We start from the raw sequence: 504664 nt of genomic DNA, 5'->3' as shown, positions 1-504664 counted from the left end.
ACCGCCGTCATCTGAATGTGATTTGACAGAAGAACTTGCCGTCAATTTGAAGTAAAACTTCCAATCAACAACGTTATTGTCTGATTGTAACAGTTGAAATCAAATTTTGAATTCAAATTACAGAAAATTTACTGTCAACTTAAAGGTAACTGCTTGCTCTCCAACACTTTCCTGTAAATTGGCTTCAGAATATGGCCGTAGCTTGAAATTATCTTATGGTTAAAGTGGCTATCAGGGTTATTTGTGATACCATACAAGATCTACTGTACCAGTTACCATACCTTCTACTGGTAATTTGACAACCTTCCTGCCAGATAACCAGAGTTTCAGCGCAATTTTTGAGCTGAAACTTTTGTCGTCTCAGTGATGTATAATACACATAAAAAATTTCAGTTTAACTTTTGAGCGCTCTTTGACGTCAAATTTCAAATAAATTTGACGTAAACTTAAAGCTGCTTTTAAACGTTTATAAGATATCGAAATTTGAGAAGCAACGAATGACGTCAACAAGACAATATATGAAAATATATTTTTATAAAATTCAACTCCGAAAATAACTTGATAAAATTTACTTTAATTTTTCAGACAATAATTATTAAACAAAAATATTAAGTTGTGGAAAAATGAATTGAAAATTCTAATTCAGTCTTATACGATCTATTAGTTTATTCCGGCAGTTGCTCGGCTCGAACATTGAGCTAAATAAAATTTCTTATGAGTTAAAAATTTTATAGCTCAATGTTCGAGCCGAGCAACCGCCGAAATAAACTAATAGATCTATAAGAGTGAAGCAAATTTTCAATTTTTTTTCCGCAACTTAATATTTTTGTTTAATAATTATTGTCTGTAAAATTAAAGTAAATTTTATCAAGTCATTTTCAGTGTTGAATTTACAAAAATATATTTTCATAGTTTCTCTAGCAAACTGATTGATCAGAATAACTCTTTCTCCAAGTTTAAAAGTGTATCTACACTGAAAAAAATAATCGGTAACAGCTACTGATTTCCAATCAGTAATCTCTACTGATTTTAATCGGTAACCGTTACCAAAAAATCAGTAACCTCTACTGATATTAAATTTACCGAAAAAACAGTTTTTGGGGCCTACAACTAAAGTATAAATGACATGTCAACAAGTTTTAATTTCATTCAAAGGTAATTATAATTTTTATTATAATCGACAGAATATTAAACTAAGTGCCGAATGGCTACAAAATATAAACTTTTTTTTTTTGACTAACATACAAGGTACAAAATTCGACATGGAACTTATATGCTTAACTACATCCATTGTATCATTGACGATGACACGAAATGTGTGATAATGATCATCGAAATACATTGTTTTCAGTGAATACATGAGAAAAAGTATTTGATCACTAACACTGACCATGTCCACAATTTTACCAAATAATGGATCATTATTATCATCAATTTTAGTAATGACAACCATACTTTGTGAATATTTCTGGCTATGAAAAGTGATATGACTTTTTACTTTAATAAATAAAGATGACTCCTTTTAAGCCAAACAGCTAACAATTACTAATTTAAATTTGTAACTGTTCATTTTTTTTTGCTTTCCCAAAAATATAATCAGCTGTCACAACCGACAAAAACAATGTTTGCAAAAACATACAGGGCAATGTAAGTTATGCATAATTAGCTCCAAGTATTTGATATAACAGAGTTTTTTTTTATTCTGTAAAATTACATGCTTGGTAAGTAATTACCAATTACTTTTTATTTTTTCTAGGTCAAGACACTATTTTTTCGGTAAATGTAAATCGGTAGAGATTACCGATTTTTTGGTAACGGTTACTGATTAAAATATGTAGAGATTACTGATTGCAAATCGGTAACTGCTACCGAAAAAAAATCGGTAACAGTTACCGATTATTTTTTTCAGTGTGGTTGTCCCTGATAGCCTAGTTGGCGAGAAACTGACGAGAAACTTGCAGCCGCAACTGGACACCAAGTTGGCCGCCAATAGTTGGTACCTCCAATAGTTGATAGACATTTTCTGAGAAAGCTGGTGGCAAAAGTTGCTTGCAAAAGTTGGCAATCATAAGTTGATGGTAAGTTTCCTTTCAATTTCCTCAAAAACTTGCATTCCAGTTGCGGCTCCATACTGGCGCCAACTTTCTCAGAAAGTCGGAGGTAACTTGTAGCCAAAAGCTGCAAAAGCTGAAGTTGTCGAGAACTTGTCGTCAAGTTGGTCAGAAACTAATGAATGACCAACTTTTTCACGATCAACTCGTGTTATTAGGGGTACTTTTCACTTTAATAAAAGATATTCTAAATGGCAACTAATAATAAAAAAATTCAATTTTATTGTATAACATTTTATTTAAAAGATTAATATTCTGCGTGATTTAGTAATCACAAAAGGGAAAATATTCATATTAAAGAGAAGCCAGCTCGCGACATCTAGCAACTATTCAACAAAGTGAATTCAAAAATCAAAAGATAAAAATTTCTCTACTCCGGAAGTCTTGTTGACATCATTTGTTGCGCCTCAAGTTTTGATGTCTCGCAGACGTCAAATATTAGCTTTACGTCAAATTTATGTAAAACTTGACGTCAAAGAGCGCTCAAAAGTTGAACTGAAATTTTTTGTGTACTGTACGTCACTGAGATGAAAAAGTTTCAGCTCAAAAATTGCGCTGAAACTCTAGTTATCTGGGTTGGTTTGCAGGGTTTGCAGCAATTTTTTGACAGAGTTCGTATTACCAGAAAACAATGGCGCGGACTTTTATTTTCTTTTTGAATAAATTGTACATAAAAAAAAATTACTTTATGAATGATTTTTTTGTAGAATTCAAAATTTTTTTCGATTTTGTAAGTTATATTTAATTAGTTATTAATTTAATTTAATATTTTGATTTTTGTTCTTGAAAAATAAAAAAAAAAATCATTTCCTAATGTATTATCCTTGAAGTCATATATTCGTTCAAAACAATAATTATATATATATATATATATATATATATATATATATATATATATATACATGTGTGTGTGTGTTTGTAGTTAACAAAAATATTCAGACAAAAAATTTCAAGTTTGAATATCTTTAAAAAAAAAAAATTTCCACCAAGAATTGAAAATAAAAATACACTATTGAAGTCAAACACCATAGAATTCAAAGGTACCTTACGAAACCACAGGATAAGTGTGAAATTCAATCCGAAACTTAACGCCACAGTCTGGGAACTTCATATATATATATTGCATCTTGAATGTCTCTTATATCGCAATTCTTTTCAAAAGATTTAACTTACAGTAAAAAAAGCAAATAATTATAATGATGATAGTAATAATAATAACCATTATAATAGTAATGTTTGAAGTTATTGTTAGTGGGATTGTAAGTTAAATTTATAAAAATAATTTTTAATTTACTCATTGGGTCTAAACTAGTGAATTTGCAGACAAATTGATTCATAACTTTTTTTTGAAGAATTTTATTTTTAATTTAAATCGCTTCAAATTTCATTTAAAAATACAATAAAAAAATTTATAAAGTAAAAAATAATATATATAAATATATAATAAAAATAAAAATCAAGGGTTGTATATATGAGAAGACTCTTGTCGCAAAAGGTATCAAGACCTTACATAAAAAGGGGAGTAAACAGAGATAAACATATAAATATATATATATATATATATATATATATATATATATATACATATAAAGAGAGGTAGGCACAAGCTTTTTGTCGCTTCCGTTCTCTTCTGGAATCGACGATCAGTCTCCGTGGAATCAATCCGTGAGTTGACTTTAAGATGAGCTCTTTCTTCATATATATATGTGTGTCGGCTTTACTTATAAACTATAAGCGCCGATTGGAAAAGTACAACGACATTATAAGCACATATCATCATTCCAATATATATATATATTGACAACATGAATGGTAGTATAAGTATATATTTCCAATACGTAAAAGACATTTACTAACATCAGCATTAAAAGCAGAAGGAGAAGTAGCAACAGAAGTAGAAGCAGCAGCATCACCAGAAGAGCAGGAGCTAGAAGCATGGCAGCATCAACCAGAGGACTAAATAATAAAATAAAATGAAAAAAAAAAAGGCAGAAAAAAAATAAAAATAAAAGAAAAGACGCGGACGTGCCTGAAGAGATAACAGGCCTGAGAGTGCTGAGAAATAAAACGGCGGGCGCGGGATGAAGAGCAACAGCACGGCATGCGTGCTCTCCAACTCTCCAACTCGCCAACTTTTAAAGACGTAGGAAAGATAATATGAGTAAAAAGAGTGTTGTAAGGGAAGAGGGGAAAAGGCGAGTGAGAGAGAACGGTATAGAGGGGAATAAGTGGATAGGATGTGATGAGGATGAGTGAGATAAAAGAGTATGAGCTTGAACGCGGAATAAATGCGTCTCGCAGCCACGCCCCGTACGCTGCTCCCGAAGACGACCTTCCAACCATCAGCCTTCGATTTCTCGAGAGGGCCAAACGATAAAAGAGAAAGGCCTAGTGAGTCATTTTTTATTTGCTGAGTATTTATTTGGGTTTTCGTCGTTTTTTTTACTTAGTATCATATTTTTTAATTGATAGTCGTTTTGGTCACGGAGTTTCGTTGGGCGCCAACCCAATAGTTGGATCGTTTCGTGGATTTTTTTTATAAGGGTTCAGTGATTTTGACAAAATTTTAAGAATTTTGGTTCAATCGACTGAATCTTTAGGTTCTTGAGAAATTTTATTTGATCAAAATATTTTAGAAATGAGCTTCTGGGGAAAATGGGCCGCCCATTTCGAGAAAAAATTTTTATTGATTAATTTTAAGGTGGCCCCAATATGTCTCACATTTATTTTATAATTTAAAAATTCGGCTTTAACGGGCCCATTTTACCCCTTTTTATCAAAAAGATTTTCTAATTAATTTAGCTCGCATATTAAATTTAAGTGAAAAAAACTATTGGAAATTAAATAATTCAGGGTAAATATATAATTAAAATCCTCAGTAAAAATAATGCCATAAAAATTAATTAAAAAAAAAAAAAACGTAGAAATCAATAAATTTAGATGAGGATCGAATTTTAAAAAATTTTGACATTCAGCCAAATACTGATGACTTAAATAAAAATACGCGTGTAAATGATTAAATTATGTATATTTTCTTCTTAACAAAATTATTTATAAAATAAATAAATTTCGGGCTCAATCGAATTTATAAAAGATTTAAAATTCGATTGGGTGCTGATGACTTACATAAATAACCGTCTAAAACTAAATTATTATGATAAGTCCCAGACTTCCGTATGCTCATTAAACTTAACAGTCGGCTTGCTAAATTAAGATTTATAAACAATAAAATAAAAATAAAATCATCTTTAATAATTATTTTACCAAAAATACTATCAAATAAGCAAACTATTAAATTAATAATAGACGTCATTAAATTATTTTATTTTGAATAAATACCATACTAGTATTTAATCAACAAACCTACGCATACCCATCAAGACATCACTTGAATGTCAAAAGCAATATATCGTAGATAAATATATACAGCTAATGTGTAATACCATAAGGCGGGATGTCTAATAAAAATTTTCTTCAACTACAAGAATTTTTATGTAAAAAAAATTTTTAAAGCTCAGAAAATTTAAATCTTGATTTGAAGAACTTTTTCTTAAGATACTACGGTCCATAAAAAAATTTTTTCAATAAAGTTAGTAAGAGCTAAAGGGGGGGGGGGGATGATTAAACCGGCACTAGGAAAAAACTACTTTGAACAAAAAGATTTCTTGGGACAAAAAAATTTTACTCTCATCCTCAAGAAATTTTTGCATAATGAATTGATAAGAAAAAATTTCTTGCGCCAAGAAATTTTCTTTGTCTTAAATAATTTTTCGCTTTATAAATTAAAATAAAAAAATTTTCTTGGGACGAAATAAATTTTGTTGGGGTAAGAAAAAAATTTCTTGTGCCAAAAAATTGTTTGCGTTAAAAATTGAATAAGAAAAATTTTTGAGGACGAGAAAAAATTTCACACTGAAAATTTTTCTGATCTTAAAAAAATTCAAATTTTCAGTTTATAATGCGAAAAAATTTTTGGGTGAAGAAACTCTTTATTTACGTACAGATAACAAATCGGGCCTTATGAACACTTGAAAATTTTTTGACAACCCATTTTACTCCGCTTATTCTATTTTTTTTTTTTTTTTTTTTATTTATAAGACTTAACTAATATGAATTGTAATTATTTTTAGTTATAAATTTATGAAATTTTAACACCTGGTTCAACTTGCCCCCGAATTAAAAAATACACTTTTTTTTTTATAGTGTCCTATTTAACTTCAGTTGGAAAATATAAAATTCAACAATAACATTTTTGACTTTTGCTAAAAAATAAAAAAATAAACTTTAATGACAATAAAAATGTTTTATTACAATTATAAAATAAAATATTGTCTAAATATTTTTGTCAACTTTATTACATACTATAAAGTTATCAAATTAAAAAAAAAAATTATCCTCGGAATTTTACACATTAATATATATTTATTAATTCAAATATTAGTTATGAATCAGAAATTAAATAAATAAGTATATGTATATATATATATATATTTATATATATAAATATATATGTAAATGAATAATCGTGCTGATTTCGTAAGTGTCATTTTGAAGCAAGATATCGCAGACAGTAATAAATTTTTATTTTTTAGACTTAACTCAGTATTTGGACTTAAAGTTATGCAAGAGATGCTATGACCTTCGACATTTAAATTATTTTTATATACAAATTTATAAAACGTTTTTTTATTTTTATATTTTAATAAATTTTTTATTGCGAATTTTAATTATCGTAAAACACGTTTTGCGGCCAAATAATTTTAACTTTAAAATTAAAATTATATTTTTAATCACCAATGAAATATTTCCATACATTTTTTTTTATTATCATTTTAGTAGACTTCTTAATAAAAATAAAAAAATATAAAATAATCGGTTTTAAATATATTTTGAATCAATTTGCATTACATTCAACATTAAATTAACACGATTTATTTCTACTAATTTTTCTTTTTTTATTTTTAATTTATACATTTTGTATTTTATTTTACTGTTGAACTAAATTTATTAAAATATACTTATTACATATAAATTTTATGTATTAAAAAAAATATTTATATCGACCCTATTGCATTCACATGTTTGGTATAAATGTATTTGTTTTAAATAAGCGAGTTTTAGCTGAAATTTTTTCTCGATTTTTTTAATCATAAATATAGAGGGGACAGGCGAGCAAAGCGGGACCGTAAAGGAAATAATGGATTTTTATACCTTCAAATCGGTAAATCTTCTTTTTTTGACTTACATTTGAAGTAATTAAACCAAATATGCAGTTGCCATAAAAAAAAAATTCATTTCTTCGGATGGGCACAACGGACCATCCCCAAAAAAAGTAAAGATTTTCTATTAAAAAAATTTTACTACAATTGAATTGTTGATATCTAGTCTAAGTAAAAAAAAAAGATTTATATTGCAATACAGTAAGTAAATTAAAATGCTGAAAAAATAAAATTATTTAAGTTAAATAACTCATAAAATTTAAATATAGCGAAGAAGACATCGGCTGTCCAATTTCTAAACATAGTAACTGAAAAAATAAAATTTTTGAAATATGTATTGAATCATGTTCACAAGACTCCACTGGAACTAAAAATACTAAAAAATTGATTTTGAAAAAATTTTTTTTTAATTATTTATTTATTGCGTTAAACAGGAATACAATCTTCAATGCAATAATAGAGAGAGGTATAAAGTAATAAGTAAAATATACAAGTTTATACAAATTTTTTTATACAAGGGCGTAACAAAGAACGTATAACATAGTCGCGGCAAATAACCTGGTGATAGGGGCTAAATTAGGCTACGTACAGACTCATTGTTGGTGTCTCTAAGGGTTATGAGGTCTTTATAAAAATTAAAAACTTTTTTCAGTAAATTTAGGTCTAAGGACTCAAGGCACTGCAGAGAGACCACGTAAGGTTTTGAGGATCTGTCAGTTTAAGAAGGTGTTTGGTGTTTTACACTTTGTGTTTTTTAAAATTGGGCAGCCGACATGCACCCTAGGTATTTTTTGCGGCTAACAATACATTTTGAGTCCACTGAAAAATACTTGAAAAATTTGGGAGTACTCAAACTGTGAAAAAAATCAAATATAGCTTATAAATTTTCAGATAAATAAAAAAAAAACTAAAATATTTGAAACTAAAATCGAATGATTAGAAAATTTTAATACTGTTCAAAAATTCGCCAAGTAAATGCGGATTAAAGCTGAAGTGAATGCGTAGGGGATGATTTTATATTCATTCAATCCCCTTGTAATGAAATTTACTCCGAAGTAATGACGAAAAAATCCGTATGCGGAGTGATTTTGTTTTAAACTCTGGAGCTCCATGTGGTAGCGTGAATTCGGATTTAAATAACATTCATTAATATACACTCTAAATTCACTTCCGATTTTTTTCAGTGTACAAAAAAGAGCGAATTTTTCATGTCACGAAATCTTTATGTTCTGTACAATAGTTGCAAGTTTTTTTTAAATTAATTTCAAACTTTCAACTATTCGGCTTCGAAATATTTGATTCGATTTTATGGTTATTTGCAAATTTATACCCGGGGAAAATGATTCAGATCTGACCAGATATAATTATATCTGATCAGATCTAATATTTAGACAGGATCGAATCTCATTGTATCTGGCCAACCACCGTTTATGTCCGGTCAGATCTAATTGGATATAATTCGTCTTATTTTTATAAAAAATTGTTCATATCTGGTCAGATCTGCGTGTATCTCGTGAAATCTGATCAGATATAACTTCATCTAAACTCAATATTACACTGAACATTATCAGATCTTATTATATCTGCTCAGAAATAATCATGTATACATATATATACATTGTATTATTATTGAAAATTGTTCATATCTAGTTATTTACACTCACGTGATCTCATACGTGGGTCAGCGCAATGGATAGCATCAAAGACTTTGAATCGGAAGGATGCAGGTTCGAGCCCAGCAAGTGACCAGGAATTTTTCATTAATTATAATCATTTATAATTCCTCTAAGTAACGTTCCTAATATATCTGATTACATTTCGGATTGAATTGAAATTACCTTTTTTTTTTTTTTTTCACAATTTAATATTTTTTTTTAGTAGGGATCCGTGGGGAAAAAGGTTCAGATCTGACCACATATAATTATATCTGATCAGATCTCGCCAGATAGAGAGAACTCTCGGGCTATTGAGCTTCATCTTATGGGATCCAAAAAGAAGATCTCAGTTTGATGGACCTGAATTATTCTGAGATCATATCGTGATCGTGATTTTTATCGATCGAGATAGCTCTGTTGTACGTAATAACTGACTAGCGAATTTGTCGCACCATGAAAAATACAAAGTATTTACTCGAATAAATCCTAAATTGCAATTGAGCTTAGGGAAAGGCACCAACTATCGATATATTAAAATATCGATATTTTTTTTATCAATCAATCTGAAGAATAAGGAAGGTTATTTTTAAATTTTCAGCAATAAAAATAATTTTGTTTTTAATTATTCCTTTTTGTATTGACATTTACAGAGTGGCCACAAAGAAATGATTTCAAAATTCCCTGATATTTCCCGGTTTTCCAGTTAAGTTTTTCACATTTTTCCCAGATTTAAAAATTTTATTCGTGTCATTTAGATATTCAAAGTTTATATTATGTTTTTATTTTCAATAAATAAATTTGATAATTGAATCATGCGAGAAACCATAAAAAATGGCAATAAAATAAATTAATATTGCCTACTTTGGATTATTCCATGTTAAAAATGTGTAAGTTAAAATATTTATTGAGAAATTGTATGATTCAAATAAATTCAAAATAGACTGGTTGCAAAAATTAAGGGATACAAAAAAAAATTTCAAATTTTTTAGTAATTTTCAAGAGAATGTAATTCTAAGGAAAATGGTCATACAAAAAAAATAAAAAAGCAAACTGTAGCTTCATGTGTCTAGTTTCTGATCTGGTCTTTGATTTTTTTTATTATGCACGGTTCCAGAGCAATAAAAATCAATCATAATTATCGAAAAAAATTGATTCAAGCTCAAAGACAGTTTCTAAGACGAGCAAAAATTTGGTGAATGTCTTTTTTGATAGTTTTCTTAGGATTAATCTGGAACCACACAAAATAAAAAAATTTATAGACCAGATCAGAAAACTAGACACTCGAAGCTACAATTTGCCGTTTTTGTTTTTATCGTACGACCATTTTCCTTCGAGTTACAACCTGTTGTAAATCACTTGAAAATTTGAAATTTTTTTTCATATCCCTTAATTTTTGTAGCGTATCATTGAAAAATTTTTTAAATTTTGAACTGTCGCAATTTAATTTCCGGATACTTTTCAAAATTCCCTGAAATTTCCATGATATTTCCCGGTTGCATTAAATTCCCTGATAATTCCCGATTTTCCCGGTTTGTGGCCACCCTGCATTTGGAAAAGACTGCATTTAAGGTGAAATGGAACACTATAATATATAGTACTCTTGTATAGTAGAAAAAATTTTTTTTTTCACACTGTACAATATTTATAAAAATAGTAACACAAATCACAGGTAATGGAAAAAAAAATTTGTCCATTACTAAACCATTTCAACTTATAAAAATTTTTTTCCAGTTGTCAATAAAAAATCAAGTATAAAAAAATGTTTTTCCACCAAAAACTTTAAATTGACTTTATTGTCCCGACCAATTAACTTTTGTCCCATTTTTCTGTAAACAGTAACTAAACATTGTTGAACAAAAACAAATCTTTGCCCTAATTTTTCCTGAATAAATTGTTGAAATAATAATTTTATCAGTGTAAACAAAATAAATAAATATTAAGGCTTCGAGACGGGACTAAATATATATCTGAGACTTAACACTCATCCAAGTTCTCACCAAGGGGTGAAAAATGTCTTACATACAAACCCGTCAGATAAAACCATACTGTCCATCCTTAAAACCATTTATATATATCTATATATCTATTTATATACAAGAGGGCACAAACTTAAATGTGTAAACTCCCATACCCGGTAATACCTTACGACTGACCACTAGATCCGGTTTATCAAGTTTCCGGATTCCCGGGGTCATCATGGGTCCTCAGCACCCTTTTATTATTATCCCGTTTAGTGTACCGTCGACACGACCTGCCGCTACTGCTGGTGTTCCATACTACCGTTTTATTTCTTCAGATAAAAAAAAACCCTATTGCAATAGCCTCTGCCTCGCCTCTGCCTCTACCTTAGCCATGGCCACTACAAAACTATGCTCCCCCATCAATTTTATTCGTCACTCCTACCTCATCCCCGTACTACCGTATGGTCATCCGCATAAATTACGCGTATAAATCCGGTTTTACAAACTAAAACTGATACGTGAGAGACTACATAAGTTTAAATATTAACATGTAGACTGAATTTATTCACCGAACTCTGATTCTATTCCAGGAGATCACCTGCCACAGATTGACCTAGACATGACACCGCGTTTAAAAAAAAATAACAACCAAACCCAATTCACCTTTACGTGAAGTTTTGCGCCCAATGGTGTCCGTGTGATAGAGATCCCGTAGCCAAATTTACCCGAGGGATGACCATCGTCCAAGTTCCGTCCGATTGGGGTTGGATCCAGTTTTAAAAAGATTGTACTCATTTCCTGGACGGTGGGAACGAAAACCTGATTTCTGGCAGAAAATATTTTTTAAAATGCTATTTGCTAACTCAATGGACATTAAACACTCATACTGTTCATGATCTGCTGTGTAGTCCTATTGTAAAATTTTTATGTCTATGTAGATGTCCATGTCCATGTTCATGTCTATGAGTGTCAAGTAATGACCGTTGCAACTGGACAATATTGTTGTTAAACAGGATTCAAGAATATAAACGGTTAAATATATATATATACACATATATTTATGTTTAGAGAGATTCCACCGAACTCGTAATGCACGCCGCCGGCCAACGGACAAAACGAGTCCTTTGATAATTTTAAAAAATGTTTTTTTTTTTATTATTATTTTTAAACTGTTGGAACTTGAATAACCGACATTCTAGTGCCGTTAACTTTAGGTTTATTAAAATTTAAGTCATTTGTATTAAATAAGTTGAATTAGCATTTATTTTTCGATTTTTTCGCTATTGAGTCGCGAGTTGCGATAATCGAGGATTCAGGATTGAGGATTTACGGATGAATTATTGATGGTATTTAATCTACGAGAAGTGATTTATACCAGTTATTTGTTGAGGAAATATTGTGATAGGGTTGTTATACTGGATTTTAATGAACGGTACATGGGTGGAATTTTTTTAAGAAACTACTAGCGGTAATGACTAGACTGAGGGGAAAAATTGTTTGGACTTTTCAAGTACTCGTTAAAGAGGGGAGAGGGTTAACTGACCAGCCATGATTTTTGGTGTAATATGCATATACATATATTTTGACGGCTGGTCATTTTATTTTGGGGTAGTAGACAGAAATTCAAACTAAAAATTAGTGGGTGGCTACTTTGTCCATTCTGTTCTTAAGCTCAAAATTTTATTAAAAAACTTCAATAATTCAATTAAAATTATTTTTATTAAAAATCTCTAGTAGCCTATTTAGAACAAAAGGGATGATGGGGTGCACGATTTTCCATTTATGAAATTTGGTAGAAAAAAAACAAAAAATTTGATCTGAATTACTTTTGAAATATAGTTTATTAAGATGGTAAAATCATAGGGAGGTGGAAAGTAATTCAAAAAATTATAATTTAATTTTGACCATACATTGGACGTTTCGTCCCTTTATTGGGGCTTCTTCAGCAACTAAAACAATTCATTTATATAATTATGTAAATTATTTATAATGACTTGTTTCAGTTGCTAAAGAAGTCCCAATAAAGAGACGAAATGTCCGATGTATGGTCAAAATTAAATTATAATTTTTTGAATTACTGTCCACGTCCCTATGATTTTACCATTTTATTAAGTTGATCTAGACACGATTCTAAATTAGTATAGTTTGTTAAGAATTCAAAAGTAAACTAAAATATCTGGGGTCGAATAAGATACTTAAAAAAAATTATAAAATAAAATTCATTGTTGGGGGGAGGATTTAATGATACTTTAACTAAATTTTAAGGGTACTCGACTTCAGATAATTTTTAGCTAAGATATAGTCATCACCGTAAATCGTCTTTTTTCAAAGGTATTCTTAGAAAAGCTTTGTCACGGGCTTGCTTGTGGATATTTTCGCGTAAAAATTTCAGAGAATGCTCTTGAAATGACACTTAACAATGTACAAAAGGTTCAAATTAATTTATATATCTACAAAGCTGAAAGAAATTCCCAAAAAAGTGTTTTTTTCACGCTTGAAATTCTGCCCCCCGCCTCCCTTTAAATAAAAATTTTTATTTTCGAATTTTTTCGCAAAGAAATCTTTGTCTGAAAAAAAAAAAAAAATTGTTTTGTATAAAAATATTGATATTCAAAAAATTCGTTTAGTATCCGTGAAATTGACATATGCGCGGTAATTAATTAAAACTAACAAAAAAATTTCCATACTTTTTAAGTGGTTCATTCTGCCTCGATCTCGGCAATGCAGACATGAAATTTTATAAAAAAAGTAATTAAACTATTTTTTATTCATTTTGTCCCATTTTACCCCAATTCCTATTTTTTAACATTAGTAAATATAAAAATTCTTGATAATATATTTATATTAATTCAAAATTTATGGTATATAATTCATACTGTCTATTAATAGTTAGTTTAATTAAATTTTTTGAAGCGTAACATAAATGTAACATCCACAATTATATATACGCATTAAGGTATTAAATCACTAAATCCTTTTACAAACTATCTCAGTCGTCCTTAATCCTTATACTAAATAACACTACATATCTACATGGAGTATATATCAAGACCTTATGTATATATATATAGATCAGTAAATGTGCTACATAAATGTTACACGCGATGACTTGCTCGAATGAGTTTTCTAATTTACTTAAATAAAAAGTAATACCTAAACATTTAATGTACATACATATGATAAGTATGTATGCATGTATATATACATATATATTTATATATAAATATATATAGATATTATTATACAAATCTATAAGAGTAAGACAGCCTGAAGGAGCAGAAAGAGTAGCGACCAAGCGTGGCGCCGATTTAGCGGCAGATAAGAAAGACATTGGACGAGGAAACAGCTTATCGTCATACACTCTTAAACAAATCCTTGGTCAAACAGATTTTTTAAATTATTTTATCATTTTAAAAGTAATAATAATAATGAATTTAATTAATTTATTTTGTACGGGTCCTTTTTTTTAATAGGCTAAATAATATGGGTTTTAGTATTAAATTTATAGTGAACAGTAAAGTGGAGATTTGAAATTATTTCATATTTTATCCTTGAGATTTGGAGTATTTTAATAATAAAAAAAAACTATTTTATTTTTTAAAAAATATATGTGTTTAATAAAATTTTTTTAAAATTATTTATATTATTTATTTTTTTGCAAATTTTTTGAGATAAATTTATGGATTAATATATATATGGGGAATCTGAGGTAAAATGAGACACTATTTTTTTAATGTCTGAGGAACAATTAGACACCATTTTTTAAACAAAAAAATATTATTTTTCTGGTTTAGGAATGACTTTGAGGTAAAATGGACCATGATAGTAAAAAAAAATTTTTTTACCAGAAAATTTTGAAATTGACGTTTTCCTCTAGGCTGAACTTTGTATATATTTCTAAAAACTATAACTGAGAATAAAAAACAAAAATTACTTTAAAAAATTTTTTGTTCAAAAGGAGTTTCATTTTACCCTGGACACAAAAAAATAGGTGTCTTATTTACCCCAGGTTCTTCTGTATATGCGCATAACTTAACTTTTAAAAAAATTAGTGTAAAGTTAAATATATATAAATTAAAAAGTTTTGTAACACAATTATTAACAATAATATATAACATTAAATATTTATTTATTTTAAAAAAATATTTTTATATCGATGACTAAATATTTAATGAGTCCAATCAGCCATAACTTCTCTTCGATAATGAATTTTTTTATTTTTAAAATCTCGATCGATATATGTTGTGTATAATATTTACGTGAGTAGTTGTACAGGCATGTATGTTTGTAAGTTCGCAACATGTAAGAGTTAATTTCGTTTTAAATACATTGAAGATTGTCGTAAATCCCAGCACTCGGGAAGTCTCTTGTTTACAAGCCGCTTGAGTTTCAAAGACACCCAATAAATGCTAAGGCAAAGCGGCGATCCACTAAGAATATTCAACTATATATATACATATATACATATATACATATATACATATATATATAGTTTTGCGCCCTGCCGATATATATATCCAGAGCACCGCGAGTTATGATCGGTAGCACGGGAGAGTTCTTGGAAACGACGCCCCACGGAATCGTCTCGCATGCCTGATCATAATTAATAATGCCTGTGCACAAGAGACTATATATAAAGAGTAGAGTGCATATAAGGCTTATTGGTGATATGGAGATGGAGATAGAGATGGAGATGAAGATCGAGATACAGATGTGATGAAGAGAGAGGTTAAATTATTGAGAAAAAGAGACGGATATTATATATATGTAGATTGTTAGATACATAGAGAGATGGTGGTTTAAATGAGAGGCAAGGGAATGGACGCCCACTAACTTGTCCGCGGACCTGTAGCAAGTGAGATTCTGATTATAGTTTCAATGGTTATATATATATGTATAACTAATATAAGCCATTGGAGACCGGAGACTGGAAACTGCAGACCGGAGAAATTGGAAATTTTATTTATAAAAAAAGGGTTGTGTGGGTTTTTATTTTTTTAAATTTATTCATTTGAATTTTCACACGTTATCAGTTTGATTGACTGCAGGCTTTAGTAACAAACGTATTTTTTTAGAGATTTAATAGTTAATGGGGGTTTTCGACTGGGCGCCAGTGGGCAGAGCTTTAAGCTGGGAGTGAAATTATCGTAACTACTAAAATTAGAGTCAGATTCACTAGATTTTAGTTTAAACTTTTTGTCAAATTTGATATTTCTCAATTTTCGTTTAAGTTAATTTTTAAAAATTTGGAAAATCTAAAAGTGCACATTTCAAATGTTCATATTATATTTTCATTAATCAATTTATTTCTACTTTAACAGGAAATATTCATTGACGGTATGGTATCAACAATTCTTCTTTACTTTATCGCAAAAAATTAGTTGTGAATAATAAATAAAATAAAGTAAAAAACTAACCCAACTACATAGAAAAATTATTTTCATTCGAAAAATGCTCTAAATGCCGGACCAAATTGGCCACTTGATGGAAAGAAATACATGCAAAAAGTACTATGAAGAGCACCATCGAAATATATATATGTTAAGCTCATGGAGCTTGAAAATAAAAGTTTTGGGGCTGGCCCGGAGGGTCAATTGGTTTTCAGACTTTTTTAACTTCCCGCTAAGAAAATCGATGATTTTCAAAAATTTCGGGAAGTTATTGTTTTCACCCCGATTTGCGAAAATCGAAATTCCAACAGATGTCGACGTTTTGAGGTTCTAGGAAGCTATTCTGATTAAATTCAAGATGATGTCCAAATGTATGTATGTATGTACGTACGTATGTAAATATTCTATAACTTTTGAACGGATGAACTGATTTTGATCGTCAAGGTGTTATTCGACGCGGCTTGTTATTTAATATAAGCACTGAAAATTTGAGCTTAATCGGTAGGGTACGTTCGGAGATATTTAAAAAATACAATTTTTTCAAAAATGTTTTTTTTTTGATAACTTTTAATTCGCTCGATGGATTGATTTCAAAATCTAATCAGCTCTTAAACTTTGTAAGCCGTGTCGAATACCACCTCAACCGTCTCAATCGGTGAATTCGTTCGAAAGATACCGTTGTAGAAAAAATGGTAAAAAACGTTGTTTTTCGAAAACAAAGACATACAAATATATTTTCGAGCTCAAAAATGTATTTTCAACAATGATTTCAAGCTCAAGGAGCTTGAAAGCAGCGAGAAGTTTTGGGGTACAAAATTAATTGTTTATTATTTCGAATATATCAAAGCCAATTTTATGGGTTCCCACATGATTTTTTTACATAAGTGAGAAAAAAAAAATTTGTGTAGATCAATTATAGTTTTAAAGGCGAGTAATATAACTTTCGTCCGAATTGGGCGCCAGTGGGTTCAAAACTGAAGTAATTGTAACTCATGAACTAAATATTAGATTTATGTTAATAAATGACTTAAGTAAATCATTATAACAAATCAGTAGTATCTCAATTAACAAAAAAATATGACTATTATACAAAAATACGTTGAAAAACAAAATAATCGGCAAAAAATACTTTAGTTAGTTATTTTTAAAAAGCGGCGCCCATGGGCGCTTTATATAGAAATTATGCTATAGCTTGTTGATAAATCATGAGATTTACTACATTGACTACTTAATTTACTTGCTAATAAATATATATTTATTATTCGACGCAATTTTATACTTAATTACTACTAAAAATAAAAATTTATTGTTAATAAATAAAAATGGTAATCTTAAAAAAGATAACTATGATTACAAGGATAAAATTAATAGTAAATTAAACTTAACATACATATATATATTTTAGTTTTAAACTTTTTAACACAGTGTCGACTACATCACGAAGATAATATACTATTTCACAAAACCCGTTCAGCATTTTCCAACTATATAATATTTCCTTTTAATCGCCAGCCCTCAGGATTTATCGAGTCACGGTTACCTAATGTAAAATACTATAGACACGCATACAACCTATTTCCACGCATATAAATATATACTATATCTGTATATATATAATACGCATAGCAAATCATCTTATCTCGATGATATTTTTTTACTTTATTTATTAATGAGCTATTTTTATTTCTTGTTAATTCCAAGGAATGTAAAGTTTTTTTATGACTTATTTTTTAAATCAATTTTTATATGAATGGAAATTGCAATTCCGGACATGTTCATAATAATAACAGTGTATATACTACTGTGCGAATAATGTCTAAATAGAATAATTCGAAAAATTTTTATTATTTGTCAGATTTCGAATTATACATATTCGATTCGAACTTTGAATAGAAAATTTTTATATTGCTCATAATAAATTATGTAAAATTTTTAGGAAAATTTATAAATATTGTAGATGTTCCGAATAATTTAATATTTTAGGAATAATTTGGAAAGTGATGAAAATTCGAGTATGATTAATAAATTCGAATTTTTTGAATAGTTTAAAAATTTTCGAATAGTTCGACTTTGTAAAATATGGAATTCGAAAATTCACAAATTGTTGAAATTTTGCAAATAGGGGATAGGGGGTAGAATGAGCCACTAGGGGCAAAATGGTCCCCCGAAAATTTTTGACGCCTCTAAATATTTGTCTTCTTTCATGTCTAATATACTATGAAGATGAAATAAAATAATAATCGAATTTTAGTAGATTTCTTAGGCTGCCCATTTTGCCCTAAATTTGAATTTTTTATTTTTGCGCATATTAATTACAAATATATAGCAGAAGACTAAAAAAATGAAAAGGGGTAAAAAAATTAAACATTAAAACTTTTTCTTTGGGGGGTCCATTTTGCCCCAAATTTCAAGATTTTGAATTTTCAACAGACGCAGCAACAATTAAAAAATTTATAACGAATTCGAGTTCCGAATCTAATATTCTTTAAAATTAGTGAAACTTTTTGATAATAAAATTTCGAAAATCAAATTGATCGACTCAACTTTTTTTTTTTTAAATTAATTAACAATTATCCATAATTCAAACAATTTTCAAATACAAGCAATAAAATCCTTACACTAATTGCTAACTTATCGCTAAAATCAGTCCTCACCTCAAGAAAAATAAAAAAAAAATACACCATCAATTTAAATCCATATCAAAATCATTAATCTCCCCTACAATAACATGACTCTGACCATTATCCACGCTACTTAATCATTAAATAAAATTTATAGTCTCACAAAAGCACATATATATTTTTAGTCGGAAAATCCCTTATAATCCGATTTAAAATCTTCAAAGCCCTCAATCTCTATTTTTAGCTCTACCTCAACATGAACCTCAACCTGAGTCTCGGTCTCTACCTAAAATTTGTATTTCCCATTCCTATCTCCTCCCATTATCCTCATTTTCCATCATTTTCTCTTGTATTCCATCGGGGTTTATATTCACTATCTATATAATAATACGTCTGCTATGCCAGTCTACATCACTTTTATTTAGTTGGTCAGGTAAAAAAAAAATTTTAAGGACCACTACACAAAACTACACTACACTAGCTAACATTTTTCGACAGGTGTATCGTCCCTTTGATCTCAACAGTTATGCACCTTCCTATTCCACGTCACTAACAATCTTTACAAACATAAGACCCGACAAACTTATATATTGTGCTGTGCGTATTGAAAATACTGAAAAATTTGTACCAACATATTTTAAACCCAATAGAATTTTTTTTTGAGTTGAAGTGACGTGAAAGTCACCACTTGCTTAAATTGCTGTCGTAATCATTCCCATATAGGAGTAAAACAATCAGTTGAAGAAAATTTTCCTCAAAAATACTATATAGAGAGAGAATTTTGAAATTTGAGACAATTCTGAACTTTGATTTGGACCTAGATAAGAAATGACGTAGCAATTGACATGGGCAAAACGTTTGACAAGACTCGAGACTTGATTCGATTCTAAAAATTCTTTTAATTACGGGGAACCGCAGCATGCTAAATTTTCCTAAAAATTAGGCGAAAAAAATTTTATCACAAAATTACGATGAATTAGTTTGAGATGGATCAAAATAACGTACGCGATACTTAAAAAGATACAAAAAATAATCAACGGCTTAGGATAGCCTTCATGCCCTGAAAGAAAATTTTGGCAAAATCATAGTAACGGGCAAAATTATGATAAATTCGATTGAGATAGATCAAAAATACGTGACCGATGCTCAAAATCCGTAAAAAATAATTATAGTGGCTTAGGGGGACTTGGTGCTCTGGTCTCTCTTACTAAGGAATCATTTAATACAAAAATCTTAGAAACCAATTTTCTGTAGATTGACGCGTTCACGCACAGAACTTTTGAGTATAGATTACCCATAAAGTTTAGTACTGTAAGGACATCTAACTAGTAACTAAATATTTTCAATGCTGTTAATAGAAATTGCATTTCATCTGCATGCTATCGAGTAGTATATTTTGCAATTTGTATGGTAAAAATTGATATATTTTCTACATGTTCTCACAATATTATACTTTTTGGGTAATTTTTTTAACTTCAATTAATTCTTTTTTAGAACTTTCTAAAACTTTTTAACCTCTAGGCTTTTCAGAACAGTTCGGATAAAGCTCCAAAACTCTTTATATACACGCAGAGAAATTTTTAGGAAAAAGTACCCAAAAAATATGATAAAGTGAGAATATGTGGAAACTATCTAAATTTTTCCTATACACATTGTAAAATATACAACCCGACAGAATGTAAATAAAGTGCAATTTCCACTAACAACATAGTCCAAATTTAGTTACTGGTTAAATGTCCTTATAATACAAAACTTTATGGGTATTTTTTACTAAAAAATTCTCTGCGTGCACGGAAAAAAATAATATGTGAAAATGACAGAAATGGGAATGTCAAAATGACATGGATAGATTTTGTTAAATTTACAAAGAAAAACTGTCAAATTTACAGATATAATATGTGAAATTAACATAACCATAATATGTCAGGTTTACAGATAAAAACTGTCAAATTTACAAAAATAATCTGTAAAAAGTTGATTATCAAGTTATATAAAATTTGCAAATCAATTTTATGATTTGCAGATTTGAACAATTTTTTTACATGAATATCTAATTTTGTTTAGTTAAAACGTCAATTTTTAGAATGTTTTTTTGTGCATTGTTTACATTTTACGAAATGTAAAATTCTTATTCATAAATAACAATTTCAATTATTGTTCTAATATAAATTTTACATTTTATTTTTAAAGTGAATTTAGCATTTTTTAAATATAAATTACATCGAAAAACTGTAAAATTGACAGTTTTAGATTGACAATTTTCAACTTTGTAAAATTGACATTTTTGGGTTGACAGCGGTAAATCTGTAAATTTGAGAGTTTTTCCTGTAATTTTGACAGAATCGTTTTTTCCGTGTGTCATTAGGTTAAAAATTTCATTTTTAACATTATCAAACCAGCAAAAGTCTCAGATAAAATTATGTTTTAAAAAATTTTTTAAATCTGTCTACGAAACTACCGAGTAAAAAATTTATTTTCTCTTGAATTTTGTTTTAAAGTTCTAAAAATTAACTCTAAGCCCAAAAGTGTCTCTAATTTACTCTTTTAAATTTGAAATACTGAAAATAGTGACTATTCACTGTTTACTAGTGAAAATTATGTCACTAATTCAAATAGTAGTATACCTTTCACGGGCAATACGTGACTATTCACTGCCAAATAGTGATTGTCACGTGATTTTCACTAATTCGTTTTTAGAGAGTAGAAGCTCACTATTATAAACTTTTTTTCTTTTAAGATACTTGGAAATAATTCTTTTTACGAACGTTGTTATTGTTATGATGCATTATATATTACGCATCATAGCTGGTTTTTAATCTATTTCGGTAAGATCGTAAGTCATGCAATGCCACTGAAGATCCTTAACATTAACATTGGACTAAAACGTTGAATGGTGAATGAAAGGCATTAAATGATGATGGTAAAGGTTGAGAACCGTATTGTGGTTATTGCGATGTTCAAAAGTATGTATTATATATATATATGTATATATGTATCTGGAGGAAGACGAGTAGAGAGCCTGTAATGGTGATGGAAGTTTATAATGGTGGGGTTTAAGATGCTGGAGTGTTTTAAACTCTATATATAAAGTTTAAGGCGAATGAGATCTTGAGCTCGATGGTGAGTCCAATGACTGGATAGGCAATGAATATATATGTTTATAAATATCTACTGCTTATTAACTTTTTATTTCATTTTTCATTGTTAGCGTTATTAGACAGCCACGTTTCACGTCATTTATTTAATCATTAACTATTATAATTAATTACTATTATTTAATTATTCATTCTTTAAAACTGTCGACAAAAATTTTTTCAAAATATATTTTCTTACGTTCATCAGTTGTCATAAATACTTTTTTATCAATTTTAAATGAAAAAAAAAAGAATTTATTTTTGGTCAAAATTTTTAAAAATTAAAATAATTTTAGATTGTAATTAAAAAAAATTCATATATTTATTTATAAAACCTATGAGTTGTTGAGATTCAAAAAATTATACGTAAAAAAAAATTTTTAAAGAAATCTACTTTATAAATTATTTTTTTCTCCAAAAAAATCTCGATAGAAATAAAATTTATCGTTAAATTATTTGCTATAAAAATTTTTGTAAGCTAATTAAAACTGACGTATACATTTAAAGATTTGAAATATTTATTAAGTTTTAACGATCATTTTTCATAGAGATATCAATCGTTGAATTAAAAAAAGTTAAAAAATATAGCCATCACCCTATTTCTATTAAATAAAAATATATCTACATATGCATACATATATATATCAGAATCCAATTGAAAATTTTCCAACATAGTAATACTCAACTCATCGTCTCTCGTTTCTTATAAAATCCCTTCCAATATAATTTTGTCCTCTCTTTCTATCTCATCTCACTGATACTCAACGGGCTTATATTCTCGAACCACCAGAGCAAAAGAAGAGTTTCACGTTAGAGACCTCGACCATTACATATAACGCTCCAGGCGATTCTCTTTCTCTTAGTATCCCCATTTTTCACATCTTCCTTTTTTAACCTCATCATTTCGTATTTTATTTTTCATCATCATCCTCATTTTTTTTATTTTTATTTTTTATTCATTTAAAAATATATTCTTCTCACTCTCTCCCTGTCTCTCATAAACTTAAAAACCACCATATTTCCCCTCTTCAAAAATTATTTTTTTTTATCCCCACATTTTTTATTTTATTTATTTTTTTTTTTTTCAATCTCCAACTGAGCAACAAACACACACACACACATACACACACACACACACCTCCCACTTTCTTATTCCACACACACCTTTAAAAAACATTTACACACTTCAATTAAAAAAAAAAAAAAAAATGTATGCTCACCATGCACACGATTAAATTTTTATCCATACTAATTATTATATTCTTTCTTAATTAAACCAAATAAATAAGAAATTAATAAAAAAAAAAAAAAAAAAAATGAGTTCCAAGTGCCCAAGTAAGTCCAAGTTACAAGTACACACCAAGACCATTAAGAAAACCAAGACCCCAAGACTAAGAGCTAAATCCTTATCCTTTTTCTTATCCATACACAAATACTACTTGACAACTCATCTATACAAATTAAAACCCCCTATAGATCCATACAAATGAATTCAGAAAGAACACACGCATACGAACTCATCCACACTACAAACACATAAAATTCAAAAGCAGGTAGATCGTATATATATATAATACAGGCTACCTGTGCTCTAAGTATTCGTAAATTTTCAGATATTCCCTTCATCCCTCCCCTCCCCTCCTCTCTGCCCCCCGGATTTAAGTTTGGGGAAGGTGTATCTCAACCGCTGACCGTCGTCAAGCCATAGCAACGATGCTCTGAATGGTGGGAGGCTGGCTTGGGTCTTAAGATACCAACACAGGTAAGGTTTCTGCCAAGACGATAGTATGCTTGTTGTAGGGGTAATACATTACATGTAACACAGACATAGACACAGACATAGACATTCAAAGGTGATGTGAGTAGAGCTGAGGCACTTGAGCAGAAGTGGAGACGGAGGACATTCAGGTAACCAAAGTAGTGGGAGAGCAAGGGAGAGTACTACAGGTGAGATACGTTGATATTTTATCTCTTTTTAATACAACATTGGATCCTTTTGGAGTGGGATAGACACTTTGGTCCAGTAGGCGGCTAGTGCGACAAGCTTTAACCTCGTGTTCCTTATACTTTGTGTTCGCTAAAGCAAGACAGGTTCATCTGATCGTGTGTGTATATAGATATATAGGTATTTTAAAGTCCGAAGACGGTGGGTGAGAAAGGGGAAAAACGAACTCTTAGGCTTGGATGCTGGGAGTTGAGGCGGCCATGTTGTTCTTCGAGGAGAGAAGAGAAGTCTGTGTAGTGTGTACGCGACGACGTTTCGCTTCTTCATCTTTCATTTATTTAAACCATTTGTTAACATTGTTATAATTTATTTTTTTTATAAGAATTTCATTAAAGTTCATTAGCCAAAGTGCTTTTTTTTTATGTGCTACGTTATTTTTTATCCGGTAACTAAGGATCCATGAGGAGACGCTAGTCTTCAGTGATAAGTGCCTTTTTTTAGTGCTGTTTTACATTTATGATAAATTTATATTCAAGAATTTATAATTGTTCATAACATTGTTGTTTACTATGATTACTATGATGGTGTTGTGGAAAATGCGATGACAGTTACGGAAATGTGATCTAATAATTTTTTAGTTAACACTTTGGTAGTTTGTAGTTTTTTTTCTTTTTTTTTTTTTTTTTTCTGTTATTACAACATTTTTTGGATCAACTACATCACTTCTGTACACGCACGTGAGTAAATTTTTTATTTAAAACCATTTTCAAATTTTTCTATCAAAACAGCGTTTTTACAAAAAAACCGGCTAATTTTGTGGCTTTAATATTTTTATTTATTGGTTTTGGCTATATTCTGTCTTACTCAATCTGACCGGTAGTAAAAATCCCCAGAAACAAAAAAAAAAAAAACCTGGAAATGAAATTTTTTAGGAATCCACTTTCCAGAAGGGGTCTTTCAAAAAACCATTCTGGCAACTTGTTAAAACTGTCTGGAGTTAATGGAAATCACTTTCGGTAACTAAAATCCCCTGGTCACATCACAAATCACTTGCACAAACCACGAAAATGACCCTCACTACTGTCCGAATCCGAAAACTTATAATTTCGGGAAACGGTAAACGAGTCTCTTAATTTATAGAATTGCTGTTAATTGTAACAAATAGTTAATCAAAAAAAGATTAGGCTGTTGTGTGTTAAGAAGACACGTTACTTCTTGACCGTGTTTAAGAAGCAAATACATATCAGAGAAAGAGTATAGTGTATAGAGAGTAGCCAGGAGGGCGCGAGGGCGTGCGGCTACTTGAAATACAAACGGAGGTGGGTCCTTTGGAGAATCAGGTTAGACCGGCTGAACCTGCTTCATCTCCTTTTACCTCCTTCTCCTCCTGCTTGCTCAGATACACTCCGGATGGTTGATGCCTGTGTTTGCTATTACTGAATACTACTTCCACTACTGATGAGCATGCCCATGCCCATGCTCATACTCATGCTCATGCTGATGCTGATGCTACTGTTGATGTTGATATTCTGTTTCCTCTTTCTTTCACAAACAACTCTTCCGCATGTGATGATGCTAACCCCGTCGTGACCAGACACACGCCAATACCTATTTCCCGAATACCTACTTGCCAGGTTACTTTGCCAAGGTGGAGGCTAAACTTGAATGCCTGTACTGGCTGGTTCTTAAAGAGTAGAATGAAGCTGCTCTGTAACTTCTTCCTTCTTCTCATCCGTCAATGAGTTACATGAATGAAATTATACTTTTGTTTGCATAGTGGTTTCCAGTTCTGGTTTTTCGATTTATATTTAACCTTACTCTTATTTTTTTTAACCTGTTCATTTTACATACCCTTTATATATACATATATATATATTGATGGCTCAACTTGTCTTATTTGTTTTTTTCTTTTTTTCGACAGGTACAGGTGCCACTTAATGTGCCATAGACGCAGTTTCCTGTGATATTTTAAATTCCGTTGCCTAAAGACACTTTACGTCTTAATTTTTTAAACGTTTTATTAATTATTATTATTATTATTGACTTTTACTTATTTTTGTAAGAGCTATGTCGACTTGCACTGAGGACGCTGATAACTCGACTCTTCATATCCAGGACACCATGTCCCCGGTACGATCATTATTTATTTATATTTTATATATTATGTTGTAAATCACGTCATGGGTATTCTTATCGTCAGATCTTATAACTTGGGTTATTAAAATTCTCAAGTATAAAATAAGGCAGTTCATTAATAATAAAGAGTAAAGAGTATGATGTGATTCGAGACATTTAATTAGCATATTTATTTTAATATTTTAAATTAAATTGTTTTTAGAATTTGAGTAATAGGATTAAATAAATAATTTTTAAAGTTTTGGATTAAATTAATATTGTTCTTGTATCGTGGCGCCAAATACGGAATTCCTGGGCAATTAAATTAACATAATACTATAATTTATTTGATTATCTGGCTTTAAACTATTTCTGAAGTCATGCGTAAGATAAATTTACTTATTTTTTAAATTATTTTTAAATATTTGAATTATAAATTTTTTCAATATTTAAAAATCACCATAACTTTTTGATTTTTCGAGATATCAATTTTTACGAAAATTATTTTTTTGTATAGCGTAAAATTTCCTAAAAAAGTTGTTGAGAAATTTTTTTGGTGGTACTAAAATCTTAAAGATTCTAAAAGTTTAACAAATTAATTGGGCGCCATTTTTCAAATATTTATAGTATAATAATAACTATTGAATTTTTTTATAAAAATTTGATAATTTATGGCGTAATGTATAGTTTCTATAATTAGTTAAAGTTTGAATGAATGAATTCTGAGGACTAGTAGAAGGATTAATTTTTTTTTCTATTTAATGTCATTTTGACAAATATTAAAATTATAAGATTTTAAAATGCTTATAACTTTCTTAATTTTCAATTTAACATTTTTATAATATTACCTTTTTTGTAGAGCATTAAATTTAGAACAAAATTTATTGAAACTTTTTTTATGTAAAACTAAAATTTGAGCCACTACAAGTAATTTTACAAATTATCGGGCGCCACAAACTTGAAAATTTATAAATTTTCGCGCTAATTTCGCGGGAAATAACATTTAAATAAAAATTTATAGGTACAAGAAGGGCCAATATCTCCAGCGTCTTCATGCCTGAGCAATCAAAATCAAAATGACGAAGTGCTATTAGCAACAATGCAACCAGTCAATGTAATAGATCTCCACGAAACAGATCACATTCACCACAAGTACAATCATCATCATCATCATCATCAACGCCATCATCACCAACCACATCACCAAACCCATCACCAGCATCATCCACACCATCACCATCAAGATGATGACGAGGAAGAAAATGGCCGCAGTCCACAGTCAAGTCCATCAACCGGACTCGGGCATAAAATGATCGACCTAATTTATAACGATGGTCAAAAAACCGTAATGTATACTCACGACAAAGAAATAATATACGAAAATGAAGCAGATCGTGTTCAGGTCGTCGAGTATCCACCGCCAGCTCCTTCGCCATCACCACCAGCTACCCCACAGTCAACGCGCAATCTCGTTAACGTTCGTCACGCTGTTACGACAAATGTTACTAACGCCGCGACCTTGCATTTGCATCATTATCCTCAATTGCAATTACATCAGCACGATGACGATGACCTACCACGTGCCGTAGTGACAGCTGTTGGTTCTGGATCCACCGGTCCTGGTTCCGTCACTGGAAATGGTACCGCTGTTTCTGTACCAGTTAATACAACAACAACTGTTTTAGTACTATCCGAACTTGTTGCTGCTGATCCATCAACTGGTACCTCAGAACTTGGTCTAACAACTTCTGGACCTACCGCAACACTTCGTACTGGGTAAGTTTTTTATTTTATATTATTATTATTATTAACATGATGATTATTTTTTTTTTATTGAACGTTTTTTTTTTAAATGATGTGAGCGTACGCGAGAATGTATGATTAATAATTGTAATTTTATAATATATTCCACCTACCCAACGGCTTCACTTCAAACGATGCTCCTCCTCTTGATAGTCGATACACTGTTATTATAAATATTCAAACGTTAATAACCATTAAACTTTATGAACATGATATTGGATGATATTTTTATGTCTGTAAATGTGCGCAAATTTGTGTGCGTGTATGATGAAAAAATGATCGTGATGATGATAGTTTGTATGAGTAGAAGAGTAGATAGACGTTTAAGTAATTAAAAATCTATAGTAATTACTGTAGAATTATTATGTTGGTAAATTAATATATTCTTTCGAAAAGTCAATGATTTTTTGAATAAATAATGAGGTAATAAATAGGATTTGAGAATGAGGGGTAAATTGGTCATTAGAAATAAGTTAATGGTTAAGGAAATTTTTAAATGCCCCCCCCCCCCTTGTTAATTTATTCAATGACCTTGGGCTGTAATAACTATATTAAAATTGTGTTAATTTATTAAAAAATAATTAAAGCAATAACTCAAAAAGAAAAACGACGTACATTGAGAGAAAAAATTGTATGTATTGAACAAATGTTTTTTTAATCTAAGAAATAAATTTGTTAAAAATTTGTAATAAAGCTACTTTTTAAATGAAGAACTTACGATATTTTTCGTAGGAATTAGTAGAAAAAAAAGTTTACTTAATAAAAAACAATATGTTTTTAAGAAGGGCTTGCACTTTTTTCTTTATTACACTCAAGTCCACAAATGGTACTATCTTTGTTGCACTTGCGCAGTAAATGAAAACTTTGGCCGAGTTTTTCTTTTAAACAAACGAATATTATCAAAAAATTAAAGTGCGCTTCACTAGAATAGATAGTAGTGCATCAATGTGCAGTCTGTATACACTGAGAGAAAAGTGCTTAGTAACCTGAACTATGCAGCGACAGATATAAAAATATAGTCTCCCTAACCAATTTTTATTGTTACTGGAACTATGTACTAGTGTGAATCAGCACGGAAAAATAGTTACATTAACTAAATTTAAGAAACCATTTTTGCCTTATTATGGTCACTACAAAACTTTAATCATTCTAAAACAAGGCTTAGTAGTGAACACAATATAATCTTTATCGTTGGCTCAATTAACATAAAATAGATTCAGTAACTACGTTAGCTTAGTGACTGTGTGATAGTTGGTAGGAATAATTTTAATAGTTGACACAACTAAGAATTTAGTTGTCGTCTCATACAATATCATTTATTTAGTTCCTTTTACTACTGACAAAAGTATCAACCGTACTATTTCATGTTACTTCTCTAAACAGTCGATTTCTAGTTAATTTAATAATTATAGAATATTTCTGCTGACTAGTAATCAAATTTAAAAAAAAATTCAAAAGAGAATATCGTTATAAATACCATTAATATTTAGTTTCCCTGCCTCTAAATTGCATTGCTAATGCCAAAAGTGCGTATTGCTGAACATAAGCCAAAGAAGCGTATCAAACATGTTTTTTTTTGCTTATCAGTTCCGAATCGTTAAACATGTGGGGGTCGATTAAAAAAGTGAAAAAAAAAAATTTTTTTATACCAAAAGGGCGTGTAAAAATTTTTTGTTGCTTAGATAATTCCCTCCAAATACGTGTGGCTTTTGAGCCAAAGTCGTAGCGTGTTTCGCCGTACTTGAAGTCGTGGCGTATTTTGGCTCAACTCAAACTAAGTTGACTCACAGGTTTCTTTTTATCAGTGTGTAGAGAAACTCAAATTTGAAAGCCGAGTTTATAAGTTTTCATAACGTACAAATAAATAACCTTATGAGTTAGAAACCCTTTATAGCAAAATAATCAGACAAGATGTTTGAATCGAAGCAGTTTCACGATTTTCATATTATAAAATAATTCCAGCTATTAATATTAATCCTACATATATTGTTAAATTATCTGCTGTTTTTGAGAATTATAAATACACAGAAAAAACAGATAATTTGAATCCTGAAATTTTATTAAAAATCGATTCGGGAATTCAAAATTTTCTTGCCCTAAATAAATAATTATCTTGAAATTTTTATTTTTAATTCAAATATTTTTTCTCAAGTTAACATATTCTTATGCTTAAAGCGAAGAATTTTTACTTGTTACAAAAGTTTTTATTTCTTAATATTAGATATTTTTTTGAAGCAAGATATATGAGTTTTTGAAGCAAGATATACGAGTTTTTGTAACAATCTGCACTGTTTTGTTTGAAGAATATAAAATTTATCGCAATGAGTACTATTATTTATTGTGATTTCTTCAGTCGAAAAAAACGTTATTAAAAATTTTCAATAAATTTATTTCTTGGATCCAGAATTCAGTTTTTCAGTAAAAATAACTTTTTCTCTGTGTAGTCGTAATTTCTTAAGAATTTAAATTTAAAAAGAAAAATATGTACCAATGTACCAAAATTTTGAAACTAAATTCCAGTAAAATCTTCATGTCAAATTACAATTTAAAATTTTTTTGCTGAAAATTTATTTTGGAATTTTTTTTGAATAAGTAATTTAAAACTAGCAAGAAATTTTTTAAAATCTAAATCCTAAAGAAATTAAATGACAACGTTGTCTTTTCTTTAAGTAATGTTTTATTTTTTTTAATAAAATTTTAATACAGTAATAAAAATTAAAAGTCATCGGACATTTCAAAAAAGTATGAGGGTGGGAGAGGAGGGGGGCACTATCTCAGATTGCCATTTAATTGTAAAAGATTTTTCCGAAGCCGATTAGTTATATGGAATTCGATAGTTTAGTATCTCAAAATTAGTAAGTGAAGAGGGCTTAATATAAGTGCATATTCAGTACCTCCTAATTATATCACTGTCTCACTCGGTGCTTACTTTTGATACATAGTAATTCTTAGTAAATTTTTACTAACAGTAATTTTTTACTGATTCGCCTTAAAAAACTTAACGAGTGAACATAAAAATCTTAAGTATCACTAATAATAAAAAAATTTTCGGCCATAAATAAAAATAAAAATAATTACAAGTCCGGTATCAAATTTTAAATGTTTATTCATTTTTTTTATTAAAAAATGAAAATGTTAATTTTACGCTACTAGAAGTTTGTTACGCGCACATACGCACGCGCATCGGTAATTTTATCATCGAATTTAATAAATCAGTCATGGTTAGACATCGATATATGAATATCCCCCAGTTGACGATTAACCATCGGGCTGTAAATTTAAAAATAACCAATAAAGAATCAGACCTCATTTTTTTCGATCTTTGATAACTAACTTTAATTATTTATTTTTATTCAGAGGATAATATTTATCTATATAATATATTATCTTTCGCAAAAGAAAAAATTTCTAAGTATTTTTTTAACCTTAGTATATTTATTTATATGTATAATAATTTTATAAAACACGACATCCCCAAGAATGAAAGATAAATTTTTAAATTAATGATTTTAAAATGAAATTTCTTTCCATTTTTATACAACTGCACTTTTCTATATACATATATATGTATATATAATAAAGGAACGGTGTATCTTGGAGATTTTTAAGCAGTTTAAGTTTTTAAAATACTGTAGATGAAGGTCGACAGCAATTTGATTCTTTTTCTTATGACGTCTTTAAATACACGTGTAAAAGAGATAGTTTACGTATATATATGTACGTGTTAATGTGTTCGTGTGTATGTTAAAAAATAAAAAAAATAAAGAAAAGGAAAAAGCTTAAAGATAGTATATAATAATAATAATAATAGTCATAATGATAAAAAAAATATATATATATATATATATTTGTAGGGACGAATCGGTATTTGTGATTCGCGTATAGTAGAGAAGAGAGAAAAGATTAAACGACTTTGTAGAGATGGTTTAAGAGTGAAACAGTAATAATCCGCCGGATCTTTTTATTATTGCTGTTAATTTTTTTATACTTATTTTTTTTTTCTATCACAAAATTCACATTCCCTTTCACTTCAATCTTCCATATATATGTTGGATGCTGTCTCTTATATTTTCGTTGATTAATAAAACGTATAAACTGATGACGATATTTATTTTTTAAAAAATTATTTGTTTTTTTTTTCTTAATATTTTAATTTTTATATTACACATTATTATAAATTATATATGTGTGCATATATACTATATAATTTTTATTGAAATTATTTTTTCAAGGTTTTTTTTCTTTTAAATAAATATAAATCTTTGACATTTTTAATAAACTTTTTTTAAAAATATTTTTATCTTAGTGAAAAATTATCGTAATTAAAATGTTTAGAATAAACATTTTTTTTTTTAATTTTATGGTTTAATCTTAAAAAAAGTTTCAATAATTAGAGCTGTCATTTTTAATTTTCAAACCCTGAGAAAAATTAAAAACTTTTTTTTTCTATTGATTAATTTTTAATTTTATTATTTATTTTTTTTGTGTTTCTTAGAAAAATCATTAAGCGGGACTCAAATTATTTAAATAAATTTTTTTAACTTCCTATAATAATTTGAATCTAAGTTCAAACCCTAAAGTTAATTATAAATTCTTTAATAGGGACAAGTAAAATTTTTTCGGTATTTTTAAATTAAAAGAAAACAAAAAAAAAGTTGGATGGAAAATTAGAGAAAAGGAACTTTTTGTTAAATTGCATTATAATCCAAGTGTCAAGAAAAAAAAACTTTTGTTCTCCCTTTTCATTTCATCCTTGACCGCATCTCGCCCCTTTTTAAAATCCCCCTCCTTATTTAATTCACTCAGGTCCTCGTGAAATTTTTTTGCTCCTCGTCGGCCTTAACTCTGCCTCCAATCCCATGACAGGACAGGTAGTTTCCACGTTATCGTTTTTTAAATTTATTTATTTTATTTTATTTCATTTATATTTAAACGTTTTTTAGTAAAAGACAGTAAAGAGAAAAATATTAAGACAAACAAACTTTAAAGAAATTTTATTTTTAATATAAAAAGAGCATAAAAAAAAAAAAAAAACTTACGACGCATCAGAATGGAAGAAAATTTATTCGTGTGTTGATATCAATGGACGGTTGAGAACCTGGTGGATTCTTCCATTCCATGGTATAGGTTCGGATCTCTTCCATCCACGTGATTCATCGTATGCCTAAAATAGAAATGATCGTCATGATTACGCGGTTTTTTTCAGAAAAAAAGATAATAATAAATTTTTTTTTTTTAATAAAATTGTTTTTTAACTAAATCTCGAGCTTTTAGTTATCAATTTTATCATTATTATTATTATTATTATAGTTATTGTTATAATGTTAGTATTCGAAAATTCATAAAACAAAAAATAAATCCGAGGGTAGAATATTTAAATGTAAATGTGAATTTTGATATTTGTTTGTTTTATTTGCTTGGTTATATTCAAATTGATGAATAACAAACGTTCTTTAAAATTTGCTGATTGAATATCGAGTAAATGATTTTTTATTCATTTCATTCCCTTGAAGGGAAATTTTCTCCGAGGGGAATTTATTTTAACATTAAAACTCCAGATCGAAGTGGATATGGATTGAAATAAAATTCGTGTCACTTTGAAATCACTTCGGCTAAAATAAAAAAATCCCTATTGATTCCATAGGCAGAGTGATTTTTTTAACATCTGGAACTCTGAGTGACGGAGGGAATTTTGATTGAGGTAAATTCCGTATTAGCTTCAGATTTTTTAGTCTATAAAAATATGACAATAATTCGTACGTACGAATAATTTATAAATTTCAAATTCGAAATATAAATTGAATAGTTTGAATGGTGTTCGGAAAAAAATCGTGTTGCTAAAATAATATATCGTAACTGATATTAAAATAGTATCAAAAGTGAAATACTAATCTAGAACCACAGTGATACGAATTTTGAATCAGTTTTCGCGCATGCTCATACCAACTGTTGGATGTAAATAGTGACGGTTAAAGTGTATTAGATTTTTATTTTCAGATTGATCATTTTCATTTTTAATTTCATTTATTGCTCCTCAAGTGCGACTGCGTGGTTTGTGCCTTACGCTCGAATTCGTTTTTAACTAATTCATTCACTTTAAATCATCTTTACACTTTTTTGATTACACTAAAATGGGTTAAATTGTATTCTAGTACACGCAGATAATTTTTTAGTAAAAATTACCCATTATAAACTTTGGTAGGGAAGAGTGGGGTCGATTCAACCAAAAATACTTTGACTTTTTTTTTTTATATGAATAAAAGCAAGATGATAACTTTTTTTTTTTACAAAATTATAATTTATTATATAGACTATCACTTCTCATAAGCACATAACGTAACGAATGATGAAAATTATCAATAAATACGAAATTGTACAATTGCATCAAATGGTTCAATCGTCCCCTTTGCGGGAGCAATTGAACTGCTAGTCGGGGACAATTGAACCAAGAGTATTAGAACCAAAAATGAATGACTTTAATGAATAATTTACTATTCATTACAGCATAAAACTAAAATTACAACACTTCTAATAATATTGATTATTTTATATAACATTATATGTTATAACAATCACTTTTAAAACTTCTTTCAATATAATTATTTTTTTTCTTGGTTAGTTTAGCTTGTTTTCACATTCTGTCAAGATGCGCGCGCATGTCGGATTACTCACAGTGTGATTCGTGTGGTTCAACCGTCCCCGAGAGTACTGGTTCAATTGACCCCATATGATTTTATTGAAATAATTAGTTTAAAAAAAAATATTCAAGAACTATTATACTAGAAGTAAAGCTAGAAATTTATGACTAATATATGTAAGAAGGTATTACAAAAAAATTTTAAGATTTCATTTGAAAATTAAAAAATTATTAAACAATTTGCCAAGAGCTAAAATCAAAGTTTAGATACCTAAAAACACAAAAACTTGAATTTTTAAAAATTAAATCACTATATTGGTTCGAAATTTTGATCAGACTAAGGTTTAGTGTATTAATATATAATTCCAAGAGGACGACTCATTTTTATATTTTTTTCGATTTTTCAAGCTTACTGGTTCAATTGCCCGTTGGTTCAATTGACTCCACTCTCCTCTACGGTAAGGAGATTTAGCCAGTAACTAAATTTTTACTTATGTTGTTAGTAGAAATTGCATTTCATCTACATGCTATCGAGTAGTATATTTCATAATGTTCATGGGAAAAATTTACATATTTGCCACATGACCTCACAGTATCAAACTTTTTTGATAATTCTTACTAAAAAATTTCTCTACGTGTACAAACATAATTTATTAAAAAATAATGTCGTCCTGATATTAAGTTGATTCATTATTTCATTGATTTAAAAGGAATTATTTTGATCTAAGAAACCAGTGCTGTCAGATGTCCAGTGCGAATCGTCGGAAGCACGATAACTTTCGAAAAAGATAATAAATAATTCGAATTTTTAATTTCCCGCTAAGAAAATTGAAAATTTTCACAAAAATTCAGGAAGTTGTTGGTTTCGGTCCGATTATCGAAAATCGAGTTTTCAACAGATCTCGGCGCTTTGAGGTCTTAAGAAGCGATACTGACTATTTTCAAGATGATGTCCGTTTTGTTTAATTGTTTAATTGTAATTAATAAAAAACTTAAAACCTGTAGATCATGAAAAATTTAGCTGCTATTTTTTATTTTTATTATTATTAATATTTTTTTTTCACCGCACCAACTACTGGCAGCAGCAGTAGTGCAGTGACAGTAGTATTAAAAAAAAAAAAAAAACCATTCCGCAATCGGAATGAAAATACATTTCTCATCATTTATTTATTAATTTTCAAGCTTTCCGATAAAGATAAATTAAAAAAAAAATTTTTTTAATCATTTTTTATGAATTTCGATGTCATCAAAATATATAAAGAAATCGTCTGAACGGCAAATTGAGTAACAGAAAATGAAGCTAATGAGAAAAGCTTCAAACTATCTTGAATGATGATACACAATAGTGCATAGTGTATCATATGAGTTTTGCTTTCAACTTTCTTTATACATAAAATAGCAGAAGATGATTTTTTTCTGAAATTTGAAAAATTTCTAATAACTATAACTTCTAAACTATTCAACCGATTTTGCTTATTTTCGAACTTGATCAAGCAATCAAATAATACATTTGTTTTTTTTTTTCACTATTGATACATCATTAGAGGTTTGTTTTGACTGTTTTAAACTTGTTAATAAAGTAATTTGCTTATAATTTAAAAAAAAAATTTTTCATAGTGTAGCCAATATTAATATCAAATATTCTCAGGATATATAATTGCAATATTTGGAAAGTCTCTAGCATTTTTTAGAATATTAGCCGAGGGTAGAAAAATTCTTAGTCTCCCCTATTAGCTATTTTATCCGAAAGTTGATGGCAGCTTGAAAATTCAATTTACCTGAAATCTGTTGCCGGAATTTGATGAAAAATTTACAGCAAAAGTTAGAAAGAAAAGTTTTCGGTTAATTTTTCGATAATTTGTACAGTATTTTACCTTTATATTGTCTTAGAAAACAGATTTATAAAATTCGACGAATAGTTGCTGTCAAATTGAATGTCAATTTGTTCATCAATTTAAAATTCAATTTGCTTGAAACTTCCTTCCGGAATTTGACGGAAAATTGAAAAGTTTATTTTTGCTAAGCAATCCTGGCTATTAGAGTCAAAAATTATCATTGGTCTTCGAGAAAAACCATTTCGAAATTCTCGTTTACTCTACGGGTGCAACAAAGATCGTTCTGTTTATTTTCCCAAATAAATATCATAAACAAATAATAAACCAATATCCGTATCTTTGTATAATAAACTCAAAAATATTCACTGGTAGTGCGCATATTTAAAATACAGTTACTCGCATACATAAACTCGACTGCATAAACAGTAAATTGATGCATAAGGGTTTCGAAGTTGTTTTATTTACAAAATAACCACAAGATGTAGACACAGACTACTTGTGTGTAGTCTTTAGCTTTAGTAGTTTATTATTATTAATATTATTATTATTATCATTATTATTAGTGTTATTGTTGTTATTTGGTTGGCCTCTTGGTTACCAGAGTACGAACTCGGAACTTGTGTTACACTCTCAGGCCGGATAGACAGGTTGTCCAGATTCCACGGAAGGTCGTTCGCTTTGCTTACATATACCCGAGTCTTTTCATCAGCATCTGACTCGAGACTAACGCCCGACGGCATTTATATATCTTTGAATAATAATAACAATAATAATCATAATAATAATGATAATTTACGCAGGCTTCATAAATGTGACACTTTCGAATTTCAAATTTCCCGCGATTTTTTTTAAATTTTTAAATGAGATTGGAATTATTGTTACTATTGTGGTGCATTGTATGTAATGTATAAATATATATTATATATCTATATATATATATGAGTAAATAAATAATTATAAAAAAAAATTTTATAATATTTCTGCGCGTGGTCTGGATTTTGCGCGCGCCGTGGGCAGACACGGGTTGTATAAAAGGTACGCGGAGAGAAAGCGACGGAATTTCTTTTTTTTATTTCAAACTACAGACTGTCTCGTTCTCTTTCTCTCTTTAGAGACATATTACAAGAGTTAATAAAATAAAAATTTTTTTAGCAAGCTTTTAATCTGGATTACGACAGTAATATTTTTTTCTTTTTTTAACCTTCGATTTTTTCAAATTTTTTTTTTATGAACAATTGTGGGCAATTGAGATTTGTGGTGAGGGGGAGGGGGAATAGAATTGAGTGTGTAAGATGGAGAAGGTTAGAATTAACCGGATATGAAGAGCAGTGGTCAGATATCATATTTCTTTTCTTCACTCTAGTCATCTTCTTGGTTGTCGTTGTCATTTAATAATAAAAAATAATCTTTTTACACAAAATGGCGGTACAATTGAAATTAACCAGGTATTCATACGAAATTTTATTGTTGGTTTTAAAATCGTCATTTGATGTTCAGTTACTTTTCAAAAATTCAGAAGACTGAATTTTTGGTAAAATTTATATGAAATTTTTTTTTAAGAAAGTTTGAAATATAAATTTTGTTGGGAGTTTTTTTGTATGCAGAAAAAAAGGACAACTTAAGAAATATTTTCTTGGCCCAAAAAATATTTTTTACAATTTTGAAGGAAAGCCATAATTTCGTTGGTTCAAAAAAATGTTTTTCAATCAAGAATTTTCCTTTTTAAATTAAAAAAATTTTGTTTTTTCCTATTGCTAAAAATATTCTTAGGCAAAAGTATCTATTTGCACTAAGATCCTTTTTTGACTTAAACAAATGACATTTTTTTTTTCAAATAATTATTTGACAAAAATAAATCAAAAAACGTTTGTGAAAAATAAAATATTTTCGAAAAAAAAACTGCTGAATTCTTTTATATTTGAAACCACTAAAGTTTCTTGCCAACATCCATTTAAAACTTAAATTGAACGATTTGTTTATTAAAAACAAAAAAAAAAAAAAACAATTTTTAATTTTTCAGTAAATAAATTTTTTTTTCCAAATTATTACGACCAAAAAGACCAATTTCTTCAGTCACAAAATAACTTCACTGAAAATGTTAAATAAATAAATTTTTTGAATTACGAATAAATTTTTTGTAAAAAACAATTTTTTTCTTAAAAAAAAAAAAAAAATGAAATATCCATTTTACCTGATAAAATATCGTTTATAAATCGACATAGACATTATGTTAGAAATCTAATAGAGAAAAGGAAGTGTGCCATGTCTATAATAACTAAAACCTCTATATCTATCTGTCGGTCGGGATAAGCAGCCTCTTGAAGAGCGCGAGGTCCATGAACGACCGGCGTACAAGTGATAAAAAAAAGAGAGGAAGAGAGAAAGAGTAAGAAATATTCCACGATAAAAAGATAGACCGAGAGAGAATAAAATGTCATGATGGAGAAAAGGAGAGCAAAACGGAGACAGGGCGTGGTCCAGCCTTGCTCTTACTTATTATTATATTTATTCCTTGCACGTTATTGCCAATGCGGGGGCAATGAAGTTACCTTTTTTTACCCTCACTTATTTTTATTTAAATATATATTTTTTATTTTACCTCCGTGGTCCATGACTTCTACTTATACACCGATGTAAGAGATTGCAAACATGCGGATGCCTGACATGAGTTTGTGTTTTTTTATTTTTTTTACCAACTTAATTTTTCTTGTGCAAGAGAAATTCGGTTCCCAATAATTGATAAATTTTATAAATTATTTATATGCCGGTGAATCGACAATAAAAGAAAAAGAAATAAATGAAAAAAATTAAATTAAATTAAATATAAAGTAAAATAAATAAATAATGATCTGGGAAATCGATACGAATTTCACTGATTTAATTGATCATCCGCCTTTTTTTTTATTGTCGTTTTCACAAGCCATTGAGAGAAGCGAGATAATTTTTTTAGCGTTTTTGAAACTTAGAAAATCGTAACCATTAACGACTTAGTTGGAAAATTGATCTCGATCTTGCGCTCCATCTCACTTTATTAAGTCTGCAGTGGCTACAGTCAAGGTGTATTTCTACGGCCGTTAATAAATTCCGATGTCCATTTTATAAAATGGAGAATTGTTTAAGAGTTTCTAATGGTATTAATTTTTATTATATTGATAATAATGGATTTTTTAATTTTTTATAATTTAAATTTAAAATTAAAAATTTATGTAATAATACAATTTAAATTTATCGAAATTGCGATGATAAAATTTCAATTTTTCTTAAAAAAATATTAAATTTTTCAGTATCATTGAAAATAATTTTGAATTTTGGATTTCAATGAGAAAAGTTATATTTTTCAATTTTCGAAAAATTCTTGTTTTTAAAAATTTCCAAATTATTACTTTAATTTATAAATTAAACCGATTCTTAATAAAAAGTATTGACAAAAATTTAAATTCAAAATTTCCCGCCAATTCTAAAAACAAATAGATCTTTATTAAAAATTTTACTTTTTCTCAAAATTTTCAAAAATTCCACTTCAAAATCATCAGAAATACTTTTCAAAATAACTTTAAATTAAAATAAAAATCTTGTTTAAATTTAAATGAAAAAATTTCCCGCCAATAAAAAAACCAACCGTGGATTTAAAAATGAGTATTTAAAAATAAAATAAAATATTGATATGATACAAAATAACATATAATACACAGACGACATATAGGATACAGTGGCTGAGACTCTTATCGGATTGTCACGTATATGGTGGGGTAGCGAAAGAGGCGGAGCAATATCGCAGTCTCTTGAAGGCGAATGAAGAGACATATATACTTATGTTACGTGCATATATCTTTATACACATAAGTATGATTCGTTCATATATGTGTACATATAAATATATATCCACATATGTGTTCTGCGCACGCACTCTACACGCATGCGCTAGTGTCTCTCGCACGCATGCAACCGGTGGCACACCGCTAAAGCTCACACTTACCTGACAAGATGTAAGTTCTGAAACTGGAAGGTGCCACCTCTGCACAGTCCAATACAAGACACCGAACCGGAAAGTCATACACCGAAATTAGTCAACCCGGTACAAAAAAAAAAAAACAAAGAAATAATCGCGCGCTTTTTTATTTATTCAACTTTTTTATGTTTTAATTTTTTTTTTGTGATAATACTTAACAATAAAGTGCCTCTGCTTCATATATTTATGTTTATAACAATTAAGTGTACAGTGAAAGTGCTCATAAATTTTTAGAAAAAATATAATCTATACATTTTGTAGAAATGTTATTTTTTCGGTGGACTCATGTTCAATGACGCGGTAAAATTTGAAAAAAAAAATTACTGTACCCAAATGTGAATCAAGACTTACATTGATAAATTTATTTGATAAGTTTATCACGATGATACTCCTAAGCTGTGTTCAACACGGCAAGGAGTTTTTATTTACATGGAGATAGTTTATTTAATAAAATAATAAAACCAATTAACGGATTTTATACATTCATATTTGAAAACAACCAACGTAAGTTTCCAAATTTTCATACAATTTGTTCTTTTATCAGAGGCTCTAATTCCCCTTATGATAAGTGATTAATCTCAAATTGCGTGCATTGAAAAAATAATTCACTAGATAATTCATTTTCATTGAAAAGTTTCATCAAATTATTAATTTTGAAAAATTTCAGTCGTAGTTTTTTTCGGAGATTTTTCATTCGGAGCTTTATAGATAGAAGGATTTTTATGGCTTAAAGTGTGCAAAGTATGAAATTTAATCAAGTAATAGTTTAATAGAATGAAAATTATGAAAAATTAATCGATTTCGATTTTCGATCCATTGACTTTTTCATATATTTCTTCAGTTTCTTCATTTTTTTATTATGCATAGATTGATTCGCTTTAATTGTAGGTTTAATTAGTGTTTTTATACACTCATAATTGTTTACTAAGAACATAATTTAGTGAAAACGTCGATTTTCTGAAGCAAGTATCGAAAAATTAGCGATTTCAATGCACTTTGAAGATTGGAATTATTTTTCGAATTTTCAAGTTTAATTTCGCTTAGCTGAAGCTTTAATTACTTTTTTTTTATTACTAATGTAAAGTACGATATGTATTGTCTAGTATTTGATGAAAAATTTCCTGAAAATAATCAGAAAAAATTGAAATTCATGGAAAATTTTGATATTGTTTCAATGTATTAATTTTCAACGATTTGGATCGTTAGTATTTGGTTGTACTTTAAATTAGTAGTTGCATCATTAAAAAAGTCTACAAAGTGTATAATTAAGCATGACATTCTTGGAAAAAGTATAAAAAACATAAACTTTCTACAAACACTTTATCATTGCATTTTCGATGCACTTATTTTTTTTTTTCAATTATCTATATAATTAATATTTAGCTGTACTTGAAGTTTGTATTGTCATAATGCAGTATGTGTAGTAAAAATAAAATTGAATGTCCGATTTATAAATTTTTTGAAAATAGTATCTACCAACGAAATCGATGCAAAAATTTTCAAAGTGCTTTTAATTTTCGCACACTATTTAGGATTATTGGTATAATTAGTACTATTTTACTCGAAATCAGTGTTCTTATGAATAGAATGTACTAATAAGAATATAATTTGTAAAAAGAAAAAGCTTTTTTATAGTTTTCAGAGTAAAAATCGGAATATAATTTTCGAACCTTTCATTTTTGATGCATTAGAATTTTATGAATTTTAATATATTTAATTATAAATGGACTTTAAATTATTATATGTATTATATGTATATAAATGTATTTATATACATGTCGGTAGATGAGTGCATTAGTAGGCAAATGGCCGATCAAGCTGTCAGCAAATGCTAGAATGCCGGCGGGTTAAAGCTGAAGACCACAACGGGGGTTGCGAATTTTCCCATGGTCAGTACGACCTAATTATGTGTACCTTTAACAAAAATAACGTGTGCACTTTGTGTCCCATGGGATACTGTTTTCTATCTCTATTTTAGTAATCCATAACACGAGGTTGGAAATGAGATAGCTGTAAAATGGTCTGCAGTATATATTATTGTAGTTTTACCCTTTTTTTCGGCTAAACACCCAGAGACGAGAGATGACCCTCAGGTTGGCTTTTACATAACTGTCCCTCCGTGACCTTAGTGGACTTACGGACGCTTTTGCAACCCCCTATGCACTAGACTACGTACCGAGGACTAAAGACTTGATGTTTAAGGTAATAGAATTTTAAAGGGTTCGAGTTTTGCTCAGGCCAGTGTTATTTGTATTATACTTTTCAGACGGTATATCGCGGACGGGCTTACCAAAATATTTTTATTATTATCACTCTTATTTAATTCTCAGTCTTCGTATTACCAACTACGAAAATTTTTAATTAATTATCAATTACATAAAATTTTTAAATGAAATCATTTACTAAATTTTAAATCTTGATGCCAATTTAAAATATTCAAATGGTTAAATTTAATTGGACTAATAGTAAGATCGTATTCATACAATAATAAAGTAGGCAGTACCGTAAAATTGAAGTATATAAAGTCGATACAATAATATATATAATAATGGAACGTAATAACACAGAAAACTCCGCGGGACACCGTTTTTGTGTGCAAGAGTCAGAAACATTTTAAATGCTTATTAAATATCACGTATATATATATATATATATATATATATATATATATATATATATATTTACTCTTATTAATTTTTATTTTTACAACCATAAAAAATATTTTTTATTTCATTACTTTATTACTTAATTTATAATATATATATATATATATATATATATATATATATATATATATATATATAAATAAGATTTAAAAGTATTCCTGTTTTGTAATTTGCAATCAATGAACACATTTACATGTATATTAAATACTTTTTATAATTACTTCAATATATTTATATTTAAGTATGATAAGGATTATATATGTATATTTATATATTTTTATTATATATATATATATATTTTTTTTTTCTTTAATCAAGAGTCAAATGCCACGATAATGAAATCTATGATATTACGACGTAGATTTATATATATATATATATATTATCCTTTTTTTACTGGTAATTGTTATTGTTGTAGGAGTGCTAAGTGTAGTTGTCGATGCGGAAAAGCGGATTAATTATTCATTCATTTTGATGTCTAACAATATATATGTTTATATATATTGTAGAATTACTATTATATTAAATGATTAATATAAAAGTTTGAAATGGCAGTTGGCCATTAAACATACATAGTAATTTTTAAAATAAATAATTAAATTTCTCACCTTGCCATTTAATGAAAAATCATTTATTTATCTAAATTTTTTATAGAAAGTTAAAAGGGGAAAAAAACGTAATCGTGACGTTTTATTTTTTTCATATAACGGGAAAAAATATTTTTAATAATTATAACATGCAAATGTGTGGTAATGATTAATTTTTATGATTTTTATTGAAAAAACTTTAATAAAGTGGAATTTTTTATTTTTACTTTAAAGGAATTTCTTCGTTTATAGTTTTTTTTATTCATGTAAATTAAAGTTAAATGCTGGTTTTATGATTATTCGAATTTAATAAAAAAAAAAAATTTTAATTGTGTGTAAACTATCATGTGTAAAATATCATATTTATAACAAAAATCACTCAAGAATATATCATAATTACTAAAGTTCAATTTTAAAGACCTTTTTTATACAAAATTTATATAATTCTTTACTAAATTGCTTTTATAAATTTTGGCCTTACATTAAATAGGGGGACTCGAACACTATTTTTTTTAAGAGTTTGACGTTAAAATGAAAATAATTGAAAAACAAGGTGGAATTTTAAAAAACTTTGTCAGAGATAATTTGTAAGAAATAAAATTATCTACAAAAACGACCCTGTGACACTTTGTGATAAATCTGATAGTTTCGCTGGAAAAGTGAAAAGATCTCGAAATTTACTATAAATTTGACTTGAAGCTCCAATACCTTTTGAACAGTTGGATTTATCAAAAAATGATAAGAGACTTTTTTTGTAAAACGTTTAATTCTCTACGTAATTATGTCCTGAGCTTATCTGTACAATGAGCCATTGCCAAGGTAGAAAATTACAAACTTAAAATTTTTTTTCCCATGTTATTCAAATGGGGAATAGAAAATTACAATGCGCGACTTCTAAATATTAATATTAAGAGTTCATCTTTGAGCGGGCGTCTTATACCACTTCTCTGCAACTATTTAATATGGGGTTTCGAGAAAAAAAAATAGTCGATTTTTTTGGAATAGTCCAATAATAATATAGTAAAAAAAAAGTAAAGTGTCTACGCTTTCCCAGTGTTAAGGGTATTAGTTAAATTTAATTCCGAAAACAGATTGTTGAAATAACACTGGTTGCGGTGTTAAAAATTCCCTGTTATTAAGCGGTGTTAAAAAATAAAGTAAATTTATTTTTGAATTATCAGACGTTGAATCGTATTTCAAATACAAAATAAAATTTCTTTTGTATAAAAAATAAACGATATGACAGATTAAACAATTTATGGAGAAATCTAAAAATTATTTCCCTGATTAAGAAAAATTATTCGAAATGATTCAAAGCAATTTAAAATGATTCCAAACAATTTAAATCGACTAATATATAGATGTACACTTAACATCGATTAAATCACTTTTTAAAATTAGGGTTGTCCACAATGACATGTAAATATTATTATATGAAATAGGGGAAATCAATTTTTATGAGTCAAGTCTCTTTGCAAACTAAATTAGCGGGAAAATAAAAATTAATTATCAATGATTAATTTATCATCTTTACATCATTTATTACCTTATGAAAAATATTAGTTATAATAAAAATAATTATTATATTGTTCCTAAATATTCAATTTAATAAGTGATCAAAACTTCATCCAATTTACTGAGCTTAATAAAAGTATCGTTTCATATTTTATCAGGTAGTAAGATTGTTTATTTCTCAATTTACAATATTTTCGTAATTTTCACAGAATATCATTCCTATTTTTTTTTTTCCACCGGAAATACTTATACTCACACCCTCATACTTCGATAACACCGCTAAGTAACGCCGCTACACCCGTCAAGTTCATTTCAACACCATACCAGTTTTTTTTGCAGTTTGTATATATTTTTCATAAATTTTGATATTTAAATATTAGTAAAAAATATAAATAACTGAATTTATAAAATTACAATGTAAATAATAATTTTGTAAATATATGTATGTATATATAGATATATATACGTATAGATAAGTAGTTTTTTTTATACTGAATAATAAATTGTTACAAGGTATAAAGGAACCAGGAAATAAATATATTCGACGTACAATTGTAAACGCAAATGCCATTGCATATACATATAAATATCCATATGAAAATATATATGTATATATTTGTAATATAGTGAATAGCTTAACGAGCGATGATTTGTGAGCCACGATGTGTTGAAGAATTATAAAAAAAGTACCATGATAGTCCCTCATATTCTTTAACTTTTCTCTTGTACTCATATATGTACTTATATATTTTTGTATACTTATATCCATTACATCTCTATATACATATATGTTTATACGTGTTTATGCGTTAACTGAGATTTTCCAAGTCTCTAAGGGATTTAAATTGACAACGTGCATTTAAAATTTTTATCTAAAGAAATAAGAAACTTATGTATTTTATTTATGGACATACCTTAACATTCTTATAAATATATGTACATGTCCAACAATACTTTTTTTATAAATTTTATATAATTTTTTTAGTTTGATAAATATTTATGTATTTATAAAATTATATATATGATTTAATTGGGAATTTAAATAAAATAAACGAGTATTTTTATCGCTGGATCTATTGATATAGATATTTTAGATGTATATATGTATATAAAGTGTATGAATATACGGAGGTAATAGAATGAAATGATCCAATGATTATCGTATTGTTTGATCAATACCTTAGCCTTAGACAAAAGTGTGTGTGTGTGTGTGTGTGTGTGTTTGAATGCAACGTCTCAATTTTCGTGCTGTTACCCTACATGGCAACCTGTTTGACATTATCAATTTAAGTATCTACCAAATTTTACGACAGTACTATCTTAATGACAAAAACATACTCTATTTCGTTTTATTTTAATTATTTGTTTATTATTATGTGCGACAATTTTTTTTATTTTACAATTAATAATTTTGAATAATTTTTGCTATAATAAATAAATAAATAATAATAATAATAAATATTTTGATCAAATTTGTAGTAACTATTAGTAATAATACACTAAAAGATTTCCGGAGTATATGCGGATTCAAATCGAAGTGAATTTCCTGTGTGAAAAATTGTTGAAAAAAGATTCAAAAAGTGTTGACTATTCAAAACTTAAAAACTTGACACAACGATGAACTTTTTTTGATCATTTTTTAATCTTTTGAAAATTGAAGAGAGAAATCGATAAGTTTACTGATATTATTGAGACGTTCGATTATAGTTCAAATTAAGTTTTTTCTAAACGTATTGTGCACTGAAAAAAATTTTAAAATTTAGCACTTTTAATAGAGCATCAAGAAAAGTTTACAAATAAGTCATAAACGATAGTTTGCAGTATTAAGTCAATTGATTTTTTCTTTGTATTTTTACGAGTTTAAAAATCGTTTTAAGAAAATTTGAAATTGTGTTTCGTTTTGAAGTTCAGAATACCCAACACTTTTCGAACCTTTTTTCAACGATTTTTTCTACGCGGGTCGGAGCGGGAAATGTTCAATTTGCTTAATTATTATCATTATTTATTTTTGTTTCACTAAAAAATTAACAAAATGAAATTGATTAAAAAATTTAATTACCTATAAATTTTCTTCTATACAATATTATTGTAACTCTTTTATAATAACTAATAATTTCAAATTCAAATACTCAGTTTACAAATCTAATAAAAAATTAATTTATGAAAATTCGTAATTACTAATTAACCTGAAATTTAGTTCATTAACTACATACTCATATATAAAAACCAGTCAACATCAACAAAATAATAAAAATTTTTAACTTATGCAAAAAAATTATTTAAAAATTTAAAGCGAATAAAAATGATTTTAAATTAACAATTAAAAATAATGACTCGAAATAAGCTTTTGTTTCTTCACAATTTCTTTAACCATCTTTTATATTTATTTTTTTAAATTCTTTTATATTTTATATTTATTTATTCACATATTTACCTTTTTGGCAACCCCCCACGGTGTCCAGAGGTGCTGGACCAAGGTGCGGAAAAGTAAAGGGCAAAAAGAATAAAAAATATAAAAGAAAATAAAAGAAATAAGAATAAAAAAATAACTATACACTAAAGCTAAAGGGATGCTGAGTAAAGGACATAGTCATATAAAGCCTAAGGAGCACACGCTCTCGTAAAATAACTATTCACAATCTATATATATATATACATATACATATAGTATGTAACAATGTAACAAATACAATGAACACAAGGTGAGATATCCCAGTGTGAGGTATCCTTCGCGCGTGGCTCGTCTCCTTTTTTTCCTTTTACTACATACATATATATATGCTTTTACTCAACTCTTTTACTCTCTTACTATTACGTTCATCTACAACACAATACCATTCATAAATATATATATATGCATGTAAGGAAAAGAATATTGTGAGTAACACTATATTATTATCCTTTTTCACACTTTCTTGCACCTCAACAGTCCATCATATATATGCTATTGTTAACTAATATCGTTTAGCGAGTTACAGTGTACCGTGAGTTAATTATGAAAATAATATTATTAATTAATTAATATAACTAATAATAAACCAAGCTTTGAAACCATGAAAAAAAGTGTTCCATTACATGCAGAGAAATTCTTAGTAAAAATTACCCATAAAGTTTTATACTATGCGGTTTATTAATTTTAAATGATAACCTATATTAAGTTTTGAACTGATTAATTAGTACACTGAGCTTTTTCTGCACGAGAGAAAAAATCGTACTACAAACTACCGTAGATTTTTATAAACAAGACGTTTTTTATTCAAATATTCGTCGTCGTCGATTCAAAGACAACTTTGATAAGAGGACTAAATGTAGTTCATGGCAAATATTTTCTTGGTCAGTATGCGTATGGAAGAAAAAGGAAAAATTGCGGGACTTAGAATACAAAAATTATAAAAATTCTCTAAGAATTACAGTTTAAAATACGAATTTAATTGAATATAGTTATCAGTAGTAAATTGTACGGTTTAAAATGTAGAGAAAAATGGGGGAGAAGCAAAATGAAACGCGGTACTGTTGTTATTGAAAGTTTTGAATTGGCCACTCTGGGGTTGATTAGTTGCCACCCCCCCCCCTATCCTTTATTACAAGTCGTAGCTAACAATTTTTTTTTAACAAAAAAACCCATTTTTTTTTATTTTAATAAATAGTGGCTCATTTTGCCCTATCTCTTTACAACTAAATTTTTATTAACGTCCTAATATTCTAATTTGATACTCATTTTTTTCAGTTTTTTTTTTCATATGAAGAATTTTATCATCTGTAAAATAATTCTTTGTTTATGGAATCTCAGAAAATTTTTGCTTAAAAAAAATTATCGACTGAAAATAACTATTCTTAGTTAAATAAATTTTTTTTGAAAACCTCAATTTTCTCGTATAAAGTAAAAACCTCCTTTGGACCAGACAATTTCTCTTGGCCAAAGAAAATCATGACTTGAGTTAATGATTTTATGTGAGTGCCAAAAAATGCCCTCTTTCAAAAATATTTCTTCATTATCTATTTGATTAATAATCCAATTACTCCGAATTTAAAAAAAAACTAACACCAAACACCTAGATTCCCATATTACATAAAAACTTACTTTAAAATCCCATAAAAAATCTTAATTATCTAATATATGGTCAATTACTTATTTTTACTCTTTCCAACGGGAAAAAATAAATGATAAAAAAAAAAAAAAGGACATTATCATTCTTCCGTTAATTATCTTTGTACATTACTTTACTTTACTGTCTAGCTAGCTACCTTTATACACTCATCGTCATTGCAATTGACGTTATTTACATACAACCATCTACACATATACGTATATATAAAATATACGCAAAAATATTTAAATGTACAGAAAAGCTTATCCCTATCGCTTTTATACGCTTCACTGTCACGTGTTCATTGCCGTTGTTTTACTGATACTATATTTTTTAAATATCTCTTTAGGTATTTAAATAATATAAGTACATGCGTTTACAAATTATGTATATTTATAAATAATTATATAAAATTTTTTATTCCATTTTTTTTCTGCTCATACAAAAATTAAACAAATATTTATTTTTTGTATACATATATACATATATATATATATATAGAGTGACATTTAAAAAGGGTTGACTGTCATCAAATCAATCAAATTTTTTTTTTGACAACCGGATCAAATTTATTTGAATTTCATAACCGATTTTTTTTTTTTAAATAAAAAAATTTATTTAAAAAAAAATTTTTTTATTTTGTTAATATTACTCTTATTGTTATTTAGTATGATGTGAATATTTTGTTAAGATGTTAAATAAATGGAGATAGATATATATTTGTAAGGTATTCGCGGTATTTTTTAAATTTAAAAATCAAAACATGTTTTATACGCGTGGATAATACTTGGCATGAATATTAACAGATTGGTGGATATGTATGGGTATTTTAAATAAAAAAGAATATATATATATATATATATATTTAAAATAAAAATAAAAGATTTTATAAGATAAAACAAAATTAAATAAAAACACGTGTTTTTATGTCATATGTGTGTATATTTCCACCCATGTATATGGGTAGAAATATATTTATATGTATTGATGAATATATTTAATGTAGTACAGTAATTTAAAGAGGTGTAAGTGCTCTCACGTGTTCACGATGTGAGAAAAATAATAAACTCAGAAAAAAAAAAAATTTTTCTTTGTTTTTGAAACTTGGAATTTAAACTTAAAGAAAAGTTGAAGAATTACGACAGAATTTCTCGTATACATGTTTGTTGATTATTCAATTTTTTACGAAAAAATTCTGAATGAAAATTGTCATAGGATTAATTGTTTAGTTATAATTAAACAATTATCAATTTTCAAAATTTCAAATTTATAAATAATTTTTAGTAAGGTTTAAAATTCTGACTTAACTATTAGAGACACAGCTTAAATGTATAAAGACAATTTTTTTAGTGATTTAATTTCCTACAAAAAATATTGCAATAAAAATGACGATAAAATGAACAGTTGCAAAATGTAAATAACGCAATACTAAAAAGTAATAAAAAACAAAATTTAAATAATTTAAATATTTAAATAAATTATAATATTCGTGATTGATAAATTAAAATAAAAATGTATGACTGAACATCATATTAATTAAATCTATTGAAAAATTAGCTTGTAAAAAGTGTCAAGTAACATGATAAATGAACATCGAACCTGCATATCATTTGAAACTTTTTATTTTTATTGTTTTTTTTTTTGTACATTAATTGGCAACAAAAATTTTTTTTTTTTTTTTTTAATAAATCCGTTAGGTAACTAATTAATTTCCGTTTAGTGCATTGCCGGAAAAATGAAAGTACATAATATAAATCCGGTACTGTCTGTATACATGTACATATATATAGATATGTAAGTAAGGATGTCTATGTATAAAATAGAATAAGTGTATTGTCGTAAATGAAAAGAACATAAAACCGGATACGCAGGTGAAGTTTGAAGTTCAAACTGAAGGGGTTTAAATAACAAAAAAAAAAAAAAAAAAAATTACCATATCTGTTATATTTTTTAAAACTGTCTCAAGTCTCAAAAATACAAAATTCTTGCTCTTATTTCACATATTCCTTTATGGTTTATAGTTAGTTTTTTTATTATCATTTTTAATATTTGAGTCTATGTACAAGTAATAAAAATAATTAGGATACTAGTCACGTCTTAATAAAAAAGAAGCCGACTTGTTTAGATACATTTTTAAATTGTTTAAATTTACTTGCGTAATAAAAAATATTTTATTATGATAAATAATTTATTTTTTTAAGTTAACTGAGTATTAAAATTTTGACTGATAAAAAAATTTTTGTTTTTTTTTTTTTTTGAGTTTAAAGTCAAAACTTAAAACTAAAAATTATTTTTGTAATTATTATTGAAGTATAATTTTTTGAAAGATTATTTTCTGACGGGATGAGTTAACAAGTCAAGTGATACTTTAAGCTCTGTATACTCGATCCACAAAATCGGTGTTAAAATAACACTAACTGATGGGAAACAGATTTTTATGGTTCAAGTCTCGTCGCAAACTAAATCAGCGAGAAAAATAAAATAAAATTATCAATGATTAATTGATCATTTTTAAATCCGTTAAATTATTACCTTGAGAAAAACATTAGAGTTGTATTAAAAGTAATTATTATATTGTTTTTAATTATCTAATTTTGATAAGTGATCAAACATTTCTGAAAATTTTTCAGATTAAAAGAACAAAAGATTCTTATTTTATATATAATAAAAAATTTATAACTTAACTAACGATAATTTCTTAATTCTAACAGAATATTGTTGTGCTATTATTATTTTTCTGTTTTGTAGATCTTAAAATATTTGTTCTTTCACCCTCATATTCTTATCGGAGTTAATTAACTCCGCATGTACACTGTTTTAACACCGGTGTGAGTTCGTTTCAAAACCGTATCGGTGTTTAAATAAATCCATTTTAACCCACTTTTTCTACAGTGCAATCAGAGCTTCTAAGATCGAATTTTTCCATTATTGAGACCAATTTTGATCATAGGAGACCTCTTTAAATTAGTTCAGATCTTGCAAGTTTTCTTTCGATCTATGCAAGTTTTCTTTCGAGCTTTGAATTCTCCATGAAAATTGAAATCTTTTTTTTTTCGGTTAAGTGATTTCTCGTTTTTTGTCTGGAATTTCGTAGATCTGAAAAATTGAAAAACTAGATTTCTGTAGATCTTAACTGTATGGAAGATTTAGATCTTAGTATTAAAAATTTAATTGTTTAAAACTATTATTTGCCAGAAAATCGCTAGGATATATTTTTGTTTACCTACACTAAATTGCCTCACTAGGTTAAGCAAAAAGTTTGTTTGTATAAAAAATATAAGATTTTTATAAAAAATAAATTTATTGAGTTCTTTGTGTAAAAGACCCTATTAGAACAAAAAAGGCAAAAAATCGCTTTCTACAAATTTTTCAATTACTGTAAGTTTTGAAATTGCGCAGCCGTGATTTTGAAGTAATGGAAATTTAATTTAAATTTGCATCCACTTCGAATCAGAGTTTCAATGTTCAAATAAACTTACCTTCGAAGCGAATTATATTCTGAGAGAACTATATAAATAAAAAAATCATCTGTTCTGAATTCATTTAGCGTTAATCATTATATTTTTTATACAGTGTAAAAATAAACCATATACTTATGAAATTAATTCTTACATTACTCTAAATTGATAATTAAAATTCTATCACTTTTTGTTGTAAAATATAGAGAATTTAGTTATTCATAAATATCATTAATTTTTCATTATTAATTAATGGTTACTACTAAATCATTTTGTAAATAAAATGTTTTTAATTTCAAAATTGAACTCATTTATTATTGTCAGTATATTATAAATTAATAAAAATTTAATTTTAAAAAAAATATCTTATAAATTGAGTCTTGTTTTTTTTTTCTACAAAAATTTGATATGATCATTATTTTTTAATGCAAAAAAAATTGGAAAATAAAATTAATTCCAGTGTCTGAACATGTATTCCGTTAGACATTGACGCGTTTGGGAAGAAGATAATGATGATGATGATGATGATTTTTTTCTTAAATGACGTACCTATGCAAACATAACGAAAGAAAAATATTTGCACGGGATAACGCGGGAGCTCATTATCGGGGTGACTATCTTTGTCATCCTTAAAATTCTTTTCTATTATTCTTTATACACATCTATCTATACTACATATATATTAATATATACATATTAAAGTATCTCTCTATTTTTTCTCTTTATTCATCATACTATATATATACATTATATTCGGTATTTTTTTTATTACTACCAGAGTGAAACGGTTATCCAGGTGCGTGTGTTTAAAATTAGAGAAAGGGAGATTGATTCGATATGCATAAATTAGAGAAGACGATATATATATATATATATATATATATATATATATATATATATATATATAAATATATACATATATACATTTAAAAAATCTGTGTACGTGTCAGGGATTGGGAATTTGGATTTAGATTTTTTTTTAACTTCAGATAAATAAAATTGACGGGATTATAAATTGATGAATTTTTACGATATATTATTCTATAACTTATTTAATTAAATATTATTATAACTATTCAATTTTAAATAAATAAAATTTAAAAAATAATATATTTTGCATTAGTTAAAAAATATATGTGTACAAAAAATTTTTTTAAATTTTGTCTAAATTTGGGCTCTTAATATTATTATTTCTAAGTGTATATATTTATATATGTTTTCTGTTGACTTTATTTTGTGTTATCTAACGCAATTTAAATTTTTTGACAAAAAATTGTAATAATTGATATTTAAAATTTTTTTTTAATTTTCAAAGATTTTCCGAAACATAAGTTTGCTTTTCATTTTTGATAATTATTTTTTAAACAACAAAAATTTTTAAAAAATCATTTTTAAGAATTGGTAATTTTTAAAATCGAAAACATTCTTAAAGTTAAAAAATATTTATTTCAAAATAATTTTCTATAAAATTTAATTAATAGTTCAAAAAATAATACTTATGTGAAATTTTGAATATAATGTCCTGCATTATTTAAGAGAAGTAAAATGATTTGAAAATCAATTCAAAATTTTTTCTGTCAAATTATTAAACTTTGCGTAAATGAATAAAAAATGGAAATTTATCATGAATTTAATTTTGATTTTGAATCAATAAATTTATGACAAGATAATAATAGAATTTTTCAAATTTTGAATTTTGTTTTTATCTTCAACAATAATTTAAAAAAAAAAAAAAGAACAGGCAGTTTTCCTACATAAGTCTAATTCACATTCCAAAGAATAAAAAACAAATTTTAAGAAAAAATTGCTTTTCACTTTCATCGTAAAATATAATTAATTTTGTTGTTTTAAATTAATTTGTTACAGCAGGCGTAGCCGTTCGTCATCAGACTGTGAATCAAGTGTTGTTGGTGTATCAGAACAATACGGTACAGTAGGCCGTGAATCAGCAGAAGAAGAAGCTGATCATCATCAACAACATCACCAACAACATCATCAGCAGCAGCAACAACAACAACAACAACAACAACAACAGCAACAACAACAGCAGCAACAACAACACGGAAATCAAGTTGACCCGGACGATCCAGAGGAAGCATCAAAACGTGTTGCCGCCGTACAAGTTCAAGTTCAGGGTATGGAGGGTGATTGGAGGGCATACTGTGAGCATCCACTGACGGCTGCTACCGCGGCGATGCTAAATTTACAACAGCAGCATCAGGTTGCCGCAGTATCTGGACATCCCGATGAACAAAGTGTTCCTTATGTTTACGAGTACTACAAATTGCCGGATAAACCCTCTGATGTTAAATTACCGCCGACTCATGAGCTTTGGACTACGTAAGTGATTTTTTTTTTAAATATTGTTATTATCAAAAAAGTAAAGTAAGGTAAGATGGACCAAGCAAAACAATTTTTACTACCCCATAAATATTGTTCATATTTCCATTAACAAAAAGTCATACAAAAATGAATGAAATTTTTTTGTTAAGATAAGAAAATCTATTTTTCAATCCAACAGCATAAAAATTTTGAATAATTTTTAAATGAACTTCTAACAAATTTAATTACAGATTAAATTCTATAAAAATTTTTACAAATATTAACATAAAAATTATCAGAGGCCGATTTTACCCGACTTTAATTAAAAAATAAATTCAATCATTTAAATGAGTAATTACTATTTTTTTTTTTTATAAATAATTTTCGAAGTAAAATTAATAATAAGCTCATTTTACCTCATTTTCCAAAAAAATTATTAACTGAATCATTTAATTTTAATTTTTTTTTCTTGTATACAATTATGGAGCCCATTTTACCCCTTTACTTTAAAAATATAAAAAAGGAACACGATCAATTTTCGATACAAAGTTATTTCATTTTTAACCAGACAACCATTATAATGAAAAACTTCAATGTATATATATATAAATTTTTTTATATAATAAATACCTTTCACTTAAATTGGTTTGAGTTACATTTTTACGCTCGATTTGTTGGGTTTGCAAACTCCGATCTTATTCGCGTGTTCTCATTGACAACGGTTATTATATACATACATGTACATATATATATATGTACCAAAACGGATGCTGAACACTAAGGGGGGTTGATATATATTTTGGGTTTATGCTTATGGTTTAAAGAGATTTACTATATATGTATACATAAGATGATGCCCAAAAAGCGTCCCAATTTAATTCTGTCTCTTTCTTATAATATTCCTCCTCTTTCTTTATTTACATCAGATCCTCTTATTCACTCGCGAACCCTAAATAAAAAAAGAAAAAAAAAAGTTCAAGCGGTACTTTTTGATTTATATCGGTAGTTTAGCATATTTTCTAATTTACTGTTTGAGAAATTTTTCTCAACGTACCCAAAGTCATATATATTTTTTTTTCTCTACAATAAAATTATTTTTTGCCATTACAATGACAATTGTTACTTATTTTATTTATACTTGTTTTTTATTATACTTTTTTGAATTTTAAGTAACATACTTTAATTATCTCGCATTCCGATCTCGTTATCTATTATCTTGGGTATTAAGACCCTTTTTTTATCATGATAATCTAGACGATTTGTATGATGCATCAGTTTTAATGCTGGTTTAATTTATCGGCTGATGTAACCCTTTTAATTTTTAATTGAAACTTTTTTTGCTTTTAGTTACACTTAATATTTAACGGGAGAATTTAATCCAATTTTGAAATTAGAGTTTAATTTTTTTTTTTTTTTTTTTTTTTGTAAACGTGATCTGATTTTTATTTTTATGATTATTACTTAATACGTCATGATCATGAGACATGATACATACGTGGGTAAAGCATGGAGTCGTCTAGACAACATCCTACATCATGATCAAATAGTTTGATAAAAAGAAAAAAAAAAATTTGAAATGACATTTTTCTGATATTGGATGTAAGGAAAATTCTTATCGCTCTGTCAATATAAATTGTCTTATAAGAAAATGTCTAATCTATTGAAAGGTAAAACGAAATTTTTAAATAATTTATTATTATTATTTATCCACTTAATGGATTAATGGAAACACCGATTTTTTCTGGTAGTCAAATTAGGTAGCAAAAATTATGATTGAATATTTTAATAGAAAAATTAATAGATTAATAAAAATATTTATTGTTCTATTTATCCATTTAATGGATTAATGGAAATGTCGATTTGTTATTTCCCTTTGTGCACTATCTTCTAATGAAGTACTCTGTAAAAAATTGGGAGTGAATTTTGAGTGATTATGGATTTTATATAAATCCAAATTCTCTTTGTCACTCAAAGTTCCGGAGTCCAAAAAAAATTCACACCACATACAGAGTAAACAAGGAGTTTGTTTTTTCCAGCGGAGTCTTTTCGGAGTGATCTAGATTTTATTTAAGTCCGCATTCACTCCGATTCGGAGTTTTAATATTGACATAAACTACCCTTAGGAGTGGATGTTATTCCAAGGGGATTTAATAAATACAGAGTCATCCGCTCCGTATTCACTCCGGATTTAATCCGTGTTCACTCTGAAAATTTTTTACAGTGTAATGAATATCAGATTTCTATTATTTATTCTACTCTCTAAAAATTAATCAGTGAAATTCACTTCGAATTAGTGAATATTCACTGGGAACCAGCTATGAATAACCACTGGTTAAATTAATGATACACGGAAAAAAAAATAGGCGCTGCAATAGGATGCAGTCCTATGGGAGCAACAGGACAAAATTCTGTTTTAGCAACAAGATTTTTCCTGTGGAATAAATAGGATAAGGAAAATGTTTCATGCACTAATTTTTTTTATCCGCATAATTAAATTTCGACATTTGAAAAAAAATGCAGTTTGAAAAAAAATAAAAAATTTTTTTCGAAGTTAATTTTCTTTTTTCAAAATTGAAATCTTTTTCAAATGTTAAAATTTAATTATCCGGACAAAAAAAATTAGTGCATGAAACTTATTCCTTATCCTATTTATTTCACAGGAAAAATCCTGTTGTTGTAACATGAAAATCCTGTTGCAACACCTATTTTTTTTCCGTGTATACTTATAGATGTAGAAATAGTGACTATTTACTGATTCGCAGTGAATTTCACAAATTCATTTTTTGAGAATATAATTCATGAAAAATTTTTCAATTACATGGGAAAAAATGGACCTCAAAATTTAGTTACAATTACTCTGTCGAAAGAAACTTGAAATTATTAATGGATCCGATAAAATTTAAATTTGGCAGAAGTAATAAATTACTATTCCACAAATAAAAGATACGAATGCTTAGCAATTTTTAATTTATGACAGGACATTTTATTTATATTTATAGTAATTTTTTACTTTTTTCAAAAGTAAAAACTATCGAACCACATTTTTTGTGTGCTCATTATAATTGATTACTATTTTAATGCAATCCATTTTCCATTAAATTTTTAACAGGTAGATTTTGACCCTTTAAATTTGTAATAAAATTTTTTTTATATAAAAAAAAACTACTTTTTTATAAATAAGAGTAAAAATAAAATTATTTAAATTTAGTATCATGATAATTTTATAAAATTTAATCATTACCAAGAGATCTTAAGACAGCAACTAGAGGGTAGATGACCTAAACGTAAAGACGACGTATGACAGAGTTGACATGTAGCATAAAATGCTCGAGTGCCCTCTGATCCTCATCCTTGTCTTCGTGTCACGTCATAAAATGAAACTGGCTACATATCAAGACCGCGAGAATGTAATGTAGCAGCGATATATAATAAAAAACAAGTGAGACAAAGACGATAAATACTCTTAACAAAAGTAATAATAATAATGATAAGGATAAGGATGGTAATCGCAATAGTCAGAAAAAAATAAATATCCATAATAAAATTATAAAATTCAACATTTTATTCCCGACACGTATCACCAGAGTCTTTATTTAAATTTATTACCACTAGTTTTCGTGATAATTTAAGTGTTTTAAAACGCGTCGACTGTCTAGTCTGCATGGAAATATCACGAGCTATTTTTATGTTTATTTTATTATTATTATTATTTTTTTTTTTTTTTATAATTTAATTAGTATTATGTCGGCGGTGAACACAAGAGGACAAAGAATTGTAGTCAGTAATATGCAAGTAAGGTGATGTGAGATGACTATGAGGTGAAACAGAGCATAGAGATCGTGTTACATTTTGTCGTGAGACATTTTGTCGAATGTCGTTGTTTGTAATGTGGATACATAAAAATAAAACGCAATATGTTATGTAGTATAATGTAACAACAGTAATACTTTTGTTTAACTTCTTTCAAAGAGAATTTTTTCGGAGTATGTTATTGGTTTTTTGTATTTTATTTTATTCTATTTCTTTTTTTTTAAGTGCGACACACAAAGTGTTAAATCTGTTGAATAACGCCTGAGAATTTTTTCTGACAAAATTCTCAGGAAAGACTTCAATAAAATCTGTATTTTAATCAACTTTTACATAAATGTGATTTTTCTGTCGTAGTTCAGTTTGAGAGAAGATTTTTTAGAAAGATGTCTTACGTGAATCTGCTGCATAACATGCCTAAGAAAATTTTATAGTAGAATTCTCAAAAAAATCTTACAAAAATCTGTATATTCAATCTTCATAAAGTCTGAGGAATGATTTTTAGAAAGATGTCTTACGTGAATCTGCTACATAACATGCCTAAGAAAATTTTATAGTAGAATTCTTAAAGAAATCTTACAAAAATCTGTATATTAAATCTTCATAAAGTCTGAGGAAAGATTTTTTGAAAAATGTCTTACATGAATATTTGTTGCATAACATGCCTAAGAAAATTTTATAGTAGAATTCTTAAAGAAATCTTACAAAAATCTGTATATTCAATCTTCATAAAGTCTGAGGAAAGATTTTTTGAAAAATGTCTTACATATATATTTGTTGCATAACTTGCCTAGAATTTATCTTTAATAGTATTCCTAAAATAAAGTACAATAATGTCTATCTCATATTTTACACAAATTTGCATCTTCAGTCTCAAAAAAGTTTGAGTCAAGTTCTTTTTTTAACGATTTCTGAAGTAAATCTGTTTCAAAATTTGCCTGAAAATCTTTTTTACTATCATTCTTAAGAAAATTTTGCACAAATCTGCATCTCTAGTCTCAATCAAGTTTTTTTTTTTGAAAGATTTAGGTAAGATTTTATGGCAAAGTTTTCTTATGCAAACCTGTTGCATGATTTTCTTTAGTAGCATTTTTAGCAGGCTCACAAAAACCTGCATTTTCAGTCTCAATAAATTCTGAAGCAAGATTTTGACTGTAAGATATCTTATGTAAATCTGTTGCATAATTTGCTTAAGAGTATTAATTATTGCCCATAAACGAACACTTGTAATGATATAATCATCATTAATTCCTGAATTAATGTTCTGTAATAAAAAAAATTCCTCTAAAAATGAATTGCTTATAATCCGAAAAATTTGTTAATTATCTCAGAAATATACATCTTCGTAATTAAATAAAATTATTCGTATGATTTATTAACATGACATGACCGCATGACACATGTCAAGCTAATTTGTCTTTAAAAGATTTCCGGTTAAGCATATCACTAACCGGCAATTCCGGTAGTACCGCAAATAAAACAAAAAAGCGTAATATAATAATACCATACTAATAATGATCATAAAGCCCATAGGTATAAGTAAATAAAAAAAAAAGTCAAGACCTGCCGGTGCTAGTACAACTCCCTGACCTCGCATTGACCTACACTCACTCGCGCCATGCATTCTTGTAGCAACGAAATTCCTAAAATTACATATTAATAAATATAGTAAATATTATAAATTTAAAAAAATAATATTTATCTCATTGTTGAAATCCGTTTGTTTTGTCGTACGTCGTAATTTTTTTTTGTTTTTATTAACTATGCATATAATAAGCGAATAATGATTTATCGTTTACATTTAGCGACAAGTGGAATGGCTAATTTACTGAATAACTATTACGACCGATGACCTTATACAATATATATACTGTACACACACACACACACATATATATATATATATATATATATATATATATATATATATATATATATATATATAATATTTATAAATCCAGTTAACAAAATTATTTACTCTATATTATTATTATTATGCACTTATTTTTTTATGATATATATATATGCGTATAATAAAAATAACAATTATTTAAATAATAAAAAACAGTTCAATAAAATTATGTATGTAGGAACTGATAAAATAAATGAAATCAATTAAAAATGTTAATTATTTTAAAAATGCATACCAAATATTTATGAACATATATACATACATTTTATATATTTTGTTTTAATATATACAATCAATTAACTGAAATGAATACTAAAAAACAAAACATATATTAAATTATAATTCATTTTTATATTAAATATTTAATTAAAAAAAAAAATTTATGTTTAATTTGCTCAAGTCAATAAATTATCAAATGAAAAATATAAATTTTTAATTAAAACTTTTTTTTGATTAAGAAATTAAAAATATTTTGGCCATTTGTAATTATAATTTTAGTTATTTTATCACCCAATGAAATGCTAATAAAGATTAATTGCGTCTAAAACTTAAATTTCTGGGCTGTTTGTCATCATGTTTATTACAAAAAAAAAATTTCCACTGTATTATTATTATATATTATAATACTTAACTTATATAGCCCATTATACTATTTAAATAATATAATTTATTATTATTTGTTATTCATTGGATAAACTTACACTAAAAATAACAAAATAGTTAAAAAAAGAAAAAAAAATCTTTTCATTATCGTCAATGCAACATTAATGATTAATGCATTATTTACAGATCCGGGACTTGATTTGTAAAAAATTTTAAATCAAAATGACGTAAAAAAACCTGATTATAAAAGAAAATAAAATAATACAATAATAAAAAAAAGGATATATATATATATATAAATGTAAAAAGAGAAATGAAAAAGGCAGAAGACTGCTCTTCGGCGCCCGTCGGATTAGCATCGCATTACTGATCGTCCTTTCGGATCCATTTCATATAAGCCGAATTCATAGGGTTCCAATCCATATATTTTTACATACATCTACGCATCCTTCCTCACTAAAACATCTTTACACATATATACATACTCATATGTATGTCTGTAAATATGCATACTTTAGCACCGCCTCAGGTTATGACATATTCCGTCTCACACTTAATATCTCGTTGGTTAAAAAGAAAAAAAAAGCATTTTCGCTGGTTCGTTATTTCTTGTGGATATATATTCTTCGTACATTGCGTCGTCAAGAGATACTCGAGACACATGAAGACACCATTACATATCCTGTAAGCTTTACTTGGATGTATCTCATCCATATGTGAACATATATGTATGTATTTATTTATATGTAGGTATAAGACCATAAGAGAAGGCAGGACAAAAAAGGTTGAAGGAAACTTCAGGTATCAGGTATCAACGACGCATTGTATCGAAGCATCTGACCGTAGGGTACTGGTATGTAGCTGGTGCCAAAAAGGGTGGAAGGATGATAGTAAAGTTGACGACTTGAGACTCAAACCCGGTTGCTATAAAGAAATAGGAATTCATATAGGGATACGTCTATGGGGTTATTTTATAAGAGCCAGCAAAGTTTGATGGTTTGTGTGGATAAAAATTCAACCCTACTAAAATGCGTTAGAAGGGTAGACACTTTTTATTATTATTTTTTTTTATTGTGATGCACATTATCATGCTAAATATAACATGTTAACTACTTGGTACAATGAATGTACTCGTATTTCCGCGAGGCGTTTGAGCATCTTGTAAAAATTCATAAATTCCATTATGTTACAGAGGAGTTATGGGCCAAAAACTATTGGTTGAGAGCACTGGATCAAGACTGGAAAACTCGGAGAATAATGGCAGTGGTGAATTGCACCACTTTTTGCATCAATATAATCAACAATCGCCGAGTCCTAATCAGAGTTTGCAAGGCAATATTCCGATGCCATTGAGTCCACAGTCTTTGCGGCACGACGGGTCTTCAGGTATTGGAATTAAAAGAGAACCAGAGGATTTGAGCTCCTCGCGTGGTGGTCAGCAGTCCAATAAACGGCATAAACAAGCTCAGCCCGATAGTCCTACGCCGCCGGGAATGTATCATCATCATCAGCATCAATTACAGGTTACATTTATAACGACTTTTAAGCTTACAATACTTTTTATGCCTCCGATATTGTTAATTGCATTCTTTCAATCAATTAGCCGAATTCCGAAAACGCCCATTCTGAAAACGGAACCTGACGTTTTGTATTTTTTTACCAGTTACCTTTAAAATGTATTTGAATCACGTCTAGAAATATCCCAAAGACGATTACAATCTTTGCTTTACAAACTAAAAAATCTCTTAGCGAATTGACCAATTTCCGAAAACGCCTTCCACAATAAAATGTCCTCTTAACAAGTGAATGAAATCGTGTTTCATTAAAGGTCCAGCAATACGGTAGTCCATATGACCCATACTCGGCATGCAGCCCACGGCTATCAACCTACAATTCGGGTTCAAACGCCAGCGGAAGTGCAACGCCGGGTTTACACCAAGAAGGCAATACAGTCTACGTAACGAGTGAAGCGTTACCACCCCTAGCATCATCTAGTTCAGCTTCATTACCAACTACCACGTCGTCGTACACTAGGTACGATGTTGTTCCCAGTTCGTATACCCATGCAATAAGGTCCTCATCCAGCAGCAGTAAAGTCCTGACTGTTGATCTTCCTAGCCCGGATTCGGGGATCGGAGCCGACGCAGTAACACCCAGACAAGATCATCATCCACCTACAGCTTTACACCAGGTTTGTTGAGAAATCCCACCAGAACTAGGCAACTAGTACAACCAATTGGTAAAACTGTTTCTTGAATCTCTTTAATATTGGAATGTCTTGTTAATTACAGTCGTCATTTGATTACACGGAACTGTGTCCAAGTAGTAATAACAATGCAACGACAGTGGTCCTAGAAAGTGGTACTGTTGTCCATCACCAACCGTTACAATTACAATTACAACAGCCGCATAATCAGAGCCAAGTTCAACGGGGGCTTGTCAATCCTTCTGCCTCTCCGTCAACGACTCCAAATCCACCACGATCGCGCCCCTGGCACGATTTCGGACGTCAAAATGATGCAGATAAAATTCAGATACCAAAAATGTAAATTGTTTATAATATCTTGGTGATTACTTTAATTATCAAACCGGAAGTTTGTCAGACATTTATGATTTATTGATGACAAATTGCGTTATTAATTTAACAAGAACGTCGAACACTTAACGTTGAATGAAAATGTCATGGGTCGAGGATTTATATATAGACATAGACTGTAGTTAATATAAAAATTGTCCGTTATATGTTGGTGCAGTTGATACAAGTCGCAATAAACGCGAATAAGAGTTGAGTAGACTGTGTAGCGCGGGCGAAGTTAAGCGGCAAGACTCAAGACTAGACTTGTTATAAAGAATCTATTGCTAATGGTTACCGGGCGTTCACCCGACATTTTTTTTTCTATTTCTACACATACTTTTTTTTTATTTATTCCACAGTCTACTACCGACTCATGCTTATCGTCTTATCATCATTGCCTTAGTTAACTAGCTTGCCCTGTTAAAATATTACAACTCCCTCACTTGTGTGCATTTTGCTGATAGTTTACTTTTAATTTTAAAAAATAAATACATACATACATACATTTCCTAAGTACCAAGCTGTCAGATATAACTATATCTGATACGATATTATTTATTTATTTCAATATTTTTTTTATAGATAATGATGATTTTAATGTTTGTTAACTTCGCGTGCGACCAAGACATTTTTGCACATTAATCGCTTTAATTTTTATAGCTATGACTTTTTGACTAATGCAGGCATTAATAAACTAATTTATTTCACTTCTAACGTATGGTTTTAGCTTTCATTTCACAGCTTGAACAGCTTGGTACGATAAGCCAATAAGTTTTTACGACCCGCCAAGTAAAAAATGGCACTTTTTATTAAAGCTTTTGTAACTTTGCTCCAAATAATTGGAAAAATTATTATAAAAAACATTTTTAAAGTTAAATCCCTGACGTTACGCCAAGCATAGTCCGTTTTAGCTAATAATTTTATTTAGCAACTTACAAGACTTTGAACTGAAAAACAAAAACTTCCGAAATCACTATTTTTGATTAATGGCCCATAACTTTGAGACGTAATAATAATCCATTAGCGGAATTAGAAAGGCTGTAAAGTAGACATTTAGAAGTTTAAAATACTTTTTTTAAAGTCTTGGTTCGATCATTTTTAACCGAGTTACAGTAATTTAAAAATGGAACCATTTTTGAAATCAACTAAAAGTAAGTTCTTTTTTGAGATTATTCTTTAATGTTACAGTTATTCGGCATATGGTTTCAAATATCATCTAGAGTCGCCGATAAGCACATCACAGAGACGTGAAGATGATAGAATAACGTATATTAATAAAGGTCAATTTTACGGCATCACTTTAGATTACGTTCCTGATCCAGACAAGCCACTTTTGAAAACCGGACAAACTGTTAAGGTAACTATCAAATTTATTTTTAATTAGCAATTATTGTAACAATTATCATTAATTAATAAATTCTAACCCACTTGCATATGTATATGTGCATATATAGATACATATATTAGTATAAAAAGATATAAATAGTAAAACAAAAAGTTAAAGGAAGTAAACTCGATCGTTCGCGCTTAACTAAGTGTAACAAATCTGTGGTTTGATAACACGATCAATCTATATATAACTTGAACGTTCATTCACCCGAATCACAAAAAATAATCATTGCAGTTATATACATACATGCATATCCATTATACATATAAATATGTTGCTAAACGTCTTTTATAACGATTCAAAAATAAATTTGATTATGACTGAATTTACGTAAAAAAATTTCGACTGGTATTAGTCTAGTCTAGGTAAAAAAAGTAATATATATATATATATATATATATATGTTGATCGTGATAATATATAACAAATAAGAGGTAATGCAGTAGCTATAAAGAAATTTAAATCGGCTAATTAGAATAAGGTGTTACATATTTGTTACTGTTTGAATATTTGAATAGATTAAAGAGTGAAATCAGTGATTTTTATCGGTTTTTGTTATTAATTGATTTTCATGTATGCTGTTATTTATTTTATGCGTAGAATTTAAACTATACGGAAAACAGTTTTACATTTATGTAATGGTTTTTTTTTTCTTGTTAATTATGGGGACTGTTACTTTTTACAATCATAAAATTTAAGTTTTTTTTTATAAGGAAATTTATACTAGACAAGAAATATATAGAGTGGAATAAAATGAGACACTATTTTTTAACTAAAAATTTGTTTATTTGTAAATTTTTATCTGCGATCTAGAAAACATCGGGTGAGTTGCACCCTAAAAAAATTATACTATTTGAAAATTTTGATCAAAAAAAATTTATTGTTTATAATCTGAATTATTTTACTATTCGGCACAAACCGGCTGACTTGAGGATAAAATGAACTTTAAAAAAAAAAACTCAAATATTGATACACTGAAAACAGATTTATTTCAGACAAATAAAGATATAATATATTTAGATATGGCCAAATATATTTAATTGTGAGAAAAATAATCTATGTATGCAGTTTGATTGCTTGAAATATGTGATTTATTTGTAGTAAATATGATTAAATTGTTGCAAATAAATATGTGCTTCAAATATATGTTAAGCATCACCCAATTTTCCGTTATTTGTCACAAATTTAATATCTTTACCGCAAATATATCATTTACTTACCACAAATAAATGATATATTTCAGTAAAATTATAAAATTATTTGAATCAACAGTCACATTTAATTGTACCAAATATATTTATTTGTCATTCAGAAATATTTAAAAAAAAGCCAGAAATAAATTGATTTATTAGGACAAATATTTATTTTTTTCAATGCATTTATTTAATTTTACATAATTGCTTTTAATCTTCCCATAGAATTTAAAACTTTTTGTTCTGATATTTTAAAAGGAAAATTACTATTTTACTTATTTTCAGTTTTACTCGGATTTTTTACATTCATCCATAGTATCTCAAAGTTTATTTTTTCTGTTCTCAATAATATAATTCAGCTATCAAACTCTTGAACAAAAAAATTTTTGTTTTTACTAACAATTTTTAATTGTTCGTACTGTACACTGACATTTTGCCTCGTATTTTTCTACACACTAACTAAAAATTTCTAAACAAAAATTATCTTTTTTTTTTTTTTTTTTTTTTTTCAAAAACAGTATCCCATTTTGACCCTTGTTTCCATATAATATTCAATTATTTTTTAAATGCCACTAAACTTTTCATTTCTGTCTCTTAAAAACATAAATGTAAAACTTTCTCTTTACTCAATATCCACAATTACATTTTCTTAAAATAAATAAAAAAAAAAAAACTTTATTATTACTTTCAGAGTGTCGTAATGTTAATGTTCCGTGAAGAAAAAAGCCCCGAAGATGAAATAAAAGCTTGGCAATTTTGGCACGGCCGACAACACTCCGTGAAGCAACGAATCCTCGATGCTGGTAAGTTCATCATAAATTACTGCTGATATTTAATTATTGCACAATAATAATTAATAAAAAAACAAAATTATATATTTCTCATACAAACATAAATAAATAAATAAATCAAAATAAAAATAAAAAAAAAAAAACTATTACTTGCGCAAGCTTACTATTCACGCAGGACTATAGTTAAGGATAAGTTGGTAAGCATTTATGCCGATAAAATTATCATAATTGATATTTATTATTATTATTTATTTTTTTTTTTTAATTAATTCAAATTAGCTTGTCAACTTGACTATTTTATTAATACTTTATTAATAATGTCATTTGCTAATTTATGCTCGATGCAATATGTCAATTTTTTCTTATTATTAACTTTTTAATTGAATTAAATTTTTTTTTCTTTTTACTTAGACACAAAAAATAGCGTTGGGTTGGTTGGATGCATTGAAGAAGTTGCTCACAATGCAATTGCTGTATATTGGAATCCATTAGAATCATCAGCTAAGGTAACTAATTTATTTAAAGAGTAACTGTTACATTCCTGCAGCGAGTAATTAAATGTAACACTTCGTTTTCTGCTATTTTTCTTTAAATTGTCATGGGGTAAAATAGTATGGTGATAAGGGAAGAAACAAGACGATTTTAAACTGAATGCTGACTGTTCGAGTCGCAGGTGAGGACTAACATCACCCGCGGTCTGGAATCTTTTTGTTTCATCCTGTCACACACTAGATTTTTCATGATTACTGGCATTGGAACTTAAAGTTGTAGTGTCAGTAGCCAGTCAGAAACAAGTTAATTTAAGACCAATGGTGTGATAAACTATTAGCGTAAGCGTGAATTCTCATTTGCAATTTATGATTAAGTAGAAAAAATGAATTTTATTTTTCACTTACTCATTCTTATAAAACTTAGAGGCAAAAATATAATTCTTCTTTAAATAAATAAGATTAGTGATCTGAACTTACTAATAAACAAATGATAAGTAGCAGAAGTAAAATCAAGAGTGAAAATGGCTTTATGCGGACAGAGAAATTATTTGTTCCTTCCCAAGGGACGAAACAATTTTATTTCTGCCCGTTAACTGAAGTATTAGACTGAAATTAGCTTGTTCCGATTGGCTGTTTAGACACTAAAACTTGAAGTTCCGATGCTGGTATCGCGATAAATATTTTTTTCGGCTCTCCAGCCGGAAAGTGGCAACTTTCGGGCCGCTGCCCTGAACGAAGTTGTGACTTTCCGACTCCGTCGAGCAGAAAAATAGTATACGCACCTTGGCCAGTAAAAAAAAAAGCCTCAGACCACATGTTTGTCAGCCTCGGCTAACAATTACATATGATCGGAGACTTTTCTTATTCTATTGGCCTAGGTTTGTAATATATTAAGGTAAATATCATAGAAGTGGATGATTCTTAATTTATTGACTCCCTTTTGTAGAAAAATTCACTTCGGAGAGGAGTTTTGGAGTGTTAATCATAAAGAATTTTTTCAGAGTAATTTCGTAGAATAAACTCGCGTACTAGATTTCTAATGAATAGTGAGGTTCGATCTTTTGAAATCGATCAGAACACTATTTTTTTTTAAGAGCTTGATCTTCAAATGGAAATAATTAGAAAACAATGTGGAATTTTACAGAAGTTTATTAGAGATAATTTTTAAGAAATAAAGTTGTCTACAAAAAAGATTCTATGAATTTTTGTGATGTCTGATGGTTTCACTGGGAAAGTAAAAAGATGGGGTTTGCGAATAGTTCGAACTTATGAATTATTCGTAGTCTTGAATTATTTGAAAATTTACAAATAATTCAAAAATTTTATTTTGAACGACTTAAAATTGTAATAACGTTTCAAATAATTTAAATTTTCGTCAGAGGTAAATAAAGCTTAGATACGAATCTACGAAAAAATTATTTTTGATTACTTTAAAAACAAAGCCTTCCATTAAATAAAAATTGAACATTTGAAAGCTGACCAAAATTTCCTCGATTCTAATCAAATATAATTTAAAATGTTACAAATAATTCAACAACTTTCGGATAATTCTAATAAGTTCAAATTAATGAATAATTTAAAAAGTTATGAATGGTTCGAATAATACAAGATTTTAATTATTCGACAAGTTTCAAACTATTCAATTCGAAATTCAAATTGAATACTTAGATATATTTGGTTCTACCTGAATACGGTTCTTACGTCCCTGAATAAAAGATCTCGAAATTTACTTAGATTTGAATTCAAGTACCAATAACTTTTGAAAAAAAATATTGTCGATTTTTTTAATCAGTCTACTATATATATTGATAAATTATTTATAAAAATTTGAATAGTTATCTAATAATTATTCATGTGATTGCAGATTAATGTTGCGGTGCAATGTCTCAGTACGGATTTTTCAAGTCAAAAAGGTGTTAAAGGTTTACCATTACATATTCAAGTTGATACATACGAAGAACCACCATCACATTCTCATTCATATACTCCACCTTCACATCGTGGTTACTGTCAGATAAAAGTTTTTTGTGATAAGGTTAGTTTGTTTTTTAAGTAATTTACATTATTCGCGTGTTTTTATTTTGAAAACCAATTACTGTTGTGACTTAATCTTTCATTGGATTTATTTAAGTGAATAAATATAAGAAAAAAAAAATGAATTGTATTGAAATGAATTGAATAAAATGTAGGGTGCAGAGAGAAAGACACGCGACGAAGAGAGAAGAGCAGCGAAGCGTAAAATGACTGCAACAGGCAGGAAAAAGCTTGATGAATTGTATCACTCTGTAACTGAACGCAGTGAATTTTATTCAATGGCTGATCTTCATAAACCACCGGTATTATTTTCACCACCCGCTGAGCATGCGCTCGACAAGGTAAACTATTTTTTTATCATTGTAATTAGTCGCTTTAATTAGCATTAACGACTTAATAACGGAAATTAAAATAATAAGTATATAAGTATATTTATGCATTAAAATATACATCGCGTTACAAATGCCATAAGGGCGTACCAAAAAATTTCAAATTTGGAAAAAAAAATTTTTACATATCTACGCGTTTCAAGTAAAAATACGTTGTTTCCCGAAAAAAAAAATTTTGGTACGCCCTTATGGCTCTCGGTAGGTACCCTGGGTGCCATAAGGGCATACCAAAATTTTTTTTTGCATTTCTGTCCGTTTCAGGCATAACTACGTCGACTCCCGGAAAAAATTTTTTTATACGCCCTTATGCCCTTTCAAGGGTATTTTTTTCGGGATACGCCCTTATGGCATCAGTAACGCGGAATATTTAAATAATAATAAGTTATTACAATTAAATGCGCACATGCGCTTTTTATCAGCTAGGTTGTTGTTAAACTCACGGCGAGATGGGAAAGCGCGCGCAGCGATTCACGTTTGAATCGCTACGTGACAGTTACTAATTAATTAGCCGTGGAATTTAACTCGCGGGAATTTTTAATTTTAAATATACTCATGCAGGTACTCATTTTACTCATAAAGACATTTTTTAGGTTTTGAAATTATTAATTGTTCAATTAAAAAAAAAAAATTTTGTAATAATGATCCTAATTAATAATAAAATTAAAAAAAATGAACATGATATTTAAAACTTGATAAAATTCTGCGTAAAATAAATACCAACAATGATATATTACACCAAATTCATTATTTTCTCATTAAATTATTAATTAATAATTAATAGATTGCAGAATTTAATTCTCGAAAAGTTTTTTTCGAAGTATATTTTTGTGAGTAATCATTTTACTCATAGAGACATTTCCGGAATCATATAATCATTCATTTAAAAAAACAAATTGATCATTTTTCAAAAATGACCCAAATAAAGTCAACATTATTTAAAAAAAAAAAACTATTCTTGTGGGTACTCAAACTAGAGGAAATCATATAAATAAACTAGCTGTGATAGAAATGTTAAAAAAATAATAATTTTTGTTTAGCAGTTTTCAACAATGGAATTATCTGGATTCTACGGAACTGGAAATGGCGGTGGTGACACAGATACATCCTCACTGAGTAATGGTGAGGGTGGTATGAAAACAGGAGCAAGTAGTCCGTATCCAGGTTGTGGCAGACCAAGTTTACCAGCGTTAAAATTTCACAATCACTTTCCTCCGGACAATTTAACTGGAATACACGATAAAAAAGATTCTCTATTAATGCAAGTACAAGAATTGCAGGGTACTGTTTTACAAGGAGTACCACAAGGTGCATTGACAACTGCCACTGGTACATTAGTTTCGAATGTTAGTAATCGTCTGCATCTTCAGCATCAACCGCAACAGTCACATCTACGTGGTAATGATTCGGAAGAACGTGTTATGCTTTATGTTAGACAAGAATCTGAAGATGTCTATACACCTCTACATGTAACACCGCCGACGGTACAAGGACTTCTTAATGCTGTAAGCGTTTTTATCATTTTTTAAAATAAGAAAAAAAATTTCATTTTTTTTTTTTTTTGTAAATTAGGATTGAATATTTTGGTTTTATTTTTTATTATTCAGACTTGCAGCAGAGAAAACTGGATTTTGGAGCAGTGATTATCGTTCATCATTAATACGTTTTTTCCTCGAGGTTGCAAGCATCCAAGCTCCAATTTTCTCTGCTCATTAGACGGGTAAGTTTAATTTATCCGTCAATAACCCCCACTGCTAACAATTGCTAGAAATATTGCTAATTATTGCTGATATTTAATTACATTTTTAATTGAAAAATAGTATATTAACGCATTGAGTGGAAGGTGCTTTCGGCAACGAGTGTGATTGGTTCACGAGCCGTTAGGCGAGTGTTGCCAGCACACGAGTGTCGAAAGCCTTTTTCACTCAATCCGTTACAATAGTTTTTGCATCGAATGGTAAGAAGGAATGTCTTTTATTGATGAAAAAGCACACTACATTAAATTTAATTTTTTTATTAACCTAAAATAATATTCAATTGTATTAATATAAAATTAATTCCTGTATTATTTCTGATGCAAAAGATTATTAAATAATAATAGTAACAATTAAATATGATATAATTGATTTTTATGATTATTTTTTATTGTTTTCAATATATTGATACTCAGCAAAAATAACTAGAGTTACGAGTCAAGGTTCATATAGTAAATTATCCATTATAATTAAATTCAGTAAGATGATTTTCTATAATCTGGGACTTTCCGTTGTCCTAACTCGAGACGGCTGTTCATTGGGTTTTCCGTTGGATCGTTTAGTGACTAATAAATAGTATATATATATATATATATATATATATATATATATATATATAAAGTGTAGAATTGTCATATTTTTCACGGACAATGTGGATATTCTTCGCGATATTTATTGTTTGTAGTGTCATTTTTAACCAATCGAAGACGTGCTTTCTTACCATGAGTTGCAAAAATTTATTTTCAAGGCATTCGTTTTTAATTAGCAATATTTTTTATTTTTGTTGCTGATTTTTTAAATTACTTGGTGCTGATTTTTTTTTTTTTTCTAAATAAAAGTGGAATTTCGATGCATTTTTAAATTTCTGATTGCTAAAATATTGCTGATTTCAAAAATATTTTTATTAAGAATTTACTGAAAAAATTTATCGTGGAATAAAAAAAAATTTTTATCGATATTTTAAAAATTGCTGATTAAAAAAAAATTATGAATTAAAATTTTGTAATTAATTTTTAAAAGTAAAAGATATTTTTAACGAAATAAGAATTTTAATGCTAATTTTTTTTCAAGAAAAGCATAAAATCACTAAATTGTGTTTGAAATTTGAATAAACGTTTGATTATAATCAGTAATAAATATTACTGATTTATACTGATTACTCATTGCTAATTATTAATCTACTCATTCATGATTACAAAAAATAATGCTAATATAATTTTTATTTTTTTAATCAGCAACATCTCAGCTTTTATTACGCAAGTTATTAATTTAAAAAAATGATCGCTTTCTAAATATTTCTGATTGCTAAAAAAAATCAGTAATCATAATTATGAAAATAAATTCATTATACTTCAATATTACTCAACTGCATAAGAAAAAAAAAACATAAATGATTAATTGTCTATGCAATTATTTATTGTCAGCAGTAAGTAATTTAAGAAAAAAAATAATAAACTAATACGTTCACCCGCCATTGTATATATTGTTAAATAAAATTCCAATCTATTTACAATTATATAATAACAATCATCAAAGTGGTTATTGAAGTAACAATACCGATAATAATAATCAATAAAATCTTAATATAATGCATGAAACATTATAACGTACCATTAATATTACACGTGCACATATTAAACCTCATATATATATATATATATATATATATATATATATATATATATTCTTTCATTGGGTAATTAATTTAAATGCGCATGAATTTATCCCTACTTCACAGCTCTAATTAAATCACACATATTTGTCGATAAATAACTAATTTTTTTTTTATCAATTAGCGTGATATGTATCAGTATATTTATCACTGATAATTTTAAATCATTGTAACATAATTCAAAATAATCATATTACATAAAAAAAAAAAAATTAATACAATCCATAGAAAAAATACTAAGATATCATTATATATATTCAAATACGTTGAGATATAAATGATGTATATTTGACTATAATCAGATATAAATATATATATTCATATATGGCTAAATATTAATCGTATATAAATATTTATGAATTTCAATAAGATCAAGATATGGCCCTGGAGTTAGCCGCCGTCTGATAATTTTTTGATTTTCTTTTAAACAATAAATTATAAAAAAAAAAGTTTTGAAAAAATTGCGCCTGTAGGTTTTTAAATTTTCTACATGTGCATATTTTTAATTTTTCTTTTTTTGTAATTTATTTATTTAAATAAAAAATTTGAAAATTAGTAATTGTCTGCTAACTTCAGGATCATCAAGATGATTTATTTTTGGTCAAATATAATCGCATATAATCATATATAGTCATATATAACCATATAGGTTATATACACAACTATGTATGAACATATATGAACATATATGACCACAACTGAACGTATATAATTATGGATGCTCATATGTAGTCATATAAATATATATATATATATAGTCATATTTGTTCATAGATGATCAAATATTATAAATTTCTTGTATCTGATTGAATCTAAGTATTCATATATGATCATATATTATTAAATGAATTTAATGATCACATATGATCATATATGTGATTGTCTAAACTCATATATGACCATTTATGAGTATATATGAAAAGTGATCATATATAATTATATGTAATCATTTAGATTTAGTATCTGATCATATCTGAGTATTTGTATATAATCATATATGATTATACCTAAGTATTTTTTCTGGGAATATCATCGTGAAATTTAAAAAGTAACTGAGAAAAAAGTGGAAAAGCCAACTAGAAATTTTTTTTTTGTCTAAAAAAAAAAATTTGTAAAGAATTATTAGAAGCCATAAAAATGAAATTTAAAAAAAAACGTATCGGAATTCTAATATTCTACTTTTTTCTATTTTACAGATTGAATCAAAGTACAAAATTGCATCCTCAAGTATTAATAATCTGTATCGAAAAAACGCAAAGGGGTAAGTTTGTGTCGAGTTGTGTCATATTAATAAATATTAATCATCATTAATAAATAATTAGTGGACAAGCATGAACATTTTTTTATTAATGCTTATAGACTTTATATTAATAACGTTTCATTTAATTAAATCGTAATGGTGTAGTGATAATTTATTCAGTGACAAATTACTATGTTTACTAGAACTCCTTGCTTATGATTAATATTTTTACTAAATAGGATCATTAACATATTAATGGATTCGAGAGATCATTCAAGCTTCTGTATTAATTTTCTAATATTTTCAAAGCCAAAATATTCTTTTAATTAATTTTTGTTTGAATTTGAATATTATTATTTCTATTAATATCAAGATTTTTAAATTACATTTGAGATAGTTTAAAGTTTTTTTTACTAAAAAAAATTAATTCTGACAAAATTTATTATAAAATTAAAAAAAAAATTTTTTATGAAGAATTTTATGGGAAATTCTGGATAACATTTGATTATAAAATGAGAAATTTTATTTTTTATTAAAATTAAAAAATACATTAAACAAAAAAATTTTTTTTTCATCAGAAAAAATATTCAAATATTTAATTCGAAAAATTTTTATTGCTATCGTCCAAAATTACCCATAAAAATTCTCATACAGGGAATTTTGTTGGAAAAATTTTTTAAAAAGTTTTCGTTTTTGAATCAGAGAGAAACAAAATTTTTTAATATTCAAATCTACAAATTTTTTTACTTACATCACAATTACTCATCAAATTCCCCATATTCGAAATTTTGCTAAAAAATTTCAATAAAAAAAAAATACTTTAGTTTGTCTACAATTTTTTTTATCACTTACATTCAAAATTAGCCATAAAGTTCTCCATATGGGGAATTTTGATAAAAATTTCAAATATAAAATTTTTTTTACTTGAATTCAATGAAAAAAAAATTGTTTCAAAGCTAAAACTAAAATGATTACCGTCATGTTAATTATTCCTTATAGATATTTACTCACAAAAAACATAATAAATAAAATAATTGAATATTTAAAATTTGTTACAGAATTACAGCGAAAATTGATGATGACATGATCCGTCATTACGTCGACGAAGATTTATTTCTCCTCGAAGTAAGTCATTCCACCTCGCCATCGAATTCCGACCCATGTAATCAAAGTAACCCAGGTTCGCCCGGGGACCCAGATGATCCTAACGAATCATCGTCACTGGGTTACGACGTAACGCTCATTAAATTACAAACACAATTGACACCCCCACCTCCATCACTGTCATCATCGACATCACCCTCGACTGTAAATTCTCATATTCACACCCACAATGTCCACGAGGTCACTAATTCGTGAACTAATCACTCTGACTGTCCAATTGATTAATTAATTAATTAATCAATCAAATATTTTTTTACTTTTAAAATCAACAATTAATTAGTAATTGAATAAATTAATATAAGCGTAATCATAGTAATAATAATAATAATTATAATTATAATAATAATCATAACAATAATAATGAAATGTGAATTTTTGTCAATTGTGTTTGTAAATATATAAATATATATTTTTTTTAATTAATAATTATTGTAATTTAGATTTTAAATAAACTCATAGGGGCAATGAGGAATTAAAACATCAAAATATTAATTAATTAATTAGAAACGTTATAATTTTTTTTATATTGATTGTTAATGTTATCCGCTGGCAGTCGGTTTTTTTTTGGATGTTTGAATAAAATTTTTTTTTTTGAATAAAAAGAAATTTTTTTTTAACATCCACGTGCCGTTTTAGGCATTTAAATTTTATATTATTAATTTTATATATAAAAAAAAAAAATAAATAAATAAATAAACAAAATAAAATTTTCCGTTTTTAAAACGGAAATGCATGATATAAATCAATCAAAATTGATTTAAGTTAATATTGATCGTTAATAATTTTTTTTACTAACCGTACAATGTTTATAAAAAAAAAAAATATAGTTATTAATAATGATAATATTAATATTGATAACGATGATAATGATAATTATTGAGGGTTGAAAGAGGTTTAAAGAAATACGTAAAAGATTGAAATATTAATTGTTAAGTTATAAATTTATTGATAGATTAATTTAATAAATTCATTAATTATACAATTAATGAACATACTCCGCCAATAGTCTGTTAATCAAAGTCCATATATTAATATTATAAATTTATTTTTAATCATTTAACGTAGTTGAATTTATTTAATTACTTTTATTACGTTGCTTCCATTTTTTTTTTATTTTTTTTAGTAGATAACTTTTTGAGAAGTCAATTTATCAATTTTTTTTCTCAAAAATTTTTTGTAGAACGTTAAATTCTCTACAAATTTATGTTTTATAAATTTTTCAAAAAAATCAATAGTTTCAAAGTTATCGCAATTTTAAGTGTCATATAGATTTTGGAAAAATAATTGATTATTAATCATTAATTATTCATTCTCAAAAACTTTAAATCCAAATAACTTTTTAGGAAATAACTTTATCAATTTTTCTTATCAGACCTTTTTTGTAAAGCATTAAATCCTCTACAAATTCGTGTCTTACCATTTTTAAAAAAAAATCAATAGTTTCGAAGTTACTGCCATTTTCAGTGTCATATAAAGTTCCCAAAAATAATTGATTATTTATTATCAAAATCTTTAAATCCGAATCACTTGTTATCTTACGGAATAACTTGATTAACTATTTTTTAGATCTTTCTTGTACAGCGTGGAATAATTTTTTAAAAGTTCTCTCTCGATAAATTTTTCTAAAAATTAAATAGTTTTAAAGTTATAGCCATTTAAAGAATCAAAAATAATATAAAAAAACAAACTGTTATTTTTTATTCAAACCTTAAAGGTTTTTATTGTGCCCTACTTGCCCACCCTTAAGTATAACTATCAATATATATAATTTGATAAAATAAATCAACCAGCAATAATTTGACGTTAAAACGTCTTAGAATAATTTAAAAAAAAATATATTTTAAGTCTTAGCTTTCATTTTAATTAAATAAATATATATATATATATATATATATATATATATATATATATATATATATATATATATATATATATATATATAAGATTAAATAAAAAAAAAATTGTTTTAATAAAAGACAAATAAATTAATTTAAAATAATTGTCATTACCGAATATCAAAGCAACGATCAAAATACGCTTGTAAAATGCATATTATTATTGATAACATATATTTTGTTATAATGAAAAAAAAAGAAATAAAAATAATTAGCATAATAAATAAATAATAATAGATATTGTTTATATAAATGAGGCATGAATGTATATGTATATGGATATGGATGTGTATTTTATATATTATTAATTATTAATAATTAGTTATTTTAGTTGATTAATTAATTATTAATTGTCAAACAAGTCAGTGCGATATTACAAGATTTAAAATATTAATTATTAATTATTATTATTATTTAAGTTAAATGTGAAAAATATTGTAAGAGATTTGTTTGTTTATTTTTATTAATTTTAACTAATTTTTTTTATTGTAAGTCAGACTCAATACATGACATTTATAATTATTGATTATTGTTTTATCCTTTATGAATTTAAAAAAAAATAAGAATATTGTGAAAGATTTAATCGATCTTGTATATTTTATTCCATTGAGCCCTATTATCATTACTATTATTATTATATTATTAATTAGCTTTTAATTAACATAAAAATACATAAGCATATTTACGAAAATTTTTTTTTTCTGTTGAAAAATGCTGTCCCATTTCACCCCACATATTTATGAAAAATATAGTGTTCCATTTTGCCCATTCTCCTTCATATTAAAAATATCATTTTATAATTTTTAATTAGAGATGTGAAAATAGTGTTCGAATATAATGGAATATTAATATTTGATTTGAAACTCTAATCGGATGATTCAAAATGTTCTACTTAATCGTCAATTTTTAAACTATTAAAAAAATTAGATTAATCAATTTTTTAATTATTTCGTAATTATGAAATTATTATTAAATTCAAATTTTTAAATGTGGTTCAAACATAGAAAATTAAATTTTTATTACACTTTATAAGTAGCACACTTGGCTTTGTGACATCTATAAAATAGCAGTTTTGAGGCTGTTTTTTGAACTATCGATAAGGCACCAAAATATTGACAAAACAATCAGAAATTTATGTCACCGAAAAGATCTACTTGAAAAACTTGACACATGTGACGACAAAAAGTACATTACAAATCATCGTCAAATAAATCATCTAAGCGATTTTTTAATTGAAATTACTAATTTAGGACGGAAAAAAGAACACGAATTTTCTATGACTCCTACTCTCTAAAGTTGAAATAGTTAAATTTTTACTGTTTTTCCTAGTGATCAACTAATTAACTGGAAAAAAGTGAATTTTATGTATAAATAGTGAAAATTTTACTTTTTACGCAGTAGATTTAAAACCTTACTTTTTAATAAGTAATTATCATTAGAACTATTTACTACTAATAATTACAGCGAATTTAATCGTTTTTATAAGAGCATCAGTTCACTGGGTAAATGAGTGTATATGCACTAATTTCAATAAGTGGTCGACTTTTAGCTGTGGCAAATAGTGAACATACACTGTGAATTAGTGATAATTCACTATTTCAGGTTTAGAGAGTCTAAGACCAACATCTGTACGTCTTATTTATCAAAGAAAACTTGGCTTTGAGATAAAATAAAATTTGCCTTGTCTTCTTTTAAAGGGCATGATTATGACATCTTAAAGTTCTATGGTACTTATAGGTCGTGATCAAGTATCAAATCTTAATAAAATAATTTGAAATTTTCGAATCATTTGAAAACTTATAGATAATTTAAAAATTTATGAAAATTTTGGTGATGTACCAATAATTCGGAAATTCCGAATCTTTCGACACAAATTTCAAATTGAATATTAATGTTCAAGTTGACACGGATTACTCGTAAGTTTGAATCATTCGCATATCCCTACTTTCTATTAAATATATTTAATAATAACACACAAAGATTGTCTGAAAAAAATATATACAGGGGAAGGCTGGACAAAATGAGACCGAGGGAACTGAATTTGTTGAAAATTTTTTTTTTCAAAATTGTCTCTAATCGTCATTTACGACTCTTATCATTACTTTTTTATATTTTTTTTTGGAGGTCGTCTGTTTTACCCTCTAAGGAAGAAAATTTTTTCTCTGGCAATTGAAAATTTAGTTTAATTACTTCAAATTTAAGTAAAAAAAAAGAAGTTTCACTGTGTTGAAATGCACAAAAAAATTCATGATTTTTTTGGCGGGATTGTTTTGCCCGCCTACCCCCTCAATACATATTTTATGTTTGTTCGTTTTCTTTCTAATCCAAAAATTTATTGATATCATTCAGCTAATTATGTAAAATTAATTAGTGTTAACAATAATGTTATCTATTTGTTAATCATTTTATATTCAATTGTTTATATATTATTATTAATAATACAAATATTTTAATCTGTTTGTGAATTTTGTTTCTAATATATGAACAGTTATTTTGTCTTTACCAAATAAATTCATAGTTAAATAATTTTTATAAAATTAGATTTTCAATTCTCGTAATTCCAAAGAAATTATAATTTTTTTTTTTTTACTTTAAACAAAATAATTTGCATACGAAAGTCCATACATAATAAAAAAAAATAATAAGTAAAATAAAATTACTCATTATTAATAAATTAAATAATTAAGCGCGTAAATTTAAATTTTGCATAATGACAGTTGGTTATATATGTTGGCGACCTTGACGAGGCCAGTGACGCCAATCTCTTTTTTTTTAATACTTATATATATATATATATATATATATATATATATATATATATATATATATAAATTATTATTTTCTCTCTTATGTTACTTAGAAAATATAAATTTACATTTTAAAATCTATCACAGAAATGTCACTTAAAACGACAACTAAATCTCATATATATATACATATGTATATATATATATTTATCACTTAACAAATTTCTTAACTATTTATTTTTTAAACTCCGTTATAAATTGCCGAAGGCTAATATTTTTTTTCTAAATAATTCCTGCTATCTATTCATTAAATTTAAGAATAGAAAAAAAAACTAAATTTTTTTTTATGGGAAAGTTTGTTTATTTTTTAGGAATTTAATTCAATGGCAAGCGAAATTTTGAGAGTAAAAAAGAAAAAAAAATATTGGAGATTATTTTGGTGAGAAGTCCGGTTTGACGGGTTGCTAAACTTCCCTTTTATCGATTACTCCCCACAGATCAACATGGAATTATAGCGACAACTAAAAAAAACCCCTATCATCATCCACTTGTTTTTAAAAGTTAATAGTCTTTTTTTGTTTTTTTTTTTTTTTTTTTTTTTTTTTTTAATAGGTAGCACACGATTTCCTTAGACATCACGCGAATCGACGTCAAGACAAGACAAGTCCTTTTCCAGACCCGAAGACATTAAATAAATCCTGTACAGTCTGTTCAAACACTTTATCACAAACAAACTATAATATTTTTTTATCTATAATACTTTAAACAACCATTACTTTTCAAACAATTTACCAAAATTTTCTTGTTTTTGAAAAATTTTATACTCTGTAAATTCATTTCATAAAATTTAATATTTCTTTAGACCTAGTCTTTTTAAGTCCAACAGAAATTTTAAGGTAGTACTGTCAGTTTTAGAAAAAATGAATTCGATAAAACATGTGATTTTTCATGCAGCTCAATGCTAAATGCATGAAAATCAAAATTTTACTGGACAGTACTACTTTTACAGATTTTTTTTATAAACATTTTCTTTTTTTTTATATTTTGGACAATGACTTTTTAATGAATACTTCTGTTGAATTCTTTATAGATACCAGTTTTGTATAGAACTTAATATTTTATAAATTTGATTTCTACAAAATTTTCAAGAAAACTGTTAGTTTTTGAGTTATAGCCATTTGATGCAACAATAATTTATTCCAAATTTTTTAAAAATTCTATTTTTTTTTTAATTAGTTATTTTTTTAATTATTAAAGAATTAATTAACTTCGATTTAAATTTGAATGTAATTAATAATATTTGAATAATGGATTAATTAAGAGGATTTAATTGCTTATTTTTTCATATATTTTAAATGCTTATAACTTTTGGAAAAATAATTTTATTAGTTTTATATTTGAAACTTTTGTATAAAAACTTTTCCTAAAAATTTCCATTTCTTAGACTATAGCCATTTTAAGAATATGTATGCATATATATAAATTACAAAAAATGCTCATTATATTTTCCCAAAAATTTTGAAACCCTATAACTTTTTAACAATCGATTTTATCCATTTTTATAATCAGACATTTTTTATAAGAAATGAAATTTCCCACACTTCAACTCCTTGTGACTTTTTCATAAAAACTAATAGTTTCACCATAAAAGCCATTTTAAAATCATATACAATATAATTCGCAAAAAAAAGCTTATTGTAATTTCCCAAAAACTTCAAATCGCTCTAACTTTTTACTTAACAATTTATCAATTTTTATTATCAGACCTTTTTTATAGAAAATTAAATTCTCTACAATTTAAAACCTTATCAATTTTGTATTAAAACCATTACTTTAATAGTTACATCCATTACAAGTATACATACATTGTTTCAAGTTAATAATCAACATTTTAAAATTTATTTTCCCACAAAGTTTAATGTCCTCCTCAAGGTTACAACATAAATTTTTTTACTCCAGAATTCTCAAACATTGTTTTTTTTTTTTTTTATTTTTAACAAAATAAATATAAAAGCGAAGGGTGGAAATAGATGATAGAGAATAATAATTTAAAAAGAAAAGGAGAAGGGTTAACCCGTTATAAAGAAGACGCGTATGTTCGTAGACGGTTTAGTGTTATCCTGACTGTCTTTCCGACACAACCAAAACCCACATTTTTAATTCACTCCGTCTATTTATTTATACATATTGATATATACAAGTATATATATATTTTTTTTTTTATGTTCATGCTTAAGTTTTGTGACAATGACCGTCAACATAAAAGTGACTGTTTTATTAATAACTATTAATTTTTTGTGTCATTGTTATTGTTTTGAAGATGCAATTGTCTTGGAAGGTAATTAGTCATATTTATTTTTTTTTCTTTTAATTACTAAAATTAATTAATTAGTTATATTGTTTTTACGATTGACCTTGAACTACGAAAATGTCAATAGAAAATAAAAAAAAAAAATAAGTAAATAAAAATTTCGTTTATTTATTCATGTCGCATTTTCTAGCGTACCGATTTCACGTCTGCAATAATAATGTTCTAAATGTGTTTATTGAGGCTTTACATGTTCTCAAAACACGAAGAAAGCGTTCTAATGTCGTTTAAATGTCTACTTATCTATTAAAATGTATCAGATGATTAATAAAAAATTCCTCAAAAAAGAATTTTTTTCAAGTTCAAATTTATTTGATGATCTAGATACTAATTTTATAACTTGGTCGTGTTTTTTTTAATAAAAATTGAATAATTTCACACAAAAATAATTTACAATTTTTTGACCGATAGTTAACGCGCTGAGAATTTAAATATAAAACTAAATTGAATCGGTTTAAAATTTCAGTGTCATCGGAGCCGCGAACGGGGCAACGTTATTTAGATTGGACGGGAAAGAAACAACCGGGAGGACGTTGTTTGACGTCAAAAGGTGAAGTGGGAAACTGTACGACCTTCAAAGAATGTTATCCGTATTTTAAAATTCCTGATTTGGGTGCATTGGATGGATGGGTTCTAGGAGTTTATGATACCTGTAGTTATACGCGTGATGATGGACGAATGGGTTTTGGTATTTGTTGTTCGGGAACTCCTTCAACGACACCAGTAATTACTACTGAGGAATTGGTTCCTATTGAAGATCCTGAGGTAAGTCTGTTACAAAATATTTAAACCTATGTTTGGACCATTTAAGCTCTTACTTTAACTATTAAGACGCATGAATGATTATTACTGCCTACATTTTGATTTTTCTATCAATCTACTCAAACGGGTCACAAATTGCATAGGAACCAAGCAAGCTTATTGGATTCCATGTGGGTTTTACTCATTTGAATGGATTCTATGCAATCTTTTAGATGGGGATATGGTGGGGGCGGCTGAATCGACTGTAGCGTAGGCTATGGACAAAATAAGCGTAAAATCATTCTTTCGTTGTAAACAAATAAATGAAAAATTATTTTAAAAAATAGTAAGGGAGGGCCGGGCAAAAGGGAGTACTTAAAGAAATACTAAGTTTTCGAGGGCTCAAATACGCAAAATCTTTTTTTTTTTTTAATGATAATCAAAGTAAATAGAATGCCGTTGAAAAAAAAATTTCAATTTTTACGGGCAAAATGGAGTACCCCCTAAAAAAGGTGAAAAAAAAAATCTGGATTTTAAATGAATTTGATTAAATTAGATTTGTTTTAAAAGTAATTTACATGAAGAAAAATGATGTTTTACATGATTATTTGACACTGTGCATAATATTTACTAGTTTCTTTCAAACGTAATATTGACTGAAATTTTGGGCAAGAGATTTTAAACAGATGTCTTACGCTAAAATTAAACAATTATTGATTCAGAAATTGCGCGGGATTAGACCAAGAACTCTTAAAGTCCGATCGTCTATTTTTCTATGCTGCAACGTAAAGAGGGTAAAGAGCATAGTAATTAGTAATTTTAGAGGTTCTCATTCCGGATTAAAAACCTAGCACGTGTTTATTGAATGTCGTAAGATGGACGGCGGAGGCGATAATGGTTGGAACATCCAGCATGGGAAATTGCTTATTCCGGTAAGGGTTTATGCAATTTTCCATGGCTTATCAAAAAATGCAAGCCCAACTTAACTAAGGAAATATTTAAATTACATTCTTTGATCCTCAAGCAATAAATTTTCATATAAATAATTTTTTTTTTTTAATCTGGTTTTACCGATAGAGTGCTCAAGAACCTCTTGTGTGCTATACCTTCCACCTTTCTGTTAGAAAAAAAAAATAAAGGGAATAAACTGTTCCATTTTAAAAGCAATCTATACTCAAAATTCTGGCGTAACTCCTGCTGAATTATACACTACCATACTTTAAGTATTGCTGAATGCTTTGTACGAGATACTTGTTTAAGTCGATTAGAATTCTGTATCAAAAACTTTAAACTATTATTTTTTAATAAGATTTAATAACTTTTGTTTAAAATATTTGATAAAATACTCTGCCCCAGCAACTTGGATAATACCATTGCTATGAAAAAATTTAAACCACTTTAGATTAAGAGGAGTCTGAACTTTTTTCTCTATCACATTCCAGTCGACGAAGGGTATTATCTTTGTTGCACTTACGCAGTAAATGGAAACTTTGTCCACGTTTTTCTTTTAAACAAATTAGTCCAGTCGAAACTCGGAAGTTGGAGACATTTCTCGACAGTTTATGCAAATTTGGTTGAAGGTCTACGATGTCACCCTCAAACACCCCTCAAAATAAAAAAGTTATCATTCTAGGGGTTAATGAGAAAAAAATAAAAACATCCTCAAAAACCGATTTTTCTGAAAAAAAAAAAAAAAAAAAAAAAAAAAATAAATAAATAAATAAATAAATAATTAACTATGGTCTCATTCTCACTCATTGTAGCTATGGGTTCAAACGTGTAAGAGCAAGTAATCCTGGTGACAACAAACCTGTCCTTGTAAAAATTCAGTAAACTTACGCTTCGAAATTTCAAAGGTTTATTATGTGTTATTTTTCATAGATACAAAAAAAATTCTTAATACTTTTTTGAGAATTTTTTTTCTCTACAAGTTTTGTTTTTACAAATTTTTTTTGTTTATAAAATATTTGCGAAAAATCTGTTTTTGGGAGTGTTTTTATTTTTTTTCTCATTAACCCTTGGGATGATTTTCTTTTATTTTGAGGGGTGTTTGTAAACATCATAGACCTTCAACTAAATTTGCACCAACTTTCGAGGAATATCTTCCATTTCGGAGTTTCGACTGAACTAAAATAAACATGTTTGAAAAATAAAAACGGACATTGCTAGATTATAGAATAATGCATTGATCCTCGTTCTTAATTTTGCGTTTACAGATTTTTTTTTTTTTTTTGTATTGAATATTTAAGCCTAAATAAAGACTAACTAAGACATTTTAGCCAACCCCAAGACTATGTGAACCATAACCAGATAAATTTGTACCCTTGTTGTTCCAGGAATACGAATCAAATGTAAAACCAGCAAAACCTATAGGCCTAGCACCTAAACCACCACTAGGATCATGGCCTCCTCCATTACCAACTCATTCACCCGATAACACAATCCCTCCACTGCCTACCCATCCATCATCTACATCCTCTTCATCACAACCAACGAGCTCAGGATCAGACCGACCATTATCCGACGAGTATTCAACGACTTACAAACCCCCAGTCAGTTCAATGACGAGCAAAAAACCAAGTTCAACAACCTGGCCAACTAAAAAACCTGGCTGGTGGCCGGGTGCCACGACAACGAAACCTATAACTACCAGTACAACCACCGGGTCAACGATTGTTAGCTCTGGTGATTGTGGAGCCAAGAATGGTGATCAGGAACAAGACAAAAGAATTGTCGGTGGTCATAATGCTGATCCCGGTGAGTGGCCTTGGATTGCCGCACTTTTCAATGCTGGAAGACAGGTTTGCGGTGGATCACTCATCAGCGATAGGCATATACTTACTGCTGCCCATTGTGTTGCTCAGTAAGATTTACTGTTATTGTTATTGTTATTGCTAACGATAAATTCTTTGGATATTATGGAATTTCAGCCTTTTAAAATGCCTTTTTTTTTTTTTCAAGTATGAATTCTTGGGACGTTGCAAGACTTACAGTAAGATTGGGCGACTACAATATAAAGACAAACACGGAAATCCGTCACGTAGAGAGACGTGTCAAAAGAGTTGTAAGACATAAAGGCTTTGATGCTAGGACATTGTATAATGACGTCGCTCTATTGACTTTGAATGAGCCAGTTGAATTTTCGGAGCTAATTAGGCCAATTTGTTTGCCAACTGGGTCACAGTTGTACAATGGCAAAGTTGCGACTGTTATTGGATGGGGATCTTTACGAGAAAGTATGTTGTGTTATTTTTTATTATTGTTATTATTGATATTGTTGTTGTAAATTTTTTTTATCTATTTTTTAGGCGGACCACAACCAGCAGTGCTGCAGGAAGTCGCTATTCCTGTGTGGTCTAATGCTGAATGTAAAATGAAATACGGCGGCGCGGCGCCTGGTGGTATTGTTGATAGTTTTCTGTGTGCTGGCCGAGCTGCTAAAGATTCTTGCTCGGTATGATTTATTTATCATTTTTAAAGTTATAAGAGTGTGGAAAATATTATTTCCTTCAGATAGAGTACCCACAATCTATGTTTTAAAAAAGAAATTTTGTTCGCATTCCCCCCTCCCTTTGTCACGTTATGTCACATTTTCTGCCCCCCCCCCTATCAATATTGCGTCACAAATGATAGATCCCCCTCCCCCGTAATGATATATCGACGCTCTAATTAGCAAATTATCTAACTCCATTTCAAAAAATCCTTTATTTATGCGAAAAAAAATTAATTTAAAAATTTTATTTTCATCCGAAAGTTAATTTCATATCTAGTGCATGTATAAAATTTTGTCTGGGTTACTCAAATAATATTTTTTCTGACTATGACTATCTGAAAATTGCACAAAATCATCTACTAAAAAATATTAAGTTAGACAGTCTGCTAATTAGAACGTCGATATGGCAATTAATAGTAAAAAAAATTCTATATTTTAAAATATTTATTATTTTCAATAAAAAACTTCAACTTTAAAAAACCGAGAGAAAAATTTGCAACATTGTTTAATGAGCTGCAAACGTCACATTTTTTTAGCCCCTCGACCCCCCTTGTTACTGTAAGCGACCCTCCCATAAGTACGAACGTATTTTATGAACGACCCCAAAATATGTAGGCAATCAGGCTTCCTCTGGGAGAAGTCATCATAATCTGACATTTTAATTAAAAAATTTTTTAAATTTTTAAAATGAAAAAAAATCGAAATTCAAAACTTTTTTTTTTTTAATTTTTTCACTTCAGACGATTAAAGTTTTAATTTTTTTTTTCTTTTTAAATAAGTATGTGGATGGTGTAAAATATCAAATTTTTTCTGAAGAGGATCCACATCAATAAGTTGAGAAGTTAAATTTTTTTAAATATATATATTTATATAAATGATTTTCAGGGTGACAGTGGTGGCCCACTGATGGTAAATGACGGCAGATGGACACAAGTAGGAATAGTAAGTTGGGGTATTGGCTGTGGAAAGGGCCAATTTCCTGGAGTTTATACACGAGTTACTCATTTCCTACCTTGGATTTATAAAAATCTTAAATAAATAAATCTACATACATTCAAAAAAAATAAAATAGTGAAAATTAAATGAGCGTCCCTTGTTTGTCAACGCAATAGAAGACTGGGCATTTAAATTTAAATTAGACAATTATTCATATTTAATTATAAATATATATATGTTTATCTTTTTTATATAAAACAAAAACGTGTATCAGTTCATCAGTACAATAATATTTGTATTATTAAAATTAATTATATTATTATTGTTAGTATTATTATTATTTTACATATAATTGATATAAAAAATAAGGTTTATTACCAGAAATTTATTTAATAATATACAATGCTGAAACCCTTGGCCTTATAATTTCTTTTAATTTTCACAGCTACTGACATTAAGATGCTGCATTATATTTCGAGCTGAAAAATAAATATTGAATTTCAATACCCTACTTCATTTTATTTTGTCTGAGTACTTACATGACTATATTTAAGTTAAAAAAATTTATTTCAATTTCAAAAATCTTTTTTTTTTATTGAAAATTTATACCAGTATCGTATGAAAAATTAAATTTCCTCTGGAAAGAATACTCACATTCATATGATTCGATATAATAATTTTTTTTTTAATTTTTAGAATTGAAAAAATTTTTTTCAATCAAAATTAGTATAAAAAATTTTAAGAATTAAATCCCCTTTGGAAAGAATACCAACATCGATATATTTTGATAATACAATTTCAAAAAGTCAAAAAAATTTTTTTTTATCAAAATTAGTATAAAAAGGGTCAGAATTAAATTTCCTCTGGAAAGAATACAAACATCGATATATTTTGATAATACATTTTTTTTTAATTTTCAAAATTCGCAAAAAAAAATGTATTCTCAAAATTGACATTAGAATGATGCGAACTATTGAATTTCCTCTGAAAGAAGTACCAAAATCACCGTACTACAATAACAATTTTTTATTTGAAATTTTTAAAAACCAAAACTATTTTTTAGAAATTGATATCAGTATCATGTAAAAAAATTAATATTCCTATCGTTAGAGTACCCACAACATAATATAAAAAAAAAAAACCAACCTTGAAAATAGCAAGTATCCCAGTTATCATCAGGTTTGGGTACAAAAGGCGGGACAGCTTCCGCTGGAGTATCCCACGGAAACTCTTTAAAAAACTCCATTTTCCTGACATCTTTAGCCGTCGGTCTTTCATTTTGATCCAACGTCAGCAGTCTATCAATAGCCTCAATAGCTTTTTTCGACAAAACTTCGTCTCCCTCGGGCCAAGGAATATCTCTCGCCAGTATATTCTCAAACACCTTCTGCGGAGTTTCATCATTAAACGGTGGAATGCCTGTGCAAAATTCATACAAACAGACTCCAAGTGCCCACCAATCAACAGCAGCACCGTGTCCCTGTTTAAGTAACAATTCAGGCGCCAAATAATCCGGCGTTCCCAGTATCCTATTATCCGACTTATCGCCCCTCCTCACACTCTTGGGAGTCCTGTAGGGGGTGAAATTAACGTCATTTGAATTACTAGCTGGTGTTTTTATCGGAGAAATAGCACGTGGCGACCTCTCGCTATCAGTCGAGGGAATTTCAAATCTCATTTCCTTTTTTTCGCCTCCAGCTTTATGTCCTTGCCTTGATGATGATACCGGCGTAGAAAAAGCAACTCTTGTACTTTCAGCTGTACATACTTCCGGTTTTTCAACAATTGGTCTTAAAATTTCTCCACTAAAACTCGGCGTCCGTGAATTTAATACCCCTCTATTGGGTCTCTTGGGAGTTGAATTAGCATCCAAACCCATTAAATAAATTTCTCTTGTCAGTCCAGTTGATGATGATCCTCTTTTACGTTTAGTTCCTTTTGAAAATGATGACATAAAAGCATTCAATGGACTATTTGTATTTGAATTATTTTGCCGCGAGTTAATTAAACCAATTTCTGTATGTGAGCTCTCAGTCTCGCCTCTACTTAGTGTCAATTGACTGTTGGCAAATCGTTTCGATGATTCCGCAGTATGATAACTACTGCCGCCACTGGGAGCATCAAAGACTTCGTCGTGATCAAAATCAATGTCATCCGCAGATTGGAAAGGATCGATTCCCGATAAATGGCTAGAATCACCGCGAGCTGGAGAAGCTTTATGAAGAACTGACTGCAGGTTTTGTGAAACTGAGGTCTCATTTTCGGTGATGGATCCATCGAGATCAACTGAAGATCGCCCGGAACCAAATGACAGATGTGACGTTAGAGATAATAATTGTCCGGGAGTTCGGGTGCAGAGATTGAAGGCAGTCGGAGTATGATTGACTAGATCGGAAATTTCAAGATCACGATGGAAGGCATTGATGCGACTGAGACCGAAATCGGTTAATTTGACGTGGCCTTCACGGGAGAGAAGCATGTTGTCGGGTTTTAAATCCCGGTGGGTGATACCGTGGGAATGGAGGTACTCAAGGGCAAGACAGACCTCCGCGGTATAGAAAGCGGCCATTGATTCGTCCATGTAACCGACATTACCCAAGAAGCTTTTGAGATCACCGCCGACCATATACTCCATTACAAGATAAATGCAACTGTGGGACTGCAGGGAGTAAAACAGTTGGACGCAGTAGGGACTGTGGGTGATAGCAAGAGCGTTTCGCTCTATCACTACTTGAGATGCCATGTTCTTGTGGATCATTTCATTTTTTTTCATTACTTTTATTGCGTACACTTGATCTGGGTTTGTTTTCTTGAAGCCGAGAAAGACTTTGCCAAAGGCTCCGCGACTTATGGGTTTCACTATTTTGAAGTCATGGATCTCTGGAACCTGGATTTGAAAAAGATAATTAATAAGCAATTTTATGTTTTTTTTCTTTTTTTTTTTTTTTGAGTTACAAAACTGTGAGATAAATTTCTTGTGGTTTGAAAGAATTTTTAGATATTGCGAGGGTAGAAAATTATTTTTAGTGAAATGAACGTGACGTTTGAATTGCTGATGAAATTTCGCATAAAAAGAGTACCAACAACATATTTGAATGAGATGATTTAAAAAAATTTTTTGATAATAATAATTTTACAACTTAATATTTTAAAAACAATAAAAATATTTTGATGTGGGTACTCAAATGACAGGTAATTTTACAACGAATTGAACTGTGATGATTATTTGGAGTTAAAAAAAAATACATTATTATTATTTGTAACAAATATGGCAGGTGAGTACTTGAACAACTGGAAATATTGTCAGAAATTCAAATATGAACTTTGTTATATATTTTGAATTAATTTTAAAATTAATCAGGCATTTCAATAGATTTTTTTTTTTTTTTTTTTTTTTTTAAATCTGTTAACAGAAAAGTTAGTGTAAAATTTGAGTAATTTATGAAGTTAGAGTTGAAATGAGCACCTACAGATCTTTACATACAAGATCTGTTAATAAATTAAGGAGGAAAGAGGTGTAAGATACAAAAAAAAGAGCAGATTCTTGTGATATTTTTTTTTTTTCAGAGTATCTTTTTTATTAAAATTCTTAAAATTTGTGGCATTATTAAGCATCATTCCAAGAATATTATGCTAAATTTTCATAAAAAAAAAATTGAAAAACAAGCCAGTAGTAGTGGGGAGAACCGAGTTACCTTAAAAAAAAGTCTCCATGCCGTAGGCAGGATAACTCATGACTGCCTCATCTGAAATCAAAAAATCAAAAAGATTTCTTACATAAGATTATCTTAGATTTGAACAAAGAATTTTTTTTCTCTCAATTACTACTTATTTTTTTAATAAACGCAAGGAACAATGTTTGGCAAAAATCAGATTTTTTTTTATTGCACTTTTGAAAAATTGAAAAATGAATATTTTGTTTATTCCTTTGTTCAAATCCAAGATAAATTTATGTACTGAAGAAATCTTTTTCATTTTTTTTTATTTCAGATGAAGCAGTCATGATTTATCTTGCCTACCACATGAAGACTTTTTTTTTTATGTAACTCGGTTCTCCTCACTACCACTGGTTGGTTTTTCAATATTTTGTTGCGATAATTTAGCAGAATATTCATAGAATGATGCTTAATAATGCCACAAATTTTAATAATTTTAATAACGAAGATACTCTAAAAACAAAATTACTAAAATAATCTCTTTTTTTTCTATCTCAGACTCTTTTTATCCTTAATTTTTAATAAAAATTTGTATTATTCTAATTCAAAAAAATAAAATTAACATTTCGATGTGGGTACTGAAATTAACAGAAAGATTCCTCAATTTTTTTTCAAATCCAAAAATTAATCCCTATTTTGTAACTCATAAAATATTTATAATACTAAAATCAGCCGGCTTCTAATAATTTTTAGATTTATTTAAAAACTATACATTAAAAAAAAAGTAAATTTGAAAAAATTGCATCCTTAACTTTTTTAATTTTCTACAAATGCATTTTTTTTTTTTTTTTTTTTTTTCATTGATTTATTACTGTTAATTGTCTTCTAACTTCAGGATCATAAATATTAAATAATTTATGAGTGTGGATGTAGCAGATATCAGATAAATTAAAAATTATTAATAGAGTAATTAATTAATGAAACAAAATTTTTAAAAAATGCACATTTAAAAAATTTAAAAATTAAAAAGTGCATTTTTATAAATATTATTTGTTCAATTATTTGTTATATTTATTTATAATCTTCAACCTGTCTGATGTCTGCTACATTCACACTTATAGTAATTTAAAAACTATAAATAAAATGAAATATCAAGTAAAAATAATTACCTTGGTAGATCTATTAACAATTTTCGAAATTGTATTGAATATAGAATTATTACCATTTCTACTCCCATTTTGTACAGGAGTTTTTTCTCCGGAATTTCCCTCCATTATATTGCTATCATTATTTTCTTTACCCTCGTGATTATTTAACGTTCTCTTAACATCACTCCCATTTAAACCATCCTCCACATTAATTTTTTTATTCAAAAAATTATCTCCCAACTGTGCCATTTTATCAAAAATACTCACAATATAAATTTTTAAAAAATCACTTCACATATAAATACTTTTTTAAAAATAAAAACCGTTAAAATAAATAATTTTTTATGAAATCACAAATCAAATCACGAATAATCATTTGATTATTTAAATTTTATGAATATCAAATGATTTTAATTAATTAGTAACCTCCAAAATTTATAGCGTCATATTTTTATTTAAGTATAAGTATATATAAATATATACATATATGGGTATAGAGACGCTTACGTAGTGTTGCATTGAAGGTAACAAATTATTGCAGCTGTCGGTTTATAACAGCTGTTATTTTCTTTCTCTTTCTACGCTCCAAAGTTACAAATTTGCGCGTGCGTAAATTGTAAAATCAAATTTTTAAATTCCGCGCCAGATGGCGTGATACGCAGTAAACAATTGACAGTTGCCGCCATAAAAATTTTAATAATAATAATTTACTTACCCAAATTATCCTAGATGACGGTCTAGTAAACACTCAGATAATTAAAAATAAATTAATTCACAAAATGTTTTAACTTTCAATTTAAAAATTTTTATTTACGATTTAATTTTTTTTTGTAATAAAAAATTTAATAGAAATTACACAAAATTTCTGATAGTAAAATTATGAGTAATTCAAAAAATTTTTTATTTTAAATAAATAAATCAAATTTTTTAAACGAAGTCAAAAACTTAAAAAAAAAAACTTTTTTTGTGGATATTTAAAATTTTAATTTGTAATTTTGGGTAACTTGTTCATGAAAACATTAAAATAGACGTCTTGTTTACACTGACACTGGTCATTCACAATTAACACTACTTTATCATCACTGATCACTAATCATATACTTCATTATTTTTAAATTAAAACCAATGATAAATTTAACATAACTAGGATAATAAGTAAATATTTATTTGGAACCTGCTTAGAAAGAAAGTATTTACTCGCCGGCGTTTGTTTTTTTAACTGAAGTCATCTTTATGCCTTATAGGAATTCAAAAACTGCGCGGTCGGTAATGAAGAGTTAATTATGGGTTAATTCCGAAATGCGCTTGGAATGCAACCTTGTGAATTATTGTTATTACTTGCGCAGTAAATTTAAATATTCGAAAAAATAAATTATTAGAAATTGGAGAAAACTAAAAATTGTACGTAAAAATAAAATGGTGGCAGAATATGAAAGAAAAATATTTAAAAAATAAAAAAAAAACACTTGAGTGCTTGAACAAACCTTGGTGGAGAAATAATATGCAGAAGGGTATCCCAATACACTTGGAGATTTAAATTGCTCCAAGTGTATTGCAGCTAAAAAACGTCACTTAACTGCTATTTCCCACCAGACGATGCCAGATGACTTTGCTCAGGAACTTGTAAGTTATCAGCATCAGCAATCCGCAACACATTACACTAGCACTGAATACTCAACACTTTACGACACCACAGACATTTTACACAATTTTAATTTCACAAACACTGCACATTTTAATGAAGCACTGACTATGAGCAATAAATTTTATGGATAATTCCGCGAATTACCTGCAATACTGAGTTTCAACTTAAACGTAAAGAAGAATCTGGACGCGACTACTGCCATTGTTGATGATACTGACTGCTGCTATTGGACCGCCAGTAGATACGAAGCAATAGAATTACAAAGCTCGACTGCCCTCACTTTAGCAAAAAGTTGAACGTTGAATAAAGTGACGCGCAGTAGCGCCATCTTGGCGCGAAATTAAAAAATTGAAATTTAATAATTTTATTAAAATTTATTTGTGTCAATAATTATATTAATTAGAGTTTAGTCTTTATACTTTTTAAAGTATACGTGAATTTTTTTATTTTCATCAATATTTTATTTACTATTCATATTATTTGCGCGGTTACGCTACAACTACTCGCAGCGGATTTCGGAATTCGCTCTAAAATTTATAAATTGACTCATGTCTGCTTGTGTAATTGCATTACAAAAAAATATTATATATTTGTATAAATTAGTATATAATAATGTATGCTGATTAAATCATCATATTTATTTAATTAAATATTAAAGGATTCAACTTAAATTTGAATTTTTAGTTTGCCGCCATTCTTAATCATAACCTAAAATTTTATACTCGCACGTGAAACTTTATATAAGTATTACTTATACTCATATATTTATCTCTGTATGTCTATTTAAATTGTTTATTGGTTATAACTAATCTGTCAATTTCAAATTATTTTAATTACGAAATATTAAATATATTTTATTATGGGGCTTAAAATACCCAAATTTGTGGTTTTTGGAAGTGCAGCCTGTACTATTATCGGCAGTATTTACTTAATTAAGTAATCATTATTGAATTAAAATAAATATTACAAATTACCAGAAGTAAAATTACTAATTGTTTGTTTTTTCAGGGATAAAATTAGCGGAACCGCTTACGAAGGCAATGAAAAATTAACTAATAAAGTTGTAATTGTAACTGGTGCAAATACTGGAATTGGCAAAGAAGTGACACGGGATTTAGCTAAACGTGAAGCTAAAGTTATCATGGCATGTCGTGATTTAATTAAATGCGAAAAAGTAAATTCAATTATTTATTAATAATTAATATATTTAAAATCTAATAAATGGTGGCCACATTTCTGGAAAACCTGAAAATGTTAAAGAATTTAAAAAAGAATCAGGAAATTAAATTGCAACAGTTAAAAATTAAAAATTTTTTTAATAATACGGTAAAAAAATTAAAGGATGTTCAAAAAATTTCAAATTTTCGAGTGATTTTCAACAGGTTGTAACTCGAAGGAAAATGGTCATACGCCAAAAACAAAAAAAGGCAAATTGTAGCTTCGAGTGTCTAGTTTTCTGATCTGGTCTTAAAATTTTTGATTATGTGCAGTTCTAGAGTAATCCTAAGAAAACTATCGAAAAAAAAAATTTACCCAATTTTCGCTCGTCTTAAAAACGTTCTACGAGCTTCAATAAATTTTTTTTAATAACTATGGTTGATTTTTGATTGCTCCGGAACCGCGCATAATCAAAAAATTTAAAGACCAGAACAGAAAACTAGACACTTGAACCTACAGTTTGCCTTTTTTTTTTGTTTTTGTTGTTCGACCATTTTTCTTCGAGTTACAACCTGTTGAAAATTACTTAAAAATTTGAAAATTTTTTAGTATCCCTTAATTTTTGTAACCAGTGTATTTTGAATCACAAAATTTCTTATTAAATATTTTAACTTACACATTTTTAACATCGAATAATCAAAAGTAGACAATATTAATTTATTTTATTGTGATTTTTTATGGTTTTTCGCATGATTTAATTATTAAATTTGATTATTGAAAATAAAAATATAATAAAAACTTTGAATTTCTGAATAATACGAATAAAATTTCTAAATCAGGGAAAAATGTGAAAAACTTTACTGGAAAACCGGGAAATATCGAAGAATTTTTAAATAATTTTTTTGTGGCCACCCTGATTTAATCTTAATACATAGGTTAGGGAATTTTTTAATTATTTTACTGGAATACCTGGAAAAGTCAGGGAATTTCAGTTTAAAAAATCTGTGACGATGTAATAAAGTTTCATTAAAAAAAAAAAAAAGAAAATAAAATAATTTTTATTTATTTTAGACACGTAAAGAAATAGTTTTGGAGACGAAAAACAAATTTGTTTACTGTCGTCAGTGTAATTTAGCATCTCAATCAAGTATCAGAGAATTTGTAAACAAATTCAAGCAAGAGAATAACAGACTAGACATTTTAATTAATAACGCTGGGGTAATGAGATGTCCAAAGGGTGTAACGACTGATGGAATCGAAACGCAGTTGGGTGTTAATCATATGGGACATTTTTTGCTTACTAATTTACTGCTGGATACTCTTAAAGCCTCAGCACCATCAAGAGTTGTTGTGGTGTCAAGTGCAGCTCATCGTAAAGGCAAAATCAAGACCAATGACTTAAATAGCGAGAATAGTTACGATGAAGCTGAGGCTTATGCTCAAAGTAAACTTGCCAATGTCCTTTTTACCAAAGAATTAGCCAAAAAATTAGCTGGTACAGGTGTTACTGTGAATGCAGTTCATCCAGGGATCGTTGACACTGAGATTACTCGTCATATGTCTTATTCTAAGCGTGCTATTGCCACTGTTATGATGAAACCTTTCTTTTGGTTGTTTATTAAAACACCCATACAAGGAGCCCAGGCTGTACTTAATGCTGCTTTGAATCCTGAGTTGCAAAATGTAACGGGAAAATACTTGAGGTAAATATTTTTAAATATTAATAACAATTTTTTATTTAATAAATGCTTCAATTATTTGTTTTTTTTTTTTTTTTTTTTTTTTAAGTGAATTTAAAATTGTCGAGGAAGAAGAAGAAGCAGAGGAAGTCAAAAATAATAAATTAGCTGAGTGGCTCTGGATCACCAGTACCAAGTGGACTAAATTATAGAATATATTTATTTTAGTTTGATTTTATTATTTTATTTGTTATATATATGTACAAAGTAATTAAAATTTGTGATTAAAAGTAATTTTAATGAGTTTTTTTATAATTTTTCAATGATCGCAATTTTAAATATGACGTTAAAAAGCTACTATTACGTGTCAAGAAATTTATTATTAAGATTTTTGTACCAAATGATGCCTTAGTAACTAAAATTTTTCTTCCAGTAGTTCAGCATTAAAGAATTTTTTTTTTTTTAATCATTTTTTCGAAATATTTGTTTTTAAAGGTACTTTTCAAAAAAAAAAAAAAAAAATACAAAAATATTATTGCTACTTATTTTCATTGTTGGTTTATAGGCTAAATCCTCAAATTTTTTGAATGGTGTTTTTTCGATTAATATTTTGAAAATTTAAATTGATTGTTATATGAGAAATAATAATTATATTTTTTGAATTAAGAAACAAATGATTTACAAACGACAGAAATTTTTTGAAAATATTAAAAATTTAAAAGGAGTTATATTGATGATATCAATTGCTTAAAAACTAAGACTTAACATTAATATGTAATTAATTATTTTTAAGTAAATTTATTAATTATGAATACTAGTAGTTTACTATAAAAAAGTATATGTTTAAGTAATTATAAATAAAAAAAATTATCGTAAAAAAAAAAAAAATACAAATAATTAAAATTAAAATTATATTGTTTTTATTGCATAAAAATATAAAAATAATGTTTTGTAAAAAATATATACACAATATTGAAATATCATAATATGTCAGTGGGATTATTATACAATTAAATTACAAGTTATTAAAAATGCTTATCAGTACTAATTATCTTAATAAATATTAAAAATTATCGGCTAGGTTTTTCAAATCTATATTAGTGAGGTATTTAAAAATGTCCCTTGTAAAAGTACTAGGGAGTTCCATTGCATCGAAAATACTATAGACTCTACTTTTAACTTTTAATAATAATAAATTAGCTGAGTGGCTCTGGATCACCAGTACCAAGTGGACTAAATTATAGAATATATTTATTTTAGTTTGATTTTATTATTTTATTTGTTATATATATGTACAAAGTAATTAAAATTTGTGATTAAAAGTAATTTTAATGAGTTTTTTTATAATTTTTCAATAATCGCAATTTTAAATATGACGTTAAAAAGCTACTATTACGTGTCAAGAAATTTATTTTTAAGATTTTTGTACCAAATGATACCTTAGTAACTAAAATTTTTCTTCCAGTAGTTCAGCATAAAAGAAATTTTTTTTTTTTCAATCATTTTTTCGAAATATTTGTTTTTAAAGGTACTTTTCAAAAAAAAAAAAAATACAAAAATATTATTGCTACTTATTTTCATTGTTGGTTTATAGGTTTTTGGAAAAAATAAAAATTTTTTCGATGTTTACCATTTTTTATTTTTTTCATATAAAACTTTGACATTTTTTTCCAAATCCTCAAATTTTTTGAATGGTATTTTTTCGATTAATATTTTGAAAATTTAAATTGATTGTTATATGAGAAATAATAATTATATTTTTTGAATTAAGAAACAAATGATTTACAAACGACAGAAATTTTTTGAAAATATTAAAAATTTAAAAGGAGTTATATTGATGATATCAATTGCTTAAAAACTAAGACTTAACATTAATATGTAATTAATTATTTTTAAGTAAATTTATTAATTATGAATACTAGTAGTTTACTATAAAAAAGTATATGTTTAAGTAATTATAAATAAAAAAAATTATCGTAAGAAAATAAAAAAATACAAATAATTAAAATTAAAATTATATTGTTTTTATTGCATAAAAATATAAAAATAATGTTTTGTAAAAAATATATACACAATATTGAAATATCATAATATGTCAGTGGGATTATTATACAATTAAATTACAAGTTATTAAAAATGCTTATCAGTACTAATTATCTTAATAAATATTAAAAATTATCGGCTAGGTTTTTCAAATCTATATTAGTGAGGTATTTAAAAATGTCCCTTGTAAAAGTACTAGGGAGTTCCATTGCATCGAAAATACTATAGACTCTACTTTTAACTTTTAATAATAATTTTTTTCGCTCTAGTCCTTTCTTTAAACGATAATTTAACATTCCACTGTACAATGGGAAAATTGACTCTGTATTTAAATTTAAAATTATCTTACTCTTAATGTGCGTCAATCGGACAGCTAAACTATGTTGGTCCATACTTAAAACATGGTAAAACGTTAAATTACTCGTACTAATATACGTTTCTTTCATTTTCTGTACTTCCTTCCAACACTGATCACGTAGTTCATCAAAAACTTTATCATTTATCTCAGCTAAATTATTTTTTGACACTAAAAAATTAACCGCAGTGAGTTTAACAATGTGACTAAGTATCATTGATTCAATCTCCGATGAACATTTTAGCCGGGATATGTCTAGTGCTGAATGACCAGATCCATTTATTGCGTTTACGTCAGCACCAGCATCAAGCAGATGCTGTACAATATTTAAATTGTCATCGACAAACAAAGCTCCGGAATGGAGAGCTGTCATCTTGTTGCTGATAACTGTATCGACGTCTATCATGATGTTGTCCAATAATAATTTCACCACATCCAAGTTCTCGCGAACGACGGCACAATGTAGAGCACTTTTAGTTACGCATCCATTGACTGGTACCAGGTTGATGTTCGCACCGTATCCAAGTAATAACTTTATAATATTTAAATTCCCTTTTTCGGCAGCATGAACTAGTGGTGATATATCTCTGTAGTTATCAACATTCGGATCAGCACCACCTTTCAACAGCAGCTCAACCATTTCTTCATGACCTTCCCGAATTGCAACAGATAAAGGCGGGTAGCCTGCAATTATCCGCGAATTGCAAAAAATGTCTGAAGTCATCATGTTTTCTTCGTTAAGCATTGACGGATTCATTGCACTAGTTTTTAAATTATTAACAATTTTCACTTTTCACTTAATAAAAATGAAGAAACTATGATACTGAAGAGTTAACTTAACAATTCACTTTGCAATAATGCACTTTGAAATGATGAACTTTGAGTTGACAATAAATTTTTATTTGGACTCTGTCGTAGGAATCGTGCGACTGATGGTCTCAAGATCGAAAATCAGTTTAATGGTTGATGACCATTGCACCTTCGAAATTACCTTAAAATTCCCACCACTTCAATTTTCTTACTCATCCCCTCCCCTTACTTTACTATCCCCTTAATAAGTAGTTTTAGTCCTTAACTTTGGGATAATTAGTTTTTCTCTACTTACTTTTAAATGGATATTAACATAATTACAATGGAGGGGATATTTGAATATTCTTTAAATTTTCTAAGTTTCAGTTAATGAAATAAAAAAAGAAAATTTAAAAAAAATCACTATTAATATAAATTAAAACTTTGCCATAACAGAAAAAAAAATTTTCTATTCTTCATATATACATAAATTTTAATAACTTTTTTTTTAATTACTGTTCATAAGTCAATTAATTTTTGAATAATTTTAACTCTCAAGGTGCCGTTTTGATATACAGATATAGCATTTCGGATCATTTTTAGAGTATTTTTTTTTTTTTTTTGCAAATACTGATGAATGTATGAGGGGATGTTATATTTGATGATATATATGGCAAAAAATATTCATACTCGAAAAATATGGGGAAATATATATAAAGATTTATATATTTTCGTTATAATAAATACGTATAATATAAAATTAATGGAAAATTATATAGTCGCTATATTCGTAGAAAACTATATCAGCATCATATACATATTTCAATATAAATAACATTATATTTATAATATTTATATGTATTAACAAATGTATAACCATCATAGATCTTTCGATATATTACGGAAAACTGATCAATGAAAAAACTTCAATACATGGAAAATCAAATATTTAAACATAAAGTTCAATTCGCCAGATATATTGTCTGCTAATTTATATATATACTTTACATATATGCGTTAGAGTAATGAAAAAAAACCGACCATTTTTTTTTTTCGATCTTGCATGATAATTTGTAAATTTTCATTGATTCAAGAATCCTTTCCAAAAATCATTGGAACGATTGGAAATTTTTTAGAGGTTGCTAATGAATTTCAAAAATAAAAAAAAAAAAAAAAAAAAATGAAAATTCGATTTTTTCTTTTCTTTTTAATTTTTGTTCTCGTTGTGGCAGATATTTATACTCTAAAAATTATTAAGTACCTCAAAGTTTTATCTCAAAATATGAATTTTTATAGATCGCTCAAGAATTTCGAAAATTTTAAAGTTCAGTGACCGAACTTTAAATATTAATATTAAGACTTGATTTGGATTCATTTTTTACTCATAATATAATGGTTAAAAATTTAAAACGAGACAATAAAAAATTCAAAACAGCGTAAAAATTATAATCTTGTAATAAATGTATATTTTTAATAGAAATTTTAATAAGATTAGCATACTTCTAGTAATTATTTTTTTTTTTTTTTTTTTTTTATCATAACTAGTCCACTATTTTCATTGAACGAATTCCAAAGCCGGATATACAACATAATTTGTCAGCATAATATTTATTTTTTTAAATATTATTTTAAATCAACACCATATAATTTTATCATATAATAATTTTTTTCCATTAAAAAATTACGGTCTATTATAATGTTTTTAAAGAGTTATTAGTAAGGCAAATATTCTCGATTGGCTGATTAAAAGTTTTTTCATGTGTAAACTAATACTTGATGACAATATCGTTAAAAATTTTTTTTTTTATGACTCATATTTGAAAAAATTATCGTTAAGATTTCAGTGACTGAGAATTGTCTTTTTCTATAATTTCCCTCTAACAGCATTACGATAGAGATTTCATTTTAATTCAATATTATTATTATTTTTTAGTTAAATGCTCAGGGGATTATTCCCGGTAGTCTGGGGATAGTTTACGAATATAAGTTGCAATTAAGGTATCCCTGTAATAAGACTATTATGACAAAAAATAATTATGTACATTGTCAGTCTTTACCTTCATCCTAATGACTAATGGCGTCATAGTCTATAGTGTCACATACACAAATTGTCGGAAATTTCCCATTTCTGATGTCGCTTGTTGATAAATTTTTATAAATAAAATGTTTGTGATAATTTATCATAACATTTAAACAATGCATTTCCTAGGATATTTCTTCCATTACTACTTTTTCCTTATTATTTTTATAGTTTTTTCTTAACTCCTTATTAATTGTGACTTCTGTGATTATATTATCACTTATGCAAATAAAATTTAAACGAAAAATAAAAATTTATTAACGGAATCTACTAGTTTATGAAAATGGTTATGTGAAAATGATTTATGAATTTAATTTAATTAATAATTATTGCATGTCTATTTCAGTCTTTATTATTCTATGGGTAAGTCGAATCTTAGCAAGCGCATTGTTTAAATATTGTGATAAATTCCCAAAAATATTTTACTTATAAAAATTTATTAGAAATTGGCGTCAGAAATGGGGAATTCCTGATAATTCGTATTTGTAACACTAGAATCTACAATTGCATCAGTCATTAGAATGCAGGTAAAGACTGGCAATGTACGTCACTACTTTTAGGTCGAATAATCTCACCCCAGGGTTTATTTTCATTACAGCTTCCTTATATTCGTAAACGATATTACCATACGCTTGTATTTATTTATTCCTATATTCTTATTTTTGTTCGACAAGTACGAAAAAACTATATAATATATATATATATATATATAATGTTTCCGAGTGCTGTCTTTTAAACGTTGGAAATAATAAGTTTTTTACATACTTGTTTATTTTTTAATATAATTTTTAGGTTTTTTCGCTTATTCCAAACTTACTAAATTTTATTGTTTAAGACTGCCCTGTATATTTTTGGTTATGCAAAAGTTATATTTCAATGAAATGACAATAATTGAGTTACAAAAAAAATACAAAAAACTCATGAAAAGTATTAGTTACATATTATCAGTTAAAATATTCAAAATTCTTGAGCGAGGTTTAAATATTTAAATTTTCGGCTGAAATTTTCAGCATTGATATGATTTTATAAATATTATAAACTAATGCTGCCACGAGAAAGAAAATAATTTGAATTTCAATCATTTTTTATGTTTTCAAAATTCGTGAGCGACCTCTTGAAAATTTTTTATCGAGCTGATTTTTAGAGAGTCTTCTTAAAACATCGTAAGCCAAAAGTTTTTTATAACAGACAAGAAAAAAAAATAGTCGGTTTTTTTGGGTCACCCTATAATATACATATATATTTTTTTTTTCATTATTATCGAACGGGAATAAGAATATAAGAATAAATAAATACAAATATATTGTAATATTGTTTACGAATATTACTAAGCTATAATTAAGGTAATCCCTGTGACAAGATTCTTATACCTAAAAGTAATTATAAGCATTGTTAGTTATCTTTACCTGCATCCTAATGACCTGACGCCATTATATAAATAAATAATAACTAATAAATTTTTATAAATAAAATATTTTTGGGAATTTATCACAATACTTAAACAATGCACTTGATGGGATATTTTTTCCATAACTGCTTTTTTCTTCTTATTTTCACAGTTTTTATTTAATCCTTGCTAATTTCTATGACTGTGATTATCACTTATATATGCAAATGAAATAAACTAAAAATAAAAATTGATTAAAGGAATTAACTAGTTTATGTGAATAATTGTTATTAATTTTTATGAAAATATATCGTAACTTAATATTTCACAATTTTCCAATATTTGATATATCTTTAAAAACCCAGAAGAAACGCCTTACCTTTTCATTTGCAGATCGACTTACCCATAGGATAATAAAGACTGAAATAGGCATGCAATAATTATTAATTAAATTAAATTCATTAATCATTTCCACATAACCATTTTCATAAACTAGTAGATTTCGTTAATAAATTTTTATTTTTCGTTTAAATTTTATTTGCATAAGTGATAATATAATCACAGAAGTCACAATTAATAAGGAGTTAAAAAAAAACTATAAAAATAATAAGGAAAAAGTAGTAATGGAAGAAATGTCCTTGTAAACGAAGTTTAGCTTGGTAAATGACAATTGTTAATTATTCAAAAACCAGTGCAATAAATCCTTCAATGTTTAACGAAGAAAATATGATTTCAGAATTTTTCTGCAATTCGCGGATTATTGCAGGCTACCCGCCTTTATCTGTTGCAATTCGGGAAGATCATGAAGAAATGGTTGAGCTGCTGTTGAAAGGTGGTGCTGATCCGAATGTCGATAACTACAGAGATATATCACCACTAGTTCATGCTGCCGAAAAAGGGAATTCAAATATTATAAAGTTACTACTTGGATACGGTGCGAACATCAACCTGGTACCAGTCAATGGATGAGTCACTAAAACTGCTTTACATTGTGCCATCGTTCGCGAGAACTTGGGTGTTGCAAAATTATTATTGGACAACGTCATGATCGACGTTAGTACAGAGTGGTTGACAACAAGCAGCTAATATTTTGGTATCAAAAAAGCATTTAGCTGAGGTAAATGACAAAGTCTTTGGTGAACTGCGTAATCAGTGTCGTAAAGAAGTACAGCAAATGAATAAAATGTTTATTATTGCAAGTAATTTTACGTTTTATGATGTTTTGTGTACGGACCGACATAGTTTAGCTGTCCAATTGATGCATATTAAGGATAAGATTATTATTAAAATACATAGTCCACTTTTCCATTGTAAAATTGCAAATCTAAAAAAAAACAGGCACTTGTTACTCTTTCAAATGGTAGCGGAGCATACAAAAAACAACTTGTGCCAAAATTGATTCCAAGTATGGAATATGAAAACTCTGAAATATATATCTATTCAAGGACAGCACAAGAGGTTGAGTGCAATCTAGGGGCGAACACTGAACTACTTCCGCTGCTGCCTAGCACCGGTGAATTTCTCCTTATCCATATATATCTTTTCCAAACAAATTTTTCTCTAGAGTCTTCTACATTAAAAATCAAAGATAATAATAAAAAAAAAAAATCGACAAAATGTTATAAACAAATAGATTTTTTCAACGTGATTTTGCGAATCATTCAACCGCCCCTACCCTGATATCCACACTTTTAATATAAGTGCTCAGCAAGTTCTGCAATGAAGCATTTTCGGCTAACTTAACGACAAGTTTCTGACTAGCCTTGGCTGAATAATACTTGCGTGCAAGTTGATGCAAATCTATTGACGTCATCTGAATGTAATTTGACAGAAAAACTTGCCGTCAATTTGAAGTGAAACTTTCATTCAACTTAACGACATTGTCTGACAGTAACACTTGTAGTCAAATTGAATTCAAATTACAAACAATTTACTGTCAACTTAAGCGCAACTTTTTGCTCTCCAACACTTTCCTTTAAATTGGCTTCAGAATACAGCAGTAGCTTTAAGTTAACTTGCAGTAGCTATCAGGGTGTGTGTTAGTTGAGACTTACTGTTAGTCGATATATTATCCTCCGATAAATTTCCAAATTTATTCTCATACCCTGATAACACGAGTTGATCGAGAAAAAGTTGGTCATTCATTAGTTTCCGACCAACTTGACGACAAGTTATCGACAACTTCAGCTTTTGCAACTTTTGGCTACAAGTTACCGCCAACTTTCTCAGAAAGTTGGCGGCAGTATGGAGCCGCAACTGGAATGCAAGTTTCTGAGGAAATTGAAAGTAAACTTACCGTCAACTTATGATCACCAACTTTTGCAAGCAACTTTTGCCACCAACTTTCTCAGAAAGTGATCGTCAACTTTTTGGATTTACAACTTTTGCCACCAACTTTCTCAGAAAATGTCCATCAACTATTGGAGGTACCAACTGTTGGCGATCAACTTGGTTCCAGTTGCGGCTGCAAGTTTCTCGTCAGTTTCTCGCCAACTTGGCTATCAGGGTATATTTTTTCGTGAATCCTGAACTAGTCTTGTATTGCAGTTTAGTGTTTACTTGTCATTCTGTTATTCGCCATTAATTTTTATTGCCAAAAAAAAAGGATAAAGTCAATACAAAATAGTATTTGAAATGTTTACCAACAAAATTTTTAATTAATCAGCTAAAATTATTTACCACTTCGTTCTGATAATTGTCGCTGATGAATAATCTTTTGACGTCAGTAAGTAATTTTAAGGTTACAGTTGTTCATTAGCATAATAATTAATTTAAAAAATATATTTCAGATAAAATAATGAAATTGCATTACTTATCTTCAGACAATGTCGTTGAAAAAATAGTCACAACACCTGGCAATATTTTAAATAAACCAACAGAGAAATCTATATGTCAGTTAAAAATATCAGATATTAAACCCGGGTCATTGGATCCTGGTGAATTGAACAGCCGGTTGCTTCACCCAGGAGAAATTGCCCTAGTGATTGGAGAAGCTGATTCAGAAGTTGATAGACAAATTGAGCGGGCGATAAAATGGATGGGAGAAGGAGAGTCTGCGGTTGTCAACATGAAGTTACATTCAGAAAAATCCGAATCACCTGCACTGGAAATATCTTTAACTTTGTCTTTAATAAAACATGAGCCGTTCAAACCCATATGGGACTGGACTCCATCGGAAAAATACTTGACCGCATCCGAATACAAAGAGCGCGCGCTAAAACTGATGCAGGAAAACAGAATAAAAGATGCGTTCATAAGATTCAGCAAAGCCGTAAGCTTGCTTATAACCTTGGAGCCCATAAATGATCTCGAGTTACCAGAAGATCTTTTACGGGACATAAGTAATCTGAGGAGCAATTTGTACAACAACATGGCGATGTGTCAATTGAAGTACGATAACTACGAGCACGTGATTTCCCTTTGCACAAAAGTACTTGCGAGAGACAAAAATAACGTCCGAGCGATGTATCGTCGCGGGTGCGCCTTCGGAAGTATGAAAAATATTGAAAATGCTCTTAATGACTTCCAGAAAGCCGCTCACATTGAGCCTGCGAATACTCTTGTCTGGAAAAAAATGATAACTTACAGCAAACTTTGGGAAGAGGCCGCTAAAAAAAGCGACGACTTGCTTAAAAGAATGTTTAAAATTTAATAAATTTAATAATTATACACATGATATACAAAAATATGCGCATTTATTTACTACCCATAATTACACACGCATTACCTTTGAATAAAAATTTACGCAGAGAGCTTATTAATAAATTTAGTTTAATTTTTTTAATGTATTTTAAAATAAATTAACAACAAATATATTAAAAACTCGTCTAATTTGCCCAATTATTATTTAAAATAATCCTAGTATGGCAATTTAAAAAAAAAACAAATGTGCATAGAAGCAGCATTTACATGCCTACGTATTTAGTTACATTTAATTATATACATTAAACAAAAATAATAATAAATGAGAAAACAGCTTATCTATACATTTAAAAATATTAGACAGATTTAATATATATTTATATTTTTTTTTCCTTTAAACTCTCTGAAGATGTATAAAAACATTTAATCGTGCATTTAAGATCCTACGGTCAACAATAACGAGTTATAGTTTATTGTTGAGTAATTAATTTTCAACATACAACACTGTTATAATCTGTAAATACTGTACATACATTCACTCAACCAAATTTATAATAATTATTTAAATAAGAATGTATTAAGACGCTAGCATTTACGTTAACAATAATAATAATAATAGTACCCTAGAATCACAGCTTATTTAATTAAGATCTTTATTTTTTTACTGTTGATTTAAATATAAATAATTCCGGGTTTACTATAAAAAAATATTATTTGAGTCCTTAGAAAGTACAAGAATAAAAATACTCGATATTGGTCGGGTATCTTCGGTTTTTATCCTACGGCTATGATAGGACGAACAAAAAACATGCCGACTAGTGTCGAATAATTTTTTTCTAATCTCTGCAATAGATTCAAATAATATATTTTTTTTTTACATAGTAAATCTAGAAGTTGATATATTTTAATTAAGATCTTTATTTTTTACTGCTGATTTCAAATATAAGATTCCAGGCTTACTGTAAAAAAAAAAAAAAAAATATTTGAGTCCTTAGAAAGTGTAGAAAATAAAATTACTCGGTATTGGTCGGGTATCTTCGGTTTTTATCCTACGGCTACATTGGATGTACAAAAACTCAAAATGCCGACTAGTCTCGAGTAATTTTTTTCTAATTCTAACCTTTACAATGGATTCAAATAAATTTTTTTTATCTATAGTAAACCTAGAAGTTCATATATTTTAATTAAGATCTTTATTTTTATTTATTTACTACCAATTTAAAATAGCGATTCTATAATTACTATATACAAAAAAATATCTGAGTCCTTAGCAGGTGGAATAAAATTACTCGGCATAAGTCGGGTATTTCCGATACCGGCAGTAGACTCAAATGTTTTTTTGGTGTATAGTAAATTTAAAACTTTCCTTTAATAAAATTAAGATCTTCATTCTTCTTTATTTACTACAGATTATAAAAGCAACGATTCTAGGTTTACTGTACACGAGATAATATCTCAGTACCAAGCAGACATTGTAATAAAATCGGGATTAGGTTATCTATGGTTTTTGTAATCACTACCGAAGGACAAAAACCGAAGATACCCGACTACTCCCGAGTAACTTTATTCCAACATCTGCAAGGGACACAATTTGTTATTTTGTTTTCCGTAGATAAAAATAATTAATTTTGAATATAAAATATTAATTAATTGATTAATTAATTAAGATATTATAGATAAATAAATTACGATACTTTATGTTTTCCATTAACGGATGTTGCGCTTCCTATAGTTGAATTAGTTGCTATTTCAGCTGCTGCTTGTGCTACGGCGACGGACACAGATTTCTCGACAAATTGTTGATAAATTGGTTTCATTATCTATAAATAAAAATTCATTATGAATAAATAAATGAATTAAATATCTAGTTAATAAATTATTAAAATTTAACTAACAAGCGACAATTTCCTGCACGATATTTTTTTTACCTTTAGCTTGTAATCCAACTCGTAGGTTTTTAAATAATAAATTAATAGTAAAAAATATTAATGGTATATTAAAAATCATAATAATGATAAAATAATAAAGTATAATAAAAGGGTCTAAATAATTGCGTGAGATCAGATATAACCGTGTTTATGGAAGTGAGTATAAACAATTGAATAAGTTGGAAAGGCTGCGAGTGTTAGAAAAAAGGAGAGGACAATGTAACGTAATTGATGTATTAGATGAGCGCATAGCCAGGCCTGTTGGAAATAAAACAATTTACTAGGTATAGTATTATATATATTAATTATTTAATTTGTATATTTATCAGAGGGACATTAATGGAGTCATGCAGGAATTGTGCTTTGGTTTTTATTTACTCACGTTTTCCCATATACCGCTAGCTAAATCGTCTATTTGTGTTCCTATTTCACGGAGCTCTCCGCTGTATCTGTAATAATAATAAATATTAATGGCTAATTATTTAAAGATCGTTAGTTTTTATTTAATTGTGAAGTTGATCTATTTTTTACACGAAGTCAATCTTAATTAAGGCCATTCTCAGACAATGCCCCCCAATTTTTACAAATTTCCAATTATTTTGAACTGTCATAAGCGTATTAAAATTTTATCAATTAATTAAAAAAAAATTAAATCAATTAGGAGCTAAACAAAATTTGTTGAATAAATTTTAGCCTACAAAATTTAAAAATTCGAATTATAAAATTGACTTCTAATTGATATCAACTGCAAGTATTTTTTTAAAAAATTTATTTCTCAGTAAAATTGTTCTTTTTTGAATTAATGGTTTTAATTATTTTTTAATTAATTGATAAAACATTGATAAGGTTATGATAGTTGAAAGTCATTGAAAATTTTTAAAAATTGTGGGGGGGGGGGGCACTGTCTGTGAATGGCCTTAATATGAAGATGCAACTGAATCTTTGATTAAAAGAAAGTGTGCAATTAAAGAAAATAAAGAATTTACCTAATATACGCCCATAATACGAGAGTTAATAAACCAATTCCCATAATGAGATTACAAATATTAGCTAGAGTATAGAGTCCTACGAGACCAAATACTCCGGAGCAAATGTACATAGTGACGGCAATGGCAAAAAATACGGCTGGAGTACGAGCTGCTTTGAAAATATTTTTACTTTCATTGTGGGCTTTAAATTGTAGAAATGCTTCATCCATATCCTAGTGACGAAATAAAAATTTATTAGTTTTCTAGTAATTTAAAAAATACAAAATAAAAATTTTCGGATTTAAAGAAAAATGCGATTTTCCTCAATAAAGTGAAAAATTTCATATATTCTAATCAAATTCAAATTTTTTTTTCGGAAAGTTCGTTTAAAGACAAAAATTTTGAAAAAGAAAAAAAAAGTCCGAGTTAGTCAATTTTTAAACAAGTTATAGCAAATCAAAAGTGGCTTATTTGACATGGAATGTCCCATATATAAATAAAAGGTATGAAAAAGTTTTTAAAATAAAATGGTGAATTTTACTGAGTTTTTTTATACAATAAATAAGTTAATGATGAATAATTTCATTTAAAACTTATTAAATAAATCTAATAGTGATCCTATTGCTTGATTAAGGCACACGAAAAAAAAAGAAATTTACAAATAATAATTTCAGGATTTTCCTTAATTATTAAGCGAAAAAAAAAATTAAAACTATAAATTTTACTTCCAAGAATCACACTAATAAATTAATTTTTAAAAACTATGATTTTTACCGAATTTTTTTCAATTTTCTGTTCGAATCCGTACAGTAATACAATTTTCTTTTAATAATTAAAAACAAATAAAATAATAAATTACCTTGACAAGTTTTTCCATGTAAGTTTGGCTGAACTCATCTCCCCCCATCTTGCGTTTATTAGAAAACTGATGAAGCGCTTTGTCAACACACCGCTGATGCTCCGATTCAAGATGTGCGGTTGCCAAAAAGGGTTTAGCACCTCCACAAACGCATTCCATCATTTGTAAATACAAATCCTTAGCATCAGCAACCGCAGACAAATTATTTGCTTCAGCAGTAGCAACTAACATACTTTTTGGCTCTGGTAATTCATCGCCTTTATAAATTCTAATATAACTTTTAAAGTATTCTAATAAATCACGTGCACGAACAGTTTGTCCATTTATTTTTTTAGTTACCAAATTCTCGGGTGCTAACAACGAAGGTATAAGCTTTTTTAGCTGTTGTTTAAAATCTGACTCAATTTCTACCAGCCGCCCGTCAAATTTCGGGTTCGTCGCGATCTTCAGACCCGGATGCGGCATCAGGAAACACGATATATCCGAAAAACATGACTTAATATGTTTACGTAAGCTCTGTAGCTCCGGATGCTGCCGGTCAGAGATCTCAAGACGTCTCTGCAATATTTTCTGGCCTCCCTCGGAACCATAATCAGCCTCGTATGGGTAACTCCAATCACGTACCAAGAATTCAAGCTTCTGAAAAGGCGTATTTCCGGATTTTTCTAATGCAAGACGACCGTACTCTGTAAATAACTGCAGATGCTGCAAATCGTCTTCTTGAATATTTTGAGACAAATTAAATATTTGTACCGATGACAACATTGTACTCAATGCAAATACAGTCGCACAGTCTCTTACTGTCGATTGACTGTCAAATGCACCCTGAGTATCCATTAAAATGATGGCAACTTTTTCTCCATTTGGCATCGTACCCGGAAACACTTTTGACCACATGAGTATCCCGGTTGTGTCGCGTTCAGAGCCACCACGCCATGAGAATCCGCTCAGTGGTTCATTATCATCTCCGATCCATGATTCTGATGTTTTTTTATCTAAATACTTTTAAACATAAATTTAATTTAAAATATATTTATTTATTGGTTAATTAGTTAATTCATTAATTTGTTTACTTATTTATTTATTACTTTGTAATTCATGTAGCGAAGAAAAAAATCCAGAAGAAAACTTTTTCCTTTACGGAATGCACCGGCAACGGACACGACCACGACACTACGATCTTTAATGTCATCTTTGAGAAGTATTTCAGCTAGAGCATCTTCATCGAGTTCAAATGTATGATCGGGATGGGTTAAAACAACTTGGACAGGTCGGCCACCGTCGTCACCGTCCGTTTTTTTTTTATCATCATCCATTGACGTCGATGATGATCTCACTGAAGCGGACAGCTCTTCTATCCTTCCTATTTTTTTCGTGTTGTCATCTATAAAAAAAAAAAAAAACATTTATTACTATCATCATTATATTAAATAAAATATTTTTGAGTGAATTAATTTTTTTTAGCCAAAGAATTTGTAATAATTACTATAAAATAATTAACAAGTGATTCAGTTTTTTTCTAAAATAAAATTACTATTTATAGTAAATACATTCGAGATCAAAAAAATTAATTTACTATAAATTTGCAAGTCATTTTTTGGCTGAAGAAATTACAAACTTTTTTGTAGTATTTATTTGTAAACAAAAATTTACTTATTACAAAATAAAATATTATTTAGAAAAATTAAAAAATTCTCTTGCAGGTAAAATTTTTGTTCATAAATAATTAATTTTTAAGAAATTGTCATTTTTTTTTTTCTTTTTTCAAATACAAATTTTCAAATAAATAAATTTTCTGAATCAAAAATAGATTTTTTTTTGTGTAATATATCATTTTTTTTTTTTTTTTAGTGTGCAGTTATTATTATTATTAATAACACCAGAAATAATAATTTGAAAATGAATGTCTATCTCAAAAGAGAGACATATATTATAATAATTATCCGTCAGTGATTACGTATTTTCTAAAGTTGAGTGCATGATTCGCATAAATAATAATTTATTCACTCATACAAACGCGAGTCTAAAAAAGTTTAAAATTTTATTTTTGTTACAACACAACTCATGCAAATAAAATAATCGCTGTTAATTAACGCCATTCAAACAAATAAATAAATAAATAAAATAAAATGTAAAAAAAAAAAAAACAAAACGCACACAAATAAACCTCTGGATTTAAAACTCACCGAGTTTTTTACCTACACGACCCCCACCATCATCACTTATCTTGTGTGATGATAAACAATTAACGTTTTCGTCAAGACAATAAGTCACTGGGGGTTTAGTTGCTGAAATAAAATTATTACAATAGTATTTGTAGATTTAATTAATTGGTTTTTTTAAATTTATTTAAAATTTACCGCGCGCTACCATTCCAAAACCATCTGGAAGTCTACGTCGATTTACTGGCCTAGTATTACCAGTACTTTTACCAACTTTTCTCATACTTTCACTCATGATTAAGCTTTAGAATATAATTAACATAACATACACTGTTGCTTAACTCGCGAATGATGATCACATCAGACAACTAAAGACGGTATACTAACTTTAGCAACATACGCGAATAGCAGACCCAAGTCTGCAGTTAATCTAAAACTAAATTGGCATACTTGCAATATCGACCTTGTGTATATAAGAATTATTCAACAGTTTATGTATTTACCTTTAATTCATTACAATATGCTTGTATGTTATTACCTTTTTTTTTTCTTTTTTATACACGTTTTTAAGATTTTTTTTTCAGCGTATGACAAAAACTTGAAGAGAAATTTAAGAGGCAGCGATTAAATGAATTTTATAACATTCGTTATTTCAAGTGTATATATTTATAAGAATAAGCATATATAGAGCATTGAATTGAATTTATTTATTAAATGATTTTTTTTTTTTTTAATTAAAAAAATGTGATTTTACGGATTTATTTAATTTTTAAATAAAATTTGTTTTTCTTTTGTGAGTAGAAATTTTAATTATAATTTTAAAAGGCCATGAATTTTTGTACACATGCCAAAGTACACAGAAAAAAAATTTTTTTATTACTTTGGCTAAATTATATGAAATTATTAATTTATTACTTTTTTTTTTTCAGAAAATTTTTTAATTTGCTGACATAAATTTTTTAGGCGAATAGAAATTTGAGTAATTTTAAAAAATTGTAGGTTATGAAAATGCAATAGTTTTTTTTATATTTATTATTAACTATGGGGTGAATTGGCTAGTTGATAATTTTGATGGAAAAATTTCTAATATTTTTTAAAAATTTATTTAAATTATTATTGCAATGTTAGAAAAATATACTAATTTTATACAAATTAATAAAATCAAATATAATTTTTGATTGAAAAAATAAATTTTCTATGATACTGAAATTAGCATGAGTGTGAAAATAGCAAACATCAGACAAATTTAAAATTATAAAGAAATAGAGTAAATAAGCTAAAAAAATTATATTTTTAAAAAATGCACTTATTAATTTTTAAATTTTTTAAATGCGCATGTTTTTAAAATTGAATTTTATTAATTATTTTCTCTATTTATTAATAATTTTTAAATTGTCTGATGTCTGCTACATTCACACTCATAAATTAGCCGACGTCTAATAATTTATGGATTTCTTTATAAATAGTAAATTCAAAAAAAAAATATTTCGAAAAATTGCACATGTAGTTTTTTCAATTTCCTACATGTGCATATTTTTAGTTTTTTTAAATTAAATTGTTGAAAAAAAATTCGAAAATTTGTAATTGTCTGTCATCTTCATGGTCACAATTTTCTTTACTATATATAAAGAAACAATAATTACCATAACTTTTTGAAATTCTAATTAAAAATACTTTTTAAAATTTTTCTGTGTAAAAATAAAATTTTGAGGATATGACCCCTTCCCTCAGTTTTAAAATAAATCCAATGATCTCAAACTGTAATAACAATATAATTATTTAATTAATTACATAAATTATCAATAAAATTTATTAATCGTAAATGAAAATAAAATCACAATGTACTTAAATTTAATTTTAATTAAAATATTTTCCAATAAAATAATTAATTTCTCTTTTTTGCTCTTCTACATTTATTTTATTACGGTCCATAGTAATTAAAGGCTCCCGATTGATTGGCTACTATTCATGTGCACTAATGAATTATTCAACGAGCTTAATTAGTCAAAAATTCATTGGTCCATAGAATTAATACATACTTTTGATAAAAAGATCAAAGTTAAATTTTTGTAATACATTTGTAGTGTCTCATAAAGATAAATTATTCATTACTCATCAAATAATAATAATAATAATAATAATAGAAAAAATTTTTTTTAAGAGTAAAGTTTACTTTTTATTTACTTTTTTTTTTAAATTTTCCTGTTCTCATTCTTACGTGGCGCTTCATTCGCTCCATCAGCATCTCCATACTTAATTTATTTTTTGACATACTTAATTGACATTAATCAATAATAATAATTATTATTACTGTCATAATAGATAATTAAATGATAGTAATTATTTTAAACATGAGTTTTAAAAATTTGACCACCACTTTTTATACAAATATGAATTATTTATAAATTTAAAATGTAACAGCAAAAACTTACGACATTACTCGGCACTTTTTTTTCTCATTACTATGCACGTATCTAATTGTTTTTTTTTCTACTGCGACTAATTATTCAAATAATTAACTTGTAAATAATACAAGTATATTCAATTTTAATACTTAACATAAGTATTTCATTTTTGTCAGCGAGTGGTTGATAAAAAAAACTTTTTGTAAGTTTGAAACAGATAAAATCGTAGAAAAGAAAAAAAATTACACAGATGAATTATTGTAATAATTGTGATTGAGATAATTATTAATTAAGAGATTATTTAAACTTACCGACATATGAATCTTTATTATAATCGTCACTCTGTTTACGTCGTTGTTGTCTGACACTCGCCATTTTGAAAAAACAAATACGCGACACATCCGCGATTGGCGCTGATACTTGCAATCAAACGACACAATCACTTCCGTTTTTAATTGCGTATGTACTGAGTATTTATAAAATTAATTACTTGTTTTACTTTTTCACATATTTTTCAAATTTTATTTTAGTTATAATCATTGTGTTCAATATACTTAAATTCTGTTAAATTCAAATTGCGCGGGAAAATTCAAACTTGCAATTTTGTGACATTTTAAATATTTAAGGTAAAAAATTATTGACAGCATTGTAAATTAATGTAAATTTTTAAAAATTATTATTTAAATTTTTAATTTAAAATTCAGATAATTTAAGAGCAAATAAATGATAATTTAAATATATAAATTGAGATGTTGATTTACTAATTATTTATCTGAATAAATTTTATTGATTCATTACAGAAAAATAAATGAAATAAAATATTTAAATATTTATCTGTTTATTTAAATAATTTAAAAACGAATAAATATTTTAATAAGATTGATTATTTATTCAATAACTTTTCAATTATTTGAATTAATCTCATTATTGGAAACAAATAATTATTAATGAATATATGAGTGCAGCAGACATCAGACAATTTTAAAATTATAAATAAATAGAGTAAGTAACTTAAAAAATAATATTTATAAAAAATGCACTTATTAATTTCAAAATTTTTTAAATGTGCATTTTTTAAAAATTTTATTTAATTAATTATTTACTCTATTTATTTATAATTTTAAATTTGTCTGTCTGCTACATTCACACTCATAATTATTAGAAATGCATTCAAATTGTTTTTAAAATTTTAAAATTTAAATAAATGATATATAATTCTTAATTATACAAGTTTACTTATTTTTAAAATTTTTTTTTCTCATACTTGCAATTATTTGCTCATAAATTATCTCGAGTAACGTAAATAGATCAATAGTCAGTGCATCTTAATTCTTAGGTCCTAATTATGGACACTAATTATTTTAAAATAAGTAGCAATTAAATTCATTTTTAAAATTTAAAATTTGATATTTATCATATAAATTAGTATTTAATTACCTGTTGAAAGTTTAGTTTCTTTAACACAATTCGTAATTAATTTTCAGTAAACGCCTTAATTAATTTTTTTATTTCATTATAATTTAAATTATAAATTATAATTATATTTTATAAATTTTATCAACAAATATATCGATAATTTCAATCAGTATTAGTTCGATTAATTAATTATTATTTAAATATGCAAACTTTTTTTTTTAAAAAAATTTTCCCGCGCAGTTTAAATTTTGTACCACAGAGCTTTATGATGTCGTTACCGTCGACATGATGATCGTCGCTGGCGTCGTCTCCGTTTGTCTTCTCTATGGTGGAATATGTGGATGCTGTGTGCGCAGTGTTTTAGTGTCGTGTGATAATTTTTTTGTTATTTTTTTTTTTGTTATTTACTAAATTTTAATAAGCTGTGGAATTAAAAATCAAATTATTTATTCAATACAATGGACCGGTGAGTTTAATAATAAATAAATTCATTCATTATTTTATATTTATAATATTCACAATTTAATTGTTTCACAAAATGATTAAAAAAAAATACGCGCGAAATGGCCACGAGAAGAACAAAGTAAACAAATATATATATTTTGACAGCTCGTTTGAAATATTTATTTTTTTAAATAATTTTTTTATTCTTCTTGTTTAAGTTTATCTGAGCAATAATTATTACAATAGATTTATTTATTTATTTTTTTTTTAAATTTGCCGGCTAATTGGAAACAATGAGCTTTCTTTTTAAATTTAATTTCATTAATTCGAATATTAATATTTATTATTTATTATAAATTAGGACAATTATTTAAAGTGATGAATAAAATGACAATAAAAAGAGAGAGAATTCGGTAATTCTGGATTTTGGTCCTGATCCTGATCTTGATCCTGATATTGAGATTCATGATAGAGAATAAACGTAAATCTTTAGTACTTGGGTTTGTTGGATAGGATAATATTATATAGGTACTGAATACTGAAACAATTGTTTGTACGAATGACCATTCGCATTTGGATGGTGACAATGGAAATAAGCACAATTGCAAGCTCCAACATCGTCGTAGAATATAGAGTATAGAGCATTATAGAGTATGTAATGGGTCTATGATGGTATGGTACTAAATCCTGTGCCGTGAGTAGATGTACCGTCGAGTTGGTGGATATGACGGAATCGATGGCTGCTGGAGATCATGGAAACTGTTGTTCCTATTCAGGTCAGTTATCGTTTCCTGGAGTTTTAGTATAATTGCGTTGGTGAATAACATTAGGGAGATGCTAATCGGAAATACTAAATACAAGTTTAACAATAACGAAAACAACGCGAATAATAACAATGGCATTTAATTTATTAGAGTTCTATTGTCTACTTGTGGTTTTGTATTTCTGTCACTAGAATTTTTTTATTTTTCTTTTTTCTGGAGATTAAATATTTTGTTAAATTATTTTTTTCTGGGTCATTTATTTAAATAAAAAAAAAATTATTTTAAAATTTTTAATTTTTGTACGATCACTGATTATTAAATTTCTATACCGTAGATTTAAAACTTAAATTATGGGAAAAATATCAATGATAGATAAAAAATGTATAGAAGATAAGTTGAAGAGAATTAAATTTCCTTAAAAATTGTATGGATATATTTTTATTGTATTTCTAATATTTAAACCAATATTTATATTTTCAATTTCAAAAATTTGAATTTTTTTGATGTCATTATTTTCAAAATTTAAAACTTGATTTCCGGTCAAATTACCAGAGATACATTAATTATGTATAGAAATTAATTTGTAGAGAATTACAATTCCTATTAAATTGTATTGATACATTTTTATTGTAACTTTAATAATTTAGCCCAAAATTAAAATTTTTTAATTTTAAAAATTCATTTTTAAATAAATTTTTTTTGTTCTGAATTATTTTATTGGTCAAATTAAAAATTTTCTTTTTAGAAAATTAATTTAAATATTTTGAAGTAGATCGAATATTAATAAGAAAAATAAATATCTATATATAAATATATATGAACTTATTTGGAAATAAAATTCCTCTAAAGTCACTCATAGCTAAAATTTAATTCCCATGGTAACAAAAAAATTTTTACGAAATAATTTGCGTAAAAAATATGAAATTCTAATCAGACGTACAGATAATTCTTTGTCTCTTGAAAAAATAAATTTACAATGACAGTTTAATATATTTGTAGTCGGATGTTCGGTATAGTTTTAGATAAAGGTTGTCTAGATATTTATACACGTGATGTAGATACAGTGGAGGTCTGGTGTAGGTTTGGCCGTAGCCGTATGCGACGCTCCAAATCCCCGCTCGTGTAATCCGTAAATATGCAGCAGTCACCCCAATTCGTCATCAGACGGCCTAGGTATATATCCCGGCGTATATTATAAATTATGCAGAAACACGATGAGTGCATGTCGACATCTCGGGTGCAGTTTGTCCATTATGGTTAATTCCGTATGAGGTTTATGTTTCCCATCATGCAGTTGGCATACAAAATCTTATACACGTGCTCTTGAATTTATTACCGATTCGCGTTATCAACTAATTATTGCCAATTAAATCAATTTTATCCTTATGCTTCGTCGAATATTATTAATTTGTAATCCCATAATGATGATAATAATTATAAAAATTTTATCTAGCATCTGGAACGGAAGGTAGATTTCTCGTAATAACTTTTTTCTCAGCATCTACTCTCTTATTTATAAAAATCTTAATTGATCAGTAATTTCAAACAAATTATCAAAGTAATTTATTTTTTAGTAGTATAAAAGTTTTCAATCTCCATCGTACAATTGTAAGATACTTTATTAGAAAATTATTAAATGAATAAAATCTCATCGCGTAAGCTTCAACTTGCATTGTACTAAATTTAGCTCTGACTTTTCGTTAAAAAGTTATTGAAGACGATGATCCTGAAGTTGGCAGACAATTAAAAATTTTTGAATTTATTTTTCAAGGATTTAATTTAAAAAAAAAAAATAATAAAAATATGCACATGTAGACAATTAAAAAAACTACAGATGCAATTTTTTCAAATATTTTTTTTTTTTATATTCATCACTTAAAAAAAAAAAAAAAACGAAAATTATTAAACGTCGGCTAATTTCAGTATCATTTTTTATCACTATTGTAAAATCGGAAAAATTCACAGAGAAATTGTTCTTGTTTGAAATGCTATAGTGACATAGTGAAACTGGACTATGTTGGCCACCTTGGGGAAATTAAAATAAACACATGGAATAATTTTTATGACCATAGTAAAATTTACAATGGTTACAGTAATTTGTGGTATGATCCTTGTCAATATTACTATGGCCATAAAAATTATTCCATGTGTTTATTTTAATTTCAGTCAGGTGACGATTGTCTACTCGAATATAAATTTAGCGTAATTCAGCAATAACTTTACGTTATAAAATGATTTTAAAATAAAACCATAAAAGGTCATCTTTTATAATTTAAAAAATTTAACATATCCGCGTTTTTTTAAACTAATCACTGGATTTTATACAAATATATATCCGCTGAGAAAAATAATTTGTAAATTCAAATAAATCATTTACTTTATGGACAATTATTTGGATTAATAAAATATTCGTTGGATCAAATGGATATTTACATAATTCAAGTAAATTTATTTAAGAAGTTGCCGTTTTTTTTTATGCAAATGTAAATTTACTTGATGCAAGAGAATACGTCATATATTTACTTTTTAACTGTTGGTATTTTTTGAACCTACATGACTAATAAGGGCATATTGAGACAAAATTTTTTTAAAATTCTCCAAGACAGGAGTTCTCTGCAAAAGATTCGATTCCTATTAAATCTTTTTGATAATAATAATTATTATTATTATAACATTAAATAAAAAATGTAAATTTAAGTTTATAATGTTCTATAGTTGACACACCAGAGGATAGAATAAGGGTAGAGTTTGTATAAGGAAGAGTGAGAGACTTTAAGCCTTTACTCAGCTGATGCTGGTGAAGAAACTTCCATAATCCTTGTGAGCGTGTTAGTCGACAGAGAGAGAGAGAGAGAGAGAGAGAGAAAGAAAGCAAGAAATAGAGGATACCAAGAAGGAAGCGGGAGCCGGCAGTTTGGGAAAAGAGAAAATACTAGGAAGAGTCTTAAGAAAGGATTCACTTTCCTCGGATTTTACCTTTACTCGCATCCTCCCATCTTTTCCTAGGTTCTGCTCCCAATGGCACTTTCAACGTCTTCTGGTACTACGTCGTTACCTCATCTTGGTTGTCGTTGTCAGCGGCACCTTACTAAATTTTTTTACTCTTTTTTTATGTTCGTTTTTTCCCTCATTCGCGTACACTACCTCCTCATCGACATTCTTCACCGTGTTCGTCCTTTTTTTTTTACTGTCACCGTAAAATAAGACATCAAAAACTTTAACTTCGACATGTAAAATATCTCAGTGTGTGAAGTTTTCATTTTTTATAAATAACTTACAAATTATTATCATTACACAGTAAAAAAGTCGGAAGTTAATTCGGAGTGATTATGGATTTTATTTAAGGAGGTTCGACCGAATCTAATGTAAAAAGGATTTTCCAACTTTAAAATTTGAAACTTAGTATACATATAAAATAGTACTTTATCTATGTATTCTCGAAATTTGAATATGATCCACCGTCTAGTTTCTTAGAAAAAAAAATTAAAAAATGACGTTTTTAAAGTTCTTAAACACAGTCTCCTATGGCGGACAAGCTCCCGTCATATCTTATTCGATTTTTTTCATTATTAACCTCCCAAGTTTAAGAAATAAAAAACCACATTTCATAAACTTGAATTTTTTTACAATATGATAAGATTTTAAGAACAGAGTGTTACCGTCGTAGTTATTTAAATAATTCAAGTTAAACTTTATTTTTTAATCTCGTTAATCGGCAGAGATACATACTATTGAGGATTTGACAACGTCGCAGAAGCAGCTGAGAGAAAAAACAAAGATAGAAATACACTAATAAGAGAAACGAGATTAGAAATGAATTTTTCCCGCTTTAGTTTGAATATCGATGTTTAAGAAATTAGAACACGCTATTGCCACATCTTTTTATAAAACTATATGAGTCAAAAATAACCAAGTCATTTCATTGCTTTTTTTCATTAAACAACTAATAATTATTAATTTATGCATTCGTTATGTTATTGTTAACTAAAATAATGAATTTTTATAACTATCAGGAGAATTTAGCAAAAAAAAAAATTAAAACACTACTTTGACTCACTAGTTTCGATCGAACCTCGTTAAATCCGGATTGATTCCGTCATTCGGTTTCGGAGTTTTTTAAAAAACGGGAATAAATGGAGAGTTTGTTTTTTCAGCGGAGTGATTCCGAAGTGGTCTGGATTTTATTTAAATCTGCGTTCACACCGATTCGGAGTTTTAATATTAAAATAAACTCCCCGGAGTAAATTTCACTCCAAGGGGATTAAATAAATAAACAGTCATCCGCTGCGCATTCACTTAGGATTTAACTCGCGTTCACTCCGCAAATTTTTTACAGTGTATTATTATTGTTTATTTTGTCAAAATTTCATTATCTTTCTTTACAATTTTTCCAATTGATTATTCTTATCATACGCAATTAAATAAACTTTTGCTAAACTTTCTTCATGTCTATAAATATTTTTAAATATTTCCTATTTGTAATCGACACACGTCCGAAAGTTGTAAGCATACATATATTGAACATGTAATTTATTTTAAAATCTAAGTTTTATTTACGGTCATTTTTCTTATATTTATTTTTAAAAGTATTATTTTTTTCCATTAACTTTATGAATTGGTTGTTAATGCTATAGATGCAGTAGAAACACAAGTTTCATAAAGTTTTCTGTCTTAAAAAGCTCTTATATAAGATATAAAAAGATAAATATATATAGGGAAGTAGGAGAGATAGAGAGAGAGAATAAGAATGAGATGTAAGATAAAAGGTTAGAGAGTCATTTATCGTCCTTGTAATCTCTGGACTGTGCTGGCGCGTTCTCTCGCGAGCAGATTCAAGATTTTCATGAAAATTTATCGAACCTCCGCGAGTTAAGTAGGTACCTACATCTCAAGCTGTTAAAAATACGGAAAACAATGTTATGTTTATAAATTATAATTGATTTTTTTTTTAATTTTGGACGCGTGATATCTGCAGTAGAGTTTTTAGACGTTGGATTAAAGTTTAGTCCTCAGGGGCGTTGTTGCATAAACCAAATACAGGATAGAGGAAGTAAGGTGGTAGTCTATTGGGGCGTTTTGTCTAGACTGGTTTAAATACACAACTTGTGCACCTGGTTACCGAATTTAATTATCATGTATTTGAAGATCGAAACGTTTTTCGCTCAACAAAAATGAAAAAAATTTATGTAATTCGACTGTTTAAGGGTGACTTAAAAGGTAGTTTCGGAGGTTGAGGACGGCCTGAGATTTTCGGCTGACATACTAGCACCTGTATGCGAAACGTTTCAGAAATCTACTCTCTAAAACTGAATTAGTGAATATTCACTGTTTGCTAGTGAATTTCGCTGATTTATTTTTAGAGAGTGATCATCCAGTAGATTTTTTACTTTCCAATGTTTTTTATTTCATTGCGCTAAAAACATTCCGTTCTTCAGGAACATAATTTGATTGCTTAAGGTTGACTTAAGGACGTTCGAGCGAATCTAATATAAAAAGGATTTTTCAATTTTAAGACTTGAAACTTAGTATACATATAATTAAGTACTTCATCTATGTATTCTCAAAATTTGAATATGATTAAAGTTCTTATACACAGACTCTTATGGCGGACTAGCTTCCACCATAACATTAGACATCTTTCATTGTTAACCTTCCAAGTTTAAGAAATAAAAACCCACGTCATAAACAAATATTTTTAGAATATGATAAAATTTTAACAAAATAGTGTTACCTTTGTAGTTATTTAAATAATTGAAATCAAACTTTATTTTTTAATCTCGTTCATCAACATACATATTATTGAGAATTTGGCAACGTCGCGAAAGCAGCTGAGAGAAAAAACAAAAAATACATTAAAAAGAGAAACGAGATTAGAAATAAATTTTCCCGCTTTAATTTGAATATCGATATTTAAGAAGTTAGAACGCGCTGTTGTCACATCATTTTATAAAACCATATGAGTCAAAAATAACTAAGTAATTTAATTACTTTCTTTCATTAAATAAGTAATAATTATTAATTTATGAATTCGTTATGTTATTATAAATTAAAATTATGAATTTTCATAACTATTAGGAGAATTTAGCAAACAAAAAAATTCAAATACTGATTCACTAAATTCGCTCGAACTTCTTTATGGGGTAACTTGGGATAGCCTACAATTTTCGACTGAGACACTAACACCTGCGCAAAACATTTCAGAAATCTAGAACCAGTGGATTTTTTACTTTTCATTTCGTTTTTTATTTTCGTTCCACAAAAAGCGTTCCGATCTTCAGGTACATATGCAATTTGGCTGCTTAAGGGATAGTTGGGGTCTGCAGTTTTCGGTTGATAGTAGCATCTATGCGAAACATTTCAAAGATCTACATCTAATAGATTATTTACTTTTTATTTTGTTTTTTATTTTCGTTCCGCGAAAAACTTCGCGATCTTCAGGTACGTTAATTTTCAGCAGAACTTTATGGGACAGTAAATAATTTAATTTATTAAATATTTAGTGTGAGTTATTTGTCGTATTTTATCAACAATCGCGTTCACATTAATACCTGTTCTACTAACTAAACTGTCGTATCTCCAGCAGGCTTGCTGTCTGTCCAGCTGTCTGTTGCCTGCCGTGCTTGACAGATACCGACCGCTACTACTTATACGTGTCTGACACCCTGCTTAGTTGTACCACTAACAATCCAAGTCCAACTTCTCCTACACACGTGCATATAAATATATGATATCAAAATGAATAACATACAAATATATTCGTAACATGTTACACTAAATGAGCCAAGTGATTTAAATTAATTGTTGGTTCTTACTGTTCTTTTAATTCCTTTTGTGGGATTTGAAATTGTCGTTTGTGAAAAAAGTTCAGGTTAACCAAAAATAATTACAAGGTTGTAATTTCATTATTGAATTACGAACGCTGCGATATTTTAATTATAAATAATATGTTTGTCTCAAAATATATGTATCTGAAAATCGGAATGTTTTTCACGAACCGAAAATGAAGAAAATGTATATAATTTGACTGTTTAAGGAGTAATTGGGGGTGGTCTGCAATTTCCGGCTGACATACTAGTGCCTATGCGAAATATTTCAAAAATCTAGACCCAGTACATTTTTTACTTTTCATTTTTTCTTTAATTTCGTTCGGAGGAAAATGTTCCGATTTTCAGGTACATCAAAATATCGCAAAGGTAAAAAATATAAGGGTTTATTTTTGATAACTATTTTTTTTTTAGTACAAAAATGAAAAAATATTTTAGCAGAATTTTGAAAAATAAAATTCATTTTTATTTTTTTTCAAGCTTCTTTTAAATTGTGTTCAGATGAATTGATTGTATTATTAAAAATTTTAAAAGTTTTTTTGAAAATAGTACATTTTGCCAAAACTAAATTTTTTTTTTTAATCACAATTTAAAATTAGTCTCACTTTCTTAAAATATAAATAAAACTTAAAAGATTTAATATACTCCAGTTTAAAAGTGAATTTTCCTATGACTTTAATTTATGTACCCGAATATCGGAAAATTTTTCGCGGAATGAAAATAAAAAAACAAAATGAAAAGTAAAAAAAATCTATTGGGTTTAGATTTTTGAAATGTTTTGCATGTCAGCCAAAAATTGCAGGCCACCCCCAACTACCCTTTAAGCAGTCAAGTTACATAAATTTATTTTCATTTTCGTTGCGCGAAAAACGTTCCGATCTTCGGATACAATCTAATTTCATGGACAATGAAATTCTTATCATAAATTTAGTTTAGAAAACAAAGTATATAAATAATTTATTACTAAGGACAATTAATTGAATGTGAAAATAAATATAAACATAGTTGAATCGGTAAACCCTGCGGACATATATTATGCATTTAGATGTATTGGTAATAATATCTCTTGGTATAAAATGCACATGGAACATGAACCACGTATGCATCGTTAGCAATGTCGCGGCATGGACACGGTTGTTATACGAAAACGCGTTTGGTTTACGCGCTCATCGAATGCATAATATTGCCGGAACTGAGAGGAACATACATCCTGCTGATGCTGAACCGCGACATACTATATATATATCCAGTAAATAGTATACTGTATATATATATATATATCTATATATATGTTGTCACTCGTATGGTTGAATGATAGGTTATCTCACGTATGAATCCGGATTGAATTTATTTATGTTTTTATTGACGTTTAAATAGTAAAAATAGTAGTCTTTTATTATTATTATTATAAATATTTTATAAGTTGACAAATGTACATAATATGTGTCGATAATTTATCTTGTGGATGTTTCACACGACCGGAAGATTATTTTTGTTTAAAGAGCACGGTAAAGTTTTTAGAGAAGCGGTGGGAATCGAAAAGGAAATTGACTCGGAGAAAAATATCATCGACGTTGCGAAAACTCTTGTCGACTTCTATTCCCACTGTCTGGCGCAGTTCTCTTGCTTCCGGCCAGGAAATTGATTTATACCTGGCATACTACTGGATTCGTATTTTATCGCAAAAATATATACGCGTTATCGAGATTCTGGACACGTTTTTTTTTTTTTTATTTTTCCTTTTGTTCTTTGCATTCAAACCCACTTTTACGTTAAAAAAAATTTTATTTCATATTTCTTTTTCAATAACTTTTTAATTTTTAAGCCCCTTTTAGTTTTTATTAACACGATTACTTTATGTGACGTCAGCGATTTCACATATCATGTATTCGAAAATCAATTGGAGAGCTTGTAACGTGCTGGAAAGAGAATTGTGCCAATATAACATCAGTGTACGCGCACAGTAGTTATATATATCTATATATATATAAACTCTGATTTGCACATTTATCACCAGAGATGCATTTTCTGTCCTAAAACCTACAGCCCTTTTCAATTTCTATTAAAATTGAAGACTTTAATTATAACCAAAAACTATATACCAGCAGTCCCTTCCCTTTTATAATCTATTTCATTTTTAAATTTATAAATACATTTATAAATCTCTGGAAAATGTAGTTTAGATCTACTTTAATCTACAGTAGATCGAAGTAGATCTCATAGTTGCCAGGGTTGTTTTTTTTCAAGAGATCTACGAAGATTTGTGGAAAATCACGGAAATTTCCGGTGATCTTTGTAGCCCTAATGAGAAAAATTGATGTTTATAACTTGTTGATCTGCATAGATCTACATAAATCGAAACCGAGGTCCATTGATATTATTGTGAAGTCTTCGGAAATGGGCTAAGATCAATAGAGATCATAATAGATCTCGAATTCTTGACGACCTGCCGAAATTATCAGAGATTAGAGATCTATTCCAAGGTTCAGATCTGTAGATCTAAAGAAGTAAATTTACATAATAGATACAAATTATTTTTCCCCGGAAATATATGAAATCATATTGTATAAAGAAATGAAATAAAAATTTTTTAGTCATATAAATATTTTATCGCAAAGTAGAAACGTTTCAATTCATATATCCAGTTTAAAGAGAAAAAAGTTATTTATTTAGCAATGCTTTGATAGGATTAAATAAAAAATTTTTTTTTTGTATAAAATGCATTTAATATTGCACTAAATAAATATTTTCCATCTACATTTTTTAATATTAGTAAAAAAAAATATAAAAGGGAATTTCAGTACGTATTGGATAAAACAATTTTTTTTTTATTTTTTGGATTGCAATCAAGTGGGAATTTATGCATATGCTTAAATTAGTCGAGAAAATATTCACTAGACATGTATGAAATTTTAAATTAAAAAAAAAAATTGATAACTAATGAAACCATTGATTTTTTCTACAAAAATTTTGTCAATTTTTGTTTACGAGTAAAAATTAGTCAATTAGTTAAAGAAATGGCAGCCATTAAAAATTTTTAAAATAACAAAAAATTAAACTTCCATAGCGCTTTTCTCTTAGAACTTTTTAATGAAGAAACTTAACTTGATTCTGTAGGAAGTAAATTAGAGCTGATAAACTAAACTCAAATTTAATTTTTTTTTATTTTTATTTTATATTCATTTTTATAAAGATTAAAAATTTTTCAAAGATGCTGTCAATGTATTAATAATTAAATATAAATCACAAACCTCCAAATTCAAAATCTTGCTCATGCAAAAATATCAACAAAATATTTTTTGAAATAGTTATTATTTTTAACCATCTGACCATTGCAATTTTTCACTAAAATCAATATATGAATAATTATATTTTACAAATTTTCATTAAAATATTTGAGAAAGTTTATTCTTTAAGGCTACTCCATTTTGGCTAAAACTATAAAAAAAAATGTTTGAATCCCAATCAAAAATTTTTCATAAATTCATTAAATATATGAGTGTCCAAGAAAAGATTTAGCATCTTCCAGATAAAAAAGTTGATTTTTATTAACTTCATATTTTTCTCAGCTCTCCCCTTTCTTGGCAATTTTTCGCTATTACAAAAAAAAAAAAAAAAAAAAAAAATTCTACTTAACATTCATTATAAAACCCATTAATGCAATCTAGTAATTTAAATATTTAATAAATATATTTTCTGAATTATCTTTATATATATTTAAAATAACTTACCGTAGAATCTCTATTTATTCGTAAAATTATATGTAAACATATAATTTATGTATCCACATCTACCTTTTTAGCATCTTGTTGCATACAAAGCACCGTATGCACTATTTTTATTTTTTTTTACAGTGTTTATTCAGATTCAAGACCGCCTTGGTTTTTATGGCATTTTAAAATAATGTATTCTGTAGATAACTCATTTTATATCTCGACATCTAAATATCACGTATATTTTATGAATATTAAAAAATGTTTTATTGAAAATTTTCTGGCATCACCAGCTCGGATACATGGGGAGGTATCTTTTAAAATCTGACGAGATTGACCAGCACTCATTGGAGCTTGTAATATTCGGTTGAAAGCTTTGTGATCCCGTTATCACTAACGCCCTTACAAACGTTGGATTAGCCTTCCGGCGAAATCCTGTCTGCTTATCAATAACGCTTCCAACTTCTCCAGGCTATTTATCTACCGTTTCAACAATTTATTATTGTGCTGCGATTAATTAAAAAATTTTAATCTTTTGAATAAATATTCATTTTAGATTTTTTTTTCTTTTTTAATATTTAAATTTTCAGTTGAAAAAAAAAATAGATATGATATTAAAGCTGTAGGATATTATGTGTATAAAAAGTTAAGTAAGAAAATGTATATAAGAAAAAGGTAAAACGAATTTGAGGTTTGGAACAGATCCAATTTTGTTAAGAGTTTACTTTCTGCTCTCTCACACATCTAAATCTTATTTTATAATGCTATAACATCTATTAAAATTTAAATATTACTAGTTTTTTTTTCTTACAGAAAATTAAAAATTTTTTTTTAAAGCAAATTTTCGAAAAAATTTTTCTTTTTTTCACCGTCTGCTTGAATGTGTAAGCCGCGTTTTTTTAAATTTTAGTAAAAAAAAAAAAAAAAAAAAAATAACGTAATGATATTTATTAAAAAAATACTGTCACCGATTATCTGTAAAAAAAAAGCGTGTATGAGGCTAGACTAATTGGACTGTCCGATGTGGCAAACGTTGCGTGTTGCAAACACCCTGGACAATCGATAATTCGACTCGGGCGTCAGAGAAACGTTCATTTGTGTCCCGTCATTCAATACTCACCCCTCGCGCTATTTTTATTTTATTTTTTATTATCAATCGTGTATCGATAAAAATTGACAAAAATTTCAAGTTTAAATTAAATTAATTTAAAAAATAAAAATAAATAATCTAAAATGATTGATTGTTTTAACAAAACTTGTCAGATATATATTTGTTTTAGTTCTTCCGCATTACTCGGTCACTATCCACGCGTATAAAATCGAAAAATTACTTGCGTGTTGGTGTGCTAAAATTGAAAAATGACACGATGCAAGCGACAAAATGGCGTCCAAGATGAAACCTTGTGCCAATTTTCTCTATAGGCCGCTTCGAATTTTCCGGAACGCCAAGAGATTTTATTGCTAACGCTATTGGTACTGGTACCATATCTGTATCTATTTCTGCTTTTGTTTCTGGTTCTGTTTCTTATTCTGCTTCAACTTCTTCCTCAATTTCTATTTCTACGGGACATCATACGTAAGAATTATTAGATGAAGAAGGGGATTGTCACGGTTTATACGAATTGTAAGAAGTAAAGGAAAGCGTCTATTATTCACGAGCCGTCGGGAGAGTGAGTGAGCAAGCGAACGAACGAACGAACGACGGACACGTAATTGTGAATATTTTTGCCACATCTGCGCTGTCACTCAAGACGATGGCTTACGTCCAATTGTTCTCTGTCGTTTTCGCTTACTATTCTCTATAATCCGAGACATATCAAATTTATTCAATTGCACTTTAAACTATTATCGCTATAATATTTATTTATTTTTTTTTACACTGTGAAAAAAATTGGTGTAAGTCCACGCATCTCGGTGTTAAATTTAACCCTGAAAACGGTGTCATAATAATAATTTTATTTCTGAAGTATCAAACGAAGTCGAAAACGAATAAAAAAAATTGGAAAGTAAAAATTTCCTAGATCACTAGATTTCTGAAATGTTTCGCATATAGATGCTAGTATGTCAGCCGAAAATCTTAGGCCACCCCTGATTTTTGGAATTACCTCTTAAGCAATCAAATTACGTAATTTTTTTCATTTTCGTTGCGCGAAAAATGTTCTGATCTCCAGGCACATCAAAAAATTAATGAATTTGTCCTGAATTTTTTTTTTTTTTTTAAAAGGGTTCACTATCTTATTATTGAGATATAGCAACTCAAAGTTCAACAATAAATAAAAAATATACTTGTTGATGCATTGGACAGAAAGAATTTGACAATGTTGTAAGCGAGTATGCATTGACTATTTGAGCGGTAAATTTGAACAGATACTCAGTACACTATACAGCAACTGGTAAAGCATATACGACGTTGTCAAATTATAATTTGAAAAAACGTTAAACAGTATTTGTGTATACGAATATATGAGTAGTGTAGGTAATCTTCTCACGCGTACAGTATCAAATGAAAGCAATATCTCATTTTAACTAAAACCTAACCTACTCTTACTACGCATATGGCTCATAACTTTTTGACAATATTGTAGCAGGACAACTACCTTGAGAAATAAAAAACCACATGTCATAAATTTGAATATTTTTTGAATATGATAAAATTTTGAAAACGGTGTTAAAGTGTAACAGTGTTACCGTTGTAGTTATTTAAATAATTGAAGTTAAACTTTATTTTTTAATCTTGTTCATCGACAGAGATACATACTATTGAGGGTTTGGCAGCTTCGCGGAAGCAGCTGAGAAAAAACACAAAGAAATATGTTAAAACGAGAAACGAGATTAGAAATAAATTTTCCCGCTTTAATTTGAATATCGATATTTAAGAAGTTAGAACGCGCTGTTGCCACATCATTTTATAAAACCATATGAGTCAAAAATAACTAAGTAATTTAATTACTTTCTTTCATTAAATAAGTGATAATTATTAATTTATCAATTCGTTATGTTATTATAAATTAAAATTATGAATTTTTATAACTATCAGGAGAATTTAGCAAACAAAAAAAATTAAAACACTACTTTGACTCACTAGTTTCGCTCGAACTTCCTTCAAAAGTATTTTGAACATTTAAATATTTTCACAGCAAAATTTTTACACCAAGTCCATAAATTTTTTACAGTGTAAGTAGCACCGCAATATTGGTATTTCACTTGAACACCACCGTGTCGATGTTATAATGTCTATCTACCACCGTTTTTTTTGACAGTGTATAAATAATTTTTGTAATAACGATATTTAGACAAAATGCTTGAGATGTTACACTAGACGTTACGTTGATTAAACGCAGAAAAAAAAACGTTACAAATGTCTTAAGCGAAAAAAGTAGCAAGAAAAATGAAGCAGAAAAAGTGTGATAAAGCCAGACGGTGCATTGTCTTGAGTGGTCAATTTTTTTTTTTTTTCATCTCATTTTTTTTTTCTTTCTGGTCTTGAAACTATTACTGATTCTTTATCCAACAATATTCTTATCGTACTTAACAGACAACATAACGTTCTTTTGAATGTACCACTTGAGAAAAATATATATAGATATATTCTTTTATTTTTTTGTTGATTCAAGTGGCAGCTGGGTAGACATCTAGGAAATGTTTTTACTAAAAAGTGTCCAAAGACGGAGTTGAATAAAAACCATAAATAGTTTATTGAAAAAAAAAAAAAAAATATATATATATATATAAAATTTTAATAATTTAAGTTTACAGATGAAATTAATAAAAGAAAAAATTTAAGTTAATATTCGTGAGCAAGCTTAAGCAGGAGCCGAAGAGTAGAAGCAGCATAAAAAATAAGAGACAGCCTGAAGATTAGAAATGAGATTTACGCAAACGAAATACGCTCGAAAAGGTCACAGAGCTCGCGGCACTCGAACATTTTCTCTACTCAAGACGGAAAACTTTTAACGATAAATCCCTAGTCACCGAGTACCCCTTGACTTAGCTCTCGGTAGTTTTTCCTCGGACTTGGAATAAAAAAATACATAAAAAAAAAAAAAAAAAAAAAAAAAAAAAAAAAAAAAAAATTAAGATGGAGACAGCGATGCGGTACGTTAAAGTAAAGAAAACGTATATGGAACTCGGTGTTGGCTCTTGAAAATTTTCTACTCACCAGTTATATTGAGCAATGAACAGACTCTCAAAGCCCAACAAGTTTAAGCTAAGACAGTCCAAGTTCAATCAAGATTTTATATTTTCCCAAGATAACCGTCTGGTCTTAAGAGGAGCCCGATGCTACTTGATATCACCCAGTATACTTTTATTATTATTGTTTGTTCAATACAATAACAATAATGATAATAATTTACTTAGAAAAACGATATCGAAGAAATAATAACAACCATTATTTGAACGGAGTCAGCGGAAGGTATAAAACAAGATGGCTAGTGTGTATGAGTTTGAAATGTTAGTTGATAGTCAGACGGTGGTAGTTAACCAGAAGCAGGTGTATAAGTATAAATATAAGCAGAATCCGAAGCTGGTGCAGGTCTCTGGTGTATCCGTAAGAGCCAGCTATTTACTGTACATACACACCCTAGGCAATGGTGGATGATAGTGGGCTGGAGGTGGTGGTGGATAAAGTAGGTAGGTCGGGTCAGACAGTGGATACAACTAACGGAGACAAACTGTGTGTTTGCCCCTTCATTACCCCCAAGTAAATACCGACCGGTTTTAATTACAACCCCTTGGCCCCTTCTCACTCGTTCACCACTACTGATCCCGCACACCTCTGAGTAGTAGTCTGGCCATGTCTCTTGCTGCTTGTTATTTACTTGTACGCTTCTCCCACCGATCTAACTTTCTTGCTAGCGGTTTAACGTCCATTTCAGACGGTGATACCTCCTACCAATCCAACTACTCCTCTGGGGTATTCTATTCGCTAAACAAATCGACGAGTAAAGAAACAACGCTCCCAATGGAAAAGACAACTAAGTAATTAGAAAAAATTAACTTATAGTTTAGAAAACTAATTCGTCCGTCAGGGAAAAAATAATTTTGATTTATTTACATCTAAACTTTATAATAGATCTCTGAAGATCTTTTATGACCCGTGTAAAAAAATTCATTCCAAAAAGATTCCAAAAAAGTTTGACGTATGAAACTTGTATTCTTGAGACAGATTAGAACTTCGAGTGAAACTTTTTTTTAATTTTAGTAATTTTGATAGTGAAAAAAAAAAAAGTTTATCTAGAATTTTATATGAGCTAAATTTGAATAAAAAGAAAAATTTTCTAAAACATATTTCTACTCCATTCTACCCTGGTTCCGAAAAAGTTGAAACCTCTGATTTGGAACATTTAATGAACTTTTTTTTATTCTTATTAGGCTATTGGTTTCTAATGAGAACTTTTTTCGAACTTTTTTAGAAAAAAATGTTTTAAAAAATTTGTTTTTTGACTTAAATTTCGCTCATATAAACTTTTTATTTACTATCCAAATTTTTAAAGTTCTAATCTGTCTCGAGTTCAGAAGTTCCACATGTCGAACTTTTTTGAAATTTTTTTTTAACGGGAAGTTCATCAAATCGTCCAACATTTTATACTTATGATCTTTAAAGATCTTCAATGACCTTGAATTTTTGAAGACTTCACAATAATGTTAATGGAGATTTTTTTTTTTATTAAGGATACAAAGGTTATCGGGGATCTTCGACCAAAAAAATCCTGGCAACTGTGAGATTCACTTTGACCTCCGTACATTTGTTAGAAGTAATGTAGATCTAATTTTTTTTTTTTTAAATCAAATCTCCGTAGATCTACTGTAAATCTAAATTATATTTTCTCAGGCATGCAAAAGAAGTATAAGAGTTTTTAATAATAATGTTTCTGGATTCGTATGGGTTGTCCAGTTTTGCTGAATCGCTATTTACTGTGAAATTTCGACAAACTAGGATATAATATAAATACGACGTCGTCTATATGAATTGGATGAGAGAAAGGATGGGAGAAGTGAGGGAGGAATAGCAATCGACAAACGGGTGAAGCGACGCGCAGTGTGCTACCACCGTCACTTGAATTGCTTGAAGCGCTTTGTAGCAAAATTGGTAACGCACTTTGTTCCTCTTCCTCTTTCTACTTCTACTTCTCATCCTCTTCCTCCTCTTTCTATGAGCAGTTTCAATACACGAGCTTTTGCCTAGTACCATCATGGAGATACGACGAAAACACGAATACCCAGAGGCGTACTATGACATTTCGAAAATCCAGAATTTTTACGGCATAGACCATTCGATTTGTTCGTTCATTTCTCGTTGTAGTTGCTACTGCAACTACTCTTGCCCCTTTTTCTTTTGTATTATATTCGTCAACGCAATATTTATCGTTTATAAAAACGATAAAAATTTTATTTATTTATTTATTTTTGTTGTGCTGCATTTTTTTTTTTTTCATCTTTATTTATTATCAAACCTATACCTTTAACCTATTGGTTCATATATTTATGTTTGTATTTGTATTAAAATTTATAAATATATATATATATATATATATATATATATATATATATATATATATATATATATATATATATATATATATATATATATATGAGGTTGTAATAATCCAGACTTATTGCTTGACAAATCCATTTTCTGTTCCAGGCATCCTGTCTGCAATTTCGATGCGACGTCACACTCACACCAGTTTCGTGAGTATTTTATTATTTCTGACAGTACGATAATAAATAAAAATAGTTTTCAAGTTGAGTAAATAGTTAATTAATAAATTTTTTAAAATAGGGATTTAATTAAACGTAAAACAGACATATATATATATATATATATATATATATATATATATATATATATATATATATATATATATATATATATATATATATATATATATATATATATATATATATATTATTCCCAGCGTAGTGCTTGTGAGGTATAAAATTCCATAATAAGATTAGCGGATGCTATGAATAAATTTAACGCTACTGAGATTACCATCACTGTAATAATAATATGTGTGAATCGAAAAGTTATTTTTTTATTTTTGAATAATAATAATAATGTTTTGTAGATGAGAAAGTAAAAAAATATATAGGAAAAAGTGGGACAAAATGAGACGCCATTTTTTAGCATAAATTTTTTTTTTGTAAATGGTTTTGTTTGGTCTCTAGAGTGTGGGGTAAGTTGGTTGTTTTCGCCAGTGCGATCATTTAAGAATTTTGACCAAAAAAAATTTTTTTCTGAAGTTAATTTTATCCCGTGAGCTTTTTGCTGATCTTCATTAAAATAAGAATAAACATGAAGGAATTTTTTTCTGGTCAAAATTTCTTGAATGTCAGACTATTTGGGATGACCAACTTACCCCATATTTTTTTCTAGAGACAAGATATGTACAAAACAAAATTTTTTTTGCTAAAAAGTGGCGTCTCGTTGTGTCCCTCTCTTTTGTATATTTATAATGGTTATTTTCTTATGGTTTAAATTTAAATGGCCTCAACATTGCCAACAAATTTGTTGAAACAAAAAAAAGTAAAGCAAATTTTCTCTTGTACAAAAGTTTTAGTGCGTCCCAAGAGTATAATTTAGTCTCTCTGGGTACTTGATTTTATGTATCTGCACGATATGCATCAGACAAATTTGTATTTAACTAGATTATCGCAATGGATTTCTCATGCAGATGTTGTAACTTTACTCCAGTATAGAGCGAAATATGGTATAGAGACCACCACCAGCACTATTACTAGCACTCGCACTAGCAGCACCATCATCCGCAACACAGCAAAGAAAAAGCGAGTATTTCAATATTCAAACCACGGTGCCTGGCTCGAGGCAAAACAATTTGGCGGAAGGAGAGTAAAGAGAAAGAGAGACAGAGAGAGATGGAGTTTACGTCGGTCTTTCGTTCACTCGGTACAATTCGCGGCTTCTCAGTTTCCTCTCACCACAACAATCCACGCCGCTAGATAGATATAACATACTACACAATATACCCACCTCCGGGGGGATCAACTTGCTGGCAAATACTCTCCCGAAGCGACGCCTTTACCTCTCCACCAGCACCGTATATTAAATATATACGCATATGTATACATACATATATATCACCCACTGCATCTCATTTTTTTATGTTTTTTTAAATATTCGGTTGATTAAAAAAAAAGCATTAAAAGAGATTTGTAGGCTAATGCGAGAGTGTTGTGTCTACACAAAATAAGTTTGCACAGGCTTACTGTGACTCTGAATAAGTCTTTTATTTGAAAACTGTTAAATATCTAACGACTAAGTCGTACCAATAGTGTCTAGAGTCTAGACGCTAACGAGAAATTTCAAAAGCACAAGACGGATATAGTGCACTGAAGACAGGTGAGTGTGATTTACTGAATTTAAATTCCGTCCAGTTGAGTAATCACCAACATACAAAATCTAAAATTATATATTACGACGATAGGTGTTACAAATTAAAATATATTTTTTACTTTGTTAATTATCTCCTACTTAAAATCTATTGTCTTCTTCTTCTTCTCTTTCTCCTCATTCTTACTCTTGTTCTTGTTTTAAACTAGATGTATTTTAAGCGGTCAATAAAACGCAGTTTGTTTTAAAGTCTAAATCAACAAAATCAACGTCCGGCTAGTCACTAAACTAGAGTTTCCAACAGACTATCCCTTGTAGCCAATCATTCGAGGATCCTCCCATTCAGTGTTTAATCGTCTCAGCAACTTTAAATTTTCACCGACTAAATGTGTCCTCTAAAAAAAAAAAATCAGCTCCGAGTTTTTGTTGTAAAACAAAAAACTGGTTGGCAGGATAATTAAAAGCACGCATTTATATTTAATGATCCATGGGAGAGACGTAATGGATTAAATATCTGCGGAAAGAATAATGGTAGTTTGCATGATTAATGACCGTTTGATTAGAGATATACACCTAACCATAGTTTCCAAAGCAAGATTTAAAGTACCACCATCAGGTTGAGTAAGGGTTGAGCCTCGGAAACTAAAGGATTTCCTCGCAGATGTTGCCTGCTCTCGACTCCACTCTTGCATTTTGTTCCGCAGTAACTGGGAGACGGAAATGGGGGGAAGAAGGTACTTTGCATATTTAATTGCGCCAACCTCGGTGTTTTATCCGTCGAGCGACCAAGGACTATGTCGTCGTATCAACCGGCAGTCCTTGCTCTTCTTTCTCAGGGCCATTCAAATGCCCACTACTTATTCAACACTTTTTTTTACCGGATACCGGGTCCCTCATACCAACAAAAACTTTTTCTTACTTAGTTTTTAATCAATTCAGACGTTTTATCTCTGAACTCTTTATCATTAAACAAATGAAAATTGTTATAATTTTTTTCTTCATTATTATTATTATTATTGTTGTTGGAATAAAATTACTGTACATTGTTAGACGGTAAATAATTTGGATGTTTTTTATGGCCCAAGAGACGAGAGACGAGAGACTTGTAACGATTTGCAAGGTAAGCACGAATCTCGTTGCGAGTCACCGACCAACGAACAACGAGAGCTCTCCGTCATGGGCCACTGACTGTCCGTCAATCTGCACATCCGCCAGAAAAAGAAAGATAAAGAAATAAAAAAGATAAAAAAAAAGGTAGGTTCCGCTTACGTCAGCGAATCGACTCGGAATTTCCCTGGCGAATACGTCGCTCGAGCAATATCTCGAATCGATTTCCCGCGTAGTCTTCTCTCAGTTGTTTTCCCTTTGGAAAATCATACCGTCAAGACACTTTACTTCATTTTTCATCCAAAACTTTATTATTTCAAATTTATTTACCTCTGCATCCATTAATTAAACCTACACTTTATAAATACGAAACCAAGTTACCATCAATATTGGAGTTTATAAACTTTTCGATGCTCAACTATCACGTTTCTCAGTTGTCTTATTCGTGGCTGCTGTCTCCAAGCAATTCTTTTCTACATTGGAATGAACTTACACTTTTTCTTTTTTCATTTTATTCTACCTCGGCTATACTTGCTCTATTGGATACCAACTATACTATTCTACTGAAGATTTTACATTTTCTTTTCAACTTATCTCTTGCCACTCTCGCTTTGTCCGACGAGTGACTCCTGGGAAATTTAAAGAAAACGAAAACATTATTTGTAGACAAACTTTTTTTTTTTTTTTTTAAATAAATAACTAAAGAAAATAAATAAACTATTGCTTATAGGATATAGTTAATAGTCAACTACACGCTGAAAATTTAGTGGTAATTATTACTATACTGTAATGGTTACCATACAGCATAGTCATTTTTGAATTTTTCACCACAGTGCTATTGAAAACAGTCTTATTATGACAACTATTATCATTTCCGAATAATAATCTTAGATGACAATATTTATTGTACCAAGATGGTAATAGTTATCGTCATGGATTTCAAAAGTCACTCAGTAACATTTTAATTATTTAATGCCGCATAATTTTATTGTTTTTAAATTAAGTTGTTGAGATAAACTTATTCAATAGTTTATTAACTTTTCATAAATTTGTTTAAATGAAGTGCTCTAACCTTCAGCTGTCAATTGATAAAAAGGCTATCATTTTTAAGCATTCAACTGCCTAAATTGACAATTGGCGTATATTTTTAATTGATGGATGATTTATATATTTTTGTCCGCATGAAATATTAACATTAAATAATAAAATGTAACATAAGTAATTAATTGTACAATTAAACTGATCAATGCACTGAAAAATGGGATAGGAACTGGTTGTTTTCATATTAATTGTAATGATTACTACCGCAACATAATTACTATAACTATTGATATATTATCAAATATGTCATCAAGTGGTTGTAATATTCATCATGTTATATAATAATGCTAGTATTTATGTAGTAATTATTGATATATTGATTAACCATTCGGTACGATAACTATTACCACAGTGTGCTTTAAATATAAACATATATTATAAAAGTACAATAATTATGTGATTAATGTATATCGTAGAAAAATTGCGAATTTCACCTAAACATGATGATAATCATTACTATAAAATTCTCAGCGCACGGAGAAGCGAATGGTATATTCGCCAATGCCTCTCTAAAAACGACAGTGCAAATTACGTGACATTCACTACTTGGCAGTGAACAGTCACTTATTGCCAGTGAAAAGTATACCACTAGTTGAATTAGTAACATAATTTTCATTAGTAAACAGTGAATAGTCACTATTTCCACTATTTCAAATTGAAGAGAGCGCAACATAGTAATAATTACCATGTAATATGGTAACGCAAATTTTTTAGCAGTATTATTTATTTGACACAGTAATTCCTCCAATTGTGAGCGGTAGTGTTCGCTATGCTACCATGGGGATCATTTCTATGCTTCATTGGAATTATTACAATTTCAATGAGGCTGCGTTCAATCCAAAATAATAAGGTTATCATTAAAATAACGATTTATAATTAAAAAATTAGGTTATTTAATTAATAATAAATAAATATTTAACTAATTTAAAAAATTTATAAGTACAAAAATTGACAAATTTTGATTTGGAAAAATTTGTTAATACAATATTATTAATTACGAGTAAAACTATTAGTTGTTAATGAGAACCTAAAAATAAAGTTATATATGCATTGAAAAATTTTTACGAAATAAAATTTTTATTAAAACATGTTCATTCTTACATTATCGCTCTTTTTTTATGTGAAATTATTAAACACATTCGATAACACGTATATTTATTTTGTGAATAAGAATTACATTTATTATTTTATTCAATATATTGATTTTTTTTTTTAATCGAAATTTAATGTTTTTTATTACAATTGTGGGTATGTCAAAAAAATTTTTTGGCCATATATATATGCTATAGTATATATACACTGAGAGAAAAAACTGGTTTTATGATCTATGAAAAACATGTACTTTTCTCTCAGTGTAGCATCGCTTAATATTTAAACTGTCCCAACACCTATGCAACATAGGACTCAGTAATATTTTCGCATGGCTTTGGTTCCTACACTGTAAAATATTTTGAGTCCGCAGTGTGGTGTGAATGATATGGTGTTAAAATTTTCAACATTGCCGGTGTAAAAGTTACACGACTTTCGGTGTTGAATTTTGGACCGTGTGAATTAGAACGTTCACATCACCAATGATGTATATGTATAAGTTATTCATTTAAAACACGATTATTTTGACACTAGGTATTTAATTTGTATTTTGAAATAATTTACTTTAATAATAATAATGATATACTAGTGTTGTAGCCTATATATTATTTGATAATTTTTAACTACAGATTATATTATCGGACCATGTTTCAGGTAATACCACCGAACGATGTGAAAAAACACTCATACTGCGTTAATAGAACACCGCTTGATATTTCACGCTAAGAAAATTCACACCAAGTAGACCGAGTAAAGTCCTCGGAGACCAGTTTCACACCAAAAATTTTTGACAGTGTATGCTACAAGTTAATATTTACCAATAGCATGGTTACTATATAACATGTCAAATATTACCACAAAAATGGTAATCATTCCTATTTCGCATAGTATTGATTCCCATTTATTGAAAAATTGGACTGGTCACCTTTTAGAATGTTAATTATTACCATTCTCTTCTCTCCGGACGTGCATTACTTGAGAGAATTTTTTTATCAGCAATATTATAAACTTGAAAATGGTAAAAGTAAATTTAGTAACGTTCAGCTCATCTGGACATCTACCGAGCATGATACACTTGATGTACTTGACGAGAAAACGGGGTCAAGTTGATTTTATCCTCGGATGGACGCTCGGATGGCTGGGAGTTTGCCGTTAGCGTTGCCGCGTGTTCGACGGACGTAATTTATGGTCGATACATTTTCATTGGTTCTATGCGTCCGCTATACTACGTTGCCTAGTATACAGTATATATAGTATATAGTATAAACCAAGAGTATAGCAGATCCCAAACTCGGTTTTTCCACTCCCACACTCACACACAGATACTTACACACGCCCTCATCCACACCCATACATTTACTGAGCTAGCAGCCCCAACCCCCAGTGAATATCGAGCAAAAGCGCGCGATAACGAAAGAGAGATGTCCAGAACTAGGGTCGGGATCGTGTCCGGAATTTCCATGACCCCATCGAATACATGCGCTACTCCCAACTCTTTCTCTCCCCCTTTGTCGACGGATGGAACTCGGACACTGTTAAATCCGAACGAGATATTTATTACTATTATCCGTGGTTTATGCTTGATAAAAAATATATACACACAACTCCTCGGTTCGCATCGATTTTTTCATCTTTTATTTACATCTATACAAATACAACAACAATAGCCTGTCTAAAGTTACTGGTCTTATTATTAATGCATTAACAATTGGTATTATGATCCCAGTAAGCACTACACGACAAATAATTAACAGTATTGTGATTATCTTTTAACAAAAGAAGAAATGTTGATGTAAAATTACTGAACATGTACCAATATTATATAAAATAATTATAATTATTATTATGACTATCGTGGCGAAAGCTTGCACACGCTTTCGTAGATAATTATAATTAGTCAGGTGGACTGGTCGTTTGCGGTGGCAAATAGAAACAAGTGAAGAGAGGTGAAGAGAGATGAAGAGGGAGAAGAGGAAAGGAAAGGAATGGAAAGGAAAAAGAGTAACGATGGAAGATACTCAGAGCACGCGGGGTTGGAGAGTTAGTCAAATATATAGAAAGGGAGGGCGTGGAGATCGGAGGGTTGTCTCGGTTCAGACGGCGGGTGGACAGAGCATTTACATCATTTAATTTATGACCCTCTCTGCTAGCGACTAAAACACACACCCATACAAGCTTCTCTAAAGGAACACACACATACAAACACCCGTTTACACCCACATGGTCTTATGGTTGTACGTATATTTATTCTATATCTCCCTGGTTGTATGTAGTCACGACCACCAGCTAGGACTGGGTACTGATGTGCCGCACGAATAAATTTGCATATGTATGTTACTGAATGCGGATGCGCCACGAGGCAAAGAGCTTCGTTGGTAGTGGATGGGCACATGGGCGGTGGTTGGGTCGCTAACGCTCTCGACAAAACGTGTAACTTGGAGCTTCATCTATGCTTATATACGTTCTCACATTATATACTCTCGGCGATGCTTGATGCATCTTTTACCAAAAACCCTCGTGTCCGTCGTCTCAGCCATTGTGTATGACCACACTCACACACTCACACACTCACACACACATCTCGACCTTGGTAGCTGGCAAACCGCCAATTAGGTCTCAGACGATTTTATTAAGCGTACAAGACAACGCGACATACCAAAACCATACCTCCGTTCCTTCTTTACACAAACGACTAATTTTAATTTAAGGCTTTAAAATAATAAATTAACAGCACGTATAGATAAAAATATTATTTACTGCGGGTAAGGATTATATGCTTACTATCTGCAGATAATGTCCAGAAGCTAAAGTTTATTCAAACGTTCACAAGTTTTGTTGGTGTTTGAACGCGTTGAGGATTAGCCTGCTGAGAAACGTACTGACTTGAGCAGCTCATTGCCTTTCGTATGTAACTACAACTACTGCTACAACTACAACTACTAATACTAATACTACTGCTACTGCTGGTACTATACAACTCTCTATCAAACTGTCTCTGTCTGTTGATCCAGAGTATGACCTGTAACGTGAAAACGGGGTATTTGGTGTTGAGATTACCGGAACTGAAAGTTTGATTGGCTGGGTTAAGGTATCAAGTTTTGGAAGAGCTGCTTCAAGAACTTAACTTGCTCTAATCCTGATGGTGTATTGGACGGGGTTTCTATAATGTCTGCCAATAATGTCCTTCGCACCATCTTGACTTAGCCGGTGGCCCAATGGGACAAGTTATTTTTAAAATAAATATATACAACAATAACTCTTATATGACGTGTGTTAAAGTTATAAATTATAACCTTGACGTGGATATTACATTACACCCTTATATATTTTATGCTGGTATTAAAAATCAAATCGATCTCTTTACCGCTTTTATTTATACCCGTAATGTAATAATAACAAGTGTGGTAGTTTTGTCGTGAAATGAGAAAAAACCTATAGAGTAAAGTATAAAACAGAGAGTGCACTGTAGAAAACCCATAAACTGACAGTGTTCTCTGGTACTAGTGTCATGATCATGATCCAGAGAAACGGAGACGGTGAAATAACACAAACCAACTCGTTACGTTTTATGGCTGTCAGCTCGATACGTCAAATGAAAACCTATTCAACTGATACGTGCTAGCAAATAACTCTTTTAATTACTCATCACTCATAAGATTTAAAGATTTTCTTATTACGATAATCGAAAATATTTTTCTCTGATTTTTTATTTGATTTCAGAATCCTGAAATTGATGAAAAGACTATTTTATTAGAGAGCTACATTTAATGACAATGGATATAATAGCACGAGCATCAACAATAGAAATAATAGAACCAGCTAAAAGTCCTCGACCCCCATCCTATAATTCACGAATCCTCGATGTCAACGATGGTAAGTTTTATATTAAAAACACTTCTTTACTTAATTTTTGATTACTCCTAGTGACTTATAAGAAGTCTCCCAACATTTTATTTATGTCGAGTATGCTTTTACACGTCTTGAGTGATTTACTTGTTTACTTCTCGTGGGTATTCTCTTCTTATTCTTACCTATATATGAACGTGATATAATCGCGTTTTCGGGTCACAGTATTCAGGATGGACATATCTGTCACTAACTCTACGAGGGTCTCTAAGTTACATATATATATATAAATACATACAAACATATCCATCTGTACCTGCCAACGGATTATAGCCTGTCTCTTGTTGAATAAAACGACCTTGAGAGTTAACTAAGTGGTCGGATGTAGAAAATATAACAGCTATATTAGGGTTCTTCGTTTCCGGCGAAAGTATTTTTTTTGTTGCTCATTAAGCAAAATATTGTTTTTTATGCTAAAACAAAAATTTCTGCCAAGTTTGAGCTCTTAATTCCAATCCTAAATACTTTCCATTTGATTTCCAAGATTTCTCATTTAAAATACACGTAAATTAAACTACTTTTTTTTTTAACTTTCTAATACTCAGCTGCATTTTATGATATGGACGCGGTTTTGGTCGCAAATTGTAGGGTATTTAGTGTTCTTCAAAAGTGTCCACAGTAACTTAGCTGTAATTCCAGCTGTTTCACTGATATCCGCTGAGGAAGTCATTTTTCGTATCAAATTGACCTTTATCGGCTTGCAGAACGTAAACCAATGGATGCACACCAAAAATGTAAATGGGAATTTTATAGGAAATTTTATTCTCTTCAAAAAAAGCTCTATGAGTCAAGTCGCTAAAGTCCATAGTATCCGAGTTATAGGAATTTTAATAATTTAAAAAAAATAATATTAAAAAAAAAATGACAATTGCTATTTTATTTTTTAAATTATTAAAATTCCTATAACTCGGAAACTATGGACTTTAGCGACTTGACTCATAGGGCTTTTTTTGAAGAGAATAAAATTTCCTATAAAATTCCCATTTACATTTTTGGTGTGCATCCATTGGTTTACGTTCTGCAAGCTGATAAAGGTCAATTTGATACGAAAAATGACTTCCTCAGCGGACATCAGTGAAACAGCTAGAATTACAGCTAAGATACTATGGGCACTTTTGAAGAACACCAAATGCCCTGCAATTTGCGACGAAAACCGCGTCGATATCATAAAACGCAGCTGAGTATTAGAAAATTAAAAAAAAAGTAATTTAATTTACGTGTATTTTAAATGAGAAAACTTGGAAATCAAATGGAAAGTATTTAGGATTGGAATTAAGAGCTCAAACTTGGCAGAAATTTTTGTTTTAGCATAAAAAACAATATTTTGCTTGATGAGCAACAAAAAAAATACTTTCGCCCGAAACGAAGCACCCTAAGCTATAAGCTAGGCAAGTCTTACAATTTTTCCATACACTAAAAAAAGCGGTGTGAAAATGAACTCATACCAATGTAGCGATGCTACTTATAGGTGTTATCTAACCAGTATTAAAACGGCGTACATGCAGAATAAATTAACTCCGATCAGAATATGCAGATATGAGTATAAGTGTTTTAAGAACTACAGAACAGAAAAAACTATAATAATAATAGTAATAATATTTTGGTAATTTTTAGAAATTATCGTTGATTGAGATGAAAAAAAAATTATACAAAAAGAAATGTCACTTATCAAATTAAATCTTTAGAATCAATATAATTATTTTTATCATAATTCTGATGTTTTTCATGAAGCAATAACTGATTTAAAGATGGCAAATTAATCATTAATATTTTAATTTTATTTTTATCGCTGATTTAGTTTGCCCTCTATAAAAAATTCGGAGTGATTAAGGATTTTATTTAGATTCGCATTCACTCCGATTTGGAGTTTCAATATTAAAATAAACTTTCCTTCGGAGTGAATTTCACTCCAAGGGAATTAAATAAATAAACAGTCATCCGCTTCACATTCACTTCAGATTTAATCCACGTTCACTTCGAAAATTCTTAACAGTGTAAAGAAAGTTGAATTATTAAAATCTGTTTCCTATATTTTAAATTAATAAAATTTTTTTGGATTTGAAGTACAATCCGGCTCCTGGTACAAACATAAAACTACATTTTTCAACACTGGGATAGTATGGACTTATACCGAGTTTATTTTTAACCGTGAACTTGTAGGCAATTTCTCATAATTTCGAATAAAGAGCATTAATGAGCTTAGAATTTATAGACAGCTTAAACTTAAGATTTAAAAGATTTTCTGGTGTAAAAAGCTTTTCAAATAATACCATGCAGCGGACAGACTTGTGTCTGTATAAAAAAAATATACAAAAATGATATAAGAATAGAGAAGTTTAAGTGTGAAAAGAGTAAAGATGCTTTGTGTGGTGAGCTGGTGACAATACGCGTTGCTGAATGATGTACCGAGTACCAAAGTGTTCAAGTGATATTTGAATCACCTCGAGGTAGCACAATAGCGCCATGGTTTATCGTGCTTTTATCATTTTACTGTAAAACCAACACTTTCCATGATGTTATCGAATACCAAAATACTTGGCACTATGTTGGTAAACGCTTATAAATCCACTTGGCACTATTCCAGAAATCTAACGCCATAAATATAACAACAAATAAATAATAAAAATATTTTATTGTTCTCTTTATTTATAGTTTTAGTTATAATTGTTTTTATTTTTGTTGTTTTTGTTGAAAAAAAATGTGTTACATCATATGCGATGTTTATTGTTTAAAATAGCCATTGTTCCATCATCCAGATGACTATCGGTTTAATCTCCTAAGTATAGGGGAATAGAAAATATAGATGAGCAGGAAGACTAAGACTGAGAAAAATCGTAGTTTCTCTCTGCAGGGTGAATTTAGAGGGTTGAAGAGAAAGGGGGTTAGTTTTCTTTCTTACCAAATATATATATACATATATCTTTGAGGCAAGAGTATTCGGTTGAAGAAGCGAGTGTACCGGTCTGAGAGCGAGGCGGAGACACTTAAAGGATTTACGGGTCTAAGAACTCGGTAGCGAAAGCGCGGCGAAACTAAGTGCGCGCCCTGTGAAAAGAGACCGAAGATTGTGAAAAAAGAAGAAAGAACATTGAAAGAAAAAGAAATGTTGTAAGAAAATAATAAAAAACGAAAAAAATAACGTGGTGAAAAAGGAGGCTAAAAGATAAAGAACTGAAAAGAAATAAAAAATATAAGGAAAAGGAAAAGGTTCATAGCTAGAAACATTAACCCGTCTTGGTGGTTCTTGAATCCACCGACGGAATCCGTTAAACCGTTGGTTTGTCGATCGTCTGACCCGATTCTTAGACAAAAACTCATGACTATTTTCTTGATTTCAAGTGTTGCAAGGAAAAACTTGTTCATCCTATTGAATAATTCCACTTTGTTTTTAAAACTGATGTTGCTTTTTCTGATAATCAACCAATTAACTTTTTTATTTGATTGCTTGATACGTTTGGACACTGGGAAATAAATTAAGTCGAATGATTTCATGTCTGAATAATGGTAAAAATAGAAATGTTTTTGTTGTGATTGTATTTCAATGTAATTTCACATACACACATTGAACTCGAACGAGAAAGTAGAGTTAGCTTAATATAGGTAGAATACTAGCTGTAGATTTTGAGCCCACGAGCTTTCGTAGTGATTGTAATATAGGTCAACGTTTGTACAGCCGCTTTAAGCTGGATTTACTGAAGAGCTTTCGCCGTGCGATGCCAACCAGAGCAAACTAGGACGGCAAATACATTTTTTACTTTCGTCTTCTCTTTCTCCTCCTCCTCCTCATCCTCTTTCTACTTCACTCCCTTAACTTGCTCGTTTTCTTTCATCCAGCATCCACCCTAAAACTAACGAATACACGATATGAGTGCACTCGTTCCAGACACGCCCCTTGCTCTTTAAAATTTATAATTGACATGTAAAGTTTACTTATGGATTATATATTTATATGAAGGTAAATATAAAAATGATGATTAAAAGTTATTTGAGTGATGGTAAAAAAAAAAAAAAAACAATATTTGTAATTGTTGTAAGGAATTGGAATCTATTATTATCTTGATGCCTTGACGATTATGGCTGGATTGTTGAACATGAGTTCTAGCGGAATGTTCAGAGTGGTCCTTGCAGTAGTAGTTGTAAGGAGTGAGTGCAGTATAGAGGGAATAGGAGCTAGGTTGGAATGGTGGCGTAACATTGCCTAACCTCTTCAAGTAGATACGTCCGTTCACGAGTAGACTGTAAATCTCTTGGAGAGTCCCACAAAGTGCAAACTCCATTCCAAATGCGCTCTATCTACCATCGATCTACTCTAACTTTCGGCTTCTATTCGTATTCCGATCTTCCTAACCACTTGGATTCCCAAAATAAGAAAAAAAAAATTCAGAAAAAGAATGTTTATTTTTTATTTCAATTATAAATTGATGAGGAGTCACTGGCTCTTGAATTACCGGGAAAATTTATGATCTAGGTTTTCACAAAATGGTGGGTCAAAAAATAACTCAATGCAATTTACATTCCAATTAAAATTGCTTTCCCTCGCGCCTCTTTATTGTAATAATAACAAAATAGTGGAAACAGAACGCGGGTACATAATCAGCAATTTACATAAGCCGGCTCGATGATTAAAGTTTAATAACCGAGATACTGTCACGTAAACAAAAATTTTTAATTTTATACATGTTTTATAAATTGTCGTATTTATTTTCTTTTAAATCATTATGATGATTGATTGTGTTGAAATTTATAAAATCCTAATTTTTAAATGACACATGTCTGTAAAATGACAGAGGTGACTTATGTTGATGTTTTGACCTCAGTATGAAAAAGTGACCGAAATTTATCTTTGACTGAATTCTGGAAAATATTCCTTATTTTTACAAAAAAAACCTCAACCTTGTTCATATTAGATTTTTTAAATTTCAGTATAAAATATAAAAAAATTGTGAGAACTTTCTTTCCACCAAGTACGTACCATTTTTGTTTTATATTCAATATTAAATAACAAAACATGGACTATTTTAGAAAAGTTTTCGTCCCGTAAGTGAGTTTTCTAAGAAAGATCTTTATTCTTAAAGATAAGTGGTGAATTTTTTGAAGAAATAAGTTGGTCTTAATTTATGGCAGACATTCTACTTTCAGTGGGAAAATTCAAAAAATTGATTGAAACGGTCTGGGATCAAAATGGCACCCGGTGTCATCATTTGAGAAATAAAAGATAAAATGAATTAAAGGTTAAGATTTTGTATTCATAATAATTTATATAAATTTTGCTCTTTTATATGCAATTAATTAATGTAACGGGACGGTTAAGTCCATCTCCTTTTAACGGGAGGCCGATTCCTCACCCTTTTGGGCACACTCGCGCTACCGTAATATTATAAAAGCGAAATGTGAGCATAAGCTCACATTAGCTTACCCATTAGGCATGCAATGCATATGGGTGCCTCACCAACAGCCACCACGAGACCGTCCTCACTTGGACCCAAACACTCCTCCCATCTCAGGAAATAGAGAGACTCTGGTCGAAGTGGGGCTTGGATTGGGTCCCTCATCGTACCAATTCCATGTATTGGTGGACATGCTGCAGATTAGGCGCGAGTTACAGCCTGCACTCATTACCCCAAAAAGGGTTTCTTCCACATTATACTCACTCGGGTTTAAGACAGCAGTTAAATAAACTTGTCCTCAGTTATTATTACCGAGTGATTATCACTATATGCTAGTGATAGTATTGTGTACGAGCTAGTATCCCTTAGAATTTTAAGACAGTCTGAAGAGTTGGTATCACTCGCGCAGCGGTACCTATTGGCTTCCTGCAACCACGGAGTTGCCGCATGTTACAAGGTGCAAGACATGCGGGTACCGCTAACGGTTGGAGTACTGGTCCCAGAACCCACGAAGAGGGTGGTACTTGCTAGTTTTGACGTCCCCTAGAGGGCGCCAAAACCACTTCTTGGTCTTTTATATGCAATGCAGCGTTAAGAAATGAGAAAGTTAGAGTGCGTGTCCTAAATAGAGGGTAGAAAAAGTCGTGCACTCTGGTAACGTCAAGAGACGCTGCTGAAAACCACCTGAGAGTTTAACTCAGTTGCTCGCTATACGACCATTTATATATATAGTGTGTAGAGTATTTGGTGTATGTGAGTGAACATCATACACAAGTATATATTCAGTGTGCAAAAGTTCGTCTCGTAAATTTCTGGCCGAGAGCCGTGGAAAATAATTCAGTGCTTTATGACGTATACCACAGGCTTGCTCGAGGCTAGTAAAAGTATTTTCATACGAGATATTCGTTGGGTAAGTAAGCTAGATGATTTTTATCTGCTCCAAGTACAATGTTACTATATATACTATTAGAATGTTAGTTTCTATTAGGTTTTTTATGTTTTTTTTTTTTTTTTTTTTTATGCAAAAATTCAAATATTGCTAATTATAATTTGAAATGGGGAATTCGTCAGTTAAAATGTATAAAGCATAATATGTAGCATTTACAAACATTGTAAAGTTTTGTAAAACACAAATGTGATACAAGTAAATATTAATATTATGAATAAGGCATATGGGAATAGACTAAATAGATCGTTTTTCGTTTGTCAGATCAATTTTCAGTTGCAGAAATTTTAATTTTTGGAAAAAATTTTCGGAAATTATCTACTGTTTCACACAATAAGCCTTAGAAAAAATTTATAAATTTAAAATTTTTTAATTTCTGTCAAATTATTTTCAAGTAATAGCTGAAAATTTACTTTTAGAAAAATAGAAAAATTTATGAAAAATTGATGATACTGCCTTAAATTTTGAGTTCACATAAAAAAGGCGAGAAACAATTTTATAGAGAATTTTAAGGACTGAAGAAAAGACTTTATTGTGAAAATTGATAAATTCGACATTTAAGGAGGACCACTAGTGTGACCGTCTGAAGAAAAGATAATTTTTTGGTAATTTTTTGAAAGAAACTACTGTATGGAATGTTTTAATGTTTTATGAATATATTTGTGCATGTACAATAAATACATGATAAAATTTTTGGACCGAAAAATTGAAAAATTCAGAAACTGCAGAAAAAAGTCCTTCCACTGCAGTGATAGCGACCTTTATAGTGCATGAAATAAAAAAAAATCTAAAAGTTTATTAAACTAGAAGGTATTTTCCGTACCATGATCCTCGAGCTAAGAAAAAAATTTCAAATTTTGCGCGAAAATTTGATAGTTTTTGGCCTGTCAAAATTACATTATTGATTCGATCGGAAAACTGGAGGTTCGTGGTACGTAGAAATATATATAAAAGAAGCTGCGACTCGATCGGATGATCTATCTTCGAGTTATAACTGCAGCAATTTTGAAAAATGTGTTTTCGAGAACCGATAAGCGGCTGCTCTTCAGATGACTGTAACTCAAGAAAACTATCCGAGATATGCACTTGAAATTTAAGTATGCTATTTTTGAAAGTATAGACTATCGGAATATATAAAAAAAAAAGTTTATTTTTTCAAAATTTTTAGTGGCCCCCTTCAATAGGTTATGGTCATTTTCAAGGATTTTTTAAATGTCAACAATGTAAGCAAATTTTCTAAATTTTTGCATCTCAAAATTGATGAAATTTCAGATTTGTAATCACAAATGCAATTCACTTCTATAATTTAAAAAAATTATTTTTTATATAAGTAAAATAATTCACTAGTGACAAGATTTAAAGTTTCAATAATACAAAAAAAAAAAAAATAATACAAGCAAAGTTAGTCTTGTCCAACGTTTAATGTTAAAACATCGACAACTTAGTATTATATAGAGATGTTAAGTTTAGTGCTGTAGTTTTCTTTAGGTCCGAGAGCTGAAGAAAGCGTTCATGTATCATTCATGGTGCAACGACACTACCGTGTCTTGAGCTTTTCTCGGTTGTTTTATCCATTTTCTTATGCACGTTCTCAAGCCAAACGTAAATTTCGGTGTGAATCTCAAATGCTATTTTTCAAGCCAAGACACATTTTTTTCCTACTCTTTTACGAGACATAAAATTCGACGAGACTTTCCCATTCATTTCAACGAAAGAAAACTCAGAAGAGGTAGAATAATAAAATAAAAAAATAAAATAAAATAATAATATCCAGGTTTAAAATAATTTTTCGAGTGAATACTGGCTGTATCAAAGCCAGTAATTCAATGGCTATTCTTATTGTCGGTTGAGTGTCAGTGGAATCAATGGAGTCACCTAGCAAAGTATTCTAGTCACGTATCTTTCAGAGCAGTCTCGAGATATATCGGCATGTACGCGAATAAGCCATTTAATCGACAGCTACCACATTTCGTGAGCGAGTTGAATTATAGATAAAAAGTTAATCATTTTATTTCTTTATCGAAAATTTAATCTGTCATATAAAGCATTAATTAATAATCTATATCCATAACATAAAAAAGAGAAGAACAATGAGACTAAAAAAAATTTAATTAAACTCATTTATCATAAATATATAGATATATATCTCGTGTCAAAAAATTCGTTCTAAAAATGTTTCAAAAAGGTTCATAAACATGAACTTCCAAATTCGAGATTATCCTGAACTCTAAATTGATCATTTTTGGAATTTTGAAATTTTCAACTTAGTATTTTTTAGGAACTTTTTTTTGAATTTTTCAAACAAAAATAATTCGATTACAAAGATTTGCTGGTTTGAAGAACATTTAAAAAAAAAAACTAAACCATGGTTTGCAATTATAAACTTTTTTGAATTTTTTATAAGAACTTTTCAAAAACGAGGCCTGAAGATGGAAAATTTTTCAAGTCTTGAATTTTTTTAAAATTCCAAAAATGATCAACTTGAGTTCAGAATCGTCTCAAATTTTCAGTTCACTATTACGAACTTTTTTTTACATGTTATCCCATATTATCTTAACGATGGATATATAGATTAACGAGATTAAAGAAAAGTCTTTGAAGAAGATTCAAACGTTTTAATTCAACTCCTCCAACTATTGTGATCGTGTGTCTGTAGGCTATTCCCAGCACAATGAAATTCTGAAAAAAAAGTTTTTGATTTTCTGATAGAGAAAGAACTGAACGAGTGAATTGTTGTATTCTGGAATTTTTCGGGATAAAACGCGATGGGAAAAAGGAAGAGGAAGAGTTTGAAAAATGATACAAAAACGAAAAAGAAGAAGAAAGCGGATGGAGAAATAAATAAAAAAAAGACAAGAGGAAGTAGATATTTCAAGCGCATCATCGTCATTGCCGTAAAATCCAGAACGGGCAATTATATTTCCTTGTACCAGTACCTGAGGTATCCAATGAAAGCACCGGGTTGTTGTTGTTCATAGTAATAGTAATAGTACTAGTATTAGTAGTAGTAGGAGTAGCAGGAGTTGCAGAAGTGAAATGGGCTTGAGCGCGCAAGTATTCCCGAAATGCTGTCTGGACGCATTCTTCTTATTTTCCATAGAATTCAAGTCGAAGAGTATGCTCCACCTTCTCGTTGTTCAACGAACAACCCTATATATCCATATATATTTCAACTACATCTACTGCTACTCCTACTACTACTACTACTACTACTACTGCTACTACTACTACTACTACTATTTTATTTCTGATTGTCCCAGAACGGTGACAGGAGTCGCAATAGCACACAAACATAAGCTATACAAAAAATCTTTTTAGGACGAGCCCCGTTATGTCGTTATTAGCGTTTAAAAAGCCGGAATGGGACCAGTTTTATATACGTACGATGTAAAAAGTAACTTTGGTGTACAATGACATCGCAATTAAAATTGAACAATATAGCTAGCTGTTGTGAATTGCCTTTGGGAGGAAAGACCAGGATTAAGGGTAAACGACAAATGTAAAGGGAGTAGAAGGAATCTGGATCTCTCGCAACCTGGGGGAAGAATTAACCCAGTTGTAGATAATAATGACAAACAGAAATATCTATTCCGCTGACAGATTTATATTCCACGGTATTGAGTCTTCGTGTTTTTTATCCTGCGAACTTATACAATATTTTATTCCGAGTTTTCATCTCACGAATTTTACCTCAGGTTATTAAATTATAAAAGTTTGACGATCTTCGAAATTCAGATAAAAATTAACGGGTTCTTTTTGCCGAAAATAATAATAATAGCAATTGTCGATCGACATAGTTGGTATGGAAATATATGTAGCGTGTATGCTAAAGTCATTGGTGCACGACTTTTGTTTGTTTGGAGCAACGTTCGAGAGTTAGATTGTAATTTCCGATGGGTATATTGCGATACACTAGTCCAGGTTTATGGGGAATACTAAAATATTCTGGACATCTCACACATATAAAGTATATCTCTATACATATATACATATGTACATATGTATGTGTGTACATGTATACTCGGGCGAGTTTTCCGCACGACGAAACGTTGGAATAACACGTTAACGTACGAGTGCTTCCATATCACTTTACTCTCTCTCGATTCCTATATACATAAATATATATATTATTTGTGCGCAACGTCAGTCTATACATAACGATATTAATATACGTTTGACAAATATACGGAAGCCAGAAAAATAATCCAAACTGCTGATTTCATATTTAGTTTGTTGTCAATGTGAAATAAACAAGCCATGTCCATTTAATATTAACACAGCCAGACAAGACAATTGTTGAATAATGACAAGAGTAGCAGGAAAAAAAAGGCAAAGTGAATGAAAAACAAGTATTTGCGTTGGTTATAACGGTAAAGTTTATAGTTGAGAGAACAAAGTTGGTGTAAGTGGGTTCTAAATTTAGTGGCAGAAGCCGCGCACGTTCACAACTTGTATATTCTTATATTTTGCCTGAAGCAGTCCGGCTTCTTCAACTTGTTCTTGTTCATATTTAAAAGTATTCGCTCGTCATTATCATTCAAAGTCCATCTTTAGCCCCTTAGGCGTTTGGTTTCTCGAGTTCGTCGCCTCGCGATGGATAAATTTTAGCTTGTTTTCCCTACGGGAATCAACACCAACCTCCTTTTCATATTATTCCCATATCATGACACTACTCTTGAGCTTGGCATAAATAAACATAAGCACAATGTACATTTATATATTGTGCACATTACAGCTATTGAATATTATTTCGTAAGATACATATAAAGATGTCAAGGGATCCGTGATACGATGGATTATAAAAAATGCTACTAACGGCTGCTAAAATAACATAGCTTTGGTTATATGTATATATGTATATTTCTTATTATTATTCTTTTTCTTCACTAAAAATCCGTCGAGTATAATACGTTTTTGAAGCTGGTATGCTGTAATAAATCCAAGGGGAATAGATCGAGGAGAAAAGGAAGAAAAAATAGTGTGAGGAATCGTTAAATTTTATAGCGTCACGCGGACATTTTACTGACATTGTATAGTCAAGCTTTATATTTAGTTTGTTTTTCTTTATTTATTTATTATTTTCTTTTTTTTGCGTTCCGAGCTTGATACCTTTTTTCATTTTATTCAACGCACACGTAATTTAAACGTGAAACATAGACTTTAACAAGTAATTGTTTTGTGAAGGTGGAAACGAATATTGGATGTGTGCTTTCCCTTACTCTTTATACCCACACTCACACACACATACACTTGTTCAATAATACATAGTCTCTTTTAGCTCTTGTTCGTTGATGCACGCTTTCCACCTTGTGCTTGCAACGACCTCGTTCACCATCTACTCAATATCTCTATCTTGCTTTTGCACACCATAATTCCACTGACAGAGAGAGCAAACATCCATAGCTAGGCTGAGATATAGAGAGAGAAAGGGAGAGAGAAAGATAATTTCCTCCCGTAAATCAAACACCACAGGCCATTAGGACGCCCATAATTCCCCGATATCTCGAGGACCGCCAGCTTATTATATCCTGCATATATAATTCTAGCGAAGTGGGCGCATCCGGTTTGTGAATTTTCAAACAAGAAAGACGGAAAATTAAAATCTTTAAAGACTAATTTTGTATCCACTTTTTTTTTTTAAATAAAAATACGGATATGAATGTGATTATTACATTATATATATACATATATAAATATATAGATACATGCATATATACATTTTGGAACCAATGGTATTTTTAGAATTGATTTGACTAACTATGATCGGTGTTGACAAAATTCTTTGAAAAATCCTCCATGAGGAATAATTTAATAGCCAGATTTCTATAAAATTTACTGTAAAATATTTGCAATACTTTTGATAAACAAAGATGCTGAAAAAAAATTACTAAAAATAAATAACTCATATAATATTTTAATACAGTGAAGAAGACACCATGTGTATTTTTTGTGGCTAATAGGACGAAACAAAAAATTAAAGTAACCGTTCCTAGTACGTTTATTAAATACGACCCCATAAGGTTATGGTTACAATAACTTGGAATTCTGGAATTACACCCATAATTTCTGAGAAAAGTTTCCATAACTATGGGACCAATTCCTGTAATTATGGTAAGAATTCCTTTATATGGTAATTATTACCATACTCATGAGAATAGTTCTCAAAATCACATAATAATAAATCCTATATCCACATTGGAACGGTTCCTAAGAGCGTATGGGAACAAACACTATACATTATAATTATTGCTTTCATAATTCATGTGAACTGTTCCCATAATATTATGGTAATTGCTTCAATGCTACGGTGAACATTAGATATATAATGGCAATAATTTCCTTAATGTATGGAAATCATCACCATAATATTATGGTTACTATTACCATAAATTATGGGAATAATGACCATAATTAATGGCAACGTTTACCATAGAATAGGGGAACCTGGGGCACGACGGCCCTTTTCAAAAATTTGATAAATTTTTTTTTAATTTTCGATCATATCATGATACCTCTGATGTTTTTAAGACATTTTAGGCTGATCTGCGATACCTGACATAATGGACCACTTTAAAAAAAATTGACTACAGGAAATATTTTTTTTTTTTGAAACTAAAATGAATTTGAAAAATTTATTAATTAAAGCTCTTTTAAGCCAAAAAATTATATTGTGGTTAAAATTCAAAATTCAGAATTCCAATAAAACTGGTTGTACCAGCTAAATGTAATAATTTTTTAATAAATTTGAAGTCTACGGGATTATAAAAGTACGGAAATAATATATCTGTGCTTAAAATCTTTTTTTTCAATAAAAAAAAAAAAATAATTTTTTTTTTCTAGTTTTGGTAAAAAATTAATGGATTTGCTTGAGAAAGGACCAAATTAGGTTGACTTATAGATTAAAAGCCATAATAAATAATTACCGACTTAAGGAGGCCGTCGTGTCCCGGTCTCCTCTATAGTAACAATTACCATAGTATAGTGGAATGATTCCTAAAATGACATAAGAATTATTACCGTAATTTTATTAGAATTATTCCAATATCGTATAGGAAAGAAACGCATATAAATAGGAGTGGTTAGCAATTCTTATGGCTGCTATTCTTATAATCTATATTTCAAAAAAACCTGTTACCTTATGATATGGGAACCATTTCCGTAAAATATTGTAACAGTTACTGTAAATTTCATTCTGTGAATATATTGAGTCAACTGAAAAATTCCTGAAAAAAAATTTTTAAAACAGTTTAAAGGCACTCAAAATTATACAAAATTGATGATAAGAGTCGTAATTGACAATTAAACAGAAGTTTTAATAAAAAAAAACCTTTTTATAAATTTTTAGGGAGATCCGTTTTCCCCACCGTTTTCTATATAAATATATATATATGTAAAAATAGAGAGAGAGAGTACAAATGAGAATTATAACGTTGTAAATGCGTAAATACGGGTGGTGAATAAATTTATACCTAATAAAGAGAAGAATGATTGTACAAATGATGAAAAGGGCGAAAGAGGAGGGAATGAGGGAGGGAAAAACATATTTTGGCTTAACGTAGTTTTATATTGGACGAATGAGAAGAAAAGAGGACGAGGATGAGGGAAACTCATGGAATCCAGAGGGAGCGAGAGAGAGGGATTTTGAGGGATTTTGAGGGGCTCGGGGTAGAAGAGTTGATAGAAAAGCAGCGGAAGTACCGGATGAGAAGTAAAAGGGGTGAGGTGGTAGGATGGAAACACTGTTTGCCGATGGAGAAATTAAACCAAAGCTTGTGTCAATATCACTTCGGCTTTCGCTTACCATCCCCACACACTGGCCCTCTATCCGCTACACCCTTCAACACACCCTCGTCCAAAAGCACGAGTATTTTTCAGCCTCATCATTTCATATAAATCACTTTGACACGTTTTAAAGCTTATAATCATAACTAAACAGTATGCTGAAAAGCAAATATGTAATGAGAAATGAAAAAAAATAATTAGAGCTGATTAATTATAATTGCAATGATAATAATAATATTAATAATATTACTAATTAATGTATAATTAAAAGCGCAGGTTAACTTTGTGCATGTGGGAATCCGCGATTGAACAAATTTAATTTGAGCTTACACTTAATTTGAGTTCACTGATTGTATGTTGCCGAGTGAATCTCTGTAAAATGTAATGAGGGCGGATCAAACCCGAGAATTTTGTAGCTTATTCGCATGATTATTTGCTTTTGTGGACATGACGGAATTACATGTTTGATATAATCATGATTTCTATACCTAGGACCTACACATATCTCACTTTCTCTCTCTCTCTCTATGTATATATATTAGCTATAGAAAAGCAAAGAGGGAGATCGTTAGGGGGTGGACGGGTGATTCCGGTGTGCGTTTTAGTGAACGTTGCGAACAATGCGCGTGGGTAAATCCCAAATGGTAAAGCATCCTTGATGGGGAGTTAGCGTTCGTTAGTTCCATCCTCGTCACTCTTTCGATCCTCTACTCAGATATTTTCCATTCGAAGCTTAATGTCCGACAGTGAGCGCAGTCGCGACCACGAGTACGAAATCCCCTAGTCTAAAACCGTCGCGCTCTCGCATCAGGATTACCTTCAGCTTCAGCACCACTAGCATCAGCGACCTCGATAGTCGATCGTTATCCCATAATTCGTCTTCGAAATCCTCTCTGCGAATCTCATTTCTGATGCACTCGCTATTTATTCTCCCCGTGTCCCATTTTTCAATGCTATAATCACTCCCCCTTCCCCCCCTCGTCCTTCTCCTTCTCCTTCCGCATATCCATCTGATTTATACTTTTACTTTGCATCTTCAATTATATATCTGATTAACGAGCTCATTAATAAATGTTATGTCTTAAATTTATTCAATCCTCCCTAATGACACCGTATTTATACTTCAATTCCAACTTATTTTATATCTACCTCACGCCTTTTTCTTTATATATATTCATACTTATTATCATTATCTATTATTACTTGACACATATACATTTGAATCTCACCTCATTTGCCAGCTTGCGTAATTGAAGTTCAAAAAAATAAAAAACTACCATTGAAAAAATATGCAAAAATGTAGCGTATAGATGGAGGCGGATGTATGTAGTTACTGGAGGGCAAGTTTAAGAGTTATAGATGTGGCATGAGAGGCTGCGTGCGATCCCAATGGGTTTTCTCTACTCGTGTGTTGGTGTATAGGGTATATATTTATATGTATGTATATATATACAGCATCATAGTGAGTGGGTCGATAACGCGCAACTCGCAACTCTCTCTCTTGGTGTGTTACAATTATATATATATATATATATATATATGTATATATATATATATATATTGTTCATCTCTTTGTTTGTTGGTACATTTATGTATAGTTGAGTCTAATTGAATGTATTTAAATAAATCATGATGATGATGACTATAAAGATCAGTATATATTATAAGTAAAAATTTTTAGTGACCACGAAAGATAGCACGTGAATAAACAGAGGAATAGGATGGAAGAGAAAGAGGAAAGTGATTAACAGGTTGCCATGAAAGTACCGATGGCAAGAGTGCTGGTTCTGTAGCTGGTGCTCGGTTGTCAGCAACATCAGCAACAGCTCCGAGCGCCCTCTTATCAACAACGTTAGCTGGTGGTTTTAAGTAACCCTGATGGTATTTCCTCTTCCAGTCGTCGTCGAACACCACGACGAGGAGTCGAGCCGGTAAACGCGTGCGCGGTTAAACGCGTTCTCGTCTCGCTCCTCTATCTTTCGTTATATCTGGCTTCTATTCAGCCTCGTTCATTCGTCCGCGCGTTACAAACGGTGCATGCCACGGCCTTGACGCATCGTGCGCGCTTCAGGCGGCGTCGATCGCGTGGCCCCTACCTGCTGACGGATCTAACGCCCAACCCCGTCATCAGTGCTTTGTCTCGACGGTTACGCGCTGTGAATTTATTATTAGTATACACCTTTTTTTTTATTTTATCACACATCATTATTCATAATAGTTAATATTATACTCCCCTTCCCCCGAATTTTTTTACCACTACCATTTTTAAACAGTGAAATAATTATTCAAATATTTTTTTGCGCCAAAGGATTTATCAATCAACTAATCGGATGAATAGTACTTTTTTTTTCTCGGTTTAAGTGGACTGTTTTTATTTATTAGACGTTTTATTAATTAAAAAAAAATATATGAAATCATAAACTACAATAATTTAAACATTATCAAAGTGTCAGTGAATGATTTTTGGACAAAAAAATATGATTTGGAGTCTTAGTGTCGTTTTAAACTGACAGTATTTTCAGCATGTCAGAGACTATGTTAATTAAACCCGTGCTACCTGCGCAATTACGAGTATTAAATAACCAAATATGTATATTTAATTATTAAAATTTATTATAAATAATAAAATTGTTACCACTAATCAATATATATGTGTATATATATGATTATAGCCAATTATGAATATAAATATTTTAAGGAATAATTTGAGTGATAAGAACGTATGATTGGTGAAAGCTTGATCAACTCGTGTGTGAATTTGACATATCAAATATTTTGTCGTGTGCTAGCGACATGTTAATTATAAAATAATATTAATAAATTAATTTATTGATTATTTGTTTATTAATTAATTAAAAAGGTTTTAAAACAACGCAAGCTTTTGCTATTTACGTCAGTATTATCCGTTCGAAATTGAGCGGCGTGTGAGCCAAAATCGACAAAAATTAGTGCGCTACGGGAAAATGAAGAGATCCTCTTCTTTCTTCATCTTAAGGTAAAAATCTTTATAAATTTTTTTCACTCAAAATTTTTACTGGGCAAAATGGAACACAATTTTTTAATCACAAATTTTATTCTTTTATTTAACAATTCTTCGTCGAAAGAAGCGGGGGCAATTTTATTAGCAGTGCGGCCACTTGAAAAATTTTTTTTTCCAAGTGTTTGTTGTATGAATTCATTGGAAACTGGAAAAAGTTAATCTGATGTAAAATGGGCCACTATTAAAAAACAAACAACAGCTTGAATTTTTTGTACTTTACTAATTTCGGTAATTAAATTAATTAATTTAGAAAATTCCCAGAGTGACCCATTTGACTTTGAAGTAGGGAAAGAGGGGCAAAACGGGGAAATCCGAAAATTTTTATTTTTTAATTTTTTCAACATTCCAAAATCACTTTTGTCAATATAAATAAACATTACTTGCAATTTTTTTTTGTTAAACTTTTTCAAAAATCGAGTGTTAATCGAAAATTGTTAATTACTTTTTTTATGATAAAAATTTTGAAAATTTTTATTTTCTTCCTTTGTACCTAATAATCATGTAAAATATAATTTTTATTCATGTAAATTACTTACAAAAAAATTTAATTCAATTAAATTCATTTAAAATCCAGAAATTTTTTTTTTTTAGCTTTTTTAGGGGGTACCCCACTTTGCTCGTAAAAATAAAAAAATTTTTTTTTAACGGTAACTGACAATTTTTTCTATTTATTTTGAATATCATAAAAAAAAAAATATTTTGCGTATTTGAGTCCTCAAAAACTTGGTATTTTCTTGAGTTACCCGTTTTGTCCCTCCCTCCCCTAAATTATTTTTTTGTTTTTAATAAAAATAATATTTATAATAAACACTTAAAAAAAAAAAATTTTTTTAACTGAAAATATGAAGTTGCTCGCCCTGTGCAAATTAACACTACCCTCCATTTTTTTGCGATTCGCAACTTGAAATTTGAAAAAAAAAAAAAAAAAAAAAAAAAAACTTTTTATTTTTAAATCTGCGTCTTTCCTAATACATATATATTTATAAAAAAAAAAAGTAATTAATATTTTTTTGAAATAATTCATTTTAAGAGAGTACTTACAGTAATTTGACTTAAAAACGAAATATTTAAAGAACTTTCGTATAAATTGTAAATTTAAAAGGTAAATGGGTAAAAGTAAATATAGCAAAATAATTTGAATATATTTAAGTTATAAGAAGTACGTGAGTTATGATTATTATATATTGATATATATAACGAGTGTAGCCTGAAGCAGCTTCACGTACCGCGGGGTGTGTACTTCGTTAGAGAACTTATTTATTCGGGCGAAGCTCGCGCGGTCGTTGCATATTCTGTGTGAGTACGCGAAGCGAGTATTCAGACGTGATTGAGAGAGCGGAAACGATCGTCTGGGATAAAACGAGAGTAACGGAGAGAAAGAGAATGAAAGAAGAAGAAAAAATAAAACTGAGTACATATACATATACATATATATATATGATGAAGTGTATGCATATATATAGAACAGAAGATATACTAGCATAGAGAAAACTCTATGTCGGACGACAGATGTCTTTCCAATAAAACTTTTTGTCAATATTAACGAGACACGATGAAAGACTGGGACAGAAGAACGAAGAGACAGATACAGGAAAACGGAAAAACGAAAAAAAAAAAAAAAATAAATAATAACTTTTAAATCTTAACGATTGAAAGTTTTTAATAATTTGTCGATAGGTTAATTAAAGTTACGAAAGCAATTTAGCGTTGGCTTCTATGAGAATTATATGTTTGTTATTATAATTGATAATAACAATGTTTGAAACTTTGTCAATAGATCAAAGTAAAGAAACAGTCCTGGGGGCAATTCGTGCTCATTTACATCACGGTCCATCGAGAGCTTTGAGCCATTTTGTTCTATCCGCATTCTTGTTTAGCGGAGCTTTGAGCTTTATTGTGATATTAAAAAGGAATTTAATAATATTGTTTATTTTCGATGTAATGTATTGCATAGTTTAGTAATTTTAGAAAATGTTCTGACCGTGTGGATGCTCTTTGAAACTCAAGTACACCAAAGGAAAATAATTGTAATTTTAGTAGTGGATACATTCATTATTACGCGGAATTCAGTCTGATTTTGTGATGCTTAAAATAATAATAAAATTTTATTGATAGTGATTTTTTTTTCAGTATTTATTTGTTGAAATATTTCATAACATTCTGACAAGAATTTTTAATTATGTTCCGCTGTTATATATATAAATTATGTAAAAAATTTAATTTTTGTAGTCTGGGAGATATTAATTTTTGAAAACTTTTAAGGAGCTTTAGGTTCCCTTGATAACGGATAGGCAACAGAAATTAGAGCTAAGTTCAAAATGATTTAATTACAAATCTAATTGTTGTAATACACCGAACTTTAAACTGCCAGATATTGTAGCATTCGATATAAATTTAACTTACATTTTTTATAGTTCGACATAATACTAATTAGATTGTTGTTTTAAACATTCATTAATTTTACTCACAAACAGTCACATCAAGTGTAATAATGAATTATCAAGTTTTATTAATTTTCAAAAACGAGGACGATTTAAATCGGATGGAAAGTACACAATATGTGCTGCAAATAACTGACGACAAATTATTTACGGTTTACTAAATAAATTTTATTATGCCAGTAGTATCTTTTCTTACTAAGCTCAAATTTATATTAAAGTTAAATATTTAATACAAACTATTGGGAATGAAACCAATATAACCTTCAATAAAAACAAAATAAAATGCATTGTCGATAATTTGTAAGCAACTTGCATTTTTTCCGATTGTTGTTATTATTTTTTTAAAATCTGTCATTAGTTACTCAATTAATGCCACTAAAAATCAAATTCTCTACATTATGATTATCACTACTTGCTATTTAATAGCATTTCACAAAAACTTCATTCCAGATTCTTTACTTCTATTTTATAAAAATTAACTTAAATATATTTGATAGATTTCCGGAGTTTTCGTTGTGCCCGATCATGAAAAAAATTCTAAAAAAGCCAAGTGAAAAGGTAAAATATTAAAAAACATAAAACAATGTCCCAAAAGCACGAGAAAAATAATTTGGTGAGCTATGAATTCTCTCTCGCTTACTGCTGAGCCTCAGGCCCATTAATAATATTAGACTTCTTCTCTGAAATTCTTTTACGACACAGATAAATTACATAACCTCTCATATCATCTTTTAAGTCGCATTCTTTTGACTCGCGCATTTCTTGTTCTGTTCGATTTTAACCTATGAATTAATTTGTATTTCATATTTTTTACTCAACAGAATAAACTATTTAAAGTTTGAATCATACGACAAGTTTGGCACATAATCCTGGATCGTATATATATATATATATATATATATATATATATATATATATATATATATATATGAGCAATGAAATTACAGTAGTGATGGTAAAAGCACGAGCTTAAAGCCTCGGGTGAATATATAGGATAAGAGAGATAGGATGCAGGCTTGGAAAAGCCTCCGGCTCCAGTAATGTAAGCCCTCTTCCCTCATCTATCTGTACCTGTACGTTCGATTCCACTCGCAGGTGCGCAGATTGAATGACTACCAACTAGTTTCCATCTAAATTTTCTCTCTGCTCTCCATCATTTTAAAAACCAACAAAATCCAACAAAGCTAAATTAAACAAAACATGTTTTATATTTCTACATGACGTCGATGCAACATAAAAATCTTCAATTACGCTGAAACATACACATCTGATCCAAATATGATTAGCCGATGTTTTAATACTCAGGTACACCACCCGTACTTTATTACAATAAATTCATAACTAACCATCGGTTTACAAAATCAAAAAACCTTAATTGCGCTTTGTTAATTAGTCCATTGTTTACTTGGCTTCATGTAAAATAATAATGAAACCTCGTGGTTTTGATATTCATTTAATCTCAAATAAATCATAATAATAAAATAAATAATAATAATAATAATAATAAAAATAAAGTTATCAGAATTTTCATCTCATGTCTCTCAATTTTTCAGACAGTAAAATTTCCGCTCGCCTTTTATAAATCTGAGACAGAGGAGCTCGATCTTCCAGTCGATGTGGTAGCGAGACAAAGAAAAATAAAGAAAAGAATTTTTTTTTTTTTTACCTTTTTACCTTTTTTTTTTAGTTTTACCTTTGACCCAACGGACCAAGAGATTTAGGTCTCGTTAGTTGGAATGGACGGTCTTTTCGTCCCCTCTGACCTCGCCTACTAAATTTATTCTCTTCTTCATCATCTTTTAACTTATTGTCCTTCAATCTACAATGCAGGTCTTGATTATTATCGTTATTATTATTATTATTATTATTATTATTATTATTATTATTATTATTATTATTATTGTTATTATTATTGTTGGTATTAAGAATTTTTAATTAATAATAATAATTATTGTTATTGTTGTTATTATTATAATATTCAAGTAATTACTTGTCTCAGTTGGTGAAGGATGAAATTAAACGAGGAGGTTATGACCATAGTGTCGTTGTGGAGTAGATGAGTGGAGGACTACAAGCGAAGTTGAGAGTTCGCGGAGTGTTTCAAGGATAAGCGAGGTCGGTGAAGTGGGTGAGAGGTAAAGGGAAGAACGGCATAACTCGTTGACGAGATTATAATCAGGCAGCGGGGATTAAAGCTGGCTCTTGTTGGTAGCGAGAGTAAGAAGGAAAGAGGAAGAAGAGAGTTGTGACGACGATACGCCAGTTACTGTAGGCTGGATGATGCTGACGAGAAGGAAACGATGAGGATAGTTTAGTGTTGAGGATCCAGGAGGAAAGAGAAACGATGAGGGAGCTAAGGAAGAGTCGGGGCTACGGGTTCTTCTAATAGCGTCAACCCATCAGCCTTTGAGCCTCGAGCTTACAAACATCCTTTTATTTAACCTTCATTAACAGTCTGACTAGCAACACTATTTTCTCCTTTTAATTATATTCCACTAGTGATATTAATATAAGATGCACATGTGCTACTAAATTTTTTTATAATTTTTAAAAAAATTTATTTACTTCATTAATAGGAAAATCCAATTAAAACTTCTCATTAATAATTTACGACAGAAACTCCGACTTCAGTGTGAGTTAGTAATTTTGGAAATTTTTCGTTATCAATTTTGTTTTCTTTATTTAGAGAGGGGAGGGGAGAGCCAGAGTCCACAATTTGAAATTTTTTAATGAAAAAAAAAAAATTGAGCTTTTCTCGTTGTTCAAGTGAGGCAAAATGGTCAAGTGGAGTGGCAAACAATTTTTTAAATCAAATTTTTATTTATCGCAACTCTTTAGAAGTGCGAGTTATTTTTTATTAATAAAAATAATACATTTGTAATATAGAGTAAAATGGACTGCTTAGGTAATAATACAAAATTTTAACAAAAGAAGTTAACGTAAGGTATATTGTATCAGTTTTGGATCAAAAAATAAAATAAAAAAAAAAAAGTAAATAAGTTGAAGATTAAATTAAAATTAATAATGTTTAAAAAAAAGGAGTAAAAAAATATTATAATCAAAGTAATATTAATAATTATCATGAGCAATTGAGGTGTGCACTTTTGGGTGTTTCATCTTTTTCTTATTTACTTTGCAGATAAACTGAGAGTAAGATCATAAATTTTGACGATTGTATTCTTTAAAGTTATTCACATTTTTCAAGAAAAATTAGAACGATTCAATTTTTCTCTACCCCTTTTCTCGGTGCCCATTTTGCCCTGATCAGCCATTTTATCCCAGTTTACTTTAAATACATAGTATAGCAAAAACAAAAACCATGCGACATAAATTTTCATATTTAATAAAAATTTTCTCAACTCCTCAACAAAATTAACATTTTTGCAACTTATCAAATTATAAAATACATATTTTTACAGCAAAGTCGGCAAAATAATGTTTGATTATTTAGTAACATCCTTAAGTGGCCTACGATACTTTTCCCCTTTAAAAAATTTTAAACCGATCCATTTTGCCCCAGGCGGTTCATCATACCCCCTATATACATAATAAATATAAAAAAGTTTGAAATATGTTCGGAATGTTTTCCCGTACTCTAGCAGCGGAAATCCGTATAATTCCAAATGAATTTAAGAGAATGATAATAAAAAATATATTATACGCAGTTAGTGTTGCGCATGATTATTTTTATTTTTTCTTTTTATTCTGAATGTCGTGGAAACGTTGGATACTTATATAGGCTTGTACTTTAGCATGTGCAATAGCAAATGTACAAGCGCGGTTCGTAATTACAGAACCGTTCCGGGTCCGCGGTTACCACTATCTAATGTGTATTCTCTGGTTCTTCCACCCCCACGAGCACCTGCATCTGACGCGTATCGAATTCTCTGTAGCCTGTGTAGTTTATCTTGTGGGCTCTAACAGATAAACCTACTTCGCGTACTACAACCCGGCTTCCTATTTGTTAACTTTCAAGAACCCGAACTTTTAATATGCCTTGTTAAAGATTTATTACTTATCCTTGAAAGGACCATTTTATATTATTATTTATATTTGAATTAAATAAACGTAACTTGTATAGTATATATATATATATATATATATATATATATATATATATATATATATATATATATATTTGAATAAAATATGTTGTACAATAAAGCGAACGATTTATAATAGAGAGGAAAACAAGTTAACTTTTTTTTAAGTTTATTCTTTATTCGAGTCGCTCGCAGCCGGTGTCACATTGAAATATCATCAACTTTCTTCACTCAAGAACCTTTAACCAGATTACTTTTCTGTCGTTACTTTTATCCATATAGATGTCTCAGTTTTATAAAATTCATATATATATTATTAGAAAATATTTTATTTATAGTTTAAAATTTACTTTGAGACAAAAATCTAATTTTTTTAACCTTTTTCCTCATTTTTTTTTTTTTTTTTTTTTTTTTTTAAATAATATTCCATCCAAATTACCAGAACGATGTACAAAAATAAATTTTTAGGAAATTAAATTTTACACGAAATTGTGTCGATACTTTTTTATTGTATGTCTAATAGTTTAGTTGAAAGTTTGATTTTAAAATTCATGAATTTTTTAAATTTTTAAAAAAATTATTTCGTCCTTAAAATTTGTAAATTTTTTATTTTAATATCAATTTTTCCATTTGGAGGTGACTTAAGATAAAACATAAATATAATAATTATCAATATTATATATATATATTTATATATAAATTTTATTTTTATCTTTGAATTAATTTTTCAATGTCTAGACTTCACCTTCGGTTTTATTGTCTCGAAGCTATTCAAACTGAACCCGAGGTTTTCTTATCGCACTGACCTCCAGATTCGTCACTACACACTACAAACTAACAACTGTATTTTCAAAAGAAAAGATTATCTCGACATCTATTATGTTCACTCTTAGTTTTCTTATTCGCGCCTTATCCTTTTAAATTTTATCCCCAACACCGAACTAAATCCTTATCTCATTTTTTTTCTTCTCTATCTATTGGTCATTCAGAACTCCTATTTTATCACTCCACGTCTCTTGCTTCTCTATCTACTTTTTCCCTTTAAATTTTTCTCGAGATTTAATTCTCGGAGACAAAAGCATTGAAATCCTTGTTCAAATTCACCATTTATTCTTTCGCGCGCACGCGAGTTCCCATTAATTAACCCCACGACATTAATTGCGTCGGATGAACGTTTGCATTCTGCGTACGAAACTGCACATGCCGTTTACTCTCAGCCCTCTTCACCCGTTTACCCTACTATCAACTATGCGAACCATCCTCTCTGTTCTATATCACGTAAAATAAATTAACTTCTTAATTATCAAAAATTATTCATAGTCATTTTTTTTTTTTTTTTCAATTTTAATTCAAATATTGCATATTTCCCGCTATAATTTTTTTTTTAAAGTTACTTGAAATAATTATTGTTGTAATCAAAAATATATGCAAATAGGTAAATTATTGTCTGATAGAGAATTAGCAAGTAAATGAGTATTATTATGCGGAACACATCCGCTGGGACAGAGAGTAAATGACAAAAGTACACATGGCATATGTATAGTTAATGTCTATCCACATCTACATATATTAATTATTATTATTAAATGCGTTTTTTAATAATTAAAAAAAAAAAAAAAAACATTTTAGATATATAGTGGAAAGGTGAACAAAATGGGAAGGGTGGGCATAATGAACCACCCTAAAAATTTGGTGAACATTTTTTTTTTTTTTTAAATTATTTTTATAGTTCGTTTACATTTCTTATCATTATTATTAATAGTTCGAAGGATTCGAATAGTTGAAAAGATTCGAATAGTTCGGGAGGTTCAAATAGCTCGAAAGAACTCCCCAAAAACATATAGAAAATAACTTTTTTTTTAATTTTCTGTCAGGTTATAACCTCTATGTTTTTATCATATTTTAGGCCAATATGTGGGGTAAAATGGACCACTAAAAAAATTGTAACGAAAAAATTAACTAAACGGAAAATTAAAACAATAATTTTTTCGTTGCAATTTTTTTAGTGGTCCATTTTACCCCATATATTAGTCTAAAATATGATAAAAACATTAGAGGTCATGACTTGACGAAAAATGAAAAAAAAATTCACCTAATTTTTGAAGGGGGTCCTCGTGCCCCAGGTTCTCATAATAGTTTTTTGATTTAATAAAGCCATAAATACTAAATTTCTTAGATGCAATAATATCATTTACCGAAGATTCGAACTATTCGAATTTTCTGAATTATTCGATATTCGACTCGAATATCGAATCGAATCTAACTATTCGACTCGATTCGATTCGAACAAGATTCGCACAGCCCTAGTTTTAAATAAAAAACTTATATATCTACACCATTGGTGGTATGAACGTTCTAATATGTTCCGAGTTATTGATTGTCAAAGCCAAAATGGACTTTTCAGCTTTGATCAATGAACTCAGTGCCAAATCGTCGTAGAGACTTTTTAAGGGCGGCAAATGAAAGGACATAAAATTTACCAAAAACGTCATACGGTCAGATTATCAAAAAAAATTTACTGAAGCCCATAGACTTTCTTGAAAACGAGCAAAAATTTGGAAATTTTTTTTTGCGTCGATTTTCTTAAGAATACTCCGAAACCGTGCATGGTAACAATATTGGAAGCCCAGATCTGAAAACTAGAAACTTGAGGCGAAAATTTTCTTATTTTATTTGTACTCAACGATCATTTTTTACTGAGTTACAGCATGTAATAAATCACTACAAAATTTTGAATTTTTTTTATATCCCTTGATTTTTGTAACCAGTGTATCAAAATAATTCCCTACTGCAAAATGATAGTTATTATAATTTTTTTGTAGAAATTGTAAATGAACATTTCTAAAAAGAAATTTTATTTTTTTCTTAAAAATTTCATATATATTTTGGACGAATTATATACTCTGCATAACGAGTGATCGGTTTAATAAATGAACAGCGACGTGTCATCTGTGGAGAGGCGGAGGTGAGAGAGAAAATTCAAAAACAAGTTTATATGTGGAAGTATTGGTGCGTGTTGGTGTGGGAGTATATTGGTAAAATCGAAGGCTGGGAGAGAGAGATGAAGAGAGCACATTTGAACGCGTTTTACCGATCGATCGATCGGGAGTATCGCGCGTGGAATTACGTTAATTGGACGTTGTCGATTGCCGCGCGAGACAGTTTTCTATATTGGTATGTCGAATACGACAAGTGTACACGCGCTATACTCAACCCCTCAATTGTATCGGATTCGAGTGGTTCCCTACTAGACGAGCTACCCTTCTTTGATTTACGTACCGAGCTAACGGCCACGAGCTGCTATCACATACTCGATATATCGATTTTAGAACTCGTTATGTATACAAACATAATACTTTCACGAATAAAAAATAGAGGGAAACATTAAGAATTATATGCTTCAGGAACTTTTTTTAAATCTCGTTAGAATAAGGATCAGAATTTTTGAGGGAGGTTATTTTAGAATACATAATGATAAGTATAGTGAAATGAATTTTATTATTCATAGAAATTGAGTAATTGATAATAGATTTTAAAAACATAATTAGAATTAAAATGGGAAAATATTTTGACATTATTCATTGGCCTGAGGCTCAGCAGAAGCGAGAGAGAATTCATAGCTCACCAAATTATTTTTCTCGTGCTTTTGGGACATTATTTTATGTTTTTTAATATTTTATCTTTTCACTTGGCTCTTTTAGAATTTTTTTCGTGATCGAGCACAACGAAAACTCCGGAAATCTATCAAATATATTTAAGTTAATTTTTATAAAATAGAAGTAAAGAATCTGGAATGAAGTTTTTGTGAAATGCTATTAAATAGCAAGTAGTGATAATCATAATGTAGAGAATTTGATCATTAGTGGCATTAATTGAGTAACTAATGACAGATTTTAAAAAAATAATAACAACAATCGGAAAATATGCAAGTTGCTTACAAATTATCGACAATGCATTTTATTTTGTTTTTATTGAAGGTTATATTGGTTTTATTCCCAATAGTTTGTATTAAATATTTAACTTTAATATAAAATTGAGCTTAGTAAGAAAAGATACTACTGGCATAATAAAATTTATTTAGTAAACCGTGAATAATTTGTCGTAAGTTATCTGCAGCACATATTGTGTACTTTCCATCCGATTTAAATCGTCCTCGTTTTTGAAAATTAATAAAACTTATTAATTCGTTATTACACTTAATGCGACTGTTTGTGTGTAAAATTAATGAATGTTTAAAACAACAATATAATTAATATTGTGCTGAACTATAAAAAATGTAAGTTAAATTTATATTGAACGCTACAATATCTGGCAGTTTAAAGTTCGGTGCATTACAACAACTAGATTTTTAACTAAATTATTTTGAACTCAGCCCTAATCTCTGTTGCCTATCCTTTATCTAGAGAACCCAAAATCCCTTAAAAATTTTCAAAAATTAATATTTCCCGCAGAATGTTCTTTTATAATTTTGCTTCTAATATTTTACCAGCTACGACAAGTCAGATGAAATATCACTAAAAATGTGGCAATCAATGATCTTCTTCGTCCCTTCGCTACATTTAAATTTTCAATAACCATTTTTTATCTGTTCGTATCATTTTAAAATTTTTAATCCATAAATCACGTGCACACTAAACAGAGATTTCCCTAGACACTAATCGATTAGATGCACAACTAAGTTAATCCTATATATAGTTATATGTTCGCTGTAGGTTTACTGTTCTGGATTGGTGTACTCTTGTGTTGAGAATTTCTAGCATTCCCAATTCAATCTCTAGAGAGTTGTAAGTGCACCAGATGAGCGCACATGTTAATTTATGTCCTTGAATTTTATTTTTTTTTTTTTTATTTATACATCATACAAATATATATTATAAATAGCGATAAACATAGACATACATATACGTGTATATATATTAGGGCGTTTCAAAAAAAAAAAATTTTTTTTTTTTCAAAATCGATTAGAAGACTATTATTTTCATGAGCTTGACATTGAGATGAAAATACTAGAAAACAACGTGAAATTGGAATAAACTCCATTAGAAATGATTTGTAGAGAATAAAATTGTCTACAAAAATGGTCCTATGACATTTTTTAATAAGTCTGATAGATAAGCGGGAAAAGTAAAAAAATCTTAAAATTTACTGTAGATCTGACTTTCAGCTCCAATAATTTTCAAACAGATGTATTTATCAAAAAATGATAACAGACTTTTTTTGTAGAGCGTTCAATTCTCTACAATAATATTTGATGGAAATTACAGTGCTATTTATGGTTCGTTAGTTACAAAAGTCAGAAGAAAAAAAATTTTTTTTCCTGTGTTATTCTTATCGAAAATCGAAAAGTGCAATCCGCACAACCTTAATATTAATATTAAGGGCTCACATTTTCAGAAGTTTATTTTGGCATCTGAACTAAAATTTTGAGCCTGGTATCGAGAAAAAAAAATTTTTTTCTTTTGAAACGCCCTAATATATATATATATATGTTGAGCTGTCTTCTTGGTCATATTAAAACTTATAGTTGAGTAATCGTTTGCTGGCATTTTCGTAAAAGTTTGTTCACTGAGAGTTTAAATGTAATGGATGGTAAGAACGAATAAGGAGTTTAGTTACGAGTGGGAAGCATGAAACTGCAGTAAGATAGAGGTTTCAGAATAAGGGATATTTTGCCAGAGGGATGAACAAGAAGTAAAAAGAGAAATGTAGAATACCTTGGGGAGAAACTAAAGTTTCGCTTTTCTCAATCTATATATATACATATTTATATATATATATGTGTGTATATCATGTATAAAGTAAAAGAGTGAAGTGAAGTAGTTATATAAGACCGCGAGAATTCCACGGATGACATGAGCCGACTTTTAATTTAAATGATCGACTAGGGAGTTATCAAAGTTTCTGTTGGCAAACGATTTCAATTAAGAATTTGCCCTGGTTAGCCCTTTGGGAGGATAACGATCGGTCCGCGGTCACAGAAGAGGTCAGTCCTGAGATAAATGCTTCGAAGAGCGGTTGGATAATCTGAGAAACCGAACGAGTGAAGCACGAGCGAGTAAAGATGCTCGCAAGCGACGCGCGAAAAAGTGGAAAAGGATTTTTCTAATTAGTTAGCTGGTGGATCTCCCGAGAGTAGCCGGTAAAATGAGTTTAACGTTTCTTTTATATCGTTTCACACTTTTCACTCTGCATTATTGTTATTATTCAAACTTTTAAGTTCCAATCAAGTCTATTTCAGTTTTGAAACTAATTCTCGTGAGGTTATTTTTTTTTTTTTCCTCAATTTAAAAAGTGATTTGGTCAACAAGAAAATAACAACCGGCATCAGCAATTTCAGCATAAAAAGTAAAAAAAAAAAAAATATGTTATATATTTAGACGTTGAAAAAATGTCTCGTCACGGACATAACGCATGGTTGAATTCTCATGTTGGCAGTCAGAAAGTTGGAAACGCGCGTGTAAAGTTTGGTTCTCGTCAACGGCTCCGACGAGGCGTGTAAAGTTTCCGCTGGATAACCGTTGACGTTCCACGAGCCAGCGGTTGAGGGAGTGGCGTCAGGTGCAACTGGAAAACGAGAAATCGTCAGAGCGACGAACGATCTGGTGGTTGTTGGGGCGGCTCATGCACCAACAGCCATCAGCCAACAGCCACTGATGTCTCACTCGTCAGCTTCCCAATTCAGCTTCACATCCACGCATCAATTACATTTTATTTATAGTGTTCCTACATCAGCCATCAGCACAAATAAATCCTATATTTAAATAGTAATAAAACGTAATGAGGATTACTGGGGCGAATATTTAAGCGATTTCGTAGCCGGCCGATGATCCGTTCTCACAGCAGTATTAAATATATATCAGTGGACGAATTGGGTATACTGCCAGACGTATTTGATTGGTATGCGAGAGATCGACAGCGTTTGACTAATTAGAGAATGATCCGGCTGGTTGAATCGCCTGTGGTGGATTAGAGAAAGCCTTTGTTTCCCACCGACAAATTATAAGGCTTGCAACGCGGACGTACGGCCCCATGAATGAGGGTGCAACCGAGCGATCGGTAGGCGGGGATCATCCAGCTACCGATCGAGGACACCAGAGGAACGAGAGCTGATGGTTCAACAGAGTGGGATGTAACCGCGGCACAACCGCGACTGAAATTAACGACAATTGGCGCGATTGAAACGTACTATGTACGCGCAGACCCGCTTCTGCTGCTACCCTCGATTTCCATTTATCGAACGGTCTCTGACTCTCTGTCTAGAATTTAAATTAAACAAAAAAATAATCATTTTACTTCAAATGCATTACTGTTTATTATTTTTATAAAATTTACTTTTTCATCACTGAAAATAGTTTTTTTTTATAAATATATATATATATATATTTTTTTTTTTTTTTTCAAGTCAGTACTGCAAAGTTGAAGTTTCCTGTCTCGAGAACTTTGTAAATTTGTTAAATTGCCAATTTACCTTAGAAACTAGTACGAGCTCTTTCCTTGCAAGCTCACTTCCACTCGCATCATTTTATAGCTTCTCTACTTGCAAGATTTCTCTAGCTTTCTCACTTAACTCCAAGCTTTCTCGTTTCATCCCGTGTTCTGTTATTTCCTTTCTGCTTTATGCCTTGTGCATGCTTTTCCTTACACTGCTTTGTCTTTTATCGGCAAGTCCAAGGACTTTTAATCTTAATTTCCGTCCAATTACAAGTCCTGGAATTAATTATAGAATCACAGGTTCCTGAGTACAAGTAAGCTTGAAAGCACTTTGTTAACAAAGCGACACAGCTTTGTCACCTTTTATGTTCCCTATAATGCCCTTTTTATTCTTCTTTCATCAAGCTCTTACTGTTTTTAAAATTAACTAAATTTATATCATTAATTACGACTTTGCTCTTTTAATTATCTTTAATCCCGGCAGCTAGACAAACTATGCTCTAGGAAATACTATTCCATTCCTGGCATAGAATTGGTCAGTTGGTTAGTTGGGACCGGGATTCCCTCAATATAACAATTATCGAGATATTTATTAAAGTTGTCACCATATCGGGACATAAATGTTGAGGCAACTTGTGATTTAATATATTTAATTAAACCCTGGTGTAAGGTTTGAAAATCTAATAGTCGGTTATTCTAATGCACAACTCCGACTACGTGTACAATAAAACAGAATCAAGCGTGATAGCCATTTTCGTTTACTGAGTAATAGTAAAGTTTCGGGCATTGTCCAAAGTTTCAGAGCTCACCGAATTTAAGTGTGTATTATGACTATAAAAGCTTGATGAATAAGCGTCGTAAGCAAAAAATATCAGATATAGCTTTGAATCGTCGAGAAGAAATAGTTTGAATGGAATCATGTTGCCTAGAATTGTACGGAGCTTTAGATCCCAAGGGTAAAGTAGTTCAGTGAAAAAGGGTTGGAACGCGACCGGAAACGGAAGCTCCTGCAGGCGCCACCGGAAGTGACCTCGTAATTCTCCGTTCCCTCAGCAACCATCAACGCCCTGAATTATAGGGACCGTCCTGTAAACCTTTTGTCCCCGGTTTTCCTGTCACCGGCAATTCTCTACTACCTTCATACTGTCTCTTTTATGCTCCATTATTTACTATCTTTGTCTACTCAACTCAACAGTAATCCTAAAAGTTTATGATTCAAGTCTTGTATTTTGCGAAAAAAATTCTTATCATAACATTTTAAATATTAAAGATATATATTTTAATCTGCTTTAAAAAATGAAGCTTCCAAGTTTAGACTTAGAGATCTAAAATGTTTGTAATTCGGAACACTGTTCGCTGATTGCATTTAATTACATGTGGCCGGGTTGGAACTAGTGGGAGGATGTGTGAGGATGAGGTTGGGTGGCTAACAACTTCCTGTATATACATTCTATCCTTGTAAATCTCTCTCTCTCTTTCTCTTTCTATATATATATAACAATACTAGTTTGTATATGCGCAGTATAAAAGCATCTAGATTTAGCTACGGGCAATTGCTCCAGCGATAATCAAGAGAACCAAAACCAAGTTTTACCTTTTGTAAATATACGTACATTAATATTACTAACTCTCTGCAACGGCTTTAATTGATACATTTAGTAATTGTAAATAAATCCCATATGTTAATTTAAAATATAACTTCAAAGTGCATTACAAAATTATTTTATATCATCATATACGCTTCCATCATGTTGATTTTGATGGTTAATTTCAATTTAACCTCACGATGGCTCTCCTACTGGGGGGTAGGAGGAGTTATCCATTATAACGATGGATCTCACTATTGCACAAGATCAATTTCATTATTTTGTGCATGATATTTTCTCGAAAATTTATCCGACGACCTGGTTATATGGAATGTAACCTGTGAGCCTGAATATATGTGTATATATATTTAATGTTCATTGATGCGTGTATCTGCGCTATTTCATATTACTTGGATTTTATCATTCGACTGTATGTCAGCATTGGAATTCGGAATTTATGTTATTTGTGTATTAGAATATACAAAAATATATATACATATATATTAAATAGGATGTCGTTAATAGAAAACAGAGAGCGTGAGTATAATTAATTTAGCAGGATTTAGGAGAGATTATGAAATGCATTAAATCAGGATAAATATAATAATGATAATTATAATAATGGCAGACTGTGACGCACATTGCAAAGATTGATACCGACATGCGTTGCATAATTAATTAAATTATAATTAATATAATTAAAAAATATGTTAATATATGATGAGTATGATAAATACTGTGTTAGGCCAATAAAATAGTAAATGAGATGATAGAGAGTATAATATATGATTGTGAAAGTAGAGAAATAGTAATCGTCGGATCGTCGGGTGAATAAGTTACTGGTTGGGACGGGCATTAATTTGGGTGAGTTGGCACTAGATGCTCGTGTGGCCTGTAGTCGTTTGACGTCGGATTTCTCTCTGGAGGCTGCCCACTTCTAACGTATAGCCTTTGTCTTTGGACGAATCGATTCTCCTTAGGAATATTGTCTCTTAACGGTGACACCACATTTATCTTTGTATAAACCCTGTTTAGAAGTTACTGAATCCTTTTATGCCAATTATAAATTACTTCTATTTTATTTTACGGGTCCGGAGCTAAAGTTACTTTTATTAACTATTAAATTACTTAAGCTTTTATGTAGACATACACGGAGAGAAAAATATTGTCAGAATGACTATCCAATGTATCGACAAATGAAGTACCATCAGAATAACAATTCATATACCTTCACGAGTCAAAAAACAAATTATAGTTTAGTCCTTAATTCCTGAGATGTTTTATTTGCCGCCCAAAAAGTAATTACTTTAGTACTTGAAATCCTCAATGAGAACTATGAGGTCTAAATGCGAATAATTTATCAATTTTAATTTATAACCAAGATCTTAAAATCCTCAGCATCTAAAAAGTTACATTTCGGACTTTGAAAAAGTTAGATAGGAAAGGGAGAGAAGAGAATACGTCGAATGAGACTTTCGAGGTTCAAATATAGATAAAATTATCCCTGTATGTTTTGAATATTTTGAGGATCTAATCCAGATTATGTTATGCCAGTTTAGTCCTAAAAGTGGTTAAATTGGTCGTAACTACTACTTGAGAACTAAACTAGGATAACTTTCTATACTGTTGTCAATCTTCAAATTCTAAATTGATTCTCGAAAACCTCATTGAGAACTTTGGGACGTAAACCGAATTTATTTTTTGACTCGGGTTGTTTAACAATACTAAGATGCTAATTTAATAGTCTATAGTATCATTAACAGAAGGATCTGTTTTTAGGTTAGCATAAGTATTCATTTATGTAATTTAAACATACGACAAATAGCCTTTTTAAATATATGAAGTTTCATTGCTGTATCTGTTTTGCCAGCATGAGGATTCGCCCACACGGAAAAAGATATATCCGAGAATATATGTCGGTAGAAAAGCATACATACGACAATACTAAAGATATAAGCCGGATATATACTATTTTGCCGGGATATGTATTTTTTCATACGGGCGTAGTTGAATTGGCTATACGTTGCATCGTTTTCGGTTGCCGGTTGTCTAAATACGTAATTTGCGCAATAGTCAGGTCAAAGATTCATAAAATGCCCAAAATAAGGATACAATTGTCATTTTGACGATCCACTATAAGGAATCTTGGTGTAACTGAATTGGCTATATGGCGTATCATTTAGTAAATTGAGTATAGAGCGTAGCCAGATTAACAATACGTATACTTACTCTAATTTTTTTCTCCGTGTAAAGTCTTTTTGGACAAAGATTTATTTTTTTTAGACTTTATTATTGATATTTATTTACATACAGTTGTTATAAAATGATCAAATAGTAGAATTAAACTAGAAAATCTTGAAGCCGCCATCTTGTTAGTGTGTTTTTTTTTTTCGTGATCAATAGATTCTTATAAATTATTTTAAATCAAATTAATCAGAGTAATTTAATAAAAAAAAGTGTGATCCGATCTTAAAAATCAGTGGGTCAAAAAAACGCGCGTATGTTAACTATAAATTATTTAAAAAAGGAGTAACAATATTTTACACACTAGATTATCGGCTTAAAATTACAGACATTGTTTATAAAAAATAAAATCCGAATTAATTATTAGGACGTTTAAGTTAATAAAAAAAATCTATCAATCGTAAATTCTAAGCTACATGAAAAGTTTTGTATCGAGTAGTAGACGTTGGCCTTTGGGAACCTAAATATAAATCATGTAGTCAGAAAAAAGATCAAGAAAGACGTAGAAAGAGGGAGAGTCAAAAAAAGAAAAGAAAGTTTTACAGTTGCCGAGTATACAACGTGAAGGAAACATACATTCATTAAAATTTTACGGGTCAACGTTTTTTAAAAACGACTATTGTAAAATAATAAACAATATCGTTAACAATTGTACCTAGTTATATATTATATGCATTTATATACAAATATGTATATATATATATGAAGTTATGAATTTTGACGTAGGATGTGTTGACTCGCGAGCAATTATATACGTGCCAAGATCAGTGAAACACGCGTCAAAAACACGTGTTGTTGAAAATCACAGTATTAATAATAATTTATAAATATTAATAAGTTAAAAAAAAAGATTATGTGTATTTTTAATATCGATGTTCTATCTAGAGGATACTGATGCGTTGTTCAAAAATAGATTACTCGGTTTGTCATTCTGTCATCTCTCTCAGACTAAAGTCTCCAGCCTCTAGTCTCAGGTCTCTAGTCTTTAGCCTTTAGTCTCTAGTCGTCTTTCATTTGGTTTGTATTTGTATTAAAATTATAATTAGTGAATAAGAGTAAGAGTAAAATAAGAATAATAAGTGTAAGACAAAACAACTGTACCGAAATTACGTTTAAACGGGCCAAAGAGGTTACCACAGGTGGTGGGCGTCTGGTTCGCGACTTGACAAACTTACTCGCGGTTAGAAGCAGACTTAACTCTTTATCTTTAGTTCTTAGTCTGAGTAATTTACTTTCGCGAGTGTTTTTATATATCTTTTTATACTTTGTGTCATATTTGTTTTTTTTTCTTCTTTTTTTTTTTTTTTTAACGAAATGCCGTCACGTGTCAAAAATTTGTTCTTTCACGCCTATCGTCAAAAAAATATTCAAATGTGCTCTAATATTTGTGTAGATGAATGTTTAAATAGTTTAGTTATGTTTTAAAATAAAATCAGTGAAAGCTTATATAATACAAAATATGCTGTGAAAGAAAAAGTTTAGTGACAGGTGAGGAAAATTAATTGACTCCAGTTACTGCAATAATATATTTTAATGAGTGAAATGAAAAATTTGAGGAAACTTTAGAGGTAATAAATAAAACAATTGCGAGGTTGAATAATTCTCACGTATTGCAATATAATACAAATGGTGCTAGGTAAGAAAGTTAATGTAAAGACGGTTGTTTTATGCTGATGTCTGATGAGGACGGTAGTATATAAGTTAGATGAAACGGTAGAGAAAAGATAAAGCGAGGTAGAGCAAAATTCTACGTAGAGTACTTGAAAAGCGTCTTAAGGGTTGCCAGGCGACGCCATAGTTGCTGAACCTTGGATGGGTGGTTGGCTGACTGAGTGGGTGGGTTTGTTACGTTTACCTACCCTACGGTTATATCCTGGTATTCTTTTACCTTAGCAAACGAGAATTGCTTGAGAAATACAACTACATCTCTGTTCTTGGTTAAGATCGAGGAGGCCGTCGGAAAACAGAATAACCTGAGCGTAAAAGTTCTAACTTAACTAAGAAATGATATTCAACGGCGTAAACGAGAGGATCATTCGATGAATTATGTCAATGATTCCTTCAATTCTGTGATTATTGTCCATTTTTACAATAAGATTTGAATAATTAAAGTTGGAATAATTATTTAGTTATGCGAGGCAAGTATGCGCAGACCCATGCATTTCAATTCAAAATAAATAGCTTTGCGCACACTTGTCCCATATGATTCTAACGTAAATTGTTTTTTCTTGTAATATACGCTAAAAATTTTATAATAATGACTATTATTACGTCGTAAAATTCGCCTTTTTGGAGTGATACACATTAATCACATAATTATTGTACTTTTATAATATATGTTTATATTTAAAGCACACTGTGGTAATAGTTATCGTACCGAATGGTTAATCAATATATCAATAATTACTACATAAATACTAGCATTATTATATAACATGATGAATATTACAACCACTTGATGACATATTTGATAATATATCAATAGTTATAGTAATTATGTTGCGGTAGTAATCATTACAATTAATATGAAAACAACCGGTTCCTATCTCATTTTTCAGTGCAGTGATCAGTTTAATTGTACAATTAATTACTTATGTTGCATTTTATTATTTAATGTTAATATTTCATGCGGACAAAAATATATAAATTATCCATCAATTAAAAATATACGCCAATTGTCAATTTAGGCAGTTGAATGCTTAAAAATGATAGCCTTTTTATCAACTGACAGCTGAAGGTTAGAGCACTTCATTTAAACAAATTTATGAAAAGTTAATAACTATTGAATAAGTTTATTTCAAAAATTTAATTTAAAAACAATAAAATTATGCGGCATTAAATAATCAAAATGTTACTGAGTGACTTTTGAAATCCATGATGATAACTATTACCATCTTGGTACAATAAATATTGTCATCTAAGATTATTATTTGGAAATGATAATAATTGCCATCATAAGACTGTTTTCAATAGCATTACGGATAGGTTCGAAAATGAGTACGCTGTATACACTAATAAACTTTGAGTCCGTTGTGTTAAAATTTTCAACACTGCCGGTGTGAAAGTTACATGGCGCACGGTGTTACATTTTGGACGTATGAATTAAAAGTTTACACCACTATGGTGTAAATGAATGTTCTTTATTTAAAACTCTCGATTACATCGACACTAGATATTCAATTTTTATATAAAAGAAATCTAAATCAATAATATAACAATTGTATACTACGAACAGAATTTTTGAGTAAAAATTACCCATAAAGTTTAGTACTGTAAGGACATATGGTCAGTAACTAAATTTTTACTTATGTTGTTAGTAGAAAGTGCACTTCATTTACATGATATCGAGTAGTATATTTTACAATGTTCATAGGAAAAATTCAGATATTCACCACATGTCCTTACAGTATCATACTTTTTGGATAATTTTTACTAAAAATTTCTCTGCATGTAGTGCTGTAACCTGTATATTTTTTGATAATTTATAACTACAAATTATATTGTCGGACAATATTTCAGGTAATAACACCAAATGGTGTGATAGAAAACACTTATACAGTGTTAAAAGTACACGGCTTGATATTTTATTCCAAGAAAATTTCACTCCGTCAATGCACACCGAGCAGATCGTCCTCGGGTCCATTTTCATACCAGAAATTTTTTACAGTGTAGTTAGCATTTAAAATCCCGATAGTAATAATTACCATAAAATTATCAGCGTGTATGTTTCTATTGGAATAATAATTTTAAAAAAACTAAAGCGAAGATTTCATTTTTCGATAAATGGGAAACAATCTTTCCGGGAAATGACATCGAAGCCAACGATGGCCTGTCATTTTTCCGAGTCTCTTTCTTCATGAACCTCGAGGAAATTTCTTCCGGTATCGGAGTCTCCCCGAGAGATTCATTTCCGGGGTGCGCGTACCCGCCGGCTGTGATGCTTTTTCCTCTTTCATTTTACTTTTTATTTTTTTTATTTTTATCTATCTCTCTCCTTTTCTTGAGAGTTTTACTCGAGTCGTTGCTCACAGCCTTCGTGCCTGGCGTTTTAATATTCCCCAGTAAGGAATCACCACCCTCGGCTGGATTCGACAATATTGTGCCTTGGCGCGAGATACGACACTCTCTCCTTCTCTATCTCAGCTTTCTTCACAAAAAATCTACTCCTCTCCATAAATTCTAAAGAATCTCTAAATCATTTTTATACAAGTATCCACTCTGGAACTTTTTTTATCCAATATTAAATTTTTTTTTATCTACTTTACCGGCATTATTCACTTTTATTTTATTTACAACAAAATATTTTAAATATTTATTCAGCTAACTCTCTATCTACATACATGTCTGAGGTACAATATTGATTTTTACCGTTATAACTTGAGAATCTAGCAAGCACACTAGGGATCATCAAGAGCAGAAACAGTAGGAGCAGACTGGTCAAACGCAAGATACCGTGACCCTGGCCATTACCCACAGACTCTTGAATTTTGGCTTGGGGCTTGGAGGCTTCGAGCTCCGGTGGCTTCCTACGAGTGCTTGGCAAATAAACCGGCCTTATACTCACTAATAGTATCAGTCATAGTAGTAGTAGTAGTAGCAGTAGTAGTAGTTGTAGTAGTAGGAGTAGAATATGAGTTAAAGTGAGGCAGAAATAGGAAGAAAGAGGATCTGGTGCTGTTGAGAGCCAATGGGTATATGGTATATCCCAGGAGGTGCACGTAGAGACGGTGTCAAGTACTCTTGCGCCAGAGAAAGAGCCCACTGAATGAGGAGGAACTCTCAGTACAGTAAGAGTGAAAGCCCGTGCGGTGTTTTGACGATAGATAGGTAGGGTCGGTTCGAGCTTTTTGGCGACACTCCAGTCTCTCTGTATAAATACTCCTGGGGGTCACTATGTTTTTCCTCTCTTCCTTTATAAATTTCTTTTCACGTGATTGCTAACTTAATCTTATCCTATTATACTCAAAATAAATCATTTATTCACATGATAAATGGAAGAATAAGTAATTCGAGTAGGTTAATTTTTTTAAGGCTATTGACATTGTGATCAATAACTGGCAGTACGGGCTGTTGCTTTACTCTTTCTTTCAACGTACATATTTTCTTTGATGTTGAAATACTTTTCGCCAGAGAGTTACAGATGCGTTACGACATGCTTACACTCTGAGTCATCGTTCTAAACAAATAGACTTGCTGCGTAATATTCCAGCTCATATTACACTCGTTTCTTTTATTTTTAATATTTTGATAACTACTTTTCTTTACATAACTTTACAATATGGAAAGACTGGTTAACTACTTATTTATTTTATGTCATTAGATCTATTGATATGTAGTTGACATTTTGATTGTTTAGTTCATGAATTAAATTTCCATTTGATGTCAATTTGTATTAAATTATTAACGGACAATTATTTGGTGATTTTCAAATTTAGGTGGCAGTGGTCTAGTAGATCTAGTAGACCATTTTCTAGAAAATATCAATTTTTGAAAACTTTGAAGGGGTTCTGGGTTCTCTAGATAACAGATAGGCAACAGAGACTAGAGCTAAGTTCAAAATAATTTAGTTACAAATCTAGTTGTTGTAATACACCGAACTTTAAACTGCCAGATATTGTAGCGTTCAATATAAATTTAACTTACATTTTTTATAGTTCAGCACAATATTAATTATATTGTTGTTTTAAACATTCATTAATTTTACTCACAAACAGTCGCATCGAGTATAATAAAGAATTAACAAGTTTTATTAATTTTCAAAAACGAGGACGATTTAAATCGGATGGAAAGTACACAATATGTGCTGCAAATAACTGACGACAAATTATTCACGGTTTACTAAATAAATTTTATTATGCCAGTAATAACTTTTTTTACTAAGCTCAATTTTATATTAAAGTTAAATATTTAATACAAACTATTGGGAATAAAACCAATATAACCTTCAATAAAAACAAAATAAAATGCATTGTTGATAATTTGTAAGCAACTTGCATATTTTCCGATTGTTGTTATTATTTTTTTAAAATCTGTCATTAGTTATTCAATTAATGCCACTAAAAATCAAATTCTCTACATTATGATTATCACTACTTGCTATTTAATAGCATTTCACAAAAACTTCATTCCAGATTCTTTACTTCTATTTTATAAAAATTAACTTAAATATATTTGATAGATTTCCGGAGTTTTCGTTGTGCCCGATCATGAAAAAAATTCTAAAAAAGTCAAGTGAAAAGGTAAAATATTAAAAAACAAGTAAATAAATAAAAAAGAATGTCTCAAAAGCACGAGAAAAATAATTTGGTGAGCTCTGAATTCTCTCTCGCTTCTGCTGAACCTCAGGCCCATTAATAATGTCAGACTTCCTCTCTGAAATTTTTCTACGACGAAGATGAATTACGTAACCTCTCATATCAACTTTTAATTCGCATTCTCTTGTCTCGCATTTTTTCTTATTTCACTCTCTTATTATTATTATTATTATCATCGTTATTATTTAATATAACTACCATTCTTATATCCCCTTTTCACTTACGTGTCTTTTAAATGCTTATTATAAATTTATCATCATAATTACTCCAACTGTTATTGTTATTAAACAAAAATAAAAATAAAATTCTATATATATATAAGTAAAATACCCCGAATAATTTATTTAAAAACATAACGCACCGTACATCAATAACAGAGTGAATTATACTGTCAGAGTATGACGGGAAGGAAGGAAGAGACCAAGTAAAGGGAGAGAACTAGAAACTCAGACTCACGTTTCACCACGACAATGGATAATCAATCACTCAACAATTCTCTCATACTCGTTCTGTTTCTCTGCTCGTGACCAATCTACGTTGTTCAGTTTTCCATCAGGCATATCAATGACTAAATATTATTTGCAATTCATAAAATATATCACTAATTTATAATCATCACAATCTCAATTCGGGCTATCAATTGATCTAAAAAAGTCGCGAAATTCTACTGATTCCAATTTGAAATAATTATCACCCAAAAATCCAAACCTCTATTACAGAGAGTGAGAAATTTTATGTTCGCCTTCACTCACTAATACTAGAAATATAAATTATTAAAGATAATTGTAGACACATGTGGGGAATATCTCAGAATGAATTGCCGACGTGAGACAGAAATGATATCCCACAAGGAAAACCTGTTATATAATAAGTGAGAAACTGAGACGAGACGTTAATAACGTTCAACTCAGCAGTACTATACCTAATACGAGAAACTTGGACAGGTCTCATTGTCATCCAGATGACAAGTAATGAATTTCCTTGTCGACCAAAACTCAGAGTCTAATTAACGGCTGATATATCAAATAGAAGTGTCGTCGAGAATCAACGCGATTTATATTATTACCTAATGCCAATTCATTCTGTAATTTTATACACCTTATTAATCATGCATACCCTGTAAAAAAAAAACTAATATAAGTCCACGCTTCCCGGTGTTAAATTTAACGGAGTTGAATTTAGCCCCGAAAGTGGTATAAAATATTACCGATAGCGGTCTTAAAAGAGTTAAAGTTGACCCTAAAAACGGTGTTAAAATTTTTACCGGTGTTAAAAAAAGAATTTTTTTATTTTTAAAGTATCAGAAGTCGAATTGTATTTTTAATACGAAAGAAAAAGTTTTTATTGTTTCAAAAATTAATTCTACGACAGTTTTACTAATTTATGAAAAAATCCACAGATTATTTGTCCAATGGCATGTCAATCTTATTGTATAAAATATGAGAAACAGATGTTTATGATTCTCGACTCTTTACAATCTGAATCAGCGAGAAAAAGAAAATAAAATTATCAATTAAATTTAGACCAGATCCTTGATTAGTTATATGAATTAGTACTAGAAAATATAGGAACAATAGATGGAGTAAATTAACGAATTATCACTTGCAACATTTAGCAATTTATTATTGCTTCATCAGGCTCTACAAAGAAATCATATAAATTAATTATTGTTCTAAGATCTTTATGTCTAACCTATAAAACCATAACATACCATAATATTACGCTATATAAAGTCAGTAAATATAATGCCTTGGTAATTATTTACATTCTTCGCATTAGGCTACTTTGATTAAAATTATTAATTATTAATTTAACATATATATATATCTGTTTTAACCCTACACAGTAAAAAATGTTTGGTGTAAAAATGGTCCCAGAGAACTTTACACGATCTGCACGGTATGAAATTTTCTTGGTGTTAAATGTAAAGCCGTGTACTTGTAACACAGTATGAGTGTTTTCTTTCACACCGCACGGTGTTATTATCGGAAATATTGTCCGATAATATAACCGATAGTTGAAAATTATCAATCAATATATTTGCAGCATTAGTATATCGATATTATTATTGATGTAGATTCTTTTAAAACAAAAATTGAATACTTAGGGTCGAAGTAATCGAGAGTTTTAAATAAATAACTTATGCATTTACACCATTGGTGGTGTGAATGTTCTAATTCACATGGTCGAAAATTTAACACCGTCCTGTGTAACCTTCACACCGGCAGTGTTAAAAACTTTAACACCAAATCATTCACACCACACCATGGACTCGAAATTTTTACTGTGGATGAAAAACGTCAAAGTTATAATAAAAATAACAATTATATTATTCCTAAATATTCTGTTTGATAAGTGATCGAAGATTCATGCGATTCGTTTAGTTTAATAAAAGAGATATTGCTTATATTTTATATATATTAAAATTGTTTTTATCCAATTAATGATAATTTCGTAATTTTAATAAAATATTATTATTATAATTTTTCTGTTTTGTAGATTTCAAAACACTCATACTCCGAAATTTTTTTTTACGGTGCAATATTTCTCCCTCTGTTATAGGAGTCTTCAATGGAATTTGTCGGAAATTGCCAGACCAATAAAATTATTTGTATTCGCCTTACATTGTATCTTTTAAATTATGAAAGCCATAAACAAATTCACGCTTAAAATTTAAATTAATGCCTTACGCACTGAGAAAATAATTTTGCAACGAATATATATGAATGTATCAGCAACAAAGTTTTCTTAAGAGACAGCAAGTAAATCATTAGGATGTTGCAATAACGTGAGTGAGAAAACAGAGAATAGAAATTATATTAAACGTGACAAGACAAAGCAACCTCTTACTTCGTATTCTTATTTTATTTATTCCTCTTACTCTAGTTCTTGTCCTTCTTATACTTCTTGTTCTTTACTATTTTGATCAGTCTAAATTAGACTTAACTTTAACACTCACAAAGGCTATATGGCGCAATGGTCAATAAAATTTTCATTTAACGACAGCCAGGTTGCCAGAGAATCCGTCTAGTAGTAAAACGAGGCATTAGTTAACTAAAGACCGTTATAAACTAGTCTACTGTATGTTTTCTAATATATATATATATATACATATAAATATATATATAAAAGACGTCTTTTAGCAAACTCACGATCGGTACAAATCACAAGAACGTGACAGTGCCCCCCTGCTGATCCCAACGCGGCGCAGTGGAACCACAATACAATATCACATTGATTTTTTTTCTGAACATATATGTGGTGATATATATATCTATGAATGTATGAGATACCTGATACAGGTGTGTTATACATCCACGAGGGACCGGGTAGTTATATCTATCCAGACCGTAAATTACGTGAGAGTCATAATTCGCTTTACGACGTACGCCCGCGGCAAAATCGCCTCATCTTTCTCTCCCTCATTTTATATCTACATCTACATACATAAATATATATATATATCAAGGTATCCTTTACACTCGTGTATACTCCGTATTCCTATTCCAACTCACCAAGGAACGTTTCGCATTCATTCGACATTACCTCCGTAATTTGTACTCGCATTTGTGATAGCTGAGTAAAAGCTTCAAAAGTATTTAGAATTTAAAAAAAAGCTCTTGAATAGTTTTGGAAAATTGGAAAAATGAAAATAATGTTTTTTACTTATAAACTGGTAGATATTTTTCTTGAAATTAAAAGCTAATTACTTTAAATCAGTCATCAATATATAATATAAATTAACTTATTTATTTAATTTATGTTCAAAGAACTTTTAATTCCCAAGTGATAAATGTCATTAACATTAAAATCACAATGTATTTTGTTTTATTTCATTTGAATAATTTTTTTTTACGTCTATAAGTAAACTAATTTTAAATAATGACAATTTTAAAGTCGATAGTTATTTTAAAAACCTAAATTTTAATTTAAAATGATTTATTTTATGATACTGATGTTAGCCGACGTCTACTAACTTTTGGATTTTTTAACTACACGAAAATAAAATTATGGAAATTTTTGCTATGCATTATGGGAATAGTTTCCATAATGGTAGAGGAGCCTGGGGCACGAAGGCCCCCTTAAGCCGGTTTTTTTCTTTTTGTGGCTTTTAACCATCAAATTTATTTATTTTTCGTCTATATCAGAAGAATCAGTCAAAATTTCGCAAAAAATCGAAAAAAAATTTTTTTTTTCTGGGGCACAAAGACCCCCTTTCCCAAAAATTATTAAAAGAAAATTTTTCTTTATTTTCCGTCAAGTTATGACTTTTATAATGTTTACATGACGCTTTAGGCCAATATGTGATATGTGAGGTAAAATGGACCATTCAAAAAAAAAATTGTCATGAAAAAATTAACTTGACGGAAAATAAAAAAAAAATGATTTTTTCGTTACAATTATTTTTTCAAGTGGTCCATTTTACCCCACACATTGGCCTAGAATATGATAAAAACAATTTTTAAAAAGAAAATAAAAAAAATTTTTTTACCTATTTTTTGAAGGGGGCCTTTGTGCTCCAGGGAGGGCTTCGTGCCCCAGGCTCCCATATAGGAATTGTACCCATACTATAATGAGGATGTTTCCCATAATAAGTTTTATCAAAATTTACATTCTTATTTCCAAAATTTAAATTTCCTCGAATGTTTCGCGTTGACAAAAAATTTTAATGTTTTTGCCAAATACAATTTTTTTTTTTAATGTTTGAATTTCGGTTTTTATATCTACTAATATTTCTGTATATTGTAGAAGTGATTTCCAGAATTTTCTTTCAATTAATCGTTTCATGATAGTATGGACACTATTCCCATAATGTTATAGGAATAGTTCTCATACTATTATAAGAACTATTCCTATAATTAGAGGAACCATTCCTATAGTGTTATGGGTATCATTCCCATAATTATAGGAACTATTCCTTTATTTATGGAAAACATTCCTCTAATTATAGGAATTGCTCCCATAATTTATTGCCGTAGTTCCTATGGTGGTATAGGAAAAAATTTCACAAAATTATGGAAACCGTTTTCATAATTTTCTTTCCGTGTAAAGTTTTTTCAATTTTCTACATGTACTTATTTTTATTTTTTATTCTTTGTAATCGATTTTTTGAAAAAATAAAATTCAAAAATTGTTGGCTATAATAAACTCACAATTAACAAAAACTAAATGAGGTTTTTTTTTTTTTTTAATTAGCATTGTTGTTTAAAAAATTTTTGAATTAAAACCCAACTCAATATTTTGAATAATCACATAGAATATATCTTTTTAAATAGTCGCCTTTGTATTTTCATTAAAAATTATGCTTCAATTTTTTGGGTTATGTCAACAAATCAATATTCATATAAACCACATAAATTTTATTAAATTTCCATGACAGTTATCTTTGAAAATGGTTAAAAAATTAAAAACGGCGTATCTAAAAGTTGTTTAAATATTGATCCAAGTTGTGTTGAATTTCCGAGGACAACTCGACATCGTTAACGCAAAGCCACGGTCTCAAAAGTTTAAGCTACACCGTACAGTGCTACAGATGATCTACATCACAAAGAGAATGCGAGTTGCGCAAGCTCTCTATGAAAGATCCATGGGTGGTGTTGGAATAAGGTCCGTTCTCAACTGGACTTTTGCTGGACCCAAGCTAAGCCAGAGGAAATATCGATCACTTTGCTAGAAACCTAGCGGTTTGCTGGCTTTCTAGACTCGACCAGAAAACTACTTTTCAAGTTTATTCGTTCGTAAATAATATTATTATCGATGTTCTCTACCACATTATTGATTCCTCATTATCCAGCACTTTAATTATTTATTTGACTCTTCTTATTATTGTTAAACCTAGTCTTACATATATATATTTCGAGTTTACCTCTTTTAGTTTGACACGAAAATTTATTCGTGCATAACCGATTTGGCAAATGTTCAACACGCGGTAGCCCATTCCCATCGTCCTCCACAACTTGTCCCTGAAGCATTCTCACATTTTTTTTTTATACGTTTGCTTTACTTCTCATTGTTATTCTTATTCTTATTCTTGTTCTTGTACTTATTCTTGTTTTCAAATTTCTTCAAACCCAATACATATTTTTATCTACGTTAGTGTTACACGGAGAAAAAAATATAACAACTTTTAGTTAAAAATATGAGTCAAAATAACTAATTTCATATTATAATCTTAAAACGCCATTGAAATTGTCTAACTTTTACTTTCTTGAAGATTTAATTCTTAGTTATATTTAGTAATTTTTATTATTTAAATATTGAATCCAATATAAACTACATTGGTAAACTTGACTATATATATAGTGAATTTTACTATCCCGTTTAGTACATTTTACTATATTAGAATAGAAGTAGATAAAATTAAATTTTTAATAGCTTTTCAACCTTTTATTATTATTGTTATTATTATTATAATTTATGTCATCAGTATTGGTGTTGGTATCAATTTTTATTTTTAAAAAATCACTTGTTTTAACCGAGATTCGAACCCTGATTTCCCGCGCGCGAGTCCTTTCCTATGTCTGACAGTCCGATGTCTCCTTTGAACAAAGGTCCCTGAACTTGAAACACATATTTGTATATGCTGTTCCCACCGATTTTAAATTATATCAATCTGCTTCAGAAAAATTACAAGCCGTTTAGTAATTTTTCGTTGCTATACAATACTTAATACTACTATTCATCTGCTTCACAGAAATTACTAAACAGATTGTAATTTTTGTATACTCTAGGGTATTTAATGCATATTTTTAGTAAATTTTTATATTTTTAGAGAGTATAAATCATTGAATCGTATTATCAAATGCTGTACGAAACGTTTAGTAATAATTTAATATTGTCTTTATAGAATTTGCTGTTTAATTCATAAAAAACACAAATAAGTTAGTAGTAAAAGTGATAATATAGGAATTTTTTAAATAAACATATAGGGGCAGGGGGGGGGGCAAAACGGGGAACCCCCAAAATTTGGTGAAAAAATTTTTTTTTTTTTTTTTTTCATCTAATTACTGTATATCCGATAGTTTTGAGGATTTTCAGCCCTACCCATAACACCGGGGGGAAAATGGACCAGCCGAAAGTTATGAAAAATGATTCTATCATATTTTTATCGTCAAATTAAAATAAAATTAATATGTTAATTCATTTTTCGGCAGATTTTCTGTAGTTGGGGCAAATTTAGCCACTAAAAATATTCGAAAATAATATTTTCATTTTTAATTAATAGTAATTCAATTAAAAAAAAAAAAAATTTATCATTTTTGGCGGAGGGCCTCTCTGTCCCACAAAAAATTTTTTTTTCTGCTTTCATATCCACCGATGATGTGAAACGTAATTTTTCTGTATGTATTTTACATAAAAAAAAATTTAATTCAATGTAATTTGATCAACTTTCAGAAATTTTTTTTTTTTAGCTTTTTTTCAGGGTACCCCATTTTGCCCGCCAAAAGTAAAAATTTTATTTCTTAACGGCAGCTAAAAATTTTGTCTATTTACCTTGAATATCATTAAAAAAAAAAGATTTAGCGTATTTTAGTCCTCAAAAACTTAGTATTTCCTTAGGTACCCCGTGTTGCCCCCCCCCCTAATATTAATTACTGTTCTGTGATTTTTACTACACATTTAGTAATAAATAGTAAAAATAATGCACTCATTGATTTGCATTAGTTTTTCTTACTTAAATATATTAAATATTAAAATATTTTCGAGACTCGTTTTCTCCGTGTACGATCAGTTTTGTGATATTTTCACTTAAATAATAATTACTTTTATTTTTTCTTATACTTTCAAATACAGATATTACATTTTTATCATTTATTTGGTTAATAGTTTAAAAATAAAAAAAAAGATTTTAGATTATCGCAATATATATAAGAGGATTAAATGGTTATTTTATTTTAAATTTATATATATTTTGTATCAGCTCGACTTCGATCTAGACCACCTGTGCAGTCTCTAATAATTAATGGTTTAATTTGACGAAGCCGCTCACCGTTTTATCCCACAAGAACATTTTATCTCGTGCAATTTTAATTAACAATATGAGTGCAAAAAAATTTATAACTCAATCCATGATGTTGAGAGATAACCAGAGGTAAACTGAGCGTCATTAGTTTAATGCTTAAAATTATTAAATGTAGGAAAAAAGCTATTGTTTGCAACATTTATAATTATATTTTTTTTCTTGCCTAAGGTCGTATTTTATTAAAATAATTAGGATATTTTGAGCTTTTAGTATAAATATTTATCAAATTAATTAAAGAAACTAAAATCTCTAGCTGTTTTTAAAAAATAAATTTTATTTTTATTGCAGAGTGACAGCGGGCTAGTGGACACAGCTCCTGCTCGTCTTGGCAGCATGACAGCTATTAATTCCGTGAGTATGAAATTTATAATAATAATACTAATAAATTATTTATTTTAATTTAATTTTACGGAATATAAATTAAATAATAATATTATTAGATAACTCAATTTCGAGATTTTCATTTGAGGAAAAAAAAAATTTTTCTAAATATAGCTTCTGAATTAATGTTTCCGAGCTGGGTTTCTAGAGGTACTTTTTTTTTTTTTTTTTACATTTAACCAATCAGAATCGCGGTTAGGCACGTCCGGTCAGGGGTCACGTAACAAAATACGATTTCACGCAGAAACAACCCTCGATAATATACGCATCGATCGGTCTAAATTTTTTTTAGTAAATTCGCTTTATTACATTACAACTTGCGAATAAACTCCGGGTCTAAAATTCTTACTGAAAATAAAAATAAAAAATTATATTATATATACATATACTTTAGCTTTCAATTAATCATAATTTACAAAGTAATTCACTCAACAAAATTTAGTCTCATACTTATAATAGGAAATTTTATCCTCTATAAAAAAGGACTCAATAATTTTTTTAATATAATCAATAGTTTTTGAATAAATCTAAAAAATGTAAATCTATTAATAGAACAAATTACAAAATTCAAATTTTCATTTTCTTTTAAATTTCAACTGCCCATAATTTGTAAACTATTGCTCCTATCAAAAGTAAGCCAAATACTTTTTCGTAGGAAATTTTATCCTCTATAAAAAAGGTCTTATTAATTTTTCTCATAAAATCAATAGTTTTTGAATAAATCTAAAAAATGTAATTCTATTAATAGAACAAATTACAAAATTCAAATTTTTATTTTCTTTTAAATTTCAACTGCCCATAATTTTTAAACTATTGCTTCTATCAAAAGTAAGCTCAATACTTTTTTTGTAGGAAATTTCATACTCTACAAAAAAGGTCCTATTAATTTTTCTCATAAAATCAATTGCTTTTAAGTAATTGCACTAAAAGTAAATGAATTTCTATAATTTCTATTTAAAATGACAATTGTTTTAAAACAAATTGTTGAATCCTGGTCACTGTAGCAATAAATATACTAAGTATATAAGTATTCATAAATGGGCTGTTGATTTAAATGAAAAAAAAATATCGGATGAAAGATTAACGAGACAAACGGTTTTAATGGTTGAGTTAATGGTGACATGTTTCCTAAAGTTATACGCCAATGACGACATGTCGACAGTACTTAAATATATATCTATATGTATTGAAAAGATACACGGATGTGCAGTTATATTTATCAGCGTTTGAGAATCGGAGATGGTTAAAGATGGAAAGAATCACATAAGCGTCAGCAGCTATGTCGAGACATCGTGAAAGATGCAGCTGAGGAAGCGGAGACTACACGAAAGTTTAGACTAAAAGTGCCCAAGAGAACCGAGTTTAAATAAAGCCCGCGTATGTGGGTCAGTCGGTGGTAGAGACCGGTGGTATTACGCAAGCATCCAAGTCCATCCCAGTACATCTCAGACAAGACAAGTTAAGATATACTTGTAAAACTCTCTCGACAAAACTTTTATCGGTTAACATCATCGTCAAATTATTAAAACATTATTTTTATTATTTATTTTACTTATCAACTCAACTATTCACTACTTTTAATATTCCCAAGACTTGTGTAAACAATTTTACTTTTTTTTTTATTTTACTTCCAAAGAAATAAGTCCGCAATTTTAAAAATATTTACCTTCGCTTAATTATTGAAATCAGGAAGATTTTAATTATTATTGTTTATTATTATTATTATTATTATTATTATTATTGTAATATTTCTTTTTAATGCTCAGCTCTTAAAGGAGGTTATTACGGGTCGAGGGTGAGAGAGAGTGCAAACTCGTTAAATATTTCAAGCCTTCAGTTCTCTTACAGCAGCATCAAGTTTCATGATGCGTTTCCACGTCTTAAAATTTTACTTTTTCTTTGCCCGCTTCTATCTCCATCTAAGAGAGCTTTCCTACAAAGTTACAGGAACAGTAACGTCAGCATTGCTAAGTTTACGAGCATTGGAGCTTATACTTTTGTTCAGATTGTATTATATCGTAAATTCAATAAAATGCAAGTATCCAATGCGGAATCAGCTTGTTCAAATAATTTCGGTAGAAAAAATAATAATAATAACAATAAAATTAATCTGGCTTCCGCGGAAAAGTTGTTAAGACTATTTGACAGTACCGACTACTCAATAGTATCGAGTTGAGGAAAGCGCTTTTAAAGTATCGGAGATTCGATTCCAACGATTTCCTTGCATAGTTAATGGCTTTGTTTTGCAAATGAATTCCCAAAGTCGAAAGCTCCAGGATTAATGGAGCTTTTGCGCGCATAGAACGACAAAGTCTCGGTAAAACTTTTAGAATGCCGTAAGCTTACCCATTTAAAGCTATTTCGCTCTGCTTTATTATTTTTTTTTAACTCCTTATTTCATATATCTATATATATACATTGGGCATTATATTCTTTTCGCGTCTTTAACGCCCGCCTTTTACAAAAGTTCCGTCTTAATTATTAAATTATTCAAAGGATCTGGAGACAATAATAAAGAGATAAAACGGATCTGATTCGATGGTCATTTTCTCGTTCTTTTTTAATGTCTTTACTTCTTATTCATTTTAATTATTTCTTTTTTGTCCCACCTCAACTATGAAGTGCTTAAGGTACTCTATAGTCGCCTCAAAACAATTAAGAATTTCCGACTGTTTCATTGACACTGAATCGTACATACATTTTATGTCATACATGTAAATAGAGTTATAAGTACAATATTTTCAAGTCAGTACTTTCAGAAACAACATTTTTTTTGTAGCTGCATGCAAAATAATCAGTTGCAACTAGTGATTATTTTTTAGATGTAGAGAACACTATAAAGAATAAAAATTGTTTGTATTGTGTGGAGTTATTCCCAATAGGAGCAAAATTACGAGTAATTTTTTACCAAAAGTTTCGGCAAAGTCTTCCTGATTCATCCTTAAATGGGTTGAAAATCAAGAAGAAAATTTTTCTAAGGCCTTTTTCGAGCTCCTTGACATGGAAAAACTACATAGGAATGGTTACTGTGCTACATAAGAATGATCGTAAAGTATGTAGAAACTAATTTTAGCATATTAATAATTCTCGTTTTAATAAGAGTGAGTCGTTTTTACATATGACTGAGTACAATTCAACATAGTAACCATTACTATGTTACACATTATGTCGAAAACACGACTGATTATCGTGTTCATACACGCTGAAAAAAAAATGCTAACTATTGCCATTTTGCGATAGGGAATGATTACCATGGTGTGTGTGATAATCATTATGACACGTTTATGTTAACTACTCTTTTCTCGGATATCAATAATTACTATTGCCGATAGTAATAGTTACCATCTAGATCGTAATATTTCTTATGTCTGAAAAATTTTTAATTTTACCTTCTAAAATAGTAATGGTTATCATCACGAATAGGAATGGTTACTATCTAGATACGAATGCTTACCATCTTCGATAGTAATAGTTAACATAAAAGAATGAGAATCATTAAAATGTAAGGATAGGAATAGTTACTTCGTTAAGATGGCAAGTATTACCACTTTTTTTTCAGCGTGCAGTTACCGTTCGCTTACCTGATAATACAGGTTCCTTTCAGCAGTACACGGAGAGAAATTTATGGTAACAATATATTATACAATATATTATGGAAATGGTTCCCATAACGCTTGGTAACCGGTTTTTTTAAAATGTCGACTATCGGAACGGCACCCATATATATTATAGTAATCGTTACCATAATATCATGACAACCGCTATTATAAAATAATCATAATGGTTACTATAATATTATGGTCATAGTTACCATAATATTATAGTAACCATTACCATAATATTATAGTAACAATTACCATAATCATATGGTAATAATTCCTATACATAATGGGAATGATTATTATAATATATGGTAACGCTTACCATAGTATAATGGGAACGATTAACATAAAATTATGGGAATAGTTACCATAATATATAGGGTTTATTCCCATATGCACTTAGGAACCGTTACAATATGGTTATAGGATTGGTTCTTGTTTGCTTACGGGAACTATTCCTATGAGTATGGTAATCATTACCATAATTCTTTCACATGCAATATGGGAACTGTTACCATAATGATGGGAACTTTTCCCAGAAAGTATGGGCCTATAACCTATAATTTCAAGTAGTCATTACCATAACGGTTCGGGATGATATTTCATAAACGTACCAGAAACGGTTACCATAAATTCCTCTCCGTGTAGATGTGTTACGACATAAAATAGGTTTTCGCGCTGTATGGGGAGGCGAAAGATTCACCGGATAAATGCGTTCCATTGTCGTTCAACATATTAACCATTCCTGTGCTGGGCAGGAACTGTTGTTTTCCGTCACATGTCTGACTACTGTTGACAAAATTAATTCCCGCTAAAAAGTAGTCAGACATGTAACAGAAAACAACAGTTCCTGCCCAGCACAAGAATGGTTACTATGTTGAACGACAATGGAATGCATTTGTCAGGGGAATCTTTCGCGTCCCCACATAGCATCTATGCCTATTTTATATCGTAAAACATCTACTGCTAAAAGAAACCTGTATTATCTGGGAAGCGAACGGTAACTATGAACGATAACCAGTCGTGTTTTCGACATAATGTGTAACATAGTAATGGTTACCATGTTGAGTTGTACTCAGTCATATTTAAAAACGACCCCCTCCTGTTAAAACGAGAATTACTAATATGCTAAGATTAGTTTCCACATACTTTACGATCATTCTTGTGTAGCAAAGTAACCATTCCTATCTATTTCTTTCGTGTAGATATAGAAGACGATGAGGAATAAAAAAATATTTATACTTACCATCGAATAAAGAAATCATTTTCTAACGGTCGGTTGTTCTTCAGATATCGTCGATATTTGAAAATCCATGTCCTTTGAAACATGACCGATGAAGAAAATTGAACCTTTTAAAAAGAATAAGTATTTGAATAAATAAAATAGAAAAATACCCTTGTAAATTCAAAATTATCATAAAAAGTTTGATTGGTTTTTGTGCCAATATCTCTACAAATATTGAGTTGTTTGAAAAATTGTAAGAAACCATTTTTGTAACGCTTTGAATTCACAGTAATAAAGGTATCTCATACTTTTTCTTAAAAATGAATATCTATCGATATATTTCAACTTTAAAATTGTCTGAGGTCTTCGTGACCAATGAGAGTCAATAAAGTTTACATGGATAATTTCAAAGTATACTTGGGGGTAAAATAGACCGCTTCTATAATTTAGTAAACAAAAAAAATTTTTTCACGGCCTAATTTGTCTCGGAATCGATTAAGCCTCTTTTTGTCATACTTTTTAAATTAATTGTTTATTTATGTCAAGGACAAAGTTCTATGTTGATTCATAAATGTCAACTCTATTAGGATTCTCTAACGATATTTATATATTTGCTCATCGAAATAGGTCATTGATATTATACATAATTGTTGTTTAAATACTCAACACAGTTAATAATAAAAAAAAGCAGCGTAAATTAAAAAATATAAAAAGAAATCTGTTAAATTAAAAATAAGTTGGGGTAGAAAATGAAGATAAAGATGATAAAAATCATGAATATTTGTCTAATAAATGTCCAAGAAATTTTAAATGGGATTTAAAGTAAGAATAATTTGACATAAAAAATATCCTAGCTTTCATCGTGAGCATAAATATAAATCATATTGCTTAGAGAATTTATTACTTTTAAAAATAAAATTTTCGATGGACGAAATAAGGGAGTTGAGTTGTCTCTAGGCAGCTGAGTGGAATTCCATTGGCCCACTTCCATTTGAATATTAAGTCAAGTTGGGTATCTTGTTCTTTCTTAGTCAGGACGAGACTTTCCCTTAGTCTTTTGTCACATTTCAGAATGTCAGCGATGTTTTTATCAGTAAAATAGTGGATTACTCTATTGACTACATATATATACATATATATACATTTGAGACCTAGTGTGAGATCGAGTATCTAAACGGAAAGATAAAACAAGTGATACGAGAGAAATATATATATAGAAAAAGGATCTAGTGGATTGCGATCACGATTCTTATTTTTTCAGGTCGCAAGAATCATGTCGACAAACTTAAGTGGAAATTTTTCCCATCACTTTGTGTGTTGATATTTTTTTTATGTATAACAAATATAGGGAATTTATGTGTAACAAAAAAAGGCGGGTGGAACGGGCAGGTGGCTAAAACGGAGCACTCCAAAAATTTGGTAAAGAATTGTTTTAAATCGTCATTTACGACTCATTTATGTCCCGAACAATTTTGTAATTAACATAAAACTGTGTGCTAGAACAATATTTTACGCAAATTTTTATGTTGCTTCAACATTATCAATTTGTGTAAAAAAAAATAACAAAAAAAAATGTTAACACTCTGTTACCGGTTTTAAAACTTTCACATTCAAATGTTAACTGCAACACACGTAAAGTGTTGATTTAACATTGTTACTTGTGTTATTTTGTTACTTAGAAAAATTGGTGTATACATAATCTCAAGAAGCGACTACGGTAAATTCAACCCATTCTTTGTGTTACTTCAATGAATTAACACGCGCTCTATGTTAAAGTGACATTTGAAAAGTGTTAACACTTGTTTAGACAGTAACATTGAGTAAACGTTACTTTTGTTTCAATTAACATCTTTTTGTGTTAAAAATGGACCGATCAAACAACACTAAATCAGAATGTTAAATTAACACATGAAAATGTTAATTTTATTTCCCTAGCATTATTATTAACGAACGGTTTTATTAATATATTTAATTGATATCTTGTCCAAATCGACTTCATAAAATAGCATCACAAATCTATTTTTTCATTGAAAATATATATGTGTAAACAATTTTATTACTTATTTTTTTAATCATTTCTTTGTTTTTTTTTTTTTGGAGATGATCCGTTTTGCCGACTCGAGGAAAAAAATTTTTTCTAGGGCGTCTGAGAATTTTGGTTCAATTACTTTAAAAGAAAGTCAAAAAATGAAGATTCATGACTCATGACTAATTTTTTTTTAGTCCCGAGATTAATTTACTCATTTATATTTTTTAATTTAAATTTCTGCTTTAATCACAATCATTTTTTCATTAATTCATTTATTCATTCATATTTTTAATATAAGGGGCCAGAAAATAATGGCCTCCAAAACAAATTGTCAATGGTGAATTTTTTTTCTAATTAAATGTTTCGTTCAGCCCACGAATATTTGGTGTCAATATGACTCTGGGATAAAAACATAAAATTTTGATGTCTATTTTACCATTCCCTTATGAAGTATTGAATAAAAAAAAAGTATGCGGAAAAATTTTTCGATTAATTGTCAGTCTCCTAAATAGAGCCATATTTTTTTTAAAAACTAAAAGCCACTAAAAAAAATTTTTACTGTTCACAACGAAAAATATTGCGTATTTATTTACATTTAGTAAACATGTTCACTAGCTCGGCTGGAAAAATTATTTATTTATTAAAACTAACATTTATTTTATTATTATTTTTTTTTTTTTTTTTTTTTCAATTCAACAACTCCTAGGTAAATAATTTTATTTTTTTATGCTACTGGATTTAAACAAAGTTCAAATCATAAAAAAAAAAAATTCACTTGGTCTAGTTTTTAAAAAAAATTTTTCAATCTAAATCCGGTGTTCAAAATATATTTCAATAAAAGTTAAATCGACAAGGAGAATTCCATCATAACACTTGTGATAAAAGAATCTCTCTCTCTCTCTCTCTATATATATATATATATATATATATATATATATATATATATATCAGTTATATTATCAGTGATAAAGTGAAAAGGACTTAAATAATAATTTCGATAAAAATTGATTCGCGGGCGACCGATGTCGATCACGACTACACTTAAGCTGATGCTTACTCGCTTGTAATAAATCCCAAAGATTCGCAACTCACCCCCTTTTTATATTCATCGTCTTTCATTTTTTTCACTCAGTTCTCCTCTTTCTCTTTGCCCTTAGCGCAGTTCCATCGACAGCGACTAATGGCCTTTTCATTCGGGCTCGTAAAATCGTTTTATATTAAACCGATACCGACTCGAGAATCCACCGAGCCGAGTTACTCTCACTCTTTCACTCGTTCGTTCGCTATTTTACTTCTCCCCCTCTCCCTCTTCCTTACTCTTTTTCAATACACACAGCCGTTGGTTCTACTTTCAACCTCCATTTGTCTCTCAACGGAAATAAACCCCGATGCAGAGAAAAAAATACTCTCGCCTCGTAATGACTCAACGAAGCCCATTGGCCGCAATGCTACCACACCAGACTCGCTAGGAAATCAATCTCGACCACCAGGTGATGATGGATATTTTTTTTTCTCAATACTGTACTATGTACTCTCTTACTCTCGCCACCGTAATTAACCGTCACTCCTCCTCTAGCTAATCGGCCATACAAATCGATCACCAACTCAGTCCTTTTTTATTCTCATTAAATTATTATGTATTTTTCAAACGCCTCTGCAAACTCAATCCTAATTCTAATTGACATGTCACTCATTCGATTTTCGATTATTAAATAAAAGTAGAGGAGAGTGAGTCAAAATGAGACACGATTTTTAAAAAAAAGAAAAATTTTTATATATAGTTTCTAGAAAAAGGATGGAGCAGGTTGGTCATCCCGAGTAGTGCGACCATTTTAGAGCTTTGACAAAAAAAAAATTTTCGTGTTGACTGAAATTGATAATTGTAAAATAAGTAATGCTGGTAATAATTAAAAAAGGAATTCTAATCCTGTCGGAAAATTAAAAAAAAATATGTAAAATAAATTAAGGAAAAAAAAAAAATTGGGCAAAACGGGGTACTTAAGGAAATACCCAGTTTTTGGGGACTCAAATACACTAAATATTTTGTTTTTCAATGATATTCAAAGTAAATAATAAAAATTTTCAGTTACCGTTGAAAAAAAAAATTTTTCATTCTTGCGAGCAAAATGCGATATCCCCTAAAAAAGGTAAAAAAACAAATTTCTGGATTTTAAATGAAGTTGATCAAGTAAAATTTTTTTGCAAATAATTTACATAAAGAAAATTTTGTTTTACATGATTATTGGATACAAAAGAAGAAAAACAAGTTTTTAATAGTTTTTATCATATAACAAAAGTCATTAATATTTTTCAACTGAAAATTGATTTTTGAACAAGTTCAACAAAAAAAAAATTCAAAATAACGATCAATTATATTTACAAATGCGATTTTGGAATGTTTAAAAACTATTTAAAATATAAAATTTTTTTTTTATAAAATTTTAGGGGTACCCCCTTTTGCTCCCCCCTTCTCCTATACAAGCACAAAAAAAAATTTTTTTGTCAAAATTTCGAAACGCTTAGACTACTAACTGGTCATAAAATAAACGCGCTAATAAAATACCAGTCAATAAAATTCTACTAACTTCAAAATCCTGATTAACCATCAATACTTTTCCCGATTTTTGTGTTTCGGATATTTTTATCCTGGTTTTTGTATCAAAGGTTATAACAGTAGGACATTGAGACCGGGAATAGGTCAGACTATTTGGAGTGACTAACTTACCCTATATTTTATTCTCGATACTGCAGATGAACATTTACAAAAAAAGATTTTTTTTCTGTTAAAACATGATGTCATTCTGCCCCACTCCCCAAATTTTTTTTGTAAATTTATTTTATTTTATTTACGCGAATTGTGTCGCGGCCTAAATGTGTCCCGTTTGCAATATCCATTGGATACGAAAGCTCTTTAAGTGTAGGGGAAATGACTTTACAGCTTCGTTATTTCTCTTTTTACTCCTTCTCTATCTCTTTACTTGAACCTCTTCTGTCTCCTTCACATCCTCCCTGTTGCTCACCACCCTATGTTCCGAGTTAACGATCATTTCGTTCCTCCCTCAACCTCTTCTCTCTTTTTTATGCCCTCAGTTTCGTTTCCGTTTTTTTTTTTTTTTTTTTTTTTTTTTTTATTATTTTTATGTTTTTATTTTATTTTATTTTCAAACGCTGTAACCTGAGCCCCTTTGCTGGAGCTCGTAAAAACTGCCAGCGTAAACTAACTCCGCCCTTCCACTCTACGTGTTTTTTTTTTTCTATCGTCAATCGACGATTTTCACATTTCACGTTTGATGTTAAAATTTATAAAATGAAAAATTCGCTTTTTGTTCTTCATTTTATTATTTTATTTATTCTGTTATTTGACACAAATTTTTTTTTGTATATATTTAGTGCGGCATAAAATAACTAGTGAATTGTAAATTTGATTTTTATTGTGGTTAAAATAACATGGAATCACGGAACGTTGGACGAGAAGAGACTTTTGACTCCCAATGGTTGCTCCAGAGAGCCAGTAGTGTAACGCCAGTGCGTTGAAACACGCATTTAGAAAATAACATTATGCAATGTGTTTTTTCATGGAACAATGGTTCTCTCAGTGTGGTTCACACGTCACGTATCCAAGCTGACTGATGAAAAACGTTTGAAATTTCCACGCGTCATGAACAACCAGGCTCGGGCTTCACTATTCACGGCAGGGAAAAGCACCACACTCTCTATGGCATGAGCAACTAAAAATTATTATTATTTTTTTTTTGTTTTTCAAATTTTTAATTTTATTTTACTCTTGTCATCAATTATTTTTTAAACTAATTAAGCTTTTGATGAAATTTCACAGTCGAAATTCTGACTTCTGTGTGAGTCAGCGTAATTTCAGTAATTATTTGTCACAGTTTTTCGGGTCTATAAAAAAATTGAGTTTTTCTCATTAAATGGGGAAAAATGGTCTAGTGGGGCAAGATGAAGTGACAAATAAAAGTTTCAATCAAATTTTTATTTATCGTAATTCTTAACTAGTGCAAGTCATTTTTTATTAATATAAATAATATATATGTGTGAAATTGTAGTGAAATACACTCAGAAAATTCCAATCATCTAAAATGATAAAAACTTTTTTCAATGCAAAAATAGTTAGTGTTATAATTTTTTTTAAAGAATTAATAATTATTGGATGATAACTTCTGCAATAAATTTTGTAACAGTTACTATCAGGATGGTAAAAATTACAATTTTTGATGGTAAACAGTTACCATCTGGATTATAAATATAACTCTAGTTAACATACAGGATTGTAACAATTACCATAAATATGGTGAATATTATAATCTAGATGATTTATACAATCATCTAGATAACATTTACAACTATCTGATTAATGGTAGAAATTTTTACCATAACTAGATAATAACTCGTATAATTTAATTTTCTAAGTGTAGGCTGCTTAGGTAATAATCAAATTTGAACTTAGAAATTAAGGTATGAGCATGAAAAATTTAGAGAAACAAAAATCTATGGTGTCACAGTAAAGTCGGACCATGTTGGCCACTTAACGGATATTGAAATACAAACATGAAAAAATTGCCATCTCCATAATTAAATTTACAATAGTTACAGTAATTTGCGATATAATCTTTTTTAATTTTACTACAACCATAGTAATTTTCCCATGTGCTTTTAATTTCCGTTGGGTGGTCAACATCGCCTGGTTTTACAATGACACCATAGCATGGCAAACAAGAATAATTACTCCTTGTATGCAATTGTATCAAAATTAAAAAAAAAAAAAACCATAAATTTTTGTTATTCAATAATTTTTACTAAACATTAAATTATCCTGACATGTCATTATTTTTTTTTCATAGAGCTCTTGTACACAAAAAGATATTACTGTTTTAGACTACTTGCCTCCGTTAATTATAAAAAAATAATTTTTCTATTACTTATTAAAACGATTTAATATTTTCCAAGCTCTTTTGGCAATGCCTACTTTGCCCTGGTCGGCCATTTTATCCCAGCATACCTTCAATATATAGTTTACTGACAACATCCACGTGACATAATTTTTCATATTTTATAAATATTTTTCTCAAGTCGCCCTACCAAATTTATCATTTTTTGAACCTATCGAGTTACTAAAAAAATATTTTAGTAGCAAATAAAACAAAATAATGGTCCCGTGTACACTTCACCTCCCTCCTTATTATTTGTATTAACAAATAATAAAAGCGTATAATCATAATAAATAAAAGCAGTATAAGTTGACAGTTGCTCTACTTATGAATCTCGAATCTTCTTAATTCAAATTGCGTTTGTTCTCGTCTGTGTTCTTGTTCTATTCGTCATTTTCACTCTAAATCTCTTGGAACGAGCATTTCTAATTTGGTATCCGAGACGCACGGCTGCGCGTGATGGTCTGACGAGATAAGTCACCCTCCACTCGTTCCGCTCGTCCGGTCGTCACCGCGTGTCCGGAATTTAGCTAACAATGCCTCCCATTGTAAAAGGGGTGACGCTTACGCCCCATCAATTACTATCCTACTTCTCAGTCACGTTCAATATATAAACACATATATATACATTACAAATAAATGTATTGCTCTTTCATCACGAAAACACCAATAATTAAAATAATACCCATCATCGATACTTAATTATTTATTTCCATCAATACCGTCGCTTCTATGCATAATAAAATTCATTGTTTTCATTTCAATCCCGATATTCTGCACTTCATTATTCAGAAATTAATTTTCAACGTTCATTATTTTAATTATTTATTTATTTTCAAATATATTTTACATTGTTTAAAATTTCCCTTGTAATTACAAGCAAATTACTCGAAGTTAAAGTCATCAATATAAAATATATAATTAATTTTTTAGCGATAAATGTCACAAAAAATACTTACAGTGTCTTATTTGCTATATGTCAATTTTATATGTTATTTATCTTCAATCATTTTGTTTTTTTTTAATCTTTATTTATTCACTCTATTGCAAATCTTTTTTTTCATTTGGAGGTGATCCGTTGTGCGTGTCCAGGAAAAAATGTCTTTTTTTATAGCAACAGTGACGAATCCACAAAATTCGATTATTTTCTTAGCGGTTCCATATTCCCCGACCTTACTTTCTGTATATCTGTATATATCAGAAAGATGGAATAACTATAAAAAATTTATAAATAATTTAAAAAGTAAAACTTACGAGCAGCGAAAGGACGTTCATAAATTTATAAAAACCACTTCATGTAACATTCATGATTCATTACAATTCGCGCATTGTTAATAAAAGCAATCGCCTGTTTTTTAAATATTAAATATTATTTTTTTAATATTTTTTATGATAAAAATAAAAGGTTGTATACTCTCTTGGAAGCGTTCGTTTTGGTGGTTCGCATATTTCATATCCAATATTTCATACGTTTTCCCCATTTTCATGCATACTACGAAGACCATTTGCATTTGGATTTTGCATACTTTATGATTTTATGCGCCAGCGGTTCGTCCTGTGTCACGGTTACCGCTCGTGCCACGACCTCTTTCTCTATTTTTCGACGTTTCCAAATTTAAATTCAAATTTAAACTCCGCAGATAAACTACCTTTTCTAAAACAGTCTCGTGAACGCACTATTTCATTATTATTTCATTTATTTACATTTAAAACTAAACTCACTGGTATTTTATCTGTTTAAATTAATGAATTGTCAGGCTGTTAATACAATGGACTCAACATCTTACACCAGACTCTCTATATTTTACACTCAACAGCAAACATTATAAAATATATATAAAGCGTCTAAGACTTGAGTTTCAGAGAGCTGATGCCAGCAAAGTCTTAATTAAAGATTGTGATTGCAATAAAAAGGTGTCGCGTAAAAAGTTTCTCAGCGTTGTCGGTTCTTTGATTTCCTTACACTTCCAACGGTTGCAGAACGTCCCTTTATTCTCTGCCAAAGTAAATAGACCGTATTTCTTCTGGAGATGACAGGAAATTCAATAATCCTGGCAACGAGAGGCAGCCACTGCAGCAGCACAGTACAACCTCCTACTTCTACTCCTACGCTTATTATTATATATATATATTATATATTATATATTATATATTGTAAAGAGACAGTTGAGTTGAAAACGTCCAACACTACAACCCGGTAATAAAACAAAATACACTGAAATAGAAATCGTGACAAAAAGTAAAGTTCTAGTCCCTCTTGAATATAGACTTTTGAGAGACTATTTTACATGCAAAACGAGAACATTGGACATTTGCGTATTCCCAGAGGTACCTACCAACACAGAGGGTACTTTTCAACACCACAAAATGTACAGCATCCTCCCGATCTTTCGTAGTAGTAGTGGTAGAAGTAGTAGTAGCTCTATACTCAAAATCTCATACATCTAAAATTATTCCCCCGATCCTCTTGACTCCGCAGGCTACGACACTTTTATTTTTTTATTCCCCTTCTCCTTATTCTACTTATACTTCTTTCAAATTCTTTTTCTTCCATCTTTTACTCTTATTCATTTTTCTCTTTTTTTTTTTTCTTATTATTTATTTCTTTTCGTTTCTTGGCACTCTGTCTCTTGGATAGCATAAAGAATCGAGTGCTTTTCACATTCGTCATGACATTACCTACATATAGGCATATACGTATATGTACGTACACATAACACATGCGCTGTTACAACTTAAAACTCTCACTAGTACTAGTATTACTTTAGATTTTTTTACTCTACATTTTCTATTTGCTAAAATAAAAGTAGAAATGAGGAAAGACTAAAAGAAAATGAATAGAAACGTCTGACTCAATTCTTGGCACAAATATCCAACATACTTGTTGCCATTACATCACAATATTTTTTCTTTTATTTTTTTTTCTTTATCATGCATAATCACTTTAACAGTCTAAGTTCATTTTTAAATTTATTACGATGAGTCAGAGCTTAAAGATCATAAATAACCCGAAATTTCGTTCCATAGCTGATAATTTGTTGTATTTGAGTGCCAATTCACCCTGCATTGACATTATGAGTCATTGTCGGATTGAAAATTATCAGTTACTAATTTTGGGACTGTGATTGACAGTTACATTGAAATATGCCTCAGTGGTCTTAAATTGTGTAATTTCGGCTGGCATAGGATAGAACCGAATTTGAAATTCCGCGTGATGGCAGCGATCGCCTTCGGCTTATGCAGCCAACCCCCTCGCCTGTAATCATTATGTTCCCTCTCTGTCGTCCAATATCCTATCAAGTAACATCAATTAATAGCCTGATGTTAATATCAACAGTCACGTCTACGTCAGCCAACAAAAGTATTGACTAATTTTATCAGAATAAAAAAATTTATCTGAATATTTTTTTTTATTTCTGACAGAATGGTGAATTGAATAATAACTGCAGTTGAACGACAAGCTGGTATGATGGGAGACAGCTGCCGCGTGGACGAAATTACAACTGACCCGTGTGATCTCAACAATTGTCCAATCGGCCCCTTTTCCCAATTAAATTGACAAAACCCAATAAATTCGTCGCGGAATTTATAAATTAATGAAAAGTCATTTATCCTAACTTGAATAGCATTCTTTTGATTTAGACCATCGTCTATATACATATATATATATGTATATATATAGGGTGGTGGGTTGACGGGAGTATAAAGGGATCATTGATGTGAATTTAATTTCCGGATATTTGGGGAATCCTTTGGTCGGTATTGGTCATTAGTCATAATGAAAGCACATAGAATATATCTTTATATAGACTTAAATCTGCGGTCGTAAATTATTTCCTCGTATTCAAATTAAATATTAGGTATAGCATTACATTAATCAAGTAATTTAATTGGTACTCTATAGTGCAATTATTCGGTCGATCGATTGATCGATTAATTAATCAATCTAAATAATTTAAACATGTAGCTGCACCTATAAATTTATCTTTTTTACTGAAAGGAGAAAATAGTACGATAAGCGTGACCCCGAACGAATTTGTATTATAACGTGACGTGAATAAATTTGACGAGCACGAGACTGGCTGATGCTTCCCCACGAGACAAGAGATATCGTCGTTGAAATTCACCGGGAAAATGCACCCGTCAGTGTTGTAGAACCGGGATATTTTTCTAAGTATGAAAAAGAGAAGAGTTGAGAAAAGTGACAGAGAGAAAAATAGTCTGCTGTAGCAATGAGAATAATAAAAGGTAAAAGGAAAAAAAAGAGGAACGTTTCGTGAACAGGATCGATCTTTCGCCATCTACGAAAAAGATGGATCGAGTTTCTTGAGAAATCCTACTACCATCGTGATATTTGACGAATGGCCACTGCGGGACCTGAATATCCTCGACACCCGCCCCGTCTCTAGAGCGAACAAAAAGGAAAATAAAATAAATATATACGTATACAAATGTATATAAAACTTTTGAAAAAAAGAAAAAAACCTTTCAGTTCTATTCAATCATTAATAATTTAATGTCTCGCGTGCCTTTAATTAATTTCGCGCTTCTGTTTTTGATAACAAAAAGAGGAATCTTTTTGATAAATTGCTGGTTTAAAATATATAGCACACTTCAAGCGTGAACTACTAGGGTGTTATGTAGTTGTCTCAAAATGACTAGTAATCTCTGATCATTCCTATGATATTAAATCATTTATACATATCATCAAGTCATGCATTTGAATTGACTATTTTAAAGCCATGAGACTGAGGATGAGACATAATGGCCATCATTACATTTGAAAATTATTTTTTCGAAGACGGAGAAATTATCCCCGATTGAAATGCTATGGTGTCATAGTAAAGCCGGACTATGTTGGCCACCTAAGTGAAGTAAGAACATGCAAAAATTACTCTGACCATAGTCGAATTTATAATTTTTACACTAATTTGAGATACAACCATTGAGAATTTTACTATGGTCATAGTAATTTTTGCATGCGTTTATTTCAATTTCTGTCAGGTGGCCAACATAGTCCGGCTTTATTATGACACCATAGCATTTCAAAGGAAAATCATTTCTTTGTGTATGGCCATGTCACATTTTCTGTATAAAATATAACTATTAAGAATAATAATAATAATTAACTCTAGTTAACATACAGGATTGTAACAATTATCATAAATATGGTGAATATTACAATTTAGATGATTTACACAATCATCTAGATAATATTCCCTACTATCTAATTGATGGTAGAAATTTTTACCATAACTAGAAAGTAACTCCTAGTATTTAATTTTTTGAGTGTATGGACGTCTGTTCGTAGCGAGATAACTCACGAAAGTTTTTAGCTGATAAATTTGATTGACAGGCACTATTATCAATAAGTGCGTTATAAATACATGACTCCGACTGTACATTTTTGATTGAACATGAAGGTTTGAGGTATGCATTCCTTAATTTTAAAAATTATTGAAAGCTGTGTTATAGGTGTATGTAAAATAAATGTTGAGATTATAATAACGATCATTTAAATGAAGCAATTTAGCTTGCGGACGATAATCTGTTAGTGAAATCGCTAAGTTAAAGTAAAACATTAAGCCGATTTCAGTATTCCTGGCATGTACGTCTCTGCATGTTCACTGCGGCGTGGAGACCAGCGATTCGTATTATACAGCTAGCTAGAGAGGAAGTGAACCCAGCATGCTACCACTCCCTAAAAAGTTATTCTTCTACTCTCTTGGCTCAAACTGCGCCCAAAGTACACTGGCGGTAGCATAAGCCAGCAAAGTTGTAGTAGTGTATAGTTGATTTAAAGGAAAATGGAATAAGAGGAAGAGAGAAATAGGTGTAGAGCCCTTTTCAACCTTCTTACTGAACTAGTTAAATCATCCAGCCGCGGGCCAACCTCGCGGATTCTGTTCACGTACAAGAAATTTATTTGAGGCGCGTATGCGCTTCCCAGTTTTCAAAGAGACTGTAAACCTGCTAAAGCAAACGAGTTTTAATATTTTTTTTTCTATCATTGGTGTGATATGCATTAAACTTAGTTCTTCTTCATCTCTTCGACTCTAAACTCTCCTCAATTTACCGGGAAATCTCTTGGACCGGGGTAACTTTAAACGGATGGCTTATCAGTCCCTCTTTTTCAACAACCAGCTTAGCCCATTACTTCTTGTGTGCTGGCAACTCTCGTTCCTCACACCAGTATTAGGTTTGATCAATTTCTGAGACTTAACAGGAGAGCCAACCATCCAGCATTCGGATATTTCTTTAGCTAACCCCCTTGGATCTATATATCGTGTTTGCTCGTTGATAAAACGAGAGTTGGGTTGACAGCTTTTCCATCTGATCATCATCTATATTACAACAATATTCACAGCCCATTTCCTTTAACCAAGATATTAATCTACAGATATATATATATATATATATATATTCGTATATTACATTTTTATAAATGAACTACTGTAGGCTGTGAAGAAAGTGGTGTTAAAGTGAACTCATGCTGATGTAGTTGTGCTACTTGGTGGTGTTATACCCAACCGACATTAAAACGGTGTATATACGGAGTAAATTTGCTCCGATTGGTGTTAGGGTGTGAATATAAGTGTTTTAAGATCTGCAAAACAGAAAAAAATAACAATAATAACATCGACGTTCTAATTAGCAAATTTTCTAACTTAACATTTTTTAGTAGGTAATTCTGTACAACTTTCAGATAGCAATAGTCAGAAAAAATATTATTTGATTAACCTAGACAAAAATATTATACAATGCTAGATATGATTGATTCTTAGATGGGAAAAAAAAATTTTAAATTACTTTTTTTTCGCATAAATGAATGATTTTCTGAAATGGAGTTAACAATTTGCTAATTAGAACGTCGATATTTCGTTAAAATTACATAAATTTTTTATCACTTATTCAATTAAATATTAAGGTACGATATAATAATTGTTTTTATGATAACTGTGATGCTTTTCACAAAGTAATAACTGATTTAGAGATTTAGAAAGAAGAAAAAACTTTTTTTTTGTATTTGAAATACAATTTGATTTCTGATACTTCAAAAATAGAACTACTTTTTTTTATCACTTTTCAACACTAAGTAAAATTTTAACACCGAGATAGTGGACTTGCGCTGATTTTTTTTTTACAACGTACACGCAGAAAAAAATGTTGTAGTTTTTACTATGTCCGAATCATAATTATTACAATCGCAAATTTTTAACTGTAACTGTCTCAATATGTTAACAATTACAAAACTTATCGTTATTTCTATCATGTGAGATTGTAACCGTTACCATCTTGCGTTAGTAAGATTAACAATCTGACGCAGCTACGGCTAGTTGTATTTAGTACCAACTAAGATAGTAGAGGGTCACATTCTAATAGTGAAAATTACTAATAGCATAGGAAAGCCTACTATCTTTAAATACTACACCGTACACTGTGAAAAATTTCCAACAAATTTTACTATGGGTGCATTGTAACACCGGACCATATGAAAACTGGTACAAAATTTACAAGTGTCCAAGACGACACGATTGGGACCTATGCGCATACGTTTACTATGGGACACTTGTAAATTTTGTACCAGTTTTCTTATGGTCCGGTGTTACAATGCACCCATAGTAAAATTTAATGGAAATTTTTCACAGTGTAAAAAATTTCGGTGTAAAAATAGACCCGTGTAATTTTAACATGGTGTAATCTACTTTTTTTACATTATTCCATGTTACTGGTTACAATTTTGATGAACGAGGAACAAATGATCATTGAACATCTTTAACTACTATATTAATATTATTTCAATGTTAAATAGTATTTTTAACATTCAAATATTTTGATGATTATTTTTCTTTAACGCAAAATTGTCATAAATTACACACTTACAGGCTTGACGGTGTAAAAATTTTAAACTCACACCGCCTAAATTTAACACGATATTTAGTGTAATTGTCACACCGAGCCAATTATAATACACTGAGTCCAAAAAATTTTTTACAGTGTAGTTTTTATTGTATCAATAGAATATATCAATAGAATATATTACGCTGCGATAGTGAATATTACATTTTTTTTCTGTCCGTCTAGCTAATAAATTTCAAGCGATTCCGTCAAGCGTTCTTTGGCCTGAACCAATAGTAAAACAGTTTCCATAAAAGTGGACTTATAGAGGATTTCATGATACCAATAGAAAATGTAATAGTGAATGCGGGTTTTCGTAGTTTATATAGAATAGTGTACTGGAAAGTAAAGGCAGCAGTCGAAAAGGCTAAAGATTCTTACAGTTGGGTGATTTCTTGGTACTCGCTGTTTCTCTCGGTAACCAAAACTTTAAGTATTCGAAAAGCCTTATGGACAAGACGGAAACTGAGTATATAAAACCTGCTACAACTGCAACACAAAAACTCATTTTGTTTCGTAGTAAAAGAAAAAAACGTTCAAGGAAGTAGTACGCATAAAAATGTTATTTTTTTTGTTCTCCTATTGTTTACTTTTAAAGAGAAAATTATTTTAGTTTTAAATTTTTTAACCCTCGAAAAGAAACCACGAGAGAAATAGACTACGCCAGAACACGTAAGGAGCTTTTGTTTTAACAAACTTGCCACGTGCACCCGGTGTTTTTTGTCAAATCGCGCGAAAAGATAAAGTCTGGTACGTTACTTGAATATGGAAACTAAAGTACACGAGGTTTTGTTATTTTTATTCACAATTTTAATTTTTTTTACTGTACCCTTATTTTTTATCTTGCCTTTAAAAAAACCACATTGAGAAAAAAGGAGGAACTATAAATGTCTCGAGATTGTAGATTTTATTATTTTTTTACGTACATTTTAGTTTTATTAACTGATCCACCTAGTGATTTAGCTCGACCTAAAGATTGGCTAGGGCATATAAAGTTAATTTACTTTAGACAATTTGTTATCTCAGTGATATTTTAGCTTGACGTCTTTAAATTAAAGTTTCCAGTTAATATATATGTAGAAGGGTGAGTAAAATGAGACTGGGAAAAATTAACTACCCCAAATATTTGATAAAATTTTTTTTTCGAAAATGCTTTTCATTTGTCATTTACGACTTTTATTATCATATTTGAATGTCCCAAAATTTTTTTTCAAGAATTTTTCGGTGGACTCAATTTATTGTTGGTCACGAAAAATTCAAACGGTGTCTTTTTTGCTATGATTAAATTTTATATAAGTTATTTATCTACATTAATTCTTTTTTTGGGAATCTCTATTCATTAACAGGGTTGCAAATTTTTTTTTGACTCAGATTAGATATAAACAATTTTATAATAGCCATTTTTTTTAATGAAACAAAAAAAAACATTTTTTTAATTTTTGTAGCAACTCCGAATGTATGGTAAAAGATCTAGTACCCGATCAAGAAACTACTACTCGATCACTTCATGTATTCGTATATCTATATTTAGTAAAATTTAGTATAAATATAGATATACAAATACATCAGTGATCGAGTACTGGGTCTCTTACTTCGAGGGGTTTGCACTTTTCTCTCTATTACACTCAAGTCCACGAACGGTACTATCTTTGTTGCACTTGTGCAGTAAATGGATATTTTGGCCGTGTTTTTCTCTTAAACAAACGAACCTTATCAATCAATTAAAGCGCACTTCGCTAGATTAGACGTTAGTGCATCAAAATTCAATCTATAGTTTGTATTTAGAAATTTTGCCTCTGAAAAAAACTCAGTCGAAAATATCTGATAATCCCTGTTAAGTGGAGAAATGAAGATTCACCTTTTCAAATGCACAAAAACCCATTATTTCCTTAGTGGCCCCATTTTCCCCATCCTTCCCCTATTATAAGAAAAAATAAAATAAATGCAACCTTTTGAGTATCATTTTAAACATATAGACGGTATATTCTCAATCTTTTGCATTATGCAAAGCCGATCTACTATTTCAGATCTCTCATCTTTTTCTCCATTTTAAAGCTTATTTTTATTTATATATATTATACTTATACGATATATATTCACACACAAACGTTACGTTACCACATATCATATATTTTATTTTAAATATCCAATAATTTTATTTTATTTTACATATGATGTATGATGTTCTCTCGTGTTTTTCCATTGATAGAAAAAATATAGATGAAATATATATATATATATATATATATATATATATATATATATATATATATATATATATATATATATATAGTTGAGGTCGATTTATCTGTACAACAGCTGCATTGGAGTGTCATTGGTTCGCATCCTCGCATATCTTGGATTCATTTTCAAGCACCAAAATACGTTGGTATAAAATTTGAGTCGAGGAAAGTGCTTTTCCATCTCTTGACAGAATTTGAAATATTTTCCTTTGCATCTCTACCGTAAGGTAGATCTATATGTCTATATATTTATAAATGTCTGGTGGAATTTGTCGATGCTAGTCAAGTTGTACGGAATGAAAGGATAAGTTTCTGGAGTAGGTATGTCGCGTTTTACAACTACTAACAAATAAGAGAGCTATGTATAGAAAAAGCAAGTGAAATACTTGGGAAAATCGTTTGACGTTAAATTCAACTCATGCGACTGACAGAAGAAGCCGAGGATCGCCGAGGATTCTTGGATATGATGTTCAAAATAAGAATACAATTATTATTATTTTTAAAAAAGTCCATTCCAATGTCAACGGTATTTTCTAGTTACGCCAGAAGAAAATAAAAGATATTTTTGTGACAGACACTTGAAATGTTCGGCATTTAGCGCCTATAACCAGCAGCTGAAAATATTAGATATACACCTGGTAAAAAAGATATCTAATCGTTCTAATAATGATCTCATCAACGGATCAAAAAATATTTTTTGGTTACATGTGCGATAACAAACGACCAAAAAATATCGAAGTAACTCAACGAGCCATCCTGTGACAAAATTTATCATCATATTAATTCGTACACTTACCAACTTCTCTCTCATTTTCAACAAATATTCAAAACAATCTTACCAAATAAATAAACGCGGGTTTATAACCTGCCATTTGTAGGCACTAAATGTAGTACATTTCAAATATCTGTCACAAAAACTAATGTATTGATCTAGTACAATCGAATCTAAGACGCTCGCCTTCGGCTCAGACTCCAATTTTCACACTTCGCGTCTTAAGCACTACTGCACTCGATATATAAACTACTATTTTAAAATAAAGTTCTATCGACAAAAATTCTTGTTTTTATTTAAATATAAAAAAATCAAATTTTTGTTTTTATCTGTTCAAATTCAAATTCAGATACAAAAGTCGTCTCACAAGGGCAATATAGACAAACAAAATAATCTACATTACCATTTATAGTGATTTCAAAATAACCTTTTATAGCCATTTCACGTTTTTGAGGCTTTTTTTTTTTTTTTTTTTTTTTTTTTTTTTTTTTTTTTTAACAATAGCTTTGTCTGGTTGTTGACGAAAGATTTAACTTTAGCTTTGTTGTTGGTTGTTTCGATGCATCTTTAACTTGAATTTGTTGAAAAGTAAAGGTGCCAGTTGAATTGATCGATTGAATTTAAAGATACCACAAGAAATAAGTCTAGACAAAATTCCAGACGTCAGAGAGAAAGAAAAATAAAAATAAAGTAAGAAAAAGATAAAAGTTGTGTAAGGGTAAAATGCAAATTTCTTGTTTACCCTCGACTCTTAAACTCAAAAGTCTGGTGTGACGGATGTACGAATCGATCGGACGAGGGTGTGGAATGGTTTCTAATCGACAACACTCTCGAGACTTACTACCACTACCTCCCGCTCTACCTCAACTTATAGCTCTTTCCCTACACACTACCACTGCCGCGATTACTACCATAACATTTATTTTCACATATATTCCAACTAGTGCTGCTAAAGACAGATCCATCCTTTATTTCGGTCTCAACGTTAAGCTTTTAGTTGTTTTAATAGTTTTTTGTTCTTGTTATTTTGAGTTTCAATCTGTCACAATCCACAGAGTCGTGATCTTTGTTATTTTTTCAGTCCATCCAAACGTCAACTCTCTCTCTTCTCTCAAATACACATGGTCCAACCTCTTACAAAGTATACAATGCATTCATTTTTTCTTTGTTTTTTTTTTTTGTTTTTGCTTAACCTGTTTGTTTTGTACGCCTCGGGTTTTTGTTTCCCGGCACTGGTAATGCAGCAAACAAAAGCTTTTCTATTCGCACGGAACACTGAGTATAAATCGAGAGGAGGAAGCCAGGGGATAGAGAACGATGTTACACCCCCAGTGTGTCCGCCCACTTTTAGATACAACTTACAACCGTTATCTCAACCCCGATTGTGAAGAATCTCAGACCATCCTACTCGCTCTACTCAACTCTTTTATTTAAAAAAACAAAAAAAGTAAACTAAAACCACACTCTTTTCATACTTTTTATTCCATTCTAAGCTCATTCGCTCGTCTTACCGCAAGTTACCGCTACTCCAAGGTTTTGCCGAGCCAGCAGTTACCTCCAAGAACCCGCATATCCCAACAACGCATACACCTTTTTCTTATTCTTCTTTTCATCCAGTAGTTAAAACCCATTCCCATTTTCCTATTTTTTATTTTTTTCATTTTATTTCCCGCGCTCTTTTCTTCATTTCTTCGACGATCTTTCTCAGTCTTTCGCTCTAACTTTAGCCCGGAATGTTAACGACTTTGGCAATATACTACCGGGTATACTCTTGACGTTCAAACTTTGCTTCTGTTCCGTTTAGAGATCGTTAATTTTTATGACTCTGTTGTATATACTCAAGCGTAACTACTGCTTTTAATTTTTATTTTTGCTGCTTCACCTCGCTAAAACTCCTGTTCTAGTCGTTATTGTTGCTGCTCTTGCTCCTGCAGCTATACCTCCACACAAATATAAATGTATACGTACTTGAAATTATAAACCTGGTGACAGCGATGAGTCATGCTAGAGTATTTATTTATGCAATATGGTATGTATTTGTTATCAGTTGGGCAGATTCACGTGAGCTTGACGTACTGCACCTGGCAACATTTCTCTTGTTGATTGTTTGTTACGCCAGCTATTAAATCGCGTGCGTCCGAGCGAGAATCCCAGTCGTTTTGTCTGCGTTTCATTATCAACCATCAAATTATTTTATCTCGCCAACAAAATAATCACTAAAAGATCTTTATATATAGGGAAAAGGTGGACAAAAAGGACCACCCTAAAAATTGTTAAAAAAAAATTTTTTTCTTTTTTCAAAACTGTTTTTAATCATCATTTATTACTCTTATCATTGTTTTTGTACAGTTTTGAGTGTCTCAAAATTTTTTCTCAAATTGATTTTCAAGAATATGTCAAGTGGACTCAATGTTTTGTTGGCTGCAGAAAATACATACCATGTCTACTCCGCTATATTTAAATTTCATATGAGATATTTATCTTCAATATTTTGTTTTTTTGGCATCTTTATTTACTCACTGTATTGCAAATCTCTTTTATCACACATTAAATCTAAACAATATCACTATGTCTACGGTATAGATACAAGGTAGGCTCGCGCCATGATACTTCACACTTATACATGTGTTTAAACGTGTACTTGGCGCGAGACACTACCGCGTCTCCTAATTTTACTATATTCATTTTTTTTTTAATTGAAAAATAGTATATTATTGCATTGAGTAGAAGGTGCTTTCGACAACGAGTGTGATTGGTTCATGAGCCGTTAGGCGAGTGTTGCCAACACACGAGAGTCGAAAGCCCTTCTCACTCAATCCATTACAATAGTTTTTGCATCGAATGGTAAGAAAGAATGTCTTTTATTGGTAAAAAAGGACACTACATTAAATTTAATTTTTTAATTAACCTAAAATAATTCTCAATTGTATTAATATAAAATTAATTCCTGTATTATTTCTGATGCAAAAGATTATTAAATAATAATAGTAACAATTAAATATGATATAATTGATTTTTATGATTATTTTTTATTGTTTTCAATATATTGATACTCAGCAAAAATAACTAGAGTTTCGAGTCAAATTTCATATTGTGAATTGTACATTAAAATTAAATACAGTAAGATGATTTTCTATCGTCTGGGACTTTCTGTTGTCCCAATTCGAGACGGCTGTTCATTGGGTTTTCCGTTGGATCAGTTAGTGACTAATAAATAGTATATATATATATATATATATATATATATATATATATATATATATATATATATATATATTCTTTGTAGTGTCATTTTTAACCAATCAAAGACGTGTTTTCTAACCATAAGTTGCAAAAAATAATTTTCACTTTTTTTTTCTGGGGGTCCATTTCGCCTGGGCAGGAGAAAAAATGTTTTTATGGCAACTAGAAATTTGATTTATTTACTTCGAACGTAAGTTAAAAAAAGAAGACTCAACGTATTCAAATTCACAGAAGTCCATTATTTTCTTAGCGGTTCCGTTTTTCCTGCCCTTGCCCAAATTACAAAAAAAAATCTGTCTCTTCTGGCGATGATATCGATAGTAAAGATAGTTAGTATCGATTATTGCCTAATGTTCTAGAAATATTTATCGGTGTACCTAAAAAAATCTATCACCTCTACATACATGCATATGTATGTGTATGTGTTAATGCTCGGATATTTTATCAGCGGTTTATTCCCCATCACTTTAAAATCAGTCAACACAAGGTCTCACACGGCAAAGTACGAATTTAAAACACGCCATTACGCAAATTAACTTTTAGTGCCAGCAGCAACCAAGTTTTTGGCATAATGCCAGAGTTTATCCGATGCTTTTACTCCAGATACTTGGGCATCTTTCTTTTACTTAATTTTATCTATCACCACAGCCATCATTTCTTATTCTTTTAATTTTTATAAACAAAACTAAACCAGTGTTTTGTTTACAAATTAGTAATACATTAACTTACATAAATTCGTGATCATTACCCACAATTCCAAATAGTCTTATCTTCATTCCCTAAGGATTATTGCCTGGATCCAGTGGTCCAACTCCCTTAATGACGTACACCCGCGTTAGCAATTTACCAGTCGAGTTAAATATTCCCAAGCGAATATGTCCTCGGGATGACTGATGTCCAAGTGTGACTAATGTTAACTCCCAGGAGTGTTTTCCAATAGTTTATATAGTTCAGGTTACCTAGCTCGGTTTTCTTTCCTCTACCGACACATTCGTACTTTACACCAGAATATCCTTAACCTTAAATCTATATCTATAAACGAGTGATAAGATATATATATGAAGTTTATTTATTTATAATTTAATGTCAACAGGAAAACCACTTGGTCTTGGTGTAGGTTCTGTTGGTGGTACTTTCGTTCTCTTTATAAAGCTATATACTCCCCGATGAATGTTTATTCAAGAGTCTCACGTACAAAAGATATTCCGTACAGAGGTTACGTGACACTAGAACCCAGCACAGGAGTCTCCAAAGGATGACGCTTTGCAACAAAGTGTGTGCAAGAATAAAATGTGAGCCAAAGCTTAGCTGGTTATTCTGGCACTTTTCATATATATATATATTCGCTGCAGTATATATATGTAAGACGGAAGTTAGGAGGAAATGAAAAAGTTATGTTTCGTCACGGCCGTCATCGCTTGACGTTTTCATTTTTCGTATCCAGCTAAAGTGCAAAGAAGATGGGATAGCTGTCTTAAAAATATAAGAGCTCTGTTAAAAAATAAAAATATTAGTGTGGACTTTAGCAATAAATTCATCGTTGTGGCAGTTTTGTTAAACTCGGCAATTCTCGTACTTGCACACAACTCGAGAGAACATTGTTGGCAACGTAATGCGAATTTTTATTGCCCAGTCTAAGGAACAAAGTCTGATATCTATATATATGTATGTTTATGTTTATAGATGTGTGTGAAAGTGTGTAGCAATTGGTTGAATTGGAATTTACGTTTTTTTTTTGCTCATTCGTGGGTACTTGCAATGCCGCGAGGGAAATATCCCATAAAGTTTTCCTATATATAAAAAAAATAAATATGAATACCTTACAAAATCGAATATTCGAGATTCCAGGGTATACGCGAACCCTTACAACCAAAATATTCGGTGATAACATTTTTTAAACCCAAGTAGGTTGCTGGTAGTATAAAAAATATAAAAAAATATGTATACAATATTTATTGTAAGATATATAGGTGTATCTATTTCTGATAATATTTGAATAAATGTATTGCTACAGGACGTATATATATATCCATAATGTGTAAAAAAGTTTTTTCGTCGAGGGTTGTCAGAAAAAAATTTAACTCGTCTCACTTTCTTGTCTCTCAATCGATATGTCGTATTTCTCTTAAAATGGTTATCTACTAAAGTTTGTCGAGATTTTTTACGTCAAACCTACAGCTATTACTACCACCACCAGCACCAGCACTACCACTACCAATCACGCAACCGTTATCCTATCACAGTAAACCCATTTCCAGAGAGACATATCCAAGTAACCTGTAGTCCCTCGGGGAATTTTTATTCAACGTCGTCGTACATACATAAAAATTTACGTTATTTTTAAGGCACACAAATCAGCTTTAGGGTGTATTGAAGCCTGATTTGTCAACCGACGATATAACGAGACCTGATTTCACATTCCCATATATTACTTTCAAATTTATCGTTTCTGGTTCATTCACCAGTAGCATTAAATCTTATTTCAACTACTCAGACAATTACCAATTTTATTATTACCCATTGATATACGTATATAAATCATCTTGAAAACTACAAACAAGCTATTTGATTTAAATTATAGATGACAGGATCTATAATTACAAGTGAAATTTTCAACCATCTACTCGTAACTTTATACAAGTTTATAATCACTCGGGATTTTACCTCAAATCCTCGTTTAGTTTCTCATCAAGTGATAATTAGTTTATACTTGCAATAGACATGTATTGTAACTTTTCGCACATATGTTGCTGTATAATGCATATATGAAATATATGTGTCTATAGACTTAAATAGAGACAACTTTTGCTGATATAGATGCAACAATGTTATCAGCCAGCTATAACCACAAATTCTCTTGGTACTTTTATCCCTTATTCGCTATGAGTTTTCTGTATAGTGTTCAGCTGACCAGCAAGCTTGGACCCTTAGATCCATTTATAACTTAAACCGGTTGAAAAGGTAGGACGGTAACAGAACGTTGGTTCGAGGAATTATGTTCGTCTGTTACTGCTAAAGGTTTTGCTTCACGTTCCCTCGTTTGTGTAACTTTGCTCGGTAGTAGTGAAAAGCACTAGGAAAGAGAAGAGGGCGCTTAAGCAGCTTTTCGTCGCAACCCTGCCAGCACCAGTTTTCGTACTAATATTTGCCACTCGAGTCCAGAGCCTCTTTCAAACCCTAATCTCTCTTTCTCTCTCTCTTCGTCCCTGTCTCTGCTTATGTTCCTGCAGCACTTTTGCCACTTACTGCCTATTTTATCCACAAAAATTTTTTAACTATTTTACAACCACTAATTGTTGATGGTAAACTTGTGCGAACTTCACCCTTTTATCCCTGATATTTGAATCTAGATTCTGAAAGTGGTTAAGGCTTCAGTTGCTTTAATTGTTCAGACTAATATGCTTTGACAGAACATCCGCGTCAAAAATTTAACGCGTACATTGAACGTATATGAACTATGACAGTCTACATTGAATTTTTTTAAATTTGAATAATTATAGAAGCTTAGAATAATCCCACATGACCTATCAGAGGATTTAACTATACCTACTTGAACCTGAATTAGGGAAATGAGCCTAACTATTCTTGAGATAATACAATGATCGTAATGATCAATTCAAAATTTTGAGCCCAATTTCATCTCAAGTCTAATTAGGTTCACTTCACGATTTAAGTCTATGTAAGTCTTGTTCAATCCTCTAATAAGTCATCATATCGATCCATTCTAGTCCTATTGAAAATATTATTACTGTCATTACTATACTGAACTCTCACCTCCAAATAACTAAATGAGTATTGCGATCATCAGAAGATAGTATGATGCTAAATCACGAAAATTTGTTTTCCATTTATACAATTATTCAGCTAAAAAAATGTCAATGAAGGCTTTAAAGTTGACATAAGATGAGATGGGCAAAACGAACCACACTAGAAATGTGGTAAAAATTTTTTGTTTTCTAACTGTTCATAATCGTCACTTAGACTCTTATCATCATTTTTTAACAATTATAAGTGTCCCAAAAATTTTTTTTTCGGGAATTTTTCAGTAGACTCAATGTATTGGTGGCCATAAAAAATACATACACGGTAAAAAATCGGGAGTAAATTCGGAGTGATTACGAATTTTATTTCATTCTGAACTCACTCCGTCATTCGGAGTTATGGAGTTAAAAAAAAATCACTTTGCATACAGAGTAAATAGAGAATTTGTTTTTTCATCGGAGTGAATTCGGAGTAATCTGAATTTTACTTGAATCCACGTTTGCTCCTATTCGGAGTTTTTATGTTAAAATAAACCCCTCTTAGGATTGAATTTCGCTCCAAACCAGAGTTTCAATATTGAACCAAACTTCCTGTCGGAGTAAATTTCACTTCCATTTAAAAAAAAAAAAAAAGTATTGTATTTGCTGATTTTGAAATAATAGTCCAGTTCAAATATATTTTATTATTTTGACTATATTTAGATCTTCGGTATTGAAAAGTTAATTTAAAAGCCGCATTGTAATAACGAAATATATATTTCACAAAAGCCGATTCACGATAATGTTGAATTATAACAATGGCAATAGCTAATAAATGTGATGATAGAGCGAAACCAGCATAATCAATATATTCACAAAGGAATATTTGTATAAGCAGCTTTTTTTATTTAGTTATATGTATATATATTATATATAAAGAAAAAAGCGGATGACAAATTTTATTGATATAGTTTTTTTATGGCACTGCTTTTGATATCAGAAGCTAATAGTAAACTATTAGAGTTTCAAGTATGAGGAAAAAATAATAAACGAAAATATACCTCGGGTGCTTAGAAAGCGGTGGTTGGAGAAAAAGCTCCCTCGCTCTGATGTGCTCAAGCTTTATAATTTATAGTAGTAATATTATATATTTAATATTTCATATCATATATTTCATACTCTATACGTTTTGTTCGATTCGTTTGTACATCAATTATTTACAAATGTACGCTGGTTTATTTAATTTCGGACTTGATGAACGTTCATTACAGAGCGCATGTTTTAAAGGGAATTCAATATTTAATCTCCTTCTATTAAATTTCAATAAAAATTTTTAAATAAATATCAGTGCATGCATCGGATATTTATATTCATTTTTTTTTTTTTTTAAATATTTTTTTAATAATTTCATGTTGAATTTGAGCGAAGAGAAAAATATAAAAAAAAATTTTGATGATGTATAGAAATTTGAATTTTTTCTAGGGTGCTTTCAATCTGATTGCGCGGCTTACAGATTAACATTTTAGTCAGCAGTGTGAGAAAACACTTTTGAAAATCTCATTCGAATCACAATAATGTACACCAACCCATATACATATTTTTATATATATCTGAAGGGAAAGTCCGCAAAAAATAGGGATGCTGAGGAAAATTAACTTTTTTTATTCGAAATACGCTTATCTTTTACATTTCACTTATATATAAGGTAGTACTATCGATACCATAAGTGTCAAATGAGTGCATTGTGTAATTTTATTTCCGCAGTATTTATATTTGACAGCACCGCGTAAAAGCAAACGAGATAGAAGTATGCTTACAGTAACTCTGTTCCTCTCAAAAAATGAGATCACGCGCGAAAATCTATTGCGCAAACATCTATCATACAAGTTATTGGCTTCACATGTTTGTTTACTAAAATAACAAGTTGCTTTATCTAATAATGCAACTGTATTAATAAAAAATATATCGTATGTTTTGTACTAAAAAATTTGTGTAACACTGATATCTCCACATACTGCATTTGATGTATGTTTAAATTTCGCGCGCTTCATAACCTTTTTGGCGGTGTTGCCACATGTAAGTAACATATAGCACATTTTTATTAATTATTTACTAATTACTCTTATTACAAGCTTTGAAACTCAGATTCTCATTAACCAAAATGTTCGCAACATTTTGTTCTTTCCGATGATACCACTTTCATTGAACCATGAACATCATTTTTTGTGAAATAAAATAAACTCTGTGATTCCCCATAAGGATCAATGGTAAAGGCAAACATTTTTTAATATTAAGATCTTTTTTCAGTTCTCTGTAGACTTTTAAAAATTTAACTGATTCAATATCTTATTATAATGTACCAATATCCCAAGTTTCATCAAATTCTGAACGTCAATTCCAAAACCGATAGTACTACCATAAAGAAAATAACCGAAATTTTAAATTATCAGAAATAGTATATTACACATTTAGGACAGTAAAGTCAACAAATATGTGATTTGAGGCTTTCTATTTTGAAAAAAAAAAAAAAAAAAAAAAAAAAATATTTCATAAAAGCGCGAACTAAAATCATCGACTTGAAACATGAAAAATGTCATATTATTTTTTCTAGCCGAGCCAATGCGATTTTGCTTGAAAAAATAATAACAAGCTCACAAGAGTAATCGAAGTGGACTTAATCCGACGAACTGTCAAGTACTAAAACTAACTCCCGTGAGACTCTAAGTGAATTTTCCACCTGACAAGGGCTCCTTCCCTTTATAAAACTACCCTACACTAACTTGGAACTCCATTATTTTTGACTAATTATCACGATTAATTAATCTACGATATTTTAAGCCCCAGCTGTCAAAGATAAAATAAAATCATGTTGCTTTTCATTTATACAAGGATTGAATAAGACGTAAATTTGTACAACACCAACAAACTAAAGCTTGTCAATAAAAGTAGACAAAGATAAAATGTTTTAAAACAGGTGAAACACGATGAACAAAAAAAAAATTTGTCCTCATGGGAGGACGCTCGCGACGCCTGTAAACAATGCATTCTGCAGGATTTGTGCGGTCAGCCGTATACGCTCGGCTCTGCTGTGTTTTTCAACAATAATTCATCACCGGACATTCCGCTCCGTTCATTCCAACTACTCCGCACGACTATATCTTCTCTGTTTGTTTGTATTTTTTTTTTTCTATTTTTTACTATCCGATCGCTGGCAATGTTTTATTCCCATTTGAAAAAATGCTTTATTGCTGAAACCAATTCTATTATATTTTATTCAATTCGAATTCATTATTTTTTTATTCCTTTAACGAATTCGTCTTATAAAAACTCATTGTCATTATTAAACTGGGTCGGTTGTATTTTATTACTTTTCTGTAGCTGTCTTTTTACTTGTCAGTACTCAGCATAGTAAAATAATTGTATGTGTTGTTGTATAAAAATGTGTAAATGCGATGGTAAAAGCTCGCCAAAAAGCTAGACAGACATAAAATTACATTGTAACCCAACAAATGAGATTCTGTGAGAGTATTTCGTCAGCTGAATTTTATGACATTTGTAAATAATTGTCATGGAAATTTATTTTTTTTAACATCGAAATTGTTTTGCTTACATAATTTAAAAAATTAAAGCATAATTTTTAATGAAAACACAAAAGAGCGACTATTTAAAAATATATGTTCTATTGCTTTTGAATTTAAAAAATTTTCAAAAGACGGTGCTAACTTTTTTTTTTTAATCTCAATTAGTTTTTGATAATTGTTAGTTTATCAAAGTCGTTCTATTAAATTTATCGTATTTTAAAACTAATTATACATGAAAATAAATCATTTTAAATTAAAATTCCGGTTTTTAAATTAACTATCAGCTTTAAAATTAATGTTATGTAAAATTTATTCACTTATGGACAAAAAAAAACAATTATTTAAAGGAAATAAAATAACATACATTGTGATTTTAACTTTTATGACATTTATCACTTGGAAATTAAAAATTATGTAAAAATAAAGTGTATAAATGTTAATTTATCATGATATTTATATTATTGAAAAAGGGTGGGCTAAACGGGATCGTTAAAGAAATAATGGATTTTTGTGTATGTAGGGGAGGGTGGGGAAGAGTGGGCCCCGTAAAAAAAATAATTATAATATCGTTTATTTTTTCATCGCGTTTACTTATTTTTAGACCCTTGTTACTTATTTTCACTTCATTATGCTGCGTCGATTAAAATTAAAAAATCGAAAATTAGGGGCAGAGTGGGCCCCCCTCAAAAATTAAGTAAAAAATTTATTTTTTTTATTTTCCGTCAAGTTATGACTTCTGTAATATTTTTATCATATTTATGGTCAATATGTAATATGTTGGGTAAAATGGACCACTCGAACAAAAAATTTTTTTATTTTTTTATTTTTCGTTACAATTTTTTTCCGAGTGGTCCATTTTACCCTACATATTACATATTGACCATAAATATGATAAAAACATTACAGAGCTCATAACTTGACGGAAATTAAAAAAAAATTTTTTTTTATAATTTTTTAGAAAGGGAGCCGTCGTGACCCAGAAAAATTTTTTTTTTCGATTTTTTGCGAAATTTCGACAGATTCTTTCGGAATAAACGGCAAATAAACGAATGTGATGGTTAACAGCCACAAAAAGAAAAAACCGGATTAAGAGGGCCGTCGTGTCCCAGGCTTCCCTATCTTTAACTTTCTTGATACATTATATTCGATGAAAAAATTTGGTGGTCTATTTTATCCCTCATTATATAAGAAATTTCAATAAGCTTATTATCCGTCCAAATTTATTGTATGGCAAATTTTGAGGGGCCCACTCTGCCCCACCCTCCCTTATTTCAATAAGATGAATTTTCTTTTTTTGATTTACATTTGAAGTAATTAATCCAAATTCCCAATTACCATAGAATTAAATATTTTCTGGGCGAGCAAAACGGATCATCCCCAAAAACATTAAAAAAATTTATATTTCATTAAAAAAAAATAACTATAATAATATTGTTTATATCTAATCTAAGTAAAAATAAATCTAGGCGACGGTTGGCCCTGTGGGCCACACTACAACTTCCCGTTGTTTTCGAGCTCTTTGAAAGCTTTTATCAAGTTCTAGAGCTGATTAGATTTTGGAATTAATCGATTCAATAGTTTTCAAAATATTTAAAAAAACCAAAAAAAAAAAATTTTTTTTTTCGTATTTCTTAAATATCTCAGTCTATTTGACTAAATGATCTAAAATTTTGTAAAAATCTAAATTCAGAAGAAATCTTTCAAATACCGCAACAACCATCTAAATTGGTTCATTCATTAAAAAGATATGAGAGGTTTGCATCCACACACACACACACACGCACACACACACATATGCAGACATCTCTCAGAAAATGTCAGAATGGTATCCTAGCACCTTCATACGTCGACATCTGATGAAAACTTGATTTTTGAAAATCGGGGTGAAACCAAAACCTTTCCGAATTTTTCGAAAATCTTCGAATATTTTTGCATAGTTGCTTAATTGCAATACTGTCAGTAATTAAAAATGACGAAAAACACAAAGAATTGAAGATAAATAACTCATTTAAATTTATACATAGCGAAAAAAACATCGTATGTATTTTGTGTAGCCAACCATATACTGAGTCCACTGAAAAATTCTTGTAGAAAAAAAAACACAAATTTCAGGACACTTGAATTTCTACTCAAATGATAACAGTACACGGAGAGAAATGTTAAGTAAATATGCCTATGCAGCACAGTAATAATTACATTACTCTATAGTTTGTATATAAAAGCGGCAGGAGATCTACAAACTATAGAGTAATTTTTAAGACGTCTAGTTTTGTCCCCCACCCCTGTATGTTACTATATATTTGTGAACATATGCCGGTTTTTTACAAGAAGTCATTAAGTTGCGTTATTTCCGTTAACATAAAATATAAAAATTGTAGAATGCGAGGTAAATGAGAAAATACTTAAAATGATTAATAAAAAAAGTACAGATAGAGATACATATGTTGATGTATGTAGATGTAACATGGTAAAAATTGTTTAATGTTTTAGCGTGTAAACGTGAACAACCGGGCTGTCTTGATGTATATCGAGTGTTCTGGTGTATTGCATTGTTGAACGAGCGTAGTCCATATTATTCTTGAAAGCCTGGGAGTCATTAAAGCGAATGTTTCGGAATAACGAAATAGCCTCGGAACACCGTACAAAACGGACGAGCGTAACGGTGGATGCCACAAGCGAACCATAAATTTTCAACGAGACAACCAACGCACGACGAAAGAGTTTTTTTTTTATTTCTTCTTTTTTTTAAAATATAAAATAAAAACCAGCTAAAGGGAACAAGAGTAAATAAAAGAAAAATAAAACCAACTAAAATAAACAAAGAGTGTACAATCGAGGACGACACATTTCCATTTCTCGCAAATGTGTCACCATCTGTCGTTTACACACACTGTAGATCCAAGCAATTGTTCTTGGACAATATTTTCACCCATGCGATAACTAGGACACGAATTTAAGAGCTTTTTACTTTTATTACATTTTATTTAATATTTCTTTTTGTTTTTCATAAACAAAGTGGAAAGTTTCAAGGAGTTTGCATTTAAAATCGGATTTGGGCAAAATAGCCAGGAAAAAAAGATACTCGATGTATGTAATGATTGTAATGCCATTATGGCAATTTAAAACATATGCTATTGTAGAGAAGTGAACGGAAAAATTGTATGAGTTATTGATTTTGAATTTTTTCTTTTTATTTATAATCGAACTTTTTGATATTTTAAACAATTATTTTTGGAGTGTGTTTTACAATATTTTGTTGAATCAACGGAAAAATTATTCCTCGTTTCATTAAAAATGTATAGATTACTCGACTTTTGATAGATCCGGCATTAATTTTGAAATAACTTCTTAGTAATAATCTATTTTGCCAAGTCTATTTTTTACACAAGTATATAAACAATCTTTGAAGTACCAGAATAATAAAATTTGCCGAGTATTCTACAATGGTTATATCGTTGCAACGAATTATACAAATTAGCATTGCGATTTTCATTTTCGTTCGGCGAAATACTAGGGGGGAAAGACAATTGTTACTATAAATAGTATAATTGTTCATTTTTAAATAAAACAAAGCATAGTCCAATGAAGACAATTCAATAGTGTGTACCTTCACTCAAGATCTAACAGCGAATTGAACAGAGGACTCGCCAAGAAACTCTGAGGTACAGTGATCGTGCCCGGCTCTCGGAAAAAAACGAATTCCGTCGATAAGGAATAAATCAGCTTTCAATAATTATCCGATACCTTTAAACCTGGTCCTCATTTCCTATATCCTGTCAGTAAACAAGTCAAGTCTTCCGTTAAGAAACAAAGCCTCCCTCCCTCTCTCTCTTTTTCTCGAGAAATATAGCTTGCTAATTTTAATAATGGCGTTGTCATAAAAAAATGAAAAGAATTTGATAAAAAATGATTCACTATCATTTAAAAATAAAATCGACCATCCAAAATTTTATTATACTGAGCAAAAATTTTTGACATTTACTCAAAAGAATTTAAAAATATTATTGTTCGATTTGAAATCAATACTAATGATTAAAAACTGGCCCGTTTAAAGTTTAGTCAATCATAATAAAATTTGCAATATTTTGAAGCCTTATTTTTCTTCATATAGCGAGAAAAGTTTTAAATGTTGCTTCTGCTACCGTTTGTTTGTCGTTTTGAAAGCCCGCATCTAAAGTTTCTCGACGCTATAGATAATTTTCGGCGCCACATTGATATTGAGTGCGCTCTAGCAACCGCTCGTATTTTACCGTCGTCGCGTGTTTTTTATTTTGTTATGCTGTTTCTCTATTTTTGAGCTTTTTTATTACCCAGTTGAGTCATTCTCATGGATATAATATTTTGTTCAACAAACGAATCGTAAAACAAGATGACATCCGACACTTGCATTAGTGTTAACTTGATCTATGTCTGTAAATATAATGACGGTAATAGTAACTGTTGGATAGTAGGACGAAGTAGGATGCAATAAAAATAAGTAATTTATTGATTGTCGGTGGGATATATGAATAGAGTAAATAAGTATTAGTAGTAGTAGTGCATTTCCTACAAATCTTGCTCATAAAAATAAGCAACTTCCTCTCGTGAGACCTTTCGTCTTCTCGGGTTACACTGTGTTTATAGTATCCTCTGGGAGATCTCCTAGAGCTCCAAACACGATATTCGAGAACGGTGTACTACTGCTTCTCTTCTCTGTGTCACGTTCGTAAATCGATCGTTCCACTTACGACGTTTACTACAAGTCAACCCACGTCCCTTAGATCCGACAAAATTACTCTGGGAATTTCTAGTCATAAAATAAAACGAGACATAAATATATAAGTAGAAATAGACATCTTCACCCATAAGAACACAGCGTATATGTCAGATATAGCAAAAAAATATCAATAGAGTTTAATAATAGATAAATAGTCAGCACTTGATTCTCTTTTTTTTAAGCCTCCTGTGGAAAAAGCTTTTAGTGGATGCATTTAAAATGAAGTTTAGCCTTAATTAGAATTCTAACATCCACATTTAGGTGACAATTATTTTACTCATTCATTAAATTTATTGGTCGCCTGAAAATATCTTCATTGATATTTTAATTAAAAGCCTAAAAACAGTTCGAGAGCAACTAAATTATTTTAATGACTCGCTTGGAAGTCCAAAAATTATGTAAATAGGTTATGTTATTTTAAAATCACGTACACTATTTAATTTTTGTCAGCTTTCAACTCATTTACAGTAGGGTTAAAACATTAAAATTAATGTCGGATTTTTAAATCATAATTTTTGGGTTAAATATTAGAGATACGATAAAAATTTATTAAAACAATTTTGTAGAAAATATAATTTTTTACAAATTTATTTCAATTCATTTGTCTGGTATCTTAAATAGTTTAATCAGAAATTTAGTTTTAAATATTTCGATTCTAAATTTGGGAAATGTTGATTCAAAAAAAAAAAATTTTTTTTAAATTGTAATTTTTGACTAGATTCTTATAAATACGATGAAAACGTATCAATATTTTACCACAAGAAATTGAGTTCTTTACAAATTTATCCCGTTATATATTAATGTAGGTCCATTGCAATTTTCCAAAAAAAAAAAATAATAATAAATAATTTATCTCTTGTTACATTTTTTAATAATAGCATTCCAAAATCCAAGAAAAAATAATACATTCCATTAATCCTTATTTTGTTCTATCCAAAAATCTTTATCTGATCATACATACACTCATTATTTTGAAAATCTGAAATTATTTCCAATTTATTGCATCCAAAATCCAAACAATATTTAAATAGATCACAGGTAATTAGACAATAAAAAACAACAAGCATGTCATTGTTATTATTGCAATGATAACAATGGCATAATTGTTTTTCTTTTATTGTCCAATTGCCTGTGATCTATTTAAATATCTACTTATGTTCTGTTTTTGCCCGTATTGTTCGAGCACGTTTTAAAAATTTCAAATTTTTATTCTATCGATTTTTTATTTCGGACTTTGTTTCTAAACCATAATCTTTGTTACAAATTTGTCGCTTCACTATTTTTTATGTACAATAAAAATTTCATTTCAAGAGATTTTTACTTCCACATATTTATAAGCTTTCAAAATTCTAATTGAAAACTTTAATGCAATTATTCATTCTTCTTCTTTTGTAAAGTAGGGGTATTATTTCTTTGCCAGTTTGTGACCTTTCAAAAATTTGAATAAAACATCTTCTAAAAATCCGCAATGACATAACCATTTTTTTAAGTATGTTCAAAAACACTCTTATTACAATCAAAGTTTTTTTTTTTTCATTTTTTCATCACTTACAATAAAATATTAAATGACCAAAATTGAGCAGTAGCCACTTCTGGTACTTCTACCCTGTACTAAATAATTTTTACCACTCGGCCTAAAAAAAATGATATAATCTGCACATATATATATGTATGTATGTATGTATGTATGTATGTATGTATGTATGTATGTATGTATGTATAGTGAATAATTTGAAATTTGTCAGTAAAATAAAATTCGAATAACGTATTGGCGTACATGAATTAAATTTACTTTTGGCCCACTAGCGAGTACTAAAGCGACAATTGAGTGTGGTCGTGTGCCATGTTCAAAGGACCATTACGAAAATGACCATTAAAATAAATTACTCTCATTGCTGGATGCTGGATCCAGTATACTGTTGGGCTACCAGGCCCAGTAGCAGCATCCTCCCTTTTCATTCGACAATTCACCTAGCCAGTCAGCTAGCAAGCTATCCAGTCTACCCTTCTGCTCTTCTGCCCTCCTGTCCTCCTGCCTGATGTCAGTAAATATGCGACGAGGATATACTCAGCTCAACGAATCAATTTACGTAAATAATGGGCCCCTTCTCTCTTCTGTACTAGAGCGAGCGCTGGCGTTTACATTTCGAATCCAAATGGATCGTTCAAACATGGATTTTCCTCTCACTCTCATACTTCATCCATTATTAAATAAATATGTTGCATCATTTTATTAATAAATAACGTTACGTACAGATTATTATCAGAATAAATAAATATGCAGGTGTGTAAACATTAAGTTGTTTAAATAACTATTTTTTTTGTTGCTTTTTTTTGTCAGGGTCCAGTCGGTGAAGTAGGAGGTGTAAGATTACCTCTGCAGTCATTGCATGGATACGGATCAGTGTTTATGTACTCGGCGTCAACGAGTCCCGGTAGTGCTGGTGGCCAGGGTAGCGGAGGCGGAGGTGAAGTCACCCTCCGCCTCCGCGAACCAGAAGACATACCAGAGGAAGTTCTTGCTCGACTTGAAGATACCGCCACCCTCTCAATATCACTTCAAGGCGACGCTGTACTCAGACTTGGTTCAGCTGCTACCGGTAAGTGTTTCAACAATCGTCCCTATTCGTAAAATAAACTTTTTTTTTTTTTTTTTTTTTTTTTTTTTTTTTTTTTTTTTTTTTCATTATACTCATGAGGTTATTTTACTTTTACTTATACTGCGTCTTAAAAAAAAAAATTAAGACAAATTCTTACGGAGAAAAATTAATTTTTTCTTTGGCCCCTTTTTTAGGGTGATCGTAAAAATAAAATTAAAAGTTTAGTAAAAATTAACTGGCACGATGGATAAAGTTATTTAATTTTTGGGCGGAACAAGGCGTTGGTTGTTTTGTGGCTAGATAAGAGAACTTTTTGGGATTAACCCAAAACCCACAAGATCAACCAACGAGTTTCTTCAGGCCGGTTGATTTAAAAAGCTCGGGGTAATACAAGTATGGATATAAGTTTACATGGCCAACGGAGCGAATCGCCTTCCGGACGATTTCTCGACTCATAGGGTTTAAAGCTGGTTGTCTAGTGGCTCGTATGACTTTGCGATAAATCCTAAATATTCTTAACTTCCTCAAGGACTTTCTATCAAAAATATCTTCGGGTCAGAAACTTGTCAGATAAATAACAAAAAAAATAGAGCTGTAAAAACAATGAGGTTACAGTAACAATCTAATCTAAAGTTTTCAAAATCGTAGATCGACTTACGGATAAAAAAATTATTAAATGTTAAAGTTGAAGAGGAAAATTTTTATAAGGATTTTTTATGGGGAAAAGTATCGCAAAATGTATTTTGGAACAGCAAACTACAGATTTTTGTTTAAGATAGCATAGAAAAGGGGGTAAAGTGGACTGCTACATTTTTTGTTCTCTACAAAAGACAACACGGACATCAGAGGCAATGTGGGCTAAAATTTGTTAAAAAATTTAAAATCTAAATCAGGCCTACAAATTTTTATTTTAATAATTAAATTCAAAATTTTTTTAGGTAAATTAGTAAAGTTAGGTATGATTTATTTAAAATGCTCATTAGCTGGAAAAAATATTTATGATAATTAACAGATAATTATTTACACTTCATTTTACTTTATTATTTACTCAGCTCAATATTTTGAAAAATTTTAAGAATTTTTAAAAAATTTTTGAAACACGTAGAACTTCAGAAAATGCACTTTTACTTTAAAATACAAAGGATTCGATGAGATAAAATTAAATTTTTTTTCATGACTGGGTCATATCATTATCAATTATTTGCTTACCGACTTAAATAAATCAAAAGTATATAAAAAAAATTAAACTTTGAAATTTTTTTAACAACGGCTCATTCTGTTCCCATTTTGAATTTTCATCTTTTTTCCCGCGATGAAAATTGAAAATTTTTAAAAAAAGGGAAGTTATTGATGACGATTCGATTTTCGAAAATCGAGTATTTATTAGATCTGACTATTTTCAACGTGATGTCCGTGTGTGTGTGTGGATGTGGATGTGTATGTAAACTTTTTTTGTTCGACAATATCTTTAGTGGCAATCAAAAGGGCTCACTAAGACTTAGAACTGATTAGATTTTGAAGTTGATCGGTCTACTAGTTTACGACTTAAAATAAAAATAAAAAAAAACTCTCAATCTTCAGAATCAAAGATTTTTTGGATGGCTCATTTTGCCCCTCATTTCATTTCATTTTATGAAATAAACTTGAATCCGACTTGAGTAAATAAATAATAAAATTTGTTTACAACAGTTTATTTTGCCGTTCCAATAAAAGTCAAAATTTCCATTAAAATTTTTCTACTTTCTTTTTTGTGTTTTAACAAAAAATATCTACTATGACATTTCGTTAAAATCAATTGCTAACATTAGCAATACTTTTGATGCCTCTAAATGCTTACCTAAATTTTAGTTTCGAAGCCGTTTTTTAGTAAAAAAGAAAAAAAAAGCAAAGAAAAAAAAATTAAACATTTTAAAACTTAAAACAAATTGAAATTTCATAGCGTATACAAACACTGTGTGCATGAATTTATAAATTGAAATCTGTCAAACACGGCAACGTATTAAATTCTATGCATTCAAATTCACTCACGAGAAATTTTTGAATAACCGTCACGGCTCGGTCATTGAAATTTTCCAATTATGAGAGGGATCAACATACACGCACATATACCTACACTATTATTATTATTATTCCTATTATTATTATTATTGTTATTATATAAAAGCTGCGGCATCGTTAGTATTCACAAAAGACCGTGCCATCAGCAGAGAGAAGAGATAGTAACTCGATGCACATTATCCCCAGTAGCTTTTCCAAGTGAATGTGTGCGGGAAAAATTTTGAAAGGGGTATGAAGCTTGTTCGTTATTCTTTACCATCATTTTAACTCTCCGATGATGATACGGGCGGTGAGCTTTGTTAAATTTTCCATGTAAATGCATCGATAGTCGATACTTAAAAATTATATGAGGGTTTTGAAATCCTAATGAATCGATACTGTACACGCACACCCACACCCTCACATACAGTTGATTTTTATTTAAAAAAAAAAAAAAAATGTATACGGGTTATGTACAAAATAAAAATTGGGTAATAAGTTTTCGCGGACATTTTATTTCCTTTTTTCTGCATGAGGAAATGGGCGACCACAGCGTGGAATTTAACATGCAAGTACTGCGGGATAGAAAAAAAATCTTTAGGGAAATGGATAAAAAAAGTTTAAAATAGTGATATAAAAAAAAAAAAAAAAAAAAAAAAGTACAGGGTAACTTACGCGCACACACGACTACGCCGAAAGGAATATGGGAAAGTAACTCCAAAAGTTTGCTCCGAGAGCAATTCTCGTTATAAGTTAGACGCCCGCGGGCAAGCTTTGAGCTGGAAAAAGGGAGTGTAAAAAACTTAAACTCTTCGAAAAAGAAATGAGAGCAAAAAGGACGTTAAATCTTTGGGTTTCTGCAGTCAGGAAAACAATCGTAGTCTCTCGATTTAGACGCACCAGTTGGAGGATAACTAAAAGAATAAGAACAACCAGGAGCAGAAGAGTTGTATTATGGGAACTAATAAAAAAAAAATTTAATGCTAGTGATTTAAAAGTTTTTTTTTGCGTTTTCTTTGCGAATAATAATGATATAGGGGAGAGTGGGGCAAAATGAGACACTACTTTTTATTGGAAAAAATTTTTTTTTGTAAATGTTAATTTGCAGTCATTAGAAAAAATATGAGATGAGATGATTACCCCACACAGTACGACTATTTCAAAATTTTCTCACTAATTTTATTACAAATCCACAGAAATCTGACTGGATAAAATGAAGTTTAAGAAAAAAATTTTTTTTTCAATTAATTTTTTAAATCAATGTTCTATGACTATTAGCTAGGATTTGAATTTTGATATTTGATTTATTTCACATAATTATTTTTAATTTCTCTACAGAATTCTTGATTCAAAGTATTAATTGTCGGTTCATTTCCTGTTTTTCACAATTGAAGAGAACCAAAGGAGAATTATACGAGTTACCACATTCTCATTTAACTCTGTGTAATTTTGATTGCCTTTTGGTACTCTACTGATGATAATATTTTCTGTTTTACACGTCAAAATAATAAAAGAGAATAAAGTAAATGATTTTCTAGGTTCTCTTTTCACTCTCCTTCTGTATAAACAACCGTTTGGGTACTGATATAATAATGCTCTTCTGAAAACTAAAGTTTGTAATCTGCAAATACAAACAATAAAACTTCTTTTTTGGCAGTCATCGTCGGCCAATACTTGAAAACGATTGGCAGATTCTTAATTAATTGATTTTTGAAAAATGAAAATTTTTAAATTGATTTTTTGAGAACGAAGGAGAATCAAAAGCGAATAATCCTACATAAATTTCTAATCCGAGAATGAAAAATTTTGGATAGAGAAATCAGAACAGCCCATCAAGAATTAAAAAAGCAAAAAAAACGTGAAGAGAATGTAAGAGCATCAATAGAAATGTAGAGAACTTGTAGTTGAATCGAAAATACAATTTTAAGAACTTGAAAGAACCAAAAGAAAACTAAAACTTCGACTCGGGTTAAAAAGTTCTTTTTTTTTTCATACCAGCATCGATATTATACTATTTTCGATTTTAGTTAACACGAAAAATTTTCTTTTGATCAAAATTCTAACATGGTCGTTCTAGTCGGTCCGTTTTACCCCATACTTTTTCTAGAAACTATGCACAATTATTTGCAAATAAAAAAATGTATTTCTGTTAAAAAACGCTGTCTTATTTTGTCTCACTCTGTATATCGTTTTTTTTTTTTTCGTTATTTTGTTAGAATCGAATATGGCAAGTTTTGGGATTACTTTGGCACGTCACATATAAAATGACATTTTTGTATTTCTTCGTGACACTTAAAGATTGTCAGTTAAAGTTAAAGTTAGTCTCGAGGGGAATCGAATTCACGTAGGTACTGAGTACGGGTTGCTGTAGCGCTGGTTCGTTCCTTCGTTCGTTCGGTTTACGGTGGATCTCGGCTGTGAAATCTTCCCCATTATCCTTGCGTCACGTATTTAAGACTCAGTTAAAGGACACGTAGCCAGGGGAAGTGTACGTGCACAAGTTCCCCAGAAGCGTCAGGAAGAAAAGTACGAACGTGAATCGGAGTCTTGAAACGTGTGGCGTTTCGTATGTTATGTTAGCTATATAGTAAAGGAAACGACAAAGAAATAAGGAAAAGTATATAAAAAGTAAAAATAAAGAAGGATAACAAAAAAAGAGAAAAAGAAAAAAAAGAATCCAGTCTTTCTCAAGCTTTTCTGCGTTCGTTCTGCTTCGTTAAAGCCGATTCAATTTTAACTCTGATCCAACTACACAAGGATCAACTCCTCTGTCTTGTTCTTATTACAATTCTTACTCTTTTTGTCCGCCTTGACCTCCTCCTTTATATCCACCGCCACCACCACCACCAACCTTCTTTGCTAACAAAACTCGCTGTAAAAACAAGAAAATATTGTCGAGCTTTCGAGTTCATTTTTGTAGAACCTAGATGTGCTGTGCATCAAGGGATTCTTAGAGGATTGAACAAATAAATTAATTTCCTCGATCTCAATTACACATAAAAATAAATGATAATTAACTATAATCTACAATTACCCAAAAGGTCTGCAGTTCAGTACTTCGATATCTATATATATTTTTGAGGGTGGTATAAAAATATGTACATATGTATATACGAATTTTATTATATATGTATTAATATATAGGTCGTTGTGTTGAATTAACGTATAAAATAAAGCAGAGTTAAAATGAGAGTGTGTAGATGTAGAATAGTGTGCGGTAAATGCAGGCAGCCGCGTAGCTCGGAAAATAATTAACGAAATGCATCGTTGGCCCAAGCGTTCGCCATAAATCCTCGTGTTTTCCGAACAGTCGTCGTTGCTGCCGTTGCCTGCCTACTGGAGGGAGTAAAGGGGAGGTATCCACGCGGGGGTTGAATTCATAACATTCTATATGTATATGTATGTGGTGTGCATGTGTGAGCATTGAAACAGGCTGGGATTTCGGGTAACACTCTCGGGAACAGAATGAGACAGAAAAGAAAAAAATATATATGTGATGAGAAAATCGAAAATCGCCAACACGAACGCGTTTATACAATCGGTCTCATTCGCTACTAATACATACAATAGTGTAGAGAAATTATTGTGATACTAGAGAAAAGAGGAAGAGCGAGAGAGTTGTAGCAAAGGGGTGCGGTTTTTGGTATATGTGTGTATAGGTGTGTGTACTATACCGGCCACAGACGAAAACTACGTAAATTATTAATGCCGTTTGACTTTATGCCAACTACACACCCTTTTAACTGCCCCCTCTGATTCTCTGATCTACAGAGAATAAATTTTCATACTACGATGCACATCCTACCCACTACTTTAACCCATTCGTTTTCCACACCTTTTATTCACGATAACATATTATTCTTAATCTATGACTTTGCTATATTTCTTAAAATAGATTCATCAAATTTATATATCAAAACTTTTATTTTTAACGATTAAATATTATATTTTTGCCTACAGTCGGCTGCTAAAAATATTAGATATGACAGCGAGTGATAAAAAAGCTAATCATTCAAATAGTGATGTCATCAGCCGTGCGAAAAATATTTTTTAGTCACACGTACTATAGCTAGCGTGCAAAAAATATCGAAGTAACTCATTGAGTCATCTAGTGACAAAATTAATCATCATTTGTATGCGCCCTTTATTACCCATCATCGATAGACACTCATTAGCATACTTTTGAGTATTTCTTACAAAGCTTCACGTATATATCTATTCCAATAGCGTATAAGTCGTACGTGTGTTAATAATTTCGGATATCAGTCAAAACTTATGTTTACACGTCAAAAAAGGTGTAGTTGAATTTACCACAATCAGGGATACATATACTACACTAAGTAGTAATATATAGGATCACTGCACATTTAGTAATGACTAATAGCCTAATTGTGGTGCACAAACTGTAGTAACATCTACTACTATCGTTGGTTAAAACAACTCCTTGGTAAATGATAGCTGTGGTTCGTACTACTCCACATCATAGTTTAAAATTTTGTATCCTTAATTTATTTATTGAATATATATTAATTGATATTTATTATTTTTCATGGTATTTAGGAATGTATATCATACTGTTCGCACCAAGGGTTTTTAAATATATTTGTAAATAATTAATTCGAAATGTCACACGCACAAAATTTTTAAAGTAAATTTTTTTTCTATACATGATGATATCTATTTTTCATTTGGAATTATCTTTATGACAAATTAATTGATATATTACTAACATAGTTTCATTGAATATTTAATTTTTGTTGATATAAAATCCAAGCAATAAAATCCAATTTTAGAGGTTATAATTCATACATTTAAGATATAGTACTTATAACTACAATTGTGGAGCCAGTACAACCACACATTGGGGTAAAAAAATTGAAGATGGCGCTGTTGTTTTCGTTTGTCAGTCATTTTACTAGTGTTGTCACAATCGGGTGCTATTATTCGATTATTTACAATCGGTACTAGACAATCGATGCCATCAGTTAATCGTTCATAAGCAATTGATTAATCGAAAGATCGACTAATTTTAGCAAAAAAAAACAATTTTTTCTTAAGCAACTGTATAGTTGGGCAATTGATAACTCAACAATCGATTGTGAAAATTGATGTTAAAATTTGAATTTCAAATTAATGTTACAATGAAAAAAAAAGGCTGATTAATAAAAAAGCTAAAAAATAATGAATGATTAAAAAAATAATATTAATAACTAAATATTTCAGGTAAAATTATACTTTCGAATGATATAATGTAATAATCAAAAAAATTTCATTTTATGACCGTTGATTCAACTATAATATTATTAAAGCAACAAATATACAAGACTAAACCAATTTTTGAAAAATGGGCTGTCGTATTTTAATAAATTATTTTATTAAAAAAAAAAAAATTTTTATAGAAGATTCGATTATTTGAGAGCAAGGTTTTAGTTGTACAATGGACTCACCAAAAATCGATTGTAACAATTGAATACTTTAAAGAAAAAACAAATAAATAAATAAAATATTTACCCTGACCAAAAGAAAATGATTCAAACCAATTCAATACAATCCAATTTTAATACTATATAGATTCATCATTGAGTATGTCATTTTCTTTAATTAGGGTAAAGGGGTTGGAAGTTGGGACTGAAAGGTTATAAATGACAAAGGACATTTATATCTACTATATTTTTTTTTGAACCAAGGATAATATTTCTGAATTTGAAACAAAAAATTTATATTTTCATAACAAATTCAAATGAAAGCTATTTATGAAAAAATTGAATTCGATTTTACAACACTGCATTTTACTCCACTTTGGAGTAGATTGTACAAATTATGTGATATTGCGTACTTCAAAAATAGTAATACCAACAAATTCTTATAAAATTATGTGGTTAAAGAAACCACGGGATGAGTTTTTCATACTACATTGAGTAGTTTCGAATTACTGAGCCTACAAATGTTTACCCCAGTTGAATAGTAAATAGAATTACTACAGTAAAGATAAATCTTATACAGTGCCATTTATGCTACTTCATTTGTCGATATGATGACACAAAGTGTAGTTCAATTACTACTAGTTTAGTGTGGCAAATTTAACTCGAGTATTTTTTTACTTGTAATTCACTATTCTCAAAGCGTTCTAACTTTTATTACTTTTATCTATACCTGTCAATAATTGAATTTCATACCCGGCCTTTGGTTTGTTCCACGTGACCCTCAATTATAATAACTTACAATAGGAAGAGTAAAAAAAATCTAAACGGCAGCTATAAAATGAAAATATCTGTGGATACTTAATTTAGCATTATTATTAAAGTAGCCAAATATTGTTATAATTGTAACGATAATAATAATTGGTTAAATGCAATACAAGTTAGTTCGTAAGATAATAAATAAGATTAAAGTACAATTAAAGTAACAAACCTATAAGTCGGTTAGTTACCTCGGCCTCCGTTTTGTTGGGCAAGTTTCTCTTGTTGGAGCTAAGCCGATTCCCAGTAGTTGCTATCGCCGTACTCCGGTCTAAGAACCAGTTGCAGCACCTCCCTTCGAGTTGAGTAGATAGTCGATTTTCTTGGAAATGAGGGAAACTAAACCAAGATGGAACCCAAGGATCAGTTAGTACAAGTTACTTTGATTGCTAATGGACTTGGACTTAAGAATTGTAAAATATTTTCAGATAATCCACCAATACCTTTGCTACTATTTCAGATCAAGATCAATTCTTGATAAAGAAATTTTCTTTACTATAGTGAAAAAAAATATTGCCAATTTAATATTCGATTATGTTGTATACAAAGAAATAAAAAAAAAAGAATCTTAATGGCCTAGAGGATTTGCTGGTGCTCGACGATGAAATTGCTATGGAACATCGGTGCAACGTCAGACAAAAGTACCTCTAGATAAGTTTAATCCACAAATAACGAGCTGCCGTAAACCTCGAGTCCTGAGGATTTGTCCTTCCGCCAACGAGAAATATAAATATATATATACACACACATTTTTATATTATAGTTTTTCCTGTAATAATATATATATATATATATATATATATATATATATATATATATATATATATATATATATATATATATATATATATATATATATAGGATATTAATTATTTCCTGGGTCCACAAATGTATAGTGGAGAGCGCACAAGTATGTTTTCGAGAAGGTTCAATGTTTGGAATAACCAGTAACACGACAGCGATGACTATGATGACAAGGAAAATGATATTTACCAAACAGAAGATCCCTCGGGCCGTCGTTGAGTAACAACCAACAACAAAACAGGTGAGATGTGGTTGCTGTCATGCAAGCTGATATTTACTTCTGGATTATCGTTATATTGGCACGAGGATAGTACTGAGCTATGGAGACGAAGGCAATCCCCTTGACGTCACTGAATTACTACTACTACTACTACTACTACTACTGCTGCTGCTGGCTCTAGTATTACTGATGCAGTAGGGACCCAAGAGCTTCACGGTGGTTTACGATGACCCATCTATAAGCTCTTCTGGCTAAGCGACTCTGCACTACTGAGTGGGCCTTTGTGGTGGTCTTTAAAGAAAAATCAATATTTTTTTATCTTTCTTAGCATCAAAGAATGACCGGACGATAAAGCTCTTTGCATGTAGAATCTAAAAGCCCGCGATAAGATAGTGATGCTCTTTAGAGTTTCTTGATCCTTTAAAGTGAATTTTAAGTTCTTTCTCTTCTGGTTCTTCTTTTTTTTTTTTTTTTTGTGGAAAATATTCGTTGTTTCGTGTGTGCATGTGAATAAAGAGGAAGGATACACATTTATAGCACTACTACTACTGCTGATGGTACTATTGCTGTGGCATAAAATAGCAATTGGTGTTGAGAGAAGAGAGAGTGAGTAAAAGGATGTATTGGTAGACCAATGGTATGGTGTATTCCTCTCCTGCCTACAGCATTTCGCACGACAATGGATGTCACGCGTGAACGGGTATGCCGTCTGATTACCGAGTAGTCCTTGCAAGCATTGAGTTTCGTTTGACTGCACACGAAATCGACTGTCGTCGGATCTGAAATTTACTACGACCCGTCCACCGGAAGCCACGATGCCTCATGTTGGAATTGCCAACTACGACTCAACTCAACTCAACAACGGCTACGATGACTATGACTATGACTACGAACACGGCTAGGCACGATCACCAAAACCTGGAGTAGGATCGACTTATCGATGTCATGTGTAATCCGCAAATGGATTCTAGTGTCAGAGTTTAGTTTAGAATCCATATATATACACATAGTTCTATTCCAGGAGCTTAATATTACTCGTGTCAAGTCAATATTGAGTGTCGAGAGCTACATGATGAAATAGCTCAATTCACTTCCGACTAGTCCTATTTCAATATTTAATCATCAGAGTTCGATTTGCTTGTTAACTAATTGGTTTAACATTGAAATTTATAATTCATATTTCGGAATAAATGATAGTTTTCGCTTATTCATCAGCTTCACTGAGAGAAAAAACTGGTTTTCTGAACTATGAAAAACGCAGTTCAATGATGCCTCCACTATTACCCGCAGTTCAAATAACTAATATATAGTTGTAAAATGTACGATGATATCGTAGTTGTTTTAACTGTGTTAGAGTTCAATGAACAATGATAATAGCGAACGTAACTAAGAAAAAAATATTCTTATTCCCATCCCTTTCTAGTTACCACAACCATGCACTTTTCTCTCAGTATTGACATCTGACACTGAGCAGACTCCTAGCTCTAAAATAACTTAATTTTCATTGAAATGTCTGGCAATACAAAAATCTTCGCTTTTCCAAAATTGAAAGCTTCATATTTTGTAAATAAACTCGTTATTTTGGGATGAAAGATGAGTTTAAAGAAAATATTTGTTAAACAGTTGTCCAACACTGTACAGAAATGCAACATGATTGAGAATCACTGTGTACGATAATGAGAAAAGAATATTAGCACATGGTGCTGGGTAAAATATTATAATGCGGGTCTTTGTAGATAGTATGAGCAAAGCATGAATAAAGCAGTAGTAATGGCCGTGTTAGGTCAGACATGCTCGTATATATAAAGCTTCCAGCATCAACACAGCTTGCCATTGGCGATGAGGACACTAGATCCAGCAAAAGTGCCGCCACTGGAGCTACCACTATAGAGCGTAGACCGGAATTTTAAATTTGAATTAGCCCCCTCAATGTACCGGTTGACGATGCTCTTGGTGAACAAAGCTCGGCGCGGTATTAAGCAATTACCGTGGTACCGAGGGTTGATTAAAACCCGACGGATAAGCAAAAGAGGTAGGCGGTACTTTACTAGCTCGTTACGAAAATGAAATTTAAAATACAAACTAAAAATAAATACCGCTAAAAAAATATTATTTTTTTTTATCTAACGAGCGATGCATTCAGTAAATAAATTGATGGACCATGAAAATAACCGTTTGATAAATGAATTATATAAATTTTTCATGATAAATATAACCATTTTCTTAAATGCTTTCATTCATCACTTGAATTTATTTTATCATATGTCTGCGTACTTTTGCAAAGCTTACTGGGATTACGCTGAGAGAATTCTGATTTGAAATGTCAGAAATTCAAATATTTCTATATGTACGTTTTCAACCCTCATTCATCTCTCAGTAGCTCTTTTTTTCTTTCATTTCACAGATGACGACAATGTCGGCAAGGACGTTAGTCTATTTTATCGTTCTTACTAGAGTTTCCGGAATGCTTGGCATGCATGTGGTCATTTCTAAGCATCAGAGACTATTCGGTTATATTTTTCTCCATCGTTATGCCGAGTGCTTTCGGGATATGAATTCGAATGAATTGAATCCATTTCTATTCGACATATAATGTCTATGCTATTACACTATCACTGATGCGTGATGTCTTGAAAAAAGCAATGAGCGAATATAAGATGATGAAAATTATTACATGAAAATGGGAATATATTAAAAAATGTATATATTACTAGAAGATAAATTGGATGAAATGGACAGAAGGGAAACTAGTATCTAGAGACAAACTAACCCGACCACACGCACGGATGGTTTACCATCGATATGTCAACATGTCGGAAGCGTCGCGATTCGAATGCATTTCACGGTTGGGCGAGTACGAAAATTGGCTCGGGATTTACCATTAAAATATGCTGCCCAAAACACAAAAAAATTTTAAAATTTTATGCTACCATTGACTACTTTATACAGTAAGTTAATATATCGCACGATTGAGAATTGAGAGTGAAAGGCGCCTTTGAGTATCATAATTCAAGTATATTTTGTTTTTTAACAAGAAAAAAAAGATATTGGTTTGAGTGTTTGAGGGCATATACTCTTGGGAGTATAGAGTTTGTAACATCAGGGTGAGCAATCTCGGCATTTACAGTGGTATGGATCGCGTGATCGCCTTAATTGGGCCACATTAATTACAATGGCACGATTAGTACGCCTGAGAATTGATAACCGAGCGTGCCAGAGCGATTGGATTATCTCGGTTGGTAATGCGCGAGGCACGTTGACGCCGTTGCTCCTTCCTGCAGCAACGGTATTAAATTAATCGTTGATATTCTCGCTTACCCTAATTCCTTGCTCATCCACTTCCAAAGCATCCTACTGCGATTATATGTTTTTCGCATAAATACTTATTCTTCACTATCGTCATCAATATTGCTACTACTCGCAGATAAACTTTTCGTTGCTACACACTAATAATTTTATGGTATTTAATGGTTACCATTGAGATTTTAATAGTTACTATACTGTACATTAATTTTCAAATTTCTCACCATAATGCTGTAGAAGAAAATTTTATTATGATAACTATTATCATCCCCGAATAATTACATACCTGAAGATCGGAACGTTTTTCACGCAACGAAAATAAAAATAATTTATATAATTTGACTTTAAAGGTGACTTAAGGGGTAGTTTAGTGTGGCCGCAATTATCGGCTGACGAGCGAAATATTTCAAAAATCTTGATTCAGTAGATTTTTTACTTTTCATTTCTTTTTTTTTTACTTTTGTTCCGCGAAAAACGTTCCGATCTTCAGGAAGATGAATGACAATCACTCCCACCAATAAAAGTGATCACTTATATTGCGTTACTAATTCTAATAAGACATATTTTTATAGGCTTTTTTGGCTTTAGGAAACTCTTACATTTTACAGCTAAAAATTGAAAATATAAACAAAATTTTGGAAGCTAAAAGGGCATATAGATTAAATTATACGCTCTTTTGACTCTCAATTTTTTGTCTATATTTTCAGCTTTAGAATAATGATTTGCAATTAAAAATAAAATTATACTCCCTACTAGTATTAAACCTAGTAACTAAAGCCAAAAGAGAGTATAAAAATATACTACCGTGCTCAAGAAAAGGGCAGTAAATTCACTTACTGCTTTTCTGTCTTACCAATCTTAATTTAACATTACTTAAATAGAAAAACTGTAAGTGAAGTTACTGCTCTTTTTCTAAGCACGGCAATATAAGAAGTCCTTTTGGAATTAGTGACGCGATATAATGATTAATAATAATTTCAATCTTAGATGATAATATTGTAATAACTGGTAATTTATAAATTATCATCACTTATATTACAATAATTAATAGCGGTAAACGAAAGGCAAAGAAAGAGTGTTTATTAAAATACAGAGTATTCGCTGTTTAGTTGTTAACCCTGCTTAAAAAATCCGATAGATTCTTATAGCTGTATGTACAAGACCCTATACTTAACTATTCGCTATGAGTGTGACTGCAGCGCCAGACAAAATATGAACTACGGGAGGCTGTCAGAGTATGTTTTTATACGTATGTCAATAGCAAGAAACATAAAAATAAATAAATATTATAAATAATAGTAAAAAAAAAAGTTGTAAAAAATATGTGACAGTTTTATAGTAATTGCAGTTTTGTTTTTTAGCTAAATGGACCATCAATAAGTAAGTATAATGATAAAAAATAAAAAAGATTGCAGTAAGCATTTAGGTTAAGTTGTTTGAAATTCATATCAAAGTCAAAATATGATACTAAGGAAAAAATCAAAATGAAAAATAAATAATTAAATAATAACAAAATAAATACTTACACGTGTGCTTGCTTACAATTTCAGTAATCATAGCCTCCCGTAACTCCGAAAGTAACCACTGCAAACGCTTCAGTCAATTTGATTTCCCCTACCATGGCTTCACTCAGAGCGAATAGCACTTCTCATAGAACTCATTCATTCTTACAAAATCTCTATGGGAATTTATGAGAATTTATTGGATTCTATAAGATTTTTTAAACAGGTAATCTATGACTGACTGACTCTAGTCGCGTTTCTATAAAACAATAGAAGAAGGTATTTGTTTTCTAGATATTCAAATATTTAAAAAGATCACTTTCACTTTCGTTACAATATTTATTACATTGAGATGGTAATAATTTTGTTCCGTAATATGTAGTTGTTTTTAAATTGACTTATTAAAATAGAGATATATAACCGTTTATTAACTCTTCATGAATAAGTTAAATTGAGTACTCTAACCTCCAAATTTCAGTTGATAAAAGGGCTATCATTTTCAAGCTTTTTATAGATAATTAATTGTGCAAATAAACTGATCAATTCACTGAAAAATTAAATAGAAAACGGTCGTTGCAAGAGTATAGAATTTTTTTTTGTACTGCATGACAATCATTATCATCGGAGACAATCATAGTTACCATATTAATTAAAATGATTACTACCGCAAGATAATTGCTATTACTATTGATGTATTATCAAAGATATCATCAAGAGCTTGTAATATTTAGCACGTGATAAATAATAGTTAGTGCTCATGTAGCAATTATTAATGAATCGATTACCATTCGGCACGATAACTATTACCATAGTCTGATTTGAGTATTAGCATATCATATTGTTAAAAAAATGTTTTAAAAGTCCAAAAGTGCGCGTCTCAAATGCTCATCAGTAATAAAAATATTAAAGCTAACCTATAAACCAAAATAAATTGAAGAAAAAATTAATAATAAATAAACTGACAGCTGGTTCAGTTTTTTTGTAGGGGGCGCTAGTAGTACATACATGAGTAAAATAGATAGTATACGTATAGAAAACAGAGCAAGATGTATGTACGCATGTAAATGAGGACAGAAAAAAAATGTCATTTGGATGATAAATTTTAAGAAAAAGTCTTAGAAAATTCATTAATTTTTATTGATATATGAGACGACACAGAATTGTAATATGCTGATAAATTTGTTACGAAATGAATATTTTACAATTTGTTGCCAAAAAATCAAAATTTTGATTTCAGAGTAATGGTTTTTTTGTTTTTCGGAGTTTCTGGAATCATGTGATCGAAGATCTGAAAAGTTTTAAATTCAAACTACTATCCAAATAATATTTTCATCTATGCATATATCGAACGTATCGAAAAAGTGTGGCAATATAAGTGCAATAGACAAGATTGTCGTTGAAAAATAATAAATAAATACATATTTATATCCAATTGACAATACAATAGAAGGTAGTTTTAGAAAGACATTTTCTCTCGAGCAATAGAGAAGTACTAGAAAATAAAAGTACTTTAGCTTATGGTCGCAACAGATAAAACAGAACAGCCGGATAGTAAGAAAAAAGACGAAGAGGGAAGTGTAGTATAGAGAGGATGAGGTCGGACTCGTAACGCGACACTTGTGCTCTACGGCTTAAGTTTCATAATACCACTCGCAGCAAACTACGATACAAAAGATACAAGGACGTCGTATAATTTGCATATCGTCAGCTACTCTTTTCTCCCTACTCTGTATACTTGAATGAACATGCTTGTATAACGTTAACTCGGGTAATTCTTTCGGTACTTTAATAAAGTATACTTACTTCTGAATGTCCTAAAAAAAAATCTAAACATAAAAACAACAAGTGTATATATAGTTTTGTTGGCATACTTGATTAGCCACAAATAACTTTCTATACAGATCCTATAGATGTGTGCTATAGATGATAAACTTTTATAGCCCAATTCAGTAAAGTATAAATTTAATAATATAAGAATAAGGGTAAGGGCAAGGGGTTGCCAGCTCATTTTGTGTGGGTACTTTGACAAAAATGATCAGGGGAAAGAAAAAAAAATACGTATAAGAATGAGAGTTTTAAAATGTTATTTGCGTGGTGGAATAGAGATAAGGCAAACGATATTCTCCAGTCGACGATCGATATCAATTTAACTAGCCGAATAGGAACCAACTCACTCCCAATGGATCTACCACCAGCAAAACTCGACCCTTCTGCCCATTTCATATATTCATCCCTTTTTACTCGTTCGTCGTTCCCCTGAATGTAACTACGTACCGAGAGATTCCCTTGACGACGCCGTTGGCCTAGTCCGGACTCATCCATATACATCGGGAAAATTAATATCTCGAGGTAGTTTGGGTTTGCGCGTTGAATAAACTTGGATCTATAAGACCCGCCCGCCGGCGATCCCAACTCCTCTCATTTTCTTATATAGACTGAGGTGAGTGTTCTCTGATGCATTTATCGAGTTTAGCTTCTTCTAGATGTTTCATTCGATGATTCGAGGTCCTTGTTTTTGTTATTCGCTCCTTATTTATTGATATGTGACCAAATACAGTACAATACTTTTTCAATTATGCATTCGAATGCACATCCCCATAGCCATTGCTTTTTTTTCCCATTGGCCTTGACCTATTTCGACTACATATTTATAAAGGAGACACTCAGAAACAGCATAAACCATAGAATATCTACAGAATATTTATATGTATTCTGTAGCAAGAACGAGAACGATGACGATAGAGTGGCCATCAAGTCCAAAGGTATATGCATTATTCTCGAATATATCAATCGATCATTGGAGCCCTCAGATTTGAATTAGCATCAGCATATACATCTCTGCTGCTAAAGCAAAGCATCCAAATGACTGAGCATTACATATTCATGTCAACTACGCCCCTTTAACTAGCCAGCATAAACGACATTTCGTTTATACTCGGGGAAGGCGGATTGTTGACGTATTTATAATTTGTGAAATAAAGAAACTGGCGTAAGTCCACGCTATCCCATTGTTGAGGTTAACGGAGTTAAATATAACCCCGAAAACGGTGTTGAAATTTTTACTTTACTCGCAAACCGACTTTTCATAAGAAATTCATGTAATTCAAATATGATAACAAGAAAGACGTTTGTAAAGCGAGTTATTGATAATCAAAGTATACACAATTAATATGAAGTAGCTCGGACTAACCTAAAAAAAAATTCATATTTTCACGAATATTTCAAATTATTCTGCTTAAAAACCCTTCCAAAAACTAACAGATTAAAAAAGTTACAAATACTCAAAGGAATCTGTCTCACGATTTAAAATGAGAAAAAGCGATTAAGCGATATCAAGTAAAAGGACGCAATAGCGAGTAAGAGAGTAAGGAATAGCACACACTATAGATCGCGAGTGAACTACCTTAACAAAAGTGACATTGCTTATTTTATTAGATAATAGAATTGTTTTTTCCTCAATTAACGATAATTTCGTAATTTTAACGAAATATTGTTCTCAGTATTTTCTTTGTTTTGTAGATATTCAAACACATAATCACACCCTCATGCTCTGATCGGATTTAATCTATTCCGCATGTACACCACACGAAGAAAAATGTTGACTCGGAACCTAGCAATTTTTATTATGCTGCCGACCAAATTTGAAACAGAAAGTGAAGCATCCAAAAAGTTATTATGCTCTTAGAAAAAATGATTATGCCTCATCGCAATTATTATAATGTATGAAAATAATTGTGATCAAAACTTATCGATAAGTTTCTCGCGCTTAGTAACTATTGTGATACAGCATAATAATTTTTTGTTCAAGCATAACAATTTTTTGGATGCTTCCTTTCCTATTTCAAGTTTGGTCGACAGCAAAATAAAAATTGCTAGGTTTCGAGCCAACATTTTTCTCCATGCAGTTGTATAGCACTGCCAAATAGTACCCTTACACCGGCGTGAGTACACTTTAACACTCCCTTTTCGACAGTATATAGATTTTTTATAAAATTCAATATTTCTATAACGAGAACAAGAACGAAAATGAAAATGAATACTTCAATCCCTATATTTATTTCGATGCTGACAAAAATCGATTTGTATAAAGCTTCGGGCGTGTATTACTTTTGTATATGTGGCCCAAGCTTGATAACGACGCCTGGGGTGGTTAGTCTTCCGAGTGGCTCGTAAAATAAAATCTATTATGTTTTTACAAAAACTTTTTAATAGATATCAGTAAAAACTTATGTTGTTATTTCTGGTCCACTGTTTTCATTAATTTCCGTTGTGATGAAACAACAAATGAAAGTAAATGTTATCGAATACGAGATATAGGTATATGTGTAGATAGAGGACTAGATCTAGATAAAGATCTATATTTATGTCAAAAAATTATTATGCTGTTTGTAAATTTTCAGGAAACAGCAATTTGGAACTATTTGACAGCGAGAGTGGACCGGACTTGACGCTATCACCTCAGACATTCACGTCAACGGCGGAAGCCTTTATCAACGACAATAGTGACAGCCTGGGGGTTCCTGGTGACAACGACATGGGTAAGTTTTTTAAACTTATATTTTATATATTTTTTTTTACTCAAACAAAACTCATACTTTATTTGGTCCTATTGTGATACGTGTATTTCTGTAGATACATGTCACTCAGGCATTTCTTTGTCACTTGTTCGTAAAAATGCGCTATTCTCTTGCTAAAGTTGTGTCTTGTTTCCACGGCATAGATGGAAAAAAAAAAAAAAATAAATAAAATAAAATACGTTAGCCAAGAGAGATCACTGTCCATGCCAAAAACCTAGACATTTTGTCCAATTTCAACGTGACGACTTGCTGTCAGTTACTACATACTACACACATACAAACATCTATGCATCTATATATACACACCACAAAACTTTTATCCAATATTACTTTCAGTCACGCCAACTTCTAGTGAATTCACTGGAATTGTTTTCCGATTCCTTCAGTTCTTACTAAATCTCCCCAATCCCATCGTCAATGCTTATTCCAGTCTATCAGAATCTTATGGCCAGGGATTTTGCAACTGAAGCATTTAACCTAGTATTTCAACTTTCAATATATAGATATATATTGAGGATTAAACTGCACGTGGGATTGAAATGATAAGGATAGAATAAAATCGATTGAATTCATCCCTTGCCAACTAAGTGTATAACAATAAAAAAAAAAAAAAAAAAAAAAAAAAAAAAAAAGTATATAGTCTTACTAACAATCTAAAGACATTGATTACAACTGCGTCTTTGTAATGATCAAACGGTCTTGTAAACCGTTGATGAAAGAACTCTTTGACGATCACGTTTCCCTCGGATTTTTTTTTATTTTGTATCATCATTTTTGCGATAACGCAACTCGAGTTGGTGAAGATTTACACAAAGCTAGAATTGTAGTTACGCGGGAAGAATGAGCGGAAAGTAGAGTCAAAGGCATGTTGAACAATAAGAACAAAAAGACATCGTGTAAGGACACAAGGATATTGCATTCTTGAGTCGAAGCAATTACTGGCATGTTATCGTCACCCAACACTCAAGTCACCGGTTTGAATTACGAGACAATACTTAAAATACATCTCATACTTGTCAATCATAGATACCCGAGAAAAATGAAATGAAAATGTCCATATATCGAGCATATAGAAAATTTGACCATGTAAAATTGATATATGCTCCATGTATGAAGCAAATATAAATCAAACATGCCCAATTTTATACATTGTCATATATGATTTATTTTTTCCGGGTAGGAGAAAGTAAGACAAGATGACACTCCTTTTTTAAAATAAATGCTTATTTGTAGTCTTTATAAGAAATATGAGGTGAGTTGGTATTGGAAATAAGACTTTGGAAATAATATATTTACTCAGTTTTCTGAATAATTACTGTCATTATTTAATAGCAATCGGAAATAATATTTAACTCATAAGATGTACGCTTTCAGACTAACCCATTGCAACCAACATCTTAGTGACTAACACCGTTTATTTGGCTGCATAGGCCCACACGTATGGCTGACGAACAAACAATATCACCCATGCATTCATTACTCTTAGTATTTATTTTATGTGTTTTTCTTTTGAACATACTCTTAAACTTAAGGTCAAATTTTATATAAGTATTTATAAATAGTTGAAATATAAATATAAGAGGTATAAAATAATATATATAGATGGATATAAAAGATTAGTTTTTGTTTATGTAAGTTTAGTTGAATAAACCAACAGTTGGTCACCTAAAATAGTACGACCTATTTGAAATTTTATCAAAAAAAAGATTTTTTTTGTGTTTATTATATCAGTCGTTTTATTATAAATCGGTAAAAAGCTGACTTGGGATAAAATGAACTTTAAAAAAAATTTATCAAATAAATATTGTATGATTATCAGCTATTACTAATATTAATATTTAATTTATTTTACATAGCCATTTTAAATTTTACCGCAAAATTAAAATTTTTTTTCTATTTTTCCTACAAGCATTACTATCGTACTGTTTTCAATTTTAGTAAAAACGAAAAAACTTTTTTGATTAAAATTCTGAAATGGTCTCACTACCCAGGATGACCAACTTACCCCACACTCTTTAAAGACTATATATAAATATTTCGAAAAAAAAGTTTATTTTGCTAAAAAATAGTCTCATTTTGCTTCACTCTCCCCTAAATATAAAAAAAAGCTCAAAGTTTTAAGTCCCATACTTATATATTTCGAAAATAATAAAAAAAAACGATTGTTGAATCCTTGACACTGGGACTTGGAAAGAAAGTGTATCTACAACTATAGTATGTAGGAAAAGCAGAGATGATGGTTCAACCTTGTTGGTTCTAATGCGGGCTATTCAGTTCCCACAATGCACTAGTAATACGATTTCTCCGTAGCAGGCTTACTCTCTCCTCTCTCTCTCTCTTTTACCCTCTATGATTTTCTGAATATATATATATATATATATATATAGTAGCGCGTGTTAGCCATACGAGTATCAGAGCAACAACCACTGACGAACATCAGACGAATGTCGACTACTCGTGCGCAATAGGAATTCACGTATGGCTTCCGCATGTTCTCGAGAGGATTCGCCCTCAAGCAAAAAGCTCTTTTACTTGTACCTCGTCTATACACGGTATCACTAACTTTTCCACCTTTAGAATTGGTCTTTTTTATACTGAAATCAATTAAATTAATTGCTATTGACCTCGTACTTCATTGAACCGTATATAATTTATATATTTCACTCCATGCCACGTGAAATTTACAACCCATTTGTTATTTGTTATTTGGTTTTAAATAATTTCAAATCTTTCGCTAAAAGTATAATCTTCGGATGTGAATCCAATGGAAACAAAAAAAAGCTTTTTGTTTTATTTTATATATGTTTTTTTGTTAAGATAAAATAAAAAGAAAAAGTATTTTTTTTATACGCTGCCGAGGGGTTCTCGGTGAAGCACGTCTCGAAATCGCTTGAATTTCTATTCAGTCGTAAAAGGGAGTGGGAATTATTCGTATAGAAGCAATTGTAGGATGTGCCCGAGGGAACTCTTGCTGGGACTGTGATGCTGATGCTGATGCTCTCCCATCACGTGGGAGGTACTCTCGACATATAGACTCCTCGCATGTGAAGTACGTATAATCGGGGACGGCGAATGTTCACCATAGAAATTTAATCCACGAACGAGGAGCCAATGGAACGGGAATAACGCTTACCGATTAGAACGACTACGCTGTAGTTATATAGTTGTAGTTGTGTGAGTAGCTGAGTAGTGAGGAGTGAGTAGTGTGTGGTAGATGATATATATATATATATATAGTTCAGAAGAGTGAGAATGGGCAAATAAAAATGTCGGAATGGCAATTTAGTTCTGAGTTCCCGCAGCTCGTAACCATGTGGTTTAAACCCGTATATCCTATAGATGTGCCTTTTTATTTTTCGCCCTGCACATTAGGCAACACCCCTTCGGTTTAACGCTAACGTAATGGGAAATCATTCTCCCCGATAGCTACTCACTGGGTCTACATTAATTTAAATAAATCCTATAGGTATATTTGTAGAAATGTATATTTGAGTGTACCATTTTCATACATTTTTTTTTTTTTTCATTCCTCACTATTTTTCAGTGGAGATAAATTATTCTTGTTAATTAGGATTTTATCGTGAAAAAATATAGGGGTAGAAGTAACAAAACGGACGGGTCGAAAAAAAAAAAATTAAGTATTTATCGATATATTTAAGGGGGCTAAAATGGTCTAGTGGGCAAGACCGACACAAAATTTTTTAAATAAAATTTTTGTTCATCCCAATTCTTAACCCTTAACAGCCACATCTCACTCAGGCCACATAACGGCCACATGGAGTAACTCCCTTTTTTTAGTAGTTTTTTGACCAATTTATTCGATTCCACTTTTTTTAAAAATATGAGTTAAAATCATTAAATATATTGTAAGCTTAAAACACTACTGACATATCATTTTTACTACTTTGTAAAAATCGACATTTTATCAGTAAAGAATTCGAATGGAATGATATAAAAGTAATAATGGAGCAATTTTTCAGATAAACATATAGTACTAATTACCATTTTGCGATTTTTACTATACATTTGGTAATAAATAATAAAAATAATATATTTATTGATTCGCATTATTATTTTTTACTTATATTTTCGAGAAGCGTTTCTTTGTGTGGAAAATTGAAACAGTATAATTTTTTTTAGCTCTTTTCGTGGTGCCCATTTTACCCAAGCTTACTTAACATATATTTTCATATTTCATAAATATTTAAAAATATTTTTCTCAAAGTTCTCTACCGAATTTTTATTAAATTCAAATATATATTTATATATATGTATTTCCTTACTAGTCCTGTTTTGCCTGCCCTTCCCTGTACATATGTGAATTGTACACAACATATGATACCATATGCCAACATATTATTTAATTTTCATAGAAAAAGATATAAATAAACTCCTGAGAGAGTCATATTGTATTCAAATTCATCATAAAATGTGATAAAAAATAATTAGTCACACGGAGAAAAAAATCCAGTAACCATGAGCGTGATTGGACGAACAATTATGTATAGTAAAAGCATATTTAACTATACACATATTGATTATATTGACTGGATCACTGTTCTGCAGAATAATGGTTGCTATTTTTTTTCCGTGTCTCATAATTGCTATTATAATTTCCTCTAAAATAATATCTGTTGACGAGGACACAATTAACTATTGTATCATCTCTAGTAGTAGGCGGAGATATTTGATTTCTGGAATAGTATCGTCTGGATGCATAGCACGATAACGAACGTGTATCCTCTTCGGCGATTCGAATTCAAGTGGTGCGATATGATGAAGCTAGAGTTGCCAGTGCCGTCGAATGCAAGTTATCGATGGCACGTGATGATGAGTTCGCAACAGCATATATATATATATATATATATATATATATCTGTATGTCGATCACGCGATCGCGTTTCACCGATTCCCTTTGGTGCTCTTATTACAATCGATGTACTATGTCGTGACTTGTTCTCTTTGCTGGGTGCTCGCTCGGTTCATGTTTGTAATAGAGCTGCGACGTGTCGATTTATTCATCCATGTCATCACTTACTGTGCCATCTACTAAATTGATATTATATGTATTTCAATTATTATTATTACTATTATTATTATTGGCATTATTAGCGTGAATTTTTTTTTCAAGCAATAAATTTTATACGTCCTTTGTAAATAGATAATTGTCAACGATATGCACAATATTGTTATTATAGAGTACCAGGTGACAAGGAAAATTGCGTACTTTATGCACCCACTGCTATTAACTCACGTTACGATAATTACCAGCCCTTTCGCTTCCATCGTCTCTCAGCAACGACAATACTAACAACTGCTTACTATCCAATCACATCTACGTGCACTTTTATTTTATGATCAAGGGATTTACGTTGCTAATTAAAAGGCTTATGAGAATTATCGACATTTACTTTATTGTATCTTTATATTTTTTAATTGTTGACAGTACAAAGATAATGTAAATATTGATTCATATATATATTTATTGGAATGTTAATTATTTATTTTATTTTAAAATAAAAATCTCTTGAAATATTTAAATGGATAATAAAAATTAAAAAGTTATAAACTCGAGTGATATTATGTTAAGTTTGAAAGAGAATAATTAATATTTTGTGAATTATAAAAATTGGTTAGTTTATTTTTGATAGAAATTTATTTTCAGAATCTAAACAAATGAAATAAAAATATTAATATTGACTGTGAATTTTTAAATCAATATTATGATGTAACTATTAGAAGAACGGTAAAAATGTATCAATACAATTTATCGGAAAATTTAATACTCTACAAATTTCTTTCTCTACATTTTTAAATATTTTTGATAATTTACTCAGAATTTTTCATAAATACTTGACCTATAAATTTTTAAAATGATCGTCTTAGAAAAAACTCTTCGTTATCGAATTAAAATTGCGGCTGAGTTATTAGAGATACAATAAAAGTGAATCTACGCAATTTTTTAAAAAATTCATTCTCAGAGAATTTGTTTGTATACACGGAGAAAAAAATATGGCAACTTTTATTTAAAAATATGAATTAAAATTACTAAATTCATATTGTAATCTTGAAACGCTATTGAAATTGTATAATTTTTACTTTCTTGAGGATTTAATTGTTAGTTATATTTAGTAATTTTTATTATTTAATTATAGAATTGAATATAAACTGCATTAGTAAACTTGACTATATATTTAGTGAATTTTACTATCCCGTTTAGTACATTTTACTATATTAAAATAGAAGTAGATAAAATTAAATTTTTAATAGCTTTTAAACTTTTTATTATTATTGTTATTATTATTATCATTTATGTCATCAGTATTGGTGTTGGTAACAATTTTTATTTTTAAAAAATCACTTGTTTTAAACGAGATTCGAACCCTGATTTCCCGCGCGCGAGTCCTTTCCTATGTCTGACGGTCCGATGTCTCCTTTGAACAAAGGTCTCTGAACTTGTAACGCATATTTGTATCTGCTGTTCCCACCGATTTTAAATTTTATCAATCTGCTTCAGAAAAATTACAAGCCGTTTAGTAATTTTTAGTTGCTATACAATACTTAATACTACTATTCATCTGCTTTACAGAAATTACTAAACAGATTGTAATTTTTGTATACTCTAGGGTATTTAATGCATATTTTTAGTAAATTTTTATATTTTTAGAGAGTATAAATCATTGAATCGTATTATCAAATGCTGTACGAAACGTTTAGTAATAATTTAATATTTTCTTTATAAAATTTGCAGTTCGATTAATAAAGAATACAAATAAATTAGTAATAAAAGTGATAATATAGTAATTTTTCAGATAAACATATTGTATTAATTACTGTTTTGTGATTTTTACTATACATTTCGTAATAAATAGTAAAAGTAATGCACTTATTGATTTGCATTAGTATTTCTTACTTAAATATATTAAATATTAAAATATTTTCGAGACTCGTTTTTTCCGTGTACATTTTTTATGTATCTTTGGTAGTTTATGTAAAATTCGAGTTTTAAATTCAAATGGTCATTTTGTTATTATAGAGTGAGGATGAATTTAAAAATTAAAGTATATATATATATATATATATATATATATAATGTATTGTATGACCCAGAAGTTTTGTTAGAAAAGAACAAAAGAAAAATGGAGAAAAAAAAATAAAAGGGTAGAGAAAGTAGCAAGAGCGATTGCATTAATGTTTTTCTTTCTTTATTTTATTTTTAGTAGAAACCACAATTTATTATTTCTGTCTCCTCTAAGGTTTACAAGACACACCTGGATAACGATACTTAACTTTTTTTTAAAAAAGATTTACGACATTATATAATTTAACTGTGTCGCTGTGTGCTTTCTTGATCTTCTCTATACAAGTAAATAAATTAGACAAAATGAAATTTAAAAGAAAATGTAAAATAACAATAATAATAATAATAATGTACACCAGCAGAGTATACAAAATGAGATGTTTTTTATTTTAATTTTTTTATATAGTTACAGAAACTCAGCTATATAGATGCTTAAAGCAGTCGAATGCTCATTGTTCCAGCAAAAACTGTATAATTCCCTTTCTCAGTGTTCCTGGGCAGTAATAACGAATGAGCGGGCGAACAAGGAGAGAACGGTAGTAACTACGAGAACAGAGCACTGGAGCGTTCGCTTTCATCTGTTGCCTCAAAGTCGCCTTCACTTTTTATTTGCTCGACCCACCGTGCCAACCTTCGTGAAAGCTCGAGAACACGAAGGAAAAAAAAATATAAAATCTACTGAAAAATTTATATCTATATCTCTATCTATGTCAGCGCTGTTTCATCAGCTAATATTTTTCAAATTTATCCAAAAATAATACATGACATTTTGCAAGAAAAACTCAGCTGTTTTCAGCCCATCGAAATATATCTATATTTATACCACTAGATATACATCATATATAGAACATATATACACAGAAAAATATAGCTGCAAACCATAAAAAATTTTGTTATGCTTGATCAAACTTCAGACCGGCCAGTTTTTTTGTCATTAGTATTGATTTCAAATCGAACAATAATATTTTTAAATTCTTTTGAGTAATTGTCAAAAATTTTTGCTCAGTATAATAAAATTTTGGATGGTCGATTTTATTTTTAAATAATAGTGAATCATTTTTTATCAAATTCTTTTCATTTTTTTATGACAACGGCATTATTAAAATTAGTAAGTTATATTTCTCGAGAAAAAGAGAGAGAGGGAGGGAGGCTTTGTTTTTTAACGGAAGACTTGACTTGTTTACTGACAGGATATAGGAAATGAGGACCAGGTTTAAAGGTTTCGGATAATTATTGAAAGCTGATTTATTCCTTATCAGCAGAATTCATTTTTTTCCGAGAGCCGGGCACGATCACTGTACCTCAGAGTTTCTTGGCGAGTCCTCTGTCTAATTCGCTGTTAGATCTTGAGTGAAGGTACACACTATTGAATTACCTTCATTGGACTATGCTTTGTTTTATTTAAAAATGAACAATTATACTATTTATAGTAACAATTGTCTTTCCCTAGTATTTCGCCGTACGAAAATGAAAATCGCAATGCTAATTTGTATAATTCGTTGCAACGATATAACCATTGTAGAATACTCGGCAAATATTATTATTCTGGTACTTCAAAGATTGTTTATATACTTGTGTAAAAAATAGACTTGGCAAAATAGATTATTACTAAGAAGTTATTTCAAAATTAATGCTGGATCTATCAAAAGTCGAGTAATCTATACATTTTTAAAGAAACGAGGAATAATTTTTCCGTTGATTCAACAAAATATTGTAAAACACACTCCAAAAATAATTGTTTAAAATATTAAAAAGTTCTATTATTAACATAAATAAAAAATATAAAATTAACTACTCATATATTTTTCTCAGCCTCCGCATTTTTTTCTCTACAATAAATTATATTAAAAATTGCTATGTTATAATCACATTTCTTACATATTCCTATTATTATCTAATATGCTATTTTTATAATATTTTCGGGTCTTTTTTTCTCCATGTCCATCAATATATATATATATATATATATATATATATATATATATATATATATATATATATATATATATACATTAGTGTCTTGATGGTAGAAAGACACTCCATATATCAACGCCACTTGCACGAACGGCTGACCCAACGATGGTCTACTCCACTTGAGAAGAACTATGCTATTCCTATGCTAACGGTCTCTCAGGACAAGTGCTGCTAGTGCTCTTACTCTTGATATCTCACGCCACTTGTACAAAATACTTGTACAAGGATATATGATATGTCAAGTATTTATACCTAATAATAACAATAATAATAATAATAATAATAATAATAATATTGACACAAAATGCTTATAGAAATGCCGAGAAATATTTTAAAATGAGGTAGTTTAAAACTTTTTCACCTGAAAAAATGCATAACTCAAATTGAGCGAGTGATAAATTTATTGGAATGGAATACAATGAAGCATTAAATTATTCACATGACTTAGACTTTATAATAAAATATGGTGTATATATATATATATAGATATATATTTGCATGACATATCTTGTGTGCAGAGTAACACACCTCTGTTGTAGCATGTATGCAGAATAAATGTAGGTATTCTATAGATGTGTAGTATTTAGTGTGCAGCCGCATTTTGAGGACGAGCAATTTGAGTAAATTGTAAGGTAGTTTCAGAACATCAAGTTAGTTTAGCTATCCGCGTCTTCGAACGGAATAATGTTGATTCGGATCGAGTAAACTAAGGCGCCAGTGTGCCTTAGACGTGAGGGGGATTCAAATTATCGCGATCGAGAGCGACGCTGCTCTTTCCTTTTCCCATATCGATCCACTACAACATGAGTAAGAGTTGTGGGGTGTTATATCATTGTGAAATCTCCCAAGTATGGTTGCAGGACAAACTTGTTAATCCAAGTCCCGAAACTTGGGACGTGTACGACCAAGCTGCTGTTTCAAGTTATACAGCCTACTGGGAGCAACAGAAATTCAATGATTAATTGACGCGGTTTCGGAACGCGAGAAATAACTTTGGATAGGGGAGGATTACGAAATGGGAAAGTTGAGGGGAAAATGCATTCTTTTTATCATTACATTAATATTTTTACTTATCACCCGTATTAAAAGTAATAGTAGTTTTAAATTATCTTGAAAATTTTTTTTATTTTCAAAATTAGTTAAGGTAAAAGACCTAGTACCCTATCAGGAAACTAGGACCCGATCACTCCATGTATCTGTGTATCTATATTTAGTAAAATTTAGTGAATATAGATATTCAAGTACATGAGTGATCGGGTATTAATTTCTGGTAGGGTACTAGGTCTCTTACCTGACTCAAAATATGAATAAATACTTTTGCTCCTGGAATTTTTGTGAGTTTATATATTTGTACAAAAGAGAGAGTGGATAAAATGAGACACAATTTAAAAGAAATTTTTTTTTGTGAAAGTTTGTACTAGTCTTTAAGAATTGTAGGGTAAGTTGATCCGAGTAATGCAACAATTTTAAAATTTTGAAGAAACAAATTTTTTTCGTGTTGACTAAAATTGAAAATAGTATGATAGTAATGCTCGTATAAAAAGTAGAAAAAAACTTTTCAATTCTGTGAGGAAATTGAAAATATTTATGAAAATACGAACTCACAGCTGATAGTCATGGAATATTTACTCTAAAAATTTATAAAAAAATTTTCAAAGTTCGTTTTATCCCTAGTCAGCTTTTTTGCCGATATGTTGCCTGATACAAGAATTTAGATAATGATAATGAAAAATTTTTTTTTTGTAAAAAATATTGTCTCATTGTGCCCTCCTCTTCTATAAGCAATTATCGAATAATGTGATTTAAAGTAAACTCCAGTAATAAATATGATTTCAGAAATACTTTAAATGAAATGATAAAAAAAAAAGAATTATCAACAGGGTTGTAAAATTCCTAATGGAAAATTTCACCATTAAAAAATTAAATTTATGGCTCATGGAAATTTTTCTTATTTAAAGATTAGATTTAATGCTTAATAGCAATCTTATACGTATTTGGAGGACATGCAAAAATAATAACTCATAATTTATCATATAAGTATTTAAAAATTTATCATCAAAATAAAATGAAAATAGAACTTTGATCTGAAATTGTAAGTCCGATCACAATAATTAGACAGTTCATTTTATCACAGAAATATATGCTATGAAGATGTTTGGTCTATCACTCGAATAAAAATCTTTTTGATTCTTTGTTTTTTTTTTTTTTAATTGAGAACAATAATTTGTTTATGCAACAACGACTTATTTTTTATTAAAAAAATAAATAAATCTTCAACGTTTACTGGTAATTTACTACAGTAAAAACTTAAATTTGTGATGAATAGTTTCTTCAATTAAAAAGTTAAATTTAATTCTTAATGAAATTTATTTTCATTAAAAAATTAAATTCTATAGTTGATGAAATTTTTTTACCATAAAAAATTAATTTTAATATTTAATGGAATTTTTCGCCATTAAAGAATTAAATTCAATGCCTAATGGAAAATGGTAACATTAAAAAAAGTAATGCATTATTTAAAACCCTGATTATCAATTTTTATTTTTTCGGAAAAGAAAAAAATTTAAAAAATGAGCAAATAATTGTCGCTTTTATATATATAAGTACAATATCAAACAAGAATTTTCTCAGCCAGATGATTGTCTTGGCGTATAGTAACTGCTGACCTGCCGCGAAAGAAAATCGATTGCACCAACATAAAAAACAAAAAAAAGTAACAGAAGATGAAGAAGAAAAAAAACAACGATGGACTATAAAAATCCTATCTCCCGAGCTTCGTGGAGCGTAAACTTCTGTAATCCATCTATAAAATCCAACGAGTTACAGAGAAAAAAGAGGCAAGAAAGAAAGACTGGGGATTGTCGACAAGTTGCCAAGAGTAAAAAAAAAATATAATATTCGTTTTGAGTGTGATTGAAAATAGCAATTTTCATTGAATTATTTGGTTTCTTTTTTTTCTTTCCCTCGATATCTCTTTTATTTTCTGTTTTTTTTTTTTTAGTAAATATTTTGCTAGAGATCAACTCCCGTTACGTTATCACGTGCGTTGGCGGGTGGTAAAATAACAACAATCTTGTGTATAAAGCGGAAGGAGAGCCAATGAAATATTGCTTTTTGATCGTGCGTTGGGATTTTCGTAACAAGTGATTTCTTTTGATTGCGTGACAGTTAATCCAACCGACATCACGGATAAAAGTGTAGCATCGTACTACAATAGGGCATTCTGCGAATACAATAAAATAAGTTTATTTATAGACTTATAAATGGAAGCAAAGTCTTTTAATTCGATCTTTGACTTGTCCTTTGGCTAGTCTGATATATAATCCCGTGTTACCTTGTTCGTGGATCAGTGGTGGTCTATTCTTCCGAGTAACTCCGAGATGAGCCATCGAGTATCGATCGTTTATTTTTGCTTTGACGTACACAGTCTTTACTATCCTCGTTCTCTCACAAACACAACACACAACACACACACACACGCGCGTACACACACAGAGTCAGTTCCTATATAATGCGCTGGCACGTTCGCACTCACGCGATAAGAGCCCCAGGAGTTTACCCAAACGACCGAGCAAATCGACATCAGCGAGCCGCCTTTGGTATAAATACTACTTGCCATTCGCATTTTACACCTGCGACCCTTTATTTCTACTATAATCCTCATTCATTGCTGCATTTTATAAGAAAATTATATTATTAAATAAATAAATTTACGTAATATTTGTTTTTTTTTTTTATTCGTAAGCTCAATACCAGTTTGCAAAGGAAAAAAAAATTCAAGAAATTTTTTCAATTTTCAAAGATAATCATGGAAATTTAATAAAATTTATTTATTTTACATGAATATCGATTCGATGACATAATTAAAAAAAAAATAAAGAATAATTTTTAATGAAAATATAACGTGACCATTTGAAAAAAATATAATGTTCTATGTTATTAATCAAAATATTGGGTTGGATTTGAACCCGCACAGTAATAGTATACTGTGTGACAAGGGATGAAACAAGACGATTTCAGACTAGGATGAAGTTGGCTGCCCGAGCCGCAGGCTGACATCACCCGCAGTCTGAAATCGTGTTTTATCCTGAGTCACACACTATATTTTTCATGATTACCTGCATCGGAACTTGAAGATTCAGTGTCAGCAGTCAGTAAGAAACAAGTTAATTTCAAGCCGATGATGCGGAGAACTGTTAGAGAATGAGAAATATGTGATTTACAGTCACTTATTAAATAGTAAATAATACAAAAATATTATTTCAACTTATTTTTTAGTAATTTTATTTGGTTAATTAAAACTGTCACTTAAAAAATGAAATAAGTAAACTGAAGTGACAAGTAAACAAATGAGATTAATAAGGCTGCAAATGAACATTAAATATATCTAGCACAGGGCTACACACATGTTTCTGCCCGCTGCGAAGGGATTTGTGAATTACGAATTCGTTAGCAGTTGTTTGCAGGATCGGCTTGAAATTAGCTTGTTTCGACGGGCTGTAGAGACACTGAAACTTCAAGTTTCAATGCTGGTATCATGAAAAAAATATTGTGTATCTGTGTTAAAAACGGTCCGTGTTAAATTTTTTGTGTTGATTATTTTGTGTCAAATCAACACAATTATCTGTATTACTTTGAAATTTTTAATCGAATTACTCTTCAACACTTTAAAAGTTATCTAGTAAAAAAATCGATATTATCAATATTTATTAAGTGTTACTTTAAAATCAACACAAAAAAAGTGTTGAAGCGACAATTGAATTGTGTTAAAAAAAAATTTCTTCCTTCTATTCACGCGGAAAGCGCGATTAAGCATTACTTCTGCTTGGTTAGTTTTTGATTTTGTGACATTGATTTTATTTATTTTAAATTAGACTTAAAAAAATTAATTTGACACAGTTCATGATTCGTATAATTTAAAAAAAAAAATATTTAAAAAATTGCATCTGTTGCTTTTTTACTTTTCTAAGTGCGCATATTTTTATTTTTTTATTCGCAATTGATTTGTTGATAAAAAAATTCTAAAATTGTCAACTGTCTGCCAACTTTAAGATTATGTTTACTATCAAAAAATAGTTCAATATTAAATAATAATTGTTGACACTTTTGATAACCTAAAAATAATTCATGGTACAAAAATAATAAAATGTATAAGTTAACATTTTTTTTGTGTCACCATTAACATTGAAAAAGTGTTGGTTACTTCTCATATTACTCGAATCTTGTGTTGAAATTTGAACACAGATTTTGTATGGAAATTCAACACAAATAGCCTATGTTGAAAAATAACACAAATATTGTGTGGACCGTTTTTAACACACAGATTGTGTTGATTTTAACACAATATTTTTTAGTGTGCGAAAAATTAAAAAAATTTTAATTTGAATCAGTTATCGATAATTTGAAGTTTATTAAAGTTTTGTTATTAAATTTATCGTATTTACAAACTAATTATACATGAAAATAAATCATCTTAAATTAAAATTCAAATTTTAAAAACAACTATCAGCTTAAAAATTAATATTATGCAGAGAATTAATTTACTTATGGACAATTAAAAAATAATTATTCAAATGAAATGAAACAAAATACGGTGTGATTTTATTTGTTGTGACATTTATCACTTGAAAATTTAAAGTTATGGAAAATAAAGTGTATAAATAAATTAAGTTATAATGATTTTATATATTTATGACTGATCTCAACTTGTCAATAACTTCAAGTAATTTGCTTTTAATTTCAACGGACATTTTTACCAGTCGTAATGAAATACTTTGAGTCAAGGATCTTATCTATAAATGAAGCTTAAGTATATGGCATTTAATAAATTATGTGATTAAATGACTAGTTAAGCCGTAAAAAAATTTAAATTTAATTGTGCTGGTAAAAGAACACGGAAAAAACAGAATATTGAAAATTAATAAATAGTAGTAAAAAGTGGAGTCTGTTATCAATAATTAGTACTATTATGTGCTTAATGCAAATTAGTTTACTAACTTTTGTAGATTCCTAAAAACTACTGTCAATTATTTCAAAAAGTAAGTAAATATTATTACTTTTAGGTATAATACGTGACTTATTAGTGAAAGTTAATTAATTTATGGCATAATCTATTAAAAAGTAATGATTAGTCAAATTAAGAATTGGAACCTTAGATACTGATTTTTCCAGCCGAAAATTGCAAAAGTTACTAACTTTTACTTTATAAATTCGATATCACTGATCAATTATTAGCTTAAAACATCATTATAAATTAATTTACAATATACATAAATCGAATAAGTGGTAAATGATAAAATGAAAAATTAGTATACTAGATACTGATTTTTTGCTTATAAAAATACCGAAAATTTTTAACTCTTATTTTATAAATTCGATCCCATTGACTAACAATTAATATAAAATGTTATTTATTCGTTATTATAAATTAATTTATTATATACATATATCGAATAAATAGTAAATAATAAAATGAAAAATTCGTATACTAGATCTTTATATATTAATATGTACGTTTACTAATTTTTCGGTTCCTTATTTTTTAAATTTTTCTGTTTATTTGAATAGTAATAACTGTAGATAGCAATTTATCGATTCTTTTTCATATTAATTTTAATATACAAAATTACAAATTTTGCTCTTTTACGTGTATCAAATTTTAATATAAATAATAGCCATTTTGTAATATATATATATATATATAATGATCCTGGTTTGATATTAGTATTGAATATATATATTCACAGAAAAAAAAATATCTTGAGTCAAGAAAATATTTTTGAAGACAAACGGTTTCGGGAACCAAGTCAAGATTTTCTTGAGCCAAGAGAATTTGTCTTGGTTAAAAAAAAGTCGTCTTGGTCGGAGAAGATTTCTACTTTATCTGAGAAAATTTAGGTCTCCAAAAAAATTTTCTTGAATCAAGAATATTTATCTTCAGTCGAGAATTTCTTTTTTTCTGTGTACTAATTTTAATTTTCAATGTTTTCATATTACAAATATCAGAGCATTCTTGTGGATTTTCATCCAATCCCTTTGCTTTAGATTGTAATCTAACGAGTATTTAAAATTTTATAAAGATATCTCTGATAAATATAATATATCTTCTTGATACATTTTATAAAATATAGAATAAAGGGTATTAAATTAATATATAAAATTTTTTATCAGTATGTCACATTAAAACTTGATATTCTTGACAAAATACCCATGCTTAACAAAAGCGAGTCAGTAAATATGTCTCGGTAGAAATAAGATATCCTTGCGGATCTTGATGATTGTATTAACATCAAAGTCACATACAAGGTACATTATACAATCTTAGTATACTGTCTCGAACATCAGTACAGTGAACATGACGACGATAAGTCAATGCAATTTCTCAGTCTTGAGTAACAAGACCCTAGTACCAGCAGTTCCTTAAGATCCACCGTACATGTATACATCCAGCATAAATTAATAAAGATTTAATCTCAATGTTTAATTCTAACCTGTACTATCTAACGTACTCTTATCTTTATTTAAATTCCGACTCACAATTTAAATACCCACCCACACCCTATACATCTCCAGACACAGAATTGAGTAACATTAAAATTTCTTCTCTACCCTCATAAATTATCTAATTAATATATGTTATATAGCATCCACACTCAGATTAAATTTCGCTACACTTTTATACGCACATACAATAGCTTTATTGTTTTTTCATTTTTTTTATTTTTTTGTTAATTTTTTTTATATTTTATTTTGGCGAATTAAATTTATTGATGCACCGTTGAGCATGCATTTGAGATCGAGCACTGTGAAAAATCCGATTGATCACGCCTCGATCAACTTTTTTTCTCTCATGCTGTAGTAAACCCATCGTGGATTTATTTCTGACTGACTGCTTATTTTATATGCTAGTTTAAACATTTTTCATTTTTAGATTTTTTTTTTATAAATTTGATCCTAGATTAATATTATAGATCAAAATATATATAGAAAGAAAAAAATATATAACTATGCACAGTATATGCAGCATAGTTCACATAAATCAGTAAATTGATTTTCCATCTCATCGTGTCGTTGTCATTCACTTTCTAAGACGTCGAATGTGATGGAGATATTTTTTCAATTTTTCAACGCTTTATAAACTATTTTATTCTTAAACATTTTCCATATTATTATTATTATTATTATTATTATTATTATTATTTTCTCAAGAACTCTTACCCTGGTTAAATTCCAGGTTGGCAGAGGCTGATACTGAGTAAAACTCTGAGTCGTATAAGACTAGATTTGTTAAAGTTGAATCAAATGTGCCAGCTGTAAGTTTTGTTGAGGTGAAAGTCGATTTTCACGAATGTCACCTCACGACAACTTCTTAATTAAACCATTATGCGTTATGACTCGTGGCTTTATTGCCGTTATCTCTTGGAATAATGAGAGACGGAGCGACAACTGCAAATACTACGACGTTGAAGACTAGAAATGAGCTACAGTTTAGATGAGTAAAATCCCAAGAGAATAGCTCACGGTCGACGGGCCATCTTAAACTACCTTCACCCCTTCGCCACCTTCATGTAAATTCGCGATAATGGAGAAGTGGATCCATCTTTAACAACCCTTAACTCAACACTAGCTCTTTGCTTTATGACTTAATAACTTGGGTTATCGATAAATTTACTCCCAAATCTCTTTCTCCTTCTTTTTCTCTCTCGACTTATTGTTAAAAAAAAAAAACCCTCCATATTTTTGCTGTACATCTTCCAACGGATTTTTTTTTATCATTTCCAATATTATATTGCAAGAATGGTTACACGAAACCATATGTCATGTCTGTGGATTTAGCGATGGCATTCGGTGCATACGCGACCACCAAATTCCATTATCGAGTAGAATAAGCGATAAATATTATAAATTGCCCGGCCAGTCGTTCATTTTTGTGTATCTCCTTCGATTATCCATTTTTACTGCTTCCATAGCTGTTGATGCGCGAGTACTGTTTTCAGGTTTACCTTCTCTTTCTCTCTCACTCTCTCTCGTTGTTACGCTAAGCCTTCTTTCGCGATAAATCTACTATATGTTCAGTCGATTTTACAGGAGATCCCATTTACCGTTAACCTATCTTTTATTAACTTATTGCTACATTTTTCATCCAGCTTTAGCGTATTAATATTTTTTATTAGTTTAATTATTGGTGGAAAATTTTTTAGTTAAGCTTTACATGAAGATAAAATTAAAGAAGCGGATAATATATTTTATGGAAGAGCATTCTATTAAGTACAGGAACTATTAATCGGTATGCATGGAAAAAATTTGGAACCATTTTTATAACACTGTAAAATAAACGGTCTAAGTTTACGCTATCCCGGTGTTAAATATTTTTGAAGTATCAGAATTTGAATTGTATTTCAAATTCAAAAACACAATTTTTATGTTACAAAAATTAACGATACCACACTGTAAAAAGAGCGGTGTTAAAGATAGAGTCATTTTAATTTCGCCCGGTGTTAAAATTAAATTACACCGGTGTATACACGGAAAGAAAATTTTACCAAAATTTATGATGTTAACATCGTAATCGTGGACTAGACTTTCATTGGCGTCAATTTTTAAATGTCTTATTTCAAAATTTACTATAGTCTTTGTTAAAATTACAATGTTAAATAGTAAAGAATACAATCTACATCGTAATTTTAACATAGACTATAGTAAATTTTGAAATAAGACATTTAAAAATTGACGCCAATGAAAATCTAGTCCACGATTACGATGTTAACATCATAAATTTTAGTACAATTTTCTTTCCGTGTAGGAGGCGTAATTCGGTGGTGTTAAAATACTGGTGTTAAACTAATGTAAAAGCGGGGTAAACTGCGTCCGCTTGGAGTATTAACTTTAAAGATTATAAAACACAAGATATCAATTCTTTATGAAAATTAATAAAAAACATCATTTATTAACAAGTATAGTGATCGAGTAAGTAAAAATGTTCACAAAATAAAATATTTAAACACCGGTAAAGAATATTTACACCGGCGGCGGCGTTATTTTCACACCGCTTTCGGTGTTTAAATTTAACACCACCGATTTTAACACCTACACCACTTGTACTTACCTCGGTGATTATTTACAGTGCACAGATTTACAAATGTATTGAGAAATCCAAAGAATATTTGTTCACAATGACGTCCTACACGGAAAGAAATGTCACGGAAATATGCCTATACATCATAGTAATGGTTACATTATTATGCTGCATATGCATATTTACTTGACATTTCTCTCAATGTAAGAAGCTCTTCTGCACAAAAAAAATTAATGGAAAAAATTAGTTTCAAATATCAGCAAAGTCCTTGTGCTTTGAAACTGTAAAAATTAAAAAACGTAGCAAATATTACAGTTTTATAAGGTCAAAATACATTAGAAACTGTAAAATTTGGTATTTATAATTGTAATTACTTTATTATAAGAAGTAGTCTCAATTATAACAGTTTCAAACTATAATACTTGAAGTTTTTTTTACACAAAGGCTCTGTTTTTGCACTTAAAGCTGTAATTTTTCCATGTGACCACTAGGAAGTTTTTGGGGTGGGTCGATAGGATCAGCCGTTTTTCAAATTTATTCACTTTTTTTTCGTTCGGAGACAATTGTCAGAATTTTCCGAAATAAAATTCATAGATTTTTGCCTCTTAAAGGTCGTCATAAAATGATTATAGAAATTTTCAACAGCGGTGGTATAAAAATAAATCCCATAATCTATACTGTGGCAATAAAAAAATCGTTTTTCCTACAACCCGATAAAAATTTCCTATAATTTTCCTTCCCTGTAAGCTTTAGATAAAAAAAAAATAGTGACACTGGAGAGTTTATGAGCCCGTCATTACTTTACCCATCGGGGTGTTGAAGGATCGATTTTAATGGGATTAAATAAAAAATCATCATTTCTTCCCCTAAATTTTTTAGCGTCAGAATAATGTACCAAGTAACTGTTGATGTTACTATATATATATATACTATACGGAAATAACGAGATTGCTTGGCTGGGAAATGAGTGAGACGATTTTTCAAATCAGAAACATCAGAATGAGAAATAGAAGAGAAGAGAATAAGAGAGAAATATAAATGTTTTGGATTTCTTGAGATTAATATATATTTTCCTTAGTGAATTTAAATTAAAATTAATAAAATATATATATATATATATATATATATCATTCAGTAAAAGTAAATTACATCTCTGGTTAAACAAGTTACTCTATAAATTATTGTTTCATTTATTTAAATCTTTATTTTATTTCCGCCTGCACTAAAGTTATTTACTGCTATTGACAGTCGCGATATAGGTCACAAGTTTTTATGTTTTAAAAACTTGTTTTTTATTTTTTACTTTAACGGAATTTAAACGTATTAATCCTGTCAATGTATAAAATGTTTCGCAAATACTCAGCATACAACTGATCTGAATACCGCTTAATATTTTCACGTTCTATGTTCGTGTAGCTTATAAACTTTATCAACTTCAACTGAACATCTATATACACATATTTTTTTTTTGTTTTTTTAGTATTGCGTAGGATATCCGTTTTTTTTTCGTTTTTTTGTAGAAAGTAAATTAATAGCAGGATAAAAAATTGTTCAACTTCAAAGGTTGAAATTTTTGAAGAATTCAATATACCTTTAATTAAATTATTCAAAAATTTATAAATTCGACATTGTGTGCTATGCAATTTATCAGAATCAAAATTAAATATAATTACAAAATATGAAGGAATTTTATTAAATTATTTACAGGAGAATTTGAATCATTTACTTTGATTCAAACTGAACCCTATATTTTTTACATAACATTGCTAATATAAAAGAGGGACAAAATGAAATACTGATTTTGAGTTATATCGCTATGACTACGATTAATTTATGTTGTAACGGCATATGAGCATTCTCTGAATTGCTCATACTAGAACATAATTTAGGAACTTACTTAAAAATATCTATCAGGTGAATTATCAATAGTTTAATTTTAATATGAAATTTATTTATTTATTGTTGCAAAATAATTTTAATTAGTAATTTATTTTTAACAAGTTTTAATGAAACTTTTAACCTGTTTATCAATATACTCTTAAAAGTTTATATTTTTTTATAATGAACATTATAAAGTATCGACTATAATTTTAATGATATATATTTATCAGTATAATCTAATTAGTATATATTCCTTATAATGAGAATTATATACTTTTCTTATAATTTCAAACGTATAAACCCAAATATATAGGCGGCTATATATTTGCAAAACTATATGATTAAAAATATACTGTTGTATATTTTTGCGGCAAAATTCTGTATATTATTTTTTAATTTTTTTCTTGATTTTTTTTGTACTTAATCGATGACAATTAGATTTTATTTTTAATTATTAAATTTATTAATTAACTCGAAGTTAACAAAATTAGATGATTTTATTTAATTTTCTTCATAAATTTTCACAGTTTGTGAAAAAATTCGAGTCAAAATTTTTCTTTGTCTTTTATTCAGTCAGATTTTTCTGATTTTTGGTTTAGTAATTTAGAAAAAAAAATTTTCTTTCTGAGAAGTGGTTTCTTATTTTATATCACTTTCATTCATATATATTTATAAATGTATATATGATGTTCTTACAGTTGATGATTAAAAAAATAACTAAAAGTCTATTCTATCTGTATAAAAATAAAACTTTGCAATGAAAAAAAAAAAAAAAAAAAAAAAATGTATGACTGAATGAGTCGCAGGTGTTACTCGACTGACTGCGATTTACCCTGACAAAGACAAACGATATAAGCCTGGTACAGAGGACAAGTAAAAAAAAGATAATAAATTTACGGAGTGAAATTTATTTTTCGACTTATCACACTCGGGCATTTTGTTAGCGGATTCAACTTTCTATATCCGACACTACGATTATTTTACAACTTTTATACCAAAACTTTATCAGAAGAATAAAAATGACTTGTCTATCTCACCGTAAACTTAGATTTTTACTCGGTCGTTAAATTTACGTCAGGTCGATCGGCCATTAGAGACTCATAGATCGATGTATAGAAAAACCGGAGGAACGATCAATCTTTCGTGTCGATGCTTCAGGCGTTTTAGGTCCCACTCAAAAGAAATTTAAAAATAAACTAAATAAGTTAGCTTAGCAACTCCTTTTTTTTCTGCTTCCAAGCTTTTTAATAAAATTTAAAAAGTATGATTTTTTCTTTTTTAATTATTTCAGGGAGCAGCGAAGAATCAAGAACAGGTGCAAGTGACCCCGGAAAACTTGGAGTAAAGAAACCAAGACCGAAGCCTTCATCTCCAAACCGCCAGGGACCTCAACAGTGTCAGGTAAATTTACTCTTTTGTTAATAAAAATTATATTTTTAAAAGTTGAGAATAAAAAATTTTAATAGCTCAACAAATTTAGGATGTAGAGTTTTCTAAGCCTTTTACTCGTAGCAACAACAACAGTAGTGGTAGAAGCAGCATCACGATAGTGGAAATGAACGTTAACGAGAATGACCTAGTTTACTGGCTCTACGCAGACGTGGATGCGTCAAGTACATTATAGTAGTATACATAGAACACACAAACACAAACGCACGCACACACACACACCCACACCCTACACAGATATAAAGCGTCCATACATTTCTAACCGAGACGAGTGCGGCTTTTATCGACTGTATACTGGGCACCAGTGCAATTAACGATGCTGATAAAATAGAATTCCCAACGCATGGCTCTGGGGAAAGGCTTTCTCTACGTTTTTGTCCGTACAAAGCCGAGCTATTTTGTTTTGTTCGTGCTGTTTCATGGTTGAAATATCTAGCGATTGGCCTTTTACTCTCGCGGGACAATGGAGAAAATGCCAGAGAGCAGACCAGAGAAGATGACAATTTGAATTCCATATGGAAATCATCAGATAAAGAAAAATAAACTAATGTGATTTTAAGAAATAACTTAAATTTATAAATAGCTAATTTATTAGTTTGCTGCTGGAAGAACTTGGACACTGACAAACAATATTTTAAAATAACTGGCATTGCTCTTGTCATGGTATCCAACCCTGAGAACCCAAACACGTGTGTATCATTTGAAAGACCCGTTGAATATTCAGTCCACGAGCCCTTGAGCGTACACCAGAACACGACATCTCTAATGTCGAGGACAACGGAACTATGTTGCCTCAACGATGTTTAGAACCCACTAACCGGTTGGGGTGTATTACATCTTGGTCTTGGTCTTGGTCTTGGTCTAGGTTTGGGTATGGCTCTAGGTCTTGCTCAGTGTAACTGCATATATATCTATATATATACATAGAACCTCACTTAAGAGTAAGATCGTTACGTTCTCTCTCTTTACTGCTGTCGATCTTCTAAACCCTTGGACTTGTAAGGAACCAGCATCCTTAGCCTTGTCACGTAATTAAATGACGTCCCGCACGACTTGTTGACAAGCTACGGCCATGTATCAAAGTACAAGTGGATTAAACTCTTGGGACATACTACCAAACAACTTTGTCAATACCTCGTTATACTCGTTATTGATACTATCCAATTATGAATATTATTATTATTATTATTATTATTATTGTTACCATCATTACTCCAGTAAATACCGAAATATAAAACTCTAAGGTTTTATCGTCAAAGCAACTTGAACACACAATCGAATAGAATATTCCCTTTCGTGAGTGAACACATGATTACATTGTAAATCGATTACTATCGCTAGCTGCTTTGATTCAAATCAAGTCTCTTTGTCAATATGATGCCAAGACTAGACTTGTCATATATATACGCCGACGTATCTATCTGTTCATCTAATCTCTGTTAGTGTTTCAGCATCGCTTCAAGCATGGCGACGAGCAGCTCGTTAAGTTAATTAATTGATCGAACAACGGCTCTTTGATATATCTATATGGTTATATGTATGTGGATATATAGAGGTCTCTGTCGTTAGTCATTGCAGGCATCGATAAATTTTATCTATTATTTTAATTAAATTTAGTTTTTTATTATTTTACATAGAGTTAATCTGTTAAATTTACTCAAAGTTGGCTTGTACTACATATTTTTACTCGTTTATACTGTTGAAAATTTTATCGACTTTAAAGGACAATTGACATGCGAATTTAATCAAATTTATTGACTACGTGACTATCGATTTGTTGACATAATTTAAAAAATTAATGAAAATACAATCTGACTATTTACAAATATATTCTTCATGTGATAAATTAAGATATTGGATTCAAATTCAAAAAATTTTTAAAATACAATGCATTGTAAAAATAGTGGTATTAAAAATTGACTCAATTTAACACCGCACGGTGGTAAAACGGAATAACACAGATGTAGGCAGTGTAATTTGGTGGTGTTAGGTCGGTGTACAAAAGAACAATTCCACATATAGAAATCAGGAAAAAAAATGAATTACTTATAAAAAAAATGTAATGAATATTATCTGGAAGAAATTTCAATTTTGCTATGTACTTATTTAAATATTTATTTCTGTTATACGTAATTTATTTAAAAACTACACAGTATTACGCCTGCCATTTGAATCACCAATAATTTAATTAATTAATAAAAACACTGTTTCAATGTAGTGATTGAGTAAGTAAAAATATTCACAAAGTTCAATCTTTTCAACAACGAAAAATATTTTAACCCCGAGAAATTTTTTTCAACACCGGTAATAGTATATTGTGTGACAAGGGATGAAACAAGACGATTTCAGACTAGGGTGAAGTTGGCTGCCCGAGCCGCAGGCTGACATCACCCGCAGTCTGAAATCGTGTTTTATCCTGAGTCACACACTATATTTTTCATGATTACCTGCATCGGAACTTGAAGATTCAGTGTCAGCAGTCAGTAAGAAACAAGTTAATTTCAAGCCGATGATGCGGAGAACTGTTAGAGAATGAGAAATATGTGATTTACAGTCACTTATTAAATAGTAAATAATACAAAAATATTATTTTAACTTATTTTTTAGTAATTTTATTTGGTTAATTAAAACTGTCACTTAAAAAATGAAATAAGTAAACTGAAGTGACAAGTAAACAAATGAGATTAATAAGGCTGCAAATGAACATTTAATATATCCAGCACAGGCCAGAAAAAATTGTGTTTCTTCCCTTGGGAAGAAACACGCATGTTTCTGCCCGCTGCGAAGGGATTTGTGAATAACAAATTCGATAGCAGTTGTTTGGAGCATCGGCTTGAAATTAGCTTGTTTCGACGGGCTGTAGAGACACTGAAACTTTAAGTTTCGATGCTGGTATCATAAAAAGAATATATACACCGTCGGTGGTGTTATTCTAACACCGAAAATTTTAACATCTACACCGCCTGGACTTACCCCGGTTATTTGTACAGTGTAGTATCTTTTTTTGAAAAACTAATGATACACGGAAAAAAATTGTGGTTCTTCTAACCACAATATTGTAGTAAAACATTTGTAGTAGCGAGTACTCCAATATGTAGTAAATGATACTCCATAAAATATTGATGCCACGATGTAAAATAGGATATACTATGTTACCATCAAAAAAGGTACTTGCCACTGACAAATAACAGAGGAGTATTCGTGCCAAAATTGCTTTCAAGTTTGGAATATAACAGTTATGAAATAAGTTCCGTACCAGGGACACTACAACTGGTGGGCGCTATCTCGATCAGCTGATTTTAACTTGTTAATAACGTCCCGTAATTTGCTTTTAATTTCAAGTTAAAAAAAAATTAATCAGACTGAAAACCGATGAAATTTTTTGACCAGGGATAGATTATGAGTAAACGCTCATGTAATGAAATCTAATGAAACATAATTATGTACTTCGCGTATATTATCAATTTATAAGAAGATGTATGTATATATAGTTGTGTTATTTCCGTAAACGAAGCATCGATGCCATCAAATCAAGCATTCAATAGAATTTGGTGTACATTGGCAAAGGCTTAAGTCTTATTTTAGAGATCTGAATTTGCGGGAGTGATGGGAAGTGTAAGGGAACAGAGTAATGATGTTTATTTAGCTCTCAACTGAGGATGAAGGTAGCAGTTGTAGTGGCGAAGAGGATGAATACATCGACTCAAGGAGTAGAATCGCAAAAGGACTTGAGATACGGCTTTTGCTAGCAAAACCATGACAACTCAAGACTAAAGATAGATAGAACGAGATGAGGAACTAAGAGAAACAGAGATGAGGTTATAGTAACTACTGGTTTACCTTCAGCAGCTCATGGTGTCTCTGTCGTAAATTGAAACCCCAGTGCGTCGACATTTGTGCATCTGGAGCTCCTTACGAGTTAAGCTACGCAAATTAGATTTTCTGCTTAGAAGAGAGACGAAGCCTGAGTTGAGAAGCCTCCAGATAGCTTTAGTCTGCCGCGTGCGCTGTAACACCCACATTTCTGTCTGTTGCTTGCATCAAGTTTCTCAGCTTCTACTTTGACTGTTCTCCTCTAACTCAACTCGTCATCTACTATCTGGTTCTACTATTACTGCGATACTCACCCCCGATCCTCAAGTTGCTTAATCCTCAATGGAATAAAGAAGGCAAAGTAAGGAAACGCAAAGCTGATGAGAAAAAAAAATAAACCAAATAAAATGATTAAGTTTTTTACTCATAAATAGAAAATCTCGTAAAGACGCTCACTGTAATAGAGAAAATTACAGTTTTTCTTTAAACCGGTCGAAAAGGTGAAAACGATTGGTACCTACGACCGTCTACGTTCACGTACTCTAGATATTCTGAGTAGTAGTTGAGCGACATCCAACGAAATCGATTTCGATTTCGAGTGCGCTGACGTGCGGACGACGTTGGGAATGGAAATGGCCATGAGAAACGTACAAAAGTGGAAAGACTTTTCCGATAATGGAGGTTCGAATCGCGTGCCGCCTGCCGCTGGTGCATTTTTCCATCCACTGTAACGACGCAGGTGTATTGGAAATTAATTTCGATTTCCTCCCACTGCCCATCTACCCTCATCTGTCGACTCTAAGAGTGTGAGATTAAGCCACATGAACTTTACCCCCATACCCAGCCACCATCCTTTTATCAAGTCTTGTCATATTTTTTTTTTCATCATACACTTTTTTATTTTTATTCAATTTAATAATTCAGAAAGTCGGATTTTTAAGCGACTTAAGTACTTGCAACTTTTTTTTTATATTTAGGGGAGAGTAAGGCAAAATGAGATAGAATTTTTCAGCAAAAGAAATTTTTTTTTGTAAACGCTTGTGTATAGTCTCTAAAAACCTTTTGAGGTAAGTTGATCATCTCGAGTCGTGTGACCATTTTAGAATTTTAACCAAAAAAAAATCTTTTCACGTTTACTAAAAGTGAAAATAGTGCTGTAGTAATGCTCGCATAAAAAATAGAAAAAAAATTTTTTAATTCTATGGAAAAATAAAAAATAATTATGCAAAATAAATTAAATATCAATATTCGATCCCAGCTGATAGTTATAGAATATTTAATTGCGAAATTTACGAACAAAGTTAATGAAAAAATAGTATCTCATTTCAACTCACTCTCTCTGATATAAGAGTATATAGTTGAGACCGGGGCAAAGCGGCCCAGCTAAGTAAAGCAATTTTTTTAGATATCAGCAATCGAAACAATCTAATTTCAGTCCCATGCCGCGAACGAATATTAGTAAACGCGTTAATAGCAAATACCTTCAGTCAGCGGGCAGAAACAAACTCGTTTCGTCCCTTGGGAAGAAACAAATGATTCTGCCTGCTGGTTGAAGGTGTTCGCAATTTCAGTTCTAATACTTGCTATTTATTTAATAGTAATTTCGGGCCATTAATTTTATTTACGTAAATGACATGTCTGACTTTGTGATTAAATTTTATAAAAATAAGTGTAAATGATAAGTAGTATTTATACACGGAGAAAAAATTAAAGGAACTGTTCCTAGTACGTTTATGAAATATCATCCTATACCGTTATGGTAATGATTACTTGATTATGGGATATAGACCCATACTTTCTGGGAAGGTTTCCATATATATGGTAACAATTCCTATCATTTGAACAGTTCCCATATCGCATGTGAAAAAATCATGGTAATGATTACCATACTCATAGGAATAGTTCCCATAAGCAAATAGGAACCAATCCTATAACCACATTGTAACGGTTCCTAAGTATATGGTAATGGTTACGATAATATTATGAGAATGGTTACCATAATATTTAGAAATTATAATAATTTTTTTTTGTAATAAGCGTTTTTTTTGTATACTTAATCTTTTTGTGAAACTATATTACAATAAAATATTATTTTTGAGCAGATAAAAATTAATTTGTAAATAATAATAATAATAAATAACTTCATAATAATTTACACTGCAAAATTCTATAGAAAAAAAAAATTATTATAATTTCTAAATATTATGGTAACTATTTCCATAATATTATAGTAACCATTCCCATAATATTATGGTAACCATTCCCATAATATTATGGTAACCATTCCAATAATATTATGGAAACTATTCCCATAATATTATGGTAACGATTACCATAATATTATAGTAACCATTACCATAGGTACATAGTAACGATTACCATAATTCCATAGGAACTATTCCGATATCATATACGAATTATACCCATATTTATATGAATGATTACCATAACAGGTATGGGTGCCGTTCGTATAATCGATACTTTACAAAAACCGATTATGGGAACCATTCCCATCATATATTGTCATTGTTACCATAAATTTTTCTCCATGTATAAATTGTAAATTACAATTTACGTTTACACTAATAGTTGATCACACTATTGGTCTAAAATTAACTTGTTTCTGACTGGCTACTGACAATGAAACTTCAAGTTCCACTGCAGGAAACAATTTCAGATTACGGGTGATTTCAGCCCTCACCTAAAGCTCGGGCAGCCAACTTCACCCTGGTCTGAAATCGTTTTGGTTCATCCCTTGTCACACAATATGCTATTTTATGATTTTTGATAACCGGATCCAAATTATTTTTGTATATTGAACAAATATAACATTATTTTACAATAATTTCGATTGAAAAATGTATTTCGTAGTACAACAGTCCTAATTATTTACAATATACTGAATTTTTATACGAGCTTGCCTCCCCTAATTTTGCATCTTATTACAAAGGCAGAGTATGATAATTTGTGTAAGACAGACATAGCGGATATTAAATGGTAACATGTTGGTATCTCTTTCTGTTACAGGTGTGCGGTAAAGTGTTCAACAACGCCTCGGCTTTGACGAAACACAAGCTGACGCACAGCGACGAGCGGAAGTACGTCTGTACGATGTGCGGCAAAGCATTCAAGCGGCAGGACCACTTGTGAGTTCATCTCTCACCTCTCTCTATAATTACAGACTGTGTATGCTCCTGTACAATCATCATCATCCTTTAGCTACTGAAGATTGGTGTGTTTATAATACCTCTCTTTCTCTTTATCCTCTGTTCACTCTTTTCACTGTGTTCGCTTATCATTCGCTTATTTATTCAGGCCCTCTTATTATCAAGTCGTCAACAAAAAACAAAAAAAATCAACCGAATCTATTAATCTATCGATATTTTATTAAAGTTTTAAAAGTTTAACGTGATATGATTGACCCAAGAGAAACTCCAGAGGAAACGAAACGCTGCAGAGGAAACACCAGGTGGCAAATGCAAGAGAGCGTGCTTGGACAGAGGATTCAATTCTTTTTAAAATGGGAAAAGGAAATAAAGGAAAATCGATAAAGAGATGGTCGGTAGAGTTAGCTAGTTCTCTTTCAAGCTCTCTTCAGCTCAACCAGCTATGTATTTTTCTTCAAAGACGAATCTCTAAATCCTCCTTCCACTGACGCTCTGCTGTCCATCGGCTGGACTACTTCGCTTTCACAATTCCAGTTTATCCTGCTTGGACAGCATTTCTCTTATTTTATTATTTTCTTACATTTTTTTCTTCTCTTTTCTTATACAGCTATCGCAGTTATTTTAACAACACACTCACAAATACATGAGCTGATACAGCACCACTGTAAGAACCCTGTTTTGTTTTTACATCTGTATATATGTGGATATATATACAAACTTTTAAACTTTTATAAAATATATCTTTATCTGTTTTCATTTTTTTTACTTTTAAATTCAATCAATCAACATATTTTTGAAAATCAATATTAAATAAAAATGTAAAAAGATAACATTTAGGTAAAAGGACTCGGAAATTATTGCCAGAGATAAGTAAAAAATGATATCCTTTGAGAATACCTTTTTTAAAAAAAATTTACAAAGAAAAAAATTTTCCATGTATTGCAAAGTGATCGTTTTTTTTTATTTATTTTACTAGAGATGTAAAAAATTATAAAAGTTTTTTGTTTCATTTGTCGAGTTGAGATATGTTGAGTTTCATAAAAAAATTAGGGTTGTGTGAATAGTATTCGGATCGAATATTTATTATTATTTTTAACTTTTCGAAGTATTTGTAAATTTTCATTTTATTCGAGTTCTACTCAAATTTACATTCGAACTTTGAAAATAAAATTTTTACAATGATTCAAATTTTCAGATTTTTAAATTTACGAACAATTTGAAAACGTACAAATAATTCGAATATTTAAAATTTTTTAAAAAATCGAAACATTCAATTCGACACGAATAATTTGTAAATTCGAGTTATTCACACACTCCTAAGAAAAATCATTAAGAAAATATGCCATCTATTCTCTTTCTCACACACATGTGAATAAACGTAACGATCCTTGTTGCACTTTCATTAGCAAATGAAAATTAAACATGAGCCGTTCTCAGATATAAACTAAAGGTGTGCGAATACTCGAAACTTCGAATTATTCGAGGTGAATCGAATCGAACAATTTGATTTGAGATTTGCCTCGAAGATTCTAACTATTCAAAAGATCCGAATAGTTCGAAAAACTCAAATAGTTCAAAAGATTCGAATATTTTGAACTTTTTTAAATCTTACTTTCATTGAGTTTATGATTATATGGACTATTTCCAGGTACAAATATAAATAAAATAATAGTTTTTCAATTCAATAAAGTCATAAATACTAAATATTCTGATGTAAATTTCGAATTATTCGAATCTTTCGAACTATTCGATTCAAACAAGATTCGCACACCCCTAATACGAACTGAAATTTTCAAACAAGAAGTATTTCATTCAATAAATAACTTTACAGATCGAATAAAATATTTTATTCAATGATTTGAGTCATTTGAAAATCACCTATTTCACTCTCTTAAATCTTTTAATAATTTCACAACGATACAGTTATTAAAATAAAAAAAAATAATGAAAACTACTTAAACTTATATTCATCTCAATCGTCTACTTTGAAGTTGTTTCTTAGTAGAAATAGAGTCTACTTAGGTACAACCGGATGACCGTTGTAAACGTAATTCTGAAAGAGGTTAATGTTCTTCAGTGCTTGTGTTATATTAAACGGTAGCTATGTTAAAAAGTTGAGGAAATTAGCTTTTACAAATTAAACCCATTTCCATGAAGGAACGTAACGGTAGGATTAGTAAGTAGAAAGGGTCGCTCGGACGAAATGGCTGAGTTTAAGGGGATCTCCCATTCTCTATCGGTAGGCTATAAAACTCTTGGAGACCTCCCTACTCAATTGGTAACCTTTCGCCATTGCTATATACGACTCTGCCAATGTTGTTTAAATTTACTGGAAACGATATTCTATCCTCGAATACATCTAGTGTGGCGGGGGGGAGGGGGGGGCTAGAGAGTTTCTTCTGTCTGTGAAAACGGAATCCCGGCAATTCCAATACCAGGATCAATGGCGCCCGATACAAACGAGGGATCTGCAGTAACAACCAATGCCGATCCTCGTTAACTTGTAAATCTAATTATACCAAAAACCAGAACAAGCTTAAGAATTATTTCTACCTACATATATATTCTATGTCTTTTACGTAATTCAAATAATATCCATTAAGATGATAGAGTATGGGAACTAAAAGAGATCTTTGGTGGTCGGGTAATTGTAAGAGTAATTTGTTTGATGGGTTTCCATCGTCAAGGGGCTTTTTCTTCCTATAAAAATTCTTAAAGCTCTCGTTGTAATGTTATCAATAGTCCCTGTGGAAAGATCTTGTTTTGATCCGGAAGTGGTTAAGGAAATTATCAGAGCACTATAATTAGAGACAATGTTGTATTACTTGAGTTTAATCCGAAAAGCAGGAAAAAGATAATTAAAATAAGAAACAGAACGAAATGGCGACACAAGAATAAGAAGAACCAGAAGAAGAAGAGGAAAGAAGAAGGAGAGTGGTGAGTGATTCCATGAAGGGATGGTTTCGTCGCAGCAATTCAGCTAGGGAATTAATGCAATTATAACCAAGTTACTGTCGCTTCTTATATAAAGTGAATGCCGAGGAGTTGAAGAGAGCAGACAACCGGGGTAAAGTTGGCCCTGGGCAGGCGTGAAATTGCTCTTTCTCTCTCTCTATCTCTCTGCCTACTTGTTGCTTACTCCTCACTCAGTGAATGACCCCATTTACACGCATGAATCCTCGTCTTTAAAAGAATCTAAAAAGAGGGCAGGGTTGCTTTGATACTCGATTCTACGATCTGTTTCATTTTTTATTTATTTTACTGTTTTTTTTATCAATAGCACTAGCTTTAGGAAACTCAGCTTACACTATTCCCTTGCGGCCACGTTAAAAGCACATTCGCTCTGGTACAACCGACCCTCAGATAACAGAAACCTGCTTCTGCTTCTGCTACAGGTACTAGTACTGCTACTGCTACTGTTAGCACTGGTACTAGTACTGGTGCTGGTTTTCTCTTGAACAAGAGACTACGCCTGAGGCTTTCAGATGTCTCTGAAGATACCACGACAACTGTACCAGAGTTTACTTCACTTGAATAGATTTTCAAAGCTGATAGGTAGTTGCCAGTGGCTCCTTAGAATCATAATTAGGATGACAAGAACAAGACTACTAACATAACTCATTTTCCTTTTTACTTTCTTCATCAATTTAGCTTCAGGATACTCTTAAATGTCTTCTTTACAATCACCATCATAACCATAGTCATAATCATAATCGTAATCATAATCGTAATGATGTTGGACAGTATTTTTGTTGGTATAATGTCAACTATTTGTTGTTGTTTTGATACGCTTTTTGTCATAGTGTGTCTGGGTGTGTATGATGTGAATGTGTATCATAAAGAGAAAAAAATATGTGATGCTTTGATCATTGTAGGAATGGCCACATGCTGACACACAGGAACAAAAAGCCGTTTGAGTGCAAAGCAGAAGGATGCGGCAAGTCGTACTGCGATGCACGGAGTTTGCGTCGTCATACTGAAAATCATCATGCTGGGAGTAAGGTTAATGAAAGCGTGAGTCCAAGCAGTCCAACAACAGGACCACATACTCCAAACACCCCAGGCAGCAATCCAAGCACACCAAGTACACCCGGGGCGCCAACAACCCAAAATGGTCATGGGCATACGGCACTAAAGCAACTTCTCGCTAGTGAACCCGCTGGACAAACTCAGCTCCAAAAGGTCAGTTACTATCTAAACTACTTTGTTATTCATATATACAATTTACTCTCATAATTATAATATTTATTGTTATCCTCATTATCATATTTAACAAAATAACCATAGTAATTTAATGACCAACGAATATTATGATCAGTAATAAAAAAATTTTTTGCAAGCACGTATTTTTTTCTATCAAGGTTTATAAAAATTGATTTCTGGGTGGAATTTATATTGGAATGGCTTGGAGAGATTTATCGTGATTCAATATAAGTCTCAGAGGTCTTTTACGCGCGCGGAAGCAAGAGTAAAACGCGCACGTGACCTTTGGTGAGGATGATAAAAAGAAATAGATGGAAGAACTAGGGAGTATATATATATATATATATTTAGTAGAAGGAAGGGTGAGAGTGCAGACGGGATGAAATGAGGCCGTATAGAAGCGGTAGGATGGTAGAGGTAGAAGCTAGTAGGAAGTAGGTAAAGAAGGGTGAACGGAGGTGAAGGACGATGAATAAGGAGGGATAATCGCACGAGCATTCGGGCGTCGATTCAGAAAACCAATCCAACGATCTAACTTTAACCATAGTCGCACCTGGCTCCTAAGCTTTTTCCAGATGAGAAACCTCTCGTTATCCCAGCATCTAGCATCTCTGGCTGCCACTACCAACCGACCGTTTGCCACATCATTAATCACTGATATTTCATATTCTCTTATAAGTATAACTTAGACATACTTATATCTTCTGCGGAATCTTTCTAGTGGTCTCAGTTCATTTTCAGTAGATTTAATAGAAATCTAACTATTTTTATTTGTCCTCATACTGGAATTTTTGATGAATTTCGCAATAGTATGTTTTGGTTAGTCTAACTTGTTCCAAAAAAACCATTGGTTCAGAAAATGATGTATATTGAATATAACGTGCTTTGATTACTTTAATAACGTTCAAAGATTCACAAAATTTGTTTAATAATGTATGAATGATGGACACGTAAAATTTTCAAAAATAACTAAAAATGATACTTTGGTACCTTTGTTCTTAAAAGAACAGGAATAACCTGTAGCTGGAACAAGACTGATCTTGTAGCTGTAACAAGGCGGGTCCTGTTGCAGCAACAGTTCTTTTTTTTCCGTGTGTTAACATGAGCTAGATTTTCAATTTTTTATAATAATTTTTATATATTATGAGCAGATTCAAAATTTTGATTAATAAGTGGATGGTAAAAATTTCATTGTCATGTTTTCTGTGATTGCTAGTGAATAGTATTGAAAATTTTGCATAATTATCGTTTGTAAATTTCTAATAGCTTGACCAAGTTAGAAAATTATTAAAGCCAGATAAGTATTTTTATAAATTGTAGGAATTATTATATTTTAAAGTCGACAAAAAATGCTGTTTCTATGACTTTTTTCTCAAATAACTTTTAAATTGAATGACCTGGATAATTTTTGTTAAAAATGAAGTTGAAGCTAATAGCGTAAGCTCTGGTTTTATTTTTTAATATTTTTCAACATTCCAATTTGGGTTAGAAATTATTTTAGTGAGAAATTTACTTCTATTTCGACTGCCGGAGAGTATTTTTTTTTTTTTTTTTAATATTTCTGATATTTTGTGTAATAGTTTTAAGCTCGTAAATAAACGAATTAGGTTAGGTAATATCCAAGTACACCGGAAAAGTCAGCAGATGGCTCAAGGATAGAGGATGCATGAAAATGACCGGTTGTGAGAGAATATATATAAGATGTAGTTCTGATATACGGTAACCCAGTTAAATCTGAAATCTAAAGTTACATTAAATCTCATAAGTAATATTGGAACGAGGATTTTATTTTTTTTCCGGTAAATAACGAATTCTGAAAAATATTGAGATAAAAAATAACCAGCGAATAGTAAAGGAGATAAAGATATAAGTATAAGTAGAGTAAAAGTATAAGGAAAAGAAAAGTAAGAAAAAGTTGGTGTGATTAATTTATTTTTCTGATGGTAAGTTGGCGAGAGTGGTGTAAAGTTTTAATTTAACGCTCACGCGGACAAACTTTTCAAATTAGCGCAACGGCAGTTAGCTTGGTTCTGATTGTGAGGATTTACCTTAAACTTTTTTAAAAATTTATATATATATATATATATATAGAATAATTAATTGTAATGATGACAAAATATTGATAATAATAAAAATAATAATAACAATAAATCGTGCATGTTGAGTATGGAATACATTTATATATTTATAAAATGTAAATAAACAACACCGGACAGAGCATTGAGGGGATTATTTGATGCACCTAAAAATGTATACACTCGGGATTATTTTCGACAGCTGAGTACACTAGAAAATACATTTTGTTTCGTGTAAACTCGTTGAACAAGCTTCATACCATAGATTATTGGTAACGCAGGATGATTCGAATAACACATACGTACAGCAAAATGTATTATTATTATTATTACTATTATTATTACACTATAAAAAATTTTGGTGTAAAAATGGCCCCCGAGAACTTAACACGACTGTGCAGTGTGAAATAACGCTGTAAAAAGTCGTCTGTGTAATTTATTTATCCGTGTAATTTCAACACAGTGTAATCTAATTTTTTTTACACCATTTCATGTTACTCATTATAATTTTAATTAATGAGCAACAAATAATATTGAACATTTTTAATTACTTAATCGATAACTATACTAATTTTATTCAGGGTAAAGGTACCGTTTTTGACCACTTTAGGGCCAGTTTTTAAAATGCATTCAAAGATACTTTTATCCCACTATTGAAATGGCAATTTTATTTAATACTTTTCATTGATTATAATAGAGTATTAAATGTTCAAAAATGGAGCAGCGGCCACAAATGATGCTTGTGCCCTAGATATTAAATAGAATTTTCAACATTTAAATATTTTTCTTAACGGAAAATTATAATAAATTACACATTTACACGATTGACGTTGTAAAAATTTTTAATTCACACCGCTTAGACTTAACACGATATTTGGTGTACTTTTCACACCAAAATTTTTACACCACACCAAGTCCAAAATTTTTTACAGTGTATAGTTAATAGTAGTATTATCCCGACGGGCTTTCTTTTTTTCTCATTCACTCATACCCTCTTACCCAGTATAAACTAAATTCTGCGTAAATTGGTATAACCAAGCCAGTTAGCCATCGGATGTGAAATGGTTTCACTAACGCAAACAAACACCAGCAAGACATTTATCCATATCCAAATATACGCTGAATAAGCTTGGAAACATTGGTTACTAATTTACGTTCGCTGCTGGAGGAAATATATATAGGTTCAGTTATTGTAGGGGTTGAATTTGTAGATTGCTAATTCTCATTACGATCCATCTAAAGCTACACTTTGGTTAAACAAATCCTCTTTCGCTAAAATATATTTATTATAACTAGCTTTGATAAAGTCGTTAATCAAAAAAAAAAAAATAGTTTTGATATGAATAGAGAATTCATTCAAGCTGAAGGCTATAAATGCTGATATATGTGTCTCTGCTATATATATATAAAATATATTATCTATAGAGGGATAGAGACAGAGATGGAGTATGAAGGATGAAAATATTAAACATACAAATGGGATTTTGGAAAGTGCATCATCGACTAGGTGAAACGAGAGAGAAGCAATCTAACGTAAACGATTGGATGCTCTCACACACGAGATCGTCTCGCACCTACCACTCGATTCAACGCGTTCATTTGATATACAGCTAATTAGAGATCTGAATCTGAATAACCTACACACCACCAATAACAACAATAACAACAATAACAGCATCACCTAGCAATGTAGTTCTATAAACGGCTTATTCCTACTGCTCATGCTTTTAGAATAAACTACTACTGTAGTATTAGTAAATATAGTCACACACTGGACATAAAATGGACACGGAACATTGGATATGTGCGTGTGTGTGTGTGTGTGTGTGTGTGTGTGTGTGTGTGTGTGTGTGTATGTCGCATGAGAGATGGGATCGGTAGCTGGATCGCATTCGTTGGCATAAAATACACCCGCTGTACTACCAGTGCATAGCATGGGACACTCATGGCACTACTAGGCAGTTGGTTCGAGCCTCGTTTCCCATTGTGTGATATGGTCTCTACTCTGAAAAGTGCATTCAAGCGTAGCCCTTTCACGTTTACGATTTATCGATCTCCTACGTCGCTAAAATATAAATTATATTGCCTTTCAAATCTATATATATGATATAAAATATCATCAATAATAGAGAATACGGTGATTCGAGTATGCGAGATATATTTTTAAAAATAGATATATTTTTAAACGCATAAGTGAATTTGAATTCCCTTTAAAGATATTATGCGAATAGTTAATATTAAAATCTTGCCAATAACATGAAAAAATGAACGGAGAAAAAAGTGGGTTGTTTTTATTAGTTTCATACGTTTGTACAGAATTTCACGATGTTTGGAGGTTAATAAAGATATGCCGAAGGGTATAGTAATGCCGGGACAAAAATTCGTTACGAGGAATGCGAGGATGCTTTTTCAAGACCATGGGTTTTGTGTTATAGATAGAAGAGTTGTCCGTTTCGATTCTACAATCTCGACGTGACGATTTTTGCAGCAACCTATTGGGATATGAAGATATTTTTTCTATCTCTTTCACTCTTAACAATAGTTTTTTTTTTTTTGTTATCCTATTTCTCTTTTTAGCTCGTGATCCTGTTAAAGTACCGACATATAATAAAATGGAATAAAATCTCATCCATGTTTCGCAACAAATAGACATAATGCCCTCTATATATATACATATAGAACATTTTTTTCTTTTTTTTTTCTACTCACAACTTTTTTTCATTTTTATTCTTGTTTTATACGCTTGACATCTTTATTTTATGTCGACGCGATAATTGACAAGGAGATGCGAAATAAGAGACGAGAGCTAGCGAGTACGGTGGACTGGTTGCAAATTGCGAGAATGAAAGTGCAAAATTTTCAAGCGAAATAATTGGAACCCAGATGAACGTTTGAATTGCGAATATGAATCTCTCGCTTTTTGTTAAAAGTATACACGCGACACATTTTATTCAACGTAAATTAGAATTGCTATAAAATTTTAAAATATTCTCTGTCATTTTATCATTTATATATTATATAATATACATATACATTTTATAAAGACTATTATTACACGATAGCATCTCTTACATATTCTCCCTTTACATATATATTTATATTATATACATCAGAAGGACTAAAAAAAAATCAATTTCATTCACGCTTTCACCCCTCAAAAGTTATTGTATAGTAAAAAAAAAAATTTCACTAAATTATGCTAAAAAATGAAATATCATCTTAAAATATAAATTTTTAAATATTAGTCCTAAATATAAAAAAAAAAAAAAAAACAAAATTTTTGCGCGTCTTTACACAATTCGTAGCAAGAAAAAAAGTTTGTAAAAAAAAACCGAAAAGTTAAAGCGAAAAGAAAAATGAAAATTTTTTTTGCGCGTCCCTAAAATACGTATATATACAGGGGAGAAAAAAATATAGTAAAAATTACAATATTGTAGTAAAATGACAGATATGAATAAATACATTCTGTATTTTAATTATTATAAAACATTTAGTAAAATTTGCTGGTTGGCAATTATTACATAAGAAGATATTAAAAATTATTATGCATAATGTATTTTTTGCTAACACGATTATATTTTTTTACTATCGGTATAGTAAATTTTATGTATTACAAGTTCAAAAACTTTTGTTCAAAGGAGACATCGGGTCGTCAGGCCTTGGAAAGAATTCGCGCGCAGGAGATCAAGGTTCGAATCTCGGTTGAAACAAAAATGATTTTTTAAAAATAAAAATCGACACCAACACCAATACAGATGACAAATAACAATAATAATCAAAATAATAGCAATAATAATGAAAAGTTAAAAGTTATTAAAAATTTAATTTTATTTATTTACATTCTAATATAGTAAAATTGACTAAATAGAGTTGTAATTATTAATAATCGGATTTTTAATACTTCATATTTGACATATAAATTTTACTATACATTATAATAAGTACTCTAAAATCAGTATATGATAAAATACTATACGACCTGTATAAAATATACGTATCTATTTATGAACTTCTCATCTAAATCATAAGCGTTTTAAGATCACTATTAAATTTAGTAATTATTATCATATTTTTTAGTAAAATTTACTACATTTTTTTCTCCGTGTATGCACTTACAATTGTTATATTTTTATAACTTTACAAGTGAGTACAGCCATCGAGAAATAATAACAATAATAATAATAATAATTGGTAAATTATTTGCTTTGAAATAGCAAACGCGTAGACTATATCGTAGGGATGTCGATATTGCAATTAGGTGGAGGCAGTTACGATCAGACAATACGATCGCGCTCTGGTTCAAACTATTTCAGATACGCCTTGTAGCCTAATTTGGGCAATTTACGTTCGAATTCAACAAGACGGTAAGAGAACATCTCTAGCTAAATTTCGTCTCATCTGATCAATTCTCGACGTCATTTGCAAACACATAGGGGAGTTTCGAAATAGGAGCTTTGTAAGGCAATAACAAACTTTTTTATATTGATAATAACGAAAAATAATACTTTTAATAAAATTTTAAACTAAATTAAGATAATTTAAGTTAATAAATGTGGTTGGGGATACATTTGAAGAAAAATAATTGAAAGCATTAAAAGAAATTAATTTTAATTTTTTTTTGTAACGCGTAGTGTGTCCAGTTTTATAACAACTGAATTAAAAAGTTTCCGGCAAAGTAACCTCAGAAAAAAGCAAAAAAAAATTTTTTTTTGTGTCAGTCGTTTTCCCTCGAGAAATACGAATGTCAAAAGCACTCAGGGTATTTTTTAGTGAATGGAAAACGCAGTTTCCTTGCAGTTAAAGTGAAAAGCCAACTGCGAACTGCGATGAGCGAGTAGGCGTCGAGTGAAAATGGGAGAAAGTGAATTGGAGGGCAAAGTGAAAATAAAAATAAGTAAAATAACAAAGAAAAAAAAAGATAGCATCAGAGGGTGAAGATGGAATGAATAAAAAAGTTATTGTGAAACGTACCTCCGGGAAGCTTCTTATCGGTGGTGGAAGTACAGCAAGGGGATGAATTTTTTTTTATATATAAAGGGAAGGTAGACACGCGCTTGGAGAAAGTATAAAAGGGACGTGGAACCGTTGGAAAAGTTTGAAAATGAAAATTGACGTGCTGCAAGAAAATATGCGGAGAAAAAAAAAATAAAATAAGTTGAGAGATCTCGACACCTGGTCTCCGTAATAAGCTGCTCCGCGTCGTCACGTTGGATGCCCGCCCTAAGAGCTGCTAGAGTCGCGCCTAAGCGAATTAAAAGTATGAGAGCGCTCCTTCTTATAACTATGCCCGACCAACACCATCAAGACTCACTGACTAGGTAGTAAAAGTAAAAAGTTCACCATCTATATCTACCTTCATCTATTAAACTCTTATTTTTTCTTACCCTTTATTCTTATTTTTTAAATTCTTCTCCCTACAAAATAACTTAATTAATTTAATTCTAGTTCATAAGAGCCTCTCGACCTTGTATCGGGTATTTTAATTAATTTATAAATGAAAATTAGTAAATATAAAAGGGATTAAATAACTTAATTTTGTATATAATACCCGTCAATATAATATTATTATGGAAATAAAAATCATACCGGGGAAGGGCGGGAAAAATGGGACCGCCAAGGAAATGATAGATTTTTATGCATTTAAATATGCTGGATCTTGTTTTTTTGATATCTATTAAAAGTATTATACAGGGGATGGGGGGGGCAAGATGGGGTACTTAAGAAAATACTGTTTTCAAGGACTCAAATACACTAAATCTTTTTGTTTTTAATGATATTCAAAGAAAATAAAAAAAAATTTCAGTTGCCGTTAAAACAAAAAAATTTTCACTTTCGCGGACAAAATAGGGTACTCCATAAAAAGGTGAAAAAAAAAATTTCTGCATATTAAATAAATTTGAATAAATTAAATTTTTTTTTTAGGTAATTTATATGAAAAAAAATTAAATGTTACACAATTATTGGATGCAAAGGAAGAAAAATAAACTTTTATTAGTATTTATGATAAAACAAAAGTCATTAACATTTATTGACGGACACTCGATTTTTGAAAAAGCTTAAGAAAAAATATTCAAAATAATGCTCAATTATATTTACAAAAGTGATTTTGGAATGTTTAAAAAAACATTTAAAAAATAAAATTCTTTTTTTTTATAAAATGTTGGGGTTCCCCCCCCCCATCTTCTTTCCCCTATATAATTGAATTAAATTTCAAATTGTCACAGAAAAAAAATTTTTCCCCGGCGACTACAGCAGATCACCCCCAAAAAAAAAGTAAACAAATTTTATTTTAAAAAATTGATTGTAATAAAATTTTTTTTATCTATTCGAAGTAAAATAAGAGATTTGCAGTACTGTTAGTAAATAAAGATTCATAAAAAACAAAATCATTTAAGGTAAATAAATTATACCAAATTTAAATATAGCGAAGGAGACACCGTATGTATTTTTGTGGCCAACAACATACTGTAAAAAATTAGGAGTGAATTTAGAGTAATTACGGATTCTATTTAAATCCAAATTCACTCGGAGTTTTAGAGTTTAAGAAAATAGGAGTTCCGGAGATTGTTGTTCCAATGGAACGAACTGGATTTTATTTCAACCCACATTAACTCCGATTTGGAGTTTCAGTATTAAAATAAGCCTCCCATCGGAGAGAATTGTACTCTGAAGGGATTAAATAAATATAAAGTCATCCGCTTCTCATTCACTCTGGATGTAATCCACGTTCACTCCTCAAATGTTTTACAATATACATTGAATTCATTAAAAAATTTCTGAAAAAATTCGAAAAAAAAATTTTGCCCACCCATTTTTTTCATCCTTCCGCTATTTGATTTTCAATATATAATTTTTCAGTTTATTAATTTTGAATTTAAATTAACGGATAATAGCCGTTGAATTTAAAAATAAAATAAAAAATAAAATTATAATTGGAAAGGAAGGTAATGAGAGAATTAACGGGCAATATTCAGTAGCATTCATTGTAACTTTAGCGGTTTGAATATAATTAATTAATGGAATCCACTGAACGTTGTTTTCAACAGAAATTCTAGTTGTAGAATTACAAAATGAAGGTTTAATAAGGTATGAACCTAGTCGACCAAACCCACCACGACCACTACCATCACTGGTACTGCTACTGAAACTGCCACCATTTTCCGACATCGATAATTAACAAATCTAATTTAAAGCTGTAGTAAAATTCATTTTAACAACTAACTCTTTCTCTTTCACTCCAATTGATTAAAAGTTCTCTTTCTTCATAGTAGTAGTACAGCTATTTTATAATATGTTTCGAACTGATAGCGTACCGATGGAAATCACGGAAATAATTATTTTTTTTTGTACTGAAGCTATGGATTAGCTGTAACTTTTGATTAACGTAAAGTTTGGTTTAATTGTTTATTACAGAACTCATCGTCGAGCAATGACGGGTTAACGAAGCAACAGATCGAACTGATTCAGCAAATAATGCAGCAAACTCAACAGCAACAGCAACCGTCAAATTCACAACAGCCGATGAGTAGTTCACCATCAGCGGTTGTAACGCAAACTTCGAAAACCGGAAAACCAACAGCAAAGTCTGTAACATCAAATGGTATTAGCGGTTCAGTAGTCAGTGGAACCGTTGGTAGCAATAGTACAAGTTCTAGTCCTAAACCAAAAGTCTGGAGTCAAACCCAGGTAAGTTTAAGTTATTACTTATTTTAGATGCTTTGTATTGACAAATATAAACTTTTCTGACAAATTCAAACTCTCTACTCTCTGAAAATAAATTTTAGAAGCTTTTACTAAATGAGGCAGTTACTTATTTTGTCACTAAAAACTGATAGTTTTAAAAATTAACTTGTTAAATTTTAGCAATTTAATTAGTGACATTAAGTTGCATTGATTAAATAGTATTACTAAGTGAAAATTCATCATTTCATTAAATATATGGTCAAAATACATGACGTTAAATGTCTAACATCGGCCTCACAAACTTTTTCATTAAACGCTGATCATTTCTAATTGGTCGGATGCAGTGTTTGAATTTTCTTAAAGCACTAATGCATTCCTTCTACCTCAAAATTTGAAAAAAATGGGCGTGATATATCCCTACTCTATGATCCAAGTTATCGAAATGTTCAAGATATGTTACCAGAGTGAATTCATTTTTACTCAAAGTTAAACCACTAGCAAAGAAAATTCTCTTAATTGCACATGGAATTTAAATTTAACAGCAAACGACTGTAGAGTAGATCATCATCATGCGTCACCTTAAGTTTAGAACCTTTTTTTTTAAATGACATAAAATATGTATAAGACTTTTTATTAAGTTAGTGTTCATGTTTGCTAATTAATAAAACAATAAATTATAGATATGATTTTAATTTCGATTAAATGAAGAAATATTTAATTCAATTGTTGATGATTAATTAAATAAGCAGCTCATTATTTTTTTTTTATAATTGAATGAATAAATTGAAGAATATAAACTTCAGATTGATTTTCATAAAAATAAATTATCAGAATTATCGCGACTGCATGACCTCGACTTTAGGAATTTCACGGCGTTTTAATTTTGAGCATCATTGTATAAAATATCGTTGACAACTAGTGGCGTCGCGTATCATACTAGTTATCTAAAAGACTATTAACTTGCACTGATTAAACAATTTTACACTAAATCAGTAAAAATTTAACTGATACACTCAGTAACTTATTTTTCTAACTTTGAATAAGTGGAAATTATTTAAATTTTTATCTCAATAAAAATAAACTAACTGTGCGCTCTCATAATTTATAATTAAAATATTTATTAATAATTCATTATTAACTTAAGTATTTCTTGATTATTAATTTGTTTTCACAAATTATTTAAAAATATTACCGTTTATTACCATAGCTTTTTTATCAACTAAATGTTAACTAATCAACTAAAATAATTATAACTCTGTTATATAACTAAATTACATGGATTATACTCATGGTTCGATATCACAGTGGATAGAGTAGTTTCTCAACGGCTTTGAGGTTCTGTCTTTGCAACCCACCGAAAAACAAAAAAAAATCTCTGCCCGATTTCACTGACACCAGCAGTTAATTTCACTGAGTCGATCAGTAATTTTATTTCACTAGGGCTGTCAGTGAATTTTACTGATTTCGTAGATACCATTACACCGAAACAAACAGTGAAAGTCACTTTACAACTTAAAATACTGATAAATTTCTAGTATAATATTTATTGCTAGTAAAAAATACTGTGTGACTCAGTGATAATTATTTTATTTTTATAGAGTAGATGATCTCATAAATTAGTGAGAGGTTTAATCTTTTAAAATAATTTAATAGTAAAGTAAATAGACCAGTCCAACTAGTCTAGATTCGTCAGTGTAAAAATAAGAAATTGCAATCAGAGACATATACCTTTAAAGAAAGTGGAAGCTAAAGAGGAAGAGAAGAAGAAGAAAGAAAAGGGATATAGTGAAAGGCCTTTAAGCTTGAAACGACTTGCTCAACCTTTCATGTCCAAGCTTTCATCAGGCTTGATTAGTTTTCCTTGGATGCTGAACTCGCGATTTCATTCTCTGTCTGCACTCCTACTCGGTCTTATTAGTTGAATTAATAGCCTTATATTCTTTTATACTTTTTCGTACTTTATTTTATTTTCTTTCATCTTTTTATATTCTTTTATATTACTACTCCGTCATCGTTTCACTAAGGGCATTAGTGAGTTATGCAAAAAAATGATATAATTACAGCCCTTGAAACTTTTCTGTCAGTTGCATATCCCGTTAAATTCGATCGGATTAATTAGACCCAGACTATGAGAAATCCTTAATTACCACTCATTTTTCTAATACTATTTTTTAAATCCGTGTAATTTTTTTTTTTATTATTAATTTATTACTCGGTTAAAATGGGCCATTGAAAGGATGAAAACTCGATGGAAATTGAGAAAATCTTTTGAGTTTGGTAAGAAAAAAAAAAGGCGAATATCTATCGAAGGAATTGGACCGAGAAATTCTTTTGAATTTGAAAACTCAGTCAAGAGAGAAACCAATTTGATTCATATTTTTTTTTCTTTTACTTGCTTTCAACTATTTTCGAGCTACAAATCTTTGATTCAGAGGACCCAGACTTTGTTGGTAGAAATTAATTTTTTTAAGGGGCAATAACCATAATTCAGTAGCAACAATTAGGTATAGGAATGTTCTCGTAACAAAAGAAAATTTTGTCTAAAGATAGGAACACTAAAGAAAAGTGTAGTTATTGGTTAAAGGGAAGGGGGCAAAATGGGCTCAGAGAAAAATGTCAATACTGAGATTTTTCCCTAGTTATGCTTTTTTTTAGTTCCCAAATAAGTACTCGGTGTGAATATAACTCAAGTAAAAATCGATAAAAATTCTAAGTGTGTATGTGGGGGGGAATAGTCACCGGAAAAAAATTTTTAGCTCAATTTTTTTTATCTAATTTTAAGTCATTGAATAAATTATAGCCCACATTGCCCTCAATGTCCATGTTGCCTCTTTGTAGAATTAAAAAAAATGTAAAAGCTCATGTTGCTCCTCTTTTCTCTACTATCTTAAATAAAAATCTGTAATTTGCTGATCCTAGATACATTTCATGATAGTTTTCCCATAAAAAAAGTCCGTGGAAAATTTTCTCATTAAACTTTTCTCTCATTTAATAATTTTTTATCCGTAATTCGATCTACGATTTTTAAAACTCAAGGATAGGTTTTTACCGTAACCCCATTGCTTTGACAGCTCTATTTTTTTTTTATTAGGTAAGTTTCATGAAAATCTGTCTTTTACATTTGTCCTCATGTGCATTTTTCAAAGAATTTTGTCATAATCTATCATAATTAGTCTAGTAGGTTGCAAAAATACTGAAAAAAATTTCTGCGGTTGTAACTTCCAATAACTTTTGGATGATACGTCATAATGAAATCCTGCTTTATGTATGTTGTCACCTATGAAATATGATATAAATACTACTATTTATAACTTCGTTGACAAATGGGTCTTTTGTTTTGTATGAGGTTCATAAGCATGTGAATTAGGGTCGTCGTTAAAAATTAAATTTTCTCAGGCCCCTCATAAAAAGCCTCTTTTTAGTGAACAAATACATGGATAATTTGGTTTTTTCTTTTTAAGTCAAAAAAATACGTGCCTCAGGATGATCAAAGTTCATTTTTCGATACAATCGCGGTTTTTTCAAATATCTCATGAAATAAGCAGATTAAAGGAAAAATACATAAGAACACTTTTGTAGGAAATTAAAAACTTGACAAAAAAAGTAGTATTCATTTTTTTTATTAATTCCGTATTTATGAAGATATTTAAAAAAAAAAAACTTTTTAAGATCTTATCAATTGAGCATTTTAAGGATTACGATGGTTAACAATAAAGTTTTTTCACAATTATAAACAACTTCGTAACTCGTAACATATCAATCATCAATGCTTGTTATAGTTTCTATATATTTGGAAAAATGTTATTTTCAACATTTGTAGTCCTTAAAACACTCAATTCATAAGATCTAAAGAAAGCTTTTTTAACATCTTCATAAATACACATTTTATAAAAAAAATGAACATGAATTTTTTTGTCAAGGATTTAATTTTCTCCAAAATTTTCTCCATGATTTTTTCCTTTAATCTGCATACTTCATGAGATATTTAAAAAAAACGCGATTGTAGGGTAGGGCGGGGCTAGTTGATCATAGGGGCAAGTTGTGCAATCGAAATATCTCGAAAACTAAACAACTTACAACAAAAGTGTAAATGGTGAAAAGAAGGGGTTACGGGAGGAGAACACAGCACGCGACAGATAACGGCTGTCTAGTGCGCAGACTAGCTGACAGAACGCTTTGTTTTTTTTTTGTGTCAAAAAAAAAAAAACGGATGTTTAGACTTTTTCTCCTACACTTGCTGAAAAAAATTTTTTCGTGATCACGTAAGTATCCAAGCATAATGTAGTTATTGCTCTTTCAATTATATATGATTATTTGTTTTTAATTCTTATCATTCTATCATAACCTAACTTTTAGTTTGTTGCTCCAATTGGGGCTAGTTGAGCAAGGCGCGCTGACTGCTTGCTCAACTAGCCCCACTAGATTTTTATTATAGACAAGTTAAATTTTTCTTTACTTAATTAATAATTTTCAATTTATTTGTACATGTGATGATTTAACATAGTGTGTTACAATTACAATAATTCGTTTTGATGTTATAATAATAATTATTATTATCACATTTCAGGATGCGTACATTCAGTGCCAGATTTGTCAACAATGGTCGCACATTAAATGTGTGCCGAACGTTGGTCTGACCTATGTTTGTATCAATTGTGATAGTGACTAAAATGATTAATAATTTGAGATTTTTAATCATCTAGCAATATTTCTGGTCTCATAATTTGTCACTAGTTTAATTTAATATTTATTTACTTAATAATTATTCTTAAATATATCATTTTAAATGCAAAAAGTATAATAATGATCCAAAGATTAGGAAGTGTTAATTTTGTTTGATTTTACCAGAGTTATTCTAATAATATAATAAGTAGATAACATAATTATAATTAATATTGTTATATTTATATTTATTATTATTATTATTATTATTATTATTATTATTATTATTATTATTATTATTATTATTATTATTATTATTATTATTATTATTATTATAATTATTATTATTATTATAATTTTAAGTATGAAGAATTATAATAAATAAATAATTGCTTGTGAACAACAACTTTATTTGGCCTTCATATACCATTCTGTAAGTCACTCCGTGTATTTCATCCGTTGCACAACTAGCCTCATACCCTTGCTCAACTAGCCTCATTAGTGGGGCACGTTGAGCAATTTGGAGCACCCGCGTATTTCCGGGAATAACTTGGAAATTTGCAATTGGATCGTTTTTGGGTTGCTAGACCATTTGAAGAAGACTAAATTATGAACCTAACGACATGTCACTCGATTAAATCCGATACACAGTCTTAAAATAATGGAAGCTCAAAGTAAAAAGTGATCAACTAGCCCCGCCCTACCCTATCGAAAAATGAACTTTGATCGTCCTAAAGCACGTGTTCGTTTTACTTGAAAAGAAAAAACCAAATTCTCCATGTATTTTTCCACTAAAAAAAAAGCTTTTTATGGGGTGCCTGAGAAAAATACGTCGATATTTTTATAGCGACTCTATACTTAGTTTTGATTTTTATTTTATAATAAATTTTACCACTTTTATGAAGGTTCAAAATTTTCAAAACTTCTTTAGAGAAATCTACCTTCTATTCTGACTGTTTGATGTCATTATTTTCAGTAAGTAATTGATGAATCCCAAAAAATTGTAAAACGCACCCCCAATTCAATCCACGTGTTTTTTTATCAACTTAGTTTTAAATTTCCATTAACGATAACTCTAATGCTAATGGTAAATTTTCGATTATAAGGTAGTGTAATGCAAGAACAACAACACAACAATGCCAAGAGACTTATTATTCCTCAAGTATCACAAAGTGTATGGTGAATGTAATTGTGAAATAGTGGGGTTGAACCCAGTGTATATTCGGTCTTGTGTGTGCTCGTTCATCCTGTAACTTCATTAAGCTAATGACATAATAACCACCGGAGGCCCACACGAAGAGCTTATGTGCCGATATGCCGGCGATGCGATGCCTAAACAGAGTAGAGTAAGAACCAAGCAAACGACTTGAGCGCCGAGGTAAAATCGATCGATTTCTCATTAATATGTATGAGAACGGCTATGTAATACGACGAGTCTGGCAACTAAAATATATATGTATATATACTCTACGTTCTCTCTTTCTATCGCTGATAACTTTACCTGCCACTATAGATAATCGTCTAGTTTATTAATTTTACAATTAATCACCCGATAAATTTCTTTACACCTTGTGCATTAGAACGCAGTTGCCAAGTTTGAATAAAAAAATTAAAAAAAGTAAGAGAACGGCGAGCAAAACGGGACCGCTAAGGAATTAATGGATTTTTATGCATTTCAATGCGGTGAAACTCTTTGTTTTTGACATTTGCAGTAATTAAATTTCCAGTTGCCATAGGAAAAAATTTATTGACTATTACATTGACTATACTAAAATTGATTGTATCTTGTCTTAGTAAAAAAAAAGAATTGCAATTCTATTAATAAATATCCGCAGAAAATTCTTGAGTAAAAATTACCCATAAATTTTGGTACTTTAAGGACATCTAGCCAGTAACTAAATTTTTACTATGTTGTTAGTAGAAATTGCACTTCATTTACATGCTGTCGGGTAGTATATTTTACAATGTGCATGGGAAAAATTTAGATATTTACCACATGTTCTTAAAGTATTATACTTTTGGATAATTTTTACTGAAAATTTTCCTGCGTGTAAAAATGCCGAAAAAATCAAATTACTGAAGAAAAAATAAATATTATAAAATTCAAATATAAATCCACTGAAAAAATTAGAAAAAAAATTTTGGGATACTCGAAATTGTACAAAAATGATGATGATGATGATAATGATCGTAAAGAACAGTTAAAAATAATTTTGGAAACAAAATGTTTTTACCAAATTTTGAGGTAGTCCATTTAGTCCAGCCGGTCTCTTTCCTCTCGCCCTTCCCTTATATATCTTGTAAAATAAAACGGATAAGACTGTATAGGTATAGAACAACGATCGATGGACCCCATTAATATGTATGGCTTGCTCGTTATCTTTGGGCCAGAATCTCGGGAGTATAACTTTGTCAAGAAACTTTCTTGGTTCTTTATTTATTTATTTATTTATTTATTTATTCAATTCTTTATTTTTAGTTGTCCAATAGACCAAAGTAGTTGGCTAAGATAATAAATAAGCCATGCCAATGGGGTTTTCCTCTTAAATTTTTAATACTACTAACGTTATATCGTTTTAACTTGAATTAATTATTACCTTAAAGCTCTACGCAGTACAATAGATACTGGGTACTTACACGAAGGTAGAAAAATATGTTGGGATTGCTTATTTATTGTCCAGCGACTTTTGCTATTAGTTTTAACTTTATTATCTTTAACGGTAAATTTAAGAGATAAAAATAAAAAGTTTTTTTTTTTGGTTTCGTTCTATTTAAAAATTATTTTCATTTGTAATTAATAAAGTATATATAGAATCAAAATTATTTAGTTGACTTGTAAAATTTTTTCTGTGATTTCAAAATATCTCAATTCGAATATTTGATAATTTTTCAATCAATTTATTGACAATTACTGAAGTTACGATTATAAATTTAAGAGTAAAAATTTGTAGGATATTCAATTCTCTATCCATAAGTTTCTATGTAATTTTTTCATAATTTTAATAATTTACTCGAAAATTAAGTTTTAAACACACAATCTATAAATTTTGCAAATAATATTTTTAAAACAAACTTAAAACTTTTTAAATTAAAATTTCAAATTGATTATTAAGTACTCGGTCAATAAAAAATTTGATTAACTTTGATATTTTTCTAATCATTACACCAAAAGCGAAAAATAGTTTTCTGAACCAGTAAATGATAGTTAAATAAGACCATTGATTGCAGTTTAATTGATTAATAGATATTGTTAATTTAACAAAAAAGTATACGTTGTAAAAAATTTTTAGTGTAAAAATGATCCCCGTGGATTTTGCACAGTGTCTTCAGTGTGAAATTTTTTCGGTGTGAAACATCAAGCTGTGTACTTTTAACACGGTGTGAATGTTATCTTTTACACTGTTCTTGTTATCAGCTCAAAAACTCATACATTGCCCGGTCCTAAAATCTGTAGTTTAAAATAGCCCAATAACTGTCTTTAATAATAAAATTAAATAATTTAACTTTAACTTAAAAAATTATCAATTAACTTTTTTTTAATGAAGAATAAAAAAAAAACGATTAATAATTAAACCAAAAATATTAAAAAATTTTGCCAAAATATTTGATAAGACTGAAAAAAAATAAAAGCTTGAGTACTTGAACTATTAGAAAATGAAAATAAAATAATTTTAGTACAATAAAATTTCTACCGTTGAGCATAAAACCAGCCGCGAAATGTCGCGATCAATAGCACTGATATAAAAATTTATAATAGTTTGTTACTTATTGTGCAATGACTTTTGGTAACGGGTACACTATTTATCCAGCTCTTTAAAGCTATAATGCACAAGTAAACAGTATTTTTATCCTTAGTAAATTTACGTTATCGTCAGTTACTAAGTATACTCAATGTTGTATAGACCCTCACAACTCGTACTATTTCTCAAACTACAACAACATCGTATATGACCCGATAGTTTCATCGCAAAACTACAAGCGTTCACATCTGTTGCCTACTGGGCTATTACCGTACGAAAGGTAATACGACGGGCCATTTCCGTTCTCGGTAACACCAACAGAATACTACTCACAATCTCGTTATTTCCGTTTCACTGCTGAATGTCACCGATTACATATTCTAACTTTACAATACTAATTATCATAAATCTTAAATATATTTATAAAATAAGGGCAGACAAAGTGGGACCACTAAAAAAATAATAGATTTCCGTGCACTCGAATACGCTGAATTCAATTTTTTTACTTATTCTTGAAATAAATAAACTAAATTTCCAGTCATGAAAAAAAAAAATGTTGCTGGGTGGGAAAAATGGACCACCCTCGAGTAGTAAAAAAAAGTTTATAATTATTTTAAGTTAAAAAGATTTGAAAATGAACTTATTTTTCGAAAAATTTTCAAGAAAAGAAAAAAATTATTTAAATTAATTTTAATTATTTAAAAATTTTTAACGAGAATTTTTTTTTACTCAAAATTGTAGAAAAATATAATTGAAAATTTTAAATGATGAACACGAAACAGTTTCGATTAAACAATATCTGTTGGATGGTTCATTTTACCTAGCCCTCTATAAAAATCAATAGTAATTATATAATTATAGAATCCACAATAATAATAATGACAATAGTTCAACAGAGAAGATTTGAAATTTTTCACGTTTATTTCCTCACACATCTTCGCTTGAAAAATTAGGGTGACATAGAGATGAATATATGAAGAGTTCACCCTTCGCAGGGGTTCTAACAACCGGTTTTCAATGATTCTTTTACGCCGCTAAGTGCAACTCAACGAATCTTCTCACAGTAAACCTGTAAAACCACCGATTCAGAATTGAATAAATAAATTACCCCCTTGGCAAGACCCCCAGCGAACCGGGATATCAAGGATTCGTCCAATGAGAGTACAACAAGCTTTAAGGAATTTCCGACAAGCACGATTACATTCGCACCAATTCGAGGATCTTATTGTCCAATAGACGTTACATTACACATGACACAACCATCTGCTTACATTATTTTTATTTTAAATTCTTGCTTTTTTGTTACTCCCATTCAAGTTAACGCGTTTCCTCTTCCTACTTCCACGTACGTTTTAAATTTTTTAACCTTTTTTTAAAGGGAACTTACTTCCCAATGCTAATTCTCTAGGTCACCAAAACCGTTAACATGGTAATTTTATGGATAATTTAAATGGGTCAGGGATATTTATTTTATTTTAGATATTCATAATAAATTAACGATTTTCATAATTTTCTAGGTTATACTAATAGTCAAACATTTTAATGGAAAATCGTAACTAATGCAAAAAAGATAAGGGAAAGTAGGGCAAAATGAGTCTATACTCTTTGAAAATCAAATCTTTTTTTATAAATGAATTGATAAATGTTTATCTACAGCTTCTAGAAAAAATATGGGATGAGTTGTTCGCCCTAAATATTACGACCATTCCAAAATTTTGTTTTCCGATGTCATATCTTAATAATTCTATTACAATTCGGTAAAAATGCAGATTTTACTTTTAAATGCAGATTTAAAAATAGAATCAATTTAAGAAAAAATGATGAAAATCGATCAATTTCTAAATCATATCAGCTCAGAAACTTGATAAATCCCGTTAATAGCTGTATCGAACATTAAATTCAGTTTATTCGTCGAGAGCAATAACGATTTTCCCTAGATATCTCATAATCTGATGTACTAAATGTTTCAAAAATTATACGAGATCCTCATCTTTACAATCTCTCTTGATCGTTACTTAATTAACTGCAATCGGTTTGTTAGTTTAAAATCTAGCGTCAGCCAATCATCAAAGAAATCACTATTCTCTGAATTTTTTTTGGAAATTTCATATTTCGAGGTTATGATTTAATTCAAAACTTCACTCTTTATCAGGATTATTTACATTTAATTCTGCCCAAACCTATGCGTTTTCTTAAGAATAATTGTGCATGAAAGTTAAAAGTGTTTTTTAAATGTTTTTTAACTATTTGAAATTTTGTTAATTTTCGTAGTTCAATTCAATGCATAACTTTTTTTGGGCATAGAAATTGAAAATAACAAATGCATTTAAGCGAAAAGTTTTGAGGCTCGTCCGCAGGGTCAACCGTAGCCCAATTCTTTTTTTACTGCCAAACATATGATTTTATATTTAATATTTATTCAGAAAAAAAAAATTATAAATTTTTAAAAAATAGTATCTATTTTTGAATAAATTTGTCGGAATTCTTATTCGCATATGAACTCGAAATTTCGTAGGAAATTAGCCGAAGAATAACCTGATGAATTTTATTATCACGATCAGGCCTTCAAAGTGCAGAAAAATATTGGAAATTGAAGATGTTTATCTTATAATAAATTTTCTTATTTATTTTTCGAAAAAATTCAACTTCCGACCCTTCTAATTCTGTAAAATATCGTCGTCAAAAAATGAAATATAATTTTCCAAACTTCAGCTATATTAAAATAGTAAACATTTACTTTATAACTAAAAATCTATAAAATCAATCCTAATAAATTTATTAAAATTTTTTTTATCAATATTTTGGAACAAATAATGCTATAATATAGATCGGAATCTAGAATTTCGTATTTCCAATTTAGGAAAATTTCAATTTTGCGAATTAAGCAGAACTTGCACAGCATTCAACAAAAATTTATATTGCCCAAATAGCACAACTAGATCGTTGATACAAGAGGTAATTGAAAAATAGTTTACTCGTTTGATGGCATGTTGTGGTCAGATCTTTCCTCGTCTTGTTCTCGCTATTGCACCAGAGAATTAAAACTCTCACTAAAAACTCACTCGTAAAAGATAGAATTTAAACTGACAATAAAATAATGTTTTCTACATTAACTGAATACAAAACAATTTTTTTAGGATCAGAATCATCAAAAAACTGTTTATCATTTTTGATAAAAATTATAAGTATTCCGGCAATAAATAAATAATTCAAACGCTTTTCTATAAAAAGAATAATGATTAATGGGTATTTTTGTTAGTTAATGGTAGGTATTAAAGAATTAAAAGATAAAATCGATTACCCGGATGAGATAAAAAATATCTAAAAGCGTAAAGCATTAAAATCTTTTGTTGTAGTCTGGAGAATTTAACTATTTTTCTCTATCGTTCTGCTCTTTTATTCGCATTTTCGAGTGTTTCTCCCTCTATTGATGCTTTTATTCGTGTTTCTGAAGTGCTAGCTGCCAATTAGTTTCTTCCTACGTATCCGGTGTACTTTGAGCAACGAGAGCTCTACTCGGGTGCTCAGAATTGGATACCGGTATTGACTTTCAAGCGTATTTCTCAACGCTACGACGTTGGTTGAGGTAGTTTCGCCCACATTCGATTGATTCGATACTGTCAACCTTAAGACAAGCATTAGTGCCTGCCAGCGAGCTTCTGTTTACGAATCCCATACCGTTCCTCATTTCCTCACTTTCTCATTCTTTCACTACTTGCATAATTATAAAGACGTAAAATAAAATAATTTTATGATAAAATAAAACGAAAGCATCTTTTTAAAAACATTATCCCTGAGGCAAAAAACGATCAACGTTATATTTTTATGATCGACAATTGTCCCCACAGCCCACATCCCAGGCGGGATAGTGCCGATGGGAAAACACGAAACTTTAACGTAAAACTGGCAACTAGCTTCCAATCGGATCATCACGCAAACGCTTTTCCCCTGCGGTTTCACATACGACCACTGATGCACGCCGCCAACACTACCCGACCCCTCATCAACTATTGGTCTACAAAAAGAGTTTAAAAAAATATAATAATAATGATAGTAATAATACAGAGATAGAGCCAAAGCAAGAGTTAGAGTTGGAGTTAGTGCCAGAATGATAGAGAAAAAAACTAAAACCTTCTATGGGTTGGGAAATTCAATTAGCTCGTAGAAAAAACGAGCGACGTAAAATATATGACGTAAAGCTCGAAGCTTGGTGACATGCGGTTGGACGGCATTTACGCCAACGTGACCAGGATCAAAAAGCCTCATATTTTTTATACTCTGCTTTAAATAACATCCTACTTTTTTAAAATCCATAAAAAACAAGTTTGTGTACTACTACCACTACTACAACTACCGCTATTATTATGATGATGATGATGTGTAGCTCTGATGTTTAAAGACACCGCATCAAGTATGATGGGATTAAAAAAATATAAAAACAGGAAGTGACTTAAGGCTAGTAATTCACAGGGGGTATTTCAACCCTTTTGATCTTTAGTAGCGTCCACCTCCCGTCATCTCAACAAACTGTCCATGCCAAGGTACCAACCGGTCTTTGTTAAATCTCCAAGTTATTTTATTAAAAAGTGGGGATGATCATCACTAGCAAGATGACCACCAGCAGCTTATTCAGAGTTGCAGAAATTAAAATACTTTAGTCGTTTCACGATCGTCATCCTGTGCAATACGATATCTCAGTGTTTAAATTTTTATTTCAGTGCCGCTTATTTATAAGCCCAATAATAATATATATTATACGTGCATATATATTAATTTGTATAAGTGTTAAACCAAAAAAATTTCATTTACAATAAACTATTTTTATTCTGTCAATAAACTAAATCGTTACCTCAAAATACCGAATAGGGAATAGCAGCCTTGTATTTTTTCGACCACTAGTGAGAAAATAGAACACCCGTATTATCATTCGGTAAATTATCACTGAAAATTAACAACAAACGTTTAATGCTTAACCGCGACATTTAATTCGTTTCACCTATTCCATAATCACATAAAATTATAGTACTTTTGAGCTAAACTGGATCCTAGATATAAAACGGGCTTCAACCACTCAAACTTGTCATGTTTTATGCAAAAACTCTTCGTAATTACGGTTAGCCGATAAACGATAAACGCGCTTACTTTCCGTTTTTCCTTTACGCTTTTTTCAGTTCCTTTTTCTAGGTTTTTCTCTTTATTTTATTTTTTATTTTTAAAACCAACTTAATTCACTTCGGGTCGCAAAAGTCGCGTCAGCTGCACCGGAAGGCTTCTATGACGTCGTCTCGTTTATTCCAGACTTTAATCGGTTCCTCTCATCTCAACCGATCGATAATTTAAACTAAAAAATTATTACCGCCCTATGGATATGACGTCAAGTGATGACCGAAAAAAATTATTTCACTAAATTATCATCTATTTTGTTTTCGTTTCAAAATTTCATTGCTTTACATTGAAAACTACCATACTAGTTTTTTTTTAACTTCGCAGTGATAGTGATATGTTTGCGCGAATGATATTAATTATAAAGACTTGCGAAATAAAGTGTCATGGGTGATTACAATGATTGGTACCAGCATCATCAACATCCCCAGCAAAATAATCAATATCAACAGCAACAGCAAGATCAACAAAATTATTATTACAACTACCAGCAACATAATTATTATCAACATCAATATCATCAATATCACCAGCAACAGCAACAGCAACAACAACAACAACAACAACAACAACAACAACATGGATATCAACCATATCAACAAGATTACCTATATCGATTATCTCTACAGGTAAATCTTACGCGAGCCGAGTTACAAGTAAAGTTATTTATTAGACAATTTCTTATCATATCAAAAGCAACATGACTCTTGTTCCGTTTCATGGCGACATTTGAGTATTCCCAACTGACATTGCCTCTGGCGCCACATGAAATTCGAATGTACTAAAGTCTTATCAAACTACGAGATAACAATGTAGTTACTCTGTTTGGACAAAGGCAATTAGTTTTGTCGTATATATATGTATATATATATGACTCGAGATGGATGTTCCACTTCTCTTTGTTTGAATGTTCTAACGATAATTTCGAAGGATTTATAATTCTCCGTTGCATAGATGACTGACGTCTATGACGAGAAATCGTCTATCTGTACATATAGGTATGGATATATTGTAGTATGATTATTTCCAAGATTCAATCGCGTCGTGAATCTATAAAATTCCTATACCATCACAGATGTATATCTATATGTAAGAGCATTGTTAACTTGAAACTTGAGTGAAATTATCGTAAGTTGTATCAAAGAGAAGCATCGTTGCGTAAAGACGTATAACAGCAATTACTATATCATCACGTGTATTAATAATGAAACTTTGATAGAAACCAACTTGAAGCATTGAAGCCGATTTAATCAAAATAATAATAATGGTATTTATATTAAATGTAGTCAATGGGTAAAACTTAAGCGTTTAGTTTTATAAATTGTTATCAAGTTATTTCCTAAAGAAAAGAGTTTAAATTTTTGTATGTAAAGTCTCGAAATTTTAATAAAGGCCAAAATGGACCATCTTAAAAAAATCGTAATAGTGCGATTTTTTTCACTGCCTCAGTTTTTTTTATAGGTCCCAAGTTAGTATTAGGTGTCAACATTTTCCGGTCGTAGAGAGATAAAAATTTAAAATGGGGGAAAAATGAGCGATTTAAAAAATTATTTGAAAAAGATTCGACCAGTAAAAACAATTTTGATATTAATATTTAAGTCACTAATAGAATAATTTCTTTGGATTTAATAAGATTTATTAATATTTAACAAATGATTTATTAATGAACAGGCTCAAATAAATACTTATTAACAATCAACAAATTATTTATTAGATAGTATTTCCTTGTACCAAAAAAAATATTTATTAATGTATAATAAATGATTTATTAATATTTAATAGTTCATTTATTTGACGCAATTTGACGTATTTGAAGATATAACCTAATTCTCTCAAAATATAAATAATAAAAATATTTTAAGAAATTTATTTCAAATGGGATGATAAAGAATATATTATCATAAAAAAATTATTTTTATTACATAATTGACAAACAATATTATTTAAAATAATTTTTATACTTTATATAAAATATGGCCGTGTGGCAACGCTACTACTATCCAGAGTCTCTTGCAAATATATACAACTATATATGATTATATGGAGCCATCTATCGATAATATTCGCCGAAGAATTATTTGTTAACAATTAATAAATATTTATTTGTCTCAAAGAAGTTTCTCACAAGAGTTTTAATAAATCTAGTTTGTTACTCTCAAATAAATCCTTCTATTAGTGTATTACTCTAGTTTATTTCCTAGTTTTTGGGTCTTTTTGAGAGTAATTAAATTGAAGTGTTTCCGTTGCTTAAAAAATAAACAAATGTCGGTACATTTTATCCTCTTTTAGTTATTTGCTATATATTTTAATCATATAAATTTTTTATGAGAGAAAAAATAGACCAATGTTATGATTAATGACAATTGTAATAATGACTCATATTATTAATAATGGAAATATTTAAACAAGTGAGGACGTATCGGATAATTAAATTAATAGAGGCATCAGATAAACGTACCGGAAATTCATTGCGACATAGTATAGTCCGAGAGAGAGAGAGAGGGAGAGAGAATTGTTGGCGTAACTAAACTATAACTATGAGTCTGGTGAATGTTAAACAGAGAACACTGAGGTTAACATTGGCTACTGCGCTGGGTAATTAGACGAGCAAACTTTATGTTTTGACCAGGTTTAACTTGGGAGTCGTGGATTTAATAATTTATTAGTAATCGATTATTAGATTAAAACAAAAAGAGGAATGGATTATGAGTGTTGGTTTGATAGTTCTGGTCCTATACCAGCTCTGGTACGGACACATTCAGCTACTAGGTGGGTGGGCACTTGACATTTTCATTCTCTACCGGTTGGAGGAGTAAGAGAGTGAAAGAGCCTTTTGCCAGTAGCAGCCACCAGCTATAACCCCTTTTCAAGCTCGCACGGGTGCTCTTGGACGAGATTGAGCTGTGAACCGAATGTTTATGGGACGCTGTAATTACTGAGTAGTCGGCCGTCTAACGGCAGGGGCCACGTCAGGTTATTGTTCATAAGCTTGGGCGCCATGTGCTACAGAAATTTATGTGTCGGCTGAGCCAACGTCGACATTATTCCCTTGTCTTTCTCATCTCACTCTACTCTACTCTGTTAAAAACAATATCGAAAATCACTATATATATATATATATATATATATATATATATATATATCTTCGCCCTGCTCTCTATAAATAATTTTCACATTGGGAGTAATTATCGAAATAACAAATAATTCAGATAATGAATCCTCTTGTGGTACTTATAATTATTATTATTATTAGTATATAGTGGATATAGATATTATTTAGTGTATCTTGATTGGAAAATTTAGCAGTAGGTTTCAGAGCTCGTCAATATGCGGACCCTATTAATTATTATCGAGCGACACACCCGTACGGCAATTTCCGTTTGTCGTTCGTCACTCGTTCCCATCAGTATCCAGCACGACGTGATACGTTTATCGCAACAAGCCGCACGAGATTTGCGTCGTTATATTGTCGTCCCGGGAGCCCTAAATGTCCGTCAACGGTAGACGACCAACCTGACGGCGATGGCGATGTAATTTCACCTATACTAGATAATAACTATATATACATATATATATATATATTTATTTATATATAAATTACTGTACGTTTATAATCTTGTATATGCAAAATCTTAATTGCAAAGTCTCATGCAAACAAAATAAGACAGACTGTCATTGTCATTAAAAAAATTTTTTTTTTCATATTTTAGAACAAAAATTAGTAAATTGCGTGATCTACATAAACTTTAATCGAAAAAATATGATTTTTAGTATATTTTTATAGAAAAACCATTGGAAAAAAAAATTTTATTAGATTTATTCTCAAGTATTTTAAATTGTAAAAAATAATTGTTAAAGTAAAACGGAACTACTCAAAAAAATTAAAAAAATTATTTTCATTTAAATTTTTGTTATTCTTTTTTATTTCAATCCGACCCGAAGTTTTAATGTTAAAATAAATTTCTCTTTGGAGTGAAGTTCACTTCAAAAAGATTAAATAAATAATAAATCATCCACTCCGCATTCACGCCGCAAATTTTTTACAATGTAATAAATAACTTGGTTTTTATATCAAGAAACTGAAAAAATGATAACTACCGAATAAAGTAAAGTACAAATTACAATGTGTAAAATGTAAAATTTAATGATGCACCTAAATGCACCATCTGGAGATAATGTCACTATTACATTTTACACATGGCTTCGCCGCTGTGAAAAGACGTTCAGCAACATTTAATGTCGCTCGTAGACTTTAAATAACATTGTATACGTATACTGTCCAGTAAAACAAAAATAATAATGATAATAAAAACATAAAACCAATGACTATATTTTCTTAGTTACGATTCCCTCAGATAACTTGAGTACATGATATATTAAAAATAATGAGTCATCTGGCCTTATCCAGAATGGAAAGTTAAATTTTTCATTTAAATACAAAAATTTGTTAAACTTCATAAAAAAAACGAACTACTCAATTAAAAAATACGCCACGGTATTATAATTAAGACTTATTGCATAAGCTGCTTTATATGAATTTCAAGAAATTTAGTTGTGCCTTATCGATCAGAAGTTATTAAAAGACTCAGTTGCAAAAATAAGCTTTTTGAACTTTTTGTGAAATTTTTGAGATCATCAAATTGTTGGAAAAAACTTTTAGAAAAACAAGTAATATAGTGAAAAATAAAGCTATTTGCACGAACTTTAATATACGTTTTACAAAATTAAGTTATTAGTTTCAGTCCGAAAGTTATTTATGAATCAAGCCAGAAGTTTATTTTTACGAAAATCAAAAAAAATTTCAAACACCCACAATTTTTAAACTAATCGAACGATTGGGTTTGTCTTTGAACTTGATAAAAATAAATGTCCAATGAATAAGTGCATAAAATTTCATGAAGTTAAGAATTGCTTGGTCTAAGTAATTTTTTTTTTCTTCAAAACCTTGACTTTTTGGAGTGAGATGAGTCATTTTCTGTAACTAAGATTATGTTTTCTTCAAGGCAAGAAATTTTCAATTTTGCTTCAAAAATACATTTTTTGGGGCAAGAGAATTTACTGTCTTGAACCAAAACAAAATTTTCGAATCAAGTGTTTTATTTTTAATGAGTCAAGATAAAAATTCAGAAAACAATATTTTTCTTAAGAAAATTGACTGTTTGCTCTGTGTATGTATATTAGGGTGGTAAAAAGCTTCTTTTTAGTGATAAAAAGGGGTGGGGGGAAATTCGGTTTTTTCTTTTCAAGTAAAAAGAACATGTGCCTCAGGACGACCCCAGTTCATTTTTCGATAAAATCGCGGTTTTTTTCAAATATCTCAAGAAATACGCAGATTAAAGGAAAAAATCATAGGAAAAATTTTGTAAAAAATTAAATTTTTGACAAAAAAAGGTCATGCTTATTTTTTTTATAAACTGTGTATTTATGAAGATATTTTAAAAAAACTTTTTTTAAATCTTATGAATTGAGCGTTTCAAGGATTACAAATGTTGAAAATAACATTTTTTTAAGTATATAGAAACTATAAGAAGCATTAATAATTGATAAATAGCGAGTTACGAAGTTGTCTATACCTAAGATAACATTTTATTTTTAACATTCGTAATCCTTAAAATACTCAAGACCCAAAAAAAAGTTTTCAAAAATATCTTCGTAAATATGCATTTTAATAAAAAAATGAAAATGACCTTTTTTGTCAAGAATTTAAATTCCGACAAAATTGTTCCTATAACTTTTTCCTTTAATCTGCATATTTCATGAGATATTTAAAAAAAACCGCGAGTTAAAGAAAAAATTAAATTCCTCAAGTATTTTTTCCCTAAAAAGAAACTTTTTATGGGGCGCCTGAAAAAATTTAATTTTTAACGACCACCCTAATGTATATATACAGACATATATATGAACTTTTGAGTGGATGGTACTTTTCGACTCTATTAGGTAAAATAAGACATATGGTGGCGAAATTCTGTAATAATTACATCATGGGACCAATTACAATAGTCTGATTTCTAAAGAACTTTATACAAAAAAGTTTAAAATTTATAAATGAGAGACAAACGAAGATCAAGTTTTATTTTCATTGTTGTTCAATCGCCCAAGGTCTTTAGTTTTCTCAAAAGAGGTAAAAAAAGTTATCGTTTGAGTTTTAGTAAAAATAAGAAGAGCGTGCGGAATAAAATACTACGGGTGGGCTTACATTGGTGTGTACTGTGAGTTGTGAAGCTGAGAAAACATCCGGCCTTGATATTATTTTTCTAGAAATCCTCGATGATGAAACAAAGAAATAAAAATAAAAAATAAACATACAATACAGGAATAAAATACAAGATACATTGTTGATCCTGTATCAATAGAAAACAGAAATGGAATAAACGTTGCTCAGAAATGAAGAAGAAATAGTACGTTTGATTTGAGACTGTGTAGAATCTAAGTAAAGAAAGACGACCTGGACTAACTGAATGTTATTATATATTTTTTTTTTTTTTATATTTATTTACTTTTATTTTTAACTCTCATTCTTTTATTCTCAGAATGACGTAAGAAAAGCTCCCGTACCATTTTTATTCGCTATGTGTATGAATGCTTTATTTTATTTAATCTAATACTGAAGAACAACCCAGTCGTACATTTTCTTATCGCTCTGCCTTGGGCTTTTTTTTCTCTATCTCGTAATTTCTTCTTTTGTCAATGAACAAGAAAAGGATAAAAGTAAAATAAGTTAATAATAAAAATTCTAAAATTTTATGTAATAAAAGCACACGAATAAGTTTTTCCATTAAAATGAGACTCAATAATAATAAATATATGCCTATATATTTATTCAAGGATTACATTAGTATAGTACTATATATAGGTATAGACATATATCGTGATCTGTGATTGTTAATTCTAGCTTAACAGTATTATATAGAGTGAAAAGGTTTCTATTTAGTTTTCGAGCTTACTTGGACTTTCCTCATCCTGTGTAAACCGCGATTTCCATTAAACTTCTTGACTCGTAGAGTAATTAAACCGGGAAGACATTTGGTTTTAGATAGATCCAAGATTTACTTCGAGTTCATACCAATTCATAGTTTCCAATCGAACATAAACGATATCAGAAAGAGAAACATAAGATATAATCAGAATATCTTATTAAGTAAATACTATACATTAGAGTTTAATTTTACAGATATGCTGTTAGAATTTTTTTTTACACAGAATAAAAAACAATGTAAAAAAAAATTGCAATTTTAAAATTAAAATTTTAACTGAACTTTTGAAAATACATAAAAAAAATTATCGAAACTTTTTTAATTTTCCGCTAGTATACGGAGAAAAAATTATAGTAACTGTTCCTAGTTTATGAAATATCATCCCATACCGTTATGGTAATGATTACTTGGGATTATGGGATATAGACCCATACTTTCTGGGAAAAGTTTCCATAAGTATGGGAACAATTCCTATCATTATGGTAACAGTTCCCATATCGTATGTAAAAGAATCATGGTAATGATTACCATACTCATAAGAATAGTTCCCATAAGCAAATAGTAACCAATCCTATAACCACATTGTAACGGTTCCTAAGCGTATATGGTAATGGTTACCATAATATTATGGTAATCATTCCCATAATATTATGGTAATCATTCCCATAATATTATGATAACTATTCCCATAATAATATGGTAACTCTTCCTATAATATTATGGTAGCCATTCTCATAATATTATGGTAACTATTCACATAATATTATGGTAACGATTACCATAATATTATAGTAACCATTACCATAGGTACATAGTAACGATTACCATAATTCCATAGGAACTATTCCGATACCATATGGGAATTATACCCATAATTATAGGAATGATTACCATAATATATATGGATGCCATTCCTATAATCAACATTTCAAAGAAACCGGTTACCATGCAGTATGGGAACCATTCCCATAATATATTGTAACTGTTACCATAATTTTCTCTCCGTGTAAAATTGAAAATTTTCAAAAAAGGGGAAGTTATTGATTGAAAAATCGGGTTTTTATCAGATCTCGACATTTTGAGGTCCTAGGAAGCTATTAATAGAATTCTGTCTATTTCCGGATAAACGTCCGTATGTATGTATGGATGTGTAAACTAATTTTTGTCATACAAAAATTATATTTTTGGAACAAATCAACCGATTTGAAATACTTGGCCGCAATTGAAAGGGCTTAAATCTGAATAAATTTGGAAATCGATCGGTCGAGTAGTTTACGAGTTATACGAAAAATAAAAAAAAATAAAAAATTTTTCAAGTTTTTGTTGCATAACTTATAAATTTCTCAATCAATTTATTTATATTTTTGATAAAATCTAAATCTCTACAAAATGTATATATTTTTGGTCCAGCCGTTTCTTAAGCTCGAAAAATTCTAAAATTTATCAATAATAACGTTTTCGAACCCAGAGAGCTCGTAAATAACGAGAAGTTTCGGGTTGGCCCACAGGGTCAACCGTTTTTTAGATTTTTTTGTAGGAAATTGAATTTTCTACATATGAGTTCCTCTACGTTTTTTTGGTAATTTTGACAGTTTACTCAGAATCAAAATTCGAAATAATCGGTCTAGAAATTTTAGGTAATAATTTCAAAGGAAGTTTTTATATTTTATATTTAAATTTTGACTAAATTATTGGAGAAATGATAAAAATGTATCATTACATTTTTGTATAAAATTAAATTCTCCATAAATAAGTTTCTGTACATTTTCTATGCAACTTTGATATCACGGAATGAAAAAAAAAGCTTAAAAATTTTTTTCCCAGTATAAAATATTTGAATATTAAATATTTAAAAATTCAAAAAGATCCACATGAAAATATTTTCATTACATTTTTCGACAGATATTAATGTTCAATAAAAGTTTATCATAAAAATAACAACATGAAAAATGTTATGTCTATTTTTACGATTATCTTTCAGACAATAATATCTCGAATTGTCCTCTCTCAACAATAAAAATATTTTCATCGAACTACTAAATATAAAAAACCAGAGAATGATTTCCCCCTTCCCTTACATAGTACATACATTCATTGGTTTTCAATGTATGTCGTATTCGAATCCAATAAATATCAACAATGATAGAAATTGAACAATAAATATATATAGAACTCAATAGAGAATTGGTAACCACTAGTCCTTAATTCGTATCAAAGCAATTCAGTCTCCGATGAGCGGCGTGGCAAGCAAGTCGAGCGAGCGACTCGAAGACAATGCAATTATTCGCAATTACCGCGTTCGTCCACGATCTCCAGAGAATTATCCCATTCTGTTTCCATTACTCGTACCCGCATGCCCATGTACTCCATCAGTCTATACACGAGTCTTCACTAGCAACTTGTCATTTTCGTCTATTCTACGAATTAATGGATAGCGCTTAATTTACATTATTTTCAATCCATCAATTTATTCATTTCGCTCAAAACAATTATAACCTTAAACTCGATATCATTCAGCTCTCCTCCATTTTATTCAGTGATCCATAATTTGAATAATAAAAAAATAATTTATTTCCTGCTATCGTCAATCTATTATGTTATTTCTACCCGATGATTCATAAAAAGCCTTTATTTAATTTATTTTTTTTATATTTTCTCATTCGTAATGAGAGAGGCGCAAAAAAAAAGCAAATAAAAAAATGGTTCCTCGCTTCCTCTGGCTAAAGAACGGACTATACATCCTCCAGTTTGCGAAACTGGAACGGGGACTGGCTAATGTAACAAAGGAAAACCATCGGGGGTGGCGAGCGACGAAACGTAATTACGAGGCTCCTCATCCCTCTTTCGTTATATCTACTCGCGCGCGCGTATACCTACAACTCGTGACCATCCAGTACAGCAGCTACGGTAATAGACAGAGAAAGCTAACAAAAAAAAAAAAAAAAAAAAAAAAGTAAAAAAAAGAGCAGTACTCTCTGTGCTGTTCGTGTTCCGGACTACCCCAAGCGTGTTTTGAGCTCTTTCCGGGACGTTTTATGACAGAGTTACCGCCCTACGGGTAAAGCATAGTCGACTAGTGTCGTTACTGCAGCGTACTATAAAAAATTATTACATTGGACGAAATAAAAAAAAAAAATGGTACCTTGAAGTCCTTGATATATAAATAACATAAAAAAAAAGTTGTATATTAAACCACAAAAAAAAAATTATCAAATGATCAATAGAGTGACTTTTCTCCTTTGGCTCTAAAGTTTGTCGGAATTGCAACTCTCGCTTTTGGGATTTAACTCGTAAAGCAATGGGGAACACTCGTGAGAGAACACAGGACGATTTCCTGCACCTGTGACCATACCACAGTCGAGCGATAACTTATCCCTCTTTTCCCATTCCATCGAACCAGACTTACACCCAAGGTTGGACCGCTAGATTTTCCTACTTGGCAATTGCCAGTTAATACTCTCCTTTATTGCACCCAATTTTAAGTCCCTAGACTTACAATTTTAAAAGGCAAGACCTATTTTTATTACTTCCCAAATAATAAAAAAAAAAAGTATTTATATATATGTATATATATATACATATCAGTTGAAGAATATTACGATAATAAACAATAGTCATGGAAGGATAAATTTTATCATCTGTCTCAAGTAATCTAGTTAGTTGATGTCTAGGCGCAAAGTTCTCGATCCAATGGGAAATCCACCTGGAGATATTCTCCAGTAAAATGGATAGCGAGAACAAGAAACTCACTCCCTACATCTATATAGCAACCTTCCATCGACTTATTTCCCATCTCAGTTGCCAGCTCACTGACGTCCAAAGTTATTTGTTCACCTCTAAAAGTAGTAGTGAGCATATACATGTATATATATATATATATATATATATAATCCAGCGATAGAGTTACGGCCTTTTACCACCTGCCAACCGGACTGCCGGTACTCGCAGTGTTATTATTCCCGTCTCGGTGGAATTGTCAACTGCAAAATTACCACTTCGCTTTAGTTATCCAAATTAGACTGGAGATATGCTAGTGTTGCTGGTGAGAATGCGATCTAACCAGCTCCGACAGGTGCCTTAACCACGACTTAACCTCCAGAGAATACACTCAACTTTGTCATTATGATGGTCCACTTGTATTTCACTCCCCTTAGATATTTATCCCTTCATACGCTTCTCCCTCTCTATATATATAAAGATATAACCTTAAGCTCCTTTATTTCCTGTATGCAATAGACATACATCTGGTATTTCTTAATTAACATTTCCCTGTTAAATTTATGTACCTTTAATTCACATGCGCAACTAATAGTCTTATTAAATAATTCAAAAGTGGTTTTACTGTCTGTTGTTTACAAGAAATTTCAAAATTTCAGGATTGGTAGAAATTAATGTCGATCTGTAGTTAGCAGTTTCCTTACGAATCAAGATGCTGCCATTCCGTACAAGTCGCACAATGCCTTGACGTGTACTGGAATAAAGGCAAAGCGAGAGTGGGTGTAGGTGAGGGTGAGAGTGAGGGTGAGGGTTAGTGTAAGAATGAAGGTGAGGATGAGGGTGAATGAAGGCTGGGTAGAATTATGGAGTGAGCTTGCTGAGGAAAAGCAAGGCTTTGGAACTCTATAGTTGAGAAGTACCTTACACTAAAGGACGACGGAATTCCGCGTTCTACATTGCCATATTATTATCCCTCGTTCCTTGAGTTTACTGTGCTTCGAGTTTCTACGAGGGGTAATTTCTTGGAATGCTGAGTTGAGACCGATGTTGAGTAAGAATGATCATAGACGGTGAATGAGAAAGATAGATTAACAAAACGAGGTTGAGAGCAATAAGACCGAGGAAAAAGGAAAATTAAATGGAAATAGAGAACGTACTTAAGTTCTCTTTGACAAGACGAAGCCTTGAAGCGGCTATGAATACTACTCAAGTGTCTCTTATTAGAAGTACACATATTTTATACATCTTATTTTGTTAATTAAATATATTTATATAATACATGCTCAAAATAAATGCCTGATCGGCCTCATAAACTTTTTCATTAAACGCTGATCATTTCTGATTGGTCAGATGCAGTGTTTGAATTTTCTTAAAGCACTAATGCAGCCCTTCTACCTTAAAATTTGGAAAAAATGGGCGTGATATATCCCTACTCTATGATCCAAGTTATCGAAATGTTCAAGATATGTTACCAGAGTGAATTCATTTTTACTCAAAGTTAAACCACTAGCAAAGAAAATTCTCTTAATTGCACATGGAATTTAAATTTAACAGCGAACGACTGTAGAGTAGATCATCATCATGCGTCACCTTAAGTTTAGAACCTTTTTTTTTAAATGACATAAAATATGTATAAGACTTCTTATTAAGTTAGTGTTCATGTTTGCTAATTAATAAAACAATAAATTATAGATATAATTTTAATTTCGATTAAATGAAGAAATATTTAATTCAATTGTTGATGATTAATTAAATAAGCAGCTCATTATTTTTTTTTTTATAATTGAATGAATAAATTGAAGAATATAAACTTCAGATTGATTTTCATAAAAATAAATTATCAGAATTATCGCGACTGCATGACCTCGACTTTAGGAATTTAACGGCGTTTTAATTTTGAGCATCATTGTATAAAATATCGTTGACGATTGGTGGCATCGAATATTATACTATATATTATTTTTATATTAAACTTACCTGGTATTTTATTTCAGCAACAAACGCAGCAATCAGCCCAAGTATCCCATAGTCAACAATCCCAGCAAGCAAATTCACCAGGAAATTCTGGAAATGCAGGTAAAGCTAGTCCATCACCAGCAAATTCTTCATCACCTGGAAGTACACCTAGCAACAAACCACAAACGGAATCAAAACTCGTCGAATGTAGCCTCTGTCGACGTCAATTTAAAAATATTCCAGCCCTCAACGGTCACATGAGGCTGCACGGTGGTTACTTTAAAAAGGTAAACATAATTTATATTTTATTAAATAAATATTTGGTTATGAGAGGGCAGTTAATTAAAATAATTAAATGCTGCAATTTAAATTCTTAAATATTGTATTTATAATAATAAACAGGGTGGACACAAACCGGGAATGCTGGGAAATATCATGGAAATGTCAGGAAATTTCGAAAAGTATCCGGGAATTAAATTGCGACAGTTCAAAATTAAAATTTTTTCAATTATACACTAGTGATAAAAATTGAGGAATATTCAAAAAGTTTTGAATTTTTGAATGATTTTCAACAAGTTGTAACTCGAAGTATAATAGTTGTAGGACAAAAAGAAAAAAAAGCAAATTGTAGCTTCAAGTGTCTAGTTTTTTTTATCTGGTCTTGAAAATTTTTTATTATGTGCGGTTCTAGAGTAATCCTAAGAAAACTATCGAAAAAAAAATTTACCAAATTTTTGCTCATCTTACAAACGGTCTTCGAGCTTCAATAACTCTTTTCGATAAATATGATTGATTTTTTATTGCTCTGGAACTGTGCATGATAAAAAATTTTTAAGACCAGATGAGAAAACTAGACACTTGGACCTACAGTTTGCCTCTCTGTTTTTGCTGTTCGACCATTTTTCTTCGAGTTACAAACTGTTGAAAATTGCTAAAAAATTTGAAATTTTTTTAGTGTTCCTTAATTTTTGTAACCAGTGTATTTTGAATTTATTTGAATCATGAAATTTCTTATTAAATATTTCAACTTACACATTTTTAATATCGAATAATCAAAAGTAGGCAATATTAATTTATTTTATTGCCATCTTTTATGGTTTCTCACATGATTTAATTATCAAATTTAATTATTGAAAATGAGAATATAATAAAAACTTTGAATATCTAAATGATAAGAGTAAAATTTCAAAATCAGGGAAAAATATGGAAAACTCTACTGGAAAGCCGGGAAATATCAGGGAATTTCGAAATCATTTCTTTGTGACTACCCTGATAAAGTATCGTGTATATAAATATATGTATATAGTATAAAAGAAGTAATTTTTCATGAAATAATAAATAAAAAATAATGTGTAAGTAAAGCAAGTAAAACCTCTTGGCAAGCGGATAGGAGTGAAGCGAAACGGAAAGGAGTAAAAATCACAGTCTTGTTGAACATCGTCGAGCAGAGTGATAATAAGATTGAAGAGCCAAGCGAATATCTACTTGAAACGTTTTTTAACAAGACGTTGCGTTGGTAAAAAATATGTCACAAGAATGCACGAGTTACAACGGAAGTGATACTTTTAACTTCATATATATATATATATATAATAAATAATAAAAAAGTTGATGATTAAAAATGTCGACAGTCTGCTACGAAATAGAGAAAAAAAGTAAAAAAAGTTATAGCTTTTATTAAATCTAGTACAGTAGGAGGACATTTCAAGATTGTACTTAGTTGAAATAGGCTTGGGAATACGGGGAAAGATAAAAGTTGTAGAGATAGAGATAGGAATTGAAAGAGGGAATAAATTGGGGCAGAGGTTTGGAGGTTCCAAAGAAAATGACAGTACTAAGAGCACTACCGGGTTCGGAAGATAGAAAGATAAGGCGATGATCGAATCGAAATGAACCCATTAACAAGTTCTTTCGTTCTCGCTCGGCAGAAACACTGAAGAGCCCAGATATACTGAGTGAGAAAGAGGAGGATAAAAGAGATGAGGAAGGGGTGAAAAGGCTCTGAACAAACATTGTCTCAAGCTTTTCCCATTATGCAGATTGAATCTGACTGGTTACGTGAAGCTTTTCTCTACTTGCGTACACACTATTTTTACTACCAACCATTTCAGTAATTTACTTTTTTTTATTTTTATAGCTTATCCATTTATCTATTTGCGATTAATAAAACATGATTGATTATAATGTTCAGGCGGTCAGTAATTTTTTTATTGGATATAAATTTTACTACGCGGATACTCTAATATATTGCTGACTAGGTGTAATATAGTTTGATGATGATGCTGAATAGGAGTTGGTTGGTTGGATACTGAAGCATTCAAATAGTAGTTCGAATTGACGAGTGAGCCACCGGGATTCTCAATCAATGTGTATTAGTGTCCCTCGTTCAATATTCATGGAGCCGCGGATGTGCAACGTCAAAGACAGAGTTCAATTTCGTACGTGATGTATCCAAGTCGGACGTAGGGCACAGGACGTAGGACATAAACCAACTATCGATCGACTTACAGATATAGTTACCAAGTTATTAGCTTGGTATTGACCGAATTTTATTAATTACGAGAGCTTATTCAGGCTAAGGGTTGCTAGGGTATAAATATAATAACAGCATTAAGTTATTCGTCAGAGCCCATAGCTTTTGGGATTCTTGGTGACTCTTGAACAAGTCAAACTATCTCTAATCATGGGTCTCAAGTCTTAAACTAACGATAGATAGAAGCTGGTTTATTGGATGAGAGTCTCGTATCGGAAAGGAGGTCCAAAATTCCATATCACAAATCTCGAGATAATCAAATGCCTCGATTAGCTTCTCTTAGTGATTAGTTTAACTAAAGCGTAACTCAATCTTTGTCCGAGGTATTAATTTAAGGGTAAAGCCTATAATCTCTGATGAGTTGTCACTGTAAGGATCAATGCGAGTGATAAACTGATAAGTATCAACAAATTAATAATTACAAAGTTAATTTATTATTAAATTTACAATAATTTTCGATAAAAGCGCTGAAAATAACAATTAAAGATATTCTCAGACAGTGCTCCGTACTTCTTAAAAATATTAAATGACTTTCAATTGTCATGACCGTATCAAAATTTTATTAATTAATTTAAAAAAAAAATTAAAGCATTAATTGAAAAAAAGACAACGTATTAGTAATTTCGCCGAGATATGGAATTTTTAAAAAATTACTTACAGTTATTAATTAGGAGTTAAACAACATTTTTTGAATAAATTTCAGCTTAAGAAATTTAAAAATTCGAATTATAAAATTGACATGAAGATTTTACTGAAATGTATTCAACAAATTTTGTTAAACTCCTAATCGATAACAAAAGTAAGTAATTTTTTTTTAAATCTACATCTTGGCAAAATTGCTACGACGTTGTCCTTTTTTCAATTCGTGCTTTAATTTTTTTTTAAACAATTGATAAAATTTTTATAAGCTTCTGACAATTGAAAGTCATTGAAAATTTTTTAAAAATGGGGGCACTGTCTAAGAATGGCCTTAAACAAAAAAAAACATATATTGTGTGATGTTATCTCTAAAATAAGCTAATCAATGAACTTTAAAAGATCACTCGGGAACTTATTAATTTTTTTCTTACAAAGAATATAAGAACAAAAAATGTTTATATTGTATAATGGTATCTTTTAAAGAAGGAAATCTACAAACGCTCTAAGTTCGGAAGGCTTGATTTCGAGAGATTTGCACTTCGATAGGGTTTCAACAAATTTTTTTTTAAAAGCAATAGAGTTTTTAGAAATTTTTATATTATTCTCATGTAAAGAACACTGTAGGAAACAAAGAACGTTTTTATTGTATGAAGTTATGTCGGAGAGAAAAAAATCTACACGCGCTCAAAAACCTGAAAGTCTAATTTTGATAGATTTTTAATTTCGACAGGTTTTCGAGGAATTTTTAGAAAAATAACATAGTTTTTTAGAGATTTATATATTTTTGCCTGTGTTCAAGTGACATTTTTTAGCAAAATAAATTTCTTTGTATTTTTTATAATTATTTTTGCATTTTATAGCCTCATTATTTTTCTCTTTACAATAATTAATGCTGTTACACTATGTTTAGGATGGGGAAAATAAGAAAAATGAAAAAAAAGAAACTCCAGGACCTCCACTTCAAACGGCTTCCGTCAATGTCCGTGCGCTCATCGAGGAAAAAATAATTCAGAAGAGAAGTACAGGTAAATTTTAAATTCACCATAAAACCATTTGTGGATTTTTTCCCGACTCCGTTTTACGTTAAATCGCAGAGTCCTAGTGTAAAGAAAACCTGCGTCAGAATTGAGTTTTAACCATGGAGATTTCCACCGTACAATCTAGCTGTAAAACAAACAAAAAACCAGCCAAACATTCTCTTCCCTTTCACTGTTGACGTTTGAATATCTCCGTTAATTTCACAATCTCCATATCCATCCGAGAAATCGAATGTGGTTCTTCAGCCCCTATATAAATTAATTTATCTACCCACAATCGATAATTGCCAATTTGTAAAAATCCTTAACGATCACTCACGCTCACCCTAACCGCTAACTTTCATCAATACTTTGCCCAACCAATTCCTGGAAAAAAAATTTATCTCTATAATCTATTAGTGATCAGCTTTTAATTTCTTAAATGACCAGCTAGTTACAAGTACAGAATAAAATACATAGGGGAGAGTGAGGCAGAATGAGACACAACTTTTTAACAAAAAACAAAATGTTTTTTTGTAAATGTTTATTGACAGTCTAGAAAGAATATGGGTCGAGTTGGTTTCTCATACTAGCATGACCATTTTGAAATTTTAACAAAAAAATTTTTTCATGTTTGTTATCTAAATTTCTTTTTACACTGTAAAAAAATCGCGGAGTAAACGCGAAGCGGATGACTGTATTTATTTAATCCTCTTGGAGTAAAATTCACTCTGAAGAGGAGTATTTTAATGTTGAAAGTCTACATCGAAGTGAATGCGGATTTAAACAAAATCCAGTTCACTAAAATCACTCCGCCGGAATAACAAACTCCCCATTTATTTCGTATGCAGAGTTATTTTTTGTTAAACTCCGGAACTCCAAGTGATGGAATAAATTTGGATTTAATTAAAATTCATAATCATGTTAAATTTACTTCCGATTTCTTACTGTGTAATACAAATCGACAAAAGAGATGAGATGAAATGAAGTTTTAACAAAAATTATTTGTCATTCAATTTTTTCGTAAATTTTTTAAATAAATATTCTACATAACTATTAGATATGACTTGAAAATTTACATTTAATTTATTTTACAAAAGAACAAAAAATATTTTTCGTAAAAATTCTAAAATGGTCACACTACTGAAGATGACCAAATTGCCCCTTGCTTTTTCTAGAGACTAGCGATAAACATTCAGAAAAAAAAATTCTGTTAAATAATGATGTCTAATTATTCCCCTCTCTCCCTTAATATTTATCATAGCCTCAGAAGATTATTTAAATATATACTTTCACTCTAATATATAATTTCTATTAAAATTTAAACTTATTCAACAAAAAACTACATTAAATTTCTGTCGATCATTAGCAGAATAAAGAAAAGTCTACGTAACTTCCACTTATTAACGAACCAACATTCACATCCTTATATATATATATATATATATATTTTTTTTTTTTTCATCCCTTTTTCTTATCATTTATTTCTTCTGTATTATTAACGTAGCGAAAACAAAGCCTGCCAACGATTCATAATAAAGACGAAGCTCATAAAATTCAGTATTCGATAAAAAAGATAAAAAAAATGGCTAAAAAAGGTCTTTTGTTTGAATTCATCGACTTGTTCCATCTCATTGCTCGTTTACCATTTAGTCGTTCATGTTCACTCTACCGATCGATTCTGAGTTATCTTAATGATTGATAAAACTATATAGTAATAGCAAAAGAAACAATTATAAATAATAATAATAATGTGCAGTTACAGCCAGATATAGAAATTAATTGCCGGTACGAACTAATTGGGGATGAAATGTTTTTTTTTCTCTTTTTAGCAACTGAAGCCAATGCAGGGCTATCACGAACGAATTCAGTGTTCAGTAGTTCTGTAGATGTATCGAATCACATGATTGGTAAAACAAATTTTGCCGTTCCCGCTCCACCGCCTTTGGTGACTGGTGAGAAAATAAGGCGACTTTCTGATAGTGAACATTTTCGTCAACCGAACATTACTGTTGGGCATACGACTGTTCAGAAACAACTTCAGGAAGCCCAGACTCAAGCACAAGCTCAAGCGCTTGCTGACATGATTCTTAAGGTAAATTTTTATTCATTTTTTTTTAAATTTATTGTTGGAGTGATGAATGATAATGATAATGATGATGACGATAATTATTTAGAGTACAACTAAGATGACAGTAAAAAGAGCAACTTCTGATCCCGGTCAACGGGTTCAACTTACTTATCAATCTAGTTTACAAACGATAGCCAATCAGCAGTCGCAACAGTCGAGTCAAGCTCAAACACAACCGCAGCCCCAGCCGGGAGTTACTGAAGGCTTTACAATAACTAATTATTCTGAAGACGGAGGTTATTTTAGTCCGAGTTTGCAAGATGAAGTCTTTCAACAAGTAACCGCTGTTCCGGACTCGGTGCTTTTGCAAGCAAGTCAGTTGGATTCTATCCAGGTAAAAATAACTAATAAATTGTCTTGACAGTTTAAGATGAATAAATAATTATGTTCTGTTATTATTTATGTTTAGTTTCAAACAGCGAGTCTTCTTCAAGAACAATCATCTGATCAGCTACAGGACATAACATTAGAAGATCGTTTTACAAGCCAGCATACAGTTAATCCCGATCTTCAAGCCCTAGTGAACTCACCACTTCCGGATTCACTTGCGGAATTTAGCACCTACGGGGCTCAGTACACTGAGAGCCCTCATACTTTGCCAACTCAGTCACCTTTGCCCTCGCCGCTCACTCGACACGACAGTCCAAGTTTTACTTATCCCACTCCACCGTCAAGTCAAGAGGGACTTTTGTCTGGAACTCTACCACTTCTCAGTCCTGAAGATGACCCGGAAGCAGTAAGACCAGTGTCATCTCCTCTTTCAGCAGCATTTTATACAACAACTTTGTCATCAGCGGCCGCTGTTGAAGAAGCACTTAATGCAGTACTTCCTGAAGAAAATGAAACGGATACAGGTGGCGCCAGTGGCGGTAGCGACCTTTATAGTTCTAGTTCACCGAATCCAAATTCACCCCTACCAAGTCCATTGTCAGCAACTCCAGCACCGTCACCACTGTCTTCACTACCTCCTTCTTCAGTATCATCACCTGGACCTGTAACCTTTTCTTCATCAGGTTTTCCGGTCTCTCCCCATGCTCTCCAAAATCAAATGATGCCAAACTCTGAGGATCCACTTCTGTCATCAAGTCCGAAAGATTTTGGTGCGACTCGTAGAAAACAATTTGAATTTCAATCTTATAAATTGATAACAAATCAAAATCTCGTTGACTTTGGACTTGGCAACGGAAGTCTTGCTGGTATTGTTGTTGATAATAATGGCGAGTATAAATTAATTCAAACTGCTGGTCTTCAGAAGACAAATGTCCTTGTTCAAGCCAGCGCTACGGCACTCAGCCCAGCTGCACTGACACTTAGAAAAGAAATACGTTTAACAACGCCCAAGATTGAACCAGGAATAAATGTGTCAACCGGAACGACCACAACAACAGCATCAGCCCAACAACAGTACCATCAATCTAACAACCACGTCCACCACCACCACCATCATCATCATCACCATCAGCAGCAGCAGCAACAGCAGCAGGCCATCAACCCAGCAAAGTTTTTAATACAAGCAACCAGTATTAATCACCCATCAAACAAGAACACGATAAAACTACACAAAGTTGGTATTGCTGGTTCCCCAGTAGCTGCACCGGCAGTTAATTCTCTGCCGATTCCAATTGAACAGATAAAGGAGGAGTTTTTGGACGATGATATATTTCTTAGTCCTGGCAACGTTCCAGCAAACAGTCCGTTGAGGCAAAGCAGAAAAAGACCGAGAATAGATAGCTCATGTTATCCACAAAATTCATACCCGTCTCGATTGAGACGTGCCTGCGATCGGCACTGGGATAGCAGTTACACTCCCCCGCCGATACTTAACCCCTCGCGTCTTGGTCCAGGTTTGTACGCGAGGCTACATCAATACGAGAGAGATTCTGAGCTTAGTTCCGATGAATCTCAGAGTAATGACTGTCCTCCGCCGAGGATAAACATCGGGACGAGATACCAGGCCGCGATACCGGCAATCAGTTGTGAGGAGAGAGGTCGTGGTGGTCGAGAAACTGATCATCTTCTGTGGGATCCTGGCATAATTAATGGCCTGACGGACAATGAATGTACGTAACATTTTTAATTATTTTAAAATTATATGCACAGAAAAAAAATTAACTTGGTTCAAATAAATTATTTTCTTCAAAATATCATTCTTGCTTCAAAACATTTGAACTTTTTAATGAAAAAAAAGTTCATTCTTAAATAAATAAATTATGACTTTTTAATGAAGAATAAAAATTTTTCTTTCAAAAATTTTACTCTTCGAAGAAGCATTTTTCGTTTTCAAACAAGATGCATACTTATTTCTGCCAATAAATTTTTTCTATTGGTTTAAGACCGATAATATTAACTCAGGATGATATTGACTTAGTTTGAGTATGGCGATTTTTTTGAATCAAGATGTTATTGATCCAAAAATATACAAATATATTTTTTAAAATTATTAATGTTTATTACTACAATAGTTACTCATACTAATTTTTGATTTGGAAGTTTAATGCATATTTTTTTGTAAAATTTTATTTGTAAAAAAATGTATTTATACTAAATATTTGAATAATATTCTTTTAATGACCATATTTTCAATAATAGAAAATTTAAGGTTACCCAGTAAATAAACATTGACAAATAAATACATTTCCTGTGAAAATTTTCAAAGTTTGAACACAGTAATTATTAACTATTTTGGGAATCATGTTAAAAATAATTATCAACCGCGAGATTTATGTTTTGATGTTCAATTTGTGAACCTACAATTCAAAACTAACTACAACTGACCAAGAAAAAGAGTAAATGTCAAAAACAAATACACTGTGCTCATGAACATGCCGCCTGACGGCGAAATTTTTACTTCACCCAAGTAAATCTGTTACTTGGTTTGAGAGTTAGATTTATTGTGTGAAAAAAACGTACTTTTGAACGAAGCATAAACAAATCTGGATTTTAAAATCCTGAAACTTCTTGAGCCAAGAAAAAAATTCTTTAAGCAAAAAAACGGCATTCTTCAAATTAGTATTCTCGCTCCACGAATATCTTACTAGAATCAAGTTAACTTTTTTTCTGTGAAAGAAATCTACCATGATGACAAAAACAATCGTTAGATTCCTATAAAATCTACTTAATAATTGATTATCAAAATTTTAAATATTTATTTTTTTTAAATTACAGTGGAAATGTATCTGCAGTTTGCTTGTTGTGCTAGTGTACCTGGTGGTGGTAGAAACAAAGAATACGCACTCCATCTTTTGCACATGTGTAAAGGAAATATTCATGTAAGTATTTCGTTGTTGATTAATTAAAATATCCCTTGAAAGCCTTTACTGTATTTTTATTTATAAAAATAATTATAATGTTAAGGAGGCGATGATAAAACTTATGAGACCAACACCGCCATTGCCAGCCCAACATCCTCTACTGAGCTACGAGTGCCGTGAATCTGACCGGTGGACGTCCCAGGAAATGGAAGCATTCTATCAAGGATTGCTCGAGTACCACAAAGACTTTTCCGGCATTGCACGTGATATATGTACAAAGTCAGCCAAGCAGTGCACACAATTTTACTACCTTTGGAAAAAATTATGTCCGGATGAGTATAGAAGAGTACGGGCACGACACGGCAGACCAAAGATTAAAATCGAAACTAAGATATGTAAAGACACTAAAGACACCAAAGAGCTCAGGGATGCTATCGCCTCTGTCCATTCAATGGACTTTAGTGAAGAAAAATCTATACTTCATCGGACACTCGTTAGTACTTAAATTTAATTACTTTTTTTTTTTTTAACTTGACCACTACTTTCTCAAATTATTCATAAATTTATTTTTAACATACAAACAAAAATTATTTCTCTCAAGCCCCAGGGAATCAACCCACATTTCACTTCTTTTTTACGGGAATTTTTATTTTAAACAAATATATCTTTATGTTGTATATTTATGAATATGTTTGAGGTTAAATAAAAAAAATATATTATTTTTATGACAGCATAAAAATACTCAGTTTAAACTTTAAACGCTTGCCAAACAGTTGTTTTTTTTCGATCTGTAGATACGATTATCTCTAAAGTCAATAAACCACAAGTTTTTTCTTTTGAATAGAACGAAGTTATTAAACACACGTGACGCCATTATGACCGAAGAAATGTTTTCGAAAGAAAATGGCAGACAGCAATAATATGTTTTATGATTTGTAATATAAATTCAGTTCGCTAAAGCCTATAATAAATAGTCATAATTAAAATATCACATTATAAGTATGAAAATATAATTATTGATTCGCCCTTACGACACCCGGAACCTATAAGGGCGTTTTAGAAAAAATTTTCTGCTGATGTACTTTTTATCGAGAAGTATAAGAACAATAGAATTCAAATTTATCATTTTTTTTGTGCTCTTGTAATTTCCAAAATAAGGGCCACGAACCATAAGGACAGATAATAATTTTTCATACCTCTAAAGAAAAGAATACATCAATTATGAGATAATAAATTTTGGGTAAGCCTTAATAGTTCCTGGTGCCTATCTAGGGAACCATAAGGGCGCGTAAAAAAATTAAAAATAAATCAAACTTATAATATTTCATATTTATACTTTCAAATAAAAAATGCATGAATCAGAAACAAAAATTTCTTCCTCGTCCTTATACCTTTTCAATGGTACTTTAGTTAGGGTACGTCTTTATGACATCCTAATAGGCCATCAACTTATAATTAGGCGACATGAGCTTTAATTTATAGCCAAAACTTCAAATTATTAAATTGAATCTAAAAAGTCATCGTAAAAAATAGTAGGATATTAATAATCGTTCAACAACTTTGAAGGATTAATTTTAAAGCGCGCTGCCAGAGGGAGAGATTTTGAATTATAATAGATAAATAATAAGAATAATATATTTTTTTAGTTGCAGACAAACGAAAGAGAATCATCCGCTACTTTAACAACCAGCGAAGGGCAACTGAGGCTATTCGCTGCCTATGACTGTTCTGATGTAAGTTTAATATTAAAAAAATTTTTTTTAAATCCCATAAATAACAAAAGTCAACCCTTTAAATTTGCTAATTTTGTTTGTTGTTTATATTTTATTTTAAATATATAAAGACCTATAATAACAACACAATTACTATTATTATTATTATTATAATTATGTACATGTGAACGTTTAAATGTCGCATGTCGTTACGCTGTGTCTCTTCCTTACGCTTAAAATTACCCGCCAATAAATTTAAAATTATTTATTATTATTATTTATTATTATTATTATTACATAACTACTAAATTCTTGTACATTTCCCATTGTTAGTTTTGTGTTTGTGTTGTTTATTTTGGCTTTGTGTTTTCTTTGTGTTGTCAGAGCTTTAGCGGAAGTGTAACAGTAACGATGGCCGGAAGCACCCATACCGGCATATCCGGCAATACCGGGCACGCCACAGTCAACACCAACTCACAAACTCACATTAGTTCTGAGCAACAACTACCCGTGTCCACCCCACTTCATTACCCCTGCAAGATTTGCGGGAAGTAAGTCTTATAATTTCTAATTATAAATTCTACATTCCCACAATATCGCAGATAACGTCCGTCTGTAATATTATTTTTTATTTAATAGACTTAAGGTAACAGACCCAATACCCAACTCAAATTAAAATCTATTAGATTTATATTATTGTCATAGAGCAGCGAGTATTGTCAACGTAATGCGCATAAGCGGCTTATAAACTTCAAAAGTTTTAATTTTTTTTAGTTAAATTTTAGTCTGATCAGCTATAAACTAATTAATCATTTTTTTTGTTGATTTACCTAAGAAATTAAAGTCGATAAAATGACTATTATAGTTTTTACTATTTACAATTATCTGATCTTGTAAATTATAGTGATTGGAATCTTCTTATCGTTTCATGAGTTTTGTTAAGAAAGTCGTCTGTATATTGTTCTAGTAACACTTTGTATGACTGCCGTCGAGTTTCGCGTGCGATACTAATGCTGACATTGCTGAACTTTATTCTAACCTAATTTTGAAATAGCTAGACAAGTATCGTGACAGTCTGAAAATTGTACAGTACCGGTTTCAATAATTTTTTTCCACCATACCTGTACTGAAAGTTTAAATTTCTGCCCTGTTTCGAGGGACTCCTGGTGGATCCGAACTACGGTAATTACTGTAATTTACGGTATTAGAAAATTACGGTAAATTGCAGTATTATATATTTAACTGTAAAATATGGTATTTTACAGTAAACGTTCAACATTTTACCGTAATTTTGTTGTAATTTGCCGCAAAATTCCGACAAATTTGCGGTATTTTATCATAAAGTGAATTATTGCACTTTGAAACTGTAGAAAAATAAAAAAGTATACGGTGCTTATGGTAAAATGCCGCGTGTGACGGTAAATTGCCGTATTTTACCGTAATTCGCCATGAAATACCGTATGTTTCTGTAAGTGCCCGTAAATAACCGTAAAAGGTCCTAATTTGCCGTAAAATGCGGCAAATTTTCTGTAGAAATGCAGTATACTTCAGTAAATTACGTTAACTTGGATCCGCCAGGAATGAAGTCTTTCTTTTCTTTTATTAGAAAACAAATGATAAAAATTAGCGCATGCGCCATTTTTACTACAAGCAGAGGCAAAAATTTAAACTTTCAGGTGCAGGTCTGGTGAAAAATCATACATACACTACAGAGGAAAGTAGAAAATTCCAATTCGCGTGTTTGTTACCCTCACCTTCGGTTTAGGTAGGAAATTATACACGCGGGTTGGAATGTCCTACTTCCTGCGTCAATGTATAATATACTATTTTATTTAGGGTAAGTCTGACTATAAAAAAAAGTTTTTTATCAAAATTAATAAAAAATTAGCATCGGAAATTCGGTACTTTTTTAAAATATGTATAACATATTTTCAGTGAAATTTATCAAATTATTGAGGGTTATCTATCGATTGGTCGAGTTAGCCTATAGAATTTATTTGTTGGATGTGTTGAACTAGTATTCGATCTGGTTAATCTACATAACATACCGTTTGTTGTAACCATAACACATTTTAGAAATTTTTGCTGAAATTTATTTTTAAATATAATACGTTGCTATTACAGTCGAAGTAAACTAAAATAAAAACAGAACCCGGGAAAAGTAATTTTGTAAAATTAAATTTCACCAAATTTATGAAATTTTGTAAAATTGTGATAGTTCTCACTTTGCTTGCAATATTAAAAATTTTATGAACTTTTATGTAAATCTGAGATTTCATTTAATTTAATAAAATTCCATAAAATATTTTATAAATTTTTACGAAAATTTTTTTACAAGATTCCATCACAAAAAAAAAATCTTGTATTCTATTTACTAATTTTTCCAAACTTATCTCACATCACAAAAAAGTGATCGGATATTGGGTCTCTTACCTTACTCACGTTCCACGTCACGCATGAAAATAATTCGATTGCGATACACGGAACGAGTGACATTAATTTTCCAAAGCTGTAGTTTTATTAACGATAGATATAAATAAATTTTATTATTATTTGTTATAAATGTTAATGAAATTGGAGTTAAATCTGATAGACAAAAAAATCCCGTTAAATTTATTTGCGTAGTTGTTAAAGCTGGTAGGGCTACATAAAATAATTGAATAATAATTAGCTGCAACGATAATTTAAATAGTTTAATTAACGAAACCGCATCGATCTAGTCGAATGCATTAATTATTCAGGTTCATAATTTTTTAATTACTGTATGTATACTCGACTCTATTTATTATTTTTTATTTGCAATTATTTTTTTATTGTGTATTTCGCATTTAATATATATGTAGTATTAAGTTTTAGCTCGTCATTAATTATTTGATATATTTTTAAATGCAACAATTTCCAAAATTATTTGTGGAAAATTAAAATGCATGAATCAATTGTCAATTTGCATGAATCAATGTTTCTATAATCAAATTACTAAATATATATGACACCAACACTTATTTTTTTACTGTGTTCGAAATCTTTTTTATAAAAAAAAATAAAAAAAACGCTGTCGTTAATTGAAATTTAAAATTAAAATTTTTTCGGTTTTTTTAATTAAAGATTTATTTAGCATTAAATTAACTCGAGTTGCAAAATTGTGTCAAACATTTTTTTGGCAATTTGAATTTAAAGTTTTAACATAATACTCATTACTCGAAAAATTTTAATTACGTCAGTAAATTTTCCAATTAAAATAATAGAATTAAAGATTTAAATTTTCGTTCATAATAGAAATATAACGAAATGTTAAATTGGATAATGAACTTTTTTAATAATAGTAATCGTCTTTGATAATTTTAAATTATAAAGTTATATTTATATAAAACAATGAAGGTTTTAATTTTTAATTCAAAATATGCAGGATTTAAATTTAGATAATTTATTAAATCAAATTGAAATTTCGAACAAAATAAAAAAATTGCTGTACAATAATGAATATTATTGTAATGCATCAAAAAAATTAATTGAGTTAAAAGTGCTATAAGGACGTATAAATCATTACATGCCCTTATGCCACTCGGAATTCATAAGGGCATATAAATATTTTTTTCTCACATTGATGTAATTTTTATTTACAAACACACTAATGATAAAATACCAATTTTTAAATTTTTGAAGTACGCCCTGATGGTTCCCGAGATTAGGGCCAGTAATTATAAGGACATAAAATTTTTTTTTTATCTGATAATCGATACACTTTTAATTTAAGTATCAAAGTAAACGAAAAAAATTTTACGCCTTTATGGTTATCGGTACCTTTTCCAAGAAAATTAAAACAATAAGCGTTGAAATTTTTTTTATACGTCCTTATGTCTTTTAATGGTATCTTTTGCTAGGATACGCCCTTATGGCACCTGTGCTCTGAATTTGAATCAGTAAAATTCCTATTAAAGTCTTATTAATTCACATAAAAATACTGATTTAGCCAGTAATTCTAGCGGTCATTTAAATCTAGATTTATCAGTATATTTAAAAACCCATCAGAGCCAACAGTGAAAATTCACTGAATTAACTTAAATTTTACTGATTACCCAGAAAGGCGCTAAATAAATCAATAAAATTTTCACTGATTCAAATTAAATGAGTTCTGTCACATGCTTTAAATTTAATCATACATTCAAAAAAAAAAAATAGAAGTATTATATAATAACCCCTATAATTTATTATTAAATTCACAGAATTTTCAACAAAGTGAAAAGCAGAAGTGCTCACATGAAATCACATCGGCCAATACCCTTACTCGATTCAACGGAATCTAAAAAACCTCAAGCTCAACAACAAACGTCTAAACAATCTCGTACGCAACAAAATAATAATAATAATAATAATAATAATAATAATAATAATAATAATAATAATAATAATAATAATAATAATAATAATAATAATAATAATAATAATAATAATAATAATATTAATGATATTAATATTAATAATAATAATATTAATGATAATAATAATATTAATAATAACAACAATAATAATAACAACAACAATAATAATAATAATAATAATAATAATAATAATAATAATAACACAACTGAAATTCAAGAGTACCAAAAATTATCATCAAACAGTGACTTGAAAAATCCAAATGCAAATCATTTGTGGCACAATCCTACAAGATTAAGACCGCCATAGGATTTAAAAATGCACCAAGTTTTGGTTCCCTAACGAAGGTTACAATTATTTATAAATATATATAAATACAGAGACAATGGGTACGTTATCAGTTTGTGGTCATAAGACGAAAATAATATTAGAAAAAAAAAAAAGTCGCTGTTATCGTTCTTGTCATTGTTATTATTATGATTATAAAACAATTTCACTGAAGAATAAAATGAAGAGTGATGTAATGATAATATTAGACATTCCTCAACAAGATCAATCAATCAATCAAGAATAAATTGGCCTAACATCATACAATATTATCATCGATCTTCGAGTGCAACGTTGTTGCCTTCAACGGTCTAATAAAATAACAATAATAATAATAAAGAAAAAAAAAATTTATAAATTGAAAAAATGCTGCGATGTACAATGTGTTTGAAAACATGAGATAACAGGGTGAAATTTATTGAGATAAATCGAAAAATGAAAAAATAAATAATGATAATTTATCAATGTCTTAGTACGGATAATCATTCTCAATGAAAATATATATACATAATAAATAATAACGTTAAATTTCCAGATACGAAAGACAAATCACGTCCATTGACTATGAGAAAATAAATATGTAGTCACGTGCATGATAACAAACTAATATTATATAATAATAATAATAATAATTATAATAATAATAATAGTAACAAATAAAGAGTGTATTATTGTCCGTTATATATATAATAATATATATTATACGAAAAAGTTTCCAAATATTGTCGACAAGACAATTTAACTAATATAATAATAATACATATTTATTTATTTATTTATTTATTTAATAAATTCATTTTGTTGTTCTTGTTAATTATTTAATGGGGAATGCATGAGATAATTCATTACTAGCAAAGATAATATTAATAATAATAATAATAATATTTTTTAATTAAACGTGAGGTTTATAGCTGAATTAATTGATTAGTAAAAAAAAAATTATGTTGTTTATTAATAAAATTTAAAGCGGTCACTTTTAATTTTAAAAAAATTTTGAACGCGCCCACTGTTAATTTGAATAGCAGTACTAATTTCAAATTTTGAATTTATCAATTTGCGATATCAAACTTTTTTGTATATCATCAAATTTTCACAAAATTTTCCTACGCAAAATCAAAATTTCAATAATTTTATTTTTTTTTTTGTTTATTTAAATAGAAACAATCAAACTTGAACTGTAAATCAAAAATTACACTACAGACTATACTTACTAGAATTAAATGTGAAAAATTTCATATTTTATAAAACTACATAATCAAAACTGAGAAATAATTTTTTTTTTTTTTAATTTTTATAGAAATTTTCATTAAGAAATTAAAAATTTTTTTCGTTTTCAAAATATATTCATATATACATATATATATTTTACGGCAAAATAATATTTCTATACTTCAATTTTTATTCTAAACAATGCAAAAAAAATGAGTGTGAATATAACAGACATTAGACAAATTTCAAATTAGTAATAAACAGAGTAAATAATTAATAAAATAAAATTTAAAAAAAATGCGCATTTAAAAATTTTTAAATTAATAAATTCATTTTTTATAAATATTATTTTTTTAATTATCTACTCTATCAATTTATAATTTTAACTTTTTCTGATGTCTGCTTCATTCAAATTTATTTACAAAATATATTAAAAACCCTATTAATTATTCTCGACTTGATAAAACCATTAAAATTTTTTTTACTTCGAATTTATCTGATCAATAATTTTGTTAAAAAACATGAAAAAAACAACACACGATTAACTGAAAAATTATTAATATTATTATTAATAAATATGTCGATTGCATGGTTTGATTGCATATGTACAGATAAATCTAAAAACATGTACATGAATGTACATATTAAAATAATTACTATCTGCGTGAAACTAGGTAATATCAAAATTCGTAGATAGAGTATAGATAATTTAAAAAATTAAAATAATAAAAAAAAAATGAAAAAAAAGTATATATATATATATATTAATATTAATTTTTTGAGTGATTGATTATTTAGTTTTTCTACCTTACGCGACTCTACGTGGCGAGGCTCTTGCAAAAACAATCTTTAAGTATATATAATATATATATATATATATATATATATATATGTATCTATGTATATGTATCTTATGTTTCTGACATTGTTGCATTGATTATAAAATTAATAAAAATATAAATTGTGTAATAAATTCGGCTTGATTAAAATTAGCTAGAGGCTGTAGTGAAAAATTACGTATATGTATCATACAGTTAAATATAATTAATTTATTTATTATAATAAAAAATAAATAAATTTATATCAAGTTTCAATTAATGGAACTCTAAATTGTTATTCAAGAGATTTGCCAATCGTAGACGTAATCTTTGCTATATTGTTATCAATTGTTAATGCTCTTATTAACTATTTTCTTAAGTAAAAAAAAAAAATCTGTTTATTATTATCATCATCATCCATCATCATCATCATCATCATTATACATTGAGAGAAAGAATACATTTTTTAACCCAAAAATTTATTTATTGTTAATTGTCAGTAAAGTTATTTTTCGAATCTAGAAATTATTAAACTTATAATAATTTTTTTTAAAAGTTTACTTATGGCAGAAAAAAATTAATCAATTCTTCTATCATTAAAACTAATTAAACAGTTTAATCATTTAAACTAAAAAAATGTGTGATCAGGGTGACCACAAAGAAATGATTCCAAAATTCCGATATTTCCCGGTTTTCTGGTAAAGTTTTTCATATTTTTTTCTGATTTTGAAATTTTACTCTTATCATTTAGATATTTAAAGTTTTTATTATATTCATAAAAGACGGCAATAAAATAAATTAATATTGCCTACTTTTGGTTATTCGATATTAAAAATGTGTAAGTTGAAATATTTAATAAGAAATTTCATGATTCAAATAAATTCAAAATACGCTGGTTATAAAAATTAAGGGATACTAAAAAAATTTCAAATTTTTTAGTAATTTTCAACAGTTTGTAACTCGAAGAAAAATGGTCGAACAGCAAAAACAGAGAGGCAAACTGTAGGTTCAAGTGTCTAGTTTTCTCATCTGGTCTTAAAAATTTTTTATCATGCACAGTTCCAGAGCAATAAAAAATCAATCATATTTATCGAAAAGAGTTATTGAAGCTCGAAGACCGTTTTAAAAACGAGTAAAAATTTGGTAAATTTCTTTTTCGATTGTTTCCTTAGGATTACTCCAGAATTGCACATAATGAAAAATTTTCAAGACCAGATAAAAAAAACTAGACACTTGAAGCTACAATTTGCCTTTTTTCTTTTTGTCCTACAACTATTATACTTCGAGTTACAACTTGTTGAAAATCATTCAAAAATTCAAAACTTTTTGAATATTCCTCAATTTTTATCACTAGTGTATAATTGAAAAAATTTTAATTTTGAACTGTCGCAATTTAATTCCCGGATACTTTTCGAAATTTCCTGATATTTCCCGGTATTCCCGGTTTGTGGCCACCCTGTGTAAATTCATTGAAATTTTTTCATAGACGTTTTTTTCTTGGTAGCGAATAAAATTTATTTTCATAAAAAATTATTCCAAAAAAATGTTGAATTTCCTTCAGTCAAAAATATTTTTTTTTTTTTTTACCAATATTATATTTTTTTTTTCAAAAAATGATTTTTTCTATCAGTGTAATTATTAATATTATCATCATCATCATTATTTTTATTATTATTATTATTATTATTATTATTATTATTATTATTATTATTATTATTATTATTATTATTATTATTATCATTTAAATTATTATTATCATTTAAATTATAATTTAAAAGACTTTTGAAAGTCAAGGCATGATCAAGACTTAGAAAAATCTAAATATTCTTCCATCTTGTTCGATGTAAAGTATTGACAATTCTAGTGCCAATCATATATCTATATATACATGTCTATATATATACTATTATTTAACACGCTAAACTTTTTTTAAACTTTCTCTTACAAGCTACTCTTAAAAAATAATAAATCAAAAATATTTATTAACTTTAAAATAATGAAATCCGGCCACGCGCTAACGAATAATTAAAAAATTTTAAATTAATTTATTTAAAGTAACAGCCTTCAGCAATAGATAATTATTTATTAAGATAAGTAATAAGATTTGTTATAAAGTCTCACTAATTTAAATTTATAGTGGGTAACAAAATTAGCACATATCATTTTATGACAATACTGTTACGGAAACTATTGATATAAACAATTGTGTACTATATTATTATATATAATTCTTATAAATCTAGATATTTGACAGTTATAATTATTTATATAAAAATAAATAATTGGCATAATTAACAGCAGGGTTGCTAAATTAATAAATTATTAATAAACCACTTTTTTAATTATAAAATAAATAATTAAAACATTTGTAAATTATAAATTGTTTTTAAGTAATTAATAATAATGTTAATAAGATATAAATTAAAAATGATAATAAATAAATAAAAATTTTATTGAATTATTCATTTAGATAAATTAATTATTTAACATGTTGTGATAATTTAAATTTATTAATAATAAATTTAAATAATATTTGCCAGTTATAATATTTAGAAATTATTTTTATCGAGTTATATAATTTATTATTTTTTTATTTATTTATTTAAATAATTATTTTATTAACTGATTAATTAATATGATTAATAATATTAACACTGAGTGAAAATAAATTAATAATTTATATTTATTTATTAAATATTTAAGTATTTTATTATTTATATAAACTTATTTATTCAATTATTTTGTTAATTATTTATTATTTTAAATTATAATATTTTTAAATAAATTTAAATATTTAAATCACAAATTAATATTTATTTGATAATTATATAATAATTAATTAGCAACCCTGTTTATAAGGTGCTGATTTATTATTTTTTGCTGGAGGCTGATATACAATAATAATTAGCATATATAAATTGCGATTATAACGAAGCAATGAAAAAAATAGTAACGAAAATTTGCATGGATTGTACAAACGAGTCCCTCCACGTCACAGAAAAATATTTAACAAAACAATTAATACTGATATATATATTTAATTTAAAATATGTATCAAAAATATGTGATGTAATTAAATGGTATGAGGTATTATGTATTTGTACAGACCCGTACCAAGAGTTGTGCCGCTTAAATTTATTTAAATTTTTAAATTTAATTTTGAGTCGAATTATTTAAGTTTAATTGTAAAGCGCAAGCGGTCCAACTCGATAAAGAAAGTGTAGCGTGGTTTATACACCTGAGGAATGTGCTCAAAATATTGTAAATGAGAAACAAAAGTACTATCAGCAAACGTTTTTAAAAAAAATTAATGTTAATTGTCGGAAAAATTAATTAAATTGTATTATTATCCTATCTATTGCCATCTATGTCTATCTCTATATACAGCATGATTCTTACTCTGTTATATATTCTTCTATATAAACTTCTACTATTAATATTGTTAGTGGAATTTTAAAAAAAAATTTATAAAGAACTGATCAGCTGTAGATAAAATTATCTGGCAATTAAATTTATTACATTTAATAATTATGCAATATCTGGGATTTAATAGTTTTTTTTACTCTACTGCTCAACTAGGTTTATTAATACATAATTTTGCTCAAAATTTAAATTTATCTAGCTTACATCTAAACTCTCGCTCAAAAAAATCTTTATAAGCAATACTAATTAGTATTACATATTAATTTCGTTTTTTAACTACAGCTGATTTAATGTTCTTTAAAAGTACCTTAATTATGCATTACAATAAATTCATTCTATTATTAAAAGACTCTTTATTTTTTTTAAATAATTAAAGAATTTATGATTACTTGTAATTTTTTTTTCAAATTTCAAATAACTGAAGCTGATTTCCAGTAACTTGCGATTTTATTAATTCTTCACACAAAACATTTTAATAATTTTATCAATTAATTGATAATTATTTGTACATGTAATGCATAATGTAACTGAATCCGTTCAGTAAATTTATTTAACGCAATGTGGTAATGCCTAATTGTTACTTAAAAAAAAAAAAACAATTAGCAATTAAATCTGGAAGAAAAAAAAAATTGTAATTAAAAAAAAAAATAATGTCTTCTATAAACTTAAAACGGCTTAAAATCAATGAATCAGTATTATCAAGGCGATAATTTAATTATATCAACACATTGCGCACATATTTTATGTATAGTAAATATAGAAAAAAATAAATAGTATAAATATCTATGTAAATTTATATAAATATATCAAGTTGGCGTAAAAAAAACAAAAAAAAAAAATTTTAATTCTTGCGAACTTATTTTATAATTTAAAGTGAAAATTTTTTGAATTCCGTAACTTTAAAAAACTTTTCAATGCTAAGTTTTAAGAAATTTCTTAAAACAATTAAAAAAAAAATTATCAATTTTTTTGCGCCACCTTTATATAGATTTTAGGAATATATGAGTTGTAATGAATGATTATAGTTTGAGATTAGTAAATATGTAATTGTAATTATAAAATTACCATATTTTGGAAACTAAAACGTTTGACCGGACAAAATAATTCAGGCACTGGATTAAAATTTTATAAATAAATAAATAAATAACAAATAATAATAATAACAATAAAAAGTAATCGTGACTAAAGTCAATGAACCCACTGAAAAAGACATAAATAACAGAACCGATGTATAAAAAGTTGAATCCTTAACATGAATAATGAAAATAAATCTGTGGATGTAATAAACAAAATATATACATATATATATAAATATAATATAAATAAAATAAAACAGTATCGAATATATTATTCAGTATAATTAATAATTAACAATTACTATTTTCTTCAATTAATGGTATTATTTAAAATAAAGACGGCAAGTCCAAGTCTTTTTTCTACTAAATCAAACAGATGCTACCAAAAAATATTGCAAGAGTAGCGACGTATAATTAAAAAATGAAAAAAAAAGAAAAAGCTACTGAGAAGAAACTTGTAAATAAGCCAAGTGCCTTTTAAATCTGGTAACTTAATCGTTGACTTTAAAATAGATAAGAAAGTTTTAATGAAGAACAGTTATGATATTTAACATTTAACATTTATATTTATCCTTAATCCCGTGCCAAAGAATATCGTTATCTATTTATTTTTCACTCTTCATTTATTTTTCACTGCCTGGTATTTAAATTATTTGTGCTTATTTTATTTATCTATTTATTATTTATTGTAAATATATTTATATATATCTATATATATATAAATATATATAAATTTTATTGGGATTGTGATAAGTGTATGTGGATTTTAGTTATAACGGGTCTGTATCTTTCAAACTGTAATAGCTATCTCTACAAGGAATTGATGTAAATATTTAGAACTAGTTAGTCTAATTGTCAAACGATGGAGATTTTTTAATTAATAATAATAAGTATTAATATTATTATTATTATAGTTAAATAAATACTGAGATGAGAATTATTTCCATTTTCAAAATTATCTTGATTAATGCTAATATACTATTGACTAAGATCTGAATTTTAGTTAAATAATTTTTAGAGCTAAGACTTTTTGAAAGTAATATTTATTTTTTATTTTGAGGAAATTTAATTTTTTATAAATTTGTTTTTAGATAGTTTTTATATAACTTTGAATGTTGACTTAAAATTTTGATTTTAAATAATCAATGTATAAATTTTCAAAATACTGATTTCAAAAAAAGTTTTTAATTTTGCATCAAAGTTTTTATCAAATTATTAGGAGTACGATAAAAATGTATGAGCACAATTTTTTAGGGAATTTAATTTTCTATACATTTTTTTCGGTGTGCCATCAACTGATCTCAACAATTTTATACGACAAGTGATCCCTTTGGATTAATCCCATCGACGTCTGATCCCATCGACATTCGGTTGAAAATGATGAAGATGAAGATTTTGGAGATGATGATAATTAAAATTATGAAAATCTTGATGAAACTGATGAATTAGAAGATCAGTTGTCAGTTGGATCTAGTCTGTGGGATCACTTGTCTATGGGATCAATTGTCGTGTAATCACGTGTCGGGGATCAGTTGTCATGGAACTATTTTTTTCATATCTTTGATAACTAAACCAGAATTTGAGATGTTAATAGTCGGTTTATAAACTTCAAAAATATTTTTCACTTAAAAATTTTCAATTTCAAAATTCAAATAGAAAATTTAATAAAAATGTATCTACAAATTTTTTTTAAAAATTTAGTTATGTACAAATAAGTTCTCATATATTTTTTATATACTTGTCATATATCGTGGTTTCTTAAAGAAATCTTTAAAACAACTTTTTTTTAGTAAATTTTCATGTTTCTCATGAATTTAACTCGGTCATAAATAATTATTGTAATTTATGTTTATTATATACTCGTATATATTTTTATCGCTCTAAAAATTATTCACCTGAATTTGAATTTTTCTTTAGTGACTTAAATGGATCCGTAAAAAAATAACCGCGAAATTGGTTCCACAAAATAATCGATAATCAAATAATTTAAACTTACAATAGTATATAACATTATTTTATCTCTGTATTATTAAAATACTCTAGATTGAAACAAATTAAAAAAAAAACGGAAATAATCCACCAATGCACACTCATATTAAAGTATAAATAAATTAATGTGTATTTTAACTAATTAATTAATCTATTTATCTTAAATCTCCGTCGTTTTCATGTTATTGTATTATGTATCTAAAATCCGTTCTGTGAGTGATTAATATATATAATAAATAGTATGACTGAAAATAATTATTAAAAATAGCACTAATTCTTAAAATGCATACACACAAAAATAATAATAATTAAAATTTATAAATAATTAATAATTAATAAAAACAATAATCATAAAAATAAAAAAAAAGTCATAACTACGTATTAATCTGTCAGTCTGAATAAAATCAAATATGTAAAGAAAATTCAATGTAATCATTTAAATCTACAAGGGTAATTTTTTAAATAATATTAAGGGCAATTTACGACTTATGTTTCCACGCACAATAACATTTTACAATAATATTTTGTGCCAATTGATATTTTAAAATTAGTAAAACATTACAAAAAAAAAAAAAATTAATAATCAACAAAATGATTTAAATCAAAGTTTAAATTAAAAGTAAATAATAAAATGAGATCTCAATAAAATCAAAAGACAAAGAAATAAAAGTTAATGATTTATGAGAGAAAGAGAGAGAGAAAAATAATTTCGATAGTTAAAATATTAAAAATAATCTGGCATCCAATGACATTTTGATGTTTATTTAATTATTTGGCTTTGGAGCCACTAATCGCGTGTAGTATGCAATAATATGTAATTAAGTGCGTTTATTTTATATGTAATTCAAAAATAAATAATTAAAAGTTGAATCCGTTCAACAGTTAATCAAATTAAGTAATATAAATTTTTAAAATAAGGTAATTATGATGTTTTAAGGCTCCATCTATTTTCATTTTCATAAATTAATTTTTTTAATCCGTTGGGTTTTAGGGTGGATTTAATTGTGGAAAATCAGAGCGATAAATTAAAAATTAAAACTAGTGACTTGAACTTTGTATCCTTGGTTCAAAAAGTAAAGCTAATAAATTTGTGTGTTGTCAATTTCACATGATAATTAATTATCTGTAAGCCCTGATTAACAAAAATGATTTACTCCATGCTAAGTGTATATCTTCATATTACACGATTCAAATTGTTTTGAATCATTTCACATAATTTTTCTTAATCAGGGAGATTCTATCTAGACGGTGGTGAATGAAAGGTCTATCTAAAGTTCGCTAAAGTAAATAACAAACTGAACAACTTAAATTAACATAATCTAGTTATTTTATCGCTGTATAATAATATACAACTCCGGATATAAGTAGATGCAGGAAATAAGTTACTATCCGCCTTCATTTACTGCCGGGCTAGCGCATTGAAGAATACAACAATTTTTTGACTCGAGTCGTAATTGCATATATTATGAAGTATAATTATGTTTGCGTCATAAAAAATGCACTTTGTTGTCTAATAATTAAAAAATTTAAATCAATCTGAATTTATCCCGTGATATGTGAAAAATTTAATAGTCGTGAAAGAAAAATAGATGGAGCCCCAGTTATGCATAAATACCATAAATAAAAAGTAAAATCTATTTGTATCTCTAGACGGCAAGACCCGCAGTTTTATATCAGTTAAATATTTAAACCGGGACTTGATCGCTTATGTAAATCAATACTTAATAAATAGCTGATTAATTACTCGTAAAACAAAAAATTTGTGGCTGCAGCTCTGAATCAAAATGATTAACAAAAATATATAAAAAGTACCTCGGTGCTATATATTTATTGTAATTTAAGTGGCTAAATCTTTATTAGTATCCATAACTTTGATTAAAGAAATAATAATAATTATATGTACGTGATTGAAACAACAATAAATAAATAAATAATTAAATAAATAAAACAAGTATTAATAAAATAACAAATAAAAAAAAAATAAACATCTCTCTCTCTCTCTTATTTCTCAAGGGCTGGACAATATTTTCTTACAATCTTCTATTCTGATTATATAAATTTTTCCATTGTGAATATATATTTAATGTTAAATTTAAAGTAATTAATATTTTTGTGTGAATATTCATTGTACCGCCATAGCAGTCAAGATGTATATATTATAGATAAATTAATATATATATATATACATACATAATATAAGCGATACCATAGAAAAATTGATGTTAAATGTTCAATGTTATACCAAGTGAAATAAAATGTGTACACGCTAATAAATTGCACTTGCCAAAACGTAAAATAAACGTCCAGCCCTGGTCTTGTAGATACAAATTTTACTGTAATAAATTTATTTTTGACATTAATGTATTGAGGAGTGACAAATATTTTTAACGAAAATTTATTCAGAAAAAATATAATTATACTAAATACAAACCTTTGATATGAGCAAAAATAATTTTTGTAAGTCAAAATTTTTTAAATTTTAAAAATTATCAAAGTGAATTTATTTTTTTTCCTTTTTCTAATTTTTACACAGAAAAAACAAATTTCTTGACACGAAAAATTTTTACTCACCCTAAGAAAATTTTTATTTGCCTCAAGAAATTTTTTGTATTATAAATTAAAAACTAAAATTTTCTTGAAACGAGAAAAAATTTTCTTGAAGCAAGAAAAAATTTTTTCTCTTCAATTCATAATTCAAAATATTTCTTGGGACGAGAAATTATTTTTTTCTGTAAAATAAATTATTGGCTACATACAATTTTGTAGAAAATTTCATTTGCTATAAATTAGTTTAGATATATTTCTATTGTATCTTTGATAGTTTAACTAGAATTTGAGTTTTAATTACTCGGCTTTTAATTTTTGAAAATATTACCCGGGAAAAAAAGTTTAGATCTGCTTAGATCAAATTAAATCAAATCTCATAAAATTTGATCAAATTTTATGTATGAATAGGTGTGAACAGATCTGACGATTTGTTCAAATTAAAATAGATCTAGACTGACATTACTTTCTGTTTAAAAATCAGTCCGCCTAGATCTGAACAGATCTAATTCGATAGACCAAATGCAGACCTGAACTTTTTTCCTCTGGTATTTATAAAAAAAAATGATCGAAAAAATTTTTTGCTCAAATCGCTGTTTTCAATTATAATAATTGTCATTCCCATACATTTATCCTCTTATAATTTGACAACTTTCTGTAAGAGTTTATCTCAATTTAATCTCGACATATCACAAATTATAAAATTCTGAAAACTACAGCAATATTCCGCTCAATTCGGATAATAAACCTTTTTCTAAAATGATCTCGATCGATTTTTAAACAATTACTATTACTATAGTTATTATTAATAATTTATTGTTTTATTCCGTAGATATAAACTCAACGCGTCGATCGATGACTTTTTCATCTTTGCTTTCTAAAACTCTCTACAGAAACATTTTCATTAATGAAACGTCAAATAATTATGATAATATAAATGTAATAATTACTACTAATAAATACAATAATTATACTATTAATAATATTAATATTAATAATAATAATAATAATAATAATAATAATAATAATAATAATAATAATAATAATAATAATAATAATAATAATAATAATAATAATAATAATTATGTACTTGGTCAATATATTTCTGAATGGAAGGATTTTAAGGCCTTCGATAACGAAGCATTGGTGCAAACGATCGTTGTCACTGTCCAAACGCTTTTTATATTAAGTACGAATGTGTCTAATAGTATAATTATAAATAACAATAATTATAATAACAGTTAAAGAGTTTTAGACGTTTGTGAGAGCTAAATCAAGTCCATTTATTAAATTATCAAAATATAAAACTATTTAAATCAAACCGATCCGACATAATAAATATCGTTGACGATAAATGAAAATCGAGCCACCAAATTTAGTCTCTTTATAATTTCTAAAGCAAGTATTTATTAATAGTAAAAAAAATTAAAGAGTTTGGACTAACGGATCCTGAGTAAAAATAGTCATCAATAATTATTTATAAAAAAAATCCCCGATATAAGTATATATATAAATTAACCAAAACATATATTTTATTGGGTTACTCAATTTCTTGATAAAAAAAATATATATCGTACAACTTATTACTTTAATTGAAATTAATTTTACTTTTTACTATGAATGAAAAAAATTATTAATTGTATTTTTTGATGAATCTGAAGTTAGCAAACAATTAACAATTTTCACATTTTTTTTTCAACGAACAATTACAAAAAAAACAAATCTAAAAATATGCACATGTAGAAAATTTTAAAAACTATAAGTGCAATTTTTGAAAATGTTTTTTTTTCATAATTTATTGTTTTACAAAATTTTCAAAAATTATTAGACTTCGGCTATTATAGGTTCATGTATATCTTGATATTGTTATATATGTTTTATTTAAATAACTTTATGAATATGTGTCAATTATATAAAAGTATACATTTATAATTACATATATTTATATATAATTTATACATAGTGATTTTTTTTACTCAGGCCGTTAAAAAATTGAGTGTACGAGTACAAGATAGATGAAATTATTATTGAATATATTGATATGGATTTAAAATATAACATCTTTCTCCAAAACAAATGTATAAATAATAATAATAATAAAAATACAAATATCATGTAATTAATTATTAAAATATAAATATATATATAAATATAAATATATATATCTATATATATCTATATATGTATCTATATATATATATATCTATATATATATATATATATATATATATATCTATATATATATAATACGACAAGTGATTGATTGTGAGTCATTTAAATAATTGTTATATGTATTTTCTATATATAATAATGTAATCGATTATAAATATATAGTGTATGAATATATTTATGTTGTATTGAACAAAATAAAAATGACACTAAGTCACAAGAGTAGAATATTGTAGGTCTGATAAATATTTAAAAACTTATTAATAACTTGAGTTAATGACTGGGAAAAAAATAATGGAAGCGATCTACGATTTTGCTCTAATAACTTTTAGAATTCTGAAATGTAACGCAGAATTTTTTCAGTAAGATATAAATAATGATAATAATAATTATAAGAATGATAAAATAATATTAATAATAATAATAATAATGATAATGATAATGATAAATAAATAAACAATAACATCTCTGTATGAAATCAATGTGAATTTATATCGAAAGATAAAAAAAATGTATTTTCTCACTCTCACTGCGAAGTGAATGTTCAACGCTTCATCTTATTTGGAAAATAAATAAAAGAAAAATAGAAAAAAAAAATTAAAAAAAAACGAATACCTATATAAATATGATATTATTATATATAAATTACTGTATAATTGTAACGAAAATTGTTTTTCAAACGATGTGGTATTTTTATTGTAGATATTATTGCATAACGAATAAATGATTAATTGTAAGATCTTATTATTTGTTTATCCTGCAATGACAATTATTTATGATTGACTAGAAAATATCATAGCTAGTTGATTAATCCAATGAGGATCTATCGGCTGTGTTACTAAATATCGTAATGGATTGGAAATTATCATTAAAATGGGAGATCTAAGAAAATAGTAAAAAAACTGTCTTCTTATACACAGAAAAAACAGTCAAGTTGAATCAAGGAAAATATTCTTGTTTCAATAATTTTTTTCTGATCGATTCAAAAAGCTCTAAAAAAATTGTTTTTTGACTTATGATCATACATCAAGTGAGTGGAGGATCAGGGAGCATGACACTTGTGTATTTTTATAAAAAGTGGCCGATAACTTTCTTTCTCTAGGAAATAACTTCTCACAATATAAACGTTTTTTGTTCATTACGATGTCTTCTAGTTGAAAAAACCCTAACAGACTCCTAGAACAATTTTTTTTTACTTGTAATCCATGTGAGGATGGATAAGGATGACACTGTTTATGTATTTTTATGAAAAGTGGCCCATAACTTTTTTTCTTTTAGAAAAAACTTTACCCATTACAGAGCTTTTTTGTTCATTATGATGTCTTCTACACGGGGAAAAAAATGAGTAATATTTTCTCTAATGCCAAGATAGTATCGATATGTAAAAATGAAAAAAATACCTATACTTTATAACTACTTCTCTTATATTATATACCTACAGGTATTCTCCCTTTGTTATATTGATTATTCTTATGTTAATCACTATGTCAACATTGTGAAATTTCCTATGCTAACATAAAAAAAATATCTATGCGATCACAGGGAAATTTCTTATTTGTTTTTCTGTGTACTGTAATAATATATTTAAAAAAAATTTCTGTTTCTCACATTACAAAAAAAAACAGTGTCTAATTTTTTAAGACTGAAGTTCCAAAAAATTATTTTTAGAATGCCCTGACTAACAATATTTTGATAACATGATATGTCTTTTGACAATAAAATTAATTGTTATACTGAAACAATAAAACTTTGTACTCACATTTCCAGAATTTGAACGTCAGGTGTTTTTGGCAGGTGAACGGCTTTCAGTTGCTTTGAAGAAATTTTTTCAATAAAAAAAAAAAGTAAACTCACTGATTCAATGCACTTTTAACTTACAATTGCACTCACTTTTTATACGCGCACATTTATATAATAAATCATATTAATTAGCACTTTTAAATGATTCTGAAGTTAGTTGATAATCAAGAATTTTCGGATTTCTTTTCAACAAATAAATTACAAAAAAAAAATAAATAAAATAAAAATATGCACCTATAGAAAATTAAAAAAAAACTATAGGTGAAATTTTATTAAATATTTTTTTTTTATAATTGATCGTTTTGAAAAAAATCCAATCATTACTAGACATCGGCTAATTTCAGTATCATCTTTTTAAAATTGATAACGAACATATTTAAAACTGACTATGCATGGTCTCATCGTCACCCGGTAAGCGAACACTACAATTTTAAAAAATAATTTCAAACATTTTTTCCGAACAGATCAATAAAAATTAATGATTCTAGAACTTAACTAATATTATTGAAACACTTTCACACACTTTTTATAAATTATAAACTTAATATTTATCATAAAATATATTAAAACTTTCAATAAAATTCGAGCAGCGTCCGTTAGCTGCAGCGCAACGGCCATCTTAGTTTAGCGATGCGTGCGCACTCGCATCAAATTCAAATCTACCATTTACCGCGAACATATTCACTTTTCTCTCTCTTTTGCTTTAGGTGCTGCCTCAGTGACACTCGACGCTCATTTTTAATGATACTGAAGTTAGCCGACTAAATATTTTTTGAATTTATTCAAAACTATTAATTATAAAATAAAAATATTTTAAAAAATTGCACTTAAATGAAAAATAAAAAAGTGAAATCAGCAGACAGCTAATTTTTTCATTTTCGAATCAACGAACTCAATATTAATAGAAGTAAATTTTTAAAATTGCATACAATGAATTTTTTGAAATATTTGCGAGCAAAATTTCTAAATTTTTGTCCCAATAATAGACAATTTTTTGATAAAAACCACAAAATTATCGAGCTCTGCTATTAGTAGTATCATTATAATAAAATTTTCAAAATAAATTTAAAAGTTTAAAAATTAAATTATTGAGAGTGATTACTTTTTTTATTTTTTTGAAAATTTTCAATACAAATTATCGCTTTTAAATAATTTATTCATAACCAACCATTGATTTATTAATATATAAAAATATTATAAGTATAAATATTGATTAAAGTCATAGATTTAATAATTATTAAAATATAAAGAATATTAAAGTACATAAAAACGACACAAAGTATTTAACTATATTAAAAAAAATCAAGAGAAAATTTATTTAAGGACAAGCAGAATTTCGGATTCAAATTTTTCTGATATATTCATTTAATTGCTATCATGTTTTACCTAAAAAAAAAAAAAAAAAGTAATTAAAATTTTAATAATTACGAATAAAAATAAGAGTGTGAAAGTAGCTGACAGTTGGCAGTTTTTAAAATTTTAGAATAAAATAGAAAATTGTAGTTGAGTAAAAATTAAAAAATGCGTCATATTAGAAAAATACAAGATTTGCGCGCGCAGTTTTTTTTAATTTCATTATTTGAATTTATTTATTTCAAATTTATAAATTGTTTCGTGTCTGCTACATTCACACTCATAATAAAAATAATAACGCTAAATAATATTTGAAACAAAAGATAAATATATACCAGTTGTCTTATCAATAATTTAAGATTTAATATCAAATAATTTTATTGAATCATGATTCATTGCAACGAGTTTTTTGAATAACGTTAATAATAAAAGAAAATTTGATTTATCCAATGACTTGTAATCGCTCGCTTCAATGACATCTTTGGCATTAGCAACTATAAAATCGTTAACAAATTCCAGCAACTGCTCAGCATTATGGCGATGTGCTAAAATCATAATTCTTACAGCATTTTCAGGAGACACTGACTTACTAAGTGACTTTTCACACAATTCTTTTAACATTTGCACCTGATATTTGTCAGCCGCTTCCAATAAATATTCAGCATCATCATCAATATTTTCAACTTTGTCTGTGTAAATGAACTTGATCATTTTTTCAATTATTTCAGCTTTTAAATCGACAATATTTATTTCACTGTTTTTATTTTCAACTGTATTATGCATAAACATCGCAGCAAGTACAGGAGAACGTGCTATCAAAATACTTTTATGAGCTTTAATTCTTTTATCATTCACTATCAAGACTACATCACTCTTTAGTTTACTTGCAAAAAGTTCTTCAAGATCATCAACAATTCGATGTTTTGAAAATTTAAATTTATTTTCAATTAAACTTGATACTTGATCATCATCATATACCACAAGATCAACGCCTATCGTCACTATGTTGTTAGACAAGTATTCATCTTTATTTTCTAACAATTTTTTTATTTCAAAAAAACGAACAAAGAACCAACTTCTAGCAAGCTCATAGTTTCTGCAAAACTTTAGTACAACAAACACTTTTTCTTTTTTACTATTTAACATAAAAAACGTAGCTTCTGCTCTTACTTTTCTCGCCGTTGCATCATCTAATTGTAATTTTATTTCGGCCCATCCTACGTTAGTTGCTAGAAATTGGTTTTGTAAACGTAGCTCTAGATGCCATTTATCCTTCAACTTTGACTTTGTTGAAAATTGTGGCGATATAAGTTTTTCGTCACATTTATCGAAACTAGCAGCTTCCATTAATCCAATCAATCCGTCTAGTTTCCATTGAAATGAAATCTTATGACTGGGACATTGTGTATAAGCCTCAACTTCCATTTCTTCAACAATAAAACGCAAAGTTATAATTTTTTGTTTCAGTATTTAATTTAAATTTACGTTCGTAATTAGTGATAACGCTGGTTCATAATTATTTCATATCAAACAGTAAATGAGTAATGAGGAAGCCAGTAACTAAAGTTAAAAAAAAAAAAAGGTTACATTTTTTGACGGTCGAGATATCAAGTTTCAATTCTTGGTATTCTTCCAGGTGCGTACACACTTTTAAAAAATATTTACGGCCTCATCTGTTATAAATGTAAAAAACAAAAAATATTTTGGTAAATTTTAAATATTTCTATAATATTCTGCCGCTATTTTATTTTGATTTACTATTTTTAATTTTTTTCCCATTCATAATAATTTATTTTTCAAATATTTAAATTTATCGCGCAAGTAATAAAAACAATTCATAAATTATTTATGAAAATAAAAAATTTCGAATATATTTTTTAGTCTGATTAATATAATTATTGACATAAATAAATTTTAATAAAATTATTAAATTTCAATTTTGAAATTTCGCGCCAAGGTGGCGCTACTGTGTCTCACTGTATTTAACGTTCAACTTTTTGCTAAAGTGAGGGCAGTCAAGTAGTCTTGTGCCTAATCGGTCACCACTGAGAGCGCTCAATTCAGTTCATAATCCAATGGCGAACTAGTTCGCTCTTTTAGTTCATTAGTTCTTTTTTTTAAATAATTTAATAAAAACAATAAATAGAGAAAAAAATATATTTATGATTATTGCAGGTTCTGTTTATTTATGGAACATAAAATTTTTTATTTAAATAAGAGTGAAAAAATAAAAGAATTTATAATAATAATTAGTCAACAGCTAGCCTCGTTTCTAGTATAATGCGTAATTATATTACAATACTTAAAAAATGCTAATTATTACAATTAAAGTTGACATTTTTTTATAGCACATCAAATCTTTTACTTAAGTAAAAATGAAAAAATTAAATAATTTATATTAATCATTAGTCAACAGCTAGTCTCGTTGAGTAATGATCTAATATATAAATAGTCTCTCGAAATATCAAGGCGCGCACAGAAAAAGTAAATAACTCGGTTGGTCACATAGCGCCAGTGTCTAGTAAAACCGACGCTAAAAAAAATATAAAAAGAACTAAGAGCGAGATCATCGACGAACTAGTTCGCATAGTTCACCTAAAGGAGCGCTCTTCCGACCTAGGTCGTTCGCGAACTACCCAAGACTACAGTCAAGCTTTGTAATTCGATTGCTTCGTATCTACTGGCGATCCAATAGCAGCAGTCAGTATCATTAACAATAGCAGTAGTCGCGTCCAGATTCTTCTTTACGATTAAGTTGAAACTCAGTATTGCAGTTAATTCGCGGAATTATCCATAAAATTTATTGCTCATAGTCATTGATTAGTTAAAATCATAGTAATTGTTTAATTAAAACGTGCAGTGTTTGTAAAATTTAAATTGTGTAAAATGTCTGTGGTGTCGTAAAGTGTTGAGTGTTCAGTGCTAGTGTAAAGTGTTGCGGATTGCTGATGCTGATAACTTCCAAGTTCCTGAGCAAAATCATCTGGCATCGTCTGGTGGGAAATAGCAGTTAAGTGACGTTTTTTAGCTGCAATACGCTTGGAGCAATTTAAATCAAATCTCCAAGTGTATTAGGATACCCTTCTGCATATTATTTCCCCACCAAGGTTTGTTCAAACACTTGCGTGTTTTTTTTCTTTTATTTTTTAAATATTTTTCTAACATAATCTGCCACCATTTTATTTTAAGCTACGATTTTTAGTTTTCTCCAATTACTAATAATTTATTTTTCAAATATTTAAATTTACCGCGCAAGTAATGAGAATAATTAATAAATTATTAATAAAAATTTTATAATTTTTAAGTATATTTTTTAATCTGATTAATATAATTATAGACATAAATAAATTTCAATAAAGTAATTATATTTCGATTTTGAAATTTCGCGCCGTTGGCGCTACTGCGCGTTGCTGTATTTAACGTTAAAATTTTTGCTAAAGTGGGGGTGGGAGAATGAATCGCAAAATCGATTTCTTTGTACCAACTGACAGTCCAATAGCGGCAGTCAGTATCATCATCAATGGCAGTAGTATCCCAGATCCTTCTTTATGTTTAAATAGAAACACAGTATTACAGTTAAGTCGTGTAACATTGTGCAGTGATTGTTAAATTTATGTTTTGTTAATTTAAATTGTGCAAAGTGTCTGTGGTGTCGTTCAGTGTAGAGTGTTCAGTGATAGTGTAAAGTGTTGCGAATTGTTGATGCTGATAACTTTCAAGTTCCTGAGCCCAATCATCTGGCATCGTCTGGTGGGGAAATAGCAGTTAAGTGACGTTTTTTAGCTGCAATACACTTGGAGCAATTTAAATCAAATCTCCAAGTGTCTTAGGACACCCTTCTGCATATTATTTCTCCACCAAGGTTTGTTCAAACACTTATGTGTTTTTTTTTTCTTTTATTTTTTAAATATTTTTCTATCATATTCTGCCGCCATTTTATTTTGACTAAAAATAAATTTGAAACCGGGAACTGAATAATCAGTTCAGTTGTCGCGCGTAGATTGAAAAAGTGATACAAGATGGCGGTACTGTAACATTACAATTGTCATTTGTCACAAGTCACAACAAATAGCAAAAACACAAATCACTTGTTTGGTTTTCTCGATTGTGTTATTGGTAAACAAAAAACACAAATAAAATACAGTAGGCAAACAATGATGTTCCAACAAATATTTCGTCTTGCAAGTTGTTATCGGAACCGGTTTATCTTTTATTATCTACCCGGAATATTTATAAGAGTAAATATCATTTACTTTTATTTCCTTTTATTGTTTATAGTAATAATATATTTATGTATTATATAAATGTATATATAATATATGGTGTTTTATTTTTTTTAGAGACATTTATCAGCAAAAAAGTTCGTTTCAGCTCCCGTAGTATCTCTAGGTCTTTGGGGATTTGCAAAAAAAGATGAATTTGATATAAATTCTAAAAAAAGCAAAGAATCTCTTCTAGCCAAGGCCGATGCACTCTATGAAAATCAAGAGTACCAAAAAGTTTATGATATTTTGAATAATTATCGGGTAGGTGACATTTTGTACTCAAAATCAAAACTGTCAAATTTGTTTAATAAATTTAGTTGGATTCAATATTTTTTTTTTTTTTTACAGGACTCTAAGGATGTGGAAGTGTTGTGGAGACTTTCCCGGACTCTTTACTACATGGCAAAGACAGCAAGTGATGTTGAGGCAAAAAAAATGATTTATGAAGCTTACAATTTAGTAATAGAAGCTTCTTCAATTAATGATAATCACTGGGCTGTTCATAAATGGATTGCGATTTTAATTGATAGCAAAACTAATTATGAAGGGATGAAAGAGAAAATAAAAACGTTGAATATTGTTAAGGATCACATGCTGGTAAGTTTTATTATCATTCAATCTTTCATTGCTTACGTATCCAAGTCAATATATATATTTATATACATTAGAGGTGTGCAAATCGAGTTTGAATTGAATAATTAAAATTTTCAAATAATTAGATAAAGAAAAATCCAAAAATTTTCGAATATTCTTCAACTATAATTATCCAAAAGTTTTTGAATTATTTGTAACTTTTTAAATTTCGCGATTCAAAATTCTTATCAGTTTTCAAATATTCAATTTTTATTTAATGGAGAGTTTAGTTTGTAAAGGAACCAAAATTAATTTTTTCGTAGATTTGTGTCTGAGTTATATTTACCTCTAAAAAAAATATGATACTGAAGTTAGCCAACGTCTAATGATTTTATGATTTTTTTAAAATGATAAATTGAAAAAAAAAAAAAATATTTAAAAAAGTTGCACCCGTAGTTTTTAAAATTTTCTACATGTGCATATTTTTGTGTAATTAATATATTGAAAAAAAAAAAAAAAAAAATCCGAAAACTGTTAATTGTCTGTTAACTTCAGGATCATACAAAATTCGATGCGAATAATTTGCAAGTTCAAACTATTTGCATATTTTTATCATATATCACTCTATTCTTGGTCATAAAAAATAAAAAAATTATTAAATTATTAAAATATAAATAGACAATAAAATATATTTCTACAGATAGCAAATAAATTAAATCCTAATGATGCAACGACGCTGCATATTCTTGGTCACTACTGTTACTCAGTCGCAGATCTTGCGTGGTATCAAAAAAAAATAGCATCTGCGATCTTTGGCAAAGTCCCGGATTCATCATTCGAAGAAGCCCTGACATATTTGGAGGCTGCTGAAAAAGCAGATCCATTGTTTTATAGTCATAATCTTTTGCTTCTTGGTAAAACTTACTTAAAATTAAGCCGTAAAGACGAAGCTATTAAATATTTAAAAATGACTACCGAATACCCGGTACGTAATGACGATGATCAGAAAGCTAAGCAAGAGGCGACTAAGATATTAAGTAGTATTTAATTTTCAAGAGTGAGTACCGGGAGTGATAGTGGGGTAAGCGTGTAATCATTCTTATCTTATCATTTAATTTGTTTATTAAATATTTTTTGTTTGGTATTCAAACATATTTTATCGAACGTTGTCTTTAAAAATGACTTTTTCGTTTGACCAATACGAGTTTTGATTTTCTGGTAGGGCGATTAGTCTAGTAAATTAACACGACTAATTGGTAAATGTGATTGAAAGTATATATTTTTTAAACCTTTGTTTTTATAAAACTTTATCTGTGATCATGACAATGATATTTAAAATTTTTATTGTTATATTGCATATATTTTTTTTTGAATGTAAGCCCATATTGGCTTTAATAATTTTTTTAAATATTTTATATTTTTTATTAAAAAATCCAACAATTTATGGATTTTTAATTTATACTCTATCAAAATATTAAGATATATATATATATATATATATATATATATATATATATATATATATATATATAAATATATACATAAATATATAGAAGGTTGTCATTATGCAGGAAAAATTTATTTAATTTTAATCATCAAAATTTTTTTTGGTTAATACTAAAAAAATAAATAGTTTTGATTTGAATTTCAAAGGACAAGAATTTTATAACAATGGCTGTTACTAAATTTTTTTTTTCTGTTTGTTTTATTTATGATAGAAAAGTATTTTTCCGGATGTAGAGATATAAATTCGTTGTTTACTTTAGGCATTGAGTTTATAACTTCAATAAAATTAAGAAAACTATTTACGATGTGATTTTAAAGGGCTGTAACTTTTGAAATTTTGAATTTATAAATTTTTTTTATCAGACCTTTTTTGTAGCCCATCAAATCATCTACAAAATTGTCCCTAGACTTTATTCTCTAAAATTAGAACTCTGAGCACCAGTGAATTTATTAGATAAAATTTACAAAAATTATTTTTTAAAATTTTTTAATAAAAGCAAAAAATTTTATCAATCAAATTTTGATTCAGGGTATAACTTTTTTTTTTTTACATTTATACAATTCAGATACATTTAACCAAAAACATGAAAACCAAGTGGTAAAATAATATTTTATATACAATAGAAATATGTAATATTGACAAAATCAAGTTTTAAATTTTCTGAAAATTTTTAAAACTGTTTATATACTTTAATACCGCTGGCAAATCTTTTAAGCACCAACACTTGAATCTGTATACACCCTTTCAAAAAATAATAATAAACCAGGTAATTTAATCCTGTGAGATAATACTCTAAGCCTGGACTTTTGCGACCCAAACAAATTCTAAGAAAATAAAATTTACTATTTACTAAACACTTAAAAAAAAAAAGAAAAAAAAAAGTTAAATTATTCAAAAAATAATTCTACGAACTGTACTCTGTACTGTACAAATAATATTAAGTCTAAAATATTTTTAGTGATCGGTATTAGTACTAAATCTGTGTTTTAAAATTGTGATCTAAAATAATATTGATTTATTGGTGGAAAAAAAAATACAATTTAAAATATATAATATGAGAGTATAATTTATCTCCGCATTAATAAATAATTAATATGATAATTTCAGGGTATCTTGAAATTATTATTTATCGTTAAGTTATAATAATAATAATAATATTAATTAATTTAAAAATTACATAGGTACATAATCGACGATATAAAAAAATAATTATTAACATATGATTAATAAAAAAACGCAATTATTGTACAGCCGTGTCATGAAAAAAAAAATTAACATTTGTTAACTTTTTTTTTTTTATTAATCGTATAATTTTATTATTTGCAAGTGTACTCTTCGGTACGTTCTGTACAAGTGTCACAAAATACTCGACAGCACCAATGAAATTTGCATCTGCACTGCCAAGTTTTTGTATACTGGTGGGTGTTGTATCCTCGTCCACAGCACATTAGGTCGCATCCGTCAGTTCCTAAAAAAAGAAAAAAAAATTAAATTCTTTTCATACATTTTTTTATTTTGATGATAATCAAAAGTGAAAGATCAATTATCGACACTATATTTATTTATTATCATGATATTGATTCTCCGCGAATTTGTCGAATTTCAAAATTTGAGACAATTTTTAATTATTGTTGAAATTTTTTAATTTTCGTAGAACCTTTATACTACATGCAATATAGAAATAAATTGTGGAATAAAATTAAGCGGCAAATTCCAAAATTTCACAATGATACCCGAGTCGGCATTTAAATCGTAGATTGAACTTACTAGACGTTGAAAACGTTAATTTAACCTTTGCAGACGTAAACAGCCGTAAAAATGTATTTTAAACGTAGTTGACGTACGAAAACAAATAAGACTTGTGTAATCGTAAATACAAGCTTTAAAAACTTGCAATAAAAAAATTAAACTATATCAGAAACTTTTCATTGCAAAAAAAAAAAAATATATCTCGCAGCCAGAAGACGAGAAATAAAAATTTTCCAGCTGTAGAAAAATATTTGGGCCTTGTGAGACAGTTCCCTACTGATGGCTCTTATTTCGTGCTTCATTGAGTCCTACAGACCACCTAGAAGCTAGTAGACGTGAAATAAAAATTTTCAGCAGCTTTTGGAAAATATTTTGGGCCTTGCAATAGAACTCTGCTGATGATTCGTGAGGTAGTTTAGAGAGTAGAGTCTAGATTTCTTGCAAGGTCCCAAAATAATTTTCCAAAGCCGCTGAAAATTTTTATTCCTTGTTTAAAAGCTTCTAGGTAGTCTGTAAGACCCAATGGAGCACAAGAAATTAGCCATCAGTAGAGTACTGTCTCACAAGGCCCACAAAATTTTTCTATAGCTCGAGAACTTTCATTTTGAGTCTCCAAGCTACGAGGTAGTCTGTAATATCGAAAAGTTATTTCTCGTTATTTCTCATCTTCTGTTCGTCAAACATATTTTTTTGTCAATAAAATGATTTTGATATAGTTTAATTTTTTTATTGCAAGTTTTAAAAGGTTGTATCTGCGATTATACAAGTCTTATTTACATTTTCATATATCAATTACGTCTAAAATACGTTTTTACGGCTATTTACATCTTCAAAAGTTAAATTTACGTTTTCAACATCTAGAACGTTTAATCTACAATTTAAATTTCGATTCGGGTATTTTTTCAAAAAATTTCTTAATTTTATACTAATCGGAAGAAAAGTTTGAAATTTACGATTTTTAATATTTTTTTCTCAAATACAAAAAATCCGATTCAAGAAGCAGAAATGATTGAAACTTTTGATTTTAAAAAAATTTTCCGATAAGTTTCTTTAGAATGAAAGTTCAAATTTGTTTCTAATTTCAAAGTTCAACAGGTCAAACTTTTTTTTTACTCGAAGTATGATTTCAATTCGGAATCGAATTTTCTTTCGAAATAACATAATTTTTTTAAACAATTTTCAAGGTAGATATGTTGTTAATAGTACAATAATATTTATTGATTTACTCCAGAAAAAACATATCGCCTTTACAAAAGTTCATGTTTCTTTTCAATAGACTACTTTAAGATATAAAAATACAAAAATAGTTTTATTAGTATCAATAGTTGTATCTTCAACTTAATCCACTAAATTTTTTTTTACCTTTACTCGTCCGATTGCAAGACCTTCCTTGGGTGCCTAGACTTCCTTGGGTTAAATCTGGCTCGCAATAATTGGGAGATGGCTGAAGAAAGACAAGCTCACTTCTTTTGGGAATCCTCTTCTGGCTTATCCCCGGGCCACTGTTAACTTTAGTTCTCTTTAATATTAAATGTGGTCTTTTAGTGTTTCCGGATTTCTTTGAAGACCTGTCAGTTCGACCATTCGAACTAATTTCATTAAGTTTTCCTTGTGATTTCGCATCGTTGCCCATAATAGGGACCACTTCAATTGATGATTGATCCAGATAATCCGAGTTCTTAAATTAAAGAAAAAAAACTTTCATAAATAAAATATCATTATATTTTTAACTTATTCTTTAATTCTTCCATCTTTATTTGTATATATAATTTTTTCTTTGTATCTACAATTGATGAAGAAATAACGGACAAAGTATAGATGCGTGGTCTGAATTTATTGTCTTAAGTTATTGCGCTCTTGCACGAGCCACAATTTGCATACTGAGATATGAACAACGCCCACGCGTTTTAAAAATGAATTTTATCTTGTTATTATTGTTACTTTTTTTTTTTTTTTTAATCTTAAATACAATTTTAAAACCTTTGGGTACTCAAAAATTTTATCGTAAGAATTTTTAAATTCATTGCATACTAATTTACTTGTATATCAAATTTAAAATCTGTAAATTTATTGCCCGTAAAAAATTTTATTTTAAATAACCCGCCATTTTTTTATACTAGCGCGCAAATTCTGTACTCGGTAGAAATCGGGGACAATGAAAAGAATTAAATATGTCGGCGGAGATTGGAAAAAAACTCGGTTTTAAGACATTAAATATTCAATACAATTAAACATAAGAAATAAAATTCATGAAAATTTATTAGAGGATTTTATATAACAATTTATAGCTAATATATAAAAAACTAGATCAATTGATTGGGTTATGGAGGAAATATTGTGACCTCAAACATGAGAGTAGAGCATTCTTATGAAAATCTTGCGCAAGTCTGGTCACTAATATTCTAGTTGTCTGCGTCTCTATATAAATATGAATCTTGTTGTAGACATTGATTAAATTTGAAAATGCAAGTTTTGTGCATATTTACAGAAAAACTATGGGTTACATTGTATCTAAAGAAATGTGCAAGCTAACACATGGCCCGTTGATAAAATTACTTACGCATTTCTTGAAAAATATTTGCGCAAGAAATTTATTAAATTTATTAAAATTAAAGATAATCACGCATGGTTTGCGACAGGGTGGCTCAACATGCGTCATATATATTTAAATTAATTCCCAAAGGAAGGGGTTAAGTGACAGAGATAATTATACGGCGCTTGTTGAACAAATCTATTGCAAACCATACGTGATTATCTTCAATAAATTTCTTGCGCACGTTTTGCGTAATCGATTTTATCAATAAGCCATGAGTAAGAAATCTACAAAATTATTTTGTACAATATGATGTATACCTGTATAGCAAGATTTTTTGGTCAGAAAGTTGGTGTTAATTAGTTGCGATCAAGTTGACGACAACTTGTCGATAACTTTCAGCTTTTGTAACTGTTGACTACAAGTTGTTGCCAACTTTTCAGATAATGTGCAAGTAATACAAAAATCTTGACTTTAAATCTTTTATAAATATTTTGTGACAGATTCATAGATACATAAAGACGAAACTCGTAAGGGTTTTCTGCAAAATACTTCTACAAAATTACCACAAGACTGCAACAAATTTTTTTTTGCATATTATCTTGTGCAAATTCATATATTTTTATAAAAATATTTTAGTGATCAGTGTCTTGATCAGAAACTTGTGATAGCCTGGGTCCAAAATAAAACTTGATTTAGAACGAAAAGTCTAAATCAAGTTTTATTTTTGACCCGGGAGAAATTATTACATGAGTCAGTATTTGTTTGCGATCTGTAATCAATAATGAGAGTCAATTTATTTTTTTTTACCTGAATCGTAAGCGTTGGTGTTGATGGTGGGGTAATTGCCATAACAGGTCTTGCGCGATAATATTTTTTCATCAAAGCATCTCCGATTTGTCGGAAGCTCGGCAAAGTTCGCCAACAAGTTCGTACTGTACAGGAACCAGATACCCCATGACATTTGCATTCTGTTTGTAGCATTGCCTTTACAATCTAGCGAAACAAAAGTAAATTAATTAGCATTAAAAGAAGAAATAAAAATAAAAGAGGGTAGAAATGAAATGAAATTAAATGCCGGAATATATTTATTGAATTAGAGCTATTGTAAATTAAAATGAAAAATAATTGAAGTATTGTTGTCCGAATAAATTCATCACAGCGAGTTATTTTATAAGTTTAAAATTAGTATTCGCATAAATGAATAACCTAAGAAGTAACCTATGGTTTGTCGGTGTGGTATCCACGGGCCATACTTACAAGTTGTTGTACAACTTGTAAGCGATCTCGATTGAGAGATATCCAGTGGCTCTTATACGCTTGAACTAGTATACCTGTTATTATCCGTGGGATCAATTTACAGTATAATTGAAGGAAATCGTAGCGAATTGTCATTAATGACTCATAACATACCGCTATATATAACATATATTTTATTTTTGATAATAAATCTGAACTACTAATATTTATTCTGCTATATACGTGTACATATATATACATGCATTAGGCTATTGCAAAAATTACCTTTTTTTTTTCAATCCCGTATACACAGAAAAAAAGGATTTCTTGGAGCAAGAAATATTTTGCATTATGAATTGAAGACAAAAAATTTTTTGGGATTAGAAAAAATTTATCGACGCAAGGAAACTTTTTTTCGCCCCAAGAAAATTTTTATTTTCAATTTAGAATAAAAAAAATTTCTTTGGTCAAGTAGAAATTTTTGGCGCCAAGAAATTCTTTTTTTCTGTGCATAAATTTTTAAAGTCCGCTTAAGAATTTTGAAATTTTCTATATAAATAATACGGAGGCTTTATTTCAATGCAATATATTTATTTATTAAAAAAATTATTACCGATCTCATACAATTAAAAAATTTATTTATCCCCACGGAATATGACAATATATTTATAACCCCTTTTTTTGTCTTATTTCTAGTTTCGTTCATAATAAATTTAATCCGATAGTCAAAGAGATATAAACCTTCATATTAATATTTAAATTTGGTCAAATCATCATAAGTATCATATTTGGAAAATTTAAAAATCCTTTAACAAATTTAAAAAATTCATAGTTTGAGCAAAGAATTACTAGAAAATCATCTATGTTCCGTAACGATGTTCGTAACGTCAATTGAAATTTATAAACAAAAAAGAAAACAATTTAAAAATTTTTTAAATTCTCATGCCATCTAAGAAATTTTTTTTACTAAATTTGTAAAAAAAATCAGTTGGTTTTATTCATAACCCCAACATATATATGTGTGTAATATAATGTAAAGAAAGTAAAAAACATAACCGTTAATATATTGACTCACCTTTCTTCCGGCCTTGTTGTTATGCAGATTCATAAGACTTCTGGCATCACCTTCCACCTCTCGTGCATCAAGAAACCTACGCGCGAACCTATATTATTCAGACATTTATTCCAAATAAATATAATTTAAATAATTATAATTGTAAAAATTAAACACAACTTACCTCATTCCGTATGTCACATCCGCGCTGCATCCACCCCATTCCCACCCACTCGGTGGGGCGGCTTTTCTAGTTCTGTTGAACAAAAATAAGTTTTCTATCAGTAATTGTTATATTATATTATATTATTTATTATTAAATAATAATAATAAATATCAGCTCACCTTACAGTCGGTTCACAACCACAGGCTGTGATGTTTCCACGGCTACAAGCCGCAGTTACAGCATACGTTACACCTGCCGAGCTTATTGCGTATGTAAATGCAGCCTCTCTGCTACCTGTAATATAAAAAGAATTGTTTAAGTATAAAATATTGCGTTATTTACTTTTTTTCGTTTTTTTAAATTTAAACTAAAATCGGGGCTCGATACCGGAGCTATTGAGTTATGAACGACATTCGTTATCACTAAACTGCTCCATCATTTCCAAGTTATTTATATCCGCAAGTCTACTTTGTCATAGTAATTTACGGTCTCATAGCTGAGAGTAAGCGTCAGTACAATTAATTACCCGTGGCGAGCTTTAACCGGCATCGCAATATAAGTTACCGTTTCAAGATACTACACTGTCTTTCTTATTCATCTTATTCTTCACCTCTGCTACTCTTTCATCATTATTTTATTTTATTATTTTTTTTTATTTGTTATTATTATTCACAACTCCTACACGTCTTCTATAAGCAGCCTACTGTCAACGCGTTTATATATCATCCATAATGAAAAGTTAATAAGGAATTATTCAAATCCATGCGCCAGACAATAATCATACTAATAATAACTAGCAAGCAAGTACAGTCACTAGTGAATGCTTTTAGTAATAGCATAACTATTATATTTATATATATGGTAAGTTTTGACTATAAAATTAGTTATGGAATCATTAATTTATTTATTGTTCGAATAAAACTATCAGTGAAATTCGCGATTTTATTATTGAAACTTTTTCTACTTTTTATATATCTATCAATTATATATATACTATATATACATATATATATATACTAAGAAAAATAAATTGCAGTAGTAAGTAAATATTATGTTAGTGTTTAGCGGCAATGACATATATTTTTTAATCAAATAAATTTACATTTTTGCACAAGAAAAATTTTCAGTTATTTTTATCAAAACTTTTCTCTGAAAAAAAGTACTAAGCACAGAATAAAGTTCGGGGTTCAATGGCATACTCTACAATCTAGTAATCTAGGGTTTTATTTATTGAAAAATTTTATTTGTTGAAGAGAAAAAGGGGAGAAAGTTTTCATTTACAAAATAAGGGCAACAAGGAAAGTATTGTTCGTTCACTTGATTGCGAAATAGAAAAAAGCGACATCTTAAATAAATTTAATTTAATTATGTAAACATCTATTTAATCCAATGAATATTTAATTCAAATACTTGTCTATAAAGTAAATGATTTGTTTGGATTTACAAATTATTTTTCTCAGTGTATATATTTGTATATGTCTATTATAACGCGTCTTGTCATCGCAATAGCACCCAAAATTATCAACAGACATGACTATGTAACTTTGTAAACTTATTTTTTGGATTAATGCCTTGATAAAATTAAAAAATAACAAAAATCCGGTAATTAGTTTAAAAATACGCGGGTATTTTAAATTTTTTAAATAATTAAAAATGTCCTTTCATGGGTTTATTTTGAAATCACTTTATAACGAAAAGGCATCACTGAATTACGCTGAATGTATATTCGAGCTTAGACGATAATTTTTTATTTTATTTTTTTTTTTAAATTAGGTCCTACGATCATTTTTCCGATTTTACAGTCGTGATAAAAATTTAAAAAAACCAAAAAAAATTTTTTTTATGGCTTCAATCTTCAATAACTGTTTTAACGAAAAGTCAGAGCTTTCGTTCATTTTTTTATAACTTTCTTAAAATTTTATGATAGAAATTTGAAATTGGTTTTTTTATGAAATTTAAATTTTAAAATTAGATTTCAAGATTATATTTATTACAATTCACAGGCTATAAATATTAGAGGAAAAAATTTTGAAAAATATGAAAATAATAATAATAATAATAATAATAACAAGTTTGAATTAATGTATGTTGATACTGATAGAGAAATAAGTGATTAAAATAGTAAGGGCTAATAAAAGATATAAAACGATAGCTCGACTATGAGATCACGGATATATAAACGCGAGTGATCAATATCTCGACGATCGGTTCCCTGATTTATAAGACGCTCAAAGATAAGTATCTGCTCTCCGTCCTCGTGTCGCAATCCAGCCAATTTATGTAGCATAAGATATGCGACATTCAGCACCAGAGCTTAACTCTCTTATACAAAGTGCATAGTTTTGCTGTTATATATTCCTCGATCGCAGTACCTTCACTTGATAATAATACAGCTTTTTTTTCTCTTCTTTTTTTTTTTACTTTTTGCCTACTCATTGAATCCCATACTACAAACAAGCATAAATACCGCGAGCTTTCATTGTATACCATTCCGTCTCATCCTACAGATATATATATATATATATATATATATATATATATATATGCATACATAAGAGAGCAATCAAATGAATAGATTTATATCCTGCGTATATCAATTGTCGACAGGCTGCACGTGTATTATTTAGTCTAAGGGTCTATAACTCTTAGTTATTTATTTTTAGATCTGGCTCTTAATACTCGGATGGCAATTCTCGGGGTTACAAACCTAAGATAAAATAAAAATATAAATAAATTAAATGATAAAGATGCTGAGAGAATTTCTCTTAGCAGTATCATCATATCTCTCATGCTTGAGATATTTTAGTCAAACGAGTGTACCGATCATAAGAAACCTGGTTCATCAACGACCGCTAGCTACTTCGAGGCTTAACGAGATAAATAAATAAAAAAATAAATAACTATATATTAATTGCCTTGGGTGTACTGTAAATCAAATTAAATGACAGTTCAGTAGCCATTTAACTGACTCGCTATATACATATATGATAGGTATAGATGGTGGGATACAAGTAAACTTGATTTAGAGTTTAAATAAAATAGATTTTTGTCCATTAAAAATTATATTTAATGAAAGTAAAAATTTATATAAAATATTAAAAAATAAATTTATTCTTAATAAATAATATTTTTTATGCATTTCATGCGAAGTAGTTTACTAACTTTTTTTAAATTTACAATTTCTTCTATAAATAATTTTAAAAAGTAAATAAATATTTTCTCCTTAGATATAAATTTACAACTTTGTTGCAAAAGTTTATTAACATATGACATATTAATGATTTAAGTGATATTTAGTGAAATTAAAAATTTCTTTCCTAGATACTTATTTTTCTACAGTAATAATTTAAAAAATTTCAAATTAATATTTTATAAATTATATTGCATTAACCATTATTATATTTATTTACTGATAATTAATATACAGTATCATTTACTCATTAAACGGGACCGCTAATAGGAAATTTTTGCATATTTCGATAGTCGATACCTACAAAAATAACATACTAAAATTTCAAGTACAAATCGCGAATAGTTTTTTTGAGTTACAGCCATCTGAAGAGCAGCCGCTTATCGGTTCTCGAAAATACATTTTTCAAAATTGCTAAAGTTATAACTCGAAATCATCTGATTGATGTTATTCGCATCGCAGCTTCTTTTATATGTTTCTACGTACCATGAACCTCCAGTTTTCCGATCGAATCAAAAATGTAATTTTGGCAGGCCAAAAATCACCAAATTTTCGCGCAAAATTTTTAATTTTTTTTAAAAATCTTATTTTGTTAAATTTCAATTTTTTTCTTAGTCCGAGGGTCATGGTATGAAAAATACCTTCTAGTTTGATAAACTTTTTAGTTTTTTTAATTTTATGCACAGTGAAGGTCGCTATCATTGCAGTAGGGGGACTTTTTTTTTGAGTGTTGGATTATGAATAATTCGTTGATTTTTGAATTCTTCAGTCCAAAAGTTTTATCTTGTTGTCATTATATATCAACAAATATATCCTCAAAACATGAAAACATTCCATGCAGTAGTTTTCTTTAAAAAAATTCCCAAAAATCGTCTTTTTTCAGGCGATCATACTTTCAGTGGTCCCCCTTAACGACAATTAATTTATTATATACAAGAATAAAATAAATGATACTTATTAATTTAAGGATAACAAATTATAAATTTTGGTTTCTCATGTTTCTTATTTTTATATGAATATTTAAAATTTTTTTAATAAATTATGGTCCTGGTTCAAAATGAGTACATAAATATTTATTTCAACTCAAAAGTACACTATATAAATTGATAAATTTTAAAGCCTCATTTTTTTCTGTTTATAAAATGGATTTGTTTGATAAAAAAAATATTTAATGGGGGTAATAACAATAATTTTTATCAGCTTTGTTTGGATTTGACTAATGGGATCCAAAGTCTCTTATTTGCCCATATAGGATATGAATATAAATATATATGTATATAGTTGGATGATCTGATGCGTGGGTGCGGGCATTCAGAAGTACCTTTGCTAAACCGTGAAAGCGATAGCAAACGATATTTTCGGACATAAATGACCAGACAACTTATTCTAGGTAAAAAGAATTGGTTGTAAGAAATAATAGGTGTATTGTGGTAACTGACATTGTAAAGAGGTAATTTTTTTAAATTTTTGGCTGAAGCTGAATATAAGAGAGAGTAGAACAAAATAAGACAACATCAAAAAAAAAAATGTTTTTTTATTTAAATGTTTATATATAGTTATTAAAAAAAGTATGGGGAAATTGGTCATCCTGAATAGTTCAATTTAGAATTTTTGACAAAAAAATTTTTCTTTACACTAAAACTGAAAATAGTACTCTAGTAATTCTCATATAAACGTAGAAAATAACTTTTGCATTCGGTGGGAAAATTTTAAACGATTATGTCAAATAAAATAAATATCAATATTTGAGTCATAGCTGATTGATAGAGAATATTTATTTTTAAAATTTACACAGAAAAAAGGATGTCTTGGCTCAAGAAAAATTTTTTTCATTATGAAATGAAGACAAAAAATTTTTTCCTTGCCCGGAAACGTTATTTCTTGGCTCAAGAAAATTTTTTCCCGCCTCAAGAAAATTTTACTTTTCAATTCATAGTGCAAAAAATTTCTTAGGACAAGTAAAAATTTTTCGTGCCAAGAACTACTTTTTTTCTGTGTACTCAAAATTAAATGAATAAAAAATTTTTTTTAAAGTTAATTCTATCCCAAAAGTCAGCTTTTCTGCTGATTCATAACAAGATAACTTAGATAACAAATGTGAAAATTTTTTTTTACTTAAAATTTCTAGATGGTCGTACTATTTAAGCTGACCAACTCACCCCATATTTTTTGTAAAAACCATAAATGAACATTTACAAAATAAAAAAAAAACAAAGCTTTTTTGTTAAAAACTGGTGTCTCATTTTGCCCACTCTTCCCCATAGGAATAATTTTACAGTCCATTGATGTCGGTGATTAATATAAGTAAGGATTTATATTTAAAAAGAATGTGCATTCTGCTGTAGCGTGTATTGATAGAAGGCTATAGATAGGATCGGAAAATAAATTGAATGGAAATGAATTGGCGATTGGAGACTGGAGATTGGCTTGTAGGCATCGACATTTGCAAGACGATTGTCGCGGTGATCAGATAACTGAACAATTAACCAATTACTATAATTAAGACACCAGTCCACTTAGCATTTGTATCAACTAATGGTGAATTTGCATTCAAAACTACTTTTAAAAGTATTTTAATGTTTTTTTATTTTTAGCTGAATCGTGTTCGTGTAAAAAAAACTTAGGAGATTATAGAAACTACTTCGAGGAATTCATTTTATTTGGGACAATTATATTTTGAATTGATTGAGGTTAAGGTTTTTTTTTTTTTTTTTTTTTTGTAGTTGCGTGTTGACTTTTTGGGACTGATTGGTTAGAGTCCCGAGAGTATTTAGATAGAAGGTTTATGGGATGTTAAGTAACTGAGGGTGATATTGACGAGAAATTAAAGACGTTTGTGAGACGATTAAAAAGCCTACGCGATAGCAACAGGGAGTTGACACGTACTTTATATTTTATATATATAATTACAATTGTCTTTTCTTTTTTTTTAACCTGTAGTCGTTATCCGAGTCTAATTATCTTTACAAAGTAATTTCATATACTTGCTAATTTTTTTTTTTTTGTGAAATTTCCTCTGATTTCCCGAAAACAATCGAGTTTTTCTTTTAAAATCGGGTACTTTTTTTATTGTTGCAATTCTGGGTGAAATTCTTTGTGAAAAAATATTCTATGTTATCTGAAAAATTTTTGATTTTCATTACAAAAAATTTTAAAAGTTCAAAGTCTTTTAGTTTTTTTCGAAAATTTTCGAAAATGATGGATTTATATTTGGAAAATCAGAATTTTCTTATTCTGCCAGCGATTTTGGATTGAGTTATTTGTAAAGTGACAATTTCTGCTTTCTTAAGTGTTTTTGCTTTATTTGAATCTCGAAAACTGTAATTTTAAAGATTTTCCAAATGGTTTTTTGAAAATTATGGATTTAAATTTTAAAGGCTTTTTTGTATTCTACCAGCGATTATGAGTCAAATTATTTAAGAAATGAAATTCTATATTGCCTCTAAAGTGTTTTTGATAAATTTTCTCATAAAAAAAAAAAATCAAAAATTTGGAAGTCTTTTATTGACTTAAGAATTTCCAAAAATTATGGATTTATACTTTAAAAATTGGGTTGTTTTATTTTAACCATCGATTTCAGATCAAACATTTTTTAAACGTCATTTTCATTGTCTCTAAATTATTATCATTATTAATTTTATTCACAAAATTTGAATTCGGTTGTTTTTACAAAAAATTTTTGGAAATGGGATTTGTATTTTAAAAAAATTATTTCTTCAGATTTCGTCAGCTATTTCTAGAAAAATTAACTAAGAAAATTTTTTTCTTTTTTGAATTGATAAAAAATAATTTTAAACAAAGAGAATCCGTTTAAAAATGCTGCTCAAGTTTAACCATTTATATAGATATATTTATATGTATATATATTTAACGATGACGAGATCGTTTCATTGATGTAGATGATACTCATATTATATATAATCGCAATCACACACAATATCTACATAAGATTATAACAATACATAGATTGCAGAAATTAACTCTTGACCCCGTCACGATTCATAGCCTGCAAATCATCCTCTTACTTTCGCTCATTATATGTATCGATCGGCGCATAAATAAACAAAGAGAATAAAAAAAAAAAAAATGAAAAATAAATACAAGCAGAGACTAAAACTAAAAATAATAATAAATAAAATATTGCATTTATATGTATGCGATCGATCGTTACTCACGCGTATTTTCATCGATCAGATAAATCTTAGCAGGTTTCACCGCTTATTCGTTCTCATGAACGACAAGGAAATTATACTTAACGATTATCGAGAGCACGATATATTTTTCCACTGTATTGACATGTTGTTTACGTCTTAATAAGGATGAGATTGCGGTGATCGGCGATCGGAGATCGGTGATGAATGTCATTTCATTAATCCCCATTATATTTATATCATTATTTTTTCACCAATTACGCCATCGGTTATTTCCAATAGCCAACGGCTATCGTGATATATTAATTCATTAACTACCATTGAATTATTTTGTGTAAAATCCCTCGAGCGTAAACTAGGTATATTAAACCCAATGACATGCTGCCAATAACTCAATTCTGATGAGCAATCTTATACTGGTGCTTATAAAATTTGCTTTTCAATCACTCGTAACTTTTTATCTGCTGAATTAAATCTAATATTTTATGAATATTTTTATACGGAAATTTTCTGCTCTACAAAAAAGCCCTCGTAACATTTTTCCCTAAAATGAATATTTTTTAACGTATGACCAGTTTTTCAAAATTATAATTCCTGGAACTCAAAAATCAAGATCTAATAAACACTATTCTTTTAACGATTAATAAATTCTCAAAAACTCATTTTACAAAAAAAAGTCCAAAATATTTTTTTTTAGTAAATTTCCCACTCTACAAAAAAGCTCTCTTACCATTTTTCCCTAAAATGAATATTTTCCCACTTATGACCAATTTTCAAAAATTCTAATTCCTAGAACTTAAAAATCAAGATCTAATAAACACTTTTCTTCTAAAGATTCACAAGTTCTCAAAAAATCATTTTACAAAAAAAAGTTCTAAATATTTTTTTTAGCAAATTTTCCACTCTACAAAAAAGCTTTCTTACCATTTGTTCCTAAAATCAATATTTTCTTACTTACTGCCACTTTTCTTGCAAATAAATTTCCAAAATCTAGTTCCAAAATGTGTACCCAATAAATTAGCTCTAACTTCCACAATATTCACCCAAAACTAATCAACTCAGTTATCATTAGATAAAAAATTCCCACTTCTACAAAAAACTTTACAACTATTTCTCTCTTTCTCCCCCAATTCCCACTGAAAGTATCACAACTCCAACTAAAATTCAAAATAATATTAAATAAAAATAAAAAATAATAAACTCATGATCATAAATCTTGAAGTAATGATATCATACATCGCCATGGGGTTCTCGCGATTTAAAGTAAAGGTATTTGAGTATAAATTTAAAAATTAACTTCTCTTTATTCCTCATCTCTCTTTACCTCGACTACTCATCCGCGAACAAATTAGCGGCAAGATAATTTCGACAGAGACAGATCGCGACATCTGCGATACAATTATCCTGTAGTGAGTAGTAACAGTTATCATTCATCTTATATATTTATATTTATAATCCCCGTACTTTATTTAATTATCACCACTTTCGTACTTATTCCCTCTATTCAATAACTAATGGCAATTTTAATAACCTTAAAGTATACAAAGAAAAAAAAAATAAATAATAAAAAAAAAATCAACCAACTTATTGATTATATTCTATAGTCGGTGAGGACGGGTAGGTGTATCGAAACACCAAGTGTGGGCCAATCCAGTTATTCGACGGATAAGACGCGAAAGGATAAAGCCAAAAAAAATATAACGAGATTTCCCTACATTGGAATTTTATAAAATTGATAAGCTAAAACATTAACACAGAATGCCAGACACTATCCGCTGGGAGAAAAGAAGAGATGAGAAGAATCAACAGATTCAAGATTCCTGAGCACAAACTAACCGATCGAATCGAGAAATTTTATATCTGTCATCTTAACATATATTATATACGATTCTGATGTCTAAATTAAATTCCCAATTATCATTTTCCAATTCTATTATATCCTATTTCATTCTATGAATATTTTATCCATATTTTTTAAAATTTAATATAGAAATTAAATTAACTTGGTCCGCAAAGAATTACATTTGATAGAGACCACAATTATGAAGCAAAAAAATTTTTTTTAAATAGATAGAATAGTCGGACTAGGTGGCCCCTGCCAAAAATTAAATTTTTTTTTTTTTTTTTAGTTATTTCATGAAATATATCTGATACTGCTGAATGTTAGAAGTATTTATTCTATTCAATTCTAGCCAATATCAGATACCAAAAAAATGTAGAAAAATTCATAGAAAAGTTTGGCACCCCGGTCTGTGTCTAAAATGAAAAATAAAAATTTTTGAGTCGTATATCATATATAATTTTGATCTAAACAGTATTTCTAATATGCCTGGTCAGAAATAATCATTCCAGCACAGAAAAAAAAATTCTCGACTGAAAATAAATATTCTTGATTCAAGAAAATTTTTTTGAAAACCTCCATTTTTTCAGATCAAGTAGAAATTTTCTTTGATCAAGGCGACTTTTTTTAAAACAATAAAAATTCTCTTGGCACAAGAAAATCTTGACTCGGTTCTCGAAAACGTTCGTCTTCAAAAATATTTTCTTGACTCAAAATAATTTTGTTTTCTTTAAGTCTTAAATTTCAGGCAGCAAAGTCTTTCGTGAAAATACAGAGAAAATATACATAGAATTTAGACTCGTCCAAAAAACAAATTTTTTTTTTTTGAATTTTGAATTCTCACCATTTTTTAAATTATTATTTCCGCAGAATAAATATTTTTACCTTTCATTTAAAAAAAAAATAAATAAATCTTGTCTTCAAACACGAAAATTTTCGAACGAAAACTTGCAAATATTTGATTAAAAAATTTTTTATTTTTCACGTCAAAGTTCTTTTTACATAATTAAAAAAAAAAAAATTATCGAACCTAAAAACCGGGTGACGAACGAGAATTTTATTTTTTAAAAAAATTTTTTGGTTCAAATAAATATTTTTTTTCTGTATAATAACCGATTTGTTCCCATCTGAAAAAAAAAAAAAAAATAATAATGAAAAAAAGGAACGCAGCTGCACGCGAGTTAATACTTTCTCTGGTTAGTTGGACGTGGACTGTAATTAAATACACGATTCGGCGATTGAATTAATAACGGACCGGATAATGTTGGGCCTGGTATACAGATATTTACGTAATGGATCTCTTAATTACCTCAATTCATTGGAGTGATTAGACTCACAAGTTGCCGTACATTAAAGAGGTAAATAAGAAATAAAATAAAAAACCGGTAACATTTATTAAGTTAATTTTATTTATTACCTGTTAATCAGAGAATTCAAAGAGGATTTAATTATCCAGCTTAACAAATTTTTATTAACAACTAACAACGTAATTTATTTAATAAACTCCTTGAGGCTAACAAATGATGCCGCGTTTATTTTTAATTTAAATAAAATAAACTACTCAATCAAAGTTAACAAGTCCAATTTATTTTTTTCGTGGGCGATTAATTTATTCAGGAAAAATAAAGTAAATATGTACAAATAAGTATGAAGAGAGATGAACTGAAGATAAACACGAGATGCATTTAGCTCAGGCATGTTGAACGGTCCCGTTAATTTCACTAATTAAATTAGCAGCCGCTCATGAACGTTATGTTTTTTTTTCTTCGTGCTCCGACATATTAATTTTTTGATATTTTTTATTTGTAACAAACTTGCTCGAGTTTTATTTTCTCTTTTATCATTTTTTTTTTTTTTTTATTTTTTTTCATAAACTTTCTTTTATAAAAATCTACAGTCAATTTATACATATATGACAAGATGGACCACCTAAGAGTTATATATTATTTTATCGAAATAACTCTATATTCATTTGATCGGTTTAAAAAATAAAAAATTGGGTATTGAGACTAAAAAAATTATTGTACAAATATTTTGGAAGTATTACAAGTTTGGTTAAGGTAAATTTTGTCTTTACATTATAGATTCAGAATAAACTAGAGTAAAATCGCTGACTGAATACATTTATTGAGCTACTTATATTACTTAAGTTTCATTTATAAGAATCACGATCAGAAAAATTTGATTTCAAACATTTTTTGGTCCTCCTTATCTTATTTGACCATTATGCCCCAAATATATATATGTATGTATATACTGTACAAATGAGATGTAAGTCTACAGTGTAAAAAATTAGGCGTGATTTCGAAATAAATACGGATTTAATGTAAATCCAAATTTATTTTGTCACTCGGAGTTCCGGAGTTTTAGAAAAAATCACTCCGCATACAGGGTGAATAGGAAGTTTTTTCTTTCAGTCGAGTGATTTTGAAGAGATGTAGATTTTATTTCAATTTGCATTCATTCCGATCCATATAACAGCAGTACGATAGTGTAAATTCATTTTACCCGTGTTAGTGTTAAACTTGTGCCACTCCAAAATTTGATAAACATTTTTTTTAAACCGTCATTTACGACTCTTACTATAATTTCTTGTAGAAATAAAATTTTAAATATCTCTAAATTTTTTTTTATAAATTTGTCAGTGGACTTGATGTTGCCCACGAAATTGGCAATTGAAATTTTGGTTAAATTACTTTAAATGTACATAAAAAAAAAGGATTTGCTTTATTCAAATGCACAAAAATCCATTATTTTCTTTAAAAAAAAAAAAAAAAAAAAAAAAATATTTTTTAACAATTATGAATGTGAAATTCTTGTTGTTTATATCAAGATATACGTGGAAAATACATTACATCCCATGTGTTGAGTGCGATATCCTTTTTGATGTTATTTGCAGGTATATCTTGATTTTTTCGAAAATTTCTTAGTGGTCCCGTTTTGCTTGCTCTTCATCTATATCGGTCAGAACATTATTTTTAATTTCGCGCTAAGAAAATTAAATATTTAAAAAAAAACAGAAAATTATTGGTTTCGGTACGATTTTCGAAAACCGAATTTCTAACAGATCTTGATGTTTCGACGTTCTAGGGAGTTATTATGACTATTTTTTTTTAAAAGCTTGACATTGAATAGAAATAACTAGAAAACAATGTGGACTTTTGAAAAACTTCATGAATAATAATTTCTCAGATATAAAATTATCTGCAGAAAAGGTTCTATGACATTTTGTTTTAGGTCTAATAGTTTCGCCAGAAAAGTAAAAATATTTCAAAATTTACTATAAATTTGATTTCAAATTTAAATAATTTTTTAACAGTTTGGATTTATCAAAAAATGATAAGAGACTTTTTTGAAGAGCATTCAATTCCCTATAAAATTATGTCTGTAGATTTTTTCTATGGCGCATCTATAGCTCGTTATGACAACCAGAAGACGCAAAAAAAATTATTTCCATGCTATTCTTATGAAAAATAGAAAAGAGTGATTCAGAACCTCTTAATGTTAAATTAAGAGCTCTAATTTCCACAAGCGTATTTCTATTTCTAATTGAAACTTTTGAACCTGTTTCCGAGAAAAAAAAAATTTGTTTATTTTTTAAACACCCCAATATATATATAAATATATCTTTTTTTTTTTTGTATCAATTAAAAATATTTTACGATAATCCGATGTAATCCGTTGAGCCTTTCTATACAAAGTCACAATAATTCTCAAGTCCCTTAATACCAACACGACAAACAGCAAGTCTTTAAGGCATATTTATGCAATCGGATTATCTTGTCTTGTCTCTAGATATTTTCGCACTAAAAGTAATACGATCAAAAAAGTGATAAACAAAAATGTAGATAAAAATAAAAATAAACTATCCCGCAAAAAGAGCATGACAAGTGTGTTAAATATCTATCTATATATATATGTATATATATATATATGTATACATATATTTTGTCGGTCACTTCTGTATACAAGCATAAAAATTGTTGCAGCTACTTGAATCTTTATACATTTAAACTTTAACATCGGTTTTAAAGGTGTTAACACCGTCTAACAGCGTCGTTTCGCTCGTTAATTCAGCCCGTGGGTGTTGCATCTGTGTATCTGTCAGTGTGTCTCTGTGTGTGTGTGTGTATCTATGCCTTATTCAGCATCGGCAAAACTAAACGTTGTATCAAAATGTGGCTTACATTAAATTAAACTTAAATTCAAATTTGATCTGTTAATTTCTATCAAACTAATTTTTCATTAATCTATTAATTTTTACCGCTCCCTTTACTCACTCAGAGACGGAAATAACTGGGAATTTAAAAATTTTTAAAAACTATTTTAGATAAATTTGTGGCATAGACGCAGACACAAGTAGATTTTGAAAGTGGCCCATTTACATTCTCGTATAATTTATCATTAACAAGAATGCAGTAGATTTAAAAAGTTAATGATTAATTTCTATTGAATCGTTAAGTTTGTCTTTATCAATAAATATTTTTTACATCGTACAACTATTTAGCGATATTTAAAACCTGTTTTATTATATTTTTAAACTCGAACAACCTCACGAGTTCATCGATTATAAATATTAATTGGACGGTACCGTAAATGTATTGGTATTTTATATTTTTTTAATTTTATTCCGTCGATTAAGTTACGCAGATGCTAATGGATTTTCACTTTTACGGCTTTATTACTGTTATATTTCTATTATTTATAATGATAATAATAATAATTATGATAATTATTTTTATTGAGCTAACATTGAATAATATTAAAATTAGTGTTTCAATAAACAAGAGATAACTTTATAAGTATTAAGTTTACGTTAAAATTTATGAGATACTTTTTTTTAGGAAATTTTATTCTCTATTAATTTATTATAGTACATTTTTATTGTATCTTTGATAGTTTAGAAGAAATTTCAAGTACCGAAAATAGAAAATTAGGAAAAATAAGTTAAATAACGACTTTTTAATCTTTAAATTATAATTGTAGCTAAACTATAGGAGATACGATAAAAATGCATATGAACAATTTTGTAGGAAATTTAATTTTCTATAAATAAGTTCCTATACATATTTACTCTATTTTTGATAGTTGAGTCATAATTTTCATTCCAAGTGCTAAGACTGATAGAAAGATTTTATTATTATTAATAAATATAATTATTTGAAATTAATTTTTGTTAATTATTTAATAATAAATCATATTTTTTTGCGGTTTTACGATTATATTTTCTAATTAATATTTATTTACTAATAGGTAACTGTATAATTATTAATGTCTAAAAAAACTTTTGCTAATTAAACTGAATATTTTTTTATATTAATTTTTTTTTAATCAATATGATATAAGGGTACATAATACCCATTATATCATTCCTCATTAAATTACACTTGTACAATGTATGTCTTATTTAGACAATAAATATGATATAAATGTTTAACAAATTTCTAAAATAATAATAAATTATTTAAAATAATCTTTAATATAGCAAATGATAACAAGGATATTTTTTATTTACTTTTGAAGAATTTTTTACTGTTGGCCAAAACGATCATATCGAAGCTCATAAATTTATTTTACCTGCTAATAATCTACAAAAAAAAAAAAAAAAAAAAAAAAAAAAACAATTTATCCAGTTACATTTAAATAATTTTGTTGGGTCCACTAAATTTGCGTGACTTTAAACGCTCGAAAATTTATTTCTCATCGGTATTCAATTTAAATATTTTAATAAGAATACAGACTGCACTCTTTATTTATTGTAACCAATAATAATTATTGGTTGCAAATGTTTTAATTTATCCTAATGAAAAATATTTATCCACGTGGTTCACAAACTTTATGATAATTATCGTTTATTTAAATTAACAAGTTATTAAAACATATATATTTAACTTATCTATTCACTTAAATTTTCGCTTGCCTAAATAAATATTTATCATCCATCAATAAATATTTATAATGCTAACAAAATCACATTAAATTTCAAGTTTCCTAATTATAAATAAATATTTATTAAATTATTACCATAATTACCTAAATAATTTATCAATCTTATTTATAGTATAAAAAAAATTATTCTATCAATACTCTGTTTGAAGCTGTACGAAATGGGTTTGAATCGATTCAAATGTAACTATTCGATTCGAAATTTGAGTCGGGTAATTTGAATTTCGGAATCTTCGTAACTTTTTGAATTATTCTTCAATTTTAGAACTATCCAAAAAGTTCTGAATTGTTTGTAATTTTTCAAATTACTCGATTCATATCAAGAAAATTCTGATCAGCTTTCAAATATACAATTTTTATTTAATGAAGAGCATAATTTTCAAAGTACCCAAAAATAATTTTTTTGTAGATTCGTGTCTGAGCTCAATATTTACCTCTAATCAAAATTCGAATTAATGGAAAAACTATTGCAATTTTAAGTCGTTGATAAGAAAATTTTGGAATAATTCGAAAACTTTTCCAGTAGCATACTTGCCTTTGTGACATCTATAAGATATCAGTTTTTAGATAACGTGTTGACAAAACGATCAGAAATTTATCACCGAAAAAATATCTCTTTAAAGGACTTGACATAAGTGACGATAAAAATGACATTACAAATAGTGATAAAATAAGTCATTTAAATGATTTTTTAATTGACGTCCTTTTTAAGACATAGGAAAAACAACACAAATTTTCTATGTCTACTAGGACCAACATCCGCATTTCTTATCTATACCAAAAAAGGTGACTTTGACACAAAATAAAATTTGTCTTATCCTTTTAAAGGACATCTTAAAGTTGTCTACGTGTTACTTGGGTTATGAATTACTCGATTCGAAGTTCTATACTCTACTTGTTTAATTAAAATAATAGTAAACTTACCAACAACAACAACATGGCCAAAAATTCTGTCATTAACAACATGAGTACAATTCCATCTGTGATGACGAAATTGATACCGACACTCGCGTAACCCCAGTTCGGCACCTTCTCCGACGGCTGGCATGACATGTGGCATTTTTTTACACTGCTCACGTTGGCTTTTAGCGAGTCCTGGGATGCGACCACACACCGCAGCCCCGACAACTACCGCACCAACTACCCTATAACAAAAATAATTTACCATCATAATAAAATATCAATATCATTAAGTCCTGTGGCATAATTCACGTGCTTAAAGGTAAAAGGGCTTATAGCTAAGGGTTAATAGGGATTTGTGGTGAAAGGGCGTATAAAAAAATTTTTTTTGCCATTCGGTTTAAAATTGTCTGAAACGTAAAAATCTGTGAAAAAAAAAAAGTTGGCATCCTAAAGCTGAAAGGTCGCATCTCAAGACATACACCCTTTCACCTTTAAGAAAAGTACTACTAAAGTAAAGTACTACTAAAGTAACTACTAAAGTAAAGTAACTACTTAAAGGTAAAAGGGTGCATAAAAAAAATTGTACTTTTTATACCAAATGTTAAATAATAGTTTCACAAGACAAGTTATACTAAAAAAAACAGCCTCATATACAAAGTTCGATATAAACAAATAGATATTAAAAAAATTACAATGACAGATAACATTCAAATATTTTGAAATTTCCCGCCAGTCGCCATACACGGAAAAATCGAAACCCGACTGGTTCCTGTGCAGCACACGACTGAGTCGTGTTCAAGAAGAAATAAGGGCAAGCACACGACTGGTTCTGGTGCGCATCCGAACCAGTCGTGTCTAGCACCAGACTCAATCTGGTGCAGCACCCGAATGGCAGCACCGTAATCAGTCATATGCAGAACAATACTGATTCGTGTGTGCAGATGAATCAGTATTGTTCTGCACACGACTGATTATGGTGCTGCAGTTCTTTCCGTTCGGGTGGCACACCAGACTCAATACGGTGCTAGACACGACTGGTTCGGGTGCGCACCAGAACCAGTCGTGTACTTGCCCATGTTTTTTGTTGCACACGACTCAGTCGTGTGCTGCACAGGAACCAGTCGGGTTTCAATTTTTCCGTGTACTGTACCAAAATGAGCCCGATTTTTTTTTTAATTAAACATTATAATTTTATGATAATTGTTTATGTTTTTAAATTTTATAATAACTGTTTCTTAAAATAAAAAGCGAGTGTTTGTTTAAACTACGAATATGTTCTTTTGTGAGCTGGCCGAAAAAAAAATGATACGCCCTTTTACCTTTAGATCACCAAAATTTCGAATTCTTAAAAGTAAAAGGGCGTATAATTCAAGACATACGCCCTTTTACCTTTCAATTTTTTTTTTTCAATTTTAAGCGTAGAATGTGTCTACTACTTGATTGGCAATAGAAAAAAATATGCGCCCTTTTACCTTTGCAAAGGTTATAAGCCCTTTTACCTCTAAGCACGCGAATTAATTGTCAAAAAAAAAATAAGTATTAAGTCTTCATAAAGCTCATCATTATCATAATTATTATAAAAATGATAATAATGATAATGGTAGAGCTCATTAGCATTTAAACTCTCTTATTTATTTGAGTTGAATATTTAAAGTCACATAAGGAAGACCTCAACGACGTCTCCCAGGGGTTTTATATCCAATTAGATCGGCGTAGGAGACGTTGTCTTGTCTTTATACTGTCGACTATATGGTGTGATAATGTGTCGGTGATTTCCAATATAAACTTAATAATAATTGCTTAAGATTTTAGCGAGTAGAGAACACGTCAGCGATCATGAGTGGCGGATAATTCGTTTCACGCTGTTATTTCTTCGCCTCATCATCACTGACTACTCTGATGAACACGTTGTAAACCCTCATAAAAGATTATCAACAACGACGCTTGTAGTCGAACACCCTGGAGCCAACTAATATAACCGGCAAAAGAAAATCTATATTTGTATAAATATATTTATATACATATATATATTTTTTTCACGGCATGATACCCAATAAATTAATTTTTTTTTACCTTTTAACTGGATGACCTTTGTCAGTACCCGGAAATAGTTTTATATTTATAATTTAATTAAATAATTATATTACTGCAGATTTTTTTCTTTAATGAATTTTATAAATTTTTTATTTACACGAAAAAATAAATGAGTTAAAGCTGATTTCTATTTAGGAAGGCAGAGTAAAATGAAACATTTTTTTCTTTTGTTAATGTTTATCTGTAATATTTAGAGAAATATGACGTGAGTTAATCAACTCCAATAGTACGATCATTTATAAATTTTGATCAAAAGAAAAATCTTTTCGGGTTTATTATCTAAATTATTTTATTACAAATCGGCAAAAAGCTGACTTAGAATAAAACGAATTTGAAAAAAAAAAAAAAAATTATATTTCATGTTATTTTTTTGTGAATTTTTAGTATTAATTCTATTACTGTCAGTTATAACTTGAATATTGTAATCTAATTTATTTTATTTAATTGTTTTTTTTTTAATTGTAATTACAATGTGTTAACACAAAATTTTACGGTTTTTTCTGGTATCAGTAAAAAATTACTATTCCTTATGTAAAAGATACAAACGGTTAGTAATTTTCAATTTTTGATAGTAAACGGAGAGAAAATTATGGTAACTGTTCCTAGTAAGTTTATGAAATATCATCCCATACCGTTATGGTAATGATTACTTGGGATTATGGGATATAGACCCATACTTTCTGGGAAAAGTTTCCATAAGTATGGAAACAATTCCTATCATTATGGTAACAGTTCCCATATCGCATGTGAAAGAATCATGGTAATGATTACCATACTCATAGGAATAGTTCCCACAAGCAAATAGTAACCGACCCTATAACCACATTGTAATGGTTCCTAAGTGTATATGGGAATAAGCCCTATATATTATGGTAACTATTCCTATAATATTATGGTAAACATAACTCATATTATGGTAATGGTTACCATAATATTATGGTAGTCATTCCCATAATGTATGGAAATTATTACCATGATATTATGGTAACCGTTACCATAATATTATGGTAACCATTATCATAATTATATGGTAACGATTGCCATGATTCCATAGGAACTAATCCGATACCATATGGGAATTATACCCATAATTATAGGAATGATTACCATAATATATATGGGTGCCGTTCCTATAATCAACATTTCAAAAAAACCGGTTACCATGTAGTATGGGAACCATTCCCATAATATATTGTAACTGTTACCATAATTTTCTCTCCGTGTACACTTTACTTATGGAGTATTTTTAAATTTTGTCGAAAGTAATAGCTATCAAATCCCATTAGTAGTTTCAGGTTTCGATCTAGTAATTCTTACTTAATTTTTTTTCCGTGATACATCTACGCTATTTTTAGCAGATATATGAAGATCAAGGTAAATCTTATATATGGTTGTCAGGGCTTTTTTTCAAGAGATCTAAAAAGATTTGTGAAAATCCACGAAAATCTTCAGAGATCGACGACCTCTGTAGCCTGTAAGAAAAATTGATCTTCATAACCTGTCTATCTGTCGAGATCTGCATGAATCTGAATAGATCTCCATTGATGTTATTGGGAAATCTTTGAAAATCTGTTGAAACCAGTAGGATCTTTTGAGATCACCATAAATCTAAAATCATCGAGGGTTCGAGATCATTAGAGATTTTAGAGATCACTTTAAATCTAAAATCATTGACGACCTGCCGAAATCATCAGAGATCTTTTGAAATTTTAGTGAACCCAAAAAAATTTGTTTTTGTTAAAAAATGGTGTCTTATTTTTCCCCACTCTTCCGTATTGGTAATCGATTTGTTTATCAGGAAGTAAGACCGATAGAGTCAGTATAATCTATGGTTACTATTAACTTTTTTTCCAGTATAGAACTTATTATTTAAAAAGTATACATATTATTTATTACTGAAAATGAATAATAAATTATTTCCAACCCTTGTAAAAATTGAAAATAAATAAGTTCTCTGTAAGTCAGTTCTCACCTGGTGACTAGATTCACCAAGAATGTCAAACTAATTTATTACCTGTCTTGCGGAACTCATCATGGCTAACCACACACAGGTCAGAGTTGTCTTGAATAATAATAATAATAACAATAATAATAATAATAATAATAATGATAATAATAATAATAAACTCTTTTATTCAGAGTATAAGAGAGCATAAGTATAAGCCCTGAAAGAATTACTAGACTACCATTCAAACCTGTACAATACTGTAAATAATTTTAAAAATAATCCTGGATTATTCTGTTCTTTTTACAAACGGTTGTCACTAAAATGATTCAAACTATTAAAATTTAAATTCAAGAGTATCCATAACATGACATGACATAAATCCAGGATTATTTTGGTTCTATCAATAACTGCATCTTCCCGATCTTGATACCGATTATGATTTCAAGTTCAAACAAAGAATAATATTTCTCTTTTATAAATATAAAATAGTGTGTCACCACGTCACAGTCATTCAGTATTTTTATTAGTAGTAAATATACTACTAGGACTTTTGTCAGTATTCAGAAATTTGATTAGTTTAATTTTATCACTAGGTTAATTAGTTAAAGTCAGTGTTTTTTTCCGTGAAATGGTATCTAAGTTACCAGTGAAATTCACTGACAGCTTCAGTGAATTAAAATTACTGATCGAGTCAGTGAAATTAACTGGCAATACCGACTAAAAATTAACTGTCAATGTCAGTGAAATATGACGAGGTTTTTTTTAATTTTTCGGTGGTTCTCGAAGACGGAGCCATAAGATCGCTGAGCACTTGCTCTATCCACTGTGTTGTTGAACCATAAATACAATCCCATGTAATTTAATTATATTTATATAATTATTTTAGTCAATTAATTGTCATTTAACTAATCAAAAATCTATTATAATATTTTTAAATACTTTGTAAAAACAAATTGATAACAAAAAAATATTTAATTTAATCATAAATTATAAATACACGGAAAAAAATAGGCGCTGCAACAGGACGCAGTCCTGTGAAATAAATAGGATAAGAAATAAGTTTTATGTACTAATTTTTTTTGTCCGTATAATAAAATTTCAAAATTTGACATTTTTTTTTCAAATTTTGAACGAAAATTTCAATTTTGAAAAAAAATGAACTTCGAGGAAAAATTTTAATTTTTTTCCAAACTGATTTTTTTTTCAAATTTTTAAATTTCATTATACGGATAAAAAAAATTAGTGCATGGAACTTTTTCCTTATCCTATTGATTCCACATGAAAAATCCTGTCACTGCAACAGGATTTTGCCCTGTTGCTCTCACAAGTCTGCGCCCTGTTGCAGTGCCTACTTTTTTCCGTGTAGATAATGAATAATATAAAAATTATAAAAATCTTCAATAACATAAACTATCAGTGCGCACAGTTAGTTTGTTTTTATCGACATAAAAATTAAAATAATTTTCACTCATTTAATATTAACAATTTGAATCACTGAATAAATCAGCTTAATTTTTTCGGATTTATTGTTAAAAATAATAATTTAACAATGAAAAATTAAACCACTGACAAAATAGTTCATTTTCACTGACTCGATGTAAAACGCAGACTAATCACTGAAAATTTAAATCACTAATGAAATCAGTTAAATTAAACTAATTAATTTTAGAAACTATACATTTGCCAGCAACAAAATGAGCTACTGCTTGATTCAGTTAAAATGTCAATAATTCACTTTTTTATACAGTATAACTAAGTAGTCGGCATGGAATGATGAAGGCCTACTAAAAAATAATTTCTTGTTTTAATAATAAAAGTGAATTTTTAATGATCATGGACATGGAAAGCTGGAGACAAAGAGACAAGACAAGATTTTTAAAAAAACTCGAAATGATAAATAAAAAGTAATGGGTCGCGTGCGTTTAAATGTGCGTGTATACTAGCAATCACCCTAATGAGCAGTCTGAAGGATCCCAAAGTCAAGAAGTTGTTGCCCAAGACATTGATCATGCAGCGATTTCACGCCAACAGAACCAGTAGTCACGATAAAAAACTTATAATTACAGAGCTTTCGACACTTTGTTCAATAACCCGATGGTAATGATTGTAACGAAAAAAACTTGCAAGTTATTCATTTTATATATTTATTATTGTTATTATGATTATTATTATTATTATTGTTGTCGGATAAATTGTATGTTTGGAAAAATGGGATGATGCACTGCCGACGGAATAAAGAATAAGATAAATGATAAAGGCTTGATCCTTTTACTACATGGAATACAACACAACAATAACAGCAGGCATGTGAGTAGTTTCATCATCATTATCATTATCATCGTTGAAGCGATACTACCATGAATCATCATACTTTTATCTAATAATAAATAAGAATAAGATGCACGAGCAATGATAGCATACCGGCTGTTATATTCCTCAACTGAGAGTTTACAAGATATGAGGGCTTAGAAAAATTTCTTCCGGCATTTATAGGCCTCGATTTTTTACTTTTTTTGCAAAAGGGCTTTTCATTTTTTTGAAAATGTTATTTGAGAAGAGATAGGATCGATGAGAAAGTTCAACTTTTCAAAAAATATTTATTTCAGTAAATATATTGATAAACATATCATCGGAAATTTGAAAGTTAAAAAAAACTGTGATTGGTTTGTGACAAATATCTATGTAAATATTGAGTTTTTAAAAAAATTGCAAGACCTTATTTGTAGAGCTTAGAATTCTCTACAAAAAACATGTCTTATGCTTTTCCAAAAACGTACTATTAAGACATGTTGAGATTAAAACTCTGAATTAAATATTTAAAAAAAAAGCGGGATTAGTTTTTTGTAAATATCTCTGTGAATATTGAGTTTTTTGAAAAATTGCAAGAAAACTTTTTTGTAAAGCTTAAAATTTTTTACAAAATATGTATCTTATATTTTTTTCCAAAACTAAACAGCTATCGAGATATTCGGAGTTCAAAATTCTAATAATTAAATATCAAAAAAATAATTTTAGATCTATGATCGACATATCAATCGAAATATATCATCTGCGATAAATGTAGATCCAAAATATAAAAAAATCGATTTACGATCTAATCATATTCCAGATCTAAATTATATTTCCTGAATATAGAAATTTTGAGGTTAAAATTGTCTGGCTTCTGGCGCCTATGTGCGGTTGCAGGCCTCCAATAAAAATCGTCCCCCTTTGAGCAAAATAAAATATATATTATATATAGTATCCTTCCTCAAAGTAGTTCCGAGTAACAAAGGTGTAAAAAAATAAATTTAACAGTAGCCTATCACGAAGCTATTACTTAAATTGAGCACACCCAATAATTTATAAAGAACAACGATTTTCTAATTTCGAAAAATAACCAAGCAATATATATACACATATATAATAAGAACGATGACGTGAATGACAGTAATCAAAGAATCGGTTTCGTGTCTATCGTTTCGAAGAATCTATGACGATCTATACAATTTACCGACTTAAATCACACTTTGTGTTGATCAAAACCATAAATATATATACATATATATATCAAGCATATAATTTTATTATCTTTAATACTGATACAGATATTTAACCTCACTTATGATCACTATATAAAAAATATTGCGGAATATCGAGCAAGACAAAACATTATATCCAGATAAAAATAGTGACTTAGGTTGTTGCTGAGTATGCTAGCTAGCTTGCAAATAGCTCGCCCATTAGCCTCCGTACGTGGATACCGGTAGATAATTCTATACATTACGCACTTTAATGCTACTCAGCATACCTACACCTATACCTATCACAGCACATACGGTAAAAGCTTCTATTCTGCATCCACGAAGTATAGGGTCGACTATAAATCCGTTTTACCAACTGTATAAAGCAGCCTCCAGTTGAATTTGCAATTTTAATACCACTATGTACTATGTACTAGTCAAATCCTGATAGTATTTCTCAACATTGCACATAGCAGGTTATATTTGTTGTTGGACTGCTTCCTATAAGGGATACAAACTTAGGAAAGATCAAAGTATTGATCGACAGGATTGATTATTAATTGCGATTGACAGTGCAATAAAATATGTCAAGCCTACAGGACAAGTTTCGCTAAAGGGCGTCAAGACTATTTTATTTTACACGTTGATATGTCTTGTCTTTGGCGTGACGGGTGAGTAATAGGACATGCTCCGATCACGAATCATGGAGAGTTGATGAATAATTACTGAATGATAACGTCAACTAGCTACTAGCTGTTGGCTATTTGCTATTGGCTACTAACTACTGGCTACGTGCTACCAAGAGATCCATCATTAAGTATCTATCACATTTATGGTGTGATATGACACTAGTTCTTTAATTGACTTGTCTTGATAAAATTTTCCGTATTTTGTTTTTGTCATTAATGTGGTAGAATAAGGAAAGGGTATTTAAATAATAAGGTAATGAGAAGAAGAGATTGAAGTAATTTTAAGTTCTCACGTTACCAGGACACCCTGTAGATTATCTCACGTGGCGAGCTGGTGAGTTTCGGCACCGAGCCCGAGATTTGCATTCCAATGCAAATAACTCGCCTCGGGTCGTGCTGTGTAATCGTTGCAATTTTCATGCTTCTCAGAAATTCAACTCAACCTCATCTCTTCCTTCATCACTGCATATCACCAACAAAACACTCATTCCAAATTATTTTTTCATTTACTTGTAATCTACTTTTCTAACGTAAATATATGGAACTATCATTTCAATTATTTTTAGATACTTTTTATAGAAGACCTTTATCTGCAATAAAAGTTTTTCACAAAATATAAGTAGAATCTTTAAATCTTTGTAGACTTGGCTACAGAAGCCGAAGGTTAGCGCTGCCAATTTGTTTTTTTTTTTTAACTCATATTCAATTTTTTGTAGTACAGAATAAAATTTAGATCATAGGTTTCGAAATTAGGCAGGCGAGTAAAGATTCGTGAAGGCTGGTAGCATTGACCTTTGGCTGAGATAGCAAACCAAGTAATGAGTAAGAAAATAATCTAATATCTTATACCTTTTGTTATTGTTTTAAGTGAAAGTAATAATATATTATGTAGCAAGAAACGAAACAACTTCAGACGAGGGTAAGGTTGACTAAAGCCGAAGGCGAATGCTGCCACCATACCAGTCTGTAATCGTGTTTCTACCCTATGTATATTATACTTTCAATAATTCGTTGCATTGAAATTTGAGTTTTAATATCTGTAATCATTCGAAATTAGACTATTTCAAACTAATAGCGCATGAACAAAGTCTCCATAAACTATCAATTTGATTAATTGTAGTAAGTTATGATTATTCTGGCAAGATTTAAATAAAGGCGGAAATAATTTAACTGGTAGAAACTAAAAGTTTTCGGCCGTAGGAAACAAATGGGTAATTTTCAACCGGCTAAATTTTATTGGTCTAAAATTGTCTAAACAGGCATTAAAACTCGTTGTACCGGCAATATTGATCAATTCTGGAGTAGTTTAAGCAAAATATTATATTTAGACATACTATTTTTTCAATATTTTGACTGATTGCTACTAGAGTCGCAGATCTTCAAAGAATTTTAATTCTAACCCTAAAATTTAAAATTGAATTCCTAGAGAGTAAGTCGCCGTCGGGAATTGTCGTAAATTTTCGGTTTTTAATGTTAATATGTAGTAACCGTGTAAAATTAGACTCGTTTTTTCAACGTGGGGGTAATGAACAATGGCGACTACTCTTTCAGACGACTTTATATATTTTCTTAGAAAACTAGGCTAATTTCACGCCGTTGGTACATAGTAACATTAAAACCAAAAACTGTACGACAATTTCTGAGGATTTACACTCAAGAAAGACTTTAGTTCCCTAAATGAAATCAAATTGAAATTAGTAGTAGGAGTATAAGAATCTAAAATATACTTAAAAATTTGAGGTTATGTACCTATCTCCTCTATATTTGAAAAGGAATGAATCAGATTCCGAGTACAAAATAAGTACGAATAAAAAAGATCTTAACAACCCACTTGTCATTTAATTAAAACTTGCAGTAAAAAATGTATATATTCATTAAAATAAATTAAAATTTCTTATTTTTATTTCTAACCTCCCATTGCATTAAAAAAATGATTGCATAAACTAGTCTACTAATAACAAATAATTTGTCGTCGTAAATTCTCACAGTGTATAATTTATAAATTATTTGTAAATTACATACAAAATAATTATTGTCAATACTAAGAACATAAAGCTTGAATTGATGGTAATTAATAAATATGCGTATTAAATATAAAACAACTCTATTATAATAACATATACCTATATGCAGATAGATATCATTTCATATATATTGGTATCGAAAAAAAAAAAAAAAAAAATAACCGCAGTGAATTTATTTAATGACAAATAAAGAGAGGTATTGAACTGATTTAAAGGCAATGTAATGTCATATAAGTAAGATTATATAAAAATAACTAAATGAATCATGAAATTATTATGATAAATTATTGTGATATAAATTATCAACTTCCTCTCTCTCTCTCTCAACCAATAGTATAATTCTTTGGGTTGATACTTTCAAGTCTTTTATTCACAGGAAATATAACTAATAATCCCCGTCCGTGTATCGTAAACATTGAAATCAGAGAAATGTCTCTGCACCACCAATGCATAAGTAATAAAATTTTAAATTTAATGAGCCCACCGTTGCTGGTATCTGTTGAATAACAAAAACTAATAGGATAAAAAAAGGCTAAAGAATTAGCCAGAAATAAAAATGAAAAAATTGCTAATAATAATGATAAGGGTAATAAATGTTTTAAAATTACAAGGTATTATCGGGTATCAATATGCAGCCGAGTCTCGCATTGAGATTAAGCTAAATAAAAGGGATATATTATTTATATATATATATACGTAGTGTGTGTGTTTGTGTCTTATAAATAATTTGAATATATGGACGAAACTTACACGCCTATAGCAGCAGCAATATTATATTCAATAAACGTGTCCATAAATATGAGTATTAGATGAATGACGAAGCGATGGGGTGGTATAATAAGCTAGTGACGCTGTGGGTCAAGCCCGCCTCTTTTTACCTGATGGCCACAAAGCGTTAATATAAGGATGTCACTACGTCCCACGATATCTATCTACATATATAAAGATATATATGTTGGAATGGCCACTTAGCCAGTTTTCGAAGCAAAGTCTAATCTATGCGAAGAATTGATATTATGTATGTAATTTAAAGTGGACAGGTCCCGGGAAAAAATACTTTTGATCTAGAAGATCTACTACTGTAGATCTACGTCGATCTTAAATTTGTAACAGATCTCAGATCACTGATAATTCTGGCAGATGGTCAATGATTTCAAATCTACAATGATGCGATCTCTAAAGATTTCCAATTATCTCGAATCCGATGATTTTAGATCTACGGATATCTCAAAAGATTTTTATTGATCTCAGCAGATTTCCGAAGATTTCACAATAATTTCAGTGGAGATCTATTTCGATTTATGCAGAACTACGCAGATTGACAGGATATGAAGATCAATTTTTATTATTAGGGCTACGGAAGTGATCATAGATCTCCAACGATTTTCGTAGATCTGCTAGAGGTAACGTAGATCTAACTTTTGAAAAAAATCAGATTTCTGTAGATCATTGTAAATCTAAATTACTTTTTCCGAGTTGGTGAGCACATTAAACAGAGCTTCATCATCAAAAAAAAGTGTGCCTGTGTGTGAGAGGGGATAATTATTGAGCCTGAGACTAAGACTGAGATATTCTATATACGAAAATAATAATGATTTATGATAATTATTAAAATTAATGGACCGTGATGATAGTGAGTTGGTATTATAGATGTAGATATAGATCCTCCTCAAAAGAACCCGTCAAAATTAGACAGATATTGGATTATGATTGTGTCAAGTCAAGTGTTAGATGGCTCGTAGATAGAGGCGTGGTGGATGAGCTCATGAATAGACCTCCCATATATCTCGAGACTAAATGGAGAAAAATTTTTTTTTTGTTAAGATACTAGAGAGTGTTTTGCAACCGGACTCGGTTGGATCTTGGATCTAGTTTAAGGTGGAACTAAAATTGGATTTGTAAAGATTAAGCTATGGTTAAAACCGGACTATGACTATTGAATTGTGGTTCCCATATTCCGAGGTGATGGTCCTTGGAGATATATAAATGACTCTTATTTGAAAAAAGAAATTAATTATATGGAAGAATGGCAATTAGTTTCAGTTATAGATTTATCAGTTATTCGGAAATGTTTTAGTTGATACTGATGTTTCCATTCAGCATATTTTTTATGTGAACATTCTATAGTGCTTTTTGATGATTCATTGAATCGACAATTCATTACTCATTTTTTTCGGTAATTAGTTTAGAATCGAAAGAATAAAAAAATTCGGTTTTTAATTGAATGAATTAAAAAAAAACCCTGTTGGAATTTCCTTTGGTTATAAAGTAAAAATCATTTTGTAGCTTTTTCGTCATCTTTCTCATCGTAAGTTTAATCATCGCAATTTTCACTATCGTTCATTACCAAACAGAATATTTAAATTTTATAAGAATACCCGGGTCAAAAATGAAACTTGATTTGCCAAGTCGAAATTTAGAGCCTTGTTTCTCAAGACAAACTTGACTTGTTATTACGGAGGTATGAAATACAATTAGTTTTCACCATGGTTAAGACTTGACTGACTTTCTTAGTGACGATTTAAAACGAAAAGCTCAAAATCAAGTAAAAATTGACGTGGTTTAGACTTGTTCTGCTTTCATGATAAGTCGAAAAATTAAAAACTAAGGTAAAACGCGAAATACACATTTTACACTAAAAAATACTGCTTGCTGTTGATTTAGCTGATCAATTCTAGTTAAAGACGAATGACTGCCGTCCTCGAAGTAAAGACGAATAAGTTCAAACTAAAATGAAGAATGTTCTAAAAGTTGGCAAAAATTGAATTTTAGTCAAAAATGTCGAGATCTTATCGAAAAATCATCGGCAAATCGATAACTTCAAAAAAAAATAAGGTGAAGCGAGCCTGAATCAAGTTTAGTTTTTGATCCGGGTATTGATTTCGAACAATGACGACACTAGTGCGTGCCACGATTTGCAAGAATTGGCATGACGTAATCAGAACATTAATAAAACTGTTTTGTTATAAATTAAAAATAATTTTATAGCTTCCCCTCGTCATCTTCCACATCGCAAATTATTATCATCCGGAAATTGTTGACGTGATAGATGTCGCAATTTACACTATTGCTCTTTACCAAACAGAGTATTTTAATTTAATAATAAAAATAACAAACGTTTTTTCATATGATTGCAAGCTCAATAATCGATCAAATCAATAAAAATCTAAATACGCTGGTAATATTGAGGACCCCGGGTCTCTTAGAGCTCACGGGTAACTTTTAAGTTCGAAACTTATTGAGGTTAACGCAATTCAGCAAAGGCCCTTTAGCTCACAAGTTTTGCGAGTACTCGCCGGAGTTAAATAACCTCCGAAAATCCTCGTGTCTTAAACGATCTCTTGGGTTAACATTAAAAAATTTCCCTTTACGTATTATCCTCAACAAAAAAAAGTAAAGCATTACTACGTAACCTTTTCCAGTGTAAGCGTGTAACTCATCCATAATCTAGTCTCGAACCTGTGACAAAAGTATCTTCTAATATATTCAAAGTACCTGCGATACATTAAATTACTAAAGTACTCCACACTTATAATAACTATAATCAGTATTTTATTATAATTATTAATCTGCTATGATGCTTCCCTGTTTCTAAATCAATAAACTTTAATCCGTCATGATTACACAGAATCTCACTGACAGCCAACTATTACATTTATTCCCCCCCCCCCTCCCAATCTAAGAAATTCATCAATAAAAACAAACAAACTTAATAAATTATAATACCATAGACATACATTTTAACCGACATAAATAAAAAGCCGTTAAATTTTTAGCCGGTTAAAAAATAGGAAACTCTCGTGTATCCGCGTAGGCTGGATGGGAAACGAATGATAAAAAAAATAAACAAAAAGATATTGAAAGGGAGAAAGGCGCCGCCCAATATATCTTCAGGCGCCAGGGTTAAGATTTTCGCCACCTACTCCAGTGTCAGGAGCCCACTGAGATCTTTCTTATGCATCCATCCTCGTTCCCAACCGATCCGAGCAGAGTCCACACAATCTAACTCTATACCTGAGCTCCTGAACTGCTATCCAGAGATGAAAGATCCCAAAGATACTGAAAATACTTAAATAAACACACAGTGAGCTAACAAACTCAAGAGCTGGGCCTCGTGCTAAAAGCTTATGCTTGTAAACCCGAGGTGAAAAATAATAATTTTGATCTTGACACCTGCCGTCTTTTAAACTCGAGGAATAACCAAACAGATTGTCATGTCATAACAAAATCTTTTTTATTCTTGATAAATATATATGTATATATTTATGTTATATCAATATTAATTCAGCCATCGCGGACTTTTAGTCTGCTTAGAAAACTTTTTAATTAACTTATTTAAATTTTTTTTTCATGCCCACTTGGGTGACTACCGAGCGGCAAGAGCTTAAAGAACTTGCAGCTCGTTATCTGAATCTCAAGTGTACTTAAACTCCTTAACTCTTAACTCTTTTAGTAAAAGGCCGAGTTTGAGCCTGAGTAGTCCTCGTCCTCATCCTCATCCTTGTCCATGTCCATGGTCATGTATAAAACCACTTGCCCGTTCTTGGATAGTAATATTTATTATTCTTCAAGTCCTTCTCAGTTGAGTCGATTCTTTGATACTTGTTCTTATTTTAAAATCTCTAGTGTAGTGAAGAAGGACAAAGACGAGTCACCTGCATCCTGCATTATAACTGAACTCATCCGTCACGCGTGACTTGGATGTGTCTCGGTTTTATTTCACGCCCTGAGCATGAATAAATTTTTTATCTCGCGGACTCATCCTGTGACTTGTCGTCGTGACAGGATATATTAATGTTTGATGATGGTAGTAAAGCTTTTGACCAAGACATTGTTACTATACATGTATATATGCTGTAAATAAGGATTTCTTGTTCTGAGGACCCACGTATCTTCCAATCACACGTCCGAAACGTCAGACTCTTGACCTCTCTCACTATTTTATGCCGGACGCGTTTACACTCTTTGTTTCTCTCTGTTATAACTAGAGCCAGATTATTTTAAATATATATACAACTCTTTCCTTTTTTCTACTTGCCCGAAGCCTGCCGACTGTTAAACTAAACTGCCAACTGCCAACTGGACAATTACTGACCAGAGCTTTAAAGTGATGTGATGGTAAAATATTTTTTTTATACGCCGAGTTTAACAAGCTGATGGCTATCAGTTGCTAACAAAATTATAAATAAACAACACATAGAGGAAGAATAAAAGTTTTATGTTATGTTATGTACTGAGTTTAACCAACTGATATGTCCTGGAAATTTGCGTGAGTCATTTCTTGTAAGACAACGTGCGTCATAGAATTCAGTACGATGAATAAAAAGATCGTTTTTAGAAAATTATGACTTTCAACTACGTCCATTAATACTTCATTTTTAGGGATAAGCGAATAGTGTTTCAATTTAATCGAATATTACTAGAATTTTGTAGTTCGTTCTTGGAATAATTCCAAATATTACACGGAAAAAAATAAACTTTGAAAATTAGTGTTTGAAATTATAACCCGGAACCCGGGTGTCAATATGGGGAATTTTAACATTCCAAACAATAAATTTTATAATATGTGTCGTCAATTTTTTAAGTATCAGTTACGATTTTTAAAGTTCAAATAGTAATTTTTCTTGCATAGACAATAAATTTTCATACTCTCTAATTATGAATTAGTGAAAATAAGTGAATATTCACTAATTCCAAGTGCAAACCGAATCACTAATTTCAAAAAGTGGTTCGATTGGCACTCAGAATTAGTGAATATTTACTTATTTCATTTATTCATGTTTAGAGAGTACTTATCCTGTAATTATTCACGTTTTAATCATAAATGAAAAAATTAATATTTAGAATGAGTATTTACTGATCACTTTATCATTATATTACTTGTCGTTCTTAATTTATATAGTTCATTTTTTTCCGTGTAGTAAATTTTTAAATTTTACACAGAATACAAAATTTTTACTCGCCCCTAAAAATTTTTTCCATTATAAATTGAAAGCGAAAATTTTTTTGCGCCGAAAAATTTTTTCTAGTCCTCAAAAAATTTTTATCTTCAATTTATAATACAAAATATTTCTCAAGGCAAGAAATCCTTTTTTCCTGTCTACGTTGGTTTTTGAAATTTTCGGTTTTAATTTGAATCTTTGATTCAAATTTTGAAAATAAAATTTTTATCTAATTTGAGATTAATTATAAAAAATTTATTACAATTATTTACGAACAATTCAAAAATTTATGACAGTTTAGAAATTTATGAATACTTTGAACTTTTCCAATAATTTAAAAGCCCGCGAAACATTCGAATTTTTTGAAAAATCCCAAAACATACGAATAACTCAAACATTTCAAATTATAAACTTGAAATTATTCGCATAAAAAATTAGTACCACATATATGAAATATTTATATAATTACTGATCAATAGTGTCTCATTATTGAGTCGAATAAAAGAAATGTTTTTTCCCTTGAGTTCGAAGTGTAATAAAAAATTTTCCATCTAGCCATTAAGTGGCTTTGACAGATCTACCTGACCTGTATAGATTGAAGCTGAATGAAACTGATCAGAAAAAACTTTACGAGCGTGAGAGAAGAAATGAAGAAGAGAAGAGCATCAGTGAAAGAAAAAGAGTACGAGTGTGAGTACAAGTTTGAGCATAGCAAGAGCAAAAGGACCGATGATGAAGAACAAGAGGAAGAAAAATTCTCGCTGGCGTCAATGCTGATCTTATCTCATCTTCCCCGCACTCGGTATCCTTTTAATTAGTCCCGGCTAAGTATAAACGTCGCTCTTGGACGATCAGTTAACCGCAAAGTGTTTCACCTGGTGATAAACCTCTACCATATCTCGTAATAACGACGATTTGTTGGGGTTTTGACTTTTTAATACATCTACATATATATATAAATTGAATGAAGTAAAGACCGATTTTTCTAGAGAATACCGTTCGAATTCTTCTAAGATTCCTTGTAAGCCATTCGACGGACGAGTATCGATAAATTTGTGGCTTTTAGAGACCCAACGTGTGCCTGTAATTAATTCTGACAAGCAAAATAATAAATAACGCGATTATGGACAGTAAAAACAATAAAATAAAAGACAAGTACGTAAGAAAAATGTCATTGAGAGCCTGATGGGCGGGAATGTTACGCGGCATTAATATTTTCTTGCTCCAATTAGTGTAGATGACAAACTCAATAACCGGATCTTTGAAATTAAAAGTTAATTCCTGGTGAACTCGGGAGTATTTTAAAAGTATTACAAGTAGATCTCGTCGTAAACAACTTTGTATATTCAATTGATGCTAATTTATAATTTATTTTTCTTTTTGATTGGATTTTTAATTTATTAATTCATTAATGCTCGAAATTACAACGTCGGTTATTAAGAAAAATTTATATTAATTGTAGTGATCGGTTTTAATCACTTTCTGAGATGGGGATAAAAGATGGTTTTCATGCTGCATTTTTGCAGATAACCTCAAAATATTCTCACTCCAAGTACTAATAATTTTATATAGATTATTGTTATTATAAATGTGGTATTTTGGTAATTTAATGTATGGCAGGTACTTTGAATATATTAGAAGATACTTTTGTCACAGGTTCGAGACTAGATTATGAATGAGTTACACACTTACGCTGGAAAAGGTTACGCAGTAATGCTTTACTTTTTTTTGTTGAGGATAATACGTAAGGGGGAATTTTTTAATTTTAACCCAAGAGATCGTTTGAGACACGGGGATTTTTGGAGGTTATTTAACCCCGGCGAGTACTCGCAAAACTTGTGAGCTAAAGGGTCTTTGCTGAATTGCGTTAACCTCAATAAGTTTCGAACTTAAAAATTACCCGTGAGCTCTAAGAGACCCGGTGTCCTCAATATTACCAACGTATTTAGATTTTTATTGATTTTATCGATTGTTGAGCTTGCAATTATATGAAAAAACGTTTGTTATTTTTATTATTAAATTAAAATATTCTGTTTGGTAAAGAGCAATAGTGTAAATTGCGACATCTATCACGTCAACAATTTCCGGATGATAATAATTTGCGATGAAGAAGATGGCGAGGGGAAGCTATAAAATTATTTTTAATTTATAACAAAACAATTTTATTACTGTTCTGATTACGTGACGCTAATTCATGCAAATTGTGGCACGCACTACTGTCGTGATTATTCAAAATCAATAATAATCAAAATTATTTTTGAAATTTATCGTATACTTCCAGATTTCTAACTTTCAGATTTTTTTTCAAGACATTCAATTAAAAATAAAATTTTTTCACTACAAACCTTTTTTATTCTTTTTATTCTAAACTAATTTGAATCTTTTATAAAATTTGAGTCTAATTAGGCGTTTCTATATCGAACAATTTTTTTTTTTTTTTTTTTTTTCATAAATTTCAACCCAATTTCTTGTTATAACAGTAGAAATCATCAGCAAATTATACAGATGGTACAATATTATTGTCAGCGTAGTGAATTAATTTGAAGAATTGTAGAACAAAAAAAAAGAGTTAGCAAGTAAGAGGAATAAGAAAAAGAGGGTTACATTCTATCCCCCGAGTCCTCCTTTCCTCACTACCCTTTGTATTTAATCAATTTAAATCGCGATGAGACGAGTGAGCGGCTGCGCGGAATACCGCGTATTTTTTTACTCTTTCTTGTTATTTATTCGGACTAACTCAAACTGTCCGGCGGATCTTTTTCAATTGAAACTGGACGTTAAGGGGATTGAGAGAGAAGGATATTCGACGGACTCTGCGCACTTTGAAATATTTTAATGGCGCTTTGTCTCCTGTTCTTTTATTTATCGTCCTTATTCATTTCCGTTGCCCTTTTATCTCTCGCAATCCCTCTTCTATCCATTTGCTGAAGCACGGCCAGCAACACATTATCAGCATTAGAAGTACATATATTCATTATTTTTAATACCATCACCAGCACCATCACCTTCCACATGACTTAAAACTTTTTTCTCATCCTTTGCTGACCACTGGTTATTTTAATTGGATCCCCAGCCCTTTTTTTCCAACCAAACGTTTCGCAACATTTTTTCACCGCATTCCATCTTCTGTTAAAGTTTAAACTAAAAACTAAATTACGAACGAATCCACTTTTTTCTTCAGACATTTTTTCATCCCACAAATATTTTTCCACCGTGACATCTTATGTCCTGGCCTTAAAAATCCTTAAGCAAATATATTAAGTTAAATAACTGATGCTTGTGTCCGGTATCTGGGTCTTCTGTGCCAACTGCATATTTTCTCACGCGATTTAAAATTACTAACTATTCGCTGATGATTCATTGAATCGATAATTACTTACTACATTTTTTTCGATTATTAGTTCAAAGTAGAAAGCATTAAATTTCCTATTAGAAATTTCTAATTAGAGCTTTGGAAAAAAATCTTGAGATTTGTGTCGGCTGATAATTATTTAAATAATTCCAAATATCTCACTTCTTTAAAACTTAAATCATTAAAGAAACTTGAATTGCAATTCATTTTTTAAATAAATTACTGAATGTTTACTGATAAATTTTCATTGTCCATTGGAATTATACGATAAACTTTCAAAATAATTTTAATTATTATTGATTTCGAACAATGACGACCCTAGTGCGTGCCACGATTTGCATGAATTCGTCACGTCATCAGAACAGTAATAAAATTGCTTTGTTATAAATTAAAAATAATTTTATAGCTTCCCCTCGCCATCTTCCACATCGCAAATTATTATCATCCGGCAATTGTTGACGTGATAGATGTCGCAATTTACACTATTGCTCTTTACCAAACAGAGTATTTTAATTTAATAATAAAAATAACAAACGTTTTTTCATATAATTGCAAGCTCAACAATCGATGAAATCAATAAAAATCTAAATATGCTGGTAATATTGAGGACCCCGGGTCTCTTAGAGCACACGGGTAACTTTTAAGTTCGAAACTTATTGAGGTTAACGCAATTCAGCAAAGACCCTTTAGCTCACAAGTTTTGCGAGTACTCGCTGGAGTTAAATAACCTCCGAAAATCCTCGTGTCTTAAACGATCTCTTGGGTTAAAATTAAAAAATTTCCCCTTACGTATTATCCTCAACAAAAAAAAGTAAAGCATTACTACGTAACCTTTTCCAGCGTAAGCGTGTAACTCATCCATAATCTAGTCTCGAACCTGTGACAAAAGTATCTTCTAATATATTCAAAGTACCTGCCATACATTAAATTACTAAAGTGCCCCACACCTATAATAACTATAATCAGTATTTTATATATATTCCCTATATAAATTAAAATATCCCAGTAATACTTCACCCCAAACGAGCAAACTCGGCAGACTTGCTAAAAATTATATCGTAACCCAAGTGGTGGCGACTTCACTGTAACCTAAAGCTATCTAACTTATTTTATTCACCCAAGCGGTAAAACCGCCAGCATGCTAATAAATGCTAACGTGCCACCTTTAAGAGATGAAGACACGAGAAGAACACGCGGCAGCATCATCATCATCAACCTAACAGACCCGGTCATGCGGCCAACATCCTATATATATAAATATATATATCCAATGGTCTGTTACCGCTTCGCGCCCCAGGAGGCCCGGCAACTTTATTTCAACCAGTAGTCTGTTAGTTGTCCCTTCTATTCATTTACTTGTTCCGTAATCTATTCAACTACGCTAAAAACATAAAATTTTTCGCAAGAGACAACTAAATAATCAATATAAATCTTACGGATTAGTATCTCACCGTGAAAATAAGTAATGACTTTAGATATTTAACTTTTTCTTTACGAATTCCTTCTTTTCTCCGGATGATTTGCCTTGACTTAAACTTTTTTTTTTATTATCCCTCTTTTCGTCACGCTGACCCAGTGATTTATTTCACAAATACGTTGGTAATAGAGTTGTCCGGTGGTCGGAAACAACCGTGCAAGAGTAGAGTAGGAGGAGTAGTTGAGACGATTTACTTCATTGTGCTCACCCACGAATTATTCAAAGAGTACCCGTAGTATAACTACGCATTGCTGTCCAAAATGGACCACCTGAGATCGTGGGAGTATCGGAGAACGAGATGGGAACCAGAAAGGAGATGAGATGAACACGAAAAAGTATCCTTCTTTATTTTTTGGCCTTATTTTTTATGAGCTATATATATATATAGCAGACGAAATAATAAACTCGAGGAATTTTTGGTCTTTGGTCTTTCGGATGCTGGGGATAGGTATCAGTTTGAGTCAAGTCTTTGTTGTTGTTCTCAGCTGAGTACTTACAAAGAACCACTTGGCTCGCTCGGATCTTGATGACAGAAGTTAGTGATTGATGTTGACGCAAACTCTTTAGTTACTTGATGATCCAATCATTATATATAAATATATATACGCACAGGTACATGGAATTTTTTTAAAATCTATGTTATGTAAAAAGTGTACAGGACATTATTTGGAACAAAATAGTCCCTATGAAATTATTTTGATACATTTTTATCATATTTATAATAGTTGACCTAAAATTTTTATTTTTAATTCAAAAATTTGAGATTAGGGCCCGAATTTCGAGATCGAGTATTTGAAATTAAAATTTCTGAGTGAAATATCAGAGATATGGTAAAAATGTATAGGAACTTTTTTATAGAGAATTAAATTTTCTACAAAACTGTATCGATACATTTTTTTTGTATCTTTGATAGTTTGGCCAATATTAACAATCAAAAATTTTTGAAAAGGTTCATCTTCTTCAAATTCATAGATACTGTATTTAAAATTCGAATTCTGGTTAAACTATCACAGATACGTAAGAAATGTACATGAACTTTTTTAAAGAGAATTAAATTTCCTACAAAACTTTATCAATGCACTTTTGTCGTATTTCCAATAATTAATCCAAAATTTTTATATGATTTCTAACTTTTAGATTTTTCCTTCATTTTTATAATTTACCGCGCATTTTAATATCTTCAAATTAAAAAATTCTAGGTTCAAACTAATTGATCTTCTTTTACAACGTTTCTTATTAAAATAACATAAGTCTGAAACTAATTGTCATCCCTACACATTGAATCACCTTGCAAAACTCTCACACACACACAGAATCTAATAACTAACCAGTAATCTGCAGCAGTTAAAGTCAAAAGCTAATTTATATAAACTTAAATGATCAACATCATCAACTACAATACAATAATATAATGATTTATTACTGACATTGACGACTTATTTATTTTTTTTTTTAAATATAATTGCTAACTATAACTATTATAGTTTGCGATTTTAGATTCAGTGATTAAGAAATTTTTAAGTCAAGATCGATCGTGTAGTATTGCAACTACCAACAAATATATATATACATAAATATATATATTTATAATCAACAAGATGTTGAAAAGAAAGAGCAAAAAATAAAAAATAAAGAGATGAAAGAACGATCAGTCTTTGGCCTGAGGCCGTGAAATCAGATCCAGTATCACCCAAGAGACACGTCGTGTTTGCTATACGACACGCACTGAGACGCAACTCGAACTACGTCCATGTTGATTTTTAAAAAATCCAAACATTCATGTCATGTCAATAAATTTTAAGGTTTTTTTGTTTCCGCCAGAGTGGTATTGTCCAATAGATCGTGGGAAAGTCAATAAACGAGCGGTGCTGTCTAAGGATGGACCGAAAAAAAAAAATTGCAAACAAAACCGTCCAAGAGATACCAACATTACAAATACATTAACAAGTAACCTTGATACACTGATTAAATAATTATACCGACCTCGATAAAGAGATTGGATTATAATTAATTCGTTCCTGATTATTTAATTTTTTAGCTAATATCGGACTCATCTTTTAATCGATCGTGTCTTATTGAGGTAATAACTTTTGCCAAAAGTCATTGCCCGAATATCTATAAATATATATATGTACATAATTATTAAATCAATTTGAATTCCATCAATTAGAGGATCATTAATTGCTGAGGTAAAAAATATAAAACCGATGGTTGAATTCCCAAGATGCTTGAGTTGTTAAAAGTCGATATAAAAAGCTTATAAATTTAGCGGCCAACTAACCAACCAACGAACAAACTTGCGCAATGGATTCCAATGGAATCAACAACCATTCGAATGAATCGTTCATTTAAAACATCACCGATTATTTAAACCGAATCGAAAGATCGGTCTTTAACTTACAGTGGCTGTATTTATATCTGCCGATCGATCTACAATTTCTAAAGCTAAATCTCCCTCCGAAACGAGATGTCGATCGAGGTGGTCCCCATGTCCGACGGCTGGACCTAATTGCGTCTGCCTTTTTTTCCCAATCTCCGTTTTTAATTCGCGATACCCAGCCCGAGGATCTAATAAATCGGCGCCAAACTATCTCATCAAAAATTTACATCTTTCTTTTTTTTTTTTTTTTTTTAATTAATTATTTGTCTATTAGCAGTAATTACACTAGTCTTACCTTGTTTCTTTAGGGCCCTGAATTAGCCCAATAATTATGAGGGCAATCGCGATCACCGCGATGTCACCGCGACGCATCTCTTACATCACAATCACTAATTAATGATTTCATCAAACAATTATATCCTTGTTTCTAATTGTTATTATTATTTTATTTATATATCTATATATTTTATCTCAGTGGCACAAAATAATATATTACTTGGACTTGTGGTATGTTTGGAAAGTTGGAAAATACGCAATCGTAACCAAGATTTTAAAATTTATCGTCGCACATGTTAATTGATTATGTCAATTAATAAAAATTCCAATTAAATGTTAAAACTGTTAAGTAGACACTAATTAATTATACTATATATAAATTGTTTTATAAAAACACTGACACTATTTTTAAGCCAACTCACATTTCGTAATTTTTAAAAAATCAAACCCACGTTAAAAAAAAAAATTACTGATTATTTTGAGTAAAATAAAAAAATCACAAATTCACAAATAAGGATAAATTTAAAAAAATAATAAATAAATAGTAATTGAGATTGTGACGGTCAGAGGGTTAGCGAATGAGTGATTGGTGTCGTGTTGACGGTAGTAAAAGTATAAGTGACCTGCGTGGTGATAAGCTGGTGATTTGAATGAGTGGTGAGCCGGTGTCAAAGTATCAGGGGCACATGGGGAGTTTAACGGTTGCACGGAGCACGTTTGGACGACTGGAGGCTTCACGATGGACTGGCCCGGCCGGCGGCCACCTATACCTTTGGGATCAAGTCCCAACCACTCTCCTGAGTCTCTTTTTCTCAGGCCTGGGACAGTTGATCTTGTTTCTTGGTTGAATTGATGCTGATGATGATGATGATGATGATGTTGGCATTAGTTTTAGCAATTTTAATGTTACGTTTCTCGATTTTTAGGTAGACGAATTTTATTTTTAGAAAGAGAGGGGGAAGAGGGATTTAGTCGAGTCAAATTTCGGCGTGACATTTTTATTAAGATCAGAGTTGATGATCGCGTGAGTAATGGGACTAGACTGATGGGATCGTCAGGTATAATGATAATTTTATCTACTTTTTTATTATTATTATTATTATTATTATTGTTATTATTATTATTTCTAAGATATAATTAAATAATATTTAAACTTGTGTTTGAATAAAGATAACTCTTTAACTATCGCGTTTACGTTTAAATTTATAATAAACTACTTTTCAGAAAATTTTAATCTCTAGAAAAAAGTTTATGTTCAATTTTAATCTAACTGATAATTTATAAAATATTGATGATTTGAAATTAACCATCAAGATATTTATGAGAATTTCATTTCATTTTATTTTTAATCACAACTCATCAACTATTGAGATTAAGAAAAAATATAAAGACACCTTTTTTGTAGGAAATTTAATTCTCTACAAAAAAGTCAATGATCATTTTTTATGTAACTTTGATAGTTTATCAGGAGTTGATGATTTAAAATTAAGACTCCAGATATTTAAAAAAAATTAATTTGAATTAAATTATTAATTACAACTCATTAAATATTGAGTTTAAGAAAAAATATTACGATACCTTTTTTTTAGGAAATTTAATTCTGGACAAAAAAGTTCATAATCACTTTTAGTGTAACTTTCGTAGTTTAACGAAAATCGTTGATTTTAAGTTAATACGTATTAATTTTAAAAACGATGATCATTAAAATTAAAATTAATTTTTCTTTTTTTATTAGAGAGTAGAGAGAGCATAAAAAGTTTAAAACTGAATGATAGCGGAGTTCGCGAGTACAATGTATGATTTAATATCCTCAGGGGGGCAAACCTGCGTAATCACCCACGGACTGATGACTGATATTCTTGTGCGAATTCGATTGCTATCGTCTTGGGTGATTCATTCTCCTGATCGCGGGTGGAGTTAAAACTGTAGCGATGTACATGGATATCAATATAGAGTGTTGGTTTGTATTTCAATCGGAGGGAAGAGACGTGCTTTATTGCTGCATAAATAATCCCATTTTTCTTATTATTTTTATTTCTTATCATTCATTCATTTCTTAATTTATTTATTATTTTTATTATTGTACACCCGAGGCTACTATTCGTACACGTCACTTACCTACACTTTATTTATTATATATATTTTTTTGAGAATAATCGCTGTGGGAAAATAAAATGTAACAAGTCGAGTTTGGAGAATGATATAAAACGTCCGATGACCTAGTGACTGTCATTCTTTCTCTTTTTTATTTATCTAGTATATAAATATACATATATATAGAAATATATACATACATATATGTATATAGTTATGATTTCTTCACATAAAACCGGAATGTTATGTTTGATTTTGTTTAAAAATAAAAATTATATTTCTCTAGACAGGTTGTTGGATTCTTCCTCAATCTTCACTCTCTTTAGATATCAGATTGTGTTAATTCGTAACATACTTTTTTGTAGAAGCTCTCTGTAGTGTAAAAAAGTATAATTTACTTTCAATTATAATTTTTTTAGTTTTTATTCAGAAAAAAATTTCGTATGGATTTATATAATTTTTTATCGGGATAAGGGAGGAGGAGGGGGGGGGGATTCTCTACTAAATTATTGTTGGAATTTTTGATGCCAAATCCTAAAGTTTTTTTTTGGAAAATTTAAAAATATTGACAATTGAAACGAGTCAACTTTTCAAATTTTAAATTTGAAGATTTTTCATAAGGAACCTTTTTTGTAAACAATGAAATTTGTTGCAAAATTGGTCTTTTTTTTTGTAAAATCAAAATTTTAGGAATATTCTGAGATTTTGGAGAGACGTAATTTTGAAAAAATACAATTTTGATTAATTTAAAAATTTTTTGACTTAAAAATTGGGTTATTTAATCAGTTATTAAGAAAATTTAATACTCTAACTATCTCTGATATGTAAAAAAAATTTTTTTACTTCAGCTTGAAAATTTAGTCCGAAAGATTTTAGATTCGTTATGAAAAATTAGTCAATTTTTCAAACCCTTTCATTAAATTTAGTGTTTTTTCAATCGCTTTTAAGCGTAAAATAAAATTGAATAAAAATTCCAGTAAATTCGGATTTTGTGAAAATAAAATTCAAGTAAATTGTTTAACTGAACCCTATTAATTAGAGTTAACGGCTCTAAAAGAAAATAATAATAAAAATAGAACCATGTCAAGTTAAAAAATAACAGGGTGCTTGACACCCGTCAAATATATATATACATATATATAAAATTATAGTTCTCAAGGCCCATATGCTCCATTTTATTCATTCATTCACTATCGGCCTATTATTTGTTCTTCCGAAATGTTTTCTAAAATAATTATCCGTTGTAAAAAATATTAATAAATAATATATAATATCACTAAAGAAATCCGATAGCCCTAATAAATAATAAATAATAAAAATCAATCGGATTTAAATCCATTATTTATTATTATCTGAGTTTTAAAATAATGACGGGACACTCTTTATTTACACTCAGGTTATTCATGTCGATATTGTTAACTTGCTTCATTTGAATGGACATACAAGAGAATAAGAAAGAGATAGGACATATACACCATATATACAATAAATATATATATATATATATATATATATATATATATATATATATATATACGCTGGAACTTGAAACGTGTCTGGGCAGTTGTAGTGAACGTATATACACGACCGCCAATTCATGACAGCGTACTCCATTTCCCTTGGTGCATTTTTTATTCCAATTGCGGGAACAAATAACAGGAATCGTGTCTCGTTGCGCAGCGTCGCCAAATGTCAGTATGTCGTCTATATATTTATTATTTACACATACATTTTATTTAAAAAAAAAAAAAAAAAAAATTTTAAGCCTGTCTATACATGAACTAAAAAATTGATGATTTATATATATATATATATATGTATGTGTACAATGTCAAACACAAAAGATACCGGTTGATTAAAAACTATATTTCAATTAAATAGTCTTTTGATTACCGGATGATATTGCGCAATAAAATTTTTTTATGACCTGTCATATGATGTCTTGATGAAAAAATTTATATATAAATGTATATACATACAATCCAAAAAATTAAGTTGGGTGGCATTTAATTTTTTTTTTATTTTGAATCGTCAGTTTCAATAAATTTTTCTAATTTTTTTTTTCTTTATCAAAACCATGACGCGGGAGGATCTTAAGATTTTACAGCCCGCCGTGAATTTCCGAGTTACGATTATCCAGCACACCCGGTTTAATGGGACGTTATTAGCTTTATGATTGCGTTATTTATACGTCAGCCAATTACAAGGCTTTATGAACCTCTGAGCAATAAAAATGTTAGACGCGATCCAAAGATTTGTTTTAATATTTTTTTTTTTTTTATTAAATTTTCCTCTTAATCCAGGCTATAAAATGTTTCAATGTATGAAGAATTTATAATGATGATAATGATGATGATGATGATGATGATGATGATGATGAAAAGTTTTGTTGTACTGAAATTTGAGACAAGAAATTCGCGTATCTTTTTGACGAAGTATATATAGAGTAGAGAGTAGAGAGATACTTGAGAGGGTCTTCATTTCTAGATGATGACATAAAAAAGAAAGAAAATAAAAGAAAAAAACAGAGAACCAAGAGATTACCCGAATCTTTTGTATCTTGAACCATGGCAACAATACCGTATTAGGCTGTAACAGGCTAGTAGCCCTTGTAGAATGCTCCATTGTAAGTGGCAAACATCTGCCAGTAATACAAACTGCTAATAAAAACATGAGAAAAGAAAAAATTTTTAGAGTTAAACAGGAAGGAACACCATAATAGAGTATTTCTGGATTTTTTCGACCACTGTAAATATACATTAGTGTCATTTTAGAAACTTATTTTTTGGTTCACTGAAGCTTTTTTTATATCGACTTAATTATAATTTTAAGAGGTTAATTTTTTGACATTTGTTGAGATTTTTGGGTCTAGTCTGTGTTAACTTATTTTTTAGAAAATTTTAATTCCATGAAAAAATGTTTCAGACAAGTCTTGTAGAGGATTGTAAGAGCTACAAAATAGGTCTGATATAAAAAATCGATAATATGAAAATTTAAAAACTTATAGCCATTTTCAAATTTTGATCATTATTAATATTTATTCAAAATTACGTTTTACTTAAAAGTTACTCCACTTCTCAAATTTTGATTTCACAAAAAAAAAGTTTCAAGCAAAATTTGTAGGAAATTTGATGGCCTACAAAAAAGATTAAATACAAAAAATCTTTAAATGTGAAAATCAAAAAGTTACAGCCATTTTAAGTTTTTGAAATTCCAATTTGTAGTCATCAGATATTTGTAACGTAGATTTCAATCCATAAAATAAAATTCTACGTTAAAAATTTATTGACAGTAATTGTAAGAAAATTGACAAGAGAAATTACTAAACAAAAAAATATAAAGGATAAAAATTGAATGGATTTCCTACACGGAAATATAAACGGCGCCTACATATCCTGTTTCCGCGAGCTTAAAGATTTGGATGGAAGGAGGTATAGACTCGTGGATTCACTGTAGAGAGTCAGTGATTGGCCGGCAAAGCAGCAAAAGGTATCTTATCTGCGTGGGTTGTCATGTGTTTAATAGGAAGTAACCAAGTAGTAGAAACATACTGTCCCGCCCATTTTGTTTGTTCTGTTATTTAATAATATTATTTTATTATTCTTGGTATTCTTTGAAATTCTCTTGAGATGACAGTCTGTAGAGCTGAAGAGTAGAAGCATCTCCAAGACCCAATAGACCCAAGACCCAAGACCTGGACCTGGACCTAATGCCAATAATAGCTGAGGAGGACTAATTTCCATCCTTTCTATATTAGCTTGGGATTATTTTTGTTTGTAAATTTTCGTAGTCGCTGGTCTGAATCACTCAAAAGATTCAGCTCAACTCTACTACAGTCCACACTCTCTACTCAGCTCTCAAGTAATCTTAAGAGGATAAGCCGCAAAGGCGAAACAATTTTAAAGGAGCGAACGAAACTGAATCCTTTAGATGGACTCGAAGAACTCTTAAAGTGCCGCGGTCTTTCGATAATTAGAGGGCGGCTATTGTTACGTTCTCCTGAAAGAAGAACGGGTAACACGAGGGGTAAGAGGGCAAGACGATGGAAAAAAGAGATGATGAGAAGTATCGTAAGACGATGGATACCCCAAGTCAAATGTTCAACAAAAAATACATAATCATCATAAACAATAAAAATATCGCGAGACTTTAAGTCCTTAAACGTTTCGTCGAGGCAAAAAAAATTAAAAGACACTAAAGAAAAAATATTACCGTGAATTTTTATTATTTTGTAGCAACAGAGAGAGCGAGTAATTAATGCCAGCATTAAATTAATAAATAATCTGGGTGTGGTATCTTTCTGATTAGAACTTTAATCCTCGTTAAATATTTTGATACGTGCCCACACACATATATATATAAATTGAGCTGTTCATAAGTTATTTTTACCATAATGCCACGATAAATGTTATAAAAGTGTATAATACTTCGAAATAAATTATAAGGACTGAATTATTTACAGAAATTGTTTTATAAAATTTTTAAAAGATTCTAGAGAAGTTCTAGATGCTGACAGTCAGTTAAAAAAAAATAGTTGATTTTTTGGAAATGTGTATTTTGAAAAATTAGGACTGATTGGGACTTTTGTGAATATTTTTTGGAATTGGAAAAAACTGTCGGAAACGGAAAAAAAGTCGATATTACTGAAAACTGTCCAGAAAATTATGAAACTGTTGAAAATACTCTAGAAAATTGTGAAATTGTATTAAATAATTCAGAGAACTCGAGGCAGCACTTTGAAAAAATTAAAAACTGTTAAAAGTTTTTTAGAATATTATAAAACTATCTTAAATACTTGAGCCAGCTCTAAAATTTTCAACAACATCGAGGAAAATTCAAAAACAATCACGAAATGCGAGAAAATTATAAAACTGTTCAAACAATTTTAAATAGTTCTAGAACTTCTCACTAACTCTATTCAGCTCCAGCGTTTCGGAAAACACAAAAAATTTTAAAAATAATCTACAACATGAAAAAATGATTTTTTATTGATTATAAATACTCTAAAAAATTTCGAAGTAATCAAAATGATTCTAGGAAGTTATACATCTGTTAAGTACTTTAGTTTGTTCTAGAATCTTTAAAAACACCCAGAAAATTAAAAAACTATCTATTATTGAAAAAAAATATGTTTTTGATACTAAAAATATTAGAAAACAAAAATGATAAAATTGACTAAAAAATTATAAAAACATCCAGATAATATCAAATAATTCTATTACTTCTGGCTAACTCTTTTCAGCTCTAGAATTTTGAAAAATACCCAGGGATGAAATAAGCAAATTATCTACAACATGCACGAAAAAAAATTAACTTATTTGTAAAGATCATATTTTTGTAAGTAGTAGATCAATAAAAATGATTACATTATTAATGTCATATTTGAACTTAAGATTAATTTTCTCGTGGGAAGAAAATCAAAATTTATTTCCAGTTCTTCAAACAAAAGAGAAGTTTATGATATCTCGATCTGAGTTCAGAATTCTTCGATTAAGAAAGTGATTTTGAATGAAGTCTTCAAATTTTTGCACTGAAAATATGTTAAATTGAAAATTTCCAATAGAGTAATTTCTTGTAAGAAAATACAATAACTCCAATACTTTTCTCTATGCACTGCAAAAATCGGGAGTGAATTCGGAATAATTACGGGTTCTCTTCAATCTAAATTTTTTTCCGTCACTCGAAGTTTCGGAGTTTAAAAAAAAAACATTTCGTATACCGAATAAATAAGGAGTTTGTCTTTTCAACGGAGTAATTTCGGAGTATCTGGATTTTATTTCAATCCGCATTCACGCCGGTTCGGAGTTTTAATATTAAAAAATAAACTCCCCGTCAGAGTAAATTTTATTCCGAGGTGATTGAATAAATAATCAGTCATCCACTCCGGATTTAATCCGCTTCACTCCGCAAATTTTTTACAGTGTGTGAAAAAAAAAATTTAATTGGTTATAAAATTGTCTAAATTATTTCAAATAATTCTAGAAATGTTTAGAATTTTACAAATTATTCGAAAAAAAATAAAGAAATATATAATGACCCCTGCAAGGTGAGTTTAAATACGTTTATAAATACATATACGTGTATATATATATATATATATATACGTGTATATATATATATATATATATATATATATATATATATATATATATATATATATATATATATATATATATATATATATATCATTAAATTTTTAATTTCATATTATTAATATCTAAAATGAAAAAAAGAAAAAAAAAACACAAATTCTAACTTACCGAAAAAATAACCGGCGAATCATCACCACAATTCCGATTTTTTTCATCACATTTCTTTCTATCCTCTTCATTTACATACTCAGTTATCACAATTAAATTAATCATTAGTAAATTGAGATGTATATAAAATCTCATATATATGTATATATCTCTTATTTTTATTCTGTTACTTAATTTTTATCAATAGTTAGTTTTTATTAAAATTAGATTAATTTATGTGAATTTATTTAAATGAAAAAAAAAAAGAAATAAATAAATAATATTAATAAAACACTATGATGATGATAATTGCCCCAGGTATAAGCTTGCTCTGATAACAGGTTTCTCCTTTCTGTTAAACTCAGCGCAGGCGCTCACGACCTGGGTTTCGAGGTCGTAAAGATAATGCCCACCATCGTATCGGTCTTTAAAAAAAAAAATAATAATAATAATAAAACGTATGAGGATGAGGAATAATCTAGATTTTGGTGGCTGTAAAAAAAAATATAAATAATTTTTAGTCAAGTGAAAGACAAAATTTAATGTTAAATTACTAAACCGATTGCCGAAAGCTGGATGAATTATTCATAAATAAATAAATTTATGGAAGAAAAATCTAAAAAAAAAAAACATATTAATTTATGGATGTATTTAAATAAACAACCCGAGTACTAACAAGAGCTTATCATAATAACTGCCCTTGATAAATCAAGCAATTAGCTTGTTTGTAATTAGCAACTCATTAGCATTAATGTATTTATCGTAAAGTTATTCGGCAACCCAGGCTCTGAATTTTTGGTACCAACAAAATTAACCATAATAATAATAACAATATTGATGATCATGATGATGACGACGATGATGATGATGATAAATAAAATAATAATAAATAATATTTTAATGTTTAAATGCTAATGATATTGAGTAAATGAGATTGTACATGACATATATCGAGGGGGTATGAGGTTCAATACAATGTGAATATGCTGGATTTAAAGAGTATTTTAATAGCAACAGGCAGGCACGTTGCTCGATATGCTCATACCATACCTGGTGCTCTGATGCCATTGGAAATATATTACCGGGCGGTACTTTGAGACAAGTTTAAGCGTAGGCGCGTACCAAGACGCGATTCAAAGAGGATACACACACCAAGACTTATTAGGTACCGGCCCTCATTTTACCACTATTAATTCGACGAGAACTCGAATCATTTAACTCGTCAAATAAAACAACTTACTTTTTAACTACATGTATGTATGTAGTTCAATGTTACATTTTTTGGCCGATAAAGACTGTTACATTTTTCGCAGTCTGTTCTTTCGGATTATTTTGTCTCCTAATGATACTTGGAAAAGTGATCGTGATAGAGATATTGCTTATAAAACCAAGATTACTATTAAAGGCATTTTATTTTGGATAATTCTTGTTATTGAAAATGTCCTGTAGGGTTGAAAGTTATGATATGTGGATGCTTTTGTTTTTGTTTGATTCTGTTTGTGCCAAACACTGAAAAATATCTCTGGCGAATCCGAATGGGAAATTACAGTAATTTACGGAACAATAAGGTGTTTTACGATAAAATACGGTATTATACGTAAACGTATGGTATTTTTATCGTAAGTTCGCAATAAGAAAATGGGATTTTACCGTAAAGTGAAATATTGTATTGTAAAAATAAAGAAACAGAGCTTACAATGAAAATGCCGCTAATCCCGTTAAATTGCCGTACTTTACCGTAATACATTTGTAAATTACCGTAAATTGCCGCAAATTTGCTGGAGGAATACCGCATTTTACGGAAAATTACGGCAAAATGCGGTAAATTTCCGTAATTCGGAACCGCAGAAGTGTCAGCCCATAGCATTTTTTTCCAAAAATATAACTGTGAACATTTTTTAATGGTTTTGTAATGAAAGAAAAAAATTTCTTGTGGCTAATATTTGTTGCTAAAGATCTGCTGCACTAAAAGTATATTACATATATATATCTTATTTTCTCATATTTTTGGAGATACAAAAAGTGAAAAATATAAATGAGTCCATAGCAACTTTTTAGAGAGATACAATCTGAAAAATTACGATATAGATATTAATGACAAAAAAAATGTCTCAGTAGATCTATTTCTTACTACTGTGACTCCTCTGTACCTTACGAATATATAAAACTCATATTTATATAAATCGAGTTATTCTTATTAGCGATGCGAAAATATATTAAAATAAGTCCAGAACAACTACAAATAATTAATTACCAAGTATTCATTTATTTAAAGAGGCTTTCATATAAAATTGTAGTACATGCATATCTTCGTGTGCGTAATACCGCATAATTAATAATTTTGGTCGATGTACAAAGACCCTCCAGTCTGTAATTCCTCCCTGTAATTAAATACCCGATAATTTAAATTGTATATCTAAAATAACTTTATGAACCTGACAGATTCTATTTAATCCTTCATCAGCAGAATGTCACCGTTCGCCGATCTTCAGCTCGGCAATTACCTGTATATTAATCTACAGAGTAATTAGCTGATATATTTTGCTTATCGATCAGTTATTCAAACCTGATTGATCGATACCGATCCAGAATCCGGTTAATATTTAAATTAGCAAGGCGTTTTTTTTTACGAAATTCCTCATTGTTATATATATATATATATATATATATATATATATATATATATATATATATATATATATATATATATATATATATATATATATATATATATATATATATATATTCGGGAAACAATAATTAAAATCTTTATTGATCTATAGATCTGATTTTTCCAAAATTTAGATCTACGTTACTTCTATCAGATCTATAGAGATCAAAGTAGATCTTATAATAATAATCAGATCTCCAGCGATTTTTGTAGCTTTCATAAGAAAAATTTATTTGAATAAGCTGTTGATCTGCATAAATCTGCTGTATAAATCTAAATAGATCTCCATTGAAATTATTTTGAAATCTTCGGAAATCTGCTGAGATCAGTGAAATTCTTTTGGGATCACCATAGATCTAAAATCATCGAAGATTCGAGATCGATGGAGATCTTTAGAAATCCCGTAGGTCTAAATTCAATGACGATCTGCCAAAATCATTAGAAATATCCTGTGATCTATATTACAAATTATAGATCTACGTACTTCTATAGTAGTAAATCTTCATAGATCCTTATTTTCTTTGCCTGGTGTTATACATCGTAAATAGTTTGCAGAGTGAACGCAAATTGAATCCGGAATTAATGCACAGCAAACAATTTTATGTTAAATATTTAACTTTTTTGTGTGTTAATCTAACATACTGCTTTAGTGTTGTTTGATCAGTTCATTTCAATACAAAAAAAATGTTAATTGAAAGTAATATTTATTCAGTGCTATCGTCCAAACAAGTGATAACACCTTTAAAATGTAGTTTTAATATAGAGCGCGTGTTAATTAATTAAAGGATCAAAACGAATGTGTTAAATTTACTACAGTCGATTTTTCAGCTTATATATACATAAATTTTTTTAAGTATCGAAATAACCCAAATGAAAATGTTAAGTTAACACTTTACGTGTGTTGTAGATAACATTTATATGTGTCAAATTTTAGAACCGCTAACAGAATATTAACATTTTTTTACACAAATGAATAATGTTAAGACAGCATAAAAATTTATTTGTGCGTGTCGAATAATTTTTTATTTATTTAATCCCCTCGGAGTGAAATTCACTCCAGATCGGAGTGAATGAAAATTGAAATAGTTCCCATCACTTCAAAATCTCTCCGTAGAATGACTCCGCCGACGAATTTTGTTTTTTTCCAAATTCTGGAATTCCGAGTGACGAAGTCAATTGAAATAACATCAGTATTCACTCTCAATTTTTTGTGTACAAACAATTACATAAATATATGTAATAGTCACCATATTCATTTATACATTTAAAAAAAAAAATTTTTTTTAATTTCCATCGCGAATCGTTAAATTTTATTCGCATAAAACAACATTATCATGCTCCATTGGCTAAGACGTAGAATAGTTTTATGTCCGTTGACTCGGTCCATTAATTCGTGAGTTACCAGCTATATCTAACATATGATTATACTCGGTAAAATATACAAGCATAATTTACTCGATAACATTTATATACATACATATATATTTATAGTAAAAATAATAAATAATTATCCTCTTTTACCTATTACTTATCGAATTAAAATACTTTTATGTCTATTAATTCATTAAAGTACTTAAATTTTCGGAGATTTATATTTACTATGATTATTATAATTACTTATTATCGATTTAATCGATGCAAGATACAATGTCCATAACATGTAGCAATTGAATTATTTTTTTTTTTTTATGGACTTGGATCGTAAATTATTTAGCGGCAATATATAATAAAATGTATCTTTATGCAATCACGCGTAAAGATTCAATTAACGTTGACTGATAACAAATATTTTATATTATTATTTAATATTTTTACTTTTCTTATTCCTGTAAGTAAATAATTAATTATATAAAATCTATAATATTGTAATTTATAAATTAATATTAATGTCATTCAATCTGGGAGAGGAACGATCCCGATGGGATTCCCATCTTCGGTTAGGGTTATTCCCATTTCGCGAATAACCTGATTGTCGATGAATCGAATTTTTGTTGAGGATGAAATGAACTCTTTGTTTTTTGAATTATTATCGCAGAGGTTTCTGATTGCGAGAATACACCATTGGGTTATTACTGATGGTGTGAATGTAAGGAAATATAATATTTTTAAAATTAAAATCGATACATAAATCTTATTAAGTGTATGGTAAAAGGATACGAGGATTGCGAGCATCGATGTTGCAGCAGTCTAATAAAATCGAGATCCCATCGAGTTCGCGTACCTGAAAAAATAAAAAAAAAAACGAAATTAAATTGTAAATTTATTCATAAGCCGGTGGCTGGTGTGGCTCACCGACGCACGAGGCGCCACTTGTCGGGAGATATAGGGAATAATGAGATCATTCTTACCGGCTTTGATTATTGAAATAGGAACCTACAAATTTTTTGAATGATTTTTTTAGACACGGGAAGTATTCAAATAATTTGTAAATATTTAATTATCCTATTGAATAATAAGTAAATTTTCTGAAGTACTAGAGGAATATTCTATTTTTCAGTTAAAGTTGCATCTTAATTTGGCCGAAGTCTTATCGTCATTTTCGACTGTTATCATCATTTTTGTACAATTTTGAGTCCTAAAATTTCTAACTTCCCGCTAAGAAAATTGCAAACTTTAAAAAATTCAGGAAGTTATAGTTTTTGTAAATTCAATCTGATGCAACAATTTCCAATATGTAACACTGGAGAACTAGACACGATGAACCATTTAATCAACAATTGCCTAATTTTCAAGTGTTATCGCCTTGTCTATTTGAAACCTTGCAATTTGTCAAATATCAGAGCTACCGAAATTTTAAACAGTCATGATGCGCATTCTATTAGTTTTTTTTTTATTTTATACAATACTGCAGCCGTCTGAGAGTTTTTTTTTATTCGAATTATATCTGTCGCTGATGTATCGTTTTTTATTGCGTAACTTTCTAACCAGTTGTAATGAATACTTAGTAAAAATTCTCGAACAATAAACTTACTTACTTACTTACTTATTATATATGTCATTCTATTCAAAGGATGTAGGGATTTGAATTTTTGAAAAATCGGTTTCTTTTGTTTTTTCTTATAGTTCAAGATTTCAAGAATATATTCCCAAAATTTCAAGTCAATCAGAGCAAACCTTGCCGCACCCTCCCCTAAGTTGAAAAAAAATTTTTTTTGATTAAATTTTCAGGGGAGCCTTTTTGCCCCAAGGGGTTTTCTCGCCCCTTCCTTCCCTAAGTTTTCTTCGAGTTACAACCTGTTGATCATCACTTGAAAATTAAAATTTTTTTTAATATCCCTTAATTTTTATTACTAGTGTATTATTGAAAATTTTTTTTAATTTTGAACTGTCACGATTTAATTCCCGGATACTTTTCAAAATCCCCTGACATTTCCATAATATTTCCCGGTTGCATTAAATTCCCTGATAATTCCTGATATTCTCGGTTTGTAGTCACCCTGTTTATGCTTAAACCACTATAACTCCCTTAATATTGTTGAATGTAATATATATTGCTTTTGAGCAACTTAGCATTAAAAAATTTTTTATACACAAATTATGGTCGTTAAAACTATTAAAAAATACTTATAATTAAAATGATACTTTACCAGATCTTGGTTTTTTCTCTTCTTATAAACCATATTAGCTATCAGCCTAATAAGAGAACTTTTAAATCCAAAAGCTACATGATCTTCAATAGATTCTTCCCTAGAATTTTTTCCCGCCGGAGCGACCTGGCTCAGCTTTTGCACCGGAGTGAAAAAATTATTTTTATCTTTTCCCGCCATGTGTACTGCTCTTAATAGGTCTGAAAAATTAAAGCCCAACAGTTGTTACCTCAAGTACTCTATTACAATCTATTTCCACTTATTCAATTAAACAGCAAAATTAATAATAAAAACACTTACAAACACTGTTGATCAACAAACTCGTATCACTTCGTATTTCTTCAGCTTGTTCTGCAGAGGAGAGAGCGCACAGAATATCCAAAAGAATAATAACTTCCGAAGGTTCTTGCATTTGTTCTTTAACATAAGTGTCCTCAGTCTTCAAAATTAAATTACTTCTCTCCTTGAATCGGTTTATCAGAAATGATATCCAGTTTTTTGGCAACTGGACTTTAGAAGATCCTGGATCTTCACTTGGATCTGAGACCAAATCCAAGTCTGACTTGACATATTTATAAATAAATTCCAATAAATATAATTTAAGATCAATCGTCAATGTTTCGTAGGCATGAAAACTATTATATTTATTAAGTAATATTATAATTGCATCTCTAGCTGATTTAACTCCACACTCATCGGCTTTCAATAGTCCTTGAGTAAAAGTTGCAATATCTTCATCCGTAAAATTATTATACCATATATTTAAAATGTTATGAATTAGGCAACAAACTCTACTCATAATTATTGGATACTTTGCGCAATCAAAGCTCAATAAATTTCTGTAATTTCATGATAAATAATTATAGTGACTAAGCAATAACTTGGTAATACTAATCAGTAATTAGTTTTCAGTTTACTTACCCGACATTTATAAGTTTGCGACGGTAAGATTCATCAATTAAATCTTGTTCGTCATAAGCAAACAAATTACAGAGAAATGAAAGACATTCTTTGATTACTGGGACTTCGTCATCAGGAATCGGGTAACTAGTAGTCCAGGTTGCCAAGTAGTCGATTACATACTTAGTAATTGGCTCGAAAGGAAAACTTGACTCTGGATACGATGGAGAGAATCCGGATGAGGATATTTCTGCATATAAATTATCATTGGAAATTTTAATTGATTTATGCTGATACTGAGTCTCTCTGGAGCATGAGAATGTAAAACATTTAAGTATCAGCACTTTGATGTCTACTGGAAGATTTTTTTCTTTCAATAAAATATCTCCAAGTTTTGCTAAAACTTTTCTGTCCTTTTTTCTGAAAAGTTACATTGTAATAATTAAAAACAAAAATTAATTATAGAAGAACTTAAAATTTAAATTTTAAGTAAACTATCAAAAATAGGGTAAAAATGTACAGAAACACTTTTGTTAAGAAGTAAATTGTCTATAAAAGATACTGACATATTTTTTATAAAATTTGATAATTAATGAGTTGTAATTAAAATTTAATTTAAATGAAATTGGTGAAATAATTTGTGACTTTACATTGTTGATATCTTTTAAAATATCAGATTAATGATAATAGTGGTTATATACTTTTTTGTAGAAAATTGAATTCCCTACAAAAAAGTATTCTTTGTATTTTTAAGTAAAGTCAATAGTTTGAGAGTTATCTTCATTTACCAGCCTTACAATTAGTAAATGATAGCTTATTAAATATGATAATGATAAAAATACCCTTTTTCATTTTTTGGAAATTCTCTGGTACTTATAATTTCTTTTATGTCATTCCAATTTTTATTTTGTTCTATAATATTTAATTTATTAATCACATCCATTGTTTATTTACTCCCACGTGTTTTATAACCTCAGAAGCAAAACAAAAGCTATCTCGAAATTTCGATTAATTCGTGGAATTTGCCAACAGCTGTGAAGTCGGGGATTTTTTTATAATTCAAAGACCACAGCGCCCATGTTTCCGCGCGCTTTTTAAAATTACCACTACAACCCTAATAGCACAGTTTTCTTGGCAAAAATTTACTTGCAAAAGTTTCCTTGAATTTTTCGTTAAATGTCCGTCAATTTCGGACTTTTCCGTTTGTGACAATAATTTGTATACAACTTGCTATACAATTTGACATAAATTTACTACGTGAATTGAAATGCTAATTAACTTCAAAAGTTGACTAAAAAAAAGATGTCAATTTTCAGGCAAATTTTTATATCAATTTATTGTTATTTTGACTTGGAAAATTGTTAAGTATTTTTTTACCGTCAAATAGTAAACATTTTTATGTATAAATTTGATTACCTTCTGTAATGGTGAAAATGAACATTACAAACTTTTTTTTTTTTTTTTTAGTAAAAAAAGTTACCTCTGAATTAAGGAAAAATTGACTGCAAATTTTTCTCTCCAACCTTGGCTGTCAAATTGACAACAATTTCAATGTTACTGTCAATTTCAAGCTAAAGTGGCTATTAGACCAACTACACGGAGAAAAAAAAATTTGGATATGCTTTGATGATGAGATATCCTTCTGCTGAGAAATGATTTTATTTGATATTTGTAACAAATTAATCAGTTGATGCAAAAAATATTTTTTTTTAAGGGAAGAAAAATTATCTTAGCAATAAGAATGCGCTAGTATGACTCAAGTACTTTTAACAAGAATAACGAAATTTAAAGAAAATTTAAATTGCTTGTTCCATGAGAAATAAAAATTATATTTTTTGAATTAAGAATTGAATGATTTACAGACGAGAGAATTTTTTTTTTTTTTTTTTTTTTTATAAAGATGTTTCTTACTGTGATATGAAAATACAACTTTCTGAAAAAGTTGGTGGTAACTTGTAGCAAAAAGTTGCAAAAGCTGAAGTTGGCGATAACTTGACGTCAAGTTGGTCGGGAAACTAATGAATGACCAACTTTTTCACGATCAACTCGGGTTATCAGGGATAATTTTATTATTATTATCTTTATAAACAAAGAACATGAGTATCAGAATTTTTAAGTATGCAAAAAAGTATTTTATTTATTATTTTAGAAGAAAAAAATTTTTATAATGTCTGATACTTCAGTATTTTATTTATTTTGGTAAATAATCACTAGAAGTCGCGGGCTGATTTGTCATACAATTGACGTCAAATTGATCTCTCACAAATCAATTTTTTTTACTAAATTTTTTATCTCACTCTCACGTAAAATATCTGCTATAATTTTACTGTCGGTATAAAACTCAATTAAATATCTGGGGCATAAGAAAATTTGTAATTTTAAAATTTAACCTTTTAAATTTCGCGCCAAATTATTTACATCTGACTTACAATTTAAATTACACGCGCGCAGCGCACTCTCAAGTTTGGAGCTTCTGTATAATTTCTGCTATTCACTGGCAACTAAATCCTGAATGACTGGCGTTTGTCATCAAAAGAATAATAATAATTAATTTTTTGAGTTTAAATATATAATTAACTACTAATTATTAAAAGGTAATAATAATAATAATATTTAAACATACAAACAATAAATTTAAATTAGTAAAGTATAAAAATAACGAAAATTAAAATTTTCTAACCTCAATAAAATTTGAATTTAAATAAAATAATTTATTTATTTCAGATGTTTCTGACAAGATCAGAGTACGATCGTGGTGTCAATACTTTTTCCCCAGAGGGTAGATTGTTCCAAGTTGAGTATGCTATCGAAGCAATAAAACTCGGGTCAACGGTGATCGGAATTTCAACATCCGAAGGCGTTGTTTTGGCTGCGGAGAGACGAATCACGTCACCGCTGATGGAGTCGACAACTATTGAGAAGATAGTAGAGGTTGACAAGCACATCGGCTGCGCTGGGTCAGGTCTGATGGCTGATTCCAGGACGATGATTGATCGCGCTCGTGCTGAGTGCCAGAATCACTGGTTCATTTACAACGAGAAAATGACTGTCGAGTCTGTCGCTCAGGCTGTTTCTAATCTCGCGATCCAGTTTGGGGACAGCGACGATGATGGCAGTGCCATGTCCAGACCATTTGGAGTCGCTATTCTCTTCGCGGGTATTGATGAAAAAGGACCGCAGTTGTTTCACATGGATCCTTCTGGTACTTTCGTTCAGTTTGATGCCAAAGCTATTGGATCCGGAAGTGAAGGAGCTCAGCAATCTCTTCAAGAAGTTTTCCACAAGGTTTTATTATTTTTATTTTTTAAAAATTCTCCATTAAAAATAGACAGTAGAAGTCTAAAAGTTTTAATTTTTTGTAATAATCAATAGAATATTTACTTTTCTTTCATATTTTTATTGCAGTAATCTCGTAAATTCCAAGTCTATTAATTTAATTTTGATTGTTTATTTTCGCTGAACTGAAATAATTTTTTGGAAAATTTGTATTTTAAGTTAAATAATTTTTAATGAGTTCAAAAATAATATTTCAAATATATAGATTTATATTTTTAATAGGGAAATAATTATTCCCATTGTTTTTGAAAATTTATATATACATATATATATATATACATAAACTTTTTTTAATTATATTGTTTTATACTCATTCCTTAATAGAAGCAAAGTACAAGAAGCCGTTGAGTCAAAATTAAAATTTTGCCTAAATTATTGAAAATACAATTTGTAGAAAATTTGATCATCTACAAATTAGATCTTATCTATTTTTTACGTGACTTTGATCGTTTACCTAGAATTGAAAATTTCAAATACTTAATTTTCAAATTTCGAAATTATTGACCCTTTAAAAATCTTTAAATTTTTAAATTAAAATATTGTCTCAACTATTAAAGATACGATAAAAATGTATGAATACAATCTTGTAGGAAATTCAATTCACTACAAATTTCTCCCTCTACATTTTTAACGTAACGTTGACAGTTTACCTAGAATTTTAAATTTTAAATTGTCAATCTTCGAGTGTCGAAGTTATTGATCCCCAAAATAATTTTTAATATTTACATTAAAATATTAGCTTAACTATTAGATATACGATAAAAATGTATCAACACAATAATATAGAAAATTTAATTCTCTGCAAATTTGTCCCTATCCATTTTTAACGTAACTTCGATTGTTTACCTAGAATTCAAATTTTAATTCTTAATCTTCAAATTTCTTAATTATTGACCCTTTAAAAATCTTTAAATTTTAAAATTAAAATTGTATCTCAACTATTTGAAATACGATAAAAATGTATCAATACAATAATATATAAAATATAATTTTCTACAAATTTGTCCTCATGCATTTTTAACGTAACTTTGATCATAATTTCAATATTTTGACAATAATTTCCTGTTCATTTTTTATATAATTTCAATCCAACGAATTTTACAAAAAAATTTTTAAATCCTCCCACCTCGACTTCCGCCATAATTTAAATATATTATCGCCATAGTCAATTTAACGCCCCAATAATTATCACTCTAAATCATACCTATTTACATATCAGTAAATATACATGTACATTAATCAATACAAATTCCCTACAATAATTATAATAATTACTATTATTATCATTTCAGTCAATGACATTGAAAGAGGCAATAAAATCAACACTAACAATTTTAAAACAAGTTATGGAAGAGAAATTAAATGAAACAAATGTCGAGCTAATGACAATGACTCCCGAGAGCAAGTTTCACATGTTTTCAAAATCAGAGCTGCAGGAGGTGATTAAGGACATTGCTTAATTATTTAATAATAACTTTTAAATAAATAACTTAAAGCATCGTTAATAGTGTTGACCATCTACGCCAAGTGAAAGTGCTTTAATTAATTTTCATACATTATTACTCTTAAAAAAAAAAAAAAAAAAAAAATTATCTTATAAAAAAAAACATGAACACGATCAATTAATTATTTTTTATTTATCAAGAAATGTTTCCTTCCTCTTAGATAATTTCCTGTCCATTAATAACTAAAAAATATTTAACACTTTGCGTATAGATATTAGAAAGCTTCGAAGCCCCGTCATCTCGAGGATCAAGACGAAGAGGTAGTAGTAGATCTAGACCTGGAAGCGCGTCATCACCGGCCCCATTACCTTCTACATTCCTGCAAACGAGCTATTGATCTCCAGTTACCGTAACTCCTTATCATTTATCTTTTTTTCATCTTAATTCCTATCTATAACTTTTAAATCCTGTCATCTGTTGCTTTTATTTTATTTTATTATTTTTTACTGCATGAATTATAAAATAAAGTAAAATATTTTCATTGTTTCCTGCATGTCTATTTATACTTTGTTTATTTAAAAATACCGTCACTGGAGTGGTGATTCGTTGGTTTAAATATAAACCGCTGGACAAAAGTTTAAAATATAACAAAAGGTTTTATCGAAAGCATTAACCGGGTCTGTTGTGGTTTGAGGTGACGGACTGGTTCGCTTTCCATTAGCACCCGGATGAGGTTTAACTTGTGAATTGGTCATATCCGAAATCAATAATTAATTTTGATGGTGAGAGCCAGCTTGTCAGAAAACCGAGTCGAGTCGAGTCGAGTTTAGTTCAGTTTAGTTGAGTCAGAAATGGCTTCCACTGACACTCCTGCGATGTCCCGATAACAACAACGTCCCTTTTTATCCCACCCATCCGACCCACACTACTCGGGCTGCCAGATTATTGGATATTATTCCATTTCAACCGTTCAATCCTGCTACGATTCGCCCGGATTCCCATTGGGTTCGCTAAGTCATATCTATTTAATACAGATTTAATCAAATATATATTTTTTTTATTAATGGAAATCGGTGGGAATTAACGGTGGGGTAGTCAGGTACAAGACTTAAGATTTGACAGCAAGATCTAGGGTGGGAGGAGGGCGAGTTGGGAATGAGGAGAGTGGGTGAGTGGCTGGAGGAAGAAAGTGAGGATTGTAATTAAGGACGCTGAGTGGTTGGGATAGTCCCGTTCGAGTTCTGGAAATCCCTGGGGACTCGACCCGTCGTATCAGAACCTGACACTCACGTTCAAGTTTCGCTACGATAATTGCCTTCGCTTCACAGTCAGGCTGATATCTATAGCGTTGGATGGAAACGCTACTCGACCGTGAATAATTATTTTTTTTTTGTTTATGTAATTTAATAATAATGATAACAATAACGATTTAATATTTCACTTAAATGATTTGATGAAAAAAAAATCATTATTTATTTGAAATTTATGATTCTATTTTTGGGGGAATAAAGGGCAAAATGAGGATACGGGCTCAAATGGGCCATTAAAAAATTTTCTTTTATTTAAAATTAATTAAAAAATTATTTTTTAATTTTTATTCAAGTTGTCGGTCAGAAAATTTTTTTCGGTTGAAATTTTTTTTTAATAGTAATAATAATAATAATAGCATAATAATAATAATAATAATAATAATAATAATAATAATAATAATAATAATAATAATAATAATAATAATAATAATAATAGCATTTTATCAATAAAATATTCGACACTAATAAAATACTCGAAGATACTTTTGTATGCCATTGTTTTTGAAAAAAATCGTTTTTTAGCATTCTCCTACGATATCTCGCGAACAAATTAACCGATTTTGATTGAGTTCTAGAGCTGATCAGACTTTAAAATTGTTTGGTTGAATTATTTCGAGGATATTCGCAAAAAAACGTTTTTTGCCATTTCTTTCTCCCGCGATAACTCTCGAACGAATTAGCTGATTGAAATGGCTAAGGCGGCAATCGACGCGTTTCATTAAGTTCTAGAATTGGTTAGATTTTGAAGTTAATCGTAAAAGTTGTTTCTAAGAAATCAATAGAAACTGAAAAAAAAAATTTTTTTGTTTTCGTAATTTGCCAATATTTTCAAGCCTACGTGATCAAATGATCTAAAATTTTCAGAAAAGTTGATGACCATCAAGCTCTTTCGATTGCCGCCTTAACCATCCAAATCGGTTCATTAGTCAAAAAGTTATAAAGAGTTTATACATTATTCTGAAAATTGTCAGAATAGCTTCCTCGGACTTCAAAACGTTCGACATCTGATGAAATTTCAATTTTCGCAAATCAGGGTAATAACAATAAGTTCCCTAATTCTTCGAAAATCGTTGATTTTTTTTTGCGGGAAGTTAAAATACTTCGAGCGTTAATTAGTAAGAATTTGATTAACAGGTAGATTTAAATAATTTTTAATAAATTTTGATACACTGTGAAAAATTCCCAATAAATTTTACTATGAGTGCAAAGTGGCCTATATGCATACGTTTACTATGGGACACTTGTAAATCTTGTATCAGTTTTTTTGTAGTCCGGTGTTACTATGCACCCATAGTAAAATTTGTTGGGAATTTTTCACAGTGTAGTGATACTCGAGCAGTAACTTAGTGAGTGTTAGCTGTTTGAAATTAATTATTTATTTCTGACTCTCCTGGAAGTATGATATGAAGTGCTGACGATATCAACTTATTTATAAATGTTAATTGCATAAAAATTATGCTCTTTTATAAACTGTCTTATCAGTAATTTCGTCGCTAAATAACGATATTTATTCGGGTAATCTGTCACCTTGAACTAGTTACTTTTATAAACCAATAAAAACTCTTATTTTCCAATGAAGATAACAAATAATTAAAATATTGATTTTTCGTATCTGGCGATTCGCTGAACTTTTTATTTTCATTAATTTATGCGCGTGAATTAACTTAGTAAATATTCATGTACTCGGGAAAAACAAATCTTATTTAGATCATAAATGATGTCATGTATTATATATAGCCATATATGACTGTATACGGCTATATATAGTTGTCAAATGATTTCATATATGACTATATATGTCTAGGTATACCCATATTTAGTTATATATTAGAGTATACCATCTACTTTTTCTAACCTCAGAAATTATATATGGCAATATATGACGTAACTAAAACATATATACCCGTACGTGGACGTATACAGTTTTCCAGTAATTCTATACATGAACATAAATGACTATATATCAACATACACAGGGAAAGGGGGAGGGCAAAACGGGGTACTTCCAAAATTTTGTGAAAAAAAAAAAATTTTACTACTAAAATGTTTTTTAAACATTCCTAAATCACTTTTGTAACCATAATTGAAAAATGGATTGTCAGTCGGGATCATAAATGACTTTTGTTTTACGACAAACACGATTAATAGTAAATTGTGCACCTAGGGAGGAAAGTAGGACATTTCCTCCCGCATGTAAAATTGCCACCCGAGCTGTAGGCGAGGGTGGCAAACATGCGGGAAGAGAAGTCCTTCTTTCCTCCCGTGTTGCACATACTATTTTTTCTCGTACCAGGCCGAAAGTTCATAAAACTTACTAAAAAGAAGACAATTTAATATAAACAATAACATTTAGTGCGTAAAGTCTCGGTAGGGGGCGGAGCCTCCTCAATCGTATATATATGTACATAAAATAGTATACTATTTTTCTTTATGCCTGGTCGAAAGTACGTTGACAAATCAAACTTGTATAGATTATATAACTATGTTCTAGCATGTATTGATGTCTGCCCCGGCATTTATGGCACGAGCGAAGCGAACATTTTTGAAAAAAGTTTATTTTTGGAATATCTCTGATCAAGCCGTACCGAGCAAGTTCAATTTATTTCAGCTTTTAGATACTGACAAGCCGCGTCGAATGACACCTTGAAGATCGAAATCGGTTCATCCGTTCAAAAGTTACAGATATTTACATTTATACATACATACATACACTCGGTCATCATCGTGAAATTAGTCAGGATAGTTTCCTAGAACCTCAAAACGTCAAGATCTCTTAGAAACTCGATTTTGGTAAATCGGGGTGAAACCAATAACTTCCAGAATTTTTTAAAATTTTCAATTTTCTTAGCGGGAAGTTAAAAAGACAATCATATTGATATTATTTAAATAAATTAATATTTTAATTACTCTGTCATTGAATATCATCGAATAAATATATCTATTATCTATATTATTAAAAAAGAATAAGAAAAATTAAGTCCATGGTATATCTCTGTAATAATGCAAATAAAACAAATTAAATTTGGTATCAGTTAAAGGGTATTGGCTCAAATTTATGCTTTCTCATAGATTTAGTTCTTTTTTTGTAATTGTCAGATCAATGTGTCAACATCTTGTAAATAATTATTAATTGTATACAAATTTCACGCTAAAAGATGTTGATATGATATCCAAAATTTACTGACATCAAAATTTTTTAATTTTATGAGATTAGATACTTAATTTTTTTTTTTTTTTGTATTAATTTAAGACACCATTTCTTTGATGTACCTTTCAAATTTGATCAGTTTTTTGATCTTCTATCATATTCTATAAAACAAAAGATATTAGAGGATTAATAAAAAAAATTGTCCGAGTAGATTTTTTTCAAGAATCCCATAATTACACGATTATCTAAACCAATATAATTGCAAATGAACGACAAAATCTATTTTCCCAAATTTAAATGATACTACACTTTGAAAAATTCCCAATAAATTTTACTATGGGTGCATAGTAACACCGTACTATAAAAAAGCTGATACAAAATTTACAAGTGTACCATAATAAACGTATGTGAAGACTATATGATTGTGGCCTATGCGCATTAGGGTGTTTCAAATTTAGGCGATATTTTGTTTTTTTGTGTCCTACCTGAAAAACTAACAATTTATAAAACAAAAAATCGGTCTGTCGGTTGACCCTGTGGGCCAACCCCAAAACTTCCCGCATATTTCGAGCTCCTTAAGCTCGAAAAATTGTTGTAGATATATTTTCGAGCTCGAAAATACTTTTGTATCCTTTTCTTTTCGAAAAAAAGAAAACGTTTTTTACGATTTTTTCATAAACGATATCTCCCGAACAAATGAACCGATTAAGACGGTTGAGGTAGCAATCGACGCGTTTTATTAAGTTCTAGAACTGATTAGATTTTGAAGTCGATCGTTCAAATCGTTTTGGAGAAATTAAAAAAAAAAGAAAAACATGTGAAAAAAGGTGATTTTTTATTGTCTAGTTGATTATATTATTTAAACTATCGAAAAAAATTGAATTACATTACACGGTAATAGAAAGAGACTATTAAAACAATGAGATGATATGATTTTTAAATCATTTGATAAATTATGCTCTGATATATCCAGAAAAAACAAGGTAAATTATTATTTTTTAAATTTTTCAACGCTGATATCTTTCGAACAGATCAGCCGATTTGAATGGTTGAGATAGAAGTCGACGTGTTTCATTAAGTTACTGGGCTTTTTTCATTTATTTCTTCTATATTGGAGAGTCTAATTGATCGATCGATTTGAAATTTTAAGGAATAAATTCGATTGCCAACGAATTCTTTCGATTTTTGCAAGAACCGTCTCAATCGGTTAACTCATCGAAAAAATATGAAAAGATTACATCCATACACAAACACAGACAAGTAATCGAACATCATTCTGAAAACGAAAGAATAGCTTCCTAGGACCTCAACTGATCAGGGCCACACCTGATGAAAATCTGATTTCCGATAAATCAGGTGAAAACAATAACTTCCCGAATTTTTTAAAATTTACAATTTTTGTAGTTGGAAGGTGAAAAAAAATTTTGAAACTTTTATTTAAATTTTGGGTAAAATAATTTTTTTGACTCGAGATTTTATTAATAATAAAACAATTAAAATTTATACAATTTTTTTTAAAGAAACAAAAAAAGATGATTAATCTTGAAAATATCTAAGAAGAAAATAGAGCAAAATTAGGATATGAGGTACAAATAGCCATTTAAAAATTACAATTTAGATTGGAAATTTTGAGAATTCATTTTAAGAAAAATAATTTTTGTGAAGATAAAATATTTGTTGATTGCGTTCCAAAAAAACAAAAAAATTCAGAATTTTGTTTCCAGTTTTCATGGTTGACTATTTTTCTTTCATATCAGCACCTCCCCTGGTTTCCTGAGATGGAAAAGAAGATGGTGAAAAATTCATAATTTATCAGAAAAAGAATGAATTTAAAATATTTCTAGACTTACGAAGGTTAGACCGTCTGGGGACGGTCTGATTGAGGTCATCCCACCCGACGTCACCTGTAATAAAAAAGAATATTTGAAGGGTTAAAAGTTAATTAAAGAACAAGTTGATGAAAAATATATTTTTAAACTTACGCCCGCAATATCTCTCCTTCCAGCAATTATAAAACCCTGCATGATGACAATTAAATAAAAAAATAATTCAAAATTTATTGAGAAAAGAATGAAATAAATAATATATTTTTGGGCTTACATTTCGGCCTAGTCCAACAACTTGTCTTGAGTTCTATAATAAATATGAAATTTATTAATTTACTTTAAATATTTTTGAAAATAAACTACATTATGAATATATTCATGGACTTACTGCAAGTCTAGCGTTGACATTTGCAAAAATTGACAACAGTCCGAAGAATAAAATTATAAACGTCAGTTTAGAGTTCATTTTCTTCTTAAATTAACTGAAATTGAAAATTATTGAGATTTTAAATTTAAGAAATAAATTATTTGTTATTTTGATAATTTCAGAACTTTTCGCTGAAAAAAAAAAAATAAATAAAATAAAAAACTGTATCTAAGTATTTGCGTGTTTGTATCCTCCCGAGTAAATATTTGTTTAATCATAGTAAGAATATACTCCAACTCAGTAATATTTTCTTGATTTAGGAATTTGTATACTTATTTTAAGAAAATATTCTTGGTTGGAGTAAATTTTTACTAAGATTAAGCAAATAATTTTCTTGTGGGGTAGAAACACGCAGATACTTGAATACAGTATTTTTTTTCAGTTTTAAATAAGTTGAGATCTAGATAGGGAATGAGGCTTGAATTGAAGATTAAAATTTTATGAATTATTGTCATGATGTGCAATAAATTGTTTTCGATGATATATGGGTCATTCCACGTCAAATCGACCTGTAGTTGAAATCGACCCTTTTCACAGAAAGTTCACACACACGAACACACTCCGGCATCACTCTAAAAAAAGACAGGATAGCTTTCTGGGACCTCAAAACGTCAAAATTTGCGAAAATCAGGGTGAATACTACTGTAATTTTAAAAAACCCGTTAGTTTTTATTATGGGAAGTTAAAATCATCCAAAAGTTGATTCGTAAGGATTTAATAAACATTTAAATTTAAATAATTTTAATAAATTTTATAGTGATACTTAGGCAGTAACTTAGTGAGTTTAATTTTTTTTTAATGAATTATTGATCTGTTACTCACCTGGTGGTATGATTCGAAGTGCTGACGATCTCAACTTGTTTGTGAATGTTCCAAATTATGCTCTTTTATATCCTGTTTTATCGGTAATTTCGTCACTAAACAACGATATTTATTTGGGTAATATGTCACCTTGAACTAATTACTTCTATAAACCATTAAAAATTTTCTTTTTTCAATGAAAATAACAAATTATTAAAATATTGATTTTTCATATCTGCTGTGTCGCTGAATTTATAATTTTTGTTGATTTGCCCACGTGAGTTAACTTACTAAGTATTTATGTATACTTTATAATTCTTTCAAAATCATTGGAATGAAAGAGCACACATCTGCTTCGATATAAATAATATTTTTTTAAATTCCATGAGCTAAATATTATTACTTTTGGGTATAATACGTGACTTATTAGTGAAAGTTAATTAATTTATGGCATAATTTATTAAAAAGTAATGATTAGTCAAATTAAGAATTGGAACCTTAGATACTGATTTTTCCAGCCGAAAATTGCAAAAGTTACTAACTTTTATTCTATAAATTCGATGTCACTGATCAATTAATCGCTTAAAATATCATTTATTCGTTATTATAAATCAATTTCTTATATACGTATATCAAATAAATGGTAAATAATAAAATGAAAAATTCGTATAAAGTAAAAGCCCCTATACCCGCTCAGTACCATTAGTCGCTCACTTTAATTGTTTAAGGCGATTTTTTTATAATTTTTATAAGAATAAAATGACAACTAAAAATATTATTATTGATAAATAATTATTCGTGAATCTAAATATATTAAAATATCATGTATCAAGTTATTTTATAATAGATTATAAATTTAAATTAAATGACTGTTTTCAAAATCGCGCTCAGTCGGGCATTTTTTATTTTAACGTTCATTCGTTAGATTAAATTTAGGCTACGTCAAATTTTTTAAGAATTGTTATAACTGTATCTTATTAAATACATTTTTTAAATTCATGGAATTTTATCATGAAAGAATAAAGTAGTATAATTTATAAATTATTTGTCCAAATCAATAAACTTATTATAGTTTAATTGATATTGTCTTTGAGCGACTATAGGGCCATGTGTTGATCGAGTAATGGTACATCGCAACTTTTAGTGAGCGACTATGGGTACACTCAAGGAGCTTATTTAAAAAATTAATAATAATTAATTATCAACATTATTCTTCAAACTAAAAGTTTATTTTAATATTTAAAACTATAAAAAACAAATTTGGTTTTTTACTTTATTTCGTAATTTATATTGAGTGATTCAATCTCACACCAATGAAAAGTGAGCGGGTATAGGGACTTTTACCTTACTAGATCTTTATATATTAATATGTACGTTTACTAATTTTTCGGTTCCTAATTTTTTTAATTTTTCTATGATAATTTGGATAATAATAACTATAGATTCCAATTTATCGATTCTTTTTCATATTAATTTTAATATACAAAATTACAAATTTTGCTCTTCGGTGTATCAAATTTTAATATAAATAATAGCCATTTTGTAATATATATAATGATCTTGGTTTAATATTAGTATCGAATATACTAATTTTAAGTCGAGAGTAAACTACAAACTATTAAAATTTTGAGCATCATTTTTTTTCGTGTCGTTAAAGTGTAAGCTCTTCGGTGGCCGAGTGGTCCAAGGCGTCAGTCGCTTCGCACTTGAAGGGACTTGGGTTCGAACCCAACTTCCGAACGCTTATTGTTTTATTCTTGAATTTTAAATTTCTTTTCAAATTTTACGATATTCACATCATAATTTATAATAAAATTTAATTGTTGCAATCTCAACTGTATAACTTCCGTTTTCTACAGTTTTTTTATTTTTTTACATATTTACATTACATCGTCTTTAGGTTACATTGCAAGCAATTTTTAAGTCCCTATTTTTCTTGGGTAAATATTTTTTATATATTTCTAACAAACTACTCTAAACTTTATCGGACTATGTTCTCGGCCATTTTTTCACTTTTTCTATTCCATACATCTCATTATTAGCTGTCTATTTCCATTTCTTTTTCCATACTTCTTTGCAATCACGGAGTGCTTTTTAGCGGGGAAGATTGCAGACAGGTGGCAGTCTGGCGGCTATATGGAACAAATCCCACAGATCAATGCATTATATCAACTTGTGAAAAACAATTCATTTGCACTCTGTGGGATTCGAACCTGAGCCTGGCCAGTACTTGCGTTCGGAGACAAGAGTGTTATCCTTTCGACCACAAGTATTGGTTTCACTTCGTAATTTTTATTAAAGAGCTTATGACTTTGTATTATTTGTCTGAAGTATTATTTATTAAATGAAATTTCCAAGGTTACACCGTAAAAATTACGATTTTGAAAGTCTAGTCCACCACTACAATAAGCAATAGGACAAATTACGATATTATTATCGTAAATTTTGCTAGAATTTTTTTTCCGTGTGTATTATATATATGCTTCTTTACCTCAATGATGTTTTAAGTGTTATAAAGGTTACATAAATATTTAGCAAGTCAGTTCATGCGGATAAATAAATAAACATTCGCCGCAAAACACCTGATATTGAAAATGAATGCTTCACTTATTTGTTATCGTCAATAAATAAAGAAAATTTTTATTGGTTTATTAAAGTATTTAGTTTAAGTTTATTGATCAACTTCATAAATATATAGTTTACATAATAATTTCCCGAAGTTTTAATAATTTGCAGTTTTCTCAGCTGAAAATTAAAAATATTTCAAAACTTTTATTTAAGTAATTGTTAGTCAAATAATTTTGTTGGCTTAAGATTTTATTTAATAATCAAACCATTATACATTATTTTTCTTACAAAAAAAAAAAAATTGGATGAATCTTAAAAATTTTTAAGAAAACAGTAGAGCAAAGTAAGGATATAAAGTAGACTTTGTCATTTAAAAATTCTATTACTCAAAATTAATTGAAAATTAGTGTTGAAATTTTTGAGAATTTATTTTAAGAAAAATAATTTTTGTAAAAATAAAATATTTCTTAATTGTGTCCATAAGAAATTCTGAATATTGTTTCTAGTGTTCATGGTTGATTATTGCTATTTCTCTCCAACATTTGTCAAAGATGTCTGGAATGGAAAAAAATAAAATGAAAATTAATAATTTATCAGAAAAAAAATGAATTTGAAAATATTTATAGACTTACTATGCGTAATCCGTCTGGAGTATTTTCAACCGTGGTCGCTCCACCCACTTGGAATACCTGTAACAATAAAAGAATAATCAAAGGACTGCCAATTAATTGAAACGCAAGTTATTAAAAGAAATAATTTTTGAACTTACGCCCAGAACATCTCTTCGTCCCTGAGATTTTATACCCTGTATAATGATAATAAAATAAATAAGTAATTTAAAATTTATTAGGAAAAAATTTAATGAAAAATATATTTTTGGCCTTACGTTTTCGTTTGCAATTATGTCTTGTTCTGAGGTCTATATGATAAATATAAAATTTATTAATTTAAATAAAATAATTTTTTACAATAAATTAAAGTATAAATATATTTATGGACTTACTACAAGTCTAGCGTTGACATTTGCAAAAATTGACAACAGTCCGAATAATAAAATTATAAACGTCAGTTTAGAGTTCATTTTATTTTTAAATTAACTGAAATTGAAAATTATTGAAATTTTAAATTTAAGAAATAAATTATTCGTTATTTTGATAATTTCAGAACTTTTCGCTGAAAAAAAAAAAATAAATAAAATAAAAAACTGTATCTAAGTATTTGCGTGTTTGTATCCTCCCGAGTAAATATTTGTTTAATCATAGTAAGAATATACTCCAACCCAGTAATATTTTCCTGATTTAAAAATTTGTATACTTATTTTAAGAAAATATTCTTGGTTGAAGTAAATTTTTACTAAGATTAAGCAAATAATTTTCTTGGGGGGGGGTACAAACACGCAGACACTTGAATACAGTTTTTATTTTCAATTTTAAATAAGTTGAGATCTAGATAGGGAATGAGGCTTGAATTGAAGATTAAAATTTTATGAATTATTGTCATGATGTGCAATAAATTGTTTTCGATGATATATGGGTCATTTCACGTCAAATCGACCTGTAGTTGGAATCGACCCTTTTTACAGAAAGTTCACACACACGAACACACTCCGGCATCACTCTAAAAAAAGACAGGATAGCTTTCTGGGACCTCAAAACGTCAAAATTTGCGAAAATCATGGTGAATACTACTGTAATTTTAAAAAACCCGTTAGTTTTTATTATGGGAACTTAAAATCATCCAAAAGTTGATTCGTAAGGATTTAATAAACATTTCAATTTAAATAATTTTAATAAATTTTATAGTGATACTCAGGCAGTAACTTAGTGAGTTTAATTTTTTTTTAATGAATTATTGATCTGTTACTCACCTGGTGGTATGATTCGAAGTGCTGACGATCTCAACTTGTTTGTGAATGTTAATTTATATCCTGTCTTATCAGTAATTTCGTTGCTACACTGAGAAAATAAAATAATATTGTCCAAACAAAAATTTCTTGGTTCAAGAAATCCGTTCAAAATATTTATTTTATTATTATTAATTATCAATTTCTTGAGAAAAGAGAATCAAATTTATTTTTTTTATGATACGAATGTGATATTATATTATGAATAAACAAAAGAATAGCTTCACTTGAATTCAATAAAAATTATATGACCCTGCGGGCCAGCCCCAAAACTTCCCGCTTATTTCGAGCTTCTGAAGTTTTATGTGTACATTTAACATTTATTCTGTTAAGTCGACACAAAAAAGTGTTAAATATTTAACACAACAATTTCCAACACTAAGTTTTTTGACGCAATAACGCAAAATTTTTTACTGTGTAACGATATTTTTCTATTATGTCGCACCAACAGTATTAATCTTGTAGCAACAACAGGATTTTTTTCTATTGCTGCAACATGACTGCCTCCTGTTGTAGCTACAGGAAATTTTTTTCCATGTAAGGAATCACCCATAAAATAGTCAGAACAGTTTTCAAGTACCTCAAAGTGTCGGTATCTAATGAGAATTCGATTTCGGTAAATCAGGGTCAAAACGACTGTGATTTTCCAAGGAACTGTCAATTTTCATAAAAACTCAAAATTATCTGAGAGTAAATTGTTGAGGTTTCACCGAACGACTAAATTCAAATAATTTTAATAAATTCAATAGTGATACTTGAGCAGTGACGTCTAGTTAATGCGGGTTGTTTGTGATCAATTATTTATTTATTACTCACCTGAAATTTTGATGCAAGTACTAACAGTCTCAACTTGTTTTTAAATTTTAATTGATAAAAATTTTTCCTTTATATACTGTCTTATCAACAATTTCGTTTAAAACTATATGTATTCATTGAGCTTATTTATAACTTTGAATTAAATACTTTTATCAACCAATGAAATTTTCTTTATTCAATCAAGATAAAAAATAAATACAACAATGATTGACAATATCAGGTGTTTCGCGGCAGTTTTCAAAATATTTATATATGGACTCGCTAAATATTTATGCAGCGTTTATAACACTTAAAAAATTATTAAGGTATAGAAGCACACTCTAAAATTCTCTTCTGACAACTAAATTATCGTTATGACAACAAAATAATTTGACACTGTCTGAAAGTGCTTTTAAATAAACAAAATTTTAATTGCTTTATAAAAGTATTTAATTCAAGGTTATCAATCAACTTAATATGTAAGTATATATTTATTTTGCAACGAAATTGTTGATAAGACAGTATATTTTTTTAATTAAAATTTTCAAAAACGAGTTGAATAATATCAACACCCTAAGACAAAATATACCATAAAAAATTACTGAAATTTTTCTTTAATAAATAGAGGGGAAAAAAAATTTATTTTCACTGCTGTAAAATTTTTTTTGTTTTAAATTAAAAGAAATTCAATTTATGAAACAATTATTTTACGGCTCAAAGTTGAAAATATTAAAATTTTCGTTATTCTCATTATTAACCCATTTTGCCCCGGTTACTTGGAAGAAAAAGTCAGTAATAAATAATAGATTGCAAAACATCCTTCTCAACTCTTACGTCCGAGCCAGTCTCCTAAAAAATGAAGAAAAAAAAACTTTAATCAGATTACAAAGTAAAGGAAAGAGAGAAGCGGCATAACAACAAACGGACGTAAACTTCCTCATTATTAGCTAAAGAACGCTCGATAGAAAACCGGAAGTTTATTTACCGTATATACAAGCCAATACTTACATCAACAGTTATAAACACACGCTACAAATTGTCACGATTTTTTTTTTATTTTCTTATATTTCATTCTTTACTTTCACAATCACCATCGTCATCCCAATATACATATATACATACATATATATTTATACATCTGCAAATATATGAAAAAAAATTTAACTTACTGGCGACATGAAAGCTGCCGTAAATAATTAACTGTCTCATATATTTTTATAGAATCAATATCCGGAAATGTTAATCACTAACCGGATTACTATAAATATAATATTAAATAAATTTTATATATATATATATATATATATATATATATATGTATCTATCAAGATCTCACTGTTTCCTTTCACAAGTCATATATATATTGTCTTACCTTTTAATTTATATGTTCTGGTATCTGGCTTTTATTATAAGTGTGATTCTAATATTCTCAATTTAATAACTAATTATACATATATATAAATATATATATATAGAGCATATAAACAAGATCATCTTAAAAATAATTCACGGCCGTTAAATAAAAAAAAGTACAAGTCCATATAGAAATCTAAGTGAAAGCAATATACTTTCAAACATTACAACCCTCAGTCATATTTAAAAATTATGTTATTAAAATTATAATTACTCTATAATTAACATCACCTCGAACAAAAAGTATACGGAAGTTTAATAAAGATTCATTTTTTTTCCGTTTCCTCTAACAGATTGTCAGTTGCAAATAAATATATGATATATTGTCAGTTTAAGGGTAAAAAAAAACTCAATTAATAAAATTTTTTTATTACATATATGACTGTATAAAAAATATATATATAAATCTCTTGAGTAAACTCGTATAATTTTGAAACATAAATTTACAGTAAATAGTGTTGGAGCTTACTATGAGTATTTTGTAATTCTTTAATTGCTGTGTTTATCACAAGATGGTCGAAACAATATTTAAGTAACACAAAAATTTATAATTATTAGTTAGCTCAATAATTAATTGACCTAGATAATTATTTAATGATAAGAATGCTCTCCATAGCTACCACCTTCGTCACCTCCGCCGTATCCAGATGAAGGTTCAAATCCGCCTTCATGTGAGTGCGAGTGTGTGTGTTCATGGTGTGTGTGATGTTGGTGATGTACATGAACAGGAACAGGTACTGGGACCTTGACCGGTACCGGTACTTCTTTTTCAACCGGTACAGGAACATGTTTTTCAACAAAATATGGTTTATCGACAGGTACCTTTACTGGATAAGGTACCGGCTTTTCAACAGGTACTGGGACGTGTTTGTGAACTGTGTAGGGCTGAGGTACATGGACCTTGTAAGGTACTGGGTATGGTTTTTCGACAGGAACAGGGTATGGTTTATCAACAGGTACTTTAACTTCGTAGGGCACTGGTTTATCGACTGGTACTGGATAAGGTTTTTCTACCGTAACTGGATAGGGCTTTGGTACATGAACGGGATAAGGTCTGTCGACAGGAACCTTAACTTCATAGGGAACTGGTTTCTCAACTGGATAAGGTGCCGGTACTGGAATTTTGACCTTTACTGGATACGGCACGTGTTTCTCAACAGTGTAAGGTTGAGGTACTGGTACTTTAACATGAACTGGAACGTGTTTTTCTACAGTATAGGGCTGAGGAACGTATACTTTAACTTCGTAGGGCTTGTCCACTGGTACCTTAACCTCGTAAGGAATTTTCTTTTCAACAGTGTACGGTTGGGGCACATGGACTGGTACCTTTACGAATACTTTAACTGGATAGGGTACATGTTTCTCGACGGTATAAGGCTGAGGTACCCCAACTTTAACTTCGTAAGGCACTGGTTTTTCCACCAAATAAGGTACATGTTTAGTAACCTCATAGGGCACTGGTATTTTCTTCTCAACGGTCACTGTTTTCACGTGCTCTTCATGTGGATGATCCCAGCTTCCTCCATAACTGCCACCGTAACCCCCGAAATCACCGTAACTATGATGCAGGCCACGTTTTTCTGTTTTCTTCTCAGTCTGAGAATCAGCAGATGATTCCTCGATTGATTTGTTATCCTTTGACTCGGCTTGAGCCAATTGGCACACGGCCAACAAGGCCACCAGAGCTAGTTGCATCTAAAATGATTATAAATGTCTTTTATATAACCAACGAAACTTTCTACCGAGTTTTCACTCAGTCTAAATGTTTATTGATGTAGAAATGATAGATGGATAGATAAATTATATTTATTCTATGCACTAAAGCTATTACTCACCTTCATTTTCATCCAAAGGCTTACGTGTGTTTTACCGTGGCGCTTAACCACTGACTGAACCGCTTCCTTTTCTACGCCTAGCTTTATATACTCGACGGTATAATGGCCTAGCACTTTCCCTGCACCTCATCTTATATATAAGCCGTTTGTATGTGTATTTGCAACAAAAAAAACTTCATGGTTAAACTATATACTGCAGATAGTAAAGTATACGTTCATTTATATCAAGTTTCGCAATTATATGTTGATATATATATAAGTATGTAGTATGAATATATGATGGGAACTGATTGGTGGGCCAAAATATGCAATGTCATTGACTTTTGTTATGTGCTATACTACTGTTTAATTGTGAGAAAAACTTTCTTTGAAAATTTTCAATGGGAACAAATATCTTTTGTCTTTAATTTGTTTTCAGAGGATTTTTTAAAAAATGATAGTGTAACAATAACAAGAAGATGTATGATGTAACTATTGACGATTTCACAAAAAAAAAGAGGGAAAGACAGAAAGAAACGACATGAAAATTGGTAGCTGATTTTTTTTTTTATTGTTGGTGGAATTAATTTTTTTTAATTAATTGAGAACAAAGTGGGTGTGGGTAAATTGGGTCGTTTCGAAAATTTTAATTTTTGAAGAATAATTACAAGAATAGTTGGGGCGAAAAATGAAAATTTGATATTTTTTTAAATTATTTTTTGTGACTCGAACATTAAAAAAATTGGGGGTAAAATTGGCCATTCAAAAAGAAATAAAATATTTTGAAAAAAAATGCAAAAAAAAAAAAATTTTTTTTTTTCAACTATTGCGACTTTTGAGTTGTTAGATAATTTAATTATGAATGAATTTTGGGGTAAGATGAGCTGTCTGAAAATTTTTTCAATTTTCTGCAGGAAATGGAAATTTAATTTTGTGATATTTTTTATATATAATTGTTAAAAAAAAATATAAAACATGACTAAATTCATTTTTTTTTAATTTTTTGGACAAATTGTTTGAAAAAAAAATAATAATTGAATAATAAAAAATACATATAGATACGGCCCAATTTGCTCGTGTAAGTTTCGCTCCCTCATTTGATAATGAAAAAAGTAATAAAATTGAGGGACCTGCCTCACTATGGTGGGCCCAGTCCGCCCCTTTTGCATTTATATAATTTGTCATAAGTCATAAGCTAAAATAAATAGGTCTTTTTTCATCCGAACAAAAAATATACTTAAATAATCGAAAGTCACGGTAAAATTGGTAAATCTAGTAGAACCAGTTTAAAAATTGGCACTCAGGTATAATGGGAACGGGATATGTGTAAATTAATGTCTATATTAATTATAAAAAAATTAATTGAGTTGGGACAAAACTTGTTAGGCCCAAGTAATTCCTCCCCGGAAATATTGTGTACCGTGAAAATAATAGTCGGGCTTGGCGTAATAGATTAAACATATAGATGTTGTTATTAGACGTTCATCAGTAGCATTTTAGTTGTAAAAGACGATGGTTGGATGGTTTAGCTCAAAGTGAGAGCGACTTTTACAACAAATTCTGTTTTATGTTCATACATAACTTAGTTCTCAGATACATTAATCATGTATTCTTCCTTGTTTATATATATATATATATATGATAGATAAAATTGTAGAGTGAATATTACATCAAAATTTTAAGTATATTTTTACGAAAAACTGGCAGACTGAACTTTATACCAACGGCGTATTTTCTTACGTGACTACAAATTATAAAACATTTGCGGATGATTCATTAAATCGATAATTAATTAATACTTTTTTTCGGTAACTAATTTTGAGTAAAAAGAACAAAAAGACTTTTCGTAAAAAAATTCAACTTTGGACAAAAATCCTTTTGAAGTTTACTCATTTAATAGAGCGTTGAAATAAAAAAGTTAATATTAATATACTAGTATACTATGTATAATAATATGTATATACGACGATTTGCATAAATTGGCGTCTCGTAATCAGAACACTAATAAAATTGTTTTGTTATAAATTAAAATTAATTTTTTTAGCTTCCCCGCGTCATCTTCCACATCGCAAATTATTATCATCCTGCAATTGTTGACGTGATAGATGTCGTAATTTACACTATTGCTCTTTACCAAACAGAATATTTTAATTTAATAATAAAAATAACAAACGTTTTTTCATATAATTGCAAGCTCAACAATCGATGAAATCAATAAAAATCTAAATACGCTGGTAATATTGAGGACCCCGGGTCTTTTAGAGCACACGGGTAATTTTTAAGTTCGAAACTTATTGAGGTTAACGCAATTCAGCAAAGACCCTTTAGCTCACAAGTTTTGCGAGTTCTCGCCGGAGTTAAATAACCTCCAAAAATCCCCGTGTCTCAAACGATCTTTTGGGTTAAAATTAAAAAATTTCCCCTTACGTATTATCCTCAGCAAAAAAAAGTAAAGCATTACTACGTAACCTTTTCCAGCGTAAACGTGTAACTCATCCATAATCTAGTCTCGAACCTGTGACAAAAGTAACTTCTAATATATTCAAAGTACCTGTCATACATTGAATTACTAAAATATCACACCTATAGTAACCATTACCTATATTTTATAGATAAAATATATAAAAATCAGCTTATATGCAATACTCATAATTACATAAAATGGAGCCTACTCAGACCGAATAAAATGGCAGACTCCTAACCCTAACCTTCAAAACTTTTCATACGAATCCATTTTGTGCACAACATAACAATTGTTTGCATAAAATCAGTGCTCACACTGCAGCGCCTCATCAGTGAATGGTAACACACGGACGCTCGTGGAATATTTAATGTCAGCGTGTTATGTTCAATACCGTTGCATGTATGACGATCATTTTCTTGCTGGATCTAGATAGTCGGCAGTTTTGAGTGATTAATCGTCCTCAGAGTATCCCATAGGCGTCATATCTTCACGGACGCACATAATATTAAAGGTCGCTGTATTTATAAATAAAAAAACTCTAATATATATATATATATATATATGTATATCAAATGACGATAAAAAAATTGAGAAGAAATGAATTAACTGAACAATTTTGTCTTAAAAAAATTTGTAACGGTGCAACAGCTGTGGAACCACCAGCGCAATATTATTTGACGTTTTGACGCTGCAATTATGATTTAATTGGGCGTATACATATGTTGCATTTATTTATTTATATTTTTTTTCAATTGAAAATCAAGGAATTATTAAAATATGCGTGCTTCGAAGCCGTAATTGGAAACTTTTACATTGCGTGTTCTCCTTAACAGTATATAAGAATTGCCGAGCCGTGAATAATCCAAAGTTTTCTACCGGCTACCTTACACTTTAATTATATTTTTATTTATATATATTCTCGGCATTTGTTGGACCCAAGCGAGTGGGCAATAATCTCAGCCCGAGCCCAAATATATATAATGATGTCGGAAAAAAATAGGAAAAATTGGCAACTCGTTCCGGAAATGTGGACATGGTGATATAAATATTTACGATCTCGGATAATAATATTTTAATGGAAAGCCAAGTTTATGTTTAGAGTGGAACGGATGGTTATTTTATTGAACATGTGAAAGTGAATTGATTCGAGTTTAAGATTATTTTGAATATTATCGCGTTTTATATATTCTGTTAATAAATTAATGATGTCTCGTAACGTTGAATTGAAAAATTTATATTTTGGTGCGGTAATGGTGTCTTCTGCGATAACACTTGTTATGCTATGAATATTTTTGAAAAAATAATCCGACAGGTTTAATATTAATTTTTGAATTATTCTGTAATTTAAATTTGTTTTAAATAATTTTATGTAATTGTTGAGATAGCAAGTCGTTTTATGCATCAATATAGTTTTACAGAACATTAAAATTACCGATAATCACTTCTTTGGGTCTAGTTCATGTCAGATTTTTGAGGAACAAAATTTGATTTTTAAATAAAATTTCTATTAAATTACTTGCCAATTAAAAAGTATTTCCCATTCCTTAAATTTTGATTTTAAATAAAAAATTTTAGAACGATTTTTGTAGAGAATTTCACAGTCTACAAAAAATGACTGATACATTAAATTGATATATTCAAAATTAAAAAAGTTACAGCCATTTTAAAATGACTCAAATTTTTTTATACAATGCTAGTGCCTCTAACATTTGGACTTTACAAAAATAAGTTCGCGACCAATTTTATAGAGAATTTGACGGCTGCCAAAACAAGTCTCATAAAAAAAATCTCTAAATTCAAAATTGAAAAAGTTATAGCTGATTTAAAATTTGATCATTATTCATATATATTCAAAATTATTTTTTATTTAAAAATCACTTAACTCTTCAAATTTTGATTTTACACAAAAATGTTTTCGACAAATTTCGTAGAGAATTAAGTGGTCTACAAAAAAGGTCAAATAGATAAAAGTGATACATTCAAAATTAAAAAAGTTACAACCATTTCAAAATAATTCAAATTTTTTTTCAGTTTCATACAAAATTTGATTTTTTATAAAAATTATAAAATCACTAGCGCCTAAAATTTTGAATTTATAAAAATTTGGGATCAATCTTATAGAGAATTTGACGACCTAAAAAATAGGTCTCATACAAAAAACCTCTAAATTCAAAATTAAAAGAAACATAGCTGATTTAAAATTTGATCATTATTCATATACATTCAAAATCGTTTGTCACTTAAAAATGACCTAACTCCTCAAATTTTGATTTTACAAATAAATGTTCTGAGCAAATTTTGTAGAGAATCGTAAGAGTTACAAAAAAGGATTAAAAGGAAAATTTATAAATTCCCAATTTACAATTATAGGCATTTTAAAAATTTCCATCTCTAATTCAAAAATTAATTTTTCAAAAATTTTAAATTTTTCAGTTCAAAACCGCCTAATTTTGTTAGTTTTTCTACCATCCTGCCTTCAATATACAAATCACACAGTCATAACTTTTCAAAAAAAATAAAACCAACAATAATTGAAAGCGAGCTCTTTTAATTGGCACTGAAAGCCTCACATTAAGTAAAACCCACTATATAATTTACGTAAAAAGCAGAGTCATCGTCTAGTAAGTTGTGGGTTAGGACAAAAATACGTCACATCAATGAATTAGTCTGGTCCCGTTTGTTATTTTCTCTTTATTATTATCTACTTGGCAGCTTTCCATCTCAACGGAAAAGTTATGCACCTGCAAGAGTATCCGTTAGACACGTACTAAACTTTTAAGACAATATACTCCGATTACCTAAAGAGTGTTAAGAAGTAGTAATTTATTTTCTCTCTCTCTCTCTCTCTCTTTTGTTCTTTTTTTCTCAGTAACTTCACCATGCACCTGCAATATTCTTGCAAATAGTTTCGCTGTTGATCGCCACCCAGTGAAAAGAACTAACCATCACCATCACCCCAGGCCACCTAATCCCAATACATCTTTTAGGTTTTAAAAGGCACGTGCCTTCGTGACTTCTTTTTCGATCCTCTTGTTCTTGTCCTTATTATTGTTTCTCATCTTCATCTTCATCTTTATCTACAATTACATTTAAGGTTTTTTTAAATTTTTTCGAGCTAATCATAGCTTTGAATCGTTCTTCTAACCGCAATTGTCGTTAAACGTCAAATAAAAAAAAAAAATACATATCCACATGTATGTTATTTTTTAAAAAAAGTATTAATTAGTTGTAATAGTCCAGGTAAAGTTGCTAGTGTAGTGTATTGGTACTACTCCTCCTGTTGGTACAGATGCTGATGCTTAAATTCTCTTGTACACATTTGTTAAAGATAATAATTATCGAGTTCCGCACTCATGTAATCTGAAGTTAACGTAATACAGGTACTGCCACTGACAAGGTGTCGCGATTATGTTTAACTGGGTTGAGCTCAATGCTCATGCCAACGATCGAGTATCCGATCCGATAGCCAATTACCGAGTAACACGACGTCCGGTCTACGTGTACGTGTTCAGCTCGACATGTACATCAAGTCTTATATATATATTTTTCAATTAACCAATTACCACTTTACCTTCATCTTTTTTTATTTTGGTTAAATTAAATTGTCACTTTACTGCTAAGTTTTTTAATACATTGTTCATTTTTTTTTTTTTAATATAAAGGAATTTTTCTCCAATGAATATTTTCTTTTCTGTAATGAGTAATAATCTCATTACTCATTAAATTGAAATGGTATAATTATAATTACTATTATTATTTATCAACGAGTACTGATCTGATAAATTATTTAGCGAATTAAATTATTATTCAATTACTTTCACATGAGATTTAAAAAAAAAATGTAGATAATTTTTCTAGTAAATTGTATACACTGATAGGAGGATTTTATTATTGTTGATAAATGTAATTATTTGAAATTCATTTTTATGAATTATTCAATATAGATATAGATTAGTATTTATTTATTAATAGGTAATTGAATAGGTAAAGGGGGGGGGGGAGCAGGGTACTTAAAGAAATACAATGGTTCCGAGGACCCAAATACGGGAAATATTTTTGTTTTTAATGATATTCGAAGTAAATAAACAAATATTTCAGTTGCCGTTGTAACGAAAAAATTTTCACTTTGGCGGGCAAAATGGGGTATTCCCAAAAATAGGCGAAAAAAAAAAATTTCTGTATATTAATAAAAATTGATCAAATTAAATTTTTTTGTAATTTACATAAAGAAACATTAAACTTTATACAATTATTGGATACAAAATAAGAAAAAAAAATTGTTACTGGTTTTTATCATAAATCAAAAGCCATCAATATTTTTTGACTGAAAGTCGATTTTTGAAAAAGTTTAACAAAAAATATTCAAGTTAATACTCAATGATGTTTACAAAAGTGATTTTGAAATGTTTAAAAAACATTCAAAAAATAAAATTTTGGGCGTACCCCCTTTTGCCCCCCCCCCTTCCCCTAATTATTAGTGTCTAAAAAATATTTTGCTGATTTACTACATAATTTTCACAATATCATCACTCATTAAATTACTCTTGTACATCATATATATATTATTTAAACAAAAAATATGATATATATGTTTAACAAATTACTAAGATAATAATAAATTATTTTAAATAATCTTTAATAGAGTAAATAATAACAAGGATATTATTTATTTACTTTTAAAGAATTTTTTACTGTTGGCCGTAACGATCACATCAAAGCTCATAAATTTATTTTACTAGCGAATAATGTACAAAAAAAATTTTTTGTCCATAGATTTGAATAATTTTTTTGGATCCACTAAAATTCGTGTGGCTTTAAACGCTCGAAATTTTATTTCTCGTCGATATTTAATTTAAAGAATAATTTTAAATGTTCTATTAATAACATAGACTGTACTCTTCATTTATAATATAGCCAATAATAATAATAATAATAATAATAATAATAATAATAATAATAATAATAATAATAATAATAATAATAATAATAATAATAATAATAATAATAATAATAATAATAATAATAATAATAATAATAATAATAATAATAATAATAATAATAATAATAATAATAATAATAATAATAATAATAATAATAATAATAATAATAATAATAATAATAATAATAATAATAATAATAATAATAATAATAATTTATTACAACTGTTTTAATTTATCCTTATAAAAATATTTACACACGTGTTCCACAAACTTTATGATAATTAACATTTATTTAAATTAACAAGTTATCGAAACGTATGAGAGGGAGGGGGACAAAACGGAATAAAGAGGGAGGTTCCCCAAAAATTTTTTATAAAATAAAACGTTAAACTTTTTCAATAACCAAAAGGTTCATCCAAAAAATGTTAATGACTTTTGTTTTATGATAAAAACTACAAAATTTTTTTTTCTTATTTTGCATCTCAAAATTATGTGAAATGTAATTTTTCTTTATATAAATTACATACAAAAAAATTTTATTTTATTTAATATCCAGAAAATTTCTTTTTTTACCTTTTTTAGGGGGTTCTCCATCTTACCCGCAAAAAATGAAATTTTTTTTTTAACGACAGTTGAAAATTTTTTTTCATTTCAAATATTTAAAAAAAAAAAAGATTTAACGTATTTGAGTCCTCGACAGCTTAGTATTTCTTTAAGTACCCCGTTGTGCCCCCCTATATTTAATTTATCCATTCACCCGCTTACTAAATATTTATCAGCTATCAATATATATTTATTTCACTAATACAATCTTATAAAATTTCAAACTTCCTAATGATCAATAAATATTTATGAAATAATTATCAAAAAATAATTAATTTATCATTCTTTCAAAATTTTAAAGCCCTTACTTAATATACAAAAAACCCTTCGATCAGTTATTAAAAATTAAATAAAAAAAAGTCAAAAGACAATTTCTCATTTTTCTTCCTCAAATTATTTAAATTACAAATAATTATCAGCAAGCTCTATAAACATATTCTTATTCCTATAAATTTATATTATATTAGAATTGATAGTCATCAGACTTAGACTTCTCAACCCTCAGTAAATTAGTCTATAATTATCGATTTAATAGCCCCTACGTATTTTGTTAATCTAAATTTCTTTTTTTCAATTAATTTACCTAAAAAATAATAAAACAGATAGCAAAAATGTTTGAATTTAAAAAAATATATTGAAGATCCGAGGTCTGATCTCGCAAAAAACTAATAGACCTTTTTTGTTTTTCTTAACTCTTAATATCTCGGAATCCCTCAAGCGCTCGACATAAGACGTCATGTTCCCTGTAATCCTTGATCAGTATAATGTCTTTAATAGGCCTCTTATTCACAACCAAGACACACTTCATGCAGACTATAATAATAAAAGTTTAAGTTACAGTTGGTGGTCGTGATGGTGGTGATGATGGAAGTTGGATTATATAAGCTCAGTACTATTACAGATAGGCGACGAGAAAGTTAATGTATAAGTGGCTGGATGAGTACGAGCATGAGTGTCGCGTGGCGGGCACACGTCTTTTAACTCGCATACAATCGCTCATGTTAATAATATATTATAAATAATAAGAAGACGGTTAATTTATATGTCGCATCTGCCTAACCGTTTCTAAACCCGTGATCAAAATACCACCCGAGGTTATCAAGTACTTAAATTACGTGTAGATACCCTGTGCTATTGAGGTAAAAAAATTTTGAATTAAGAAATAAAAATTGTGATTTGGTAATTTTAGATTATGCACCAGGTGAATTTTTTATTTAAACCCTTCACCCTGTAGGGGACAGATCATTTTTTTTTAATTGTTTAATGCAAATTTTTCTTATTTTTTTTATTTATTTTATTTTAAAGTAAAATATTTAGAGAGAGGGGTGAGGCAATTTAAATTTTACCTTCAATCAAAATATTTGTAGAGAAAGTGGAAGGAGGGATTCTACATTTTTATTCGGTTTCAATGTGAGCCGGTTGACAAAAAAATGAAAATTTTGAATGTGAGGTAAAATGCGCTGTAGGAAAAAAATTTCGTTTAATTATTTTTACATAATTTTAGTTTATTTTAGTCATGATTCAAATATTTTTAAATGATATGATTGTAATTATACTCAGCCGTTAAAATTTAAATATTGCAATACTTAATGTGATAAATTTAATTGCCAGATAATTTTATCTACAGCTGACCAGTTCTTTATAAATTTTCATTTAAATTCCACTAACAATATTAATCGTAGAAGTTTATATAGAAGAATATATAACAGAGTAAGAATCATGCTGTATATAGAGATAGACATAGATGGCAATAGATAGGATAATAATACAATTTAATTAATTTTTCCGACAATTAACATTAATTTTTTTTAAAAACGTTTGCTGATAGTACTTTTGTTTCTCATTTACAATATTTTGAGCACATTCCTCAGGTGTATAAACCACGCTACACTTTCTTTATCGAGTTGGACCGCTTGCGCTTTACAATTAAACTTAAATAATTCGACTCAAAATTAAATTTAAAAATTTAAATAAATTTAAGCGGCACAACTCTTGGTACGGGTCTGTACAAATACATAATACCTCATACCATTTAATTACATCACATATTTTTGATACATATTTTAAATTAAATATATATATCAGTATTAATTGTTTTGTTAAATATTTTTCTGTGACGTGGAGGGACTCGTTTGTACAATCCATGCAAATTTTCGTGACTATTTTTTCCATTGCTTCGTTATAATCGCAATTTTTATATGCTAATTATTATTGTATATCAGCCTCCAGCAAAAAATAATAAATCAGCACCTTATAAACAGGGTTGCTAATTAATTATTATTTTATTTTTACTGTGTTAATATTATAAAATATTATTTATAATACTAATTAATCTATTAATAAAATGATTAAGAAAATATATAAATAAAGAAATAGTAAATTACATATATAACTCCATTCAAAAAAAAATTTTTTTTTGTCACTCCATTTTACAATCCGCTCGCGGCTGCCGCTCATTACAAAACTACAATACTCAAAATAACCCCCTTAAGCAAAAATTGTTAACCGTCTAGAATGTGTTACAGAATACTTTCAATGAATAAAAAGTGTAAGTAAAGTGCCAGGTTTAATTTAAATGTCTAAAATTTTGCTCATTGTCGGTACCGACAATTTGGTAGCTCAGGGCAATACCATTTTTTTAAAATCGTTATTTCGATTCTAGAGTGAACAGAAACAGCGACCGGTGACGATGATAATGACAGTGTCCGAACGGTCAATTTTGGATTTTGCAGAGAAAAAATTATTAGCGTGTGCCAATGGTCTACTTATTCCAAAGGATCAGTAATTTGTGTGTAGATTCGGACACAATTTAATTTTTTTACCCAAAAAATCCTTGACAACATTTTGTATATAGATATATATATATATATTTTTTACAAAATTAACAGAACGTTCGTGTCGGAATCGACAAGGTCTTGTTTTCAATAGCTCTTACTATATCGGTAAAGCCAATTTTGTTACGGTATGTCCTTCGAAGGATCCGATCGTCTGCAGAAAAATATTTTAACTAATAAACTAATGATTGTTCGTGAGTCGAAATGGTTTAAAAAAAAATAAAATATATATAATAATAAACCCTAAACTAAATTTAAAACGTTTATACGCATGACGTGTGTTACATATATGCGCCCCCACGATTTAAAGGAACAAAAAAAAAAATAAATAATCCGAAACCGGGTATTTATTTGGTAAATTTGCCAGTGGAGGATAGATATTTATCTGAACCGCGAGGACGATTCTTAATGCTTAGTGTTTAGTTTTTAAATTTTTTTAAACACGCAAAAACTAAAATGGTCACGAGCCGATCGTAAATTATCAGTCGCCTCAATAAGTCAAGTGGTCAGAAATAAATTTTTATAAATCGTCATAATTGTTTACGACGAATTCAAATAATAATTCACTCACGTTAATTATATTTATAATAATAACAAATATATATGATATTATTATCAATTTTTTAAAGGTTTTCTAGATTTTGTTTACTGGTCAAGGAGTAAATCGTTTTTAATGTAATGTCTATAATTTTTTTTATTGGTCATGTCACCGTAATTTTTTTTTTTTCACTCAGTTGAGAATTTTGAAAAAACAGATGAGTTTTTAAGATCAACACAATAACTATTTGACAATTTCATATTATCGGTACTTTATAGACGGGTTTGAATTTTGTGGGAAGGAACGAGAAGAGTTTTATCTTGATTATTAAAGCTTAAGGACATGAATTATTTTTTTACCGATTTTAGGCAAATACCTCGTGCAATTATTTTTTATAGGGTGTTATGATGTTATGAAGAATATCTCTATTGGTATTCTCGCGAATAGTGGGCAAGTTTGGTAAATATACCTTGCAGCAGATGCAGGATGTAAATATATAGGAATATATAATAGCTTATTGAAGGTTTTCTATTATTTTGTTTTTCTTAACTTAACATTTTATCTGCTGATCGTTATCGAGGTGTGAAGTTAACGGGGAGCTAATCGCGAAATTGGGCTACAGTTTGATACAATGGTTCGCTCGTGTGTTGTAGAAGTTGAATGTCTGTTTGATAGTAAAATAATTATTCAACGATACTCTGCTAAAAAAGAAAATAGTGTATCAGTCACAGTCATTCATCATTTTTACTAACAATAAGTATACTACTAGGAATTTAGTGAGTACTTAAAAATTTAATTAGTTAAAAGTCACTGTTTGTTTCCGTGAAATCCCAGGTCAAAAAAAAACGATTTTGGAGTAATTTTAAAAATTGAAAATAAAGCAAGTCTAGCAAGATAAAAGCAAGTCAAGCTTAAATTATATTTTTAATAAATAAAAACCACATTTTAAGATATGAAAATGCTCGATTATTTTGACTAAGTTGTCTTAAATAGTATCAATTATGCCAACTAAGTCAAATTAAAGTCACATTGTCTTGGATTTGACTTAAATTTATAAGTCAAATTCAAATCAGTCTTGACTTGAATTTGACTTAGTTGACGGATTTTTAAGTTAAAAAAGTCATATTGAAGTTGAAAAAAGTATATGTACTCTCTTAAAATGAACCAGTGAAATTCACTGATTCAACCAGTGGACTAAGATGATCGCTAAGCTCATTGGTTGAATCAGTGAATTCTACTTAATTTTATTTATTATAAACGTTTATTTAAAAACAAAGTGAACTACAAGAGTTTAAATAACAATTACTTATGATTATAAATTATTTAGTTAACATTTAATTTTGAAATGTTATTCTTGATTGAGGTTAGCTCTTTAGCTATTTAAGTAACCTCAAAATTATTTATTTTCATACTCTAAAAATTTTGTCATATAATTATTATTGATATATAAAACTTAGTTGATATATTACATAAAGATAATAAATAAATATTAATAACTTATTGACACAATAAAACACTTAAATACGCTCATGTACAAGATGCTGCTGTAGCCGCGCGCTTACATATTTTTAGTTCACTCGTTCATTTTAACAGAGTAGCCAAAATCAAGTTAAGTGAGTCAAAAAAGTCAAAATCAAGTTATTTTTTTGACCCGGGGTGGTATTTAAATTATGAGTGAAAATCACTGATCCCCTCAGTGAAGTATAATTACTGATCTATTCAGTGAAATTAACTGGCAATACTGACTAAAAATTAACTGTTAACGTGAATGAAATGGGACGGGGATTTTTTTTATTTTTCGGTGGTTCTCAAAAACGGAACTTTAAGTCGCTGAGTAACTGGTCTACCCACTGTGCTGTTGAATCATAAGCACAATTCAACAAACTATGATAATATTTTTAAATAATTTATAAAAACAAATTAATGGCCAAAAAATTTTTGAATTAATAATAAAATATTCGTAAATATTTTAATCATGAATTAAAAATAGATAGTGAATAAATTTAAAATTATATAAATCTTCAATAATGTAAACCATTAAAGTGCACAGTTACTTTATTTTTATTGAGGCAAAAATTAAAATAATTTTCACTGATTCAATACTAAAAAATTAAATCACTGAACAACTCAGTTAAATTTTTAGTGATTTATTGTTAAAAATAATAATTTAACAGTAAAAAATGAAGCCACTGATAAAATAGTTTTTTTTCACTGACTCAGTGTGAAACATTGGTTAATCACTGAAAATTAAAATCACTTATGAAATTAGTTAAATTAAACTAATTAATTTAAAAAACTCCTTTGCTAGTAGCAAAATGAGCCATTGCCTGACGTAGTTAAAATTTCACAAATTCATTTTTAGAGAGCGTAGTAAAATAATTATTTAATTATTTCTCCGCAAAAATTATAAATTATTTGCATTATTCAGCGTACAATTTTTTTAAGAACACAAAAGACTTCTTTGTTAAAAATAAGACTTTCACACGGTTAGTAAATATACCCAGGACAATTTAGTCCCCTGGATTAGATGCATGAAAATAAAATTAAATAACCGAAATCGTAAAGTTGATCTTAAAGCTTCGATTGTTGGCGCTCGGTTGATTTAATTATTTGCGGGTGAGGAAATTGTGTCGTATTGTACTTACAACACTAAAAGGTATGATGTGAATACGCAGGAAAGTTACACTGTGTTATCTGTTAGTAGCAGCTTCACAACTGGTAATCCTCTAGTAATCCTTTACAAAGAGGAGAGATCGCGTGTCACTTGACATACGATGATACACAACCGGATTATTATTATTATTATTTGAATAAAGTTTGCTCAAGTTTAAGTATAAGTGTGTCTGTAAGTCATTAAACCATATTTTATTTTCACAAATAAATAACTACATATAGATATATATATATATATATATATATATATATATATTTATCCGGATGGCTAAAAATAATTGGAGCAGTGATTCAAGCAAGTGATTAAAAATTTGATGAATGTCGATGATAAGTGATGACATGTTTCGTATCATCGTGTTACGAAATAGATGATAGAGAAAAACACACAACATATATATAAATAGAAGAGTAACTGGTATACAACCCCAATGATACTCACACTCGTCGTTTATTGTTCGTTATTGGTTCGCGTGAAGGGAAGATATAAACACCCTTACCGCGTGTCAGACTAGTCCAGGGGGATTTACTTGTCGACAAATGGACAACTTGACCACCCATGCGTATCTTTTTCTTGCTCTCTATTCTTTTATCATATATATATGTAGATAGATATATATGTATTTATACTTTGTTCCAATACTTATTTATAGATTACTTGTATTTTTTTTTCGTTTATTTTACCGTTTAAAGTTGTTTTTATTGTATACATATATATATATATATATATATATATATATATATATATATATATATATATATATTTTTAAATGCTTTATACGGTTTGCTGAAAAAAAATCGGTCTATCGGTTGACCTTGTGGGCCAGCCTCAAAACTTCCCACTCATTTCGAGCTCCTTGAGCTCGAAAAATTGTTGTGGATACATTTTCGAGCTTTTCGAGCTTGAAAATACTTTTGTATGCCTTTCTTTTCGAAAAATTAACGTTTTTTACCATTTTTTCTACAACGATATCTCTCGAATGAATAAACTGATTGAGACGTTCAAGGTAGCAACCGACGCGTTTTATTGAGTTCTACAACTGATCAGATTTTGAAATTGATTTATGGAGTCGTTTTCGAGAAATTTCTAAAATACTAAAAAAAATTTTTTTTTTAATTCTTTCGTTAACGATTTCTATTGAACGAATGAACCGATTTTGATTGTTGAGGCGGCATTCGACACGGCTTACAAAGTTTTAGAGCTGATTAGATTTTGGAATCAATCCATCGAGCGAATTAAAAGTTATTCAAAAAAAAACATTTTTGAAAAAAATTTAATTTTTGAAATATCTTCGAACGTACCCTACCGATTAAGCTTAAATTTGCGATGTTTATAGTAAATAACAAGCCGCGTCGAATGACATCTCGAAGATCAAAATCGGTTCATCCGTTCAAAAATTACAGAATATTTACATACGTACGTACACTCGGACATCATCTTGAATTTAGTCAGAATAGCTTCCTAGAACCTCAAAACGTCAACATCTGTTGGAATTTCGATTTTCACAAATCGGGGTGAATCCAATAACTTCCCGAATTTTTGAAAATTTGTAATTTTCTTAGCGGGAAGTTCAAAAACAAGAAGGTCAATTAAATTTTTTTTTTATACTAGTGATCCATTTTACCTCAAAATCAGTTTTTAAAATTTCCAATATAAAATAATTTTGATAAAAAAAACTTAAAAAAAAAAAAGAAAAAAGATTCAAATTTTGTTTACTGAAAATTTTGAATTGATGAACAATTTTTTTTTTTGTCTGAAAAATGGTTTCTCATTTTGCCTCTATGCCCCTTTGATATATATTGATATCTTTAAAATATGTTAGTACAGCGTTGAAAAAAAATCGTAAACGTTTATTAAAATTTTGGAAAAGGTCTTAAATTTTATAGAATTTGAAGTATAAGACAAATTTTGCCGTTCTTGAGTTTTGTAATCTAAAAATTCTAAGCACTAACATACATATAGTATAATGAGATATCCAATTTTCCACCAAAATCTCGAGTCTAGCTTAAATCAGATAATTTTTGAATCAATATATTGGCTCTAGTAAAAATTTGATTTTCATTTTAATTCTTTTTAAAATCACGGTAAAAGTTTTGAGTCTACACAAAAAAGTTTGCATACAATTTTATTCAAAATTTTACGGCCTACAAAAAAGATATCATTGAAAAAATTCATAAAGTCAATATTTAAAAAGTTATAGCTATTTTTAAATCATATATAATTTATAATGGTATGCCTCAAAAATTGAATACTTCAAATATTTACAATGCACAGTATAACATGTAAAATAAAATATGACCAAAATATATGTTATTAGTCTTGAGAGTCCGTAAAAAAACTTCCTCGTATTTAAAATAAAAACTATAAAATTCTATTTAAAATTCTAATTACTGGATTCAAAAAGGAAAAAAAGTCACTGACAGAATTCTGACCGATCCCCAAATAAAAATAAACAATCCCGATCTTGGAGCAACAATCCATTCTCGACATGTTGACAAGAGTGATATGACATGATGTAGCCCAAGTTTAAAACAATCGATCTTGGTATAAATACTTCTTACATACAATGTAATTGCTCGCTATGTCAAAACCGATTCCCGGGCGTCTCCAAACGAGCCTCAACAATTTTAATTCCTCAATCCTCAGATCCACTTTATCCTTCTTTCTTTCCCTTTCATCTTCTTTACTCTCTCAATAAAACTCCATCTAACTCCGTTTGCCGCTTAAATAATTGGACAAAACTGCCTCGCGAATAATTACTCGGATGATTGAAGGCCGACTACCGACAACTTGCGATTTCTTCTTCCTCTTATTTTATTTACCTCTTCCTCTACAACCTCTATATAAAAATATAATAAGCCCGTACCAAATCCAAGAAATTAACTTGAAAAAAAAAAAAAAAAAAAATTTAACCTTCCTATGGTAGCAATGCCTTAAATTTATATATATTTTTTTATATTTAACCGATTCCGAACGGTTACTTGTTCTTCTTCATATCCCGACTCGAATTATTTAACAAATAATCTTTTTGCCGTGTGAATCTCCATCGCCATTAAGAGTTATCTTCCTTAATATATTATACATATTATACAATATATGATAAATATTTCATTTATATTATCCCCAAGAAAACACAATATTAAAAATTAATATAAGATAGTAAAAAATTAATTTTACTACACTGAGAGAACAATTGATTTGAAACTATTTATTCATTTATTTGATTGAAATTAATATTTAATTACCCCGAGTCAAAAAAAAATTTCGGATTTAAGTTTCAAATTTCTCAATGAGATTTTTGAGGATCAATTCAGAATTTGAAGATTGACAACAGTATAGAAAGTTATCCTAGTTTATTACTCAAAGTAGTAGTTACGACCAATTTTACCACTTTTAGGACTAAACTGTAATAACATAATCTGGATTAAAGCCTCAAAATATTCAAAACATACAGGAATAATTTAATCCGCATTTGAACCTCAAAAATCTCATTCGTCGCATTCTCTTCCCTCCCTTTTCTATCTAAATTTTTTCAAAGTCCGAAATATAACTTTTCATTCGTTGAGGATTTTGAGGTCTTAGTTATAATTTAAAATCGATAAATTATTCGCATTTAGACCTCATAGTTCGCATTGAGGATTTTGAGTACTACAGTTACTTTCTGAGCAACAAATAAAACATCAAAAGAATTGAGGCTTTTGAGAACTAAACCATAATTTGTTTTTTGACTTGGAATATCAAGTTCTTTCGTCAATTTGACTAAACAAAATCATTTATTTCATTCAGATATATAGGGGAGGGTGAGGCAAGAAGACCCGCTTAAGCCGGTTATTACTTGTCATGGCTTTCAACCATCAAATCAGTTTACTTTTGTCTTATCAAACAAATTCATGGATATTTTGCTGAAACTTAAAAAAAAAAAATTTCTGGGGCATAACGACCCGTTTCAAAAAATAATAAATTTTTTCTTTTTGGTTTTGTAAATTTGTTTTTTTAAAGAATGTATTAATTTATTACACCTCAAAAAAAATTTTTAAGGTTCAATAAATCATTCCCCACTCTTACTAAAAAAAAAATTAATTATAATGATTTTTTCACAACTATTGCAATACAATTGGATTTAAATTTAAAATTGCCGCCAAAGTAAAGGAGAAAACACCTGAATTTAGCAAAAATAAAATAAAGTTTAAAACACAAAAAAAAATTGTTTAAAAGTTAAAACTGATGATTGTAACTATCTTTATTACAATGGACTTTATTCGGAATCTAAGGAATCATGGATTCAATGTACACATTGTAAGAAATGGTCGCATCATTCTTGTGCAAGTGGAAATGAATATTATTCCGATGAGTATATCTGTAAATACTGTAAAAATTAATCGAACTGAAAAATTTATTAATTAAAAAAAAAATTATTATTTTCAAATATTGTTAGTGGGCGAATTTACTTCAGATACAGAAAGAATCAGTCGAAAAATGAATAAGTATATTTATTTTCGATTTCAGTAAACACGAAAATTGTTTTTTGTCAAAATTCTAAAATGATTGTATTACTCGGTGATCAACTTACCCCATACTTTTTTTAGAGACTATACATAAATGTTAATAGTAAAAAAAACTTTTCTTGTAAGATGGTGTCTAATTTTGCCCAAATTTCCGCTATGAATTCAAATATATACTAATACTTTTTTCGTCTACAGTTAAGGACAAATAATTAATTGATTTTATGCTCGATTTTGTTAAGGATCGATTAAGATTTATTAACTTTTCACTCGGTGATTATTCATTGTCATTTGTCTTTCAATATACTATAAAAAAACTATTATTCCGGCTGTCAACCCACGCAAATTTACGATATTAAACCCGTTTCCAAACCCCTAAATCGGCTTTACCGATCTCATTGTCAAATCCGACCAATAATCAATAATCGATTTTTATTGGAGCCTTTTAGGGTCACATTAATCGATAACACACCTCACGTTCTTCCTTAAGAGAATTCGCGTCTTGAGAGAATTGAATAATGTATTAAATCAATTAAATATTTTATAAATTTTTTATCAATCAATTCAATAAATATATTTATGGGGAATGAAAATAAATCATAAATTATATAAATAAATAAATAATTTTTTTTTTTCCAATTTATTAATTATAAAAAAAAAAGTTAGAAATCGAGATAAAGAGATCGGTGGCCTCGAATTATTTTTTTACAATGGATGTATATAAGGAGGGAGCAGCTGCCTGAGGCCTGATCTGAAAAGAGAGAAGAGGATCAAGTCAAGTTATGCTACTGTAGAATAGCTGTTTGATGCCGATACGATGTTGAGGTTGAGGTGGATGCTGTTGCTTTTACTGGATCGGGAACTAACAAGAGGATGGAGTAAGACAAGTACGAGTGTATGGCGACGGCCCAGGGGCACCAGACACCGGTAAATTGGCCCGACATATTTCCGAGCTACGGGGTACCATTTCCAGTTCTGACGTAAAACCACTCACTGGAATTTGACACGCGGATGGACGAATTCTTATGAAACGCCTGTAAAACGATATTGCTTGGTATTAAGATCCCGGGTTTGCTGGAGAAAATTTTTTGGGACAGGTATATCGATCAGTTACTGGAGTAATAGATACTAATTTTTGCTAATTGGATTGAGAGAAAGAATTATTTTATTTTAGGAAAAAAAAAAAAAATATTTATTTGTTGAGACATTTGACGTAAAGTGGCCTTATATATAAATATATATATAAGAAGACCGGGGTACGACAGCTCCTCTAAGCTGCTAATTATTTTCATAGCTTTTGAACATCGGGTACAAATTATTTAGATATATTTAAAAGAAATTTATCATAATTTTGCTATAATTAACAAAAATTTTTTTTAAAAATACAATGAATCCCCTCCAAAATCAAGAAAAATAAATTTTGTAATATTTTTTTTTTATATTAAAAAAACTGCATGGAATGTCTTTAAAAATCTTGAATAATTTTTTTTGTTCTTAAAGTTGAATCTCTAAAAATTATGATATTTCTCCAAAAAAATCAGCGGGTTTTATATAGGAACCAGTGGTAAAAACCCCAAGAATGCATTTAAAATGATAACTACTAGTCCTAAATTGAGCAAACTTATGGACAATGGTAAAGGTCTCGCATTTTTTTTTCTACATGGAAATGCATTGGGAAATGATAAATATTGACCATCCACTAGATCAACAATGGATATAATAAGAAAAAAAAAATTGATTACTCTGAGAAAAAAATTTTCTTCTGACAACTAAATTTTAGTTTTGACAACAATATGATTTGATTGCCTATTGTCAATCATATATTTGGTTGTTTTAACGAAATACTTTAACATCCACCAACAAAACAAATAATTAGAAGTATAGAATATTTTACAGATTTTTCATTTAACAATTAAGTAAATGCATATTTAGAAAAATAATTTATTTTCTTGACACGTACTTTTTTTTAGGACTGACAAATATTATTCGGGGAAACATTAATATTAAACATTATCGTCATAATGTAATATCTATCTGCCAATTAACAACGGCCGACTCGTCCTATGCATGCTTCAAGTTCGGGATATAAAACTTCTGAAATAAGTTTCTTACCACGGACACTACAACTGATGGGCGCGATCTAGTGGCGAGCACCGAACTACACCCGTTGCTGTTAGCTAGCATAGTGACAACTGCTTTTTCTGATGGTAAGTATTCCTTAGGTTCAAATATATATTTATTAACTTCGAACAAATATATATATATTTACTCTAAATCAATATATTTTTTTGTGTCTAAGTAATATTTATTAGAGTTAATATAATGAAAATTTGCTTTAACATTTGGATTTGTTGGCACTATTAAATAATTTAGTTGTCAATCAAATAAATATTTTCTTAATTATTAAGTATTTCGAACAATAACTGGGGAGTCATGTCCCAGAAATAAGTAGAATTTGGAACTGCGGGACTTCCGCGAAAGAAGTTAAGCTGTCGCTCGATAGCATTTTTTTTTTTTTTTTTTTTTTAAATTTATTAAGGGACTTTTTATGCTTTAGATATCTCTCTGGAACTTACTAAATCCATCGCAACTTATGAAAATATGACGATGACTAAAGAATTTTTTTTGGAAAGTTTTTGAGGCGGTCTGTTTGTGCCCCGGTCTTTCCCTTTATATACTTGACTGATGATAGTGGGTTATAGAGAATCACTGAGTGTGACATTAAGACATCTGGTAATAAAATATAAATTTTAAATGTTTAATATTCTTTATGACTACACTAAGAAAAAAACAAAAATTTTTTTGTAAAAATTTATCTTTAGCAAATTTAAGTGATTGTTAATTTGTTTAAATAAATTTTTGGAGTATCTGATATTTTATCAGGAATTTTAGTTTTTAGTTACTGCCTGTAAGGATTAAGAAAAATTTTTGTCATTATTGTCATTTTTATTTTAAAAAATGTGAATCGTGATAAAAAAAAATTTTAATTTAAATGATTAAATCACATAAATATGTTGCGTGCGACGAAACAGCTCGAAGAATTTGGCAATCGATCCTATCTATGAGGGTCCGATTAAAAAATACCTAGTTTTTTTTTTTTTTTTTTTTAGATAAATGAAACATTTCATTTTTGATTTTTAAAATTTTCGAAATATTTTTGCGGTTTTAAAAAATACATATAAAAAATTTAATTGTATTCAGTTACAAAAATTAAAAATTGTAGTATTTTAAAAAAAAGCAATCAATAAAAATAAAGTTATAGCATAATTTTGAAAATTTCGAATCCTTCTTTTATTTTTGCTGACAATTTTTTTTTTCTTATACTTGAGAAATTAAAAAAAAATTACTTAGTTTATAATTTGGATATAAAATTTTTAATCAGTTACTTTTAAAAATTGTTTTTAATTATTTATTTGGTGATTAATTTTTACAATTAAAAGAAAATAAAAGTTGAAAATTTGGTGACAAGTAAACACTGAACATCCGTAAATTTTAATCGTGTACTTAAAATTGTTCCAGCATAGCATCATCATAATCATTATTAAGTTTCACCGCATTTCCGCAATTATCCCGAAAGAGTGTTTCAATAATTACAAAATTGCTTCATTATTATAGCAGGTGGCGATAATAGTGGAGCATTAGGCAGCGGCAGTTATCCATGGTGGGCCTTTCGCTATACAAATATTCCAAGTTGTTGCCCCTTTGTCGATTTCTGGTGCCGGCTTGTAAGGAAAAAAAACCTGACGACCTAAAAAAAAATGATTGTGGAAGTTTGGTCATCATTTGAGAAGTTACCCCATACTCTGGTTGTTTAAATATTTTTTCGTCTCGCGTTTAAATGCTTTTTCTTTCACTGATGATCGTAAAAAAAATGATCGTTCTTACCACGGCAATTTAAAACCTCCATAACCTCCGATGAGGTGCCAAGTTATAGCGTAGAAATAAAGAGACCAGTTTAAGTACGAGAGTTAAAATAAATAAAATAAAATATATATATATATATAATAAACACAATGCAATAAGCTTGTGAAGCTAATTCGTAGAAAGCACACGCCTGCAAAGCCTTCAGGGTTCAAATCGAACAAAATTTTTTAGAGAATAAATATTATAGTAACAACAATTTTTTTTTTTAGTTAGAACATGAAATCTACACAGAGAAAAAAATTCTTGCCGCAAGAAATTTTTTCTCGCAAAAAGTTTTTTCTTGGCTCAAAAAAATTTTCGTTTTCAATTTATAATGGAAAAAAAATTTTTAGGGTAAGTAAAAATTTTCTTGGAGCGAGTAAAAATTCTTTGCGCCAAGAAATCCATTTTTTCTGTGTATATTTCAGCTTCAACTATTGAAGAAATGTTCAAATATATTTAAATATATCTACAGATAACGAAATTTTTTTGAAAAAAGTATTTGGTAAATTTTTTTGTAAATTTGATATTTAATAAATTATTTTTATTCAAATATTGACTTTTATATTCATTAATGATACTCCCATAAATAATAAAAATAACAACAAAAACAAGAGAAACAAGAATAGCAACAAAAACAAGAACAAACGAAACAACAATATTAATAATAATGAATATTTTTAATTGTCGACTTGGGAAGCCATCGAATCCTGGATTTTTGACAAACGATTAAAAATATGTGACGGGCGTAAATAATTACGGTTAATTTATTCTTGATTAAATCTCAATCTCCCTCGTTGATTAATGACCCGATCTGCAAAAACAAAAAATATATAGCATAAATTAAATAAATAATCAAAAAAACTTATAACCAAGTGAAGGAACTACAAAAGCTACAGACAGACAGGCATATACAAAGCTCTATATATATATATATATCTCATTACAACCACCTCGGCACATGAATAATCGTCTGTCGGTTAATGGCCACTCGATTTACACTCATCCGAGTTATGGGTGGTGTCCAATCGTTGGTGAGCATGTGTTTCAAGTTGAGATGCCGGCTCCTAAAAGATAAAGCCAGTAACAAATAAAAAATAAAAAAATAAAATAAAAGCTTTAAGGAACACTATACACGAGAAGTGACCGGTTACCGGTTACCGCCGGTAATTACGTCGGCTTGAGTTTGGTTTTATAGCCGGCGCGGGCCAACGATGAGACGACTCACTCTTGATGCACTTACTCGATTATTGCATTACCAATGCATACCTCTGATCTTACTACCACTGGTTGCGTAACAGCTTTACTAACTCTAGTTTATTTTATTTTTTGATCCTTGTTTTCCTATAAATAACATTTTTTTTAAATAACAGGACTCGAGTCTTTATTTCTCTCTTTTTTCACAAATTTTTAATAAATGATGACATTAGTATTATATTTTTCTTGTTATTTTAATTTATGTAGATCTATACATGATCTAATTGAATAAAAGTCAAATTACCAAATTGCAAAAAAATGTTGAGGCCTTGCAAAAAATAAAATTTGGAAAAATTTTATTCTAGTTGATCTAATTTTTTTTTTCTGAGTACTGTAACTCAGAGTTACTCATACTGATTTTTTTTTTTTTTTTTTTTTTTTTTTTCTAGTGATCGTTAAAGACTAGATTTATTTGTCGAGTCTATACTACGCGAGTCTTAATCATCATCTCAAGTTTCGTTAATTTCTTTCTCTTACACCTTTAGTACCACTTTGACCAAGCCTCCATGCTTTTTGCAACACGTCGTTATACTCTGTGCAGTAATATATATATACATACAATACTAATTGAATGTCTGATAACCATATTTTAATTGGGAAATACCACAGGACCGGTTACTTATTGTTGCTTTTACAAATAAATTTTTTTTTCTTTTTAAAATTAAAAATTTTTTTTGGAAAAATTCAAGTGCCGGTTTTTTTTTACAGGCCCCTATTTTAAAGTATAATTATATGGAATTTTTTCAAAAAATCCAAAATCAATAATAAAAAATTTGAAAACTGGTTATAACTTATCAAATTTTGAATTTATCAATATTTTTTGAGAAACTTTTTTTGGAGCTGATTAAATACTCTATCAAATCGTCCTTGACCTTTTTCATGAAAACTCAAAACCTGAACCTGAGTAATTTCAGATAAATTAAAAAAAAAAAAAAGAAAATAAAATTTTAATTACAGCTAAAAAAAAATCTGACAGTCTTGTGGTTTTTCCCAATAATTCAGTTCCGATTTACTGAATAAATTTTTTTATACTTAAAAAAAAATAACTTGCAGTGTAATCTACATCACCTAGGAGCTCCCGAGAACGCATGTCACAGCTGCGCATCCTTCCTGGGCGTATCTGGCTCACCAATAGGCGACGCCCTGAGCTTTGGTCTGTCTATCAACCAATTGAAACAGTCAGAGCTATCTCTACGGGTGTCATCGTCCATTCACATTCCGCGATATTATCTCATTAAGCCTGGTCATCGATCCTCCAAATCCCCTTTATAACAAAATCTACCATCTCACCGATAGGTGACAATCATCATCAGTTCCTACCGCTTATACTCAACCCGACCATCGCCGCTCTCATCATTCATCATTCACCATATGTAAATTTCTTTATACGTTTTTGTTACATTATTTATCAATAAAATTACTCTGGGATCGTATCATAAAAAAATATATAACAAATATTGAATACCATCGAGAAATGACATTTTTCTGCCATTTATGTACACAGAAAAAAATATCTTGATTCAAGAAAATATTCTAGAAGACAAACGTTTTCGGAAACCAAGTTAGGATTTTTTTGTACCGAGAAAATTTGTCTTGGTCAGAGACCTCTACTTTATCCGAGAAAATTGAGGTTTTCAAAAAAATTTTCTTTGTGTATTAATAAATATATTTAATTTTAAATTACTTTTGTTATTAAACTAATCGACCGATAGTTAATGCACAGAAAAAAAAATTCTCGACTGAAGGTAAATATTCTTGAATCAAGAAAATTTTTTTGGAAACCTAAATTTTCTCAGATAAAGTAAAAATTTTCTCTGACCAAGAAAAATTTTTTTCAACCAAGATAAATTCTCTTGGCTCAAGAAAATATTGACTTGGGTCCCAAAAACATTTGTATTCAAAAATATTTTCTTGATTCAATATAACTTTTTTTTCGGTGTATTTCTATCGAAGTATTCATTTGAAAAATATATGTGATAAATTTCATGTTATGTTTAGTAAAATTTATTTCGAAATTATTCAAGTACAAATTACTTCTATGTGATTTTTTTCATCAATGTCTACATACAAGAAAAAAAGTATAATAGTTTGAGAATCTGAAAAGAGCAAATCCATCAAAAATGGATTTATATTTTGGGTTACAAAATATAAAACAGTCAATCTAATCATCAAAAACGTATCATATGACTGGGTGTTGTTTTGAAAAATTACTAATCATGCTTAATTAGTTTAAAGTAATTTGACACTGTATTGCTAAAATCATTAATGATAATCATTGCAAAATTCTTTTTCCAGACTATAATATATGTTAATTTTTTATGTCTACACTGTGAAAAATTGGGAGAGAATTCAGAGTGATTACGGATTTTATATAAATCCGAATTCACTCTGTCATTCAGAGTTCCAGAGTCAAAAAAAAAATCACCACCCATATGGAGTAATAAGGAAGTTTGTTTTTCCACTAGAGTAATTTTGGAGCGATCTAGATTTTATGTAAATCTGCATTCACTCTGATTCGGAGTTTAAATATTTAAATAAACTTCCCTTCGGAGTGAATTTCACTCCGGATTTAATCCACGTTCACTACGAAATTTTGTTACAGTATATTTATAGATATAAACAATTTTTTTATAGTCATTCTTTTAAAATAAAAATAAAATATTTTATTTTTATATATGTGTATGTTGAGGAGAGCGGGAAATGGGCTTACAATCATTCTACATAGCTCTTTTTTTAAAGTGTCCATTTTGCCCCACTCTCCCACCTATATATATATATAAATTTATAAATTGTATCATGAAAGCATTTATAAAAATTAAATCTATATATAAAAATCAATTAAAAAAAAAATAAAAATAAAAATCGTAATTTATCAAAACAATTGGCTAATTTACTTGAATTATAATATAATATATAATATACTATCATCATAAATTTTCCATTGAAAAATAATTTAACAAAATTATAAGTATTGAATTCAGTTTATAATTTTACAATTTTATAAATTTACTCTTTAATTTATTACCAAGGCGGCATTTATATACATATATATATGTAAAGTATAAAAAACAAAAAAAAATATGTAACAAATGCTGAGTAGCTTATAAAATATATTTAATATCTTGTCGAAAGAGTGAATGCGAAGGAGCGCAGCTGCTAGAGTGGATGATGTTTAGACAAAATTACTGTCGATAAAATTGGTTTTAGGGTTTTTCTTAGCTCCTGATGTAATATAATGGCGATGCTTTGTTTAGCAGGGTACACAAAGCTTGTGAGAATACCCATAGCAAATTGATCGGTTGGACTATACCAGTAGAGGCAGTGTCTGGCTGATGTGCGAACAACAAATAAACCAAAAGAGTTAATATAATATATGTATATATATATATAGCATATAAGAGCTAATCGTCATTTTGTTGTCTATGGGTTTCGCAGTTTTACAGGTACTACTACAGGTTCTATTCTACTTTCGATGAGTGATTTCACTGTAAAAAATCTATATAGATGGAGATGGAGATGGAAATGGAGAAAAGATTCAAATGGAAAAAATTATTCAAAATTTTAAAATGCGGGACGAGATGCGGGATAACGCGGGTACACCTGCTGCTGTCTAATTTAACGAGGACAAACTACAAAAGTCACCGCTGACCATAAATATATATGGATCTACTTCAATAAAATGAGAAAATAATTGACATTTGAGTGTCTTCAGGAATTTTCAAGGTAAGAAATTTTTTTTTTATTGATTTTTTGTTTACTTTTAATTAATTTGGTGTTTAAACTAAAGTAGAGACAGAAAATGTTTGAAAAAAAAATTTTATTTTGAAGCTTTTTAAGGAGAAATCGAAAAATTTTTAATTGTAATTTGAAAAAAAAAAATTTCAATGGTCAAAAATATTCAGGGAATGGAAGTGGTCTCAAAAAAATTATAATTGTTTTGATTTTTAATAAAATTTGACACTTATCAAAATTTTCATATAAATTTAAAAAGAAATATAAATTGTTGAATATGAGTACAAAAAATTTCAAATTATAGTACAAAGGTAAAAAAATTTTCTCAATTTTTTCCTAATTGTCAATAAAATTAATTTTTTTTCATTGCACATTTTAAAAAAAATTAGAATTAAAAATTTTAAATCCTTAAATTTTTTTTCAAAAACTAAATTTATTTATCTACAAAAATAAAGTCAAAAAAGTATTTCACAAGTGTCAGAGGTATGAAAGGTAGTCTATTATTTATAGCAAACAAGCTTTTTTTTCACCATTAAAAAAAAGTATTAAAAATAGTTTTACGTGCTAAGAATTGCTCTAACATTTGGCTGACCACAAAAACATACAATATCAAATTAGCAGCAGATGATCCAAAGCAATGTTTAGAATCCAGTGATCCATGTCATCATCTCTACAATAATAACAATAATAATAACAAAGATCAGCACAGATCCACTCACCCAAATAAAAAAAAATTCGGAGTATTGTTCGAACATCAGTCAGTTGGTGATGATCCGTGAAGGCAACCTGTCTGTTACCACAATTACTCCACAGGGGGTCGTTACACATCCGAGGGTCCACCCGACAAACTTTTTCCTCCCCTATTATATATAAATCTTAAATAAATAGATCCTGTAAAGTCAACATTACGTTTAATAATCGAGAGGTGAAAAAGTAATTTAATTCATCTATCAGTTCTTACTCGGACATAAAAAAATCTAATGATGAAATAATTGATGTCGCGTGCTGTATGCAGGTGTAACAAAAAATGAGAGCCGGTGTCTAAGATCTTGTAGCATTTTTTTTTATCTTATATTTTAAAGTCTTGATAATAATCTCCAAGACGGGATTAGATCTCAAGCTCTCCTAGATCAATAGATCTAAGAGTACCTGGTTCTGGTTCTGTAATTGATCGGATCTATTGATACGCTTGACTTTTAACTCAATTGGATGCGCACCAGTGGCAATAATAAATTTTTTTTTTTTTTATTTAAAAATATGATTAAAATTATGGGATAATTTAAAGTGAAAAAGGGTGAAATTAATATGATGATGATGATGATGATGATGATGAAGAATCGAAGCGTAAAGTAAACTTGTGAAGGAAGGCGTGCCAGTACCCGCCCCTGGTCGAGGGTCGTGAGGTCGCACTTTGGTCCCCACCCAAACTGCTCCGCAAAAGCTGAGCACGCGACGGACACTCGTGATCAGACATTCAGTTTGCAAGTAGGACATTTAGGATCTTAAATCTGTAGCATTTAAATAAAACAGTGTCTGGTGTCTGATGTCTGGAGTCTGATGTCTGGATTGTTAAGTCTAGATACTGGATATTGGGTACTGAGATTTATTTTGACACAGCGAAGATATCCCACTCCAACTTGAGCTTTCCCTCTTCTGACACGCGAGTCCTTTACCTGCCGGCAATCTTCAGCAGCCTCGTGCTCGGACTCACGAGGCACCACGCCAGCAATTCGCTGGCAACCTTTGCCGACTAAGGTGTTCAAGATCATCCAGATCATTTTTATATTTATTTATTTATTTATTTTTTTTTTTAATTTGAAAATTAAAAAAAATTTGAATTTAAGTGACTGAGTGATGTGTTGACTTTTGTTGATTTGTGGTCTTAAGTTTTTTTTTTGTTATTATGGATTATTAATGGTGAAGATTTATCAGACGTTTTTGGTGACCAAACGAGAGAGGAAAGAAAAACTCTGAAATAAATTATTTTTTTGGTAAGGGAAATTATTTTTTTTATTCTTTAGTTTAATTATTTTATAAATTTTTAGCTAGTGAGTATAAAGTTTTATTATAAACAAAGTCGGGTGTACGGAGGTCGACACGCCATCGGTTAATTTAAAATGCAAATTTTTTATACTACGTAAGTCGAGTGGCGTGAACACAGCGCCACGGCGGCCCGAATTATTATAATTAGTCTGGTAAAAATCTGAATAATGCTTAACTGCTTATTTGACATCACTTTTTATACTCATACTTTTTTTTTTTAATCTATATATATATTCATGTATATAAGTGTAGAAAGGTCAGAATTATTTGTATTTTTTTTTAAATTTGAATTGCCGCGAAATTTTTGAAGTGATTTGGAATTAATAATCAAAATTTTTGGGATTGATTTTGGAGTAAAAATTAGCTATAGCTTTTAAATTAATATTATTACATAAATATTAGAAACATGATAAAGATGTATGAAATATGTGTAAAACATTTAATTTACTACAAACTTGTCTCTATACATTGGTTGAGTATTTTTGATAGTTGATCCAGAATTTGAATCTTGAATACGCGATCTATGAATTTGGAAAATTTTTATATTGGAAATTTAAAACTTTGACTAAAATATTAGATATACAATAAAAATGAATCAATACATTTTTATAGAAAATTAAATTCTCTATAAATTCATTTATATACATTTTTTGTGTATCTTTGATAATTTAACTAGAATTCGAATTTTTAATACGCAGTCTATGAATTTGGAAATTGGTAACTTTATTAAAAAATTTTTTGATTGGAATTTAAAATTTTGACTAAAATATTAGAGATACGATAAAAATCAATCAATACATTTTTATAGAAAATTAAATTCTCTATAAATTTGTTTCTATATATTTTTAGTGTATTTTTGATAATTTAACTAGAATTTGAATTTTAAATACTCGATATATGAATTTGAAAAATTAAGATCTAGAAATAAATTAAAAATTCGGATTTTAATAAGTGAATCATTGTAAAATAATTAAAGTCCATGTATATTTATATATATAAATTCAGTCAATAATTTTTTCAATCCAATCACAATTCAATTTAAAAATCAAACAATAAAAAAAAAATGACGCTACTGTTTATCGTGATAGCGATATAATAAAAGCTAAAATATGCCAAAGCTTGTCGGATGCAGCCAAGGAAATAAATATAAAAGATCAGATCTCACTTATAAAAAAGTTTAAAAAAATTAGAAATGTAAAAAAAGTATGATTATCAGGAATGTGTTCACAATTCGCTTGAGATGTCGTGCGAGCACTTTAATATATTCAGATTTTTATGGCCAGTGGCGTATCGGAGATACGGCTAACTTACCCCTCCTTTGTGCCGACTTACATTACACACTCTATACTACTTAGTACGTAACATGCGCCGGTCGATTATAATACACGAGAAAATAAAAAAAAAATAAAAAAAAAAAAAAAGGATTTGCCTAATGAATAAACGAAAATTCATTTCGGTGCAAACCGTAACCACTTACAGTCATATATAAACGTCAATTTAATTTTTATGTAAACATCAGCATATATATACATATATATAAAACTTTATATGTGCAAAGAATTGTCATTTATTTGTAAAGATTAATAAAATATATATATTTAGTTAGGAAATTTTTTTATTGGAAAATTTTTTCCACATGATGATGATGATGGTGATGATGATGATGATGACCAGTACACTGTATATGGTATACTAGTATAGAGACAACTTGCGGATTAACTGGATATATATATATATATATATATATATTAAACGCGATATATCTCGGTCTCACAATGAAATATCCCAGTAATGAGGATTGAGCGATTATTATAAATCAAACGGTTGACCGTGTGCCAGGCGTTCAGAAGCATTTCTCGCGTTCTTAATGTTTTGCCGATGTTACTCTTACGAACACGTGTCTCTTGCTAAGAACGCTCGTTCGTTCCTCTTTATGTACGCGAATTACACCCGTATCGCGAGAGCAAACGCACACTACATTTCTTTTTTTTTACTTTTTATTTTTTTTATTATTGTATATATGTATGGCTTAAGGACTTGATAATTAAATCGAAATCCACCTGTTTGTATGGCCACGATAAAACATTCGAGCCGACGGAAAAATTGTTTGTATAGTTATTCAATTAACTACAACACGCCCTGATATAATTCGCTTTTCCGTAAGATATTTTACTTTTTTTTTTTTTTTTTTTTTTTTTTGACTGCAAGGTAGAAGACCTTATACCCGATTATTCCATGTATTTGTGTATCTATATTTATAAATATATGTAATGATCGGGTATTAAGTCTTTTTTCTCATATATAAATATATATTTATTTGTGGTAATCTTATTTTTAATATAAATTTTTTAAAAAATCATTTACTGCAGACTAAATTTTTAATTTTTTTCAAAAATGATAAGAAAAAGTTTGAAAAAATTTTGTGGGTTACAAAAAATATATGCTAGTAAAATATACATAAATTAAAAATTTTGAAACTTACAGTGATTTAATGTCATTTAAATTTTTTTAATTGACCGTCGGATTTTTTTTTCCATGGAAAAAAAAAGTGCAAAATGACAGTGGGGTATAAATATAGCGACTTATAATATAAGCACAGGAGCTAAAGTCTCTGAGATTACATATTAGTTAGCAAAAGCCGAATGTATAAAAAGGGTAACAAACAACAACAAGTACACCTACAAGCTAAATGTGAGCTGAGCTTGAAGGGTGGCTCCGGTAATCGTGCATTAATTTGCATCACAAAGTACACGCCATCACCACCGCGATACGCTTATATATATACACATATGTTCTGAGTTATTTTATATTTTATTCATAAATATTTTTATTGCAAAAAATTTTTAGTTACGAATTTTACGAAAAAAATATGACAAGTGGGCGAATTTGGACATCTGCGGGAAATTAAAAATTTTTAGAAAAAAAATTTGATTATCTTAAATATTTTTTTTTTCACGTGTTTATTATCTGAATTATTTTATTGAAAACTGAAAAAAATTGACTTTAAGGTAAATGGGCCGCGATTATAAAAAAAAAATTTTTTTACTGATAATTTTAAATTGCTCTCAGTATCTGAACTGATTAACTTACCCCGGATTTTTGTGTACATAATGATTTTTTTTTCAACACACGCTAATTTCGAATTTATTTTATATTAATCACTATTTTAATTACATACCATAAATATGTAATTTAGTTATGATTAATGAAATTATTTAAATTATATTACAGTAGAATAATTAAGAAAAATAAAAATTGTTATCACTAATTTTAATTCTGTTTATTTATAATTTTTATATTTCACGCATTATTAATGTTGAAATGCATATATATGTATATAAAATGATGGTTTTGTAAAAAGAACGAAAGTCACGGTAGTGTCCGGTGGTCGTAATAGTTAGCAGTGGTTGAGCTTATCAGTTTGGTTGCATATTTAAGGGTTGGCATGTCAAGCGCCAAGCGCGCCCTTTGAATACATTTAAATTCATTACACGAAGCTCAGAACACCACTCAGTTATTCATGTATATTTACCTTGCAGTTAATCGACGAAAAGAAAAACACTAGAAAAATAAAAAAAAAAAAGTTGCTTTAAGATTATAAACTTCCTTAAATAAGTTACAAATAGAAGTAATAATTGTAATTATATTGGTTTTATTTTTCTTCTAGGAATAATACAAGCGTGACGATGCCGCATACGGGTGAGTTTATGTCTTCAAATTATATGTTAATAAATTAGGCTGCGCGAAAAAATTTTTAAGAATCAAATATTTGTTTCAAGTTTAAAAAAAATTTTTATGACAAATTTTTTTTTTTTCTAAATTTTAATTCGTTAATTTTTACGCTAATTTTAATAGTTTACTCAAAATTTTTTTATTAAAATTTGTTATTTGTGTTTTTTGCTGTTACTAAATAAATTTTTGAACTCAACAAAATTTCTTAAAATAGAAAAATTTTCAAAAAATTTCTTCGCAACATTATTTTTATCTTTAAAATTATTCAATGTTAATTAAAATATTTTGGGGCCATTAAAATTTCAAAAACAATCAAAATAATTCATATATATATATATATATATTTGTAAAGCAGATGTATATGATTTTTTATTTTCTAGACCTCTACTATCTTAAAAATAGCCAATAATAATCCCATCTGCTTGTAAGCAGTAAAGTGACCAATTCAACCCCCATTATTATATTCGCAATTATCACTATCAAGTTTTCTTTATTTCTATTCAAAAACTCCTTAAAAAAAAATTTATCATCACCACCCATCTAAATTATTTCAAACACTCACATTTTACCAAAAATAATTATTTATAATTTTAATCCAGATAACAGTTAAATTTAATAAAAGGGGAAAGACGGGAAAAATGGACGACTCCCAAAAACATATAGAAAAATTTTTGTTATAAAATTCTCTATATGTCAGCTGAATAAAAAAAGAGATTCATAATACTATTAGTTGATGAAGATGCCGAAAAAAAAACTGGAAATTGATTGACCCTGTGGGACAGAACTGAAATTTTCTACTGTTTTCGAGCTCGGGAAGCTCGAACAAATGATCTGACTCTGTTGATTAGAGCAGCATTCGATGCGGATTTTAGAGTTTTAGAGCTGATTTTACTTTAGAATAAATCCTTAGAGCATGACAAAAGTTACATTTTTTCAAAAAGTTTATTTTTGGAATGACACGAAACCTACTGTTCTGCAAAATCTCAATTTTCACACACTGAGAGAAAAAACTGGTTTTCTGAACTATGAAAAACGCAGTTCAATGATGCCTCCACTATTACCCTCAGTTCAAATGACTAATATATAGTTGTAAAATGTACGATGATATCATAGTTGTTTTAACTATGTTAGAGTTCAATGAACAATGATAATAGTGAACGTAACTCAGAAAAAATTTTCTTATTACAAAAAAATAATCAAGAAAAATCCTTAATTATATTCGTCGACGACTTAAATGATGCTAAATTAACGAAACTATAATCGTACAGTTGCTGAAACATTTGTGATTCTGCTGAAGTATAAGTTCTGAGAAATAATATTAAATAGTTACCACAATAAAACGAATGATTAGTTAAAGCTACTCCTTTCAAATAATTTCGGGCACTATTATATACTTCAAGACACTAAAAATATTAGTTAACATGACTATTTTTACATTTCCATCCCTTTCTAGTTACCCCAACCATGCAATTTTCTCTCTGTGCAGAATCTGGGAATTAATATGCCGCCTCGAATGCTGCAGCAATGATCCAAATTAGTTTATCCATTCAAAAACTACTCTCTTAATCTGAATCAGTGAATATTCACTGATTATCAATGAATATTCACTGATGTAAATAGTCCCAAGTATATCATTGCAAATATATAGAATGCTTATGTGCAGACGTATGTACACTCGGGTATCATCTTAAAAAGAGTCAAAATATCTTCCCAGAACCTCAAGACATCAAGATCTGTTGGTAACTCGGTTTTTGAAAATCGGAATAAAACCAATAACTTCCTCTTTTTTAGAAAATTTCCAATTTTCTTACTCTCTAAAAATGAATCAGTGAAATTCTTGCAAATCAGTGGATAGTCACTATTTCTACAGCTATAAGTATACCACTAATTCAACCAGTGGTATACTTATAGCTGGTTCCCAGTTAATATTCACTAATTTGAAAAAATTTCACTGATTCATTTTTAGAGAGTAGCGAGAAGTTAAAAAGTAATGAAGATAAACAACTTATATAAAATTAAAATATAGCAAAGAAGACACTGCATATATTTTTGTCGCCAACAATATATTGAGTCTACTGAAGAATTTTGAAAAAAATTTTGGACCACTTAAAATTATTCAAAAGTGGTGATAAAATGACAGTTAAAAAAAATATTGAAAAAAGATTTTTCTAAAAATTTTTTGGGTGGTCCGTTTTACCCAGCCTTCCCCTCTACATTTATATGGAGATTAACAGTATCGAACTTTTTTATTCAAAAATATGTAGTAATCAGCACGGAAGAATAAAAATTAGCGACTGAATCCCTTTAAATGTAAAGTAAAATATAAAACGCACTGTAAATTTAAAATGTACAAAAATTTCATTATCTGTAGCGATAATCTTTACGATTTTATCTAGATAAAGGGCGCCACCTTAAGCTTCTGTTTTTGCAGTAATAATAATTTTGAACATGTGTTATATTAATGTCTCGAGTGAATAAAATAAGTACAGACGATTTAAACGAGAATGCGATCAAGCGATCATCCCACCAAAAGATAACCCAATGATCGTTTTTTAATGTCATGTTTTAGATATAAATATATAATATGTCAAGTCGCATTTTTCTTTTCTTAGAGTGAAAGAGATTAATGATCAAAAATTTTTTGAATAAATTTTTGGAAACGATAATTATTCGGATGCTCTATATCTACTTGTAATTGACGTTAATGACGTAATTAGTTGGTCGAGAGCCAATAATTAGCGATCATCTCTTTGGTCGGTATACGTCTCTTCTACTTATTTCTCGTGCTCATTCTACTTTGGCAATACAACAAGTCCATCCTGAAATGGTACGTGAAGGCGCGTGCACTAAGGATTTATATCCAAGTTGCCGCCGTCGCCGCCTTCTTCATTCCGTAACGGTTTTATGTGTTTTTAAACGTTTTGCCGCTGTCATCGTCCCGATTCTTTCTTACAATTGAGTTGTATTTAGACTTTTATTTGGTTATTTTACTCTCTGTCCACTAAATAAAAGTGAGAAATTCATTTTTAAAATAATTATTTATTTGTTGATTTGTTTTTACCCCGAAAAATTTAGGTCCCTAAGAGACATTTCTATATTCAAAAATTATGTACGGCAATATAGTATAATATATAATTAAACAATTCTAATCATAATAATCAAATAATAATAAAAAAAGAGTAAAATGACTAGAAAAAAAATTGGAATTGAAATTTACTAGAGCATAAAATTAAATAAATTTATCAATGTCATACAACTACTTATCAAATTACAATCTCTTTAAATAAATCATGAATAGCAGGCTGATCTAAACTGATCTATGAACATTTTTTACATTAATTACTTATTTATAATTTTGCAAAGTGCGCAATTCTTAACTTTGAAATAATATAAAATTAATAATCAAATTTGAAAAAGCCTGTAACTTTGAAACTTTTGATTTTATAAATTTTTTATAAGAAACCTTTTTGGTAGCCCATAAAATTTCCTACAAAAAAGTCTAATGACTTTTTTACATAAACTCAAAATTGTCGATAGTAATTTATTTTTTGTAAAACTCAAATTTTTAATTTTTGAACATCCATATTAATAATGATCAAAATTAAAAATGATCATAACGTTTTACATTTTTAATTTATGAATTTTTTTAATCAGGCCTTTTTTGTAGAACACTAAATTTCCTAGAAAAAAGTCTTATGACTTTTTTACACAAACTCAAAATTGTTCGCAGTAATTTATTTTTTGTGAAACTTAAATTTTTAATTTTTTAAAAATCTATATTAATAATGATCAAAATTAAAAATTATCATAACTTTTTAAATTTAAAATTTATCAATTGTTTTTATCAGACCTTTTTTGTAGATCATTAAATTTCCTAAAAAAATTCTTAACAACATTTTGATGTCAAATCAAAACTTAACATGAATAGTTTCAAATCAATTTTTTTGAAAAATTACATTTAATAAATTTTTTAATTGTCTTCAAAAACAAGTTGTTTAAAATTTAATTATTCTACTGATTAGCACGAACAATTAAATGAGTAAACAAGAATCCAGTGAAAGTTATAAATCCGTCAATAAAAATTTGCGCGTAATATTCAATGCTAATTAACTCGAAAAACATTTCTTACACAGCCTATTTATGATATTAAATAATCTGGTAAGCAAATAAGCCACTGACATAATATAAATTACTTGAAAACACGTCGGTTCTTACTTATTACACAGACTTATTAACAAATAGATTATGAAATTACGATGAACCCACATATTTCTCACGGACTAGATCAAAACATTTTAAATTATTCTTAAAACCAATTTATCTTAACTTATTTCCGGATGTTTGCCAACAAGATGAAGCAAAAAATACATCAATCCGTATGTTGATTAAAATAATTAATTTAGTATATCGCGATTTAATGACTTAACTCAACATTCTTCGGAAAAAAAAAAAAAAAAAAAAAAAAAAAATAAGAAACGACAGACTAAAAAATTTAACAATCCCAATAGAGAAGTTTAACTAAGACAGGTTGAGCAGGTGAAATTAGCAATGATTTTTACTGATCAGTGTATAGATCATTAGAAAAAGAAAAAAAAATATCCAAATCGCATCGTAAAATTTTGATAGCCGATGCATTTCGAAGGAAGCAATTTTCGTCTAGAGTTTCTGATGGCTCATCAGATCTTTGTGCTCCTAAATATAATTACACGTTAAAGAGCAACTTCATGTTCATGGGAGACACGCGAACAACCAAAGATACACTAGAACTTTTGCCGATGTCATTAGAGAACGAAACCGCTGTTAAAGCACCTGCCCATCCCCTAATGTCATTTGAGTTTGGGTTTGAGACAGGAACAGAGGCAGTGGCGGGGTCTGGTGATGGGGATGGGAATGGAGTTGAAACTGGCTTCATTTTTTTTAGCTATTAACGTTTTCAACAACCGTCTTTGTTATTATTATTATGCTTTAGTAAATCTGTAGAGTTGATACTAATAGTGATAATATTTTTCAGGTCAAGCTGGAGTTAATCAACTGGGAGGTGTCTTTGTCAATGGACGTCCTCTACCAGATTGTGTAAGACAGCGAATTGTTCAATTGGCTCTTGTTGGAGTACGTCCTTGTGATATTTCCCGTCAACTTCTCGTTTCTCATGGATGTGTTTCCAAGATATTAACCCGCTTCTACGAAACTGGAAGCATCAGACCTGGCAGCATTGGCGGCAGTAAAACTAAGGTATCATATTTATGTATATTTATATTTATATTATTATTAAACTAATATTATCAGATACTCGCCTGTTGCAAGAACAACTGATGTGATTTTAAGTAAACCTTTCGTGACCACACACATTATTACCCAACACACCTTGCTCCGGGCATTACCATATAATAATTTCATGCTACTTTTGTACTTTGTTGTTGTATTCGTTCTGGTATTTGGCAATATATATAAGATAAATGGAGATGCAATTGAAAATTTCAATACATTTTTAATAATTAGTTCGGTGTTAGTAACTCAAATATTGTCCGATAATATAATCTGTAGTTAAAAATTTTAAAATAATATATATAAATATTTATAGACCCAGTGTAGTGTAAAATGCCTCGGTGTAAAAATTTTGTTTTGAAAATTACACCGAATCCCGTGTAAAATTTAGATGGTGTGAATTTTTGCGGTGTGTTTTATTTTTTACACCGCCAAACAATTCATGATAATTTTAATGCTTAATAATAATGATATATATATATATATATATTAAGGTAGGTCAAAAAAATCAACTATTTTTTTTTACACATGCGATCGAAAAATGGGTTGCTAGACACCTTAAAAAAATTCTCACCAAATATAAGCTCTTAATTTTAATAGGAAGATCCTCCGCATCACAGTTTTTTATTTTTTTCTCAGTCCAATAGAAAAAAATTCATAACTCATCATTAATTGTTTGGATAAAAAATTGTTCGAGTATAATTTTGTAGAAAATTAAATGCTCTACAAAAAAGGTATCTTATATTTTTTCCGTCAACCTTACCATTCTAATGATATTGACGATTTAAGTTTGATCATTTTAAGACAAATTTCATTATTGTTTATTAATTTTATAATTTGACAATAAATGACTATTATAAAATGCGCAATACTAAGTTTTGTAGGAAATTAACTGCTCTATAAAAATGGTGTCTTATGTTTTGGCGATTAAATTAAGCGTTGAAAAGATATTCATCATCAAACTTTCATGTGTACTGATTTTAAGAGTTTTTGATGAGATAATCGGAAAATTTCAATATATATATATTTACACCGAGAGAATTTTTACACCGATATTTCACACTACACAGCCGAGTAAAGTCTTCCGGGTCCATTTTTACACCGAAATTTTTTACAGTGTATACAGAAAAAAAAGTTATATTGAATCAAAAAAATTTTTTTGAAGACAAACGTTTTCGGGAACCAAGTCAAGATTTTCTTAAGCCAAGAGAATTTGTCTTGGTAAAAAAAAATTCGTCTTGGTCGGAAAAGATTTCTACTTTATCTGAGAAAATTTAGCTCTCCAAAAAAATTTTCTAGAATCAAGAATATTTACCTTCAGTCGAGAATTTTTTTTTTCTGTGTAGCTTGCAGCACTAGTATATTATTATTATTCTTGATGTAGATTATTTTAAAATAAAAATTAAATACTTAGTGTCAAAGTAATCAAGAGTTTTAAATAAATAACTTATGCATTTACACCATTGGTGGGTGGGAACGTTTTAATTCACGCGGTCAAAAATTTAACACCGTAAGTCGTTTAACTTTCACACCCTTGATTAAAAGAAACGATTCAAAACAGTTCAATTTTACTACTATATATATATACATTCACCTTTGAGTGACTCGTTTTGTTTACTCAGGAACCGGCAGTGTCGAAAATTTGATCGGTTTAAAAATCGAAAGATTTTTTATCTAATTATCGTGATTCATTTATTTATGGGTAAAGTTACTCTAGTTGTTGTTTGTCATTAACAAACAAAAAAAAACATAAACAATCAAATATGATGATGTTAATGGTAAAGTAAAAAAAAATTAGTATGATGAGAAGGTGGAAATGAGTGTACAGTCGAAATACTTGTATAATATCTTTCATCGCCATCTTGGTAGTTATAATCCTTGATTATACACCGACACCAAATGCTGCAATATCGCATCTATGACACTAATGATAATATAATTATATGCTGTGCGTAAAACTCTTCCAGGTTATTTCTTCCCTACATATGTACTACATATATTTATATATATATATATATATATGTGTGTATGTAAGAGGTTTAAAAAATAATTCAAGTAATGAATTAATTTTTATTACCCTGAGTACATTAACCTGAACTTTCAAAGTTGGTTATTAGTTGTTATTATTATATGTTCAAAATATTAATAAATAACGATGAATAAAAGGTATACATGTGATATGTGAAAATATGTTTACATAATATGAGCTGGTTGACACATTGTAAGTACGATCCCACGTAGTTAACTTAAATTAATTACCTCAGACACGTGATGGGTTTGTCATGTAGTGGCAAGTACGGAGCATGATATTCTTACTCAAATATTAGCCGATTAAACTTGATAGTGACTCAATAGCGCAACGTTATAACCAGCAGTTTGGTAATTTATTTGCGGATTAATTGATTTATCTCATCTATACTATATATACCAGTATAATATAAGACTTGGTAAATTTTTTTTCTAAAGAATTTTATTATAAATTTTGTCATCTATATATATAGAGGAATTCGAATACCGTAAATCTTTATTTTTTGACCAATTTAAAGTATTTAAACTTAAGTTCAAGTTACCATAGAAAAATTTGCTTTTTTCTGTGCAGGTAAAATGGCCATTTCCAAAAAAAAGGAAAAAATTTTTTTTTTCTTTTATTTAAATAAAAATTGTTTGTATCGAAAAAAAAAATATTAAAGATAAATAATTTTAAATTTAGTGATGAAAACACCCCATGTATTTTTCGTGGTCAACAATACATTCCATTGGAAAATTTTGAAAAAAAATGTGAGACATTCAAAATTGTACAAAAATGATGATAAAAGTGGCAAATGACGATAGAACAATTGTTAAAAAAAAAGTTTTTTAACAAATTTTTGGAGTGATCCGTTTAGCCCATCCTTTCCTGTTTATAAAAAAAAGATTTTTCGTCCCAAGAAAATTTCCGTTTTTCATTTACAATATAAAAATTTTTTTAGGGCGAGTAAAAATGTTTCGCGTCACGAAATCCTTTTTTTGTGTGCGATAATAAATCATTGGATTTTTTTTAAATTTAATAAACATGGAAAATTTAAATGAGTTAATATTAAAATAAAAAGTATGAAGAAGAAATATATTGTAGATAATATATAACAATATAACAAAAGTTATAGTTCAAGACTAAACATACAAAATGCAATTTTTCACAAGTGTTAATTTTAAAATTATATCAATTATTTTCCGAAAATAAAAAAATAATCATTCTGTTAAAATAAGTCAGCATAGAAAAAAGTTGTGATAATAAAATATGTATAACTACAGTAGATAATAACGCTAAATACGTCAATAATTTTTATACTTTGTGACGCTCTTGACAATTTTACCCATATATATACGCAAGCATATATATGTATGTACCGGTGGACATTAATAATAAAACAATAGAAGTCGCATATGTGTGAAATATTATCAGATAATTACGATCTTCATAAATAATATAGTATATATTGTTGAAGCGACATCCGTTAAAACGCTTCTAGGTAAATACACATACTCATTGGGTCACTTTTTTTCCGCCATCATTTTTTCTATCTTTCACGTGCATTCGATTAATTATTTAACGTTAAAGTACAAGTGGAAAAAAGTCGAAGGCAAATGCCGTTAAAGCAAAAAAATATTTTAAGTATATAAATAAATAAAAAAATATACATTTATATAGGAGAGATTCGATTAAAATAAGACACTAGGGGAGCCTGGGGCACGAAGGCCCCCTTAAGCCGGTTTTTTCTTTTTGTGGCTTTTAACCATAAAATTCATTTATTTTCCGTCGATATCGAAAGAATAAGTAGAAATTTTGCAAAAAATCGAAAAAAAAATTTGTTTTTTTTCTGGGGCACGAAGGCCTCCTCTCCAAAAAATTATCAACAAAAATTTTTTTTTTATTTCCCGTTAAGTTATGACCTTTATAATGTTTTTATGACGTTTTAGGCCAGTATGTGATGTATGAGGTAAAATGGACCATTAAAAAAAAAAAAATTGTCACAAAAAAATTAACTTGACGGAAAATAAAAAAAAAATAATTTTTTCTTTATAATTTTTTTTTCGAGTTGTCCGTTTTGCCCCTCATATCACGTATTGACTTAAAATATACTAAAAACATTATGAAGGTCATACTTTGACGGAAAATAAAAAAAAAAAATTTTACCTAATTTTTGAAGAGGGCCTTTATGCCCCAGGGGGGCCTTCGTGCCCCAGGCTCCCCTATTTTTTATAAAAAAAATTTTTTCTCTTAATTACTTGGGCAAGTTGAGTCTGAACGAAGCGGGAAATTTAAAATTACCAGTAATTTTTTTTTCTTCATTTTTGTTATAAAAATTATTTTATTAAAAACTGTAAAAAATTCAATATGAGGTAAAATGGCTCCGTATTGAATCTTTGTTAATTAATTAAATTAATTATTAAAATAAAATTTAATTGTTACCGATCAATTACGAAAAATTCAAGCAAATGATCGTTACTTTTAATAGTGGCTCACTTTACCTCGGATTTAATTTTTCCAGTTTTTAATAAATAAAACATTTCAGATAACAAACAATTAAAAAAAAAGTTTTCAATTTTTTACTGCAAATTTTAAATTTCCTGCCCTGTCCCAACTGACCAACTTGCCTTTTTTTTGCAAACTGTAACTTAATATTTTTAAGCCAAAAAAAATTTTTCCTTACAAAGTGACCGATTTCCTTGCCATTGATAAGATGATAAGATGCTCAAAAAAAAATATGACACAAGTAACAAAAAAGGGGGAGGTGGTGGGAAGACGACTGGAGTTATCAGTGATGAGCACGCAAGAGTGACGAGCGGTCTGGAGATAATTAGTGAGTTAGTGAACCTGTTTTGAAAGGTGGTTCGGGTTATCTAACGTTTGACACCAGATGTTGTCCATCCTGCTGTATAGTACTGATGGTAAATTTACCCTCGATTAATATCCATACTCTACTCAAGTGCCCGGCTATTGCCTGTCCATCCGCCCATCAGTCCGTCCGTTTGGTCTGAGTCGCTCAGTTAAGTTGTCCCTTTTGATCGGCACGAGGATGTTCCGACATTAGGACACCCAACACCAAGTACAGGAGCTTAGCTGTTCTATAGCGACTGTTTGGGTCGAAGGGTAATTGTCACTGCGGAAGTGTCTGATTATAATCTGAGATCATCTTGGGGTCGCACGCAATGTCTAACCCTGTCAAACCCCATTTTCAATGTGTACATATATGACGTATTCGTGTCATATAAATATTACTGGTATTAAAAAACACTTGGGTTATTAATTTATATCAGTTAATTTTTAAATTAAGTGTTTTTGTTGAAAAAAAATTTTCACAATTTTACAAAAATATTTTGTGTCAATGTAGCAGACATCAACAAATTCAAAATTATTAATAAATAGAGTAAATAATTAATAAAATACAATTTTTAAAAAATGCGCATTTAAAAAATTTTGAAATTTATAAGTGCATTTTTTATAAATATTTTTTTTTTAATTATTTATAATTTTTAAATTTGTTTGATGTCTGCTACATTCACACGCGTAAATATTTTTTCCGTTTTTTTAAAAATGGGTCATCAAAAAAAAAAAAGAAACTTTTATTTAAATTTAAAGTTTCATAAATTTTAGTAAAAATATTTTTTATTAAAATTCAAAAATATAAATGTCAAAAAAAATTGTTTTTAGAAAATCAAAAAAAAAAAAGTTTTTAAATTAAAAACAAAATTTTTTCGAAAATAATTTGATACTTCAAATCGTTTAAAAATAATTATTTTATATAAAATTTTTTTTTAATTTTAATAATAAAAAAAAAAAAATATTTCCAGTACTTTTTGATCGCTGGTAGTGATTTTGATCGGCTATCCATCAATAACTCTCGATAAAAAAAAAAGTATTCAATGTTTGAATTTTATGACGAGACGAAAGCCTTTCAAAAAAAAAAAAAAAATGTATAACTTATCCCCCGCGACGTTAAATCGCGTGTCCTTAGCGGGTGGCAATCTACTCATACCTTAAAGAAGATCGTTGATCTCAAAATCTGTCGGATCGTATAACATTTCCATCGCGTTAGCATAAAATTATCCATCAGTATAGTGGGTACTGGGCATTCACCGTTCATTAGCAATTCAAATTAATGCCGCAAGTACGTGCGTTTAAACGCCCGTACCCGTGATTGAGAGTCACTGGCTTGTAAAAAAGGTTTGCCTCTTATTTATATATATATATATGAGTGTGTAGGTCTTGGGTATATGTATTAAGAGCGATTACGTTGTGGTTTAATGGGGTGACGAAGTTCAGAACAGCAACAACATATAACTAAAAACATACGAAGGGCACCGTGTGGTGATGCATTATCTGATTACTCGGTTGGGATCATGGATCGGATCTTGGAATCGGTTCACCTGTGAGCACCATATGTATTTTGCCGGTAATATTTTACGAGGACACACACATACATATATATGTAGAAGAACCATGTTCTTATTTAAGAGTGTTAATTTGACAAAAACTGAATTGCCGCAAATGACAAAAGGCTTTAAGGGTTTTATGTATTTTTATTGCAGCAAGTGGCAACACCGACGGTGGTGAAAAAAATACTTCGAATGAAGCAAGAGCAGCCGACGATGTTTGCTTGGGAAATAAGGGAACAGTTGGCGAGACAAGGTGCCTGTGATCCACAAAGTTTGCCCTCAGTTTCTTCAGTTAACCGGATTTTGAGAGGAGGTGGATTGCATACGGATCATCCTATTGATGCTGGATCATCTGGTAGCTATCAGGGACATGTATCAGGAAATCCGGAATCCAGAGGTAATATTCAGTTTGTTTATTTATTTACAGAAATATTTTTTTTTTCGGAGAGAAATTATAATTTTTGGTGAAATTTATTTTTATATATTTTTTAATCATTTTTATGAAGAAAAATGATACTTTAATATTATAAATTTTAGTAAGAAAATTTTAAATATTATTATTTTAAATTGCTAATAATTAAAATATAAATAAAAAAAATTAAAATTTCCGTGTACACAACATATATATATATATATATATATATATATATATATATATATATATATATATATAGGGAAAACCAGGAATATTGAGAATTCTCAGGAAATTTAATGCAACCGGGAAATGTCAGGGAATTTCGAAAAGTATCAGAGAATTAAATTGTGACAGTTCAAATTAAAAAAACTTTCAATAATACACTGGTTATAGAAATTAAGGGACATTAAAAAAATTTCATATTTTCAACAGGTTACAACTCCAAAGAAAATGGTCAAATGGCAAAAACAAAAAAGGCAAATTGTAGCTTCAAGGGTCTAGTTTTCTGATCTGGTCTTAAAATTTTTTTTATCATGTGTGGTTCCGGAGTAATTCTAAGAAAACTATCGAAAGAGAAATTCACCAAATTTTTACTCGTTTTCAAAACGGTTTTCGAACTTCAATAAATTTTTTTCGATAATTATAGTTGATTTTTGATTGATCCGGGAACGTGCATAATAAAAAAATTTTAAGATCAGATCGGAAAACTAGAAACTTAAAGCTACAGTTTGCCTCTCTGTTTTTCCTGTTCGACCATTTTTCTTTGAGTTAGAAACTGTTGAAAATTACTAAAAATTTCAAATTTTTTTAGTATTTCTTAATTTTTGTAACCAGTGTATTTTGAATTTATTTTAATCATAAAATTTCTTATCAAATATTTCAACTTACACATTTTTAACATCTAATAATCAAAAGTAGGCAATATTAATTATTTTATTGCCATTTTTTATGGTTTCTTGCATGATTTAAGTATCAAATTTAATTATTGAAATTGAAAATATAATAAAAACTTTGAATATCTAAATGATACGAATAAAATTTCTAAATCAGGGAAAAAAGTGAAAAACTTTACTGGAAAACCAGGAAATATCAGGGAATTTTAAAATCATTTTTTTATGGCCACCCTGATATAGAAGATGGGTGGGCAAAACAGATCTCTCTAAAAATTTGGTGAAAATTTTTCTTTTCCGAAATTGTTTTTAATCGGATCTGATTATAATTTTTGTTCCTAAATTTTTCCTTAAAATTTATCTTCAATAATTTTTTTTTCGGCATCTTTATTTACTAACAGTATTCCAAATCTCTTTTTTCACTTACATCAGAAATAAACAATTTGATTATAGTCATTTTTCTTAAATGAAAGAAAAAAAAAATTTATGCACTTTTTTGGGGGGTAGTCTGTTTTGCCTGCCCAGGGAAAAAATTTTTTTTCTACAGCAACTGGAGATTTGGTACGATTACTTTAAATGTATGCCAAAAAACTAAAATGTATTCGAATGCACAAATGTCCATTATTTCCTTAGCGGTCCCATATTGCCCACCCTTATTCCCCCATACGATTATAATATTAAATAAAAATCACCTGTCGCTTAAACTAAATCACTCGTATTCCGTTGCTAAAATATTATTATATTTTATTTTTTTACTAATATTTAAATATGAGATAAAAAATTAGGATATTTCTCCAGGCATGAGATTGAAACGTCAGTTTAGCTAACACGCAATATTGCGAATTATAGATATATATATATATATATATATATATATATATATATATATATATATATATATATATATAATGATTGAACAAACAAACATCAAAAATAAAAAAATAAACGCATTACTTTCATGATTACAAAGTGTAAAAATTAACATTAAACAATTATTAACATGCACGACTATATAGCTCACGCATTTTCTAAGAAGTAATTGAATCGCGTGATAAATTTTTAAATTTCACCGGGTTCAAATTTTTAAAACTCGAGTATTATGTTTAACTCATCTCCATAATTATTATTCCAATAATAAACCTGGTTCATTGCTCCAAAATCCAGACTCTATCAGATAATAATAATAATTTAATTGCCTCTAATAAAAAAAAAAAAAATATATATATATATATATATAGTTGTGATAATTATTTAATGAGGATTTATAAGCGGTCTATTAAAGCCGTTGGTTAGAGTGAACTTGTCTAGCTGATCCAAGTTTAAATAATCTCTCATTCTGGGTCGTTTTAACAGAAGCCCTCATGAGAACGGATTATCAGTTATTTTATCCTGGATCACTTGGTCCACTTCACATCTCCACGAATGGATCAACTCCCGGATCTGGTGCACCCACGTGGAATCCTGGATTTTATTCCTCACTCTATCAAGCGACGACACTGCACTTGCATCATGGAATGCAGTCATTTACGTAATTATTATTATTATTAATTGAGCTTTTATTAAATCATATTTAAATCGATGTCATAAAAGATATATTTTATTTGTTTAAATTACGGGAGAATTTAAATTTACAATCTACATGACAATTTATAGGAAAAAAAAAAAAAAACAAGTTTTAAACCTTTTTATTCAAATTTTGACTAAACTATAACAGATACGATAAAAACATCAAATATCAAATTTTTAGATAATTTAATTCTCTACAAATTAATTTCTTATCATTTTTGACATAAGTTTGATATTTTACAAGATATGATACATTAAAGAAATAATGTGAAAAATTAATGAAATTATTTAAATTCAATTTTAATTAAACTTTTAATGATAACTCGTTAATTATCAAGTTTAAGTAAAAATGTAAAGATACATTTTTTGTAGGAAATTTAATTATCTACAAAAATGTTCTTATCCATTTTTACAGTATCTTTGATAGTTTAGCGGGAATTTAGATTTAAAATAAAAAATAAATGATGATTTTAGATCACTGGAAACTGAGCGACTTTCTGAGCAACAAAACAGTCAGAGTCAGGAATTAAAATCAAGTAGCAGCAGCTCAATGGCTGGAAGTGACGACTCTCTTGACAAAAGTGACCTGGATGACAATAACGAGTCGTCGCAAGACTTTAAATCTTTCCAAAACTCGCCGATTATTTTGGAACTCGGGCAAAAAATAGGTAGTGACCGAAGCGCGTTCTCGCGTCACGGAACACCAAATTCTTCAGCGAGTATCACGTTTGACAGCAGTTCTCAAAGTCCAAGGTGTATAACAGTCACCACAAGTACCACGAGTTCAAAAGACAGTTGTCAGGATAAGAAAACGAGAGAAATTACTGATAATCAAAGAGATTCCGGTACTGTCACCGATAAAGTTACTGCTGAAAATAATTTACAACCGGTTGTTCCGCCGCAAAGAAAGCGAAACCCATACTCGATAGAAGAGCTACTTAAAAAAGATGAAAATCATCTTATGACCAACAAGAGACGGCTTATTGATACCGGTGTTGTTCAGCCATGTGGAATTATTGTCGGAAAAGAAGGCTAATTATTTATGGTCTGGCTCATTAAAAAAAAAAAAAAAAAAAGAACAACACATTGATAACAAGTGTTAGAATTTTATTTTATTTAAAAAAAAAATTGTAGTAATGTAAATTATAAGTACATGTAATATTTAAGGTAAATACGTAGATTTTAGTTAAATTATTATTATTATTAAATTAAATAATTTAATATGATATTTAAATCAGTTGCTGCTATATAACTAGAGAAAATTTGAATGTAAATAAACAATACTCATTAATATAAGTACCGATATATATATATATTAGGGTGAGTCAAAAAAATCGATTATTTTTTTTTACTAGTGACACTGAAAAATTTGTTGCTAGACTCTTCTAGAAAACTCTCACCAAAAAAAAGCTCTTAATTTCGATAGAAAGGTCTCCCGCATTACAGTTTTCGATTTTTTTCAGTCCAATAGAAAAAAATTCATTTCTCACTCATTAATTGATCGTACAGCAGAAGTTTATATACTATTTTGTAGGACATTGAACGTTCTACAAAAAAGGTTTCCTACATTTTTATCGTAAATCTCACCGTTTAAAAAATATTGAAGATTTAAGTTTTATTATTTTCAGCCACATTCGTGTTTTGCTTATGAATTTCATAACTAGTGAATAAATAAGGATTATGAAATGGGCAATGCATGTTTTTGTAGGAAATTAAATGCTCTACAAAAATTGTCTCTTATGCTTAGTCGATTAAATTAAGCGTTTAAAGATATTCATCATCAAACTTGCATAAATTTGGATAAATTTTCTCAAAACTCATAAATTAAATTTAAATTTCCCAAATTAGTTATCAAAAACTGTTAAGATTGGTGTGCATTAAAGTTTGATGATGAACTGAAAAAAAAAATGTGGTTATCGTAACCATCTGTAGTATTGCTAATACTAGATATCTGCATTAACTATCTTCAATTTTAAATAAAAGTATTGTCAATTAAACCATATTCTTTGATTATATTCCCCATACACGGTATTGCTGTTTTAACGATTCCTATAGATTGCTATCATAGCAATCCAAATTGTTAATATAGTAATACATATTGCCGTAGCACCCATCTATATATATACATATATATATATATATATAGATTAGAGTGATCCAAAAAAACCAACCTATGGAATTTATGGCTTAAAAAGGACCTATAGCCAAGAAATTTTAGTCCAAGAATTTTCTCGCAGCATTGATGTTTTCAATAATAGAGCCTTAAAACTGTATAATTCTGTTTACTTTAAACTTTCGTGGCCTGTAAGTATACGAAATATCGAGTTTAGAAAATCAACTCCATAGACTTTTTTTTTAGGAAATTTCATAACCTATGAGAATATTTCAGAGCCAAATTTTCATCTCAAACGGTTCAAAATTTATAACATTTTTAATAAAAAAATTTTTTTTTGCGTTATTTAAATGGGAAATTTCAAATGGTTGTTGACACCTTTTAAAATTGAACTAAAAATTTTTCCCAACGGGAAATTGTTTTTCTCTGTATATAAATTCTTTTCAAGCCATAAATTCGATAGGTAGGTTTTTTTGGGTCACCCTAATGTAGATAGTTGATTTAAGAAAATATTGTATATGGGTCAAATAGCGATCGAGCTTTTACGCAAATAAAGTATTGCTACATTAACAATCTACGATTTTCAAAACTTTATATGGTTACTATAACCTAACCATATTGCTATTACACGGAGAGAAAATTATAGTAACAGTTACAATATATTATGGGAATGGTTCCCATACTGCATGGTAACTGGTTTTTTTGAAATGTTGATTATAGGAATGGCACCCATATATATTATGGTAACCATTCCTATAATTATGGATATAATTCCCATACGGTATCGGAATAGTTCCTATGGAATTATGGTAATCGTTACTATGTACGTATGGTAATGGTTACTATAATATTATGGGAATGGTTACCATAATATTATAGGAACAGTTACCATAATATTATGGGAATGGTTACCATAATATTATGGGAATGGTTACCATAATATTATGGGAATGGTTACCATAATATTATAGGAACAGTTACCATAATATTATGGGAATAGTTACCATAATATTATGGGAATGGTTACCATAATATTATGGGAATGGTTACCATAATATTGTGGGAATGGTTACCATAATATTGTGGGAATGGTTACCATAATATTATGGGAATGGTTACCATAATATTACGGGTATAGTTACCGTAATATTTAGAAATTATAATAATTTTTGTTTGTAATAAGCATTTTTTTTGTATATTTAATCTTTTTATGAAACTATATTACAATAAAATGGTAACCATTCCCATAATATTATGGTAACTGTTCCTATAATATTATGGTAACCATTCCCATAATATTATGGTAACCATTACCATATACGCTTAGGAACTGTTACAATGTGGTTATAGGATTGGTTCCTATTTGCTTATGGGAACTATTCCTATGAGTATGGTAATCATTACTATGATTTTTTTACATGCGATATGGGAACTATTACCATAATGATAGGAATTGTTACCATATTTATGGAAACCTTCCCAAAAAGTATGGATCAATATCCCATAATCCCTAGTAATCATTACCATAACGGTATGGGATGATATTTCATAAACGTACTAGGAACAGTTCCTTTAATTTTTTCTCCGTGTAGAGTAATTTTTTTTTTCAGTGTGAATATCTTTTAAACGCATAATTTAATCGTCTAAACATAAGAAACCATTTTGGTAGAGCATTCAAATATCTACAAAATATGTCTACAGATCTTTCCTACGGCACATTGTTAACTAGTTATAACAATCAAAAGACGCGAAAAAAATGATTACCATGTTATTGTTATGGAAAATAGAAAAGTGTAATGCGGAACATCTTAATGTTAATATTAAGAGCTCTAATTTTCACAGGCGTACGTTTAAATCTAAATGAAACTTTTGAACCTGTTTCTGAGAAAAATAAAAATTGCTTTTTTTTTAAACACCCTAATATATATATATAGCTGCAATAATAGCATGCATGTAGTTTATTGTTTAGCAATAATTCCCCGCAAGTCGTAAAATTATAAGCTATAGAAATAAGAGGACAGTATTATCCGTACAATTTACAAACAAAAATTTTCTCAAATATTTTTTTTTTTTTTGTTGTTTACTGCAAATATTCCAACTGTAACTATGGTGTTAATAGTGCAAAGCACAATCAAACTGAAATAAAAATAAGAACCAAATAAACGACCTCGCCATAAAAAGTGATGGGACGCACGGTCGTAAAACGATAAACGTTATATTCATGCCCGACCAGAAATTATATAAATACATATATAAAAGTTGATAACATATTTGTCCAGATAAAACCAACACTTGATACTGTTTTTTTTTGTTTTCTTTTAAATCTTTGTTAAATTTCTGTTGAGATCGTGCGGATTTAAAATAAAAATAAATAAAATATTTATTGTAGGATACTGTTAATAAATTTTAAGATTCTAAGCCAGTTTGATGATCGAATAATATGTAGAAATTACTCAATTTAAATTGTTAGATTTAATGGTGTCATACAATTTAATTGTAGATTTTATTGCGGAATAAATTAAACGGGTTTTTATGGGGGTTGTAAGCACTCTGCATTTAAAATGTTGCTAAACTCGTTTTTAATATGAAATTAAATTTTTTAAAAGGTTGCACCTAGTCATGAAAAGATAATTGTGTACATTTTTTTAAAAAAAAGCTGTTTTTTAAAATTATTTTAAAATTTTGAGAATATTGTAAATAAATAGACGTTATAGGGGGTCTTCAGATAGGAAATTTAATACCCTACAATTTTTTGTTTGAACAAAATTATTTATGATCAATAGTTTTAAAGATATGAAGGTTTTAAATATAAAATTTTAAACGGTTGTAACTTTTAAACTATTGATCTTATGATTTTTTTTTATAGATCAAAATTGAAGGAAATTCAATTTACTACCACTTTGGTATCGATAAAAAATTTACTAGGATCAGTATTTTTAAAGATATGACTATTACAAGTACAGAATGTCCAAGTGTAAAAAATAAAAAAAATTTGATTGGCCGTAACTTCTAAACTATCGGTTTTAGAAGAATTGTTCTAAGGACCAAAATTATGGGAAATTAAATTTCCTATTCAAAAACCTCCCATAAGTTATATTTATCTTATATATTTAATCAGATATCGCTTATCAAAGTATGAATGCAACCTTATGCGTCACTTAGATCTGACTTAGAATAGTTTATAAATTAAAATAATAAAACAATGTAATTAAATAATTGTATTAAATAATAAAAAATAAATTACCTAGTCAAAGTGATAATAATCATAAAAAAGTTTTAGTTAAATTGTAATTAAAAAAAAATTAATTTTTACTTTTCGCAGCATAAAATATAATGCGAGTTCATTCAATTTAAATTTATTTATTGTTGCTCCTTACACGACCCATTGTATGAGTTTACTTATTAATTAATAATTATAATTATAATAATAATAAAATTCTGTTAAAAAAAAAAAACAATCACTCGGATAAAAATATCCACCACCTAAATGCGAGACACTCAAATTTCTTAAATAAAAATAAAAAAAAAATGTAAAACTTAAAATTAAGGTAACGTGAAAAAATAATAAATTTAAATTAAATTACGTATAAATCAGTCACAACAATTAATAATAATATAAATAATAAATTTATTTAGAGTTGGAAATTTCTTTGCGAGTGACTGAGAGTATTTGTGGAGAGAGTGTGAACTGGATGAGGTCCACCGGGAGTGTAGAGACTGTGGTGAGAGTGAGATTTAGCGCGAGATAATTCGCTGTATCGATCTTGCTCTGGAGGTGCCACAAGCAAAACTGGCCGGAGTGAGAGAGATTTTCTGGAGCCTGCGACACTTTGGGCCTCGTTTACGTATCCAGGATTAACTTCTCCTGTTAAGTTATAAGTATTTTATTATTTTTTTTATTTTGTTGTTGGTGGTGGTGGTAATTAATTTTTGTAATTACCTTTGTAGAGGGATCCGTTGTTGAAAGGCTCGGCTTCAAGTCTCACGTGTCGGGAAGCGAGAATGAATGCAAGTGCGGCGAGAGTTACGGCATCTAGGGCTGCTATTGCTGCAAGAGGTATTGCCCATCTTATGGCGCAAGCACCAGGGATATATCTAAAAATTAATAATAACCTGCAGTCAGTAGACTGTAAAAAATTGGGAGTGAATACGGATTTTATTTAAATCCGCATTCACTCCGGTCCGGAGTTTTAATACATAAATAAATTTATATTTAATAGAAACAGCTACTAATTAGAAACAAAATTATTTCAATAAATAATTCTAGGGGTGTGCGAATACTCAAAACTTCGAATTATTCGAGGCGAGTCGAATCCAACAATTTGATTCGAGATTCGCCTGGAAGATTCGAAATGTTCGAATAGTTCGAAAGATTTGAACTTTTTTAAATCTCATGTTCATTGAATTTATGATTATATGGACTATTTTCAGGTGAAATTATAATAATATTATAGTTTTTCAACTCAATAAAGCCATAAATATTAAAGTTCTCAGATGCAATAAAATTATTTACCGAAGATTTGGAACAATTTCGAACTCTTTGATTCGAACAAGATTCGCACACCCCTAAATAATTCATTCAGATATTATGTTTTTAATTTATAAAATGTTTTAGTAACTCACTATGTTATAATTTCATATATATGATACACAGTGAAAATATAGAATTATTGAATAGCTATAGTGACATAGTTTTTATGGAAATATTTGATATTTTTGTACAATATGAAATGTTATCTCGCAGTATGTTTGATGTGTCATACGACTGTTTGTGATTCATTGGAATTATATTTGGGAAAGTTTATTATCAGCTGCTTATAATTTAAAAAATCGTTTTGCGGGAATATATGAAAAGGGAGCTCAAAATTATTTACGTACTCGATATAAGGGTCAAAATATAAAAGACCTAAGCTCACTATATATTAGTAATTTTTTAAATAATTAATATTTTCCGAAACTCTCCTTCGGACCGAAATTCACTCCGAGGAAATTAGGTAAATAAAAAGTCATTCACTCCGCGTTAAATCCGAAAATTTTTTATAGTGTATGTGACTGCCTGAGTATTATTAGCAAATTTATAAAATATGATTTAAATTTAATTGTTTAATTGAAGCTCTACCGATTTACCCACAGATATTTTATTTACTTTTATTATCATTCAAAAAATTTTTTTTTTCAAAGAACTTGTAATGTATTGGATGAATTTATTCCAAAATCTAATCAGCTCTAAAACTTTATAAGTCGCGTCGAATACCACCTCGACCAGCTTCGTAATCAAGTTGTGCAATATTAATTTATTTAAAAACAATAAATCAGCCTTTTTTCCCGCGTAAATTACATAGATAAATTTATTTATCTCGACTTGGCGGTAAAAAAGAATTGAAGCCACGAAAAGACACAAATTCAAGTCATGATCTTTTAACAATATCAAATTTGATAACATTAACTAATTCTATCATCGAGATTTTATTAAAATTTTTACTGTATATGTTATACACTGAGAGAACAATTTATTTGAGCCAAATAAGATTTGTTTCAGGCAAATGAATCCTATATTTGAAAGGATCCAATCAATACTTATTTGAGACAGAGATATGTTTCATTTGAATAAAATAATGATTTGCTTATAGTTAACAAATCTGTATTTGAATATTAGCTCCATTTGTTAGCTACAAACAAATATATATTTGAATGAAATAAATTATTTTGAGTCAAATTGTTCTCTCAGTGATAGTTTAGCCACAATTTTAATTTAAAAATATATAAGTTATAAATAATAATTATTACCGAGATGCAGATGCTCCACAAACCGCTCGTACCATCGGTGAATCCCATCCCAGTGGATAGACACCGACACCCACAGCCATGCAAATTGCTAAATATAATATAATAATTACCATTATTTTTGTTGTTATTATAATTATTATATACATATATATTGCAACAAAATAAAGCGATATAGGAAGTAACTCTTATTGTAATTATTAATATTAAATTCACACGGTTGAATAAAAAATGAAACTTTGGCATTTAGATAGTGGGAAAAGAGGTGAAGTCTTAGTGAAAGGTACAGGTACAGCATATGGGTATGAGACGCCTAACTGTCTTTACATACAATTGCGGTAATTTTACACTATTTAGCTTTTATAAATACGTAATAGTTTTAATAACAATAATAATAAATTATGTATAGATCATCCTTTCAATTCATAAGTTTAAAATATTCAATCAATAATAATAATAATATTATTATCATTATTATTATCATTCATTGAAAGAGTAATGACCTGATAAATAATTTAGCAAATTAAATTATAATTCAATTACTTTCACATGAGATTAAAAAAAAATGAATAATTTTTCTAATAAATTGCATACACTGATAGGAAGATTTTATTATTGTTAATGACTGTAATTATTTGAAAATTATTTTTATAAATTATCAAAAAACATAAAATATTTTTATGATTGAAGTTAACAGGCAATTAGTAATTTTCAGATTTTTTTTTTTTTTTTTCAAAAAATCAATTACAAAAAAACAGAAACTAAAAATGTGCACATATAGAAAATTCAAAAAACTGCAGGTGCAATTTAAAAAAATTTTTTTTTTTTATAATTTATTGTTTAAAAAAAATCTAAAAATTATTAGACCTCGGCTAACTTCAGTATCATTAATTTTAAAAGTTTTACGATTATATTTTATAGCTAATTAGTATTTATTTATTAACAGTTAACTAAATAATTATTAGTGTCTAAAAAATTTTTTGCTGATTTAACTGAATATATTTTTACATTCATTTTTTTTCTTCATTAATATGATAGGGGGCAGCATAATTTTTACTATATCATCACTCATTAAATTACACTTATACAATATATATATTATTTAGACAACAAATATAATATATATGTTTAACAAATTACAAAAATAATAATAAATTATTTTAAATAATCTTTAATATAGAAAATGATAACAAGGATATTTTTTATTTACTTTTAAAGAATTCTTTACTGTTAACCGAAACGATCATATCGAAGCTCATAACTTTATTTTACCAGCTAATAATGTATAAAAATATTTTTGTCCAGTTAGATTTGAATAATTTTTTTGGATCCTCTAAAATTTGCGTAGCTTTAAACATTCGAAATTTTATTTCTCATCGATATTTAATTTAAAGAATAATTTTAAATGTTTTAATAATAATATAGACTGTAGTCCATTTATAATAGCCAATAATAATAATTTATTACAACTTTTTTAATTTATTTTAATGAAAATATTTACCCACGTGGTCCGCAAAATTTATGATAATTATCGTTTATTTAAATTAACCAGTTATTAAAACATATATATTTAATTTATCTGTTCATCTGCCTAATTAAATATTTAACACCTATCAATAAATAATTATTTAATAATTTCCATAAATCAATAATTTATTAATTTTATTTAATATAAGTTTAGTTCTATCGGTTGAAAATGATTATTACGAATATTAATAAACAGTTCTATATATTTTTATAAATATGTAAAGATAATTTTTGATATGTTTAAATGACAACATACCTGAGATCACTTGCATCCATCCGCAAATATAAAATACGGTGGTACTTTGACAGAAGAAAAAAAGCAGCATTGCGCAAATTGACAGCAAGGAAATAACAACTGCGATGCCCACGAGAATGGTGCTGGCTTTAAATGGCACATTTGCGACTGTTGATAAATCATCTAGTCGTCCAATACATTCTTCACCTACTTCACCTTTTAATTACAAAAATTTAAAAAAAATTATTTATTTTACTAATAACACGTTTTGCATCAGTATAAATTTTACTGAATTTTTTAAATTACTTTTGGTTCTAATTATCTTAGAAAATTTTTCAGGAGCTCATTTTTTTTGTTATTAAATTAACTATAAAAAATGTCTCTTTAATTTTTTCATATTTTTATTAGTTTTCAAAATATTTCAGCTCAATGTCTGAAAATAAATTTAACTTATAAAGTTTTCCCTTAAGGCAAATCTCAAAAATTAATTATTTCCGCTTTTTAATTATCATAGAAACTTGTTTAGGAGCTCATTTTTTTTGTTATTAAATTTACTATAAAAAATGTCTTATTAGTTATTCTCATATTTTTATTAGTTTTCATAATATTTTAACTCAAATCTCCAAAGCAGTAATTTTACATTAAAATTAAATTAACGCAACTTCATAATAATGACAATAAGTTATAATTTTCTCACCACTAGATCCGTAGCTACATCGTGACCAAAGTCCGAACCTCCCCGGATTCTCGTGCTCCAAATCTCCAAGCCACTCAGGTGTCACAAATGCAACCACTCCAATAATTGCATAACAAATAGTGAATATTCCCCACAGTACTGCTATTGCTTTTGAATTGCGGACGTAATTAGATGCATACATATGTGAGGATTCAACATATTCTATTTTTGAGCCCATTGTTGTTATTTTTTTTCTAAAAAAAAAAAAATTGTTGATTTAAAAACTTTTGTACCAGATTTCAAATAATTAAAAAAAATTTTTTTTTTTTTTTTTTTTTTCAGAACTTTCTTATTCTAAATATAATTGAAATCACCAGAATAAAATATTTACCTTCAAAAAATGATGAGGATCAACATTTAATCCCAAGATGAAACAAATTTTAAAAAAAAGTAAAATTTTTAAACCATTTTTAAGTAAAGTGTAAAAAAATTAAAATTAAATATACGAAATTCGTCTTTTTATGACAGATGTTTGACAGAAGTACACGTTGCAAAGATACTAAATACACTAGTTAACATACATGAGAAACTCGACTCAAGATATCAAAATGGCTCCCGAGTAATGTCCAAGTGGTATAGGTGTAAGACGTATAATATAAGACAGGTAGAGGTAAAAGAGTAAAGAAGAGAGCAGACAGTAGAGGGGAGAGACGAGAGAGGGCCGAGATAGAATGGGCCTGAGGGACTGAAAGGTAACTGGCTCTACACACCGGGCCCAGGAGTTTACTACAGACTTGTGTTTCTTTGGACTACGGACTACAGAATGAGGACGATGGAGGGGTTTCACTCTCCATTGACTCTCTCTCTTCATTACTTTTTTTGCTTACTCAATTTCATATTGTTTGTAATTTAAGTACTTTGTAATATAAATATATACATAACTGCTGATTAAAGTAATTCTTAATAAATTAAAAAAAAAATTTTTGCGTAATTAATTACGAGGTTTAAAATAACAAATGACCCAATTATGGGCACAAGAAATTAAATTATTTATTTTTGAAATATTTAGTCTAAAATTAAATTATATTTTTAATTAAATGTTAATTATATATTTAAAAATATGAACTATAAAAATTATATTAAGAGCTGATGACATTAAATAAGAAGAAAAATTTTTAAGTTTAATTTTATATTTATAGAGGCTTGTATTTTTTTAAATATATCAACTTATATCAGAGACAATATATTTTATAATATATGTAGAGTTATATCACTTATAATTCTGGAAGAATTGTAAGATGTATCACAATATACAAAATATATATTTTATTGATATATATCAATGTATATAAATAAATTATGATATCTTGATATATATTTTTTTTTCATATTGTATAAAATATAACATAAAAATATGAACAGTATATATTTGAATATATGGTAATTATATATGATACTAAAATCTATTATTACATATATTAATATATGTAGTGATAGATTTTTTAAATCTATAATCATAATTCGGCAAAATTATACATATGACTCGATATATCGTAAAATATATAATATATTATATTGTTATTATTTTAAATTCGGATTTCTACTAAGTATATTTTCAAAATTTAAAATATATGTTTATACATATATGTATATATACTTTCAGTTGGTAAAATAAT

The 504664-nt window shown here is 29.3% G+C and overlaps 16 protein-coding genes across 26 annotated transcripts; 8 read left to right on the top strand and 8 right to left on the bottom strand.

Moving 5' to 3' along the window:
- The first annotated feature begins 24111 nt into the window (after positions 1-24111).
- LOC103580550 (protein grainyhead) lies at positions 24112-76581 on the top strand. 5 transcript variants are annotated; one of them, XR_549597.2, is made up of 16 exons: positions 24112-24773; positions 25958-26166; positions 27173-27927; positions 54616-55089; positions 62586-62916; positions 63222-63584; positions 63685-63938; positions 65157-65325; positions 67243-67354; positions 67754-67848; positions 69698-69868; positions 70023-70208; positions 71294-71758; positions 71861-71973; positions 74876-74940; positions 75978-75992. XR_549597.2 is itself a non-coding variant. In XM_014439410.2 (15 exons), the coding sequence occupies exons 2-15, from the start codon at positions 26104-26106 to the stop codon at positions 76276-76278; spliced, it is 3801 nt and encodes a 1266-aa protein (XP_014294896.1). In that variant the 5' UTR covers positions 24113-24773; positions 25958-26103; the 3' UTR covers positions 76279-76581. The 5 variants fall into 5 exon arrangements, 4 of the variants coding, with proteins under 4 accessions (XP_008560571.1, XP_014294896.1, XP_053595725.1 ...); XM_014439410.2 differs by lacking the exon at positions 71861-71973 and having other exon boundaries at positions 24113-24773; positions 54619-55089; positions 75978-76581; XM_053739750.1 differs by lacking the exon at positions 71861-71973 and having other exon boundaries at positions 24113-24773; positions 71297-71758; positions 75978-76581.
- Positions 76582-82848: 6267 nt separating this feature from the next.
- On the top strand, positions 82849-88585 carry LOC103580552 (transmembrane protease serine 9). The gene is made up of 6 exons (XM_008562350.3): positions 82849-83063; positions 83560-83858; positions 86171-86697; positions 86796-87070; positions 87143-87288; positions 88213-88585. The coding sequence occupies exons 1-6, from the start codon at positions 82973-82975 to the stop codon at positions 88363-88365; spliced, it is 1491 nt and encodes a 496-aa protein (XP_008560572.1). The 5' UTR covers positions 82849-82972; the 3' UTR covers positions 88366-88585.
- A 67-nt stretch (positions 88586-88652) lies between these two features.
- On the bottom strand, positions 88653-93630 carry LOC103580553 (serine/threonine-protein kinase greatwall). Its single transcript, XM_008562352.3, has 3 exons — positions 93089-93630; positions 89410-91150; positions 88653-88742 (listed from the first exon to the last, which is right to left on the bottom strand). Exons 1-3 carry the CDS (start codon positions 93314-93316, stop codon positions 88696-88698), a joined length of 2016 nt encoding a protein of 671 aa, XP_008560574.1. The 5' UTR covers positions 93317-93630; the 3' UTR covers positions 88653-88695.
- Positions 93631-95398: 1768 nt separating this feature from the next.
- Positions 95399-97843, top strand: LOC103580567 (retinol dehydrogenase 13). The gene is made up of 4 exons (XM_014439341.2): positions 95399-95648; positions 95721-95886; positions 96942-97573; positions 97659-97843. The coding sequence occupies exons 1-4, from the start codon at positions 95572-95574 to the stop codon at positions 97759-97761; spliced, it is 978 nt and encodes a 325-aa protein (XP_014294827.1). The 5' UTR covers positions 95399-95571; the 3' UTR covers positions 97762-97843.
- Positions 97844-99970: 2127 nt separating this feature from the next.
- LOC103580568 (ankyrin repeat and SOCS box protein 3-like) lies at positions 99971-100704 on the bottom strand. Its single transcript, XM_008562373.1, has 2 exons — positions 100132-100704; positions 99971-99985 (listed from the first exon to the last, which is right to left on the bottom strand). The coding sequence occupies exons 1-2, from the start codon at positions 100702-100704 to the stop codon at positions 99971-99973; spliced, it is 588 nt and encodes a 195-aa protein (XP_008560595.1).
- A 5774-nt stretch (positions 100705-106478) lies between these two features.
- Positions 106479-108034, top strand: LOC103580554 (peptidyl-prolyl cis-trans isomerase FKBP4). 2 transcript variants are annotated; one of them, XM_008562354.3, is made up of 2 exons: positions 106479-106924; positions 106993-108034. In XM_008562354.3, the coding sequence occupies exon 2, from the start codon at positions 107001-107003 to the stop codon at positions 107853-107855; it is 855 nt and encodes a 284-aa protein (XP_008560576.1). In that variant the 5' UTR covers positions 106479-106924; positions 106993-107000; the 3' UTR covers positions 107856-108034. The 2 variants fall into 2 exon arrangements, with proteins under 2 accessions (XP_008560576.1, XP_008560575.1); XM_008562353.3 differs by having other exon boundaries at positions 106667-106928.
- Positions 107882-116557, bottom strand: LOC103580555 (atlastin). 3 transcript variants are annotated; one of them, XM_008562356.3, is made up of 7 exons: positions 116479-116557; positions 113787-113888; positions 112689-112984; positions 111601-112602; positions 110760-110974; positions 110156-110222; positions 107882-109665 (listed from the first exon to the last, which is right to left on the bottom strand). In XM_008562356.3, the coding sequence occupies exons 1-7, from the start codon at positions 116540-116542 to the stop codon at positions 109531-109533; spliced, it is 1881 nt and encodes a 626-aa protein (XP_008560578.1). In that variant the 5' UTR covers positions 116543-116557; the 3' UTR covers positions 107882-109530. The 3 variants fall into 3 exon arrangements, with proteins under 3 accessions (XP_008560578.1, XP_008560577.1, XP_008560579.1); XM_008562355.3 differs by lacking the exon at positions 116479-116557 and adding an exon at positions 113961-114234; XM_008562357.3 differs by lacking the exon at positions 113787-113888 and having other exon boundaries at positions 116479-116555.
- A 1389-nt stretch (positions 116558-117946) lies between these two features.
- On the top strand, positions 117947-339825 carry LOC103580569 (uncharacterized). Its single transcript, XM_008562374.2, has 21 exons — positions 117947-118049; positions 135975-136021; positions 144702-144854; positions 194413-194475; positions 234883-235141; positions 253647-253784; positions 276126-276235; positions 283124-283242; positions 287139-287445; positions 296955-297227; positions 323475-323723; positions 327519-327633; positions 329457-329719; positions 329802-330089; positions 330165-331815; positions 332921-333024; positions 333110-333499; positions 334653-334739; positions 335103-335269; positions 338942-339060; positions 339316-339825. The coding sequence occupies exons 3-21, from the start codon at positions 144843-144845 to the stop codon at positions 339402-339404; spliced, it is 4803 nt and encodes a 1600-aa protein (XP_008560596.2). The 5' UTR covers positions 117947-118049; positions 135975-136021; positions 144702-144842; the 3' UTR covers positions 339405-339825.
- Positions 339826-355726: 15901 nt separating this feature from the next.
- Positions 355727-357354, bottom strand: LOC103580556 (speckle-type POZ protein). 2 transcript variants are annotated; one of them, XR_008403863.1, is made up of 3 exons: positions 356431-357354; positions 356139-356348; positions 355727-355836 (listed from the first exon to the last, which is right to left on the bottom strand). XR_008403863.1 is itself a non-coding variant. In XM_008562358.2 (2 exons), exon 1 carries the CDS (start codon positions 357226-357228, stop codon positions 356158-356160), a length of 1071 nt encoding a protein of 356 aa, XP_008560580.1. In that variant the 5' UTR covers positions 357229-357354; the 3' UTR covers positions 355727-355836; positions 356139-356157. The 2 variants fall into 2 exon arrangements, 1 of the variants encoding a protein (XP_008560580.1); XM_008562358.2 differs by having other exon boundaries at positions 356139-357354.
- A 2451-nt stretch (positions 357355-359805) lies between these two features.
- On the top strand, positions 359806-362090 carry LOC103580557 (regulator of microtubule dynamics protein 1). The gene is made up of 4 exons (XM_008562361.3): positions 359806-360041; positions 360144-360329; positions 360417-360665; positions 361342-362090. The coding sequence occupies exons 1-4, from the start codon at positions 359958-359960 to the stop codon at positions 361687-361689; spliced, it is 867 nt and encodes a 288-aa protein (XP_008560583.1). The 5' UTR covers positions 359806-359957; the 3' UTR covers positions 361690-362090.
- A 143-nt stretch (positions 362091-362233) lies between these two features.
- Positions 362234-417198, bottom strand: LOC103580558 (protein Wnt-7b). 3 transcript variants are annotated; one of them, XM_014439368.2, is made up of 8 exons: positions 416959-417198; positions 384941-385161; positions 369069-369183; positions 368908-368979; positions 368745-368832; positions 367241-367426; positions 365260-365575; positions 362234-363616 (listed from the first exon to the last, which is right to left on the bottom strand). In XM_014439368.2, exons 1-8 carry the CDS (start codon positions 417027-417029, stop codon positions 363465-363467), a joined length of 1221 nt encoding a protein of 406 aa, XP_014294854.1. In that variant the 5' UTR covers positions 417030-417198; the 3' UTR covers positions 362234-363464. The 3 variants fall into 3 exon arrangements, with proteins under 3 accessions (XP_014294854.1, XP_053595952.1, XP_053595953.1); XM_053739977.1 differs by lacking the exon at positions 416959-417198 and adding an exon at positions 408624-409321; XM_053739978.1 differs by lacking the exon at positions 416959-417198 and adding an exon at positions 408624-409321 and having other exon boundaries at positions 368745-368820.
- A 2499-nt stretch (positions 417199-419697) lies between these two features.
- On the bottom strand, positions 419698-425198 carry LOC103580559 (uncharacterized). The gene is made up of 6 exons (XM_008562365.3): positions 424938-425198; positions 424117-424515; positions 423496-424034; positions 423196-423395; positions 421766-421829; positions 419698-421680 (listed from the first exon to the last, which is right to left on the bottom strand). Exons 1-6 carry the CDS (start codon positions 425036-425038, stop codon positions 421502-421504), a joined length of 1482 nt encoding a protein of 493 aa, XP_008560587.3. The 5' UTR covers positions 425039-425198; the 3' UTR covers positions 419698-421501.
- A 1364-nt stretch (positions 425199-426562) lies between these two features.
- LOC103580560 (proteasome subunit alpha type-5) lies at positions 426563-429001 on the top strand. The gene is made up of 3 exons (XM_014439400.2): positions 426563-426689; positions 426820-427380; positions 428724-429001. The coding sequence occupies exons 2-3, from the start codon at positions 426820-426822 to the stop codon at positions 428889-428891; spliced, it is 729 nt and encodes a 242-aa protein (XP_014294886.1). The 5' UTR covers positions 426563-426689; the 3' UTR covers positions 428892-429001.
- A 14536-nt stretch (positions 429002-443537) lies between these two features.
- LOC103580561 (uncharacterized) lies at positions 443538-444943 on the bottom strand. The gene is made up of 2 exons (XM_008562367.1): positions 444903-444943; positions 443538-444762 (listed from the first exon to the last, which is right to left on the bottom strand). Exons 1-2 carry the CDS (start codon positions 444912-444914, stop codon positions 443659-443661), a joined length of 1116 nt encoding a protein of 371 aa, XP_008560589.1. The 5' UTR covers positions 444915-444943; the 3' UTR covers positions 443538-443658.
- A 27365-nt stretch (positions 444944-472308) lies between these two features.
- Positions 472309-493689, top strand: LOC103580570 (paired box protein Pax-9). Its single transcript, XM_008562375.2, has 6 exons — positions 472309-472316; positions 478036-478067; positions 483112-483332; positions 489936-490179; positions 492441-492615; positions 493128-493689. The coding sequence occupies exons 2-6, from the start codon at positions 478055-478057 to the stop codon at positions 493687-493689; spliced, it is 1215 nt and encodes a 404-aa protein (XP_008560597.2). The 5' UTR covers positions 472309-472316; positions 478036-478054.
- A 4454-nt stretch (positions 493690-498143) lies between these two features.
- LOC103580562 (LHFPL tetraspan subfamily member 3 protein) lies at positions 498144-503792 on the bottom strand. The gene is made up of 6 exons (XM_008562368.1): positions 503380-503792; positions 503010-503242; positions 502334-502528; positions 500554-500641; positions 498707-498861; positions 498144-498631 (listed from the first exon to the last, which is right to left on the bottom strand). The coding sequence occupies exons 2-6, from the start codon at positions 503224-503226 to the stop codon at positions 498399-498401; spliced, it is 888 nt and encodes a 295-aa protein (XP_008560590.1). The 5' UTR covers positions 503227-503242; positions 503380-503792; the 3' UTR covers positions 498144-498398.
- Positions 503793-504664: the final 872 nt, after the last annotated feature.

The sequence above is a fragment of the Microplitis demolitor genome, chromosome 6 (genome assembly GCF_026212275.2).
Source record: "Microplitis demolitor isolate Queensland-Clemson2020A chromosome 6, iyMicDemo2.1a, whole genome shotgun sequence".
Taxonomy (NCBI): Eukaryota; Metazoa; Arthropoda; class Insecta; order Hymenoptera; family Braconidae; genus Microplitis; species Microplitis demolitor.
This window is presented reverse-complemented; position numbering and strand designations above follow the sequence as displayed.

Excerpts from the sequence above, each read along its gene's own strand:
- LOC103580550 (XM_008562347.2), top strand. The coding sequence starts at position 26,104 with ATGTCGACTTGCACTGAGGACGCTGATAACTCGACTCTTCATATCCAG. Across the intron at positions 26,167-27,172 it reads TCCAGGACACCATGTCCCCG|GTACAAGAAGGGCCAATATC; the intron begins GTACGATCATTA and ends AAAAATTTATAG. Across the intron at positions 67,849-69,697 it reads CATTAGAATCATCAGCTAAG|ATTAATGTTGCGGTGCAATG; the intron begins GTAACTAATTTA and ends ATGTGATTGCAG.
- LOC103580552 (XM_008562350.3), top strand. The coding sequence starts at position 82,973 with ATGACCGTCAACATAAAAGTGACTGTTTTATTAATAACTATTAATTTT. Across the intron at positions 86,698-86,795 it reads GCTGCCCATTGTGTTGCTCA|TATGAATTCTTGGGACGTTG; the intron begins GTAAGATTTACT and ends TTTTTTTTCAAG. Across the intron at positions 87,071-87,142 it reads ATGGGGATCTTTACGAGAAA|GCGGACCACAACCAGCAGTG; the intron begins GTATGTTGTGTT and ends TCTATTTTTTAG.
- LOC103580553 (XM_008562352.3), bottom strand. The coding sequence starts at position 93,316 with ATGGCACAGTTGGGAGATAATTTTTTGAATAAAAAAATTAATGTGGAG. Across the intron at positions 91,151-93,088 it reads TTGTTAATAGATCTACCAAG|GTTCCAGAGATCCATGACTT; the intron begins GTAATTATTTTT and ends TTTCAAATCCAG. Across the intron at positions 88,743-89,409 it reads GGATACTTGCTATTTTCAAG|CTCGAAATATAATGCAGCAT; the intron begins GTTGGTTTTTTT and ends TTTATTTTTCAG.
- LOC103580567 (XM_014439341.2), top strand. The coding sequence starts at position 95,572 with ATGGGGCTTAAAATACCCAAATTTGTGGTTTTTGGAAGTGCAGCCTGT. Across the intron at positions 95,649-95,720 it reads GGCAGTATTTACTTAATTAA|GGATAAAATTAGCGGAACCG; the intron begins GTAATCATTATT and ends TTGTTTTTTCAG. Across the intron at positions 97,574-97,658 it reads GTAACGGGAAAATACTTGAG|TGAATTTAAAATTGTCGAGG; the intron begins GTAAATATTTTT and ends TTTTTTTTTAAG.
- LOC103580568 (XM_008562373.1), bottom strand. The coding sequence starts at position 100,704 with ATGAATCCGTCAATGCTTAACGAAGAAAACATGATGACTTCAGACATT.
- LOC103580554 (XM_008562354.3), top strand. The coding sequence starts at position 107,001 with ATGAAATTGCATTACTTATCTTCAGACAATGTCGTTGAAAAAATAGTC.
- LOC103580555 (XM_008562355.3), bottom strand. The coding sequence starts at position 114,057 with ATGAGTGAAAGTATGAGAAAAGTTGGTAAAAGTACTGGTAATACTAGG. Across the intron at positions 112,985-113,786 it reads TCGTGTAGGTAAAAAACTCG|ATGACAACACGAAAAAAATA; the intron begins GTGAGTTTTAAA and ends TTTTTTTTATAG. Across the intron at positions 109,666-110,155 it reads CTAGCGGTATATGGGAAAAC|ATAATGAAACCAATTTATCA; the intron begins GTGAGTAAATAA and ends TTTTATTTATAG.
- LOC103580569 (XM_008562374.2), top strand. Across the intron at positions 276,236-283,123 it reads AGGGACCTCAACAGTGTCAG|GTGTGCGGTAAAGTGTTCAA; the intron begins GTAAATTTACTC and ends TTTCTGTTACAG. Across the intron at positions 333,025-333,109 it reads TGTGTAAAGGAAATATTCAT|GAGGCGATGATAAAACTTAT; the intron begins GTAAGTATTTCG and ends TATAATGTTAAG.
- LOC103580556 (XM_008562358.2), bottom strand. The coding sequence starts at position 357,228 with ATGGAAGTTGAGGCTTATACACAATGTCCCAGTCATAAGATTTCATTT.
- LOC103580557 (XM_008562361.3), top strand. The coding sequence starts at position 359,958 with ATGATGTTCCAACAAATATTTCGTCTTGCAAGTTGTTATCGGAACCGG. Across the intron at positions 360,330-360,416 it reads ATATTTTGAATAATTATCGG|GACTCTAAGGATGTGGAAGT; the intron begins GTAGGTGACATT and ends TTTTTTTTACAG. Across the intron at positions 360,666-361,341 it reads TTGTTAAGGATCACATGCTG|ATAGCAAATAAATTAAATCC; the intron begins GTAAGTTTTATT and ends ATATTTCTACAG.
- LOC103580558 (XM_053739977.1), bottom strand. The coding sequence starts at position 408,700 with ATGCGTCGCGGTGACATCGCGGTGATCGCGATTGCCCTCATAATTATT. Across the intron at positions 385,162-408,623 it reads CAGGGCCCTAAAGAAACAAG|GGTAGTTGGTGCGGTAGTTG; the intron begins GTAAGACTAGTG and ends TTTTTGTTATAG. Across the intron at positions 368,833-368,907 it reads GATGTGACATACGGAATGAG|GTTCGCGCGTAGGTTTCTTG; the intron begins GTAAGTTGTGTT and ends TGAATAATATAG.
- LOC103580559 (XM_008562365.3), bottom strand. The coding sequence starts at position 425,038 with ATGGATGTGATTAATAAATTAAATATTATAGAACAAAATAAAAATTGG. Across the intron at positions 424,516-424,937 it reads TTTCCAAAAAATGAAAAAGG|AAAAAAGGACAGAAAAGTTT; the intron begins GTATTTTTATCA and ends GTAACTTTTCAG. Across the intron at positions 423,396-423,495 it reads TTTGTTGATCAACAGTGTTT|ACCTATTAAGAGCAGTACAC; the intron begins GTAAGTGTTTTT and ends TTAATTTTTCAG.
- LOC103580560 (XM_014439400.2), top strand. The coding sequence starts at position 426,820 with ATGTTTCTGACAAGATCAGAGTACGATCGTGGTGTCAATACTTTTTCC. Across the intron at positions 427,381-428,723 it reads TTCAAGAAGTTTTCCACAAG|TCAATGACATTGAAAGAGGC; the intron begins GTTTTATTATTT and ends TTATCATTTCAG.
- LOC103580570 (XM_008562375.2), top strand. Across the intron at positions 483,333-489,935 it reads TTGGCGGCAGTAAAACTAAG|CAAGTGGCAACACCGACGGT; the intron begins GTATCATATTTA and ends TTTTTATTGCAG. Across the intron at positions 490,180-492,440 it reads AGGAAATCCGGAATCCAGAG|AAGCCCTCATGAGAACGGAT; the intron begins GTAATATTCAGT and ends TCGTTTTAACAG.
- LOC103580562 (XM_008562368.1), bottom strand. The coding sequence starts at position 503,226 with ATGGGCTCAAAAATAGAATATGTTGAATCCTCACATATGTATGCATCT. Across the intron at positions 500,642-502,333 it reads ATGGATGCAAGTGATCTCAG|CAATTTGCATGGCTGTGGGT; the intron begins GTATGTTGTCAT and ends TATTATATTTAG. Across the intron at positions 498,632-498,706 it reads CAACGGATCCCTCTACAAAG|GAGAAGTTAATCCTGGATAC; the intron begins GTAATTACAAAA and ends ATAACTTAACAG.